Source organism: Andrena cerasifolii, chromosome 5 (assembly GCF_050908995.1).
Source record: "Andrena cerasifolii isolate SP2316 chromosome 5, iyAndCera1_principal, whole genome shotgun sequence".
In the NCBI taxonomy this organism is placed as follows: domain Eukaryota; kingdom Metazoa; phylum Arthropoda; class Insecta; order Hymenoptera; family Andrenidae; genus Andrena; species Andrena cerasifolii.
Window position 1 is genome coordinate 15,299,520 of NC_135122.1, and position 456,262 is coordinate 15,755,781.

At 46.3% G+C, this 456,262-nt stretch overlaps 33 protein-coding genes across 130 annotated transcripts; 16 read left to right on the forward strand and 17 right to left on the reverse strand.

Annotated features, from left to right (window-relative positions):
* The first annotated feature begins 13,542 nt into the window (after positions 1 to 13,542).
* LOC143368773 (testisin) lies at positions 13,543 to 27,719 on the forward strand. The gene is made up of 5 exons (XM_076811832.1): positions 13,543 to 13,653; positions 18,782 to 18,965; positions 24,572 to 24,876; positions 26,333 to 26,484; positions 27,435 to 27,719. Exons 1-5 carry the CDS (start codon positions 13,569 to 13,571, stop codon positions 27,603 to 27,605), a joined length of 897 nt encoding a protein of 298 aa, XP_076667947.1. The 5' UTR covers positions 13,543 to 13,568; the 3' UTR covers positions 27,606 to 27,719.
* A 281-nt stretch (positions 27,720 to 28,000) lies between these two features.
* Mrps11 (mitochondrial ribosomal protein S11) lies at positions 28,001 to 29,389 on the reverse strand. Its single transcript, XM_076813501.1, has 5 exons — positions 29,067 to 29,389; positions 28,555 to 28,682; positions 28,377 to 28,477; positions 28,231 to 28,296; positions 28,001 to 28,156 (listed from the first exon to the last, which is right to left on the reverse strand). The coding sequence occupies exons 1-5, from the start codon at positions 29,303 to 29,305 to the stop codon at positions 28,049 to 28,051; spliced, it is 642 nt and encodes a 213-aa protein (XP_076669616.1). The 5' UTR covers positions 29,306 to 29,389; the 3' UTR covers positions 28,001 to 28,048.
* A 13,294-nt stretch (positions 29,390 to 42,683) lies between these two features.
* Positions 42,684 to 112,671, forward strand: Dpr12 (defective proboscis extension response 12). Of its 2 annotated transcripts, none has more exons than XM_076812356.1 (7): positions 42,684 to 44,162; positions 103,480 to 103,577; positions 105,103 to 105,293; positions 105,455 to 105,616; positions 106,321 to 106,455; positions 108,719 to 108,929; positions 109,070 to 112,671. In XM_076812356.1, the coding sequence occupies exons 2-7, from the start codon at positions 103,502 to 103,504 to the stop codon at positions 109,180 to 109,182; spliced, it is 888 nt and encodes a 295-aa protein (XP_076668471.1). In that variant the 5' UTR covers positions 42,684 to 44,162; positions 103,480 to 103,501; the 3' UTR covers positions 109,183 to 112,671. The 2 variants fall into 2 exon arrangements, with proteins under 2 accessions (XP_076668471.1, XP_076668472.1); XM_076812357.1 differs by lacking the exon at positions 42,684 to 44,162 and adding an exon at positions 62,159 to 62,460.
* A 3,346-nt stretch (positions 112,672 to 116,017) lies between these two features.
* Positions 116,018 to 120,272, reverse strand: Snx6 (sorting nexin 6). 4 transcript variants are annotated; one of them, XM_076812340.1, is made up of 10 exons: positions 120,014 to 120,272; positions 119,837 to 119,887; positions 119,485 to 119,700; positions 119,279 to 119,400; positions 119,061 to 119,197; positions 118,682 to 118,989; positions 118,424 to 118,606; positions 117,474 to 117,537; positions 117,304 to 117,389; positions 116,018 to 117,222 (listed from the first exon to the last, which is right to left on the reverse strand). In XM_076812340.1, the coding sequence occupies exons 1-10, from the start codon at positions 120,017 to 120,019 to the stop codon at positions 117,172 to 117,174; spliced, it is 1,224 nt and encodes a 407-aa protein (XP_076668455.1). In that variant the 5' UTR covers positions 120,020 to 120,272; the 3' UTR covers positions 116,018 to 117,171. The 4 variants fall into 4 exon arrangements, with proteins under 4 accessions (XP_076668455.1, XP_076668456.1, XP_076668454.1 ...); XM_076812341.1 differs by lacking the exon at positions 119,837 to 119,887 and having other exon boundaries at positions 120,014 to 120,153; XM_076812339.1 differs by lacking the exon at positions 120,014 to 120,272 and having other exon boundaries at positions 119,837 to 120,007.
* On the forward strand, positions 120,267 to 123,181 carry LOC143369011 (ER membrane protein complex subunit 2). Of its 3 annotated transcripts, none has more exons than XM_076812360.1 (8): positions 120,267 to 120,402; positions 121,337 to 121,378; positions 121,467 to 121,580; positions 121,658 to 121,808; positions 121,906 to 122,049; positions 122,126 to 122,282; positions 122,348 to 122,443; positions 122,531 to 123,181. In XM_076812360.1, exons 2-8 carry the CDS (start codon positions 121,345 to 121,347, stop codon positions 122,702 to 122,704), a joined length of 870 nt encoding a protein of 289 aa, XP_076668475.1. In that variant the 5' UTR covers positions 120,267 to 120,402; positions 121,337 to 121,344; the 3' UTR covers positions 122,705 to 123,181. The 3 variants fall into 3 exon arrangements, with proteins under 3 accessions (XP_076668475.1, XP_076668474.1, XP_076668473.1); XM_076812359.1 differs by lacking the exon at positions 120,267 to 120,402 and adding an exon at positions 120,715 to 120,964; XM_076812358.1 differs by lacking the exon at positions 120,267 to 120,402 and adding an exon at positions 120,717 to 120,894.
* Positions 123,144 to 125,772, reverse strand: LOC143369003 (tRNA (guanine(10)-N(2))-methyltransferase TRMT11). Of its 2 annotated transcripts, XM_076812336.1 has the most exons (9): positions 125,343 to 125,771; positions 125,205 to 125,270; positions 124,881 to 125,126; positions 124,667 to 124,801; positions 124,117 to 124,380; positions 123,920 to 124,058; positions 123,633 to 123,831; positions 123,431 to 123,557; positions 123,144 to 123,351 (listed from the first exon to the last, which is right to left on the reverse strand). In XM_076812336.1, the coding sequence occupies exons 1-9, from the start codon at positions 125,412 to 125,414 to the stop codon at positions 123,190 to 123,192; spliced, it is 1,410 nt and encodes a 469-aa protein (XP_076668451.1). In that variant the 5' UTR covers positions 125,415 to 125,771; the 3' UTR covers positions 123,144 to 123,189. The 2 variants fall into 2 exon arrangements, with proteins under 2 accessions (XP_076668451.1, XP_076668453.1); XM_076812338.1 differs by lacking the exon at positions 123,431 to 123,557 and having other exon boundaries at positions 125,343 to 125,772.
* A 639-nt stretch (positions 125,773 to 126,411) lies between these two features.
* On the reverse strand, positions 126,412 to 130,031 carry Alas (5-aminolevulinate synthase). The gene is made up of 4 exons (XM_076812334.1): positions 129,871 to 130,031; positions 128,478 to 128,535; positions 126,929 to 128,214; positions 126,412 to 126,853 (listed from the first exon to the last, which is right to left on the reverse strand). The coding sequence occupies exons 1-4, from the start codon at positions 129,871 to 129,873 to the stop codon at positions 126,602 to 126,604; spliced, it is 1,599 nt and encodes a 532-aa protein (XP_076668449.1). The 5' UTR covers positions 129,874 to 130,031; the 3' UTR covers positions 126,412 to 126,601.
* Positions 130,032 to 131,470: 1,439 nt separating this feature from the next.
* Erp60 (disulfide-isomerase A3) lies at positions 131,471 to 136,844 on the forward strand. The gene is made up of 5 exons (XM_076812335.1): positions 131,471 to 131,750; positions 132,091 to 132,322; positions 132,396 to 132,604; positions 132,690 to 132,806; positions 132,895 to 136,844. The coding sequence occupies exons 1-5, from the start codon at positions 131,605 to 131,607 to the stop codon at positions 133,667 to 133,669; spliced, it is 1,479 nt and encodes a 492-aa protein (XP_076668450.1). The 5' UTR covers positions 131,471 to 131,604; the 3' UTR covers positions 133,670 to 136,844.
* Rho1 (ras-like GTP-binding protein Rho1) lies at positions 136,335 to 142,643 on the reverse strand. Of its 8 annotated transcripts, none has more exons than XM_076812363.1 (5): positions 142,485 to 142,596; positions 139,895 to 140,110; positions 138,499 to 138,659; positions 137,482 to 137,865; positions 136,335 to 137,400 (listed from the first exon to the last, which is right to left on the reverse strand). In XM_076812363.1, exons 2-5 carry the CDS (start codon positions 139,950 to 139,952, stop codon positions 137,362 to 137,364), a joined length of 642 nt encoding a protein of 213 aa, XP_076668478.1. In that variant the 5' UTR covers positions 139,953 to 140,110; positions 142,485 to 142,596; the 3' UTR covers positions 136,335 to 137,361. The 8 variants fall into 8 exon arrangements, with proteins under 8 accessions (XP_076668478.1, XP_076668476.1, XP_076668480.1 ...); XM_076812361.1 differs by having other exon boundaries at positions 139,895 to 139,981; positions 142,485 to 142,550; XM_076812365.1 differs by lacking the exon at positions 142,485 to 142,596 and adding an exon at positions 142,131 to 142,290.
* Positions 142,644 to 144,179: 1,536 nt separating this feature from the next.
* Positions 144,180 to 147,044, reverse strand: LOC143369007 (small glutamine-rich tetratricopeptide repeat-containing protein alpha). Of its 3 annotated transcripts, none has more exons than XM_076812353.1 (4): positions 146,803 to 147,044; positions 145,731 to 146,078; positions 145,177 to 145,644; positions 144,180 to 145,096 (listed from the first exon to the last, which is right to left on the reverse strand). In XM_076812353.1, exons 2-4 carry the CDS (start codon positions 146,048 to 146,050, stop codon positions 144,988 to 144,990), a joined length of 897 nt encoding a protein of 298 aa, XP_076668468.1. In that variant the 5' UTR covers positions 146,051 to 146,078; positions 146,803 to 147,044; the 3' UTR covers positions 144,180 to 144,987. The 3 variants fall into 3 exon arrangements, with proteins under 3 accessions (XP_076668468.1, XP_076668466.1, XP_076668467.1); XM_076812351.1 differs by having other exon boundaries at positions 146,653 to 147,044; XM_076812352.1 differs by lacking the exon at positions 146,803 to 147,044 and adding an exon at positions 146,468 to 146,625.
* A 688-nt stretch (positions 147,045 to 147,732) lies between these two features.
* LOC143369142 (uncharacterized) lies at positions 147,733 to 158,693 on the reverse strand. Its single transcript, XM_076812647.1, has 18 exons — positions 158,550 to 158,693; positions 158,364 to 158,478; positions 158,084 to 158,292; positions 157,795 to 158,003; positions 156,699 to 156,994; positions 156,520 to 156,623; positions 156,071 to 156,272; positions 155,460 to 155,999; positions 154,546 to 154,743; positions 154,249 to 154,464; positions 152,346 to 153,577; positions 150,990 to 151,677; positions 150,696 to 150,913; positions 149,444 to 150,089; positions 148,687 to 148,931; positions 148,307 to 148,511; positions 148,148 to 148,227; positions 147,733 to 148,062 (listed from the first exon to the last, which is right to left on the reverse strand). Exons 1-18 carry the CDS (start codon positions 158,568 to 158,570, stop codon positions 147,922 to 147,924), a joined length of 5,565 nt encoding a protein of 1,854 aa, XP_076668762.1. The 5' UTR covers positions 158,571 to 158,693; the 3' UTR covers positions 147,733 to 147,921.
* Positions 158,694 to 160,443: 1,750 nt separating this feature from the next.
* Positions 160,444 to 164,037, forward strand: Galphai (G protein alpha i subunit). The gene is made up of 4 exons (XM_076812765.1): positions 160,444 to 161,028; positions 161,584 to 161,768; positions 161,851 to 162,137; positions 162,214 to 164,037. Exons 1-4 carry the CDS (start codon positions 160,908 to 160,910, stop codon positions 162,689 to 162,691), a joined length of 1,071 nt encoding a protein of 356 aa, XP_076668880.1. The 5' UTR covers positions 160,444 to 160,907; the 3' UTR covers positions 162,692 to 164,037.
* On the reverse strand, positions 163,987 to 233,143 carry Synj (synaptojanin). 3 transcript variants are annotated; one of them, XM_076812674.1, is made up of 8 exons: positions 233,131 to 233,143; positions 168,868 to 169,087; positions 168,364 to 168,721; positions 168,122 to 168,286; positions 166,984 to 168,038; positions 166,336 to 166,907; positions 166,077 to 166,251; positions 163,987 to 165,989 (listed from the first exon to the last, which is right to left on the reverse strand). In XM_076812674.1, the coding sequence occupies exons 2-8, from the start codon at positions 168,992 to 168,994 to the stop codon at positions 164,983 to 164,985; spliced, it is 3,459 nt and encodes a 1,152-aa protein (XP_076668789.1). In that variant the 5' UTR covers positions 168,995 to 169,087; positions 233,131 to 233,143; the 3' UTR covers positions 163,987 to 164,982. The 3 variants fall into 3 exon arrangements, with proteins under 3 accessions (XP_076668789.1, XP_076668790.1, XP_076668788.1); XM_076812675.1 differs by lacking the exon at positions 233,131 to 233,143 and having other exon boundaries at positions 163,987 to 165,977; positions 168,868 to 169,235; XM_076812673.1 differs by lacking the exon at positions 233,131 to 233,143 and having other exon boundaries at positions 168,868 to 169,231.
* On the reverse strand, positions 169,896 to 173,719 carry Ari-2 (E3 ubiquitin-protein ligase ari-2). 4 transcript variants are annotated; one of them, XM_076812755.1, is made up of 8 exons: positions 173,702 to 173,719; positions 172,385 to 172,907; positions 172,082 to 172,313; positions 171,895 to 172,012; positions 171,598 to 171,822; positions 171,327 to 171,539; positions 171,098 to 171,247; positions 169,896 to 170,958 (listed from the first exon to the last, which is right to left on the reverse strand). In XM_076812755.1, exons 2-8 carry the CDS (start codon positions 172,905 to 172,907, stop codon positions 170,929 to 170,931), a joined length of 1,491 nt encoding a protein of 496 aa, XP_076668870.1. In that variant the 5' UTR covers positions 173,702 to 173,719; the 3' UTR covers positions 169,896 to 170,928. The 4 variants fall into 4 exon arrangements, with proteins under 4 accessions (XP_076668870.1, XP_076668867.1, XP_076668868.1 ...); XM_076812752.1 differs by lacking the exon at positions 173,702 to 173,719 and adding an exon at positions 173,414 to 173,575; XM_076812753.1 differs by lacking the exon at positions 173,702 to 173,719 and adding an exon at positions 172,966 to 173,390 and having other exon boundaries at positions 171,096 to 171,247.
* On the forward strand, positions 174,158 to 174,954 carry Dph3 (Diphthamide biosynthesis 3). Its single transcript, XM_076812793.1, has one exon. The coding sequence runs from the start codon at positions 174,554 to 174,556 to the stop codon at positions 174,806 to 174,808; it is 255 nt and encodes an 84-aa protein (XP_076668908.1). The 5' UTR covers positions 174,158 to 174,553; the 3' UTR covers positions 174,809 to 174,954.
* Positions 174,994 to 175,957, forward strand: Polr3g (RNA polymerase III subunit G). The gene has a single exon (XM_076812778.1). The coding sequence runs from the start codon at positions 175,001 to 175,003 to the stop codon at positions 175,652 to 175,654; it is 654 nt and encodes a 217-aa protein (XP_076668893.1). The 5' UTR covers positions 174,994 to 175,000; the 3' UTR covers positions 175,655 to 175,957.
* Dop (microtubule-associated serine/threonine (MAST) protein kinase dop) lies at positions 180,412 to 285,103 on the reverse strand. Of its 14 annotated transcripts, none has more exons than XM_076812658.1 (20): positions 284,668 to 285,099; positions 284,095 to 284,300; positions 283,779 to 284,005; positions 283,624 to 283,703; positions 283,453 to 283,555; positions 282,932 to 283,013; positions 282,540 to 282,639; positions 282,241 to 282,464; positions 282,074 to 282,149; positions 281,756 to 281,986; positions 281,452 to 281,683; positions 281,042 to 281,376; positions 279,705 to 280,963; positions 279,220 to 279,404; positions 278,923 to 279,143; positions 278,523 to 278,855; positions 278,239 to 278,304; positions 277,451 to 277,940; positions 275,668 to 277,363; positions 180,412 to 182,651 (listed from the first exon to the last, which is right to left on the reverse strand). In XM_076812658.1, the coding sequence occupies exons 3-19, from the start codon at positions 283,954 to 283,956 to the stop codon at positions 276,183 to 276,185; spliced, it is 5,376 nt and encodes a 1,791-aa protein (XP_076668773.1). In that variant the 5' UTR covers positions 283,957 to 284,005; positions 284,095 to 284,300; positions 284,668 to 285,099; the 3' UTR covers positions 180,412 to 182,651; positions 275,668 to 276,182. The 14 variants fall into 14 exon arrangements, with proteins under 14 accessions (XP_076668773.1, XP_076668774.1, XP_076668775.1 ...); XM_076812659.1 differs by lacking the exon at positions 180,412 to 182,651 and adding an exon at positions 272,839 to 275,608 and having other exon boundaries at positions 279,232 to 279,404; positions 284,668 to 285,101; XM_076812660.1 differs by lacking the exon at positions 180,412 to 182,651 and adding an exon at positions 272,839 to 275,608 and having other exon boundaries at positions 279,735 to 280,963; positions 284,668 to 285,100.
* Positions 182,658 to 249,053, reverse strand: LOC143369153 (uncharacterized). Of its 12 annotated transcripts, none has more exons than XM_076812718.1 (19): positions 235,675 to 235,871; positions 234,888 to 234,958; positions 233,535 to 233,928; positions 213,239 to 213,344; positions 209,774 to 209,833; positions 198,667 to 198,803; positions 198,009 to 198,285; positions 197,001 to 197,121; positions 196,667 to 196,787; positions 195,520 to 195,617; positions 193,936 to 194,080; positions 193,805 to 193,874; positions 192,718 to 192,950; positions 192,348 to 192,426; positions 189,899 to 190,051; positions 187,848 to 188,177; positions 184,835 to 185,098; positions 184,361 to 184,623; positions 182,658 to 183,881 (listed from the first exon to the last, which is right to left on the reverse strand). In XM_076812718.1, the coding sequence occupies exons 3-19, from the start codon at positions 233,589 to 233,591 to the stop codon at positions 183,471 to 183,473; spliced, it is 2,925 nt and encodes a 974-aa protein (XP_076668833.1). In that variant the 5' UTR covers positions 233,592 to 233,928; positions 234,888 to 234,958; positions 235,675 to 235,871; the 3' UTR covers positions 182,658 to 183,470. The 12 variants fall into 12 exon arrangements, with proteins under 12 accessions (XP_076668833.1, XP_076668832.1, XP_076668830.1 ...); XM_076812717.1 differs by having other exon boundaries at positions 235,632 to 235,871; XM_076812715.1 differs by lacking the exons at positions 233,535 to 233,928; positions 234,888 to 234,958; positions 235,675 to 235,871 and adding an exon at positions 248,014 to 249,053 and having other exon boundaries at positions 198,009 to 198,062; positions 198,129 to 198,285.
* Positions 249,149 to 261,178, forward strand: LOC143369152 (F-BAR domain only protein 2). 11 transcript variants are annotated; one of them, XM_076812703.1, is made up of 14 exons: positions 249,149 to 249,387; positions 251,036 to 251,347; positions 251,617 to 251,874; positions 251,958 to 252,153; positions 252,230 to 252,550; positions 253,391 to 253,504; positions 257,103 to 257,202; positions 257,562 to 257,823; positions 257,905 to 257,954; positions 258,027 to 258,169; positions 258,716 to 259,196; positions 259,524 to 259,740; positions 259,815 to 260,163; positions 260,244 to 261,178. In XM_076812703.1, the coding sequence occupies exons 1-14, from the start codon at positions 249,358 to 249,360 to the stop codon at positions 260,312 to 260,314; spliced, it is 2,904 nt and encodes a 967-aa protein (XP_076668818.1). In that variant the 5' UTR covers positions 249,149 to 249,357; the 3' UTR covers positions 260,315 to 261,178. The 11 variants fall into 11 exon arrangements, with proteins under 11 accessions (XP_076668818.1, XP_076668819.1, XP_076668816.1 ...); XM_076812704.1 differs by having other exon boundaries at positions 257,905 to 257,948; XM_076812701.1 differs by adding an exon at positions 254,195 to 254,245 and having other exon boundaries at positions 249,151 to 249,387; positions 257,905 to 258,169.
* Positions 263,237 to 271,214, reverse strand: LOC143369157 (prolyl 3-hydroxylase 1). 3 transcript variants are annotated; one of them, XM_076812734.1, is made up of 11 exons: positions 270,855 to 271,214; positions 270,133 to 270,397; positions 268,679 to 269,003; positions 267,553 to 267,678; positions 266,913 to 267,049; positions 266,688 to 266,831; positions 265,838 to 266,065; positions 265,665 to 265,760; positions 265,418 to 265,568; positions 264,754 to 265,168; positions 263,237 to 264,667 (listed from the first exon to the last, which is right to left on the reverse strand). In XM_076812734.1, the coding sequence occupies exons 1-11, from the start codon at positions 271,097 to 271,099 to the stop codon at positions 264,595 to 264,597; spliced, it is 2,205 nt and encodes a 734-aa protein (XP_076668849.1). In that variant the 5' UTR covers positions 271,100 to 271,214; the 3' UTR covers positions 263,237 to 264,594. The 3 variants fall into 3 exon arrangements, with proteins under 3 accessions (XP_076668849.1, XP_076668852.1, XP_076668851.1); XM_076812737.1 differs by lacking the exon at positions 263,237 to 264,667 and having other exon boundaries at positions 265,028 to 265,168; positions 265,335 to 265,568; positions 270,855 to 271,198; XM_076812736.1 differs by lacking the exon at positions 263,237 to 264,667 and having other exon boundaries at positions 265,028 to 265,168; positions 265,344 to 265,568; positions 270,855 to 271,197.
* Positions 285,104 to 285,428: 325 nt separating the features above from the next.
* LOC143369165 (metalloendopeptidase OMA1, mitochondrial-like) lies at positions 285,429 to 288,925 on the forward strand. 3 transcript variants are annotated; one of them, XM_076812758.1, is made up of 9 exons: positions 285,429 to 286,486; positions 286,553 to 286,829; positions 286,908 to 287,352; positions 287,418 to 287,557; positions 287,628 to 287,798; positions 287,876 to 287,983; positions 288,242 to 288,442; positions 288,513 to 288,692; positions 288,768 to 288,925. In XM_076812758.1, the coding sequence occupies exons 3-9, from the start codon at positions 287,001 to 287,003 to the stop codon at positions 288,873 to 288,875; spliced, it is 1,260 nt and encodes a 419-aa protein (XP_076668873.1). In that variant the 5' UTR covers positions 285,429 to 286,486; positions 286,553 to 286,829; positions 286,908 to 287,000; the 3' UTR covers positions 288,876 to 288,925. The 3 variants fall into 3 exon arrangements, with proteins under 3 accessions (XP_076668873.1, XP_076668874.1, XP_076668876.1); XM_076812759.1 differs by having other exon boundaries at positions 286,553 to 286,673; XM_076812761.1 differs by having other exon boundaries at positions 286,583 to 286,673.
* LOC143369149 (integrin alpha-8-like) lies at positions 288,920 to 293,779 on the forward strand. 2 transcript variants are annotated; one of them, XM_076812676.1, is made up of 19 exons: positions 288,920 to 289,296; positions 289,368 to 289,620; positions 289,688 to 289,826; positions 289,883 to 289,947; positions 290,011 to 290,152; positions 290,233 to 290,318; positions 290,401 to 290,592; positions 290,653 to 290,752; positions 290,812 to 291,004; positions 291,082 to 291,263; positions 291,331 to 291,458; positions 291,539 to 291,756; positions 291,927 to 292,137; positions 292,207 to 292,373; positions 292,445 to 292,628; positions 292,689 to 293,234; positions 293,312 to 293,441; positions 293,512 to 293,559; positions 293,626 to 293,779. In XM_076812676.1, exons 1-19 carry the CDS (start codon positions 289,130 to 289,132, stop codon positions 293,697 to 293,699), a joined length of 3,225 nt encoding a protein of 1,074 aa, XP_076668791.1. In that variant the 5' UTR covers positions 288,920 to 289,129; the 3' UTR covers positions 293,700 to 293,779. The 2 variants fall into 2 exon arrangements, with proteins under 2 accessions (XP_076668791.1, XP_076668792.1); XM_076812677.1 differs by having other exon boundaries at positions 292,689 to 293,058; positions 293,138 to 293,234; positions 293,312 to 293,559.
* A 28-nt stretch (positions 293,780 to 293,807) lies between these two features.
* LOC143369158 (nuclear RNA export factor 1) lies at positions 293,808 to 323,675 on the reverse strand. Of its 2 annotated transcripts, none has more exons than XM_076812739.1 (11): positions 323,532 to 323,675; positions 299,579 to 299,665; positions 299,117 to 299,427; positions 298,939 to 299,025; positions 298,287 to 298,533; positions 298,021 to 298,214; positions 297,826 to 297,938; positions 297,442 to 297,478; positions 297,133 to 297,365; positions 296,894 to 297,062; positions 293,808 to 296,828 (listed from the first exon to the last, which is right to left on the reverse strand). In XM_076812739.1, the coding sequence occupies exons 2-11, from the start codon at positions 299,658 to 299,660 to the stop codon at positions 296,391 to 296,393; spliced, it is 1,911 nt and encodes a 636-aa protein (XP_076668854.1). In that variant the 5' UTR covers positions 299,661 to 299,665; positions 323,532 to 323,675; the 3' UTR covers positions 293,808 to 296,390. The 2 variants fall into 2 exon arrangements, with proteins under 2 accessions (XP_076668854.1, XP_076668853.1); XM_076812738.1 differs by lacking the exon at positions 323,532 to 323,675 and adding an exon at positions 299,753 to 299,951.
* Positions 300,764 to 302,367, forward strand: Bka (FCF1 rRNA-processing protein Bka). 2 transcript variants are annotated; one of them, XM_076812779.1, is made up of 6 exons: positions 300,764 to 300,816; positions 300,851 to 300,880; positions 301,007 to 301,089; positions 301,166 to 301,237; positions 301,543 to 301,852; positions 302,157 to 302,367. In XM_076812779.1, the coding sequence occupies exons 2-6, from the start codon at positions 300,878 to 300,880 to the stop codon at positions 302,298 to 302,300; spliced, it is 612 nt and encodes a 203-aa protein (XP_076668894.1). In that variant the 5' UTR covers positions 300,764 to 300,816; positions 300,851 to 300,877; the 3' UTR covers positions 302,301 to 302,367. The 2 variants fall into 2 exon arrangements, with proteins under 2 accessions (XP_076668894.1, XP_076668895.1); XM_076812780.1 differs by lacking the exon at positions 300,764 to 300,816 and having other exon boundaries at positions 300,852 to 300,880; positions 300,946 to 301,089.
* On the forward strand, positions 311,075 to 404,580 carry Ft (cadherin-related tumor suppressor fat). Its single transcript, XM_076812795.1, has 22 exons — positions 311,075 to 316,962; positions 372,655 to 373,002; positions 376,953 to 377,189; positions 380,972 to 381,417; positions 382,662 to 383,124; positions 383,943 to 384,275; positions 384,518 to 384,695; positions 388,942 to 389,122; positions 389,220 to 389,473; positions 391,204 to 391,634; positions 392,119 to 392,463; positions 393,215 to 393,544; positions 394,022 to 395,137; positions 395,659 to 396,774; positions 397,131 to 397,407; positions 397,926 to 398,207; positions 398,305 to 398,609; positions 399,052 to 399,317; positions 399,834 to 400,277; positions 400,554 to 400,923; positions 401,217 to 401,432; positions 401,585 to 404,580. The coding sequence occupies exons 1-22, from the start codon at positions 311,605 to 311,607 to the stop codon at positions 403,613 to 403,615; spliced, it is 15,327 nt and encodes a 5,108-aa protein (XP_076668910.1). The 5' UTR covers positions 311,075 to 311,604; the 3' UTR covers positions 403,616 to 404,580.
* A 2,772-nt stretch (positions 404,581 to 407,352) lies between these two features.
* On the forward strand, positions 407,353 to 412,557 carry LOC143369166 (uncharacterized). 3 transcript variants are annotated; one of them, XM_076812762.1, is made up of 8 exons: positions 407,353 to 407,461; positions 408,201 to 408,374; positions 408,986 to 409,500; positions 410,116 to 410,188; positions 410,480 to 410,678; positions 411,535 to 411,732; positions 412,088 to 412,309; positions 412,415 to 412,557. In XM_076812762.1, exons 3-8 carry the CDS (start codon positions 408,986 to 408,988, stop codon positions 412,441 to 412,443), a joined length of 1,236 nt encoding a protein of 411 aa, XP_076668877.1. In that variant the 5' UTR covers positions 407,353 to 407,461; positions 408,201 to 408,374; the 3' UTR covers positions 412,444 to 412,557. The 3 variants fall into 3 exon arrangements, with proteins under 3 accessions (XP_076668877.1, XP_076668878.1, XP_076668879.1); XM_076812763.1 differs by having other exon boundaries at positions 412,100 to 412,309; XM_076812764.1 differs by having other exon boundaries at positions 412,106 to 412,309.
* On the reverse strand, positions 412,519 to 418,064 carry LOC143369169 (uncharacterized). 6 transcript variants are annotated; one of them, XM_076812772.1, is made up of 3 exons: positions 417,945 to 418,064; positions 414,524 to 414,844; positions 412,519 to 414,403 (listed from the first exon to the last, which is right to left on the reverse strand). In XM_076812772.1, the coding sequence occupies exons 2-3, from the start codon at positions 414,809 to 414,811 to the stop codon at positions 413,813 to 413,815; spliced, it is 879 nt and encodes a 292-aa protein (XP_076668887.1). In that variant the 5' UTR covers positions 414,812 to 414,844; positions 417,945 to 418,064; the 3' UTR covers positions 412,519 to 413,812. The 6 variants fall into 6 exon arrangements, with proteins under 6 accessions (XP_076668887.1, XP_076668885.1, XP_076668883.1 ...); XM_076812770.1 differs by lacking the exon at positions 417,945 to 418,064 and adding an exon at positions 415,044 to 415,170; XM_076812768.1 differs by lacking the exon at positions 417,945 to 418,064 and adding an exon at positions 414,961 to 415,139.
* LOC143369150 (uncharacterized) lies at positions 416,447 to 425,394 on the reverse strand. 2 transcript variants are annotated; one of them, XM_076812679.1, is made up of 9 exons: positions 423,845 to 425,394; positions 423,661 to 423,764; positions 421,545 to 421,993; positions 421,194 to 421,477; positions 419,937 to 421,121; positions 419,201 to 419,490; positions 418,532 to 418,940; positions 418,357 to 418,458; positions 416,447 to 418,280 (listed from the first exon to the last, which is right to left on the reverse strand). In XM_076812679.1, the coding sequence occupies exons 2-9, from the start codon at positions 423,755 to 423,757 to the stop codon at positions 417,941 to 417,943; spliced, it is 3,156 nt and encodes a 1,051-aa protein (XP_076668794.1). In that variant the 5' UTR covers positions 423,758 to 423,764; positions 423,845 to 425,394; the 3' UTR covers positions 416,447 to 417,940. The 2 variants fall into 2 exon arrangements, with proteins under 2 accessions (XP_076668794.1, XP_076668793.1); XM_076812678.1 differs by lacking the exons at positions 423,661 to 423,764; positions 423,845 to 425,394 and adding an exon at positions 422,120 to 422,389.
* A 976-nt stretch (positions 425,395 to 426,370) lies between these two features.
* Positions 426,371 to 429,695, forward strand: Dysb (dystrobrevin binding protein dysbindin). Of its 2 annotated transcripts, none has more exons than XM_076812775.1 (5): positions 426,371 to 426,750; positions 428,749 to 429,038; positions 429,114 to 429,269; positions 429,341 to 429,481; positions 429,558 to 429,695. In XM_076812775.1, exons 1-5 carry the CDS (start codon positions 426,722 to 426,724, stop codon positions 429,644 to 429,646), a joined length of 705 nt encoding a protein of 234 aa, XP_076668890.1. In that variant the 5' UTR covers positions 426,371 to 426,721; the 3' UTR covers positions 429,647 to 429,695. The 2 variants fall into 2 exon arrangements, with proteins under 2 accessions (XP_076668890.1, XP_076668889.1); XM_076812774.1 differs by lacking the exon at positions 426,371 to 426,750 and adding an exon at positions 428,063 to 428,605.
* Positions 429,696 to 432,779: 3,084 nt separating this feature from the next.
* Positions 432,780 to 442,587, reverse strand: LOC143369151 (uncharacterized). 19 transcript variants are annotated; one of them, XM_076812699.1, is made up of 16 exons: positions 441,975 to 442,586; positions 439,135 to 439,536; positions 437,997 to 438,263; positions 437,367 to 437,618; positions 437,009 to 437,305; positions 436,717 to 436,909; positions 436,406 to 436,665; positions 436,052 to 436,271; positions 435,791 to 435,966; positions 435,642 to 435,710; positions 435,416 to 435,560; positions 434,902 to 435,156; positions 434,701 to 434,817; positions 434,475 to 434,622; positions 434,220 to 434,403; positions 432,780 to 434,133 (listed from the first exon to the last, which is right to left on the reverse strand). In XM_076812699.1, exons 2-16 carry the CDS (start codon positions 439,369 to 439,371, stop codon positions 433,906 to 433,908), a joined length of 3,048 nt encoding a protein of 1,015 aa, XP_076668814.1. In that variant the 5' UTR covers positions 439,372 to 439,536; positions 441,975 to 442,586; the 3' UTR covers positions 432,780 to 433,905. The 19 variants fall into 19 exon arrangements, with proteins under 19 accessions (XP_076668814.1, XP_076668812.1, XP_076668795.1 ...); XM_076812697.1 differs by having other exon boundaries at positions 434,701 to 434,772; positions 435,416 to 435,710; positions 441,975 to 442,587; XM_076812680.1 differs by having other exon boundaries at positions 435,416 to 435,710; positions 441,975 to 442,585.
* Positions 440,120 to 449,493, forward strand: D2hgdh (D-2-hydroxyglutaric acid dehydrogenase). 8 transcript variants are annotated; one of them, XM_076812750.1, is made up of 8 exons: positions 440,120 to 440,307; positions 445,999 to 446,230; positions 446,658 to 446,855; positions 446,994 to 447,187; positions 447,957 to 448,125; positions 448,187 to 448,482; positions 448,806 to 448,974; positions 449,043 to 449,492. In XM_076812750.1, exons 2-8 carry the CDS (start codon positions 446,002 to 446,004, stop codon positions 449,297 to 449,299), a joined length of 1,512 nt encoding a protein of 503 aa, XP_076668865.1. In that variant the 5' UTR covers positions 440,120 to 440,307; positions 445,999 to 446,001; the 3' UTR covers positions 449,300 to 449,492. The 8 variants fall into 8 exon arrangements, with proteins under 8 accessions (XP_076668865.1, XP_076668860.1, XP_076668862.1 ...); XM_076812745.1 differs by having other exon boundaries at positions 440,285 to 440,427; XM_076812747.1 differs by lacking the exon at positions 440,120 to 440,307 and adding an exon at positions 440,449 to 440,564.
* An 867-nt stretch (positions 449,494 to 450,360) lies between these two features.
* Positions 450,361 to 452,252, forward strand: LOC143369177 (protein lethal(2)essential for life). 2 transcript variants are annotated; one of them, XM_076812785.1, is made up of 2 exons: positions 450,361 to 450,491; positions 451,211 to 452,252. In XM_076812785.1, the coding sequence occupies exon 2, from the start codon at positions 451,226 to 451,228 to the stop codon at positions 451,748 to 451,750; it is 525 nt and encodes a 174-aa protein (XP_076668900.1). In that variant the 5' UTR covers positions 450,361 to 450,491; positions 451,211 to 451,225; the 3' UTR covers positions 451,751 to 452,252. The 2 variants fall into 2 exon arrangements, with proteins under 2 accessions (XP_076668900.1, XP_076668899.1); XM_076812784.1 differs by having other exon boundaries at positions 450,380 to 450,598.
* Positions 452,253 to 452,261: 9 nt separating this feature from the next.
* On the reverse strand, positions 452,262 to 455,569 carry LOC143369164 (uncharacterized). The gene is made up of 6 exons (XM_076812757.1): positions 455,221 to 455,569; positions 454,615 to 454,865; positions 453,952 to 454,274; positions 453,628 to 453,871; positions 452,741 to 453,021; positions 452,262 to 452,661 (listed from the first exon to the last, which is right to left on the reverse strand). Exons 1-6 carry the CDS (start codon positions 455,294 to 455,296, stop codon positions 452,427 to 452,429), a joined length of 1,410 nt encoding a protein of 469 aa, XP_076668872.1. The 5' UTR covers positions 455,297 to 455,569; the 3' UTR covers positions 452,262 to 452,426.
* Positions 455,570 to 456,262: the final 693 nt, after the last annotated feature.

Genomic DNA, 456,262 nt, shown 5'->3' on the forward strand with positions numbered 1-456,262 from the left:
TTTTTTTCTCAAATCCCTATGCTACATCGTAGGTATTTTATTAAGGAACACGAAAATCATCGGGTTTTTGATTTCAGACGAACATGTTCGTTATAATATGTTAGGTTAGTCACGCGTGTAACGGCGGACGAGCTTCGCGGGAGAACAAATAACTCGGTCATTTTTTAATATTTTTGTACAGTATTTATACAATATATGCACTAATACATGCTCTACCCATAAGAAGAAAATAAATAATTTTCAACCTCATAGTATCGGTAAAAAAAATTCGTCTAGTTTAGTGCTGTTTCGAGCGCCTCAGGGTGGCGTAACCCCTTAAATGAGCAGAGACTGGGACATTCACCTTATCTACCTACAATAAAGCGTTTACGTAGGACCATCCGCTGGATCTCTTACAAACCTACGAATTCCTTCAACGTCTGCACGTTAAGCGTTCGTGTCGCTCCAACTGCTCGTTTCCTGCCACTTACGATTACTTTCCTTCTAGGCACCGTTAGCGATCAGCCCCTCTAATCAGGGAAATCTCTATTCTTCGCGTACCGTCAGCCATCGAGGGCAGTTTCCGGTCTATGCATTACCGCCCAGTTACCCGACGCCATTCCCCGGGACTCGTGTCGTCATAAGGGCAAGGACTTAGTCCCGGGGAGAAGCGAGCTGGCGAGGAGGACAGAGGAGACTCGGGGCGTGGTAAAATCGCGCTTTAAATGTTAATTCGCTCATTCTCCCGTGTCGTCTTCGTGAAATCCGCGAAGGACGCTTTAAGATCGTCCTCTCGAAAATAGCCCGTGGAGGCGCGGGGCGGGGCTGAAGCGTGCCTCGGCGGAGGATATCAAATTATACCTGAGCGACGTCGGTGCACGGCAAGTTGCGAGCGTTAAAACGCGGAAACTTTAGCAATTTACTCGGACGGTACAAGGGAAATGATTCCTCCGTGGGACAGCGCGGTCCATGTGCTCCGGCGAGCGCGAGCATATAAACCAGCCGCTTCGAAAAATCGCCGAACAGTCCCGTTTCCCGCGCAGATTTTTTCGCCGAATGGAACGGAAGGGTGGATTAATCGCGCGTCCCTTGCTGCGACGAGCACGAATCGTTTCGTCCGACGAATTAAGGTCTGCGCACACATATCCGTTCCGTATCAGTTCCGTGGACGGACAAGGTGTCGGTTGCTCGTTTTGGAACGGAGCAGCGCACACTTGTCAGTTCCGTGAAATTCGATGGTCTCTCCGTTATCCGTCAGGTCCGGGCCGTCAGGATCCGTGTTAAAAAATATCGTTTGCGTGCTTTACAATGGAGCAGCGCACACTTGTCCGTGTCAGGGCTGTCAGCAGATGTCAGTGTAGAACCCCTATCCGTTCGGTGAAACTAAAATTCGGTTGCCAACGATATTTAGCCATTTGGACTGACGGAGTCCGGAAATCACGGAAAGGTCGACCTTTCTTTATGACCGTGAAAGGTTCTCGGGTCGAAGCTCTCGCACCACGCGCTTCAGGGGTCCTAGACCCTAGAGTCATAAAGATAAGGACAGCAATAGGCCACTCAGTAATGAAAATGGTAATTTCTATAATTAATATTAGATCTCCGTAGAAATACCACCAATGGACTGCTGGAGTTTTTGCAATGAAAATTATACCAAACGTGATAGAATTCTGATCATTATTAATGATTGTAATGAAAAGATTGATTTTTTCCAAAAGGACGAAACACGCCACCTACTTAGTAAACTAACCCTTCTAGCTTCTAAAAGAAAATCACGTCGTTTGGACCAATTTTAACGTTGTTATTCTGTTTTAAAGGTTGTCCGAATACTTTTGTCCCCACTGTATGCGCATATGTAAGTACATAATACACATTATCTTTCACTAATTCGCATTTGTGAAATAGGCTGGTAAGTGTCTGGGTTAGGAACACGCGCCGAACACCGTACGAGCAAAAAATCGGCGCGCGCCGAATGCACATATTCGCGTTGATTTGGGGGAGCCTTTAGCCCGACGCGAACGTTTAGGATTATTAGCGCGGTATTGTTTATTATTCAGCGGGGCGGGTATGTATCGTAGCGGTTTCAATTAGAGCGAAGCGCGCCAGCGCGGTCCTGTAAGGTGGGGACGCGGTAAATTGACCGTAAAACGAGAGAATTTGAGTCCGGAATAATTAAAGAGAGATTCGCGTATAATGAATACACAGGGACGAAGTGTCCGCGTCGTAAGTGGTGGTAATGGAGGCGAGTGTCGTCAGGATACAATGCGCGGCTGCGTGGTCTCGGGTTCTCTGTGATATTCGGAACTTTTCAACGAACAGGTACCAAGGATGTTTCGATCGTAATCCAGCAGGTGCTCCGTCGTTCCCACTGGAATTATAACCGCGAAAGATGGAGGTCGATCCGTAGGCCACATGTAGCAATTCGATTCTATCGCGGAACAGTCTCGTGATTCGGTCTGCGTGCAACGTGTCAGCCCCAGGTCGCCGTGTATATTGACTATCAGGGTTTGCAGCCGCTATTACTCGTAAATACACGAGTGGCTGGACAAAATTGGTGGAAACGATCGTAATGGAAGGTGCGCGCGAGCGCACGGTCCACCGAAAGAGGCGGGCGCGGGCGGAAGGAGCGAGCGAGGGAGGAGGGTTGAATGAAAATGGAACGAGAGAGGGAAGCTGGCGAATGAGTGTAAAAAAGAGGGTGGGTAACAGCGAAAGAGGAGAAAAAGAGGGAAGAAAGAGAAAAAGCAAGAGGAACATGGGAATAAAAAGGTACGAGGAGCGGTGATACGGAGAGGGGAAGAAAGAGAGAAGAAGTTTCGCTGTTCTATCCTCGCTGCACTTAGCTATAGCAGTGTTCGTTTAATTTCGATCCGATTTGCCAGTGTGGCGAAGGTAAACGCAACGCAGAAGCGAAAAAATCTCGGCGCGGTCGCCTCGTCGTCGGTGAATAACGCCCGTTCGCGTGCTGGTGCTTTATTCATTCGCAATAAATGTTATACACCCACCTCGCCATAACGGCACCTAAACCACGCATCTATTACCGCCCCTGAGCGCGCGCGTGTGTGCTAGGGGAGTGCGTATCGCGCGATCGACCGTGGCAGTTTGAAAAGGGTCGTCACGCGATGGCAATTTAGCGTCCCGGAAACGTAACAATTTTCGACCGTTCCGCCGAACGGAAGAAATTCGAAATTTCGCGTTGCGAGAGTAATTTCGCGCCCGCGAGCGAACGCCTGCCGTGCCGCTGCCGCTTGCCGGCCGAGTTTAACAATAGCGGGGCGAGGCTTTCCGAAAGACGTCGCTGAACCAACGACTCCGGCGTAACAGGAGACTTCTGCTTGGCTCCTTCCCTCCGACTGGATCCCGGCATCGATAACGGGGTTCCATCGGTTTCCGAGAGGAATCAATCACGGCCAAGGAAATCTCATCGTCCGAGGGGGGTCGCTCTCGATCGACTTCAACCCTGCCTATAATTCCGTCCGATAAGCCTTCATACGCGTCGATAAGATAAGGGGCGAAGCGTTTCCGTTCTATCGGCTCGGCGCTCGCAAATTTATGAGAGGAGAACTATGAATTCGCCTGCGTGTGCACGCGTGTCGGTGTCCCTCGTGCGCGATGAGCACAGATGGCGATCCCCGGAGGAGTTCGATAAAGGAAGCGGGCGTAAATCTTGGACAGCAGGGTGCAGACGAATGCTGGTCAGAATGCTTGCCGACGTACCGCTGATTTATTTATTTGTTTCTCGTTAAAGTTATCCGCGGCGTTCGAAAAGTTCCGCGGCTCCTTCGTGCAATAACTCGTGTCACGCGGCGGGGACCGAGACGTCCGCCTCTTCGACACTTCGACGCTTCGACGGCGAACAATGAACACTCGTACAAAGAGACTTCCCGTTTGAATTGAGGGAATAGCACGATTCGATGGAGACCAGCGAGCGTGAATGAATTCCTTTCGAGTTCCGTGCCAGCGAGACCGTTCGCCGCGCTTCGATATCCGTTTCTTCATCCCGCGCATTCTATTGCGCAACTGCCGACCGTTACGCGATTGCTGGTCCTCGGATTGTGGAATTTAATGGAAACGTCCGGTTGGTAACTCTACTTTCACTTCATGATTCAGTGAATAAGTTTATAGATACATGTTACTTATTATGGGTCAGGTATTAGTATTCGACACCTTTAATTTTGAGGTACCTAAGCCTCGAGCATCTGAACACCCGAGCACCCAAATATGCAATGCTTGCATGTAGTAATGCCACGGAGTCTGGGTTAGGTCTGGGTTAGGGAAGACCGGGGCTAAAAGTTCCGGGGGTAAGTTGTTCCGACGGTTCTATCTTCAAAATGAAAAGAGCGTTGTATTTTAAATTATTTTGCCCGCATCAGTTGATCACGCCGCTCTGTCTCCCATTTTAATAGCGTCCGCGACAGCGATTCGTGTGATTGTAAGCAAGAATCTATTAGTCACGCACCAGATAAGTAAATATTTTTCTATCATTATTTTTTAGTCTATTATTTAACGTCGATTTTATAGATTGATTTGTTCTTATGGATCGAATGACATTTAAGAACATGGTGTAATAGTGTTTATCGTTTCAGTATATGAATAAGCAGAATAGTCTCTCAAATTGTAAAATGTGTCGATAGGGGCTAGTTGTTACCATGACCTGGGGCACGTTGTTACCGTAACAACTTGCCCCACCGCAAATGTATAAATTGTTCCTGCTGTGCTTTAAAATGCGAACATACGAATGAAAAGCGGAAAGGGGCCGCGATTTCCATCGAAATAAATGCATAAAGATAAAAACTGTCGCTAGAGAATTCAGTATCTGCCACTTGACTCTATCGAGAGTTAGGTTACTAAGTGTCCGAGTACTTGAACATTTGAGTTCCATTCGGATACTATTACGCGCGTAAAAATTGCAGGTAACGAAAGTACCTGACGATGTAATCAAAAACGCAATGACCCTTGATGAATTAAGTACATGCATATTTTCACGGTCGGCATGCATTATTTGCTTGCACGCTGATAAACGCCGCGTTGACAGTGCTGATACGATCGCCTTTCCAGGCCAGGAGGACTAGGTCGGCAATTTATCTCGATGACACTGAACTCTCCGGTGCATGCACCAATGTCACGTCACATTATCAATTCGTATGCAATGATTCAGTCACGAGTCGCCGTGTCGCGTGAAACATTTCACGCACGTGCAAGCTGCAGCACGCTTGGCAAGCAAACGTCGCCAACAACACCGACAACATCTCTGCGTCGCATTCTCGAGACAGATTTCTTTTTTAGAATATCCGCGCCACTGTAAGTGCGCGTGGCACGAGCGATGTAACGCGTAAGTCCAGTAAACTCTAGGCACGTAGCACCGTCTCCAGGAGAACTCTCAGGACCAAGCGCGTTCATCGGAGAAACACAGAGGCAGGGAGCTGTCACGGCGCAACAGGAGAAACACGCACAAAGCGCGCGATACTTTTCCTGGGAATTACACATCGATGTAGAAAAGTTCCGTTCCCCCCTGGGGAAATAAACCGCGTTCTTGTAAACGCTTTACACGAGGCTAGCGAAGCCCGCGCGCATCCTCCCGGTACAACGTTCACGCTGGCAAGAGGGGCAGGAACGCCGGGCAAGTTAATTCGAAACTTTTGCTCTTTAACGGGGAACAGGCTCCCTTTACCGTTTCCAATTGCTTAATCGTATGACGCGCGACGAATGCACGACGGTTTAAAAGGCTTTCAATGGGCGGAATCCGGCGAACAATTACTCGGGCAGAGCCGCCACTCGTCAGAAGGGCAAATTAAATTAGCCGTTGCGCGGGGCTTTTGCAGCCTGGAGGAAATTTCTTTTTTCTCCGCCGGCCGCAGACTTGAAACGAGAGGGAAAAAAGCGTTTACCCCGAACACAGGGAACGATAGAGGTACAATCCTGGGGGTGAAAATGGACCCGAGCGGCGGCCTCTGCCCGCGGCGCAGACAAAACGGGACAGGGAAGAGGGGCGACGAGAGAGAGAGAGAGAGAGAGAAGACGGCATCAATTTTAATTTACGACCTGACAAGTGCTCTACCACGGAAACCCCCTTTTTATTGACCGTCACATTGTTCGAAAGATAAACTGGCTTCCGCGGCGAAACACCCATGCAGATCTGGGTAATCGCAAGTACGTGGCCCCGGCCGTACGTGTCGCACCCGACAAAAGCTCCGGTCCGCGGGCGGACTATCAAAAAAGCTTTCGCTCTGCACCCTTTCGGGCGGCGCGCTCGTTAAAAAATTCTTGCCGCGTGTTTCGCGAGCCACCGGGCCGATATCAATGAATAAATTGCGGCCAACAACGCGTGAAACTCGATTTTAGCAACGGTCCGCGTGGCGGCCGCGCATTGTGCCGTGACTGTTGAATCGTTGCCCATTTCTCTTCAAGAACTTTGTCCAACATTAATTTATAGTACTGTCCTGTTTCGATCACTCCATCCAGGATATATAATGCACGCTTCGTTTCATACGAATGCGTCGTGTCCTTAATAATGTTTCGGGGAGTGAAAAAGTTCTTCTGTTTCGTGGAAAGCGATGGTTTGCCACACTCTTACGACGGGTTAAAATCACAAGAGCTCGCTGAATTTTTATTCTAATTGACGCGTAATAGATTTATTGCCAATAGTTACAAATGTACTGCGAATACTATTGAAGCGTACAGTTCTTAAGGTTTTGCAGAGTTCTTGAATCGCGTGATTCTGCTTAATCGTGATTGAGTTCTCGAATTGTGTGACTATGATGAAGCGATATTGAATTCTGACATTCTGGTGTCGTGGTAGATCGCAGGAAAACTAAAATTTCCCTCCCCAAGGAATTCGGCGAAATAGTGGTGGTTCCAGGAGGAGGGTTGAAAACGACTGACTGGCGTACGCGTATCGCGAAGAACAGTGGTGAGGGTGAAAATAGCGAGAGAAAATCTAAGTCCCTCCTACGTGTCGGGGACCGGTGAAAAACAACAGGTATACGCGAAGCGGGCTTTTGGGCCTTGGCGTGGTGATCGCGGGGCTGCAATAAAATGCGCATCTGCTTGCTGTCCTAATCCCTCTGAACTTTCCAAATTGGCTGCGCTAATAGCCACACTCAGTAGGCTTTACAATTGAGTTTTAATAAAAGTCCCGAGTTTATGGACGAGGAGGGAAAGCCAAGTGCCCGCCCGATGACGAACGCTGCTTCAGGGAAAAACCCTGACCATCGGCTAGATTATAACATAGCTTCTCTCAACAATTATTATTATTATTATTAATTGTCTTTATTACTCACTACTAATTCATACTAATTATTATTACTAACTTCATTATTAATTATTGTTCTAGGAGGCCAAATAGTACGAGGGCGTTGAAGCCTCTTGCAAGCACACCGTGATTTGATATCAAATCATTTCCTGCGAACTCCCTCTATCGCCAAGTTGAACACGCGTCGGCAATCCTCTCGGGTATCCAAAGTATTATTTGGATACAAAGGATCGATTTAGCCCCTCTGTCGCGAGCACAGCCAGCTGAGCGAGTATAGACTAGTCGGGGGAAAAAGAGCAGCGAAGAAAATGCAGCCAGGTTTAATGAAATCCGTTTCGCGCACCGGTGTGAAATTCTAGAACGCGACCAACGAGCAGGCCTGCCATTGTCGGCCGATCGAATTAAATAATATCGTAGGGATTCTACTGATAATGGTATCGCGAACGAACCGTAGCCGCGCCTTGTTATTCCATCAGGGTCGCGGTACGCCCGCCCGCGAACTCCGTTACCACGGCCCCTCGCGCGCTTCCTCCAAGTTAATGGAAACTTATAATTAGACGATAATACGTTTTACGTTTACACGGCGTGGCGGTGATGGAATGAAATGGATACGTGTGTAACGCGATTACACAGAGCCGTGCTTCTCCCCCCCGAAGTACGATTAATTTACCGTCGATATTAATTCCAACGATCGCCGGGAAGAGTATCGAGCCTTCGCGCTTCGCTATCCCTCTTCTCGCAGTGCCCGCTCGAACTCAGCTCGACAGTGAGAGATCCCGTTACCCCGCGTATTCGATTTAATAAAAAAAAAAAAACAGAGGGGAAAGAATGGAGAAGAATATAACGAGCAATGACGGTTACCTCTAGTAATCACTTTTTACCGTCGAACTTCAGAATCTAGTGCGCCAGGGTCGATATAGTGTCCGGCATACCGCGCATTCGAAGCGGTGGCAAGTGGTAGCTCGCTAGACGGCTTTGGGAAAAGGTGTTCGTACTGTCCGAGGCAGAAAAAAAAAATATCATAGATAAATAGATCAGGGGCCGACATTATGATGTCATTCTCCAGTCAGCCTCAATGAAATTCAATTTTCTTCCCCATGAATCGGCCTGTGATTGGCCGGCCTTCCTGACGCGAGCCAGACAAGTTTTACCCGCCACTTCGCTCGCCGACGTAACCTGATTCGCGACACTCTATGCACACCATTGATACTTTTCTATCGAGCTGCCGGACCCCCCCCTCGACTTTTACAATTCGATTCCCGCCGCAAGCACGGACAGCCGACGTTTCCCTCCCCCCAGTTTTTTTTTTCGGCCCGGGCAGCTCTGGGCCAAGATTTCGCTCCGTAACGGAATCAAACGGCCTTATAGGAAAAGCGAAATTTCCGGCGACCGATTCGCCCCGGGAAGCAAGCTCGCGGGGCGGCGAGAATTTCGTGCAACTGGAGGCCCGTGCTCGTTTCGGAACTTTGTTCCGACAAATCCAACGGAAATCGTACAAATTGCAGCGCAAAAAAAGCGAGCGATTTCAATTTTCTTTTTTTTTTTTCACGAAATTCTCGACGAGATCTCCTTGATATTTAACTGGGGCAGGGTAGGGGGCGCGGAGCGTTGTATTGGGCGTGGAAAGGGGATCGCGATCTATTTCGTCGGGCGTAGAAGTGGAAAGCTGAATCGATCGTTTCCGAAAATGCGAGAAGTAGTTTTAAGTAGAGATTGTTGGAGGAAGGTCGACGATTATGTAGGTGGGCGATCCCGTGGGCCGTCAAGGCTGGTTATCTCAAGTGCAGCAAACTAAATTTCGTTCGGTCGACCTCGAGGTGTCAGTGACTTCTAGTCTGGAGACAAGGCTTTCGACCTCACCGCGTGGCGTAGGTGAGGCGGCCAATGTCGCGCTAAAATTACAGCCGTTCAAATATTTAGACGTCCTTCTATTATTTGACAGCGATCGCCGAACACCTCGGGCAAACGATGAACTTCCGCCTCAGACAAAGAGATGCTCGTGCTCAAGGTGGCAGACTGTACACGACACGAACTCATATTTTTAAATTTACACAGCTGAAAAGAGTCGGGCAATTTCCTGGTCGAGTCATTTTTACTGCTTGCTCACGTGCTCAAGAGCACAATTCATTTATAACAACCTTGATATTCTATAAAAAAACAGAACTAACAAGGGAACATCCCGAACTCGGAAATTCAAAAAATTCTGAAACTTCGTCAATATGTAAGGAATTTCCCCCTGATTACAACGCTGTTTTTGTTTGCTGCCCAAATTCACTCTAAGGGGGTGTAAATGACCCCTGAAAAGCCGGTTATTTCCCGATTTTCTGTTATAACTCGTGAACTGTAAAATAATATCTTTACCAAATGATAGATCCAATTAAAAGAAGTAACTCTTGTCTCGAAACTTTTTTTCCATCTCTTACATTTCGCGAGTTATAACACAAATTCGGAAATAAGCCGAATTTTCAGGAGTTAATTTAATCCCCTTCGAGTGAATTTGGGCAGCAAACAAAAATTGCTTTGTAATCAGGAGGAAATCCCCTATATGTTCAGAAAGTTTCAGAATTTTTGAATTTTCGGGTGCGGGATCTTCCCTGGTAAGTAGTCTCTTGCGTTACACCATTACACTGTTTCGCTATAGGTACCTACAACTTGATCACTTGTGTCAAAGAAAAAGCTATTTTAATGCATGTAACTTTCCAAAATTTAATTAGCCCCTCTTCCACCTACTCCTTCGCAGTCCATCCCCGTCTCCGATACAAATAAAAACCTGCTTCGAAACAATTCTAAACCGCTATAACCAACGGGACGAACGCGCGCCAAGCTCGTCGAGGGACGGAGAGAAAAAGAGTGAACTCGTTACGAATTATTGAAAAAAAAGAGAGATACGGGCGTGGTGAACAGAGGCGGCGCGATAAAGCCACGGCGAAAGAAGACTCCGTTATCAGTTCCGCGTCCGTGGGGGACGGCGTCGTCTGATCTTCGGCGAACGAACTTGACCCGGTTAAGGCAGCTGCAGGGATATTTCGTGATGTACCTGTCGGGCGCAGGTAACTCGAACGGCTGTGCTCGCGGCGAAGGTGAGCCCCGGCTCAAGTGGAAAGGACGGGGCCGTTTCGTAGGTGTGAGGGAGCCGTAGCTGTGCCGCGAGACAAAGAGTAGGTCAAGTTCAGCGGAACGTGGATGGAGTAACAGTCGAGTGACTCTCACTTTCATATTCCCTGTGGCGTACACCACTGGCATATGCACGTGCACGCGTGACCGCACACGCAACGGAGTCCGCGCGGTTCCTCGCCGCTGACGACTCCCTTGTACCCTCGTCCCTTTCCTAACAAGGGCTGGAGAAAAGACACGCCACCGGGTGCCTCTGATGAACATTTAGGGGGATGAAATTCGAGAGGCCTTCGAGAAAGCTTTACGATCCAGGGGCCTTCGATATAGCCACGCAAAGAGAGGGGTGTGTGGTTGGTTATTGAGAAGAAGATCGATGGGGACATTGAGCCTGATGAACAAAGTGTAAGCAACTGCTTTTTCTTAATATTTTACCAGGAATTGCTTAAATTCATGCGAATAAAAACACAGGCATTTGCTTTATCTTGCAGGGATACCTAAACTGCCTAGGAATTGCTTAAGGGAATCGCTTTTCCTGAATTTTTTAAGGAATTGCTTAGAATCGAATGAATAAAAGAAGCAATTGCTTTTGCTAAATAAGCAATTCCTTAAGAATTTTTAAGACTGCTGTACCCCATGCTAACATTTGCTTAAGCGACCAATTTACTTCATCAGCATGTATTAGAGAGAAAGCGTATGAATAAGTGGTACATGCAGCTCTTTAATCGATAATTAATTGCAGCCGTTTTAAATTCATATATGTATTATACAGGGTGTAACAAATATGTTTCCGTTCCTTAAAAGGGGTGATTTGTGGAGTGATTGCAAAGGATTGCGAGGAAAGAAAAATTTATAATGTGCGAAAGAAATGAAAAAATTGAAGATTTTCGAAAATTATATCTGCAAAGGCGGGCGCGAGTCAGGAGCACTGAACGCGAGCGAGCAGGGGTAGCCCGAGAGAGAGTGAGAACGTTACCGGCAGTCACAGCTACCTTTTACCTATACGGTCTAGCAAAGCCAGCAATTCCTTACGATTTTTATTCATGTGAAAATAAGAAATTCCTTTTTTAAGTAATTGCTTTTTAAGCAATTGATTTGGCTAATAAGGAATTATTATTATTATTATTATTATTATTATTATTATTATTATTATTATTATTATTATTATTATTATTATTATTATTATTCGTCTTTATTACTTGACACATCCAGAGAAGAAAATAATACGTAAAGACAAGCGAAGTAAATGGCGAGGCTGCAGTACAATACTGTTAGAAGCCTAACCATAACTAAATAACTAACTAAATGATTAAAAAAAAAACTAACTAACATTAAGAAACTAGAAAGTTATTGTGACGCATAATGTAACCTTATATATCGCCGAGCTTTACCTTTAAAATCAGGAAACGAATTTAAACCTCGAATATCAGGTGGGAGGGAATTATAGTAACGAGCCTGCTTGTAGGAATTGCTTAGTTTTTATTCATCAGGCCCATTATCTTCTATGACTTTCCCGTGGGTCTTTTCAAATAGAATTCTTCAGTTTAAAACGACGCGAGGTATCGTCGACTGGGTATGTTCGATTGTTGCATCCTGGGTGGCTGAGCGAGGACATTCTCTGCAGTGGAAGGTAGTCACCCTACTCCGTTGATTTATGTTGACATCGGTCACGAGCGAGTAGCTGTAAAGAATGACTCCTAGCTCCTGCCGTGGCAATCGTTACACGCGTCAAATTCTTAATCCTCAGAACTACTTTGCGGAGTACCTAATGTGGAAGAGGCAGATCTGTAAAAGCGCGGAGGGAGTGTACAATCTACGTACAGCAATTTAGCTCCCCGCACCGGAGGGAATGTTTTTCCGGGGAACGTTTTAATTGGTAAATTGTAACCGCACTTTCGTCCGGGGCGCGCGTTGTTGCTCGCACGAGGACGGGCAAGAAACGCTTCCCAATTTTCCCGGGGTCTAATGACGAGATCGTATCTGCTAATGTCGCATATCGTTCTACACCGAAACGCGCGCGGTCAACAGCTTCCATGTAGCCCGATTATCCTGACCACCTGTCACAGCGATTATTCGTAGGCACATAATCCGATTGCCGTTTGTCCGATGATAACGACGTCGCGGAGAACGTATCCGTGTACGAGACACGGCAACGCGCGAGAGGGAACCCTCCAATCGTCACTACCCTTGCACACGGCCAACGTAAAAGCAGGACTTTCGTCACGCGCGCGGCATGCAACGGCACGAATCAAGAACTCGTGTCTGAATATTCGTCTAAAATCGTGAAACGTAATTGGATCACCTTATCTCGGAACACCCCAATCTCGCGCGAACGCTGCTGCGTAACGAGGTTGTGCGATAATAACCTTCGGGCTATTCAGCGACGGAAACATTTCGCTAGGGGTGGTGTCTTCAGGATCGATGTTTTCAGGGCAGCTGCAGCTGATATCGCAACTTCTCTCACGGTACTTTTAGCTCTGACTCTAGCAGCGAACCTTTTCCTAACCACCAACGCAGGCTCGAATATAGTACGTACCTAGACCGCGCGTCCACCCTTCCCCCTCGCTAAACTTCCACTCTACATTCTCTGCGAGAAAAACTGTTACACGGTACCATGCAGATGCATCGCTTCACCCTTTGCTGTACAAATCCTCTGTCATCGGAGCGTTCCGCTATCCCAACGTACTCCGACACTCTGTTACCCGAACGTTATCCCATACTTGGCTACGCTACCCGAAAACCTACGCTACCACTTGCCCGGACAGTCGTGCTCGCCTAGTAGGCGACGCTACGGCGGTTCTACTGCGCCGCGCTGCACCGTACGATGTGTCACCGGCACACCGTGGACTGGCCTCGAGGAATGACAAAATCACGAAGCCTCCGGTGGTAATCGATTTTGTATCGGTCCTTTGGCCCTTGACCGAGCAGTCATCGAGTGGCGCGCGTCGCTCCGCGTATTAAGCGCGGCGGAATCACCTTGGGAATCACATCGGGGCCGACCGGTGGCTTTGTACTCGCATTATCATTGGGTTTCCGGCGCGGCTTCAAGCCCCCGCGTGCGGCGGGTAGAACGAGAGGGGAAACGGTGGAAGGTGTGACAAGGAACGGGCGACAACCGCGAGAAAGATGCAGCCGTAACAGACAGCCGTATAAAGAAGCCTCGGTGCCGACCGATCTGCGACACTTTTTCATTGCCCTCCGACAAAGCCTCACCGAGACCGGAAGAACGATGGTCCCGCGAGCCGTTGCCGAAATTCTGCTGCTCGCGCTCTTCCTCGGGACCGTCAGCCATGTTTCCGGGGCATACGTCAATCGTGAGTATAATATTCGGTAGCGTAAAGGGAAAATTGGCAGGCGGAAGAATCTTACGAGGAAAGTTAGGCAACCCGGAAATTCAGAAAATTATACAACTTTGCGCGCAAGTAGAGCAGTTCATCCGTGAGACAAACCTATTTTTGTTGGTGTCACAGCGCGGTTTTAGGGGACGAAATCTCCCCTTGGAAGAAATGCAGGATTTCCCTTTTCGTGGAATATCTCGAGAGCGGTGAGAGATGTCGAGAAGCAGTTTAAACAAAAGCTGCAACTTTCTTTTAAATCTACAAAAACAGCGTAAAAGTAATTATCGAATTAAGGATCGGTGGTAAGGGTAACTTGGGAAGTGTGAATTCTTCAATAATTTCCTTTACGCAGTTCTGTGGATATAAAAAAAAGATATGCAATTTTTGTTTAAACTTCTTTTTGATATCTCGCACCTTGCTGGAGATATTTTACGCAAAAGGAAATTCTGAATTTGTTTCCCTTGTTAGATTCTGTACGGCGTCAGGGGTTGTGGATTCACAGAGATTTCGCGATTTGTTTTGTGGTTGAATCTGGGGGGGATGGATATGTTAACGCATTCTGCGAATAAAATTGATATGAAAATATCAGGAATATATGATGCTCAGCTGCTAATTATTGTTATACAGCGAATACAATGGCACAGGGGGTTGCGGGACGATGACCGAGAAAGTAGAATAAATATGGAATTACTGGTCCACCGTGGAAAAATATTTCTGGATGTAGTAAATACTGCGGCCTGATTGTATTCGTTTCGATATTCGACAGCGGACGTTACATTGATTTTATAAACCAATCTTGCGTGGCCGGGTGCGGCGTGCGAGTGCATCGCTGCGCTCATCGGTAATGAATGACTCCGAATATTCAACGTTAAGCTTGTCATTTCGCGTGGCTCGAATTTACGCTGTCCCTCGCGTATTATCAACGATGACTAATGTCCTGGAAAATTGTTATGTTTGATAAATATCGCGAGCTCATATTCGGACTCGTGTCCGAGCTCGTCGAAAATTATCCGACCGCGTAAACGGCGTCGAACGTATTTTCGCGTTTCCAAAGAACTACTTACGAACACTTCAAACGCATTACGTGGACAATCATTTTCGAAACATCAATTCCCTTTGTGATCCTCGTGGATTTTCGATCATGCTCCCCTTCCGCCTAGACGCCCGCTGATATTCCATTCGAGACACTGCAAAAGGTCGCCACGGTAATGGCGAACGCTAGATTTGGTTTATTAACTTCCCGTGTCGCTATCGTAATCCGCAAGCTTCTAACCCGGGGCCCTCCGTTTACTTCCATTCCTCGTTTAAGGGGTTAGGCCACCTTGGACGCAGCAAAATTGCAGTCATCTTCGGCAATTTTTTTTAGGAAGATAATGAAATCAGCAGAAAATTTAATACGAAGCCTGTTATTGTACAACTCTCGCCGGAAAAAATCGTATTTTTTTCCCTACAAAACGGCGGCGGTAGAGCCCTGATACGCAAGATCCAAAAAGTTTTATTTTCTGCATGCCTAAAACTAGAGAAGTACGTAGGGAAATCCAGAACCATTAATCCGTCTCGAAATGGTGACCATGGGGAGAAAAAGTGCGTATTTTATTTTTATAAAAGTGTCAATTGCAAAGAATATATTCAAGATATCGCAAAACCGCTAGGTACTTCTCTAGATTTAGTCATGTAGAAAATAAAACTTTTTGGTTTTTTGTTCGAGGTCAAACGGTATAGCTGTGAGATTGAACACCGTGGAAAACGTCGCTCCTCAAGATCTTGCGTATCACGGCTCTACCGCCGCCATTTTTGAGAAAAAAAAAATGATTTTTCCAGGCGAGAGTTGTACAATAACAGGCTTCGTCTTAAATTTTCTGTTTATTTCATTATCTTCCTAAAAAAAAATCCGAAAATGACTGCAATTTTGCTCCGTCTAAGGTGGCCCAACCCCTTAATACAGTGCATCGTTCAAACGCACGATCGACAGCAGGATCATCGGATCTTTTCTAACGTTCTCGTAGTCAACGTTTAACTAATGCAAAGATTCCAAAAGAATTTCATTTTCCCTTTGAACTGTCTGTTAATAAAATATGAAAGATCGGAAGAAGGCAGGATGCGGAAACTTGGCTAGGTCGTCGCCTAGCGTTAGATAAGCGGAGCGTCGAGAGCGAGCGTAGGCGGAAGGCAGGCACGGGCTGAATAAAAGAAGTGTGCGCATAACCTGGTCGAAGGCCGTGACTTAGGAAGCGTACGGCCTCGAGGAGCTCGATGACTCGAAATTTTGACGGCGACCGGGCCGACGCTATCCTGGCCGCGCGAGGTTCTTAACCCGGCGAAGGCTACGCTAACGCCACCAGAAATCTAATTAACGCGGACGGGGAGGGGTCACAATTTCGGAATTTCTCGCGACACTGTGTCAGGTTTATGCATTCGATGCGTGCAGCCGCACGGCGGCGCAAATTAATGGGCTGCACGCACAGAAAGGTAATCACGTTAATGGGAATACGTAATTGGCGATAAATTAGCGAAACGAAAGTACGTTGATTTTCGTTCGATTAAATCGACCGAGCGCGGTTAGCGATTCGAGCGTTAAACGTCCAACGTCCCTACCATCTGGACCCGTTTGCAGTCGATCTTGGAAAGTAACGCGACGGTAATTAAGAGGCGCGTATGAGCGATGGCTTCCACGCCTCGTATCTTGATCGCCCCCATGAGAGAGATATCGAGCTGAAAATTACTCTCGGTTATCCTTAGGAGTCGTTGCCTTATCGGTACGAGGAATTGCCTTCCATTAGCACACGGTCCCTCGCGGTGAAGTAACGCGCTGCAAAAGAACTGCAATGGGCTAAAGTAAGAGGATAATGTGTACGTGGAAGTCGTTTCTGTATTGCAATTCATCTTCGCAGACCTCAGAGATCGACTGACGTGATCCCGACTTTCGTGATCAGGATGCTCGAAATTCCCTCGCCAGCCCGCCCGGGATACTATTAATTGAAATATTTCTATTACAATTACGTAAATCATTTTCATAACGAACGGGTTATAATGTCATCTCGTATCGAGCGGCAAGATAAATTGATTATCAAGATAAATTGCCATCGATCTAGACAGGCTCAATTAATCCTTTACAGTCCCATATCTCATGCGCCGCGACATCCGTGTTTTGTACTACTGAATTTTACGCTCGGTCAGCCGCGCGAGCCACGATCCCATGGACATTGCGTATCCGCGCGATAAAGACATTCTACGCGATTAAATAGCGGTGTTGCAGTCGCAGATTCTGATCGATTCTTCTCTGCATAAATTCCTCGAACAGCTTTAATAGCCGCTGTTAATATTAATCGTCGGCAATTTGAATATTTCAATTCCGCCACCCCCGCGGAACGCGTGGCGCTTAAAATAATAATAAAGCCCGCCTGACTGCGTTCTACCTTCTAACCGCGAGCCGTTTCTTGACAAAACTGTATCAACCCCGACGGATCCAAAGATTCTCCGTCGCGTACGGTATCGACAAGCCCGCCACAATACGTATTTAACCCTCCGACCGACGACAGAATACCCAATCCAATCCGTTCGCCGCGCACAATGACGCAACCGCAAAGGGTTAAATCAGCGAAAGGAATAAGAAAAGCAAACGGAAAGGGTCGGACTTCCCTTTCTTCGCGCGAATCCCTCCAACGGAACACCATCGTCGGTCGTTAAAATAACTCCAACCGCTGCCACCTGCAGTGCCCGAATCCCTACAAAAGACTCGAAAAAGAATCTCTCGTTCTGTCTGCCAAAAAAGAAAAGGGAGAGAGAAAAAAAGGAACAGAGGGAGCGAAGGAAAGAAACCGGGCGAAACCCTAAGCGAAATCAGGGGAGGGTAAACGAGCGAGGGGTGGTTCCGTGGTACACCGCACCGAAGGCATCAGCATATTATCATGACCATGTTCGGTCTGCTTTTGACATATCTATTACGCGTTTCCGAATAGAGGCGACTTCGAATTCTATGTCTGTTCTGCCCCCCGCCTCCCGACCCCCCTCGATCCTCCCTATCCTCCTTTCTAACCACCCCTACCCCCAGTGACAGCAGGTCCGAAGAGAAGAGAAACCAGAGGGCGGAAGTAGAGAAAGGGGCTGCAAGCTACTCTGGAGGGAAGCAAGAGGGGCCCCACATAGTGGGAGGGCACGGTGCTGCAGACGTAGAGGTCCAATTAATCAGCCGGGGCGTGAAACGAGAGGGGATTCGGCTGGAGGGGCCAAAGGGAGGCCAGGGGATGTCGCAGGGATTGCGGTGACAGATCCACCGTATCTATCCCTATCTGCTCGGGGCATTAAATTCGCGCGATGCCAGTACCGCCACCGTCAGCGGCCTGGATCCTCTTCAATCGGTTAACATTCCGCTGTACACGCTGCCTCAGGTTTCAATTAAACACGTTTCGTCGATAGTTTTGCTTGCCACCCGCCACGAAAAGGTGTCCGAGGGTGCTGGACACTCGTTTCGTCCAGGAGGGTGGTCAGCACCTGGGAGAAAGCTTTCTCGATAGAATTACCGTGTCACGCATACATTAATACGGCGACAAAATGTAGCTAATACTTGTAGCTGCGCTTTGTAATGGCAACCGATGTCCTGCAGGCTTTCTGATATTCATCAAGTCATCCGGATAGTCTGGATAGTAGCCACCCTAATCCCTGGTAACGCAAAGAGCCAACTCGGTTTAATAGGTTTCTGCAATTTTCAAACACTTAGTTACCGCGCGCGTTCGCAATGCCGGCGCAAAGGGGAAAGTACCATTCGCGGGAGGGAATGAGCGAACGCGAGATCCCGCTCGGCGTTAATGAACACAGTGTTTGCTAAGTGATTATTTCCGATAAAAGTTAAAACGAACTTTCCTGGCACCGATGTAGGACCGCCGCACGTGGCGTACGGCGAGCTTCGTTTAATGGATAAAAGAGAGAAGCCAGGGCGAGGTCTCTTTCTGGTGGTTGCAACTACCCGAAACCATTTTCCTCGTTCGTCGTAATTCCCTTTAACCGTGAAGGATAAAGACTCTCCCTATCCCCGCCCCCCCTCCGTCTGCTCGTAATTAATCATGCTCGGCTGGATGTTAACGAGTAACTGCATGTGTGATAACAGTCGCGGACGTCCCCTGCGGCCAAGGGAGAACTGGAACACGCACGGCGAGGCTGGTCGGCGGAGAGGACGCGATACCGCACGAGTTTCCTTGGATGGTGAGCATCAGCAGGAAAGGAGGACACTTCTGCGGCGGGACCATCCTTAATTCAAGATTCGTTCTGACTGCGGCGCATTGCTTGTGCTCGTAAGTAAACTGCACCCTCCACAATCGCGCCAAAACGATGCCGTTCCATTTGCAAAGGTATCCTCCCACTGCTTCAACGTTCGCGTACTATAGGTACATCGGGCTGGGTAATATGCCGACAAAAACACGGTACTTATTGTTAGCCTTGTCGTCTTACGGGGGTAGATTTCATCCGGGATGATTTTCGTGCATTCGTATGGACACAGAGTTCGCGAACATAGATCTCTATTTAGGCGTAGTTCACGAGAAGTCTATGGTGAGTGCTCGAAATTAGGGCTGGGACTATTTGTCGAATATTTCGGTATTCGAATATTCGAATACTTCAGTTGCTCAATTATTTGGCGAATATAATTCGAATATCCAAGTATTCGAATACTATTCGAATATTTAAGTATTCGAATACTATTCGAATATTTAAGTATTCGAATACTATTCGAATATTTAAGTATTCGAATACTGATGTATTGTGAGACTTATAAATCAAGTTCTTTAGGTTCATTTGTCAGGGTAAAATCTTGTAAGCTAAATTTTACCCACTTCACACCATACTATTCGAATACTGATGTAATAGGAATAATGATGATAAGAGGAATAATCCACGAAATTCATTCAGCGCTAATTTCGAGTAGGGCTGGGACTATTCGAATAATTTAATATTCGAATATTTACAAGTATTCGAATGCTACGAATAAACTTCGAGTATTTGAGTATTCGAATGTTATTATTCGAATACTATTCGAATACTGATGTATTCGAATATTTGAGTATATACTATTCGAATACTGATGTATTCGAATACTCAAATATTCGAAGTCTATTCGTAGCATTGGAATACTCAAATATTCAAAGTTTATTCGTAACATTCGAATACTTGTAAAATATTCGAATATTAAATTCCTCGAATAGTCCCAGCCCTACTCGAAATTAGGGCTGAATGAATTTCGTGCATTATTCCTCTTTCGACGTCAATTACCTTCTAAATCTAAGGGAGATTTCCCTCCGAAATGGTCTGGTACCGTATCCCTCTGATAGCTCCAGGGTCTGGCATCAAATATTTTATGAATTCAGAATAAACCATCTCGACCATTAAATTCGAAGGTTCGTTTCCCGGGAATCTCGCTAAAAATATCGTGGGGAAAACTCCGCTAAATTTCGAAGGTTTACGCTGCAACGTTAATATCGATCGACCACGGTCGTTTATATCTGCGATCTTTGTAAAAATAATGGTCAGTTATGCGGGCATGTCCGTGTAATCAATATGCAGGCTACCTTCGGAAATATTCATGGCAGAAAACTGACTGTTTCTTCATGGAAAGCTGCCCATTGTTCCCCGTAATCGAATCTACAACCGCGTACAGAGAGAGGGAGAGAGATCTTATCGGGATGAATATTCACGGGTGTACCGTGTGCCAAAATTTTGTACAGTTTTCAGCGAATGTCCGCGTGGCAACGCACCCACCAGCTTGTCCAACAAACCGTGCCGTAATTATTCCGATACCATCTCGAAGATTGAAAAATGGCATTGGATGCGACGCGGTTAATCCGCGCTCGACCAGCAAACCGGGTCACTTTTTACCACTGCTATGGCTCGTAATTACTTCGCCAACTTTCTTCCTTTATTTCACATGCTGGACGAATCCATTACGTCGCGCTGCGTGCGATTACAGTGTCCGCGGATGGGCGTCCGACGTCCCAACGATTTTGCGTCGCAAATGTCCAGCGCGGGTTGAAGATTTCCAATTAAATTCAGATTATTTCCGACTTGCGCGCTAAAACTGATCGTGCCGAGGTCCGAACGAAAGCTACATTCTAGAGATACCGATGCACGAATGGAAATTAGCAAATGAGCACCACGAGTACCGTGCCGGGGAGAATTGTAAATCGCGAGCGAACCGATTTTACATGCATGATGAACGTCCCTGCCCCTCGGATGGGTAAGCGTGGAACTGCGGCAGTTGAAGAAACGCGAGAGAATGCGATTTAAAGTATCAGAGCCGCTCATCCGGGGGTGGTTTAATTTTTTAAGATCCCCGCCGCCTCAAAAGCCTCTGCAAGTGACTGCGTCGTAATCCACTTAATCCCTCCGGCGCGATCCGCGGCGGCTTTAAAAAACTAGAAATCCGGTGTTGCACGGTCGAGGCGTTTGCAAAAATCATCACGCTCGGCGGGCGGATAAAAAGTTTTACGCCGGTGTCAAAAAAAAGAAAAAAAAAAAAAGAAAGGAGAAATTACGAAAGAGAGCGTAAAGGGGGGGAGGGGGCTGTAAAATTCCAGCGACACGTCCACGGAACTATCTTTCTCGCGAGCGGCGCGCAGAAATCGTTGCACCAAGGCACGTTCGCATGGAAAATTTTTATTCCGCTGTATAGCAAGAGTCGCACGCCAGCGCGACTAACAAAACTATTTAATTCCACGTTGTTTCGAATACGAACAGTGTAGGGTCTCGCATATTTTTGTCCGTTTCCCTGCTACTTTTCTCGCCTGTTCTCGTCGCATCGACGAGCCGCTCATAATCTCGCTGCTAAGTGGGAGTTTAGAGATTAAATTGAACGTGCCGCGGAAACGGCAAATGGGAGTAACGAAATGAAAAAGGAACGTCGCCAGCGTTTTGACGAAATTCGTGCATGCAAATACCGCCGGCGAATCGAATCTTGTTAGCGCGACAAAACGCTCCTCTGACTTCGTGGTCGCTTTGTGATTATCGAATAAACGGATAAACGGGCAATCGCTTCGTTAAAATTATATAAAACGACGCGGCGCCCCCTCCCCTTCCGCCCCCTCGCTGACGTTGTTCCGGCGCGGTCGTATGTGCACGTGCGCGCGATACCGATGTTAATTGGAGCAACGATTACATTTTAAATGAAACCCCGAGCGTATTTTTCCGCGCGGCGCCGTCCACCGGAGATGCAAAAAGCATTGTGACAGGGCTGAAACCTCCATGGTGGTATTTGCATGAGTAAACACACGCGCCGAACACAGTCAAGAATTGGCCCAGTATTATTAAATGGTAATAAACCAGTCACCGGGGGGACGAAAAATATTCGAGACTGCAGCATGGAAACGGACGTGGCAAATTAATTAATAATGTCGCGCAATAATTTTATCGCTCGTAAAGTCCGGCTGAGTGCGCGAGGAATCAGATACGCCCGAAACGAGGGAAATTAGAAGGAAGAATTGTCGAAACAGAATTACTTGCTCAAAAAACTAAACGATACTCTGGCATCGGCAACGAGTCTTCTCCAATATTTATGTATCTATATCTGGTACTCGTCTATTTGAATAATTTCGTGAATGGTTTTAATAGGAATCGTAATATTTCATATCTCTCTCTCTCTCTCTCTCTCTCCCCCTCTCTCTCTCTTTCTCTCTCTCTGTCTCTCTCTCTCTCTCTCTCTCTCTCTCTCTCTCTCTCTCTCTCTCTCTCTCTCTCGAACCTTGACAGCATAATGTGCCAATAAAATTCAACGACAATGGGCCATTTTTGCCTTCCGAGGAAGACTGATAATATCGACGTTTCACTGGCACGGAGGGAGAACAGTAGCAGAAGTGCAGATACTTATTGAAAACGAATCAAGATGTCTCGGGTCACACAAAATAAAATCTTGGAGACGCTTCGAAAATACTGGCAACGGTATTTTCTCGTGGAAGCAGGGGTGAGTTGCGTGCAGCGGTGTCCATGCAGGTGTAATTAAACGTCGAGACAGTAACGCTGCGCGATGAAACGTGTAGACATTGCGTATCTCTCTCGGTCAGCGCGTACAGAGAGGGACGGAGCGAGGGTGGAAGAGAGGCTGGCCGAGAGATCGACAAAGGGTGAGGGAGAGGGTTCAGGCTGGACAGGGTGGAGAGCCATAGAGAGAATCCAACGGAGCTTCGGCGTTGTAAACCATGATTGCGTGTAGATTACAGACCACTCGGTAATTGCTAGCGGCCATGCAAAACGGATGACAAAACGTTGCCACCAGGCGCGAGGTCGTGAAAATATCACCGACTCGCGGCCATTGTCTGCGATTTCTTTATCGTCCACGGAAACGGCAGAAATAAATTTCGTTAATGCAGGTGCGCGCGCGCGGAACGGAACTATTTGTAGAGCTGTCACGGGGGTAAAGAAATAAAGGAAGAGCGGCTCAAGCGCCCCCTCGAAATCCACTACACACGTTCAGTGCCTAAGTAAGAGCCTGGTGAATACGCAGCTGGCCATCAATTTCCAACCACTTAGCAACGCCTACGTCGCAAATACACGAGACGCGTTGAGAAATATAGAGGCGAGAGTGACACCGTGGAATCCAGTCGATAGAGAGAACTTAAAAGAAGTGATCGCGAATCCACGATTACCATAGCGAACCACCCCCGGAACAGGGGCCGTGGAAAAGCAATCCGATTAGAAAATAGTCGGCAACCTTCGTACTACTTGCAGCGAAATTCACGGCCAGATTAACGCGCGATTAATGGCACGGATATCGTAAAAGAGCCCCGCGCGCTTTCCCCTGGTGGTCCAGCATTTAGTCAGCGGTGCATTTTAATTGGAAGGGTGCGGCGATAAGGGCTGGCCGTGGCGATGATGCGTCCGTGTTAAATCGTATAATCCGTGGCCACGGTTGGACAATGGAGGGGCCTCGCTCGACGAGGGCGAAAGGGTCCATTAAGGAACCCTTCAGAGGAGGTGCGACCGGGAAGGACCGGGGGCCTCGAGTGTCGTTGCATCTTTCTCGGTGGCTGGGCAGGAGCCGAGGTAGCGAAGGAACTGGGACGAAGCCACCCGCAGTGTAACGTGGCAAGAGATCTGTGACCGCCATAATTTTGTCAGTTATTCGGAGGCGGCGTGGACCGATTAATTAACCGAAGCCACTGTACTCGAGGCCATTCAAACCACCGCAACAGCGGAGCGGGCGCGTTGCAGCAACGGTGGGACAAAAATCCTGGTTAAATAATTGCCAGGCAGAGACAGAGCTGGCGAGAGAGAAGAAGGGCTGGCTTCTCCCCCGTTTTGCCGGTAGAGAGGCTGAAGACGATGGGAACGAAAGGGTACAGCCTGTAGAGGAGCAAGGATAGAGAATGGAGCTCTTTATCCCGTGCACACTTCGTTCTCAGTGCACTTAACTTTCACGATGATTACTTGCTGGCGACACGCGGCATCGCTGCTGGACTTTGACTCCTTGAGGCTGAAAGGGCCTGAGGAAGGAAGGAGGCTCATTTGTCCTACTTGGCCTACATGTATCCGTAATGCGTATAAAGTGGATGTTATGCCTCGGCATTTTTCACCGTAACGCCAGCACGTCGAGCTCCGCGGGGCGAGAGCTTAAACAGTTACTTGCTCGTTGGAGGGTATCTTCCCTGGGCGGAGGACTCGATTTATGTCTAGTCTCTCCTTCTGGATTTGCGTCGTATCGTTTTCTCACAGATTCTATCTAGTTTGCGGTGTGCTTAGAGTAAATTCGTGGATTCGTTCGAAGTAATGCATCTTCGCAGGCTGCATCGATGATGAACATCCGAGAATATAAGAAATGTAATTTTCTCTGGGATACGTGTACTTCCAGCTAGGTGCTCTATCCATCTTCCGAACTACTTATTATTCTAAAACGAAGTATTTTCTCCGTATAACGCAGAGCGACATCCACGATTCCCACCGGACAATTGCGGGTTAGCATCGGGGAATACAATCTGAGGGGTCCAGAGGAGCCGCCGTCGCAACAGGAGAGGGTGGCGAGCGCTATTTTACACCCCAGCCACAAATGCGGAAAATACGTGGATGATATTGCCCTTCTGGAGCTCGCAAGGCCGATCGTTTGGTCAGAAAGCGTGAAACCCGCCTGTTTACCTGTGGCCACAGGGAAACCAGGGTACAGTGCCTACGGCGGCGAGGTCGCTAAAGCTACCGGATGGGGTTGGCTCGGCGAAGACAGGTCGAAATGTAAGTAAATAATGTCCGGTACCAATTTGCAGTAATTCAGTCGGGGGAACGGCGTTAACGTTTATTATTCGACGTTTCATCAAATTAATCGGGCGATCCATAGTCGAACACCTGCATCGATTTTCTCGCTCGGCTCGTGGCGCGGGGCTTTAGCGCGAATTACACGAGCGAGCAGTCGCAACGCTCTACCGTAGAACTAAGTTTTGACGGAAGACAGCTAAAAGCAAGTTAGAACGTTTCGGCGCAGTTTGTTTTATTAACGATGCGATCGTTGCCGGCGCAGTGAATAAGTAAAGGCACACAGAAGTTATCAACGAGTACTGTAAAGTTCTAGGCAATGAGTCGGAGTATCTAACCGAATTCCTCGTTGGAATTGCATTCTACAAAAGTTACTGCTTACTTGGGGAAGTCAAAGGAGCCGGGGCCAGCGTTCGAATTTAACTTTGGCCAAAAGACGGTTTCGGGCCAAATCGAATTCTGAGTGGCGTACATCGAACGCTCGTGGATTCACGATAATATTATAATGCGTGAGAAGTAGTATAGTAAAGTAAGTTCTAACCCAAATTTGAGTTTTGTGTTCAATAAACGTTCAGAGTGGTACGATAGGCGTTCAATACACGTTCGGAGTGGCACGATAGACGTTCAATACACCTATGGCGCCAGTACCACTCCGAACGTGTATTAAACGTCTATCATACCACTTCGAACGTGTATTGAACGTCTATCGTACCACTCTGAACGTGTATTAAACGTCTATCGTACCACTCTGAACGTGTATTGAACGCAAAACTCAAATTTGGGGTAGAACTCTCTTTACTGTACTACTCTGAGAGCTTCCCCAGTTGCTAGTAAAATATTACAGATAAGCTTCGGTGTATCTTGCGCAAAAGGTATAAGAAATCCGCGACCGACACTGTCGCGTGCAGTAGAACCCTCGGTATGCCACCTAATTCAAAGAAGAGAATCCACTCGCTTCCTCGACATTCAGAATTCAACATTTCAAGGAAAAGGAAGAAGCGGGGGCACGCTCTCTTGAAATAGTAAAGCACAGTGAAGTTTCGGATTACGGTGGTTCTACTGTTCTGAAAAGTAACAGCAATATCCAACTATGTAGAGTGGGTCAGTGGGTGGTATAAATGTACTAAGATCGTAAAAGCAGAAGAGGATGAAAGCAGCTCTGTTCTAGAACCTTAAGAATCAAGAGGTCAGAGATGCATTCTACATAGTTCTTAGACTTCATTACATTAAAATCCCCAGCGTGTCAAGGTGGACAAGCATTCCACCCTGTGATGGCACAAAAGTATACCCCCCCCAAGCACCTCACCCTCTGCACCCTCGCAGATGTCCCGCCCCAAATGCAGGTGACTCCTCGACGATTAAAGCTGGTCCGCAGCGTTGAGGCGGCACGTGGGGCCAGGAGATATATCAAATAACGTATCCACTCGCTATCTTCCAGATAAACGAGCGGACGTCTTGCAGAAAGTGGACGTTCGCGTGATCGAGAATAGCGTTTGTCGCGAATGGTACGCCAGTCAGGGCATGTCGACTCGCGTGGAGGCGAAGCAAATGTGCGCCGGCCACGAAGAAGGTGGCCGGGACTCTTGCTGGGTAAGTGAAATCCGCCGCGTATCATTTATCTGCCAGCTCGTTGCCTTGTTCCGTTGTTGTTGCAGCTATCGATCCCCTCATTCACCCTCCTTCGCTCACCCCTCCCCCCCCCCCCAACTCTTTCTCACCCTCTCTCTCTCTCTTTCTCGCTCTCTCTTTCCGTTCATACGTCGCTAGTTAGACCGCGTTGCATGTCAATCGCTCGTACGCGAAATTCACGCCCCGTCGAACCACCGCGACATGAATTTCAATAAATATCCGTGGTCGCGCGGACACGCGCGCACGCCAAATTAACAGCGAAACGCTGGAGAGCTCGGCCACCGAAACCAAATTCGTTGACCGCAAAAAAAAAAGAAGGAAGCCGCACACGCGAGGAAAACCGCGAAAAATCTGTTGACGCAATATCGAGATCCGGTATAACGTAATTATCGTCGGAGGTAGAAGAGTCCCGCGAATACGTGCGTGGATTCCTACTCGATGCGTTTCATCGTGCTACTTCCAAATAAGTTCGCGGTCCATTTGACAGGTATCTTCTACTTCGTTGAACGATTTCCTTGGATCTATACGTCGCGTGTTCAGTCGCTCGTAACCAGAGAACGGCTAATATAATTGCCTCTGCGACGGTGTCTGAGAATCGTCATAACTCTGCGCAGGATTCCGATTAAGACGGTCGTGGGAATCCCCCTTTTATCCTGGCTCTTAAATTTACTTCTCTCTCTCTCTCTCTCTCTCTCTCTCTCTCTCTCTCTCTCTCTCTCTCTCTCTCTCTCTCTCTCTCGCTCTCTCTCTCTCTCTGCCAGTGGGAGTAGTAACGATTCGAGTTTGCTGTAACTTATGAAACAGTGGTATCTTGTTTGGAAAAAGGACGTCGCGTGCGTGATACTATGCGCACGGTGTAGAAGCGCATATGGCCACGCTGAAACAACTGTACGTCTAGTGCTTTCTTTCAGACTGATAGCGGCGGCCCGTTGATGGTCGGAAGTCGTCCTGGAGACAGCATGATGGTCGTGGGGGTAGTCTCATCGGGAGTAGGATGCGCCAGACCACGACTTCCTGGTGTGTATACCCGAGTCTCGGAGTATATACCTTGGATCACGCAACATGTACTCTCAGCACGATGAGGCGAAGTTCAAAGCTTTGTTGTTCCACTGATTTCACCCTCGATGGAGCACGAGACATTAAGGATTTAGAAGTAGATTCGCTGCGTCTACGTTCGACGCTTCTTACGATGCGCAACACGAAAATAATACGTTACATACAGCGACATGTGATAAAACGAGTAAAATTAACGACCTTTAGCCATTGTAAGTAAGTAAGTTCTAATAATTTATGGAGTTTGTTTCTCCATCTAGTCATGTACATTTCTAATCAAATATCTTTTTATATTGTTGTATAATTACTATGTAATTAAGAAACATTGTACATACCGGAGAATACCGTGAAACGTGTTATAGTATATATGTAAGAATGTTCACAGTAAATTGTACATTTTGCATGTAATTAGATACAAAATATATTTCAGTGTAAATAAATTTATTGCGTTTGTTATAATACATTGTCTAACTTACACCCTCCTCTGTTTCCTTGGCCTTGGAGGACGGTCCGATACTCTAGTGTCATCAGTGATAGATACAATGTTCAAGCCGGCTAGTTCAAGCCCTTTTATCGCAGCCTGGCAAGTTTAAGAACAGTTATTTATAATGAAAATGTCGTGTACATGGCAATTCAGTAGATCTTGATATTTACCATCCTACCAGGCCCGATGCCTTGAACTCTTACTCTGACTGTTTTAATGTCGTTCTCAAGAGTACGCTTAACAAAACAAGGAACACGATATGAAAATGTGGGAAAGCATAGTGTTGATAAAGCTATAGAATATAAATCTTCCTTACTGTGCCAATTGTAATGGCAGCTTGTTGCGCAGCAATGTTGGTACCCTTTTTGGCATTCTTAAACCCTTCGATACCAGCCGTATGCAGCAATATTACATTCCCTGCAAGAACGATATCATAGTTAGAGTAATACTAGAAGCAATAGTTATAAAATAATACTGGATACGTTAAAACTTACCCATTGCATCAGTTGTAGTCATTATGGTATTATTGGGGGTTGACTTTATATTAATAATGTGTAACTGCTTGAACGGTACATTATCAAAAAGCATATCCGGCGTGAAAGCATCCGGATGCAACAACTGCCTAGAATTGACAAACATTTTGTAGACAAGAATGTAGATGATTTAAGTACAAACTTATACGAATTAACCCTTAACTGGTATACTGTTTTTGGCAAACGCGACTGGTATACTGGGGTCGTGGCAGACCCCAAATAAAAAGGGACACAGAAATTTGTGAAGTCGACACTAGAGCAACCATTATGAATATTTTCATCTTAGGTAATGTATAAAATAATAGAAGCGTAGAAAGTTAAACTATTATTATAAAATTAATTAGAAATTCAGTTTACCAACTTAGACAACCGAAAATTGTACATCGAACTTTGGGTGCTTGGCGTCACGAGCGACCCCAGGATACCAGTTAAGGGTTAAAATCCTGTAAAAAGGTATCAAAATGGTGACCTACTCTTCAGACGTAGACTGGACTTCGACAGTGCCTTCTCCATCCATAACTACGTGCTTCCCGACGTCTGTAGATCTCAGTTTTTGGCTGCCCACTCGAAATTCTTTCAAATCAGTTGAGGTTATGTGAATGCCTCTGGAACTCGGAGAGGTTACGCGTGACACCCTTATAAGCTTTTCGATAGGGGACACTTTCGATCTCGATAAAGAACATAATGATGATCGTAAAATGGATCGGATCATTTCTGTCTACCAGCAGAAAATCAGAAACAAGCGGAGCTTTTTAAACAAACATGCACAAGAAGAAGCGGCGCACCCTACACTACAACTTGCTAAACTTATATACCCGGAGGATATTACTTCCGAAAACCCCCATACCCTGGATTGGCTGAACTTTTAGAAATAGATTCCTTTCTGACAAAAATGATGATTGCAAGAAACATTTTTAGCATGAAAAAAAATATACCATTTGAGTGTCACTCTCTATGCTACCGACACAGCCGCAATCATGAGAAAATACTCTAGGCAGATTTGAAGGTGGCTAAAAAGAATTATAAATTTTGAAGGCTTTTACCTCCATCACAGACGAGGTATAGGATAGACCTATCAACCAATGCATTTTTCTGTCACCAGTTTGGGGGGTCCGGGAACCCCCTTACCAGTTTGGTGTCGCATGCAACGTTACCGATGAAGCCTCGAAACAGATTGTAACGCTACGTGTGGTAGAAATTAGAATTCAAGAAGTGTAAAATTAGGTCATTCGAAACCCGCGATTTACAAATGATTCTGTTAGCGTAACAATTTAAAAATTATTTTATAAACGTATTCCGTGCAACGACCGAGAAAGAAGGATCGCAACAAAACAAGATACATATATACATACAAGAACACATACGCCTTTTAACCTTGCTGTCCTATTCAGGTTTATTTAACGCGAAACAAATTTATTTAACATAAAAATTTATATAAAAAACAACATTATTTGTGGAAGACATGCTTTCATGATGTAACGTGGAATACCTCGCAAAGGAATTGTAACTTGGTATATTTCAATAAGATGCTGAAGCAGAGAGGACTTTAAAAATTGTTTCTTTTTGACTTCCACTGTGTTCTGGGGTCCGGCAGGAACAATCGAATAACATTTCAAGTTACATATTTTATTCTTACATTCTACCATAGTATTGCAAGTTAAAGAAATTCTTATATACGACTAGAATATTTGACAATCGCAGCCATCGGCTCGGTTCTCACCGATTACCAGGTCTCACCGCGAGGAGGTTGCTGCGCTTGGAGACCCGTAGAGAGATAGATGGAATCAAAGTTCCATCGATCTCCCTGTACATGAAGCCTACTAAACCAAAGAGATGGATGGAAACAAAGTTCCATCGATCCCTTCGGTTTAGATATAGAATCTAGGGAACTGCCAAGCAATCACTCGATTAAAAGAAATTCAGGAAAGAAGGAAAGGCGAAGGGTAAGCATGAAACAAGTATTGGACGGCGCAGTTCCTACCACCCTGCTGTCCAAGTCGAAAGGGAAAAGCGCTCGGCGCCTCCCAGACGATTCCTGTTGCTCCGATGCGACTCGTCAGGAGCAAACACTTGACCTGACTCAAGCCGTCCAACACGGAGATTGGGTAATCGAACCGGGTGACTTACGCAGGCAGTGTACCAAAAGGTGCACCCCCTACGCCCGAAACTTTTCCCTTTGGACAAGAACACCAAGGGATGAAACTGATCCACCCATACCGATTCCATGCTCAGTCACTTGCTTCCGCAAACGGAAGCAGCGGTAACCTCCTCATCACAGATGAGGAGCCAATAAACGAACAACAAAGTTAATGATTTAGTGACTGCTTGGCAATTTTACATGGGACCTTAAATACTTCATGCTATAATAAATTAGCCTAGCCTACCTTAGATGTCTTCTTTCACTGTCACTTTGCACGATCACTTTTCACTATCACTTTTCACTAGTTTCTTTTTAAATATATCGCGTTATTAACTCCATTCCCCGAGTAACGGTGAACCTGAAAAGCTGAAACAATCAACTACTATATGTTAGTAACGGTGTGGTCGGCCTGGAAAGAAATTAAGGAAAAGCTTATTGAGTTGGAGACGATCGAGATAATTTCGACCAACAGCAGAGCACGCACGAGCATGCAAAACCACCGCAGAGATAAGTACTTGAAGGAAAGAGTGACAGAAGTCACAAAAAACCATCGAAGACATAGACGAGATGAAATGAATCAGGGAAAACCATCGAAGACATCGACGAGATGATATGAATCAGGGAAAACCATCGAAGACATCGACGAGATGAAATGAATCAGAGAAAACCATCGAAGACATCGACGAGATGAAATAAATCAGGAAAAACCATCGAAGACATGAAATGAATCAGGGAAAACCATCGAAGACATCGACGAGATGAAATAAATCAGGAAAAACCATCGAAGACATGAAATGAATTAGGGAAAACCATCGAAGACATCGACGAGATGAAATGAATCAGAGAAAACCATCGAAGAAATTCACGAAAATGAAATAAATCATTTAAACCCATCGAAGAAATGCATCAAATAAAATAAATCATGCAAACCCATCGAAGAAATACACAAAATAGAACGACTCGCGCAAAATTCTCGAAAGTATGCATGGAAATAGGACAGATGATGGAAAACGACCGAAGAAATCAGATTCGACGTTCGCGAAACAATAAAATTTTAAATGACTTACCGAACCCCAAAATTTCATCAGCACCAAGCGAATAAACGAACCCAGACCAGAGGGGCGAGAGGCTGGCGGAAGAACCAGGGTTGAAATCCTGACCAGGTCCCCAGCAAGTTCAGCAGCTCCGGGGGGAGGGGGAGGAAGAACCAGGTCCCCAGGAAGTCCAGTGGGTCCAGGTGGCTCGGCAGCTCCAGGGGGGAGGGGGAGGAAGAACCAGGTCCCCAGGAAGTCCAGTGGATCCAGGTGGCTCGGCAGCTCCAGGGTTCCCGGAGGTCCTTCAAGTCCGGAGGACCGACGACGACTGAGTACATGAAGATCTGTGAGCTCCTTATGTAGACTTCGAGGAATGATGTCCCCCGATCAAAACAAGGTCGACGGTTAGTTACAATTGCGAAATCCAGCGAATTCTTCGGCAAAAATGGATTTTCGGCTAAAATATCCATTCCAGTGGCTATTGCTGTGGCAAATAATGTTAACAACATTTACACTAACCGCCCAGTATAAATTATTATTAACTATAATCGATAGAACTCGAGATATCAAGCAATTTGTAACATTTGGCCTTGGATTTGCAAATAATTTTCTGCGCCGACTGAATTCTCTTTTATTCACATTAATGTTAATGCTTATACATATCACGTAGTATTATTTATAATGTATAAATACGTTTTAGTTGAACTTAGCGTAAGTGAATAGTTGCAGGAATATTTGGAGAAATATGAGTGAGATACTTGTGAATTGAGAAATCACGAGATAATATGCACTATACCAAGCACACACTTCACTGAACCGATGAATTTCTCAGGGCTAGACAAACTTTTAAGACACTCATGCATCATGCAACTTTCTGCGAGACTTTTAAAATTAGATTTTACTGTAAATTTCAGTGTTGGCGGTAAACTAATATTAGGGGCAAACGGAATCCAATTATTATTACTTCACTGGAATGATTAAACAGTGCATTAGAAACTTGTGGGGATATCAGTAACAGCGTGAATTTTTAATACTTTTTTCGGCGCACGATACGTGAAAGGGTTCGCAAGGGTACGCAAAATGGATTTTCGGAGAGAAATCCGCGTGAGTCGTTGACCAACCGAGCCAAAGCATACCGTAACAAAAGCCCACCCTCTTATGTCAAACTCTCTCTCTAAACAAGTCACACGTATACAAGTACGCACACACCTTTCAGCATTTTAACACATTTCAGAGTAGTTGCTGAGTTGGACGCTGTTCATGAACACAGGTCGCTAAATTCAGTCCTGAAATTATGGGTCGGTAACACAGATTGGGTGGCGACACGAAGTCCCATAAGGTGATGGGTCTATTCTACACCTCGTCTGTGCCCGCGATAAAACTAAGCATCGTCTGATAACGTTTTTTTACCTACAGGAATAAGTTAGTTGATACTTCAGTTTCCATCTTACAACTCATCTGTGCCGCAGCAGAAAACGTGTATCCCTTGAGAGTAATGGAAGCATTTATCAACTAACGGTACCGCGGCACGTGATTATTGATTACTTGAAAACTATTTGCTACGAATGTATTAGAGCTATGTACTCAGGCTATATTAGGACTATTTGCTAGAATTCTGTTAGGACTATTTGCCAGGGCTATATTAAGGCCATTAGTTCGGACTATATCGGGACTATTGGCCAGGAATATATTAAGACCATTTACTAAGGCCATATTAGGATTATTTGCTTAATTTGGCCTTACTCGTTACGATCTAGGATCACGACAGCGATTTGCAACCGAGCAAATACCAAACAATCATAAAATTTCAAACTCGTCATTGTTTCTGATTATAACTACATAATCACACAGCTGATGGATTTTCACTTACAGGGTAGGTGTACCGTTTGTGGCCATTGCACTGTTTTTGGCCGTGTGTATAACTATCTTATTTTTAAACTGCTTGCAGATCCTTATTACGTGGAGAATTTCACGTGATAAATATTTCCTTTAGTACACCGCCAGAAATACAAGGTTACATGTATCGCTTAGACGGAAAAATATTATATATTTTAATAAGTGGGCAAAACTGGTGCAATACCTTAAAGTGGCCACAAATGGTGCATCCACCCTACAGTCCCCAAACAAACTATCATTCCTCTCTCGCAACTGTTATCCTCGAGCTAACAAAATACGTCCATCACCCAGCATCCCAAGTGTCATTGAAACTGTATATCGCACGATCGTGCTATGCCTGTCTGCTGCGAAATCTATTAACGTATCTTCGCAACGCTGTTCCATTTTATTAACATCAAAGTGCGCGAATTCGAGATATCTTATCGAATTTCAGTGGCCCAGAATTACATATTAACCACAATTAAGCCCCTCCCGCCCTCGATACGTTCGCAGCTTGATCGCGTTTCCCTCGAAACATTTCCAGCTGACGTTCATCCTTCGCCAGGCGTAATAATACGCCTGTAGCCAGCGTTAAGTTTCATCTTCGCGCGATAAACTTGCGACTCGTTCAAGACCCCTCGATAGTTTCTACAAGCTACACCGGAAGCTCCCCGTACCTACACCGCGTATTTAAAAGTCAGGTAGAACCGAGAGCCATGCGTAACGCCGTTACTTGGAATAACGCGAAAGTTGCCGGGCCCCGCTTCCCTTTTTTCCCTTGTCCCCTCAGAAACTCCCCGTAAACTCGCGGTCTCGCGGAAAGTATGAAATACACACTGTCCCGCCCCTTTCTTTTTTATCGCCGGGAACATTATAAGGGGATAAAGTCGTCGCCGAAAGTGGATCAGACGAAACTTTATTTATTTAATAGAAGGTCACGCTCTAAGAACTATATATCTCATAAGCACCGCAGGTTTCACTCGGAATCGGGGCGAGAAATGAAAAACTCAGAGGCAGAAGGGAACGCGCATTTCCTATTCACCCAATCTAACAACATTCGATTACAAGTAGAAACGCAATGCAATAAATACCTTCAACTGTATTTAAATCAATAGTTAATGTTACAAACATTCCGATGGTTACTAATTAAATGTTCAAAATATCGTTACCGTGGAATCGAAACGCCCGCGATGAAACCATCGCACCGAGTATTTCATTATGCCAGATTCGCAATTAATATCTGCAAAATTATTCCTTGAAACGAACTCGCGTAATTACATCTGAAAAACGAAATAACCGTGAAATAAAATAAATATTATCGCGAGTAAGGTTATTTCGAAAATGGCCACGGCACGGTGAAATTATTCTCCCTTTGTTAACAGTAGGTATACGCAGGTAGGTGCGCTGTTTCGAAGATGTTATTCCAACGATGTGGGCGAACTTTCGGAGGGGAGCAAGTTAATTCTTCTCCGGGATCGACGAATGTTTCAGACCACCGTTCCCAAACACGCTCGAATGTTCCTCGGGGTTTGTCATCGAATTATTTGACAGCTGATTAAATTTCTCGGCCCCGCGGCCGGCAGATCCAGGAACGCGCAGCGCCGTCTGGCAAATGGGTGGGCCGAGCACCACTCGAAGGGTGGCCCTGCAAAGGCCTCGAAGATTAACTGCTTCCGCGTCACGCTTTATAGTCTACCTATATCAAACTCCGGATTACGGATGGGGGTCGATGCGCCACGGGGATATCGCACCCGCGTACTGCTCTGTACACAATTTTTTTCCCTTACCCTGCATGTTTTGCCCCGCCGGAAATAATCAGCTCTCGACGGCGTGGGCGTTAAACGGTCCAGCCCTAACAACGAAAACGGCCGTCGCCGAATCGATAATACGACGATTAACGCGACACCATAAACGAGCACGCCGCTGCGGCGTATTTACTTGCGCTCTGCCTGCAGCTCGGGATCATTTCAATAATCAGCTTTCCCTGTTCGAGCAGAATATCTTAAATCCGCTCTCATCGCCATTAACCGGCAATGGTTCCCCTCGCCGAGAAAGTTATTAAATACCACTAGTGAATACGCGATCACTCCCGCCGAACTGCTGCAAAAGCGCGGAGCGTTTCAACGAAAGCGCCACAACCGAATAAAGGGCGATCCCGTGTTCGAAAATAAATCACGAGCGAGTATGGAGGGGGGTGGGAGAAAAAATTTTGCCAACCCAAACATTTTTCCTGGAGTAGGTACCGAGCCGGCGCGGGGAAAAGTTTGCCGCTGCTCTTTTCACGTATTTCTGCACGAGAAATTACCTCTCCCTCTCTCCGCTGTGGTACAGCCTGCCCCCGGGTGCCCTACAAATACGTTTGTCTGAGTCGTTTAAATGAAAAAGGAGACCGGCGCCGGGCGGCGGTCGGTTTCTATTGCGAAAATTGGAGAGGTTTAAAAGGTGTGTCGGGGAACGAGTGGCGAAGAAAAAGGCACGTGGATAGGTCAGGGATGCGGCGATCAAAGCGAAACGGTTTTTCGCGGAGCCGATACCTAGCCGCGCCCGCCGGTCGACGAGAGCTGTCAAATAATTTACAGACGGTCCTTGCGGTAAACCCGAATTCCGCTGGTACCTACGGTCACGTCCGACGATACATAGGCACCGCGGGCCGATTTGATTCACTTTGCACTTAACAAATTAACAGCGTTGATTCGCTGCTTTGTGGCAAGGGCTTTCCAGCGCGGGTATTTCCAGATACTGGGTTACGCGCGAGCCCGGCGTAGGTAGCCGTGTCTTTACACCCTCCCGCGAGCGTCCCACCCGCCACCCTGGTCGCCCTCTATCTCTCGCCCTCTTATACTATTCATAAGTATGCGCAAATTAATTACGAGGCCCTCTCATTTGCGTCAGTTATTATGAACTTCGCCGTAAGGCCATTACTGAATTACTAGGGGAGAAGTCTGAAGAGGGCCCCGGCATGCATGCGAGAGGCCTCGATGCTCGTATCTCGCGCGACGAAAACGAGAATGCATCTGTAAACAGTGGGGTCACGGCTCTCTCCCCAGCCTAGATCTCTCCTGTTCTCTTCCCTCTCTCTTCTTCTTCTTCCTCGTCTGCGTTCTTTTCTCTCCCTTTCTTCTTCTTCTTTTTTTTTTTCGTTAATCCACTCGATGTTAATGCATGCGAGGTCTGAGTGAACCTGATCGATCGATCGTTCAACCCGACGCGTTGCCCGCCGCGGGAGAGCATCCTCTTCTTAAAGTGTTGTTTACGAGCAACCCTGCCCCGCGCTCAGACGGTCGTTAGATTTTACGCGAATTCGATTTGCCGATTAAACAGAGCGCACCAAGGGCCCCGGTCGGTTCCCCTCGCATTCAAGTGTTCCCTTCTTGCGACGTCGCGCAATTTGCGAGGCAGACTTGTCCAAATACTTACGCGGCCCCACGCAAGCCCGACGTAATATCGCGCGAGTGGTGGAGGCTAATTAGATAGAAGGTGATCGCAGCTCCTGTATTTTAAAACGATGAATGAACGACGGGGACGACATACGCGACGTGTGGTCGACTTCGAGTGGATAATGTGATTAATGTATACTGATCAGTGTTGCGTGTGCATGCCGTGGATATGACAAAGACGTTTCATCGGGTAGTCTGCACTGGGCACTTTCGAGTTGATTAAGTAGTTGTCTCACTTGCATCGAGCAGAGAAAGTTTACTTTGTTATTCACTGGTACTGCATAGGTCTGGTATACATATTCTTATAGGACCATAGACCTATGGTTATTCGCCAGCGTGTAGGCTCAATAACTGTCTAGAGATACCTCTTGCGTGATCGACGGTAATAAAGTAATATACAGGGTGTCCGCGCGTAGACTGAACAGCTGGATTTCTCCTAAAGTATTGGAGATAAAATTTTTTAAAAAATATGTAATTGAATGGTTCGAGAGGGCCAATTTATTAGCCCAGACGATTTTTTTTTATTATTTTTTGAACACCTAAGTTGATAGTGCGTTCCAAGACAAATTCAATAAGCTTTAATGAATACACTTTATTTCCACTGGTTTTTAAGATATAGCGCTTGCAAATTACTGATTTTCACTGGAAGAAAATCCTCTGAAGTAGCAACGACCGGGGACGGTGTTACTGGCGCCACGGGTGGCACTGCCTGTTGAAATGGATACCTACCTGCCAAAGGTGCCGCCAGGGATGGCAGGCCCAAAGGCTGGAGAATTCTTTTCCGTCAGAAATGCTACTTAGGTAGGTACATCTGGCGGTATCGAGAAGCGCACCGTTACTTTTATTTCGCACTTGCTTCTACGCTCGGATGGCCGGTTCTTTTGGGAGGGATGCAAGTTCGATTGGTTAGGTTAGGAGGTACGAAAGTTGCTAGACTAAATTTCAACCATAGGGAGCAGATTGTATCAGAAGCAATCGGCTTTGCATCCCTCACAAAAGAACCGGCCATCCGAGCGTAGAAGCAAGTGCGAAATAAAAGTAACGGTGCGCTTCTCGATACCGCAGATGTACGTACCTAAGTAGCATTTCTGACGGAAAAGAATTGTCCAGCCTTCGGGCTTGCCATCCCTAACGGAGACCTTTGGCAGGTAGGTATCCATTTCAACAGGAAGTGCCACCCGTGGCGCCAGTAAAGACCGTCCCCGGTCCTTGCTATTTCAGAGGGTTTTCTTCTAGTGAAAAAAATCAGTAATTTTGCAAGCGCTATATCTCAAAAACCAGTGGAAATAAAGTGTATACATTAAAGCTGATTGAATTTGTCTTGGAACGCACTATCAACTCAGGTCTTCAAAAGAAGTAGTTCCATTTGAAAAACCGAACTTGACCATCGTATCTTTTAAAATAATAATCGAAAAAAAAATTCGTCTCGGCTAATAAAGTAGCCCCATCGAACCATTTAATTACATATTTTTTAAAAAATTTTATCTCCAATACTTTAGGAGAAATCCAGCTGTTCAGTCTGCGCGCGGACACCCTGTAGAGGAGACCCGTGGGTCATCGAAACGCTGAATTTGCGTCTCAACACTTTCCCCCGAATTACGCATCATTCTTCGCGCTGCCTTTTCCGCGAAACGTTTCGACTCTGGTTCGTCCGGGATTAAAGTCTGCCTATTCATCCCGAAATCATTCGCAATTAAAAACGGGCGCGCGCGCAGCCGTCGCGACCGTCGACGCGTTTCGGCCGATTTACGATGGCGTCGCGAGTGCACCGCGACCTGATTCTACTTTCGAACACGTTCCGAAATCTTGCGTGCCTCGTCCAGGGATGCGAGTCAGCAAGACCGCAGCTACACGCGCCCCACAATCTCATTCCCACCAGCGGCGTCAACGTGTCGAATTTAAGGGCCGTCTAAAGTTTACCTCCGAAATCGCTGCTCATTAAGCTTCACGCCCAGGCGCCGACGAATCCGTCACGGTTAACTGTCGCTCGTCACGAACGTCGAATTCTCCTTATCGACGAATCCCCCGGCTCTCGCGTCGCACGTGAATTTTTTGAAGGGCCGTGTACGTGTACGGGAGCCGCGCGTACCCGCGTCGATCAATGTATCCCATTATAATGCGAACAAAAGGATGGCGGTGCCCGGAGTAAATTGGAGCACCAGCGGAGTGCTTCATGTTCGAATTCCCAATTTGGCCCCCGCCCGTTTTTAATTCTCCCCGTTGAATTCGTCGAGATCGCGGCGACCTTAGATCGATCGATCGATAGGGACACGCGCCTCTCCTCCTCCGCCCGCATCCAGGCTCGTAAATGAGAATTAAATAGCTGCTGGAAACATTACCCCGCCGCGTAGCGAAGCTACCGAAGAAAATTGTTTCGAGCGTGTTTGCATTAGTCACGGAGAACGAATTATTAATACGGTTGGTGGTTCTGAAAGACAGACGCATAATTCTCCGGTGGATGCAGCGTCCTGAACATTTACGTGGTTTCTATCCCGCTCACCCTCCGTCCCTCTCTCTCTCTCTCTCTCTCTCTCTCTCTCTCTCTATCCTTTTCATTTCGAAATTTTCATCCTGTATAAGGTAGCGCGTGGGAGGAAAAGTGGAGGAGAGGAGAACTTACGCTTTTCGAGTACGAAACTCTCGTTAGAGAGACCGACGAATGGATCAGGGCTCCGAAACGGAACGGAGTTATGAACTGATCGGAGGGGGTGGGGGGGGGAGGGAGGTATCTACCCCGTCCCTATTATTTATTCAGTATTGGTGCATATCTGTACGCTGCCTGGGCTTGAATATTTTATAGAAACCATTGCCCGTGTCGACGCTCCGCCGTGCCGTGATGCCGGGATGCGCGTTGACGATCGGGCGAATCGTAAAATCGATGAGGGCACCGTGGAAGGCGTTGAAGGAGACCCCTTTTACCGGATTGGGAAAAACCACCGATCGCTCCGCTGAAAGAAGACTACCCCCTGCACCTTCACCTCCCTATCATGGTTGTTACATAGACTCCTTTGGCCTGCCGTGATTTGACCCGTCGGAATCACCCTCCCTAATTAACGAACGATTTTTGCCGATGGAAGAGGAATGAAAAGGATTCCCCGGCCCTCTCTTCAGCCGATCCCCGCCCCGCGCCCCTCAAGGCGGACATTATAAAATCGATGAAATCCTCGCCAAAGGAGGGACTTCCTGACTTCTGTTTAATTTTATGGGCTCAGCCATTCATCGGCCTTTTTAAATAAGGCAGCGACGAATTCGCTTTACTCGCGATCGATTCGATGGAAACACGGCCACGGTTTGTTGCATTCAAAAGCAATGATTAAAAACGTTGCGCTTGTCGAGCTTTCGAAACTAGTGCCACCGCGGCTCGCGTTCAATATCGAATCTTATATTTGTTTGGTATGCTGCTCTTTTTCTCCGTTATTTTTTCCCCCCCCCTTCCATTCCTTTCCGCGAGGGGGCGGGGGGGACTACTATAAATCACGGATGTATCACGTTTGAACGTTTTCATCGAGGACATCTATTTCCGTGGCAGGGTAAATACAGAATCCGTGCACAATTTTAAACTCTCCCACGCGATTTTTAAAGGCGATGGCAGGCGTCTGGCTCGCAGCCTCTCGATCTGCGACACGCGAAGACTGCGGGCGCTTTAAACAATCGTAATCGATCGGCGTCCCGTTCGAGCTCTGTCCCTTTCGAATTAATTAATGAGACCTTGCTCGAGATACGACGATGTGGATGCTGATAGATTCACGATACAATGTCGCTGCTGCTTGGCGCGTGGAATAATTTAAATGCAATGATTCGCAGATCCGTGCATGTAAATTCAAATGAATAGCTAATTATCGACGTGCGTTACGGAAAGTAGCACGTTTCATTTTTGTTATGAAAAACGGCACGTTTCATTTTTCTTCTGAAAAACAGCACGTTTCAGTTTGCCACGTAAAGAAGCACATATTCCATCGTTTCTGACGAATATCAGCACGTTTGGTTCTCCCACCGCGAATGCTAAGATGTTTGACTGCTTAGCCACGAAGAATAGCACGTTTCGAGTTCTATTGCAGAAACTATCGCGTTTCGGCGCGTGGTTAGTTTAAATTGTTGAAGTGCATTTTGCATCGAAGAGTTCAACTTTTGAAAAAATTATTTAATAAATAATAACTCCATCTAATCTCGAAAAGGAAGCACGATGTTTCGTAGCAAACCATCCAAATGTGCTGCTATTCGTCGCTGCAAACGGAACATGGTGCTTTTCGTGGCAAACCGCTCGAACATGCTAGTGAAAACCGAGACGTGACAGTTTTCGTAACAACGAAGACAAACGGGCTGTTTTTCGTAAGAAAATTGAAAGGTGCTGCTTTTCGTGACGCATGTCGATTATGAAATCTACCGCGTTGCTCTCCTTGTTTTAGCCGTATAATTTCTTGAATTTTGACCGAGCGAGTGCGATGTTTCTTTATCAGTGAAATTTGTGGGACAATGGATATTCGGCATATTAAAGGTAGCATTGCATATTGGCTTGTTCCCAGTTGAATGTTCCACTGCAAAGACTTGTTTGCTTCGGCATGTGGATGGTTCTTGTACGCGGTCGGAGATTTACTGTTTAAAATTCTCGTTCTCATTGTTACGCTTTTACGAAACATTTGGTTGCGGATTGCAGAAATACGCCCGTGGAATTCGAGCTGTTTCGTCATCGAACTTATCAGGGGTGGTCCGCAGGACCGTTTGAAAAGTCAGCGTCCCTGATACATACGCAGCTCTCGGGGAAGGAATCCCGAGAGTCGCTGGCACGGTATTCCGTTGCGCTTCGGCGCGTTCCATCCATCATCATTATCCATCACCTTGGAAATCCTGCTCGTAACGTCAAACACCGTGGAAAAGCCATCGTTTTGAAACATTTCACCTTCCCCCGTGCCTTCCCTCTCCCCCCGCTCTGATCATCCCTCTCGTCGTTCCACGGCTCGGCCGGAAGATTTTCAATCGAACCGACATTCCATCATCCTCAAACGCATCACTCACGAGCGAACGGTCTGCAGGTGTGGACATCGGCTACGAGTAAAACGGTTGCTCCTCTCCTTCAACCTCATTGTTCCATTCTTTCCCCGCCGACACTCCCGCGCCGCCCCTAGCCCGAGTCTTCCTCTCGTTCCGTTCGACGAGTAGCCCCCTCAGCTCCTCTCTTTCTCGCCATCGAAAGTGGACACATGCTTGGTCCTAGTCACCGTCCCTACGAATTCCAGGGATCAATGCGTCGGTGCACCAAAACGCCTGCGCCACCCCCTTCAACCCCACCACACCCACACCGGCTAGCCGAGCAGCAGCAGCAGCAGCAGCAGCAGCAGCACCAGCACCACCAACATCATCAGCAGCAGCAGCAGCAGCAGCGTTGGCGGTGGCAGCAGCGACAACGGTGACGACGGTGATGGTGGTGGTGGCGGTAGTGGCGGCTGCGAGCACAACCCTCACCGATACAACCCCAACATCGCCGTCCCCCACGAATCCCGAAGTACGTAGACCCTCGCACGCTGGTGTCGGAGTGCTGGTGCGCGTACCGGCTGGTGGTGCCGCCGGTGTTCCTCCTGCTCGTGTGCCGAGAAACCGCTCTCCTCCAGCACGGGGCCCACCACCTTTTTCAACCCCTACCAATCCGCTCCCACTCTCCCGCGGACTATACGCGTCCCTTTTCCACCCACCTCCGACCGTCGGCGCCCGCTCGCTACGTCGGCACGGCCGGCGAGGGTGGGGGAACGACAGAGAGGCAGAGCGGCGCGGAGCGAGGGCGCAGAAAGAGAAAGACAGAGGGCGGCCTCCCCTCCCGTGGACGTGCGCGGCGCCCGAGCCTCGGAAATTCTGAAAGCGGTTCGCGCCTGTGCAACTCGCGGGGGTGGCAAGGGACCGAAAATCGAGGTGAAAGGAAACTCCGCGGATCCGGCCTAAGGGTCTCTCCTAGGGCTGGTGCGTATATCGGTTCCGAGCGATTTTCTGCCCGTACCCCGTGGAAACCCGTGTCGACGGAACGCACCACGATACGCAGCGTCCGTCCGCTGCCAGCGTCCGGCCGCTCGCCCGTAATCACGGCTACGCGTAAACACGCATACGCGTACACGCGCGCGCGTCCCCGTAAAGCGTAGCATTCGCCCGAGATCGGTGTACAGTGACACATCCGCGATACGCTGGATTTACATATCGTGGGTGCCGTTTCGACCGTCGTCCATCCTAGCCGCCCCTAGTGCGTGTCTCGTTCGTCGACCGGAAGGCAAGACGGCGGTTTCTCGGTTGTACGAGATCGAAGGGGATTAGAGAGAGGACACTTAAATAGCGAGACACGGCGGACTCGTTCGATCGCGGTGGTGGTGGTTTCTTCTTCGCGTGACACACTTTTGTCGTGGGAGCAGAGAAACTATCTCTCTCTTTTTTCTCGCTCCATCTCGCTCGCTCTCTCTCTCTCTCTCTCTCTCTCTCTCTATCTCTCTCTGTCTCTCTTTCTCTCCCTGCCTCTCTCTCTCCCTCTCTCTCTCTCTCCCTCCTGCTCGACAGCCTCGAAAGAGGAGGGAAGCCTTGGTGGACTAGCTATATTCGGTATATTTAGTCCTGAGTGCGTAACCGCAAGTGAGAGTTTGCTCTGTGTACCGTGCATATACAGTGCAGTCGTGAGGATCAGTGATCGCAAGAAAGAGTTGTTGGTGTGCCTGACTGAAGGGAAACCACCGCGGTGGGTTCTCCTGTGCACCGTCCGAGGGAAGAAGGCCAGCTTTCCCATCGGGAGTATCTTCTCCAGTGACTAACGCCGTTTCTGGCCGTGATTGGTCGATAGATCCCACTCGGAACTCGGCCGCTGGTCTCGATTAAAGGGACAGTGTGGATCTGTGAATACCCGAATACGGGGGTATCATGTGTCCCCGATTGCAGCCCTCCTTTGAGGGTTAAATCACCGATCTCGCGTCGGTTTCCAAGTGTTCCGTTCGCGACGGTGTGTAATTGTGCGCTCGGAACTAGACCCAGAAGCCGTCACTCCGCCAGGACCACCGATTTCGTCGCAACACCTGGTCCCGCCGAGGACTAACCGTGTACCACATCCCCGCGCTGAAAGTGAGTCTTACGAACTAATCGTGCTACTTCCCTGCACCTCGCTCAGTCCGTACCTCGATCTCCAACGTAGCTCTCAGACACCGACGAATTCGAGGAGTCACGTTCGACGCACAGACTCCGTCGTCCATATCCCGCATGCTAAGTCGAGCGGGATCCTTGCCGGATCACTGGCGGAGACGACGAATCCGCGAGAATGTAACGAACGCGGATCGATGCGAGGTGTAGGTATCTATCCGCCTTTTTTTTTCTTCCCCTCCGTGACGCGAGCTCAGAGATAAGGTAACGAAACGAAGTTAAGTAATGTCGGTTAATGGCATTTTAGAGTAATACGGGGTAATCCAATTTATCCATTTCACGTCGCTTTGCCGCGACTAAAATCCCGAAGGAAGTTTAAGCTTGTGTTGACTGGCCTACAGCGAATTCAATCAACAAAGCAGAAACCTTATTTCATGCGAGCCCCGCGTGCCTGGTGTATGATAATGCGTTTATCTACACGCCTCGCTGTACTACTAGGGCTTTCGCAATCGCGCCGCCTTTTTCCACCGAAATTATCCGGAAAGATTTCGATTGCGAGCTGCCGGAGTCGCCGGTCTTTCTGTTACACCCCGCCGAGTCAGCGGGCTGCCAATTAGAAAGCACGCTGAAACGTCGTATCAGATGTACAGGGGGGAGGTAATCGTTGTTAGCGAAGTTCCTCGCTGTAGGAGAATGCTTTAAGCGAGGAGCAAGTCGCCACGAGAAATATGAAGTTCGGTTAAGCGACGACAGTCTGGGTTCTCAGCGCGGATTTAAAAGAAAACTTTCACGGAACTTCCTCCACCGTCAATTACCATTTTCTTTTCTTCCTTTCTTTTTTTTTTTCGCACGATAAGATCCGCTGCGCTTTAATCCCCGCACTCGTTGGGCGCTGCACAGAAGGGCGGCAATTGCAATCGCGTCGAATTGCTAAAATAGAAAGGGACGTTTCGACGATGTCCAACAACCACGCAACGCTATCGACCATCAAGTGTTCCATGGCAAAACTCGTTGACATGATTACCCAAGGTAAAGTCGCCGCGGACGCTTAACGACATTAACAATCCCTTTGAAATGTTCACGAGCGAGACTGCCGAAATTAGAGCCTCGTCCATCCGCACGTTCAAATCCGGCGAGCGAGAAGAGGCGTCCACGTTAATCACGTGTAATCTTCTAAATGCAAATTCGGAGAGTTCTGCGTGCATGAATTCGTGATTCACCTCGTTAGAGGGGCCACGTTCATCGAATTCCGCGGCATCGTTCACTTTCGTCGGCCGAAGCCATTCAACAATTCGTTATTCGTGCAAACTCCGTTGGGCGTTCGCGCGGGCTGAAAAAAAAATGCGGGTAGGAGAAAAAAGGATTTCTCCTGAAGCACAAAAGGTACGCATCGACAAGATTTATGTATCGTTTCAGGGGATTCGTGACCCGGCAAGCGCAACCGTCTATTCGGCCGTTTAATTTAATACCCGGGCCGTTTGTTACAGAGAAATTGAATTTCTGATATTCCCTCCCCTGTATCGGCGTGCTCGCGCCACTCGCGGACATCTACTTCTCGCTTTGAAGCGCGGAACACCGAGTGATATCAATCCTCCGATACGATTAGGCAAGGATTGCGTTCGGTGACGAACGAGCCGGCGGATTCGTTAAAAATAACCGTGGCCGTTCAACGGTGAATACAATGCATTGCTCTGAATCAGTCTCGCGATAGAAGCCGCGTTCAAGGGGCGCTATTTTCGCGCGAGTGCAGCCTTGGAGCGGCCACGAGGAAGCACAAAGAGATCGAAAAAGAAAAGGAAAGAAAGGAGAGGAATCGTGTTCGATCGATAAGGGGCACTCAACCTTTTTAACGCGATTAATCGCATTGCCGGGAATGAATCTGTAACGAGCGTTAGTCGAGCGGATCGACGGGAAACGCGCAATCATCGGTCGCGCTGGATAATTCCCGGGGACCGGGGCCAAGGGGAAAATTTCTGTTTAATTTCGCTTAAACGCGTCGGAAGTGCCGAGCTCGCGTGAATTACGACAAGTCAATATTTTCAAGTTTAATCGGACATTGTGTTCCGGTCAAACGCGGGGCACGGCGCAGGCTGCACGCGTGCACGCTCCAGGTGCCCCAAGGCCGGCTTCGCGTCCCCATAAATTCACATAAATTCACACCCCGCGATGGGGGTGAAGCCTTCTCCTCCTCATCGCGCGACGTGCCATTGATCACGGTGGATAGGTGACTTCGCGTGGCTGCGAGGGTTCGACGTTGCCTCGGCGTAGTTACGTTAATTCGAAGGAGGCGTCGTCCCAGTTTTCCCCAAGTTGGCTTTCGCGTACAGCCCTTCCAGCCAGGCAATGCCGTCAGGAAATTACGAACGGCGGCGGCGGCGTGTTGACAAGCGATCCTTCTCCTTTGTTATTCCACCCCTTTTTTCACGCCACCGACACCCACCCCGCCGCTCCCAGCCTGTATCCCTTTCTCTTGCGCCCGTCTTCTACCCTTCTCATTCCCATCCACCCTCCTCCTGTGTCATTAGTCTTCACGCCCGAGCATCCCGAGCTCTCCCCTCTCACTATCGCTGGCAGGCCATCGGATTGAAAGCAAATCAGATATTTATTAATACGCGATAGACGGCCCCCGAAGTCTTAATTGTCCGCGGCACCCTAACGGCCGGGTGGAAGTTTACGCGTCGAAACGAATGCCACGGCTGCCACCCCAACGGTACACGGATAACATCGCGGCTGGTGCACGTCGCGGCGGTCGAAGGGGGATGTTCAGCGCTCCGAGCTACGAAAGGGATTAAGAACTTATGGCACTCCGCTGTGACGCTCCGTCCGAATGACAGAGTAAACATACCCTCCCCTCCCGCGGATTATCGGAATGAAAGTAAATTAAATTCGATAAACAAGCCGGAGCCCCGCTCGATCCCTTTCAGGGGCCTTTTCAAACTGTGGGTGTAAGCTTGTTAACGGAAGAGTGGTTCGTGAACGAAAGGGGTTCGCGTGAGCATGGGTCTGTGTGTAAATTGTTTGTTGAAATGATCGGTGTTTTATGAGAGTTGGACGCGTTGGCAGGTGAAGATGCTGGATGTATTTAAGGGGGTATTCTACCCAAAAATTCTATTTTTTTTGTTTCATTTTCAAATATTTTAGGGTTTCAAAAATATGTCTCTGAAATATTAAGGTGAAATTCGAAAAACTCCCAGTTATAGGGGCTTAAGGCCGCAGCGTGGCCGGCAGTCGTTCCCTCGATCCTTGTACCTAAAGAGGCTATGACTGCCAGCGGAGAAGAGAGAGCTGCCCAACATGATTTTTTTGAAGCTCAGGAAGGTTTCCTCTACGGTCCTGGTATACCAGATTAGGAATAAGTTGCAGAAATTAGTTGGTATCTACCGCAACTTCAGTCGTATAGGTCGTACTGCATGAAAAACTTTAAACGCGTTTTTCTCAAAAACTACTGGACCGATTGAGCTAAAATTTCACACACATTCAAAGTGAATGTGTACCTATAGCCGGAACTAGAATTATATCAATAGTTTTAATACAACCTCCCCCACACCTTGTTTCAGCTCAAGAAAAGTTGAAAAAATCAAATATAAATTTTTAAACAGCTGCGATTCCGGTAACAATGTCCGGACTTGGTTACATATAGTTCGTGCGATAACTACACTCGTATAGATTAAAAAAATCTTTGGTACTTTCGTTTCAGATGACTAGGACGGCCGCAATTCGTGCGCCCGATAGGGCTGGTTTTTTGATGACACGACCTGCGCTTCGGCGTGTAACTTGTACAAATTTCAGTATAATGCATTCCAAAAATTTGTGTTGATACTTCAAACACTACCAAATATGCGTGCAAAACCCCTGTCCTGTAGGTGCGATAGGTTTTCCAGAATTAATTTCCAAATATCACCTTCAAAAACGAGTGTCTAGACTAGAATGCCCCCTTAACGAATAATAATCCATGCTAGGCGCTGATCCAAGGTGGGGTTTATCAAAGTGTTTTCGATACCAGTGGCAAGGCAAGGCGATTATCAGACAGCGATGCAGAGCAACGATAGCACGGCACTCCTCGTTACATTTCTCCGCATCCTCAAGGAAAACACGGAGATTGTTTGGTGCGTCCCAATCGTGAAATCCCAGAAGGAAGAAGAGAAACCATTTATTATCGTGACACCAGGCGAGAGGGAACCTGGCCACGGTCCAGACAACTGTTTTAAAAATTACCGCGCTATGATGAATTTTGAGGTGCGAAAGCTGAGCAACTTTGGGGCACATATAGGCATGTTATGAAAAAAAAAATCCTGGGTCCCCTGTGAAGTTTTCAACCGATAGAGCTCGGATGTTTTATTCGCGGATTCTTGTACATTTGCGGTTGGGAGTATTGAAATTTAATTACGAAGTTCAAACAGCCTGTGTGACTTTAAATAAACTACCACTTCTATTGATTGCCAGTTATTAATCGATAATGAAAACTGACGGCGAGTAAAGTATCGGGACAGAATAAACTCTGAAATGGAAATAAGAAGGATAATGAATGATCGATCGCACACGTATAAAACGAAATGTAATTAAAATTTGCAAGACGGAAGAAATATTGCCCGAATGTAAAAGTGGACTTCTGTGGACCTTTGGTTTAAATTGTCCTAGACCCTAAAATTACAGAAGTGCACGAAGAAGCAACAAACGATCCTAAAAAGCTACTGTTTCGATGAACCAACTACACCGAGCTTACGAATTCCTTCGCCAGAAATTACGAGTTTCGAAACGCCGAAACACCTTCGATGGAATCGCGATAACAATGGGGGGAAGAAGCCCCGCCTGCAGTTCGATGGGTCGGTGAGAAAAAGCATCCGAGCAACAACAATAACAAGATAAATCGGCTTGTTAAAAAGCACGGTAGGAAATTTTTGCGGCAAGTGAAGCTTATTATTAGCCGGCCGTCGAATAACGCGCTGGAAAGTTATGCAAATAACAACGAAGAGGATCGCGACGTGCGCGGTTCACGCGCGCACGCGCGCAACCCTCTATAATTAATGATTTTTTTTTTAATACCGTACATGGGATTCCAATCCCTTTTTCTCTCGTTTTTCTCCGCAATACCACGAATTTCGCAGGAAGCTCCTCGCGTTATTCGAACGCGCCGGGCATCCAGTTCACACGTAGAGAATTAAGCGCGTCGTTCCGATGATTGTAAAAGAAAGAGAAAAAAAACGGAGCTTGGATAGCATTTGCAGGTGTAAAGTGTTTCGCGATATTTTTACAGCAAAGGGGCTAACGCGAAACGGTAAACAGTTTGCCCGGGCGCAAACAGCCTCTGATTGCGAGCTACTGTGCCAATGAACTTTGAATCGTTTAATGATATTCCCAGGCCATTACCGGTAATCATTGCAAGAATCGAGCGTGAAATTTACAAGGGTTTCATCAGAGCCGGGGAGAACCCGCCTCGGTACATAGAACCCCGGACCGCTAATAATCAAATTAACCGACCCGTTTTAAATGCCCCGATACACGGCGCTTCCGAAAATTCCACTTTGTTACGCGTGTACGGCGTTTAACCCATCCGGCCGAGATAACGAGCTGGACCCGTAGTGCCGCGATGCAAAGTGTGCGCCTGCAACGAGTCGCGCTCGAAGCTGAAGTCGTGATTCAGTGGAATTAATCCCATTCGATTTAGCGCCCGAGAGCGTTACTTTCTTGGCAGGCATTGATGTAGGAACGATAGCTTCGGAAGAGACTAGCTTTCATACAATTTCGACGGGTAGAAGTTAACTTCCTTTTCAGGCAAGTATCTCTAATCATTCTTAAAATATTCAGCTTCCCGAGAGTTTCGAAAGTCTATCGAGTGGAGTTTAGTTGAAGATTCTCTATGTAGACTTAAATGCCCATCCACCTCGAAGAAAATGAGAAGTTGTACGTGGGCGGGGTAGTTAAAAGATTCACGAAGGAGGGCATTGAGTATCTCATCTAAAATAGAAGACATCTTGGATCTTCTGTTATTTTATTCAGCCCTTCAATTTACGTTTCTATATTTCTTATTTCAATCTACTCGCTAAGGCTCCCACCAGCCGCCCCCGCGGCCGCGCGGGATTCGTAGCCCACGGTGTCTGCCGCGAAATGCTGGCCGAATAGGATTAATCAACGTTCAAGCATTTTACTTCATACTTCTGGCTGCGCCGGAGAAACAGAGGGGATTATGCACACGTGTGGCGCGGTTTAACGTACGCGTTCGAGATAAAGAAGTTACCGCGAATTAAGCCACGGAGTGCGCTCTAAATAACTCTGCCCGTCGGAGTGCCTTGTTACCACGGAGTTAAGTACACACCGACGGGCTCGCCCGACGCGACGCGTTCGCCTCTCGAACGGCTCGAAGGTATTGTTACGCCGTTAATAAGAAAATACGCCGGGACACCCGTCGCCCGAGATCACCCCCCCGACGCGACGTCATCGGCATCGGTGGGAATCACGCTTTGATTGCTCGCGCGACCCTGCTAACTTCGCGCACTTCCATGCCGACCTATATAACGGAGGACAATGCCGTCGATTCAAAGTGTACGGTAGACTCGCACCGATTATCATCCACGCTGCGTATAAAATGCACCGCGGCTGACCTGGGCTCGCCTGCGATCTGGAGTTCGCTAGTTTATCGCAGGGGTAGGTTTCAGCGGAACAACAGGCACAGATATGGAGAGGGGAACGTCCACTGAAACTGGTGGTTCGAGGAGTTCGAAGTGGTGTATCAGAAATTACTCGGCATGCCTTTAATGTGGATAATGATTATCAAGATCGGAAATAATAGACCGCGAAATCTGTTCACCAACGGAGGGTGTGACTCCCAATGATTTGTGCTTGACGTACGTATCAGAGATCCGGGTAACCTCGTTCCGTGGTCGAGCAGGAAGCTCCTGATTTCATAGTCTCCCTATGTTACTGATTAGAATCACTTCTTAGGGATTCAGACGTGAATTATTTGAATGGAAGTACCTACGTACAGCTTAAGAGCATTCGCAAACACACGAACGCTTGAATAAGAATTTAGTTCAATTGATCGAAACAGTTCCCCTAAGATAATCACTGTATCAGCATATCCAACCAGCTTGCCAACGCACGACCTAGAGACTAGCTGCTGGGAGGATTCTAAAGGATTGCAAGCCCTGTTAGACCAATCGACTGCGCGTACCGTATCATGGGGTTTACGTGCCGTAAATCGCAATAAATGACGAAGGAGCAAGACACTAAAAGCGCAGCTGGACTCGGGGAACGTTCGAGTTTCTGCCAGTAAACCAGCTTTTAGAGCCTCGACTCCTCGTTTAGCTGCAAATCCCAGTCGATTGATTCATAAATCTTTACCCCGTCCAGATGCTCCTCAAAACTAGCTGTAAGGAGGCGCGCGTCCCCGTCACCATAAAATCAGCCCTCGCCGGGGCCCATCCAGCAGGCGATATCCGTCGTTTCGATCGCGCCCGCCGCGCCGCGATCAGGCTCGCGAATTTAATGAAAGTTATCGGAGCTATCGCCGGCGGGAGGGTTGCATGTCGACGGCGTAGGCACGATAGAATAACGAAGGGCGCGGCGTAGTCTGCGTGAGACCATTAACCGGGGATTTCATGATACGCTTCATTGCACTAATCCAATTTAATTAGAACGGCTGGATAATAAGTCTGTAACGACACACTTTGCTCATTAATAACGATCAGGCTCTGTCCACGGCGCCCGCCGAGAGTCATCCGACGTTTTACCGTTCATCGCCTGTCTTCCTTATCGCATATATCTTTTCTCCGCGTGACGTGCGCCATCCACCCTCTCCCCTTCCTCGCGCCACCCTCCCCCCCCGTTACGGATTACGTAATCCGCGCCAGGATCTTTGCTCTTTTCCACCTAGATTTTTATGCCCGTTCGAGCTCATATCCCGGCGCCCGCGCTAAAATTGTGGCCGAGACGGCTGATAGGTAATAAGGGGAAAAGATAAAATCATGAAATGGAAACGTAATGTAGCCGAAAAGGGGCTGCGCCCGGCGATCGCTGTGACGTGTGGCCTCTGAAGGAGGCCTCTTCGTGGCTTTTGGGGTGCCTCAGACACGGTGACTCACGCATTTCTTCGTACAGATGCGGTAGAATAATAATTAACAATTGAAGGGTCCGATGCAATAAGGGGACTAGCGCTCGAAAATGAGAAAAATTATTGTCCAAATGCTAAGGAAGATTGGAAAATTAAATGTTATTAAGCTGAATTTGAAAAAATATAGTGTTGTAAAGCTCGTCACGACGCACGTTTTTTCTACTTACAGTTTGTTTATCCAATCGTTACTATTCGAGCTAAAAATTATAAACAAAAAATGTTTCATCGTCCAAAATCATTATTTCTTTAAACGTAAATTGCGATAACTTGAGTAAATATTAACGGATCGTTATGAAACTTAAAACATACCTGCAGAACACTCTAGCGAAGCTGTAAAATATATGCGCAAAACCCTTATTTTAACAAATGTAATAATATTTAATTAAAAAGCAATACTGTACATAACCCATGTTTTTCAACGTTTGCCGTTCTTCTATAATATCGAGCACCGTCGATAAAAGTATAAAATAAAGCGGACCAACATTTTTATGCATCGATAAAACTTATTACTAAACCATCCTCATATTCTCAACGAGACCTTTCCCCTGCACGTTCCCCAATCATAATTAACGCTTCGATGCATCATCCCATCGAAGATTACCCAACGGTCCTACCAGCACCTCGTCCCAAGGGAGCTCGTCGCCGTAGGCGCTATAAATCGCGAGCGATGCCCGAATTTTTGCTGATAAACGAGCGCACCAGCAGGAAGCTGCGCCCTAATAAGTCATGTTTCGATCGGGACACGGAACGCTGGGAGTAGGGGGAGGACCCAGCCGATTTCTCTTCGGGCGCATAATGCCAGCTATTTTAATTTAATGAGTAGTAATTACCGTCCGCGGCGTGTGCGTGGGCGCACGCACGGTTAGGCGGCCTTTGTGCAATAAGCGCCGGGGTATCGGTCCCGAATTTCTGCTCTACGATGACCAACGCGAATAATGGGCGGACCGCGATTCCGCGCGGCGAGGATTGATGTAGGGTGTTATAATTTTAATGCGAATGGAGCCGAAGGTAGCTGTGTCTGCTCGGGATCCCGTAATTCACGGCGTGATCCACGTCCCTGAATCGAAATCGCTCGTCTCCCGGCGACCTCCCTTGAATCCAGAATCAACACGAACGCGGACGATGGAATCGTATTTCACTTCGGCTGCCCGGCTACTTTTCGCTTCGGCCTCCCGCCGTGGGGCACCGGGAAACTCGAACACAGCGCGCGGCAACTCCGGGGAACCGAGGCTTGAGAAGGGTGTACGAGTTCCCGAGTATTTTCTGTAGAGACGGCGAAAACGGCGGGAGTTTTTAACAATTCCCATTATATTTAACGATATACTACATCTCGGCTATAGTTTCCCGATATAACAGGGGTTACAACTAGAGTTCCTAGGCGAAACTTTCAACTCGATTTCCTTGCGAAAATTTTAATTACTCCACCCCACCCCTATGAGTTCAACACATTATTACGCGAATCGGCGACCCAATCCTGCCTCGCACTCCCTTCGTAAGAACGACTCTGCGGAATAACTTGCCGCGGAGCGAGGATTAGCTCGTATCAAAGGGAATCCGTTCTAAAGAGCCTGCCACTGCTGTCGGCCACATTTTCTGACAGAAGTCGCAGTGTCTCGCAGGGAGAGCAGCGGAGGTTGGCGAGACAGATCACGGGCGACGGAATAAAGACCCCCAAGGTCGCGAGCAAAGGAAAAAAGAGCGGAGAGGTAATTTCTTTGTCCCGAATAAGCGGAGAGACGAGTGGGCCACTCGTAGCCGGGCGGCGGGGTGAAAATACGCAACAAAGGGGTTGATGTTTCTCGCGCGATTCGTCAGAGGTCAAGCGAGAGAAGACGGCCGCGACGGCGAAGGTGGAGCTTAGCCGCTTCTTCGCAGCCATTCCGGAACTTTATTTCCCCGAGGATCGCTCCGGCAGAGTTTATCGCTCGAGGTAACGCTGTTCCCTGGTTTTATACTGCACACCAGCCTCGCCGCCCTCCCACCCTCCTAACCCGCCCCCTCCTTCGTTCCCTTCTTTCCACAGTCTGCATTCATTTCTCCACCCGGCGCCCCGTCCGTCCCTTCCGCCTGTCTCGAGCCGTCCTCTCGCGCCTACCCTCTAACTTTCGTTCGAGGAGCAATCAGGATTTCGGAATAACAAACGCAGTTTGCTTTGGATAAAAAGGCGCGCTCGATGCTTCGTCGACTACCCTATTCCACGCGACGCCGCTAGAGATCCGGCGTAACGAGGAATGCCGGGGCGGGGGGACGAAAAGCGTGGCTTTGCGGGTGTTTATCAATGGGGATGATCTAGGGAGAGGCTTAAGGCGCAGCTCGATCGGGGGTTGAATGGATTCTGGGAACGTGGCTGCGCGGCATAAGTGTGGATGACAGCGAGAAATGTGAATCGCGAGCGTCAGTGTGGATTATATAATGGAATCGAGTAAATAGAGACATCGTTCTGACGTAGGGTGGCAGGCGTAGAGCTGCTTGCGTAATACAGTTCACCCCGCGACGTACGTACATGCCGGAGCTGAGGAGTAATTTTCCCGTTAATTTCAGCCTCGGGTGTGTTTATTTGTTAAATTAAGAGCGCTCGCTCGTACGAAAAACTGCCTATCGCAGCGGCGCTGCAACAAGGATCCCTTTATTGCCCTGTGCGGCTCGTAATTTGCGGGCCGCCTTGCGAGAGGCATTAACGTGACTCGAAAACGCGTAACAGTTTCAAATAACCTACTTCGCGAACGGCGTGGACACGCCGTAGTCTCGAACCGGTCACAACCCCGCCCCCGCCTACCCCCGTTGCATCGATTTAGCGCGATATAGCTGGTATAATTGCGCGAAATTAAGGGCCCTCCTTTATCTAGCGGCGCGGCGCTAATTTATTGGCGTTGCATGAAATTCGCAGCGCGGTTGCGAATTGTTTGCATAACAAGGCTTGGGGGGGGGGAGGAGGAGGAATAACGCCCGGTGACCTGCGGCAGCGACCGAGAATCGAGGAAATTAAAAGGCACCGCTAGGATTCGGGGTACGTTCGGCGGGGAGGCGAGACCGAAGCATATTTCCTGCTTCGCGGGGCGAAATGGTGAGAAAGTCGAGGCGAATATCGTCTATTGGAAAGGAATCGTGGACCTCGTCGATAAAAATACAGGGTGCGCCGGTAATGGTGGTGCAATCTGGGACGGGGTGATTCCTCGCGCGAAGATAAATCGAAATTGTACAGTAACTTTTATTCCACCGTTTTCGAAGGAATCCTCGCCAATGGGGGGGGGGGATCCCCTCCTCCGTGTATTCCTCTGTAACTTAGCGTCTCGAGGCCCAGCATCCTACACAACCGGCGCACTTCGTGCAAAAGTGCAGCGATATAATTAAGGACGAGCTTCAGTAACATTAAAAATAAGCGAAAATCTTTGAAAATTTGAGGCACCAATCTTTATGCAACAGTGAAAACCGAAGCTATGAAGAGCTGCTATTCACTCTGTTCACCATCGATCTACCGTCACAGCGACACCCCCGTATATACCGTCCAAAGAGAATCATAAAACGAACCGTGAAGCATTAACGAACGCTGCCTGCCCGCCCTGGCAACTCTGGCGAACCAGAAAGTACGCGGTGCTGGGGGGATATCTCGGGCTAGATGTAATTCAAGTTTCGCGAGTGTACCGAAAGAACGGCGTTATACTTTGTGTATCTACAGAAGGAGGGGGGCGCGGGGGGTGTTCGGGGCGTAATATTATGAAAAGTTCCTTATTTTAAAACCGTTCCTCTCGTTAAGAGTTTTCCTTTTTACGCGGGGGCAAGTTGGGGGCCGCCGAAACGCCCGTTCCGCTTATGAATTCACGGTGAAAGATAACTTAAAGAGCGAGCCATCCGCGTAGTGGGACAAAGAGAGGAGAAGGGGATAAAATATTTAGGGTCGTGGGGCATCTTAGGCGTGAGATACGAGATTTAAAGTTTTAGGTGGCACTTTCGGAAGAGGTTGCCCGCCGGCACCCTCTATCTCCCGGTGCCCTGCTCCACGATAGGACTACTTCTGGAGTTGCCCGATGCCAGTCCGCGTCCCCGCTTTCTCTATCTGTCCCCGTGTACAAGCTGTTCCCCATAACCTGTACTATGATAAGATGTCGAGTAAAAGTTCTCTTGGAGGGGAGGTGGAGAGGGGGGAGCTTGGAGGGAGATCAGGGGGCCGGCCACGTTTACGATCATTCATTATTCGAACTGTAAGTACCGTAGAAGACACTTTTACGGGACCTCTGATACGAAGAGACTTAGATCGAGACAGTTAAAAAGCCTACGAAGGCGGAGCAATAACGACACAACAGTTACGAATGAAACGCTGGCACCTTACTGTTTTACTGCCGAAAGGCTTTCTACGGAGGTGCACTAAACTCCATCGACTCGCTAATTCTCTTGCTAAAGTTCCTTCTGTAAACTCCGGTCTCGCCAGGTATTGACTGGCGCTAAGACTACTTACTCCCACGCTCGCGGCTCCTACTTAATCAGCCCCACTCATGAATTCCTTAAACTCTTGTTTGCCAGACATTTCGCCCGTTACGGTGGAAGTTACCAACATACATATTTAGTCCAGAGATTCTATTAACGTGCCGGTTCAAGGGCACTCGCCGTGCAGCGGCTAGCTTTCGGCATGAATGTGTAAAGTGCGACTCGATTGGCTGCCCCGACGGTAGGAAATTCGTTTCTTCCCGGACTTATACGCGGTAGTAAATACAACTAGAACGTCCGCGTCTTGGACGCGGTGTTGCGCGATGCTAGAATGAAGGATACGTCCCGTGGACCGCTGGCAACTTGGAAACTTTCAAATGTAGAGGCTCTCTCGCTCAAGGACGTCGTTGAGTCAGCACTAACGTGTCTTTTACTGCGAGACACTCGTTCCCAGACGCATCATCGTTAAATGCAACGACGATGCAGCCGGAACGGAATAGCGTAATACCGAATCGTTACAACTGTGGTAGACAGTGCGACCGGAGGACCGAGGGAGGAAGAAAGCCGAGGAGAGATAGCCGTCAAGTGGAAGGAAGCGCTGCGCGCGAGAGGTGACTCACCAGGGAACATCCCGAACGTGGAAAATTTAAAAAATTCTGAAACTTTGCGAATATGTAGAGAATTTTCTCCCGATTATCACGCAATTTTTGTTTGCTGCCCAAATTCACTCTAAAGGGGTGTAATTGACCCCTGAAAATCCGGTTATTTTCCGAATTTGTGCTATAACTCGCGAAGTGTAAAATAATTTTCTTACCAAACGATAGATCTAATTAAAAGAAGTAACTTTTGTCTTGGAACTTTTTTTGCATTTCTTACAGTTCGCGAGTTATAACACAAAATCGGAAAATAGCCGAATTTTCAGGGGTTAATTTCACCGCCTTCTAGTGAATTTGGGCAGCAAACAAAAATTGCGTTGTAATCAGGAGGAAATCCCCTACATATCCACAAAGTTTCAGAATTTTTTGAATTTTCGGGTTCGGGATCTTCCTTTGTCGGACACTTTCGAGAGGGAACGTTGAGAAAATTCCATGAGCTGCCGTGTGAACGCGACACTTGCGATCTGCCACGGGGAAAACCGGTGGCGCGAAACGCGTTCACGACGACATACTCCCATGGCATAAGCGCAGCCGGGCAGTGAGATTCGTGATTTATAGGATGAAACGCGGGGGAAATCGCGCGCAGCGTTCTTTGAAAATGGATGCAACGTGATATTGAATTACCGTGAACGGAAATGCTGTGTGGGGGATTGCTAACACTGTCGCAAGAGGATTTAATGAGTTTAGTTGTATCAGGATACCAGCATTATTCTCCCGCTTTTGTAATTTTGTCGTGTAAAAGAGAGCCTTCGTTCACATGGACAAGAAACTGCGAGAGTTGCCCGGTAGGGTGGGTAGGAACACGGTTCAGGAAACTTAATTAAATTGATTAGAAGTCGAAGGTACATAAAGCAAGAAGAAAGTCTCAAAAGAGAGACGGTCTGTCTATTGTCAGACTCACCTCGCGATCAATGTAACAAGGGGAAGTGGACCGTCTATTAGCAGACGCGCCGTGCTGCCGATATAACAAGGGGAATTGGACTATCTACTGTCAGGCGTGTTTTCTAGCTACTGCAACAGAAACTGTATTTCCCAATAATTCCTCATATTTGCACTGTTAAAGTTATTCCGATTGACGAGGGCTGTCGAATTGTATAGAAACTTGGTAGCAATTGCATGCGTGCTTTAAAGAATCCGTGAATAACCTTGCACAGCAACAAGGGACAGATGTGCGTTAACTAGCACAGCTGAGGGATGTTAAGAGATATTGCATATTAAGTTACTAATGCGAAATTCGACCCCAATAATGCTCCGAGAGGATAATTATTCCGTTTCAGGATATTCAAGACTATCCTCGCGTATCACGTTGACAATTGCACGTGGGCTTGCACAGGCATCGCGCGTGTCTTTCCCCTTGCAGTACAGTCGCCGAGGAATCGTTCCTAATAATGCCCGATGTCAAAGGAGAAGCGAGGTTCAGTACTCTCGAGGAGGTCCTTTTTCTGGTAGAAACAATGGTAAAACCTGATCTGACGAACCGTCGCCGCTGGTTGGGGGCCAGCAGAATGCCAACGAATGGTAAATCCCCTTTTGACGTGTCTAGTGTGTAACCGTGTGTAAAGGCGAAGCTCTGCCCTGCATCGAAACTGAGAGGAAACGTAATGCCACGCTCCCGGGGCATCAAACTGCAATTGAAAAGTTCAATTCGAACTCCCTGGGTAGCATCTAGCAACCATATTTACGTTCGTCTACCTATAAGACCCTCTCGCCCCTTTTCAATTATGCTTCGAACGTAGCAGCGGGGAACGAGATTATTATGCGACTGCTTAGCGATGAAATAATCGTCGGATACGTTCAGCCGGTCGAAAGTTTCGGCACTGTTTGGATGGCTGCAGGATGGATCGCGGTCCTCTAGCCTCATAATTTCGAGGGAAGGAAGAAGGAGAAATTCTGAAGCTCGCTAGATTGATTGAGTGACAAATTATGCAGGAGGTCTGGGAAAGTCCCGCAACACTACGGTTATCTATTAATGGGATATGAATACTTGATCGTGGCTTTTCAAGGCTTCGCCGACTTTTAATGGACAGCTATACAGGGGAGAAAGTTTCTTGACACCGTGCGTGTAGGGTGGCCAGGGAATGACGTCGAGAATCGAAACGATACTCGTGAGACCTACTACGGAACGTACGCGCGTACATTGGTGGGGAGAAATATATCGCCACGCGAATGGAGCGCGTCTTACCCTGGTAACGTATACGCAGTGGAGGATGATGAATGACAATCGAAGAAGAACGATAGACACGGATGAGACGCAACGCTTACGGATGGTTCTACCCACTTGCACGTCTGTCTAAAGTCTACAGTCCGAAGCAGCGGGTGCTCCGAGTAATCGTTCAACTGATTAGATTCACGAACGCTGCTCATCCCTGCCCGGAGCGCGAGCGTAACGAATCGGGAAAGGAAACACGCGATAGGTAACCAGCACGAGGTCCCCGCCATCCTTCGACTTATCGTGCGGCTTTCTGGGTTCGTACAAAATGCACTCGACCCAATTCGATGGGGGGGACGAAGAAAGAGAAAATAGAGGCGAAGAGAGAAACGGGGGAGACGGGTGGCTTCCAATGGTCGGGGAAGCAGTTTGCCAGGGAGCATCGGAGCTGGCCAAAAAGGCGTTAGGGAAGCCCGTCACGTTCTGGCCGGCGTGAAAAGCATCCCTGTAAAGGAAAGGAAAACGAGGGAAAAGCGGCCCCTCGTTAGCCGTTCTGTTATTATTTCGATCTAGGTCGATCGTTCGATCGGCAGGAAAGGAGCCAACCGCCGAGAGCGGATCGCTCCGCGACTAATCGTTAACCATTCGTTTGTTCGTCGAACCGTCGAGGCCTATTACTTCTTCCCGGCAGACCGTGAACTCTTCCACCACCGCCGCGCGTTAAATAACGTCTTCTCGCGAATTAGAAGCTTCGCCACTTGCCTCCCGTCCGCGTGACGGTAGCACAGGTCCCGGGCAACGCGTCGTCGGCCGATCCCCTCGTTTCCAACGTACCGGCGGGGTGCTTTAAAATTTAATAGGCAGCCCGGACTTGGTAATCCGCTAATGAACGAAACACGATCCACTTGGCGAGAGTTCGCGAAAGGGGATTGTTTATTAGCATTAATTATTCCGGTGGATCGATCTCGTTTACTTAATGGCAAAATTTGATCTTGAGGTGGGAGCTCGGGTCGCTTATCCTTCGCTTTACTTTCCGATGGAACTCTTGTCCCGTTCGCTGCGAAGAGATGCCTTGCCCCGGACTGTTTCAATAGCGATCGATTCGATTATTCGGCGAAATTTCTGGCGACGGTTTAATTGATCCTGGGTAATTATATATTTCACGCGTCACTGGTAACTTCGCTCCTGGCGCAATATTCCGCGAGATACGTTCTGCTAAACAGATACCGAGCAGGAAGCAGCTGATAACGCGATCATAAGCTTTATACACTTTGCCCGGCCGGCGTTCAATACGCTTTAGCAGGGTATAAATCAGTTCACGTTGTCGACGCGTGTAACGTGTACGAGGAACGGGCGAATATCACACCACGTGCCAATGGGACGGGTGTATCCGGTGAACTCTCTGCTGCCACGAAGTAATCAGGTTTATCTTGTGGTTGCACACAGAGACAGGCACTAGTCGGTGGCCGACAGCGCGCTGTGTCGTTTCGAAGCGACACTCCGTTGCCAAGCTCTGCGTGGCACTGCCATAAGTACGAGGGCTGTCCGCCGTTGACGTTTGAATCCCGATTGAAATTAACACGATGCCCAATTTCCACGGATCTTCGACGCGCGGGACCAGCATTTCCTAATCGCGAATGCTTTGGATATCATCAAACCTGACAAAGAAGCGGAAGCGTTTCGGAACGATCCCGAAGCTAGAAACTGCTCCTTGAAAATTTCAGCCCCCCCCCCCCCCCCCCCGATTATTAACGAGCACCCAACGCGGCTGGTTTGTTATTTAAGAGCCAGCTGATTAAATGGGATTCTGCTTAATAATTATAAATCGTATGAATAATGAACTACCGCGGGATATCTCGTATCCTGTTTCAGAGTTACTCGATATTCCCCGAATAACTGATGGTACAGTTTGGTTCAGGAAGCTAGGAGGCAGCCTCGATTATTAGCGGGAATCTCTTCAGATCGATCGGGCTTACTTGTGCAGGCATAAAATGTATCCTCGCTTTCTGTGCTCGCCCCCCTCGAGTGGCCCTAGAAAACTAACATGCATACATTTGCATTCATTCCCGATCAATTAATATTCCTTTCCTGGCACAAGGACGAGTGATGCTCCATCATCTCGATATCGAAACGATTGATTCGATGAGACGTCTTGCGAGTATCAAGAGGATGCAGTGCAAAGCAAGGGTTGCACAAGGAATCTCGTATGTTCGTAAATAACAGAGGATTCCAACAGTCCCACTTCTGTGCTGCCATATAAATATTGTAACTTGTACGCGTTGTTGCCTGTATTCCCAGAGATATTAGCCTGCATTCTATGCACATGCCTCGATGAGTTTTGTTTCAGGCTCCTGACAGGTTTCGGAGGGTCCAATCTTGTGAGTGAGCTCTCTATATTAACCTTAGCCTTCTCCTCTCCCTGACATGTCATAAAGTAGCAAACTTTCTTTCCAAAAATCATCCCCATTTCTAAAAGTCACTCTACAACGATTAACGCATTAAGACTTCCCGCCCAGGGGTGCAATTCATTAGATTATCCAGGAGTAAAGGAACCCCTAAGTAGCTGACGTTTTCGCGAGCGTTAATAACATGCCTTGCCCTAACAGGTTCATCCCGGTCAGCAGCACACTTACTCCAATACACGATGGCGGGCGGCTTCGGATAGCATCGGGAGTAAAACAAATCATTGGAGGGACGGGCGACGATTAAAAGGGCAAACACGTCTCTCCCTTATCGCGAATCATGAACGAAAGTACAATAGGAACGGTCCGAGGCAGCGTGGCCAAGGAGGTGGAGGGCTCGAACAGACGCGGCGAGATTACTTAAGTAGTAAGGGACGATTACAGCGCCGACATTGTCCCCGGCTGCCGACGGGGGGAGGGGGGAGGGGCGTTTAAACCCCCGACGTCGATAAATCTCCATTACTCTGTACACTAACGCCGAGAAACAGTAAGTCAATATTCCTTTCATATCGTTAATGCGAAAATGACGGGCTTATATACGAGCGCGGTTATTCACCGCAGGATTTCGCACTTTCCACCCTCCTGGCGACGGCCACGGGCACCCTTTCTCTACCGCCGCCGTTGGTTATTCCTTATTTCCTCCTTCGTGGCACGGAGAAAAGCCGCGGTCGTTCATTAGTTTCTTCTCTCCTCTCCCGGTTTTAATAATATTCCACGTTTCCTCCGTTCATCTATCAATTTCCGCGCTTATCTTTGTTTTCCCCTCCGCTTCTTGCTACCCGCCTCGTCATCGTCCGCGATCCGTGGGCGTCCGCGTTCTTTTTTTATAACCGCGCGATAACAGCAACGCATTTCCACCTCGCCCCCCCCCCCCCCCCCGTCCACGAACGAGAAATATTATATGAGAGAAGTTTTCCTTCCCTCGTAACGTCCCAGCCCACCCGCGCTGCCTGTCGATCTCAATTTCTGTTTCGAGCGACAGTCTGCCTACCCCCTGTTCGCGCTCGGATCAAAAGGTCCCAGTTTCCGAAGCCCTCAGGGGCGACTTCTTCCACCTCGTCTCCTTCTTGTTTCTCCGTCTCCACTCGTTCCAGTCAAAGTAAACTTTAATCAAGTATACGCTCGCCCCCACGCTCGCGAAACGATTTGCAAAGGGGTGTGGAGGGAGGGGGGGGGGAGGGGGTCAGATAAACGTCCCGCGGAACAATGCCCGTCCGTAAATCATGTCCTTCCGAATATATTGATGCACTCGATGCCGCTGGACGAGAAAGTGGATGAAAGTGGATCGAGCTACGAGGCTTTTCAGAAACCTCCTCCCTCCCTCCCCGCCCCGGTTCGTCGCCACTCTTGATTCACTGGTTCGCTTTTCAGTCCCTCTGCTTATCCGCGTCTCTCCTGTCCCAGTCTCTGGTCGGACTCGATTAATACTCTCCTCGCCCCACCCCCACCCCCCCTTCCAGTGCCCGCCCCTCTATCAACGATCGTTTTTGAAAGCACGTCACTCTTTAGTCCAGAATGCCGAGAGTTTCGTCGATGCGTTAATTACTCCTCTATTATCGGCGGAACAGCGGCTCGAACGGACGAAAGTGGACGCGTGGGGGCTAGATGCTAGCGGACCGTACGAAATCTGATCCTAGCTAGAGGGACGAGGGTGTGACAACGGACTGGGAGGTGGCGAGGGTGCGAGCAGAGACGCATAAAGTATTACACGAGTCACCACGGTAACCACGAGGGCATTAATCTGACGTGGAAAGAAATAGACGTTGCTTAAAACTGCACAGGGTAGTTCCGAAAAGTGTAATAACACTGTCCAACAAAATTATACTTTTATTTCTGTTCTGTAACATTCAATAGCCGGTTCTCATAGATTTTTGTGCGCTGAAAACGAAACCGCAAATCGTTTCTCGCCATCACCCACAGTTTTCGAGAAATTCGATTTGGAAAAAAATCCAAATTTTCAACTTTGAACAACTTCTGTGTTCAAACAATAATAGTTATTCGGTTGCTTGTCGCGTCAAATTATTCTGTAAATCCTCCCGAATACAGCGATATATAAGTTATTGGTGCATTATGAACATTTAAATATGTTTAAACAACGATCAAAGGGGAAAGCAAAAATGTTCAAAGTTGAAAATTTACAGTTTCTTTCAAAATCGAATTTCTCAAAAACTGAGGTTGATGGCGCACAAGAATCAATAAGAAACGGCTGCTGAATCTTACAAACCAAAATGGCTGTTGGACAGTGTAACCTGCGGCTGTTTCTCGAGCGAAGATAAAGGAATTTAACACGCCAAAGTGGCTGGGTTTACAGAATTCTATCGTCCCATATCGATATTCGTTTCACCAGACAGAAACTATGATACATTGCTTATGTAAACTTCCCCGCCCTTTACTTTTTCCCGCCGATACCAACCCCAAAGCGCACCCCGCAAACAACACCCACAATATACGAATTATCGACATTCCACCGCCTGCGCTAGATCCTTCGTAAATATCACGCGTACCCTCTCCCGTGGCCGACTGCGTCCATGGAAGACAATTAATATCCGTCAATTGGACGGCGCCAGGCCGTGCACGGTGCATCGGTAAAGCCGCGCGCAAACACGCTCGCGAACACTTAAGCCCCGCATAAATAAGCGCGATTCGTGACCGGCTGTAAATTCGTATCTTAACAAGCCCGGATACCCGTTCCCCGGGGGTAATTGCGAATTTCATGGAACCCCGGGGCTGAACTGGGCCAGCGATTTTTCTCCCCCGTTTCACGCGCTGGATTCCCAATTCGAAGGAATTATCGCCGCTGTAAATCGGCGGGGGAGTTTCTTCTCCGTCCTTTCGCATTTCCTTTCGTCTAATTCGGGGACAGATTTCGAACGCGCGAGCCCGGGCGAGCGCGATACGCGCCTCCAACGCGGACGTCCCCCTTTCATTTATTAAAAGAGATACACCGTGCCGGATGCTCTATAGACAGCCGTGGGTCTGTCTGTTCCGCGGACGTTCATTCTTCAGACAGTCTGCTTCACGAACGAGCGCGTGCCTCCCCCTTTATTCGCGCGCGGACCGTCTGCATTCGAGATAATACGCGTGTTCGGAACAATGTTCCCGGCGCGAAGTGGTCGCGCGTACCTTGGCTACGGTTGGTCCGCCGTTGTTTCTCTCCCCGGCCAACTTTTTCCAAGCGTAACGAGTCGTCCCTGGTCGAATAATACGCATCGATCTTCGAACTCGGGGCGGGCGGGGTGGCGCGGCGCCGACTTAAATGGAAAACCTTGAATCGCCGGTGGATCCAGGGCGCGCATTGTTCCCCGTCGATGATTTTAAATAACTCTGTAACGCGACTCGATAAGCGCGGGCGGAAAAAAAAAATAAACGTTTCAGCTACCATATCACGGGACTAAAGGTTTAATTCGATTCTCGTCCCCGCTGAACGCCGCGGACGCAAATACCGGTAATTAATATTAAACCCGTTTCGCGACCAATCGGCGTATACCCGATTACTGCCCCCGCCCATCAATTAAACACTGTCGGCGCTTTTAAACGGCGCCGTCCGGCGATGCTCCTCTCGCCAGCGGACTCTGCACGCGTGTCCTGCTCGAACCGTCGCGAGATGCTTCTATGCATCCTCGCTGCAATACGCGTGCAACGGGCTTCGAAAGTTGTCACGTGCAGTGCGCTCGAAAGCTTGACGAATACAGTCTACTCTGGGTAATGATTTTTTTTTTAATAGGGAACAACGTCGCTGCGAATGTTTACCCTCTTTTGGTTCGTGCCACTAATGTGGAGGATACGTACAGTGGCGTGCAAAAGTATTCGGTGACTTCGGTTTGTGTTACTAAAATTTTGGTGAGTAGAAATGCGGACATAACGGTGATTCAGTTGACCCTAAACCTAATCGCCTGTTTTCCACTTAAAAAAAATTAAAAATAGTACAAAATCTACATCCAGAGCACAATACGGTATCTGTTTCTATTATTAAATAAGAACTTTTACTGCAAAAACTATTTTCTGCCCAATTATCAAATACCAATAGTGACCCTGTTCCTTACCACAACCAGCTAAAACATGGTCGAAAAATCACGAGTCTCTCGTTTTAAAAGTTTTTCGTTGCTTATGCTGCACTTTGATTAGCCCCAAGCTCGTGCAACACTCGCTTAAATGTTCAAATAACTTAGAATTATTTTGTTGTAACGATAGTACAAACGTGACGTTTATAAGAAAAATACGAAATGAGCAGAAATGGGGACATGAGCAGAAATTGGTACAATCGCCTTAAAGGTCGTTTTTTCAACTGTTCAAGTTACTATTTCTTTCGCTATTCCGATCAATTGCAATTTTCTTCAAAACGACGAAACGCGTCACTTAGCAAACTAATCCTTCTAGCATCTAAAAAAAAAACTCAAGTCGTTTGGACGAATTGTGAACAAGTTATTCTGTTTTAAAGGGTGGCCGCATACTTTTGCACGCCACTGTATGTTTGATAATCTGAGACTTGGTAATAAGAATGCCTATTTTCATATCCGCTAAAGCCCTCTGCGAAAGTAGTTGCCGGAGTACTTACCTACACACGCAGTACCTTTAGACTCCGCCTACTGATTACCATGTAAAGAAGAATTACAGAAAAGCTGGCGGTAGACAAATATTTGTCAGAACACCTGCTGGTGTTTCATCTGAGTCTACACGTATTACACGCGTTCGTAACATGGCATAACCACCTACTTCCATTTAACGAATCGCAGACTCACTCGACTACTTTTTGCTGAAAAAATTCCGTAACTTTCCTAATTGGAAAATTCTGTCACCGTTGCGCAAATAATGTAGAATTCCATTCGCCATACTTATCGATGAGTTCAGTGGTGGAAGGGCAAGCTAATAGGAGCTACGATGCGGAATTTGTTTTGCGGAACCGTTCTGCAGCGAAGGTATTTCGCAATGAAAAATCTGTCTGGTTCTCAGCCTAAAATATTATTACACGGCCACGTGCACGCGAAACTGGGGCCTGTCACGTATAATTGAGTTTCTAATCTCCCGCTATTAATCCTGGCCGACCGGAAGGCATGTACCTGAAATCGGTCGGTTGACGGAAATAAATCGCCAACGGTACGTCACGATCACTCGCCCCCTATAATTTCGCTCCACGCTTGTCCAGGGCCCTCAACGTAAAACGTCATTGTCGGTCTATCACATATACAATCCGGGAGAGTGGTTCATTCGAGACCATTGATCTCTTGGACATGCCGCGAGGAGGTAATCAAGAGTGGCTCTGGCCGACAAACTTTAATAATTCGGCACTAGATTGTAGGAGAATACGAGACTGAAAATGTTCCAAAGCTTCTCAAAAGTACAGAGCTGGAGCTCTTGAAACGTTCGAAATTCTAAGGGTATAAAGCGATACCTACTGCTCTGACCATGGCTATCTTTAGGGGTTGCAATAAACTGGTGTTACTCTGGGCATGGTAATCTTGGGTGGTTGCGATTTTAGGTAGGGGAGTGTAGTTTAATAAACTTACAGCACCAGTGAAAACTCACCAAATTCTTCGGGAGGGAGTGCCACTGAATTTTCTGAAGGCAGGGTTCTTTAAGATCATCCACTCGTCGTAGCGAAAGGATGTCTGCTTTCCACTCCAAGGCAATCTTCAAGCACTGTTCAACGTGTATCAGCGAGTCTCGTCGAGGGTGCTTTAACAAGGAACATATGCATAGGGAATGTTGAAAAATATTATATTTAGCACGTATTAAGTAGGCACATTAACTGATTGCGAGTTTACTTTCGCACTGACGTTCATTGACGAAAGCAAATCCTTCGGAAAAATTATGTTTGCGAAGGGGGGGAAACGAGGAATGTCTATTTTTCGTAATTTTGCGATTTATAGCATATTTCGTTGGGAGCAACTGGGACTACAGAGTACAGAACTGTCGAATCACTAAGGGTTGTAAAGTACAAATGACCCCGTAAGATAACGTTATTGTTTTGGGTATACTGGTTAAAACCAGGTATATAATGTCCATTGGAACAAAACACTTAATTTCCTCGATAAAGCTGTTTTGTGACATTCCCTGTTCTTCCCCTTACCCTTCCTGTATACTAATCGCTATAACCGCAAAATCGTATCGGAGAAAACCCACGAGAATTTTAGGGGTATGTACTTGGCAACGCCGGAAGCCCGGCCACTCAACCATTTAACGTGGGCCGTGTGTCGTGCAAAGCTAGCTACGCACCAAGTGATATTTTACAGAGAAGGAACACGTACAAGGGCTGTTCCATGCTGGTTTCACGGTTTTGCGAACCACTGCCCGTATGTGCACGTTACCCGGCTGACTATTAATCACCCCCCCGCGAATCGGGGTGCGATACGCACAAACGTCATTCAAGCTTTCAGCCGATTTTCACTTCGATGAATATCGCTCGAGCGATATTGGGGCTTCAGCTATTTGGTGTTTCCTGACATTCCCCGATCCGAAGCCGTGCGGCGGGAATATTGATACGCAACAGCGTGTCTGTATTTTATTTAGCCCCTCGTTAAAACCGAACAGAATCCCAATAACTCATTTCTTCGCGATCAAACGCGCGATTCTCTCTCAAGGTACTTATCTAAAAAATTCCACAAAGAGACATTCAACGAAGATACACAGGGGCGTCCGGAGACTTTTTCCAGGGGTGGGGGGCAACTTTGGGATGATGGTAAAGAAAAATATACCCCCCTTGCTTTTTTTTAACCCATTTTATAGTGCCAATTTAATTAAAAATTTAAAACCGAAATTTAAAAATATTCCCTTATTTAGTATAAACTTAAAAAGCAGTTTTAAAAAATAAGCGACTTTTTTCAAAAGCCAGGGGGGAAACTGCCCCTTATACGTCTTCTTGGACCGTTTTCTCGATTGCTTCACTACAATACGTATAGAGATCGTTACGAGCCAACGCGATGACAGAGGTATCTTTCTCCGGTTCAATGTCCCGTTTCGGTCCCTCGATTACCTCAATTAAACGGTTTCGATTTACCTGGCACGCGGAACACCGCAACCACTTCGGCTCTGCTTTGGCGGAGGAAGATCAAGATGAATTTTAGATAACGTGCAAGCACACATCCTCGTGTTTAATCCTTTACGCGAGGTTATATATGCAGGGAAGGTCGGGGGAGATCTATTTTATTTAGGAGCTTGGATAGTACCTAGCCGAAATTGCTACCATTCTGGCAATCTGTTCTCAGAAACGGACCTCTGTTCTCCACGTTCTGTGTGCCCTTTTTACACTTTACCCGTGCTCCCATACATCGTATTATATCTGTAGAGCGATGGGAATTAACCCCTCGCGGTCGCACGGGGTGTATTGTACCCTAAGAATAATTTTCGAGTTAAAATGTCGCGTCTTTACGACTTCCAAAGGGGATATATCGCAAGAAAAAAAAATTAAAAAATTGTTTCTTTCTCATAACCGTGGGAAATCTATCATTTTCAACTACAAATTTTATCAAATCCAAATTTACATTTCTAGGAAAAGACCATGATTTTATAAGTATTAGACCATGATTGTATAAGTATTGCGCACGTACAATTATCACTTATCACTGAAAAGTTAAAAGATTAAAAAAATACGAAAATGGTAACTCGAAAAAATGACGCTGGGGTACAGCGAACCTCGTGTGACCAACTTGTGATTATAAGAAAGTGTGACCACGAAGGGTTAAAGGAGAGTCAGGTTCACTTTCGATCGCTAAAGAAAGGAAGTCGGGCATTTTCTGGGAACGTGACGCACGCGTGGCGCGTTACCTTTCAACAAAATTCCTGTTATTGCACGGCTGGCGAGCCCGTTGTGCCGCGAACGTGTTGCCAACAATAAGCACCTCGTTGGCGCGCGGAACATGTAATGGTGCAGCCGCATCGTGGGCCGAACAATGCTTGTTTACCCGTGTCCGTAGCAAATCTAATAACTGTTGGTCTTATCGCGGCGTTTAAGCTTCCATTAGCCCCTCACGCGTTTTTCCCACTCTCACCTCGGCCCGGGCTTGATACAGACGGAACGATTTCCTTTCTTCCTTCCCTTTTAATCTTCTCGTAGGGTCGCCGGACGGTTAGGGCGAGGATCACTCGTTTCCGCGAACAGTAAACGCTGATTCCTTTTGTGCCGCGCGGCTCATTGTATCTCCGAATAACCGATAATCACGGCCGCATTACAAATTTCCGCTGATTAATAATTAACGATGATTTCGAGTGGGCGAAATCGGTTTCTCCGAAATAATGCACGTTCGTTTATAATTCGCCCAGACCGCGGCAGCGATTAAAGGTCCCGGATCGGTGTTAATTAACCGTCCTTTTTATCAATCTTCGCCGCACTTCGTTTAACAGTCGCCGACGTGCCAAGGGGAATGCTTTGATGGATAGTCACAGTCTTGTGGTAGCCTGTGTCACTAATGAATCTGTGTGCTAGTTACTTCCAGAGCATGTTGCTTATCAATGTGCTCAGTCTTCATACCAGTGCTTAATTAAGGGGTTAGGCCACCTTGGACGGAGCAAAATTGATAGAGAAACGAACAACTACCAATTATTACTACCTATACCTCTGTGCCTCTACGCAGCATTAATATTTCAGACTATCCGCAATGAAGATCCTCGAACTTGTTTCTGCCTATTGCAAGGTCTACCGAGAAGCTGTCACCACAGTGTACATTTCATTAGAGAAATACGATAGGCTTGCGAGTGCCTCGCCCGAAGAGGAGTCCAGCGACATGCTGGCTCGCATATTTGAGCGATCCTGGCCCAGCGTATCTATCCATCTGATACGGTGCAAGACAATAAACGGCTGTTTATCTGTAATTAGTCTAATGGCTGTAGTTGCACTGTTCCGAAAGGATAATGGCGATAGTCCTCCAGCTAAACCGACGCCACTCGCCGTGGCTGGCAATCCATGCGATCCCCATTGCATAGATGAGAGAGCGCCGATAGAGCATACGGCGAGCAAACTGCCAGCCATCATCGAAATTCCTGTCAACCGATTATTCATTCCGTCTGGTATCAGGGGCTCGATTCTTGCGACGCCTCCTCGACGATCCGCTGCGAGGAGCCGCTCGATTCGCACGCGTATTAACGAACATCGCGTCGTCAGAGGGTAGACCTTCTGTGTCCAATGGAGGCACTTCGATGCTATTAAATCAAAGTGTTGGAGGGTTGAATTCCAGTCGGGTGCCATACAGTTGAAGGAGCGTAATGAGGGACCTGTAGCTTATTTCTGGGTATTCTCCGAGGAGTACTTGTTAAACAATGATTACATCGATCACGATGGAGAGTTTTAATGGCAATAAACACCATGTGACAGAGATATAATTCTTAGATCCATCGTCAGATAATTCATAAATGGGATGAGCATCCTAAATCCCTACTGATTTAATTTTCACCACACCCCGGCGTTATCGTCAACGCAGAACCCTTCAATTCGCAAGTGAAATCGTAACTATTGCAAATGTACCGAGTTTTTCAATTACCGGTAGAATTTTCAGTCAAAACTGAAAATGCACTGGTAATTAACCGGTATTTTTTTAAGGTATTGAAAATATAAGACTAAGCATTGCATAAAAAAACTTTTCGTGAACTCTAATCGAGCATTATACAAACTAGATATATTTGTATAACTATCGACAACACTTATTATTATGGATCTTCGCACGAAAAACAATGAAAAGAATCTTAACTTAAATACGTAGTTAGATATTTTTAACAACTCTTTTTAATAAATAAGCAAAGTTTTTTAAATAAGTGAAGTTTTTTTTCACTGATAACATAGTAGATGTCGACGGAATTAATAAACCTATATATGCGGTATATTGATATACGTAATTTATCGAATTACCGGTAAAAATTTGGCCAATTTACCCGGTCAAAATTTGGCAAATTACCGATCAAAATTTGGCAAATTACCGATCAAAATTTGGCAAATTACCGGTAAAAATTTGGCAAATTACCGGTAAAAATTTGACAAATTACCGGTAAAAATTTGGCAAATTACCGGTCAAAATTTCAGGGCATTTCTCGCGATTTACAGGGAAACCGGGCATTGCAATCCCTAATCCTAACGTTATAAAGGAAACGCATATCATTATTCAATAAGAGAAACGTGCTCCTGGAAGTTCGTTTATGAAACGCTGGAGAGAACTGATTCGCCGACCGAATGCTAAATGCTTCCTCGTAATAATATTGATACAATATTCCTTGAAACTTTCCTTCCCAGGGCAGTCTACTTAAAAAGAGCACTTGTATCGTTGACCTGAAACGGCGGAAAGTCGAGCTCGCGTGGCTCGTTGCGTGAAATCAATACCGCGGGGCACACGCAAGTGTTCGCCTCTTCCCTTTTTTCCTGTTTCCCTCTTCCCCCGATCCTGCGACTTTCAACCGGCCGCGCTTACAATTGCTCGCCTGCACGATCTCACAAGTATCGTTAAATTAATACACCCTGCCAATGGCGACCGTTGGGTCATTACTATTGCCTCTACCCACCGCCGAGGATCACGATAAATGGCAAAAGGATAGAGAGGTTATTGTGGCTCCACCCTTTCGACCACCCCAGCCCCAACGAATTCGCTTAATTGAATTTATCCCGGCGTCTGATATCGATAATTTAAACACTCGCTGGAGCAGCCACTTCATAGATTCACGCGTCTTAATCGCGCGAGGCGCCAGGAGTCCGGAACGTTTCCACGTGATTCGTATTACCTAGGAGTAACTACTTAGAATGGGAACGCTAGTACGCCCCGTAATGAAGGAGCTCTGACAGATATTGTTGGCTAGGACATAATGCAGAGGGAGAGAGAGAGCTCTGCAGAATATCTCCGCCATTCGTTAACCCCGAGCGCGGTGGAACTTAAATCCTCAGTCGGCTTTGGAGTAGCTTGCTCTCGGATTTCCAGGAGACGCTTCGGTCATAGTGTCTGTAAACAGGTAGAACGCTCGGAAAGCGAGGCGCACTCGCCGTTCCAGCCCCGCCGCGGAAGTACTCGAATTTATCCAGCGGATAGCGTATCAAACTGTAAAGCAAAGTCCTTTGTGCTCCCGGAATAATCGCGAGTTCCGTTTCAATGGGCCAGTTGAAGAACACGCGCCTTCTCCATCCCCAGCCCTCCCGCCCCCTATTTTCCATTCTACCATGTTCCACGATATCCCTTTTTCCACGTATGCCCGCAGCCTTGCATACACGCGTATCTGCAATCGTACACGTTTTCAGCATCGATCCACACTCCATCTTCCCTCTCCAGATCCCAGACTGTCCCTCCGTTTTGTAAACGCGACCGAGGGAGGGTCGCGGAATGAACACTGGCTCTCCCAGGTCCTCGGCGCCATAATTCACCTGTACTTTCGCCGAATCGACGATACGAAGCCGGTCGGAAAAAGTCCCGGGCGCACCTGCGCTTGCCATCGTCGGCAATACATTGAAAGCTCGCGGTGCAGCCCGGACAAGTGAGCGGAGAATTATTGTCTCCTGTGGCGAACGCAGGTGTGCCCGAACCCAGGCCGCGGCACAATGTACCAATACACGCGCGATTCAGCCTGGCGATGACGAAGTTTGATCGATCCTAGCATTGAAAACCGAAGAGTCGCGTGACGCAAAGTGTCCGACTAGGTGTTCCACCCAATCAGCCAGCCCGGCAAGTTTAATGCAACCGTTCAGGCTTCCACCGAACCAACCTTGGACGCTTAATCGAGAAGGCAGCCTCGACAGTTGCGTAATTGGGCTTGAGCGCTGCAGCTTTTAAAGTTCCGAGTCCAAGTGACGAAGATTCAAAGCTTTGAGGTCGAACCGTTTCAGACACGAAGTTCGGGAGGCGAAAGGCTTGAATGTCAGAAGGCTGAGCAGCGGAGCTTTATCGAAGTCGCGTAGCCAGAGCTTTGAAGTGTAAATAGTGGAGGTCCAGAGAATTCTGGTTAGAGAGCTGAAGAGTGGAGGAGCTCGAGTATTCAGGCTACGAAGAATGGAAGTTCAAGAGGTAAGGATTCGAAGGATTGAAGCCCAAGTGCTGACGGTTCAGAAGTTCGAAGTCCAAGCGCTGGGTGCTTAAAGCTTCCGAGGATAACCGTTTAGGGGATCAACGTCTAAATTCACAATTTCGCCGAAGTGTTCGATTTCTATTAGAAGACACCGCGGTGAAACATAGCGGGATGCTTTACGTTACAGGCTCCGTGATACTACCTCGAGCAGCGGCTGGATATACTCGAGAGAATATAGACCGGCATTATCCCAGTGAACGCGAGCGTTGCACGATATTACAGAAATTCGACGTCGCAACAGCATATGGCAGAAAAATGTGAAAATTCCCACGCAACGCCGATGCAACGAGGAAATGGGGAAACGATATAACTTCCTGTTGCGAGCACACAAAACTGTGGGGGAAAAACGATGCGGTACGTTGCGGTGGGAACGCTACATTCCACCGTGTTATATTTTTCAAGTTGTCAAATAATTCTGCTTTAGATTTTTTAATGTGCGCCGCCCCGAAACCGTTGCGCCGCGTTTCACCCAGGCTAAACACGAGCGTGTTGCATCTGTCTACCATCCGAATACAGTCCAGCTCCAGACTTTCAATAGACCCGTGCATTCAGTAGCTATTTTATAGAACCTAATGGATTAATGGGAGATACCATCCATAGCACTGGGGACAACAAAAAGATCGAGCGCTAGAATTATCATCTACTTTAATCAACTTTACGCCCTCGACTCCCCTCGTAATATGATTGACAACAGATCGTGCAGCGAAGGAACAGCTAAAGCCAACGCCGCCGCCAGTGGAGCGATGAAATTAATACACCCACGTGTAATTGCGCCCAGCCAGGCTGTATCTTTCTCGGTGATCGGGGAGGGGGAGATTACGGGATGCTCGATATGCTAATGAGACGATAACCTCAAAGTACGGAATCGTCGGTGACTATGCTCCCCTTCTATCGGGCGTCGATACGTCGCGGGAGCAAACAGCAATCTACTAATGTCCGAACAATGTGTACAATGTGCATAGATAATTCGTGCCACGAGGACACGGGGACGCGGCGCAGGGGAATCGGTAATGACATCAATCACTTGTTATAACCAATCAGCCGTACGTTTCGTTATCCTAAACCGATCCTGTCCCTGTTTCCCAGGCAAATCGCGTTTAATACGGGGACATTCGTGGCGGGGCACTGTACTGCACACCCCCATCTGTGTCTGTGCACCGTCGGAACTGCCGTTTCCCAGGAAATTACATCGAAACGCAGACCCCATGAAGAAAGCCACCGGTGCTTTTGCTTCCGTTCTTTCCGCGACTCTCGTCGCCCAGGACCGTCATTTCCGTGACCCGGCGCAATTTTGGCCCGCGTGCCACGTTCCCTCGCCGCCGCCCTCGAAACCCCTCGTTTGTTTTGCCCGGCGTTTGCGCGTCTTCTCGAACCCCGTGCCCCAAGGACCGTCTATTATTTGCGAGCCCGGACGCGTTCACCTACTTTCGTGTCAACTTCGCCGGGGTTCGAATTCATCCTCTGGCCCGCGGTCCGCGCCGACCCGCTGCCTCCGTCTCTTCCGTATCGCGCGAGATCATCGTCTCGCGGCCGAGATATTAAATTTCTTGCCCGCCCTGGAAACGGGTCGGCGGGCCGGGAGCCCCGCGAGCGCTAAGGATCGGGACAGAATCGGGGAGGGAAATGAATGTTTCGGGGCAGCTGCGACGCTTCCTGGCGGAGTTAATTGCGATGCTGATGCCTCGGTGATACCGTAACTGCGAGGGAAGTGTGTTGAAGTGTTTGCTCGCTGGGTCGAGAGGGTACGACTGAATGGGCCACGTGGACACGCGAGGCTGCCGGAGTGACCGCCGGGGTCGCAGATTTCAGGGATTTTCCAAGTGTGTGCACTCTGGTTCGATTACAGGCTGGACGAAGGAAGGGTTGCGCGAAGACTGATTCGATGCACAGGATTCTTGGAAACCTCGGTACCGCCGATATAAAGTTATGGAAACAGCTCTGTATAATATAAATTGTAAATGCTTCGCGCAGTAGCTAGCTTCCGATATTAATCCCACGACGGAGGGAGATAACCGCGCTCCAAATAATTCAATCAGATGAGCAGACGTTCAGAAATTAAAGATTCAGGCTCCAAGGAAGAAAAAGGAACGATCGATAGGATTACTGGCCAGTTCGAACCAATTAAGCTATCCAGGTCGCCGACGAATTCTCCTCTGCTTACGTCTCATAATCTAATCGCGATGGCTGCCTACCGCGGTTCAATCGGTTGGCTCCCTTTCCCTTGCACTTATCCTGACACCCTCCAGTGATCCTCGTGTTACTTTAACCTTTTGACTGCGGCGCACTCTCGGAGAGGACCATCGACACAGACGGCGCGATATTCGCATATCAGTCGCTGCGACTGGTTGCCCACTAACTACCTAGTACCTACTGATCAAAACGGTGCCCGGAGATTTGATACCATGCTTAGGGGTTGAAAAATTATGTTCCGTCTCCGAGAACGGGACTCATAAATTAGCAAGGCTTTACTCTGGCAGGCGCCAGATAGTCTAGGACGTCGGACATTGTAACGTGGAAAGCATCAACAGAAGTGGTAAATCACATTTTGTTTTCAATACAGAAGCAAAATAGTTTGACGAAACGCGCGGCGCCGACATCGCTTAACGCGCGTGTATTGAAAACAAAACGCGATCTACCACTTCCGTTGATGCTTTCCGAAGGAAAAATGTCTGTTGCATCTTGTGGAGTAGTCAGATTTTCTCCTAGACCCTTAGTTTTGGAAATAAATTGAAAGATAAATGAGTGCATTTCGGGTTGTCCTTTTCCCTTTGATCAATATTTAAACATATGTAAATGTTCATAATGCAATAATAACTTATATTGCTGTATTCGGGAGGGTTCGTAGAATAATTTGACGCAACGAGCAACCGAATGAGTATTACCGTTTCGACACAAGAAATATTCAAAGTTGAAAATTTGCAGTTTTTTTTTAAAAATCGATTTTCTCAAAAACTAAGGTTGATGGCGACAAACGGTTTGCGGATTCGTTTTCAGGGCACGAAAACCTATAAGAAGCGGCTATTGAATGTTACACGTCCGAAAAAAAGTCCAATTTTGTCGAACTGTGTTATTTATGCCACCAATCTCGTGGACTAACATTCCATCTACCACCGAGACAGCTCATTTGTAACCAAGTATTCGGGTATAAATTCTCATCCAGCAACCGCGGTCTGCAAACAATCGCCCTTTCCACGCGGAAAAGGGAGGGGGCAACCGAAATTTAGATCGACGTCCACGTAGGAACGGCGAACGTTGCCGTTATCTTGCGGCGGATCGGCCGGCGTGGCTCACAATTTGCATGGTCCGTATCGCGGCAAAAGGCATCCGCCCTCGAATCGCATTCCAAACGATCCGACGTGATTAAAAAGTCGCCAAGAGGCCGACGGGGGGTAGCGAGAAGTTGCTCTCCAGCAGGATTCCTGGCGTGGACGTCGGCTACTGAATAATTCAATGAACGTGCGTTAATTCCCATACACAGGGTGAACGGAGACCGCGGAACGCCATGAGACACGCGAGCGCCTCGACAGCGGCCCCCCCCGAAACTTAGAATTGTTAATCGGTCCGCGTTGCCCAGTTTTGAATCATCCTTGGGGCTCGCGGCGCCGCTCCCCATTAATTCCCCACGGTCTACGCCCAGCCACCATACCGGGGAAGCAATTAACGGTAAACCGATCGTCGTGCTGTCTGCTCCCTTTTTCCAACGACCACCGACATCCTCCCCCGTTAGCCTACTTATCGCATTGCAGAACTTCTAAAAGGAATGGACCAGAGAAGCGGGAGTGAAGCTAGGTTCGCGACGGGGCTCGCAGTGTCTGCTTAGTTAATTATTCCCGTTACAGGCGTAACGCTGTGGAATGTAGGGACTGAACAACCCTCGGCCGCTCGAGTCTGCAACCAGGCGAATGGAGATTGGTAAAATGGATTTTATTAACGACCGTATATGAATAGAGGAGCCTCGAGGATATATCATCTCGGCGATGATGGTCGAATCGTTTATCAAACCGTCCAATGGACGCGCCGCGTTGGGTCAAGTCGTATTACAGGGTGATATGCCGCGTTCAGCGATAATACAATTTACAGTCGCGATGATCGATCAGTCCAGGGGGGGTGGAGCGTTTAATTGGTTAAGCATTTAAAGGGTAACGTCGACGCGCCGAGTGCAAGGGTTACGCGAGCTCGAGGGGGTTGCATCTTCCATGAACACGGTAATAATCCGCGAGGTTCGTTTAATCGCGACGAGAGGCGACCGGGGGGGTGGAACGATGAAAACGTGCTACGCCGGTCCGGCGGCTCCTGAAACGAATGAATTAATCGCGAGCTGCTCCGGCAACAAAAACCATTGACACGCCTCGATCGAGGAGAACAGTGGGGATCCTCGTCCGGAAAGTCGATACGAGAAGCAATCTCTGAGACGAAATTCCGCCGTTTCCGCGGCTGATAACGTTGACGCTAGTCAATGGGCGTAAAAGAGAGAGAGAGAGAGAGAGGGAGAGATAGCAAGAGGGAAAGAGAGAAAGAAAGAAATGGAGAAAGAAAGAGGGAAAGAGCGCCATATCCGCAACGCCACGGTGCGTTGCCCGCGAAAGAGTCGTCGCTGGTGATCGGAACGTCGATTGCATTTTAATCTAGAGGGAAAATCGTGGTGTTACGGCTGAGAGCGTCGGGGGGTTGTGTAACTAGTTTGCAGTGCGCATTTGTTAAATCCAATCAGCTCCCGCGGTGCCAAGTGAACCGCGATTCGTTCCATTGGCGTCGCGACGTACCTCGCGCTCGCTCCTGCCCTCCCGCAGAAGCAACCGTCCGCGCTCTTATCCCCCGTCTTCATCCCCCAGCTCGTCCACCCGCTACCCGCGCCGCCCCGTCAGGCTGGTTCTTTTTGTTTCGTGTTCCACGAAATCGTACAGGAAGCGGCCGGAGGTAACGAACGAAATATTGGATTAAGCTGATAAAGGTAGCACGAACCGCAATAAGTCCTCCGGAGCGTGTACACGCGAGGGACGGGGAGAGAGGGGGGAACAATGAAACGCGATACGAGGCCGAGATAAGAATGAAATTGCGTTATGGCCGGTCGAGCCGTGGTTTTCGATTCGATGCGTTTTATCACTTCCCGCCGGACACCCTGCCACAATTTGTCCTGACTCGTATCCGCCGACGGCCGCACAAAAGGGCGCATCCTGGCCGCGGACAAAGGGGGTTTCTTTCCGATTCCTTTCACCCTTTTCTCTCCTCCCGCTCGAAACTCGATCCGGGCCCGCGGTCGCGTAATTTCGGCGGTCCATTCAGCCGCGATACCAGGTAACGCTCGATAGTTAGCAGGATTTGTTTGCTCCGAGTGCTTCCACTGTCAGCCAGGTCGCCGGACAACTCGCGCTCTCCGGGGGGAGGCGAAGAGAGAGGCACGTTTCTTTTCGGGCAGGGGAATGCGGACTTTATTCCCGAAGCCGCGGAGAACGTGGACAAAGATTCGAGAAATCCCAAGAACGACGAACTTGGCTCGAGTGGTAGACAAGCCGCTGTTGCCAAAAACGTAAACTTCTCTTTGTGACTGGAGACGCTGAGTGTCCAGAAGTACAGATGTTTACGTCGACTTTGAAGGAGGAACGTTTCATGCATCAAAATTCAATATTCGACGTCGGAGCTTCGGAAAAATCGCACGACAATCGCAGCCCCCGTTGCGAGTGCTGAAGGTAAAACGTCCGTTACCAGACGGGCAGTAACCACTCGAGGCACGAGCCGTTCCGAAGTAAAGAGCCTTTGGAGTCGCAGAAAAATGTTGTTTACTGTTAAGTGAACGGTGTATTACGCTGCATTGCGACGCATTACGTCGCTTCGCTTCGGAAACGTATCCTACTCCTCGGCGCGAGTGAAATCCCGCCGATGCCAGTAGTACAGATCAACAGATAACGATCCATATAAATTGGGCACCCGTGTATCGGCGACGCTGCTTAAATGTATGCTATACGGAGGGGGATATTCGTATTACCGGTGTCGTGTGTTATCGAGTAAACCGATAACGTACGCGTAACGTGCCGCGAAAATGGAAAAAATGAATTCCCGATCGCGGAACGAGAGAAAAAAAAGAAGGGGAAAAAAAAAATAGAAACGAGGGATTTGTAATTCCGTTCCCTCTTATAGAGATTGATCGACCCACTAAACGCCATATTTCATCGGAACCGTTGTTATATTCCTTCTGGCCCGCGCGTATCTTTGGTGCTTCGTGTCATTTACGTGTTATCCGCGCTCCATTCATTCTATCGAAATATATTGTTCTCTCCAAATACGATCAAAGGGGCGAAAATTGTGGCGAAAGGTATCCGTTCCCGCGCCGGATACATTTATCCCTGGCTCGTAAAATAATATTATACATATACGCTCGATCCGCGGTGAAACAAAAAAAAAAAACGGGGACAGGAGCCTTTTAATCGAAATCACGAGATTCCATCGATGTATTTATGTATAGTTACCTCCGGGATTTTCAGCTTCCAGCCTCCCATTGAAATAAATCGACACGGCCGCCACATTGTTTAAATGTTGAATCTAACGCACTGTGCTCTTCAATTCTCCGCATATATTATATTTGAAAAGTATTCCGCGGGTACTTGTTCTACAGAAACATGCCAGATCTTTCTCCTTTTTCGACACGCAAGTCTGCCATAATTTCGTCTACGAGACCTATTCAAAGCAACGAACGCTATTTTGCTCCTACATACATACTTCCATCGTCTCTCATTTTCCACCGGGAAATGCCTTATCGTCCGCGCCCGTGTACGCCCGGCACACACGCACACGCGCGCGCGCGCACACGCTAGATACGAGCCCTCTGTTAAATTCCGTCCGTCCGTAATCAATCGATGACCCGCCAATTACCAGTTTCCGTCTTAATTGGCAAACACGGTCGAAACGAGCGAGAAGGTGAACGGGTCGCGAGTCTTCGATCGCGGATCTGACCGATTCGATCGGGCGCTAGGCCCGCGCCCGCCCCCTGTTCCGCGGGATTTCGTTGAAATCTCGCGCGACTGACGCTAACGATTGTCGCATCGTCCGCGCGGGATCGCCGGGCGCGTCCGAGGGCGCCGTTTTTTTCAATTAGCAGAATTATTTTCCCCAATTACTCGACGGATATCCGCGTCCAATCCCGCGGGCCGAGCGCATAAATATTTATATAGCCGCCGTCCACGGCGAGGCTCCAGCTTTTTCCATGTAAATACGAGGTGCCGAGGATTTTCCGCGGAGCCGGTCGTGTCAAAAACTTTCACGGCGCAGGAACTTTAACCCGGCGCAGCGCGAGATGAACAGACACGAGCCGGCGAGGGGGAGGCCAGAGAGGCGAGATTCTAATTCTAACTTCGGCGCCGTTTGTAATTCAGTTTTACAGGCGTCACGCGAATGTTCATTACGGCCGGGTAACGTCTACACGCCCCGACGTCTTGTCTATGTAAATACGCGTATCCCGTGTCATCGCCTCGTTCCTTGCATAATAAAATACCCGTAGCGCGTTAGCCTCGCCGCTCGCGGGCCGGCTTTATGCTCGACGCGAAAACACCCTTTCAGAATCCGCGCGTACGCGACGAGTCCGACTGTAATTTTCGCGATGCGCTTCTCGCGGCAGATGCACCGGCACACGTACGGGCGCGAGTGCTGTGCAAGATTCGACGGAGGAAAGGAGGATTGTCTGGACCCGTTTGCGACACGCGTCCTCAGAAAAGCGATCGCCTGCCTTTCTGTGCGCGCGAGTCTTTGAGGCCCGCGAAAGGAGGGCGAATACATAAAATAACGACGCGGAGAAAGAATTGCGATAGCTGGAGAGGCACGTGGAGATTCGGGAGGATTCTATGTTTAAGCTGCGTTTAATCGCTTTGAGTGATTCGTCGAGAGGAACACGAGGGAGGGATATACGTGGTGTACAGGATTCTTTAGGGGGTCACGCCACACAGTGGTGCCTTTTCCCGAAAAGCTGGCCAAAAGTCAATTTCTGAAGTGAATAGCAGCTTGTTAGTAGTATAGCACATTTAATATATATATATATATATATATATAGCTTTGCCTGATACATTAAGGAGGTTCGATACCTCACTTGCGGAGCGGGCGGCGAGAGGGGTAAGCCTGTGCTTATACATGGGAGCTCTGCAGTGATACCAATCTTAGATAAAAAAAAATTATGTAGACAAAAATGTTATTTACATGTCTATTCGTAATAAAATTATTACTACTTACAGACCCTCCGTTTTCCACTGGTCGCCAGCCTCTGTATTTCGTACGGACCTTAAAGCCGTGTTTCTTATTCCGCCCGGGAAAACAGTGGAGGTTTTCGTTGGTCGTTGAGGGGTAAATTCGTGCACTAAGGGGTGAGAGGGTGAACGAGAATTCTGCGTATTTTATTGCGGGATGAAATACCTATGTCTGTTTTTTGATGGATGAATAACGCGGTTAACGATCGGATCATTCCGCGGGCGTGTCTCTGAAGAGCGGGCCAAAGAAGAGGTGAAATCGGGAAATGAAATTTTCATTCTCATCGAGGTTCCGTGTTCGAGTCGTTCAGAAACGGACGCCGATGGCAAAACAAATTTGACGAATAAACTCCACATCGGCCACGATCGGTGCGCCTGTATAAAGCCAGCAATGTGCCAACGATATCTTCGTTGCGAAAGTTTACGCAGAGATCGACCCGAAAATATCAAATTTCTCAAATATTGAACAACATCGAGGGTCGCTGAGTCCCTGACCTATAGAGGATCCTGCGGCAACATTTCCCACCTCCTCGTTTATATGCTGTCCGAAAGCTGCACCTAAAATACACGCTTGCGTTCGAAAGCAAAGGTATATGGAACAACAGTGGGTGCAGACGCTATATGTATAGAGCAACTAGCTTCGCTAATCGGCTTCGCCCGAAATTTAGATTCTGATTTTATAAAAAATGTTATATATTCGACAAACCGTAATTGAGAGGTAAGGCGAGGGTGGCTTGAACTCAGAAATACTTTATTTAATTAACAACAGTGCCAGAGTGCCTGTGCTCCGTACCGGTGTCTGTACGTCACTGACTGTACGTATCAGCTCTTCAGGTATGGGTAGGACAAGCTACTACCCATACTGCTTAGCATATCAGGTAGTATTCCTTCTCGAGAGTGCTTTCTCGAGAATTTCCCGAGAAATTTTATAATTGCTTATTTCTTATTTCTCGAGAAATACTATAATTGCTTATTTCTTATTTCTCGAGAAATACTATAATTGCTTATTTCTTATTTCTCGAGAAATACTATAATTGCTTATTTCTTATTTCTCGAGAAATACTATAATTTAAAAAATAGATATTAAATGTAATTGGTAAATTTTTTTTATTTAATACAAATTCGTACAAAGCAAAACATTACTTTTTGGTTTAAAAATTTATTTATATATATAACGTCAAAATATAACAGTAACAGATTTTGCCACAATAAAGAAATAGATTCGCTGACGCTACATTAGACGCATTGTGCTATTTAAAAATAAATTTTGAAACCAAAAAGTAATGTTTCGCTTTGTACAAATTTTGTATAAAATAAATAAATTTACCAATTATCTTTAATATCTATTTTTCATTTTTTCAAATCCTAAATAAATCATTACGTTTCTCTCACTAATTATACACGCAGAAAACAAGGGGAAACAGTCCCCCGATTGGAGTCTAGTCAAACTCCAATACACCTGGAGAAAAGCCTGAATTCATTATCCGCAGGAAACACCCAAACATAATTGAAAAACGTTCTTGCAGGACTCCGCCATGCTACCTGTTCGCGCGGACACAGCAAAATCCATCGCTGACCCTTCTTCTCAACCCCACCCCTCAACCCACTCGCGCCCCCAAAGTCCACCAGCGACCGAATTTAATTAAGCGCGAAACTTTACAGTGGCATGATTAATTTTTCGTTCGCGCTATCCGCTGGTCGGAAACGGTAAATCGTTGGGACAACAAATTCCCCTAGACTCGAGCGGGACAGCACGGAAACGGGATTGTTAACGCGGGCAGTCGCGGCGCGTAGTAACGTCGCTTAACCAACCGGCAAACGAGCCGATTGTAATTGAATATCCGTGTCGCTTAGCATTAATTAGGATGCTGAAAAAGTTCCTTTTGTAACGGGGCGGCGAAGTTTTCAAGTCAATTAGAAAATTTTCGAGCCGCGTAACGACCCCTGACGCAACGTGACTTCTACGTGGCGTGAGAGAGAGAGAGAGAGAGAGAGGAAAGTAGTGGAAAGGTGGTCGAGGACGGGGGAGAGAGAGGAGAGAGAGAGAGAGAGAGGTTCTGTCAGCCCGAGTGAAATGTAAATCTATTAAAAAAGTTATTTCCCGTGAATAAACGTTTATCCATCGTCGGATGGAGGTGGGCCGGCGAGACGCGAAGGCCCACGGGAACGTCCCATTGAAACTCAAAGTCCGTCGTTTAATCGAAATAATGATGCAGTTAAATCTTTTGTCAGGGGGGGAGGAGGAGGACTCTTTTGTCTCTCTGTCGGCTCGGACCTTTTCCAACGGTCGTGCTGTCGCGTTTATCAGTCGCGCCGCTAATGAAGTCATCGGGCGAAAGTAATCAATCGATCGAATACAGTACGAACGAAAATTGTAGCTACGCTCTTTCGGATGATTTCTCCCTTCCTCCGAACTTGACCCGACCAACGCGACTAATATAATATCACTCGTGCTTCGACTAAGATCGGCTCGGCTTCACCCCCTCAGCGCCTCCGTAGCAAACTACGTACCTCACGGTTGAGGGGTTCGCGTCGTCGTCTCCGAGAAGCTGTGAAAATTCCCGGCGAACGGTCTGCCTCTTCGCGGAAGAAGCGTAACGAGGACGCGTCGAACCGGGCGATCGTCGACGATCCTCACCGTCGCGGCGCAGCGGGGAGGGTGGAGGCTGAACGAGCACGGTACGCTGCCCGCAAATTAACCTGAATTGAAAAATAAACGCAATAACCGTCGGGAGAAGAAAGCGCGCGCGGAGACGTTTCAAATTAAGAAGGAAACACTTGGACTGCACGACGGACTATTTTCTGCCCCGTATAATGCGCCCTTCAATGGGCAAGCTGCTTTTCTGCTCGGCGGGAAGGGGGCCAAGTGTGGGCGGGGGCTTAAAAATATCCCCTTTATACGACAGCGCGTCCATACATACGGCTCCGTTCGAACAAAAGGATCTCCTCCTCGGCGCACAAAAGTTGACGTCTTAGAAAGAGGGGCTCGTCACGGAACTCTCTAATGGCCGAGATTTTTGCGGTTCCCCGGGATATTGCATTAAGTAGAAAGTTGGTGGAACATCCGCCCCCTGACACCCCCTAACCGTGCCGGCGGAAAAAAAAAAGGGAAAGCAGGAAATGGCGAGTTAACGAATATCGAATCGCCGCGATCCTGTAAATAGGGACGGAATGGTCGCCGTCCGAGCGGAAGTGCTTCAGCTCGATTCGACATTCGGTTTTGGGATCGCAGCTGGGCAAATTGTAAATATATCTCCATGCCGATGTATCTTTCATGAACCCAGTAAAAATAATATTTACACATCTTTCATGCCAGCCGCGCGTCTCGCGGGTATCGACCGTACGGTATATACGGTCGTTTCAGATGTCTTTGGAACATCGTTCCCAGGGATTTCTGAGATATCAGTCAGATATCCTAAATTTATACCTCTATTCTATTGCCCGTTAATAACCCCGATCCAACTACATATTAAGATCTCCGCCGTCGATATTACCCGAGCCAGCCAGATGTTCGTCTGCTGCTAGCTATAAGTAGAAGAGATCAACGACTAACGATTCCCGAAGGGAAACAAACTTGAAATAGTCGACACGTCTCCCCGCGTACCGTAAAGTGGGGGAACATTGGCAGCAGGGGGTAACATTGGCACATGCCGGGGTTACATTGGCACCTATACGCATCAACGTATACAGTGGCTCGCATTAATATTCGGACACTTATTAAAATCGCATAACTTTTTTAGAATCGGTCCAAACAACCTGAGTTTTTTTTTGAGAAGCTAGAAGGATTAGTTTGCTAACTGACGCGTTTCGTCGTTTTGAAAGAAAATGTATTTGGTTGGAATAGCGAAAAGAATAGTAAAAGTCGATTTTTAAACTTTTTTTTGTGAGCTTGTAATGAAAATTAAAAAAAAAACGTTTGTAGATTGCAGTAAGTTGTATACGTGCCTAAAATTTCATCAAAATCGGTTTACAAACGTTTAAAGATCGCAGAATAAGGTCGAGAATCGCTGATTTCGGGAATTTTAAATGTTTGAAATTAGTTAAAGGACAAACTCTGTAGCAAATTCACTGGACGGCCAGGCAACACGCATAACCTGCGTAACATTACCTCAACTTTAACTTTATATATATATTTACATTATTTTCTGTACCAATTGCCCCGGGTGTTTCTCTTAAAACGTGGCCAATTATACGATGATTCTTATTTTCATCAATTTCCTCTCGAACTTCACTTACATGAAAACTTTGTAATAGTTTCAGGCCTTTTGCCCAACTTTTTTGTCGAAATACACTGGTATTTACTGCTTGAAATCCAGCTTTTATTATTCAGACCATTATTTTACTGTATTTTAATATTATTGTAACCAACCCGTTAAACAATAAATCACAAAACGCATATTTCACGTTTGAGTCTTAAACAGTTGCCGCTCGTATACTCCCAAAATTGAAAAAAAAAGAATCCGAGAGACGGCGCGAGCGCTCCGCTACTTACTTAGCCTATAGTATTCCAGTTACGCGGTACCGTTCCCAACAAGAAGCGTGCATCATCGCTTAATCAATGCAGACAGAATGAGACGCTTATCTTCTAACAACCCCCGATGCGCCGACAGCACGTGAAACGCAACCGTTCCCCATCTATTACGCGCGAACCGATGGGAGCGAGCACAAACAACCGCTGGAAGCAGCGCGTTTCTTCCGTTCCACCTTCGTTCTCTCTGCCGCGCCGATGACAGCCGGGGGACATTGTTTTGCTTTCGCAGCCGCGGGACTCGCGACAGGCTCCGCCGGGCCAGGCGAAATTTTGCTCGCTTACAATCTATAGAAACAACAGGGTGTATATTTGCGAGGAGAGCTCGGGCTTCCGAAATCTCGCGCCAACATTGATATAACGTTAATTTAATAACGTCCATCAATGGCGGCGCGTAACGCCAGCATTATTGTAAAATCGCTCTGTTTTACTTCCAGCAAAGTATATACATAGAGGGTAGGCGGCACTGTTTGAGATAACTTGATCGATGCACGTTCCATTAACGGGAAGTGTATTTGAACGAAAAGAGCGGCCGGCGTGTATTCCCACGCGCGTGTATAAATTGGAATAACCTTTAAACAGTGTGACATGGTCGAGAAGCTTCTAGCACCGGGATGTCCTGTTTTAACGCGTTTCGCGCTTACTTCCCCAACAGTGCGGAATAATAATCTGTCAGGCGGTAAATCAGTAAATATCAAGGGAAAGGATATCACCGACAGATACAAAAATACGTGCTCTCCGCCCCACGGAAATAGGGACAACATGGCGGAGCGCAAAAACAGGAGAACGAGACCGTTTCTTTCAACCCCCGCGGTGCGTCCCTCCCAGCATTGCAATTATCAACAAAACCGATCCTCTCGAAGCCACTATTTTATCGAAGATAAATGGCCCAGCAACCCACACCGACAGCGGCAAGCCGACAGGGCAGAGAGCGGTGTAGCAATGTTCCCAGGGACCCCGTTTTTCATACGGAATTACACCGTTTTACTAATCCATACGGCGCCCAGGGAACGGGCCGCCGTTTCCTGGTCACGTAGCCCGAAAGGAGCGTGGCGGCCAGGCCGACGAATGGCAAGGAGCAGGAAGACAGACTGTCTACGGTCGCCGAGACACCCTCGAGAATAATGGAACGCCGATAGATCGCTACCAGCCCACCTCCTCCATTCACTTTTTCCGTAATCTTTCTCGGGCGGATCGCAGCTAGCCGGATCCAGTAATCATTCGTCCTGGGCGCAGCTGATCCGAAAATTGGTTTCTTATGGGCGGTGTCGTTCGTCATCCAAAGGAGCGAGCCCCACGGTCAGGAGCGGGAAGGATCCAGCCGGAAATGATGGTGCGCCGCGATTGAAAAACGTCATATTTCCGTGTCGATGGACGACTTTCTTCTTCTCCTTGCGCCGCTGAATGGATGAAACCGAGCTGGGATCGTTCCCAGCCAGGGAGCGAGGAGATGGGTGGTATTAAAACGATAGAAACTCGCCGAAGGAAAAAGGAAACGAGAGGGACAACACGTTCACCATGGTCTGAACTTGAAAGTTGATACAATAGGGTGCCAGAGGCGTTGCAGCCCCGGTCCACCCTTTCCTCCTTTCCCTCCTTCCCCTCTCCTTGTCGTCGTCCCCGAAAGAACCTGGCGCTCGAAGCTTTGCTTAACCCCGTCGGAAGTAATCAACACGCCGTGCAAAGAACTGAAATGGAAAGTGTTAGCGGCCTGGGAAACTGTATCCGCGATGAGCTAACTTCGCCACCCTCCTTCTTTCTGAGCAGACGAGGCTGTTCATGCAGATTCCAAGCGTAATGCCCCGTGCACGCGGTCGTCGCGGGGTGAACGTGGTGGGTTACACACAGATCGTGTGTAATACGACTGTTTCGCGAAGCGGTCGACTGAGGATCACGTCGCTTGAAGGGTTCCTTTGAAGGGAAACTGCGAATTTAGTGGGAGTATTCGTTCAGTATTGGATGCTATATGTTTAGTAGATACTTTTGTTGAGAGAGAGAGAGAGAGATCCTTTTCATTAAAGTTGCTGTTGCTTCTCTTTGGAAATTCTGGCTTTACTTGGACTCGATAGCTTCTCTATCGAATTGTATGAAGGGAACTACTTAGTTAGTTAAGAAATATCTGATTTGAAGAGTTGTTATGGTAGAGCATTGAAAGCTGCGGCCTCCGCGATGCTAGATGTTATTCTAACGATAAAGTAATACCCTAAGAGCTGGTTAAAATTGGAATGCAATGCAGATTGGCTGGGCGCTGAAGTGATGTTGATGGTGCGCGCGAGATATTGAAACGGCACTAACTAGATCTGAAGTATAACAGCAAATTCAAAGGGAGAGTATACGCGATTGCAAGCGTTGTTAGAGTGTAATGTGTGTTCTTAATGTCTTCTATCTGATACCCAGCTCCATTCGCCTCTGTGACGTATACTTGCCTGTATCATCCGAGCTCTGTTACAAGCTTTCTAGAGGTTAGCATAAATTTTCCCCGACTATAGTGATTTTCCCGCGGCAGAGGTGCATCTATTTGCAAATGTTTAGCGGAGTCTGTCTTCGTACTAAGTGTGTCTGCATTTCTCAGGAAGGGAAGCTTCAGAAAACCGAGAATTCTTAAATTACCATCCTGTTACATTCCCCAGAGTTCCTTAAAACCCAGTTTACGATACCTAATTACGCAGTTTTTCAATTTCTCAAAAACTGAGGGTGACGGCGATAAACGGTTTGCGGATTCGTTTTCAGGGGGTGAAAAGCTATAAGAAACAGCTATTGAATGTTACAAGTCCGAAAGAAGTCAAATTTTGTCGAACTGTGTTAATAAAACGAATCCGAAACAAATGGTGGCACACGAATCACCGTAACGTACACAGATATCGAAGAACCCCACCCTCCAGTACTTAATAAATCACAAACTGTCCATCGAAATAGGAAACTCCCCTGGTCCTCGTCTACCCAATTTGAACATACTTTACAACGCCATTAAACGAGCCACCCCCTGCGTCGAGGACGTGCAGCTCCCGTGGAACATTTCCAAAGATATACACCCCATTCGTCCCTCTTCGCAGCCGTCATCGATTTGGCGTCAGAGGCGCAGCCACGGTGCGAGCCTTTAATCCGACCTTAAAACTCTCGCCATATTCTCCCCTCATATCTCACGCCCCGTGGCGCGAGCTACGCGGTCCGTTCGAGGGATGAGTGTCACGGAGGTGACACTAATAAAACCCAATTACCAGGGAACTACGGGAACCCCTTTCGAGGTTTACGTCGTCGCCTAGCCTGGGCGGCACGTACGGCGATGCTTGTTTTCCTCGCGGTTGCTGGATCCTTGGTGATCGTTTGCGATACACAACGCCGAGAGGCTGGGAGGATCGGAGGGGTTCGCTTACGCGGCAATTCTCAGCGGGACTTTCTCCATGGATCTGGGAGGAGCGGTACGTGATCTTTATCGTCGGCAGCGTCGGGGCAACAACGCCCGCCGTATACAGCTATCTCAATGATAAATCGTGGCAAAACGATACGTGCCTTCGATACGGTATCGTATGGCACGGGTCAGTCGACCGTCGAGCCGAGTTATCGAAAGCGACGGGCCGAGGGGTAGCTCGGACAAGCAAAGCGACAAGGGGCACGGCCGTGAAGAAGCTAAGAGAAGCGACCAGGGGGAAGGATGGCAGCAGTTATTGCGAAGGACCTCTCTATCGAGCAATTCCATCCCGAGTAGCAATCCACCTAGCGCAGAGAGAGAGAGAGAGGGAGGCTGACGGTAGTCGGTGTCTCTTGTACGTCTCCCTTCGCTGCTTTTATTCCCCAACCCCTCTGCGCCGGCGGTAAACTGAGACGAGACGAGGGCATGTCGATACGTGCGCATCTACCTCCATTCAAGGAACACAAGTCACGACTAATTCCTCATCCCCTTCCCTCCTGATACCACTCTCGACCCCCCGCTAAACTACCCCTCGCCGCTCCACGGTAACGCTGATAAGAAACGGGTTAATTGCAGCTCGCGACTACCGGCCTCGGGAGAGTCTACATTTCCGCGATGGAATTTTTCCGGCCGACCGTCGCGTCGTTACGTAATACGCCCGCTGAATAATACGGCCGAGCAACCCCCGTAATTAGCGGAAAGGAGACGCTATTTCGTCGGGCCGGCTGATGAAAATGCTGAAACAATAAATGCCGCTTTCGCCGTCGCAACAATTATCGCGGAGCCCCAAAGAGACGGCGACGAGCAGGAGGGGGTTAAAAAAAATATTCCCCTTTCCCAGTTACGTGTAATCCGTTTCTATCAAAGGGGAGGGAAGGATGGTACAAAGGGGAAGAGGCGAACGATCGTCCGCGGGGTCGACCGCAGGCATGCTCGGCCCCTGTTAAAGTATTATCATTCCGCAAGTTTCCATGCAGGCTTCATAATGAAGTATTCACCTCCTCGTAATCCCACCCCCGTTCCACTTCCTGCTACGCTATTCTCTTCGACCTGCCTTGGCCAGATACCCGTCGCGACAATGCACGAGGAGGGTGGGATCGGGGAGGAATTTCCACGAAGGAAAAAAAAAAGCCCCGTCCCCTTATGTACGACCAGTTAATCCCGTTAGGCTCACAAAACAGGGGACCCGTTTCATTTGCATAATGCATATTACCGGGATGTATATGCACGGTTGAGGAGCGTCCGCGAAATCCACGGTTCGCCGTGGCGCGACTCAACAGCCCGGCACGCCGTCGAAATTATTTATCCGCGAGCGCGGACGTGCCAGCTGTGAACTAAATAATTCCGAAGACTGTTTGGGGGAGGGTTGCTCGTGGCGGTTTCTGTTAATCAGTTTTCCCGGCTACGATAACTGGACCGTGCATCTGCGTGACCCCGTTTTGCGCGACGTTTGACGAGACGAGAAGCATTCGGGACAAATTAGACGTGGGAGGACCCTGAAGGTCTCGGTACTTACTACTTGGATCACTTTGACGTTGAACGATATCGTCAGCTGTGTACGAGCCATTCCACGTCAAAACGGATAGGTGAAAAATTTAGTTTCACCGATTCTCTGCAAAATTACAGCATTTGTCGATAACCTGGCAAAAACAAAGTACACTAAATTTCAACGGTATATGTCAAATAGTTTTCGAAATATTTAATGTTAAAGTTTCGAAAGTTCAAACAAAATCGGCTGACGCGTCATCACTTAAACTGTAATATCTCGGTCATTTTTAAAGATAATGCCACCGTCTTGGGCTCATTTTAAAACTGAAGGAATGCTTTCTCAACACGTGTGTAAAATATTTCGTTTATCGTTAATAATCTTAACAGCAATCGATGTCAAAGTTTCAAATCGCGATTTGACGTCGTTCCCACCCACGGGCCGGCTTGAAAAAAATACCATTCGATTCGTTAAGTCTTCAACTAATAAATGCCTTTTTCAAAAAAGTGCAGAGATTTTGGGAACAGTTAATAAAAAAATAAAACTTACGATGGTGCACACCGCTTGGAACTGCACGGAACCCATGGTCAGTCAACTTTAACATTAAATATTTCGAAAACTATTTGACACAGGCCGTTGAAATTTAGTATACTTTGTTTTTGCAAGGTTATCGAAAAATGCTGTAATTTTGCAGAGAATCAGTGAAACTAAATTTTTCACCTATTCGTTTTGACGTGGAATAGCTCGTATCTCGAACAGATTTAGGAGGTTTCTTCAACCCTCGAATGGTGGTAGACCGAGTTTCAAGCCCCAGGGAAATTTCTAGTGGGTACAGTAGAAGTCTCGAGCAAGAAGAAACGCAGACTTGAGGATGTAGTGGAACGTGGAAGAACAGAAGGGGACTGGAGGGTAAAATTGTAAACGGTTAATGGCCTTTAGTGACTTTAATGATAGTGGAATACAATCACGATCCGAAACAGAGTTATAACGCACTCGTGTTACAACACCAGTGATCGCTGCTGTTGGTAAATGCGCCAAGTTTGTTGCCACGCTCCTGATACAATGGAACGTCGTTGCACAGTATCGTACTCATTGAAACGCATTATTCCACTCCAACTACCCCACAGTGTATTAATTCGTCCCGAGAGCAGCGATAGGTGCATCGCGGAGAAAGGATCGATCAGGCGCCGCTTCGCGATTTTGCGCTACCAGCAGCGACGGAATTGAGTTCTACGCGTACACCGGTACCGCAACTTCAAAGATTCAGCGGTAACCTTCCCGCGCGCGTTCCGAGCTTGGCCATTGTTCGCCGATTACTCGGATTATCGAAGGGTCCTAAGTTGATCCCCGGGCATTTTCACCGCGGCGAGCAAAATTTAACCCACATTTCGGGAGAATAAATCCCCGTGCTTCCGTGCTGATCCTAATTAAGCACTCGGCCGCTTCGATAATTACATTCGTACGTATAATCGCGCGGAGGGAAAGCCGCGGAACAGTATCGTTGGTTATACGAGCGTTGCCCGGTCCTCCAATCCGGGGGTGCGCGAAATCTACCTGGGAGAACGGCTGGATCTAGCGGGAAGCCGCATCAACTATGTCCTTTACGTAACTGCCCGGACTGTACGGCTGCTCGTTAAACGAAGACAAACCTTTGCTTAACGTTCGAGCTTAAGATCGTTCGCGAACGAGCGCGCCGCGAGACTTTCCAGCCGGCTATAGAGACACACTCGAGGAGCGGCGAAATTGAGAAGCGAAAGCCACTTCTGCTATCATTTCACCGAAAGATCCACCTTTAAACCGTCTTCAACAGTGCCAACACTCCCGTCCACCCTATTATCGTTGGCCAACTCTTTTGCTACCTTCTTGGGCTTCTCGTGGTTCGAGTGTCGCGGATACCCGACGAGCCAGTCCTCGCGGAACGATCGTACCCGACGTTCTCCCAGAGTCCCGTCGTCCCATCGAAACGTTCGACGTCCGCTCCGAGGCCTGGCGAGTGCCAGCATTTCAACGCCTCGGGATTTACGTCTATTACCGGGACGATATAAGGTACATGACACGCGCGGATGATGAAATCTGCGTTCCTTGGAAACGAATGAGCGACGTGGAACGAGGGAATTCCATCAGACATTAGACTCTCGTTCCATGCATTTTTCACGACAGAATACTAGTGGCTATAGAACTGCCCCACATAATGTTCAACGAACAATTTAATATATGCCTTGGATTTGAAGAAGGTAGTACACGATTTCCAGGAATCGTTCCGGTGAATTGCCCCCTGAATGCCGCCGTGGCGGTGTACACGGACTGTCTTCGCGCGTTTCGCCGCTCTCGCTTGGAGCGAGAAAGCGGATTTTTCAACAATGCCAGCAGCTATGACAGACTCGATTTCCCCCGATGCGAATGACACCTGATTAGGTGCATCAGCGAAAAGAGCTTATCGCGCGTGTGACGCTGGCGGGCCGGCGAAAAATTTTGACACGCGGGAAGAAGGGGCTGTTTCGAGTCGGGGGTCGGTAGTCGAATTCGATCAATGGAGGCTATTTTCGAAGCGCGCGCCGTTCGCCGTCCGCGTCGAAAAAGTGCGCAGCACGTAGAATCGTCGGCGGTGTCCGCCGTAAAATTTCAATTTTCTCGGTATCGCCCTGTCCAGGAAATAGACTGGGCGTTGGGCGCGACCGCTTAGCCATGCCGGCACCGACATGCACATTCGACATACGGTGCAAGGGTTTTACAGGCAAGGTAAAAGGGGATCGATACCGAGGAGTCGTTCAATCTTTCGACCTCCACCTGATAGAGCTGGAGGGAGAGAGAGAGAGAGGAGAGGGGGAGGAGGCAGAGAGGGATGCAGGGAGAGTTGAAATTTATGTGGAAGCTCGGAGAAAAACTGTGCACGCGCGAATCGATAACTCGCTCGAGAATAATCCCCTAACATCGGGCTGATCGTCTCGAAATCTCGATCCGCGCACGGTTGCCAAGGAACGATCGACGGAACGCCTCTTGAATGCTCCAAACTCGCGAGAATTGGAACGGTAATCGGAGCAACGATACAAGAATCGCGGGGGATATTTTACAGGCGACAGGCTCGATTTTCAACCCTCCGCGCTGCAAATATGCTTCCCTGGGCGCGAGCAATGCCTGACGTTCCAATAGATGTTCGTACGTGTTGGTGCGTCGGAATTCGTATTCGTGTCGGATGCCGATCTCATAGTTCACGATGGGAAGGGAAGGATTCGTAACCTTGGAGAACTGACGCGAATTAGAAACGGGGGGATTAGAAATTACAGTAGACTGTGGATCGTGCATTTGGGCGACCTCGACTTCATCACCGATTTTGCAATAAAGACGTTTAATAATAATAATAATAATAATAATCCGGCGTTATTCGCCCCTTCTCGAAAATAAAGCAGCCCTAAATAGAACATCTAAATATTACCTCAATTGCGGCTGTGCTAAATCTCCAGCACAACGGAACTCTAATTACAACGCCACAATAGTCGTTTAAAACACCTGCTATTTTTATAGCCCTTATTACATCCCCAGTGTCCATGCTATATCATCGCTTACAGCATAGATTCTAAAGAAAGCTACGATTATTTCGCGATATATCCACCGCTGTACCGCCGCGTGCAATTATTCTGTATCAGGGTGGAATACGAATAATCTTATTCCAGGATCAATAGTCTCTAATCCCTCCGAATACTCTATCCTCCGAGTCGCTAAAACTGAGTCACTGACTCTCTATAAACCCTCTAAAGACAATCTTAAAAAATTCACCGCCGTACGCGTGCAATTGTGCACCTTCGCTTTTCCACTCAAACATCCCAAACAATGCGTTAACAACCCCATCGTTAAAACTCCCTCGCGCAGCATCTTACAGCGGGAAGCCACGAATCCGAAGCCAGCAAAAATGCAAAGCTATATTTTGCCGGTTAGACCCTTTCAGCATTTCTACCCCGTGATTATCGATGATCGCGTGGCTGTAACGAGCGAGACGTGGCAGCAGGGCCGAGACCAGAAAAGAGGACCGCTACCTACCAACAGCATTGATCACCGATTTGCGGCGGAATCTGTACACCGCCAGGCGTGATTCGTCGATGGGCTTGAGTACCGTGATCGATCCAGCCAGGTCGGGTACGCCCGGCTCAGGCATCGATTGGGGAATGAATCGTTGCCCGCGTAAAGGCGGCCGCAGAATCGGCGCTCCTTGGTTCGTTCGGACGCCAACGGGGCGAGGGATGTCGGTCGAGATATCGCGTAACCGCCCTCGTGTAACGGAGCGCTCGCAAAGCGGAAGTATCGCGCAAGATCGCGCGATAGGGAGGTTCGTGCGGCGCGCGCTCGGTCATCCCCTCGATCCCATCGAGGCCATGGTGAAAGGAACAAATTATCCTGTTACTGGCCGGCGTGTGTTCGTTAATAATTACTATCCCTCGCGCCAGATAACAGCTGTTTCGGAAGGGGCTGCCAGTGAGGTATCGAGACCACACTTGAATCTGCAGGCTGTATTGGGGGAGATCGAGTGAGGAGTATATCGGAAGTGATGATGGACGTTGTATTAGATCCCATGCAGATATTCGCTGGATATGGTTATTCGAACCTTAATTACAGTCTCGACGAGCCATTTAACAGATTCCAAGGGCATCCACTAGTGAACAGAGCGAGTGGTAGAAAACTTAGCTAATAATTCTTCCGCGAGGAGACAGCTGCTTTGGCGAGAATAAAAGGAATGCAACTAAGACCGATCCCACCGATCGCGCGGCTCCTTCGCTTCCACCCGCCTTGAGAATCAGTTTTCTGAAAATACAGAGGCTCGTATGGAAAGATTCTGCGCCGAACTTTCCCGCTCGTTTCTTCGGGAGGAATCCAATGATCACCCTCTACTCAGCGCGGAAGAATTATTAGCGCGACTACGGCCCGCTGCTCCCTCCTCGAACCAGCACAAAACGCTCCGCGTCGCGACGCCGCGCAAGATAATTAACGTGTGCCGACGACATTCCGTGGCGAGTTATTGTTTCGGGATAATGTGATTCGCGCGTAACCACCGCCGAAACTGTTAGTTTCGCCTCAATTAAAAATAATGAGACGCCCGGCTCACGGACCATCCCCGTTCAGCGAAACGAGAAGCGCTTCGTGCCGGTGACGAAGGTAAACCCGGGGCGGTTTTCCTCTCGGAACACAACGATAAGATTGAAACACCCTCGTAAAATTTATACCCCCTCCCCCCCCCCGAGGGTGGCCGTTGCCGAACGAAATCGGACGGACCATATCGAGGCGGTCTCTGTAACTGCCCCTAACTCCCCGGGATCACGTATGACGAGTCACGTACACGATGAAACAGATATACATATTATCGCGCGATAGATAATTGCGGCGTGGACCCGACCGTGCCGCACGAGTCCTCGTTAAAGGCCACCGTCCACCTAGCTCGATCATCTCGATCTTAATTCGCGCGGTGACCGTTCAACGACAATGGCCAGGGACATGCGAGCCGGCGCGCAACTGCAGTGGGACGTTTCTGGGGACGTGCTGGCGAACGATGCATTCGAAAGTACTTTCAGAGATCTTGGACCGAAAGCGTGGACAATCGTTCTGCTGCTTTCTTTGGGAAAAGAGGGGATTTTATTCGTTGAACTTGTCCGTGAGTTTTAATTGGTAGTGATCAAACTGAAACGAATGCCAGCTTATCTACTTGCAACAGTGCGAACGCTATACATACTGAATACGTTAACTTTTGATAGAAAATATTGTTGGGTTACCCGGTAGAGTGAGCAGTAACTCTATAGAGCGAATACAATAAAATCACTTTATTGATACAACGGAGTCAATATAGTGTTAAATGATAATCATAAGGAATAATAGAAAACTGTTCGTGTAAACTGGAAAGGATCGCGTGTAGCGTCTACTGCGTCTGGAGAAGAACTGACTGGGACAACCACGGTCCTCGGTGCTTGGCAAGCCCCAAAGAGGCCCAGCGGTGCACAGGCCTCTGTTTACAGCTCGTATCGCTGTTCCACCGTATACGCCAACAAATATGTGCCCAGCGTCTGATCCGCGAAATGTCTCAACAGGATCACGAGGAGTAAGTCGCATTAATTTTCTAGGGAATTTTGAGAATTCTTACGTTCGGTGGACAATTGCGGCACCTTTCGAAACGTACAGGGTACACTGCGCTATCATCCCGACGCTGGGCTACTTTATAGCAGAAAGAACGTGCTCCGGGTTGAGGCAAGTGTTAATTGCTCTTAAGTTAATTGAGAGCGGTAAGAATGAAAATTTTCTACACACGCCCGGGTCGAGAGCGGCAAACAAAGTGGGCAACCGCCTTTGGGCAGCTATGTATTTCTACCTGCTCCACGTGCGATCCAACGTGCTCCCGAATCTTTTAAAGGGACCTGAAAACGAAATCACCTTCGATTCGTCAGCGGCCTATCGACCATACGTTCTTCATCCCCTCACGTTCACGACCTGTTTCCATTTCGTAAGCGTGCACTATAGCACAATGGCACCCGGAATAAGTGTATATACATTGGTAATGCCACTTAACATGCGAAGTCACGCACGATACAACCGCTGTTCCGCCGATATCGTCGCCCCCCCCCCTGACTGCGCTCAACCCCCAACCGCATCCACCTTCAACCCTATTCGCGTACGCGAACCATGGCTGAGAGTTTAAAGCGTGAAAACTTAGACGGATGCGTTTGCACCGCGAAGCGCGCGCAGCGGAAGCAGCTAGCCACCGTTTCACGGTAGAGCTGTAATTATTCGACTATTCGAATATTCGAATAATTTCCTCCAATATTCGGAGCGATCGAATTTCGGAATGTTCCGAATAGGAATCTGAATATGCAATATTCCTTCACACTTCATCGTGAAATTCTTTTCATATTGCTCTTTATAGACACATTCGTCCATAGTCCATACACATCCCTATATCCATGTACACATCTACATACAAAGCGAATAATCTATATTTATATAAAAGAAGTGACTGGCTGACACATCAACGCCCAGCTGAAACCGTTTAACCTAGGAACGTGAAATATGGAGGGTGTATTGTTTTCGCGACGTAGTCACCCACTAAGGAAGGATGTTTGGAAATTCCATCCCTAAGGGGTTGAAAAGGGGTAAAATGTATTTTCACGGTTCCTCAAAATCTCTTAGGCCCGATTAGATGTCAACTTGGTTTTTACTTCGAAAGGTTACCTACATAAATGCCTAAAAAGCAATTTCAAGGGGTTGGTGAAAAGGGATGAAATGTGTTTTCATGGAGTGCTTAATATCTGTTAGGCCCGAAGCGAAGCGCGGGTGTATTTTGCTAGTACTCTATAAATATAGAGAAATGCCGTTATAGTAACGAGGGAAAATAAAAATATTATAGTTCCTGAAAATCGTTTATGGGGTTCTTGGCCGACTCCGTCGGGGTTGTCTACTCATTATTATAAAAATAATAATACTAATAACTGATGGTTGCTTTCGTTTCGAAATGTATAAATTTACCAAACATGAATAAACTTCCAAATTTATTGTTTGAAAGACAAACAAATATTGTAAAAGCTAATATGAAAAGAATTTCACGATAGCGTGCGAAGAAATATTGCATGTTCAGATTACTATTCGGTACAATCAGAATATTCGAATATTCAAATACTCCTGATTATTCGAGTATTCAAATACTCCTAATTATTCGAATACTCGAAGAAATTATTCGAATTCTCTGGTATTCCAGTATTCGAATATTCAAATATTCCTAATTATTCGAATATTTGAAGAAATTATTCGAATTCTCTGGTATTCCAGTATTCGAATATTCAAATACTCCTAGTTATTCGAATATTCGAAGAAATTATTCGAATTCTCTGGTCTTCCAGTATTCGAATATTCGAATGCTTAGATTATTCGAATATTAGTTAAAGCCATATTTCACGGTTACGCTACGTTTACAAGTTCGACGTTGGCACGTAACGATTCTAAAGCAACGCGATTTGTCTAAGTACCGTGGGAACGCGTGCCGCGGCGGTAAGAGAGCCGGTTAAAGGTATCGCGAGAAGAATCCGTCGAACTGAGACCCGCGGTTCAACTGGTTGTACAATTGCACAAATCTCATTATCCCCCCGTGTTTGTTAAAGCGAGAGCGGCGGAATTGTCCCCGCTGGCTTTCTATCGTCCAGCGCGACCGCGGCGGGATTCATCGATTCCCCGGGCTGCTTTGCAAATCAGAAAACTGACGCGCAACAAATAAATACGGCCCGTAGATCGGGCAAACGCGGGAATTGAAAGCAAACAGATCTTACGCTCGATAAATAAGCTTTCCCCGCGTCCATTAAATCCGCCGCGCGGATCCGACGCGCGCTTTTAACGTTGGAAAATCACGAAATTCATTTTACCACCTTCTCTTCCATCGACCTGCAAGCGAAAGACAGGGACGAAAGGTTTGCAAGCACGTTGCCGATAGAAATCGAAAGTTTCCCAAAGTACCTACCCTCTCTAAAAAAAAGACCCTGGTAGAAGACCTCCAACGACAGGGAACACCGAAACGGCGGGCCGAATCTATCCCACTTGCGCGTTCGTCTTGCATAACTGGGCCGAAGGGTGAAGCATCTCGCGGTAAACACGGGTCGTGCTTTAATTCTGCAAGGGCAACGTCGCAGCCACCCCTCGGCACCCCTAATCTTAGCCAATTCCATGCATACGTAAGGAGCATCGGCAGACGTACAAGCGGCAGCCCCTTCGACTCTTTGCAACTGCTCCCTGCAGACCCATTTATCGATCCCGGCGTGTACCAAACGAAAGGTTTCCATTAACCGCGTGTACCGTGCCGGCGTATCGCGTATATACCTACGCTGCCGTGCAACTGTTTCATCAGGGTGCATTTACCGCATTTACCGCCCGCGCTGGTCCCCGTTCCGTCGCAGCCAGCCAATCGGCGTCCGGAGCTAGTCCCCCGTGAAGGTGGACCAGCTACTTACGGCGATCGTGTACTCCGGCCCGCATCGTCGCGCATTATATTGGCAACGAATCAATAACAACTACGCATACGCGTTACGTGCCACCGTACGCCACTTCTATCGCGACGCCGATCCGATCGTCGCGTCTGAAAATTTATGCAAACCAGCCCGGGAACGGGAGCCCCCGCGCCGGAGCGTGGCGAAGTCGAGGGATGAGACCCGATTTTCGTGATCCTCGGGTCACCAGGAAGCGATAAATCACGGATAACGATTGGCAACAGGGGGATCCTCGGAGAAGCTGGCTTTAGTTTTATGGGGAGTCTCGAGGAACGCCTGGCAAGTGCATTGCGAGGATTTCTCGTGATGGTAGGCCGGGTAGAGAGCGTGGATGGTTAATAATTTTCGTCTGGTGTCCGAGGATTTGTTTATTGGAACAGTTGTCGCGCTAGTTGTTTGGATCGCGGGGCTTCCACAGTATTTCCGCGGGATTGGTAAATAATCTGGGTAACAAGGGTGGTAGACGTTGCTTGCAGTTTAAAAGGAAAGTAGCGAAACCTTTCGCGGCTCGCTGAATTTCACGGAATACTACTGGAACGTCGATGTGTTGCTCGATTTTATGACGCCCGTCCCCAATTAATTCCACTTGCCCGCAATTTTTACTTCCCTCTTCGATTCTCGCTGCTATATGCAAATGAAACGCGTAAATAACTTTCGCAGGGAAATTATTACCGGCTCCCTCTTCTTCTTTTTTTTTTTTTTTTACGTAATTATGAAATACGAATGCCAGAGTTTAGCTGCATTAAATCGCGGGGTTTCGCGCTCGCGTAGAAATTACTAGATAACGGCGTTAAATAAACCGAGGCGATGCTGGATAAATGCAAATTCCGTTTATCTGTAATGGCTAATTGCGTTCTTTATTTCGTCGGTGCAACGGCGTTTTCTCTAATAACAATTTCGCCGTCGTTAACGGTAAATCGTGCGTATTACCGGGACGGCTGAAAAAAACTGTGCGCTGCTCTTTGCACGCGTTTCGGAAACGTGCCAATTAAATCGAGTTTACGTTTCGACTTCCCCCGCGCTAAACACTTGTCAATTATTACGGCCAATTCCAGCCTCCGCTCTCGAATAAATCATGGTATCAGCCGTACGCGAGGCGATAGCTACGACAATACCATCGGCAACAAGGTATTTCAATATTTCACACCGACGGACAAAAACGCGGGAACAATAATCGCGAAGGTATGTTAACGCTTCGCAGCTCGCGTTATATTCCCCCCCTACTCTAGCGCCTGTTTTTTTTCCGAAATAAACTTCACGGTATCGTGTAAAAATTACAACAGCGTCCCCGTAGAAACTCGAACAATAGAATTTTATAGAGTAATTCTGCGGATAGATGCGGCGCGCTGCGTGGAGGGGCGGAACGCGGGACAAAAAAAGGGGGAAAGAAAAACGAGCGGTTAAACGTTAATACGAGCAATTCTCTCGCGGCCGAGGCGGCGCGCGAGCTCGTTCGATTTGTCGCAACTATTTGCATTCCGTCGGATTTTATTAACCGGTGAAACGAGGCCCGCCACCCCCCGTAAGCGCGCGAGAACTTTAACGGGGCAATTAACGCGACCGGTAGCGGGTCGACCGCAAGGAATAAGTGCCCCCCTCGATTTCCACCGCGCCGGCGGATTTAATCAGCCTGCGCGTTGACAAATAATAACACGTTTACCCGATATTCACGGCTTGTGTACGAACGTGACCATTACAGAATTAATCTCTTCGTTACCTTCGAACCGAACGTGGAAATAACACGCGCGCACCGTCGCGACCTTTCAACAAACGATCGCGCAACCTTTTTTATTTTTCTTTGGCCTCGTTTAGGTTGAACGGGCAAAAAGAAGGGGGAAAAACGGAGCTACGAATTAAATTGGTATGGGAACGGGCTCCATGGGGCACGGGGAAATTATAGGGATGATATTTATGCGGAGACACTAATGGTAAAGGTGGGAGGGAAATTGCGGCTGGGAAATGCAGGTTACTGGAATTGTATTATATCTTATGACTGATCGAGTTAATCTTAATCCAGCGCTTTCCTATTTCATTTTAGTCTCCTCCCCCAAGCCCGATTCCGCGATTATCAATTCTCAGCTTTATCTGCCGGCTGTTCACTAATACCGCAAGACTGGGAGTCGAGTTAATCCTACTCTATTATACAGATTTGTTGAGACGGGGTTCTGCCGTTATAGGGATCGCGGAGTAAAAAATAATGGCGCGTAGATTAAACACTTGGGATATTCGGAGATTCGATCACTTGTCCATTTTAAATCTATAATATGACTTCGAAGGTGCGACCTCCCTGCGGTCCGTATCGCCAGAATAGATCGGGGCGTACGAATCCAATGAGACTAAATCACGTACACTGTAACATTCGACAAGTATTCTCCATTTCTTTACTTATTTCGCTGGAACCACATTGCGCAAAACCAATAGAGAAGCGTCCTCGCCGGGATACCATTATGCGAGAAGGGAAGCTAAAAGAAAGTGAAATATCGCGTCCCGAGTAGATTTTCGCCCTCAGCTTTTCAAATAAGCAAAACATTCGGGAATATCAAGATGCACCGTTTCGGGTCACTTCTTCGGGGGCAGTCTGTCATAAATCGCGGATAAGTTGCCTCGCATTCCGAGCGCATACGAAACACGTGGGAAAACGTTGCGGGTGAATAAAAAAAAAGAAAGAAGAAGACAGAACGGGATGGTAGGTTCCCTTTAAAAAGTGGTTTAAAATAAGGCCGGTGCTCCTGTCTCTGGAAAAATCAGAAACAAGGGACAAGGGGGGAGACGAGCGGATGCATACAAATTCGTGGTTTATAACCGAGATCCAACCGTACCTTTTTCCAGGAGGACTTGAAACCTCGCAAGGATGCGGGACCGGCTATCGTGGTACATGGTCTTCCTGATCCTGCCGACAATTCTCCTGGCCAGGTCGCTCGATAAAGGTAAATAATTTTCTCGGGGCATTTAACCTGTCCCCCTATCTCTATCTCCCGAGCGAAGGACATAACTTCCTCCGAACCTCCTTCGCGTCCCTCTATCCCTGACACAATTCTTCCGACCTCTTATTTTAACGTTTAAAGAAAAAGAACAGAAAAGAAGAAGAAAAAAAGAGACTGGCGACTAAAGCCTGAAACGTTACGCCCTACCAGTCGCAGCAACAAATTTAATCGACCAACTGCACGACCAATGCCCACCGGCAAATACGTGCTTCCCGCGACTTGGAAGAATCCAGAGATTAAACCAGATTACACCGACTAACGGCCGTACTCGAAATTCGCTCGCGTAAGAAGCCAATCGCGCCACGGTCGTTTCAACGCCGGTCGCTGTGCATTAGATAAAGCCTGTATTCACCGGGCAGTAAATAAACGCCGCTCCAAGACAAAAGGCGACGCGAGATTCTGCAACAAAAAAAAAAATGAGTGAATAGACGGAGCGGAGGGGGAAGTGTAAGAAATATAGCAAAGGCTCGGTAACCTCGCGGAAATAATCCCCCTAGCGTGCACTTGCTCCCTCTCTCAAAGGTGACTGTGAATTGGGAATACTTAAAGAGAAAAGAAAAGAACACGATCCTGCCCAACTAACTAGTCGAAGCAAAGTAGGAGTACCTTCCACCCTCCCCCCACCCGCACCCCCTACTCTACCGTTTCTTGTCTCGTTGTATAAGGTTTCGCATTGTCTCGAGGAAACAAAAGGCAGGTAGCTTATGCCCCGCATTCAAAAGCTCACAAAGTTCAGTCTCAAGTGCTTGTCTTTCGCTCAGACCTCTGCTGCCCCCCCCCACTCTCCCCGAGCCACCACACCGCCCTCCCCCACCCTCGTTTCTCCGGCTTCTATATTTCTCAATTTTCTGTCCTTCCATTTACGGATTTCTATATTCAGCCGCTTCTACTTCAAGACCACTTTCCCGTGCTTTACCGGCTTTCCTTATTCCCCGCCATTCCCTTTACCTCCCCCCCCCCTCCTCCCTCTTCACCGCCCCTTTCTGTTACTTTTCGAATTACCCCCGGCTGTCCTTACCACCCGCGCGTCGCCTACGCGCGTCTAACTTCTCCTCCTTCGGGTTTCTTTCGCTCAACCTCCTTCCCTTTGATGCCAGCGAACCTAATTAATTAATATTAAGCTGGCGAGGTAACCGTCTTCGACCCCAAAGGAGCATTTCGAATCGCCGCGCGACAATTTCGACTTTGATCGTTTCTCCCGCGCGAAAGAAGCGTCCCCTTTGAATCGCGACTGGGGGAAATTAGACTGCAGGGGACCGGCAACGTAATCCGCCGTTCCTGCGAGCGAATGGACAGTGGGCGGGAGAATGCGGGGCCTCCTTTCGAGGAAGATTCGCGTTCCTGGATCCCGTTTTAGACACCGGCTAGGATCGCGAATTACAACGACCAGCTTAGAAGCTATTTTACCTGTAAGAGATCGATCCGACGAGGTGTCTGCGTTGACCGTGCGATTTCTGAACCGTTTCAGACCGACGGGTACCTTACAGCATACCGTCAGATTGGAAGACACTGTGGTTCAGCAACATGGACGAGCTGCAGAGAGTGAACGACGCGAACGACAACAACACCGTCTCCAACGTCACGGTGCAGCTGGGCGGGACCGCCTTTCTGCATTGCAAAGTTCGCAATTTGGCAGAAAGAACGGTGTCCGACGCCGAGGTAAAGAACACTTGTTTATCGCCCCCGGCGCCCCCGGGCGTGAAACGCGGAAACCGGCGCGACGGGGGAGACGGCGATTTATCACGCCGACTGCGAGCGGCGGCCGGCCCCCCCCCCGGGCAAGAAGGCTGATCGACGATCGCCTTTACCTCCTGTTTCAGATATCCTGGATACGACGGCGCGACTTCCACGTCCTGACCAGCTCTATGTTCACGTACACGAACGACGAGCGGTTTCAGGTGCTGCACCCGGAGGGCTCGGACGATTGGACCCTTCAAATCAAGTACGTTCAAGAAAGGGACAACGGGACCTACGAGTGCCAGGTACTGCGAATAATAGCTCGCCGGGAAATCGTTAGCCCTCTGCTAGACATATTTGCCGTTGCTCAATAAGCTTTAAGCGCCCAGCGTTGATTGCCTCGAGTCAGTAATGAAATTAATAATTACGCCAATAGATAGCCGGCTTCGATTCGAGTACACCGAGCCGTATTATTAGGATAATTAAAACAGAATGTGCGATAACTAGAATTGTCAGTGAATTACTCTAGGAACGATGGAGCACTGTGTGCTCCGAGCTAGCGCGGTTATCTGGTGTATTACTGAAGACAATTTCACTTAACTTTTACTGGAATCGTGTGAACTATATTCCGCTAGAGTTTCACTGGATGGTACTTGTTTCAAAGACTTCGCTCCCGAAGAAAGTTTCACCACCTAAGGACCTGAATATTTCAAACGCGATTCGTGGACCTACGCTTTTCGCTCTTAACGGTTATTGGCTAATTAAGCCTGGACCTGTACGTTTCGTAGAAAAGAAAAAACTGATATAATAAGTTGTCCTCGTTTTGTTGCCGTTATCGTGATATTACAGCGTCTCGTAAGATTATGCGAAGGAAGGGTGGCTAAGTGGGGCATTTCAGACGTAGAAAAGTCTCATTAAGAAGTGCCTCCCTGTTTAAAGGGATATTCTAACATCTCCTTCTTTGTTCAAGCTACTTCCATTCTTGTATTGTTCGCATTTATACTTTCAGGTCTCGAGGAGTACAGGGATAATATCACACTTTGTCAATCTAAACATAGTAATACCAGAAGCATTTATATTAGGGAGCGGCGAGCATCACGTCGACGTAGGATCCATTATAAATCTCGTATGCATAATAGAAAAGGTAAGACTCGACAAAGCCGATTTATATTCTTTACTAAATATGGAGCAACTTTGAAGAAGTTAAATATCCCTGACATCTCAGCTCGACTCATTACAGAACTGTAATTTTCATTAACTGTCCCCTGGTGGCACTGTCCTTACCGAAAATTCTCAGAGACAAATCGAGGATGTAGAATACGAAATCTCCGCAGTGAAGAATATGCGACAACAAGTTCGACTTTCTCGAGGAACAGAAACTTGTATAAAAAGGTTCCTTCTACATTCTCGATTCGTATACATATTTCATTCGGAATCATCTTCTCGGCTGTAGGGATTGCAAAATTACCGACTTTTTCGATTACCGGTAATTCGGTAAAATTTTTAATCAAAACCGGTTTACCGATAATTTACCGGTAGTTTTTAAGGTATTGAAAATATAAGAGTAAACTATATGTAATTTATCGAATTACCGGTAAAAATTTTAGGATATTTCTCGCGATTTACCGGTAAACCGGTAAACCGGTTTACCGGTATTGCAATCCCTGCTCGGCTGCACCGTTCACCGCGGTCCACCCTGTAGACTCGGATTTCGTTTGCAAAGAAAACAAAACCTTTCCCCACCAGTTCTCACTCTTAACTTTCACCTGAAATCCACACGTTTATCGGGAATAATAAAATACCCCGCGTGTCTCCGCGAGTTCCCATTGATACGTAATAATCGCGCGGCGCGAATAAAGGCCGCGTAGCGTTCAGGTCTATCCGCTTAACGAAGGCGCATAGAAACGCGCAGCTCGCAGCTCGTGCGAACATTCAATGCGCCTTCGGCAGCCATGCGTACAGCGAAAAGACCTCTATGCGAAATAGGCGCAGCTTAGTCGCGAATACGAGAGTGGAAGTGCATTAAAGCGGCATCGCCGCCGCTGCGCTGCGGGCTCGGCACTATCGAGCAACGAAAATAAACTGTGGCGTTTCTTTTCTCCATCCACACGGGGTTGCCTCCTGTGCGGAGCGAAAAAAAAGAGAACGTTTCCTTCGAAGCACCTAACGCGAAAGGAAGACGAGCACGATCCTCTAATATATTCAATCTATTCAACGTTTTCGTCACTTTTCGATACCGATAGAATGCGTCTATGAATTCCCGCGCGCGCGCGCCGAATTGATAGTATTAAAAAGCAATATGGCTTCCGACAGGCGCGGCACAAGGCGATAGGGTATTCATAAATGCATTATGTATCGTGTCGCGCCGACCTGCGCGTCTATACCGCGCGAGATATAATGCTCGGGACGTCGACACGATAAACGCTCGGTACAGGCTCCAACTATTTCCCGAAATCCGCGAAGTCGGATGCAAAGAACAATTTTCTGCATCGCCTCGGCTGAGTGAAAGAGATGTACGTATACTCATGTTCGATGGAGCTCGGTGCAAGTGGCTGACTTCGTCGTTCGATTCCACTTCGTTCACTTCGCCCTGCTGCTTCATCCGCAACTCGTACCCGTGTTTGTCGAAAAAAAAACGCATCCGTATATCCGATCCTTTGCCCGTTCGGAAGGGCAACCGCGAAGCTAAACCACCAAAAACCAACTACCGGACGCGTCGAAAAGAAAAGTGACCGCTGATGTCGTTCGCTGTAACAATTATCCTAACTGAATTTCATTGCACCAGATGGCGTCGCGATTATCGGCCAACGTATCGATTCCTGTTAACGATCCTACCCCCTCGCAAGAAAAACAAAGTAGACAATGGTGTCTAAAATATACGATTCCTTTTCCTCTCGATAAATCCGGTTTACCTACGCGTCATCGCGGTCCACAGGAAAATAAACCGAATTGTGTAAGCTCTTTGTAACTGTTCACAATGATTAACGCGTCGAAGTTTGAGAACTCGTACTGCCGGTAATACAGTAACGTGCAACAGCTTTCGGACGGTTGCATTTTTGGCTCCATCTTGGAAGGAAATGAAAAGATGAATTTTAAACTGTGCTAAATTTGACACATTGCGCGTGCTTGCCAGCAAGTGCCCATAGAGGTTAATGAGTATGGTTAAGAATCTACGATCAACGATCACCGCATGCTGAATACGTTTATCGTTAAACTCTTTATACCAGAAGGATCGAGACGTTAGTGTTATACTGTCCAACTTCGTTTTGCCTATCCGAAAACTTTAACACCTCGCCATATTAGACAGAAGTATGTGACGCTCCTATACCTCGCCTACGGCGAAACCACGGGATGTTGTTCCGATGATAATTGTCCAAGGAATGAATGTCTGCTTTCACCCGTTTCAGAGTCCAACACCGCCGCAATACGTTTTCTGGTATCACAATAACAGAATGATAAATTTCGACACCACGCGATGCTACGTGTCCGTACAGACCGATTCCAGTTCGACTCAGAGTCGACTGACGATCCACCAAGCAGTGGAGTCGGACACTGGCAATTACACGTGCAACGCGTCGAATACCAAGCCGGCGTCCATCTTTGTTTTTGTCACGGAAGGTAAGGTCGCAGGGGGGGGGGGGAGAGATTGAAACGATAATCGTTGGCTCTGAGCAAATTCTTTGTCCCAACTGTTATTTTAAAAGCGTACAAATATTCTACCCGACGTGACTGTTAATCTCGGACGTTGAATGTTTCAGGTGACAAAATGGCGGCCATACAACGCCGTAAGACATCGGCCGCGAAGAATAATATCTGTGAATTGCTAGTACTAATTGTCACCATCGCGATAGACGCCGTTTTAACGCGATAAAGCGTTTCTCTTCGATATGTCCAATAATTATTATTATACCGTTACTTCCGTTTGTGATAGATAGGCTACTATTCTGCGATTTTATCCCTCTATTCACTATCCTTCTTTCCCTTTAAGCTGAACACCCATGTCTTGCGATCTCTCGTTTCCTTACGTTCGCCCATCGTTATCCTTTACATTGGCGTATCAATTCACTTCCACGTTATCGTCGCGATCGTTACATTTATTCAATTCTATTAGCAATATTCGCATTATTATCATATCCTCTCGTACTTCTGCCATTGTCTGTTATATTCCCTTCCTTTCTTTTTCTTCTTCTGGTTTCATAGCCGAGGTTGCCGCCGGCTGAATTATGTATTTCAATATACGAGATTTTCATGGTAGATTATGCGTCTTACGTGTGATTCAAATTCTAGCAATACTCGCGGATAATTGCTATTTCTCTCGCTCTCTATCTGTCTCTCTTTCTCTCTCTCTCACTTTCTCTCTCTCTCTCTCTCTCTCTCTCTCTCTCTTTCTCCCCTATCTCAATCCCTACCCTCTCATTCCCCCCTTCTCATTTCCGGTTACATCCAATTCGTTCAGCAGAGTACCTACATATTAAAATGAGTTTAAACAATAAAGATCTCGCCACGGAGATCCTGTTGCTATCGTAGAAGTTACGTGCAACGTGTATCAGATTCGTATAAAATAGACACCCTATTATCTCAGTTAGCAATTTTCCAAGCAATAAATAAAGAACACCGGGCTTGAAGATCTCGTTGCAGACACCGGGTAATGCGAGTCCTTCTCATTCGTTGTCTGTTTTTTTCAACGCGTTGCTTGAGAATTCATATGGTAGAGTAAACCAGAATACGTATCCCTTTCCACTGCGAAGCCTGCTGTTTTAAAAACGACCAACTGGATCGTCCGCGGGAATAGAAACCGGCGGCAAATCGTTTCTCGGTAAGAGTTTAGCAGGAGCAATGTTCAGCTGAGGCATCTGTGCAATATCGATTTCGTTTCTATCAGTTTAAACTTACAAGCTCCCGGCGATTTTAATAGTCATCAGGACCCGCGAGTCGCGGCAGTTTTCCATAAGTTTCGCGACGATTTCGTTCGGCCGGCGGACAGAGGCGTGCTGCTGCGAATCAAACTTTGAAATTGATAGTGTTACCAAGTATCGCTTCGAATTTGCCAGACCTCGCGTACCCTTTGATAACCCTCGGCCCTTCTACCTCGGTTCTCGCACTGTGCCTGTAATTAATCACCACTTGGGACGTTTCAATTCCATTTTATCGGCTATCACGTTTACCCGCCGTACTCCCGTCCACGGAGACCCCGGACTGCGGGATCGATAGGGCACCCATACGTATCGGTCCTAACAATTAGCCAAAAGTGTCGCCACGCTCGCGTAACTTGTCGTTAAAAGTTCAGTCGCGAATCTACGAGGCTTGCGGATTTCTTTAACCATCGAAATTTAAACAGTCTCCGCTCAGACTAAAGCCGAGGGTAAAAAGGAATGTGCGCGGACCGCCTCGGGTTGTTTTACACTTAATACTCGGATTCCTGTAGGGATTGTTGCGTGCTCGTTCAGCATTTCGTCTGCACCAGGATGGAAATTATTTTCAAAGAGGCACGCGTAGAAAAAAAAAAAAAAACAAAAAAGGGAACGACGCAGAAATGGCATTACATATCGCGATCGTGCCTGTCGCTCTAGATATCTGTAGAATGGAATTCGTAACGTTCCAGATGCATACGTCGCGAGGAGGAAACGACGACGCGAGGACGAAGAGCTTAAACGCAGGCGAGAAGTTGTTAAAAAAAAAAAAAGGGATCAAATAACGAACACTGTATGTATTTATTATTCAAGTTCCACAGAACGAAGGGAAAGCGTAAAACTGCCGTATCGGTTCACGTAGCCAAGACCTTCGGGACAAACGTCTCGCGAATTTCGTCGACGCGACAATGAGATTTTACAACTCTTCGGAATAAGTCTGCGCATCAATTAGAAGCTCTGGATTCATCTGCGATGAGTTAGTTCCCCTTGCGTCTCGCCAATCGTTCCCGATCGAACGGGATCAAACAGCAGTTGTACGACGAGCGCGGGAATAAGAAGCGTAATAAAACACAGCCAAGGCACTCGAGGACTTATTTCGATCGATTCGCTCGCTCCCTTGTTTCACGCCCCTGAGCCCGTTAAACCGTAAATCATTCGCGAGAATCGCTCTCGCGGCAACTACCCTCTCACTTTCGTCCGCGGGACACGCAACCGCCCCTGAATTTTTGTCGCGCAATATACGAAGTACTCCCTAACAGTAGACCTAAAGCAAAAATAAAGGAGATGGTAGTCAATCGTAGCTGTTTAATAATTCCGATCTCGATTTACGAAACTAGGGTAACCCTGTTGACGAGAGAAACGATATTGTGCGCGCTGTGAGGGATGATCGACGGACGGGGATGAACCGGATGGATGGACACTCGAAACGATATGATTTCATCTTTCTCGAAGATATGACAATTAAATAAAATGGAGAAGAGAGAGAGAGAGAGAGAGAGAGAGAGAGAGAAACGCGCCAACGACCGGATCCCCTTGAGGGATAACCGAGAAGCTGATAGAGACGTAAGATCAGTAGGATAATAGGCGATAAATCGTTATTACTCGACGGAGAAGAATTCGATCTACGCGGGCGCGCTCGCGCGCTCCTCAAAATCCCGGGCATCGATAGTATCTACCATAGAAAATCTCTGTGTATCCGCGCCGTCGCGCGTGCATCTACGATGTAACATTAAGTTCACGTTAACTGTGTAAGATATACCGTCGTTGGTCTCGCGTCGACAGTCCCGTTCTTTTCAATTAATAGACGGTTCACCTGACTCGTTGCGTACCGCAGGTACATACGTACACGGGAGAGGAAAGGAAAAGAAAAAAATGAGAGGAACTTTCGTACGTTGCTTAACGTTCCAGTGGCGTATTTGGTGTAAACTGTGCCTAGGGCAAGCGTAGAATTTGCGCCTCCACACCCCCCCCCCAACCCCCCCGCCCTCCCCCATGCATATCATTCCAATTCCACCTTTTCTGTTCTACTTGTTTGTTTGAAGTGTTCATCACACGAGACATTTTATTTAGAATTTAGATAATCTTTTCGAAGAAAGTGGAGCTGAAGGGCGGAAGAGACGAGAGTTGGAGGCAAACGAAGCCGAAAAGTGCAGCCAGTTTTTTTTCCAAGCTTCTCGAAGGAGGCACGCGAAGCGCGCGAATAACGAGCGTAAACTATACTAACATTAACCATCCAAATAAATTTGTTCGAGAAACACTATTCCTTTCGGCTCTTTTTGCGCACCCCCGCCCCGGCATTGGCGCCCGGGGCGCGAGCCCCACTTGCCCCACCCTAGATACGCCTCTGTAACGTTCGCCCGCCTTTTTACGAACTTTGTGTCTTGACTTCGAACATTATTCGCATCCGTTGACAACCGAATTTTAATAAAATCCACAATTGAAATATCGCCTCTGTTTCTGTCTGTGATTACACGCGCTCTGTCGCAACTCCCGCGCGCTGTAGAGGAGAAGAAGAGGAGAGAGCAAGCGCAGGGGGTGAATCACGAGCTCGTCGAGCGCTCGGCAGCTTACTTTTACATTCTCCCGTTCGGTTCTGGTAATCCGAATCCGCACGCTCGCGCGTAATATAAGTCTGATTATTATAAAGACCAACTACGTCGTCCTAATTATAATGGCGAGCTGCTCGTTCGTAGATGGTTCGCGATCGAAACGTTCGCTGGCAAAGGGCGGACTATAATTAACATTTCGCCGGTAAACACGTTTGTTATCATCCCTCGGGGGTTCGTCGTCCGAATTCGTCTCTACTTGGCGATGGCACCTGAAGCCCCACCGTCTCGATCTGCGTCAACATTATTGCATCTGGATGAAATGATTCGAACAAGGGTTGCACGATTCCAAGGTAGACATAAGCCGAATGAGGGAAAGCCTACCATCATCCTCGAACAAGTTTCGTGCGATTCAATTTAAGTCACCCCCATCTGAAACTACGCAACTGTTTGATCCATGTTTCTCTGGAGACAACAATGTCGCCGCACAACGAGGGGGTGGTTTCAAGCGCCTTGCCACCCTGCGTGTGTTAAAGATGCAAGTTCCAGCAAGACGCGTACCGGGTACAGATTTCAATTCTAATATAATTGGCCGTCGCAAAGAGCACCAGCCGCGTGCTTCGAATCGTCCGAGGTCCAAAGGAAGAAAGATTCCCGCGACGAGATGGAAACGCAGCGTCGCACACGGTTTCGCCCGTGTGAAGCGAAGTAAAGCCGATCGATAGACTTACAGCTTGTCCGCCCTGGCACGAAAGGGACTGTTTCATTCATAAATCAATACGAAAGGCGTCTGGAGTTTTCCGACGGCTTTACTTCCCTTTGATGACCGCCGCCGAGACGATCCTCCGCCTCTATTCATCGCCGCCCTTGTGATCGCGCGAAACACCAAAAGGTGAGTTCCGTCGATAATTCCCAACCCTCGACCGAGTTTCAATAAAGTCGCGGACGCCTTTATAGCCGACGCATTCCGAGGCTCATTGTTGCAGGGAGTTCCTTAATTTCTTCGAGATCCTGGCTCCCTTTAACAGGATGATCGCCTCACCCCCCTACCCCTCCAGGAACAAAGACACTCGAGGCTTATCAGTTTCGATTACGATTTTATGTCGCCGGCTAAGGATCGGTAAATATAACGAGTAGAGACTCTATGTTTAAATTATACATTACCTAAGCCACCTACACCACCCTCGGACACCCTTCGTCGAAAGCTCGAAGGGAACACGGGCATCCCCCAGTTAAGAACACTTGTATTATCTCCCAGAACGAAAAAAAAATGAGCCCCCCCCACCCCTTCCTCCGTTATTTCTTATTTACGCTAAGCAGATTTTCCTGTTGTTAGCGAGGAAATGGAGTATTCAACTTCAGCGTCCGAGGTAATTTCATTAGCATCGCGAAGAGACGAAGGGATCGCTCAAAGGGGATTTTAATAGTACGAAGCGTCGACTTTCGTTCAAAGTCAAGCTACTCTCCTATTCGTTATTAGCTCGCGTATTTTTCTTCTTTTTTTTAAAACAATGGAGCAGGTTTTTTGTATATAAAATTCTACGAAACGAAGGGTCGGCAGTTTGGAAATGACGGCGATAGTTCAGGGACTCGCTCGTCGCGATATTGTTCGAGTTTACAGAGAAAATGGAATGTTGTGCCACAACGAACGATAAACGAGTTATTTCAGATAACAACGTTGAACCTCTCGTACCTGTGCGAGCTAAATTCGTTTCTTGGAACAAAGTGAAATGATTCTCCTTGTTACTTGTAGCTGTACCTCGAGGATCCTTGCGAATTACGAGTCACTTATCTTTAAGGAGATAAAGGGAGGATGCAACATTTAAGTAACGATATCAGCTCGTGCGAATGTTAAGGTTCGAAGACCAAACTGTTGCTTATTTAGACGAGAGAAGAGAGATCCAGTATTTATGATATTCTAAAAGGGACACGGAACTACCGCGTAGGATTTAAGTGCAACATGAATCTTCTATAAGTTTTACACTTTAAGCATTTTCGTTGACGAGCAATGAGATTGTTTATTCGAGGGATACGTATGTAAGGGATTCTGAGATGGAATCACGGGGCATATGGACCATGGAAGTGTGGCTGTAGCAAAATAAAGAGTCACTAATTAATAGTCTTCGTTGTGCTTATCAATCGGGACGATTAAAAAATAAATGTGTCGAGAGAAGACTTAGAGCGAGGCATCGAAAAATATATCACGCTAAAGGGCAAACGAGAACTGCCTGCACGTGTATGCGTATGCGTTTTTCAAGAAGGGCCAGAAGATTTAGAAAATTGATGGGGGACGATCAACGTCTGCACAGGTACATATCCCTTTTATTTTCATATGTTGTACAGTATAGAATGTAAATCTGTCTTGATCTTTTGGAATTCTATTGAAAATTTAAAAAAAAAAAAACTTGATCGGACAAGAGAGGGAGATCGATCAGATTAAACTTTTTCTTCCACTTATTCGATAATCACCATTAGTGTTTTCCTATTTTTACCCTGCCTACAATGGAACTTCTTTGTGAAAGTTTAACATTATGAGAACTAACAAGGATCTAAAAATGGGTAAACAAAAAGACCAGAATAAAACTCGATCTCTTCGTGGAGAGAAATGAAGCACGGTTATTCGGAGCAAACATCATTCGATGTGTATGTAATAACAAAATACGATAGTGGAACAATGCCATCCCCTTCCATTCATAGTACGATTAACTCGGTCACTCTTTGCTACACAGAGCCGTGACGTGTCCGCAAAGTTTCCATGAAAAGAGGGACACGGGGAGATAACGTAGAAAAGTAAAATAATTTATGAAACACATGAGTTTTACGTACATATGACAACGTGATATGAAAGTTATGCAAATCAATGCATGATAAACGGATTTGAGAGCAACTAACAATGTAATCCGTTCATCTGCAACAATTTTTCTAGAGCATAATATCTATTGATATTAAAGTAAGATAATGTATAGTACATTACGGTGGAATTTTAAATTCACTCTCGAGAACTTAAAATAACGAATTCAAAAATTTTATGATGTTCGCAATAAATGTGTGCAATCATGTATCTATAGAGAAGAGAATAATTGAAACCAATAAAACCACGAACCTTTGTCTACACGAAGATTTACTTTACTCGCTTCCAGTGCTGCGGTTTCCTTTTAATTTCTATCTTCGGCAGAGTTTCAATGAATCATCTGGTAAAAGTGTACCACTAGGTTGTGTGCGATTTGCTTTAAGATCCCTTTACTCGTCATTATGTTCGTATAGCTATAATTTATTGAACAAAGAAAATATTGTAAATTGATTTAACGGTATACAATATGCTAATTTATCTATAAAAATCTTACAAGCTCGTATATACTAATTCCCGTTCGTTTTTTTTAATTAACCTGAGAAATTTTGAAGAAAAAAAAAAGGAAATCATTTGTGAACAATATTCTTTTTCTATTATCATACATTACACCCTCCGAATCAATCTTACACCACCTGCAATGTTTCCTTTTAACCTTTATAAGCAACAAAGTTGTTCGAATGTTCCCTTTTAGGTGACTTACTCGTACGTACACGTACAAGTATACGCGGAGTCGCTATATACAGGTAGTTTCGTAAAATGTGATAAATTTTGGAAATAAAAGATTCCTCAAACAAGAATATAATTCTTCTCGTATTTTACCACGATGATCAATACATCTGATCATTAATGATTAAACTTAAAACTACAACACATCAACGTTATTCCAGTACGTCGCATTTCAATGCCTTCTTTGACCGACACATACCAGACACATGAGCATTCCAACATTCATTAGATATCCCTTCCTTTACCTTTACCGTTACTTTTATTACTAACAATTAATTTTATAAAAATTTCACGTTTCTGAAATTGGTTTCCTATTTTTTTGCTTTCAAAAATATATGCTTACTTTTAAGTTATCTTACTTCTAAGTAGAGAATCTCTTATTTCCTAAATGTAGCACAGATTAAAAAACTTCTTGTACGTAGACACGATATACATATATATATATATAATATAAAGAATCTTATAGCTTATAACAGATTATTAATTTAAATCTACAAAAGAACTCGATAAAATGCATCTTTACTACGCCGTATTCAATCAAATGTTCCGTTAAAAAAACGTATAAAAAAGACAGCTGCTTTTCAAGCATAAACAATTATAACATTTAAATAGATTTTTACAATTTGAATATAATAGGCATCATTCAATGAATTTTACGTGGAGTCCTTTTGCAGTTAATAATACGATTTCCATTCTCGTAGTAATGTAAATCTAGATAACAAAAAATATATATTTTACAGTACCGTTACATCACTATACTTTTAAATAAATTGTTATCTTCATACAGATTACATGGTAATCTTTCCCAAGAGAATTCTCAAATTGGATCACTGTTCGCGTAACACTGACAAACATTTCTTGAGCAATTCCGCGTGCGCCTGCAAATAAAATTCAGAAATGTTTTTGTGAACCATCTGTATACGTAAAATACACTAAAAAAACAATCGGTGCATTCTTACTTTTGCGTGTTTTATTTCCAACTCTGTTAATTCAATTAAGTTCTTTCTAAAAGCAGTTACTCTCCTCGTCTTGAAGTCCGTTAATTCTGCAATTAAAACCGGAATACAATTCAATTATCCGTGATAATTTATACATATTTGTGGGAAGGAAGGTGAAGAGCAGTGCGTACCTTCTTTTCCTTTCTCCGACATTTGCTCAAATTTCTCGCACGCCTCTGTCTGAGCTTGTTCCGCCTGGATTAACAAAAAAAAATATTTACATATCATTTAAACGTATAATAGCGTGAATGTTTAACAATTTAACATTCTGCACAATATCGAAGGCCCCTCTTTCAGTAAGCATATCGTACAGAAATATTAAATAAGTAGAACATGCAACGTTGTTTGAAACACAATATTTCTGCTACTTTTCGGAAACATGTTATTTAGATATGCATCTCCAAAGTTACATTCGTGTACTTTACGCAGGAACTTTGCTGCTTTATTCTGTCGTTGTCACAAAGAATTTTCCTCGTTTGTCTTTGCATGTAAATAATTATTTTATTGCTATTTAATCTAATAGCACTAATGGGAAGAAATAAAAGTACATGCAAGTTCCACTCATGCATAATATTTAATAAAACAATGATTCAATGCATAACCATTAGCTCTTAATGTTATCTATTTCCCGTCTACTCAACATACGGTAACTGACATGTGTTATGTAAATACCCAAAGTCTTTTCCAACATTGCTGTATCGTTTATAAAAATAAATTCTCAATCATTATGCCATTCATAATTTGTATCTTAACACTGCTGTTCGAACGTTTATTTAAAATTAAAACTGCCATTATCAAAAGTATTATTCACTACAGCAAGGCGGCAAATATACAAATAGAGAAAAACACACCTCAGCAACCTCCACTGCCTTGATGAGCAAGAAAAATTAAATTTCTGGTTAGGTTCTACAAATATTTCAATTGAAAACTGCATAGTGTATGTAAGGTACCGATACATAACGAAAAGTTCGGAAGAAATTTAATACGCCATGTGTTTTACAAATATACAGTTACCAATTTATGAAATATAATACTCTTATACTAGGTGAGCAGGTGATTCTATGTAGGGCAATATACTTACAGCATGAACATCTTTGTTTTTGGCACGAGCTTTCTCGAGAGCACGATTCGCGGACTCGTACGCGTGTAAAGCCTTCAATCTTCTGAAAAGGAGTCTTTTAGCTGCGGCTGTATCCCTCATGTAGTAACGAAGAGTGTCTGACAATTTTAAATCTTCATCAGATGCTACTCGTCCCTCAACTTTCTATTACATTATAACATTACAGATATGAATAATACGAATAAACGAAGCGAAGTGAATTCAATTCAAAGATCTTACCCTTAGCTTTTCAAACGTCTCTGCAATCTTTGCTAAAAATCTCTCTAATTTACCATTATCAGTTGTGGCTAGTTGTAAAAGATTCGTAGAAATCTTTATGTACGAATCGGCTACATCTTTATGTTTAGTGGTCTGGCGATCGGAGCGAGCCGTGGCTTCTTTTAAATTATGATGATACGTTTGCAAAAATGACATTTCCTGATCAAAAAAGTCGTTCACGTCTTTCACAGTCGCTGATAAATAGTATTCGTCTGTGGTGGTAGAAAAAGATTTTACCAAACCGCCAAACATTTCCATTTTATTTTTCCCTAAAATCAGATAAAGAATATAACTTTTGAAAAGCACATAGATACTTTTATCTAAATAACAAAGTCTGTACCTCTTACACAAAGATCTTGATCATACTCTAAAAATACTCTTAAATTATGATCATTTCGAAAGACTGGATGATTTGCTAATCTAGTTAAAAACATTTCATGCATAGCAACAGTTTTCTTAAATGTAGCCAAATATTCTCTGTAATGAAAATACAGTAGCATTATACAAATCTGTAGTTTCGAACCGAACGATAATGCTCGATTATAGTATCTAACTTACGCTTCCAATTCCTGTTTCATTTTGTTGAATTCCTCGCGGGTCATATTACCCTCACCCTCCCCGAGTTTCTGTAACTTCTCGCGGGACGCATCAAAGTCTGGTCGTGGCGGGCAAGGTGGAATCTAAAAGAACACGATATTTCCGCACGTCATTCAAAGTTACACACAGGATACGCGAAATCAATGCGAAGGAGCAACCAAACGTACGATATAGCCGGCATATTCTTCGTTCTCTTCGAATCGATCGTGCAACCATACAAATTCTTCGTGCTGCCTTACAACTAAATTATCCGACTTTTGAAATTCAGGCAATGTAGTTTTTGTATGTACAGTGAACTTTACTTTATCCTTTTCGCTAAGGGCATCTGAGATATCTACTTGCAACGACTTGTCGGCGAGGTCCACATTGTCAGCATGAATTGTCTGGAACAGAAATTTTCGGGATGAAGAAGATCGCGAAGTGTGAGCAAAGCTGAGAAACGTGAAAACTGTATTTTCATTAATTACTATTCATAAGCAGTGATAGTAAGGATAACGAAAAGAAAACTAATGCAAGTACCTTTTTAGGCGGAGTGTTACTTAAAATATCGGCAGTATCGCATATGCCGTCCTGAAACATTTTCCTCAATTAAAAGCGTGAAAAGAGTATTTACAAATAGCGTAGAGCTTGAGCTGCGAGCAATTAAATTCGTTGCGAAGGCCGATCGGCGAACAAGTGATAACAGGTTCCACCTACCATCATGGCGTCCAAGCGTCTATTTGACACGTTCTGCGTTTCACGATACACGTCTGTCAGAGTTAATCTGATAATGATCGTAGCTGGTGCACTGGCGAAAAGAACCTTCTACTTGCAATATAAATTATTCTTCTCGTGCCTATGTTTCTTTAAGGGACAATAACCAGTGGAAAACTTTCCGCTGATGAAACGTTCCCAACCGAATCATAACGTGTCAGAATGCGGCATGCTCGAAAGACGTATGTTGATAAATCAGCTGTAAGAGACAATTCCACGGACTCATAGATGCTGCAACACTGTGGAACAATTAATGTATTCTTATCACCCGGAATCCGTGGGAAATAAATAAGATACAATTTTGATAGCTTTGAGAATGCCGTTTTGACATAGTAGGTATCTCTCAAACGCATAAATAAATACTCGGATTCATTATTTTGTTATCCCCGCGGGGAGACGTGAACAATAATAACGTTTAATGATTATGCGAATGATGTCAATCTTTCTAATGAATAGCAAAATCAGTGCGTTTTCATGAAATATTATCCATGAAATGCAAACCCAAAGATTTAAATATTTTAAAAGAAATATTTTAAATCTTTCAAACACGACGAAGACCGTGCGAATGTTTTCTTTAAATATTGCAAAATAACTGATATCGAGAATAACGATGCATATAGCTGTTTTCATAAAAAGCGATAAAATGTATTAAACGTTTTTGTCATTTTCCATTTATTTGACAATATTAAACGACCATATACATGTACTCCGGAATCTTTAATGAATAACTATCCGCGTAAAGTCACATTAGTGTTCGATCCCTGACATAGTTTTCTTCTACTCTATGTAACCTACATGATCGACCACCTCACTCGCGATTACAAGTACATATTTATATTAATTTCAGGCAATACTTTATTATAGAATTGTCTACCTTTTTGTTACTATTTCTTCGTGAGTCTAATATATGTGTTAAGTATTTCATATCTGGAGTTCTTATCGCGTGTACAAATATACAACAATAAATATAAAACGATACTGATTACCTAAAAGCAATCGCTGTTGAATTACCATTTTGATATACGACACATTTATTTCGACGGTTTTTAATTAATCTATATGTATATTTGCCCTATTTACATATTTGTGGACAGTTGTCTCTGATTCACTTAGGTTATAACCATTCAAGAACAAGTTGTAACACATTTGCCAAGTTTCTTATTGTATTGAATTTAATGCTACTTAAGTTTACGCCACTTAATGCAATTTATACAAAAACTTGTCGCATATGTGTATCGTATGATTAATTACCTTTCTTTTTTAAAGCTTTAACAATGGCGAGCCAATATGATAAATTGTCATGGAAAGGTAAGTTTAAAGAAAAATATTGAAAAATCACAGAATTTCTCACTTCAAATTCTGTGCCTCTGTATTCTTCTGAAATTTTCATATACAGAAGTACGAGACATGTTGAGAATATGGAGGGACGATGGTGAACGAAGAAGTAAAGACGTAGTAGATCTATGGGAATTAAAATTAATGCCGAAAATTGATCAACTTGGCAATGAAAGTACGATGAATTATTCTCATCAACGTAATGCTGCTAATTGTCTGCGTAATCATTACTTTATGTAACTTTTCGCGTAGAATATCTGGTTTTGGAACAAGTTTGCGTAGCGGCATTGGATTGTTATCGTCTTTCATTAGCGGAATATTGCATTAAGATCTTGAAGAGAGAATTTCCCAGCAGCCTCAGAGTCCACAAATATCATGCCATGCATCTGGAAGCTTTGGAAATGTAATATTTGTTTATGGGAAACATTATTTAGCAAATTATGACCTACTATATTTTATACAGAACTTTGTTTCATAATGCAAATAAAATATATTTACAGGTATGACGAAGCACTAGAAGTGTTGGATTCCATTATAAGAAGAGATGAAACTAACGCAGCGCCAAGAAAACGACGTATAGCTATTTTAAAAGCAAGGGGCCGTGTACCGGAAGCTATTAAAGAGCTTGCAGAATATTTGAGAAAGTCAGCGCTTGAACTCTAATCACCAATTTAGAATTGTAATATATCGCGTTAACTATGGACATTGTGTTTCTTACAGATTTATGAGCGATCAAGAAGCATGGCACGAGCTGTGCGATCTGTATTTGCAAGAGCAAGAATATTCTAAAGCTGCATTCTGTATGGAAGAACTCATATTGCACAATCCACATAGTCATCTAATTTATCAAAGATATGCAGAAATAAAATATTCGCAGGTAGCATATATTTTGGTGAATTTCCCTAACTTCTGTTGAACGTTTAAACATTTGCTTATTTTTAGGGTGGATTTGACAATATGGAATTAGCGAAGGCATATTTTTGTCAAGCTGCAAAGTTGAATCCAAATAATATCAGAGCTCTGTACGGTTTATTATTGGTAAGAATTATATGGTTTATGAAATAGTGTGTAACTCTATTAACAAAATATTGATACATTCTTTCCGAATGCATAATGCATTTCCAGGCAACGAACAATATCGCTACATCTCCTAAATGCCCTTCTTCTAAGAAAAAGGACGCAATAAAATTGGGCGAATGGGCGGCTAATCAAATTGAAAAGCAATATAAATCAAAAGTGTCAGATGAACATGTTAAAACAGTGGAAGGGCTATTAGGGCAACTGCAACTTGAAGTTTAGATATGCAAATTTATATGTATGTATATGTTTAAATATTGTAACATATGTAAATGTACTATTCATTCCTCACCAATTTACACAGAAATGCAAATGTTTAAATCCGAAGTGTATACGTAATAATCTTTTAGCGGATAAAGTAAATTATTCTGCTAAGCAGAATAAACCGAAGCATAATTCATTAGTCGTGTGACTTTTAAAGCTCAATCAGGAAACATTAGAATGAGATTGTTGAAAAATAAATATGTAAAAGTTTATAACTTTGTAGCGAACAATTAACGATTGCTTGAGAATATCGGTAATCCAATTAGTTTTTGTTTAAAAATCTTTGCATTATCAAATCCGTTACACATTCCTGCGCACTTTTGTGTAATTCTCTGAATTATATGTAGGATAATAAAACGTAACAATTTATCGAAAATTATACTCTTAAATATGAAAATCGGAAGAAACAATAAACATTTATTATACGTAAAATAATTACAGAGTCATCTGTTTGCATTTTCTTTATTATACTGTTCCCACAGCTCTCTGTTCTTTGCTTTCTCTACAGCTTTTTTCATTCGCTTTTCTTTCCGGCTCTCATTTCGAAGTGCGAAATATTGTTCTCGAAAATCAGTTAAATTTGTAGAAATCGTCTCATCCGATTCCTGAAAGAAGGAAATAGAAGAATTCAGTAAATCTGGTTTTATGCATGATTAAGATTTATACAACAGCGGTCATGAATACCTCCGGATTCTTTATTTTTTTATAAGTCAACAATCTTCGACTAGTGTAATTACTAAGTACTTGCTCCGAATTCGCTATTAATTCTAAACACGGATGAGTCGGTAACTGATTTTCTGAATACTGATCTCTAAAATACAATGATTAGAAATATATTATTTAATGGCATTTTGGAGAATCGATAAGTGTTATTAATATCCCTCACCTAAATAAAGGAAACCAACACACTAATTTGCCGTTTATTTTAAGATGTTTGGCAGCAAAACTTAATAGATCTTTGTAAATCTCAGGTAAATCGTAACCAATTTTAGAAGGAATATGAGACGATGCTTGATGCTCTTCTATCACTGGGTTTCGCTTCGTTGTGCCTATCCTTTCTGTCGCCTCTCTTATACCATAGGGAGCTATAGAAAGCAATTAAATAAGTAACGACACGAGTTGCAATGAACTCTACAAGAAATGCAACAGTGGCAAAAAGCCAGTAAGACTTACGGTCAGTGATTATAGCATCTATACGCATGTCTGAACGCCATAAAGGATAAGAAAAGTCCGATACAACAACATCGATATAATACGAACGTTTTCCATATTGACTCATATTCGCAGCTACACCTTCATCCTTTTCCCTGATCTGACAATTGCTGTGATAAAAGTTGCGTAACAACATTTAAAAAGTATAAACTCTTTACCTTCTGTGTAATTCGACTAGGTCGTGTACGTCCATGAAGCATTAAGAAATCTATGTCCGTGCCCAGTGTGTACCCTCCGAAATAAGAAGCAGCAACTAATAAAGAGCCGCTACCGACAAAAGGATCAAGAACGATATCTCCTTTTTGAACTTGAGCCTGATTTGCCATTATTAACGACAGCTGAGGATCCATAGACGTATTACCTATAAATTTCCTAGTTTTCAACGATAACTTTTGAATTAGATCTCTTTGCCCGTTCGTAAGCTGAAAATACATGGATATATTAGATCAGGGTTGACTAACTGGTGCCACGCTGAACGGTCCCCCTCCATACTGACCAGATTCTGAGAATCGCAGTTGATTCCTCCTTCTTTCCTTCTCTTTTTGACTGCGATTGTCAGAGTCTGGGAGGTATGGAGGGGGCCGTTCAGCGTGGAAGCAAGGCGGAGGTACCCCCGGTGGCTCGCGAGCCACCAGTTAGTCAACCCTATATTAGATGTACCATGTATATGACAAAATAATAAAACAATGCAGTAAAAATGCTACTTACCCATCGGCCAAAGAATAGTTCATAAGGTTCTTCAGGAATGTTATTGGGATTCAATCCATAAAATTCTACGTAACATAAAGTTGTGTCTGGATTACTTAATTTCACTGGTCCTTCCAACGGTAAATAACTGAAAGCCTTTTATATAACGTAATAGTACTAATAACCGATCCATAGGATATGATAAGTAAGAGCTTCAATATGTTCGTGTACTCACTTCAATTTTGTTTACCTTTTCACGTTGAGAAAAGTGTTTACAAAATGTTTCGACTATCACTTTAAATGATTTCTGCGGTCCTGCATACTTCTTAATTTCTGCAATTGGATAGTTTCTCAGCTTGTCGTCTAAGTCTTCGTGTTCCGTGCTATTGGCCCACAGCTCCATGCAAAACTTCATACAGACAGCTCTGCTCGCAATTTTACGTGCAATGGTCTCCGAAGGTAAATTAACGATCCAATAAGGCTGTAATGAAAATTGGGTATAACACCAGCCACGACGCATTCGTCTTTAACTGAGATTACAATTATTTTACGTTCTTACATGTTCTTTCCAATCGGGATGAGCACAGGTATTTATATTAAACATATTAAGAATGGATTCCATTTCCTACAATGTAAAACAAACAATACAGGAACAAACGTTTCGAAAGATAAAAGTGGAATGAACAATATCACTCACGAATGCTCGAAAATCTACGTGCTCGTGGGCGAACCAGAAAAGATACTTTTTCCATTGCTGATTCATTGTCATTGCCTGGTGCTTATTCGTATAAACTCAACCATTAATCGTATTATACGATAACAATAGCGCCAAAATTATAATTCGATGCTCAAGTACTTAATTTAAAACGATATCGCGTTAACTGATGTAGTACCGAAATCGACATGTTTAAGTTTTAAAACCTTAGTATGTAAGTATTTACTATCATTGAATCTAAAGAATTGATTTATGTGGAACTTATGTTTTCGAGGTACAATGTAAATTATCGTATAGATTCGCTAAATTATAATGTAAATCATCTTATGCATCTATGCAAATGCTGAGGTTAAAAAACATCAAACATCGTAAGATCCAATAAGATCTATATCAGGGCTCTCCAAGCAGTGAACGGCGGAAAATACAGGAATGATCAAACTATTTCGGTGGCGCCGTTTCGTTTCCCATCATGGCGTCATCACCGCCAACCAAGTTAACTAAGGGAAATAAGGCCGTAACCAACCAGCGTCGACAACAGCTTCCCCGCTTGGCTAGCTTGGTTTGGCTCGACGGTGGCGCCGTTGGTTTCCCACATTGGCGTTGATTGGTTGACGCGTGGCGTCATCGCGCGCATGCGTGGCGTTCCCCCACCGCTACCAGCGTACGGGATTTCCGCCCTTCCCTGCTGCCACGGGAGCTTGGGATTCTCCCACTCTCCTCCGCGTTGTTAGGGATACCGCGCGACGCTAACCGCGAAGACGCTAGCCCGGCTAGCCCGTCATGGTAGAATGACGAGTGACGATGACGACAGAGACAGACCAAAGTGGACTGCGTGGAACGGTGGAATTGAAGTCTGGAGGGTCTGGAGCCCATGCGTCGCGCATGCGCACGGCTCACGCGGGTACGTTCAACTTGAATGTCATGATTACGACTGACACAAAACTGCAAGTCATTCGATGAAATATATACTGGCGTAATACTGTTTGAATTCTTGATTTTATTTCGAATATGGAATCTCGATGTATTAATGAACTCGGTAGGGAAATACATGTTGATAGATCATTTGATAACGCTTCATTTAAAGCTCTGTATAAAGATCGAATTATCTTAATCAACATAGCACCGGTTAGACGTTCGTTCAACAGCGTAAGTATCCACATAATTTTTTGTAAACGGGTAAGTTATATTTGCATAATATACAGAATCTTTACGCCTTCTATCTATTAAATTAAACACATTCGTCAGTGAACCAAAATCTCGCGCGGCACCTCGCGCGACTTTCTATCAGCCTGCGGTATATGCAGACGGTGGAATACGTCCAAAGTGTCTTTTACGAATTGATCCATCATTGACTCTGTATGCCTTGGCGTCGGGGCCAGTCTCAATTTTTCCTCCCCCTTCGGAACGGTCGGATAGTTTATCGCTTGAACGTAGTGGCCCTTTTCCTTTATCAAGCAGTCAGCCAGCTGACTGCAGAGCAATGGATCTCCGATCTGAAAAGTCATCAGAATGAAATACGATGAAATATCGAAAAAAAAGTACGTAAGATGTAATTTTAAATGGTGTACTTTTATTGGGATAATGTGCGAAGGCGAAGGCTCTAGCGGAAGACCCGCGGCAGTCAGAATAGACTTCATATAAGTTACGTTTTTCTGATGGTTGGCCCTTAAGGACCTCCCTTCGTCCGAAGCTAATATTTCCACGGCTGTCAAAGCCCCGTATAACACCGTCGGTGGTAGCGAGGTTGTAAAAATGAAGCCCGCGGCGTAGCTTCGTATCATGTCTATTAATTTCGCGGTACCGACGATGTAGCCACCGACATTTCCAAAGGCCTTGCCTAGGGTGCCAGAAATGATATCCATTTTATCGAGCACCCAGTCCCTCTCTCCGATACCAGCACCCGATTGTCCATACAAGCCAACAGCGTGGACTTCGTCGACGAAGGTTAACGCGCCGTATTTATGGGCGACGTCGCATAATTCTTTCAAAGGGCATATATCACCCGTCATGGAATGTACAGTTTCAAATGCTACAATCTTTGGTACACTCTTATCTACTTTCGAGAGCAGCTCCTCCAGATGTCCCACGTCATTGTGCCTGAAGATATGCTTAGGCACTCCGCTGTTCCTTATCCCCTGTATCATAGAAGCATGATTGCCAGCGTCGGAGAATATATGGCAACCCGGCAAGAGTTTTGCCAAAGTGTACAGAGTGGAATCGTTGGCGATAAAGCAAGAGGTGAACAATAAGCCAGCCTCTTTTTGATGCAAAGACGCGAGTCTTCTCTCTAACATTTCGTGGCCCATCGAATTGCCAGATATGTTTCTGGTCCCCCCAGCCCCCGCACCAAATTTATCCAGCGCTTCTCGAACGGAACGTGTCACTGCTGGATGACGCGACATCCCTAAATAATCATTGGAGCACCAAACGGTGATGGGCTTCGGCCCCCAAGAATATTCCATAGCAGTCGGGAAGTTCTCGGCCAGCCGATTCACTTTCTTGAAGACCCTGTAGGAGTGGTCTTTCTTCTTCTTCATGATCTGCTCGCGAAAGAAATTATCATACTCGAAGCTCTGCTCTTGCTTCAACTCGGCTGGAGCGACGGCCATAACGTCTTCTTCCACCGCCGGGCTGGCCATTTTCACAGCGGCGTGCTCTTTAGCCAGAAACGGACACTGACTCTCTATGCCTTCTTGAATCTGCTGAGTCTCGGCGGACTCCGCCTGAGTACTGAAGAACTGAGACATGAAGGGGCACAGCTGGCGATAATTCATCACCACGGAAGCTCCATAATTGCGAATGTAATTCGCAGAGAGGCGACTTAGGAACGGGCAGGGCATGCTTCTCGGATTGCCTGGAACACAGAGAATTCATGTGGTACCATAGACAGATAGCGACTTTACTTGGAGTCAGTTTCCCATTTACCCAGAATATCGAAAGATTAAGCAAAAGAAGATTATGCAAAAGCAGAGAGTGAAAAGATCTGCTTTGGTTTGAATGTACTAGAATTGCGAAATCGAGGTCAACCGCGGAGAAACTTAGGCGCTCGGTGAGTGAAAGAGAAAGTAAATCAGCGATTCATGATGACACAACATTTAAGGGCCGGAAATATCTTACCTTTCACCGCGGTGGATAACTGATAAGCGTGGGCGTAGTGGATGCACCGATGGGCGAACTGAAATATGGAAAATAGATTTGTTTGAGTGGCAAGGTGACGTGGGCAGCGAGTTTCGCGGTGGCTGCCAGCCAAATGTGCTGAATTCAATCGGAGAGCGGAGAGCGACGAATCCACGCAGACTCGACCTATCGCATTGGCACCTGAGCCACGACTGAGCACGTTCGCCGAATTCACTTATTAACAGACGTAAAAACGTCGCGCCGTTTCGAGGGGCCGAACAGGATGTCCCCATGCGGCGCTATGTTCCCGTTCACCGCTCGTTCACGGCCTATTAACTTTTCTCTGCCATTTAACCTTCGTAAGACTGTCAGGTGCGAATTCAAGTTTGCCGCGCGGGGTATACGATGCATAATATACACGTGATTACTCGTATCCTTCGAGAATTAATACCACGATCGAACATTTTGGGCTTTGAATATTTAAAAATTGGACAGATGTCCATCATTAATCCAGGGAAATTCGATTCTGTACAGCTGCGGACGGGTCGCTGGAAATAGAATTTGTTTACATAACTAGCTGCCTCGTAATTTACTTTCAATTAATCAGAAGCTCGCTAGTCACCCGCGCCTTTGCCAATTAAGCAAGGTCTTAATAGAACTGTTTGGCTGAATGACGTTAAAACGCACGGAACACGTGTATCAATATACATAATTGCCACTTATATAATGCTTTCCCACATACTACACATATAGATTATATGCATACTAAAATTATTTATTTAACAGGGGTCACTTTCGACACGAAACATATCATCCTAGAATTTTCTATGAAGGTATACAACGTCGGAACGCTCGCCAAGGCTGTATAGCTTAATGTATAGCGAGTCTTCAATATTTTCCTGCGTTCAATTATAATTACGCAAAGATAATTCACTTCGCGCAGGCTGCGCCTCGATGAATAATCGATTCGCGCTACACTTGCTAATTCATTTCCTGCCTCGCGATCGTTAGCGACATACATCGATGCCGCGCGACCACTTAATCTTAATTAAACACGGGACACTCGAGGGAGCATTTAAAAGGCCATAAAAATAAAACACGGGCGCCGTGCACGCGAAGCTGCTCTAGCAATTCTATTTAATACGAGGCTTCCAGTAATTTAATCGAGTAGCGAGTAATTTAATAATTTACCATTGTTTTATTAAACTACTCAACGAAATTTTAGTGTCCACACACGGCAAATTGCTAAATTACTTGCTACCTCGACTAAATTAAGGAGAGCGATGAGACACCGTCAGCTGTGCAATTCCAACTTTCGATTTTAAATACTCCCGTGCTCGAGGTCGTTTCAGCTGGTTTCGAACTTCATTGCAATATCACAGCTTCCACTCACCATAGTACTAGAGAAAATCGTTTTTACGACGGAGTTATTTAAATAGCAAGGATAATAGAGAGGTCCGTCCTTCCAGTCGCTCGTTGCGAACGACAGCGCAGCGTTACCAAGACTAATCGGATCCTGGCCGCTCTGTAATATTTAATGAAGATCGGCGCTGGCTACGCTACACTTTTCCTGTTCTTTTCTACAAAGTTATGACTAGGCAAACGGAGCAGCCCGGCGGCCAATCAGTGTCGTCGGAAGAATCATTGTTCATTGAAATTCGCATTGAATACGGCGACAGACGTAGCGCGTGCAGCGTACGTCACGGTTTCTCCCCCGACAAGGAAACACATCCTGCTCGTAATAAAACTTTTACAATGCCTCGATTCTTACGGTTGATTTACTCGCCGATGGTCTAGGCGGAAATGTCAACGGTTAATAAGCTAGTTTAACTATCAGTTCTCAGTATTTCGATCTACATATGCTTATCTAAATGGGCATAAACACTAATAACATTTCAAGAAAATCTACTTCAAGCTATTCTCTGTTACATGTACTTATGTTTATACTGTGTTTAGATACGTAATAAGTAAACATTGCGAAGTCACAGAATATCGCAGTAATCTGGAAAGTCCTCTACGCCACTGTACTTTGATTTCCCCCCCCCCCCCCCCCCCCAAGGAATATTAAGGTGAATTCAGACGGCTCGTGGATCAGCGATCCACGCGCCGTCTGATCGGTCATGGCTCGGCTCGCCCAGGCTCGCCAAGTCGACTTGACGAGCTAGATGAGCCGAGTCAGTTCGCGGAGCCACGAGCCGCCTGATTCCACCTTCATACGCACGGAAAAACAATTGAAACATAAGTAACGAAATCCACGAACAGAGTGGAAACTTTACGAAACATTGAAAGCGTGTTTCCTTCGCAACAACGATTATATCTATTTTCTACGAATCCATGATTCTTCACATTTTCAACAGTTCGTTGATAAGATGGCGAAGAGCGGGAAACGCTGTTCCTGCTCCTGATTGGCTGGTGAAAAAGGCCTCGAGACCGGCCAGAAAGGAAGATAACATCGCGGAAGCAATTTCTTTTCAATAATACCGTTAAAAATCCTCTTGCTGCTTCTCCCACCGAATCGGAACAGCAACGAAATATGTTCCTTCTTGTTACTTCTCTGACTGGAATCTCGTCTTCTGTGTCTATATACAGGGTGTCCCCGAAACCTTCAGGTTTAAACTCCTTCAGAAACTCCTCAGAAATATCTACAGGATCTCCCTATAATCTCTTTATAACAAATTACTGCGCGATTCTGAATATCCCAAAAACTGTCAACACCTTCAGTAATATCAATGACATGCCTTTATACAAAGTTGGCCTCCTTGCTCTGGTAGCTCTCTTCGAATCCTGGCTGCGTGGCATGCAACTTTAACTGAGCTCGTAACTTGGAAAGGAAGCTTTGCGAGGCCCAAAGTTGCCTGAATCTCATTCCGTGGTATTACCGGCGGGGCCACACCACTAAAGTTTTATCAGCAATATAGAAACACCGTATATATATATACGTGGCGTCCACAGGAATACGACGCACACGTACGAAAGTAGGAGCAGCCAATCAGGAGGCGACAGCACTGCGCGGTACCGTGCACCGCTGGCAGCTAACTTCTTGTAAAGGCCACGTCTCCGGCAGACAGTGTCTTTTGGGCAAAGAGTGTAGCTCGAATTTGATTTTGAAGGAGCACCGTGATCCACGATGCTGCCCAAGTATCTTAGCTTTCTTTTCCTATTCCTCGCCACCGTCCTAGCGGAGGAAAAGGACGTGCTGGACCTCACCGACGACACTTTCAGCCATGAATTAGAGCGGCTCGAGAACACGCTTGTTATGTTTTACGCACCATGGTAAGAACTGCTTTTACGGTACCTACATATCTCTCTTCGCGTTAAATTAGCTCTCTTCTTCGTTGCGGAATCCTTCACGCGAATCTAACTACCGCGAAGAGCGAGGTAACAGAGGGCCTTTCCGAGCTGCAATGTGGTCGACGTCAGGGTGCCGGCTCGTGGCACGTTAGCGAGCAAGAAAGTGTCTCCCCCCAAATATTCTTTGTACTCTCCATCATATGTAAACGATATTCCAGCTTTGATCGATATTCGTTCATGATTCTTATGGATACTCATTGGAGGGGTAATGCAACCTCACGCTCAGGTTACTAGGTATCACGATCCTTTATCGCCATTTCAGGTGTGGCCACTGCAAGCGATTGAAGCCAGAATATGCGAAGGCTGCCGAGCTGCTCCTAGGGAATGATCCTCCGATCACTCTCGCTAAGGTGGATTGTACGGAGAGCGGAAAGGAAACCTGTAACAAGCATTCTGTCAGTGGTTATCCGACGCTGAAAATCTTCTCCAGGGGTGACGTCGTCAGCGACTACAATGGCCCTAGGGAAGCTGCGGGTATCGCTAAATACATGAAGGTGCGAGAGATTCTTGCGACGGAAGAATTCAATGATTATTGTGTATACTCATTGCGTGGAACTTGTATTTTAGGCACAAGTTGGTCCAGCGTCCAAGGAACTGGTCGATGAAAACTGTCTGAAGTCGTTCTTGGCGTCTGACGAAATAGGTGTGGTAGGTTTCTTTGAAGAGGCTGATTCACCATTGGCGATAGCCTTCCATGCTGTTTCTAAGAAGCTGAAGGAGAAGGTCAAGTTTGCCCATACGACCGCAAAATCGCTTTTGGAAAAAGAGGGGCACAAGTAAATAGTTGTTTAATTTACCATGGAATTATCTTGATAACTGTGCGAAGGACAAAGTTAAATGTACTGTATCAAATTATCGCAGGAATACAATTGTTCTGTACCGACCGAAAGTATTGCAGAACAAGTTTGAACCAAACATTGCGAAACTTGAGGATGGAGTCACCGTAATCGATGTTCAAGAATTCATTACCAAAAACTAGTAAGTCTTATACAACCCTTTTCTTAGACTATTACATACGATTTAAAAGTTACAACCAACATTTATTATAACGAAATCGTGGTTTTAGCTTCGGTATCGCTGGTGTCCGAACGCGGGACAATGCTGCGGAATTCAAGAACCCACTGGTGGTCGCCTACTATGCCGTAGATTACGTGAAGAACCCTAAGGGCACGAACTACTGGCGCAACAGAATCATCAAGGTCGCCAAGGACTTCCCCAGCCTGAACTTCGCTATTTCTTCCAAAGATGACTTCCAGCATGAATTGAACGACTTCGGAATCGACTTCGTGAAGGGCGACAAGCCTGTCGTTCTGGCGAAGAACGCAAAGAACCAGAAGTTCGCGATGAAGGAGGAGTTTACGGTCGATGCGTTCGAAGCGTTCCTCAAGGATCTCGAATCGGGCGCTTTGGAACCGTACCTGAAGTCGGAACCAATCCCGGACGACAACACTGGCAACGTTAAGGTCGCGGTGGCTCGAAACTTCGACGAGGTGGTGACAAATAACGACAAGGATACGTTGATAGAATTCTACGCCCCGTGGTGCGGCCACTGCAAGCAACTGGCGCCCGTCTTCGACGAACTGGGCGAGAAACTCGTCGACGAGGACGTCGAGATCGTGAAGTTCGACGCCACCGCGAACGATGTTCCCGCGCCCTATGAAGTAGCCGGGTTCCCAACACTTTTCTGGGCGCCTAAGGATTCCAAGAACAGCCCAGTGAAATACGAGGGTGGCAGGGCGCTCGATGACTTCATTAAGTACATTGCCAAGCATGCGACGGACGAGCTGAAAGGGTTCGATCGTAAAGGCAAACCTGTGAAGCCGAAGGCCGACGAGTTGTAAATTTCTTTCATAAGATACGTGATTGTTTACTACATTTTTTATATATGCCCCAACAGCAAGATGTGAGGAGATTTTTTTCTCCGTCGAACTTTTTCTAGCTCCAGAGACAGGTCTAAACGAGTCGGCGTGACCCACGGTAACGCGCGCTATACTTATTTTACAGAGTATTCGAAAGCGAAGCGAAAATATAATTACTATAGTATCGTCTACACGTATTACGTAACTTTATGGTATGCTGTATATCACGTAAAGCTATGCAGAACTGATTTAGAATTATCGCGGCAATGTTTTCCAGATTTAATCAGCTACGTACAATAACATAAAACTTTCCATTCCATTCGTCACATTTTTGACTGTGCCAGGTTCAAGTTGTCACATTAATTTCTGTTTATACGAGAGAGAGAGAAAAAAAGAATAAAAACGTTTTATATAAAATCTGCATTGTAACTGAATGATATTCCTTGTTAAGTAATAATTGTATATTTCAGACTTCCTAATATGCGATTTTCGAGGTATTTTGAAACGAAGGTGGCAATTTTGTTCAATAAAACTTGTAACTGAATATATAGCAGTATATTCGATACTTCTCGCACGTCCTCTGACGATTCCTTTTGAATTCATATGTGTTAAGGAGAACAGGAAAACTATGTACGCTTAATAATACTAGTCAATCTCGCACGCATTGAACTACCCCGGTAGTAGCAATTTAAAAATGTTGATGAGTAATCTTTATTGTTAATTACAATTTATTATAGCAATCGTGGAGTAAATATCTTCATAATCATGAAAGCTAAGTATAGAGTGATTTGCTAGAACTCGGGAAACTCACGCTCGAATTCGTTTTTCTGATCATAAAAAATAAGTTTCACATATCCGTATCATCGAAGAAACGCTAGGCACGAATCATTAAGTTCTTGTCCTCGGAAGTAGCTTCTTAAATTATTCAGTTAGCTGCACGATGAATTACAATGTCGTAAGGGCTAATCATAATCGGACTGCATTGAATCAGAAGACAATATTTCCTTCGCCCCCCCCCCCCCTTCTGCCTTGTGTGCACAGCAGCATCTCATTTTAACGCTCGAAATCAAAAGGACGCGATACGCTATATATATTACTCACGACATTATCGTAAGAAAATGAGATAAAGCAGTTCGTACTTTTATTGCTCTTTCATACGATGAGAGAGAGAGAGAGAGAGAGAGAGAGAGACAAAGAAATGCTAAAAAACCATGAGACATTCATCAAGGCATTACCTCATCTATTCCGAGAACGTTGAAAGTTTATATACAGTGATTAATCCCGTATGGACCAGTCCTAGACGTTCGAGAAATAATAAAAAATATTTGCTTCATCGGTTACCACCTTTCTTTGTATTTCAAACATCCGATGCGTTTGAGTCACGCGATTAAATCGTCACTTTGATCTTCGCCAAACACAGAGCAATTAATACGTTTATGTTTTATCTGATAACTTTGTGCATTTAACGATACTTAAACTCTGTTATAAAAAAATGTGATTAGTTTGTTCGTCCCTTGTTTTTCATTAATTGCAAAGTCAGTCTCAAAGACTCGCGTTTGGACGAGGATCAAGATCAAGACGATGGGTTCCCAAGGGTCAAGTTTTATATAGCATCGGTACCATTCGCGATTCACAAGCGTTCCCTTAGAAAAAAAAACTGCAATTATCACTGTACAAATGTTCGGGCGATTTTATTCGATCGGTAATCACGATTCGCGCTTTTATTGTGTGATTGGAGAAATGGTCCATAAGGGATTAGGTCGATACAGTCGTAATTAACGATACATCCTTCGAAAAATTATTATAAAAGAACGCTTGCAAACTCTGCAACGTGCCCTGAATCCGCGAAGATGCAGAGGCTTCGGGGATCTTTGGATTCCCGCCTGTGACCAGTTCGTTCATTAACTCTTTGACAATTAGTTGTTTAAAAAATGCAAAACAGTATTATTTATTCAAACACTATAAAAAACTCCTACCCCCATCGACTTATCGGTAAATTTTTGTACGTCGAAGAGTTGATCGATGGAAATGGCCAAAGCCCCGTTGTGTAAATAAAACGTCCCGCAGTCGTTGCAAAGCTTGGCCGCAACCCCTTACGATGTTCTGGCTTTTAAAAGCGTAATTCAACAGTAGTTGATTCGATAGTTGTTGCAAAAAACAAACTACATTATGAACCTTATAGATATTAGTTTTTTTTCGTTTTTTCTTTAATAGAAGACGCGTAAAATTAAAAAGTTTCAGAATAGTATGTATACAAGTGAAAAGAAACAGAAATAAAGGGGAGGGAAATACAAGGATGACTTTAACAGGCTCGATAATCGTTTTACAAGGTAACTCGAACGCTTGTAAATAAAAAGAAAAAACAAAAAAATCTGGTGCGTTTGAGGAACACGTAGACGTTACGTTTTCGTAGAACAACGCTTCTTGGAAAGAGCATCGCGTATGTAAGTCGCCACACAATTGTCGCTACGAGAATGAAAAGCCATGCTCCGTGAAAATTCATCGCCCCCAAAATTAATAAATCACAAACATTCCCCGCGGTTACATTGATTGCATATCGGACATTTTGGCAAATAGATATCGCGCAACGAGAAACGGAAATCGGGTTGATATCGTTTGTGTGCTTGGTTTTTGGGTACAAGGGATGTGTTGTCGAAATACATAAATATATAATATAGCCGCTATTACAATCCGTAATGTTAGTGTCATCGAATTATAATAATAATAATAATATAATAAAAATAATTAATAATAATTATAATAATAATAATAATACATTTAGCCTAGTTGGTATCTTAAAGATCAAAGTGATCCGCTCGTCTACTTGCGCAACTTTATAATAATTATAATAGGTTGTGTTACTTGCTTTTGCTTTGTTTGCTTTGTTTAAGAAATATTGATAATTCGATGGTTGAATAAAATAGCGACGCAACGTTTGGGTATCCTTAACAATTTTCCCCTTTAAACTCTTACATTGGTTTCTATGACTTTGCATTGCGTATTATGTTTCTACTCTCCACCCTACTTCCACTTTCTCTTTATACTTTGCTTACGAATTCCCCCAACTCTTTCCTTTCCTCCGCACACATATATTCTTTTCTTTTTTTCTTTATTACCAAAAATAAACAGCCACTACGATTAAGAAAAAAAAAGAAGAGACGTAGAATGCGTATAATAGTAATGAGATACTAATTAATAATAGTAATAACTGCTACAATGATATTAGATAATTATGTACCGTAAATGTAAATACTTGGTATGACAATTGTTTAATTGTTTAAACTCGAAGCACAATTCATTACCATTAAAAATACAATCAAGTAGTCATTACAATATACATTATGGTTTCTCATATATAGCACATATACTTGCATTTTGAATTTTAGTCAATGTTTTTTTTGTTCTCTCTTAAGTCTCCAGTTTCGTCAATGACAGTTTTCTTATCTTCCTCTTTGCTTTTTAAATATCTCGGGCGCAGTTTGTGGTTGTTGTTTTTTTTTAATATAGATTTGTTTTATTGTGTAAAATAATTAAAGATAAGTTGTTATTATATTATGGTTTCCGCTGGGGGCCTCCGGCGTAACAACTAGCTTCGCTGCAGCTAGCTCCGCAATTCCATTATTCAGCCACAAGATGGCTTAAGATAATAGTATCGGGACCACTTGGCATTTTACTTAAAGAAGCCAACATCCTCCCTTCTTCTTCTTTTTCACCTGCGAATTCGCACAGCTTTGTTAGAGGCAGCTCTGTGTCCGTCATATATGACAGACGCTACTTACGCTAACACTACTTACTTGTAACGCAGCTCGGGTAGCTGTTTCAAATACTTCCCTAATACCCTCCTTACTCTTAGCAGAACATTCAAGATAAGCAAAAGCGTTGATTTTCTCGGCCATGGCTCTACCTTCCTCGGGCTTAACTGGTTCTTGTTTCATCTTGCTAAGCTCCTTGATAGTATTCGGATCGTTGCGCAAGTCTTTTTTGTTTCCGACAAGGATAATGGGCACATTCGGGCAAAAGTGCTTGACCTCCGGTGTCCACTTCTCGGGAATGTTCTCCAGGGAATCGGGACTGTCGATGGAGAAGCACATTAGGATCACGTCCGTGTCGGGATACGACAGTGGACGCAACCTATCGTAATCTTCTTGTCCGGCTGTGTCCCAAAGGGCCAGTTCCACCTGTCGCACGGAATGCTCTCGTTTAATCGCACACAAACATATTCACGAAGGAAAGATTTACATAGACGAAGGCTGACAAGGGAAGATCCCGAACCCGAAAATTCAAAAAATTCTGAAACTTTGTAGATATGTAGGGCATTTTCTCGTGATTACAATGATTTTTCACAAAATGGGGGCTAACTTCTCACACATGAACTCTTGTTGAAAAGTTGAAATTGTATGGGAAAAAATATGGATTATGCTGTTTCATAATTATATAAACATCCAGTTCAGATTTCACGTGAAACTACAAATTTTAGAAAACATTATTAATATTTTTGTTTATAACTTTTTTCTAATTGTCTAAACAATTGATAAAACGTTTACCATTTAATAGATCTAATTAAAAGAAGTAACTTTTGTCTTAAAATTTCTTTTCTATCTCTTACAGATTGCGAGTTAGAAAATAAAATCGAAAAATATCCGAATCGTCAGGGGTTAATTTCACCCCTTTAACGTGATTTTGGGCAGCAAAAAAAAATGCGTTGTAATTACGAGAAAATGCCCTACATATCCACAAAGTTTCAGAATTTTTTGAATTTTCGGGTTCGGGATCTTCCCTTGCGAGTCGAATAATATTCTCGGACGACTCACCTGCTTCCCATCGACCTCAATGTCTGCAACATAGTTCTCAAATACTGTGGGTACGTACACTTCAGGAAATTGGTCTTTGCTGAAGACTATGAGTAAGCATGTTTTACCACAAGCACCATCACCCACGATAACCAATTTCTTCCTAATGGCTGCCATGAATTCTAAAATAAAAATTATCACACATTTATTTACCACCGCTTCATCGCAATTCTAAACTGTTAAAAATACACGACTCTATGCGCTTGATTTCTTGCTTTTAAAAACTGTCCGTTAACGAAAAGCAAGAAACACGCAATTGTTACTCACTAGTAGTAGTGGTGAATTATTCATATCGATAATATAAATATCTAGAAACTGTTACGCTGATTTCGTGTGGTTAAACATCAGTTTTAAGGACAGTCTCCTAACGACTTACCTATGCACGACTAATAGCATAATAACATTTTAGAACGCATTTCTTTCGCAGAATGCTGTATTTACTACTATTCTATAGCTTCTGCCGACTATGGGCTAATATGTACACACTACTGGCATCCAACTTTCGTATAAGAGCAGTAAAAGTGTGCGTGTCTAAACGTCTAATGCTTTTATCCTATATATGCATACACATATACACGTGTATATAGAATAGTGCGGAGATGGTACTCGATTTCTAAACTGCGCTTTCATGCGGCGCCTCGACTATTGAGCTTCTAATGATCATGAATCTAAGTCGACCGAAAAGTAAGATTATCTGGGGGAACACCGCCAGAGATTATTTCAACTAAGGGCGTACAGCGAGTGAGCGTATAGTACACATAAAATAATCACAACTGACAAGGGAAACAAAAGGAGTGCTGAAATAATGGGATTAAGGCCGCTGTTAAAAGTATCGCTCCCCTGCACCCTAATAAGGCGAAAACAAGTAGAAAGCAATTTTAAAATAGATTGATCTGACAGCATATGTAGACATACAAAAGAAATAATAATGAAAGAGATTGTGAAGAAGCATTCTTCGGGACAGAGATAGGAAGAAGTCGGGGTAATCTTTCCAAACTGTTCACATTAGGTCTGTATTCTTTTCGACAATGCTATAAACAATGACTCAGATTCAAACCTCGTAGGGTATAAAGTTTATTCCCTATAAGTATCTGAACGATGTAGTTCTCGAGTAAAGTACTAGATTGGCATTAGCGTTACGTGTGTATATAATTGGCATACACTCCCTAAAGCCCTCCGTTTACTTAAATTTACATTACTAAACTTGTTACTAATTTCATTACTGCCAGCTACTTGTATAGTGGACACTGTAGTAGGTGAGATTTCCTTATTTCTATACGACCGACGTCTACTTTAGTACTATTTAGAAAGCAACCTACGAGGGCTGAAGATTTAAAGGATATTGACTGGGTCGTACCTGATCCAGGGTACCCCGTATCGTCTGGACCGAGGCATCGGCCCGCATTGCATCCCATGTTTTTAGTCTTTCTTTCAGCGTCTCTGTCTTAAGTGGACATTTTATATGTTAGAATGGATAGGAGGTTGCGAGATAATTGCATGTACCACAGAGATATCGTAAATGTAAATATATATGCATATATCTCGTTTCTGTCATAGCAATGTACTTAAACATCTGTAAAAGTATTAAATACAATTTGTGATAATTCGATGCACGATGCCTTTGAAATTTTGCTTCTTAACTCTTTCCTTCCGACATTTCCACTGCGCATACTACAAGGCTTTGCGAGACTACCAAAGACCAAACTTAACGTCGAGGATTTACATTATCATAATCAATGACCTTGCGCACACGTCAAATCAAACTTTACGAAATTCTTCAATGCATAAGGTAGGGCCTTTGTCCAATGATCATGCGCGAAAGAATATCTGTACGAACCGCTGCTTCGACACCTCCAAAGTGAATTTGGTTTCCCTAACACGGTAGATCAAAGGGTAATCTTTCTTTTTCTAACCACAAGTATAGAGGCGCGCGATACCTAAATGCTACGTAAATTCCTTTCAACTGTAGCCCGACAGTTAACCCATGTAAGACTATACCTTATGCCTTAGAACAGGGTCGACTAACTAGTGGCTCGCGAACCACCGGGGGCACCTCCGCCTTGCTACCACGCTCCTTCTTTCCTTCTCTATTCGACTGCGATTGTCAGAGTCTGTGAGGTATGGAGGGGGCCGTCCAGCGTGGCAGCAAGGCGGAGGTGCCCCCGGTGGCTCGCGAGCCAACCGGTTAGTCAACCCTGCCTCAGAACAAAAACAACAATATTTCCAAAGGACATGCATGGAGACACGTAAGATTGATATTTCGTTGTATTAAACATGCACTATTAAGAAATATGTGAACCCATTAAAAATTATTATTGGGAAGCGTAAATTAAATGTGATAGGCGGTGCATTCACATCGTACAAAGATAAGATACTTCGCAATGTTTTTATAATTATGTAATGAACTTATTAATGAACCATCGCGTACATATAGCAGTATGTATATATTCATGTAAATATAAAATTCTGCGCACGCCGGCATAGAGCATCCTCGGCGAGGATTCTAGTTCTTTCTATGCTTCGATTACGGCGCAAATACAATTGGAAGTATATTCGTTATACTTTCGGGTACTCGTTATTCGCATCATACACAGATTATACTTGTTAATGTACAAAGGAGACAGAGTAAATACTTTCTAGCTCAAGAATTTCTGTACGGACCAAAAAGCACGAATGATTTGTCTCTCGTGAGTTGCCTCGAGAGTCCGTTGTTCCGCAGAACACAAGTTAAAAGCACTTGGCGAGATGTTGGGCGAAAGCGAGGGACAGCGTCAAGTAATGTCTATTACGCAGAAGCGATGCAAATGAATAGAACGCCTTAAGTATCGATGAAGCGAGAAGGTCTGGGTTACGTGTTAAGATCGTGGCGATGCAACACGCATGATGCTCGGAGCCGTGTTCTCGACAATCATGAGAACATGTTCGCAGTACGAAATGATGAATAGCGGGCGACAAGAACCATACCGAATCCAATCACAAATCCTAATTGTTTCTTTAACTCCGGTCCACTACGCGCCTAAATCATTTGAAACTCTACAGCTCGTAACTATGTATCCTATATACGTATATATGAAGGTCGATCGTTGACGAAAAATCGACGCACGTTCGTCGAGGATTTGGATCGGAGCGAGCGAGAATTCGGACGAAATGATCCCGGAGGCGAAGAAACCATTCTACGAGCCAGAGATAATATACGAGGGGGATATGTACTCGTCGGCTGGATAAGAAATCGCGAGCTTCTCGCTGTGTCAGAGAACCGTACCGACCTTTTGTTTATCGCAGACCACAAGACCGTCGATCCGCCGCGTGATAAACGAGGAAGACACGTAGGAACGTCAAGACGGGGCCGCAACCACACAGATTTTTATTAGACTAGTATCCAGAGGAGAGATCCGGAGAGCTTTTTGCCGAATTTTGCACAGCCGGAAGTGCACTGCCGCGTAACGGGGCAAGAGGGCGGGGAGGGCCACAGCTAAAGGGGGGGCGGAGTGGGGGGTATGTAGGTAGCGCGAGAGAGGGGGGAGGACGGGAGCGCTGGGGGTGCGACAGAACAGCGACGCAGGGGTCTAGAGCCCGGGGGACGATTTACTTACTGAACGCTAAAACCCAGGTCGTATCGGAAGGCTCATACAAACATTTCCCAAGCTCAGCGATCGGGATTCAGCCGCGAGGCAGACGGCGCGTGGCTTCTCCTATGCTAAACTAAACGGCCGTCGTGCGAAGAAGCCGTGGATTCGTAACGCATGGCACTCCCTCGGCCCTCTCTCTCTCTGTACCCACGGGAGGAGGAGAGGTTTTTTTTTCCCTCCTTGACACACACACAGTGCTCCCCGGTCGCGGTGTTAACGAACCGATCACGCGACACGCTTAGAACACCCGGGTACACGGCACAGCACACCCTCGCACCACTCCGACCAGTATTACTTAAGAAATAATTGTGTATTTACCTGAAATGTTAAGCGACAGAAAGTCAAGAAAATGGCTGCCCTCGATTGCCGCACACTCAACAGATTGAGGTGTGGCCATCGATTGAGTGTGCGGCAATCGAGTGGTGGGGGGGCACCATACCCAGGACCGTGTTCACAATTCCCGGGGCCACCGGCGATCTATCGGAACGCCCTCGGATTCACGAGCTTTGCCCCGTGAATTTCACACCTCGATGTCAGCCCTACTAGCCCAACGATGCGTGCGCAATGGATCGCGAGAGTGTTTGAACTTGAAACGAATAACTTTAACTTATAGGGTATGCTTCGCGAGTTGAACCCGACGATTTCGAAATTTCTTATCCCCGCGAATGTATCTATTATCGGGACCGCGATAGGAAGGTTTCGTCACGATCTGATAACGTAGATTGCAAGCGCGAGACGATCATTTGCAATTTTAGCTGCACGAAGGTTACAGAGGCGAGTGATATGATATCTGCGCAGAATACGAATTACGAATCGATGACTCAGAGACTTCGGTTTGGCATTATAGTATGTATTACATTTCGAATGATCGGTGGAATATTGTTTACTTCAGTAATGCTATCAACAAGTACGATCATGTTTTTAATCGCAGATGGAAATACTTTCGTTGTTTTTGAATACGATGAAGATTTCCTATATGGATCACCGAACGATACGCTCCTGGCCGGTACTCCGAAACCGGCGAATCATGCGCCACCCGCGCACACGTCACAGAACCTGTGGAGGGACTTTGCGCACGCATCATGTTTCTCGGATGTATTTGTGGGTGGATGACGGAAAGGGTTGGAAAATATGTAAATAATGCTGCATCGCGGCTTCGTTGCTCAGCGCCCTTGGTATGTAACACGTGAAAGTCACGATACGACCGTGAGACCAGCAAAAACCATCCACATAAACTATTCCTCTTCTGCGATTCAAAGAGAAAGAAAAAATTCAAATTTTTCTCTTTGGCCCACGGCATAGTCATCGCACTTTCGATAAACAAATGTTATCTTTCGCAGCAACAGGACAGTGACACAACGAATAACGCCCGTATCCTTGCGCGCGCGGAGATCGGACGGACAATGCAAATGCGCCTAAAAAATTGCTATCACCCGATAGAGGAGAAAAGAGGGGATGTGACTTTTATATCGTAGATCAGAGTTAACTGAAATGCTGAACCGAGAGGCGTTCATTGTGTGCCACAGTAAGGGAACTTACCGGTTAAGGAAGACCCAGACCAACGATGAGATTGTTCATCTGCTAAAGTGAACCATGCACACTTTCACAGCCGCCAGCCGCAAATGCGCCACTCACACACACGCAAGCGCGCGTTGGAAACAAATTAGAGCACGAAATATAAAAATGTCCCGTGTGTTTACACACGCGCCTCGTACGTGCCAAATAAGAATGATGTCACTCTGTATGACGCACGCAGAATTGGCGTGCTCGTGCCACCAGTTTAAGTAAAAGGATATGTCTCGAACGCGAGATTCGAATTCCTGCTTCCTCCCTGCTTCCGGTTCCCTCGGCCGGACGTGAACTTGAATATTCTCGCACAGCTCCCGGAAAGAAATTTATGAAGGATTTTGAGCGAAGAAAACGGTTACGTAAAAATAAATGGAAGGTCTCGCCTGAAACTTTGGCTCTACGCTGAAAACGGAGTTTCGTGAACTCTGAAATAATTACCAGATGTTGTAGTAACAGAATGTAATTGTATTTATTGTTAGCAGTTATAAACGAACGTAACGCGAACTGCGAACATTTGGAGGAAACAATGATTCATTTTGTTATGCGTTCGGTACGTTTCTTGTTGTGTATGAAGACATGTTACTAATCAGCTATTAGGATTCTCCGGTTCTTAAATCTGTTTTGATTCTCATGTATTTTCGTAACCAATTTCAGAGGGAGAGAGAGAGAGAACATGAGCATATTGCGGGCAGAACATACTGGATAACTGATTTCTGTCAGTGACGTTTTATCATACAGGGAATTGCTACTAAAGCAACTAAGTATACGTATTATCACGCTGTACAAATCGGTAAAAATTAAAATCGGCTCGAAGCCATGCTGTAGGGCAAATAGCGACTGCGATCAACATGCACCCGGATATTCATCCTGTGTAGAAAGTATACCATATTTCGACATTTCTTATCTAATATCTGCATATCAAACACTGTCAGCTCACATCCAAGAGACAAGTTGTTATATCTTATTTAATAACTAAGTCATAGGAAAGTTTCTGCAGTGTTTAAATATACGTATGTATATATACCATATATACCAAATATATACATATATACATACATACATGGATGTTATTTTAAAATCATGGTAATGATCGTGGAAAATTGATTCGAATCAAAATGTTTTTCGTTCTTTTTGTTTTTCAGCATGTTAAAAAATGACAGACATCGTCCTGTAACTGTTTTATGTTTCAATAAGATTTAGTCTTCCCCATTCTGTGTAGAATCTCTTATAACATTTCGTGATCACGGGTCTCTTAATTCTGTGGCGGTTCGGGGTCATTTGGATTTCCTCTCCTCTGCCGTCTCAAGGAATCAATCAAATCAGGATCTGCGTTTTGCATTTCTTGCGCTAATTGTTCACCTCTACAAAATTTTTAAACATGACGCACTTCCATCCGCCTTGGCATATACGAAACTAGATAACTCTTACAAACAATGCTTACGCTTCTAGAAGTACCTCCATACGCCTCCTTTGGTGTACGTTTCCCCTCACGAAATTAGTCACCATATTCTGCACGACTGGATCGCCCATCATCTGACGCGCCATACTCATGAGAGCGGTGTTGTTCAAAAGCGAGCTAAAATCCAGGCCTGGATTCCCTTCTCCGCCCAGTCCTATATTGTTCATACCCTGCTGTATTAACTTCTCCTCCGCCACTTGCAAGTTATATTTATAACTTTCGTTGTCGGGCTCCATCTCCAAAGCTTTCTGATAGCTTTCCTTAGCTTCCTTGTACCATTCCAGACTAGAATATGCTAGACCTAATCGGCCGTACGCTTTACTGTAAGAAGGATCAATGGACAGCGCTGTGCGGCAATCCTTGATCGCTTGATCGTGGTTCCCAATTTTGCTATACGCCGCTGCACGATTGCAGTAGTACACCGCGTTGCGGCCGTCCAACTCGATTGCCCTGGATGACGAATATAGCGCACATTACATATTACATTGCTAAGGCTATAATCACGTGTCTAATATATTTAAATACGAATAATATACTTTGTGTAATTGGCAATCGCTTCGTGATGTTTTTCAGCCTTCATAAAAGCATTCCCTTCGTTCTTTAGTTTCTGGGCATGTGCCTTGGCGTCGGCAGTAGCTTCCTCGGCTAAACTAGGTGTTGCAGTGTCAACAAGAGATTTATATACCTTGTGTAAATTAAAATTCGCTGGAGTGTCGGATGCTTGTACATTGTAAGCGCTCTCCAAACACTGTATTGCTACTTCCAGACTCTCCCGCGAGTCTGCCGTGATGTCGCCATCCTCTAACTGTTGGGTCAAGAACTGAACAATCGCTGCTACTAGCCCCTTAACAGCCATCACTGCCTTACTGGAGCAACCGTTATGTCTGAAACAAAGGAGAATTAAGTCTACCATCGCACCAGCCACGCCGGACACTGACACGAGCACCACACAGGCCCCCCAACGATATCGTGACACAATACTTGTGTGATACGTGTCATAACCTCAAAACACATCTCCGTCTACCAATAATCTATTCCCAAAAACCAAGCATTTGGATACTACGGAGAATGAATTATTGTCTCGATCAAAGTCTCCGTAATAACACACTGTCACTGTGTCGTCCATAATCTGTTCGGCGATTTATTACGCCGCATCATTGCGCGTTAACATAACCAATAAAACATTCCGAGCGAGGCACGAAGCGACTCGAATTCGTCAATTATACCTCAGCGGCTCTGGGTTGGTAAAAGTCCGCGGGTCCAGCTAGATTACCTTAAACTCTCTATTATCGGCCACGAATTATTCGCGATGGAGAATAAAAAAAAAATATTTGTCCAATTCGACGGAAGGACACTGACAGTCACAGTTTAAGCCGTCGACCTCGTGCTGTTTTTTTTTTTTCACGCTTCCGCGGCCCAAAACTGGGAGATTATTGCGTTCGCGTAAATCGCATGTACCTTAAAGCTTCAGTTTATACTGTTATACAGCAACAACGAAGGAACTCCAATGGCTTCCACTTCGTTGGAAAGCGAAACCTTAACGCTTCGCGTGCCGTCGCTCGATGAACTAAGGTAACAATACTATGCCCACACTCGAAATATCTTTACCTACACCAGGCTTAATTGCGTGTATTTCCGCGCAACGATTCTATACCATCTGTTCGACCGTTGTACTTGTTTTTCGCGCAGAATATACGAATCAAACGTTCCGATGGTCCCCGTCAGAATCGCGTTCGCGCAAGTCGGGTGGTGCGAAATCCCTTCGAAATAGATTCGTCCAAATTTCGCGTTTGAAATATATCATTCATGAAAAGAATGTACAATTGCTTCTAATATGAACGCCGCAGATTTGGCAATCGTCGATCATCATACGTTACAGATACCTATGTTTCTGTTTAGTTTACATTATGTTGCATATAATGGGCATTGATTTGCAAATACAGTATGATCACGGACGAGGTATGGAACATAGACCTTACTTCCACTATAAATTTTTGTCACACAGATCGGAGGCTATTGAGCCCCCTTATCATTTTTGTATCGCGTGCAATGTTACCGATTCAGAGCTATTTCATTATTCATTGCCTAGACGATGTATAAATAGACATTACAGTGAATAGATTTGATATTCAGTGTGAAAACTTTTGCTGCACAGGTTCGGGGGCTCTAGAGCCCCTTACCATTTTCGTTGTCGCATGCAACGTTATCGATTCAGAGTGGAATTGGATTGCAATTCTACTAGAGGTTAGAATTGAAATTAAATATGATGAAAAGTAATTTTTACCTATACGTGTAAATGCAATTATCAAACATTCTAGTTATATAGATATAAGAATTTCTTTAACTCGCAATACTTTGATAGAAACAAATTAAACAAATATATGTGAAATTATGAAGTGTTGCTCGATTATTCCTACCCCAGAATACTAGTACTATAGTGTTACAATTGAAGGATAAGTGGAACTCGGAATATTTCAGCGAAGAGTCGAAACTAATGGGACTTGGAAATTTGTCCATCGGAATAATGATGCTTCTACATATATGGAAACTATTTTAATCATAGCACGTCTATGAAATTCGTGAGATTTTATTTCTACTTGTTTCTGGTAGGAGATTTCGACCCACCACACACACAAACACACATAAAAATGACCATTTTCTCGTTTATACTGGACTACATAGACTACGTAGATAAATATACGCGAGCTAATGTCCATCGTACGAATATTAATACGGCCCGTGCTGTACGATTCGCAGTACCGTGCTGTTCGTACTAGTTCCCGCGAAAATATAACGATTCCCTGAATAATAGAACGGTGCCATCACCCGTAGATCCTCCATTCGATGATGCACCCTCAGCTGGAACTTCTAAAAAAAAAAAAATAGCGGGAAAAGTAGCGTCTATTTTAAATCCAACAAACTTCTGCATAGTAGGTAGCTTGATCTGCGATACCTGTGCGAACATGTACTCGTAAATATAAAACTGGTCGTCCTCCGTTGTGACGACGACGAAGGAGTCGCTTCGACCAAATTCTAAAATCCACAACAAAGCGAGCAAAGCCAGCTCAAAATTAGAAACACGATATTCCTCCACTTGCACGTGTATGCTTACCGTTCGCGTAGAAGCACTCGATCCCTTCGACCCTCGAATCGTGAAACAGACTCTGGTAATCGTAGAAGTTATCAAACTCCGGTTCATAATGAAACACGTTTACCGCGTTCGTGCTTAAATCATCCAAGAGAATAAAGTGATCCTTCTCTTGGGACAGACTCTTCACGTGGCGCGTTTTGCCGCCGAAACTTCTCAACACTGTAAACTACGCAAGAACGTTTACATATGTTATTAAGATTTTCTCTTCTGCAAGGAATAATTGCGGCATCGAGAACAAAAATGGATTAACTCGTACGCTTTGCGAAATTGAGTTAGTAGCAGAGCGAGTTAGTCCGATTTTGTTCTCAATGACTGAATTATTAACAGTAGAATCCGCCTACCATAGAAGTAGCTACGTTCAGCTTGTATAAGAAAGACTTTTTCGAATCTCCGGAGCAACCTAAGAGTAGATAAATGTTGTTACGACTTGTTTGAAAGATCTCAATGTCCCAGGCACCGTCAGTTTCAAGTGTCTGGTGCAGGGATAGAAGATTCTTCTCGATATCGATCTTGTAGATCGCAGAATCCGTGAGGTGTGTTTCGCGCAGTGGATCGTAGTATATTGCCAACGCCACGAAAGCTGCGTCTGAGAATTTTCAAAATTGACGCGTGGAATTTACTCAGAATTATATTCAAAAAGATGTTTGATATTTCTATCACTATTACGTTTTAGCTGGCAAGCAGAGGTTTCCAGGTGGTCGCCTCCGAATGTTTCGGTTTTCGGATGTTTTTTTTTATTTTGACCCGGTTGTAAATTTAGGGGTTGAAATCACCCCCCAACCTTCATAAGAAGAGGTACAAAAGTTCCTATTATTAATTTAAAGAATATTATAACTTCGTGTCGAATAAAACTTCATAGAAATAGAATAAAATAAAAAAACACGTATTTGTTATTTCTCGGTCCTCTAAAACATATCCGAAAATCAAAGCAATCGGAATCGAATACCTGAAGACCTCTCCTTGTCTGTAAATCTGTGTTAAGCCTTGTTAGTTAGTAGATCCAAAGATAAACTGTACCACACAGTCGTACATTCCAAAAGATCTTACTCTTCAACGTCTCAGACTAATTACTTCCAACAAAGAATTTCTTTTACGCACTATCCCGCGCCATGAAGAACAGCGCGTCCTTAACGAATCCTTGAATCTTGATCGCCGCCTCTGTCACATCAGCCAGCACATCTCCCGTCTCGATCGTGCCAGGTTTCATCCACGAGATCGTCGTGAATTCGCGTTCACTGCTGTTCGAGGTGCATTCGCGGCTGCTCGACACCGCGTTCTTCGTTATTACATTCACGCCGAACGTACTATGCAGCTCGTGATAGTTCCTCACTATCGTCGAGCCATTGGTTCTCCACACGCGGCACCCATCTTTCGCGAGTTCAGCTACGTACTCGGTTGGGCAGGAACAGTTGCGCGGGAGTCCGCAGAAAGTTCCTTCCTCCTCTCCGAGCATGTTCAACTTCAGTACTTGCTCGTAATGCACGACGTCCACGTGCTTGATGTTGGGCGCGTAGATGTTCAGCTTCGGCTCCTCCTCTAGGTACGCGAAGATGTTCCTCAACGAGCCGGAGATCAGCGAGGACTGCGCGATACGCTCCTCCAGTTTGCTCTCGTTTCGAGTAAACGCTCGAAGGGTTTCATTCGCCTCGGAGTTTAAATCCTCGAGGATGCTGTGCAAGCTCAGTCCATTCACTAGGCCTGAAACGGTCACGTTCTCCGGGACCTTGACGTCCGACTCGAAAATCTGCAAGAGGTTGAAGCTTCTTAGGAACCTGGACGCGAGAGGGTAAACTCTTGCACGGAATTTGTAAAGTTACACGGATAAGTAAATTTATTTAAATATATTTCAATTCATTCGATTATTGCGCTTTAATATTTTAACTTATTAAATTTCAAGAATAAAAAAGTTAAAAATAATAAATAATAAAAATATAAAATTAAAAGGTTATTATTATTATTAATATCATTATTATCATTATTATCATTATTATCACTATTATAATTATTATCATTATTTTCATTATTACCATTATTACCATTATTACCATTATTACCATTATTACCATTATTACCATTATTACCATTATTACCATTATTACCATTATTACCATTATTACCATTATTGTCATTATTGTCATTATTATTATTATTATTATTATTATTATTATTATTATTATTATTATTATTATTATTATTATTATTTATTATTGACGATCATTAGTTATTTAAAAATACGAAAGAGTTCCAATCGAAATAAGTGAAGGAGGAACGAAGATTTGTACACTCGATTTTGGGTAAAAATCAGCCAATTTCCGTACAAGGGTGGAAAGCGATCGGGTCGATGGGTTACCAAGTCGCCAATAATCTCCACGTCTTCGTCGTTCTGCACGCCACTCAAGTACTCTGCGGATATATTTTCCCGATTGACTAATAAAGCGTGCACATCACCGTGCACCACGGCGTTCTCTTCGAACACCTTCGATCCGGATATGACCTGCGCTTCTTTCGCCCCATTCAGCACCAGATCAGAAGGATCTATTCCATTGATTCTCGTCACATCCGCGTTTCCTAAAATTCGCCCGTCAATGCCGATAATAAAATACAGTTAAAGGAATGAAAAAGATAATCGAAGACAGTACAGAACCTGAAACATCAAGAACCCCATTGAATTGCACGTCGAAGGCAATGCTGTGGTTGCCGTCAGTAGTCACGCGATCCTCCAGGAACTTATTGAAATCTATTCCGTCTAAATTCTTCAGGGACACGTCCTTCTGCACGACAAGGTTTTTAAACGATACTCTGGGGGGTAACATATCGGTTGCTAGGGCCAGTCCCTTCAGGGGTAGATCGTGAGCAGCGTCGTTGGCGAGCAGTTCGGTAATCGTGACTTCTTGGAGGAAGCTGACGTGCCCGGTTATCCTCTCATCCTGATCTTTCCTCGCCACAGTATCATTGAACTGCAGGATCTTTATATCGTTGATCACAGGTATCTCTGCGTTGTTTCTCACCGACAAAGCATCGGTAGCTAGGTTTTCCTCGAAAACCTTCTCCCCAGCCACTTCCACGACCCATCCGTCGTCGATCACAGCGTCACTTACTATATCCCGGATTTCGTCGATTCCCTCCCATTCTCCCGTGGCTGTCGACGTGGACACGTCATTCTCGAAGACGACGTCACCGCGAATCACTTGATCTGTGTCCCTGGTAACCGCGTTCTCGAGCAGAGACGACAAGGAGCGCGGCTGAGACGAAGAAACGATCCAGGAAACGTTTCCGTCCACCTTCAAATCGTGGATCCTCGGTAGCGATACATTCGTTAGGTTCTCGTACAGCTGGAACGAGGGATTTGTCGATAATTAATTAGTAGTTCGGTAATCTACAGGGTTTTTATTAAAATCTGGGGCATCTTTTCTAAATCGGTTCTACTCATCATAATAATAATAAAAGAAAAGGGAAAAAGGAGATTAATGTAGTATAACCACGACTGAAGCAATTTAAGAGCTTTGTAAAAATAAAACTGGATTTTATTCTTGAAATATATTTTTATAATTACCTAAAAATATTATTATCCCTTCAACTCGCCCCCCTTCTAAGATTAAATCTGAAGTGCGCTACTGTATATATTCTATAAATATTATATTAGACCAACTAACGTGTTTTTCGGAATATAATAAATGAATAATAATAATAATAACGATAGTAATGATAGTAATGATAATAATGATAATATTTACTCTAGTTATTTACTTTTACTACTACCCATCTTATACGTATTATATTATTTATTTCCTATGAGTAATAAAGCCATAATAATAATAATAATAATAATAATATAAAAATTCTTATAGCTGCAAAATTAATATTGTAAATATCATCGTGTTTATCCTCCCTATTCATATACGTACCAACTTCCTTCATTATTTTGGCCAGTAGAACCGATCCAGAACAATTGCCCCACATTTCTATGAACACCCTGTGTATAACTCATTCTAAACTGTACCTCGTTAACATCGTAGCCATTTAAGGTCCTCGTCACAACGTCCTTCACGAGCAGACTCTGAAAAGTGATGTTCCCAGAGAAGACGATGGGCGCGTCGATCCACCTCAGTTCAGAAGTATCCTGATCGTTGATATGTTTAGCTACGATGTTACCAGCAGTGATTCTGTAAAAAGAGAACCGCCCAGGCACACTCTGCTCCCTCGATTTCGAGAAGACACCCTCGAAGAGATCATTCACGTTACGATCGTTCAAGGATCTCAAAGTAGCGTTCCGCACGATCAATTCGTCCATGTCTTCCTTCGTATCCAGCAGGATATCCTCTTCAACCATGCTCCTCAGGTAAACTTCAGGTGGTTGCTCGTCGATCGTCCGTACCTTCAAGTCGCCTTCCACCGACAGATCCCCATCGATCACAAGATCCTTCGCGTGAATCGCTCGAATGTCTCTCAGCGTGGCAAGCTTCTCCATATCCAACCCATTGATCCTTCCCACCACAAGATTCTCGACGCGGAACTCTGGTGTCTTCGTCAAGTCCGTCCTCAGCTCCTGGCCAGCGCCACCCGCGTTCTCCAAGAACGTGGCGCTGTCCTCGCCGTCGAAGAAGAGGAAACCGAGGTCCCTAACGTTCACTCGTCTCCCTCGAATCGCAGGGAAGTGCATGCTCCTTAGGAGCCTCGACTGCTCCTTTCCGCTCAACAGGTCGGGCACGAAGAGGCCATTGAAAGTGTCGACGAACAGGTTCTTCCCTCGAAGACGCTTCAGGTGCAACCTTCCTCGAATTGTCACCGATTCCGGGGCGACATCGAAGTACCCATCGTGCTCACCATCGACGAAGAACGTGTCGTCGATCTCCGCGTTCTTGAAGTGCAGGTTTCTAAAGCTCTCTGGAATGGTTGACACGGTCGTGTACAAGAACTCCTCTTCGGAAAACCCGTTCAAGTACTTGGCTTCCAGGTGGTCGATGGTTAGATGATTCTCGAACGCTACATCGTTCCCGATCGCTTGATCGGTAGACTTGGTCCAGAAGCTTTCGAGAGTGTCATCCAAGTGTATTTGCTCGCCGTTTAAGAGTATCTTCGTGGGCGGGTTCAAGTCGAGGGCATTCACCTTCAAGTTGCCGTGGATGGTGACGTTGTAGTAAATTTGAAGGGGCTTGCTGGACTCCGGTAGCTTCAAGCTCGAATCCACTGAGAGCTTGTCAGTCACTTGCAGCTTTGCAATCCTCACTTGTCCTGTGGAACGAAAGTTTAATAATATCTAGAGGCGGAGGGATACACATAGGTATCGATTCATTATCCTAACACTGTTGTAGGAATAGCTTTCGTAATTCCTATTAGTGGGAGCTGCGGAAGAATAGGCACCTCGGGTGACGGGACATATGCATACCTGCAACATCAATAACTTCGGAGGGGATCATCTTTACAGCGGATAATATTGTAACCACCAAAAGATCATGTTTGACACCGGAAAATGTAAATAAACTTGTTTTTTCATACCAAAATAGGAAGTTATTATCTTAGTGTGATGATATTTTATTTAACTGTAAATAAAATATTCATATAATTCCCTTCGCATTTCTTGTTTTAATCACTTCAGGTAAACTTGCTCTCTTTAATTCGAATCGATATAAAGCTTTATTCAGCCATGATGATAAAATATCCGAAACCGGGTACTCGGATACTCGGATCCAAGCACGGATATCCGGACACTCAGATCCGGATTTCGAGTTATAACGAGCAATCCGGATACTCGGATATCCGGATAGTAAGAGCCCTAGTTCCTACTTTCATTTAACCGAATAAAACCAACGAATACCCTTTTTACATTGCGTCAGTCTCTTTTTCCACTGAACATTTTGATCGCAGTGACCCGTCCTGCAGGTGTTAACGTAGGTACTACGTACCTTTGATCACGTTTTCGCGGGATATCCGCGCAGCCTCTGAAACTGGGACTCCATTTATGGATTCAGCATGTAGATTATCTACATGCAGCGATTTTATGAAAAAATTCTTAAAGCTCTGCTCAGTGTTCGTGGTCATGTAGCCCTCCCATGGTTCCCCATTTACAGTTCGCACTGTAAGATTGTAGACCTGCAGTGAGTTACCGTAGGTAATGTTCCCTGGTCAAGATGGTACATAAAATTCAGTCCTGCCCTTCGTTTAATTCGAAATAATTATGAAAACGATTGTACCAGCTTTACCTCTGATCCTCTGATTCTGATCGAGGATAAACAGTTCCTTGAAGAGTTCGTCGATATTCAAGCCGTTCACAGTTTTCACATGCAATTTTCTGAACGTCACATTTGAATGTAGAAGTATAGTGTCGTTTAAAAATTCGATTTCCTTTGATCCAAGGTCTAGCTCCACCTTAGACGTACTGCGTGCCCTCAGTGCCCAATCTAAAACGCCAAGTTATCGGTACCTTCGACGGCCCTCTGAACTATCATCACGACGAGATCTCGAAAATCATTTGTCGAATTTATACTTTGGCGAATAATGATTATAATGACAGGCTAGATATTTTTGCACGGAACATCAATGCGTTTAGGTTTGAACAGTTTAGAGCAGCGATTCCCAACCTGTGAGTCCCAAAGTGTTTTCTGGGGGCTCGCCACATTTTTTTAAAGTTTTTTTTTTAATATTATTAAGTTAGAATTATATTCTGAAATACCTATTTTTAATGCCTTTTCTTTACCCCCCAAAAAGCTTGGGAAACACTGGCTTAGAGTTTTTTTTATAGAAGGATGTGATAATTTCTTTTGAAGATTACTTGTTCAGTTCCCCATTCAATTCTTGATTTTGCTATATCGTTGTTAAGTACTAGTTAAATTGTATTTTGTTTTTAGTGCATCGTGGTTTATTATCCCACGTGCCGTAATGTATTTGCCGTTTTTCTACCTGTCTACCCAATTTCATTCAGGGAGGGGCAGTAAGTAGTGAAATAAATTTTCTTCTTACATTTTACCCAATAATTCGATGGACTCAATATGGAATTACTTGACAATTTAATTTACTTTTATTTTGTAATAAATTCACTTAATTTTATTTTGTGCCAGAGGGGTGGATCTACCCGCAAAAGGAAATAAATAAATTAATATAATCGAAGTGAACTCACATTGAGCTGGAATCCCGCAAAGGGACTCGACTTGGTGGTCGTGCGCAACAATGTCCTTCCCCCGCAACGGGGTGGAAGGTTCCCCTGTCGGCTCCAACTCGACATCCCTCGACTGAATATCAACGTCATTCAAAAACTCCACGTCCACCTTGTCTATCTTCAGTTCTCCAATAGACGCATCTCCTTGGACGATGATGTCCCCGTTGAACGAGCGGCTGACGTTACTGGATGGTGTCAAAAGATTCTTGGAGGCCTTTAGAAGGCCCTCAACTTCGCGCACCAGGGGATCCAGACTCTGCTGAAGCTCTCGGGGGGCAAGAACGTCCTCCGACGCGAACACGTCGATGTTCCCCAAGGTTCCTGACTCTAGTACCACAGTTGGCAAGATTAAGGGCTTTGATATCGTTAAGTCTTCATCTGCTGGGAATAAAGATGGCCAGGATGATTGAGCTTCATCCACAGACGGCTTCCTCCGCTGTAACGCCTCGACTAGTTCCGACAACTGCTTCGTCAGAACTCCTGTCTCCTCCATCGAGCGCTCTGCGAGTAATACTCTTGTAAAACCAGCTTACTAAATTTTCAAAAGCACTAGCTTATGCTAAATATCAAACCAGAAGGAATTTCCGTGATGTCCAACTCCCACGATTCCACGCTGTAAATATTGTCCGAATTCATGGTGACCAGCACCACGAGCACTCTGGATTCATCCACCCGGGCTTGCAACTCGACCACGGTCTCTTCGTTTGGTAGCCCCTTTGAGCTCAGCAACGCGCAGTCTGATGCATTCTCGAACTTGTACAGTTGTAAAGTATTCTGCGACGTATAACATATTCTATTCAAATCAGTTTCCCAATCGTCAGGCGCGATTTCCCCGAAACCGAACCCCGCGGTTTAAAAGACCCCGCGAGCCACGAGAAGCGTTGTAAATTTTGCTGGGGCACTATGCACAGATATTTGTTATTATAAAATTTAGAAGTGCAACGTAAGTGGAACCCGGCCCCGCAAAAGTTCACGCCGGCCTGCCAATCATAGACATAGATCTTCTTAAAAAGTTTCTCACGTTGTGGCCCACGAGGAAGAAGGTGTCTTCGTTGAAGTTGACCACGTGGATCAGGCTGGCTGCCTCGATCTCAGCAATCTGCTGCCAGTTCAGTAGCTCCTTCCCTGGAAAGAACATTCCCGACGTGACGACTGAAAACGGGTGATAAGAGAGAATAAGTGATTAAGGGCGGAGCGCACCATCCCACCAGAATAAATTACTCGGGCCACCCTCGTTCGTCAGGAAGATGAAACTGTAGCCCGCGTGAGTGTAATGATGGACGGAGACTGGGTCGATGGTCGGCAGGAATTGTATTCTCTCTGGGCTGGATTCCTTGAACTCGTACACCACCGAGCCAACCCCCGGCACGTTTTTATCGTTCTGCGCGAACACTATGATAGTCGACTGCTTGTGCTTGAACGTGGTGACCGACACCGCAGCTGTGGTCGTTACTTCCGTCACCACGTCCATGTAGGTGCCCCTCCAGTGGTATATCCTGGAACACCATTGCTAGACTCCGCTTCGAACTTGACCCCCTGACCCCAGATTAGGGAATTCAATCCCGGGATCGTAATCCCCGGATCCCGGCTGTTCTTTGGGTTCTAAAACTCCCGGGATTTGAGATAGGTATCAAGTTATAACTTATCCCGAGAATTTCGAGAATTTTTAAGAAAGTAAATTACTTCACGAACAACTGAAAAATATATAAATGGAACCCAAAAAACAGCCGGGATCCCGGGATTACGATCCCGGGGTTTGAATCCCCTACCCCAGATGTAATCTACTACTTGTCGAAGCCGATTTTTCGACTCGTGTCTTCTTTTTTTTTATTAACGGTAGAAGATGAAGACTTTGCGTTGAAAATCACATGTTGGACTTTGAGTAGCTGCTATTTATCAAGGAATATATTTTCCCAAAATCGGTGCCAGCAAGTACCTACCAGGTTATAGTCTCAAGAATATTCGTGCAAAATGTAAATGAAATCGGTGCAGTAATCTCTGAGATACTTTTTGGTACAGCAAACGCTGTAATTATGAAGAGGCCTTGGGAGAAGAGGCTGCTATGGTGCCGTTTCTTAAGATATCAAATTTCTTTTTCAAGGAAATACAGCTTAATTTATACACAAGAAGTTAAAAAGTTAATTTACACTCAATTTTTAAATATAACGTTTCTTATAAATATGAGAACAAAAATCACAAAAATGACGCTATTTTTCACTCTGTCAAAGGTACCTACATAATACCTATGTAACTCCTTAAGCAAAGCTGCAAAGAAAAAACGACTATGATATCTTACAAGGAAGACACAGCGAATCGGCCGGAGTTATCAGCGACCACAAGGTAGAGGCGATTAGCGCGGACGAAGAAGGTGGCGTCCACAGGGTGACCCCTGCGTTGGATCGTCTGTCGATGCCTCAATTGCAAACTGTCCTCTCCCGTGTACAAGCTGCAGGACCCCGTCTCGTGGCAGACCAGCAGGTAGAGCACATTTTTCCAGACGATGCTCTGCAACATTGAAATTGGTCACTACCTAGAATTTCATCAATGGGGAATAATAAATACTGGGATCAGTTGAATCTGCGCACCCTGGCGAGCTTAATGAACCCGCCGACGCGGCTCAAAGGGACCTGCTGCAAGGATCGCTTCGAAGGAGGCACGTCGTTGGAGAACACTGCCACGTGGTTCCCTTCGACCACGAGTATTTTGTTAAACGCGTTCACTGCGAAGGGTCGTTCGTTGCCGAGGCTCCTCCGCCACAATTGGTCCCATTGCACCTTGTACAGCTTCCTCTGAACTGCGAAAGTATTAATATTTCAAGCCTATGAGGTTCCTTATTCGAATTCCGAGCGTTGTGCTCGAGTCTACCTGGAGGCTCCTCCCGAAAGTGGAGCTGAGCTATTTCGATCTTCGTTTGCTGCAACTTTTCGTCCAGGTGATCGTTCGTCGAGGCGCGCGTTAAAATAATGCAGCCGGTAAGAAGCTGGGGGTAAGAAGAATTTATGAGACGTTTGCAAATTGTGTTTCTGGGAATATTAAGAGTTTCGGACTCACGAGAATTCCTAAGGATCCCATAATCCTCAGACGCTCTGCTACCAGTTTAACCGCCCGCAGTCAACTTACTGATTTAATTGGCTGTGAATAGCAATTAACGGGTCGACTAGGTGTACAAACAGTCGTATGTCTGTCGAACGTAAACAGGCAACGACTTTTAGTGTATTTGAATCGATCGATGTTGGAAGTGGATAGCCACTTTGAGGACGCTACTGCATAGATACTTTGAGGAGTTAGTTTCGGTGATACATAATAATACTAATGATACGTCTTTATCACACCATCAGTTGGTGTTACATCTTTGTGGATTAATCGGCGATAGTCAGCGGAAAACTGTTTTAAAATCTTACCCTAACTTAAGTATCAGGGGTGAAAGAAATTCCACGTAACAAGTGTAGGAATAATTTTATTCGGCATGCAAATTATAATTTACAGTTCATTGGAGAATCCTGAAATAACAATTTCCTTCTAATTAGCATCATGAAAGAAGCTGGGGCGCCTGTGCACCAGCAAATCTTTGGATACACTCTTTCCCCGATGTCCTTTATCCACCATACACGTAGAATATAGAAACGAAGCGTTATTCTGGTTTGGTGGGTTTCGCGTTGTGGACCTGTTTTTGCACCCTGAGCAGTCCATTTTGCCCGCCCTTTCTTTGTTTCAACTCTTCCCAAGGCTGTTTCGCTCCGAAAACAGGGACGATGTGTGTACAATCAATCATTCGACAGTCCTGTTGACCGGCGAAACCCCAGAGCGATCACGATTAGTCGCTGCGTAGTTGCGCGTAGTAATGGAATTTATAAATAGACCGACCCGACGGTTGCTCTCCGGCAATTGGGTGAAATTAGATCAGGGCCCGCGTGTAACAATCCTACGCACTATCATACTTTTTCCGCGTGACACAAATCGAGAACGCTCCCCTTTCGATTTCTGATACCCTCAGAGGGATCCTCCCACTCAAGTGTAGCCGCTGGAAGATGAGCAGCGGAATCATGAATTATTAAAAAATATCGAGCGCCGTCACCGACCGATATAGCAGCCAACTCTATCTTATAGCTTCTAGGAATATTTATCTTTTATCTTCTCATATTTTTACCAATATTTTTTATTCCAACGCTTCAAAACCAAACCAAAGTTTATATAATAATATACTTAAACGATTGATTTTCTCTTTCTCTCAATCTCGAAACCGCTGGGCGCCGCCGGCACCGGTATAACCCCCCACTACCCCACCACACACACCTATCCACCAAATTGTCTGTGAATTTCGAAATGCACAGAGAGAAAAACTTGGGCCCCGAGAAGTCCCAATATAACACAAACAGATCTTCTTGTGTACAAATATCATCGATAGAAACGATGTACGAGAGAGAGTAGGGGAGTAGTAGTAAGTAATAAGTAAAGTAAAGTAGTGTAGTAGAGTATTATTTTAATTATATAAGGAGAAGGAGAGAGGATGGATGATGCGCGCGCGCGCCGCCCCCTCCCTGCCGTATATCTCGTTCCAGCCGATCTTCGATTTCCCTTCTCTCCCATTAGATGGCAGGCACGATGAGAGGAAAAAGCGAGTTGTACCGATCTGACAACCCGTCTACAGTGGCAACGGAAGAGAAAAGGGGGTCACCATAGGAAAAGGAAGAGCGTTTCCGTCCTGGGTCCGCTAGAGGACTCATCGGAACTCGTATATATACGGACGAGAGGGCGAGCGAGGACTTGCGAGAAAGCCTCGGGGCTTCGTGGCCCTCTGGTGGAGCTTCGGCTATGCCGCTACGGATCCCTGCAGAGTGGAGGGGACAAGGAACGGGCCCAATGGTGGCGTTTCCATTGGCAGAGGAATGCACGCGCCCGTCTCGCCAATTGGGCCATGGATCGCGATCGAAAGATCTCGGCCAATCCTGCCCCGCTATCCTGCTCGCCGTGGAGCAATCACGCGCGAAGGGCTCCCGACACAGAGAAGCGATCGTGCCGGTAAGCGCACATCGGCGCTCGTGCAGCAGCGGCAGGAGCAGTTGCGGGCCATTGTCATCGTGTTTGACGGGTGACGAGAAGGGAACTGAAGAGAACGAGTCTCGGAACGAAGGCGAATCTGGCTGTTGCATCGCGGGTCGCGATAATAGGGACGTCGGCTGGTCGAGCACGGGTGGCAAGTGTGCGCGGTTGCGCGGCCGATCGGTGCGTTTATATGCGAGGGCAAGCCGCGTGCGGGCGGTTCCCACACGTCCGTGCAACAAGTGTCATTAGACGGGCGCGAGGCCCAAAGGGCAGCCGATTGTGCTTCGAGGGGACGTGATCGAGAGACGCCGTGCATGGTGCCCGTCCCTCCCCCGTACCGACACAGAGAGAGGACCATCGGCGAGGATGGGCTGCGCGGTGAGCACCACCGGCGAGAAGGAAGCCTGTGAGAGGTCGAAGAAGATCGACAAGGACCTGAGGGCCGATGGGGAGCGGGCCGCCAGCGAGGTCAAGCTCCTACTGCTTGGTATAATATTTTCTTCATCCTCTTCTCTTTCCACCCCTCCCCTTCTTCCGTGGTTCCATCGTCGATGCACAATTTCGTTTTACGATCGTCCTCCTGTTGTCATTCGTCGTTCCCGATGTTGGTCTCGCGGCGGCCGTTTCCTCGGTCGTCACTGCCCGCCCGTCGTAAAAGTAGATCGCATCGCACTGGGCGGATCGGGCCGCTCCGGGAAACGGATATTCCTTCGACTCGATAGTTTCCAGATTTCTCGGAGAGAGACGGGATATTTCGATGGATTTTTCGTTTTAAATACCATCCCACCGCCCCTCGCTCCGTGTGCCAGCCGCGGGGTCTAATGAATTATCAGATTTGCGCAATCGCGGAAGTGGAGCGCGGGCGATTTTCCGAAAACTTGAATCATCGGCCTCGCGTGAATCACTTGGATAACGACGGATATTTTCATGAGCTGTGGATGATGGTGGTGGAGAGTGGTGTGCGAACTGGAGGGTATAGGAAAGGTTTAGGGATTGGGTTTAGATAAGGTGTTCTTTTTTTTTTCTTGTTTTCTGTTTCAAGGAGCGGGAGAATCCGGCAAGTCTACCATAGTCAAACAAATGAAAATTATACACGAGACTGGGTACAGCAAGGAGGAGTGCGAGCAGTATAAGCCTGTGGTGTATAGCAATACGATACAGAGTCTGTTGACGATAATTAGAGCCATGGGACAAATTAGAATCGATTTCGCGGACCCTAATAAAGCGGTAAGTGTCTTGTGGGATCTTGTTTATTTTGGTGTATCGCGCGGGGATTTATCTGTATTAAGCAAATCTAATTATGTTGTAGGACATAGCCCGTCAATTCTTTACCCTAGCTTCTGCGGCAGAGGAGGGTGAACTAACTGGGGAGCTGGTGCTATTAATGAAACGATTATGGCAGGACGCGGGGGTTCAGCTTTGTTTCACACGCAGTAGAGAGTACCAGCTCAATGACTCGGCAGCGTACTATCTTAACGCCTTAGACCGTATAGTGCAACCCAATTACATTCCTACCCAGCAAGATGTTCTAAGGACACGTGTAAAAACCACAGGAATAGTGGAAACGGACTTCTCTTTTAAGGGTTTACAGTTTAAGTGAGTCGCCTTCAAGGTACACCTGTTCACCTTACGCTATGTAGACTATCCGTGAAAATGCACCGTTCTGTCTTAGGATGTTCGATGTGGGTGGCCAGCGATCGGAGAGAAAAAAGTGGATACACTGTTTCGAAGGTGTGACCGCTATTATCTTCTGTGTCGCGCTAAGTGGATTTGACCTGGTGCTCGCCGAGGACGAGGAAATGAACAGGATGATAGAATCGATGAAGCTGTTCGACTCTATTTGCAACAGCAAATGGTTCGTCGACACGTCGATCATCTTATTCTTAAACAAGAAGGACCTCTTCGAGGAAAAGATCACGAGGAGCCCGCTGACTATCTGCTTCCCGGAGTACAAAGGTGCCAATACATACGAAGAGTGCGCTACCTATATCCAAATGAAATTCGAGAACCTGAACAAAAGGAAAGATCAGAAGCAAATATACACGCACTTCACGTGTGCCACTGACACGTCCAATATACAATTCGTCTTCGATGCAGTAACCGACGTCATAATCAAAAACAACTTGAGCAATTGTGGTTTACTGAGTTAGACACTCCATTGAACTCGATTGAATCGGAAAGCATTAGATCAACGCCTAAGGTTCGTGAGCCTACGCGAACGCGCTAAAAAACATACATGTGAGACTGAACAGGGATTGTTAGAAGCAAGGTATGTTTGTGTATACTAATGCGTATGCCAATCACGCAATCTTTTTCACTCCGGCATTTTTATCGATGTTTACAATATTTTTCGTTTAGTATTATGTAATGGTTTGCTAGGTCCTACACTTCTCGATCAACTAAATATCTCTTTCCGAGCAAAAGTTCATGACACTTTATTGGAACGGGGGCCGGTGTTTAATTTACTGGCCCGATCTATATACAGCAATCGATATCGAATCGAACCCATCAAACATTTGAGAAACTTCCAAAATCTATATATAACGCTCTTAACGATCAAAGCAGATACTATCGGCAAATTAAAAAGACACTTGGTCTCTGCTAACTGTATTTAGTATATTAACCAGAAACTAGTTAGCTATTAATTTAGTGATATCTTTTTGTATATAATTTATTCGCTAAAAAGACTATGTCTATACCGGATGGAAAAGTATATTTCCATGATCGTGCTCGAAGCCACATTCATTCCTCTCATTCAGTGTTCGTACTTTTGGCGACAAACACAGCTCTCTGTATTGACGGTATATATTTATACAAACGAAAATTTTTCACAAGGGAAACTTTTTACAAAATCTTTTTTATACGTATTAACGTTGATAAACGTTGAAAGGGCTGTCGTTATTGCTCTACCTGCCAAACGAATGACAATGCTAGAATTAGTCACAGATTTAGAAATCAATCTCATTATATTGCAGAGACGAATAAACAATTTTTTTTAGAAGAGCCAATATTTTTTTACATTCCTATGCTTCGTGTTATTGTGAGACATAGACGGAGGCTTTCGCTGGATATTGAAAGAGCAATAAGATAATATCTACTTGGAAAAGCCATGCATCAATTAGAAAAACATTATTACTTCTCTTTTACTAAAGTCATCTCTATTTACATTATTCTTCAAATTTAATACACAATTCGATTACAAAACCTCGCAAGCTCCAAGTATCTTCACTTCTTATTTGAAATCGAAAATCCTGCGTGCCCGACTTGATTCGTTCGCGAAACACTAATCGTTCCCTTTCGACAGAGAAACATTCCACATACGATAACACACGCGTATTAAGTACTTATTAGTCCCCGAATGTTGCAAAGTAATTAAGGATGCTTTCTTCGTTGCGTAAACAGAATCTCGTTTTACCTCTACCTTGTATCGACCTTTTTATATATATATATATGTGTTTGTACAATAATACAATACATGAAGCTACAAAATAAACAATTGTAATGCTTTGTTTCATTCCGACGGTGTTTTGGATTGGAAGATTATTGATCGATGCCTTTATGCTCTCGTTAACAATTACTTATTTAAATCTGCTATTACGTATCCATCGTATTTTATCAGTAACTTAAAAGAACATTGATTGGTCAACGATTGTATATATTTTATGCATACAATACACACTTATATGGAAAGTATTTTTAAGAATACTGTTACGTGAGTATTATTCTTTCTTATTACTATATAACCAGCAGCGAATTTAAGTTGCGCTTCCCTCTAACACGATTCTATGCCAACCATTCACAACTCTTTTTCTCTTCTCTTTAGAAAAATATGTTAGGATGCAACAATAGACAGAGATTTTTTTCTAACGTCAATCGTAAATAAATTAATCTACCATGGGTGATACAACGGTTTCATGGCTCGTACGGCTCGAAATGTAGGGCACAACGACAATAAGTATTCCCACACGTTTCGCCACTATAAATTTTTTCTCACAACTTTATATTCGGTATGATACTCTTTTCAACAGTAAGTATAGAATTCATCAACATAATTATCATCTCGTTACTCTCAACGATTCTTAAGAAGCCTTTAATACTACATGCGCTGAATCTACGTATATCGCTAGCTATGGTACTCGTATAATGAAGATGCTTGAGGTATTTAACGAACTGAATTGCAGCGTAACGTAATGACGTAGGGAAAGGTGCCTTTCGCGACAGGAAGCATAAGTTCTCTCACAGGTGCGCGGACAACTGGGCCTGGCCGATCGCGGGGCGCAGGCTTGAACTTTACAGAAAGCTACACAGCTGTACAACGTTACTCGGAAGCGATTCTAGTTCCCTTGTAATTTCTATCGATATTCATCATAAATAATTTGCTACACAATGACGCCTAATGGTATACAATTCACGTTGGAATGATTACGCGTATCGTCGCCGTTTAATGTGGATTTCTGGCTGGAATAGGTGGCCCACCCGATGTTCTTGCCGGTATAGGCGGTGGAACGTTCGACGTGGGTAAACTGGGTGGAGGATGTTGAGGCGGGGGAGGGGCTTGTCTCTGTGGCAACGGAGGAGGTTTGGAGCTGGGAGGCCTGCTAGATAATTCTTGCGAGGTATCTGCACGCGGCAGTGGCGGCGGCGGACGGTTTGGTATGGGGTAACTGGGAGATCCGTCCATTATCTCCTCGTAAATCGCAGATTCCGGCGATAGCCTCTCGCTCTGTTCGGACTCTATGGTTTCCCTAGACAGCGGGGCTGGGAATTGATTGGGTAACACGCTGAATACACCAGCTCGCGGGCCTTGCTTTCGATCCTGCAGCGGGCTCTTAGGCGGTTGAGACGGCCGACCTGGTGGAGCTGGTCTAGGTGGCGGGACCACTCCGTTTGGGCTACCTCTACTGGGGGAACCTCGTTCCGTTAACTCTAGCTGTTCTAATCTTTGCATAGGGCTCCTCACCGGAGAGCCCAGAGTGAATTGCGCGACAGTGGTGTTGCTGCACAGCGCTATCTCCTTCTCGATCATCAGTTGTACCCAATTCGGGGATTTGAGAGATAACTTCAAGGTCAGACCGTACACTTGAGTCATGCCCTGCCTTACTGCCGATAAAGCGCACTGGCCGTCTCTGAACGTCACCCAGATCGTCTCACCGATATATCTGACGAGAATCACCTCGCCGATGTGGGAGAGGTCTTGCAGCAGGGCCGTTATGAAATTATCATCGGACACGCCAACGTCGTCGGATTCCTCCACTGCCTTCACTACTATGGTACCATCTGGCGGGCCTAAATCTTGAATCACCTCCTTGAACACTTGCTCTCGCTTCTCGGGCTCGACACAATGGATGTCCACGTCGATCACCGCGATAACTGGCCGATGATCGCTCTGCTTCAGTTCCGCTCTACCGTAATGAATCAGGTTCCCTGGGTTCCAATCTGTAGGCGAATCTGAAGCACAGGTGTGTACGTACGTTCAATCATTATCGAGAACGAAAATGGGGCGAGTGAAATTAGTCAAGCTTGCACGGAACTAACCGATATCGGGTACTTGTTTTCTACGCTTCCACAGCACCCTGTCCGTCCACGCAGGCTGACGGCACTTTTCGCTGGTGTCGTAGTCGTCCGAGAAAAGATCGTATTTGTATGTCGGAGCGAAGTTGACAGGGCCTTCCAAGAAATTTTTAAAAACATTCCCCTGATCCTGTTGCACCTAAGTTCGAAACGCAGGATTAAAACTCCTTCCCTTGCCATCTCTCTGAGGTATCTATTTCATGCTGGACTTTAATGTACTTACCCTCAATTGATCATACTGCAATATCTGATCGAACTCGTTCCTCTTGATCATTTCCTTCATCTCGTCTTTATCCATATCAACTCTGTAATTAAAATCTCCGCACCAGAACACGTAATCGTGCGTATTCAACGTTCTTCCCATGGGGAAGGTAATCTTACGCGTGATCTCCGCGTAGTCCGCATTACGCTCGTTAACTTGCGACTGCCCAGCAGCGAAGTGAGCGCAAACGAAACAGAAAGATGTCGAGTATAACACGCATCTAATAGCTGCAGCTCCCTTGTTACCTGTTGCGCCGCCTAACCCGGTCTTCACGCAATCTACGGCCACGTCTCTCAGATAAGGCGCGTGCATAGGCCGTATGAACAGATAAAGGCAGACGCCGACTAATTGCTGGTACGTCACCAGAACGTATTCGGTGTCTCTGGAAAGTACTTTCTGCAGCTCCTCTGCCCAAGCTTTCGCGTTATCGGTACTAGCGGCCATTATATTACTAGCATTTAAATCGACAATTTCTTCGAACCCTATCGCAAATATATCTACAGGAACATTGTCATATTCGACGGATACCAGAGCTGCAACGAGAAACACGATATGGTAGGCAGGAATTTATCGCACAGCTGTGGTTAGATATATTTAAATGATACTTACACGATGATTTACGAGGAGCATCCAGCAACCAATCAGAAAGGGACACGTCTTTGCATACTATGCTTCGAAAATGCTTTCCCCCGTTAACATTGTAAGTGCCGACGCTTACTCTGAGATTCATCGTGGTCACGTACTCGTTGTACCTCTTGCACATTTCCCTGAGGACGCTCGGCGGAGCGTGTAGCAGATTGGATGGCAAAAGTAAACGAGCCCTGTCCGCTAGCTCCGTGTTTAAAGTCGACCCCAGTAGCAAGATATCGATAGCTTCCTGTTTACTGGAGTCCAATAAGTTATTTTGTATCGTTCTAGCCGCGGATCTCGCGCCGTCCATCAGTTTCGAGCTGCCCTGAATCGCCCCTGTGCCAGCGTATATCTTGCTCACTTCGTTCCCGTTGTTGATCCACATTTGCCGAAATACTTCCTCGAACCTCGAGACCATCTGCTGCTTCTCGAGCAGCTTTAACAGTCCAAGCTGTTTGCCAAGTATCTCCAGCGCGAAGAACGTTTGCACGCAGTTCGTTCTGTCCAAACAGTCGAGGCAATTCGTTCTAACGGTCCCCGTTTGCTCGAGGATAACAGTGTTGTTAGCGGCATAGAATAACGAAAAGGATTCTAAATATTTCTCCACCTTCGCTTTCAATTTCGAGAGGTTCTTCGTGTTCCCGCCCCTACATTCTTGGTGGTAGTCGAACAGAATGTGAGGCACATCGCTGTGCTCCGACTTATTGTGACGGGTCTGGAACAACTGGCTCAGCATCGCCTCCCCTTCTTTGCTACCGATCACGCTGCAACCAAGAAGATTCACGATCACCTGCTGCCCGTACCTTTGCTTGATCATATCCAGGTGTCTGTCGAAAGCTGGCGCAGAAGCCTCGAAGCCGCGAGAGATCTTCACTTTGTGGGAACCAACTTGAATACCAGGTTGCTCCCAGAACAGAGGGACTGATCCTCTAGTTTGGACGTAAGAGGTTACTTCGTTGTCTAAATATATCACTTGCTCTGTTTCTACGAAATTCGCTACGTGGCCATCGTCGTTGGTGCCCCTGACGTTAAACCTAAGCAAAGAAGCACATGTGAAATTAGATACAGGCGATAGGAGTCTTATCCTTCTTTTCTTTTTTTGTCGAATAAATAATACCTGGTGCCAGCACGTTCGCAACTTAATCTAGAAACGAGGACAGCCCGAGCTTGCCTGTGGCCCACGTACACAGTTCGAATCTCAACGCTGCCGCACATTGCTTTAAGTAACCAGTGATTCGTGTCCACGCCGAATCTCAGTAAATGTATATGCAACATTCGATTCCTGTTCGTCGGATGAAAGAAACATTACAACACCCGCCTTCGCGTTATCCTAAGGATTAGATTATCCTCCGCACTAACCAGAAAAATCTATTGTCAGTTATCGTGGATTTGCATCGCCTCTGCGCGCTGAGAGTGATATCGAGGGGCTCCTGGTGTCCAGCGGACCACGAGAAATAGAATGTACCCGAGTTCAGAACCTTCCTGACTTCCGATACACGATCCTCGTTGCCCTGCGTGTAATGGAGCGGTACGAAATGCGTCTGCGTGATCCTGAACACTTCCGACTCTCCGACTTTACCCACTGAAAAGCAGCCAGTAACAAGTACAAGGTACAACAGCGTGTTCTCCCCAGCATTCAATTGCAAGACACCCAAGCATCCGTGGGCGTCTAAGAGCTTCGTATACTTTCCCTTTAAAGTATCGGTCTCCTCAGCGGCTGCAAAGTAACATTATTAACGATGTTACACGTACAAATGGTGGAGCTACTCGAACACCGGCGATCGAATCTTTTCAAACGAGGAAAGAACGAGGGTCAAGGATACTCGGAGCAAACATTTCCATCAACGATCCCGAATTACTTACACAGAACGGCGACCGCCTGCGACTCGAAGAGAACCGTTTCCTTTCGGTTTCGCTGCTCCAGTATCAGGGAGTGAGGGCTAGGCGGCTTTAGCTTTTCGTAGACGCGAAACCCTTTGCCCATCGCCATTGTTGCGCTGTTGCCTTCGGAGGTTTCGGAGATAGAGGTGTGCGGCAAGATATGACAGTCCCGTCTGTCATACGGAGCAGCGTGATTATCCTATACTCTATTTCGGTGTATTTCCCTCTGCCGACAGAACGCACTTCGCGCTCGGGCATCAACACTGTGACGGTGTTACCACTTGCCTCTAGTTGCTCGCGGAGGGGATCACAACAGCGCTCTCCTCGCTGATCTGTCGATACTTCGATATTTCCGCGATATATACATCGCGCGCGCGATTCCACTGTGAGCCTGCGGTCTGCGGTCCACTTGTCCTAACCGTAACAATCAATCGAACGCGCCATTTTGAAATTTTGAAACTCCGTAACCGTGCAACGATCTCGCGCCACGAGTCTATCCGGAATTAAAAATGTAAAACCATGGAATCGAGGCGAGTAATTAAGCCTTTCTTGCCCGGGCACTTTCGACGGTAGTAACGCGGCGCGTAGTGAAAGCGTGCAGAGATTAGAAAACACGATGCGCATGATGAAAGCGTAGGAAGAATTGTCGAATGCTATTCGTGTTTTAAATGAATATGTACGGTTAAAAGAATGTATGATGGTTTAATGGTTATTTCAGGATTTTATTTAGGATTCAACGCGATTAAAAAGGGAAATGGGTTTGCTGTTTCTTGGGTATATTTTAGATCGTTCAAATTATGGCGCATAAATAATCGAACTCATAAATCGATTCACGCCATCTTATTGAGATTCTCGATAACATTCGAATACTTCGATATTCGAATAACTTTCGAATACTTGGATATTCGAATAATATTAAGAATAATTATAAGAAATGACGAAACAAGTGATTTTGGCCCCCTTGGCAGACCTAGTATCAATGAACAACATTACCTCCTCGGAGAATCGAATTGTTGCGATAAAGTTTATTTCTCTCAGCGAGACAGTTAGTTTGTTACATTGATTTTGCACAATGGCTGTTACGTCTTAACAGGACTGTTCGACAAACGATCGTCGCTCTTCTCGCAAGAATATCAGCTATTCTAACGTATCGTGGTTTAAATAGTTTAAAAAGAAAAAACGTCAAGTTCGATTACGGCTACGCCCTCGCGGATGTCTTTGATCGTTGCATACACCTTACACGTCTAGTTAATAGAAAACGTCGCGTCCTTTCGCGTTACCACAATATTTACACGGCGTGAGGTACCATCAGTGTTGGCACCTAATTATTCGTTAGGCTACCTGCGCTTCCTTCTCTCTCGTTTTTCTTTAAGTCTGTCGTTGGTACTAAAACGTATCCTTAGTAGCAGCAATACTTGTTGAACGAAAATGTCGGAGGCCCCGTCGAACCGGGCGTAAGCGATGGGCGCGCTTAAGCCCGCTCGACGAGGTTTATGCCTCGTTAAAGGGATTAACATTACTGTTATTGCGCCTCTGCGTCTGTCTGGCGAGCTGTGCGGTAAGCGCCGATAAAAATACCTCCTAAAGACGAATTTCGAAGAAAACGCTGCTGCGTCTTAAAGTATGTTTGAAGACACTCTTAGACTAGGAAATTAATATACATTTCTATATGAAATTTTAACAATCAGTCGATACGATTAATACTTTCCTATGCTTCCCTCCCATTCGGTGCCTCCTTCGCGCCACGCACCTAAACAATTCATTATGTACGATTACATAAACAACCCAGCGCGCTGATTACAAGTGGATCGAAACTTATCGTAAGACATTGGAGATACGGAATCTGTCCCTCCATCACTTTGCAAACGTGATTCGCAAAAGAATTACTCTAATTCGTAGAAAGGAATGAACTCAGGGAGGCGTGTTATCCTCTCAGCTGGAATCGCTCGGGTATAGGAGATCATCCTTCCTTCGATGATCGCTTGTGCTAAACCTGCTCGGTCTCCTTCCCATCCTTTAAAAGTCCACTCGTCCGATTTCCTCTTAACGGCGATTAATTAGACCTAACATGTACTATATAGAAAATATTACTTCTTGGAATATATGAATTCTGTTCTGTTTAAAAACTATAGTCGTTTCGCAAGTTTGGCCCGGCTGTAAGATCGTAGTGATCGTAGTAGAACAGAATGTACGTTTAGTTTAGTGCTTACACCTCAAGGAAGTCCTTCAGTAAAGTGACGCGACGCTTCTCAGCGATGTCCATTTGATTCTCTAGATCCCCGCGATCCGTTGTCTCAGCCCGCTCTATCTTCCACGAAAGATTCTCTATCTCCGCTTCCAGCTGGGCCTGCTGGTACTCAAACTTGAAAGCAAAAACCGACTCCGTTAATCGCCTCCAACCGTGTGGGCGCTTATTGTACAATGGTTAAGCGAAGCTTTACCAATTCTTTGCGCGGTCCAGGCTCCATATAATAAGCGTAGGGATAAGTGTACTGTAAAGTGTAACGGCAGCGTGCCAGAAGCGACGCGGCCTCGAACAAATGCTGCCAGTCGATCCACGTTCCACTGGCGTTCATCACTTTCTTGTTTATCCGCATCTTTATGCCCTCCAGAGTCTGCTCCTCCAATTTCAACGACTTACTGTGGTTCTCCCACTGGAAGGTGTTTAAGTTGAATGCTGCGTGCGCTTGAGTTACGAATAAAACAACTTACCCTTTCGTAGTAATGCAGATACTTCTTCAGAGCTTCTCGTGCCTGTGCGTGGACACTTTCGTGAGCGACGTTTGGATTATCTTTGTAACGCGAGCACTCGTAGTATTCACTGCCATGAGCCTTCCAGTCTCCGAGGCATATCCAACAGAAATCGTGTTTGCAGTTGAAGCATTGCATGTGATTGCAGCCACCGTTCTTCTCTATGCATATATGACATTTCGGACACTGCGAATGAAGATCGTTTGTTATTGCGATACGCATTATCAAAAGACTGATTTGCACGACTCGAGTACTGACATCTTTGGTGTGGGCGCTGATGTAGTTAGCCGTCTCCGAGTCATCCGCACATTTCGTCAGCCACTCCTTAATCGTATTGCAGTCGGTAGGTGCGTGGTAGTCCATACCACATCGGAAGCTGAAGTTGTAATATTCGGTTAAGACACTGTAGGACTCTCCGAGCGTGTCTGAAATCTCGGACACCTACCAAAATATAGTTTTGCAGGACGAACACATAACTCTCTTTGCTCGTTGTTCCTTTGAACACATAACTATTTGGCAATTGGGGCCCGGGCAGAATCTTAATTGCGGATGGGACTTGACGTAATCACAGAAGGCGAGTTGTTGATAGCTTTCTCTCATGTTAGGCTTAGTGAGCAGGGACAGAACGAAATCCTCCGGAACTAAGACGTTACACTCCTGTGCCATGCAGCTTATCCCTGGTCAAAGTAACGTATTATCGTAAGTCTGATTCGGCGTGTTTGGGTACCGCGTACACCGACGGACTTACCTGTAGAAATACCTTGAGTTATTTGTACTTCGAAATGCATGCACCAACAGTCTTTACAAAAAGAGTGTCCGCACGTTAATGTAGAAAACTTATCAGTTGGGTAAATTGTAACGCAAACTGAACACACTCCTCCCCTGTGACCTTTCAATCCTGGCACCGAGTCCAATAGAGACAATGGTTTTATTTTTGAATTAATTAACAAACTGGAAGCATTGGTACGGTACTTTGTGATGATATCTTGTAATGCCCAATTGTGCGCGTGTAGTAGGACTTTGGCTAACGACGGTGTTACGTGAAGACTATTACTTAACACTTCAACATTCTCGTTTAAAAGTCTCTCCACCTCCTCGACTCTTAAACAGTCGTACACGGCGTACTCCGGGTTCCTTTTGTTCTGATCCGGATCTACGTCATTGTCAACTTCCCCGCCCCATGGCTGAACGTTATAATAGTCCTCGTACCCAGGATCCCCGCAGTCCGAGTCCGAGTAATCCATGTCGCTGTCGTACTCTTCGCCCGACATCTGCGTCACAAACACACGTTACAATATCTGTAACTACAAATTCAATCGCACCTCATACAGTGTGCATATACCCATACATTTGCTAATCTCTCATAACCTCCTAATCTCAGCTATTTATTAGCAAGCGTCGGAATACAAATATATTTACTACGAGCGAACAGCAACGATCCCATAAGCAAAAAGTTCACTTAATCTCGAGGACGAGGATTGGGAAATAAAAAGTTTCAGTGGCCATGCGAGGATAGCATATTCTTAGAATCTCTCCGATCGGTATGGTTTGCGTGGCCCTTGAATAAACATCTCAGACACGAGAAACGAGAAGCCGCTGGGATATATCCGAAGGATCACAACTCCGCGCGCTGCGCTAGATTATTTCCCACTGGGAATGTAATAAACCGTAGCGTTTTGGGGTGACGTTTCGTAAACAATTTCATGAGATTATTAACGCTGCGTCTCGTGCAAAGTACTCGCTTATCGTAATTCGCCCCGTAACGACGACGACCCACCTTTACGCTTTTATTCATCAAGAAAAGTGCATTGATGTTTCTGTTTCATGGGTTGAACGGAAAAGTGATATTAAAAGGGCTTTATCGCAACCAAAGTCTATACCAACAGTCGCACCAGCGCATGAGTTATATGTGCATACGCTCTCTCTCTCTCCCTCTCTCCCTCCCTCTCCCCCTGCTCCCACAACACTCACTCTCTCTCCCTCTCGCGTCAGATGTATGATGCGAGCGTGTTGTAACAGATGATTTCATTATAATCTTGCAAGTAGATAAGAATGTCAAAATCACCTGATAGAAAACAGCTGAGGTCTGCAAAGTAAACACCAACAGTATCAAATATCATTGATCAGCCGAGATTCGATTTCGAATGCTACCTACATGGCTACGTTTTCGAATTTTCTTTTATATTTGCCGCTCGATTTCGAGGTTATTCTTATTGAAATTAGGCAATCGTTATAGTAGTTGGTCACTTCCTCGATGCGTTATATTTAGGTAGTCGAATCTTAAATAAATTTGCGGTATTTATTATTTTTTAAGATGTTTTGAGGTAACGCGATCTGTATTTTAAAGAAATTTATGGTCCCAGTTTTCTTTACCTACCTATTTGATAGAAAGCGTGGTTCTGTAATTGGGATCGGAGCATTCGTTGATTTTATATGTACCGTGCGTTTTCCATTCACGTGGGATGTCTTGTAGATGATTATCTTTTAAGATATCGGAGGTCACGGTGAAATAAGCTCGCGATATTTTGAGATTCTTTTGTAGATAATTCTATGCATCAGTCATTGTAATTCAGTACAGATTTAGAATTGCGGTTTTAATTAATAATACCTGTAACAGAATATATTAATCTATTTCCCATGTGCGATGATTTTCATCTTCAGCAGCCGAATAGTTTTTTAGATTCTTTGGCTTTTATTTACGCACGTAAAAGCACAAGTTGTGCGTACAGTTTCGCAGGAACGATGGTTTCGACGATAGTTCGAGTTTTTTAAATAGTCTGCAGTTTTTTTATTTCATTCAGTTCGCCATCTATGACATGCTCGACGTTGTTTGGTGGTGGTCACCGCGTACCATGTGCTCTTAACCTCTTCCTAACCTCGGAGCGGAAGAGTCGGGTATTTGTTTACGTTTGGAATTATGTCCGTGTACCACGATGAAGTAGAAATCGAGGATTTCGAGTACGACGAGGACGAGGAGATATATTACTACCCATGTCCCTGCGGCGATCAGTTTCAAATATCTAAAGCAGAGCTGGCCGACGGGGAAGAAGAGGCCACATGCCCTTCTTGCTCCTTGGTTATCAAAGTGATTTACGATAAGGAAGCGTTCGCAGCTAAGCAAGAGGAACTTGTCAAGGGCGAGGAGAAAGAGCTCATAGCGCAGAAGGCTTAAAGTAAGTCCGCTTACCTCCTGGAGCACTTGTATTCTACGTTCTACATGTTCGGTGTTATGATCTTTGGAGTTGATTCGCAGATTTGACAGGAAAGATACTTGACTTCGCACGGGCTGTATAAGTATACCCCGGAACTATAGATTCATTGCCTTTAGTTAATCATCACTGTGGGAAGATAAAAGACAATCGCCATGGCGGGACGTGGTAGAGGAAGAGGTAAACCATCCATGTCGATTAGCACAGAGCAGTTGGGCTTCTCCAAGGGCGAGGCTCTACCGCCACCAGTCTTACAGCCTCCGCCAAAATATCCTCCCTTGGAATACAAAGCATTGCCACTGACTATCACGAACGAGATGAGTTACCTGCTGGAACTGAAGCGGGAATTTGCAGAGTACACGCGAGAGTCGCCCGACAACGTATTGCCTGTAGTGATTAAGAAGGACATAGAGAGATACTCCGACCGCTACCAAGACTTAATAACGGACAAGACTAGTTACGAAACCAGATACGACTGGAGTAGAATGCCGGCAGAGCTGAAGCCCGTAGCTCGCAAGCGTAAGGGGCAGAAAGTGACGAAGCCAGTGAAGAAGCCGAAGAACGTGGACGTCGAGACGAAGTTGCAAGAGCTGGAGAAGAAGGAGAGCACGCAGCAGAGCGACGTCGAGGAGGAAGAGAAAGAGGAGGAGGAGACGGAGGAGAAGGGGGACGAGCATGTCGAAGAGGAGGAGGAGGAGATGATCGACGAGGAGATGGACGAGGGCACGGACTATGCGAACAATTACTTCGACAACGGGGAGGGTTACGACGAGGAAGACGATAACTTGGACGATGGACCTATTTATTAACATATAATTTTTTATAAGAATTGGAAATTCTTCTCGGTTCTCGATTATCCGGCTAGGACACTTACAAGCTGCTGGTTGATCGCTACATGGCGCTGTATATATTCTGTTCCTCTTTTCACCGAGCCCTCGATCGTGTGTACAGACAATAAATTATAACTCTTAAACAACGACAGGCTGTTGTACGGTTGCAAATGGTGTCCAATTCTTCCTTCACCACCCCGCGACGGGGCTGGCCTCGTAGATGGGAGAAAACATGTATGTATCGGAACAATGAAAAAAAGAGTCCAGGCTCACAGGAAGCGTCGGCGTGTTCTTTATTACGAGTATTTCAATTTCTAATATATAATATATATATATATTTATATATATAATATATATATATATAATAGCCATAATAATCTGCAATTATCTTGTAATAAATGATCCTCCTCTACGATGCAATCGGAGAGTAAAAACGCAACTGTTTTGGACGAGAAGGGGATGCGCAAAAGTACCGTAGTGCCGCGTAATGCTTTACGTTTACGCTCGCCGTGGTGATGGTCGATAATGGGCTCTATAGATCCTCCCATTGCTCGATTCCCATCCGTATTTTGCTCCTTGTAAATTTATGCCCGTTCATCGTCGCTCCCGAAGTGTGCGCGTACAGCGCCGTGGAGGGGGAGTGAAAATTAAAAGAGGAAAGTCACGGAAGTCGCGAAAGAAGAAGTCGGTCTCCTGAATTTTCCTGAAATTTCCAGCCACCCTGTGTCGTTACCACATAACGCCTCTCACCCTCGGATCGAATCGTTCGCTATAAAATGGCCGCAGACGAGGATCGCACGCGCCTTACAGGCATCCACGCGATCTGGCAGTAAATCGAGCGAGTTATCTTTTTACGCTGGCTGAAACTCCCCCTTGTTCTCTCTCTAATTTAAAATGTTGGACTACAGCGTGGTCCACGGTGCTGCCCAGCCCACGTCACGGCGAACGGCTCGAGCCTAGGGGCCGTCCTTAAATTCCGTAAGGGTACTTTTGGCGAATACTTACCCCCTTCCTCTCCCAGTATAAGAATTTGTAAGATTTGATATTCCAACCCCCTCCTTACGTAATATTTTTTACACTTAATTCTTTCAGTTATTAAAATTCTTTTAAAGGTTCATATAATTCATTTAACTCGATTTCGGGAAATTCAAACTAAAACTACTGTTCTGGAACAATAACGATAGAATTTGTATTTATTGAAAATTAGGTAAAAATATATTATGTAAGGCGCTACCTGACTCCCCTCCCCCCTGTAAGAAATCATAAAAAATTCGCGACCGCCCCCCAAAAGCCTTACGTAATTTAAGGATGACCCCCTAGTAGAAGGACGCCCGAAGCTTTAGGAACGTGTACCAATCATCAGGAGAAACGGAACATGGCTATGAGAATGGTAGTAAGTGTCACCATCGATTCGAAAGGTGAGATGAATTGTTAGAACCTCTATTCGCGTAACGACCAGCACATGTTCCTAAATATTAACTCCCAACTGTTTTCAGCATCCTGTGTAGAAGCCTTAGAGCATATATATATGTATATATACATCTCAATGAGACCACCATGTATATAATATGCTCTAAGGTAGAAGCTGAAGAATACGTCGCCCCCATCTTCGATCACGATCGTTCAACTTTGCGCTACTTGCTCGATCAATCTGCTCTGCGAAACATGAGGAGGCGTGGATTCACGGTATCCTGTGCTTTATATCTGCCTCGACGGTTTGAAAGAACTGAATTCGTACCGAATTGGGTGGTAGAAAGCCTACGAGACGATCGTTCGCCGCCATTCGTTGTATCAAAGCATCTGTCCGTCGCCCCCGCGACGGTATCCTCATTCGTGAAATCCATCCGCGACAGCCTAACTTCCCTTCCCATCTCTCTTCGTCCCTAAATACCATCGTTGTTCGAACGTCATTGCCTTTCCGCCCGCGTCATTCGCAATAATATATTTATGTATAGTGTATATAGATATATTTGTATATATATATACTTTGTATATAATCGTCGCAATTTAATATAGCACGACCTATCTATGTATAAGTAGGCATAAAGACCGAGGCGAGAATACAGGCAAAATCCCCCGAACAGTGTAAAGTCCTTCGCGTGTTTCCCTTCACTTTCTTCTCTCCTTTCCCCCTCTTCGTCTCTTTCTCTCTCACTCTCTTTCTCTCCTCTTTTTGCCAGAAAGAAAACGATTCTCCGTCGATTATCTTTCGGTACGAAAGCGCGAAATTAAGAAGCAAGGTTCTCCTTCCTTCGATTTGCATCCGAAAGTTCCTGGAGCGATTTCACCCCCCCCCCCACCTTCCCCCCCCACCGGAAACTAGCTCCGCGAATTTCATCGAAAACGGAGCAGAGAAACGAAACGTGAACGGGTAATTGAAATCTCGAGCCTCTCGCGTGGCGGGGAACGATCGATCCCGAGGTATCGGTCGTTTCCCCCCGCCCGGTCGATCCTCCCTGAATCGGTAGAAAAGCTCTTCCGAGGTATACTCCTGAATAAATCGTCTCGAATCGTCGAGTAGAAAACGCACGCGCATGGAACGCGGCCAGCACGTTCCTGGATCAGCCGCCGCTCGAGGCCCGTTCGTCGATGGCTCTGCGACCTCCTCTCGGTGGATTTCGAGTCCAAGGCGTGCCGCACGTGGACGGGGAGAAGGCTTAGAACGCCAGAAAGGGAATGGTTATTGAAGAGCTAGGAGACGCTAGTCGGGTTCCATTCAATTCTGTACCATTAAACCCATTTGCAATAGTGATCTACATGCTCCGCGAGGCACTGGCGACTTCACTTTCTGTAGATCATGTATATAGATCACCTTTCTATTTAATGATGTATATGACTCAAGCTTGCTCCATGCAAATGGGTCAACGCAGAAGCAGAACAGATACAGTATTTCTTCGTTAAGAGCTCGGCGCTATCCCCACCATTTCTGTCCGCTCACTCCTGTCCTGCGAAGGCGAGAGCGAGTCAGAGAGACTGAAAGCGAGCGAGGAATAGCCTATGAGACAGGCGACGCGTTGATACTTTGCTTCGCTCCGTCTTGCGGACGCCTGATACTCCGCTGTCCTTTGCCTGCGCGACGGGCATGCGCGTTTAGACTCGCTCTTGCCTTCGGTAAGAAAGAAGCGAGGAGCGACCGAGAATCGTGTCCCCTCTACGTTAGATGCTCACCGCCGGTCCCGAGCCTCAAGCTCCTAGCGAACAAATACGGTATAGAGGTTTCGAGCAGCCATGGATCTTCCAAGCTTTTCTCTTCGTCCCTACGTTTACGCGTGAAAATTTAAAAACGCGATAGAGCGGCCATGTTAAGGTCGCTCGAGGTTCGTCGAAAGTATTCGAACGAAATGATGGACAGTTGAGTCGCTGAAGCTCATCGATACGGTCAGGTAACTTCGCTGGCGTCCCTTCGCTCCTAACTCCCCCCCCCCCCCCCGTCGCGAAACAGGAACAGCCTGCCGAAGCTTCGCGTTCTCTGCGCCTCGGTACCGTAGTTCGCAGCCCTAAACCGTGCTTGTAACATTCTGGAAGTCACAGGAGAGGTCAGCTTCTAAATTCGGGGTGGGCAGTGTAAGCTTCTCGCGAGGTGCACCCTTCTGGACGCGTCAAGCGTTCCCGCCTCCACTTCGTCGCTTACACCATGCTGTCCTCGAGTCCTCCCACGTCGCCTATCCTCTGTCGCGTTCCCACGTCGTCGTTGGCTCAACAAGAAACAGAAGGAAGGGTAAATCGTTCGAACGACGGGATTCGTCGAATCAGTGGCGCGCGAGTGGTTCACGTAATCGTGCGGCAACAATTAAATATACACGTATCGTTACAACTATCGCGGCCGCGGGCGTGCCGAGCAACAGCGAGGCGTATAATAATCGAAACGAGGGGTTGGGGAGCAGAGGAGTTCGTCATAGCGAAGTGCTTCGATACTAGATCATCCATCGGACCTCGAAACTAGCTCACCGCTCTCTCCGCCCGCCCGCCCCTTCTTCCTTCACGTCGGTCGCCTCGCCGTTGCTTGGCGCACCTACCGGCGGTTCATAATAATAATAATAATAATCGTAGTAACAGCTCGACAATAAATAGTCCCAGCGTCGGACGTCTATTCATAAAAATCGCCCGACGATCGACCGCCGGGCGATCAAGCGTACTCCGCCACTGTTCCGAGCGACTCGTTCGCGATAATCTATCAACCTCGCGCAACAACTCCGCCTCTCGCTCGTTGCTCCCCTTCGATTCAATCGACTCGTAATCTCGCGGCACACACCGTGTGCCGTGTGAATGGAATGATCCGATAACACTTATCACAATAGAAACCGCGTTCACCCGGCGGTGGTGCTAAGCGCGTTAAGAACAGCCATCGATATCTGTACTCGCTATACTCCGCGCAGTAAACACCGTCTGTCTCTCACCGCTTCCCCCCCTCCGTCGCGAGTCGTCTTGGGCATTTCCACCATCGCGGGCGGGGCGAGGAGCCCGGAGTGGGGAGGCGCAGACGAGCGGTCCGGCGGACAATATCTTCTGCCAAGAGTATAGTTCGACCGTCGTGCAAACAAGAGCCGCAAAATTGAACGTCGAAACGATGGTGGGGCCTGGAATCGTGCGAACTATTGCTGCAACATTCGTCGGATGCTCGAGAAAAGGGGCCCTTCGGGGATAACGTTGCGGTCCGCCGATTCGAAGACCCGCCACCGCATCGAGGAATGTAACGACAAAACTATACACCGAATCGAAACTACAGACACCTTGAATCGCTTTTCAACAGCCTTCCCTCCAGCGATTATTTATTCCTCTCGTCGGTTGAAACAGACCGGTGTAATCGGGCCTAATGTCGCGTCTCTATGACGCAATCGATTTGAAGAGGGGTGGGGGGGGGGGGGAGGACTGAAGGAAATGAGTAGGAGGGTCGGGATCGTAGCCCCGTGGAAAGGAAAGGTAGAAGGGGAAAGAAAGCTCGGGTGTGCGGCTTGGTTCTGTCCAATTACGATCTTCCAATTGTTTATACCCTATAGCAGAATCGACGACGATGACTGACTTCGATCCCCGTTGTCCTTCGTATCCGAGAATCCATCGCGATCGTCTCTTAATGGAAAATGAACGAATAGGCCGTGCGGTTAAAGGAAGAAGTTTGAAAAAGAAGGATTTAAGAGTGAAAAGGTATCCAAGTGGCTCGCGTCGATTCCCCGCGTAATCACTAATAAGGGCCATTTTGATCCCCCACTCTGGACATCGTAGCATCTAGCTCCAAGGGCCAAGAGCAATCGTGATCGGTCGCCTTGAACAGCCCAGCAGCAGCTTCATAATAGGAAATCAGCCATAACGCGTCTCGTCGACATCCCGAATCTCCCGACAGTTCTAATCGAGCCTCTGGTCAGTCGTCCCCAACTCTCAGATCTCTCTCATACCGGTGCTTCTCATTCCATTCTTTTGTTTTTTTTTTTTGCTGTTTTTCCGTTTTCATTTTTTATTGGTTTTGTTGATTTTCCGCCTCCCTTGAACGGGTCCGTTTCTTCATTATCATTAGAGTAATCGTAATCGTTAATCGTTTTATAACTGCTTCACTACGGTTGGTTTTGACTCTTTGGACGTGGATCTGGATGGAGTGTGGTGTACCAAGTATGCGCGTGAAAGAGAGAAAAAGCTCCGTCGCTTGGTTTCTCCTGCTCTCTTCTTTCCTGTTCCATCGTCCTCGAAGCGAGAACAAGGGCCCCCGACATCCGAAGCCCCCCCCCCCCCCACCAGCGTTACTCGCCCGTCCTGCTCGAAATAAAAATGCGTCTCGCGTTTAATCTCTTCCCCGACAATCCTCTCTGGTTGCTCCCTCCATTGGCGTCGTCGATTCCTTCCTCGGTCGATTGGAAATTCTAGCCGACGAGCGACACCGTTCTCATTCTAGGACGACCCTCGTTGTCGAGCCTCGGCCGAATCATCTATCTTCTCCCTTGATCTCCTTCGCCTCTTCTTCCGCTGAAGAGGGACGCGCGAACGATATAATCTCGTATAACAAATCAAGACGGAATGCAGCGTGCAACGGGAAGGTAGCGTGTTCCTCCGTCTCTCCTCCTTTCTCCCGCGTTCGTCCATCGAACGAACGACTCGAGGGGAGGAGTGGCCGACCCATGGTCGTTTCCTCTTCGGAGGATGATTCCTCCTGGAATCATCGAGCCTCGAGGGAAGCCGTGTGTGTCCTGTGTGTGTGTGTGTGTGTGTGTGTGTGTTGTACGCGAAGAAAAGAAACACTACGCCTCACTACAGTAATTCGTTCCGCTTGTTTGTTGGTTGGTTGGTTGGCTTCTGGTTCTCGCCAGTGGCTTCAGGAAGTTCTTCGCGAATCCTCGACCGTTTCGGAGACTCCTGGAGGTGGTTCGAAGGGTGATGGAAAAGTTGGGCATTCGAGGCGAGGTATGCGTGGATCCATCTGGCCAGGAATGGTAGGAACTGGAGTTCACAGAGACTTCTGAGCTTCTGATTGTTTCTTTAGCGTTGTGCAGCAGGTGATCCTTCCTCACGCTCCTCCCGGAGCATCCCGCCGAACGGTCGAGGCTCAGCTGGAGCTGGCGGAGAGAGATGCTCCGCGTTTAAAAGAAACTAATCTCCCCACGGTACCTTCAACGATCTTCCGGATCTAGCCCCCGCTAGCCTTGAACCTTCCACGCGTCCTATGGATCCCCATTCGGGGGGCATCGATTCCTTATCGCCAGCAACGATCGAGGTGCGCGCGTAGACCGAAGAGAATTGCGCGGGGCACCGCGAGTTCACGCGATCCGCGAGTGCGATACCCATAATGTATACATTCATACGTGTATACGTGTATAATTGTTTTCCGTATAATAGACTTATATAAAACGCACGAAGCGGCTGAAGGCTACTTATCCTTCCCCCTTTATGTATAGCGACAAGCTTGCGCCTTCGTTTCCATCGCGATTCCACTCCACGGTTGCCTGCCTTCCCTTCTCCACTTCTCCCTCTCTCTTTCTCTCTCTCTCTCTCTCTCTCTCTCTCTCTCTCTCCCTTTTTTTGTATCATTTTTCATCTTTTTATCAATGGAAAAAAGAATTCGGACTTAACAACGGCGGATCCCATTCGAGATCACTTTGAATATCCTAGAAACATTACCGACTCGCGTGTGTTCGTCTAGGTGCGTGTCTTCCTCTGCCTGTATGTGCCCACGTGTCTGTGTACGTGTACGTATTACGTGTGTGTGTGTGTGTGTGTACCGTCCCGGCGTATCATCTGATCTCAGAGGATCACTTTCTGCTCGAAGGAGTACGCTCTCTGGCGTGTATACCGTGTCTGTGTGGGTGTTCCGCATCCTCCGAACCATTCCTCGAGTTTCAACGAGACCGACGCGTTGCCTGCACGCACCGTCTTCGTCGTCCTCGATCGTCTTGCCGGCCGAGCGTCCCGCGGTTCTTCGTCCCCCATCCGTGGCTCCTGTATGTCTCTCCATCCATCAGCTTGGGTGACGGGAGCTGTATTACGTTCCCTCGAGAGCCTTCTCTTCGTCCAGCGCCCAGACGCGGAGCGTCGCCGAAGGCGTTGGAGAATCGAAGAACGTTGGACGCGCGACGCCGAAGACGCGAAGGAACCCGGCGAGATCCCCGTGCCTGATGAGGCTAACGTGTCATCGGGCACAGGCAGACGAACCACGAGAGGAGCCCCTCCAACAGGAACCTCATCGAAAAAACTGTTTATCTCCCAACGTCTCCCTTCGTCCTCCCTCTCTATCCGTCCTCCCCTTCGTCTCTATGCTTGCTTCTCCGTCTGCCGAGGACGTGGCTGCCCGCTCTCACCGCGGCTGAGAGCCCCCCTAATTCTCCGCGCCACTGCCCTTCCCCCAGAACTTGTCGAAGCGATTCCGCGCCTTCTCCAGCACCTCGCTGGCCGCCGAGCGTTGCGCCGTGCCTGGAACAACCGCGGGCGCCTCCAGCACGTGATAACCACCCCCGCTGCTACTTACTACCCCACCCATGCCGGCGGCGCCCCCCGCGGAACCGCCTTGGGGGGACTCGGCCTCTAGGATACGATAGCCCGGCTGGGCGGCCGCGGACGAGGACGGTGTTGTCATTGTCGCCGTCGTCGTTGCCTGCGACGGCTCCTTCTTTCTATCGTAATCGAAGCCCGGGTCCTCCAGGCATCTCAGGTTCGTCCCTGCCACGGGCTTTATCGACGGATCCGGCTTCGCTTCATCTTTCGCTTCTTCGTCGGCGATGCTTGCTTCCTGCGATTGGGGGAAGGTTTTCGGTATTAGTAAGCGGGTTGTTGCGGGATTTAGGAGGGTACTCACGAGTAAACATTCCACTTATAGTGAATCGAATTCCCCGATTTGGAATATAGTTTTTTATAGTACTCATAGTAACTAAGAAATCCTGAAAATTATATCTGCAATGGAGCTACTTTACTCGCGTTATTGAGACGTACGCGAAAAATAACAAAATCTTTGTATTTAAGGGGGAACACCACTGTGACGGCTGGAAAAGTAAGCCACTTTTAAGATTTTTTTCAGGAATAATTTACAGGCCCATTGCTTACCCATGCATTTGCCGCTACTCAAATGCCTATAACTTCGAGAATATTACGAATTTCGACCAATCCTTTTAAACAAGTATTCCTAAAAGGTTGAACATTCGAAAAATGAAGTAAAAAAAAATCGACTTTTAGACCGGAACCTCCCCTTAAGAAGCTTCTATTTGCTCTGACCTTTTCACCCTGCGTGGGTGTGCTGGTGCCCTGGGCCCTCGTGGGCAACGGGCTGTCCCTCTCCGAGTCCATATCCTTGTGCCCGTTCAGGCCAGTGAAGCTACCGATGGAAACGCTTTCGCTCTCGGGTGATTTGTAGCCGGAGTGCTGGGAGTGCTGGGACTTGTGCTGAGCCGCGAGCTCAGGCGGGGCCGACTGTGGTGCTGAGGGGAACGACGAGGGCGTCCATGTCTTCGCCTCACTATGAGGACGCGTCAGGGGTTCTTGAAATCAAACAAGCACACGTACGCTCACAACTTAAGTACTTCGCTTTCCACTCGAAAATACACCATGCACAAAAAATGAATGCAATTTATTCTACTTCTACGATAAATTTCACCACCACTTTTCCAAATTATTTTCGTCCCCTCAAATTGGCTGGAATACCTCACTTTGGAAGCGAAATGTGAAACGGAGTATTTTCAAGGTGGCTACCTTCTCTGACGTTTTGGGTGACAGTGAAGGTTTTCCCGGTGTCGAGGGGCACCGTCCAGTTTACGGGCTCCGGGGACCGCATGATCATCTGCTCGGGCGACTTTACCCTGGTCGGCTCTGGCGGGCTTTTCACCACCGGCTCGTCGTCGATCCACGGGCTTACAGCGGTGGCTGACACTGGCGGATGGGTCTGCGACGGTGGCGTCGAGGCGACGCTCGAGTCGCCTCCAGTTACGTCCCCGTTCACCTGAGGCTCCGCCGTCACTGCAACGTTTCATCCAGGCTTTATCGACGAGGTGCACACCGTTCTGCTCGCTCGCCCACCCCCCTCCCCAGGGAAAGCTTGCACTCGATGCATCGAGTTTTCTAATGCGGACTCTTAGAAGCTCCCCGAGTGCCTCCCTGATTTTCACCTGCTGCTGCGGACTGCTATATTGGAGGTTTCTAAAGGAACGGGATTTCTGAAGGGTTATTCTTTTAATTCAGGATGACTCGATACCCTTAAGCAGCGATACTCTGTGTACACCACCTCGTCGAAGCAGGTGAAAGTCAGAAGAGGGCACTCGGAACCGTTCTCTTCCGAGTCCGCAGCTAGGGCCACGCGCCCCTTCAGTACCGATCGCTATAGTTCTCTTCGTTCCAAAGGAAAGAAAGGTTGTTCGTGCCCCGGATTAAAAACACGACTCCCTTTCCTCCTGGCCGAAGAGTCTCGTTTTTTTTCTTTTTTGAAATTCGCCCCTTAAATAGGGCTCTCGGTCGAGCCATCGAGCGCAGACACCGGAAACCCATCGAGTGTTTTGCCAGGAGGTCTACACAGTGGACACAGAGCCATCCCAGAGAGAAAGTACACTAGCGTACTCAGAATGCAGGAAACACACACGTACAGATATACATAGAGTATATAATATACACAGAGAGGCAGACAAGTGAAGGCAGAGAAATAGTATACTGTAGATCGTTTGTGACAGCGGTGTGTGTAGACCTGCCACGCAACAGGCCGGAGAGGAACGTCTGGCTAAACTGCACCCCTGGCGATAATTCGCGGTGATAAATGCCCCCCGGTCCCAGCCTTCAGCACCCTTCCACGACCGAGGAGTTGAAGTGGTGAAGGATTTAAGTGCCAGAAGTGAACGATTTCAATATTTTCTTTTTCACACTGAGCAGTGGCGCACCCAGAGGGGGCCAAATGGCTTTGTAAGAAAAAAGGAAAGCTGGATTTTATTCTTCTATCATTCTATTTTTATAACCACCCAATGAATTTTAGCGAATTTGCATTACAAATATTTTCATCCCAACTAAATTTCAATTTGCCCTGGAAACTGAATTAAATTATTATTCCAGCACCCGCAGCACTGACCACGGTATTCACCACGGAATCCTACATACTTTTCCACTAAGAGAATAATTTCTAATTTCTTTGGCATTTATACCGTCAAAAATTTCAACCCCGCAATTGCTCCCGTCCCGTTCGTTCCTCCCTGCAACCCTTCGCGAAGCCCCCTGTCGTGGACGTCGCTGCCTAGAAGACTGCTAGGTGTCTTAGGAGAGGGCAAGTGGCTTCTACGTATCTACCCAGCGCGAGAAACTCCTTCCGCGGTCGAAAGCACTTACGTTCACTGGCTCCAGATCCCTCGATTCGATTAGCCTCGTGTCGCGCCGAGTTCCCTCGAGACTTAACAGCGCCCCTGTCTAATGCGTGTTCGCGGCCCGAGTGTCTGTGGGATATGTGTTCGCGAGGGCTCGAGTGTGCCGCGGAAAGCTGGTCTAGCAGCCCTGCTAATGCGCGGTCCTCGGCGGGACGCGGAAACGAAGCTTCGCTCGAGCGTCCGTTCCGCCGGCTCGCCAGCGTGTACAGAATTGGAAACGATCGTTTCGGTATGCTAGGGTCAGCGGCCACGTGAGCCACAACCGTATGCTTCATACTGTACGACGAAAGCGTGACGAGACTTTCGGGAGCGCGTACAGGTCGCGCTCTGTTTCGCGCGCGGAGAAACGTGCGCGGGGGCGCGAGCGATCACACTCTGAGCGGCGTCGGCGTTTTTTCGTGTCGAAATTTCTTGCGGAGAGGTAGGGAGTTCACTGGTGACCCCCCTCTTGTAATCACTTGAATTTGCAGACTTCTGAATAATATTACGTTACGGGTGTTGTTATTTCAAACAGAATAGAAATCGCGCGACAACTAAGGGGCGCTCCTTAAATTACGTAAGGCTAAGTTTGGCCCTTTTTTTTCTTTAAATTTTACGTTACAACCCACTCTCCCTTCCTTACGTGATAAGTATTTTTTACATTGCATTTTCCAGTTATTAAAATTCTTTCAAAGGTTTGTATAATTTATTTAGCTCATATTGAAAATTAGATTTAAAAAAATATTACATAAGACGCTACATCGCGACCTCACCCGCAAAGAGCCTTAGGTGATTCGAGGATGAGCCCTGATTAATTAAAAAAGCGTTCGCTCGAGAGTCTTGAAAATCGTACGCCACTGAAAGTGTCCCCAAAGCATGAACACACCCCTAGCTCGCAGCCCCCGTGCAAGTTAGCCAGAGATGCCGCCACAAGTCGTCCCCGAAGTCGCTCTGGAAGCCACGGTTGGAAAGGCACAGAGAGAGAAAGACAAGAGTACAAGATAGACACACAGAGAGAGAGAGAGAGAGAGAGACACACACGCACACATACACACAGAGACAGAGTGAGATACAGAGACCATTCAAAAAGGATTCGAAAGGCGGCGATGTATACAGGGTCGACGTTGGAAAGGTGGGGACAGGGGAGAGATGGTACCCAATGAAAGCGATGTCACCAGGGGAGGAGGGTGTGTGTTATATATATACGTTTGAAGGGACGAGCCTAGAGAGGGGGCACAGCACAACGAACACGTTCAAAGCGTTAGAAATTAGAGACATACGTGTGAGCGCGGGTCGAGCTACGAGAAGAAGGTAATACAGACGGAGAAAGAACAGAAATATAGAAGGCAAGCCAAGAAGGCCTAACGGGCATAGAGCATGCTACTTACTAGGTTGTACGGCGGTAGCGGCTCGGTTTGACGCGTATCGACTATCGGAGGATGATTTGGATGGATCGGCGGCGGCGGCTGCGGCCGCAGCCGCAGCTGGCTCGTCGCGGGCCGTTTTTGCTTCGTGCGGACCATGGCCACGGCTAATATCTTTAACACGGTCCTGCCTGGCCGCGGCGGCAGCGCTCGACGTAGGTGGTGGGTGATGGACACTCGTATGAACTGAATGCTTTACCGGGGGTTTTACGGTGGTAGTTGTGGTGGTTGTGGTGGTTGAGGGTTTCGAGTGATGAAGAGGGCGATGGGGGGGAGCGGTGGTTGCGAGGAAGGCTAGAACATACCGTACACAAAGTACAATGATGAATAAAGGCCGGCGTTCCTTTTTTTGAGGAGGTTCCGCTGCGGGACGTGTGTCGTCGCTTGGCAAGCCTGCTTAAAACGGCATTCCATTCGATAGAAGGGGGTTCTAGGGTCGATGTATCGATACTATACAGGGTATTTCGCGATGGGTGGCTGTAATTTTGGGGAGGTAATTCAAGTACCAGTGGCGGATTTAACGGGCGTCCGATGAGCAGTTGCCGCCTGGGCCCCAGGAGGCTCCAAGGCCCCATATTTTAAAAAAAATTATGATTTTTATCTGGACAATATAGTTTTTTTGTTTCCCATAATAATTCTCATACCACACGCGGGTAAATTTATATACCACCTGGGCCTTTTTCCTTAAATCCGCCACTGTGAAGTACATGCACTGCCGTAACTGGTAAGTATTAGGACACCTACTTGGTGCACCATTTCTGTGTGGGATTATTGTGAAACAGCTTGCAAATTTATCGAAGAACTCTGAGAAATTCTACTTTGTATTATACCTGAGATTGAAAGCAGTGGAAAGTATCTATCTGCACCAAATATCAGAATTTGTGGAAATACAACAGGTGTCCTAATATTTATGGAAGGCAGCGCGCAAAGTACCATTCGACGAGACACCCTGTGGAGATAATTGTTAGGGAAAGAGTTAACAGCGTTTAAACACGCCACTTGAACCTTCTGTCGCTCGATCCCGGTCCCGAGTCACAATAGAGCGTATATACAGGGCGGCGCAATTATCAAGGCGTTTTAAGCAGGGCTGCGTCGCTTCGTTCAGGCTCGTTCTTACTTGGAGAGGTCATTGAGGGCTGAAGGGTCTCCCGGGGCAAATGAACCCGCTCGGAATTCCGCCCGCACTCGAATATCGAGGTTTTTCCAGCTGTTGCGGGGGTAGTTATATCGCGGCACGATCCACGGGGGCGCTATTCGTTTGCTCGCGGCACAATCGCGTCATCATCCACCCCTTGCATACTAAATCACGCCTCTATTAAGGAACTACTGTTCACTTCTTCCCTTAAATCGCCACGTCTCGCCAGTCACCCTTTCCAGCCTCTTAATTAGCATGCAAGGGGTGGGTCGCACATTTCACGGAATATTCTCGCACAGATAGGATCGTCGCTTCCAACACAATTCGAATCCTAAAGTTCTCGCACCAGAACTCGAAGCCAACAACCAAATGAACCGAAACAGCAAATTTTCCGTTAATATCCATCCCCTCTGTAATCCTCGCAGGAAACAACACAATTCAACCGAATTTAACCCTCCCGCGATTAACCCTCGGACGTCAGAAATTTGTGATCGCAAAAAGAATCGGTGGTTGGATCAACTTTTTTTTCAAAATAATTCTTCAATTTCCGAAGCCTTCTCCACTCTTATTATCCTCCGTAACATTTCCCTCGGGTCCAAGCGGACCCGGCGCCGCCGTCAGAGGGTCAAACGATCGAAAGGGGGGGGGGGGGTGGAGGCAAGAAGTTGGGCCTCGGGGTACGAGAGGGGCCTGAAAGGAACGCAACGAAACGCGGGAAATTAAACCGAACTCGTGGATCACTTATGCTGTTAAAGGGTCGGCAAAACGGGTGGACGGGGTAGGTAAGGGGTGTAGGACGATGGGTGGGGTTGAGTTTGAGCCGAGACAAGTGAGATAGTCGGGCTAGCGGGCAGCTGGGTACGTGGCACAGAGAACGTACTTTTACGGTGGACCTGCGGGGACCTCCTGTGGAACGGGGCAGGCCCTGGGCCCGGGGGTGGTGGCGGTAACGGCGGCACGCTGCTCGACGAGCCCGTCGGGGATATCGTCGAGGGCTCCCGTATGCTCCAACGCACGCGGCCAGGGCCCGTGACTGAAACACCCGCTGCCACTGCTGATCAATTCGATCGCGATCGCGTAAGATCGCCGCCGACGAGAGGCACGATCCTCGTCCGCGAGCTGATCTCGCGCGGGCAACTAAGCGAGGCCTGAGCTTTCAATGGTGACAGACACAGAGAAATAGATAGAGAGGGGGTGGGGGGTGGGGTGGAGGGGTGATGCACGAGGCGCCGATACTCGGAGGTGTCTGGCCGCTCGTCCCAGTCACTCCTTCCGGCATGATTTCGATGAAGATGGGGGTTCGAGGTCGATGGTGATGATGAGAAATCGAAACGATTGTGAGATTTATGTCGAGCACGATGGTGGTGAAGATGGCAGATCGAAGATGGGAGAAGATCGAGGGGTGAGACGTACGGGGTGGTTCGGGTCTGTATGTTTGGAGGGAAAGTGGAGCTGAGAGTTGCACCGGTAGGGGTGGAGGAATTTTTCTCGCGAGTGGAGTTATGGAGCAGCCCTGTGGCTTCAAGTTTTTATTTAAGGGTCCATTTTATGGATCTAAGGGTCATTTAATTTTTTTTTTTGCAGAAACTATTGTACGGATATTGATGTTTCTTTTGTTAAATATTTATTATTCCCTGCTGTATAGAACTGTATTTTTTCATATTTTCAAGATATAATTAAAGATATTGCTTTGAAATTTTAACACAATGTACAGGAGACTCGTCTCCACAAAGTGGCCTATGATCACCCAGATATTAAAAATAGTTTTTGTTCAAATCACAAAGCAGGACCGAAAAATATGTCGGAAAAAGGAACTTTTTTCAAGACAAGGCTGCCATTTTATAACCACTGCCAATAAATTGACAATTATAGTCCACTTAATGTGCACATCCCTCTAGAACATAATTATACAATTTCTCTTTTTTTAGGATCACTTTAAGGATCAGGAGGACTTCCGCAGAGTGCCTGTGTTCTCACAGAGGCACAAACATTGTGACTTGAATTCACACATTTATAATTATATGTTGGAAATATGAAAACTACAATTCTATACAGCATGGAATAATAAACATTTTACAAAAAAAGAACAATAAAAACGTACATTAATTCTTGAGAAAAAAAATCATGAAAAATATGCCTCTTCTTCGGGCGGCAAGCAAGAATGGATTGCCTTAAATTAAAGTTCGATTAACGAATGAAAGTTAAGAAGACTATTCGTCAAAATCATTCAACGTTCGTATAAAGTTAAAGTAACTTTTATCCGTTATTTAAATAATGTCTAATTTAATGCCCAACTCTGCTTGAAGTGATTGTTCAATTAATTTGGGAGTTGCTTTTATATGTAATAATGAAGCTTCCTCCACCGTGCAACTTTACAAAATCTCCCTCTGACTCCTATACACTTGGAATTTATCCCGATGCTAGCAATAATAGTAACTGAACCACCCTGTATGGTATATACGAACTATGAGGAACGACAAGATTTGCTGGTTTATCGAGAATGGCATTTCGAGGGGGTGTTTAATTGGAATGGTCGGCGTTCGTAAAGACACCTAGCCAGGGTGAGAGCAGAGCACCCCTGGCTACCACGTGCCACGCAATCGGTGCGTAAGAGATCGTTAACATCGATAGGTTTGCGCTAACGAGACGCGTTATCACTGTTATCAGGCTACTCGCGGTAGTTTTCACGGCTTATTCGTTCGTTTGGGATAGAAGATGGTCGCATGTCGCAAAACTCTCCGCACGGGCAAATGAAACAGAAGGCTACTGGTTTACTAGATTGGCAGAGACAGAAAGATAGAGACGACCAAGAACACGATTGTCATGCATCTGCCTAAAAACATTAACGACGGGCTTTGCAAGTTAACGCGTCCGCCGACACACACCGCTCAAAGAATCGATCCGAGTTCATTGACTATCGGCACTGCGTTTAACGGATTCGAGCGACGGGCTAGGACAGCGTTCTGCGCACTCTTAGAAGCGGTGAATGTCTCTCGCAAACACGTCCCGAAAACAAGGTAAATGATAGGTCAGGTGTAAACGAACATTTGGCTTTCGAGGCCCACAAGAGCAGACAGCAATCCAAAATATAAATATGTAATATAGAGAGAGATACGGGGACTTGCAAAAGTCCAGTTTATGCACGAAGATGCAAGGGGGGTGGGGTGGGGGGGGGGTGGGGCGGGGTAGGAACTCGTGGCAGATTACGAGCGCCAATCGATTTGGGATACGATCTCTTGGGGTAACTAAATCGATCGACTGTGTATCGAATACAGAGGGATTATTATGTCGAGGGGATGTGGTGTCGATGCTCGTCCGATGCTACTTACTCGGTCGCGGATGCCTTTCCGGCTCTCCGCTCTTCTCCCGCGGCTCTTTCTCCTTGTCCTTCTGCTCCTTCTCCTTCTCCTGGGGAAAAGGAAGTGGTCAGCGATGCAGTCGGAGAGGAAACTGCCTCGTGTCTATTCATTCACTTTTTCTGATCTTGGGAATTTAGAGCTTTAAATTCTCGGAATTTGAATCTTCAGATCTTTATAGGTTCGGAAGATTTAGATCTTCCAAGTTTCAGAGTTTAGATCTTCTGAATTAGGATCTGAGAATTTTCAAGTTCCGAAGATTCAGATGTCGGACTTGAAAGTCCTCAGAATTATGGATTCCTGATTTCCGCTACTCGAACTCGAATTCATCGGCGAGAAGCACCTTGGCATCTTTGGTGACGGACGGTGCACGGGGCGGTTGGCGTTTCGGTGACCGACGCTCGGTGACAGTGGGCCCTAGGCTCTGCGAACGACCAGTCCTGGGGCTGTTCTTCGGGCTGGACTTGGTCTTAGTCGGAACCTCCTCTCGGTGCTGCTCCTTCGTTTCCTCTCGACGCCGCGGGATCACGGGCTCCAGCTTCTCTCTCGTCGGAGAGGGAAGCAGTGCACCGTCCCCTGTTACAAACACCGCATGTAAAACCAACTTCAGCCCTCCACCATCCACCTCACCTACAAACTCTTTCACTAGATCAAACTTCAGCAAACATATTTGATACTTAGGGTTCCCATACTTCCCGGTTTTCTTATATCTTGATTTTTTAATTCTACGAAGAAATCAGGAATAATAAAACATTTCTGAAGAAAGCGTACAGATAGTGTCCGTTTGTTTATACAACGTCCAACTGACGCGCTGCGCCTCAGAGTTTCGTCTATAGCAGCATTGAAACCAAGCAAGATGGAGTGAGCATTTAATCTCTTTCTAGACCACCGTGCAAGTCCACAGGGTGGACGGAAAGCAGAGTGATGAGGTCTGAAAGACCACGCTTAACTCGATGGGATATCACCGTATTGATGATTTTTGCTATTGGGCAGGCCATAACGGTCACGAATTATAAACGTTCGCAACCGGGGAAACCTACCCGTAAGATTGCCAGCAGCAAGCAACGCACCAGGAGAAAAACGGTCACCCATCTTTCCCCGATACGCGCCCCACGATGCTTAACTTCGGTAATCGAACGAGAACCGGTGTCTAATCGCGGCCACTGCCGCTGGCAGCGTTCATGTACAGAGAAATATGACTTGGCTCCCAAACAGATTATTACCGTAACTACTACAATAAAATTCTTTTTTTTCAAACAATTTTCGTTCCGCCCTTTCTTTTTTTTTACCTGACACGCTGGTGAAGAAATATAGTAACCCTATTGATACTTCGCGTCTCAACCCAAACTCAAGCGTTAGAAGCCACCCTCGATATCCCATACCTACCCACCGATTTCATCACCCCGCCGGTACAAACTTAACGCACTTACCCACGCCAGTGGTGCGATCCAGGTGATGGCGGATCAAGAAATCCTTTCTTGCGCGAGATCTTTCACTGTCCTGCAACAGATCGTACAATTAACAGCTGCACACTCGATTGCCTGGTTCATAAAGAACATACCACTTTGAAATCGTCGTGCAATATCCCACAGAGGGGTCTAATCTGGGCCGACGACGGCTGACCAGCAGGAAGCACGGCGATGGTCGTTGGAACAGGCGCGACCTTCCTCGTGTTCTCCTTCTCCTTCTCTTCCTTCGTCACCGACCTAAATACGCAATCACATCGTCACTTGGCTTCCCCGCGGTTTCGTGCGGGTCACGATCGCGTGGAAGAAATAAAAGGCAGCTACGACAAAACGCCCGCGCGAACGCTCCAGACCACTCGGTCCTCTACAACTACGCTTGACTCTTTCCACCTGATATCGCGGGCTCGCCACGATCCACTACCGACACATGTATCGAGAGCCTGGACCGCACAAGTTTCGCAGAAACGCGAAGAATGAGTGGCAGAATTTTGATAACTCGCTCGTGAACTCGCCGCTAGTAGAATGCCCCCTGACTAGTCAGACGCCAGTGGCTGTCTAGCAATAAGTGATCCTATGTTTCCTAACTTTGCAGCGTGGTAGTGGTGGACTGTTCAACTCGGACGTTGATACAAGCTTGGAGATGCGTTCCATTTATGTATCTACAAGGAAACGTTGCAAATCCGAAAATTCTGATTCTTCTTTTAGGGAGACCTGTTCGCTGAATGAACACTTAACTTGCCTGGCTAATGATTGAACACCTAAGAACATTAACAACAGCAAGACTTACCTTGAACTTAATGATGGACTTAAAAAGAACTTAGTTGAGAAATGCTGGGCAAATTTTAACGTGAAAAGAGCGTGGTAGGTGTTAATTTTTCACTGTGGGGTGTTCATTCACTGGACAGATCACCCTACTATTATTATTATTATAAACGGGAATCCACATAGTATACAAAATTATATAAACAGTATAAAAACTTACAGAGTCTGAGACTTAATGAATTAATTGCCGGCATGTAGATGCATTATACTTGTCTGTATAACATCGTCCGAAATGAGTTCAGTGAGCCTATGAAAGGCTGAATGTCGTTGAAATATGTATCGATTGATTCATGAAACTGATCGATGAAAAATTCATTTTAATGAAACTTCGTGTGAATTTAGAGCATATTGGAGTACGCAAGGAGGAATTTCCTTTTCTACGAAACTTCACTCTGAGAGGGTGAGATTAACCCTTAACCCTTAAAGTTATCTGGTTCTTTCGTTTTTTAAATATAAATTTGCAACGCTGCGAGATATAAGAAAACTTTAAAACTCACCCCTGCAGACTGAATCCCCATGGAAAAGAAATCATTGAAATCATAATTTCCGCGTTGGCACCGTTCCCTTGTCAGCCGGCAAATTAACCCAAGGAACCGGCGGACGAGCGAAGTCAGCCGAAGTCTGACCTCGCGCGGCCGCAACCCCTTGTTCCTTCGTCACAGTGGACGGCCTCGTCGCTCAGTTCCCCAAATGGCTATCTTAACCCGCGGAGTGATTCGCGGCTATTAAAATGGTACCCCCTGAAGTGGTCGCCCAAGTTTCGCCGATTTCACGGCAAGCGGGCGCAGCAGAGGTGGCTATCGGTCATCGATGAATGAAGTATTGATCTGAGAGTGGAGTATGTATAGTGTACTAGCCTGGCAAGGGACAGCGCGTTGAGAGCGTGGTTACTGGAGACACGTTTCCACAGCGAAGCCTCGTCCTCGGCGGCCAGACCGCAACCCCAGTCGCGGTGCTAAATCAGAACGAATCATATTCGGTTGCTCTTAATCGCCGTTCCTCTAAGCCTCTAAGCTAACCGTGGCGACACTAACGCACGCACTAGGGACACAGAGAGCATGCTTCGGGAGCCACACAACACCACACCCACAACTGCTTTGGAACCAGAGCACGAGCAACACTGTACAGAAACGTGTGTAACACTGGACTGGAACGTCTGGTGGGATTGCATGCACGTGTGCGACGAAACGTTCAAACGGAGGCTCGATCCCAGAGGTCCTTGTATCTTTTGCTCGCATCGGGAACAATCTCGGGCTGTTCAGAAGTGTCTCTCGATGTGTACAGTTTTTAATGTCTTCCTGTTGGGCGTTCGGAGATGGATCGTAGGGAACGACGAAACGGGTGGTTCTGAGTGGCGAAATAGGACTCGGTTTCTTGGCTATTAATGGTGAAATACCCGGGTCAGGAATGCCCGAGGCTAGGCGACTCGGTGATCAACGGCTCATGGTGGTAAACTGCTGCCCACGCACCTTCGTTTTTCAAACGCAGTGCTCCAGGCGTCTCTGACCTGAATATTTCACTATTAAGCTTTAATTAGGCGGGGTGTTCTCTGCGCCCACGCTGTGTTATTTGTGGGACATGTTGACCCATGAGCTTGATTATAAAAAGAAATGCTTATTAGCCAAGAAACAAGGAAGATCTCCCTCTTATTTTTCTTCACAGAGAACCGTCCATCCCAGTCTCCGCTGTCTAGTTCCAAACACCCTGTGTGTACCGCGATGCAGACGACGGGAGCCGTTTAAAGTTTAAACGGGAAACGGGTGAAATATGGACGCATGCAAACATCGATCGAGTACGGAGGGAGCTCGCTGCCATTGTGGCGATGGGCGCCGCGGTTGTCGTGGCTTCTAGAGTATTTACAAAAACGCAACACGTGTGTATGTACACTGTGGGGCAGCGGATGCGATTGGAATTCTCGCGGGAAGACAATCGAGAACGAGGCGGGCCGATAGGGAGCTGGCCGGTTCCCATTAAGCTCGAGGGGCCTGAGGAACGTCCAATTACCTTGTACTCGTCAGCGAGTCGCCTAAGCTCGATGACTTCGGAGGTAGGGAACGGTGCCTCCTGGTGCTTGCCCAGCCCCTTATCATCCGATATCCTTACGGTTCTACCTGACTTTTTACCCCTGCAAAGAATCAATCGTGGTTGTAGGCCGACGGATTACACGTCGATCAACGGAGGTACTTTCGGTGTGTACGCGCGAGGCTTCACAGCGATCTAGGATCGTCGTAGGTGCATTTCGTTCTTCCCTTTTAAAACGCCGCGGCATTCAGCGTGGCTACTACTATAAGAGACTACGACCATGTGTATTATGTATATGTCGCCTTGGATATCTGACCTGAAAGCTACTTTCAAGTCGGGCATGTCCTCCTCGCGCTCGTCGCCCTCGGGCACCACTCCGTCGATAGTGTCCGTTCCAGTTCCTCCGACCAGGGGCTCCAGCTCCGATGCCTGCACTCCTGCGAACAATTAGAGAAACGTACGTTAATCCGTTTGCAAGTTGTTCTTATCAATCTTCGGGGGGGTTGTTGCTTCGATGAGGGTATATAGATATGTACTTGGGAGGAAACATTGAAAGCTATGGTAACGGGGACTCTCTGGTCCCTGAACAAGTTGGAACCTACACGATCTTTAATTTCTCAGGAGTTTTATTAGAATAGGGATCTGTGGTTTCAAAATCTTTATCGTCGCAATCTACGTTTCGGCGGTTCAAATTTTATCTCATAGAAAATATTTTGTAAGAAAAATTGAAAGCTACGGAAATGGGTAATCTCTGGTCCCTAATGCAGATGGAACTACTACACGATCTTCAGCTCCAGGAGAATTTCATTAGAATAGGGATCTGTGCTCTGAAAATCCTTACCACCGTCTTCTACATTTAGCTGATCTTTTATTTTATAAAAAATATTTTGTAAGAAAGATTGACAGCTATGGAAATGGGTAACCTCTGGTCCCTGAACAGGTTGGAACCTACGCGATCTTTAATTTCTCAGGAATTTTATTAGAATAGGGATTTGTGGTTTCAAAATCTTTATCGTCGCAATCTACGTTTCGGCGGTACAATTTTAAGATTGACAGCTATGGAAATGGGTAATCTCTGGTCCCTAATACGGTTGGAACTACTACATGATCTTCAGCTCCTGAGGAATTTCATTAATATAGGGATCTGTGCTCTGAAAATCTTTATCATCGTCTTCTACATTTCCGAGGTCCTTTGGGTGGAGATATAGAGAGCTATAGTAATCGGCAATCTTCTAAAATAGTTCGAGATGATGAATGGAACCGTAGCCAGGAATGATTAACACTACGTCTCGGAATGGTCTAGGCACACAAAAGCGAAATTTACCATCACGTTTGTGATCGACGTCGCCCGGCCGCTTCTTGTGAACTGGGGCTGGTCCTGTGGGCGCGATACCCTGCTTAAGAGCTCCCATGCTGAGTGACTTTCTAGGTGGTCCAGTCGTACCTGCAGGTGCTCCCGCAGCTGAGACCGGTGCCACTGCCTCGCCATTGGTCAGCTGGGGTCGTCTAGGCCAGGCGAACTGCAAACGGTACTCGGTGCTGATCCGTGATATCGCCTTGCTCAGCTGACTCGGTGGTAGGGCCGACTGCGCTGTAACTTCCTGTAATTTTGGAGCCTTCTTAGTTCGCAATTCCTCCAACTACGAGTCTCCATCACTTTCGCCTAACGCAACATGAAATCCGAAACCCCTTGCAACTTAACGCATCAACATCAACTCTGAACTGCTCAGATCACTACTTCCTCTAACTCCTAGAGTTCACGAAATTCCAGCATTAAGAAACTTTTCAAAATCTTTGTAAGGTAATATGCGAAGGAACTCTGGACGCGCCGAGATCACTACCTCCTGTAACTTTAGAGTTCGCAAAGAGAGCTTAACGCGAGCATCCGTTACCGAATACTTCCCCTCTACCCAAGTAACTATCGTTCAGCCGTGCTCTATAAGTGCATTTCACCTCGATTCGTTTCGTCCCTCCACACGTACCCGAACTTTGTCAGCTACAACGTTCGAATCGACGACGTCGATGCCACCGCCATCGGCCGCCGTGATGAACTCGTGCGTCTTGTACGCGAGCTCCGGGCATTTCTTTCGTCTGGGCAGCGGCGGCTCCAAGGTGGGCCCTGAAACGAACATGGTCCTCCGGTTGAAAGCCTCCGCAGCCGTCCCTCGCCACCCACTATCTCGACCGCTCTCCGACGACCAGACGTTATTCGATTACACGACCCATTTTCACCCAGACTGCTGGCATTTTTCATCCCCTCTCGTTTAGCTGCCACTCGAAAGTCGCCCGGAGTGGCAGAGACGCCCGAGAGGGGCTGGCGACAATCGATTCCCGTCTAATGGACCCGATTAACAGCGGTCGAGAGAGCGTGCGTCTCGGTGTGCGCCCGCCGAAAACCAATCCGCAAAATGAGCGAGCTTCTCGAGTAGCGGAGAAAGCGCAGAGCAAGCAGAAGCACCTCGCCGATCCCGCGGCAGAGAACAAAAGGGAGGAAAGGAGGCGAAGCGTTACACTACGGAGAACAAGCAAACGAAAGAGAAAATAGGAGCTTCGGTGATGTCCACGATGAAGGCGCCTGCTGGCCGTCTACGAACCGTGACTGGGCCCCCTCTGTGCCCGCTGCAACCGGAAGCGTGGTCTCGATCGAGCAGCAGGGATCGCTGAAACGACGGTTCGGCGAGAGCAAGGGGGAGTTGAAGGTGTCTAGAGGGGCTCGTGGCTTATGATAATGACCGTTTCGATGGAGAACACAGGTACCAGCGGCCTTGCCGCGACACGTTTACAGTCGTTCTCCCGTTACCTGAATCGGGACGACCACAGTCGCTCCACGCCGCACAGTGGTGCATAATGACATTTTTTGCTCAAATCACCCTACAGGTCGAAATTTTTCAGAAAACTTGACGATTTTTTTTTAAATTCTTCGCAATTATAGTCTCTATCGATCTGTCCGGCTGGAATTTTGAATTTCGTTGCTGATTTTTTTATATTTAGCGAATTTTACAGCACTTTTCGAAGATCAGAGTCTGCGGGCTTTTTTGACCGCCTGTTCCGAGTTTAAAGTCAGATTTTCGAAAATGAAGGTGGGGAATCCAATATGTTGCAGAAAAATTTCGGAAAATGGGCTTATTCGGAAGAAACATAGTGCGTCTAGATTTTCGGGGACGCTGATTACGAATATGAGGTAATTATTATAAACATCAAATTTTTTATTTGTACCACGGATCTAATACTGTAGATCAAATTGTGAAATTCAAAATGGCGGATGGACATTCGTATTTTGACAAATTTTTACGCATCTCATAAATGTGTACGTGATTTTGCATAGTTTAGCCTATTCGTCAGTGTTCATACGCGTTCTTATAGTTGACTCTTCGGATTCAATATTGATGAGCAAGATTTTTAACGTCTGATATTTTAGAAGGCCTTATTCACTTAACATTTTATCCCAGTTGCCTTTAGAAATCCGATTTTGTTATGTGCAATCTTGTTTGAGCAGCAGGATTTTTGCTTCTGGAAGCAAATCTCTGATTTCTTGTTTGTGCACGTGTTTAAAAATATGAAACATTAAAAATCCTAATCATCAATATTGAGTCAGAAAAGTCAACTATATTCGGCATATTGGATTCACCACCTTGAAATTCGAAAATCTGACTTTAAATTCGGAACAGGCAGCCAAAAAAGCCCACAGATACTGATCTTCGAAAAGTGCTGTAAAATTCGCTAAATATAAAAAAATCAGCAACGAAATTCAAAATTCCAGCCGGACAGATCGATAGAGAATATAATTGCGAAGAATTTAAAAAAAAATCGTCAAGTTTTCTGAAAAATTACGACCTGTAGGGTGATTTGAACAAAAAGTGTCATTATGTACCACTGTGCGCCGCTCGTTCTAGACGCTCGCGAACGATCAATTAAGGTCAACGGAAATCGGATTCGAAAGGCACAGGGTGTCCCGCGAGACGCGCCGCTAGATGGCGCGGTGGAAATTGATAAGATATTCTTGCCTTTTCATCCCTTCGCTGTTCAGAGGCTCGTTTTAATGCGCTCTGGGGTGCAGGGGGATTACGCCTGAATGGCAGGTTTGTTTTCCTCGGGTATTCTTCTGTTTAACAGACTTCTGGGGATTCACGAGACACGTTGTTGGTGATATAGGGCTGGACACTATTTTTTACCAATCGGTCGCGCGAAATGTTAAACGAATTGATACACAAATGGTATTGTTTTAAATTATCAATTATAAGCTAGAGGAAGATCGTGTCGCGTATTGTTTCAAATTCATGAATCCGTAAACAAGTGGCTATTCAAAGCGACGAAGTTTATCGTCACAAAATGTTTCGCAATAAATTAGCACTCTTTATAAGTTTTCTAAATTTGCATGCAAATTTCGTGTATTCAAATTGTTTTACTTGATTTTTAAGAACATTGTATATCCCTTTTCTTGGCCATTTGTGTTTCAATTAATGTATACATAATCAAATATTCGGAAAAAAAATAGTGTCAAGCGCTATAGTAGTTTATATATTGGAATATAAATAAAAGCAGAATGCTACAAAACTTTAATTCAACGACGGTTCTTGAAATATTTAAATTCTGGAATAATTCAGGAATTGATGTTCAAAGTTTGGAAGTCTCGCGATGAATTTTTAAACGAACTGTTTGTGAGTAAATTTTACGCCACGGTGGATGTTGAGAACTACGTAGTAGTAGTGTTCAGTAGAACTATGAAAAGTGACGAGAAAACAGTCGCGATATTGAATTACAGAAAAATAGTAGTCGAGTAATATTCTCCAGTATTTCAGCTTTCATTATTCTATTTCACTTTCTTCTTAACGTCTTTATCGCACGGGAGATGGGTATACAAGAAGGAAATAAAGAAAAAAAAAGTTGCTCAAAGGTAAGGTTCATTCGGTGAACTGTTTGGCACCCCGACCTCTCATTTCCGCGGCGAATCGAGAAACCCCTTTTTCCTTTGGATAAAAGTTCACGTGACAAGGTCCGTCTTAAATTCAAACTTCCCCGTATGAAACAATGCAGTATGCAGTGTCCTAAAACAGTCGGTGAATCTTTATAATTTTGGGATCTTCTTAATAATCGTAGAAAACACTGTAAGTGCGAAAAATCAAATTCTATGTTATATGTCAGTGATTACCAGCCGGTGGCTTGTGATTTGCGAAGTGTCTTCTGGGAGGTCGCCACGCTTTTTCTAATATTATTACGATAGAATTACATTCTGAATTACCTATCTTTAATGCGTACTCTTTACCTTCTTAACCTTACCTTATATGGGTAGGGCGGGGTTGCAGGTTATGCGAACATTAGCAAAAGGGATCGCGACTCAAAAAGGGTTGAGAAAAACTGCTAAACCTTTTTTTTTTTAATTTTGACACTTACAGTGTTTTCTACAAGAACTCTTGAATGAATGATTTTTTAAAAATTCTTTTGTATGCAACTGTACAATGTAATTATACTTTGTTTTATTCTTCCTAAATACTTGTAACGTGACGACAAGAGATTTTACTCTCCGATTTCAGCGATAAAAGTTTCCTTTTTGTAAATTCTGTACCTAGCACTCGACCTTAAATTGCCAAACACTGTACACGCTACCCCGTGCGTCGCGCGAAGATAGAATGAAATACTTGAGTGCAAACTGGCATGAATCCTCGTTCATCCATCTCCACACTTTCGGCCTGAGCGCTGGGGCTTCCGCCCAATTTCCATCCTCGCCGCTATATCCGGTCCAACGTGCGACCGACTCGCCGCGACGGTTCTACTTTTAGACGGTGAATTCTGAACGCGAGCATGTCGGGGCAACAATGTGCACGCGAGGGATCGATGCGACTGCCGGTGTGCGACGTGTGGGTGCGCGCTGTGCAGCGATGCATGCCTGTGTACAAAGGTACATGGAATATTGACTCGGTTACGTAAGTGTCGTTGAAATTTTAACTTGCAACCTACCCGGGCTTCTCTGCCCGCCACTCTTGAAATTCTTGCAAGAATGTTGAGTAAACAGGCTTGACCCTCTTTCGACCAGTTTATGGTGAAAAATTGACAACCCTTGCAACGGTTCCGTGTATAAATCGTGTCGATTTAAAACTTTTATGCTACACAACAGAGTGTCGTCGGCATTGAAGCCTCCTCGGGATTCAGGCGAGACACTGATACTAACGTGTATCAATTGAAATGCGACGAACTGTACGTCAGCTCAGTCGAAATATTAGACACAATCGTGAGTGGCGTATAAATTCAAAGAATAATAAAAAATAAAGAATTAATAAAAAAAAGAATTATAATAAATAAACTAGTTAAAAAAAAAAAGGTATTTGCATTCAAATTCTCCTACGCGAAATAATAATAATAATATTTCTTGATTGCAGCATTAACCCTTTGAATGCTGACAATTTGACCGCTCCGTATACCTACGCCACGTGCGGAACTCTTCTAATCGTATCTTTTAAGCACAGGCGCTGAACGCCGATGGGCGTTCCCCGCACACTGCGAGCACTGCACGAGCAGCCAAAGGGTTAAGAATAATAAGTTCACAAAAAAAACATAAATACATATAAGAAAAGAAAATATCCGCGAGCCTACTACACTTCCTTCCTCCAAATCTGCCGCCGAAACTTATCCCCCGAACCTACCTTCCCTTTCCCAATAGGTAGGACCTATTTAGCCCCGGGTTACCCCCTCGCACTAATATTCCAGATCGGTGTTAAAAGCAGCTCTCAAATCTGCCAACGAGCCTCGCCTTATTACGTTCACACTTACCCTGATTTTTCTGTTTCTTCTCCTTTTACTTTTACTTCCCGCTTCCATTCTCCACGACGTAATAATAAATAATTCCTCTTAGATGCGTTCTAGTAGCGTGTCGGAATAAGCTGCATTCTCTCTCAAAGTGGTTCGTTTTTGCGAGGCACCAGTTTCTTTTCCCGGGAGACTTTATCGCTTTCAATTTGAACGGAAAGTTGATCACCCCGCCCGGGATGCTCGGCTTTAAGGAACGGCCAGAGATAACGACGAGTCTCGCGGCTCGTCTCGCTCAAAGGGTAATCGCATCGGACGGATCTCGGCTTTGTGCTCCAGTTGCCAAGCTGAATGGAAATCGACGCTCTCCGATTCAACCATCCGCGAGGGAACGCTTCGTTTCACGGGGCCCGAGTCATTAGATCGCGCCAAACGCGGCAGGGGGGAGCATCGTTGATGAGTTCTTTCATTTCGTGCAACTAAAAACGTGGGACCAGTGAGTCGAAAATCCACGGGCATGCGGGTATATACTTTGCCATGCGGTTTTTCTCGCTCTTCGAAGAACGTTAAGTACTCCATCCCTTTAACGCGATTTCGACCTTCTTCACCCTTCCTAAGGGCTTCCTGTTGCATGCAGCGGTTTGGATCGTGGACGATATAGTCTGGATGAAATCTTTGGCTGCTGAAGGCAACTCGGGGGCTATTTTATAGTGTAACTCTAGGTACCCCTCAAAAGCAGGGCCGGCCTTCTCTAGAAAGGGGCCCGACGAAAGAAATATTTTGAGGATCTTGCAGCGGGAAGGGTGCAGCTCCATTTTTCACCTATTTTTGAGTTATGACGTGTGAAATACGTAAAAAAATTCTACATCCTTTAACGCACATTCGGTGCGCACCCGATTCCAAATTAACGATTTACTGCAAATAAATAAAAATACAAATATTAATATTTTTATTGCAGAACTTTTTTTTCGCCACACATAAAAATAAAGAACATATCAACTCAATAACTACTACTTATTCTGTGAAAATATATATCTTTCAATCAGTGTTCTCTTTTTCATGTCGAGGCAATACTTTAATAGCAGTTTCTTCTAATTTACTCGAACTTGGTAGAGCTGTAGCTGCACTCTTTTTCTGGCAAGGTCCTGAATTAGTATCAGAATTCAATGCCAACTACCCACAAACAGCCAGCAAATTTCCCGCACTATATCCCAACGCACCTTACAACTCCAAACACCCGACAAAAAAAGGGAAACAAATCCGCTTCCCAACAACCAAGTTCGCTCGGAAGACTCGTGCAACGTGCAATTTAACCCTCGACAAAAGGACGAACGAAGGTGCATGGAGGATAAATAGTGACGAAGGAGGCTCTGCTCGCATGCGAGTCCGCCGGATTCGGGCAACCGTAACCGTGAAAAGTGGGAGCGCAGGAAAGAAGGCCAGCGTCTAATTTTTCTCGAGGCTCGACAGGAGTGGCCGAGCTCCATTAACGTTCCCTTTTAATTGGAATTCCATTAGAGGGGCGGCAGAGGCGCTTCAACCGCCGGGGACAGGTTTCTCGGTCACCCGCGTCGCGCGGCTTCCCGTTCGTCGCGGAAAACCGTCGAGAGGATTTCCGCGGGCGTCAATAGGCCGTCGCGAAACTGATAAGCCCGGCTTTCCTCTTTCCCTCGATTCTCCGGGCGTCACTCGACTCGCTGGCTGTGAATCAATTATCTCGAGGCGGCTAACCAGGCCTCCGCTCCTCCCGATGGAGCAACTCTCCCGTCCCTCTGCTCTGAATGCCTCGCGATCGTCGAAAGTAAAAGTTGCTGCCGATCGGGGACACGGGGGGGGAAAGAAGGAATCGTGTCACATGGCTGTTGATTACGAGGTCGAGCTGCCAGTGGAGCGGGAGAAGCGTTTCTTTATTCACGCTCTCTATTGGGTAGTCTTGACAGAGACGGGCGGTTTTTCTTTCCGCGCGCAACCTGCCAGCGAGCCGCGCTTGAAATTGATTAGAAACTGAGTCGAGACAACACAGCGGCTGGGGCTAATTGAAATTTAAACGATCGAAAGCGTGGATCAACCTCGATGTTAATCGTAGCTGCGATTTACACCGTACAGCTGCAATCTCTATCACGTGAGCGCGGTGATTGGATCGGGGGAACGAATCGAAATATGGAGAAACGCGCGGTTACGCGTCGCCTTGTGTGCTCAAACAGAGATACCGTGTCGCTGATGGCGATTTCGGGGGTGGTTAATGCACGGTAATTCTAGAGAAAACGAGACACGAGTGTCGCGCAATGCGGAAGAAAATAGTGTTGTTACTGACACAAAAAATGTCTTATAGAAGCTGATTTCTAATCTGTAAAAAATCCAATAATAATCTTGATTATATGTATAGATCGTGGATGGGCTCGTGAGGTTTGCAGAAATATTGAGGAGACCGACGTGACCATTATTTGTGATTTTTGTGCACTAGATAAATTGAAATAAATTTATGTACAAATTAATATTTGTTCAAATATCTATCTTTATGGTTTCTAAAATAATAGTAATAATAGTTATATAATTACATCATATTTTATGCGTTCTTTAATTAGGTACCCGATATCACCCACACCTATAGGGTAAAACCAGGCACTTGCACACTTCCGAGAAAACTTGTTTTCCTGTCAGCCAAATAGTTCCTTCAAATAAGAACTCTCATTTTCTGATTCTGTAAGGTCCAATTAAGTTTTCTGACGGTGTCCAAAGTTTATTTTGCCGTCTGACTTTATGCTAGCAGGAAAAATACATTAGGCACCCGGTTATGCCCCACTTTCCCCTACCGTAAATAAATCTTGAAAAAAAAGAGTCGTAAACCGGTAGAACGTGCCTTTTCTCCACTGAGCCCCTCAATTGTCCTGCGCCAGACATATTCCAAGTAGAATTCTTCCAGAGAATCCAGAGTCTAGACGAAAACCATCTCCGAATGTACTCTTTAAGGAACATTCAATCCCCGGGTCGGGTGTGTTTGCCCACATCGCGCACATAAAATTCGAAGTTCACGAGCTCCGTTCCCGAAGGTCTCTGGATCGATCGTGCTTCGAAGCAGCTTCGAACTTCGCGCGGAGAAGCGACTCTGATCCCCTTGGCGCGCAGAGACACGCGTGCGAGGAGTCAGTAGTCTCGACAACGTGGAAAGCAGGTCAGATGGGACTAATTCTCCCGAACAAAAGAAGAAAAAAGGTGTTCGGCGCCAAAAGCACCACCTTACTGCGCGAAATTACGAAATATCCGCGCGCTAAGGGTTGCGTATAGTTCGGGGGGAGAACGGGCATGCGGATACTTAATCTCTTCGCGCAAATATAGCTCGCTCGACAAATATAGGCACCGCGAGGGGGGAGCAGAAAGAAAACGGGGGAAAATTGTATCTCGCGCTTCAATTAATTCGTTAGCCCAGTTCCTGTTTTTATGCGAGCGCGATTGCTCGCGAATTTAGCTATCCGACTGGCCCGAACGAAATATTCTTTTTCTATTAAACTTTCGAGCCGCGTGGCTATTATTTTATATTTTAAGCTCTGAACGGAAAGCTCTTTACTCGTTGTTCTCTCTAATTTAATAAAATTTAATAAATTACATAATTAACGTAAATAAAATAATTTAATAAATTCAGAGGTACTGCTGCTTTAGACCACTATGTTTAAAGAAATACAACTTCGTTTTATCCTGTTTAACTACCTCAAGCAAACGCAGCAACCATAGATTGGGAAACTTTAAAAAGAAATAAATAAGAATTTGTGGCGTTGGGGGTTAATTAAATCGCTCATTAACCAGGGCGACGCGCATCAAGTCTGGCAGCTCGCGACACGGGTGACGGGGTCAACTGTCTCGACCGATTGTCTGCGAATTAATCGCCGCAATTCGATGATCGTCAGTTTTCAAACGGTAGTCGTCGCGGCACGGGGTGCGCGCCAGGATTGATTGCTGCGGGTCTAATTGCACGATTAATCGCTACAATCGGCCTGAAGTCCACAAGGGGAGCCGTGGCTTTTCCCATAGATGGGCGGCAGGCAGACAGCCAAGCGCCGATGGATATCGATTGTCGTGCAGGCGAATAAGGCGGCGGAGTCTAGATCGCGTTCTCGATACGAGAAAAGGCTTTCCACGAGATAGCGCAGCTGAAATGCGACTCTACTGGACTATACGTACGGGGTGCGAAGGGAAGTAACGATCGCGACAATCACGGGTGTCTGCGTCGAGGTTCGCCAATCTCTTGAGATCGGATTTTCTTTAGACTCCGTTTTTATTGGATTCTACTTTGGCCTTAGATTTTGATTACTTTCCATTTTGGTCTTTTCAAGATTTTTGAGGCACAGTGGGAGTAAAAAGAAAATTTAGATTTTTGAAACTGGGCAGGTTTGTAGAGGACCTCGATAGAAGTATCAGGCAATTTTTCGTTTGTCCCCAGTTTCGGTTGCTCAGGGTGAAAACATCCCTTAAAGGTTAATGAGCGTCTTCCTAGTTTCCTGTACCTATAGGTGTCTTGAAAACTGTAGTAGATATAAAGAAATTATTACAATGAAAACTTAACGGTTTTTATGCTTTATGGAACTGTGTAATGAAATTGTTTAAAATTTGTAAATTAAACAGCGAAATGTTCCCCGCCACAATTTTTAAACAATTCGAGTACATAAATAAAATGATATAGAATTTCGACCGTAAAGAATTTTTAAAACTTAAAAGTAAACGTTATCAGCGCACCGGTTCGTTCTAGACCCTTAAAAATTCGAGTACATAGTTTTACACAGCGTAAGGAACCATTAAGTTTTCTTTATAACCATTTTTTTATATCCACTATGGTTTCTTAGATATACTGGAAAATAGGGTAGCCGGACTTTCCTTGTAAGTACGTACTATGCGTAAGAGAAATAAGATTCCACTCGAAAGAATAAATGTGCTTCTGAATTTACATCTGAATAACCCGAGGTTCGCTAAGTGGACCACGTATTTACCACTTTCAAAAATTTCAGAAACTTCAAAGCTCCATACTTCCAGCACACCCCGTACATGTACAACGCAGCGCTGAGAACGCATCGCAGGAAGCCCTCCCCTTTCCACCTGATGGAAAAGTAATTACCAGGGGCTAGATTCTTTTTCCTCTGCCATCCTGTCGGGGCAAATTGTAATTGGTTCGTTCGAGAGTTCCGCGGGAGCAGCTCTAACCGGCGATACCTTCCCGTCCCATTAAAAACAACGAGAAACAAAGCCCCGTGACGGAAGGGAGTGAGCCGTTCACCCGTTAGGTACTGTCCAAACAAAAGAATCCAGCGAGCCGGGAGCCTTAAACTATTAAATTGCAGGGTATCACAGGCACGGTTGTTGATTCGAGCCGCGCGCAGAGATTCTCGTGTAAAGTGTAAGCAGAGGCGGGGAGGCGAGTCGTGCTGTATCTAGGCTGGATCTACTCGGGCTGACGATGAAGGTGTAAATTGCCAAGTGGGCCGCGATAACGGTAGCCGAACTGGGAAACGTCCGGACCGAGAACCAAGACATCTCCCTAGCCCGGCCACTCCCGGAGATCGTTGTGTTAAGAGGCGCGTGTCCTATCTGCTGTGAAAGGAACCCGAATTGCTCCGCGGGCGCCCGGCGCGAGCTGACGGTAGCCTGCGCAACGGGGTGCATTGGCAACATTGACGGCCCGATGAAAGTTTCGCGCATGGCGCTCGGACCTGGTTTCCACTGGTGCATCAATCACGGAACAGTCACGTTAGCGTCGGATATTAATCTCCTAAGCTGAACGCGAGCTGCGCGAACTTTTATCGCCGCATACAACGCTGGCGGGTTATTACTGGCAATCTTCCATCGGTTTAGCTTAGCTCGAATGGGACTGTCACTGTAGCGATGGAAATAAAAGGCAAGCTTCCATCGCGCTGCCCGAAATTCCTCAACCACCCGCTCGAAGAGCACAAGCATCAGCTTTGGTTACAGGTAACGACACGGCAGTGCTCGAGGAAGTCGGGAGGCTCCCAGGGGAAAGCAAGTCGAACGCGTGACCGATTAACCGCAAGGCATGCTCCGTTAACCCCTTCGACCGCGAAATTCGCGAGCTCGCATGGAAGGCAGGGCATCTAGCGATCTCTGTAAAAGCGAAAGTGACGAGACGGGTTAATTGGTTCGTAGGGTGTCTCGAGCCGAGCTGGAATGGGTGGGATTGAAGGGAAGGGAGGGGGAATTAATAAAAAAAAAAAAAAACGGAGCAAGGTCGACGGAATTTCCCCCGAGGGGCGTGCGACACAGCGGGGTGGGCTGAGAAACGGGAGCGAAATAAAGGGTAATAAATTCTAAGGGATGTTTGCGTAGCTCCGGTCGTGTTCGTCTTACCTTCGGTGTTCTCATCCTCGGTCGACTTGGCCGATTGTAGCTTCGCGCTCGCTTGCGTCGCTGCAATCAAAATTCGCAGCTGGCATAGTGGCGGGGCCTCAACAACCCTTCGAATCACCTCGAGCACACGTCCCTAATCGAGCCGCCTCGAATGCACCTCGAATCTCGAGAATTTAGCGAATCCTCGCGGGACTGGAAGTCTAGATTGGTCCTCCGGGTAGAACTTTGGGGTGGGTTTTTATTCTTTATCGTACCGTCGGTTAGGCGTTTCGTTTCAGATACGATAATGGGGGAGTTTTGGACGTAAGCTAACCCGGGGAGCATTCAGGATAACAACTCGACCTGTTTAGTAGGATTCCTGGTGTGGCTAATTAGAAATGCAGAGTGCAGCGAGTGAGGCTCCTTGAAATGTAGAACAGGCAGGTAGGCGTACCGAGCAATGGTGACTGTCGCGGGTGTTTAATCTGCCCGTAGAATACAAGCTTTCCGTTTGGACGTGTGCATTTAGAACAGTGTCCTCCAACCGGCCCATTCTACTTTGCCGGTCGAACAAAAGGCCAATGAGTTTATGGATTTCGCGAACTTGGCTTAGGCCCTAAACTTCGTGGCGTTGCCGCGCCACAGGTTCCCATCTAAGGGCATTTCTTAAATTACGTAAGGGTAATTTTGTCCATCTTTTAACCCCTCCCTAAGTATAAGAATTCGTAAGCTTTTATATTCCAACCCCTTCCTTCTCTTTCCTTACGCAATGTTCTTTACATTGCATTTATTCAGTTACTAAAATGCTTCGAAAGGTTTATAATATTCATTTAACTCTGTTTCACGCGTGCGATGAAACATTGCTTTTTAGTTTGTTGTTAAAAAAATATTACGCGAGACGACAGCTGACTCCCTCCCTTCCCTCGCAAGAAATTCGCGACCCCCTACCCCTAAAAAGCCTTACGTAATTTAAGGACGAACCCCTAGAATACTTTTATTTTTATTAAATCTAACGTTAGCCAATGGGGGATTACTCGAAAGCATCCAGACTTCCCTATGGAGATTCAACAAATTGTCAGGTTCGAGAGACATTCCGTGGTGATTCGAAGCAGGGCAGTGGCAGAATCGATTGAAAATTTGATCTATCTTTTCTATATAGATAGCTGATTGAACGCTCATCGCTAAGCTGGCACTGTGTGTGTCTTCCCTTTCTCCCTCTCTCGCTCTCCTTCTCTCTCCCACTACTTGCCACTACTCCTCTCAGCTACTCTAGTCTAGCGACCCGTTCCGATTTCGATGCCGCTCTCGGAGCATCCCTCGTCCCGTCGTCCAGGGGCAAACTCGCTGCCAAATCGAACGTGAATCGTTTGCCCCTTGATGGACGGGCATCGATACTCGATACCCCGATACCCGACGGGCTAATTACTTTCACGGTGGCTCGGTGATCGCGACCGCCTGGCCCGATGGCGGACACTCGCGCGTCTGAGGCGCTTTGCGTGTCCCCGATCGCGTCGTGTCGCGCGAGGATGGCTGTGTCTTACTCGCCATCCGAGCGAATAAAGGATACGGACGTTTCGGGCACGAGATAAATCGTGTCGAGCATCTAGGCAGTCTAGGCGAAACGTCTGCCAGTTCGATTGAAGCGTCAGACGTTCGCGCAGACACCGCGTACTTTGACGAAAATTTCAGAAAAAGTAAGGAACAGTTAGAGTTCACAACATCGACACGCATGAATGTGCGCGGGGCGATTCGTCGACGCGTGCAGGCTTGGGGGTTATTTAATATCAATTTTATTCCAATGATCTCGAATAAGAATTGCGAATCGAACGAAGTTATTCGGGAATAACGAATAATTTTTCATTCGAATTATTCATTCTCGAATAACTTGATTGCATTTGAAATATTCGTTCGAGGATCGTTCGAATGAAAATTTGCCCAACTCTGGTTCCGAGGTTCGAAGCTGAGGGAACGCTGCGAGTCCCTGTTCATAGATATTTATTATTAAAAAAAAAATTCGGAAGTACATACAAACGCTTCTCTTTTGGCCCGGCAAAAGTTCACGCCCACCCTGTGGAACAGTATGCTAAAACTGTTCCCTCGACTTCGAAACCTAGAACCTGTGTAGACACTTGAAACCCATCGACTCCGCTTCCGAATCGCCCAGAGCACGCAGAGTTGCGAGTACTCGTGACAGGAAATAGTAGTGAGATAACAGAAGATGATACACACTCGCACGAGCCACGAGGGTGAAAAGACATGGCGTGATGTGAACGGAGGGGGTCGTGAGACGTGACGACAGAGCAAGTGCGATATAACGAGACGTGTTACTTGTACGAGTGGCGACACGATCAACGAAAAAGTCGCTAAACACCTTTACAGTGCCAACAAACGTAGATAGATACGAATGAAAGAAAGGTGGAGGAGGGGGAGAAAAGATTGAAGTCGATGGTAAAAAAAAAAAGAAGAAAATATCGAGGGTGGGAGGGGCGAGACGAGCGTGAATTTCTACCTCGTTGCCTGGCGAAACGTTGCGGAATGATTTAACTAGAACGTCTACTCGTCGGTACCTGCACCCCTGTTCGACTTGCGGCTAAGCGTTTCGCCACGCAACTCGTCGATCAAAACTCGCCCCGTCGACTGTCCGAATTAAGCGCGGTCCGCTCGCGAGAAACGTAGGAAATATGCAAATTTGCGCGGAGAAGCGCGAGCTCCGTGGCTCTGATTCATTTTTCACGCTCGCGGCCTGGTAATATGATTCTAACGAATTTATGGAGACAATTAACCTTTAACCAGCATGGCGCGAGTGCCTGAGCAAAGCCAGCAGCCTCGCCGGTGCCGCAGGGACACCGATCCGGCTCGTTGATAATTAGCGTTCGCCTTCGTCAGCCGCTCTTTGCTCAGACACCCTGCCGAGCCAACTACGCGACCATTTAGCTATGAGACTATCGTACTGATCGAGAGACTGATTTCGCTAGATCGTGAGAAAGGGGAATGCGCAGGGTGTTCCACGATGGCTTGGATCGGTCGCGATGGATGAAATGGGGAAGGGAATGTTGCGAAGCGAGTTGAGTGGATCCCACTGGTTCGGCAAGCGCTTGCGAGCAATTGCACCTTCCTTCTCTCGAATCAGATCTTTAGTTTGGGTTATTCAGCTGTTCGGAAAGCTCGTAGCTGTTTTCACAGACGAGGTATTGCAATTGGTTGTAATTTATTATTTATTACGAGCTTTCCGCAACGACCCAGTGTAACGCAAAAGTACCATTTACTATTAAGGTGTTTTAAAAGGCAGCTGCAATGGCACTTTGCAAGACAAAGGCGCGGCAGTGGCCTCGGGAGCCGAGGCGCCTCGAACCACTCGATCCTCCCTTCGATTCGCAACACTTCCCTTGAATCCGTTTCATTTTAACCAGAGCCGGCCCAAGCCGGGTGGAGCGCTCTGCGCGGAACAGACGAAGAAATGTTAAGAGCAAAATGGGGTTAACTTACTCGACGTCGGCGGCGGCTGGGGCGCTCGACGGACGACCGTGTGCTCTTGGTGCGGCCCAGTGTACTCGTGCCATGTGTACGTGCTCCTATACTCTGAATGGAGCTGCTACAATACACAATTAACGTGGCTGGTTAGTACAAAACTGTGGCTGGGGGGAATAGTTTTCGTTACTGAGGCACTCGACCCTTTCACGGGCCAAGTTCCCTCACTTAAAACCATTCAGAGGCTTTCAGGGGGTGTAAATTGTATTTCTTTCCTGAAATTTCGATGCTTCTCCGGCGCTGTTTGTATCTATACCTGCGCCGAGCAATTGTGAGTTTCTTGGGTGGAATTAAAATGGAGAAACAGAGGGAAATGAGATGCTTCGATACTATGTAGATGCTAAACTCCGAAACTAAGTAGTTCGTTCTTATCGAATGTTTTATCTATGTAAAGCTCACTATTGCTTGGTACAGTTATAGATACCTTCGTTGAGGCCCCGAGGAAGGTCGATCAATGAGGAATTGTTGGTAGACGGTGACCCTTGGGACGTGCATGGGAAACGTAAATAGTCGACGACCGCAAGACGCGCCTCAGTCTCGTTGCGTCCTCAGACCTTAACGAAGGTACTGCACAGTGCCTTTTAAATATTGAAAGGCGGTTCCAAAAGGGCACAGCTGGCTCGTAGAAGCCTTGATTAGCATCAGTGGTAAGAACTTGATTCGTGAAAGCCTCGGGAACCTGACAGTGACTCGCATTAATATTCGGACACTTTTTAAAATCGCATAACTTTTTTAGAATTGGTCCAAACGACTTGAGTTTTTTTGAGAAGCTAGAAGGATTAGTTTGCTAACTGACGCGTTTTGTCGTTTTGAAAAAAATTGCAATTGATCGGAATAGCGAAAAGAATAGTAAAGGTCGATTTTTAAAGCCACCCCCAAAGTAACCCCTACATCGATTTACGATTTCCCCAGGAAATCTGCTATAAAATCTAAACGCCGTCGCCTGATACGTCAGCGCCACTCTCGTCGACTAAAAGCGAGGAGAAAAAAAAGACAAAGGGATTAATCGTGTCTGCGGGTGACAAGACCGCCTCAAGCGAACGCATCGCATAAAACACGCGGCTCGGCCGGCATTGTTAAGGCCCACTGTCACGTACAATCGAATACAATGACGTTGCATCAATCCAGACAGAACGGCCAGAGACGATTCTTTTTCTTTCTCCCCTGTCTCTCCCCCTCCCTCCGAAAGAGTTTCAATGGGCATCGATCGATGTCCCCGCGGTGAATGCGCGCCGCGGCCACAATAGAGGAACGTTACGTGGCTCAATAAAGGCGCCAATAACCGGGGCGACAGGTCTTACCTTGCCCACACGTTTCCTACCAGCCTTAGGGGATGAAACAGGGGTACGGGGCGAGAGAGAGAGAGGCTTCTCTGGCCAGACGGGGGCGGAACAAGACGTTTTATTGTATTAACCGGCCGGTCGAAAAGTCGATGTCCCCCCTTCCCGGCGGGATTTTATAAACCTGACAGATCGGCGCGACGCCGCCGCTAATTGCGTTGTCCTGTTTTCTCAGAGTTGATTGATTTAGTTACTTAACCCAGATACACCCGTCGACGGCCCGTCGGAAACGCAGGCAACGCGATTTCGCCTCGAGCACAGCCCCGGCGCATTGTATTTCTTCGGGCTGCCTCCCTTTGCCACGGATCTTTTTCACGTTCCAAGTGTGTTTTTCCACTGAAGACGGAGCTCGGGCGGGTTTGTGTAAAGGATAAGTAGGCTGTAGCCGAGGGCGGTAATTTTTGGGCGGGAGGAATTGGCAAATGTTTGAACGCAAAGGCTGGAGGCAGCTTTAAAAACAATTCGCTCTTTTTCAATCAGAAAATTAGCAATGACTCGCGTGTGAGTTGTACGTATTGAATTAATTTTAAATTGTATCAACTCTTTTCAATTAAAATGTTTGGTGATGTTTAATGGACAGTAGAGCCTTGTTAGCCCAGGGGCACCGCATCTCCGAATCCACCCCTGTGGTCTGGGTTGGCAAACATGTTTTCAGCGCACACAACATAAAGTTTTGTTCTTCAATTTCTCATAAAGTGCTGCGGTACCGGCACTACCCCCGTGTATCCGTTCTAGAGTTAAAATTTGAGAAATTGTCGTCGCACGCAGAAACAATCTGTAACAATTCGCGGACAATAAATTAACGCGCAGCTCATAGAATAAATGGCTGCAGCGTAATCACTGTTAACAGGCCTAATCATAAGACAGAAACTGCAATGTGGCTTTCAATCGAAAAGAAGCAGGGAGAAACACTTGCAACGCCCTATCCCCCCGTTCATTGTACCAATTAAAACATGCTGCAAGGTTTCGATAGATAGACGGACAGGTCGATGCTTGGGGCTTCCATAATCCATTTGCAAAAGCTTTAGGCTCATATGTCTTTCAAGCTGCGAATAATTATTGTAATTTGGGCCGCGATACTGCCGACGCTGCAGCCAGTTAAATTGCTTAATCTCCTCGAGTCGATGTTAATAAAAAATCCCGGGATAAGAGGCGCTTATTACATCGAGAAGCTTAAGCACTTAGGCCCAGCGTTTCGCCCCTCTCGAGGCAGAAATAGTAATTTCGTTTTCCCACGGAGATGCATAGCTCCATAGTATGGCTCTCCGAAGCAAAGGGAACTTGGAGGCGATGAAACATGGATCGGGCTGGTTTAAAAATACAGCGGCTGGTGCGGAACGAGAAAGCAGACGCCACGACTTCTGCCGCGGAGCACCCCGTATCTACGGCCTGGTCTATCGATTTTTATCCGCTCATTTATTAATGGCGATGTGGAGCACCGTTAACCTTTTCATGTGTCGCCGCGCCCACGCGAAACCTTCGACGCTCCTGAAACCGCGGCGCCTCAAACGATCGATTAGGTCATCATTTAATAATCTTCCTTCGCCTATTTCACCATCCCCCGGGCAACGATTCTCTACCCACCCAATATCGCGAAAGAGAGATACAGTTCTCCCTGAACCCGAGACGATACTGTGCGCTTGAAAGAGTGCAGCAAAATGTGTTCCGTATCAGATAGCCACGCAAAAGGAAATATTACCACTGCAGCATATTACCTCTGCTTTTTCGATCGCCACAAAACAGTTAGAAAACTTAGAAAATTACGGGGCCACGGAGAGCGCAAGAGGGTTCCTCTTTTAATGAAAAAATCTGAGGGTTTCTATAACTTCGCAGATGGGGGATTGCTATAAAAAATAGTGAAAGATAGGTACCTATATACGTAGTTGGAAGCAGTGGCGCGCTCGGGATTTAATCCTAGGGGCAGCCGAGTTGAAGAGATTAAAATATTTTTATTGCAAATTCGATAAAATTCATTAGGCGATTGTGCGAATTTATTTAAAGAGTAAAATCCAGTTTCCTTGTCTTTTTACAAAGCTCTTGCTAGCTTCGCTTCAGTCGTCGTTACATTAACCTCCTCCTCCCTTTTTCTTTGGGGAGTGACCATCTCACTGGTTTCGTAGTAAGTAAAACTGTTTTCGGAAGTCGAATTCGTAGCAGACCTACTCTACCCGAACAGAACTTCTGCGGCGGCCCAATATTTGATGCAGAGACTCGAAGGGAGCGAATCAAGCGAGCCACCCCCAAGCACTGGTAAACAGGTATATATCTACACTCTACAACGTATCGACAGCATCCCCCTAAGTAATCGCAAAACTTTGCACCGCATCTGGGAAGCAGCTGTCCGGCGGTTCCCTCGAAAAGCACCGATGCCATTCGCGGAAGCGAACTAGGGAGCTTTCGTTAATGGCTGCGAATCGTACAAAGGGGAGGAAAGAAAGGAAATACCCTGCCGCCTAAATGGAGGGACGCAGAATGCACACCAGCCGAGTAATGTCGTTAAGGGCTCCCACTTAACGAGGCGCAGAGTTAATTGATAATTACCCCGGCGAAAACTGCAACGAGGGATATCGCGTGTGCAATTAATCGAGGGACTGGAGGCACAACCGCGACGCGTAATTGAAGGAGAAAGAGGTGGCCCGCTCGGTGCACCTGAATTCCTGCTCCACCGGCCAACGAGGAGGAGTAATGTCTTTGTCGCGGATAATTTCAATAATTCACCGATTACACGCTCGTTGAACCATCGTCTGCGGGAAATTTCGTCCCTGGGAGCGGGGCCATTAACTGTCTTTGGTGGGAGGTAACTGATACGAGTATCGATTTGGCGGAGGAAGGTAGTAGGGTAGGACTCAGAACTGAGAGAAACTGAAATAATGAATAATAATAGACACGGTCCAATTCAGAATTATCGACCCTAGTTTGAAAATATTTTTCGTAACCGCAGCCGCAGGCGATACAGTCTGTCTTGATGGATTTATTTATCAATTTACAATGCTGAAATTTTTTTGAAATTTTTCTGTCCGAAACTGCGAACACTTTGCCGACACTGTGCCTTTATTCAGACGCAGTGGGTACTTGTCCACTCGACTTTAGAATATTCATTCATAATTGGTACAATGGAGTTGCTTCCAAGTTCCCCGCGTCTTTCCCTCGTCGCGAGTTACCTGCCCCCGACTTCCAGGCTCGCAATTTAAACTTTTAATTGCTCGTCCGCTTTAAATATTAATTCGCCGCCGCGTCGCGCGACAGAAGGTAGCCGGGGCGCCGCCCGGCGTGGATCCGCGACGGAGATTGAAACGGATCGCGAATGGACCGGAAGATCGGAAATGTCGATTGGCGCACGGATCGCAGGACATTCGCCACGAGCGGGGACACGTCCCCAATCTCGCGAGGCCTCAATATCGCGCTTCTTCGGTGCTTCTTCTTCCGCCGTCTATGGAGACGGATATGGATCTGCCTCGTCGAGCTGTAATTTTCCAGCGATCGAGGCTTTTTCGCCGCGGCTGGAGGCCTGAGAGGAATCCGTTTTTCCGGTCGACTGCGTGCCGATGAGACGTCGAGATGAGATCCTCGAGAGCGATCCCATCTCCTCTCTTCGCCTCTCCCCCGACGTTCCACCCCTTCGTTACACATCCAGGACAATTACCGGGGAGGCAGGGTAAACCCTGGCCGCCTGCGTCCGCGCACCGAAATCACCGAAAATTTTCGCGAATCTGATCGGCATTCGATTTTACAATCCACTGCTTCGGTAACTGAATTTCACTTGGGGATTCCCGATAAAATTCCAGAGCAATCAATCATTTCCTAACTACCTTCCTTCTGGTGGATTCGCAAAGGAATACAGGCAGGGCTTGAATAGGTTTCGAAAATAACTGTTTCAAACTGTTGTATAAAGGTTCTGACTGAAAGAGTTATGAAGAACCTTTATTCGGAATAACCGTTATAAGGAACCTAAATATCAGACTGTATAAGTTACGGTTCCTATATAGCTGTATAACTTTTATTTTTTGGGTTCTATAAGTTTTATTTTTTAGGTTCTATAACTTTTATTTTTTAGGTACTATAACTTGCTTACTAATATACTTGCTTACTAATTTATAATAATTTTTACACAATTTGGTTACACAGAGTAATCTATAGTTGTAATATGTTGTGATTTCATTTACTGTAAAATTTTGTACAATCTTTACAAGAATCGGTTCTATAACCGTTTTGTAACTTATACAGAAGCTAAAAAATAAAAGTTATAGAAACTAAAAAATAAAAGTTATAGAAGCTAAAAAATAAAAGTTATAGAACCTAAAAAATAAAAGTTATAGAAGCTAAAAAATAAAAGTTATAGAACCTAAAAAATAAAAGTTATAGAAGCTAAAAAATAAAAGTTATAGAAGCTAAAAAATAAAAGTTATAGAACCTAAAAAATAAAAGTTATACAGCTAAATAGGAACCGTAACTTATACTTATATAGTCTGATATTTAGGTTATTTTGAATAAAGGCTCTTCACAACTCTTTCAAGAACCGAAATCTTTATAATAACGGTTTGAAGCCCCGAATACAGGGGAGGGGAGGCGATTTTGCCTGAATTATTATTACCTATTATTATAATTATTATTACCGACACGGTGATCGCCGTGATCATCGTTGTCACCGAAGTGGACTCGAGGATTTACGAGGCACTCGGTGTACACTACTCCGAAACGTGACGCGCGACGTAACGAGGCCGCAAAACGCTTCCAACGCGGAATCAACGAATGTCCCTTTCACTGTTCCGCCAGCCGCGCTCTGTTTTTGTTGAATTTCCTCTGGCACAACCGCCGCAGGTTTACCCGGCGTATAACTGCCTCGAAATAATCCAGGGATTCTACACAGAGCCGCGCAAGAACCGGCGAGCAGCGTCGGTCGACTTTCGAATTCCTCGCTGGCGATTTTGCCGCTGTTTGATTTTCATTCCGCCTCGGTGTTTTCTCTTCCTGAATCCCATTACCCCGTGCATTACTCCTTCCTTTAACACAATAATTACCTCCCGCGTTGACGCGCAATTCTGTTTGCTGTGAAAGCAACGCGGGCCGCGCGGAGATCCAGCCGAACGAACCGGGTTAGAAACCAATCGGCGATCTGCCTCGACCTCTTTCCTACCTCCGGGCAATCGCACGGTCCCGTCGATCGTAGGAAATCCGTATAAGTGGCGGGGACGCGTCAGCCGCGCGGAGGGTGGCTTGAAATTTAAATAAATCCCTCGGCGACGGGGCGAACCGGCTGGTGCTAGTCGCGGGGTATGTCGCGCGCGCGCGCGCGATAGCGGAGGAGGAGGCGTCTTCATCTGCGCCGGAAATAATGCCGCGAAACCGTGTCAGAAAGAATAATTAAAACCGCTGCGAGAACACGACCCCGATTTGCGAACAAAAAGGGCGTGGAAGACGCGTCGCGTCGCGACGGCCGCGCGCTATCCACGGGGTGCTCGAATAACACGGTGGCGGGGGGGTGAAATGGAGGTTCCTTGGCCCCGATATTGTCTTCGGGCTTGATGAGTTGCTACGTGAATGGAGGAATTAGGGAGCCGAATTTGAATAATGCGTGGCGCGGTGCAGTATTGTCGCAGACTTTGTGGATTGTTAGGTGGATGAAGGGATTATGTTGGACGCGGAGGTGTTGGTTTTGCTGATGGAAATTGATTTAAGATGCGTGGCAGGGTGGAATATTGTGCAGGTAATTATGGGAGAGTCGCTGCTGCTTATGCGAAATTGTCGCCGTATGTAAATTTTGCAATGGAAACCTTTTCCAAGGATGCTTCTTGTTAGTTGAACATTTTAAAGAACCAAAAACATCCTTCTGTTGAGAGAGGCGCTGCAAAATTCGAAACACTTTTAATTTTGCATTTAAACTTGCTAAGTTTAACTCCTCGTTTAAAAAAGAAATAGTACGAGCAAAGTAAAATGAAATATGTTTTCATTTTATACAGCCATAAAATGCAATAAAATTGGAAAATGAACAGGTACAGATATTACTTCTGTTTTTCGAAATTTAATTGTCGTTTCTTCTTTCCTCCACATTCATTACATAGGAAATAAAGATACAATGTGAAAGAAGAGTGAAAACTCCAGAGATATGTTTAGATTGTCAGATTTGTCATTAAAAAATAAATAATTTGCCTTGAGATATCGCTGCAGTTTCGTATTATTCTGGCAGGGAAATAATCCACAGGACTCCAATCCTTTAACGTATTACAAAAGTTGTATCATGAAAAACTATGAATTTTTAACTACTATGATTGCAAAAATAAACACCACGCACATCTACACTCCGCGTCAAAATTAAAGGAACACTATAATTTCCTGAAAATTTTGGTCATTTTCAAATGGCTGTATTTCTGGGAAAAATGGTCGTAAGAAATATTTAAAAAACGCATTTTAAAGCTCGAAGTTTCCAGTTTCCAGTTTTTGAATCAGGGACTCAATTTTTTTTCTATTCACTACAATACTGTTTTATCAAGATGAAAGGCAGGAAACGAAGTTTCAGAATTTGTTGCCTAGTTTGAACGTACGCACGGGACAAACAATTTTTCTCTGGCAAATCCAATGAAGAGCTCCTATAGAGCAAACATTTCCCTTTAATTTCGTTTGTTTCGTTTTGTTTTATGATTTTTATTGACCCAGTCATTCGCGATCAAAGCAAAAAAGGCACTTTTCACTTTGAACACCTGTAACTTGCGAATTCGTGATCGTAGACAAATTTTCATGAGCGTTCTGGAAAGCTAAGAAAGTTTCCTTTCAGAGACTTAAGTTACCAATTCAATGAGATTTTTTTTTAATCGTATTAAATCCATTTTAAAATGACCCGAAAAATTGCATATTTACCATTTCTTAGAAAACACGATGCCACTTCAAGGAAAATCATGGAATCATTCAAGTGCCCACGTCTTTTGTGAGCTAAAACTACCCCTTAAACACTGTGCAAAAGGCTCGATGGTCAAACATGCAATTTGGTCTGAAAAATTGAGCGATCACCCGTTTTATTTACTTTATGATTCTCTTCAACTCTTTCTTTGTTCCCGCAGTTTTTGAACGATTGTTGCACGTTTTTGAAACGTTTGCTCTACAGGAGCTCTTCATTGGATTTACCAGAAAAAAATTTCTTTGTCCCGGACATGCGTTCAAACTCGGCAAAAAATTCTGAAACTTCGTTTCCTGCGCTTTATCTTGATAAAACAGTATCGTAATGAATGAAAAAAAAATTGAGTCCTTGATTGAAGAACTAGAAACTTCGCATTCTTTTGCTGTTTTTCCACTTTGCCATAATACACTTCCGCATATTTCTGCGGAGTGTATTATGGCAAAGTGGAAAAACAGCAAAATCTCTAATTAAAAGAAATACGTTCTCGCTTACTAATCTAACTGAATCGAACCGCCTAAAACAAATAAACTCGACAGAGCCGTATTTTATTCCCGACAACTCTGGAATAGCGAAAGTCCGGCGTCTCTCCCACAATTACCCTATTGCGTGTAGACTTTACAGATTGATAGGTGAATGAAGGAATTAGAGTATGAGGGCGTAATCCACAAAAGTGGAACTCGATTAAAAGAGTGATTTCGAGCAGAATGTAACACTATCTTCGGAGTTGAATTACACGCAGCGAGACAATTATGACATGCAGCCGGAAATTTGGATGAAAGAGCCCGGAGTTTCTTGGCGAGAGCCAAGAAGAGAAGCGTGTCACAAAAGTCACGGAACTGCAGTAAGTTCGCCAGTTCCGGGTGGTCGAAAAATTCTGCGGCACTTTATGACTGGAAGAAGGAGCTGGGACCTTTCTGCTGGGACCTCTGGATGGAAAGAGAGAACACGAGGGACGAGAAGTTCCCAGTAGTTTCAAACTTCTCGAATCTGCTTTACGCGAGGGAAAGAGAGCTGCATTTTAAGAGCGGACGTTCTCCACTACTTGGCTGGTGTAAGGCCTGCGAAGCGAGCTGGTCTCTCGCAGCTGAGGATATTCTAAGTGTCCCACGCAATATAAACGAAAACACTGCGACGTACAATGCTAGCACGCCTTCTTTCATGAAAAAGCAAAGGGGGGCAGAGGAAACTGCACGTGCTTGCAAGCTTTCGCAGTGACAAAACAATACACACTACGAGAGAGAGAATATAAAATTTAAAAAGAATGAACAACGTGTAAGCTTGCTCTGCAGAACATAACAATCATCCCCCAACCCTGCCACCTCGCGTACAAAACGGTCCCACCCGTCCGTACAAAAGCAAACCACCTCTGAGCATCTAATGCTCTAAGCTCCGACCCCCGCTGCTCCCCTGCACCCTACATTAGCGCACAAAACTGGAAGCGGGATAAGAAGAGGGGTCGAAGGGGCGACGGAGCGCGGATAGCGACGTAACGCGGTGACATCCGAACTCCAGTGGAGCAACGATCCCCCAACCTGCCCCCTTTCCGATGCACGTGCACGCCTCTGTGTCTCCGACGCGGCGCAAAGGAAAAAAACAAGGCCTGGAGAGGGGTAGTGACGTAACTAGAGGGGCACGTCCCGGTGACTCGGTCGCCGGACTGGCTGCACCCCTACATGTGGCTTATCAACACGATTGCGCGCTGTAAACGACGCCGAGGGGCATATGGCCTGGCCAGTGGTAGGAGTCAACGTACCGGCTCTCCGCCGACCCAGGGGGTAGCACCGCAAAATATCGACGAAGCAGGGGATCGGTGGCGCAGTGCCGGTTTCTCCTACTACCCTCGTCCTCGTGCCAGCCGCATGCAGACGTCGAAATAGTGCTGCGTGTCAAAGCCGAATCACCGGGACAGCTCTCTTCCGGCCCGACGCGCGCTCCTCGGCCCGCCGCCGGACCCCTCTAGACACTCCAATCAACCGGCTGATTTAAATATGCCCACGTTCTGTTGGGGGGCGTGTAAATCCATCGCGGGCGGGTGGCAACCCGGTACTTGGTATTTTACAGATGGCTCGCCGAATTCTCGTTCCGCGTTCTCATTTGTAGCGGCTTGGCGTTGAGGTTCCTTTGTTCATGGCGGAGATAGAATAGCGATCGGTAACGCTGGTTTATCGCTCGGGAAGTGTCACGGAAATTCAGAAAAATCGAATGAATTTTCATTGGAACTTTGTGGCGGGCGGAGAAAGGTCTGTGCGCGCGGGTCGGTTCCGTGGCAGATGGAAAAATGAAGGGAAAAACAGGGGATGCCCATTTCTCGTAATTTTGCGATTTGCAGCATCTTTTAGTCGGGCAAACTGGGACCACAGGACTGTCGAATCAGAAAGAGTTATAAAGTTCAAGATGTCACTCTTTGCGCTTCGCTGAAAAAAATTTCCACTCTGCACTGGAGGCAGATGCGGAATTTTCCCACTCTTTGGCTAAGCACAAGCTTCTGTCGCGAGGGTAAAAGAAGAAGTTGTTTAAGAGGACAAGTGAATTCATCGAACCTTGTTGCAGGATAAAACGCTGACCCTGTATGTTCTTAACTTTCCTTGAAGATGATCTAAACCAAGATCGAAACGTCGGAAACTAATATATATTATATATAATTAATTAATTGCAAAATAGATTTGATGTATTACTTTAATTTATTAAAATAATAATTCTTTTAATCTGACCGATCCAGTGCGCCGATACCATTGTAGTTAAGCTATCAAATGTTTCTCGATAAAGCTGTTTTGTGACATTCCCTGTTTCCCCCGTTACCCTTCAAATATGCTTTCCCTGCTTTGGAACGGAGCAGTTCACACTTCTCCGTGTCACACTTGACACTGACGGCACCGAATCGTCACGGAATTCCTCTCTGCCCCGTAGATTTGTATTTAAATCAGCCTGCGCAGTGTTTAACTATTACGTAGGCTATTTCTAAGTTTCTCGCGTGCTCCGGAGGTATCTGCCGGAGACGTTGCCTCTCCGATAAGGCGCTCCGACGCGAATAGCCGTTTGGGTAGCGCAGCGGGTAAATATCGGCCGGCGGTTTTGGGGAATTGATGTTGCCCATCATAAATAGTAAGCCGTGCTCGTGTTCACGCGAGACCTAGTTCTGCGGTTACATGCAATTTTCGTGGCAGCGAAATTAAAGCGCCCGAGGCTGGGTAACTCGATTTGCATCAGCCGCTGCATATTGGGGTAGATTACCCTCTAGCCAAGGATGATGAATCAAAGCAGCGTACATTCGAGACAGAAGTGGTCGAAAGGAATCAGCTGATTCCCATCGTCCCTTCAACGATCAAATTCGACGCGCGCCCCGGAGCATTCCGCTCGAAAAGCTCTCCTCGACGCAACGAGCTCTCCCTCGCGCGCAACCAAGATTCCACGTTGCCCCTAACATTCCCCCGTCCGAGGGCGCAGAAGTAGAAAGTCGATTAGCCCAGAGCCGAAGGTGCAGGCTGCTCCCCTGCGCCCCTCGTCCCTCGGCTCCCTTAAACCTAACCCTTCTAACTTAACCAGCGTTGCGCATTGCAGCGGCGAAGCAAGTAGTAAAAGTCAACGTACGTGCAACGCTCCCTTCGCGTGGCACGTGACGGCCGCGCGGTGGTGCGCATCGACGAGGGGGGCGCAAGAATGGCGCAGTGCCGTTTTCCTCCTACCGCCTTCCGTGACGTTCCGCCGCGACTCGCGCCAGGCGATCGCACGAGGGTGACGTGGCGAAACGCCCGGCCGAAGTCGATACCGAAAACTTATCTCCCGATCGACCTTAAAACGTCCCTCCGCCGCGGCGATCAGACTCGATACCAGTTCGACAAATGGGCGACGAGCCACGCTGCCCGGACGCCCAGCCAGAACGGCACGGCGCGATGCTCTGCGGCAAGTGGAGGCTCCAAAACAAAGGGTCGGTGCCAGACTGCTTAGTTAGGGACGCGAGGTGGACGTCCCCGTTGCCGGACAGGCGAGCACGAGCGTGGATTAAGAGTCAGGCCACCTTGGAGGCCCGGAAATCATATGTCGGTTTCAGAATTTTTTCGGGCGAAATTAGAAAATGAATGGATAAACTTTTTTCACGGCTTTATTCTACAAGCCTTAGGGTATATTGAAAAATATATATATATATATATATATATATATATTTTTTAAATTTTATTTTCCGTCGTTCCCAAAGATTTTTCTTAACAATGACCTTGATTTTCTTATAGTCTAAGGTCCACTGAAGACTCCTCTTGAAGTCTCGTGTCTTTCTCTCCTCCCGATTTTAAGTTATCACCCTCCAAAGTTAAGCGTTCCGTTTCACCCCACCTTCCCCTACATAGCGTATCGTAAAATCCGTAAGTACATCTATAGAGAATCTATTACAGAAGATACTATTAAAATTTCAAGTGAGTCGAATAAAAATTGTTCAAGTTACGCTGCTAGCCAATTCGGAAAGAAAGTGATTCCGAGAAGCTTCGCGAGGCAACGCGTAACTCGGCCATTTTTTAACATTTCTGCGGAATATTTGCGCAAGAAGCATAGAAATAATTTTCAACCTCGCAGTATCGTAAACAAAAAAAATCGTCTAATGGTGACGTTTCGAGCGTCTGAGGGTGGAGCAGGGGCAATTGAGGGTGGATGGGGTTTATGGGGCTGGAATTGGAGTTTGCATCGAGAGCGATGTTTTCGAGTGGAACGTCGTCGGAGTTATAGTTAAATTGATGGGAGAGTGATTGTTGCTGCGAACTGTTTGCTCACCTCCCATCTAGGGGGCGAGGAACTAATCAGTGGAATAAATGGAGCTTTCGCAACAAAAAAATTAGGGAAAATGCGCAATCAACGCGGACCTCTGCGTTGGTAGGTTCCTGCTGGGGAAATTGGAATTTCGTAATTCAGACTAATAGGGCCGGAATGCTTGAGCGCATTAAATTTACATTTCATGAATTGCGTGCCACTTGGTGGTACAGGGAATCGCGCACCATATTTCTGCGGCATGTTCCGATGCAAGTAGGTACGTGGATTGTTTCGCGTTGGCTCAGCATTTATTATTCGTTCCACTGTACGTTGCCGTCTCCGAATCTACCCTCTCCTTTAAATCACCCTGTACGCCGCCGTATCATCTCCAAGATCTCGGCCCCCTCCCCCATAGACGGAATAACAAGACGAATCGATACGCCGCAATTGCATACCGCATTTACGACTCTGCACTCGAGAAAGAACGGTACCTACCGCGCACAGGAAGACGATTCTCGTTAAGCCAATCAGCCCGGCGCAGCAATTTTCCTACCCACGCTCAGCAAGCAGCCCGACGCCCGTCCCAGTTTCTTGGAATCGCCCTGTATTCCAACGAAAAGGACGCGGACTTTTTGCCCGTCCAAGGGGTGGCCGAGCCATTCGCGGGGAAATCAATGGACGGAGACGTTCTTTTTGCCATCGAGGAACTGGCTCGCTGAAAATTAATGGAGTTTCCCCCTTGGAAAAGCAACGAAGGCGACTCGGAGGAAAAATGTGCTTCGAATATTCTGATCGGGCTTGGAAATTAAAGCAATTTGCCCCGCGATCGAAAAACCACAGCGCGGAGTCGCTGCTTACGTTCCGCTTTCGAGGCAGCCTTTCATCGGAAAGGATCGCAGGTCGAAGACACTGGACGTGGGAGTTGCGAGGAACAACTCCTTATAATCAGAAATTGGTAACATAGGGTTCACTGCGGTTCACTGCGCGTCGTTCTTGTTACCATTTTAGTGTTTCTGGATCTCTTAACTTTTCAGTGACAATTAAGGAACTTGGCGCAAGGGGCCGCAGCTCCGTCTTTACCAACTTCGAGTAACTCAGATGAAACTGTTTATAAAAATTATTACTTTGACTTCAAAATTAAAGAGCGCAAATATTTCTAATTGAAAAATATATATTTTCACAGAATAAGTAGTAGTTATTGAGTCGACAGGTTCTTATTTCTGTTTTTGGGGAATTTTTCAATTCCGGAGCTGCCCAAAAGAAAAATATATCGCACAAAACAGGTTCGAAGCAATAAATCGCTCATTTGTTATCGGATTTTGCATCAAACGTGCACCAAACGATGTAGAATTTTTTTTTACGTAAGTATGTGACACTTTTTTTTCTAGAAATCTAAACTTTGATACGACGAAATTACTGGTTGAAAAAATGGTTCTGCACAAATGCGATTTTGTTATTAAAATTCGCCGAAATTTTTAAACTTCAATATCGAGGTCTAAAAATTCATGAAGGCTACGATATTTGAACTGAGAAATTCCCTGAGGTGCGATACACCCTATGCAACCACGAAGGGTTAAGCCGTTCCCGCAGCTGAATCGCAATCTTCGCGATTCTTTCCCCAAGAGGTAACGCGAGGAACAGCGGATGATCTAAAGCGCCGCGCAGGCGATTACGATCTAATGAGACGCGTAATTACGCGGTGTACCGTGCATCCACGAGCCATTAATCTGTCCCTTGTTCCTCCTCGAAGCTTCCGAAAGGAATTCGCGACGGACGTGGGTTATTAAAAAACCGACTCGAGAGAATCGGCGTGCATTCTCGAGGACGCAATTCGCGTTTCCCCCTTGAAGAGGGCCGCATTCGCTGCTGGATAGATGCTCGCGATTCCCGCAGCATCCATGGAATATATTCAGGAAACGGGGATAATCAGCGGATCATTGGGATTGTTATATAACAGATTTTGTTTCCACCCCGTATGGACGAAGTTTCCATTTCGACGCGAGTTTCTTCGTCCCGAATGGACTGTAATTGCACGCGAATTGCGTGGAAACTTAAGGGGAGGTTCCGGTCTAAAAGTCGATTTTTTTTTATTTCATTTTTCGAATGTTCAACCTTTTAGGAATACTTGTTTAAAAGGATTTGTTGACATTCGTAACATTCCCGATGTTATAGGCATTTGAGTGGCGGCAAACGCATGGGTAACAACCCGCTACTTGGCGCTGACGTAAAACTTTAAACGCGTTTTTCTCGAAACAGTGTTCTCGAAACGGTGGGACCTGTATCTCCAAAAGTTATTATCCGATTCGACTGAAACTTTTTTTACATTGAAGAATATACTTCTGGCTAGGAGGGAAACTAGGAAAAAATACAAAAAATTGAAAATTTATAATTTTTAAAGGCGTTGAAAGACGAAAAATATAGGGGAAAAGTGATTTCCAACTTCAAGTGCCGTTATTTTCTTAAAAATGGTCATTTTGCATTTTTTTCAGGTTTCCCCCCTAGCCAGAAGTATACTCTTCAAAATAAAAGAAGTTTCAGTCGAATCGGACAATAACTTTTGGGGATACAGGTCCCACCGATTTTGATGAATTTTTTGACGCCTTGACTTTAACGACTCCCCAGTGCCGTCTGTAATGATTAATTATAAAACAAAAAATATATTTCTATAATACAAGACATCCTTAATACAATGCAAAAAGTCCCATTAAATTATATATAGTAGTTTTCCTTTAATTAATTCCTAAATATCACCTATTTTGGGGGGCTCTAGACCGGAACCTCTCCCAGATGGTCAGCTCGGTGGAGACCGAGAGTATCAATTTGCATTTTCGAATGGATACTAGTGAGATATGAAAACGGCGCGTCGAAGGAGCTAACATTTCCGTGATATTAGAACTTGGGCATCCACCTTAACAAGCTCCCAGAAACTTTCTAGGTAAGCTACCTTATCCCCAGCAGTCTGTAATTACGGAGCAATTGGAACTTGGAACCCGAGTCTTTGAAAGGCTAACGTATTTATACCGTGAGCCCGAAGCATCCACCCCCGACGCTTAAGATCCGTTCCAGAAGCAATCATTGTTTCCCGCGCCCAATTCCGTCATCCCTTCGAGCACAATAGGACTAACGATACTGTTGTTCGGGCCGCTGTTGCCGCGGCTGGAGCAATAACGAAGAACGAATTCCACTTGGGAATCGGGCGCGATTGAACGTCACACATTCCCACGCCGTCGTGCGTGCTCGAACAAGGGTTTGCCGCCTGGAAACGCGCGGGGGCTAGCTCGTCGCCGAGAACACGCCAATTCTACAGCTGAGAGATTTACGAGCCGCGGCTTAAGGTGAACCACGATCCCCTTTCGACACCCCCTTCCCCCGCGAGTTAATCCAGGAACCGTGAAGGTCGAGAGTACATATCGCGTTCCACGAGTGTCATTCCCATTTTCCAGGCAATGATAGCGGCGCGGCGCGGGGAAAGAGGCTAGAAGAATCGCGAGAATTAAACGAACCGTGGTAGCCTGGAAATACGGATTTCTTGGGGCCAGGTCGGATACCGATGGTTAAGGGGTCATGCTCAGTCAGGAGGCCGAAAAAAAGGGTGGTCTTTGGAAATTTTTTACTCAAAAGCTATAACACATTTCTCAAACAATCTTTTTTCCCTTTTAAGCATTGCATCTAGTACCGTGCATAGTATTTTTTTTATTTAAAAATTTGTATCAATACAGGGAATGTCACAAATGAGCTTTATCGAGAAAATTGTTTCGCTGCAGTGCAGAGTGAGCATTACCTGTTCTTAACCAGTATAGCAAAATTTTAACGTTATCTTACGGTGGCATTTGAATTTTATAACCCTTTGTGATTCAACAGTTCCGTCCCAGTTGTCGCCAACAAAATCTTAATACATAAAGCAGAAAGTTTATATACGTTTGCGTGTTTGTCCGTCGCTCAAAAAGCTTCGAACGGTAGACTCTTGGATCGCGAAATGTGCCTGGCTAATCCAGATGAATGTGACTATTCTTTCCGCCCCAAAAAACTAGAAAAGTAGCGCAGCTACTGTGCTATAAATCGCAGAATCACGAGAAATGGACATTCCTCGTTTTTCCCCTCAGCATTCACATAATAAACCCCTAAAATCTTGGACCCTTTCTCCATTCCGACGTATATCCGAATCGCTTAAATTACCCTGCGTAGAAAGGTCGATCATTATCTATTTAATTAGCATAGCGACGAAGTGACTGCAGCCAGCCTCACTAGCGAAAGTGTGAAACCAGATGTCGCACAAATTGAACAACTCTCCCAGCCGCGCCAGCGGCGTCATTGTTATTAATATCCCCGCGTTAGGGGTGCTCGGAGTCGCCCTGATTGCCACTGGGACGAACTAAAGTAAATTCACGAAATAATTCCCCCGACGGACGCATCCCCCGCCGATCAATGTCCAACTTCGCCATTGTTCGACTCCGACAGTGTGCACGCGGATGATTGGTTCCTCCCGTGACGGGGGAGAACGAGAGAGTAACCGATAATCCGTAATACGTATTACTTATCGAGGGTCCGTTCGCGAGCGGGACCAAGGCGCTGCTCAGACAAGCGCCGATACCAGGCATTCAGCCGGAGCGGAGACTCCACTAAACTTCGCTCCCGACGAGAATACCGCCGACGGCCCGGTGAAAGGGAACGCCGCCGCGTCGGTGGGGGGCAAGAAGCCCCAGCCTCCTTCGAACCTTTTCCTGCAGGCTGGAAAATCGAACCAGCCACCGGCTGCACACCGAATTCCCAGGTTCCCGAGCCCGTCGCCTGTCTGCCTGTGTGCGTGAACTTTGTAACTCGCACGTACGGATGTCGCCAAGTTCCACCTGCCGGTGGATGCACACCGGGCGGCGGAGACACCGCGAGCCTGTTCAGACGCAAGCGGCACGCCAGCCGATGCCATTGCGAGACACCTGTTATAGCTGCGCCGCAACTGTTAACGCGCTACAGTCACGGCGAAAGGCGATGGGCCCTCAAGGACGCCCCCCACCAACGCGTCTTGGCTCTGCTTGCTCCGCCCACTGCTGCGCTTAGGAGGGGAGAGTGTGTAGCGCGCTCTTTATCTTTTGAATAAGGAAGTAGGTAAAAGGTGTAAAAGTGCAATTTTCCAGTTCAATTGCCGCGCCTTTACGATTCCAAAGGGGATTTATCGGAAAAGAATATATCGCTTTTTCCACAAGCGTGGTATATCAGAAGTTACGTTTCTAGGAGCAGACTATTAAAGCGTGATTGTATAACTGTTACCCAAGTAAAATTATCACTGGACAGTTAAGAGATCGAAAATTGCGAAAATGGTAAGTCAAAAATGACGGTGGGTTGCAGTTGAACTCCATATGACCGATTTCTGATTAGGCCAGCTCGCGATGGCTTCTCGCGCCTCTTCTGTGCTTTGTTAAATTTCACAATGCACAATAAACTAATTCTCTATTATATCATAAATTTATATTTCTTTCAACATTTTTTCATAGTTTTTCATTAAAAATAAAGTATTTACTTTATAAAAAAAAACACTACATTTTTTGTACTTGCTACATGATCACGCCCTAAGGCGGTGACCCAGAAGGCTGCCCTGGGGAGCCCAGACGTCCTCCAAATTGAAAACAGACATCGGATTCGGTATTTTCATCCCCGAACTAGACTAGTCTAATTTTTACAACTGAATTAAAAATCTATGCACTGGAGGGTTAAGAGATGTTTCAGCTTGAAATGCTTCGGTTTAAGCTTTGAATTGCAATTGGTCTACGCCGATCAGCAACGGTAACGCCGCCGCTTCGCGGAAACACGTGTTGTCGCGACTGGGGGAGCGGATGAAAGGTGTGGGTTAGGGTTATCGGCAAGCAGGAAACGATCGATGGGCCTGTAACGCGCTCTCCGCAAAAGTGACGCGTAGAGAGCCGAAATTATCGCCTCGGCGGGGTCGTGGGACCGATTGTTCAGTGGAATCTCGAATTCGTCATACAAATGGATGAACACGTGAGCTCCACTGGCTCAATTAAGATCTTCCCTTGCCAACGTCCCTTGAAGCGCGTTACGTTGCCGACGCAGGATGGCGAGCCGTCTAGCTCGGCGCTGTCTCGATTAGTAAGACAATGGATCGTCAAGCACGAGTGCTGGTCAAACTTTTCCCTCTCATCCAATAAAGCCGCAAATCCCCCTCGGCTAAATCTCCGGCGTACACAGAGGCCCGCGACACGCGCGGATATTATCAGACACACGGGTATGAAGTATATATCGTGGCGGCGCTATCTGAATAGCAAACTCGTGAAATCGACGAGGAAAAAGCACAGGAAGCTTCGGCTTCCGTCCCGCGGCAAAGGAGCGACCAGCGATTTCCGAAGCTCTGTCCTGCATTCGACCACAGCTCGAGGGATCGTAAAATCGAGGAAGAAGCTCCCCCGCTTTCGCAAACACCGGCTCCGAAGTATTTCGCCGCGGCTGGGGAGTATCGAGGGTACTCCAACACCGCTACCAGAAGCGCCGCAGAGTGGCATCAGCGGCGCTATTGGAGACGCTCTCGGGGGATGATCCGACGAGCAGCGAAACACTGTTGTCGCGGATACCTGAGCCTCGCAGAGGTATCGCTGGGATTACGGGTCTCTTTATCTTGGTGCTTTATCCAGCTTTCACCTAGAGACGAATGTAGGTAACAGTAGCGTTTGAAGCGGTTGCGGAGAACCTTTCACGTGTCTCGCGTTGTTATCTTCCAGAGGGTTATCTTCATATCCGCGCAAATCCCTCCCCGAGTGGTACAAGTAGATAGAAAAGCCCAAATCTACCCAAATACACGGTGCGCTCCCTAAACGACACCTGGTGCAATTACCCATCGCGACATCAAAGCTCCAGCTACGCCGTTTCCCAAAGATCACCTCTATTCCGGTGACAGAGGCTTAACCAGCGAGACGAAAGTCGTGCTTGCAGCGTCTGCGAGCCGCGGAACCACGGAAATGATCGCCTTTCAAAGGCAGCGCCGGCGCGTTGAAGTGGTGTTTTTCCGCTGTTCCACGTTACACTCGTTACAGAACGTAGATACCGAGTGTTCCGAACGGTCCCAAAGTCAGACTAACGCGCGCAACCGTTCCTCCGCTCAGTCAGCCGCTACCACAGGCTCCCGTCCGCGAGCCGTGTCCTTTGGGAGGATCACGGAAACGTTCGGCTGGCTCACGCCCGGGAGTCTCTGGCAGCCTGCGTAGTGCCTAAGACACCTCCCTCTCTGAGGGATCCTGAGGATCCTCTAACTACCGCGATCGGGCCGGGACAGTTTCTCTCTCACCTTGTCAATCGGCATTGAAGGGCACGCACGACAGAGGTTCCAGAATGAACCAATCATGAGGCCGCGGTGTGTGGGGCAGTGGATCAGTAGTGACACAGCCGCTGTGTTAGCGACGGGGCCGTTGAGACGACGCGGTGCACGGTCGTCAGGCCAGGTTGATCTCTCCTCCCGAGGACGTGACTCCTCGGCGTCTACGAGGACGCGGCTAACACTTGCTCCTCACTTGTACTCTTGCTGCTCCGCCACCTTCGGCCGCTACCACCACCTCCTCCGCTTCGTGCGCCTCCACCACCTCCTCCGCTTCGTGCGCCTCCGTTTTCCCCCTCGCTCCCTCGGGGTCCCCGTTGAAGGCGGTATTCGCGAGCGGCGGTCGGTTCGTCCGGCTTTGCTCCGTCTGCGTGGCACGCGCGTATGCACGCGTGTATATACGCGCGGGTGTGCGCGCGCGGTCGGACGGACGGGAGTGACACACGAGGACGATGGGGCACGCGCGGCCGCACGGTAGACAGCGCCGGTGTGAACGGAGCGTGGTGGTTGTGCCCGCGACGAGAGAAATGGAAAAGAGAAAGAGAGAGAGAGAAATATAACGTGAGCGCGGAGGCAGAGCTCGGGGGGTGCAGCCTTAGCGGGACTTTAACCCTCTGCACTCGTGGTGCGTCTCCTGGTAGCAGAGAGCAGGGGGGGGGGCGCTCCACCGTATATGCCCGTCCCCGGGGCTGAAATTTTCAAGGGAGCCGGGCACTCGGCTTCGCCGCGTAACGCGGTATACTTTTCGGCGTTCGGAGCACTGTGCGCGAAGCGAGCGTGCCCTCGCAATGAGTTGCACGCGGAAGCGTGGAACAATCGCGACTGGAAAGCTTTGAGAGTCTCGAGTATCTTGACTGAAGGGTAGAGTTAGCTTTGACACGGTCCGAGGGGATTAATTTCGGGGGCAATCGCGAGTACAAAGGGTTAAGTTCCCGAGGAAGGCTCAAGCTTCAGCTGGAGGAATCGAGATCCGTTTCAGGAGGGTACGTGCGCGTCGCGCACTGGTCGGAGATGAGAAGGCACGGGGGGTAGCTCGACGTCCTCGAGCGGCGATACGCGGATTGGAAGACGTCCAAGTCCGTCGCGTCAGAATCTACTCGAAACAAAGGGGAACCGTCGATCGACGATCGAGAGAAGGACGCGACATGTTCGTCGAGGATTTCGTCAAGGTCCGCAGGGTCGCGACCGTGCCACAAGGATAGGGACAAACGGACGAACGAGGGATGACGAAACCAGCGGCGGGGCACGGGGAAAAAAGAAGGGAGAAAAAGAAGACGAGACACCAGGGAAGCAAGGAAAAAGGGGTGGGCCGTCTTGGAGGCCTACCACTCCATCCTCTCCGTCGTCAGGATTTTCCGCTTGCTTCCTTTCGAGCCACGGGCCCTTTCCTCTTGCTCCTACCGATAAACCGAATTCGAATACGAACTTTCACCACTCGTCGTATCGAGATCCCTCTCTCTCGCTCTCTCCCTCTCTCTCTCTCTCTCCCTCTCTCCCTCTGCTCGGTGCTCTCCTCCCGTGGATCGGCTCGATTGTTGGATCGTGGATCGCGGGCCCCGGCGCGGCGCGGTGTCACCGGTTAGAAACGGTGGTAGTCATCCGGGTGTCAGCCGATCCTGTCTCTCTCGCCGTCTCAACTGACCCGCGAGTTCCTATCGATACACGGCCCCCGCGTGTGTGGCCACCGAACACCTCCTCGGACGCACGCGACCAACCGAAGTCGTTTCGCAGCCGCGGTAAGCCGGCGTTTCGCACTTTTGCGAGCTCTCTCTCCCTCTGCGCGTTTGCCTCTCGCCAAGGCACGGGAGAAAAGCCGGCTGACGAACTACTGGGTGCTTGGACGTGAATAAAAAGCAAGAGAAACGAGAGGGAGGGAGCTAGAGTAATGACAGAGAGTGGAGATTGATAGACAGATAGAGAGTGAGAGATAGATAGAGAGAGAGAGAGAGAGAGAGAGAGAGAAGAGAGAGAAGAGAGAGGGAGGAAAAGAACGACGTTTGTGGTGTAATATTATATATATCTGTATGTATATATATATATATATATGTGTGTGTGTATGTATATATATACACGTCGGCGACGGGATTGTAACACTCGGACGCGTATTACGAACGGAATGACGAGACGGAGGGCAGAGCGAGAACGGAATCGTGAGAGGCACTGGTCCCACCGTCGCACCGACGACGTTGCGTAGAGCGCCGCGTCGCCGGCAAGACGCCTCGTCCGGTAGAAGGGGTTGCCAGAGCGCAGGCGCCCGACCTGATCGGGTCGATAGTCCGCAACGTTACTCCCTGTTCTCTTCCCTCCCAACCCCACCACCCACTTCCCTATTACCCTCCCTCCTTTCCCTGCCTCTCCGTCCATCTACTTTACACGGTCTTTCCCGCTGGATTCTCTCCGTCCGTCTCACTCTCTCTATTAATCTTTCTCTTGTTCTCCTTCTCTTTCCTGTCCGTTTTCCACGATCTTTCCCCATTCACTTGTTCTCTCCCTCTATCCTTCTCCGCCACCCTCGCATCGAGCGTGGACACTCCGCCTGTTTTTCACGATCCTCGCGGTCCTTCTTCTCCACCCAGACGTGTCTCTCCTTCGCCGTCCCGATCATTCCCGTCGAATTTATCGATAAAGGTGTACACCCTTCTAGGCTCTGCCTTTAGTTCGCACACGTAGCTCTACCTTTCTCGAGCTCGCTCCCTTCGCGCGATCCATTCCCTTCCTCTTTCTCTGTCTTCGGCGGTCCGACACCCCCCTGCCACTCTCCCTCTCCGTCTCCCTCTGTTTTCTTTGCAGTGGCTAACGCGTGCTCCTACCCTCTGTCAGTTCAGCCTCGCCGTCTCTGCCCTGACGTAGTTACGTCTTTCTCCCTTCGAGCTTCATCCCTCCCTTTGGATCAAACCCCCGGGTGCCTTCCTTCCATTCTCTCTTGACTCGCTCGCTTCGGGACTGTCGTCGGTTTTCTGTAACGTTTCCCCCAGGTACGTACATTCTCGGATCCCGTTTGCGCCCTCGCCATTGGCATGGTTTAAACAAAAGTTCGTTATTCAGCCTCGATAATGCGTAGCTAAGACACCGCGGAGCCCGGTCCTCTGTAGTCGCCATGGCGACGGAGTGACAAGGAACTTGTCCCGTTCTGTTGTGGTCATCACCGAGAATATTCCGTCAGCATTACAAACGTCGCCTCTGCTCCACGCCCATACCACCCGCAATCATCATCAATATCTCCAATATCTTTATTCCCCATCCCTCGACCCTCGTTTATCGCGAGGCTACCTTCCCCCGAAATATCCCATGGCACAGTCCCCCTTTGTCCTTTGTCGCGTGGAGCCGCTCCACGGTCTCCTCGCAACTTCTACCCTCCGCGGGGGACAAGTCCCGCCTAACCCATCCCCTGCATTCCCATCCGCTTTATCGCGAAATTCCTCGATACGAACGCGAATAAGAGCAAGAGGACTGCTATTCGCCGACGTGTTTTCTCGCTCGGGAACAGGAGACGCGATTTCCTTGGCGAAATTCACCCCCCGTCTCGCGACTTCCTTCTTTTTCCACGCTTCCTTTGCTCCCACCCTCCTGGCTGTATTTCCCTCTCTGTTCGCTACCCCCTAGCCCCTGCTCGCGTTACGTGGCACCCGATCGCTCGTCCTTCTCCGTCTCTCGGTCGTTAGTCGTCCTGTTCGCGTAGCAGGCGCCACGATGTCGAGCCAGCGTCGCGACGCTGCTAACCTTCCTGCGGTGGTCGCGGACACAGCCGCGCTATAGGCGCTCCTGCGGCAGTGCCCAGTGCCGAAATCTGGAATGGAGCTCGCGGGATCCCGCACCCCTTCCGAACCGCCGATGCGATACGTCTGCTGGAGAAGCTCGGTACACTTGTTCAATTGCAAATAACGAGGCAGCTTCTCCTTCGCTGGCCACGACTAACGAGTCTGCTTCTCCGGCCGAAACAGGGGGCCAGGTTCTGGGTCTAGATTGCGTCTAGATGGGACGCGTACCTTCGGCTCGGGTTCGTTTGAGGGAAAAGGGTACGTCTAATCATTCGGTGGAGTGGTCGTAGCTTGGGTAATCCCAAATGCCGTTGCCGGCTGACTAGTTCGCGTAGTTTGCAGTTATTACCTATCGAGAAGCTGACGAGGTAGTTCTAAGATTGATGTCCCTGCTGCCTTCTGAGTCATCAAAGGCCATCGTTTTATTAAGTCATTGCTGCGACTGTACTTCTAGGAATCTAGGTGCTATTAGATTCTAGGGGACTGAAAATGGGAAAGGAAGAAAGTGTGCGTTTCGTCGTGAGCCTTTTAGTGGAACCTGTCGTAGCCGCGGCACAGTGGTTCCAAAGTACCTTTTTGTGGACAAAATTCCGTATCTCAGTGAATTCTTAACCGATTTTTATCTTTTTCTGCTCGTTTTGTCGGGGATTAAATTTGCTAAAATGTCAAACAGTAGTTTTCCTAAATTTTCTTTAGGGATTAAAAAAAAAATTCTGAACTCTTGGTCCCGAAACAACGAGTTTATTAACCAGTTTTTTTCATTTAGTTTTCTTTTTCAAGTGCAACAGACGGAGTTGGCCATTGGGACCTCAAAATCGAAACTAAAGGATCCGATGATATTAATAAATTATGCATTATATCCTCATTTGTCGAAAACCTCGAACAGTTTCTGGTATTAAATTGCCGGAATCTTTTAAAATCTTTGTGCCTAGATTCCCATTTTGAAAAATCACTCTTCAATTGGTAAATATTTGAGGGAGAACTTGCTAAAAATGCCGCCTTGCACGGAGGTGTCGCGACAATTGTGCTCCGCGTCCAATGCCAATAGATGTGGCGCAGAGATTAAAAAGCGAGTGGACTGCGCACCCTGAAACACCGAAAGAAACCATCCCCCTGGAACACCGCAGACATTTTACAGAGCAGTCCCCCGACCTCTGCCCCGCGACCTCCGGTATGTTTCTGCTTGCGCCGCCAAGCAGGGACAATGGGCAAACGAAGCGAATTGCCAGCCAGGCGAGCAAGTTTCGGAAACGCAGCCCCCGCGACGGCTCGGGGGACGCAGATTTTTCGAATATATTCGGCCGTTGCGCGAATTGAAAGAGGAGCGGGGCACGCTCGAGGTACTCTGGCGAGCATCGTCTCGATGTTACGAGAAAAATGGGAATATTCGGTTCGCTTTTGGCCGAGCAGCATCCCGAGTTCCGCTCGCTCACAGTAGCTGCCCACGGGTGGCTGACCTTCGCGTTTAACACTTCGTACCTGGCCCAGTTTCCAAAAATCTGCTCCCTCTGGAATTTCATTCAGATCCAAGGTATCACTTTGGTCTAATTAGTCGAATGCTCGAGGCCCTGGAGGAGTCGTCCTTTTACGAAAAGCTCCAGCTGAATCGCTGACCCAGGGACGACCCCTGCCGCGGCAGGATAATGAGGGGTCGTAAAAGACAATCCTTTCGGTGTAATCTTAATAGCTGGAGAAGCAACGCAGTCGTGAATTAAGATAGACGATTTTAATTATTGAGCGAAGCGGTCGAAAGGGACACCCCTATTTCGAATCGCTCAGGTGTCCAGCATGGCATCGGAGGGTCCGTTTGGATGGAGGTGGAGGTTATTGAGAGCACCGCGCCCAAAATCACATATCGACAGCCGTGAATGGTCCCCTCGAAATCGTGGAAGGAGGAAAACAATGCTCCCTTTCCACGATCACCTTGAAGGAGTCAGTTTTACTGAGGTGGTCGGGGATGAAACAACCGCGCGAACGAACGCTGCATTACCCCGCTCGCGAAGTGTTCTCTGCGGCGTGCGAACGTTTTTCGTTTGATGTATTAATTACTCGCCGGTTAATTGGGTGAAATAGAGCGATACGAAGGGGCAGTGATGAATTTTGTGGTAGTGAGCATTCCACGATAGTTACACGCCTTTGGAAAAGAGGGCAGGGGAATGGTAATACCTTCTCTCCTAGTTTATATCGATCTCGTATGTGTACTGACAGTTTTGTTTGGAAAACGCCATTAACGGTGCTCTTCGATAGCAAAATTCCATATTTAACTCCCAAGTAGTTCAAACTTAGCAGGAATAACGTTGTCAGCTATTAACAACCTCTAATTGTAAGCTGAAAATATTTGCAAAGTATTATTGTTATTATTTTGTGGAGTTTCACGAGCTCAACTCGGTGTATTCTTCTTTTCCTTCTTCTTCTTCCTCTTCTTTTTCTTATTATTATTATTATTATTATTATTATTATTATTATTATTATTATTATTAATTCCACGAGTAAATCAACTATCAGAGAGTTATTTATGAGTGTTTTCTTGTAGCGTATTACCATTTGACTCTTCTTGATGAAATTTTTGCTGGTACACTGGGTGGAGGAAATATAGCTGTAGAGAATCCCGTAGCATACCAAAGTGCCTTCTAGAATCTAGAATCTAAAATCTAGAAACTAGGGAGACATTCTATATTTTTCCACTTCCGAAAATAAATTTGAATAACGACATTCGCATGCTTGTTCTTCCAAAGCCACCCCTTTACCTTCACCAAATACATCAGCAAGCTTCCTCCACCCGCGACACATATCAATTGTAGCACAGTCGTTTCCCCACAAAGCCGCGGAACTTGGCGTCGTGCTTCGCACCCCTCGCGGCTAAAAGCGTGGACGGCGTTCGTGCGAAGGCGACCCGACGAAAGGGGCGCGATTCGGGCTATTTTTGAGGGGTGATCGCCGAGGATTACGTAACCCCGCGTAATACATCCTATTTAGCCGTGGAAACACTTATTTTCGTTGGCGGCAGGGACACGCCTGCCAGCCATTGCCGACTAGCCCGTTTCCATCGACCCGCACCAGCTTTTCCAGCGACAGTCGCCCGTGGGTCGGACGTAGATGTTCCTCGCCGTGCGTTAAATAACACACGTGACCCAAATAATAGAGGAGGCTCCCGTATCCCATCGACCAGTCGATCTGTCGCGCGATATCCCGGCGCCCCCGGCGCTGAGCGACAGCAGGGCAGTGGATCCGTGGATACCAGCTCGCTAAGGAATCGGTGCACTTGTGCGCTCGGATCCAAGTGGGGGCTTGTCCGAAGCTTTTAGAAGGGAAGGATTGAGCTGTGCGATGGGAGCAGCAGGGAGGAAAGAAACTTCTTAATGAACGTGTCTCGTGAGCTAATGCTTCTCGAGGTACTCTCAGTGTTTTCGTACAGAAATCCTTCCGAAGCTTCGCGGCAGGATTAACCAGATCTCAGACCACTGTTTGCAAGTTCAGATATAGAAGAGATGTATGTAAGCCCTTATCAACAACACGTGTAATCGACCACGGAGACTAAGCACCTGACAAATAATTACTTCTCGCGCTTAGCCTGATTAAATTTCATCAGGTACAGGTAATATACCTGCAGGTAGTGTTGCTTCTCGAGAATTTCTAGAGAAATTTTGTAATTGCGAATTTCTTATTTCTCGAGAAATACTATAGTTTCTCGAGAAACTTAAGTCTAGAGAAAATATTATAAATCTCATTTATTTTCGTAAATGAATGTGTTACTAGTTAATCGCGAACGTGTAAACACATCTAAAATTTATAATACATCTTATTAATGACATTAGAACCTATATGAATTCCAATAGAAAATCACAGTACGGAAGATTCGATTAGGTGCTCTTAAATTCTTATTTAAAAATTTAGAAAAATTGTATACTGAATTAAGTACCTAATGTGTTTCTTGTGGCTATTAAAGAAGAAATATAGAGAAGAGGAGGTAAGACTATTGTGTCCCGTATAAAATTTTTGCACGATCCAGAATTTCTTCCAAAAGGGTCAAAAGACGCATTTTTTCATTTAACAGCCAAGATAGATATATATATAAAACGTCAAAATATAACAGTAACAGATTTTGCCACAAAAAAGAAATAGATTCGCTGACGCATTGTGATATTGAAAAATAAAGTTTAAAACCAAAAAGTAATGTTTCACTCTGTGTATTCGCTTTTTGGACAAGTGGAAAGGATGAAACCGTTTCTTTTATTCTTAGCGATTCGATGTTTCGCGAATACTTGCAAAATCGAGCTGAAACTTCGCACGTTTTCTTTTTATTATTTGGAACTATTCTGGAGGGTGCCCCGAAGAAAATCTTGAAGAAAATTTTTACCAAGAGTGAATAACAGCTGCCAGTGTTTATATTACAATTTTAATTCAATAAGAAAAACTTACTTTAGGGTATCGAAAAGTTATTAAGGCCACATTTTTATCGTTGAATAATATTCTTGAGCTTGGAATATCCATTCTACGAGGCACAGCCACCCCGGCCCGAAAATTCGTATTCAGATCGCAAGCGATGCGATTCGAAATCCGCGAGCGCACGCGCGACAACATAAAGCAATTAAGGTGCGAATTATCGCGGAATACGCGGCGAACGTCACCGTCCGCTGCGAAAGAAATGCACGTTCGGCCGACATGCGAGATTAATACTTACCTGCGGGGATAAATATTCATGAGGCCACGTGTACGTGGCGCGCAAGCCAAAGGATAAAGCGTCGGATTTTATACACACCGTCGCATCGACTGCTCGCGGCTAGAACGATCTATGCAGGCCAGAATTTCTCGGGATCAGTGCATGCATCTAACGACGGGGTGCACGAGGCTCGGTTCATCGAATCGGTTAGCGTACACCCTGTATAATAGTATGTCTAACGCATAGGATGCAACTGATGAAAATTTCACGGGGAAATGGAGTTGAAAGCGTTACCTTTACGGAAGCCTTGGCGCGGCTATACGTAGGAACGAATCGAGTATGCTAATTAAATTAATTGCCAGTGGATTTTCCTTTCTACGCATATAGACTGCTGTTCGTAAGTGTTAGCGCACCTGTTGTATTTGTAAAAAATCAGGGGTGGATTTTGAGATTTGGCGCCCCTAGGTTAACAAGCGCCTGCCGCTCTTTCTGCGAAATATCGTGAAATATTTTAATTTAAAAGAGTCGAGACAATTTTCAAATTAATTCGATATGACAACTCACGTGTGAGTTATTGGTAATTTACTATGTGAAAAGAAAGGGAATTGTTTTTAAAGTTGTCGCTAACTGTTGTGCTTCAACTCTTTCCAATTTCGTTGGTTCAAAATATGTCGCTACCCAAAATTTTATGCTTCCGAAAATTTATCGCTCCCAAAAATTTGGTGCTCCCCAAAATTTGCCACTACCCAAAATTTATAGCTTTCGAAAATTTGCCGCTCCCCAAAATTGAACGCTCCCAAAAAATTTGGTGCCCCCCAAAATTGAACGTTCCCAAAAATCTGGTGCTCCCCAAAATTTGCCACTACCCAAAATTTATAGCTTTCGAAAATTTGCCGCTCCCCAAAATTGAACGCTCCCAAAAAATTTGGTGCTCCCCAAAATTGAACGTTCCCAAAAATCTGGTGCTCCCCAAAATTTGCCACTACCCAAAATTTATAGCTTTCGAAAAATTTCCGCTCCCTAAAATTGAACGCTCCCAAAAAATTTGGTGCTCCCCAAAATTTGGTGCTCCCAAAAATATGCCACTACCCAAAATTTATAGCTTCCGAAAATTTACCGCTCCCAAAAAATTTGGTGCTCCCCAAAATCGAACGCTCACATAAATTTGGTGCTCCCCAAAATTTTCCGTTCCCCCAAATTTTCCGCTCCCAAAACTTTGCCACTCCCAGAAATTTGCAGCCTACTTAACCTATCCCCAAATCCGCCCCCGTATAAAATGTAATATTTGCTACATATTGAGCACCTTTCACTGCCTTTACTTTAAAACACCAAATACAGTAAAGTTTGTTAGAATCCTTCCATAACAGACAACCCTTCGAACTCGATCTCCTCTTGAAGCTTTCAGTAGCGGAACCTACGTGTGTAAAATATGAACCGACGAATCAGTGATCCAATCTCCGTGCACTCGACTCATAAAGCCACGTCGAATAGTCTGTTCCATTGTTGTTTCTTTCCAAACGAAAGAACATTTCGAAAGGCTACCGTTTCTGTCGCCAGCGATAGGAATGCTGACAATAATCTCAGAGGCTGTAGCCTGCATTCGAGTCTTAAAGTAATTGCAAACTTGCGGGATAAACACGGTGCTTGAGATAATTAGAGGATCACCTAGTCGGTACAGCGTCTAATTCTAGTGTATTAACTACTATCTAGTATTACCACGCTGGAGCCAAAGTGTTCCTATTATTCCTAACGTCAACGCGATCCTCTGATCGCATTAAGCAGCGCGTTTCCATTCGAAATTCTTACTCAGAGTCCGTCAGGGTCACAGTAACGTGAAATTGCTGTTCCGTGCAAACACACGTGCCGCGCAATCTTTTCCACCGCGCAGCGCGCTCTTCTTCCCCCCAATCGGTGGATGAAAAGAATACTGGGTGTCCTGTATCTGTTCGATCTATTCGCGCGGAGGGGGGGAGTCGAGTGATTGCAGTCGGACGGCCGAGGACCAGCCGCGCTAGGATTAGCGGGGATGTTTTGAGTTTCTCTTGAAAAAACACATCGGAAACGTGCTATGAAGTTTCCCCGTACGAGCCCTCGTTCCCGAGAAAATCCTTCCCGAATGTGCGTCGCTGCTCTACTTGAAGCTCGGTCCACAAGTTTGTCAGTCCAGCGCGCTCCACTTTTCAAAGTCGATTATCTCGAAAAAGAAGCCTCGCAGAAAAACATCCCACTGCAGGTTTTCGAATCGTTTTGCTCTAGGAGGGCCATTTACTCTACTGCGCTCGAAAACGGAATCGATTTGGGAGTCCTAGTGCTGCAAACCCTTCTATCGGTTACCTTTATTATTTCCTAGTCTTCGTTTCACGCTGTTGTTACCAGGTCCGGCGCTTGTGTTTTTCTTGGGGGTTGCGATAAATGTTTGGCACCTTTCCAAAAAAATTTGTTCAGAATTAATTGCGAATAAAAGGAACAGGACACGGAAAGCAAGCGAGAACCTGTCTGCAGTGTGATTTTACTTATGCCCTAGTTCTGCTTGTACAAATTTCAGTTGCTCAAAAATTTATCGCACACTTTTTCAGGTCTTTTAGCCGCTTCTTCGCTCGCGGCGCCTCTGTGCATCGCGCACTTTGCACGCGCAACCAGCCGGGTCTACTTGTTACATTGACCAAAGGTGACAGTAAGAACTCGTTACATTCGCCTAAGGTGATTCTTAGAATAATTAAAAAAAAATCCTTCGGTCAAGGGCTCCAGGACACTGGGTGTAGGGGCAGAGCCGTGCCGACGTTTCCTGGAACCCGGCCCCGCGCTTTAAAAGGCCCCGCGCTTTAAAAGGCCCCGCGGTTCGCGAAAAACTCATCGCAAATTTTCTTCGGCCCTATGCATTGATATTTATTACAAACAATTTTGCAGGGCCCCGCGATCCACGGATAGCCATCTTAAATTTTGCGGGGCCCTATGCAAAGATATTTATTATTATAAAATTCAGAAGTACAATATAAATGCATTCTTTTGGCCTCGCAAAAGTTCACGCCGGCCCTGGGTAGGGGCTCCCGTCCCTGCGACAGAGTCGACTCCTCCGACGACAACAGTGTTGCCACGTGCCCCGCATTTTGGCGAGCCCTATAGTCCCTTGGCAGTGCCCAGGACAGAGGACCCTTCCGTGTAAAAAATTACTCGTCGGTGGGCATTCGCGCGTGGCCGCGGCCTCGCATTGTTTACATGCCGAGCAGCGAGAGTAACCGTCCTAATTTTCGTGGTTAATTGAAGGAGCGTCCTTCCGTTTCTCTTGGTGGAAATTTCAACGGAGAGCAAGCGAGCGAGAGAGCGGGAGGGTGGGAGGGAAAGTGAAAATGCCACCGCGGCAAGAGAGAAAATAATGAGATTATAGGACATTATGATATCCGACAAAGAGCAGACGTCGCCGGGCGGCTCGATTTAATTCCCTTCCGCGGCAACCCGCCCACGCCTCGTTAAAAATGAACCGAGCCTAGAGGCGAGACGACGTCTATGCGACCGCAAGTGGGTTAATTAAAATCTTTAGCCGAGTGTCTCTCTCGCCGTCCACGCCTAGCTTTTTCTCCCGTCCTCCCCTTCACGCAGCGGGATTTATCGTTGATCGTCGGAAATTAGCGGGATCGGACGGGACAATGGCGGCTTCCGAAGGCCCCGGAAACCTGTTTCGCGAGAGCGCCCGACGTTTCCAGAAAAATAAGGGGACGACACGAAGCGGCACTCGTTCAGCAGCGGCGGTGATTTAACACGTACCGTGAACCGCTGCAGAGACTTTTATTCCAAGAACAAAGGAGCTGAAATTATCTAGAAATATCGCACGACCATTGTTTTTCTATAATTGGATATCGCAATTTAATTATCTCATCACTAAAAATCGAGATTCCCATCGTGGCGCGGAACGTGTTAAACTTCCCGCGGCGAGCGTTTCAAAAATATTTCCAATTTGTTTTGTCAATTCTTCGAAGCACTTTTTCCGTAAATTTCCTCCACAAGAGTTGGATTTTTGTAAGACAAATTCGAATCGATCGCGCGTTGCCCGGTAACGCGTAGGACGCGCTTAATTTCGGCGCTAATAGGCGGGTCATTCCTAGGATTGGAAAGAAACGGTAGGTCGGCACGCGAAGTTCAATACAGCGTGACGTTAAACAGGTCCACACGCACATACGCCGCGCGGCCGTCGATGATAAGTTACACTCAACTTCCGCTTCCGTTCGCTGCAGCCGCGCTCGCTCGCTCGCTCGCGCGAACCAGCCCGCCTGCTCGATTTGCATGAATTACGTCGCATCCACTACACGCCAGTTCGAATCGCGAAAAAATTTGCCACCATATGGCGCGAATTTATTTTTAATATCCACCGACGCTTTGTTTCTAAAAAATACCCTCCCCCCCCACCCCCCGCGCCTCTTCTGCCGTCGTCAATCAATAATCAAAACGTAGAACGTTCAACTGTAATATTTCATTCGACTCGTAGCTTCGAATCGGTATATAGCTTTACTATTTATAAACCGACGCGAGCACAGTTTACGCGTGGCAGTGAAAGGAAAAAAATAGTAGGCGCCTCTGCGGATTCTTTTCTCGTAGGTAAGCCAATACGGCTCTGCCAACTTGCGCGCCTACGGGACATAATAGCAAGTGGTTCAAGTGGACTGCAGAAGTGGAATTGGTGTCGTCTTTTGTTCTCGCCGAATCAGCACCAACCTCTTTTTCTTGGCATTCTTAGAAATCAATACGTGCTTCCCTAAGTTGCTAATACACCGCAGAGGCATGCCCGACGTGTTGTTCTACCGTTCGCGGAACTGGCTTCTCCCCGTCTTTCTCCGCGCTAGGTAGAGAAATTGGGATTCGAGCGCGACCCTTCTCGATTTTTTCCTTGTCGCGACGCATGGAAACGATCAAGCACGCGTCTATCGCCGCGCATCGCGGCACGAATCTCTTATACACCTCCTCTTTATGCACAGTGTACGTACATACGTGCACCGTGACCCTCCGCGCTTGGCAATGGTGGGCACGCAAACTTGCAACGTGCCTAATCGTCTAGCGAGGAAAGGAACAGGCTGTACAGGCGCTAGGAGGTATACGCATACTCTAAAAGTGTCCAAAGGATAGGGTTGTACAGATGCAGGGCCCGATGAAAACAATAAAACATTCAAATCATGTATTTAAGAAACGTTGTTTATATATTGTCACATTGTACAGTAGGATTTTGATGGCTCAGAGCCGCCAATGTGCACGCGGAGCTATGATACGTCTCGGGTATCGAAGTCCCCCTCGTGATGGTCGATTCTATCTCGTACCGACTCGAATTTTACAGAAAAAGGCAAGGTCTGGGGGGATTGAAAGGGGATTTGCACGGAGGAGGATACAATCCTTTAAACTAACTAAAAGTTTAACATGCTGGCGGAAGATGGCGTCGATTTCCGGAAAGAAAAATAAGTGGAAAAGTAATCGGTATGAGATAAGCGTTTGCCAGACATTACCGACCGAATGGTTCATGTATCGCGACGAAACAGAGAGATCTGGCCGATTTGGCTATCCGCGTGCTTGAAAGCTCGAAAGGACCGACAGAGAAATATGGAAATTACTTGGTGGCTTCGACGCGGCGCATTAAATCACAGGGGGGGAACTTCGAATGAAAATTGCATCGTGACCGGCACCGAGGCATGCTTGCGCCGGATCGATCGTTGCAACTCGTAACGCGTCGACCATGCATCGGTAAAGGTGAACAAACCCTACGCCGCGTTTCGACACGAGACATCCGCGCCACATAACCTGCTACATTCTACGGCCGCGTCTCTTCGAATCTCCTTTACGCGATCCTGCTCCTAGATCGCAGGTACCCGAGGAAACGAGGTGAATCCGATAGGTCCCTCCGAAAAGGGGACCGTTTCCCGATGATCTATCCGCGCCTCGCCGAGCAAACATTCAACCAGGAATTATCTGATCACAGAAGACGCGCTCGACTCGATCGCAACATGGCCGTGTACGCTCGCGATGAATTAACGTTTTCGTTTCGGTACTCACTCACCAGATATTGCTTGCAATGTTTTTTATGCTTAACGGTGCAGCGTTTCTTCTTCTTGGAGGCAGCGTTGTTGAAACCGTTGCCCGGCTTTTCTTTGTGGGCTGTCGATAGGTTCCCCTTGTTCGCGGGCATCGCCGTGCTACTCTCCTGTCGCGGGAACTGGGTCGTCGTGGCCGTTCTACCTGTCGTACAGACGCCGAGACTGATGCACCTTTCGGTCCACCGACGAAAGTGATTGATAACGCTCGGAACTTCTCTCTTCCCCGTATGTACGATACACACGTGAGCGACAGTACATGTGTAAACGTATAGCCACTGGATATGCGCAAGGACACTGGACTACCCTGAGCTGATTATTCGAGGCCACGCCTCCCGTCTTCCGACCTTCTCTCCACTTAACTACACCGCCCCTTTCGAATTTTCAAACTCCCGTCCAATCTTCGTTTCTCTCTTCTCTACATTATCGATTGCTTACTTCGCTGCCTTCAGCCCCTTACCGCACAATAACGAGATCGTGCTACAAAAACGAAGTAAGTAACCGCGAAGTACAATGACTCCATGTTTTCGAATGAGGTTCCTTCGAAGGTGCCTACATTTGCTTCTTCACGCGTGGGTATATTGACTTCTGTCTACTTTTCCCCCACGGTGATGACAAGCTCCAAATTTCATCGCAAAATTTGAAAGAAAAAGTGGACCTGTTAAAATATGCTCGGGGGTGTTTGTTGGATACCAAGAAAATTCTCGGCCCTGAGGACTAACCAACGCCAGAATCCGAAGCGCGTGGTAAGTCACTAAACTACAAGCGTGCTTTAATCAGAAATTCAAACTTACATTAACTTCCATCGAACCTTGATTTACACTTCTGATACAAATAAACCATTGAATCCAAAAGCTTGAGAAAAAAACGGACCAATATATGCACATATAATCGCAAGTTATCGGGCCATGGTAAATGAAGATTCTTCTTTATCGACCAGCGCGTGCCTTGCTACTGCCGACCGCGCCCGTGAAGATGGCGCCAGGCGCCCGCGCGCGAGACAGAAAGGCGGAGGAAGAGTGGGGCGAGCGATGGAGACAGTGGGAATAAGTTGACCCGTGTCTCTGCGGTCGAGCGCGCTCGTTCTGCTCGAAACGTCCGTGCACGAAAACGTTACGTCGTGGTGGTTCCGTCGTTAAATCGAGTTACGTCTCCGTCGTACGGCTCGAACGGCTGCGTCGTGTATAGTTCCCCCCTCCCCCCTCCCGTGCGTGTGTTGGTATGTGTGTGTGAATGGCTCGTTATTAAACGGTGCAGTTCGGCCCGATACACCAGAAGATAAATTATGATGGTCTGATCGCGGTTTCAACATGACTGTGGATTTCGCCGACTACTTTTGGGTGAGTGTCCTGCAGCCTCTGTCGAACGGATGTCATCCTCGTAGGATTTAGGTTATGTACGCTGCGAAAGGCCTCTATTGTGTTGCACCGTTTTTTTCCGATCCTCCTCGACAGCACGGGGCTCCCGACGAATTCGCAGCGACCGTCCCTCCGCACCACGCCGCGGTAGCGTTTCTCTGGCGGATCGACGCGTTCCTCCTCAATGAAGTCCCTTTTCCTTCCTCTCTCTCTCTCTCTCTCTTACGCTTTATCATGGTCGCTCCTCTCTGTTCCTCCGTGCGCTACGCGAGCCACCGCTTGCCTTCTTCGCTCTTGACGCGAGCGCAAGGTTACGCGCGTTCACCTCTCCCTGTCACCTCGTCGCCGTGCCTCGTTCACCCGCAGAGATGCACCCAGGCATGAAGGAACGCGCACTCGCTCGCACGTTTCACATGTGCACACTGTGTGGGTGGGGAACCTTGGAATCTTTGTTCAGAGCTACGCTCCTCGGTTTAACCGAATCGGACCAGTAATTGATTCGGACAGTAATATATATTGGTCTTTTGGTGGCAGCAAAGACCGCGTGAAAGCTGACTGCGTTGATAGTAGACTCAGATAATGTATCGGTCTAATGTTTGACGGAGGAGCGAGCTTTAAGTAGCTTTCAATGGGACGCTAATTGGAACGCGTAGGACAATGTGATTCCAGCGGTTCCAATCTGACGAACTTTTTGGAAGACATGACATTGTTCTTCCTGGCAGAGGCACGGAGTAGATTAGATAGCTACTACTTCCTTTCACCTCCCTTAAAATTCTATCTAGCAGAGATTGCTGCGCACAGGATGCAAGCTGATACTTTAAGAGATATATGACCAAGCTTGTGTATCGTTTGAGCATCTGGGAGAGACAGAAACGTTATTAATACAACATTGTCTTTTTTTCTTTTTGTTAAAGTCTTATGTAACGCGTAACGTTGAATTAAATTTAATTAAGATCCATGCATGTTGCTTGTAGTTTTAAAAGCTGCTTGCTTATTGCTCTTTATTAATTTAACGTGCAATAAAAACTAAGCGGTGGGTCACGAGCAGTGGCAGATTTAAGAAAAAAGGCCCAGGTGGCAAACGTTTTGAGGGGCCCATTTTTCCGGAAAATAAAGTGGTAGTTTACTAAAAACGAGCTCAGTGTAATAATACAGAAAAAAAAATATACTTTATATAAAATCATAATTTTTTTAAGGATGGGGCCCTGGGTGGGCCTTCTGAGCAGGGGCCCAAGTGGCAACTGCTTATCGGCCCCCCTGTTAAATCCGCCACTGGTCACGAGTGGCAAGTAATATGTACAATAGGATGACAAGAGTAATAATATGTAATGACAGCTTATTGTGCCGATGTCGCTCAAGTGTCCTACTGTACGTGAGTTTACAGCATGATCAGGGTTCAAGTGTTAAGTGGCTAAGTGGTCTTAAGTAGAGTTTCAGTATATCTCTCGCAGTTGCAATATTCTAATTGCAAATGTTCTTCTTTCCTCTCCGTAGCATGAAAATATTTCTAACGTGTAGGCACCTTATTGGTTTTCGACTTGCGTTAAAAATAAAAGCAATAGGCATTGGCATTATTTAAAAACCGAGAGTTTCTTTCACTATTCTGCGAATGTATTCCTTGTAATTTAAGGGCGATAAGAATAATGGATTTGACGTGTTATATCATAACATGAAGCATGGTGTGGTCGCGAGCAAGGAGTTGGCTGAGTTTCTAAAGGAACGATCAGCCATAGAGGAAAACAATTACAAGCTCTTGAGTAAGGTGGCCAAGCAAGCTGGCAACAGCAGTAGCACGCAAGGGACGTTCGCACCTGTTTGGGCGGCTCTGAGAGGCGCGGCAGAGAAACTCGCGGGCTTGCACTTGCAGATGGCCCAGAGGGTCACCGAACTGATAAAAGATGTATCGAAATACGCAGACGAGCTGCACAAAAGACACAAAGCTGTACGTAACACAATTCCCTGGGATTTTAATAGCTCTCCGAGGCATAACTTTCTATTCGCCACAGCTGTTACAGCTATTTATCATTATCGTGTTGTGAATCACTTTGAATATTTCATACCTTATCAGTATCCGCCCACACCCACTAGGTTTCCTCATTGTCAGACAGTAGTCTCTGTAAAGATATAAAAATAATACTTATCAAGTTGATTAATTGGCTCCATGATTTAACTGTAGTTTATAACAAGTACACCAAGTATAATAATACGCAGGTAAAAGAGGAAGAATCATCCACCCTGGAAGTTGTGCAAAGCATACAAAGCATCACAGTAACTTTGCACAAAGCGAAAGACATGCGCATGCAAAGAGGTCTCGAATTGGAAAAATTGCGGAAGGATAACGCCAGTCAGAGAGAATTGGAGAAAGCGGAAATAAAGTTTAAAAAGTCGCAGGATGACTATAAAACTTTGGTCGAGAAGTATATGGTGATAAGGAATGATTTTCAAACCAAAATGACTCAGGCGTGCAGGGTACTTATATCTTAATCGTCTATTATAGAAATCTCTTAGGAGATAGGCACGGCATTAACAAATCCTTTCTTTTATTTGTGAAGCGGTTCCAAGATGTAGAGGAGACACACCTAAAGCATATGAAGGAGTTCTTAAACATCTATGCAGATGTTTTGCAAACGAATCACGAACAAGTTGGCCAGGTCCATATTGACTTCAAACGTCAGTGCCTAGACATGACAGTGGACAAGTTACTAGAGCAATTCGTTCAAAGCAAATATACAGGGTTCGAGAAGCCAGGTAATCAATCGATCCCGCAACGCACCAGTCCTAACCGAAGTCCTAACTGTTTCTGTATGATCTTTCTATGAACCAGGTACAATTGAATACGAAGAAGTGATGACGGGTCTGGCGGATATGACCAGTCATTCTCAAACAGACAGCAATGTTGAAACACCTAAGGAAACATCGAAGGGAGCCAACGGAGAAACAGGAGTCGCTGGTAACACTCACAGTTCAAAAAAAGATCAGGGATTAAAGGGGGAGAGTTGTCAGGTGGATGAGGAAAAGGGGAGGGTACAAGAAAAAGAAAACGAAAGACTGAATGAAAGGGACAGAGAACTGTCACATGTACAAGCCACCAAGGCTTCCCGCCGTACTACCTCGCTACTCAACCTGTTCATGTCCAACTCCCAGGGTAGGTTTCGTTTTTAAAATTGAACAGAATTTACAAGACTTTATTCTCTTTTAATTGCAATAGTTTTTATCTACTTTGGCACAGTGCGTTAATTGTCTGCGCAAATCAAATGCGCTCAAAACTTTCATCTATAAACGTTCAATGAATTTAGATGGTTAAAGAAAGGTAGCGTCGTGACTAAAGGAAACCATAAAAATCTTCAGATTGGAAGCATTGTGTCTTAGTAGATATATTTTGCGATTTTTGGTTATCACAGCAGTACCATTTCACATATTCGCATATGTACACTTATTCGACTTATTTTTAGCACTCGATCACAGATTGATTAATCTAGGCATATGCAAAACAATTTTATCGACTTAATGCTTATGTGGTTGTGTTACAATGCTTGTGCGTTATAATCTAACAATAGGTGGAGGATGACATTATAATTATTACGTATTCCAGGGGGTTTTCATTCGTACGTTCCTCTTATGTTTGCGCAAAATCATGAATGTTGAAATTAAACAGACGTTTTGTAATAAGGAAAGGAATATAGAAGGCTACGATGCGAGAGAACAAAAATTATCATCCTTTATATCTTATTGGCTAGAGTTCTCGGCACACTTTGAAATTGAAATAGTACTGCACATGTGTGTAATTCACGTATTACACCCCCGCATCTGTTAGCAATTTAAACAGAGTTCACGCCCCTCTGGAGTGCTGTTCGTGCCACTGAAAGTGCGAACTGTATTAAAACAGCCGTAGTTATAAGTGATACGTAAAATAGCAAGATGAAGAAAAAAGGGCCATTTGGAGGCACGGATTATTCAAAGATATGAGCAATGAGTGTTGTTTCAGACAAACAGAAGCAAGCAGGGTCTGGTTCGGCACCTGCAACTCCTCAGGGGAACAACCTGCCTCCTGCTGTTCCACCTCCCAGCATCTCCAGGAACCCTCTCAGAGGATCTAAATGTAACTGCTTACATTGTGATTACCTGTACCCTTACCATATCCATTACACACTTTAGAGTAACTGTTTAGATTACCAGTTACGTGGTATGACTACACACACACACACAAACACCACGCACATAGACAGACACGTACAACAGATTTTTTTTGAAGATGTTGCTTCTTTCTTGGTAGTTAGCTGAAAGTGATTAAGGTGAGGGTACATCACTAGTGAATTCCTACAGCTTTCTGTAACTTTTTTTTCCATATCTTTATACAAACTACCATATGTAGAAGAGAATGTCGGTGTCTGTTAAAGTTGAGAGACACTTTAAAGTTTGATAACATATTAAGGACTTTCTAGTTGGTGGTCATTTTATGAATACCGCGCGCGCAGTAAAGTCTCTCTTTTGTACTCGTCGAATGAAATCAATCACAACAGAACTATTCAGTAGCTTTATCGGTATAGGCCTCAATCACGGTAATTGAAAGGATTGTATTCAGCGGCTTTAAGAGGGGAATGATTCTTACAAAATTTCGAATGGCCACCTTTAATTCAACACTCCTTCTATGCACCTTTATCTTTGTCTTGCTCTATTGGTTGTTTTCCATGGTATCTGGCGACAATTACATTACCATACCGCTTCTGATATGGTATCTTTTACGGTCATACAGGATATGTGGTTCAATAAAATATCTGATGACTTACAGTGGTAACGCGTATTGTGGTTCCTCCACTCTGCACTCTTTTAGATCAGCAGTGTACGTATACTAACATTATTTAAGCACACTGAATTAATGTTACATGCACTGGATCGCATTCGCAAAACGATTTATCGACTTGAGGCTAATTCACGCGCGATTAGAGCGAATCTTTATGTAACATTGATTTATCCTTAGCTTCTGAAGCGCACACAAAATATTTCTTCGCTTCAACGTTGGCTAAGAAATATTTTCCATTCCTGTTTGATTAACACAGAGACAAGCTTGCTTAGACACTAGGCCGTAGCTTTAGGACTACATGGTGATCTAACAGGCAACTTAACACTTCTTACAAATTCTTACTTATAAATTGTTTTTCTAACAATCTTTTATGTAAACATATACCAAGGGGGGGGGGTTTCTTCTACCAACACGACTCATTGTAAAGTTTTACATATTTATTTATCTTACGCTCACGCAACGGAGAAGTACGTTACCGGTTCAATTAAGTGTTAGACCTAAGGAAAAACGAGATCTGGGAAAGTTTCGGAAATTTCGCTTACCGATGATAGATCAGTCGCTCCTTTTTACAAGGCGCTTGTGGCATTTAAAGTTCAAATGGTCCCGCGTCGGCCGCGAAATCATTTCTGAAACTTTCCGCTGCGCTCTTAACGAACACGTATTCGCATAGAATCAGTTAAATGAAGGGAGTTGGACTTGAATAATGTTGAAATACGAATGTGGGGTTGGCTACTGACGGGGCCTCAGGTGAGCCATTTTTTTTTTTTATGAGTCTTTAATGCATGGCTCACTTGTATTTATTTTCCAAGTGCAGACAATCCTCCGTGATAGCGTAATGTGATTCTGCAAGCAACCCTTTCATTTACTAGCTGTATTATTATTGGAAGTAGTTACTGTAAATGTGTCCCATTGTATCGCGACTGTTTTATTTCTCTCTCTCTCTCTCTCTCTCTCTCTCTCTCTCTCTCTCTCCTTCTTTCTTCGACTCGTCGAATGTTTAACGATACTGGAGGCAATCTGGTGGTCTGAACTTAAAGTTCAAGGACCATGGGGTCGTCGTGAATTCTACCTTGTTCGTACTGTGCATGCCGATGGTATCATCCTTGCTTGCAGAACATGTATCTCGTGTGCTCTACGATTCATAGAAGGTATATTACACCGAGATTGCGCGACCTCGTGTCGCGATGCTGTCTTGAAGATCGTGTATGACGTTAATCGTAGGACGTGTAATTGTTAGAAAAACAATTTAAGATGAGACTGGACTTTTTCAGATCTATATAGGATTGTTGATGGTGATGGTGTATAATGGGTTCCCTTATACTTCTGCTAATGTAACGTGCTACCTACGCTACTCTCTTCTTAGTTACTCCCCATCTATCGTTATTGTCTGATTTAATGTAGGCGTGGCAGCGATCTTAGTGTCTTTGTAGAATGCTGATGTGGATTTCGGTCCGGGAGCAGAGCCCACGTCCACTTTACTCGTTTAACGAGTCATTCTACTTTGATCGGCCGAAAAATTGAGCTGCGCTTAAAGATCTTATTCTCGGTAAGTACAACATGTAACGAAATAAATCCTTTTATCAAGATACTCTTATGTTATATAAGAGAAGTATAAAAAGAATTTTTTTAATTTGTTTTAAATGATTTTTTAGAGGGTCAAAGTATGGCACCGCAGAAAACAGTGGCGCAGATGATTTCCCCAGTCAGGCTTATCTGATATAAAAGATTCCAGAAGATTCTTAATCTGTATGAATGCCGCTAGCGCCCGTACCTCAATTATTAACGATTTTTGTGGAAAAATAACCGAGATTTTTGTCGGGAAACACCCGAGACAGCATCCGTTTGGGTGCTTTGTCATACTTTTTTTTCAAACCGACGTTATTTTATTATTTTTCGATAAAAACTGTTAATTGAAGTACGGATGAGAGTGACACTCATACAGATTAAGGATCTTTCGAATTTTTTGTTTCAGATAAGCCTGAGTATGGAAATCACCTGCGCCACGAACCTATCCCCTCTTTGAGGTGCCATATTGACGCTATAAAAAAACATTTAAAACAAAATAAAAAATTCTTTTTCTATAATATAAGACTAGCTTAATAAATTCCAAAAAGATTTATTTCATTACGTGTTGCAGTTGCCGAGAAAAAAATCTTTAAAAATAGCTCAATTTTTCGACCGATAAAAGTAAAATGACTTCTTAAGAGTATTAATTACTAGAGACAGCACAGTACAGACAATACATATAATTCAATTGGCACCGAAATTCATATCAGCATGATTAGAGACTGTCATGATTAGAAAGCTCTGATAAAGAATGCATCCGCTGATTTGTTGACCCAATGACGATTATTTTTCCTTTTTCTCATCGTGGACGTTATTTGATCACGTTGCGCTACGCCTTGAACACTTGGAAAGTAAATTGACTTTCATCTACCGCTAGATTACAAGTTTACCATTAATTTCTAATGTAAGCCATACTTATATTAACTTTCCATACAAGTCTGTTAAACACAGCGACCGTAGTTTTTGCTTGTTAGTCTTAGTTCGTAGTTGTTTTTGTTTAACTCTGAAACTTGTAAGAGTGAATCTTCCAAGGCATTTATACTTTGATAAAAAATAAACTTGTCTCCTATGTGACATAGTCAAACGAAGCGCACTTAAGAACCGTTCCGATGCAAGGAAGCATTTATTTCTCTGATGCTTCGAACGGTTTACAAATCTCAATTGGCTCCTTCATTCGTTTCTCTGCGTATCCATGAAAGATACTTAGCTTCTCTCGGTTTCAATAGGAGATTGGTCAGCAATTATTGTTCTCTATGATTTCTAAAGAATCTCTTGTATCAATTTAAAAGCAGCTTTTATTTTTTACATACCATGTGTCCGCAACCAACAGGGTTTCTTCGCAGCAGGAGAGAAAAGAGAAAGGAAAAGAAAGCGAAAAAGAAGAAGGATATAGTGGAAACTAGCAGCAACAAAGAAGAAAAGTCAGACCTGTCAGTATACACACATTCAGCAGATCTAGTGCACCCGAGATCAGCCCCACGACCAGGAATACAAGCAGTGCAATTAGCTGACGGGGATCTGGTTTAAAACAATGTCAGAAATCAAGAGATCGTTTAAGTAGAAGCTTGGTTGTGGAGCTGATCGTGTATACTTTTCAAGTTCTCGTTTTCTATCAGCACCTTAGAGCCCCTAAAGCACAAGAGCACCTTAATAGTAAAAGAAAGAAAAGCATCCCCTAAGAGTTTATGTATCATAAGAAAGACAAAGTAGCGTAGCGTATACAATATGCACTGGGCCTGCTGGAACACATGCAAGTGCATCCCTCTGAATTCTACTCGTTCCATAACAGGGAGGACAAGGAGGACAGCAGGAAGTCAGAGACACCGACACCGGAAGTGGACGAGGATGGTTTCTGTATCAGACCAAAAGCAGATCCGTGGGAGAACGAGAAGGGATTCTACTCTAGCTCGGACACCGATTCCGAGGACGAGAGGGAGAGGAAGATCAGGGTGGAAATAAAGCCTCTGAGCAATGGTGGGGCACCTATGAGCGCCAGCGTGGACGAGCTAAGGGCGACGGTGGAGAATCTGTCCTTATCGCCTGCCCCGACGGTACGTTGCATCTAAATACACTCGCCTCCGACTCGCGATTATGTCGGTCCTCTAAATATGTAATCGTTCCGCCGTTAATAGGGACGCAGAGGATCGAATACCGATTCCGATCATCACATGAAAAGGTCTCAGTCAGTGTCACAGCAATTAGGAGGTAAGCCAAGCTCAGATTTACTTGGCCTAAACTTGTTCAATCCCAGCAGTACGCCATCGAGCGCCTCGACGCCGACTGGCAGTCACCCGTACGCGCCACTGCAAAGCCCTCCGCCACTGTCTTCGTCACCGACGCCACAGCCACAGCCGCCGCAATCCGCACCACCAACACAAACTCACTCGCGATTCCCCGGTGAGTCTGAAGAGGCACCTCAGATGCACCGATCGTCAGGGCCAGAGATCGGTAGAATTCTTATTTAAATGAAATTTCGAATGAGGAATAAAAATTAAGAAAATTATTCGGCATGTGTCGAATAAATTTGACCCGTTGATTCGACGAATAAAGTTATTTTTTTTATTCGTCGAACGTTTCAACCTCAGCGCCGTATAAATTTTTCAACTTTAACTGTAACTGTAACTTTAACTGTACTCGACGACAAATAATTTTCAAATATGTTACAATGTAGTATCGAGGGGCTTCAGAAAATTATTAGACGTCGAATAAAGTTAAAATTAAAGTTACAGTTAAAGTTGAATAATGTATGCGACGCTGATGTTGAAATGCTCGACGAATAACAAAGTCATCTTTAATCGTCAAATAATCTAAAGTTAAAGTAACTTTAATGTGATCCGTTATTTACATAATGTTTTATTTAGTCAATATCCAACTCTGATCAGGGCATTCCGAGCCATCGAGGTAGCTAGAGCGTCCACCTACATGTATCGTTGTCCTCCACAGATGGAGATCTGTTCTCGGAAGTGGGAGACATCACGCCGGCTTTACCTCCCAAGCAATCCGCATCTTCCACTCCGACAGGGTCTATCGTCATTCCCAGACCGCCCACACGGAGAGGAGAAGGTCCGTCCCCAAGAGGCAGAATGTCACCAGCGACGATATCGAGGGCCGACAGCGTGGCCAGCTTAGAATTCCGCACAGCTGGCGTGGGGGTCGGCTCCTCCAGGGGTCCGTCTCCGCTTACGATCGGACTGGCGGACACCATACCCCTTGCGGTCGCCTTCCACGAGATAGTGCATTCTTATTTCAGAGGCACCGACGAAACGCGGTGCCAGGTGAAGCTCAGCGGCGACATGATGTTGTCGTTCCCAGCTGGCATCGTCGCCGTGCTGGCGAATAACCCGAGCCCCGCGAAACTGGCGTTTCGCGTGAGGAACAGCAACAGACTGGAGAAATTGTTTCCTAATAACCAGCTGGTCAGCATGTAAGTATAGCGCACATACAGGGTGTCCCAGAACCGAGATGATGCAAGAAGACATGGAAAAGTTCCTTACCGTTTTGGGATCCGAGGCTTCGTTCTCCGGATATTAACAGTTAATAGCGGTGCAGCTTCCGGCCCGCGAGGTTTAAAGACGAAACAGCTTAGTTAGATACAAACCCACACACAGTAGAACGGCTAGAAATGAAGTTAGCGACGCTATCTTCTAGCATCAGGATATCACATGCTCCGGATTGTCCCTCAATTCTGAGACACCCTGTATACCGAGCAGAGCAGAGGAGGGAATTTTAAACGAGTTCTCATCACGCACAGGGACGCGACGCAGACGACCGTCGACAGTACAATCTTCGAATTCAACATGAGTGCCTTAACTACGCTGTTACGCAAGCAGGCTGAACAGAATCCGTCAGCCTCCTACTTCAACGTTGACATACTCAAGTATCAAATCAAGTGCAAGGATGGCGCGGGCTCCTGCCCCTTCCAGTTGGTAGCTTATTGGAAGTGCGAGTCGACTCACACTGATCTTAAGGTACCTTGTCCTAAGCGCGCACTTAGCTTAACTTTCACTGTGACTATTAAGTAAGAGATCTGCTCGTTCGCCAGATCGATTACAAATACAACAGCCGTGCCATGGCTTCTCCCAGCCCCCTATTGAACCTCCACGTGGCGGCACCCATTGACGGAGGCTTCAAGTCGCTGAACAGCAAGCCCCAGGCTCAGTGGTTGCCCGACACGAATCGCGTGCTGTGGAAGTTCACGGAATTGTCCCAGCACAGCGAAGGCAACGGGGTGGGCTCTCTGAAGGCGCGCGTGGAACTCGCACACGGGCCGGGGAACCAGGGGACGATATTCACTCAGTTCAATTGCGAGGGGACCACGTTGTCCGGCGTTGAATTCGAGCTCGTGGGGTCGGGCTATAGATTAAGTCTAGTAAAACGCAGATTCGTATCTGGTAAGTGATACAGCTTTAGGCTTCACTTAATCGAATCTGCTTAGTAACCTTTGAAACGATTACACATTTATTGCTCTTAGGGAAGTACATATGCGACGGGGACTCCGATTCGAGAAGCAGATACGCTGCGCCTCCATCAAACGTGGATTGACGACTTCCCGAATGGGCACCTCAGTGGGAGAGCCTGCCCATTTAATATTGGTACTCTGCTTGTTCATTCACTGCCCATACCACGACTAATGTCCGTTCAGAACACGAAATCGGCGTGGGGAAAGCCTGTTGGATACCAAAGAACACGTGCGATGCAATGACGATTGTCCGGTAGACGACTACACTTGTACAGAAGCGAGCCGCTGCCACGCGATCTCAGAAGCAGCAGGATACTATTATGAGATTCCGTTCGCTCGTTTCCCGACGAGCCAGCGACAGCAGACATATACACACACGCGCGCGCGATCTAGGCGAGGGGAACTTGGACCCGCGGAGAGTATCGAGAACGTTAGTTGGACTTCGCGAGTCGGCCGCTACCTGATGCGAGAACGGCGTTCTATGATGTGTTTTATAACTTGTATATTTTTCAATTTTTCTATATATGTCCTCGATTAGATTGTACTATTTTTAGTAAAGTTTGTACACAGCGTGTCGGTAGTAGAGAGCGAGGAAAGCAATATAGAGCGGTCCTTTCGCATAGAGCCTTTGGTGTCCAGCATATTTTTCGCCACGATTATTCGCTCGCCATATTATTGCGTCTATATAATCAAAATACGTTACGAATTTTTTTACGTAAAGAAGGAAAAAGAGAAAAACGATGGGAAAGCACTCTCCAGCAAAAAAAAAAAAGAACAAGAAACCATCAAACAGTACAACGTCTTAATCTATTGTTATATCTTGTGTTATTTTAATATAGTTATTACATTAGTACCCGTATGGTTAAGGATTTTGCAGAGAGGAAGGAGGAAAGTGTAAGGGATCTGTAACGCCAATTAATGTACATTAGCATTTATATTTTGCACGAGGGGGTTGAGTGCTTGTGAACCTTTCAATGAGTCCTGTACCGATCGGTTTCTTCGTATGCGCAAACATTAACGATTGATCACGGCAGAAAAATGGAAACTGCAACGCCAGATAGTTTGTATCGTTTTCTGACAAAATTCGTTGAAATTTTTTTACGCGGCTAGCTCTGCGCACGCGCTTTGCAAAGCAAATGCAGCGCGTAGTTCTGCTTTCTAACGAGAATCGTTGGTATAACGAGATCACTCGGCTGCAAAATTCTTTTCGTCGTAACAACTGAAGGAGACTTTCGAGAGTCGCGCGACTCGCAAAGTTTCTCGAAGATTGCGAGCTAACACGCCCAGGCCGATCCCCGAACGATGATCGCCTCGTCGTTTATAGGATCGTTAAAGTAATCCAGTATTTCTTCTACATTTAACTTAGCGAGTAAACGAGTAAACTCGATCCGCTTTTAAAGAAGTCTACTAGCTTCTGGACGATTAACACACGAGTCTTCTGAACGTCTCAAAGGGAGAATATATTCTATAACGTTAATTCTCTCTTACTGTCTGTCTCTCTCTCTCTCTCTCTCTCTCTCTCTCTCTCTCTCTCTCTCTCCATCTCTCTCTCTCTCTCTCTCTCTCTCTCTCTCTCTCTCTCCATCTCCCTCCCTTAGTGGTTCTTTGCTACGGAACACGTTTAACGAGAATCGAACGTTAGAAGAGAGGCAGGCCATTTCGTTCTCGACTTACATGTACATACCACGCGTGTACATGTATATGTGTATATAAGACGAAGTAATAATTCTAAGAATAAGTCTGAAAACGAAACGCGATCATTATATATATATAATCGTATGTGTGTGTGTGTATATATATATATATATATGATAGTCTAGCACACACGATGCTTCCCTCCGCGCAGTTTAGTAGATATCGGCAACAATTCGATCAGCGCACCGTACATATTCGTGCATGATTCGACCTGTGATTTCTTATTTCGTTTCTTCAAAAGCATACAGTTTGTTTCAAGGATATTATCGCGAGTATTGATTTCGTATCGAAGATGTTCGCCTTCGAATTCTTTGCTGGTCTTCTGAGAAAAAAATGTACGACATTTCTTTTCCTAGATTTTACGAGAGATTTATTGTTTTCTTCTTTCACAACGATCGTTAACGAACTAACTCTTTTTAATTGCAATATCGATCTGTACACGAGTACTTGCGGTACTTGTTGCGAGGTATTCGGTTGTTACCTGGCTCTAAAAGTGCATTTATGCTTATCATTAATTGAATGTACGAACAATTCGCAGGAGGACCGTGAACTGCCATCACGCTCAAATTCTAGTGGCCGTTCAAGACCACTCCTCCTCCCCCCCCCCTCCCCCCGCGCTTTCAGTCGCAAAGAACGGCCCTCGCTCTTGCACAGTGTATCGTGACGTTTGTTTTCGTATGTACTTTCTACCTGTTTTCCTTCTCGACTTCTCTGTTTCTGACGGACAAAGGGCCGAGGTGTAGTGGGGGGGGAGCACTCTGCGACCTTGCACAGCCAACTGAATTTGCGCGTGCAGTAGGAACTCGGCAGGCGGGATGACGAGCGGGACGAGATTTATTTCTGTAGCGATCACATTCGACCGAAGCGTACGATGCATATTTACATTTTAAGAAACTGTTGTCATTCAGCGTTCCTGCGATGTTCCGCCACTGTTTTACGAATTTTACGATATTCCCTTTCCCTTGGCGAGACGAGGCGAAGGTCTACGCGGAGCAATACGAGCCATCTGAACGACACTAAGACGCTCCATGTCGATTTAATTAAGGGACTTGGCTCGCTGGAGCCATCAACGCCAGCAGCGTATCCTATCGAGCCGTCGACGTCCGTGCGCGTTACTTTAACGCGATTACACCACCACGTCGTTGCGCGCGTCCGAGCGTTCGCTTCTTTTCCTCGCCCACGGCTCGTCGATCCGCAGTTTACAGATCGTTTGGTGAACGGTGTCGCGGGGTAGACAATTAAACGAGAAAAGAGGGAGGATATGCGGTACGAGTACTATGGAGTGGTTTCCTGGGGTGGGGGGGAGGGGGGATAAATCGACTGAGCTCTCCTGTGATACGCAGATGTCACTATAATTTCGTAATAAACATTTGTAACGAAACATAACGATAATGCTAATGATGCGCGTTCAATCTTTCTTCCTGACTGATCCTACGAAGATCAAGGGCGCGAATTTTTATCGACGAATTACAGAATGATGATTGATCGTGCATTTTCGATTCCTACACGTACGGTAAACAGTGAGTGTAGCGATGGACTTATGCGATTCGCTTTTTACGTGTGTACGATTGCAATAATAACGACGAAAATTCTACACGTGTAACGGAGACACACACGCAAGCACACGAACACAGAGAATTGTTAGGAAACACGCGCATATTTTGTGTCCGTGATTACACGCGTACATAATTAACGAAACGAAGGCAGTCGTGTGTACGGGGCTTGAAATTCACGCGAGAGAGACGATGCATCGAAGGTGCAGGAGATCGCAATGCAATTGCATATTATACGTATTAAACTCTTATACATAGTATAAATACGACGACGAGGGAAAATAAATTAAAATTACGATAATACATGTTACACAATACATAGGATGGTTATGTAAACCTGTTGACATGTAATGTCTATGTTCTAATAAAGATTAGGATATTTTATATAAATAAAATGTTCAGTTGCTCTGTTCAGTTGCCGCGACCGTAGACGTCCCGCGTGCACTAACCGCTGGTGAATATTGTATATGCTATTATGCGAGTCGAGGAAACCGACAAGAAACTATAAAAAAGAAAATACGAGAAAATGTTGTACTAAGTACAGGAATCTTGGATCTCTCAGGTCCCTGGTTTGCCGCGGCGCGATTATTCGCTACGATAAAAAAATGTATTACTCTGTATTTAGATTACTAGCGGAGATGGACGAAGATAATATCTAGATAAAATCGAGTAAAATATACCTTATGTTTATCCGTTATTCGAAGCATCGAATAACGGATAAACGGTTATTTAAATAATGTTTTATCTAGATCAGCGCTGTCCAGCATAGGGGCCCCTCACGCGCCTACTTCCCCTTCCAACCTTCCTTTCCAACAGCGTGATTTGTCGTCAAGGAAACCTCGCGACGCTAAAAAGGAGACCGTGACAGTTCCGCAGACAAGGAAGCTCAGACGCCATGCGCGACGCCAAAGTTCATTGTTACTCTGACTCGGCCGCGTCTTTGCGCCATGGCAACGGCTGACGATGGTGGGGACGGCTTCAGCCTCTCAAGAGCCAAGTTGGACGGCGCTGATCTAGATAATGCCTAACTCTGTTTGCTATCCTATTATAGAAGCTTCTGTAACTTGTAGTAAAGTACCAAGTAACTTCTGTGGCCTGAAGAACTTGTTTAAGGTTTATGAAGAGCTTCTCAGGAACTGTCTCAGTAGCTCGTCGCTGTTGGCATATTGGAGAAGCATGTCCTCGTACCTGAGCATCCAGAGAATACTTAAAAATGAATTTAACAACGTCCCCGATTACTTCTAGAATTAAGAGTAAATATTCCAGTAATTTACCTGACAGGTACAGGGACGTCCTGCCCTTCGATAGATCCAACCGACCGTATCCTTTTCAAGATCGCCTCGGCCAAGATCCACTCGTACTCCGCGTACCTTTCATCCTGCGTGAACCACAGAGCCAAGGCGCATCTTCTGCCACGAATTACACCGCGTACACCATGAAGATTCTCTCCACCAGCGGAGAAGGCCACCATGCGACCGCAACGCGGCGAAACCTTGCTGTCCAGCTCTCTATTCGCGCGATCCTTCGCGAAGAAGAATTGCCCGCCTTGGAAATCGTCGTTCAGATAGAGGATTGCCGAGTAATCCCTCCAAAAGTAAGCTGGACTTTGGCGTAGACAAACATCGCCCTTCGATACACAATTGTCAGCGTGGATCTGGTGACTGAGGTCATCTCGCTTCACCGGCGAATCTAAAAGTTAATAAAAATAAGATCCTTCAGTAATGGAGCAGGCGCTGTAATTGCTTTTGCTTGTAGATTGAAGAGAGCGAGCGAGAGGAAGCAAGTTGAAGGGATGTTCCGAAGAAAGGTGCTACTAGATCTACGTCTTATGACTGATTCAGATTTGTTTACCCACGTGCCGTACCAAGTGAGCCGACGCAACGTGGTTTCAGCTGCGAAACGAACCAGAAGCACGCTGATGCATCAGGTGAAAATTACCAGGTAGAGCCGTACGGCAGACCAAATGGGTGTAGGTGAAATACAGTGGTCGACCTAGCCCGAAATACCTTTCCACGTGGCTGCGCGACTCGTTTGCCTTCTCCAGCAGCTGTTCCAATCGTCCTAGCGATATCTGCCCGAAGTAAGCCATCTGTAACACGAACAGTGCCGTCGAGTAGAATATACAGCAGCGTTGCTCCGCGATAGTGCTATCCACTATCGTTCAGATAAGTCAAGGAATAACTACCAAGGCGACTCTTCCGACAGTAAGTCCTTCGAATCGCTCGTATTTCGAGTGTGGACTTTTGTACTCGCTGTATCCGTCCCCCTCCACCGCGGTCATCTATATCGGTTCACACAAAAAGAATGTCAAGCAGACTGTAGCCTCGCGTGGGAAATTATAACTTAACGGCGAAGTACCGAGGCGAGCTCCATCAAACGTTCACACTCTGTGGAATTTAGGAATCCATCCGCTACGTAGCGACTCTTTCCGCCGAGTTGCTTCTCTTCTGCCACTATGTAGGCATTATCCTTGACCCAGGGTCGCTCTGTGTCCCTTATCTCTAATCTCTCGCCTCGTATCGCGGAAATATTGCTCAACAATTGTGCGCTAGCAAATGGAGAGTCACCTGATGGTGGATGCAGTGTCTGTAAAGAAAGAAACGGTTTTAGCAAGTCTCTCGAATTTATTGGTGATCAATATTATCCCTAAGAAGACGTAGGAAAGATCTAAGAAATTCTTCAGGCGGAGTTAGAATCGGATAGAATTATGATCGACGCCTACACCGCCGCGCCAGAACGGCACGCGTGCATTTTCGGTTGCATTCAACAGGCGTCGCAGCGAGAAATCTAGCAGCAGTCTGTTTAATCGAACCGTAGAATCGAAGCGGAAGCACGAAACAACTATGCAATAACGGGATGGTGTGTATATATTTTTTATTGGCTTCATACAAAAGGTACAGAGAGAAGAAGAGCAATTCAGAAAGGAAGACAAGAGGGTAATTATTCCTAAATCATCAGGTTCGCCCGCGCCTTAACACGTTCCGCACGGCCATTTCTGAAGGTATAGGGCAGGTAGTGTCGTTTTGTATCTTATGACATTAGCCGTGCGGAATGTGTTAACACTTTAGAAAGTATGTTAAAGTCGGCACCTGGTCGACAGATTTATACGCGCGCATCCTCCAAACAGAAATCAAATGGAATAACTGTAGGGACCATCGTGGATGCAAGTCTCAACGATTCTTTCTAAGCTTCACTGCCCGCTCGTTACCTTTCCCAGCTCCTCTTTCTTCACCTTCCTCCTCTTCTTCTTGTTCATCCTCCCCAGCCTGCGGTCGATCGCCGAGAACTCGTCGGAGATGTACTTCAAGAGGCTCAGCTCGTACTCCTGCCTCTTCACGTAGGCCAGCGCTTCCTGGAAAAGAATACAACGTCGATCCCGCATCATTCCCGCGGATCACTCTCGCGACTGTAGCTAAAGAGCTCGAGCGGTCACCTGTCTCGGGGTGAAGTACTCCTCCTCCACCTTCGGCTGGGCGCCGTAGTATCTCTTATTCTCCAGCATCGTCTCGTCGACGGGGTCGAATAGCAAGTAGCTGGCCACGGCGGCGCAGGCTGCCTTCAAATTCCCCACTGCGTAAAAAGAGGGTCTGACGTGATCCACCGTTCTGACGTAACAGACAATTCGCGTTGTCCCGCTAATTCGGAGGAATACTTCATAGGCCTGGGACGCGAACTGCCTCGGCGAGATTAGGTCAGCGTCGAAAACATTTATCGGGCGAGGAGATGATTTCGCGAGCAACTGCGCGACTCGATGTAACCGGACTACTTAGGCAAGATTGATCCAATTAAACCTCCCTCGAGGGATGAGTAAGAGCTTCCTCGAGGAGCCTCGGTATGTTGGAGGTACGGACTAATTCGCCGTGACAGTCGCCAAGGCCGCGCAATTTCTATGATAACTCGTTATCGCTCGGTGTCTACGCGACGACCCTCGTGTACGTGATTTATCAACATGAGCCTCGTCCCTTTCCCCTCTGTTCCTCGCTGCTGGTCTAATGGACCAATGTCGATAACAATTTTCAGGCATAGCCGTGCAGAACTGATCGTTTAAAGCTCCGTCGTGGGAACGCACTTACGCTTGTAATAAGAGAATTGCAAGTAGTTGTAGTGGCTTTTGAACATGTCCTTTTGGTAGTTGCCGTTCACGTTGTGCAGATTCACGAAGCAGATCCGTTTGCACTTCAAGCTGTACGCGAAGTGGTCTGAAAGGAACAGGGTTTTATTTAGTCATTGAATATTGTTTTCTAGTAGGATTTAAGGTTATCTTCGGGTTTGGTAGAGGCGGGGACTATTCTTCCGAGTGTGGTGCCCCCCCGAGATATAGCGACGCGTAAAAGCAGCAGGGATCGGATTTTTAACGCCTCCGAGAATTTGCGGTGGCAAGGCAAACGCTCGGGGACGTTTCGGTGTACTTTTTGAGAATTAGTCGTTTGAGATCAGTAGTACAAGAAAGTATATGTAATCAAATAAGTACAGCCCTGTAACAAGTAGCCAAGGACACATTTGGCGGCTTGTAGCCTCAATAGCATCCATCGCACATCTGCAGTCAATTTAGGTATAAGCAGGTATAGATAGGTGTGTGTAAGAGTGAAACAGCATCATCCGCAATGCGACAACTATCTCTTTTCAACAGGGCGGCCCGGCTCATATCTACAGTTCGCGTTCCAGATATTCTATAGGGGCCGTCCTTAAATTACGTAAGGGTTATTTTGGCAAATTCTTTCCCCCTCCCTCCCCAGTATAAGAATTTGTAAGATTTGATATCCCAACCCCCTCCTTACGTAATATTCTTTACACTTAATTTGTTCAGTTATTAAAATTCTTTTAAAGGCTTATATAATTCATTTAACTCGGTTTCGGGAAATTTAAACTAAAACCACTGTTTTGGAACAATAATGATAGAATTTGTATTTATTGAAAATTAGGTTAAAAAATATGTAAGGCGCTACCTGACCCCCCCCCCCCCTTCCTGTAAGAAAACGTAAGAAATTCGCGATCCAAAATCCTTCAAAAAGCCTTACGTAATTTAAGGATGACCCCATAGTTCAATGATTGCACACCACTTTAGTGGGTTTACCTTTAGTCGCTACATCTTGGGGGGGGGGGGCGCACTATACATTAAGCTTAGAGCCAATTCCCGTGATACTTTACAGGGGGCGCGTAGAATTATCTTCGAGCCAAATCGTTGCATGTTTCACTTACTGGCGACAGAGGACGTGAATTCCGGGTGCCAGCCCTGGTCAAAGGGGCCCTCGCAGTAGAATCTGCACTCCTCCTCCGATGCTAAGTACGATCTCAAGGAGGACTCGAACAGACCCGCTGCTTCCTTGTAGTCTTCGTTCTCGTAAGCTGACACTCCTTTGAAGTAGATGCTGACGTAAGGCGATGATTCTAGGTTTACGATCTTCTCTGCTTCCACGTCGGGCATCGTCAGATAGTGTTTCAACGTCTCTATGCTAGCTGCGTGATCTGGATGACGAACTAGGAACGTGAACAGCGTGTTCGCTGCGTCTTGGTAACGATTTCTCTGTGTTAAAATATTCGGAACAGAACAAATGCAACGACTATTAATACTATCGGGCATATCTGATAAGAAGTAATTCTTCGGCTCGTCTCTGACTTCATAATTAAAGACTCCTCGTAGAAAACACTGTAAGTGCGAAAAATCAAAATCTATACCAGTGTTTCCCAACCTTGTCTGAGTCGCGATCCCGTTTTATAATATTCAAATAGCCTGAGACCGCCCTTATAAGGCAAGGTACAGAAAACACATTAAAAATAGATATTTCAGAATATAATTCTAACTTAATAATATTTTTAAAAAACCGTGGCGCACCCAGAAACCACTTCGCGATCCAAAGGTTGGGAATCACTGTTCCACACCATAGTACGTTACCATTGGACCGTACAATATTTTCCGACAAAAACATTTTGTTTTAATTGTGACACTTACAGTGTTTTCTACAAGGACTCTTCAATTCTCCATTGAGATCCAGTGGCGGATTCAGAGGGGTCCGCCCCCCCCTCCCTTTCAAGGGAAAAAATACTTATTTTAATTTGCAAAATACTAATTTTAACTTAGCAATATAAGGGAAAATATGATAAATTGATACTAAAAAACCCTTTTAATTTAGCAGGAAAATATCGAAAAGGTCCCTAGTTTATTTCGCAGACCTACACCCCCTTCCCCCTCAAGAAAATCTTGAATTCGCCCCTGCGCCCCCCCTCCCGAAAATCCTAAATCCGCCTCTGTTGAGATTAAATAACAACGGTCACTATAATATAACGAAGTCACGACCAATTATACAATCTCAACTTCTCCCAAAGACAATCTATTCCTAAACGCAGAATCTCTCAGTATCATAGTTCCACAGGAAGACTATGTTTAAACAGTGTCGCGTATAATATGTTCCAGCATCGATTCGTCAGCGAGGTAGGTCGTGTTTTACGATCGGGCAAGCCAGTCCGACCGTTAACATCATTATTTACTAAAAAGCTACTGGCGTGGGACTGGCAAAGCTACGGTTGCGTAAGCAGCCGCATTAGAATTCGTCGGGAGCGCTTGCGACGGCTGGCCCCCCATCGAATTACGAGTTTCTGCTCTCGTTTCAGTGGACGCTGAGGTCGTAGAGAAGAAAACATTCTCGGTTATGTACCTGGTAGTAACAAATGTGCAGGTACTCGTAAGGGCGATAATCGATCAGCTTGTACTCTGTATCGCGCGGCAGCATTTTCAGGGCCTTCGATCCGGCGATCTCCCGGTACTCCTGATTGCACATGAGCAGGCACAACGTTTCCCTCACTTTCTTCTCGTAGAAGTGGAGGTCCTCAATATTCTCGGGCATAATCGGCGCCGATCCGGCGGCCTTCGTTCGGCACTTCTCCCTGCAGTTTACCACCATGCGCTTGTATACGTTGTACCTGGAACGAGGCACTGTTATACTGGAAGAATAAATAGTGCGGTAGGTGGGAAAGATATAGCGAGCTCGTAAATTAAACCATTGAGTGGAAGCGTTGAATAATGTAGCGGTTTTGATTGCGATTTCGGGTTCCTATCTTCTCGTATTTTTGTCCATTTCTTTACGTCGACGCTGAAAACATGTTTACTTTAACGCTCCACCGATTTTACGATCTCGCTATGCCTCTTGCAGCTACTATATCATAAGGGACTTCTACATCGAACGTGAATTAGAAGACTAAAAGCAATAGGCTATTTCCTAATGATTCCGTTTCGTTATAATAAAAATTGGAGGGATTCAATCAGTTGAGACGGTTCTCAGAGGAATTCCAGTCCCCGTAGACAGTGAATTGGTTAGTTTTTCTTCCACGACTCCCACAACCTTCCTCTTGCCGAGCGTAATTTCAATTCCAGCCGTACCCATGCGTTACCGTGTTGAAGCCCTCAATGCAGCGGTCCCAGTCCTCCTCGAGATAAGCCTCAACAGCATCCTCGAAGATCTCGTGCAGGGTCCTATTCGTGACGGGTATGTGCTTCCCTAGACCCAGCAGCTCGTCGCTCGGGATTACGTTGTTGAGCGTGTCGTTGCTGCCGGCAATCGTGCCGCACAGAAACAAGAACACCACGAGCCGCATCGTCGCGGATGCTTGACCGTTCCAATTCATACTGTGCTCTCCTCAAGGAGAGCTGAAGCACTCTGCGCGATGTTGATCCACAGTCCACACACACACGCGAGGACACGTGATCGGGCGTCCCCACCATGGCAGCACAGCAGTCCATATGTGGCTTCACTGATTTGTGCGCGGTAGCGATGGGTGCTGGGCCGTTGCTGTCGCTAGGTGTTACTTGAACAAGGAGACGATATGGGAGGCTGAATAAATTAGCGTGGATCTATTTTCTTTATAATTTGTTGTACACGTAGACAGAGGTATTATAGAGTAAGTGATTGTATAGTTTGAGGGGCGATATGTAATATACCTAAGTAATAATGAATATGATATTAAAATCTCATGGATTGACCCTTACACGTTGCACAGCACACAAGATACCACGCATAACAGAGAAACCGAGGTTTAGGCCGAAATTCGGCCGAAACAGAAAGTTACTGTTACTTAAGGGGGTAGACACGGGTAATGCAGCGCTCTGTATACCGACATAATCTGGCCCGAAACATGGGTTTGCGCGCTGACGTTGTTTGTCCATATATGAGGAAATTTTGGGCTGGGCGAGGTCTCATTCGAAAGATGAAGGTTGAATGCAGCCCGCTCTGCTCATGGTTCAAAGAGATTGTGTTGATATGTAATAATATGAGTGTCCAAAGTAGAGAAAAAGTGGGCGAAATTCACTCGCAGATTCCAAGCATTTGTACGTCACTAAAAGAGTTTTGTGACTCAAACGATGAGCAGAGCGGGCTGTACTGAACCTTCCTCTTTCGAATGAGACCTCACCCATGGGGACATTCCCTCATCTATTTTCCCTTTTCACTTAGAATTCCTTACTGCTAACGTAGAATATTGTAGCATAAGCACATTTCAAGTAATTAAAATGTACAATGAATTTTCTACGTTTACAGTACCAGCCGACTTTCCGTTTAAATTTTTATAAGTAACAGCTGAGAATTTCTTTCCTTATTCAGAATAGAATACAGAAATAGCAAACAGCTCCCTCTCGCGTTCACCGGGTAATCGTCGATCTATCGGTATTACCATTTCTGTGCAGAAAAAAATGCTGTAACACCGACCTGCCGAATCGGCCAGGTCACGTGACGTGTCTACCCCCTTAAGCTACCGCTGATGGAGGGGGAAACACCTACAGGAGCGGTGGTTATACGTGCATGAACTGCGCCTGGTCAGTCACGCACACATTACTACCGCTCCTGTAGGTGTTTCCCCCTCCATCAATATAGCTTAAGCCCGCCGATCCCTGCTTCTTCGACTCCACCAAGTCAAGTGAAGCTTGCAGTCCTTACCTCGCGGCTGACGTTGCCTGAAAAACGTGAATCAAGTTCATTCACCCGTCTACTTTTCTGCTTTTCATTTTTCGCCCCGTCCGACCGAAAACAGGTTCCGATCGAACCCAGTCCTGATTACCGCGATACATATCCAAATCAGATTTTTTGCGCGTGCAAGCGGCAGCTCCAGAGACGCGACGAAACATAATAAAATAACTAACATGGCGTGCAATAAGAAAAGAAACTGTATTTCCCGCGACGATACAGTTCAGAAACGTTCCTCTAGAGTCTAGTTCAATGATAATAAACATTTTTTCCCGGAGAACACAGTTCGAATATGATTTTAAAATAAAATAAAATAGGAGAGCTGAAAGAAGAATGTTATCACAATCTTACCGCTTAATTAGGAATGATCGATGATGGGTTTGCCTCGGTAAATTAAACGAGCAGAGATTCAGGCGAATCAAGATGGTGGCGTTTATACAAATCTTACGTTTACATCGTATGCGGTTTACAACTGTTCTCTGGCTCTCATCGAAACACAATTAGGGGCGTACAACGTGCAACGAAGAAGCAACATTGCCGAGAAGCCACTGCAGCACCCCAGCGAGAGAAGAAATCGTGATCCGCGTTCAATGATGCCGCTACGAGAACCCTGCGTCAACGGAGAATTCATAACTTTAACGCTAGAATAGAAAAGAAAAAGAGAAAAAAAAAAGGAATAACGCGCGGACGCGCCTCAACGATAATAAGTCGGATTCAGTCCCCTATATAGAATTACAACCCCACGTAAACGTAACGGAAACAACATTTAACAAAGTATCGATCGTCGGCTGGCGTACATCGTACATATATCACGCACGCGTGCACATCTAAAGAAAGCTTCTCTCCTAACCTCTCTCCTGCCCGTGTGCGCGAGTGTCAGCGCAAAGTCTCACGCACTCCGTCGTGAAAACTCGCTCGCACATAATTCAGGACTTCCCTCTAATGCTCAAAATTGCTGCCCACCGAGGGAAATTCGCGTGCAGAAAATCCCCTCCTTTCTCAAGATCGGTTAAATTTTAAATAGTAGCTTCACTCGCAAGCTATGCGCCGAATAAGAGCATGCAGATGGGCGATTTACGTCTACCAGATCAACGTGAAATCATCGAAATCACGCGAATTATTTTTCCTCTCAATTCGACTTTAACCCTTCGCCGTTTATCGTAGCGCCGAGTCCCTCTCTGTAAAAATCGTGTGTTGTTCCTTTTTAAAATTAAGGTTACATTGCGCAGACTGCTAAAATACCCGCTTGGTCTCAATCGTTACGCATCGATTCCGACGGATAACGATCGCGCACAAGCTGCCTACGAATCCACGAGAAACACAGTGCCATTATTGCTCTTGGACGAAGTGCAACGGGCACTGTCGACGCGCTGCAAGCGAAGTTACGCGAATAAAGAGACACCGTCCAAGCTTTGATAACCAGCGATCTCACCTTCAGCGATCCTTACTATTATTACAATCGATACATTATTTAAGCTAACGGTTCCTCGCGAGACGACGGAACGTGCCTAGCATCGAGAGCTCGCTTAAAATGCGATACGAAACGTGTGAATTAAAGACGTCAGCGTTAGAAAAGGATCATTGAATCGTGCCTTAAACCTCTAAAGCCAGTTCCTTTAAGTATCCTTAACGTCTATCCTTGCTTTAAAAACATACTAGCAAGTGTACAGTGGCTCGCGAAACTGTTGCGAAGACCCATTACGACGCGATACGGGAAAATCCCTCTGTTCACTCTGGTTCCGTGGGTCAACTCCGTTTCCTTCCTTACCATCGAACGGTAAACGCAGTGGAAAAGCGTTGCATACAGGGTGTCTTGTTCAAAAGATTCAAGGGAATACGTTCTATAGGTGCTATCAAATGTTTCGAAAAAAAGTTGAACCTTTTTGTTTCAAACATTTATCAGTATCACTAATAGTTCTCAGGCTACTCACTTGGATCGATGCACACAGGCCACCCTGTATATGCACCATTGATCTTGAGCGACCACTTAACAAATGATCAAGCACGTTTTGCTTATCGCGCTGTTTCGACAGGACCGATAACGTATGGCAGAGACATGCATCGCGTCGCTCTTCATGGCAAACTGTTCCCCCAGCGAAAGAACCCCTCACGAGAAGAACGCGAGTGCCCGTCCGTTAGCGCCACCGTTTCTCACGATTAAAGCATACTTTGCCCTTAATATACAGTCTCTATATATATATACACAGAATAAATTAACGAGTACCTAACACTAAAAAGATTACAATGGGTGTCAGTTGGCCAACGGGCCTCCTAAACGCTCGCCACTCTTACGATTCTGTAAACCTCAAGATGCTTCCAATGCGATATGTACGTGCGATTTTGCTTGCGCCCACTGTAACGCTCGCGATTTCTTTGCTTCCCATTTACTTCCCGTGTCTTTCCGGTTGCGTCTGTTCCCTATGATGCTTTCCACCGAGAGTTGGGAGCACCAGTTCTCGCATACCTCGCCGATACACGTTAGCACCAATTTGTAACTTGATTAAATGCATCACAGCGTGGCCATTGGACAGAGGGGGAAGAATATAATATCGTTGTGCATACGGGAGCATCTTGTATGCTAATCTTGCGGCGAATTTATTTATCGTATACACTCGGGTGTAGGAGGGCAGCAGAGCTTGTGTTCTTTCGTTATAGTGATTAGTCTTAGACAGTTTTGGGTGTAATTAGTGGGAATATTTAAGATTGAAATTTCTTATTTTTTTGTATTGCCTAATGGGCCTTTGCCTGTATATATACCAAATAAGTAAAAAGATCGGGTTTGAATAATTGTGGCTAAACGAGGTCAAGTTTAATCTATGGATATCTAGAAGCCTCATTCAATGTTAACAGCAAATACCTGAGCCACGAGAGCCTCGAATTTTCTAAATCATTTCTGTTATCATCTAATTTTCTGGCCCCATCTTTGCGTGCTTGCTTTGCGATTCAGAAGCCTCTTGAACCCAGATCGCGAATGTATACGATACATGTTTCTTTCCCCGAATGTTACACACATTGTACGCGATTCGCTGACTGATTCGTTCGCTATGCTGATCATCCATATAGTGATGTGCTAATATTAAACGTAAACGTAAATGAGATCGTGTAAATACTGTAGCCCGAAGTATAAATTACTCCAATTACTTTCTCTCTCTCTCTCTCTCTCTCTCTCTCTCTCTCTCTCTCTCTCTCTCTCTCTCTCTCTCCCTCTCTCTCTCTCCCCCTCTTTCCCCCCACAACGAATTAGAAGAGCGATTACAATAAACTGCACAGTTAAAATCATTCGAATACAATGCCCCGCAATTTCTCTACTTTCATCTTGATTTCCTTGTATTCGATTAACCGTATGACAAAGATTAAAGTTACACAGATGGCTTAAATACGCCCGCAAGTATCCAGAGATACTCGCGAGGGCTGTCTGTCCCCATGCATTTGTTATTCGATGGAAGCCTATAAATACTTGATCCGAGTACAAACCGCTCCCCTTTAAAGCTGTGAATACAGAACCGTTTCACTTTTGATTTACCTTCTGCCTCGCTCGCCTTATTCAAGCGTAAGATTATATGTTCACGTGTCCATGCAGCCACTCGACTCTCCGTTTGCTCGAGACTTCGAATAGACAAGTTTGAAATGTAAAGAAAAATCCAGTTGCCAGGTGGTGTCTGATCAACACGCGGACGTAGCTTCTTATTCTTAAACCTGATGAAAGTCTATTCCCTCAAATAAGAATTAAGACGCAAGAACCATTCAGTCGCTCAATTGTTTTTCTTATCCTTCCCTGACCCACTGGCTTCGAACATGCCCAAGTTGCCTACACCCTCGGCGCTGTCCACTTTGTATTTCTTCAGTATCTTCCTACCCTCTGCGTTAGCCTCGGAACTCTTACCGGCTGCCTTTTGCTCGCTCGATTTATGAAACAGGGATCCCTTCTCGACGCCCTGAAGCTGTTTCTGCGCGGTCTGCAGACTCTTCTCGCTGGCCTGAGAAGACTTCAGCGATGTGGACTGCAGCGTTCTCTCGCTCTGCGATGGGGACTTCTGAGCTGAGGGTTGCGGGACCTTTTCGCTGCTCTGCGATGGAGGCTTCTGAGCCGAGGATTGCCAGACTTTTTCACTGCTCTGCGATGGCGGCTTCTGAGCCGCGGATTGCAAAACCTTCTCGACACTCTGCGATGGCGGCTTCTGAGCAGAAGCCTGAGCGCCTTTTTCACCACCCAACGACGATGTTTTTTGAAGCAAAGCTAGCGAGCCCTTCTCATTGCTCTGAGATAGTTTGTGCAGCGCGACTTGCAAACTACGTGCTTGTATATTAGAGGAGCTATCCGACCGAGCGTTCTCTTCGACTTTATTACCAGACGGTTCCATACAGATCTTCGTACACGAGTTCTGCCCTTCCAACTTCGACTCGTGGCCACGACGATTGCCACATTCGCTGGTTCTCTCAGGCTCCACAGACTTGCTGGCAAATGGATTACCCTTATCGTTGATGTCCACAGGCGGAGCTTCCTTCGCCGAGTAATCATCCGCCTTGGAACCGGTCGGTGAATCCTTCTCCTCCGCTATTCTCGGCAGCTGCGTGCCGCCGCACGAATTAGACATGCCGACGGCCCCTAAGTTGATCGATATCCCGTGGGTGATCTTCGAGTAATCGGTCTTCTGTTCGCCCGTCACTTTCTTCTCGCCTTTAGCGTCGATCTCCTTGAAGCTGTCGCCGCTGTCATCGGAAGAAATGGAGTGAGACGACTGCGCTATGGTTACGCGGGGTGTCACTTTCACTACGGTGTTAGCTAAGGGCGATATGGACGTCTTGTTCTCCGCTGAGCGTGGATGGAGTCTGTCCGGGCTGAGCGCTCTCCTCAGAAGCGGAGAGCCAGGCTCGGCTGACTTTGGCCGCCCGTAGCTCTTCTTCTGGTTATTGGGCGTTGATAGGCAAACACCTGCGCGTAACACAAATGTTTCTGGGTTAACTGTCGCGTCGGAATGAAGCTTAACTACATTGTACAGATCGATCTACTTTACTCTACCTGGACTGTAAGACTGAGTGGTGTTAGAACTGCCAGGCTGGTGTCCCGTCGGAAACGCCAGCGGACTTGGGCTCCTCGTGGGGCTAGCAGGTAGCGGCGACGGACTAGGGGTTCTAGCCAACGGGGACAACGGTATGTGGCCCACGGATTTTCTGCGATTAGGGGAATGAATGTTCTTCGCCGCCGTGTGCAGCTTGTGCTTCAAACCGTGGAGGGTGCTCGGTCTCTGGTAGTGGGACTGGTTCGAGATCGTCGTTAAATTCGCGGCCGACGTGTTGGAGCCCGGGGACGATGAGTTGGGGCTTGAGCAGGGGCTCGAGTTGCCTGTCGAGTGATAGGAGTCCGAGCTGACGCGGTTTGTGGGCGGCGAGGGGCTGCAAACGGACTTCGCGCAGGCTGCAAAGTACGGCGACGGGTCCTGGGAGCGTGTGAACGACTGGAAGGACCTACTGGGGGTCACCATGGACGGCGAACAGATTCCTGCGGCCATCTGAAAGAACGTGAAGCGACTCGTTACGGTGCTCTGATGATCATTAATTTTATATGGAGGCTATTATTCCAGCTCTAGCGTTATGTTCCTCTTGATTTACTATTCTACAGATACGCAACATGGAAGATAAACTTGTAATCGGTGTAGTGTAAGACTCTGATCGCCGTCGCGGTCAATCGGCCAGTGGAACGAAAGAAAATCAACATTTAAAAGCTGTTACCAATCTCTCTGCATTAAAGAAATAGCAACGGAAACGATGTTAGCGAGAAGATGACGGAAACGTTACAAAAAATCATACCATAAGTGGAGGTTTGCTGTCGCTGGATAGAATGGGTGCTGACAATGGACAACTGATAGTTAATGGCTGCAATAAAAAAAAAACAAACGTAACACTTAACGTAATCGGTGTGTCGCTTGTAAAACGGCCGGTGCTTTTAGTATATTACCGCGTAGCATTGTGTAAAATGAGAACTAAAGAGCGCACGATTATGAGCATTAATCGTTATTTTAGGACGCGAACGTTCACATCAAATGCATCATCGATTGTACGAAAGAAAAGCTCATAGGGGCGTCCCTCTGTACCTGTTGCATCTCTACGCTAGCTCGTTTCGAGCTGATTCGCTTAAAAAGGGACGTTTTTCGTTTCTTATCGGAATGATCACGCCTCTGCTTTCGCTGCTTGTGCAGAGTCCTGCGGGCCATCTTGCTCTGAGCCAGATCTCTCTTCCGTCCGCCGGTCTTAATGCTGGTGTTCTCCAAAGGTGTGCTTCGCAGAGTCACGTGATCGCCGCCGCTCAGCATCAACTGAAGAACTTGGATATGATACAGACCCTGCACTGGCTCGCCGTTTATATGCGTGATGAGATCGCCTGGTCTTAAGCCAGCCTCGAACGCTGGACTGGACTGGTCAACAGCCTGCGGAAGAAATTCCATTAAAATACGCGCCCAACTCTTGATCAGGCTCGCAATCGTTCTTGCCTACCATGACCAGATGATGCATAGTATAAAAATCACTGTCCCCGTAGTAGACTCTAATAGTGTGCACAGTGAAGCCAAATCCGCACGGCCCCCGTCGAATGATGATGGGTGGTTTCAAGCTAGTCACGAGGGGACTCAATTCGCGACAAGGGGACGTGTCTCTCGAGGAAGCGGTGGACGATCCTCCGGGGGACTCGATTTGCTGAGCGTTGAAGGACGCGTCGTCTGGAACGTAATAATATGAGTGAAGTCTACCTATTGAGGAGCGAGTTTAAACAAACTGATTCGTAGTAATAAATACAGGAGAAATCACTTGTCGGTATCACCAAGGACAACCCACTAGTAGACGCGGACTTGATCACAGACCGCGGCTTCTGTTTCGCCGACGGCAGAATCGGCAACGCATTGAACGAGTCGAAGGAATCGGTGCTAGAGTTGTGCTTGCTATCCTCGGCTGCGTCTCTGTTCGCAGCGACCAGGTCCAACCTGCAAGCACATCCATTCGTCAGGTACACTCATCCGTGTCCCTCAACAGTGTGCTAAGCGTGAATGAGTTATGTGCATGTCGAGGTCAGTGATGGGAGTAAGCGCATCGAAACGTTTGTTCCCGACAATGCTATTCGATTCTGACGATTCGATTAGTCTTGGCTATTGAAACGTTCAAGATTCACACGAGGTCTGCGTTAAACTTGGTCCCACCACTGGACAACGTACTAAATAGTACGTAGATTGACAAGAAAGCTTCAAAGGAGTAAGTTTGCGAAGAGGTATGTCTGAATGACTCACATGTGTTCATCATCAACGGATATACTGAACCTGGGCAGCTTGTCGCGTGAGTGGACGTGCCTCTTTCTCTGGATCTGCGGACTGATATCCTCGGACTCTGTCTGCGACGAGTCAGGGGTGCTCAAGCTGATCGACGTCCCCTCCACCTGAGCATTCTTGATCACCGTCAACTGTGACTCACCGCTGGTGACCGTGGCTGGGCTGGTGAACGACGCGCCTGACTTGTTCGCCTTGGGCGGTGTCTCTATAGAGGAGCTGCTGCTTCTAATGGACGATGGAGGTCGACTTTTCTCCAAGGGAGTCGATTCTGCCAGCTTAGACAGAGGCGTGATCAGATTCACGGACCCGAGGGACAATTGCGCGACTGTGCGCTCAAGCTCGTTACGGAACAACTGTTTCTTGGAGCTGTCCGACTCAGGCTCAGGGTTTATCTGCGGCGGACGGGTCTGCGAAATCTTCCTCGACAGAGGGGAGTACGACGAGAACGATCCGAACAGAGGGGAATCGTCGGTGTCATCCGTGTCGTCGCCTATGTCGTGATTGTATCTATTCATACGAGTGTCAAAGTAACTCGTGTCCTCGTCATTGATCAACTGCGGCACGAACTCGGCCTTCTGCCTCAGCAAAGTGTTCCAGTTTACCCCGTAGAAATACGGGTGCTCCTTCACCTCGTGCGAGCCGCCCGTTCCCAATCGATCCCTAGGGCTCTGTTGCAACAGCGCCGTTATGATGTCCCTGGCTTCCGGTTGGACGGGCCACTCATCTTCGTCGGGCCACTCGATGTCGTCGTTCACCGTGTGAGCGAATAACTCCTCCGGCGTCTCGCCGAAGAACGGCACGCAGCCGATTAGAAACTCGTACAGTATAATGCCCATGGACCACCAATCGACAGGTTTGCCGTATCCCTGGCGCAGTATCACCTCGGGGGCGATATATTCCGGTGTGCCGAACACCTGCTTGTCCGAGAACTGTCTCGTGTCCCTGTCTATGTAGCCCTCGTAAAGGTTCGTCGCCAACGACATCAGGCCCATCTTGCTCAGACCGAAGTCCGTCAGTTTAATGTGACCTAGAGCAGTGATGAGTAGATTGTCAGGCTTCAAGTCTCGATGTACGATCCCGTAGCTGTGCAAGTATTCAACAGCTAGAACAGTTTCCGCGAAATAGAACCTCGCCATATCCGGTGGCAGTGGGCCGATGTTTTTTAACAAATTTGCACAGTCGCCGCCCTCCACGTACTCCATCACCAAGCACAAGTGTTTCTGTAATAAAACGGCATGGTGAGTTTGTTAAGTTATCGTTTCAACTGCGCGGTACCGTTGGAAGGAACCTGTACGCACTTTCGTCTCGAAGCTGCAATACATGGAAACTACGAATGGATTGTCCGTGAAGCTCATTATGTCCCTCTCGGCGAACACCTGCTCTACTTGATTGCGCAGCATTAAGTTGTTCTTGTTGATCTTCTTCATGGCAAATCTGTGCCTGCTGGTCTTCTCTTTGACCAGATACACCGCGCCATAGGCGCCGTTGCTGATCAGCTTCAACACCTCGTAATCGCCCTCGCAGGGCACGCGCTGGGCCTTCTCCTCGTCCTTATTCGGGCTTGAAGTGATCTGCAAGTTGCTGTCGCTCGAACTGGCCGAGTCCTCCAGTTTATTTAAATCTTCTTGGAGCTCTAAGACGGAAATGGGGTTGAAAGTTGACGTTCCAATGGGACGTGGATTACGAAAGAAGTAGAGGAGAATTTTACCCGAGATTGGATCTCTGTTGAGAGAAAGCTTGTTAATAATATACCGCGGTATATCTGTCTTTATCCCTCCGTTAATCTTCGCCTGACCCTCAGCCTGCTCGAGCAGATGATAGAACTCTTCTGGATCGAATTCTAGACACTCTAATAAACGAGCTGGACGCGATATCACCAACAGTAGCTTCTTGATTAGTCCTGTTAGTCTCGTTGCTGCTTCAAGCGACTTCTCCTTGGTCTGTAAGCAGTTGTTTCTTAGCGAGAACGATTACTCATTGATTATTCATCGCGCGACTCGTCACAGGCTCACCTCCATCAACAGATGCTCCAGATTCTCGCTCATCTCGTAAAAGTATCTAGTCGTGATGAGTTTCTCCTGAGACTTCTGCAGGCAGTCCCTCGCCATCTCGAACACTTGATGATGCACGAACCGCAGAATGGGCAAGGAGTCCTGCGTCATATTCGCCATCACCTCGTACTCGTCCAGCTCCCTGTTCTCGTTGATAAAGTTAGTCAGCCGCTCTTCCATCTGCTGCGTTGCCTGGGCGGAATTCAGTTTTCGTTTGTATTACTTAAATACAGCACGCAACAGTGTGGTAATACGAACATTCTCCATTCAAATATGTACCTTTGGAAATCGTTCTTTATAAAGGGTATTCATCATAACAATTTCACTGTCCAATACAGGAGACCGGCTAGGACTACTACAATTGAGTAAACAGATGAGTTTTTCAAACAATGCTCTCCCCATGCGTGGCGGCAAAACAATAGCGCCGGCCAATCGATAGAAATTACCTCAAACTTCGGGAGCGTGGTCTATGTAACGGGGACCTACGACCTTCCTCCTCGAGGCTGAGCGACACGCTGCCGGGGATGCTGGAGATGCTGGAGCCCGGGAAGCCAGGGTGCGAGGAGCACGGCGTGCCAGGCTTGGAGAAATGGCAAGAAAGCATACGCAGCTCGTCCTTGGTCGGGACATTCGGAAGTTGATGCAAACGTTCTTGGCTCGAGCACTGTGACTAATTAGGAACATAATGATTTCTACATCATCCTAAGCGCCCTTGAGCGTCGGCTTTCTTTAACGAGCGACTAACCGAGACGTTACTGGAGCCAGGTGTGGTTCCATACCCACTGGACGGCAAGCTGGCGACCGACCATCGTCTGCCGTCTCCAGTTCCCGTGGCACCGCCGATCCTTAAACATTACACACACTTGAACATGAATTTTATATGATATCCGGAACGCTTTCGGCTCAACACCACTACTTTGCGAAAACGGTAACTTCGCCGCAACGTTACGAGAGATCTTACAGCCACGTTTGCCTCTTTTTTCTAAATATCAGACAGCTCGGTCTCTGCATCCGTATTTCTTGTTTGGTTTACTAATAATAATCTATTAAAAATACGGCGCTCGCAACGGCGACACCTACTTACATAGGCAGCCAGAGCGGATTTAAACGTACTGAAAGTAGGCACGAAGTAGATACCTTTTAATCGGAGCAAAAGCAAAATGTGGACTGGATGACATCCTAGGGCTCTCTAGGGGACTGCCTACAATCGGGACGAATGCTATATTGGGAAACAAGCAGTAAAAGAAATTAATCCTTTCTAGTATTTGAAAGATGTAAACAATATAAAAGACGCGCTTCTAAGTGGACAAGAAAGTAACTCTCTTTTTTTCGGGATGTCGCCTTAGGGCGAAAGTTATTTAAGTGCTCTAGATCTAACACGCTCGGAAATAAATTCATTGCACATTAGCTGCAATCTGTAACAGTTGCGTTACTATAGTACAAACATAGATAGGTATATATACACACGTATATACATGTAGACTCATATCTTGGATAAAGATGTGCCAGAACGCTTATATAATGTCTCATAAGATACATATTACTCATAAATGAGTAGTATTTCACTAATGAAACTCATAGTACCGAACAGTGCATGAAACTTTAGTCGAAGACTGTTCGAAGAGCGATAAATAATTAGGGCACAAGCATTTCCATACCTGATAACGGTGAATGGCATCGCGGTAAGGTAGGAGACGTGGTCGCTATAAAAGATTTACGATGCGCTGTTTTGGCAGCACGTCGAGGAATGTTAAAATCACGCTGTAAACAAAGCAATACGATGCATGTAAGACATGATACGAGCAACGAACGGGTATAACTTTACCAACCACGTGAACAGACAAAGAAGGCGCAGACTTCCCAATCGCAGAGTTCCTCATTCGAACCAGATTCGACAGCTCGCCGCTTACTACAAAAGCGGAGTGGTTAAAACCCAATAAAAGGGAAGTCACCTATATATAGAACAACATAAGAGCTTATTAACCAGGTCGAGCGGGAGCCTCCTTGCTTTCAACTTCGGGTGGCACTGTCCGCTTCTGCGCGTCTGCCTCAGCGCCGTAAGCGGACTCTTCGCTTTCGGCATAGTCGAAAACAAGGACCCTGGCGGAATTGCCGTGCGAACGAAGACGCGGCCTACTTGGCCTGTTCCTGTTCTGATCCATGGTTCCCCTATCGCTCTTCCCCTTGACGATTGAAGTTACCTAAAACAAGCTGCATCTATTATCCGTCGGTCACTGCTTAGCAAACCATCGAGGCAATTAAAATCATTGAGAAGCTTTCGATATACCTGACTCGACGACCCGTTTTACTCGCGACGAAGGAGGCGGAATAGAGGGCGAGCCCGATCTACGAGATCGTCGACGAAAGATTCACATTCCATTCTTCCCCGTGAAGATTCGATCGTCGCCGAGACAAAGAGAAGCACGGAACCGACGTAAAGCATTCGTGCTGCGCCACGCGAGGGTTCCAAGTGCCGCCCCGACGGATCCTTTCCACTGCTGCTGCTCTATGAAAATTCATAACGTGCATGAGAGGGCAGGAAACGCGACCGCCGCTGGTCGATCGAAAAAGGAAGACGAGGCGAAGCGGTGGGCGAGTTGGTACGACGAGGCAGGACCGTACGTTCCTTCTATCAGAAGTATATAGTACCTGCTCGAAGGGAGGAAAGACGAGCTGTGTCCGCGGAAGGGAATAGAAGGGCCGGGCTACGAGGGACGATAAGTGTCTCTGTCCTCGGTATGAAACACGTACGCACAGAGGGGGCAAAGGGAGAAAGAAGCAGAAAGAAGAACACTTTTAAACGCAGCACACGATGGATACGGGCTGTACAGGGCAGAGCAGAGCGGGAGGAAGATGAGAGGTGCGCGATTTACCGGGCACAACGGGCATGTCCTCTGTGGACAAGCGCGGCCCGGGAGCGTGCAGGTGTTCTGGTCCCGGGGCTAGACTCGCATTCTTCTCCTCAACCGAGAGAATTAATTACGAAACACGGACAGCGACCATGGGTATCTGACTCATGATGGACGGTACACAGGCGCACGTACGCGTACACATCATAGAAACGGCGCACACAAACGGCCAGAGAGCGGCGCGCACACGCGCCAACGCACGCGCAAATGGTACGCTCCCGTGCATGAAAACGCGCACAAATACACGCGCATATCCTTGGCCCCGCGAGCTGCAACCCGGAGCGAGAATCAACACGACACTGAACCAACCGAACCCCTTTACAGGACGCTTCTAAACGGCCGGTCGGAGCTCTGGGCGTCAGCCCTGTGTTAAGCGATTAAAAAATAAATAATAGGGAATCGAAGTAACGTTTCGTGAATCTCATTTACTATAAACGTAGTCGGTGACTGGTCATGTTTACCTTCCCATTTAGTCATGCCTAATGAACTATGCTATGAATATTCAAAATGTCCCCCACGAGCTTTACTTGCATCCTGTTGTGGATTCCATTGAACGAATCTTTTGTATGGGAAGATTTTATAAGAAAAACCTTGATTATGGTATCGTGAAAGCGGAAGAAGTACTTTTTAACCGATCGCGGCTTTCTTGCTTCGATACGCAAAGCTGGGTCCGAAATTTGGACCAGATTTTCAGGAACATCCTGTATAGAAGAATACAAGGTGTGCGTAGTCTATTCTGCAGAGCAGACTTGGATACTTTCGAAATATTGTTTCGAGTACCATATTGTGTTATGCGACCTTCGTTTCGTTTCTGGATTTACAATTGCGTTACGATCGATTTTCGTGTAACATTGGCGCGCGTTGATAAGTCCTTCGATCTTAACCACCTGTATTGATCAGAGGCCAATGTATTATAGAAAGAATATTTTTTTAGGGATGATTAATTAAGGAATAGAGGCATCGAATACTATTCTGGGTAATGGTTTGATTCGAGCCACGACTCTAGTTCCGATAGGATTCCACTTTCCAAAATTATAATATACAAATCGCACGGTGACTTTTGAACTGTCTTCAAACTTAAAGAATACAAAATTATTTAATGTTTGAGGTTAATTGCAGCGTAATTAAACATACATTTTTCCCTCGGTCGCGTAGCGATCGAATCGAGACCAATAATCGATCGTAACCTTGTCATGTAACTTGGACAATCCATTTAAACGCGGATTGTCAACAATGTTACGTAGACCCTTTTTTTGCATTGGATTAGCGAATCTAAATGCGACTGAATAGCCGAATGTGTTTTATAAGAGTAACAACTACCGAGTTTCCGAATTTTTCGAATGCGATGTCACAAGTTGCGGGCACGTCGTTGAATATCGAAGAAGCGCCTAAAAATACTAATTGCCGTGTAAGCTGTACGGGGGAGAAGCATGGCGGCCTTTTTTGACACATGTCAGCTGATATATCAACACCGCCCTAATACCATTGCGAAAAACATTCGACCCATTCGCGTGCGCGATTTATTCCTCACATTTCCTAAAAATATCGTGCCTCTCTCCATGCACGAGTCACGACACGACACGACACGTGCACGTAACGTAATTATGTTCGCGGGAAGGTGCAATGGGAAATGATTCAGAATTATAGAGGAATTCTCGTTGATAACGGCGAACAGAGATGCCTGATTACCTGTTCACCCGTTTCGATAGATAAACTTGAGCCCGTTACCGAGTAACGAGAGATTCACGTAGGATTTCATGAAATTATTGCCCGAAAGATATTGGTAAATACGATTATTCTGATTACCTGTGTGTATATGATCGTTCATGCAACCGTTACATGCTTGCAGTAAATTATTCTATGATTTTGGAATGCCCAGCTGTTACATGGACATAAAGCCAAACTTGAGTAACGAAAGGCTAAAGTGCAGGCACGCGTCGCTGGCATCTGCTGGAATCCTGAGGACACGAGTACGACCAATCTGGCTGCATCTTATAACCATCTTTTTCACAAAGAGAATGTTCTATTCTGCGCTTAAGTATGGTATAGCGGGAAGCATAATGTTTCAGTATACCAGATTGGGATTTTGTTTGTTGATATTGTCGGCCTTTGTAGATCATGTCTGAGCAAGTTAAACATATTGTAACGACACTACTGCTTCCGTAACGCGTACAAAATATTCTAACGATCACGTTTAATTGTAGAATTAATGTTACTACCGATCCATGTGGGAGTTGCACTAGCACAGGGACTACTGATACACTGTAAAGACGATTGGTTCGCGTAAAGGGAAATATATGAACATGTATATTGTAAAGACAATATACATTAAACACCTTCCATTTGTGACTAGTAGAATTGTAATCTGTACCGCGAGAAGTCTCTCGTGCTGTACCCTTCCCAGAGCGTATCGCCTACGACGCGAAGACTCAGAGAGGAGAGGGCGATGCTACGAGCTTCAAACATCAAACTTCCATACCTCGCAAAAGTTACAGTTGTCACCTATAGTTACCCTAGCCGCGTGTACATTCTTGCAATTCGGTTCTGTCGCATCTGGGTATTATTTGAGGCAATGGTGGTTGAGAAGGACTCCAGACGAGCAGGCGAAGTACAGGAGACGGTACTACAAGAGGAGACGCATACTTCTCGGTAGACAATTTTCAACTCGCCCGTGTTTCAAGTAGCAAAGGGATATTCGATTTGTGTATTCATAGGTTCCATGGGCTTGTTTACCTCGATATTACTGATTTACTATACGATGCATTTGGAAATGGACCCAGTAGTACAACGTCCACGTTTCGTGATCTTTAACGAAGAAGACCAAGCTACGCTCGGAAATATGATTCTTACAATGGTATGTGTTAGGATGAGAGCTTGTAAATAGGTACTGAAAAGCTTTGTTCTACGGTCATCGATTTCTGTAGCTATTGGTGAAGTACAAGGAAGACATAATACCAATCAGCGATCCCGTGTATTCGAAGCTTACTAAGATACTTAGAAAATTGGCAAACGCCAATAAAGATGTATTTAAGAATACACACTGGACTATCAGCGTAGTCAATGCACCCTCGATGACCAATGCTATGGTGCTACCAGTAAGCAAGATACTCTTCTAACTGCACCAACTGACTCCACGGCAGATAGACGTAACAGTCTGCCTTAAATGTTTCAGAGCGGGAATGTGTTTGTCTTTTCTGGTATCTTCAACGTGGTTGAAAACGATGACCAGTTAACATTCGTTTTGGCCCACGAAATGTCACACGTGTTGCTTCTGCATACAGTAAGCTACAGTTGTACAGAACTGCTATTTAAATCAGTGTTCCGCAACTGGTGCGTTTTGAACCTAGTTTTTCATAAATAAATGTAATTTCTATGTATACACTTTGTAACTTCTATATGTTTTGTATATTTTCGCTTGTGGTGTACCGCCAAATTCTGGGAAGGGCTTACGTGTGCCGAGGATGAGAAAAGGTTGCGGAGCACTGATTTAAATGATTCGCTAAGAATCGAACATGTACCATCCTAGGATTCTTCCCAGATGGAGATATTGTCCTATACCGTGCTAAAGGAGCTTGCTTATGTCCTACCTACGTTCCTCATTTGGGCATGCTTCTCAAGGACGAAAGCACTCGGTGTTTACTTAGGGGCTGGTTTCCTTCACAAGGTCCTCGTACAATTCCCATACCAGAGGCAATTAGAACTGGAGGCCGACGAAGTAGGACTTGAATTAGCCGCAAAAGTAAGTCTCCATTCACGAGCTATTAAAGTCTCTAGGATTCGAATGACGGGAACGATTTGCACGTTTTCAGAGTTGCATAGATGTAAGGGAAGTGTTGCTTTTCTGGGAGATAATGAAGAAGTATAGCGACCTCACGGGCGAGAGTCAATTCGAGATGCCGATTCTAATGACGCATCCTACTCACATGTACAGGAATACGAGGCTCGCCCATCAGATGCCTAGAGCCTTTGATCTGCGAGAGAAAGCTGGGGTATTCCTTCAAATTATCTAATTACTAAGAATGTTCTGCGATAGTTAGAATTCATTCGACTGTGATGCCTTGCAGTGCCCGAAATTGCCGAAGCTGGACCTGCAAAAAGAGCTCGAGCGTTACACGAAGGATCTGGAAGAGCGCTTCCAGAAGCAAGAAATGTTTGTAACTGTATCGCCGTAAATAGGCCTCGCTTATACAGCAAGGGAGGAAATAAAACTTCAATCTTGTTACGTGTTGTCTGTCTATAATACGATGATGTGCCCGATGAGATGAATGATTCACTCGCTCAGTCACGGTAGCATAACGCTGCAGTGATACATTTCGCATCGATTACGTTATCGTTCATTCTTCCTGTCGTCAAAGAAAAATTCGTGATACCGCAGCTCTCCTTGGCAGGGAACACCGAGTTCAAAACTGCAATAGGCGCTGGCAGGATGGTTGCTAAAGCGATCCTCCTTTTGTTCGTCACGATAGCGTACGGATACAACGTAGACACACGCTTTCCCATTATCTATTCTCCTGGAAGTGCGCTAGAGGACAGGGGCAGTTACTTCGGTTACGCCGTGCATCTGTACTACGAGCCAGCCAACGACGTGTCTTGGTAATATTTATTGTTCCCTGGCTTTCGCAATTCCGGTAATATTCAATTTTGTATGACTGCGATCGCGGAAGGTTGATAATCGGTGCCCCAAGAAGAAACTACTCCTGGTCTAGGGACCAGGATCCCCGTCAAGCGACGGAACACGGTGTCGTCTTTCGCTGCACGATCGATGCGAATAATAAAACATGCCAGGAGGTCAGGCCACTGGACATCGGCATCCAAGGAAGAAGCATAGCTCAGCTCCGAATAAATATAGCCATAAAGAAACAGTATGGCTGGTTTGGCAGCGCTATGTCTATAGATGAGTCGAATGGAATGTTAACGGTAAGAACAATGGCTCTTTCTGCACCGCGTCGCATTAGCGTTGAATAATGTGACCGAGTGATTCCAGGTGTGCGCGCCGCGGACGATCATCAGCATTTTCTACCACTACTCGACGAGCTTCTTGGAGTCCTTGCAGGGGATGTGTTACAGCGGGAATATTTCTTCGAACACGCTGTTGCTCGAGGAGAAGAATCTTAAGACTCACGGTGGGTATTTACATTGCCTGGCGAGAGGAGCGTTTAAACGAAAAACGATATTTTAGATTTCCAAGCGAAGTTTTGGTACGATCCCATGTACGGCTTCTCCATTCGTTACGCTAAGGTGAAGGTACGTAAGCTTTGTGGTGGCGTTAAGCTTCGTTTCGTGTAGGTAATCTGTATTGAAACGTAGCGAAATGGAAGCAGCGCGGGGAAGGAGACTAGTCGCATCATAGGAAAGCCGAAACACGAGACATATGGCACCGTGGACATAGATTATTCTAGCAAAACGATATCCGTAGAGTTACCAATAAGCGACGAGTTATCTCAGTTCGGTATGGTCACACATGGATTTGTTTTTACAGAACAGGGCCCTTTAGAATTACAGTCCTAAATATAGTGATGTGATTCGCAGGTTTCAGTACGGAGTCTGGATACTTCTTTGACAGAAATCAGTTGCTGTACGTGAGTGGTGCACCAGGCTGGGAATATGTGGGCCAGGTAATGAGAGAGAAATTGACCTTCAAACGTCCTTGACACCAACACTCGCTATGTAAAACGCTGTGTAAAAATATGTTTCCAGGTAGCGATAATCAATCCAGCGATAGATGCACCGATCGTCGGCAAGCTACACGGCACCAGCGTCGGTGAATTCTTTGGAGGAAGTTTGGCTGTGGGGGACTTGGACAATGACGGTTTGGATGATCTTCTGGTGGGGGCACCCTACTGGGGGCAAGACAATGGCAAAGTATACATTTACCTTGGAACAGAAAAGGTAAGGAATTCGTATTAAGCTGCGAAGTATCGTTATAGAAAATATCACGCTTTCGAAAAGGGCCAATTCGGAGCGGTCGCACCGCTGCAAGGAACCGTAGAAGGGGGACATTTCGGATACGCGATAGCCAGCGGTGATCTGGATGCTGACGGATTCTATGGTAATTCTAGGATCGAAAAGTTACACTTTCTGTGAATGGTAATTTCAATTATACCGTAGACATTATTGTGGGAGCGCCTTGGGAAGAATCTGGAGTGATTTATATATACAATGGTGGCCCAGATATGAAGGATAAGAAGTTGCAGGCATCTCAACGGATTGACGCTAAAAGCATGCTCGTATTGAATACTTCCCCTAAAATAGAGAGATTCGGGTTTTCGATATCGAAACCCGTCGACATCGATGGGAACGGGTTAGGACGACTTATCTGGCGCTGATACAGTGGTCGATGAGATCCGAGGAATTAAATTATTGTTCTTGGCTGCTTAGGTATCCGGACCTCGCAGTGGGAGCGTATAAATCTGGACACGCTATAGTACTTCGCAGTAAACCAGTGGCAAAAACTAAACTTTCAATTACAATCGTACCTGAAATCATAGAAAGGGATGCCAAAGAGTTCGTAATCGATATATGTCTAGAATACGATGGGCCTAATATACATAGTGGGCAAGGCAAGTGTTGCAGTCATTTGTGATTAAAATATGTCGTAATTTAAATGTTATTATAATTTACTTGTAGTTGTAGATCAGATGGTCTCAATCTACGTAGATGAACAGTACCGACGAACCAAGGAAACGTTCCGAGACCTGAGATTCCGGGATCCGATATCATTCAAGTGTTTAGAAACTTCAATTATTAAAATTTCGGTAGTGACTTTTGCCTTATCAATTATACGAATTCGACGTCGGTTTTATCTAGTGTATATATATATATGTATTTTTTACAGAGTACTATAAGAGACTTCATCGAGCCAATTAGTATCCTCGCTAAGCATGAATTTTTGTGCAACACCTCGTCGAATAGTTTCTGTAAATGGTGTCCCATGGAAAGGAAATTTAACAAGTTGAATGTTGCTAAAGTCTTGCTTCCCTTTAATATCGGTTGTGGGGTAGATAAAGTCTGTAACTCCAACATATCTGCTACTGCAAAATTCCATGGTGTACGGTAAGCATTAGGAACATGAGGGGGAGTGCCCCTAGTGCCGGACGCTTAAGGTGTTTAAGAACGCAATAATATTAAATGTAGCTAATATTCGGTATTAGATGCCGCCCGGCGTTAAGGGAACTCCCCTATCCCAATCCTTCTAACTTTTCTACTCTATGAAACCTTTGTAGAGACGACGACACATGGGTCATCGGTTCCACTGATATAAACTTAGAAATCAATTTGAGCAATCATGGAGAACCTGCGTACCTTACTACCCTAGAGTTCGTTTTACCCAAAGGGATTCTATTGCGCAGCATTTTACCTTCTTGCCAGGAAGACACGTCTAAGAAGAATCTAATAGTAACCTGTGACGCCGGTAACCCTCTTGGGAAGGAAGAGGTACTTCGCAAAGATCTCTACAAATCGCTAACGCGTACTGTAGTAAACATTAACTCTTCTTTATTGCAGAGGAACGTTAAATTAGACTTAGATATGAGTTACTTCATTCATGGCTCTTTACACAATCGGGAATTAAATTTCTACGCAACAATAAAGAGTCGCAGTACAAATCAGGGGATGATGAATGTAACAAAGACTCTCACTCTAGCGAGCGAAGTTTCTCTATCTCTGAATGGGTTTGTACTTCTGATACAGATTTTTTACCAAGCAGCGAGGAGTGTTTGTTATCAAGATCGTTGTCTTTTAGAAAAGCAACCGAGGAAATCTACCACCTGTCCACTATGAACTATAATAATTCGATCGTCAGCTTTCAACACACTTATCAAGTGTACAAACTCGGTGCGACTCCTATAGAAGACGCACAACTTATCGTTAAAGTGCCAATGGCTATCAAAGATTCAGAACCGTTGGTGAACTTACACAAACCCCAGGTATGAAGCAAGCGACTTATTTGTGTGTGTGTACAAACTGTTTTACGAACAAATTTTCAGCTGTACGTATCTGGGGACGTATTTGAGTGCTTCTCATACAATGCTCTACCAGATGTTGAAGTTAGCGATGAAGACCCGCGCTCAGATTCCGAACTGAGCGTGCAGATGTCATCGGACGAAATACAACAAAATGAAGATTTTAAGATACATAAGAGAGACGTATATGAATCAAGTATTGAATTTGATAATACTCAGGCCATCGAAGCATCCCAAATCACAAATATGAGTCTCACGAATGTTCGTTACATGAATTGTTCAAACTCTGATGAGAATTGTACAACCATCGCGTGCGATTTAAGTCCACTGAAGACGTTGCAAGATATTGGAAAGCTACCGATTAAATTTCTTCTAAACGTCCAGAAGCTCAAAGGTGTCTGTCTGTCCTGCAAATTCGATTCTACCTTACAGCTATACTTGACTAAATTAGCTCTTCCTTTTCAAACGTTAAGATATCTTCGCGAGCGATGGGGAGGTGTTAAAATTCACCACAGAGGCCAGCGTGGAAATAATAAAGCCTGCTTTGAGGCTACCAATCAACGGAACTCGGTAGTTTGTCGTGTGTCGCATGTCTGTAATAAGAACCAAACATATTTCGATATTTCTAAACGGTAAGTTCATTTCAGGTCCACAATGGAAACTGTAACAATATTTTACAAAGCTCCGAGAATAGAAGAACTGCAACTGTGGATCATTCTAGTCTCGATTTCAGTAGGATTGCTGTTGTTATTTATCTTCGCAGCAATTTTAAACTGGGTAATACCGTTTCCTTTACAATTGCCACAGAAGGTTACACAAATTCTCACTAATATTTTTTCTCGAACAGCTGGGCTTCTTCAAGAGGAAAGGCGAGCAAGACTTCACGAAAGACGAGGTAAGCGTTCCGCAGCACCTCTCGTAATCTGAAGCAAGTCTAAAGCTAAGTCCGTGTTATTTACAGAAGACAGAAGGCACCACAGCTGCAATTCAACCCGAATACGAATGAGATCGAAAGAACACTCACAGAACCGTTAATGGTCGCGTTCGCCGTTACACATACATTGTATAGAAAATAAGCCGTATTTAATAAACCTCTAATTTGTATTTACATTATATCCAATGCCTTCTACGAAAAATCCAAACTTAAGTATACAAATATTTATTCTCGTCACTCACGAGTCCTGTATTTACAGTTTGCATTATACTAAAACATTTCAACTGACGCGAAAACCGCGAAAACGTACCCCCTCAACATCAACGCCAACGAACGCAGACTTTCGCACATCAAAGAAAATTTCACTCCCGACGAAAATGAAAATGAAAATGAAAACTGCACCCAACGTTCGCGTTACATTGAGAAACATGAACACCTAACAGAGCTTTATGAGTTGAGAATATTGCAGCGCGAATAGACGATAGAAAACATGCTTTCTCTCTTAATGATCGTGTATCGCTTGTACAGTGTATCGAGGAATCAACGAGCAGTGGTTCCACAGAATTCAACGGTACTGCTGAAGATACTTTTTGAACGTTGAGGTTTGAGAGCTGTACAGGGTGCGAGCATAAGCTATTCTCTCGGTTGCGGATCCATCTTATTCCCGGCTTCACCCGATCAAGAGAATCAGAAAATCGCGGAAGATCGTTGAAGACGCTGCGCGTCAGGTCGCGTGGATCTCGTTCCACTTTCTATAATCCTATCGTCCATGTGCTTTCCGGTTGGTTATTGTCTGTTGACGTTTATCAATTGAGCGCGCCCTCGCAGGAGAGGCACGACTGGTGGTGGAGCCGATTTCTTTTGTCTGGGCGACATTAACACCGCACGCATTGTTTCGTGGGCGCAGGTGCAATCGATACGTCAAGCTCAAATCAGATTTCCCTCTGTTCGATCCTTATCTTCGTATCGACACCTGGCGGATGTCTTTCTCTGCCCGTCGCAGCGTATTCGTCAGGTATTCAGACAGGCTACGACGGCAAAGGGAATCCCAGACATTGCTAACAGTTTACCCCCAGTATGTATCTGTTTCGCTGGGAGGGGGCTCCCAGCCGATTCATTTAGGACTGCTCCATCCTCTCGTTGCTCGTCGCTGTTCTTCTTGCGGCGCAGTTGCGACAAGCTGACAGTTTCCAGGAGCAAAGAGGCTCGACAGTTCGCACGTCGTTCGGTGTCGAAAGCACTCCCCTCATTGGCACTTGCATGGCTTAAGGGGATGATTCGTTTCGTTACAGGTACGTCGTATGTGTACGCCGATGAATAATTTCTGCTCGCACGCTGTAGGTAATCTTTGGACCTGCGGAACGTAGCGCAATTCGACCGAACGATGTAAATGCGATGGACACAACGGTACATTCATACATACAGCTCACGATTGCTCGACGTGATTGCGCCAATGTAATGTTCAAACGCTTATTTTTTTTTTTCTGTTAAGCACAGTCGAAACTGGTTGATTCGTTACCTCGTATTATTGCGATTTATGTTTCCCTTCGATGCTAATTTCTTTTCAATGGTAGAACTATCTTACGGCAATAATCTTGGCAATGATTTAAATTTACATGGTTAAAAACGATGTTCGCGATAGATTCTTTCTACGTGTTCTTTCAAACGTTAAAAAGAGCATTCAGTGTTCTCATAGCGATCACGATCAACCAGCATGATAAGTTAAGTAAAAATATCGCTTTACGATCATACATTTTTTCTTCATCAGATTACAATCTTATAAAAGTTTAATGTAAACTAGGCTTTGCACTGGGTACACACTGATGCTTATTTTACTGGGTACGTCATGATCAGAATTTACGTTTACCGTATGCAGACGCCGCCCCGGTCGCCAATCGTTCGAAGGATTGGTCGGCGATGCTTAATCGTTGGTTAGAAGCCATCAGGGTGCAACTTTTATACACGTTCTAAAATCAAAGTAGCATGTATCGTGCGGGAAATGAATTTGACCGCAGTAAGAGAATAAACATCACTATGTATGTATGAAACATAATTGGCCTGGCAGTACGTGGGCTCTAATCAGCGTTCGTATCTCAACTATCGAAATTCTTCAGTTTGATTCCTTTACCCAAAAGATTCAGATATCTAGCGCCGAATGGCAATCCACCGAGACCAGCACGAAACTTCTGATGTAGAAAAACTCAAAGTATAAAAGGAACGAAAAGGAATAACTGTATCGTGCCAGTATCGTTCTTCTCTGAAATGTCTTTAAACCTAAGAATAATCCTTAAACCCCAACCCCCGTTCATACATCGCGATCCGAATGAAACAGTTGCCCGCGGAATGCGAAACATTCCGCGCGCACACTCTTTTGTATCATTTATACGAAAGCTACTCTTTTAATCGCGAATGTCCAGTTCCACCGAAGTTGAACCGAAGCAAACAGAAGCTTGTTGAACGAATCGCCCCATGGAAAAAAAATGGAAAGAAATGAAGAGAAATTCGTTGTCGCAAGCTTCTCTTTGCTCGCATAGGCGTACAGCGCAAGTCACAAGGTTTTGGGTGATCAAAATGAAATGAAAAACACGTGGCGCACGATTAACGAATATTCGTTGAAACTAGTTCTACTTAACGAAAGGGGAAATCACGAGGATTCAAGGGCACCCAATACCTCTGTGTCTTTCTCCAAACTGCCACGTAAAAGTACCGTGCACGGTCGAACAGCGCGCAGCAATAAAGAAGAATAGAGCTAGACTCTGTTCGGGTCTTACTTCCGTCCGCGCATTGTACTTTTACTTATTAAATGCTTCCGGCGGTATCTGTCCCAGTTTGAAGAACTCTTGGAACGCCGAGAGCGCGTTGCCGTAATTCCATTGCACCTCCTCCAAGCATTTCAGGCTCCATTCGAGATTCATGTTCGTTTGCTGGCTGAGCGTCAGGGTCATCTGTTGCTTCACGTCCTCGGACAACTGCGACGGCAATGGTTTCACAACAGCGTTGCTGCTCGAGGGTGTCTGCGGCGTCGGCACTGACAGCGGCGCTGACAACTGTTCGGTCAGCTGCTTCAGCTGAGCGTCGGTGGGATAACTGATATGTAGCTGCTCGTTTCGAATGCAGTAGCCGCTTCCCTCGGGCACTATTATGAACGTTCTGTTGAAGTAACGAATGGGCCTGTCTTTCTTGTCGAGTTCTTTAAACATTCCTGTCACTGCGATCAGCATCATGCCTGCCTGCAAAGCACACAGTCGTTGGATAATCTAGCGGGTCGCTGGATGCGGATTTACGAGGAACTCACCGTGATCAGGTTGATGTCCATTGTGAATGTGTTGAGATAATGGGAGGTCTGCGGCATTTCCGAGATAAAGGAAACCACAGGTAGCCGACCCTGCTTCAGTAGCTTTTGCCTCTTGTTCTGGTCGTTTATTCTGTACAGGTTCCGGTTCTCCAAGAGGTATCCGTTTAATCTGCAATGGTTCGCTCGTTCGTAAATATTGCATAATAACGTAAATGGGGGAATAATCGATCGGCACGTACTTGTTAGCGCTATGTGAATACGACACGGTCATGCTAAAACAGGCGTGCTCGTCATACGCGTCTAGCAACGGTTGACGACTCTCGCTATCGAATATCATGAAATATTGTTGCAGAAATTGGCTAGCGATCTCTTGCGCTTTCGCGTTCGCAACGAACATTCTGTGAGATGCTGGCATCTTGTGTCCATCGACCGCTACGTCGAACCCGATCGGTTTCGGAAGATCCACTCCATCCTTTTCAAGTATCTCAAATGGTTACGTGCGACTTTGCCAGATTACAGTAATTATTGACGATGCGATAGTTACTTACCAGCCGTTGAAGCTTGGGGAACCGTTTCCGCAGGTCGCTATGGTCGGGAAAGAAAAGCCAGAAGCCCGGAAGCTCCAAGTTAATCGTAATAACAGAAACATTTGCCTTATTATTGAGAAGTATAGTAGAGAAGAAAATACACAGACCATTTCAGAACTTCCAGGGTTCAATTATTCTCTAATTTCATAACGAGCAATTCCGCCTACTACATTTTAACAGCACTAGATGCGAAATGTAAAGTAAATTATGTCAAATATAAGGACGATTCCGTTAACCGGACCATACCCCCGTGAAAAATTCGAGCCGCCTTAGCAGCTGCAGGACACTTTAGCTACCTGGAGAATTCTTTTATCAAGAAACGATCATGTCGAAACAGTACGTTACCTAATGTAATCACTTTGCCGAGACTTATATTTGTTGCAAAACGGATTTCCTGCTAGCCTAAGCTCTTCCAGCTTTAAATCTTTGAAGACGTCTAGTTGACTATAGTCTTTGATCTAGAAGAAATTAATTACGCATTGAAACATATACTTACCACGTACGAATCGAATGAAAGTCACTCTATCTTTGTCTAGTTACCCTGTTATCCCCAATGTATAGGATTTTTAATTTGGGAAACTTTTTACTCAAGCCGCACAGCTTTTCGACTAAATTCAATTTATTCCCCTCTAAATTCAGTGCCTCCAGATTCGGTATATACTCCGACACAATGCTCAGTACCGCTTCCAACATCAGAGGTCGGAAAAGCGCGCAGAAATAGTCCGTCACAAGATCTGCGGTGGAAGATTTTTAGTAAATCTACTGCGGCAAAAAAAAAGACATTCCGAACCCATGAAACTACTGACCAGGATCCTGATGAAATTTTGATAAATCTAGTGCGTTCGTCTCTTGCACATATCGTTTGGCCATGGCTTGTTTCAGTCTATCTTTGAATTTATCGTCTATCTCGCATTGTGGAAACGCTCCCTTCATAATCTTCACTTGCAGCTTAAATCCATCCGAGGTTGTAATTTTATAATCGCAATTAGCTAGCGCCGTTGCTATTCTCCTATCGTCTACATAAAAACTGGCTTCTGTTGCGTTCACCTTGTACTGCTCAAAAACGTTTGCAAACGATTAAGACCTATACCATTCTCCCAATTACGCGATTAAGGTGAATGCCCCAATTTCTGCTCATTTCGTATTTTTTATTATTATTATATGCGTTACGTTTGTACTATAGTTGCAACAAAATAATTCTAAATTATTTAAACATTTACGCGAGTGTTGCACGAGCTTGGGGCAATACATACGTCGCTATTTTTCATGAGTAGAAGTACAGACATTTAGAGCATTATATATTTAATTACAAATTACTAATAGTTAAACATCTTGAAATATCTTTCTTAAATAGTTTTTTAATTGGTTGATTCATTATTAAAGCATTAATCAATTACTCTGCAAATTTTGAGCAGAAATTGGGACATTCACCTTACAATCAAAGTTTCTCGAGTTTACCATTATGGGAACAAACGTGTCCGGTTCCATGTAGCTGAGTAAGCTAGTCAGTATGTAATCTTTCTCGTATTTGTGTCCATATGGAATCTGTGATTAAAGTGAACGTTCGTAATACACGAGAAATCAAAGTGCATGCTAAAACCTGTGGTCGCTAAAACCTACGCCCCAATACACTTACGGTAACTTTATACCAATTAAGATCCCCAGGGACATGCATCCTGATTCTAGGAAGCTGCCCGCCCCTGTACCCTCTGACTGGCAAGGGGCTGACTCTTCCCCGTCGCATGCCTCTGTCTCTGGTTCTGAAAACTATCCGTCGATTATTATTGTTATTACAGCTAGATGCCATTTGAACATCGTCATCCAAGCACGCCAATGCCAAGCTTCTTGGTATATCCCTGGACGGTCTCGCCTGCGTCTTGAACGACACCCTTGGCCTGCTTCTCAGGTACGCGCTGCCGTCGTGTCGTGGTACACGATCGTCGTGGCCTGTTCGAAACGTGAAAGTCAGTGAGAACGTAGTAGTGATTTCAACAGCGAGGCGCAATCTACTGGCGCAACATAAAGAATATTGCACCTATGCCTGTGGTTAAAGAAAATGTAGGTCACGACAAACTATCAAACAATATAGGAAACGTACCGAAGTAGTGCTTCTCGTCCGAGTTGCCAGGCCGTCCGCCGCGACCGTCCCATAAGGGCTTGTTACTCGTCTTCCTTGGCATCTTCTCTAAATTACACAATACCCGATCATAAACGAAGCGCGACAAACATGTCACGCTCTTACAGGTTAGGGGGTAATCAAGTTTTTACGCACTTGGTCGAAGTCCGTTCGTTAACACGTAAACTAGCAGCGATAGCGACAAGCTGAGAATTCTAATGAGCTGAGTTGTTCTTTCGTCGTTCCGAGCAGCCCAAGCAGCTTTTTCCGACGAAACATAAAAATTAACGCCCCAAAAAGTACAACACGCTCCTCCACTCGATGCAATAGGAAAGAAGATGGCGGATCGAACTGAGGGGACCCGAGGCTTGGAACACATAAACATGGAGGAAGCATGCAATGGGCGAAAATGTAGACGGCGGTAGAAAGAGAAAGATATACATGGGGGTCATCCTCTCTCTTTCTAACATAAAGAAAAAACGCTGTCGCCTCTGGCGCTAGAAAGAGAGAGGGTGCGCTGCATTCATAATGTAAGGATATAAGGTTTGCTCACAGAGCGGCTCATTTTCGTCTTCTACTGCGCATTCCCAATTTCCGCCATATTGAAATATGTATGTATATGTATGTTTACGGACGCGTTATTGAAATGTGACAAATTCATTCTATCCTAGTGATTGACAATCCAATATGAAAGATCTTGGGAAGGGCACGTTATTGACTAATCTGAAAGGCTGCGCCAGAGCACACCTTATATCCTTACAAGCCTGTATATCTTTCTCTTTCTACCGCCGTCTACATTTTCGCCCATTGCATGCTTCCTCTAGGTTTATATGCTCTAAGACCTGAGGTGACGCGCTGGTCTGCCGTCGATCAATCGCAGCGCAACGCGCGAGTTTTTGAACAGGGGAAGATCACGCGCGTCTTCTCAAATTGCAATTTCACTTGAAATAACCAGTATAAATGGTACGGAAGTTGTGCCAGGTAATTTTAAATTATTTCGGTAATGCGCGTAAACGGAAAATGTTAACTAACTTATTTTAAGTCCGTAATTATTTCATTCTTTTGCTAAATCTGAACTGTAAAGCTGTCAGGTTGCCACTGACACAAAATGGAATATTAAAAAACAAAACTGTTGGCGGCCCTGCGGCCTGCACAGTGCCAGTGCGTCAATGTACCATGCGGTGCGCAATGTTTTTAGGTTTTGAGTTGACAGATTAGGTGTTCGGATCGGGTGCAATTTGTTTTCTTTTTAAGTAACAAGTTAGTGAATATTAATTGAAAATGGCAAGTACTTCTGTGGCTTTTTTACTGCACGATGAGACACGACACTTTTGTCAGATGTCTTTTAGGTTATGCTGTTAAACAGGAATACACTTCTCTTTAATTCTGTACTACTTTGCGGTTACACAGGGGAAGAATAAGAAGACACGGAAGGTCGTGATGCAGAGGTTCGCGCAAATGAAGAAAATGATAAGCGTGAGCGACTCCAGAATGTAAGCGAACCTCTAAACCAAAGAAACTAGTTTCCATTGTATAAACATTTTCAAACAGTTAGTTCGTTGTTTCTAGAAAACCAGACAAACGCGCGCCACCGAAAAAGGCGAAAAAGGAGGATCCCAGACAGCTGAAGATATCAGAAGTGTAAGCATCGATCGATATCCTTTTATTGGACCCGCAGAGGTATAGCGAGTTTCGTAAATGAAATACTCGAGCAGTGGCAGTCTTTGAGGCCCTGGCACCCAGGGCCTTGCGTGGTATATTGTTCCAGGAACGTCAGTAGGAATTTAGTCTCAGACCACATGCTCCGAATCTAGCCTTAAGCAAGGCCAGACTCCATTCTCTGCCCATAGATCTGCCAAATTTGCTTTACAAGCTCGCTATATTTCTGCGGCTACTATACCTTATCGTTATAAAATTCTAAATCGCAGCGTAATATATTATTACAGGCCGCAGCAGTCCTCCGCATTGTTCTTCCAATACAACACACAGCTGGGTCCCCCCTACCACATCTTGGTAGACACGAACTTCATAAACTTCTCGATCAAAAACAAGTTGGATGTGATAGAAAACATGATGGAGTGCCTTTATGCCAAGTGCATACCCTATGTAACAGACTGTGTTATAGGCGAATTAGAGAAGCTCGGCCAGAAGTATAAAATAGCGTTGAAGATCATAAAAGACCCCAGATTCGAGAGACTGAACTGCATGCACAAAGGCACTTATGCGGACGATTGCATCGTTAACAGGGTGACTCAAGTAAGCACAACTATCCGTGAAAAATAAAAATCGTTTAGATATCTTAGCCCAGTGTTTCCCAAGCTTTTTTGTGTCGCGATTCCCTTTTATAATACTCAAATAACCTGCGACCCTCCCATATAAGGTAAAGAAAGCACATGAAAAATGGTACGTCAGAATATAATTCTAATTTAATAATTAAAGTAAATAAGTGCTAAGAATGGCCAACTAAAAATGACCGTAGCAACCCCCCAGGAAACACTTTGTGACCTACAGTTTGGGAATCACTATGTTAGCCACCACAAACGACTTCCTAATATTTCAGCACAAGTGTTACATCGTGGCGACAAATGACAAAGACTTGAAGAGGCGGATACGGAAGATCCCTGGCGTGCCTATAATGTACGTTTCTCAGCATAGATACACTATAGAGAGAATGCCAGACGCGTACGGGGCTCCCAAGAAGTAATGCCACTGCCAGCTTTGCAACTATGTATTATATAGATCTACCTAATAAACTGTATATTTTAATAAAAGCTCTAGCGTTTCTAATACTCCGGTTTCTGCCATTAAGCTTCACCGAGCAGTATCTGCTGCTGTCTCAAAATAATCTCGCTGCAGAGACTGTAACTTGGAGAGCAAGCCCTCTTGGACCCAGGGCCCGAGCGATCTTTTCTCATCTCTGGACGTCGTTTTATCAAGCTACCAGCCGTTCACGCAGTCCTCGAGACGTTACGAGCGCGATTCGGGAGCGGCTGGCAATCGATACGTCGTACATACGCGGAGCAGCTCGAGATAAACGGGGGGGAACGCGTTACAGTTATTGTTCGGTGAAACAATGAAGCTGTTGCGTGTAGACGCCCACGTGGCGCCCTGCAACCCGATAGAAGCCGGCTGTTCCGCAGCCGATGCTGGCCCGTATACGGCAGCGGCGCGGAATAATGTTAGACAAGTGGGCGCGAAAGGCCGTTTCGGCTGAGGGACGATCGCGCGCGAATTTATCGCAGCCGCGCCCGGCGAAAATAAGTCGTTAAGGGGCTGGCCACAAGATCCTTCGCTTCCACGGGGGAAAGATACCGTGGCCTGGTTAAACGGCGCGTTGGCGATCGTTACGCTTACCTACGCGGAAAACGATCAGATTTCCGACTAAATCCTGCCTCCTCTGGCCCCCCCGACACGCAGCAACGATACGGAGGTCGAGCAGATTGAGAAGGAGATAGGATTTAAGGAGTAAGCTTTCTGAGGCACGCGTTACACGTCGATCCTCCGACTCAGAGTCTACGATTACCTGGACGTGGAAGGGCGCAATGGCTTTGCAGTGAAATAATTCTTTGGGAACCTGATTATCGGCGGGGCCCGATCTAGGACGGCGCAAGCAGGACAACTGCCCAGAGCGGCAAAATTGGTTAATTGGTAATTTATGAATATTAAATTTTCTATGAAACAAAAGGCTTTTATTATGCCACAAATACTTATAGAAAGTTCACTTACTGTTGAAAATTATATTTAACAATAATTATTTATAATTAAATATAAAGGCAAAAATCATTTTTCTCCAGACCGGTAGAAGAGCTAGATCCGGCCCCGATTATCGGTGGTTCTCTAAGGAACGTGGCATGGGACAGAGAGATTTGATGAGTAGATTTGAGGTTGTTACTGTTTCCTGTGAAATTTGTAGGTACCTGAGGAACTGTATCCTAGCGATTCTGGTTATAGACAGTGGCGGACTGGCCAGAGTGTCGGCTTGTCCGATGGCAAGTGGGCCCCATTAAGCACTATAATTACTAAAAATATACATTTATTTTACAAATATTTTAATTCCACTTTTTTACCACTCATGTATTTTTTGAGAATTTTATTTATTTCTTATAAAAATTAAATGGTAGCCTTAGAGTTGTGGGTGAGCCCCCTGTTGTCTCCGAGCAATAATTTTAGACCCAGTCCGCCAGTGGTTATAGACAGGGAAGATTATTTGCAGTTAGTCGTTCCCTGGTGCACGGTGCCTGGGCTGACTTTCCATGGGCAATACTACTTGTTTTCCGCAGCCTACGCTACCCTTCTTGCCTGGGAGTAATTAATCGCACTTGTATATTTATATGTATGTATATTTATAGGGAAGCTCTTAGGATATCCCGGCTGGTGCTTGCAACCCTTGCTGTGATTAGTGAAAGGGTGCGCGGTACGATGATCTGCTTTGGGGCAGTGACGTATATAGGTGATGTATAATACTCTTAAACATCAGCCAATATTTTAAAAATGACCCTTTAGTAACTTGAAATTATAATAAATTCTCCAATATTATTACTGCATGCAACTAAAATTTACGTTAACTTATAATTATAGCTGGGCCCCCTTCGTCTCATGGCAATCAATATTTTTAGACCCAGTCCGCCACTGCTTTGGAGCACGCATGTCACTTGCAATGTCACGTGAATCACGGCTGATAACTGCCACTTGTGATCGGATTAAATCGGTGGCCCTTAAATGATGCAAGTGCCAGAAGTGAGAATTTTCAGTATTTTCTATTCGACCACAGCAACGTTGATAAATACAACTCTAACTGAACAACCCTAGAAACTAAAATAAATACTATAGCTTCGGATGGCCACTCTTCCCAAACCTCGCGTCGATCGGCCACTGCGGGGCCATTTGGAACAATATCGAAAATAAATTATCCCAGCACTTACAGCCTTCGCCAGCGTATTCAGCATAGAATCTACATCCCCTTACGCTAGAAACATAATTTTTCATTTCTTTGCTCCTCAGATCGTTTACCATTCCAACTCCTCAATTGCAAACGGTGCCTTACATCGACTTAAAGGGGCATTTTAGAAAACCCTGCGCCACTCAGAGTGCCAATTACCTATGCTACTCGTCAAGCCGACGCAAACACCAAGGATTGTAATGTCGAATGTATTCCGCACGCGGTGGTTTATACAAATCCCAAGCACCCCGGTCGTCTTTCGGATCGCAGCCTTTCTAATACCCCGGACCAACAAATGGCGCGTGCACGCGCGTCCCTGTACCGCTGAACGTCGTCTATTAATCAGCCGCGCATCCTGCCGCACCCTCCCTCGCGACAAATACCTCGAATTAACCCTCGCCGACCAGGAAGCGATGCTATCCAGCTGGACCGCGTGCAACAGGCGATAAAGGACGTTGTCGAGGCAACGGGGACCGACGAACCGCATAAGTCCCCGGGTGTAGCCGAAATAGGGGCCCAGCAGGTAAAATAGCGTGTAACGTAGCTCCGTTACGATGTATGATCGAACCTCCTAATTTCCCTCGGCATTCCGTCCTCCGGTGCACAGTGGGGCACGTAACATAGGATTCGTGGAAAAAATCTCATAACTTCGGTGTTTCTCAATATTTTTTTAGTACTTTTCTTATATTATTTGTTAATAGGGATAGGAACATTAATAACATTGAAGCATTTTTAATAAATGAAATAGTAATAAACCCCGTAAACATTGTGTTTCATAATTATTTAAACATCTACTTCAGATTTCACATGAAACAACGAATTTTAGAAAACATTATTAATATTTTTGTTTATAACTTTTTTCTAATTGTTTAAACAATCGATACAACTTTTATCATTTGATAGATCTAATTAACAAAAGTAACTTTTGCCTTGAAATTTCTTTTCTATCTCTTACAGATTGCGAGTTAGAAAATAAAATCGAAAAATAGCCGAATCTTCAGGGGTTAATTTTACCCGCTTAGTGCGATTTTGGGCAGCAAAATAAAAATTGCGTTGTAATCAGGAAGAAATTCCCTACATATCCACAAAGTTTCAGAATTTGTTGACTTTTCGAGTTTGGGATTTTCCTTTGTGAGTACCGAACCGGGTACGGGTTAGGGTTCCTATCCCTGGTTATATGCCTTAAAATCTTAAAATGTTAATTTATAATAAAAAAAGGAATGTTATATAAGTATTAGTAAATAATTATGAAATATGTTTTTTCTGTATCGATTATGGTAACAATACTTTATTTATAATTTTTATTGTTATTTTATTGTTTTTTAATGTTGTTAATATTACTGCCCATACAAGCTAAATCTATCAAAAAGTAATATAAAATAGAAACTATGCAAAAATAGCGAAAAATGCCGATGAGATGAGTTTCTGCGAAATCGCATGCACCGCGCACTCCTGTGATTATGTATCAATAACAGCCAAAGTCGCAAATAAACGCAGACAATTTTTGGAGGGCTGTTAGTAGATGGTATCTGCTTTTATTTAGTACTATCTACAGCCCGGAGGAAGGCAGAGCTTTTTTTATAAGCCTAGAAGTGTTAATGAAAACTTGAAACACTAGGCAGCTTCATTTGAAGTTGTATAATGGGATTACGGTGAAGAGTTTTCGAAAAGTATTTATGTCACAAATAAGCTGAGACTATACACATTCGAAACACATGAGGTAGAGAAATTAAAACATCTAGAGGAATTCAGAAAAAAATCAACAATCTGGTACGAATATTGACACGTTTCCCGTTAGAATACGAACGGTCAACTTCAGATGAATTTTTCTTTGCAATTAACACGAATATGACATATCTGTCGTATACGTTAGATACGTTGGTCCACTGGCTATCAGGATACAGTGATGGATACCCGAAAATACAACTTTCATTTTAAGTCTTTTTTCCTCTCCAGCCCCATGCATTGCCCGCTAGATAACGACTTCTTAAACGCTCGAACCTCGCTTAGGACCGTAGCCGTGTACGCGCTTATCTGACCCACGCGAGCGGCTCGGTCCCGTGGTTTCCGTGGGACAGGAAGAGCGAGGGAAAAGGGGGCAAGGACGGTTGCGCGATCAGCACGCGAAAATTGCCGGGGATGGATGAAAATCCTCGCGAGGATCCAAGGGCGGAGTCGGGCGGAAAAACGCGTCGGACGTTGCCGCCCGGTTGAACCAGATTAAAGGAAAACACCGAAATCTATCTGCGCGCGTACCACCGTCGTCCAGGCAGAGAAACCCTCCAGGGTTAGGCGCAGGAGTGGCGAGAGGTGCGCGGAGGGGAGAGTCGGAGCGAAGCGTTCGATCGTGGTAACGGATTAGTTATAAAAGTGGCTATAGGGCCCGGTACGCGGATATATATCTACGGTATATCGTGGTCCTGGACCTCTTCGTTCCTCCGCCTCTGGCTTCTCTCTTCCTACCCTCCCCCCACACACACACCTCCCCCGCTGTCGTCCCCCCATCCCTGGTCCTATCCAGATACCTCCCCTCCTCCCCCACGCGCATTATTCATCTCAGTGGTCCTCTCCTCGTCCCTCTGGCGATTTAAACGCTGCGCATCTCCGTCGCTCCTTCATCTCCTTCTCCATTTCTCCGTCACCGGTCTCTCTTTCTCATCCGCTCCCTCTCGCGAGAGTGAGATCTTTCTCTCTCTCTCTCTCTCTCTCTCTCACGCACACTCTGGTTCGCCCGTGAGCAGTCTCCTCGTCGCGAGCGCGCTCCTCGACGGCGGCCATCTTGCATACCTGAGCCTCCGCATTGCTCGTTCCTCGAGGGCAAAAGGGAGAATATCTCAGCGCGAGACGACGCCGGGATGCGCGAGGATAGAGTCCCGAGGTGGGAGGATAACGGCCAAGGGGACGGGGACGGGGAACCAGGGCGCTACGGCGGGCCCCGGTGAGGCGCAGAGGGGGCAGGCGAGGCGGTTTGGTGGGAGAGGGACGGCAGGGAGGGAGGGCAGGAGCCAGCATGGCCCGAGGTGGAGAAGGAGAGCCGAGCACTGACAGACAGAGCCAGCTGAAGGGCCCACCGGTCGGAGGAACGGCGGCGGCTGGGCCAGCAAGAGAGCCGGCGAATGCTTCGCTGGACGAGGACAGCGTCATTGAAGAAAGCGAGAGGACCACGTGGTGGAGAGAGAAGGACTTCTGACGCGGGAGGAAAGGAGACGGAAGAGGGACTTTTTTTTTAAAAAAAAAATGTTTATTAACAAGAATATTGTACATTCTACATACATAATAGGCGTTAAGAAACATTAGGAAAATTACCTAACAATCTCTTCATTTTATACTATTAGACTAATTGTTCCACATGGTGGAAACTCTTAGCTGAGCCATATCGGATGAAAATTTGTTGGTATTACAATTTGGTAGCATTAAATTCTGGGACAGAATTGCACATCTAGCTCCACAGTAAACTGTGGAAACTTAAGCGAAGGGGAAAAGACCAACCAGAAGGAGGGTAAAAAAAACCTTACCCAATCTAACGCCCACCCTAACTATAAATAAAAACTATGCTAAACTATAGATAAACTTAAAAAACTAATACGTGCAAAAAGGGCGCAAGCACCGGAACCCCAGTCGATTACACCCAATATTTATGTTACTAAGAACTACTCAGACTAACAAGTCAGTCTCTCCTGTTCTGGAGGTAGGCACGGCGAACGGCCAACGCAATCATATGTGCACTCATATCTGAAAGCCACCAGTATTTCTGATGATTCAGACGGCGGAAGTCTGTGCGATCGACCTTGGGAATAGCCATAGAGTACGCGAATCTATCACGGTTGATAATAAGATCTTCGTGTGCAAACGCTATTCTCTTATCGGCTTTATTCCGACGCCAATGGAAGATTATTGGAGTATTGTCTGCATCCTGAATTAAACCCAGGCAGTCGCACATAGGAAAGGCTTGCGGGGTCAGGTAACCCGTAGAGAGTTGTTTTGTAGTTGTCGGAATATCTTGGAACGCCAGCGATTGAATGACCGTGTTGTCGATATTAGGCAAACTACTAAAATGATCCCTAGTAAGGGAAATCAAGAAAGAATCTATTCTGGCAATATTCGCAGTATCGTATAGAACTTGGTTTTTCACGAAATGCTGCCCGTCCGATTCCGGGGTGCGGTACAGTCGGAGACAAGCTCTAAAGCATTTTCTTTCTAGAGCTCTGGCTCTCTCCATGGAGGTGTGATTAAAATTCCATAAAACTTGAGCCGCATACGTAATTACTGTCCGAGCCAACAATATATAAAAAATTAATTTGGCTTTTTTAGATAGATGTTTGTTATAAAAGAGTCTGCTATTAGCGAGGAAGGCACGGTTAGCGCTCTCAAGTTGAGAATCTAAATGTTTGTTACCCCTTAGGAGATAGTCCAGATGCCCCCCAAGGTATTTAACCACCTTATTATGAGGGATTAATTGAATGTTGGCCGTCCCCGGAATCGTGGCCAAAATCCGAAACCGCGTACTACCCGATTTAGTTTTAGATGTAAGGCAATTTACCGGATTTTTTAATAGAATTGTCTCGCATTTCTTCGGATTCAGACGGAGGTTCCAAGTCATGCAGTACCAATTGATCTTGTCGACTGCCGAATCTAATTCATTCTGCACAACATCTACTCTGTTTCCAGAGACGTAGATCGCAACGTCGTCGGCATACGCTAGAAAACCCACACCACCACTCTTGTTAAAATCAAATAGACCCGGCAAGTCACTCCGAGAAATATTGAACAAGATCGGGGAGTTCACCGTTCAGAGGGAAAAGGGACTTAGCTAGCGAAGAGGGCCCACGAGTGTTTCGTTGGACGAGGAGAGCGAGCGATGCCGATCGGTGGTGGAAGAAGGAGCGCGACTGTAGAAAGGGAGAGGGCCTTAAGGCAGAGGTGGTAGCTGAAGCGAGAGGGGCAAGAACGTGGATAGAGGGTAGGCGAAGAGGTGGAGAGGACAGCGGACACTCAAGAGGGACAAGGAGCGCGAAGGTTTCTTTCGAGGACGCACAGTGGGGAAATTTTGCGATTCTATGGCCAAAACTACAGAAATGAAATTTTTTAATTTTACAAATTTGATACAAATGTCAATTGAAGAACTATATCCATTTTCGTGGTCAAAACCTGAAAACTTATTTTTAATATATAAAATTCGGCACTTTTACGTTCGAATATACGAGAAACCAAATTATCCGAAAAACAGCACTTACAAAAATAACGAACGATAAAGATTTTTTTATTATTTACATTTATACACTTTTTTCTTTGTTAGAGCATGCCTCTGCTACACTGCAGCAGGGCATAGCAGAAGGGTAATCGCTTCTGACGACAAACAAACATACATAATACAAACAATCGAACAGAGTTTGCTTGAAATTATTTTCAGATCTTTGGATAACACAATGTAAGTGTCTGAAGCAATTTGAAAATCTGGATTAATTCTTTGCGATCGGTCTAACCTCACGTGAACATAAACATTTGCGAGTCTATACGAGCTTTGTATTAAAACATTTAACAGTAAAATTGGTGGCATTTAATACTGATATTAGTTCTTCAACCGACATTTGCATTCATTTTGTCGAATTGAAAAATTTATTTTTGTGGTTTTGGTCATAAAATCGCGAAATTTCCCCACTGTGGGACGGAGGGAAGCCGATATCGATGGAACGCTGGAGAGAGAGGAGCGAGGAGTTCGGCGCAGGGGAAGGAGTAAACGGCGAGAAGGGAGGGAGGAATGAGGGAAGAGCGAGAGAAACGGAAGCATAGCCGGGGCCCGATGGATCGGAGAGAGACGGCGTCGACCAGTCCGAAGAATGCTTCTCCTGGCAGCGGCAAGGCTCTGGGACCGTCTCGGTTCAGTCGAGTCAGGTCAGTCCTCGGGAAGGTGATATTCTTCGTCGTCGTGCGTTCTCGGGGCCTTACGTCGTCGCGCACACGGCCCACGTTACACGCCTTCTTTTCAGCCCTTTTTTTCTTTCGCCGTATCGCCTCCCTCTGTTCGGGCTCTCTTCTTCTCCCGCTCTGGTTCGCGGTACGCTTGGGATCCTCGCGGCTCGCACGTTCGCGCCTAGCATCCCTCCGTGGTGATACGAACGTTTCCGTGCGCGGACACCAGCGGCGTCGTGCGCGAGTGAGATTTCATCGCGGTGAACTACGCGGCGATCTACGCGCGGATCCAGCCGGTCCGATGGATCCGGCGATCACGGTGCTTCCACGGGAACAGTAGGCAGGATTCTCCAGCGCTCCACACGCGTGCCCTCGTGTTTTGGTGTCGATTGTGGTGTGTACTCTTGACACGGTGATAAGAGCCAAGTGCGTCTGAACTTTTCCTCTCGGGTAGTTCGCGTCTCCTCCAGACCTAACAGAGACCTAACCCAGTGACGGTTAAGGCACGGGGGCGCACAAGTAAAATCCTTGGAATTCCTCCGCAGCGGATCGCTGGCGATTTCCCCCTTTGGCGCGCGGCTGGAAAAGTTCGCTGGATCCGGAGCCGAAGCAGCATCTGCGGACGCGTTTCGCGAGGCGCGGCTCCGCGCGGGTTCACTGCCCCCTCTGTCGGCTCGGGTCTCTCCTCTGGCGCTCGCCTGACTTTCCAGCAGCCGAAGGGGTCGAAAACGAAGCGAGTAAAAAAGGAAGGGCGCCCACACCTCGCGGACGGCATCCTTAATCCGATTTCGTGGCCGAGTCGAAGGCTCGTCGATCGGGAGGCCGCGGGAAACGAAAACGAAGGAAAAGGAATAAAGTAGGGGAAAAAAGAAAGAAGGAACAGCGGACGCCGAGAAGAATGGAATCCCTGGAGCGTTCGCTGTGCTCGTCTACCCGTTGATCCAGCAGCCGAGAGAGGCTGCTCCCCGTGCACCATGTTCCGCGCTCGATCACCGGTCACGTGAGCACGAGGGGGGTGGGGGGAGGGCATGAGATTGCCAGGGACGATGAGGAAGAAGAGCGATAGGTAGTGGGTCGAGCGGGGACCGCGAACTTTTATGTCGTCCAAGCACGGGGGGAATTTGGCTAAGGAAGGGGGCCCGTTCGAGGGACAGAAGAGATGATCATAAGGGGATCAATGGTCCTAGCCCTGGTCCTGGGACTGTTGTCGGTGGACCAAAATGGCGGCCAGCCGAGCAACGGCGTGCTGGAACACGCGCCCGAGTACTTGACGCGCAAGCTACCTCAAAGAGTGATGCGGCTGGTGCCGCGAAGGTCACCGATGCTGCTGCAGGACAGCGCCACGATGGGCCTGGCGATGCAGAGCAGGGCGGTGGACACCAGGGTCCAGCTGGAGGTCAGGGAAGGAGAGCCCAAGGGGACCCTGGTCGGCGTGATACCAGTGAAGCCCGGCTTCGTCTACAGGTTCAACGAGCCGCCGCAGGAGTTCGTGCTGGATCCTGAGACCGGCAAGATCAGAACGGCCAAGGTGCTGGACAGGGAGGCGTTGACCAGCGACAGGTTCGATCTGGTCGTGCTCTCCAGCCAGCCGACCTACCCCATCGAGGTGAGGATCCTCGTGCTGGACATCAACGACAACGATCCCGAGTTCCCGGAGTCCAGCATCGCCGTCAGCTTCTCCGAATCAGCGGTGGTCGGTACGAAACTGCTGCTGGACGCAGCTACGGACAGAGACACCCCGGAGAACGGTGTGGTGGACGACTACTTCATCGTCGACGGCAACACCGACGGCAAGTTTCGCTTAGAGGTGACCGGCAACCCCACAGGGGAAACGTCCTACCTGCACCTAGAGACTACTGGTAAACTGGACCGAGAGCAGGTGGAGTTCTACTCGCTGAACGTCTGCGCGAGGGACAGGGGTCGGCCGCCGAGGCTGGGCTACCTTCTGGTGAACGTGACCGTGCTGGACGTCAACGACAACCCGCCTATCTTCCAGCAAAGCGACTACGTGGTGGCGCTGAACGAGAGCGCCCCGGTAGGCACCAAAGTGCTCACGGTCCATGCCACAGATAAGGATTCCGAGGACAACTCGAAGCTCACGTACTATCTACCAGACACAGAGAGACAGTTCACCATAGACCCCGAGACCGGCACGATCACCACGGTGGAGCCTCTGGACTGCCCTCAGCAGAGCTGCACGATCGCGGCCCGTCCCGGCGGCGGCTGTCCAAAGAGCTGCGTGATAACGGTGTTCGCTCGGGATCACGGCTCGCCGAGACAGGACGGTCGTACCTACGTAACGGTGAATCTATTGGACGCCAACGATCACGATCCTGAAATAAAGTTCAGCTACTTCCCGCCGACGCCGGGCTTCGCCACCGTGGACGAGAACGCGGCGAAGGACTCGATGGTGGCCGCGGTGGCCGTGATAGACAACGACGAGGGTCTGAACGGCGAGACCACGGTGGAGATCCGGGCCGGCAACGAGCTCGCCCACTTCCGGCTGGACATCACCCAAAGCTTCGACATCGTGCGCGTTAACGGCCGCCTGGACCGCGAGGAGATACCGAAGTACAATCTGACCGTGGTGGCCACCGATAAAGGCACGCCGCCGAGGTCCGCCACCGCCTATCTCGTGATCCACGTGAACGACGTCAACGACCACGAACCGGTCTTCCAGCAGAGCGAATACTCCGCGGTGCTGTCAGAGCTGTCGCCGACAGGCAGCTTCGTCGCCAGCATATCCGCCACGGACGCCGATTCGGGCCTGAACGCCAGGATCTATTATGACTTCGACTCGGGTAACGAGCAGGGTTGGTTCTCTATCGACCAGGACACGGGATTAGTCACCACAGTGGCCATTCTTGACAGAGAGGTGCAGGGTAGCATAGAGCTCCATGTGTCTGCTAGAGACGGCGGGCCCAATCCCAAGTACGCGTCTACGCACCTCAAGGTCACTATCCTAGACGAGAACGACGAGGCGCCGAGGTTCTCCCAGAGCGTGGTAGAGGTGACGTTATCGGAGAACACGCCACCGCATAGTTTGGTAGCTACGCTCACAGCGGTGGATAATGATCAGGGGACGAACGGCAGCGTCGCTTACAGTTTCCATTCCAGCGTGTCCAGGGACTACCCGAAGACCTTCGCGCTGGATGGGCTGACTGGTCAGTTGACCACGAAGATCGGCTTGGATCGAGAGACCACAGCGGAGTACAGGATCCTGGTGATCGCTAGGGACCAGGGCACCCCGCCGCAATCCTCCACCGCGACGGTGGTGCTGACTCTGGAGGACGTTAATGATAACTCGCCGGTATTTTACCCGTGGAGGTACTTGATGCCCATTCCGGAGGACGCACCGCCGGGAAGCTCCGTGGGCAAGGTGACGGCGACAGACGATGACGCTAGGGAGAACGCCCAGGTGAGGTACACCCTAGAGTCCAGTGGTGAGGGGCTCTTCGTCGTGGAGGAGAGGACTGGCGAAATCAGTCTTCAAGGCTCCCTCAGGGCTGCGCATAAGACCCTCTACGAACTGAAGATCTCAGCGAAGGACACTGGGGACAAGACGGCCAGCAGGAACGCCCTGGTGGAGATCATCCGCGAAGAGGACCTGGAGAATATGGAATTCGACACGTACAATGGCTACGAGTTCCGCATAGCCGAAGACAGAGGAGAGTGTAGCTCCATGGCCACTGTGTTCAACAGGGAAGTCGGCACTGTCCAGGTGACGCAGTACGCCAGCTCCAAGGTCTCGTACGCTATCGTGTTCGGCGACCCTAAGGGTAACTTCAAGATAGACGAGAGTACAGGGACCATCAGCACCTCTGGTTGCCTGGATCGGGAGCAGCTGAGCTACTACAGCCTGCAACTATCCGCCAGAGCTGGTCTCGCTTACGGACAGACTTCAGTGAACATCACCGTCCTGGACGTTAACGATAACCCGCCCAGGTTCCCTAAAGGGGAGATAGGGGACGAGGTACCGCTGAAAGAAAACGCAGCTGTGGGCCAGGAAGTGTGTCTAGCTCGCGCCAGAGATCGAGACGCTGGCGCCAATGCTAGGATAATCTACTCCCTCACGCATAACCCTGGTGGACAGTTCAGGGTCGCCGAGAACTCCGGTATAATATACCTGGACAAGCCTGTGAGGGCTGCTCCAGGCACGGTGCTGCACCTGGAGGTGACCGCTACGGACTCCGGCAACCAGCCACTGTCCGCTCAGCATCAGGTCAGGGTGACGATCGAGGACGTCAACGACCACACGCCGGTGTTCAAGCTGACCAGTTACGAGACCTCACTGCCGGAGTCCACGCCAGTGAACGACCGCTTCTTCTCTCTAACCGCCACTGACGCTGACCTCGGAGCCAACGGACGCGTCCTCTACAGCGTGACCGATGGCAACGCTGAAGATCGCTTCGGTATATTCCCCGATGGCCAGCTGTACGTGAAGAACGTCCTAGACCGCGAGGAACAGAACTACTACGCCCTGGAGGTGACGGCAACCGACCAGGGCAGCCCCTCCAGAAGCTCCGTGGTCCCAGTGGTGGTCCACATCATAGACGAGAACGACAATGCACCAGAGTTCACCAATTCCAGCTTCATCTTCCATCTGCGTGAGAACGAACCCCCGGACACTTTCGTGGGGAAACTGCTAGCCACTGATAGAGACGTGGGTCGCAACGCTGACCTCATGTTCTCCCTGCCGCCTAGTCAGCAGGACTTCATCGTCGACCCCAGGAACGGCTTCATCAAGTCCCTGCGTGTGTTCGACAGGGAGCTGTTGGTGACTGACACCGGCAGCAGTTACATCACGTTAGAAGCCACCGTCACTGACAACGGGGTGAACCGTCTTCGGGATAGGGTGAAGGTAGTCATCTACATCACCGACGTCAACGACAACATCCCGCAGTTCCAGAGGCTGCCGTACAGGGTGCAGGTGAACGAGGGTGCAGCTACAGGAACCCAGCTGCTCAGGGTTTACACGACTGATGCTGACGAAGGGTTGAATGGAGACGTGTTCTACTCACTGGAGGACGGAAACCAGCATGGGCACTTTGCTATCGACGAGGCGACCGGGCAGATTTCTCTGCTCAGGGAACTGGACCGGGAAACTTCTGACACTTATGTTCTGACCGTGGTGGCGCATGATGCTGGTTTAGAGACGCGTCTCTCCTCGAGCACCACGGTTCACATAGAGGTGCTGGACGAGAACGATAACGTGCCCTTGTTCGTGGACAATAAATCAAGTATCTCCGTTCTGGAGACGACGCCGACGAACACGGAGCTTCTTAGGTTCAAAGCAACGGATAACGATCTGGGGCCCAACAGCGAGCTAACCTTCGCTATATCCGCCGGGAACAGGCGGGACACATTTTATATCGATCCTCTAACCGGTACGTTGTACTTGAGGAAACCCCTGGACTACGAGGAACTAGAGAGGTACACGCTGAACGTGAGCTGCAGCGACGGTGGCCATCCGCGGCTCAGCTCCGTGACGACCCTGATCGTCGAGGTGATCGACGCGAACGACAACCCGCCGGTCTTCCCCAACACCGCCATAGCTAGACAGATCAGAGAGGGCATCCTGGTGCACACGCCCATAGTGACCATCACTGCGGAGGACCCCGACTCCAACGAGAACGGAGTAGTGACGTACTCGATCGCCAGCCAGGACCCGGAGGACCAGGTGCGGAGGTTCGGTATAAACCCAGCGACGGGAGTGATACACACCTTGCTACCTATTGACCGCGAGGAGGTGGACACGTATAAGCTAGTGGTGGTCGCCACGGACAGCGCGCAGCCTCCTAGCGCCAGGCTGTCCGCGGAGAAGCTGGTGATAGTGATCGTGGAGGACATCAACGACAACGCGCCGATCTTCGTCAGCATGTCTGCCGTGGTGCTGCCTCTGAAGGGGAGCCATCAGTTCCAGAAGGAGATCACGGTGACTCAGCTGGTCGCCAGGGACCTAGACTCGAGCACGAACGGCCTGGTCACCTATGAGCTTCTTCGATCCAGCGTCAACTATTCCGATATGTTTAGGATCCATAGGAGCACTGGCCACTTGACCATGAAGCTGCCAAGGTCCTCCAAGAGCAATTTTGAGAGGGTGTCCAAGTACCAACTGGGCGTGAGGGCCACGGATGAAGCCGTGCAAGCGGAGCGTAGGTCCACAGAGACCTATCTGACGCTGATAGTAGCTGGAGAGGATAACGAGGACCAGCCGGTTTGGGAGCACCGCGGCCAGATCGAGGGCAGTGTCTACGAGAACGAGCCGATAGGCACGAGCATTCTGAGGGTGCGCGCTAGGAGCCGTCGATCGACCGTCGATCTCGAGTATTACGTGACCAACGTGACCGCTGGTAGCGGCGGGTCCCAGGTCGACAGATTGTTCGACGTGGACACGAAGACAGGTATATTGTCGACGGCCGCCGCACTCGACAGGGAAACAGGAATCCAGTGGTACGAGGTGGAGCTGTACGCCATCGGTGTCGGCGGTACCAGGCCCAGTACGACGTCCACCAAAGTAAGTCCCTTTGATTGATCATCCACCGAGATATTAATGATCGCGTGCGCCGTTCTGAAAGTCATTCGCCCTCTTCCCTCTGCTTTTTGCATCCACCGGGGACTCGTCTTTCACTTGCCACTGTGTTGCCCCCTCTTTCGCGGATAAGGCAGCATCCATTTTGGAATCTAGGGGCCAGTATTGATTGTGTATCGGTGTTTCTCGCTCGGAGAAATTTCAGAGATGGGGTGGTTAGGAGAGACTTAACCCTTTAGATCCCAGCGTTTACGTTGGAGCTACGATAAACGGTCAGAGCGAAGCGTAGCAATATATATTTTTTCTATGGTTTTATAATGGAAGTGTTTAGATTGAAGCAGCGAGCAGAGCTGTGATTATTAATTGTAAGAGATGACCAACGATACAAGGGTCCGATCGACACTTTTATGGTTTCGATTAATAGGGTGAAGGACCCAATTACTGATACCTAATCAATTAATGTCACCTTAAGCTATTTTACTTAAAATAACGAATAAATAAACGTTGTAAAGTCATACACAAAAAGAATTATGCAATTCAACCTATAAAATAGCTTAAGGTGACAGTAATTGGTTAGGTGCCAGTAATTGGGTCCTTTACCCTAGTTAACGAACCCCCTAAAAAAGATATTCAGAAAAAACACACTCACTTATCAGTTCCCTGCCAGATCAGTGCCAGCGTGGCAGTGGCAGAGTTGAGCATTATTCGAATAAATTTTTATTAATAATAAAAAACTGTAATAAGTTTAATATTAATAATAATATATAGAGATATTATATATTAAGTATCCAAATAAAGATTTATTCGAATAATCCCCAACTCTGGCCAGTGGTAAGGAGAAGAGGCACGTATATATCTTCTTTTTCGCCCCGACACCTCAGCACCGATCTGTCATGGAACCGATAAGTGTGTTTAGACCTTGGTCTCGATCGAATGTTAGTCCGTGGAATTCCTGCTCCTCGGCGATGGGACTTATTTCCACGGGGTGCAACGAGTCCCGATGGATTTATCAATGCGCCGCGCTGGGCCGCGTCAGGGGCATAGGCTTCTCGTGTTACGGGGCAAGGCAGACGCGATAATTCGTCCGCCTGGGAACCGCGGTTGCGTAACAATGGTCTTAACGTAATTAGAGTCGGCGATGGAGAGTAACGGCGGGGAATCTGGCAGATGAGAGCGCGTGAAAGGAACAATGTGTCGAAGAAGAATGGATGGCTTATAATGGAGGCTCCCAGAGAAAATATCGGGCGGGATCGCGGGAGAAATCGGCGGTGGAGGATGATCAAAAGTCCCTAACACTCTTGCAGGTAGAAACTGCGATTAGGATGGGTGCTTCTTGGGTGGGAGGCGGATCAGAATGTTGCTAACGAGCGTAAACAGATTCCGGAGGATCTGTCGCTGATACCCAATCAAGTTTACACAAAACATCAAACACTGCCAATCATCCGCAGTAATTCATCTGCGTCGAATAATCCTGAAAATCGTTGCAAATGCGTAAAAGTACTCTAAGAGATTTCACTTCATTTGGTATATTATGTGAATTAAAATTAAAAGCAGTGGAAAGTATCCACTCTGTACTAAATATCACATTTTCTGCAAATACTTATAAACAACAGAGTACACCTGTTCCCACGGTTCAAACGGCTCTGAAAATAAATGTTTCAAAATCGATTCTGACTGAAACAGTTACCCATGAAGAACCGATATTCCGAGTAACTGTTATAAGGAACCGAAATTTCTAACTAACAATAAGTAGGTAGGGTGGAAGCACTAGTAGTCGACCACTTAAAGCTAAACTCGAATGAAAGGTTCTAGAAAAAAATAAACAATCAATGTTATAAAATATATAAAATGTATCGAAGTAAATCAAATGTATTTAATGTATCACTAAAAATGTTGTGTTAGTGTAAAAGTTCGGAAAAAATAAATAATTAGCGTTAAAAATAAAGTGTCCGAATGCTTTAATAATCGACTGCTTGCCTCTGAAAGTGGACCGGTCCGATAGCTAGTAGTCGACCACCTTTTTTGAATATGAAATTCAAAATAGGTTATGTGCGCATTACAAACTAAAATTTATTTTTAAATATAGTGTGCAACAACGGTAAATAATGCGCAAGTAAAATAAGTTCTTTTAAAAACTTTACTAACTCATGAAGAAGGTACTTAAGGAATCCGTAGATTACAGTTTACAATCCGTAGATCCGTAGATAAAGTAAAGGATCCGTAGATCTACGGAAAAATCGGTAGGGTTGGTAACAGTGACCACCCCAAAACAAAGTAGCTTGAAACTGTAGCCGATCGTTCCTGCGCACGACCTCCCCCGAACGGAAGTCGTTGAAAGCGCGGCAATCGAGCCGATAATCGATCGAGGGAAAGGTGGTCACGGCACCACTTTCCCCGGTTCCTTGGTCCATTAAGGTATCTCCCAGTCACCGAGTGTATCGACCCCTCCCGATAGCGCGTTTCCCACTGTAAATTAGCCCGTGCTTCCTCGAGGAGCACCGTGTATAATCCGAGAAAGCGTAGACAGGCCCCAGAGGGGGGGCTTCGGTTTTTCGTTCGACGAAGGGCACGTGTTCCTCGCGACCACCCCTCTCCCTCCATCGATAAGTGAGGGATGATCGGGCAAAAGCGAGAGGGTGGGACGTGGGGAGGGTGAAGGGATCGGGATCGGGGCAAGATCAAAGGGAAAGAGGGGGGGGGGTGAGGGTAGGCGCGGAGTGACGAGCGGTAGAGAATAAACGACAAGATGAACCGCGTGCCAGGAAATCAAGTTGGATTCTGGTCGCTGCTCGGTTGCTGGCTTCTGCCGCAGGCCGAAGCTTCGGGGCTCGAGAAAAACTTGATCTCGGATGAACGCATACAAACAGCCGGACGTAGGTAAAAGTCGGTCCATCTCTCCTACCCCCCTCGGTCGCGACTGCCGCCCGCTTCATTTCTGAACATTCTCTCTTTCTCCGCCCCCCCCCCCTCGCTCCTCCCGCGCCCCTCCTCTGGCCGGGATTTCGGGGCCTTTCTTCCTCCTATCTTTCGTTTCTTCCGTCTGTCCCCTGGTCCTCGTCGTCTCGTCTGGGGCCCCCAGCCTTTATCGTTCGCTGTGGGATCTGTGACTCTGCTCGGGAACCGACCGCGGTTCGAACGTTTTTGTCCCGATCTCGTCTCTCTCTCTCTCTCTCTCTCTCTCTCTCTCTCTGTCTCTCTCTTACTCTTCTGTCCTCTCTTTCGATGTTAGCCCCCCCCCCCTGCTCTGGACCCCCTTTCTTTTTCTCCGTTCGGCCATCGACTTCGTATCATCGGGTTTTTGCCGGGACACAGGGATGAAAGCCAAAGGGGGGGATATATTCGTACCGATGTCGTCTCGGATCGCCAGGCATTTTTGTTAAGCCCCCTCCTCTCCGACCCCTAGCTTTCCCTCCCTATGTAAGGTCAATTAGAACGTTCCTGGAAAGGCGTAATTGTATTTGCATCGCGACCGCGAGTTTTCGTGAAGAAATTTGTGTTAATTAACAGGTCGGTCCATTCGTTCGATCTTCGGGAAGAGAGACGTGTTGTCGTCGGAGGCCTTCCTCTGTAACCCCCTCGTTGACGGATTTCATTAGCGCCGCTACCTACGGGCGCGGACCACTGGGCCCCGCTTTCGGGGAAACGGAATTAAAGGGGGGGCCGTTTCTAGATGCGCGCCCGGAGTGTTGTTATTCAATCGGTTGCGTTAGGCTGGCGCGTTTACGTCGACGCGTTTAATTACCGATATTAAAGTCGCTCGTTGGCGACTCGTGTTCGCGGCACGGTGTTATTAACGCGATCCCTCGCGGTAATTACGGCTGGGTGTTGCCCGTCGCGGTGCGGCTAATGATACGAGAACAATTAATGTTAAACAGCGCGAGGTGGAGCGGCTTTGGGAGCCGGCTGAGGGTCTCACGATGCTTTTCGTGCGGATCAGATCGAATTATTCGGCGGTCGCTGGGAACCATTTGCGATCCAGTCAACGTTAACTCTGTTCCCATTTATTTAAGCATGATTTATTTCAGTGATAATCTTAGCCAAAAGTTAATGAATTTCCAAGATATTAATGGAGCTTTTTCTTATGATGAAAATCAGACAGAAATTGCATTGCATAAAGATTTGTTTCTTCCAATTTTCAAATATTTCCGCTTATTTTTAACGTTAATGAAGATCATCCTTAAACTCCTATCAAGCTCTCCAATTATATTTCTCGACGTTACCCGAGATATCTGGTATCTGGCTACCCGTGAACCACCCAGGAATTAGATATTTTTATTTACATATTAAAGAATGAAAATAAATACGAAAAAAATTGTATATCGTATGACGTTTAGTATGTGTATAATTATGGGGCGGTACTCTACGATATCTTGAATATCTCGAGTATCGGGGGTAGTTTACCCCGTTTGCCCGGTAATTTTCCTCAGACTTAAGATAACACTAGCATTTACTTGCAGTTTTCAGTAAGTACAATGTGTTATGCATACGTATTTTACGTATTTACTGAAAAATTAGTAAAAACTATTTCTAATAAATACTTCATCCTTTGTTGCATACGGAACTGAGTATTTGCTTGAAAAATCACTAGTAAAAGCTTACACTTGCTTTTATGCATACGGCCCAAAGTATCTTTTACTTTCACCCCATCCCAATTTTAATCAAGGACAAAAAAATCGGAGTTGGACACCTCGATAGTGTCCCTCGTTAATTCCTCTTCGACCAAATAAACCACGAACGAGCTAAGAGCCCTCGAATCCCTCCACCAAGATCCCTCCATCAAGATACCCCAGTTATACAGTTCACCGAGGAATCTCCGAGCTTCCCTACAATGTAGCCTCCATCTTTAATCTCTCGTTAATCTCCGAGCACCCTGGATTAAGCCGTCAGGGCCGGGGAAAGGCGTCTAAGCAGCTGCCCGAGAAAAGTGGCTGTCGAAAAGTTTCTATTTCAACGGGAATACGATAATCCCGGTCGCGGTGCGAGGGGCGAGGGGTGGAGCGGAGGAGGAACACGGATAAATAAAGTAAGTGGCACGCGGTTTGATTTAAGAAAGTGGCTTTAACGTGATCTTGATGTATGGGCGCGCGTGAGCCACGGAACCAGCGGGGCCCACACGCTCGGGCCCCGGCGATGGGTGGGTCCGTAGCTCGCGCGAAATGTAGGCGTAATGTTTCCTTCGCGGCTGTTCGCCTCTTTTTTTCTCTCCCCCGCCCCTCTTCCATTCACATCTCTTTCCACGTTTGTCAGATAAATATATCCCCGTGGCGGCGGAACGCACGCGGTCCGCGAGAATTTAATAATAGTCGATGATAATTATGTCGGCTCTCGATTAACAGGCCCCGTTCCGCCGTGATAAACCGTCGATTAACCGCGCCCCTATCTTTCCCCTTCGTCCACCCCCCCCCTCTTTTTTCAGACACGCGTGCCCGCGCTCGCTGCTCAGTCATATTCGCCGCTGAAGTTTGGAAAGGCTAGTCAAGCACGTGGCGATTTCTCTGTGATATCAGATTTCATCGATCGCTCACGTTGGTAGTGCTTTATGGTCGACGCACAGTGGGCCGGATTTAAAATTTCCCACCTTTCGGGTCTTCCTTTTAAGATATCGGAATGGAATTTACGCCTAAAAATAGGAAACAATTATTCCTTTCTAATGATGTATAATTTAATATATTTTACGTTTATTTATTTATTTTCTAACATTTTTAACTTATTTGTGTTAAAAAAAAAATTTAATTCTGTTTATTTGGTACCTTATTTAAAGCCCTTTACAGTGGTTTAAGCAAAATGTTTGGGAAACTTTTCGTTTCCAAGTTATTTTCACATCTGATTCTTTTAAAATCTTTATGACGGGTTTCCTGAGCTTACAGAATTAATTTTTTTTTAACACAAATAAGTTAAAAATATTAAAAAATAAATAAATGTAAAAGATATTAAATTATACATCATTAGGAAGGAATAATTTTTTCCTATTTTTAGGCGTAAACTTCATTCCGATATCTTAAAAGGAAGACCCGAAAGGTGAGAAATTTTAAATCCGGCCCACTGTGCGACGTTCCGTTTTAATAGTGGAGGATTTTGTGAGGAGTTTGAAGGAATATTTAAGGTTTAAGGGAGATTAGGAGAGCTGCGGAATCTTCATTTTTCCGCGTTATATGTAACGTATGTTTGGATAATATGGAGAGAGCTTCAGACTTTATTTAGTTTTATTTAGAGCTCCAGATTTTATTTGGGTTTATTTAGAGCTTCAGACTTTATTTAAATTTATTTCGAGCTCCGGAGTTTATTTAGAATTATTTCGAGCTTCAGACTTTATTTAGATTCATTTAGAGCTTCGAGTTTTATTTAGATTTATTTAGAGCTCTGGATTTTATTTTAATTTATTTAGAGCTTTAGATATTATTTAGATTTAGAGATCGAGTGTGATGTTTAGGCACTTGGAACCGCAAGATCATCTTATTGCTAATTGGAAAGCGCGGTGATTGGCGCGAGGAGTGGTTGATTTCCCGATCGACACGTTTCCCAGGGGAACGACACGTATTGAAACGGCTACTCACCGACGGAAGTAGGATCGGCGGCCTCGGGGTCCCAGCACAATATTCCGCTCCACCGCCAGTTAATTATTCCGATACGATCTCGTGTAATTTCCCCGTTTACAAGCCTCCGTTTCCAGCGACGATTCCCTTCAGCATCAGCTTGGCCCTGCAACAGCCGTTCGAACTAGCACTAGAACACGCCGTTATCACAGATATAAACCCGCCAGGAAAAAGAGAAACGAGACTGATCGAAGTTAATACACTCCCCTTTTATCGTCTCGCCTCCGTGGTTCCCGCTTGCGCGCCGAGTATCACTCTCGCCCGATAAAATTGCTCGCGGAGCAGCGCTCGCGCCCCATCTTCCACGTATTCGATCAGCCCTGGTAATATGTCGCGGAGCAATTTCCCCTGCCATTTTTACCGCGCCGGACGATTTACGGAAAAGCCGGCCCCAGAGGTGGAAAGGTCCGCGTTAATACCCCAGGCTCGCTCATCATCATTATTCCCCAGCCTTTTTTTTTTGTTCAGCCCGCAACGGCGGTACCGTTGCAACAAAGTCTAGCTGACGGGCAAAAAGTCAGCTACATGAAAACCGCCGATCGAACCATGCCTCGCCACGCTCTGCGGTTAGGAACGGTACCGCGAGAGAGATCGACGCGCGTTTCCCATACGGTTTCCGTAAAGCGATCGAGTTCCATGGATCGTTTCGAACTTGGAATGGAACGCGAGAAATTTGCGTCCGCGGTAATGAGGAATGGCGAGAGTTCCACCGCTTTTGGTGGTGTGTCTTTTTCTAATTTCTTTGGAGGAACATCCCCAGTTTAGGGAAACTGTTAGGTGCAGTGGCGGATTTAAGGAAAGTAGCCCAGGTGGCAAACATTCCGAGGGACCTATTTTTTCGCGGAAATAAACAGGTAGTTTACTAAACACGGGTTAAATGTAGTAATGCAGAGAGAGAAGTGTAGTGGTTCGATAAAGTCATACTATTTTTTTAAGACGAGTGGCATCTTTAGGTGAAGGGTTTACTGGATTCGATCACTCGACAATCTTCAAATCGATCTTCGCGAAAATAGTAGGTATTATGAATGTCACTGCCCTTTCACCACCTTGCGGGCTTTTAACGCGAATCATATACTATCGTTGGAGGGACTTTGGAGGATGTAAAACTGACCCTGTAACATCACGAGGAGTTAGCTAGATTCGAGCCCGCGACAATCTCCAACTCGACCTCGTAAATTACCTCGCCTCGTTCTATCACGGAATCCTCCGGGATTCCGATTGTTTGCAAACCCCCTGTCGTCGCGTTTTCTCAAGGAGGGGGGGCAGCGAGGTGCACCCAAGGGGAGGAAATGATTTACAAGGGCGCATTTATAAAGTTCGTCGCGTTGATTCGCAGTCGGTCGATCCTTCACGGGGCACGAAATAAAGGAAGCGGGATGGCACCTTTAATGCTACGCTAATCTTCTACTTGCTCATCATCATCATCATCATCATCGTCTTCCCTCTCGTCCCGTTCGCGCCGCGTTCCCTCGCGCCCCCCCCCCTCACGATCCCCCACCGTTGAACCCCTCCCGTCGTAATCACAATCGTCATCCTGTTCATTTTTCAACGTCTTCTTTAGAAGAGCGCAGCGCGAAGAATCGGAACGAAACGACGTGGAAGGAGAGAAATCGAATCTGTGGGCGCGTGGAATTGCCAGCGAGCGAACCCCCGGAGACCCGCTCCCCCTTCCCGCGACTCTGCCCTTCCTCCCGCGGGCCCTAAGTCCCGGGCGCAGTCGACTCGTGCTCTCGATTCGACCGGTTCTATCGGAGCACCGCGGATATCCGATTAGTGGGGTCGGTAACTGATTGTTCGCTTGGCACTCGGGCACGCGGATAATACGGTCGCCGTCCGTGGGGGCGGGGAGCGTATCGCTATCGACACGTTCGACATTTGCGCGGAACCTTGAACAACGATTGCAAGCTTCCACTGTGGATACTACTCGCTGGCACGAAATTAAAAGCTCTGCTCGTAGGCATCCGCCGTTTGCGAACGGCCTATGGCGCGATCGGCGCATAGGTGGCGTCCCGTTGCTTTCGGTATTCGTAGAGTTCGGAGAAGATTAAAATCGGAGTCGGCGAAGGGTGAATTGGTAACGCGGCTAGCCAGGCAACGCAGAGAATCCCCGAACGTCATGGGTTCCAGTCCCACCGCCCGCGAGGTTTTTTTTTCTGTTCTTTAGCCTACATTTTTAAATGTAAAACAGTCTAGCAAAGGAATTTTATTATCTCCACAAAATTACCTTGTTTAAAAAAGGTACAAAAAGGTGCGCCAAGTATACGCGCGCGCGCAGACGAACGAAGAAAATCTCTTTACATAAAATTCGCCAAATTGCAACTTTGCATCGAAATATCTCAGCTCATAAGGCACGTAGGAACAAAACGAAGACACTTTTCTCATGTAAATCAAACCCAAGCTATCCATTAAGACCATCCAAAACTTAATCGGATCAACCATGACTGAGATTCGATAATCGAACTTGGCGCGAGACACTACCGTGTCTGTTGAAAGTCTTCTTCAAAATGCAATCCTCTTCTCCCCTCTCTTATTATTAATACCGACTATTCTTAATAACCGATTATCCAATTTTCAAGTCACGCGCCCCACCCACTTCCCTTCGCAGCCATCATTTATCAAACTTTCCTGCCTAGCCTCTCCTAGCATCGATATTACTATTGAAAATCCCGAGGAACGAGCGAACGGTGCACCCCGCTCCGCTATCTTACGAGGAAGCGAGCGCGAGTGCAGAAGGCCCGGAGACAGCCTCGCTGCTGCAGGCCTCGCTGATCAAATTATAAGTCCGAAGGGTTACAATCGCGAGATAAGGGAATTCGTCCGTGAGAAGACGGGGGGAAAAGAGTCGAGTAAGAGACGAGAGAGGACGAAGGGGGGGAAGAGTAAGAGAAAAATTAATCGTAGCAGAAACGAGACAATTTAAAAGGCGGACGGTCGTCGGTACACGGGACGAGAAGAAAGAAAGAAAGAACGAGAGAGGCGGTAGAGGTCGGGAGGGGGAGAGAAAAGGAATAATCACGAGAGCGTTACTTAACGAGGGAGGTTTAAGCTCCGTTCCGCCCGCGCGCTCCCCTACCACACCGAACGATATTTCAAGAGATATGATCCTGGATGAGCTTGCACATTCGATGCAAAGTCAACGTATCGATCTGGCTCTTCGTACGCACACCACCGCGCGGCCACAGACGCGCCGGGCTATCTAAAGTTTCCCGAGGACGGTCCGTGGATCGATTAAAAAAAAGAAAAAGAAATACAGAATGTACAAGAAAGATGAAGGAAGAGGAAGAGAGCGGTAAGAGAGAGAGAGAGAGAGAGGCAGATGGGAAGGAGTGGTGGGGGTCATAAAGGATTTTATCCTTCCTCGCTATCTATATAGACGTTACACGGCCCCCGAACGCGGCCTTTAGTGTCGATATATTTCCCTCTAGGTAAGATGTGTCCGTGAGATTCCGCGGTCGGGATGCAATAATATCGGTCCGCGCGCGGCTCGCCTCGGCGCGGTGGCCCGAACGTATGGGGGCCCCCTCCCCACTCTCTCCATTGAAATATTACTCTTGTTAGTCCCCTGGAAATGTCACCGTAGAATACGCGCAGCGGGGACCGCTGCCGACCTCGAGATTCGTCTATTGAAATCACCGGTCGCACAAAAAGGACGAAATTCCACAGCCGCATACCGTTTCTCCTGCGGATGATCGCGTCGCGTCGCCCCGTGCCCCGTGGGGGATATCTTCTCTCCATCTCCTCCCGTTCCCTCGCCCCCTCTCCGCCCCTTTGCCCTCTCCTGGCCCCGCTCGCTCTCTGTCCATTCCACCGCGGGAGGATCCTTTAAAGGACTCGCAGCTTCTGCTACCGCCGCTCGTCCCGCTTTCGAAATGCCTGGCTAGCGACCGCTGCCGCATTGTGTCCCCTCGTAATCTCTACCTGCTTTCCCGATGTCCCCGCCGACATTTGACACGAGCACTCGAGGACCAGCCGATTCTTGCCGTATAATTTTCCACGGCGCCCCGCCCGTGCGGCTGCTTTACGGAACGAACCGATCCCCGATCTACGCGCGATCCTAATCAACCACCTTTTGTCCCTGTGGCCCCGGCGCTCATTGTGCGCTCGATTCCCGATATTTGTCCCTAATTCCTGCTTCACGTCCGAGGCATTTTAATATTTGAATATGCATAGCTCCTTTAACTTGCTTAGAGTTGCTTGGAATGGTTGGAGGGTTTGAGGGTAGGAGCCCCTGTGGGATTCTATTCAGAGGAACGGAAGAATTCTGCGAGAGGGACTGTCGAAGTTGATTAATTAGAATGGTCCCTAGTTCCGCCCGACACCCTTGTCTAATTAGAATATTTTGTGGCCTTTGTCAATGGTTCGCTAGAAATTCAGTGAAGCTACAGGAACGAGGATTCTTTGGGAGTTTCTGGCAAAGCTGACCACCCAAGAGAGTCCCAAACAATTAGACGACTGATCTATTGTTAATGCCAAGCATAATTTTATAAAGATTGAAGGGAAACAGCGGTAAAGGCACTGGATTGGACGATCAATTTGCGCTGTACGTGGGGGACAAATTAATCTCCGTTTATGCCATCGACGATTTTACGAACGATCCCCTTATCCGTCCGTATCCGCGTGTAACTGCCTCGAATTAAAGCGATCGGGCCCGGCAGCGACGTAAGAAACAGCAAAAAGCACAGATATACCCGCAAGATTATGGGCATTATTCAATTATGACATCATTAAAGAGTTTGTTGCGCTTTCGGGACGTCCCGCTCTGCCCTCTGTCCTTCCCTGGCCTCGTAAAACGCGCAAGCATCCCCGTGGGCCCCCGGGAACCGTCGAAAATCGCCCAGCGAGCCACTTAAGGCGAAAATCTGCGCGAGCGCGAAACGCGAGCGGGCAAATGAAGTTATCTCGATAGCCGTGGTATAACCGCGCTTTTATGCTTGCCGAAACATCCGTCTCGTCGTTACGGAAGAACGGAATTAACCCTTTCGAAAGGGCCTTTCTTTATTGGCGGCACTCTCCACGATAAGCAAATACTTGCAACTTTTACTACCGTCCAGCATTGCTCGATTCCAGGCTTCTCCGACGGTCCCCGCGTGTCGTTTGGCGCAGGGTGGGCTTAGGAAAGGGTGCCATTGTGGACCTCATAAAGGACCCTGGTTAGTCCTACGCTCCAATTGACCCAAACGTAAGATCCTCGAATACAATAGCGAAGAGTAATAGACAGTGGCGGATTTAACGAGCGGCCAATGAGCAGTTGCCGCTTAGGCCCCTTTTCCCAGAAGGCCCAACCAGGGCCCCATTTTCAAAAACATTATTATCTTCTATTTTTGTGATTTATTTGATTTCATGTACTTGGCGTAATTTTTTTTACTTTTTTGAAGTTTTTTATGGGGATAATTTAAACTATTGCGTTATTCCTTTATATTTGTTCGTGAAAATGAACCAAAAGGAACCCCCACTCCCTTCCTATTTTTTTCAAAACACTTAAACCTCATTAGACGTGACAGTAGGAAGCATCGCCAACGAGGATCCGCCTTCGCTCGCAATGAGCAGGGAAAACAGGAGCGGGTGGAAATGAGCGAGTTCTCAGAAATGGGCCTCTCCGTATCTTTTCATAATCGACCGGCCTTCGCATAGTGATCATTCCTGGGAACTATGTCCTCGGTAAAATACAACTTGGTTGGTCCTCCAGTTTTTATCTCGCGGCTCAGAAGCGCGCGCTCGCTAATGACCGTCAGATACGAGGGGCCCGAGCGTTTTCGGGCCCCGACTCCACGCTCTTGCCCACGAAGGAACTCGGGCGAAGGGGACCTGCGCTACACGCGTATCGCGCGTTCCTTCGATTCTCACCCCCCCTTCCTCCACCATCGGCGACCTCGTGTCCACCTCCGCCCCAAGTCCCCGTACCTTTTTGCTATTCGCGAGTTTTCATTTCGCGCTGAAATATAGCCACACGAACACCTTTCGGTTATCGTTGGATTGAATGTCCATTAATCCCCCTCCCTTCCTCTCTAACCCCTGTTCCATCTTTTCTTCCACGTTTTCATCTCCTTCCCCCCCTCCTACTCCCTCGTCGTCCTCCCCTATACTCTTGCCCAATAATGCCTGGCGATCGTTCGATGCTCGCCCCCTTTTTTCTCCACCGTTTTTCTTTTATTCCGCCGCAAACAACGTATTCTTTTAAGAGGACGACTCGAAATTGCCGTCGTCATCGTGACTCATAAATTGGGCCGGCTAAAACGTAAACACGTTATATTACACGACAGAGTTGGCCATTATTCCGGGCGAATTTTTCAATCGCACAAAGGGAACAGCCGAGCATTCAGCCGACCGTTCGCCCGTATTCGATCCGATTCGATTATTCGCCGGAAGAGACGGCTGGGGGGGGGGGAGGGTAGAGGGCCCGTTGTTCCGCGCGATTCTGTCGCGCGACCGCGTCCCCTCTTTGTCTTCCTTTTGCGCATAATTACGCCACAGGAAGAGGAGGAGGAGGAGGAGAAGAAGAGGAAGAAGCAGGCGAGGCACCGTGAATCAAACGGATTCCTGGTCGAGATCGGGCGTTCTCGTACAGGCTGCTGCAAAATTGGCACGCGTGCAAACTTCTGTGTCCGTTGTGTCGATAGGAGAAAGGGAAAAACGGTAAGCAAGAAGAAAAAGAAAACTTGGAATGTCCCGGACCCTTTCACTGATTTTCTCGAAAGTAGTGACGGGTTCGAGTGCCTCGCGAGTATTTTTGTTTGAGTGGATTCTACGAAAGGCAAGCTAGGCACGTTAAACCTACACTCTTCGCCCCTTTTGTGCCACCCTTTATTTTCCGATGGAAGGAAATTCGATATCCAAGAATCACGTAGTTACGCAACAGTGGGAAGGCAGCTCAGGAAACCTGTAATAATCTGGTGATTCAGTATATCGTGGAAGGATGGATATCGATGTATCGTTCTTTCCCTCGCACTGGAGAGGGACGCCAGACAGGCAGGCATAACTCTCTCTCCTCGGACAGAAGGAAAATATCGCGGGTGCGCGTGTATTATTCTTATCGAAGGTTGCTCGTCGATGACTGGAATGAATTCGTCGGGTAGGCACGGCGCATAATCCCCGTGGCACTCGAAAAGGAGCAGCAGGTAGTGGAAAAGGTCGACTGGCCCAGGGAAGGGGCCCGACGCGTGGTAAGGGTATAACGTGGAATCGAATGATGCATTGGATCGGAAATTCGGCCCGCTGCTGCCTGCCGTCAACCACCTACGAGATTACTGCGCTTGATTTACATTTATTTAGGCCCTAGACAAACACTCGAACAAGGAACACGAATCTCTACACGTCTACCGGGCACCCGAGCAATTCCATCCGTCAAACATGCCCCTTCCATCCACTCCATGTCCCCTTTTAACCTCTCTCTTCCTCGAATTCTACAAATCATTGATCGATCCTCGGGGCCCTACGCCTGTTCGAGGGTTAATATACCAGGGGGCGTAAGAAAGTGTCGAATAGGTACTTCTTTTCTTTCAATGGGCCCAAATTCAGGGCCCATTTCTTAGTATCTACCCTGCACACAGGCATTCAAATACTAAAAAATACTGAAGAAATCCGCGACCTCAAACGACACCGAGATTTTCCCGGAAACGCGGTTCTCAAGAAGCGGAATTCGCGTTCGTTTCTTCTAGTGAGAGTCATCCGTCGGTTCACCCGTCGCGCAGGGACGTCACCGTGAATTAGCGTTGAAACCGGGGGGAGGAGAAAGAAACGCGTGCGCCTTGTGCTTCGCGCCTCCGCACAGTGGGGAAATTTCGCGAATTTATGGCCAAAACCACAAAAATAAACTTTTGAATTCGACAAAATAAATGCAAATGTCAATTGAAGAACTAATATGAGTATCAAATGAGAGATCTGAAAATAATTTCAAGCAAACTCTGTTTGATTGTTTGTATTATGTATGTTTGTTTGTCGTCAGAAGCGATTACCCTTCTGCTATGCCCTGCTGCAGTGTAGCAGAGGCATGCTCTAACAAAGAAAAAAGTGTATAAATGTAAATAATAAAAAAATCTTTATCGTTCGTTATTTTTGTAAGTGCTGCTTTTCGGATAATTTAGTTTCTCATACATTCGAACGTAAAAGTGCCGAATTTTATATATTAAAAATAGGTTTTCAGGTTTTGGCCACGAAAATGGATATAGTTCCTCAATTGACATTTCTATTAAATTTGTAAAATTCAAAAATTTCATTTCTGTAGTATTGGCCATAAAATCTCAAATTTTCCCCACCGTGCTCCGCGAGGAGCGCGCTTCGACAGGTGGAAGAGAAAGAACGAAGCGAAGGTTGAGGAGCGCCAGCCCTCCGTAAGAAGGAGACCCATAATCGTATCAACCAGGCCCAATTTCCCCGCAATCCCAATAACAGAGCCAAAGAGAGTCACTCTCAGGCCAGAATGATCTCGAGGAACGAAGAAGACGAAGGTTCACCAGGAAACTCGACGAGAGGGTAGGGCGGACGATCCGGTCCCCTAACAAGGAAACCAAAGTCCCGGAATGGAAGTGGAAACCCGAATTTTTCTCCCGATCGAATGTTAGGATCGAAGAAGGCTCCGCGGAGAGGATGACAACGGTGTACAGAGGTGCGCGAAGGACGAGGAATGCTTCGCGGAGAAAGATGACGAGGGGGGAGGCGGGGAGGGGAAGGGGAGGGGAAGGGGCAGTAAGCTTGAGCAAAAAGCGCAAAGAGGAACGGAGGAATAACACAGAGGCGCGGTGGCGCGGAGAGAGAACGAGAGAGGAGAGCGGCGAAGAAAAATAGAAAGACAGGCGAAGAGACGCGTTAACCCCGAGAGTTTAGATTCTCTGGAGGACTCTCCTGGCGGAGTCTCGTTTGTCTCCCTCGTTGGGCCCTCTTCGTTCTTCCCTTTCTGCCCTCTTCTCTTCTTCCTAAGTCACCGGGCCCGCGCTCCCCTCCACTCCTCCCTCTGTCTCTCTCCCTCAGTCCCCCGATCGCTATCCTCTACCTCGCGCACGCAGGATACACTACTCCTTCAGGTCGTCGGGTTTGTCCACCGCCTCTCGCTCCTTCCTACACGCTTACTCACTGTTATTCTCCATCTTACACGCTCCGTGCCCTCTTCCTGGCTCGTCCTTTTCATCTCACGCGCTCGCTCGCGGCCCTCTCTCCCTTCGTTTTACACGCCGAGCCACGTCGCGTCGTCCTCCGCTCCTCGCCGTTCCTCGTCACCGCCTGCTTCAGCCTCGATACACGCTCGCTCTCCGCCGCTTCTTACATTCTTCCTCGCGCATTCTTAGCGTCTCCTTTCTGCCTTCCCTCACACTTTTCCTCCCCTCCCCCCCCCCCGCCCTTGCTTCGCGCTTCCCTTCGCGCAGTCGGAGGCTTCTTTCTCCGTTTCCTCGGTGGTCCCCGTGTTTACTCTCTCCTTCGGCCTCCTCTGCGCCGCATACTCTCGCTCCTCTTCGAGGACCGTTTCTACGAGCGCGCCTCTTCTTCGGGGCTCTTTCACTCCATAGACTTTCGCGTATACATCCGTGCCCCTCTCTTGTACCCTTCCGCCATGTGCCCCTTCCAGCAGCGTGGCCGCGCTGCCTCGTTCCCCTCGCAGCGAGCAAGGCTGCTCTTTCTCTCGCGCGGTGGCCGACGGGGTCCTTATCTTATGCAGAAAGGTGGTGAGGAACCCACCGGGGCCCCTTTGCCAGGCCCCGCATGACATTAATTTTGAAATATTATTTGGGCCCCCCTCGCCCCTCTCCTCCGCGCTCCGCTCCACCTCTCGCGCCCCATGGGCCCCCTTTTCTCTCCGCAGATCCCTCCGCGCCTATCTCCCTTTCTCTTCTGCGAGACCGTCTTCTCTTGCACTCTCACTCTCTCTTCCTTCCTTTCATACCTTCCTTCCTTCCCTATCGCCCTTGCAAGCTACGATGGCTGTTCTTGAGCCTCGAGTCGCTTCCTCGTCCGCGCGCAGCGAGGCTTCGAGAATCTGGGGGATTTCAAAAGAACTGTGGACGGGACTTTGTTCGTGGCGCTCATTTTTCAATGAATGTTCATCAATTGACGAATGTTGGAAACGGAGATTGTAAAGGAGTTCCTTGACCTCTGCACTGGGTTGTAAATGAAAGTATTTAGTTATAGTACTATATAGTTACGTTACCACTTTACCACTCTTATTATAAGTATTAGGAAAATATTATCCCCATAAAAAAAGCACAAAAAAAAAATTTGAAATCCTGATTTCTTTCGCGTGATTTTTGCACGATGTTGCATCCGACCCTTCAATTATTCCACTAATTTGGTAGCAGTGTGTCCAAGTCGACAAATAGTAGAGGTGGTCCCTAAAATAAAAAAAATATTTCATATCCCAAGAAGGCCGAAGAAAAAAATGGCCACCTTAATCTTGGCCCAAATAAGCTAACTATGAATCATTTTACCAATCGTAGGTATTGCTATGCAAACTATGAAAATTCTACTACGTGAATTGCACGGAATAGAAATAGAAAACAGTATGAAAATTTACAGTAAATTTTTAAATTGTACAGTGTATTTTCGATTGGAAGTAATTGGAAACGAGGATGTACAATTCCTTCGCCTACTTGGCTAAGCTTGCAGTGCTCTAGGGGCACGTGTGCCTGAAATTAGGAGCACTGGGTGGCTTGAATGGCGCCAGTTTCACCCTGAGAATCGGGGAGAACACCCCCGTGAACCGTGAATGGGAGGAGTCGGGGTTCGAGAGACTTGATCGCGAGCGGTGGGAGCTTCCGCCGAAATATCCACGGCATCGATGTCCCCCGACGCCGCCAGGACTTCCTGCTTAGAAGACACGGAATTTCGCGGCTGAGAGAACGCGCGAAGATGGATATTCGAGCCGCATTGTATTCAAATGAGCCACCGCTGGCCACCGTACGTCACAATCGTACGATTTCGGCCAGAGCCTATGAAAATTTATCGATCGCCACCCAGGACGCCCTTCGGCGGGCGTACGACCGCAATTCGAGGCTGAATGAGAGATCACGGGGGAGGGGGCGAGAAGCTTAAACCTCCAACTCCTAAACTTTCAAACCAGAATCTACTTCCAAAATTAGCAAACCAGAATGAAGGGGTTACATACGTTCAGCCGCGGCGAAAATGAAAGATTTTAGGAAGTTAGTTATTACTTTAGGGGGCTTTATTAAAAAAAAAAATTTATTATACTTGATTTGTTAGTATTTAGTTTATTGCATAAAGTGCAAGAAAAAAATTATTTACAATAATAATTCTTGTATTTAATTATTTCTGATTTTTGAGGGTCTTTAGACCGCGGCAGAAAAAATGGCCATCGTGATATCTCCTTTAAACACCGATGGATCTGAAGAATAAAGTGATATGCCTGTAAAGTAATATTGCCATTACGAGCTGACGAGCCACATTTTTTAATTTCAAGAAAATAAACAATTTATGGCATTTTAGAATTAAATGAATTTTGCTCAGTAATTATGCATAAAAAATTAATTAAACAAAATATAAAGCAAATCGCCCGTCAGCCAACTATGGCAACATTATGCTACAAGAATATCATTTTATTTTTCCGATCCATCGATGTTTAGAGGAGATACCACGTGGGCCATTTTTTCCGCAGTGGTCTAAACAACCTCAAAAATCATAAATAATGTAACACAAAAAATGACAGTAAATTTTGTTCGTGCTCTTTCTAGATTAACAAAATCATGTGTAATAAGTATTTTGTTTAATTGTTTTTTAATAAAACCCCTAAAAAAATCCGTAATGTGAAAGAAAAAACGTATTTAACCCCTCAAAGAATTCTCTGTACATCTCGCTGCTCCCTTCACGCCAGCGAAGCTTTACAGACTCTAAAAAACTCGTACCACTAAACCACCGATTAAACCGTGCAACATTATTGCAATTATTAGCTGCACCTCGCCTTTCGCATAAACCTTAACAATTTTCTATCCGACGGTATATAATCTGGATACAGTGCAGAGTAATAAAAAACAATTAATAATAATAATACTACGTAATAACGTGCTGCAGAAGAACTTTATACCTGAGCAACTCAGCTGTTAGCCGGGTACAGTTGAAAACTGGTATCCATGTGCATGGAGGTCGTCGCCGAGGGTTAAGAGACGGAGAAACGGAGTTTGAGTCGTTCCAAGGAGGAGGTTTTAAGTCGCTGTCGTGGAAAAATTACCCGCGGGTTGAATTTACGAACGCATCACCCCGCCGAGGAATTATGAAAAATATCCGCGGAATGCGTGTCGCCCCCCTCCCCCCCCCTCTCCGGCGGGTAAGCAACAGGACTGGCGTGCATACATGGAACAATTGTCGCGAGAAGGATGTGCCCCTTGCAAAGGGGCGATCCATACGCTCCTATCCGCGCGTAAAGATAACGACGGGCGGAATCGAGCGCGCGTACACACGGGGCCGCAACATTTTAAAGGCCCAAAGGGGACACCCGAATGCTCTTCCAGAAATCCGTTGAAACCAGATAACGGGCCCCCGAGTGGCGTAATCTAAAAGCGCGTTCGTATAGTTTACGACGGCGCGGTTGCGCTGTAATAACGTGCAACGCCGCCCGGAGACCAGCCGCCCGCCCTTAATTCGCGATAAACGATTAACCCCCGCGCGCCGCCGGGGTGGACCGCGGCGGACCGGCCGGGGTGGGATTCCGGAGGATGTACGGGGTGTCTTGGAATTCAGAGAGATTGCGAAAGTAAAATTCGGAATTTTACACTAAAAAGCATACGAACCGTAAGCTTACAATTTTTATTATTATTACTATTAATCGTATTTATTACTTAAAATATAATTAATTACGTGAGCAATAGAAATTCTTTTTTTCTGAATATTCCTATTAATTTTTGAAAGCCAACTCTGCTTTTTGTACTAAAGAATTTGCATTAAGATCACTCTTGACGTATTTCTCTGCGTCTAATAAGTTCGATAGTTTCGATAAAACCTGAAAACTATGTTTAAAGGAACCTTTGAAGAATTCAGGCCCAGCAGACCCCCTTCAAATTCCCGTAAAGGCCCGAGTCCTCTCGGACCCAAAACTATGACAAATCGGCGACGATATTGAAACGTTCGCCGAGGATTCAAGGAATCGTCCTCTCCCCCCTCGCTCGGCGCATAAATCCTGAACCGCGGTTGCGAAGCTTGTAACTCTTCCCCCAGGAAGCAACCGACCTCCCAACGATATCTAACGAGCTATCTTCGGCGAATTAAGCGACACCCAGGCGAACGAGACGAGTTTCCTCCAAGCGTCGCGAGGCAACGCCGACGGTGACTGTGCGTAATCACCCGTTATTTACAAATCCCGCCGCGTAGACGTAGACGAGAGGCTGCATCGCGAACCTGCGTGGTCATTCCCGCCGCCTTTCGTAAACAGAAAGGTAAAAAGGCGAGGTTGAAGAGCAGTGAAGAGGAGAAAGAAGGAGAGAGAGAGAGAGAGGGAGAGAAGGGGTTAGGGGGTTTGTTGAAGGGCCTCTCTAGTGGGGACGAAAAATCAGTCGCGTCCCCGAGTCTCCCCGAGAGACACCCAAATGCTCTTCCAGATTTTCGTTAAAAGAAGATAACGCCGGGGTACGAACAGGCAAGGTAACGTAATGTAAGGCACGCACAGCACGGCACGGCGCGGCACTCACACACACCGGCCCCGGTAATGTACACGTACGTGAGATCGAGGGCGTGGGGCCCCTGGGCTTCACCGCTGCCAGAAGGGGACTTATATACCGAGCCACAGCCGGCTTATCGGGCATACATCCTCGCTCGCAGATTAGCATAATGTCTGCTGCAATGCGTAGGTACTCTCCGCCACCCCGCGAACCCCCCTTGCTCATCCTTGTCCCCTCCTCTGCGCCCTCCCTCCAACACCCCCTCGACCTGCTATCTTGCTCTTCCTCTTTCCTTCCTCTGGCTATCCATCTCCTCTCTTCTCTTGTTTTCCCGTCTCTTCTCTTCTCTTCTCTTCTCTTCTTCTCTTCTTCTCTTCTTCTCTTCTTCTCTTCTTCTCTTCTTCTCTTCTTCTCTTCTTCTCTTCTTCTCTTCTTCTCTTCTTCTCTTCTTCTCTTCTTCTCTTCTTCTCTTCTTCTCTTCTTCTCCTCTTCTCCTCTTCTCTTCTTCTCTTCTTCCCTTCTTCTCTTCTTCTCTTCTTCTCTTCTTCTCTTCTTCTCTTCTTCTCTTCTTCTCTTCTTCTCTTCTTCTCTTCTTCCCTTCTCTCTTCTTCTATTCTCTACTCTACTCTTCTCCCGTGCGCCATTTCGACCTTCTTCGCCCGGCTCTCAAGTCGAGCACCATCCTCATCACCATCGCAACAGCCGCTGTCGTGCTCCGTTCCTACCCCTGACCCGTACGCGGACACCCGAGGGGGCGTGCAGCGATGATAAAATAATAACGATAGCACCGGTAATAATAACGGACGTAATCGTAATTGTTACGCGCGCGTAATTATCGTTGCAACGCGTGTAACGGCACGGTCCCTGGGATAAGGAACACCGGCGAAGGGAATGGTAATGATAATTTTTTGCAAGATAACGATCGCGGGTGGGATTGTGTTTTTTCTATTAATTATTCTCCGCGGTGTGTAGGAAGCTGGGGAGATCGCAGGGGAAATTAAAGGAACGTCGATTCTCATTGATCAGTGTACGACTGATCTATACTTCCCGACACATTTTTAGGGTGCTGTCCACAAGATCAGTCCCCTTGCAAAGCCATTTTCTACCTTTTCAGCTTCGAGAGGAAGAAACGAAAGCTTCTCTGCCTCTGGAAGTAGAATTTTATTCTCGAACAGAGGAGATTGAGAGTTGTAAGTACCTCCAATATCTAGAGAGAGAGAGGTGCAGGTACTCCAATATCTCAATAGAGAGTTGCAAGTACTTCCTATATCTAGATAGAGAATTCCAAGTACTCCCAATACCTAAGTAGAAAATTCCACCTACTCCCAATATCTGAATAGAAAATTCCACCTACTCCTAATGGCTAAATAAAGAGTTACAAGTACCCCCAATGTCTCGCGATCATCCCACATGCTCTACACATGGAGCACGGGGCCCAGAGGGGACCGGTCGACCAGACCAGCCAAGGATAATCGAGGCTGGTCCGGGGATTCTGGTCTGATTGCGGAATTCCACGGTTAACGTACAAAGGAGTACTCTGCCCTACTGAGCGTGCACAGCAACAATACGTACGCGGACCGTGTCTCGCGGTAGAACGCCAACGGGTTACGGGGGCCCGGGAACCCGAGTCGTGGGCCCCGAGACGCGCGCGAGAGAAAGAAAGGCAGAGAGAGAGAGGGAGCGAGAGAGAGAGAGAGAGCTGGCCCAGCCTCGCTGCCACTGCTATTATGGCCAATAATTCATTGAGTGACTGTCAGGCCCTCCGCCGACCAGCCCAGACACTGCCGCACCCCTCGTGTGCATTGCGCATACGGGGTGCCGCGAAAACACAGACTCAACTCCACCAGAAATTCGTGACACCTTCGGCACCATCCAACTTTCCAGAATCTCCACGCCAGGCGCACAGTGGTGGACAAAAGAAACTTTAAGACTCGTATTTTTTAGATACCACTAATAGGTGAGTCATTACATGCGAACCCAGACAGATTTCGGAGTTAGTTTTCGTAGATTACTGAATTTTGAATATTTTGTAGTCTTTAGTGATATTTAAACGTACCTCAAAGGATTTTTCAAAATTTTGAAAAAATGTCGATTTTGCAGCTGTTTGAAGTTAAGGGCTAACTTTTTTTCAATACATTATAGCTATGGAAGTAGTACGTTTACTATCCGTTGATGAAGATGAACTTTACGGTGCTTATAGAGAAGCCATTGAAGTTTTAAGAAAAAATTATTTCAGTTTAAAAAAAAAATTTGAACCATTTTTGTGCAATTATTTTAAACAAATGCAGGTTTTTAACATCGAACGCGATTTTAAAAATCTGACAAAAGGAGAATTCCTAACCCTGTGTGGCCTTGAAGGTCATAGTGTACCATATGGTTGAATTTGTCTTGACAGTCGCTTTCATATTGGGTAATCAAATATGTCCCAGGTATATTCTGACGACTCTGCATTCTATGAGATATCAATTTTAAATTATAATTCTTTACGTTGGGACTATGTAGGTATATTATTTCTGTTAAAACTTTCTTCTCGCCACAACCGTAGCTAGGTGTGTATTATATTTAACGAGCATCTTGGTAGCACAAACTTGAGCAAGTAGAATAAGACTGCCACTGGTCAGACGGACGTCCGTTTCTACTAGATCGCGTTTGCTTTGTATGCCATTACTTCAGGAGTGATATGGTCCTGAGAAAAGGCAATTTAGATTTTCAGAAGCACGAAGTAGTCCCAGTCGCCGAGTACCTGAATCATGTATTAAAAGAACCGATTCGACGAACACCTTCAGAACCGCTTGTCAGCCACCGCGCAGCACAGCTCAGAAAAGCGAACCTCCGATCGATCTTTCCACCTTCTCCGTCGAATCCGCCGTCGTCTGGCCTCGAATTAAAGAAATACCAAGGAAGACGTCTTCCTCGTTCGCATCGACGTATCGCGCGAGGCTGGTCGCGGAAAAATCGAATTCTCCGATCGAGAGCCACGCGGAGGTGGGCGAGGGGTGTTCGCCGAGGGAGGTGGCGGGGAAACACGGCGCAAAAGCGTTCGGTGGGACAGAGGAGGAGGGAGAGGAAGAGGGACACGGCGATCGTGTGGTGAGGACGTAGGAGCGGAGAAGGGCCGGGGGGATAATTGCAGAAGGGCCCCCTCGCGTTGCTCTTGCAAAGAAGTCTTAAGACGAGATAAGGCTCCGGCGATAACGATTGAGCCCCGCGGGAACTCTTGCCTACGTGTTACCACGCACACGCACGCAACCGGCCGGGGCCCGCTCCGACACGCTCGATGCTCGCACACGACGCCGGATTTAGAGCCCGTCCTCACACGTGGCATACGTAAACGCCGCGCACGGCTATCTCTGCTCGCTCCTCGAGCGTACGCAAAAATGCAACGGGCGAGCGCGAGTGCGTGTGCGCGACCAACAGCGCCGTGCACCACGGAGCGCGAGAGACAGACAGACAGAGAGAGAGAGAGAGAGAGAGAGAGAGAGAGAGAAAGAGAGAGAGAGAGAGGGACAAAAAAAGGTGAAAAGGAGGATGGGAAGGAGAAAAATCGCGCGCGAGCACCAGCGTGTACGCGCGCCGATGGTGCTCGAGTGCCGGGGCTCGCTCGAGCGACTCGCGAAGAATTCGCCGAGGGAAAAATGGCCCGGTTGAATTAATTAATAGCGCTATCGGAGAGGAGCGTAGAGTGAAGCGATGCCAAGCAAACGATGCCCCTCCCCCCACCCCCCCCCTACGAGGGGGACCGGCAAGGGTAGGTAGCCAGAAAGAAATTCCTGGAACGAGTCGACCGCGATTAAATCGATTCCTACTTACTCCAATAATAACCGTGACCGGGGACGCAAGAATTTCTCGCGTTTATCGCCCATCGAAACGGCCAAGCTCCCCGACGCGGATTTCGTCGGGCCCCGCTTCCGTTTCGTGCGCGGCCACGGGGAGGGGGAAGGGCCCGGCGCGCGAGGAAGCGCGATTTCGGTGGGAAAAGGGAGGGGTGGGGGGGGGGGAGAGCGAGAGGCGCGACGATGGGGCAGGGTCGGGGAGAGAAGGAATGGCGGTCCCAAGGGGAAATTAACATAAATCGATCTCCCTCGGCGGAGATCACTCTGCGCAGGAAAATATTATGTATTGCGATCCACGGGGCCCCAAAGGACCCTCTCCTTCTGCCTTAAGGTGCAAATCCACTACGAGAGAAGCATATCGTGTGTCACGTGGGACTTTAATCTCGGGATGCAATTATTTCATTATTTGATTATCTCTTAATTATTTTGTCGTGTTTTCAATAATCTTATCTCCCGCCAATATTTACATTATTTACGTTTAGCTGTTGCTGAGATTTTTATCTCGCGCAAATCCCCTCCGTTCTCTCTTTTCGGCTCGTTTTCTTCGCTGCTAGCTTGATTCTCTGACGCGAGCGTGTTAGGTGCAGGGGTGCGGGGTGTTTAGAGATTCGGAGTGAAACGTTTCGAGAAATTCGGTGGAACCCGCGGACCTAGGGGAAGTCTCGAATTCTCGAGCTGTCTGAGCCAGGCGAGCCGTTTCTTCGAACGCTTCTTAGAGCTCGATTTATGGAACAGTGGTTCTACGGTTACGATCGAATGGGACGGAACTTTGTTGGGAATCCACGGTTATGCCGAATAAGCCGTGAATTATACCGACTGTAATCGAACGGACGCCTGGTGCGATGCGCTGCGTTGTACAGGGGGGCTCGCAAATGGTGGGCGTAATTTCAGGGGTGGATCTAGCGCGCGGAGATGGCGTTTCCGCGGAAGCCTGCAAGAAGCAATTACAGTGTTTCGTGGAATGCTGTGAGCGTAGTATTTCGTTGGCACTTTGAGTGCTATGTCAATTGTGATTAATACTAATTTGTACGATCGTAAGTGACATTAGTAATAGTTCGTAACGATGGCTGCGCGAAGGAATATGGCACTGGGAGGAACAGGTTTCTGTAAGATCGCTTCGTACTGCTTTCCTCGTTTCTGTTTAAAAGCCTCCATTCTACTTTGCTGGTGGAATAAGAGACCTATTTCCACGATTTTTTTCAGGAACTATTAAACAATAGAATGTTCGCGTCCCATAGAGATGCACACATAAAGTGGACTACAACCATTCAGGTATCAAAAACAGTTTTTCTTCTATCCACAAGAAACGTCGAAAAATAAGCAGAAAATCCAGAACTTTTTCTTTACGAGGCCGTTATTTTGTAACCGCTGTTGATAAATCAATAATTCTAGTCCACTCTATGCGTACACCCCTATAGGACATAATGATTCTATTTTTACCATTTTAGAACTACTCTAAGGCTGTGGGGGACTTCTCACTGAGGCACAAACATTGCGATTTAAATCCACGCATTTGTAACTATATTTCGGAAACATGAAAAATACGATTCTATACAGCAGGGAATAATAAACTTTTAACCAAAAAAAACCATTAAAGTCCGCAAAAATATTTATTTTCAAGAACTAATGTGCGGACTCTAATGTTGTTGTTTTTTTTGGTTAAAAGTTTATTCTTACAATGAATTTTCATCGAGATAGGTCTCTGTTTTGACTGGCAGAGTAGAATCGACCCTTGCCTAATTGTAAGAGTTGCGTGGAATGGGGAACCGTTTTGGAACATTAGCTTCCCGCTCGTGGTGCATCCTCTTTAATCGACGATCATGCCTCGGAATAAATTCTAATTCCTGCTATACTTAATCCTACCACCCGCGGTTACTACTCGCGCACGAAAATGTTGGTCGCGGATTCATTGAGCGCTTCCTGCGTCGTTTGAACTGCATTATAATTCCTCGCCGCGGAAGTCACTACTTTCGCGTGAATCATCCTCGATCATTCGACAGACGCGGGGACCTGGGGACGAGGAGAAGCGTCGGATAGGAGATACGTATAATTAGGTTTAAGGTTGTTGCGCAAGCTGCAAAACGCTCGCCCGTCTTTTTGCGCGCGCCATCTCCACTGCACGGCGGATTCCCGCGGAATTCAGCGCGCGATGGCCGTTGAACCGTTCGCGATCCGTTGATTACGCGCCTCCAGTCGGCCGTGTCAACATTGTGGCCGAGGAATTCCGCCGAGAAGCGATCGTAAACGCGCCGCTGGCCAGCGGGAGTGTCGCGCGCCTCCTTTGCTAACGATTTTCCTATCCGCCGATGGAAAATCGTTATCGTTCTGCTTGCACCTCGGCGCCGGGCAGCACCGAACGCTGGTATCGCTCGTTCGGGGGGAGGAGCACGGCTAGTTACTAATTAGAAGTAAGAACCGAGGAACGAGGAGCGAGGAACGAGGTCTGCGAAGTGGGAACTAAGAATTGAGAAGTGGGAACTGAGAACTAACAAGCGGAAAACTGAGAACTATGAAAGAACGACGACCCAAGTCCCATTATGGGGGTAGTGGACTATTTCAGCTTAAAAAATCGATATTTCTTATTTTACTGCTTCTGAAAGTCTTATACGAACATTCCCTTACGAACATTTTAAACAAATGCCCATGAAAAATTCAAATAATTGTCGAAGTTGTAGCAAAGATAAAGGTAACACCCCGAACTTTGAAGCCGATTTTCACGAAACACCATTTTCAGAAACGGTGTGCATCATAACTCTGGAACGAATGAATATTTTCACTTGAAATTTTAAACGGAGCTGTAGAATTCCATTCTCTATCGTACAGAACTTCCGCATCGATATTGGATGTTTGTAAAACATTTTATAACCGATTAAAGACGATTTTTTCCCGTGAAAATGTGGGAAGACAATTGATTGGTGTGTAACTTCCACAATTTTTCTTCAAATTCATCGGCAAAGGTCCACACTGTAGATATTCGTGTGTAGAATAATCACCTCGAAGCACTTTGCTTTCAGATGATTGGTTCGCCTGAATCGACGTACACCACCTGCAGCGGCGCGCCGTGCACGACTATCTTCAACGATTAATAACTTCGACAATTTTATACATTCCGACGGTTTTTTTTCCTTGTAAATACTCGCAAACATGCCCGCGATAGATTGTCAAAAGCAGGACTGTAACGATTCTTTGGTATGAAAGTAATTTAACGATTTTACGCATCCAACAGTCCACTACCCCCTTTAAACTCGAGGAACCGAACACTATCGTTTCGCCTGTACGCGTGAAAGTTCCGCTTGCCGATCGCGGCGTTTTGCGTGACGCGAGTGCGTCATTGCCGCGATATTTATATCGCCGAACGAATCGCAATTCCACGCCGGGTGGGCGTAGCACTCTGAGTTTCTGCGAGCTGGCAATGCACCCGAAACAAGAAGCCTAAACAATTAATGCACATTCCAAGAATAGTAAAGGAATGTTAAGGATTCCTCGGACTTCACAGGATGACTGGTCGAATCCACCGCCAGGCTCGAGGTTGCTGAATGAAAACATCGGAGGAAGCGGAGGGTTCGCTCGCGGGTGCCACGAACCCCGAAAGGACCGAGAGGGCGTAACCAACTCGCTCCACTCCTCTCGCCCTTTTTTTTCTTCCCCATAGCCACTCGATCGTGCCAACTATCGTGCAAACACGCGCAAACTCTTCGCCCAGCTTTTCCCACAATGCTTTCCCCCGTTCTACAACGCTGCTGTCATGAAAATACCGCGCTCCTGTTCGTCGACCCACACCTCGAGGAATAGAGCCCGCAGCCTTCTTTTTCTACCGTTCTACAACGGCGATCGCTATTAAAACGATCTCCGTACACGGTGTCGCGTTACCGGTTGTCGGAAGAACCGCCTGGAACGAGTTTAAAATATTCCTGCGGCTTGAATCGTCGTGTCCCTCGTAAAATTGCAAAGTGGCTCGCGGTCCCATGCACGCTGGAACGCGCCTCGGTAACGATCCTTTGAGAAACTGGCCGGGAGTATCCGATTTGACAGTGGATTTCACATTACTCTCGTAGGTGGCTCCCCACCCTGCTCCAATTGGATCTACGCGAATTACCGCCACAATCGAAGCTTCCTCCGCGCCGTCAAACAGAATAACGTCGCACTCTGCATTCTTGCGAACTTTACACCTTCAGGCCCACTGGTCCCCCAAAAAATCTGCCAGCCGCTGGGCCCTCCTCGTTTCCTCGAGCACCGTCGCGAAAGGTCCCAAAACCCCCCTCCACCGGCAGGAGTGAAACGAGCACGACGGGCCCAGCGAAATGCTTATCAACCGCGTGTCCGTTATTCCGTGACGCGATCGCGCGAAGAGATTCGTCCCCGTCCTCGAAGCGACGTTTCGCGATACAGTTGCTCCAGGAACGCTGGCCCCGGAAAGAAACGAGCGGAATATTAATCGTCGGGCCGCGCGGCTCCGAGCCGACTCGAGGCTGACTCCGAAGCTGGGGGCAAGCGTGCACGCGAGGCAGGAATCGTCGTCGGCTGGTGGATTTCATCGACGTGACACGATCCCCCCGAAAACGATCTCACGAGGAGGAACGGTGTCCCGCGGGCCTCGAGGCCGAACGACGACCCTGGTCTTCCGGCGACGCTCGTTTTGCTTTCAGCCCGCGTCCGCCCGTGCGCGTCGTAATTGTTATATACGAACAGACCCTTACGTCCACCGGCGATCACGTTCATTACTATTCCTGTTTTTAGCCCGGCATTGTTCTGCCGCGTAATAGTCGACGGCGTAGGTGGAAGGGCCCGTCCCAGGGACCCCTCGCCAACACGGCGTCTCAGGCCCCTTTCGCACGGGACACTTCGGTGGCTCTGCTATTCCAGATGCACTCGTTGGCTGCAGTTGTGACGTCTCTCCGTGAGAAAGTCGGTAGACGTTTGGCTTAAAAAAGATTCACGGTTCGGGACCGAACGTCGTCGTTCCGAAGGGCCCATTTTTCGAGGAAACGATGAGGCAGTTTACTAAAAACGGGCTGAGGGAACAGAAAAAGGAATTATAGTGTTTGGATGAAAGCATCATTTTTCTTTTTGTAGATTGGGACCTGTGGGGGCTTTATAGAATTGCCAAAACCTATTCCTGCGTAAGTAGATATGCGAATTTTTCACTATTGAAGTGTGAAAGGTAATGCTTCACCTAGAAGCGGTCGGTCGCGTTTCAACTAGAAATGGTTGAAAGGTGTAATAGAGACGCAGAGCACGGCCGCAAGTTTCGCGACAGCGCCCCCGAGGTGTTCCGCGTGAACAGGGCTTAACGCGCGACGCGGGAGCCAGGGAACAACGTTCCTTCCGTAAAGGATCGAACCTTTGGCCGCTCGAACGGGCGACTTTACGGCCCGCCGCGCGCGCAGGGCTGTAAAACCAACTTTACGCCGGAGTTCAAACTGTAAATCAGCGTTTCTACGTTTCGCTGTTCCGCGGATCCCCGTTTCCCGAAACGGCCGATTATTTCCCCTATAAGCTAGCCGGTGACGCCACTAAAAAATGATTTATCACGAATGCTTCCGCGGAGATGCTCGCGCTTCCACCGCGTGCATGACTTTCATCCAACGAACTGTAAAATACAGTGTTAATACCTATCTCCCAGCAATCCTCCTACCTTTAAAACCTTCTCCTCAAATATTACATTCCCAACAATTCGATTGTCGCTTGCTGAAAAATCTCGCGCGATCATTACGACATTGCAGAAACCGAGATACCTACAGATCCAACTCCCTACAGCCAAGAATCCCAGCGATGGAGTTGCGAGAGGGTCAAGGGAGGGCGGTCAGAATTCTGCAATATCCAGGGCTATGTGATTATCATATCGTAATAGCGGCGCCGGTGCTATTACGCTTTTAATGTATCCCCACGGTTTCGGGGCCAGTCGAGGGGACCGAGGACCGGCGCGGCGGCGCGACGGATAGTAGAAAAATTAGGGTACACTTTACGGCCCGCTGCCGAGCATTAAGCTCCCGCTCGTCGGGCTACCGTGCTGGTCTGCCATATTTTATACACCTGAGACTCGTCGCGGACCCATAAACCCATTACCAGAGCCACTCCGCGTAACTCGCCTCGCAGCGCCGAGGAGTATTCTAATTAACGCGGGACAATCGCCATTTCCCGTGGACGGGCCCGGAGCTGGATTTCAGGAAGAGCTGGCGTCCGGCGGGCGCGGCTAGAGGGGCTCGGCAAAAAGCACTTTTACACCCGGTATAGGAGGACGGGAGGGAGCATATGGGGAATGAAAGAAACGCAGATATAGAGGCTGCGACGATACGGCGAGTTTCTTGCCCAAGAGGCTATATAGCAGGCGCGGACTGGCATTGTTGCGAGCCTCTTTTCAGGCCTGAAAGAGGCATGAGCCGAGGAAGGTGACCTCGCGGAACTGGGCAGACGGGGGCCTTGGAAAACGGTCCCGCGGCGCGCGGCTACGGGGCCCGCTCGTCGTCCTTTGACGTCCAGCCGTGTCTCCCTACCCGAGCACGCTCCCCAGCGCCGCGATTACCCTCTTATTCGTCAATGCGAGACGTTCCGCGGGCCCCAGGAACGCGCTCCGGCTTTGCAAACATGTGCTGACTAATTTGGGACTTATTGCTGCGCCGCGAACGGCCACGCACCGTGATCACCTGACTTGTGTTATTTGGAATTTAAGTCCTTTCTCCTGCCAATTAATTTCAATATTAGAAGGATGAAGCAGTTTTCCATTATTCGAAGCTAAATTATATATATATATCCGATCCGGTTACTAGGATATGAAACTTACAAGGAGAGTATTTTAGGTGTCCACTTCCGATCATTTTGATTTTTGGATATGTTATAGAGGACCGACAAATAAGAAATACGTGTTTTTTTATTTTTCCCTGCTTTCATATTTGGCGGGTGAAAACTGCGTTCAAAGTTAGGGTTGAAAAATCATTTTTGTGGATTTTTGAAAATCTGGCGAGTCAGTCATATTTCGCATTCAAAGACACAAAATTCGTCCATTGACGCTATTCCCCTATCTCTAATAGTTCTCGAGATATTCCACAAAAATGATTTTTCACCCCTAACTTTGAACGCAGTTTTCACCCCCCAAATATGAAAACGGGAAAAAATGAAAAAACACGTATTTCTTATTTTTCGGCCCTCTATAACATATCCAAAAATCAAAGTGATCGGAGGCGGACACCTAAAATACTCTCCTTGTTAGCCAATACCTGCGCTAGCATACTTAACCTTTTTTTCCGAGTTCCACTTACGATAACCACTAGCACGGCATCTGAATAATCTCTCACTTATTTTCCGAGAATAGTTTCTCAGCTTTTGCATATATATCTAAAAGTGGCGTTCCGTGTAATAAAGTTTTTAGGTTAGCCAATGTAGAGAATATTACTGTATGTATCCGCATCAAGTGTGTCTCGGCTTGCGTCGGTTACTCGGGGACCGATTAATAAGATTTGGGTACCACTGTACCGGAGGGTACAAACCAGTAAATCATTTATTTGGTCACGTTTCTATATACCCCGAGGCATTTGAGTAGTAACGTCGGAGAAGTATGTATGTTGCAGACGTCCCTGGGGTCTTGAGGGAAGACGCTCAAGGGCCCTACTTTGCCACCTGCTGCTTTTACGACACCACTATATCTCCGCAAGGCACTGCGACTCGCGTCGGATCGCGACAGAATTTCGAAACGCGAGAGGCGAATGGCCCTGCAGGTTTTCTGGCTCCGCGGAATCTCAGTGGAGCATCTCGAAAGCGCGTCGAACTTGGATAAATGGGGGAAATGCTCGTATGCCTCGAGTGGCTTGGCGGAGCGAGATTGGAAAGTGATCGGGAGGTCACGCGAGGATTCTTTGACGATCGGGAGGATCGTTTGAATAGGGAATTCGAGGAGACTTCGAGGGGACCTGGTCACTCGTGATCGCAAAGATTTCTGAGCGACAGAATCCTCTAAGTATTAAGGCTGTGCAAAATTTAGGCATCTGGCAACAGCCTGTGTTGCGACTGGCGCATAGGTGGCGGTATTCGTACAGTTCGGAAAGAGTCAAATCGGAGAGACGGCGGTGGGGGAATTGGTAACGTGCCTGGCCAGTAAGCAGAGGTCCCGCAATTTGCGGTACAAAAAGTTCGTTCGCTTCATTGAACCTAGATCCTTCGTTAAAAGTAAAAATATGCGTTACATGTTCATTTAATTAACCCTTTGGGTGCTATAGAGCAGGGATGCACAGGGAGCAGTTTTTAGCACCTAGCTGCGAGCAACCTGCCTGTCCCGTTGCTAAGGTTAGAATCGGTGATTGAATTAGAGTGAATTTGGGCAACAAAAAAAAATTGCATTGTAATCAAATGGAAATTCCCTACATATTTACAAAAGTTTCAGAAGTTTTTGAAATTCCGGGTACCATGCGATGAGCGATCAAAGTTGCTAGCACCCAAAGCGTTAAAGTATTTCCCTAGGCTGTCTGATCTTTCGCCGCTTTTCTGGTAAAAGTTACACGTAGGGGAATTAAAAAAAAAAGCCATTTCTGTACACCTAATACACAAAGTAACAACTGTATTTGACCGTTCCATATAGTAAATTAATTAACGGTATCCTTAAACGTGCTCGAAATATGGAGGTGTGAGCAGTAACTGAAAAGGCTGAGTCCCAATTTCCTTCGATGGCTAATATACAATAACACCGACACTTATGCTTGCTAGGACGCGGCTTTGTGGCCGAGGGAATGCACGAAACTGCAGATCGCTCGGGGGAAATAGGATCCGGTGGAAAAAGAGAACAGCCCCAGCGGAGAGAGCGCGCTGATTGTGAGGGGGTACCTACGCGGGGCTAAATTGAGTGTCAGCCAGCGAAAGACGATTGAACGAAGAAGGGGGAGGAGAAGGAAGAAAGGGAGGCACAGAGAATACCCTCATTAATAAAGGCCCCACTTTGAAGGTCATCCAGCGGCGGACACGGGGCGAACTTTTGTGCGGGGCATGAATTAGAGCGTCGCGAGACAAAAAGCTCCGGGTAAATGTGCAATCGGTACAATGCCGCTCGAGGCAACCATTGCGCCCGCGAGACGGAGACTTTCGAACGTGAAAAGAGGGCCGTTCTGGCCGGATCGCGCGTGAACAAAAATCCTCTCGGTACAGCTACTTACAAAACGGATCGGGCTCTTGGGACCGTGGGGCCCAAAGTGTATCGAGTGTCGTTCCTCTCGACTTTGAATTCTTTCGCCCGCCCCGCGCCGACCCCGTCGTCCCGACGCGCCAACTATCGTTCCGGCGTATTAGCGAGCGGAGGTTCGCCGATTCCCTAACCAGACGATGGTCTTTTCTTCTTGGAAACGGGCTGAAGTCACTTAGTTCCCATCCGAGGCATACGATAACGGAAACCACGAACTTCCAGCACTTCGACGGAATAGCTGGAATAATTTAAGAAAATTATTGCCCGGCGAAGTCGGGCCTTCCAGTGAATTCTTCGCTAATTCCCCGGAGAATCATCGTCGCCTTTGTCCAGCAAATCGCTACTGATTTAATGCCTGATAGGTGCTACTTAAAATCAGGTTAGAAATCAGTCGCCTCGGTGGGAGCCATTAATATCTCGCAGTCTAATCGATCTATGCACCTCAACGGGTACTCAGGATCCTCGGGACACTCTAAATGTCCCAAGGCCCGAGAAATCCAAGAATCTCTAACCACACTCTGCTGTTTAGACAATTTATACACAGCTCCCTCCAGTCGGCTTATACATGAACTCTGCGACACGAATGACACCAGAGTTCATTAATTCTGCGCATAATTACAGCGCGGATTTATGCGGTAGACACGGATACGCGTACAGGATCGACGAATGCCTGCGGTTTAAGCTTTACGCACACATAATTCGTCGTTGAACAGTAAAGTCGCGAAGCTGAGTGCACGACTTTGTTCGGCAAGCATACTTTGTTTTAGTATCGGTAACTGACACTGATAATTGGGCCAAGTTGTTCAGAACGCTATCGACCCTCAGTCATCTAAATTTTAGAAAATTTAGTTTGAAAATTTTAATTGTTAAAGGAAAACTAGCTTTATTTCTATTGGATATATATTTCACTTCTCGTTATTGGTTTACAAGGTTTGTTTAATGGGCTATTTAATAATTAATATTATTTTTAATTGTCTGTAGCTTTTGCTTTTTAAGCCTAATATGGAACTATGGCTTGGTAGCTTTAGTCATTGCACCTATAATGTAAGAGTGCCTCTACGGGTTGATTATTTTTTGCATAATAAAGATCACAAAATTATGGGACATATAACTACTGCGTTCTGTATTTTTCAATTGAATCCGGGGAAAATTTCATTGAAAGCACTTGTCTTGAAATTTCCCGGATTCAAAGGGTTAGCTAATTTTGTGCCATTTTGAGGGTTGCTAGGCTTCCGCTTGACTTCTCCCAGCAGTAAACTGCTCTATTCGAAAAGAGGTAAACGATATTCCTCCCCACCAATTCGTCACGGAACTGCTACGTGTGCGTAGACCTTTAACGTCCGTAGAAACTGTATCGAGGCGATTAACACCGCCTTTCCCCGCGCGGATTTCACCAGGCGACGCGGTTATAATAATCGTTCCCTTTATCGGCGGCCATTGATTACCGAGTTAATTAACGCGGCCGAACAACGCGTTTCGCTCTCGATTCCCGTCTTCCCCTCTCCCAGCCAGTATCACTCTCTCTCTCTCCCTCCCCGCGCCCTCTTGCTTGTCTCCACCTCGCGCGGACTACTGGCACTCCTACCCTTATCCAGCAGAATTAATCGACACGGTTCGTGTTCGTTCGTCCGTGTCGAAATGATTCGCGGTCGTTTTCACCGGTGAGCTTCGCTTTCCACCCGGGACCGACGTTGACCTTTACTTTCGACCCACCTCGGGGGCCCTGGTAATTAAATTTATCCACATTCTTTTTTCGTGCCAGTCGGGGAGAGATGTGCCGTTGAGATATTCAATTTTCCTTTCAGTTCATCGTTAGTACCATGATTTTTTTCTATTTCGCACAGAAAAAATCTGATGGGTGCATTTATGTCCACACTTCATCGTGAAAATAAGCAAACAATTCCTAAGTAACGTTTTTTTATGCACAAAGGTACCTACGTATTATAATGTTAAGCCAACGCTCGATTCTGCTGGAGTGTCGCATACATTATTGTGTTCAGCATTAAATTTATTCAAAAAGAAAAGCCGAAATAACTGAGAGTGAAAAAATCACCATTTACGTAGTGCTTTCAGCGGCCCCGCCGAAACTAAGGGTTGTAACGAACAATACGTGAGAGTGTATATAAGGACACTTGAGGACACTTGTTACATATGGTAATAGTAAAGTAACGCTTCGAAGTTCTTAAAAAGGCCACCAAATGGCAGCCGTGATTTTTTCAATTCTAAGGGTTAACTGTAAACGACACCGGGTAGGTTGGAGGTTCCGCTGGACCAGTATAAGCGCGCAGTACTTGACCTTCGATTATCATTCCCTGTCCTTTCTAATATCCCCCACTGACGTCCGCGCGCTCCAAATAAACCGTTGCACGATTATTCCCGCGGCTAAGAAAGTGGCGCCATGGGAAACCGCTGGTTTTCCAGCGCGTAGGCAAATTTTTCCCCGCCCAGTCGCGGCTTTGCCCGCGTTTCCGCCTCGAGAGGTCTCCGCGTGCCTCGCGACGCTTATTTATTACCGAAGTAGATCTTAATTGTTACCGCCGCTCTGTGTACCACCTCTGCGAGGAATGCCCGCGTATCCGCTACGAGCCGTGGCCCCGATCAGGCCCCGATCAGTCCCAATGCTCCGATGACCCGACAATTTGCCGGGCACACAGATGTCAGCCGTCGCCCGGGCACTTTCTCGCATTCCGATCGATTCCACGAACGAGCAGCGCCTGCTTGAGTCCGGCCGGGCCTCGGAACGAACAGAAACATCAAATTCTGGGCCCGCGGACGAAAGAAAGCAACGCGAGGGCCCGCGCCGCGCCGTCGGCCAGGGGGAATTAAACGCGTCCGTGGCGATCGGACACGAGGCAGATACGTCGTCGATATCGACAAAAAGAAGAGACGGAACGACGAGAAAGGAAAAAAGGGAGGAGAGGAAAAAAGGGGGAGAGAGAGAGAGAGAGAGAGTGGGAGAGCGAGAGGAGGAGGCGGAAGGGAAGAAACGATGGAAGAAAGAGAGAAAGAAATGGTTGGAATTCTTTGAGGGATCGCGGTGCGCGAGACATTCCATCGTAATCTATTCGTCCACTTTAAATCTCGATATTTTTGACGATACGGAGAGGACGGCGGGTCGTCGATCAATTTAAAACGAACCCAGACCCCGAACAGAGGATCCCTGTCCGGCCCAGGCACTGGCCGCGGTCTCTCCGCCTGTGAACTCGACTTTCAAGCATGCGAACCGTCGAACCAGACGAGGAGAGAGCGATAGGAGGGATGAGAGAGAAGGGAGGAGAGAGAAGAGGCCTCACTTCGTTGGTGCGCGCGAGCACGGCTGCACGAAGCCTACGGCTAGCATGACGGGAACCAGAATGTGCTTCGTTCCACCATCAACCGAACGAGACTCCTCTCTCGAGAAAGAGAGTCGAGAGGATCGAGCCTCGAAGAAGCCAGAGAGTCAAGCCTTGGACCCCGGGTCTCAAGCTGAGAGAGCCTGAATTCCACACACTCTATAGCTTTTATATTGCCTTTGACTATGCGAGCCGTTGGCTACGAGCGACACGCGAGTTCGTCCAACTTTTACGCTTCTCGGTATCTCCTTCCTTCTGCTCGAGGCACACCTATGCGAGCCCCTTCTCCGAGTATATCTCTTCTGCACAACACCTTGACGACTGTATCACGTATGCGTGATTTATCGATTTTCATTTGCTACTTTCCGCGTTGAGAAATTATTCCTTTATTTCTTTCTTTATTTATTTTCCTTATTTCCTTAATTCATTAATTCATTAATTCTTTATTTCCTTAATTCCATATTTCCTTAATTCCATATTTCCTTAATTCCATATTTCCTTAATTCCATATTTCCTTAATTCCATATTTTCTTAATTCCATATTTCCTTAATTCCATATTTCCTTAATTCCATATTTCCTTAATTCCATATTTCCTTAATTCCCTATTTCCCTATTTCCTTAATTCCCTATTTCCCTATTTCCTTAATTCCCTATTTCCCTATTTCCTTAATTCCCTATTTTCTTTACTCTTCTACTCCTCTACTCCTCTACTCCTTTACTTCTTCAGATTTTCATTTCTTCATTTCTTTATATACGAGAAAACTCTTTGGGCCACTGTGCTCTCTGTACCAAAAGGTTTTCCCGTATATAAATAAATAAAGAGAGAAAACCAGTAGAGGACTAATACAAAAAATCAAAATTGAAATCGGTCATACTTCATACTTGTCACCGACAAAACCATTCAAACATTTGTATCTTATTTATAGTTGAAAAATGTAAAAAAGATGAACAGCGAGTGTAAGTTTGCCCGAAAAGGCGCAGCCGCCAAAGTGTTAAGCGCGGAGAGAGAGAAAGAGAGAGAGAGAGGGGGAGAAAACATTTAATTATGCGTCTTCTGCAACCTGACAGCCCGAATTTCGTGCGTTGCGTTTCGTACGTGATGACCCCCACCGGTCATTATAACATCGCCGGGCTTTGCTCCGCGCTGCACATTGTTTTTTCGTGCCGCTGAATTTCACGCGAGCACGCGGACAACCGTCAGATACCTGAGGATAGTTCACTTACTCGATAGATTCTCGAATCTTAGTTCCCCTGATCCAGGTGTTTTCTATGCTTTCCGTGGCAGAGTGGTTTCTTACTTGGACCACTGGTCCGAGGCTGGTGCAATGACGAATGGGCGAGGTTTGGTAATTAATTGCTGTCATACAGCGTGATTTGTGTGGAATGACTCATAGGCGGAACTTAAGTAGCTCGATATTAATGAGAATACATCATTTTTCTCTCTATCTTGAGCTTCACTTCTTCAGTCGAGTTGATAAAAAATATTTTCAATCCAGTTTTACTAAAATTCATTAAGAGATTATAAAAATCTATGTAAAGAATGAAATCCAGTTTTCTTTTCTTCTCACAAAGTCACCCCTCTGGTTCCACCACTGTGTTCAGTTACCTATTCAATACTTGTATCTCCAATATTGTTGTTATCACTTAATTTTAATTTTATTTTTAGTGGTTTATAATCTCGCGTCCCGTAATGTTCTTCATTTTTCATATTGTAAACAATGCAGTCTACCCGTAAATAAATAAATAAACAAATGGCCTAGATTAAACGTAGAAAGGAGATTTAGTAGAATAGGCTGGCTCATACACAGACATTCTCCTATTTAAGTAGCTGAAGTTCGAAATAGCAGGACTTCTTACAACTCCGTGCCAAAGTAACGAGAACTCTACTCCACCGTTCGCGCCTGTTGCTCGTTTTTCGGCGCGCTCCTACAGCTTCTTGGTCGCGACGAATCGCTCGAATTCACTCGAACAAAGCCGAGTCGCGTCTGGTAATTGCGCGAGGCAAAGAAGAGGAATGCCACCGATTCTCGTACAATCGATACGCTTTAATTTCGACACGGTAAGGGGCCGCGGTTTTGAATGAGCCACTGAGCCATCCCTCTTTTTACCTCCGTCGGAATTGAATTCCATATTCCACGTTGTCCTTGGCTAGCCGGGGGCGTCGGCTACGAGCCGCTCGCGAGTCCGTACAAATACTGGAAGCCCCTGGACGCGGTGCGCCGGCACTCTCGTCCGGCCACTTACCTGAATAAATAAACCATCGATCGAAATTAAATAACGATCGAACCGCCGCGATCTCCATCGATCCAAGAATTCCCCGTAACGTCTCCGTTCCAGGCCCGAGCCGCCACTCATTAATTCCTCGCGAGACTAATTTATCGATCGCCGGATCAAAAAACCGGCAACCAGATTTCCTCTAAACACGTTCCTATTCGGCTGGCTTGCGAGTCCGCGGGAGCAGGCCCCCTTCTCCCCCGTCTTCGGGGTAATCGGTTTCAGCAAATTATTTATAATGCTCCGAGAGCCTGTTGCCTGCCCTTGACCAGGCAACCGAACGGGGAGGGAGGTCTGATCGGTAGATAACGCGTCTGTGATACCGCGAGCGTGATTTTTGATCGGACACGCTGGGACGTGTGACAGAAATTAGGACCCGAAAGCGAAGTCGTTGGGCTACCCTTTGAGACGAAATGGAGGAGGGAGCCTCGGACGGGGGAGAATCCAGAAGGAGATTATTTACGGCGATCCGTGGTTTCCCCGTGGCTTTTCGAGGTACACGGGAACGTTTCCTGCGACGGGTGAAGAAAATCAACGCGTCTCGGTGGGCAAGGACGAGGGGTGAGAGGAGGCGCCTGCATCGGCGGGAAGGAGAGCCGAAAGAGGCGCGAGTCTTGGAATGCCTTTTCGAGTTTCTCGCCAAGTGGCCATCAGTTCGGAGCGCCGGTCATCCGAGCCAGCCGGAGTCAAACGAAATCACACGGATTTACATATTATGATTTACATCCTTGTCCTCTGCCTCCTCTGCTCCTTCTCCACCCCTCCCCCGGCCGCCACGCCGCCCGTCCACCGGCGTGGATTCCTTTTCCCTTTTGTCTCCTCTGCTCCTCTCGTCTTCCCCTCTGACTTTTCGAAAATACTCCGTCGCGCGAGTAACGGGCTAGTGTCCATTAGAATTGCAGAATGGTGGCTGCGCCTTGCGGACTGGATCTGCTCCTAGGGATCTGAGAGGTCTTGGAGGAGAATTGTCGAAAGCTTCTCCAAGAAATTTCCAGCATCCTATACATATAATATATTTTTTTAATCTTTTCCAAGAACTTATCAAGATCTTGCACAAAACTTTTTGAAATCTCTTTTAACAATTTTCCGCGACACCATCAAGTAACTTTTCAAATTTTCTCCATGATCTTTCCAACCCCTCGGAAGAGAGCTTTCAGAATTTCTTGCAAGTATTTCACCTAGATCCTGCGATCAATTTGTCTACGACTTGGTTTCCGGTTCCGGAGGAATTTTCGACTTCAAAGCTCGCTCGCTAATTGAGTCGTAGCGATAGCCTTCTTTCGCCCGGTCTGAGCCTCTCTCTCTCTATCGCGCGCTCTCTCTCTCGATCCCGGCGAGATTAGGATCGGACAGTTACGTTGAAGCGGATCGATCGCGGGAAAGCCTCCAGCAGCCACCTTCCCTGGAACTCGTTTTCGAGATTCCGAGTGTCTTCGACGTTTCATAAGCGATGACTTTTACGTTCCCCCTCGGCTTTGTTCGACACCGTCGCCCGGTCTGTCCTCTCCGCGTTGCTCCGAGCCCGAGGTCCTGGCGCGGCTCAAACACCGCCCAACAATGAACATTTATTCACGCTCGGATCCCAGCGGAGCTTCGCTCTTTGACGCTCAACTCGATTCCAATCGAATCGAACGTCCGGGCACCCCCGACACCCTGCCACGGCTCGCATTGTTGCTCCGCGATGACTTTCATTGTTTAGCCCTGGAAATGTGCCCATTTGAATATATCGACCAGCGAGCCCTCGCACGCCCACGACACTTTAAACAATTCCACTTTCGCCCTTGCTAATAGACAACGACTTAGATTCTCTTCGTTTGCACATGGATCGCGTGTTGCCCGCGAGCAGAGTAACTTATTACAGGGGAAAGTGGGGTAAAACGGAACACCAATGTTTCTGTTAGAAAGAATCCCGCGAAAAAATCAGGATTTCAACTTTAAATAGTCGCCATTTTGTTGTAACTTAATATTTCGGAAAACTCTCTCCGTCAACCTGAGGATACATTAATATACTAACGAAATCTTTTTGGTTTTTTGATTTTGGATAATCTGGTTCCGAATGGCAGTGCTCACCGCAAAACCAAATTTTTAAAAATGCTTCTTGTATGTCGCTTGTTATTTTATTATTAACGTAAATATTTTTCCACGAAAAAATTACCAAATGTTCTTTAAATGTTGCTATTTTATACGCAAAAAGTTTTGTAAAATTATACGCTTCCGCTTCTTCAAAAAAAAATCACAAATATTCGCCTCATTTCGACCGCCTGACTAGGCACAACCCCTTGATAATAAATAACAAGGCTCGGGATAATAAAAGGCCTATAAAAGGACTACTTAGTAACCACACCAATTTCTATCCAAGTCCCAGCTTTCCACTGGCAGCAAAGTCGTAGGGTGCCGCGACCGGGGCAATCTTTTTAATTACGTAGCCAGCGAAGTCAGCCGTGGAAACGATACGTAAGGAGACCTAATGATAGAGAACCTACCCGGGCGATTCCGTGTCGCAGGAATCGGGGGGAAATTAGCGGATTTTCTCGGCTAATGATAGTAACTTGTCCCGAGGAAAAATGCCGGTACACGTAGGGGGAAGCGGGAAGGCGAGGCCGATATTCTTAAACCGCGGCTCGGCGCAGCGCGCGAGTTTCGAGAGTTACCTTGCGCACTCGTAGGCAGATACGCGCGCTTAATCGTGAAAGTGGCCTGATTTATCGCTCGGTATCCTTGAGCCGTCGAACGCCTAGAGACACCGGGGGATAATGGAGTAGAACGTGGAAACGCGTTCTATTCTCGCGGAGCGCCTTCTAAATATAGCGGCGAGTCCTGCGCAAAATTCCAGGATCATTGCGCGCAACGAGCGACCGTGCGCGTGCGGCGACCACGCGCCCGTGGACGCGGGAGTCAGCCGCGGCGGCGACGGGCGCCGAATTATCCCGCGGATTTCGCGGAATTTCAATTAACCTTTCGCGAGGATTTATGCCCGTTAATATGCACGTCGGAGTGGGTGCGACGCCCAGCTCTCGCACCTCTGCTCCTACGCTCGGGCTCGCTCGGTTGTAGGGGTGACCGCGGCAAAGTGGGACGAAAAATGTTTGAAGTCGAATAAAATTTTGTCCCTTTCAATAGAAATGTGTGAAAATAGATTTGTAATATAATTTGAACACTACTATTGATAAATGACGAGAATCAATACTTACAATAAACTTAAAGTATATTAAAATTCAACTTGAAAAGAAAATGCCAAATCGACCACTTTACCCCATATATGGGGACGTATATGATATGTATAAATGTATCTTCTTTTTCTACAAGGATTTTGTAAAGAATATGCACATATACAGTAATCTGCAGCTACAATAATTACTGATATCAATTAGGTAAAATTCGATACAAGAATTGATTCTAGAACCGTTTCGGAGCCGATACAGATCCGAAAAAATAACAGTTATGGAACCGATATGAGGAAGGAAATAGGAACCGTAACTGAAGCAGATAATAGTTGGAAATTTCGGTTCTTCGTAACAGTTGTACAAAATTTCGGTTCTTCGTAACCGTTTGGAGAACCGAAATCGGTATTATAACAGTTTTCAAGCCCTGATAATTTGTCTCATACATGGCTCCGTCCTTATTAATTATCGATTTCACAAGTGACACTCGAGGGTTCAAGTTGCACCGGGGGATAAGGCACCTTTCCCTGTTACGTATCCTGGACCCGGGGATAAGTGGAAACGGAGTGCAGGAAATCGGCGGGGGCAAACAGCGGCGAGGAGAGCGAAATCGGCTTGGCGAAACGCGCGAAGCAGGGTCGCTCGGGACACGTGCCGCGAATAGAAGGCTGGCTACCCACGTTATTGGAGACGCAGAAAATCGAGGAATGCGCGTGTCCCCGTGCATTATCGCGCAGCCCACAGCCTCCGGCCGAATGCGAGAACCGCGGCGGCGTACGCGGTGTTTCGAAAGTACGAATGGGGAGCGCGATCGGGAATTGTGGGCCCTTTGCTTCGTTAAGCGTACCGGCGAGGTGCCATTTAATCCTGGGATCGCGCTGAGGCGATCGATAGCTGGGGAACGCGTTATATCCTTCACCCTGCAGAATCGCCGAGTCTACCTCGCGCCTGCGGCATACCTAATTCTAAGAAAGCAACGCCACGGAAGTGCATGAAGAGGTGTAAAGGCGGAAAGGGACATTGGAGGTGTTATCAGTCGGCCGCCATATTGGAAGCGCGGTGGAGAGGGTCGAAAAAGTGGCAGGGGTGTCCGAACGAAAAAGCGACGGCCCGCATACCGGGCATTTTTCCGATAACTACTGCCCTTTCCCCCTGCCCCGGGCGCGGGGAGGAACGTGTTCTACGCGCCTGCACGCTCATATACGCATGCGAGTACCGAGGTACTCGTGACTGTCGTGCAAGAGTTGTTCGACCGGCGTTCTTTTTATTCTCCTTCGTCCTCTCCTCCCGCCTCCTCGACAAGCGGAGGGTGAAACCGGGAGAGGGAGGGAGGAGAGAGAGAGACAGAAGGGAATGATAAAGGGAAGGCGAGAGAGCGGACAGAGGAAGGAAGAAAAGGGGAGGGAAAGAGAAGGGGGAGGAAAATAAAGAGACTGCGGGCTCCCCTCTTCGCGCTGGCACGAACCGCGTGTCATATCCCCCCACGTGAAGTAAAGTGCATATACGCGGGGCCCCACGGCAAAGGGATACGTACGCCGCCATAAGCCACGTACCGGGCGTATAATTGACGCGACTTTCTCCTCGGGAAGCCCCCGGGATCGTCGCGGGGGCCCGGGCCGTGCCCGGATCGACCGGCGTCGCGATTTATCGCGCGGCCACGAAATCGGGGCGGGGGGATATTGAACAGATAAACCGCGAATCGACCGCCATTCGCCGCGGATTAAGAGGTAAACCGCGCGAACTCGCGCGATCATTAAAGCCAATCGAGCAGGGCCCCGTGGACACGGAGAGCGCGCAACTGTCGCCTGAAAGGGACACGGGAAATATCGGTCGGCCGTGGGTACACCGGCGAGGGCATTCCGATGGAATTCCTGCGGGGAGAGTGTGTCGACATCCTGACTACAGAAGCAGGCTGGATTTGACTTGTCGGAGAAGTTTTTCGCGAGTCAAGCTGCGATCTTGCGTGTAAGAGGTCCAGCGGGTGTCTGTTTGGTTATGGACTGAGACTACTTGATTTGGTCTAGTTTGTGGTTCGGTTACCGCGGTAACTAGGAGATTGGAATAATTGTACTGTTGAATGCAAGAACCGCCTCAGGACATTGAGGCCCTTTTTGGATAAAACGCTTAATTAAATTCATTATTCGTTTGTATGTAAAACATACGTCAACCTGAATATCGCACGATCTGTGACTATATTTTTATAAAAGACAATGTTAAAAAAAATTATTTTTCTATATTTCTCTATTTTATGCGAGAAGGACCTGAGGGCTAGAGTTGAAATTAGTTTCAGTGATTAATTTATTACATAATCCTGATTGTAATAATACAACTGTAAAGGAGATATACAGTAAAATCGCTGCTGTAGGCGAAGTCAGCGATTTTCGACCTCATTCTGCGATCTTTAAGCGTTTGTAGCTCAGAGGAACGTTAACCGATTTAGATGATATTTTCAGCATGTATCAAGAGACACGGTAGTGCCTATATTACGCCGAGTAGGATTTGGAAGAACCCTTCGACTATCGAATCTCAATAATGGTTGATCCGATTAAGTTTTGGATGGTCTTAATGGATAGCTTGGGTTTGATACAGGCTGAGAAAAAAAAGTTGAAAACCGACTTTCCGTATTTTCTTCGCTATTCCGACCAATTGCATTGTTTTCCAAAACGACGAAACACGACACCTCGTAAACTAATCCTTCTAGCTTCTGAAAAAAACTCAAGTCGTTCGGACCAATTTTAAACAAGTTATACTATTTTAAATGGTGTCCACATACTTTTGTTCCCCACTGTATCAAATTTTTAAATATTACCGACAGTTTTACAACAGCTTCGCTATGTATAAAAAGTATCTAACTTCGTAATGTGTACAGATACCTTGTCTCGAAACTGACTTTTGGCACCGAGGCCCTTCTTGCATCCAGCGGTACAATTTTGGGGGTGATGGTTTGTAAAACTGCCGACTTCGTGTTTCAATAATTCACGTGAGAAAGGGAATTGTGGTTTTTACCTTCGCCTTACTTTGTCCGCGATTAAATAATTACCCCAGACAGCGGTGAACTCGAAGGGGCCTCTTACGCCTCCCATTTACCTCGAAGCACGGAAGTGTTTACGGGGTCCACTGGGATTTTATGTATCGGCGGGAATGTTCGCGTGAAAAAATGGGCCTCGTGCCGGTGCCGCATGGCCATAAGACTGGCACGTAAAGTCGGTGGCGTAACCGGTAGCATCGGCGGTCCTCTTTCAATTAATAACGTGATCATAGGTTGTTAGAGGTTCCTTCGCCAGACAATATCCCCACCTCCACCCATCCCTCTGCCCTCCTCTCTTTTTCTCTCGTTATTCTACTTCCTCCACGCACGTCACACCGCTTACCTCGCACACCTCCTTTTTTTCCACCGTTCTCATCGCCATCCCTTCCTCCTTAGCCGGACGATTCCCTCGTCATTCCCCTCTTCCCATCCTCGTGCCCTTCCCCTCGGTCCCTCCGATTTGAAATCGACCGAAGGACGCGCGCATCGGTCTCCTCCGCGATTACAGATCGCCGCGCGTACACTTTGTCTTCGCCCCCAGCTTCGACATCGTCGAACGAACGAGCGAACTCGGTGGAATCGAGACGGAGGCCAAGGCCCCCTCCGACGGTCCCGCGGAAATAATCATATTAAAGGGGGACTGATTAAAGGGAGACCCTGACGCGATGATTCCTCTTTTTATTCACGCCTCCAGAGAGCGTTCGCGTTCGCCCCCCTTGTTTCCATCGTTTTTCTCGTGTTTCCATCAAACACGACCGTCGCCGCTGCTTCGACCGCGCGCGCGCGCGCGCGCGCATTCACCGGGCCCCGGGGCATTCGGTGTTCATTACTCTTCGTTTGACCGGTATTGTAATATAATTTTAACGAATTTCGCGAAGGCACGAAATAAAAAATACGAGTCGGCCGGGGATTTCGAAAAGGATGATCCATCACGGCGACCTGACGGATCTTGCACAAAGAACATCTGCCTAACCGACGCGTTTCTCTCACTCTCTCCCACCACTCGGAGGGCGATCGGTCCCACTCCCGCGAGGAGAGCGAGAGATAGTGGAAGGGAGAGAGAGAGAGAGAGAGAGTGGGAGGGAGGGGCCCGCTAAATTAGGATTTGGCGTGTATGTCGGACATTTTTCAACGAGGGGTGGGAAAAAAACTCCTCGCGTATTATCATGATAATGCGAAACGACGTACGCGCTCGATGCACACGTACTCGCCTCGATAAATGAAGAGTTACGCACGAGTAACGGCGCAACCGCGCCTCTTGTTTACCGTCCCCTGTTGTGCAATCAATTCCGCCGTTGGGACGTTGATGGCTCTATTTTTTAGGCCCCCCTTGGCTCATTGAAAATTGCCGGGAACAGCGCGCCCCGCTCCTCGTCTTTTACTTAATTCCGTAATGCCCTCGCAAAGTGGAGGCTATCGCGGGCTTTCCTTCATTCGCGTCATTGGGCGAATATGCGATCTCTCCGGCAAAAAATGGATGTGGCGTGCTCGCTGCGTGGGTGGCCTCTGTTCGACTTTCGTCGACGTTAAATCCGCGAAGCTTATACTTTCGCAGCGAAGCGAGTGGGGGAAACGCAAGCTCGCTGTTGACTGTAATCGATTGCAAAATTTAAACTACTTTTCTGGGAGGTTGAAAGATGGACTCCCGCAACTACGATAAATTCTACGATAACTTTTTGTAATGCTTGTTTTGCTGTCCCTATTTTAGTTTTGTTTGTAGTTCGCGGCTAGGCTTGCCAACAGTGTCACTATTGCAGCCGCGCTTTCACTCTTCTTGTATGTGTCTTTTGTAAATATTCTGGTTTCTTCTATTAGAGCAATAAAGACGATTAATAATAATAAAAAAAGTGTTAAAAAAAATAACTGAAAATCCCACTACCGTAAATATTCGTTATATGTTCGTTAGAAATATTCGTTATATGTTCGCCAGAAATATTCGTTATATGTTCGCCAGAAATATTCGTTATATGATCGTCGCATCGCCCCATCAACTGGAGGGATCTCTCTCGGAACCAGTCAAGCGTGAAGGCGACAGGAGTCAAAACAAGCCAACCCTCAGATAAGGCACGAACGAGCGTGCCAGCGCATCCTGGCATTTAAAGATCACCGCCTTAATGACAAATTAAATGTTTCAATTTTTGGTTTTATTCCTATGAAAATATTTTTAACACATTAAGGGGGGTCACTCAGGTGAAAATGAACTACCAGTTATTTTACAGATAAAAATTTGAAAATATGTATTCCCATACCATTTTTTTACGCTAAAATGAATTATGTAAGTGTTAATACAGTGACGATTTTTTTCAAAATTTAAAAAAAAGTTTTAAAAAATTATTCGATTGTAAAATCCATACCTTTGTATCTGTAGTATTGTATACAAAGACTGCAAAAAAAAATTCAGCTCGAAAACTTCTGCGACTGCGGCTTCCTAACAAGATATTTCGAATAACGAATCAAAGTTGAAAAATGATTCGTCATGTGTCGCACAAAGCTAACTCGGGTTAACGAACGAGACGAATAATTTTTTAAATCTTATTCCTCAGTAGAAATTTTATTTGAATAAAACTGTGCTCATCTCTGCCTCCTATACGTTATAAGTTCGTGCCCGGTCCCGAGTGGTGAACGTATAACGAATATTTACTGTCTTACGTTCAGGGGCCTGACACTTGGGTAAAAAATAATTCAGCCGCCGCCGTCCCATAGGTAGATAGTAATAATAATACACCTTGTAGCTCGTAACCTCAGACAAGTCTCACCCTAGTGAACCCCGGAGAGGACCATCCCCAACCTCCACCAAGCACCTCGGTCCCACGTCGCAGCACGCGTAACGGGTCAAATCAGCCACCCTCCCCCGAGCCGTTGTACGTGAAACTTGCTTGCCAAAGTCCCGTGGAAAAAAAGAAGCGAGAGGGAGATTGAAAAAAAAGGGGGCCAACCACCGATTCCTTCACGGCCATTTTCCGTGACATATTCGTCTGGTAACGGACACTTAACCCGCAAGCTGCGGTCGAGTGTGGCATCTCGCATGCGGCGGTGTCTCCCCGGGTATAAATTCAATATCCTGCGTTCGGGTGTGTTCGGGGCGGCGCGGCGCGACGGGCGAAAACGTCCATCGGTTACGACGGGACCTCTCGCTTCCACGCAGGGGAGGGAACGGGCGACCGAAGGGGCAGAAAAACAAAGCGGGCCCTGCACCGAGGCTTGCGCTGACCGCAGTGAAAACTTTGATGGCTTCTCCGCCTGTTGCTCGATACACGAACCCCCTCCCCGCTCTCTCTTTCTCTCTCTCTCTCTCTCTCTCTTTATCCCCCCGTCGACGGGGGCCTTCTTTTTCGTCTCGTTTTCGTTTAATTACACATCCTCGATTCGAGGGAAAAAACGTCCCGAGGCTGTCACAGGATCCCATATGCGCACGCCTCGCGGCAAGGTGCATCGTCCCCCCGAAGCGACAGACTTTCCGGGGGGGCGAGGGGCGCTGCCTGATATTCTTACGATCGGTCGAACTTTCGATGAACTATCGTGGAGTGTCTTCAATACGGTGAAGTGGAGTATGAAAGGCTTGCTGGCGAGGGAAGGAAGTGGAGTTCGACTACCCTGTAAGCTGAATAGAGCAGTGATGAGCAACCCGCGTTTGGCCCTCCAGCCACTGATTCTAAATTCATGTGAGAAATAAATTCACCCCGTAAATTAAATTTCGTCGATTAGTATATGTGTATACCCATAAAAAACTTTTAAAAAGAGTAAAAAAATTACGCCAAGTACATGAAATCAAATAATTCACAAACCAAGGAAATTATAATAATTAGAATATAAAGAAAAATGTGATATCGAACAGGGCAATATAGGTACATACACTAGGAGGTGGGTGATTTTGATTAAAGCCTAGCCTAAACTCCCTCCCTCGTCCATTTAAACTACTTCCCCCCTCAAAGCCCAGGAATTCCGTATCTTCAACATCTCCATTACCCCTGTAATAAATTTCGTGGACACAAGCTGCCTAATTATCGACCACCCCCCTTGGTAATGACGCGCGGGGAACGGTCCCGGGGAGAGAGAGAAAGAGGAAAAAAAGGGGGGCCCGGGCGATCAACTTGTTCGTCTTCCGGCGGTTCCATCGTGTAACGCACACCGGCCGGGCTACTTGAATTTCCTAATTTAACCGTGTTTACTATGTTGCCGCGGCCTGGCATAAATTAGCGTGTTTATCACGCGGAGCGGAGTGTCGCGCGAGAATTTAACGTCACCACTCACGAGTTAATCGCACGGGTAACTCGATATATCTTGAATCTCGCGTATGTGTGCGCACACCTACACGCGCGGGAACTGCTTCAAGTATGAAAAGGAAAGGACACACACACACACACACACAGAGAGAGAGAGAGAGAGAGAGAGAGAGAGAGAGAGAGAGAGAGAGAGGATGGGAGAATTCCTTGGCGCGAGTGGCAGGCAGTATGTGAAAACCGCGTGTGCTAACTAACATATCACTCGTAATAAAGATACGTAGTTACAAGGGAGGGGGGCGCGTGTAACTGGACGGTTACATAAGAGAAGCTGCGAGATCTGGAGCCGTCCCGTGCATAAAGAATGCTCATTAATACGCGTTACGTTGTTCTTCGACCGATGATCCCTGTATTTTATTGTATGCGCGCTGGGGGGACGGGGCCTCAACGCCCCCCTCTCTCTCTCTCTCTCTCTCTCTGTCTCTCGCGAGCCAGCGCGCACTCCATCGGTTTAACTTCACCGCGGGAAAATTATGGGAGGAAATGGGCTCGTGCCGCGTTAAGTATTACAGCGTTGCGGAGATCAAGGACGCTGGGTGATTAACCCTTAATTAAACGCGCCGCAGTGTTTTGTATACGATTTCCACGAGGCTTGTAATTGATTTTTTTCAGAGAATATCCTGTGCCTCATTTTTGTTGGATAGCGTTGGAGAATTCCGGGAGACCGCTGGACGAAATATTCGGATGCGGAATCATTAAACTGCTGGAATAATAAAATTCTTGGCACGAGCTTGGGAGGTGATTAAAGATGAGGGAGACAGGCGTACTCGGGGATTCCTCTCTGTTTTATGGGATAGCTCGGGGCTTCCGTTCTCGGGCCAGAATCGATACCGGCCGATAACGATACGCGTGTTCTACATGGGATGGAAATTTCTTAACGGATCTCTCGGTCGTGGGATTCCTTCTTGAAGACTCTGATTCGGTTGCTTATGAATCGAGCATCGTTAATATGTGAACGCGTTTAACTGGCCGGCAAGTGTCCCTACGTCTCTTTTCCTTATTTACCCCCTGTCGAAATGTAGGGTGACGGTACCGCGAACTGGGGGAACTTTGGTACGTTTTTGGGATATTTTGTTATGTACTTTAAGTATCCCATTATTATTATTATTATTATTATTATTATTATTATTAAACGTCTTTATTGCAAACAAACAAGACACAGCAAGTAGAAAACAGAGAGAAACACGACAAATGCAAAGGCGGGGTTCAGTCAGGACTGTTTTTCAACCCAACTGATTACACTGCAAGTGTCAAATACACGAAATTTTTATTCTTCTCCTTCTTTAATACGTGTTAATTAGCCGTAACGCGAGTAAAATTGGCACATCTTATAGGTAAATAGCGCTAGCAGCTAAGGATTTACCAATCTGAACTCACATTGACACTTAAATTTCTTTATTTTTATGTTCAGCGCAGTCTATTATGTAACCGTCTAGGAAAAGTTAAATCGGTGTTAATTGAATAATAATTAAAAATATTCAAAAGCCACGGTGAAATCCTAGGAAAGTGGTCGAATTCATCCGTAACGCAGCAAATCCCCGAACGGGAACAGTCACCAAACCTTGTTTCGTTCATCCATCAAGTTCCTCGGATTACGCGACAAGGCCCAGAAAGGCGGCCATACTCCTTCACCGGCGCTCGATATCCTAAAACCACCGCGCCGGAGGGTGCAATCGCGAATTTCTCGGGGAGGAATGCCGGCTGCCGGGACGGGTCGCGTCATCGTGACGATCGGCGAGGCCCGGGGAAGGGAAGCGGCAACAATAAGCAGACAAATCAGTGCGGTCGTATAGCTGTCTCAGATAGAAGGAATATTCCCTTCTTCTTTGCCCCTCGCGGCTCCCCGGCTACGGCCGCGCTACCTACGGCGAGGAGAGGAGAGCAGAGAGCAGAGAGGAGAGAGGGGCCGAGGTATATGGGCGGTAAGAAACGCCCGGAGAGAGCATTCGGAGTGCAAGGAAAGATGGTATCTGCGTCAGCGCGGTCGGGGATCAGCGGATCGGATCGAGTCGCTCAGCGGGGGTTTCTTTGGGTCATGCACGAAGTGAGTCCCATTCTTCTGTTTCCCCCCACGCCCCCTCGCCCCCTTCCTCTATCCCGCTCACCCTGCAGCGGGGGCCTCCTCTGTCTTTTCTCAGGCCCAGCGCTCCCTCCGCGCGGGCCCGCTCGGCCTCGATACACCGCGTCGCCACGAGTCCCCTCCACCTCCCCCCCCCCACCTCTGTCCGTCCACTTTTACCGAACCGGGGTCCTATGGGTTCTCTATGAGGGGTCGAACCACTGACATCGCCCGATTAATAACGTATCTTCGTGGGGGCCCCCATAGACCACGAAGACGACGACCACGAAGCCCGCGGGAGCACGGGGCGAGGTGGACTTTAAACCTACGGAATCCTGTGTACCCACCGGGGACAATAAGATATATATCTACTAATAATTCCCCGTGTGTCGTCCTCTTCGACCTTTCTCCCCCCCCCCCCGGCCCCTCCACTTTGACTCGCCACGCTGGGCCTGACAAGATAGAGACGTATTTAGCGAACGAACGGGCATTAGCTGGGTCTCCTGCATTTCTGGGGAACGAGAGCGGACGGTTTTTTGTTCGGAATTAAAATTTGAAGAATCGGTCGCGCCGTGGTTAGGCGAATGCCCCAATTTCTGCTCATTTAAGAGGTTACTCGTCGGAAAGAAGGTGTCAAAAATTTGTTTGCGATCAAATTTTGCAGAGTAATTGATTAATTCTTAGATAATAAATCAACCAGTCGAAAACTATTTAAGAAAGATATTTCAAGATGTTTAATTACTAGTAACTTGTAATTTAATATAATGCTTTAAATGTTCCTATCTCTGCTCACGAAAAATAGCGATAATATGTTGCCTTTTCAGGTTAAAATAAGTTACATCTTTTACGGAGATGTTTTATAACACAACAGTAAAGCATAAAATAACGATAAACAAAAAATAAAATCCCTTCGAATAGAAATAGGGGTTACAGCATATATTGAATTGTGAGGTTGTGTTGCTAAAATTTTGGTGAGTAGAAATGCGGACATGGCGGTGATTCACCTGACCCTAAACCTAATCACCAGTTTTCTACTTAAAATAATCAAAAATAGTAGAAAAAAATCTACATCCAGAGCACAATGCGGCATCTGTTTTTGTTATTAAATAGAAACCTTTACTGCGAAAACTATTTTCTGCCCAATTATCGAATACCTTACCACAGCCAGCTAAAACAGGGTCGAAAAATCACGAGTCTCTCGTTTTAAAAGTTTTTCGTTGCTTACGCTGCACTTTGAATTTAGAATTATTTTGTTGCAACTACAGTACAAACGTGACGCTTATAATAATAAGAAAAATACGAAATGATCAGAAATGGGGACACGAGCAGAAATTGGGACATTCACCTTAGGACAAGTTGTTTGGAGGTGGTTGGAGCCGCGAGGCTGAACGGTGTTTTCAGAGGCGAGGGGCCTCTCGGCGGGTTAATAACGCCACTCCGAGTGGATTCCCATAAGGTACCCACGGCGGAGCTAAAGGGTACGCTGTAATTCCGTCTAGCGGCTGGAGACAATGAGATATATATCTACGGCTCTTACGACTAATAGCTTTGTTTCCCCGTGCCGTGCCCCGTGGACGACGAAGCGGAGTCGTAGATATGTCCACGTCGAACCGGCACTGGCCAGGCCACTCTCCACTCGACTTTCGATCATTTGTAACATTCTGTCGCGCCCAGTGGAAATGGGACCCCCCCTCGCGGCCGTAGCTTCGTACGAAACGCCGTGGAAAAAACGACGCGGCGGATATTTATGTCTATAGTAATCCTCGCGGGGAAGGGGGGCGTAGAATGTCACCGAATTGCTGGTGAGACATAAATTCCCGAGGCTCGAGTCCACTTCTCACCCCCGACAGTAGGTTCAGAGAAATCTGGAGGGCCTGCACACTGGTCAGCAGGTGTTCAGGTGCCATTCCAATTCGGTAGATCGAAACTTCGTCTAGGCGAATTGCGATCAATGTCCCGAGTCGACAGAATCGTGGAAGAATCGGGACGCGAGCGAGCGAATTCGCCGCGCGAGGGATAAGTGTGTTAACGATAAATCGCGACGACGAGGCACCGTGTTTCGTTTTGTCCGTCGCCAGGATATAATTATGTGCAATCAATATAAATCTACGGGCCGTTGTTGCGCCGAAGACACGGTATGCATGCGAAGAATCGTGAGAAAGTTTGTTTTTCGATCCGACTCCGTGCATGTCTCATTTCATTAAATTCTCAGTCACGTCAGCGGCCAAGGTTTATGTGACTACCAGATGCCAGTGGATCGAAACGGGCGAGGGAACGGTGCGCAACTATTGAAAATCCGTCGCGCCGAACATTTCGATCGTGGAACACGAATTTTCACGCGGGCAAGAAATGGGAACTGTTTAATCGGTGGTGAAAATTTAAAATTTCAAATTCTCACGCGATCCTCAAATTACGTTAATTCGGTGCAAAAGTTGGTTGCTTCGTGGAACCAAAGTCCATTTAAAAGGGAAAATGTATACCAAGTTGGTTCATCGAAGTGTTTTCTTTGGCCATTTCTTTTGTGACGTTTCTGATAAAAGTACGAGTAAGCGTAGTGGGAAAAGATATTTTGTACAGTCAACCTTCTCGCGACGGACACCGGGCCCGTTTTCACCCATCCGAAAATAGTTACGTGTCAGTGTTTCTGCCACTTTTGGGATTTCATTTTAAATTAATTTTTTTTTTGCTTAAATTCAATCTTCGAAAGCATGAGATTACAATATTTTACTACGACCATGGATTTTCTTGGTTTATATTACAATAACTCCGCGGATCTTTTTGTATCACCAGGACAGCAGTATATTAGATAAAATATATGAAAAAAAATTATTATCTTGAATGATGTGGAAATACAGCTTAAAAAGTTTTTTAACACTATGACGATTACGTTTTTTTTTTAAATAAAATCCTAAACATGACCTATTTCTGGAGTGCTTTGATGGGAGAGTACCCTTGAGAAAATAAGAACTGTAGATCCATGACAAGACCCAAACCTATAACGAAAGTTTGTTTTCAGAATTGTGTGAAATTCGTGTCATCACCTGACATCGAGCAACCGAACTTTCCCACCCACCTAATATTTCAGCAGGCTTCTGGAGTAACAGGGAGAATCTTATCAAATATAAGATACTTCTAAAAGATTATCCAAAATTCTTATTCGCTTAAAAAATCAAATTCCCTTGTCACGTAGCTCAACAGGCTACGTACGGTAATCAGTAACCGATGGTATCCCACTCGCCCGTTACTTGTTCGTGACTGACACGTGTAACGTAAACGCGGACGTCGCATCACTCGAGCCACTAAATATGGAATCGTGTAGTCAATTTTCGAGCTTACATAATCCCCGGCGCATCGATCTTCCTAGTAATTAGTCGGACTGGGCCCGTCGTTGATAAAGTGCGTGCCATCGATTATTGCTCTCGAACCGCCTAGGCGTGCCACGGGGCCCAGCCTCGGAATGACGAAACAATAGCCAGTCGGCTGTCTCGCGAGAGGAGCGCGCGATTTCAGCGTGACGGTTCGGAATAAATTTGACTCTTTGATTGCCTCGTAACGTCGCCTTTCGCAATTCCCTCTAACTACCTCGGTGATCCTCGCTTCTCATTAGAATTCGGGGGTGCAGGGATAGCACGCTATCACAAGAGTTCGGCGAAGGGATCGATGACGTCTGCCTCGGGTACCAACACTTGCAGTAACTTTCAAATTTGTGCGCGATGATCGTGCACCAAATTTCAGATAAAGCGGGGATTGGGAGCTTCTATGGTAACAGAAGACTAGAACAGTATAGGGGTTTAGAATGTTTAGATAAAAAATAGTGTAGGTACTTCGAGTTGGAAAGTTCCCAGTGTGGAGCACTCGACGTAAATACCTCGCTCATCAATTAAAGATCATCAACTAAATTTGGGATCTAGTCCAGTAGCGCGCCCGGGGGAGGGGGTCAAGGGGTCCTGGCACACCCAAAGAAGGGGAATTGTAGAAAGATAAGGAAAGTAAATTTTTTATATAAGCTAATTAATTTAATAATTATTTAATTCACTTAATATTATTCAGTTCGCATTAGAAGTAATATTTTTATCCATTCGACTGTGTGCTCCGTTCCAAGATTAAGTCCCGAGCGAGCCACTGATCTGCTCATCTCACATGGAGTAATAACGCCCCAACGCTACGTCGCACCTTTTAATCGAAATCAATCAAGAGACACGTGAGCAGAGCCGAAAGGCATGATTCCCAAATTGGCGCAAAGCCGCGAATGACTTTTATCGAACGTAACACGAACCGTGTTCCCCATTCTCCCCCCCAGTCTCCAAGGCGCTGCGTAATTACGGCTGTGATTCTCAAGGTGGGGCATGAATTTTTAATTGCAGGTTCGCGTGACGGTTCTCGACAAGAATGACGTGGCACCGACCTGGGGGACCGGCCCCTGGAAATTCAGAGTCTCCGAGGAGGCGCCCCCCAACACCGTGGTCACGGTGCTGAAAGCGTTCGATCCGGACACGATCGGCACCCTCGCGTACACCCTGGTGCCGAATCGTCGCCTTGGCATGGACAGCCAGGAAGCGGAGGACGAGGCTGAGGGCCATTTCAAGCTTCACCCGACCACGGGGCAGCTGACTCTCGCGGAGGCTCTCGACAGGGAGACCAGAGAGAAGTATGTCCTCAAAGTTCGGGCTGATGATGGATTGCAACACACGGACATCGCCTTAACCATCCAGGTACGACTATCTTCCTTCTCTCAGTCTTCATCTCCACTTGGGCAATCTTCTCTTCGAATCCTCGTTATTGTGATTAGAAGATAATGCTGGGTAGACTCATTAGTTTATACGTATAACTTAGTTTCTTCTTAATTATAATGATAATAATAATAGTAATAATAATAATAAATAATAATAATAATAGTTTATTGACGGGAATGAATTCCACTTATACAACGAAAAAATGGTACTAAAGCCCTTAGGTATAAAGCGTTCACATCGCGGACACCCACAACCACTAACTAGGGTAAATCGTTGACTAGGTTTTCTATTTTCTCCTCTTCTATTTGATATCGAATACCGCGCAATTTAAACAGTTTATTAAATAAATAAACGGAGGTTGGAGGAGGTTGAAAGTCGCGCGAAGAATAGGGAAGGAACGGTCCCGGGTATTTTTCTATACCGAGCAGCTCCCTGGAGTCCCGTTGGGCACTGATTGTCCTGTAATTAGACGCGTTGCTACTGTTATCTCCGTCATTACGACCCGCCGTTCCGTTATTCCACCACTATTGATCATCACCGAATCGATTACCAATTATGATTGACTTAATCCCGAGAAACACGCGGCATTGTCCCTGACTAGACTACGGTCCTTCGAAACCTCATTAGGAATCCCCTGACCCCACGAAAGTTCGTTAGAGAGCCAACGATACGTCGTCCATTACCTCGCCTCGGAATCGTCCCGTTCCCGTTGCTCCCGTTTAATCGAGCGGGCTAGCTCCTCCGGCCGAGCTTCGACGGTCCCCGATGACTATCGAGTGATAGCGCGGTTCCTCGCGGGCGAGAGGCTCGATTCCTCGGGCATCGTGGCAGGCGAGCGAGTATCGCCGAATCACGCGGTTTCGCTGCGTTCCGCCTTATAATTCATTACGCTGGCGAACCGAAACGATTCGCGGAGGCGATAAAAAACGGCGAGGAAGGGCGGCCGGCCGTTTAACGAAGGTGCAGGCAGAGGCGAGCGGTGGACGGTAGCGCGGAGGAGGCCCCGCGGGCCCGGCCGGGGCGAGCGGTGAGGCGGGAAGGAGGAGGACCGCAAGCCAGGGCCCGAACGATCCTTCGGAGACAATCGCAAAAATTATCCTTATGACGTGTAATGGCTGGAATTCTTTTAAGGTTCTCGCTGCCCGCCGTCCGCTATTCTATCCGGGTCTCTTAAAGGCAAAAGGAATGCCAGTCCCGATCATAGCTCGGCTCTTTGGGGCCCCATGAAAGAGGCCCGCTGCCGACAGTTGCGGAATCTGCCCCTTCTGGCCCCTTATATCCCTCCCCCCGGTCGACCTTAGTAGAGTTTCTCTCCACCGACCTCCCCCCTCTACCTCGTCAAGAATCTTCGCCCCTTTATCCCTCTCCATCTTTTCCCGTCCTCCTTCCTTCTTCTTCTTCCCTCTGTCGTAGTCCATTTCTTCTTCCTCCCCCTCCTCCCACTCCTCCGGCAGCGCCTTCTTCGTCCTCCACCTCCTCCCTCCTCCTCCTCCTCCTCCTCCTTCTCCTCCTCCTACTTCTTCTTCTTCTTCTTCTTCTTCTTCTACTTGGTCATCGGGGTCTCTACTCTCCTTTCGGTTCTCTCCTCGTCATCCAGCGCGTCTCGGGGCAACCGTCACTTTTTGCAAACGTCTCCGAACCCTCCTTAATCAAACCGTGCCCACCTCCGCTTTATTCTTTTATACCGCCACCGCGTGTCGATCCCTCCTCGACTCGCCGGAGAAACCTATTCGCCGGACGTGTACGTACACCGACTTCCGAGCCGGGGCCCAGGGGCCCTGGGGCCCCAGCATCACGCACCCGACCGCGTAGATACGCCGCGGAGAGATGGCTGCCACTTATAGTCGAACGAGGTTAGCCGTGATACGATCCCGTGCGGGGCTAGCCACGCGAAAAATCCCACCAGCACGGGCCCATTCTTTCGGGCCCGTGAAATTCTTCGCGGACGGGAACGGCGAGGGGCTGCTGCGTGTGGGACGCGAGCGAAGGGAAATGGGAACGATACGACGGACACGCGAGGCATCCAGGGCTTTCTATCGCAGTGCGGAGGAATTGAACTCCAGGCTCTGAACTGTCAGGCATTTAGGTTCGTAGATGTGCATGTACTTGGAGTACTTGGGCACGGGGGATGATTCGAGGGAAAGAGGAAGATAGGGTAAACTGGGCGAAATTCACGCTCTGTACTTTGTGTATTGTAAATGAAAAAGTAATGGATGATGATATGGACAGGACTGATCGTAGCTACCAACAGACTCAAGCTCCTAAAGGTGCGAATCCACGATGAAATTTTGAAGGAGACTTTCCTATCGCGAGACAAAAATCTCAGCAACAACTAAATGTAAATAATGGAGATTTTTGAAAATATATGACGAATCTTGTCTCCCGAAAGTCTACTGTCATGAACAAATTCAAATTTATCCATTAGATGGGCAAAAATTTATTTAAACACAAATTTCGAATAACGAATAAAAGTTAAAAAGAATATTGTCACACGAAAAAGTTAACTTTAGTCGTCAAATAATCTGAAGTTAAAGTAACTTTTATTTGATCCGTTATTTAAATAATTTTTTATTTAGTTAATTCCCAACTCTGGATTAAAGTCCCACATGAGACACGATACTTTTATCTCATCATGGATTCGCACCTTAACGATGTAAATGACTGTCAGTATATTGATTTAATTTTTTTGCACAGTATCGTAAATGGTTTCTTACATGGTTAGGAACTTATTGGAATTATGTAATAGGTTTGAATTACTTTCCCCGGCCCTTAAGTAAAATTTCAAATCTTGCTGGCAATAATCCCATTAATAGAATCTATAAGAAAGGTAAGAAAAAACCAAATTCAAGCAATCTATTCTTAGTGCCCTAGAATCACTTACAATCTAGCTTTTCGTTAAATAAAAGCACTATACGTATTTTGTGCTACTCTGGCTCCCATGAATAAATAAATAACGTAGGTAACTCTGTGTGGATTTTGCAAAGTTTATCCCACGGACCCACCCTTTCATCTCCAACTACACCTACCCGCAGCATGTCCTGAGGTGCGCGTACTGCAACAACCTCGAAGAAATTTCTCGAAGGGGCTTGATTCTAAATAAATAACGATGATCAGCCGCGATGCCCGATCGTTTAATTCATCTTCCCCGAGGGTACCCCGCGAGCAACATTCCTCGCTCGATCACGAAGGAGCGAAGAAAAGTAACGAGCCAAGATAAACAATTCAAGAGCGAGGTGGAAGCTTCCTGTTCCCTTTCGATTGTACTCCACGTCGTTCCTGAATAAACATGTTTCAATCGGGGCTCGGGACAACGAGGCATGCTCCACTCGTCATCGAGCTACGTCACTCTAACCCTTTTCAGCCAACTATTCTGATGCTTCCACGATGGAGGGCGACATCGAAACCGTCTTGAACCTTAGAAGTATCGAAGGAGCCCTACTTACTTGCTTAGAACTTGAAAAATATTTCTAAAAAAATATCCAGAGCTTAGGCACAATAACAGCTATAACTGTTAAAAGTGGCGCAATAAAGGCGGAAAATAAAATAAATTAATAAATATTTCAACTTAACATAATAAATTCTGCACAGTAGCGCACTCAGGATTTAATCTTAGGGGGAGCCGAGTCGAAGGGATGATAATATTTTGAACGCAAATTCAATAAAATTCTTTAGCTTGCTATAAAAATTTATTTAAGGAATAAAATCGAGTTTTCTTTTTTTTTGTACAAAGGTCTTGAATTAGTTCAGTCGTGGTTATATTAATCTCTTTTTTCCTTTTTCTTTGGGGGGTGCGCCACAGATTCTACTCTCCCATTGCTAATGCTCGCGCATCAGTGACCTATCATTACCCGAAGAATACAAGAACTCTATCAACGATGCGTCAAAGGAGACCCTGCGATTGATAAAAGACGAATCCTCGACTGTTTCAGGTGACAGACACAAACGACAACGCGCCCACGTTCCAGAGCACGGCGTACTCGTTCGACGTGCCGGAGAACATGCCGAGGGGCAGTCGGATCGGTCAGGTGGTGGCGACGGACGCCGACGCCGACGGGCCCAACAGCCAGCTCAGCTACACCCTCATCTCCGACTGGGCCAACGACGTTTTCTCCCTGAATCCGAGTACCGGCGTGTTCACGCTCACGGCCAGCCTCGATTACGAGCAGGTTCGTGTGCACCATCGATACGATGTATCGGCACCGCTCCACCGTGTCGGTATTTAGAAAGTGTAAAGGGTATATCGCGTGCTCCCGTGATTTTTTCCTCCGGGGACTCTCCTGCGGCTTTCACGGTGTGCCGTGTCGCTTTCACGTTGACGTTCCAATTCATGCCGCGCTGGGAGAGTATCGGACGCGACCATTATTCGCGGATCGACCTGTTTCTCTGCGGACGATCGACGACACCCCTGGGATCCTGTTCAGCTGTCTCTACTCGCACTAGCTGGCCCCACGAGTAGAGGGAGGCTCGCTACGCCTCGCCTTCATCCCTCAAAATATTCCGGAGAAGAGCTCCGCTGAGCGTAGTCATGCCGAAGCGAGGCGTAGTGTGGGTCAAATTGTTTGAGTGAAGACCTGAAGGTACATGTAGATTTAAAGGGGAATAAGGCCCAGTAGGGTTGATTGAAATGGATTAATAAATTATTTCTTAAAAAGTAAAGCTAGATAGAGCCTAAAAGTAGAGCTACGAGGGACTAACAAAGGGGAGGACATCGTGTGGTAGACACCGATTTTGATGAACCTTGGCACGATGGACCTATGTCGAAATTAAGTAAATAGGTGTCCGAGCGTTTATGCCAATGGGCCTTAATAATAAAGATATTTACATGTAAATTATTAAAAATTTAATAGTGGCCGTGGGGTTTTAGTGGGTAAAAATCCCAAACTACCCTGGCGCTCGCGGGAGATACCCTTCTGGAGGTGTCGGGGTGCCTTTTGGAGATGTCTCCGCGTTAAAAAAAAAATTATAAATTTTTTTGATAAATTATTTTTTTATAAATTCTTTTTTTATAATTTATTTTTTAACTTGGGGAAATCTTCAAAAGGCACCCCGACTCCTCCAGAGCGGAATCCCTGGGGAGCGCCATGGTAGTTTGGGATTTTTACCCACTAAAACCCAACGGCCACTATGAACTTTTGAATAATTTACATGTAAATATCTCCATTATTGAGGCCCATCAGCTGAAGCGCTCGGACACCTATTTACTTATTTTCGACATAGATCCATCGTGCCAAGGCTCATCAAAATCGACGCCTATCACATGGCGTCCTTCCCTTGCAAGTAGTTGACTTCGAACAAATGTAAAGCTTGATAGGTAGGGCCCAAAATTAGAGCTACGAGAGACCAGCTGAGTTTGAACTCCCTGTACTGGAACAGTAGTCCCGGCGACTTCTCAATTTGCCTGCAGACATGCCCCATCGATCTCATAAAATAATTAGTCGCGACAACTTTCACCGGAAAGATTAAGCACGCGGCTGGGACGCCACTTCTTCATAGCGGGCCCCGGCGACAGGATTTTCGTGCACCGATCCATGGATCACGGGCAGGATAGATCCACGCGTATTCGCCCCGGGGCAACGATTATAACCACGAACACGCCTCTGCATTCAAGCCAGAGCGCGCCTATTATATTAGCCTCTCGACTAGAAGGCAACGCTAGAATTTAGGATTTAACGCTAACAGCCCGACAGATCGATCGACAGACGATTTTAATGGCTGCTCGCTGTCTGCGGAGACAAGCCATACTTATTCAAGTGGCGCGGGAATGCGCTTAAGAGTCAATAGCGTCACCAGCGACCACTTACCTATTATTAGTCAGCCATTGTTTAACTTGATCTATTTAATCAACTCTGAAACTAAAATCCTCCGTCGTAAGATAAAAAGAAGGCTCCTACAGGGATTCAGAATGCAATCATTTTAATTACTATTTAATACCTCGTGGAAAATCAACAAATTTTACCCCTAAAATGTGCCCTCGGTTATCCAAAAGTTAGTAGCGAGAAATATTGACCGGACGGTGTTGGCTACGCCACTGCGTTCGATTTTACGGTACACCGTGTAATAAGCTTCCCATAATATACGGATAGTGTGTCGGTCGCGTTTCGGCGGCCAGCACCGGTAAAAGTACAGTGGAGGAAGAGCTGCGTAGAGAGGAGGGCAGCTTATAGAACCCTTCATCATCGTAATGCCCTCTGAGATGCAGGGCGGGTTCGTAACAGGGCTGTGGAAGCATTTCACGGTCGAGGCTGATGTGGACGGATCGGAAACGGAGAAACTATACCTCCGCTTCCACGAAACTATCGTGTTAGTCCTCGCGTGAAACGGCAGGGCGCAACGGAGGCCAAGTGCAAACGGAAGTGTCGAAAGGGAGCAAAAAGGCTTCCGCAAACCGGCGGTCTAGCTTAAGACTGTTCCCCTGAACGGGTCGAGTTCCCAGATGCATTTCTTCCTCTTCTTAGGCGGGGAACTTTCACGCGTAGTGTGAGAAAGAAACGGAGAGCGAGCTGTGACGAAGGGTTAATGCACTTGACACGCGTTGGCTACGGCCAACCTCTATTTTGGGGAGGATATAGGTGTGCCGTGCAGTAGGATAGAATTTAAAAACATTCCATCGCTGGCCCACAGAATTCAGAGGATTTCACTGCTGGAGATTAGAAAAGACTCCGCTGATCCACCTTCGATTGCAATGGAAACGTCACTATTAGTATACCTAAGACATTAAGGGGTGAATCTAGTTTAGAGGGTCATTTCACAAATCCACTGGCGATACGCATCAATGATTAATCAATTTTTTTCTGTTAAATACATATATATCAAAATGCCCATAATTTTTGGAATGATCGACTTTATTTCTCTGCGTTGAAAGAAATCGCGAAAATGACCTTCAATCAGCATCCTAAAACAGGTTCCCCCCCCTTAATTACTATAAACGTACTTATTATTACCTAATCAAACATCTCCTCTCTGAAAACTCTGACCTACCACTGCACTATTTCCATTTGAAGGGAACCAGGTAGAGTAGGGTGGGGCTGAAAGTACCGTTTTTCATATAAACCTATGTAAAATTTAGTAATAACAATCTAGAGATACACGGTGTTATTTTCTATAAACCACAACTCTTATGCTTTGCATTTACAAAGTTGTTGGTTAATAGTGCTATTTTTTCTTGAGTTATATCACAAAGTATGTGTCTATTCAAAATGGACTTTTTGCCCCATGCCCGGAGCAAAATGTCCTTCGTATCTTCTAACCAGCTTTTCGCGTAACATAAAACAAAATAAGTAAAAAAAACTGTTTTGGAATCAACAAATATTTATTAAACTAATTATTTTTGTATACAATATTGAAAGGAAATAGTACGGCAACCTTTTTTTAAACAAAAGAGTGAAAATACAGGACACAGATTCAGCTTGAACAAAAAATTGCACAATAATCTTGGCTCAACGTAAAGATATAACTCCCTTTTCAGTACTTAGCCCTTACTTCTGAAACTCAAATTATTGTAATATAAAAAAAAACAGGGAAAGAGATAGAAAATTTATGATTTTACTAGCTTCAACAAAGACAACCACTCTTTTTAGTATTTTAACATGACTTGTTTAACAAAAAATAAAAATATAATTCAGGGACTTTTTGCCCGAATGGTACCCCTACATATAGTTTCGCCGGTATATAGGTTCGAAAATATTATCATTCGGAAATAAACAATGCCATGTACACATTACTAAAGAAACATAAAAAGACGTACTTTTTTCGCTTCCTGATGCACGTATAATGACAAACGTGTCATATGACACGCACGAAAGCCCAAAAACGACTGGCGACTGAAAACGTTATGCTGCGATATTCAATCGATTGTTTACGAATGGGGATTTTGCAATTCTGGACTTTTTACCTGCCGGACTTTTAGCCCCACTCTACCCTACATATGGCATTCCTCACCGATTCGCAGGTGCAGCACTATATCCTGGTGGTGCAGGCGACGGATGGCGGCATTCCCGCGCTCTCCTCCACGGTCACCGTCTACTGCAACGTGGTGGACCTGAACGACAACGCGCCCATCTTCGAGGCGGGGCCACACGCCGCCGACATCGTGGAGAACACGACGATTGGCACCCCCATACTGACGGTGGCCGCGCAGGACTTCGACTCCGGCGACAACGGCAGGGTGGTTTACGCAGTGGCGGGCGGCGACGAGAACGGTGACTTCGGGGTGGCGACGAACGGCACCCTCTTCACCAGGAAGCTACTCGACAGGGAACAGAAGCCTCTCTACAACTTGGTGCTCAGCGCCACCGACAGCCCTCTTCCACCTGCGCGGCCATTGTCGTCCACTGTGCAGGTTCGTTCACGGTCTCCACTTTCCGAAAGCGAAAACGAAAACGAAGACTGGACATCGTAAGCTTTTTTAAATGCAAATAGATGCGTCAATTGTGGGCTTATCTGAGGCTTTAGATGCAAAACTGTTTACACAGCTGAGCTCGTTTAAAAGCAGGTACACGATTTAGTAATTTAAACACTAGGACCCCCAGTTTTGAGGGCCGTGAAAATCTGTTTCGTGTACTGTAGGGATTCTCGATGATATTAGTAATAAAATTAAAAATAATAATATTAATAATAATAAGAAAGGAAAATCGGTAACGGAAACTTCCCTTAAGGGGAATGTCCCAATTTCTGCTCATTTAAGAGGTAACTCATAAAGAAGGTGTAAAAAAATTTGTTTGCGATGAAAATTTGCAGAGTAATTGATTAATTCTTTAATAATAAATCAACCAGTCGAAAACTATTTAAGAAAGATATTTCAAGATGTTTAACTACTAGTGATTTGTAATTAAATATAATGCTTTGAATGTCCGTATTTCTGCTCGCGAAAAATAGCGATGTACGTATTTCTACTCACCATTTGTACCAATTTCTGCTCAAATAATATGTTGCCTTTTCAGGTTAAAATAAGTTACATCTTTCACGGAGATGTTTTATAACACAAGAGTAAAGCATAAAATAACGATAAACAAAAAATAAAATGCCTTCGAATAGAAATAGAGATTACAGCATATATTGAATTGCGAGGCTAAAATTTTGGTGAGTAGAAATGCGGACATGGCGGTGATTCACTTGACCCTGAAGCTAATCACCTGTTTTCTACTTAAAACAATCAAAAATAGTAAAAAAATCTACATCCAGAGCACAATGCGGTATCTGTTTTTGTTATTAAATAAGAACTTTTACTGCGAAAACTATTCTCTGCCCAATTATCAAATACCAATAGTGACCCTGTTGCTTACCACAACCAGCTAAAACACGGTAAAAAAATCATGAGTCTCTCGTTTTAAAAATTTTTCGTTGCTTACGCTGCACTTTGAATTTAGAATTATTTTGTTGCAACTGTATTACAAACGTGACGCTTATAATAATAAGAAAAATACGAAATGAGCAGAAATGGGGACACGAGCAGAAATTGGGACATCCACCTTCTATCATTCGAATGGGCTTCGAGAAGTAATACTAACGATAAGTAGGTACCTAACGTGTAATTTTTTATTTGGTATGGTTCCAACTAGACTCTGTATCGAAAGAAATTAGAAGCTAGGTACTAATTGTAAGTAGAAATCTTGCCCTGGAAGTTTTCTATATTTCGTAAGAAATAATCCCCAGGAAGCAATCGAGCGAATCGACGTGTCTGATCGACAGGTGACCGTGGTGCTGCTGGACGTGAACGACATGTCGCCGGAGTTCATATCGCCCACTAGGATATCGATAATAGAGAACGCCCCGAGCAACACGGTGGTGATGGCCATTAAGGCGGTGGACAGGGACGAGGGACGGAACGGGTACGTGGAGTACTCCCTGGAGGACACCACGCTGCCCTTCACCGTGGGCACCGTGGACGGGCTGCTGCGCGTATCTGGCTCGCTGGATCGCGAGTCGAGGTCCAACTACACCTTGGAAGTGACCGCGAAAGACAGGGGCGAGCCGCCGAGATCGTCCTCGACGACAGTCACCGTCACGGTCCTCGACGAGAACGACAACTCCCCGGTCTTCGATCCGCGACAGTACTCTGCCCCCGTCGCCGAGAACGCCAGCATCGGGGCCAGCGTTCTTCAGGTCAGTACACAAAACACTAAGTAGATACTATAACTCTATATGTATATAAGCCTGAACTTAAATATCACTGCGGGACATTCCACGCGAAATCGGACACTCTTTGGAGTAACATTTCGAATGTGTCTGAAATTTGAATACGTTGCAGTCCTTGGGGATATATAAACATATCTCGAAGGATTTTTGACAATTTTGAAACATGTCGATTTTACAGCTGTTTGAAGGCAAGTGCTAACTTTTTTTCAATAAATTATAACTATGGAAGTAGTGAACAGATGGAGATGAGGTTTACGGCGATTTGTAGAAAAGACATTGAAGTTTTAAGAAAAAATTATTTTAATTAGACTACAACATATTCTAATTTCAGCCACACACGAAATGTTACTCCAAAAAGTGTCCGATTTCGCGTGGAATGTCTCCCGCGTACGTCGATTCCCTCATAAAAAATATCAAACATATCAGCGCTCCTACCCCCTATTCTCGAAATACTGCACCTCGTGGAAGAGTTCTACGTTAAACGAGGAGCCGAGCGCCACGCCGCAACACGAGCCTTCCACAAGAAGGCGGAGGAAGGTCGAGTCCCTTCGCTCTGTTTGAACAATCATCGAGCGCTGTTTGACGAGGCCTCATGATCGGGCCCTAGGTGTGAACCGGGCCTAACCTCCCGTCTAAGGTGTCTCCATTAGCTCCGAAATTCTCCAATGATTTATTGCCCGAGGAAGGTGCGAACCAGGGTCGCCTGGTCGCCGGAGAAGAGACGCTAATTGCCAGGAAGAATCGAGAGGGACAAGATTAATACGATCTCGTTCCCGTGGTTCCAGGTGTCGGCGATGGACCGGGACGAGGGTGCGAACGGCAGGGTGAGGTACAGCATCGCGCTGGGGGACGACAATCGGGACTTCACCATATCGGAGGACACCGGGGTCATCAGGGTGGCGAAGAACCTCAACTTCGAGCGCAAGTCCAGGTACCATCTGACTATCCGGGGGGAGGACTGCGCGTCGGAGGTCGGCGAGACGCCTAGGGGCGACACTGCCCAGGTCACCATCACCGTCTTGGACATCAACGACAACGCGCCTGTGTTCTTGGACTCTCCGTACCTAGCCCACGTCATGGAGAACATGGTGCCGCCTGGCGGTGGATTCGTCATACAGGTAATGAGCTGATAAGTGAGGAGTGATTTTTCAAAAGAGGTGCTATTGCAATTTTTACCTCGACGCATATTTGCATCGCGTCGCCTTACATAATGCCACGAAACACTACCAAGTAGGTTTGATTCTTTTTAGAAAAATTCCTCAAGCGTTTCCCCTGTTCCCAAAACGATGGCCAGATTTTGAGGATGGTGTTTAGTGATGCTAGATTTCAGAATGAAGAAGGGAACTGTTTGGTTGCGCAGGTTAAAGCCTACGACGCGGACACGCCGCCCTACAACGACCAAGTGAGATACTTCCTGAAGGAGGGTGACACCGACTTGTTTCGAATAAACGCGAGCACCGGTGACATATTCCTCCTTCGACCACTGGATAGGGAGTTGGTACCGGAGTACACCCTCACCCTAGTCGCCATGGATACCGGTAAGTTATCGAACTTATTAAACTTAGCCCTTAACCGGTGACGTGGAGTCTGGATGAATTATTTTTCCTATATATTCCTTCTTTTCATTCGACTATGTTGTGTCGTGAAGACAACTTTCTTTCAAACAAAGCATGCAGAAATATCTTTTGAAATATTTAATAAACTGCAGTATTAATAAATTATTAAGGAGGACTCTGCGAGACCCCGTGGCACCGTTTACGTCACGAAACGGGACGTCGCCAGTTAAGGGTTAAACAGCGCGAGGAATCAACGCGGAGATTCTATTCCTCCTTTAAGAGACTCGCATGGAGGGGGTAGATAAAAGAATGCGCGACGGAAACTCAATACGGAGGAGGGAAATAGGTGTGCAAGAAGCGGAGGACAAAGAGATCACGGGGCAGAATCGTATTCTCCTGGTGGGATCTTTGGGGAAGCGGTTAAATAGGTGTATACCTGGCGCGACCTGCACAAAGGCGGGCATTCAAAGGGGTAGCCGGTATTCATCGAGGAGAATATTTTCCCGGCGGTTCTTAGCCTCTGTGCAAACTGGTTGCGAATTAGCGCGGACAAAGGACTTAATTATGTCGGGGCTTGCCACTTGGCCTGAAAAAAAGCCGCGGGTAGGCGAGACCGAGGACGGGCCTGCGACGAAAAAACTGATTCTGCCACCTGAGGGGCAGCACAGTCTCCCCCGTTCAAAGCGAGGCTAGCCTCTCCTAGCCAGCCTCCGTTTCATCTCCCTGCCACGTCTATCAGAAAATGTCCCCTAACTCGCTGCCGCGCTTCTTAAAGCCTCGAGCAGCTGAACTCTGACAGCCGACCGCTCTAAAGGCTAAGTCACGCGGCGGCGAAATGTCAACCACCCCCACCCGCTAAAAAGGCTAGACGAGACAATAGACGATATATGGGATGGGTTTAAGTAATGAACGGTAATATACAAATTGGATATAAATTTGCGGGGCCGTTCGATGAGATTCTTTAAGCGGTGGGCAGTTCCTCGTCGAAATCTTTTTTATCGTTCGTTCCCCCGCCGGAGCCGGTAGTCCCCTCGGAGGGCGCCCCTCTCCCTGACTGGGCCCAATCGGTCCCCGGCGAGGTAGACAAGCCTGCAGAGTTATGACGCGCGATTATGATAATCGCTCTCAAATGCCTTCCTCTGGCCCGACTCCGCTGCACTCTCTTTCTCCCCACCCCCGACGATTTTCCCTCCTCCCTCCCCTCGAACCACCCACCCCTCCGCGCCCCTCCGGGCCGCTGGGAGCTCGCTTTCGCCTCTTGGACGTTTTCGGAGGCTCTCTTTCCAGCTAAACGCCCGTCGCATAGCGGGGCTGGAGCGGAAAAAAAATCTTGAAATGAAAGTTGTGTTTTTGAGTATCCATCGCTGTATCCTGATAGCCAATAGACCAACGCATCTAACGTATACGACAGATATGTCATATTCGTGTTAATTGCAAAGAAAAATTCATCTGAAGTTGACCGTTCGCATTCTAACGGGAAACGTGTCAATATTCGTACCAGAGTGTCGATTTTTTTCTGAATTCCTCTAGATATTTTAATTTCTCTACCTCATGTATTTCGAATGTGTATAGTCTCAGCTTATTCGTGACATAAATACTTTCCGAAAACTCTTCACCGTAATCCCACTATACAACTTCAAATGAAGCTACCTAGTGTTTCAAGTTTTTATTAACACTTCTGGGTTTATAAAAAAAGCTCCGCCTTCCTCCGGGCCTTAGATAGTACTAAATAAAAGCAGATACCATCAACTAACAGCCCCCCAAAAATTGTCTGCGTTTATTTGCGACTTTGGCTGTTATTGATACATAATCACAGGAGTGCGCGGTGCATGCGATTTCGAATAGAAAAGAAATTTCAAGACAAAAGTTACTTTTGTTAATTACATCTATCAAATGGTAAAAGTTTTATCAATTGTTTAAACAATTAGAAAAAAGTTATAAACAAAAATATTAATAATGTTTTCTAAAATTCGCTGTTTCGCGTGAAATCTGAACTGGATGTTTAAACAATTACGAAACACAGTGTTTACGGGGTTTATTACTATTTCATTCGCTAAAAACGCTTCAATTTTATTAATGTTCCTGTCCATATAACCGCTGGCTATTAACAAATAATATAAAAAAAGTACTAAAAAAATATCGAGAAACACCGAAGTTATGAGATTCTTTCCGCGAATCCTATGTTACGTGCCCCACTGTGCGTAGTCCCTCTTATAACGGGAGGGGGGTTGCAGAGGAAAGGGGAATACGCCGCGCTCGCGCATTATACTCCTATTTTATTCATACGTTATGGCTGCTCGGGTACGCACGCCGTGTCCACCCCGGGGACGTGTCTCCCTACCCGCCAGGCGCTAACTCGGGGGTACGCGTCGCGGCCGGGACGCTCGAAGGAGGGCGCGCAGGGTGGGGCGTGACCGGTCGGCTCGCGCGGAAGGGGATGACGCTCTAGATGGAAACGAATCGAACGTGGCGGGGTTCGAAGCTCCCCCAAAGCGGGGTATAAAGTTTCGCGGCGTCTACCTTGGGCGCGTTTTTTTTTAAAGGGCCTAATAACACCGGGTCACAATGCCAGAAATGGGGAATTGGGTGGGGAGGGTTCGTTCGAGCCTCTTGTTCCCGCCGCAGGATGAAAGGAGACGGGGGGGGGAGTGTGCCACTAGTTTGGGGCCCGGTATGTTTCTCCGGAATTGCCCACGAGGGAAGTCCGCCAATGCTGGGCCACACCATTGTGCCATGGCGATTGTTGTGCCCGTGCCCTCCCTCGCGAGAGGTGCGCGTGATTGAACGATATACGCTTATAGAGGCGCGTGGCCCAGGGCCACGCCAACGCCGTACAATGTACCTGCTCTGCAATCGGAGAAATCGACCACCGCCACCCCTCCTCTTCCCATCCCGCTTCAAGAATAATGGGCTGTTTTAGGCGGCGCAATTAACTCGACTCGGTACAGACCGCCCGTTACCTCGCGAAATCGTAATTTGTCTTCTTCGGACGCTAGACGATCGGATCGACAAAGAGACGCCAGCAGCGGGTCCTCCTGTCCGGCCCCTGGAGAAAGTTCGCGCGGCTCGCCCGGGACTTTAAGAACAGACTACAGCGCGGCACAGAACTCTCTGTCGAGGGTTTATGTTTACGGTGTTGGCTAATAAGGGAACGTTTCTAACTCGAGTATTCTGGTTTTAGTGAAACTTCGGGTGAATGTGGGACATATTTTTTTCTTTTTTTTTATCTTCCATTATGTGGATTAATTCAGAGATTCCTAACCTGTCGGTCGCAAAGTGTCAGGGGGGTTGGTACGTTTTTTTTTTATTACCATTATTAACTTAGAATTATATTCTGAAATTTCTATTTTTAATGTGTCCTGTTTACCTTATTAAATTTACCTTACCTTATAAAGGGAATCGCGACTCAAAAAAGGTTGAGAAACATGGGATTAATTATTATAGACCAGCTCGTACTTACATACAATTAGTTATATGCTTTGTAGTAACTAAATGGTACTCTCCGTCTAATAAATAAATAAATAAATAAATATTGGCGTATGCAGGGGGCAATAATCCACAGGAGCGAGGGGCAAGGGGAGTGGTTAACCCCTTGGTTCGAGCAAAAATCGCTTATTTTTAAAAACTAATCTTTAAGAGGGGACATTTTATGAATATTTTTGACATATAAGTAATTTTGCTAACCAAAACCCATAATATGCACTTGAAAACTTATAATTTAAAGAATAAGTAATCCTTATTAACTGAATTCTAAAAAAGTAAATACTTTCATTTCAATTTTAAATTCTTAACTAAATTAGCCCCACAAAATGGGTGCAGTGGGTTTTCTTTACAATCACCCTTCCTCAAAAATACCCCCTCCCCTGGAAAAAAAATCTACCGACACCCGTACAATATTCTTTTGGTCTCTAATTCCCTCTGAAGCCTGACCCTTTCTCTCAACCCCTACTGTATGTATAGACAGGTGTTTCGCGAAAACTCATACCGATTACAAACCTGCCAAAGAGTAGCTCGCGATTCCACGGATAGGCGAGCGATTATCTCTCCGAATAAAGACGCCCGGAGAAAGCAGGGCAGCGAATCGCCGCGGTAGCCCGGGAAAGGTCCGAGTGGATCCCCTGGTGGCGAATTTGAACCGGTGCTCGCATTGTTTATGTGCCTCGATTAGCGGTACGCGTTTACGCAATCATAGAGCGATCGATCTACGATTAGCGAACCTGTCGGACAGGTTCTCCGCCGCTGACTGGATCGGGCATCGTTAGGATCGTCGTTCTGGACGTCAACGATCACAGCCCAGAGTTCACCAGGCAGGAATACACGGCGACGGTCACCGAGAATTCGGCATCCGGCACCTGGGTCACCAAGCCCCACGCCACGGACAAGGACGAGGGTCTCAACGCCAAGATCAGGTAAGCCAGGCTCGTTCCCATTAACGAAATTAATCCAACCGCCGAGGGAGCTCTCGGGCACGTTCGTCATCAACGAGTTTGAAAAATCTTGTCACAGGTACAGCCTACTGGGGGAGAAATCGGAGCGTTTCACCGCGGACCCCGATACCGGCGAGGTGTTCACGCTGGTGCCATTAGACAGGGAGCAGACCTCCGTGTACCACCTCACGCTGGTCGCTCAGGATTCAAGTCCCACGGAGCCGCGCGCCTCTGCAGTCAATCTCACCATCCTCGTCAAGGATGTCAACGACAATGCGCCTAGATTCTCTAGTCCCAGATACACTGCTTATGTCCCGGGTGCCACGAAACCAGGTACAGTGACTACTACGTTGTTACTTCTTTCAGCAACGGCAGTTAAGATAAATGTACCCCGACCATGGCCCAGTATCTGAACAGTAACGCGAGTTTTATTGATTTTTCAGATTAAGCTTTAATGTAATTAAATTATTATTTTGTAACACATCGTGGCAGATCTTTGAGAAATTTCTTAAGCTTCTGCTAACACACGTCGCTCGTTTCTTAAGGGATCAGGATCAGTCAGGAGGCCGAAAAAAGGGTGGTCTTTGGAAATTTTTTACTCGAAAGCTATAACACATTTCTCAAAAAATCTTTCTTCCTTTTAAAAAATTTCCAAAGACCACCCTTTTTTCGGCCTCCTGACTGAGCATGACCCCTTAAGGGGTTATGCCTACCTGCAAGGTCTGAAAACACAAGTATTTTCGGTTTTTTTTTTAAACACTCCAAGACTTTTTTTTAAATAAACCTTTATGCATTCGAAAGTGTACATGTTAAACTACTTGTGGTAATTTTTGCGATGGAAAATATACATAAATAAAAAATAATATTAGCGATCTCTCGGCAGCGATTTTTTTTGTCAGTAGTTTGCGGTGAACGTTCTAATTCTGACCTGGTTCATCTGAAATAAAAAATTCGCGGGGATTTAGTTAGTATATTGGATTATCTTGTCCTTAATCGTTTATTATCCCAAGATATTAATTTGCTACAAAATGGCAACTTCTCATAGCAAAAGCATCGATTTTCACCACAGAATCGCGCTCATGCTTCATCATTTTCCATCTGTAAAATAACAACTACCCAACGGGAATGAAAAATCCACGATTAAGGACAAGCTAATCTAATATACTGACTAAATTTGGTCGAATTTTTTATTTCTGATGAACCAGGTCGTAGTTATAGTGATCACTGTAATAAAAAAAGCGCTGTCGGGAGATCGCTTATAATTCCATTATTTATTTAGTTATCGCATTGCAAAAAAAGCTACAAGAACTTTAAAATATATACTTTCGAATATACTACCGTTAATTTAAAAAAAAAGTCTTCAAATTGAGGAAAAAAAATCCCGAATATACTTGCGTTTTCAAACCTTGCAGGTAGGCATAACCCCTTAAGAAAATATTGTCTGCATTTCTTATTTAAATATATAAGAATAATACATTAGTACAATGGTAAATGGATTTAAATTTAGTTGGAGACGGTTTATCTTGCAAGAAATTTTTTTTTTAAAGAAGTATAAGTTTATTTACTTGTAGAAGAAGTTCCTTAACGTGGCAGTAGATTTTTAGGTTGTCCGTTTACTGTTGCATCTGCAAATTTTCGTATTTTCATTAATAAATACGTCTATTATAATAAATAAACTGTTCTTTCAGTTTCCGATAGCATAGTGCTATCTTCCACATTCCAACATATTTTTATTTCACGATGCTGTTACAAATTGAATCAGGTAGCAGAACGCTTTGCGTCTATTCCTTGAGCCCCTTAAACATCCGGGTATTGGTACATTTACCTCAGCTTCGTGTACCACGGGGAGACTTCGTGAAGCAACAGAGTTCCGCGAAGTAGCTATCTCGAGGAGAGCCGGTCGGAATAATTAGAGTCTTCTAATTGAAATAATGGCCCCCGTTCTGCGCTATTCATTTCGTACTCTCCGAAGGCCCTCGATTACTCGCGCTTTCACGTTTCCGAATAGCAAACTCGAAACGTGCCACTGACTTGCCACTGACTCCGCCGGTTGCCTTTTAAAGGGGACTTCGTGTTTGGCGCGAAAGCGGTGGACGACGACGACGCCGAGAACTCCCGGATCGTCTACCGTCTCCAGGGAATGGACGCGGAGAGATTCGCGATCGACGCGAACAGCGGCGTGATAAGGGCTACCAGGGAGCTGGCGAATGACGAAACCACGTACCAGCTGCAGATACAGGCGTCCGATTGCGGGGCGGAGCCCCAATCCGTCACCGCCGACCTGGTTATACACCTGTGGGAGAGGCAGCTGTTCCCCAGCTTCCGCTCCACTATTAGCACCAGGTTCACGCTGCCCGAGGACGTGCCAGAGGGCCGCGCGATCACCAAGCTGAGCGCGTCCACGCCGAAGGTCGGGCCTGCCAGCAATCTTGTTTATGGAATGGCAGGGGGCAACGTGGGGGACGCGCTCAAGATCGACCCCCACACTGGAGAGGTTTGTTTATCATTTCGGGTGCTTCAAAGGTGGTCAGCTGGCATTTGGGGGCTGGATTTTGCATTGCGGTGAATCGATGGTGGTGCATAGCTATGTGTGGAGCAATTGGGAGGTTTAGGAGGAATAGGGAAGATTATATTGCGATTTCTGGAGAATTTTAAATCAGTTGTGGAGCCGGCTGAGGTGTTGGGAAATTAATAGAGAAAATTTTATTTCGATTTCTGTGGAATTTTCGATGATTTGTGGATCGATTGTAAGATGTAAATCCTGAACATTTCATCCGAAATTTGATGGAATTTCAGCTGAGCTGCGAGTCGATTGTGAGATGTAAGTCGAGAAAATTTCATCCCAGTTTCAGCCGAGTTAACAAGAATCTAGTATTGAAAGATGAACCACCTTTTAGCTACCCTGTACCGTACTGCCTCCGTGCATTCAAAACTCCTATTCGAATGATATTAAAGTTCATACTTTGCTTTCGACGCAGGTGTTAGTTGCGTCAGGATTCGACTACGAGACCGCCCCAAACTACGAAGCCTGGATCGAGGTCCGCGACTCGGACACACCCGCCCTCAGGAGCGTGGTCCAGCTCCTGGTGAACGTGACGGACGCCAACGACAACGCGCCCATAATGGAGGCGTCCATCTACAACGCGACGGTCCCTGAAGACGAGTACCCGCCGCTGTTCGTCTGCAAAGTGTCCGCGAAGGATCGCGACTCTGGGGAGAACGGACAAGTGTCCTACTACCTGGTGAACGACTTCACCGAGACCTTCGTCATCGACTCTGACACTGGGGAGATCAGTACGAACGCGAAATTGGATCGTGAAGAGGTGAGGTTTCTAAGGGTAGCTGCGCGGTCACCACAGCCGTCACTCCCTAACGCTTCAGCGAAAAAGAAACTTTAAATTGCGGGTGAAATTTCTACAGTTCCACGCAATAGTTCTTTGTAATATCAGATAATAAGAATCCATTCGATTCTTATAAATTATCTGATATTACAAATAAATATTGCGTGGAGCTATGGAAATATCGAGTACTGTATTTTAAAATTTGTATTACGAAGATTTGGGGAGGGGGGTGTAAAAGAGACCAGTGGTGATATTAAACTTTCTTCCCATTTGTACCCTTCGTGGGCACACGGGGTGTATCGCACCACAGGATATGTATTTGCCAATATTTCTGATAAATTTGGAGACCTTAATAATCACATTTAAAAATTTGGTGAATTTTAACTAAAAAATCGCTTTTATCCACGACTATTTTTTCAAATACAAATTTGAACCTATCAAAATTTACAGTTCTAAAAAAATACTGTTAGAGCATAATTCTATGAATATTACGATTGTACAATTATCACTGAAAAGTTAAAATATTAAAAAATACAAAAATGGTAACTGGAAAATGACGCGGGGGTGCAGAGAACCCCATGTGACCAATTTGTGATTATAAGAACTCTGATGTAAGAATTCTGAGCACAACTGTAGCTTATCGCTTCTCTTTTTTAAATTTGGTCTTGCTAATCTGAGGAGTCCTGGTAGCGAATTACAGAGACAAAGATTCGAGGAATGTCTGGTTTTTCAGATCGCTTCCTATGAGCTAGTCGTGGAAGCCAGGGACCAAGGCGTACCGTCGCTGGCAGGAACAGCAACCGTGTTGCTGACGGTTTTAGACAAGAACGACAATCCACCGCAATTCACCCGACTGTTCAGCGTCAACGTCACGGAGAATGCCGAGATTGGTACTTTCGTTATAAGAATCACTAGCAGCGACCCTGACATTGGCCAGAACGCGAACGTCACTTATATTTTCACTGATAATCCCGAGATGAAGTTCTCTATCGACGCGCTGAGCGGTAACGTGACCGTGGATGGACATTTGGATAGAGAGGAGCAGGACGAGTACTTGTTGAAGGTGGGCATGAAGAATTTGAAAAATCCTAAGGGGTGCTACGCAAATTATGGAAATTGGAATACTCTGAGTAGACTCACCCTATTTTAACGTAAGCCTCGTTCACGTTAGCCAAGTTACTTGAATTCAAGCGACTTGAAACTACGTCAGCCACGCGAACCTGTCATTTACTCGACTGCAAATATCCTCTCACGTTTCTTTCAAGTTTCAAATGAAGTAAAGAATCTTTCAACTAAACTTGCCTTGAAATACAACTGCACTAATGCGAACAAGGTTATACTCCAGCAAGCACTACTCATTAACAGATTTAACCACTTCAAATTTACAATTTTTTCTTAGAATCCTTACAACAAATAAACATAAAAATGCTAAACTATTATCAAGTTCTCCCTTACAGCAGTGACCTTGTTACCAATACCCAAGCCCCAACTAATTAACGAACCCTACAATTAAAACCAATAACTCTGAATCCGAACGCAGTTGGTGGCAGCGGACGGAGGTTGGCAAACAGCAACCGCCCTGACAATAACCATCCAGGACCAAAACGACAACGCGCCGGAGTTCGACGAGGAAGCGTACCACTTCCACTTCCCGGAGCTGCAGCCGCCCGTGGCGCACGTGGGCCAGGTGATAGCGATCGATCGCGACAAACAGGGCCCCAACTCGGTCATATCCTACAGCCTGCTGCAGCCCTCGGACCTGTTCACCGTGGACCCGGCCACGGGGGACGTTTTCAGCAAGAAGACCCTCCGCTACAAGCACACCCACCGCCCATCATCGCCGGAGAATCTCTACTCTCTGACAGTGGTAGCCACCGACAACGGCAAGCCACCGATGTCCTCGAAGACAGTGGTCTACGTGAGCGTCGTGGACGCTAACAATAACGCCCCCAGGTTCGAGCAGCCCTCGTATCTCTACCCTGTGCCGGAGAACTACGGGGTCGGGAAGCGCGTGATACAGCTGGTCGCCAAGGACGACGCCGACTTCGGCGTGAACGCTGAGATAAGCTACTTCCTGGCCAACGTGAACGGTAGCGAGTACTTCTCCATCGACGAGAGGTCCGGCTGGGTGTACGTTCGAAAGAGCTTGGCCAGCGTCCCGGTTGGCACCACGTTTCTGCTCAAAGCCCAAGCCGTGGACAAAGGTGTGCCCCCGCAAAAGGACGAAGTTTCCCTGAGCCTGGTGATATCCGGGAAGAACAGGCACGCGCCAACGTTCGCTGCGGGGAGCTACCAGGTCCGAGTGCCTGAGAACGAGCCTGTTAATACCACTATCTTGACCGTCAGCGCCACTGACGGAGACGACGGGCCTAATGGTATGATCAGGTACAAGATCTCCGCTGGGAACGAGAGGAGTGAGTTCTTCGTACATTCCATCACTGGGGCCGTCACTATTCTGGAACCGTTGGATTACGATCTGGTGCAGGAGTATAGATTGAATATCACTGCCACGGATCTGGGATTCGAGGTGAAGCAGGCGGTGGCTACGTTGACTGTCAACGTGTCGGATATCAACGATAACCCGCCCACGTTCAATCAGAGCGTCTATGAAGCTTTCTTGCCGGAGAACTCGCCGCCGGATAGCTTTGTGTATAAGGTAACGTAATTTTCTTGTGGGTTCCTTGGCAGTTTTAGTAACACAGGTGTGTTCTTTTTATTTGGAAGCTAGTGAAGCCCAGAGTATATTTTGACCAAAGCTGTCTCAAATATTGTGCGCTCTTTTCATTTGGAAACTAGTGAAGCTCAGAGTTTCTTTTGGCCAAAGCTCTCCCAAATATTGCGTGCTCTTTTCATTTGAAAACTAGTGGAGCTCTGAGTTTCTTTTTACCAAAGATATCCCAAATATCATGCGTGTTCTTTTCATTTGAAAATCAGTGAAGCTCAGAGTGTATTTTGACAAATGACCAAAAAAAATTCCAAATAGGTATTACGCGTGTTCTTTTCATTTGAAAACTAGTGAGCCTCAGAGTTCGCTGTCTCCAAAGCCTTCCCAAATATTATTACCCATTAACGAGGATGATAATAAGAGAATCGGGGGAGCTTGATCCACTAGAACAGACATTTTTCAGAATCCTGCACCACAGACGCCTCCTAAAGAAAGACATTTAAACATTCCAGGTGATCGCCCGAGACATCGATTCCCCCAAGTATGCCGTGGTCCAGTACAAGATCCTAGGCGGAACAGGTAGGGAGCTCTTCCGCATCCGCGAGGACACAGGCGAGATCACCTCCCTCGTAAGCTTCGATTACGAAGAAGCTAACGAGTACACCCTGGACATCGTCGCTGCGAACCCAGACTCCAACCCCCACATGGTGGGCTTCACGACTGTCCTGGTTCACGTGACCGGCGTCAACGAGTACTACCCCAAGTTCATCCAGCCAGTGTTCCACATGGACGTATCAGAGAGCGCGGACGTAGGCACCTCCGTGGGCCTAGTCCAAGCCACTGACCAGGACACCGGCGAAGATGGTCGCGTGTACTACCTCTTCGTGGGCTCCTCCAACGACCGCGGCTTCTCCATCGGCTCCGAGACGGGGATCATTCGCGTGTCGCGTCGGTTGGACCGCGAGACCCAGAACAGGGTGGTGCTGACGGTGATGACGAAGAACGGGGGAGGGATTCGAGGGAACGACACCGACGAAGCTCAAGTGATCGTCTCCATTCAAGACGGGAACGATCCTCCAGAGTTCCTCCAAAGCAACTACGACGCGACCGTCTCAGAGGGCGCAGCGCACGGGACTCGCGTGCTGACCGTCAGAGCGGTGGATAAGGACATAAGGCCGCAGAACAACCAGTTCTCGTATTCTATTATCAGCGGGAACCTTGGGCAGGCGTTCAAGGTCGACCCGCAGACTGGGGACATAGAGACTGCTAAGCAGTTGGACCGTGAGACGATACCGGCGTACGATTTAACGATAGGTGCCATTGATACTGGCTCGCCACCTCAGACTGGCACTGCGCTGGTTCATATTGAACTGTCGGATATCAATGATAACGGGCCTGTGTTCGATCCACCGGAGGTGGTAGGATATGTGAACGAAAACGAACCAGCTGGGACCATTGTGATGACGCTTAGCGCCACTGATCCTGATCTACCGCCTAATGGGGCACCGTTTACTTATAAGTTGGTTGGCGGAAGACAGAGCGATATAGTCACGTTGGACAAGCACACTGGGGTGCTGAAGACTACTAGGAGCTTGGATAGGGAAGTGATGCCGCAGCTGGATCTTGTGGTTAGTATCGTGCTGTACTAGTTTGAGGAAGATGGGTGTTGTTGGGGAGTTAGAAAAGGGTGGAGGGTTGGTGAGTCTTGTAAGTACCCAATAGCTGTGGATTTAGTAAATTTCGTAATGCGGAGATTGTGTGGGGTAAAAATTATGCTAAGTTTAATAGAAGTAGAAAGGTAGGGCTGGTGATTAATTAATTTCTAGTAAACGGGAATGTAGAACTAATTTTATTAACCAAAAACCTACGGCGTATTGTTTCATTACCACGGCGATGATTACTCGTCTTTGGTGTTTGGGATAGTTTTCCTTGTTTGGGATTGAGAGTTTCTGGAGAGATGATTTATTTGAATTGGGGTTTGCAGATCGAGGTGGAAGATTCTGGGGTTCCACGAATGAGGAACGAACACACGATAACTGTGATTGTGACGGACCAGAATGATAGCCCATCGTCGCCTAGATCGGTGCACGTGATAGTTCATTCATTCAACGAGCAAATTCCGCTGGGGAAAATTGCTGATGTTCATCCCAATGATCCGGATATTACTGGCACCTATTCTTGCAAGATACGTCAAGGATCGAACCCTAGGATTCTTAGTATCCCCAACGCTTGCGATCTTCATACGAAGAAGATAACGCCAGGTTAGTTGTTAGAGTGGTCTAAGCTTCAGAAACAAGAGCTTTTCGTGTTGCTTTTATTTCGATGGTTGGAACTTCGAATACCTTATAGAGCTTGGAACCCTCAGGGTTTAAAATTTAAGGAGTTTCGAAGGCTAAAAGTTCGGAATTTTGAAAGTTCGCAACCCTCAGAGTTTAAAATTCTCAAAGATTCGAACCTTCAGAGTCTCGAACGCTCAAAGTTTGAAATTCTGAGAGTTTAGAACCCTCAGAGTTTGGAACCCCTCGGGTTTCGAACGCTCAAAGTTTGGAACCCTCAGAGTTCCGAATGCTCAGAATTTGGAATTCTCAAAGATTCGAACCTTCGGAGTTTCGAACCCTCGGAGTTGGGAACCTTCAGAATTTGGAATTCTTAGAATTTTCAACGCCCAGAGTTGGAAATCCTTCAAATTTTCAAGCCCTCAGAAAATAAAACTCCTTTATTTCCTGAAAGTTCCAAGCGTCCAGAACCTGAAATCCCAAAATGTCACTTTCTTCCGCAGGGGTGGGTTACTCTCTAAGCGTATCAGGAAACGACGGCCGCCACCCGAACGTGGTATCCAAAGTGACCGTGAAGTTCCTCGTATTCACGAACACTACAATCGAGAGCAGCGTGACCCTCCAAGTCTCCAAGCTCACCGCCACCGACTTTTTAAGCCAAAAGTACCGTGCCCTATTAGACGTCCTACAAGAGGAAATCGACGTGGACGACACTCTCAAGATCTTCAGCCTCGGAGAGAATTCATCGGACCTCAACATTCACCTAGCAGTGGAGTCACCTCAAGGTACATTCACCTTACCATTAAAACTACCCCAAAACACCCAGCCCCCCCCCCCCCTATAATCCGCTCTAAATTCAAACGTAAACCATCCGCCCCGCAGGCTATCGCACCAAATACGAAGTGACCGAACTACTGAACCGCAATCGAGACAAGATTGCATCCCTCCTCGACGGAGCAACCTTCACAGTAGGCTACTCCCCCTGCAAGCGCATCCCCTGCGAAAACGGTGGCACCTGCAGCGACAAGCTGGTCATCTACGACGACGCCAGGATCACCGACAGCCAGGCGCTGATCCTCACCTCGCCGAGGATGATGCACGAAATGACGTGCAAGTGTCGCGACGGCTTTACAGGGGAGAGATGCGAGAGAAGGCAGGACCCCTGCTCCCCGAACCCCTGTCTGCTGGTGAGTGTCTCGATCCAGAACCCTATCTACGAGGATAGTCGAGAACCCTCTCCCCTTTTTCATCCCCGGGGCTGCATTTACCATAATGCGCACTAGGCTCGAGCTGGATCATCACTCTCTATGGAGCTACATTTTAAAAATTACTCCCCACAAATAACAATATAAAAACAGCCAAGTTATAGTTGCAAAATAAAATTAACTTCGTTTTAAATACTAAATTCAGAGAAACTGGAGGCAGCTGAAAAATTTGTGAGGCCTCATAATGATGTTGCGCCTGGAGCCTCCGAAAGTATAAATGCGGCTCTGTTCATCCCCTGAAATACACCATGCTGACTAATTTATTTCTCTCTCGATATCGTGGAGATGTTTCAACGACGATGAATTGTGTATTTAGAGCACGCTACGTATCGCTAATGCTGACGAATCTTTAACTGTTTTACAGGGAGGACAGTGTCGTAGATTAGGGTACGACTTCCAATGCACCTGCCCCATCGACCGCGAGGGGAAGCTGTGCGAGCTGGAGAGAGGCGATGCCTGCGCAAGCAACCCCTGCAGGAACGGCGGCTCCTGCAGGAAGAGTCCCGACAGCTTCAGCTTCTTCTGCTTATGTCGCGCGGGCTACAGGGGGAACCATTGCGAGGCGGTCACCGACTCGTGCAGGCCCAACCCTTGCCTCTATGGAGGCTTGTGCGTGGGAGAGAAGCCTGGGTAAGTTCCCTCAGATTTCAGGCATTCCTTACTCCTCAAGGTAGGTTTTTCTATACGCGATTAGACGCAACAAGTCAGGAATTTCAAAGTCAATTTTCAACAGAATGAAGCGCAACATCAAAAAAATTTATTCCTTTTTCTAGAAAGAGTAAGTAACTTTTTGTTGATACCCCGCTTCATTTTCGAGAAAATCAACTTTGAAGCTCTTGACGCTGCGTCCAGTCGCGTAGAGGAAAACCTACCTTTACGCAGGATGTGGAGCCATCGGCGTCCGCAGCGAGGGACAACGAGGGGGTTGGTTGAGAAAAAAATTGCTTAGTTTTAAAAAATTAATCTTTATTAAGTTTATACTAAGAGAATATTTTTATGTTTTTAATTAAATTGGCGCCACAAAATGGGCTCAAACCAGCAAACCAAGAAAAAAATCTACAGACACCCTTGGATGGACAAATCAAGCTGCAGTTCAAAATTTCAAAAGAAACACCTCCAGCATTAATCCTGAATTGTCACTCTCAGGTACAGGTGCAGCTGCCCTGAAGGTCGCTACGGCAGGCACTGCGACAGATCCACGTTCGGGTTCGAGGAGTTGTCCTACATGGCCTTCCCAGCCCTGGACTCCAACACGAACGATATAACGATAGTATTCGCCACTACGAAGCCAGACGCTCTGCTGCTGTACAACTACGCCCCCCAAACTGGAGGACGATCTGACTTCGTGGTGCTGGAGCTGGTGAACGGGAGGGTCGTGTTTTCGTACGGGGGAGCAAGGAGCGCGATCACCTCGATTACGATCAAAACCGAGCAATCTGTCGCGGATGGGGAGTGGAGGAAGGTGACGGCCACTAGGAATGGGAGAGTGGTATCTCTGAGCGTGTCCATGTGCAGGGAACACGGGGACATTTGCGACGACTGCAGGCCTGGCGATGGGACGTGCTACGCGGACGACGTGGGACCGACTGGGTTAGTAGAAGCGAAGATAATTGGGGGAATTAGGAGCGCAAAATTATGGGGAGACGAAGGTTGAAAAATTGAGGAGAAACGAGGGTTGCAAAATTCAGGGGAAATGAGGGGTGCAAAATTATGGGGAAACCAGGGTTGCAAAATTATTGCAGATTTTTGTACTTTCTATTCTTAAGAATGCGAAATAATCACCACGGAAATAGATTCACCTGTGGAAACCCTGCTCCTTCACAGTTCCAAAAGTAACGCTAACGAGTTCCCTATTCTTCTCCACAGGACCCTAAACTTCAACAACAACCCCCTGCTAGTGGGTGGCCTGGAGAACGCAGACCCAGTGCTCGAGAGGCCAGGGCAAGTGCACTCCGACGACTTCGTTGGGTGCGTACACTCGGTGTCCATTAATGGCAGAGCCCTGAATTTGTCCAATCCACTGGCCTCCCGAGGGGTCAAGTCCACGTGCATCAGGTCCAAGAAGAACCCCTGTTTAAGGGACACGAAGGAAGCGGTCTCTGTCTGTGGTGCGAATGCCAAGTGCTACGACAAGTGGCATCAAGTCACCTGCCAGTGCGGATCGCTGAGTGCGCCCAACTGCGAAGGGGCGCTGGAGCCTGTTACCCTTAGCGAGGGTGGATACGTCGAATTCAAGGTGGGTGAAATTTCTTTTTAGATTACATTTGGTGCAAGATTTATTTCGATGACGGTGGTGAAGGGATCGAATTGTAGGGACATTGTGGATAATCCCTTAGATTAGCGGAGGAGTAGGAGTGTAATTAAAATATTCCAAGTGTAAAGTCATTTGTGCTATTATACGTAAATGCACCGCGTAGGGTTCAACCGCATCATTTCTCTACAAAAATGTGAGGATGATAGGGATACCGACTCTGAAAGCCTGAAAATCGCTGTTTGACAACAGAATAAAATAACGCTGTTTGACAACAGATTTCAGAAAAGCACCGGAGGATGCAGCTGCTGGAGTATCTCTACGGAGGGTCCACAGTGTGGCACCAGAACCGATCGAAGCGAGCCATTGGCGAGGACACGAGCCTCATCGCCACCTCGTCCCCGTTTAAAACCATCGGTCTGATGTTCAGAACAGTGAAGCCTGATGGGATACTCATATACGCCGCGACCAACAAACACTTTACGTCCGTCGAGGTAAAGAACTTATAAAAAAAAACGGTTTTTAAACCCGGTTCTTAAAATCCGAAAAACTCTACTGCATAATATCTTCCCCCAAAACTTTGTTTCCTGCAAAAAAAAAGTTATTACCAAGGAACCACCAATTGCAATAAAACTCTACATTCCAGCTCCGAAACGGCCAGCTGTTCTACGCATCTTTGCTCGGATCACCCGTGAACATGTCAGCGAGCACCGAAGGTAACCTAGCAGACGGCCACTGGCACAACCTGACCTTGCACTCGTACTTCCGAGGCCTGAGACTATTAATCGACGGCGTGCAATCCGGCGAGGAGCTGGACTCGGCCGGTGTCCACGACTTCCTGGACCCATACCTCTCGGTCCTATCGATCGGCGGGGTTAGCCAAGACCTCTACTACGCCCACAGCGCTGGCGCGAGGAGCTTCGAGGGCTGCTTGGCCAACTTCACCATCAACAACGAAATCCAGCCGTTCAACGGTTCAGGCTCAATCTTCAAGGAAGCCCTGTACCACGGCAAAGTGAGCACGGGTTGCAGAGGACCAATCGGTATCAGCGCAGCGGCCACCGCTGACCCGCTCAGCATAGGGATCACCTTAGTCATCGTGTTCTTCATCATCCTACTGATCGCCATCTTGGTCAGCTTCATCGTGTTCCGCCTGAGGCGTCAGAACAAGGAGAAATCCGCGCCCTCGGTGGTGAACAAGAACACGAACGCCATAATGACCGGCAACCCTCTAGTCGGGGCTGGCAACGATAACCTCATGTCGCGACACGAGAACACTTACATCTCCGACACGTCGGACCTCCGAGGAGTGGGTCACATGGGCCCGGAGCTGATCTCCAAGAAGTATAAAGAGAGAGAGATCAATGCCACAGCTGAGCACAGGCCCCAGAGGCCGGACATCATCGAAAGAGAGGTGACCAAGTCGCCACCCATTAGGGACGAACACCCACCGCTTCCACCGCCCGCTCAAACCTCTTTACACTCCCACGAACACAACCCCGAACCAGACATGCCCGAGCACTACGACCTGGAGAACGCGAGCTCCATCGCCCCCAGTGACATCGACATCGTCTACCACTACAAGGGCTACCGCGACGGGATGAGGAAGTACAAAGCCACCCCACCGCCCATCAGCAACTACGCCAACCACCATAAGCACACCGGCCAGCAGCACAGACACGCCGGCCCTTTCCCACCACGGGCCCTACCACCCCCCAACGTCAGCCAACCCACTGGGCCCACCCAGAAGCTTCTCCAAAGCACCCCTCTAGCAAGGCTATCCCCAAGCAGCGAGCTATCCGCTCAGCAACCGAGGATCCTCACCCTCCACGACATCAGCGGCAAGCCCCTACAAAGCGCTCTTCTAGCCACCACGTCTTCTTCAGGCGGAGTAGGCAAGGACGCTTTGAACTCGAATAGCGAGAGGAGCCTGAACTCACCCATCATGAGCCAGCTGTCAGGCTCCACGGCCAGTAGAAAGGCTCCTCAGTCCAACAACGAGAACTCCGTTAACAACGTCTCATCCGGGCCCATGGGTCTCACGGCTGAGGAGATAGAGAGACTCAACTCCAGACCGAGGACCTCCAGCCTAGTATCGACTCTGGACGCTGTCAGCTCCTCTAGTGAAGCCAGAGGACCACCCACCCATGGTCCCCTGCATCTTCACAGAAGACACACCCCTCCAGTGGAGAGACTCGAGCGAAGGAACTCCTCGACCACTGACGAGAGTGGCAACGATAGCTTCACCTGCTCGGAGTACGACAACGCGTCTCTGGTGGGAGATAAGCGATCGGACAACCCCTTCGCTAAGCAGGACGACGAGGAAGTGAACCAGCGGAGCAACGAGTCCTCGCAGACGACGAAACCACCCTTACCACCCAATGTGAATTACGACGGGTTCGATAGCTCTTTTCGAGGGTCTCTGAGCACATTGGTAGCCTCCGATGACGATCTATCCACGCATATGGGTGGACTCTACAGGCCTGCTAATAACGGGTCGCCATCGACCACCACGACAGCTCTCAGCTGGGATTATTTACTGAACTGGGGACTCAACTTTGACAGCCTGGTTGGAGTGTTCATAGACATCGCGGAGCTACCGGACAGTGCCAATAGAGTTCCAAGTACGCTCAGACTGCCAGCCAGCATACCCAAACCGTCTGAAGAGTACGTTTGAAGGTTTCGTTAGGGGTGGAGACTTTGGGGACTCTTCGAGGGTAACTCAATGTGCTTAGGCTAGAAACGAGACTAGACTTTGACTTCAACCGTCAATAACTGTGAGGTGTAGAGCGATGGAGGGTAGATGAGGTTTTAGGTTCATAAGCGAATGGTTGCGTTCTGCTCCGTCGGCGAAGAGGGTCGACGTGGAAACGTAGCTTGTCTTGCCATAATGATAGAAGGATCTTCGATCGGGTTTCTGTTTAATCGGGAACCCTGCCGATTCGAGGACAACCTCGAGTGCCCCGGGGTAATTGTGAATTTGTAAATAGCCCGCGATAAGCCTAATCAAAACGAGGCTCCCGCGAAGAGCACGCGCTAGAGGTAAATGAATGGAGGGCGTGTTTCTTGGTCGAGCGCATCGTGCGTTTAAGTCGCTGAAACGCCTCGCGGGGATTCTGTTTCGCGACCTGACGAAGATCATTGCGCGACCGTATCTCGAGCTACTATAAATAAGCGTCGCAACTTCTGTACATAGAGTATCTTAACGCCCTGTGCCAGATAACCTCGATACAGTCGCACAGTGACGAACGACGTCGACTCGAATGGAGAAACGTCCTTCTCGCGCTCTCGCGTTCCTGGTGGTCGCCGTTGCGCGACGACTACGACCCACTCATTCAACTTTCTCGTGAAGTTTTATAAAATCCCGGGACAGGGCTTCGCGTGTTTCCAGAGATTGACGCGTTCTTGGGAAGGGGTCCGTTTTATAGGATTTCGCGGGGAATGTCGGACAGAGTGTAAACTACCAGACTGATTCTTCTACGTTCCCAAGTGCTACCGTAGACTATCTTCTTACCGTCAATCGTCGAAATTCTGTATATTACGCGTGAATCTGTCTGCCGTGTAAATACCGTACGCCTGAACTGTACAAAGTGTGTGAATGAAACGCGAGCGTACTACTGTATCTCATCGATCGTATTTGTAATAAACAAGACATTTGTAAAAAAATAATTTTTAGGTTTTATTGCTCCTATTCGACGGGAAAGAAATTCAAGTTGAACGATTTTACATAACTTGATCAATAATGCGCTAAAAACTAAAAAATAATTCTTTCCCTTTTTTATTTTTCAGTGTTTGCCTTTCGCAGTCGATCTTTTTTTCTTATGAATCAATTCTCCACTTAAATATCCACAAATTACGATTCATTTTTAGTAAATTACAATTATTTTTATCAACGCTCTACCCGGGACCGAAGGCCCTCGCTCGCACCGAGGAAGCAAAACTGCGGGGTGGGTAGGTTTTTCCCGATGATCCGGGGAAAAAAGCATGTCGATAATCCGGGGACCACTGTAAATGGTTGGGATATCTTTTACTTGGAATAACAGGAATAGAGGAACTCGAAGGAGAATGAAATTTCGTTAAAATAATTCTGACAGTGATTATAAAAGTGGTGTAACTAAAATAAAGTTTAAAAATTCAATTTTTTTTAGACCTTTCACTTACACCGCTTTCGTAATCACCGTTGTATTGGAATAACGCCCTGAACGCGCTTCGATTCCCTCTTATCGATTCGATACACGTCGAGCGACGAGCGGTCAATTAAATGACAATTAAATTTCGCGATCCTAACGTCGCGACGAGACGATTTCTACAGAATTCACTTCGATTCCTAATCCACACTTCCGATCGGTTAGAATGTTCAGATAATGATATCTTCATTCCCGTCATACGACGAAGAGCTTTTGAACAGCGCCTATGCGAACATTAGTCTAATCGCCGACAAAGCTTGGACCTTCGACAAGGAAGACCCCTTTCAAAAGTTGAATCAATCCCTGTGGATCCAGGTGAATTCCCTACTCGCGTTACAAACAGCGCCACGATCGTTTCACCCTAAGTACACCCTTCGCCGACTCACACATGGGTGAATCAACTTTGAACTCTGTGTCAGAAAATTCAATTCTAAGCCTCGCGTGTTGGTGCACCCAAAGTTTCACCACTCGCCTTACAACAATCTTCGACACAGTTCACTCATATCACCCCTAACACCATTCTATTCAAACTACAACCCTTGTCGACTCAAAAATGAGTGAGTAACTTTCAAATCTATTTGAAAAACATTCAATTCTAAATTTTTTCACGTGGATAGACCCAAAGTTGAATTATCCACCTTACAACAGTGTTCGGTACAGTTTACTCATATCGCGAATAACACCAGGATCTTTTAATTCAATCCACAACCTCCCCTTCCACCCAAAAGACCAACGACTCAGCTTTGAAATCCATGTGAATAAAATGTGAACCCTCGCGATTCTCCCCACGACAGAATTGTAAGCTGAGCGCAAAGTACAAGGAGAATGGCAGCTACCGGACAAAGCGCGTCCGCGACGTCATCCCCGAGTCTCGGTTGGCCAGCTACGGGAATTACGAGTACAGCGAAGATCGCGAGAGCGTCTACAGGCTCGACTCCTCCTCCTCCGTTTCCTTGTCCACTTTCTGCTGGACAGAAGTCACCGAGCCGTGGATGCTGCCAGAGGTGGAGGAACACTTTGCCCGGTAAACTTCCAGCTGCGCTCACAGCCAACCTAATCGTGAATTGTTAGCTTGCTACATCCTTCTCTGTGTCTACCCTTCGACGAGACTCTGTGCTAATTGATCTTGCCAAGCTCGGCGATAAGGATACCGACCGCCGACGATCCGTCCAAGGTGGGACGCGGCTTCAAGTCGAATTGGAACGAACTCGGGCATTGTCAACGCGCGACGCAGAAGTCGAACCCCGCGGAGAAGAGGGTCAGAGCCAGCCACGAGCTGCACTTCGCCAAGGAACCGAGCTTCGAGATCGGTAACGCAATTTGCTTCGAGAAATACTCAAGTATAGTGCCTCTACGAGCTATAGTGATTTAGGTGTCAGACCACTCCGCGGGGTCTTAACCGATATCCTGCTGGGTATGGGCCGCTAAACGTCACCTCTTGCAGGACTGTGTTTAGGGAAGACCAGGACAAAACCGGGGCCCTAAAGATTCAGGGTTACAATTTCGATTTTAATAAAATAAAAAAGAAATTGATTATCGTTATTAAAAGACAGAAAGAAAGTTTTCAGATAAAAGTTATTTCTTTTAATTAGGACTATGATTTGGTAACTCGCAGTTGTTACTAAAACAGCTTCTGGCTAAAATAGCCGGATTTTCAGAGGGTCAATTTCACCCTCTTAGAGTGAATCTTTCATAACTTTTTGAATTTCCGGCTTGGTGATCTTCCCTTGTACGTAATTAAATGACAGAAGGAGGTGCATTGATATTAACCCGCAATGCGTTGCCTCTCCACGAGATCACCCTAGATTTTCGTATTTCAAGCATCAGATCCCAGCCACAAGTCTGAGCAGCGGTACGAGCCACGACGTTACAGCATCGACAGCCCCGTAGAGATGCAGCTGCACATTCGCGTGACCAGCGACGCAGTACGGGGCTTGTGGAAGCTGGGCAGCGTCCAGCAACAGTTCACTCAGCAGAGGATGCGCTTGCAGTGCTGCCAGCCGCAGCAGCCCCCTCTAAACACCCTTCGGGAGCAGAGCGCTCAGGGAAAGGAGCGGCAGCAGCAGTTCTACTACGCGTTCCAGTATAGGCCGCTGATACTCAGAACAGAGTATCAGGCCACGAGAACCGAGAGCTACGGGATGGCCAGGAAACACCTGCCACCGGCCCTCAGCCCCGAAGTACCTGAATTCTTCCCCAAAGTACCGATGCCGCGGTTCAACAAGGACCATAGTAACAATCGAGTGCAATATTTCCCGTCTCTCAACGAGAGGAGCTACCAGAATGAATTATTCCCTTACAACAGGGCGCGCGAAAACACTGGGACTGTCTATCAGGTTCGGGGGATGTTTTGTGTAAGATCAAATGGGGGGCACGGTTTTTCTTGAGCTACCTGAGTGTGCTAATCTTCGGACAGGGTTTAGAGCAGTCGTTCCCAACCTTGAGGGTCGCGAATTGTTTTCTGGGGGGTCGTTATGGTTACTTCCTGTTGACGACTCTTAACACTTATTTATTTTTATTAATGTTGTAATACTGATTTCTTATAAAACGAGAGGAAGGAAATATTTACCTTACCTTATATGAGAGGGAGGGCGGGAGATCGCAGGTTATTTAAATATTATAAAAAGGGATCGCGACTCAAAAGAAGTCGGGAAAAACTGGTGTTCAGAGGCTTCGGAAAGGGTAGAAGTTTTTTGAGAAGGAAAACAGTTTTCCTCCCTTGCAGTGGCGGATTTAAGAAAATGGCCCAGGTGGCAAACGTTCTGGGACACCCTGTATAAGTAATAGAATTGCAAATAAAACGCGCGTATGAAGATTATGGAAAACACAAGAAATATAGTGTTTCAATAAAATCATAATTCTGTTTTGGAAGGTGGGGCCGGGGAGGGGTGGCTTGCTGGGTTGGGGCCCAGGCGGCAACTGCTCATCGGCCGCCAGTTAAATCCGCCACTGCTCCCTTGCGATAGGAAGAAGAATGTGGGGACTGTGTATCCAGTTTGGGGAAAAACATTATAGTTAAATTGGGGATGTTGAGAAAGGGTTTGGAAGGCTTAGGAGCACTACTGTGTATTCTAGAGTACTGGGATACCTCTGTTGCCAGCCGCAGATGCGACGACGTTCGTTCGACCTCCCCAGCACTGGTACCAAAGGATCCCAGCCTCCACGCAGATACAAATATCAACCCCCTCGGCGACGCCAACCTCTGTGCAACCTCTACGGGCGACGACTATCACTCATCACCCCCTTCAGGTGATGAATAAATGTGGGATTTGATAGGAGGATGCAGGACAGTAATTGAAAAGCACAATCGTCGGGAATAAAAAATATATATACATTGAAAAAGGTTCGACACTGTTACCGTTTGCCGCGATTCAAGTTTGTCGCGGCTTCCAGACGCGTCGCGAAGATTCGCGAAATTCGGGGAACGCTTCGAATCTTTCCAGAAACGTTGCCACATAAATAATTAAACCCTTTTCGACGAAATGAACGCTTTTCTATTACAGTCAAAAAACTACTGGCACACCCTCTTCCTTGGAATATCTTAATCTTAAACATTCAAGTGATATATTAACAACAAATATGTCCTTTAGTGTCTTTTACGATGCAGAAGTAGCGCGTGTTTTCTGAACACTTGATACTGTAATTTAAGGAAATAATGAAAGAGAAACCAAAGCATTTTTCTTGCCTATCTATGACCTTTCGCCACTCTTCTGGTAAAAGTACAAGTGCCCTAACAGTGAGCGAACGAGCTTTTGCACCGACCAATATCTTCCATCGTATTTTATACGCGTTTCGCATTAAACTCACCTAACCCGAAGCCCACTTCACTGTAAAAACACCAACAGATATTTTTCATGCAGATGCAGGAGAAGTTTCTACAGTCGAGCCCTATACCCATACCAGTTTACCAGCACCCAATAGAGCTGTACCACGAGACAGGGCAGAAACGAAAGAACCAAGGTGTCGACTTCAAGAATCTCATCCTATTAACCAAGAACGCCATGAAGGCGCATAGAGGCCAGTCGAAGGCCCCCCAGCAATACCCCAGATACGTTCTAGAATCGAGGAACCGTGGGTCGAGGTCAGAGTCAGAGGTGCTCCAATGGCTGGACAAAAGTTGCCCGCCGAAAACGAAAGAGTTCTCGGCTACCAGCAGCCTGGTCTCCGAGCTACGCAATTCTAGGAGGGACAAAGAGACTTGCAAGCACCACGAGCGCTCTAAACCGGACGTTGGCACGTGTGCTCAAGGGAGTCACGCGACATCGAGCAGTGAAAGGGAGAAGAGCGATACTCGCAGCAGAAGGAGGCTCTACAGGGACGTCCTGGCGAACAGCGCGGCGAACCAGGCTATTTTAGAGAACGTCTTTGAGAAAAGGTACGATAGCGCTTGGCGCACACGCTTTAGAATTAATTCAAGATGAGGGGAGGTAAAGTTATTCTATACAGATCTTATTAACCCTAGAATACCAATGTAGGCATATTTATGTGATAAAGAATAATGTACAGTAGCGGGCAGAAAAGTTACCATTTTTTCGATTTGCTTTATTTTTGTTATTTTCTGAGCATCAACTTGGAACTGTGGCATGTGTTGAATATACATATTCCGATGGAGAATTGAAAGATTTTTTAATTTTTTGACGAAAATCTCGAATTTTTACGAACCATATCGGAGGTTCGACGGGAGATGGCACATGTTTCACGCACCCTGTAATTTTTTCAAGTCGATCTGAACCTCCGTTCATTCGCAACTAGCCGGAAACCAAGAGGGAGATAAAGACTCGAGAAAAACGCGTTTAAAGTTTCTGGGCAAAGACGACGCTATAAGTTACCGTTCGACCTTTTTAGCTGCGAAATAAAAATTTTGCGAATTTTAATATAAACCAAGCAGGTATATATAATAAAAAGAAATCGGGTTTTCGACTGCCTAGTCCCCTTAAGTATGCTATATCTGCGAGGTGCCTTCGTTACTTATTATTGTCAACGATATCAGGTACGACGAGCTAGAACAACAAGCGATGGAGCAGTACAGGACCTCCGAAGAGTCTCTGGCGCTAAAGTACCAAGTACGATAAATGTGTATCGCTTACCTTCCATTCTCCCCCACTCTCTCTCTCCGCCAAGTCCCCCCTCGAGTATGTACTCACAAACACTCCCTGAACTGCCCGCACTCGCTAGCTAACTCCACATCCGCGTAAACGCGTCGCGAAAACCGTTACGCAGATAATCGTGTAGCACGTCCTTCGGTAATGTCACCTTCAACACCGAACGCGAAATCAAAACAGAACTCCAGACCCTCTCCCCGCTCTCGCGGTCTGAACTTCTACAGCAAGAAAAACTGAACTGTTTTGCCGCAGGAGCTCGAACGCCAGGCAATGGAACAATATCGTTGCTCCGGTAGCGCGACAGAGGTCGGCGCTTTGACCTTGTCGCTGGATGATAAACAAACTGGAGGGGGATCGTCGAAACTCTCCACGGAAGCGAAATGCCTCGATGGACGGAAATGCTCTGGTTTTGGAAGGTGCAGCCCCGCGAATCTGGACGAGAAACGGGAAGGTCACTTTTCCTTAACTTTTCTGTCGATTGCCGCCAACGCTTTGTTCATGATAACGATACGCAGGGCACGACGGTACGCGATGGTGAATATTGAGATTCACCGTGGAGGCATCAATTGGAATTGCGGAATAACTTTGCATTGCGGGACAGTGCTGCCCTCTAGTCCACGCGTCTTTTACCTTTTAAGTAAAGTTAGGAAACCCTACGTGCTTCGTAGAGCTCTAGAAACGGTCTAATGTATTTAACCTAACTGCTTTTCGGGTGGTTGAAATGTCCTATCTGAATCATTTAATTAATCGCTGCGCCAATAATACGTTATATAACGGTGCGACTATTACAAAAAATTATATTACGCTGTTACGAAATAATGAAATTTTTTTAATTGAATGACGGGGAACAAGGACGACACCAAGAAAATAGTAAAATTTCAGTTTTCTCTGTTCTTTCGAAATGCTAGATAGGACATTTTAACTAAGGACAGCAGAGGGTCTTTAAGGGCGTCTGCCGCCCTTTGAAATACCTATCATCAAATATTTTAACTTAAAAGAACTGAGAGAATTTTAAAATTAATTTAATATGACAACTCATATATGAGTTATTGCTAATTTACTATGTGAAAAGAAAGTGAATTGTTTTTAAAGTTGTCTCGAGCCTCTGTGCTTAACGTTTCCCAATTCTTCCGCCCAAAATTGACCCCCCCCCCCTAAAAAAAATTAACAAACCCACCCCTTCCTACTTTTGCATGTGGAATCACTCCGTTCTAAGGTTCCCCTGTGGTCACCGTCGTGCTCTGTGTAGTTATTTGTTTCTTGGTCTGTGAAATTATGACGGAGATAGTTTATGATGGATTTCCCAGATTCGTTTCCACAAAGACAAGCGAATCACGCGCAAGTTGATGATAAAAGGGGTAAAAGCGTCTCCGGTCAATTCTTATCGGACAAAAACGGTCGCTCGACCATCCTTTCGAAAAGCTTGACCACGCTCACGCAAAAGGTATCTTATGGATCGAAAAACACATCTAAGGGTGCATCAGGTGATAAAATGGACAAAAGTGGTAAATATTGCGGGCCCACGTACTTACACTAACGTTCACAAATATTAGGACACCTATTCTTTGCGAAATAATTGTGGAAGGCCTTATTCATGAACTCTAAGAAATTGACTTTATTTGGTATTTTAATAATAATAATAATAATAATAATAATAATAATAATAATAACAATAATATTTTTAAACTAAATGCATTGAAAAGTATTAAATCTCTACCAAATATCACATTTACTGCAAATACAACGGATTCTAATGATTTTAGAAGATTTATATAAAAAATAAATTACTCGAATTCGTGAATATTATCCACGAGAATTTATACGAGTGTCGAGTGTCTTTCTCATTGCAATATTATACAGGAATGGTTGCAGTTTCAGTGCGAGCATCGTCAAAAAGGCGTCTGATACTGGTGTCACCCTACGAGAAAGAATCAGAAGCCAAATTAACGAGGACGACTGATCTCGAGGAGTTTTACTGCATCGCGAACAAAAACATCTTCGGTTACTACAACAACACGAAAATCGGGAAAATCGGCGGCGGTGATGAAAATATAACCATCATCCAATCACCCAGAACGGAAGGTAAGGTTTTCTTTAAAAAAAATAAATAAATTCTCAAAGGGATAGAAATTTATCCTCGCTTCCGGGATTTCGTTCGTTTTCTTTTCCATTTTTATTTCCGATTAGTTTGGCTCTCGGGCTTTTGGACTACCTAGAACGCTGGACTTTGAGGGGACCACCGGAGGAAGGAGCGAAAACCTTGCGGGAGTGTATTCATTGAGAAATGCAACTCCAAAACATGGTTTCGTGTATTTGAATATTATAATAAATGCTTGAATACTGCGTCGTGTAATATACAGGCCTATTTTAATAAACATGGCTTCACAATTCGAGGCACTGAGAGCCTCAATTTCGAGTGCCATTTTTTCACATGGAAAAAAACAATTTCTCGTATTTTTCGCTCTCAGTGCCTCATTTTATGCCAGCGGACACACCGACACAACCCACCTCACACAGACAACGCACACGTTCCTGCGCGATATTACTCTACTCATTCGTTTCTAATTCATAGAGAGTGGATCTATGCTACGTATTACAACTAGGATGCACCAGCAGACGTTATCACTATTACCCTACGCAATATATATTTCATAGACCGTTCGTATAAAACTTGTTAATTATTAAGCATTCAAAAAGAAATACGTTAAGATTGAATTCGCATAAACGCGAGCGCGGCAAGGAGATGAAATGGAATAGCCTCTTCAGTCTTCGATCCAATACTATTCGTACGTCTGAGAATTTTCTCTAGTCTAACGGCGATAAATAATCGCTAATTACCTTAGGAAGCAATGTCGTGGATATCGCGAAAACCTCTTTCAAAAGTAAAGGCAAGTATATAAAACGATTATCAAAATACTAAACGTTCGTAAAAAAGATTCTACATCTACATCCGTGTAAACACCTCTGCGTCAAGGAATCTGCGTATTCAACGCCGATCTAATTTCACTCGATATGCATATATTTCAACCCTGACTAATAATTTTCTTTTATCATATACTTACTGAGCTTCTTACAGAGCACTAGCTTATTTCGTAACCAGCACACTTCGCAGCACGATCGTTTTGTAAAACCATTATAATTTGAGATCATAACTAATAGTACATGGGTACTGAATAGAGCTGTTCGAGTGCTCGAATATTCGGGCGGCTTGAAATTCGGACCGAGCCGGGACTCGGTTTTCGAGCCGAGCCGGGTACCCGTAAAATCCAGGCGGCCCAAAAAATCCGGGTAGCTCGAATTTTTTCGGGCGACTTGAAACATCCGGGTAGCCCGAATTTTTCGGTCGTCCGGATTTTACGGGTACCCGGCTCGCTTTATTCGAGTACCCGAACAGCTCTAGTACTGAACACTATATAGACCTTAACAAACGAATAAGTTATTCGAAGCGATATTAACCTGTACTGCCATGGTGTTACTTTAGGAACTAAAAATGTACAAAACTCATCCCAACGCAATGCTAGAATGATAAATTATAGTACCAGCTGCAATGAAACATAATTGTATAAAGCGTTTGCTTCGGTACCTCTACCAATTATCAAGAAACTCGAAACCACTCTTTGGTATAGTTCTTTCCTCTTCCTCCTGATTCAATTGGGAAGACTGAAAGCTACTGTAAGAGCTAGGCGTCTCCAGCAACGCAGTCGACTCGTTAATATCGCTCGACTTTGTGCGCGACATTACCACCAACGTGTTCGATTGACTCTTATCAGTATCCGAATCCCTTTCTCTAACTAAGCTCTCCATGTCATCGGCTAAGTTGTTCTGCAATTTCAATAAAGCTGTTTTGTTCATCAACTTGGCAAATATGCTTTCTGAGTGATCATTGTCGGCGTTGCCTTTCAACAAATTGCCGCACTGTTCGTCCTCGAAAATACTGTTCGAGAAGCAATCGGACTGAAAACGACTGACTTGGTGGGAGGATGTGTAACCGTCGTTAATAGAGTTTGAATTGTTTCTCTGAGATTTCCCTGGGCTAGTGAAGTGCGGCGATTCCCCAAACTGAGCCCTTATCAATTTCGACTTCGCATCCTCGGTAGAATCTATTATACTGAGATTCATTTGTGACTGAGTCATCAGGGAAAATGGAGCTGAATGCTCGTCGCGCCAACGTAAGGTCTACAATATTACAATGAATTAAATTCTTTCTCGCTGAAGGATCTTGAACTTGAACTCTATCGAACGAATAGTAATACTTCAGATTCGAAGCAACAGATAGACGTTGAACAGCCTACTTACAGACCCTGTCTCGTCGATGACATACTTCATACCAGTCTGAATGCGCAGCTTCGGATACCACTCCGGTAGTTCTTTAGTAAGCTCGACCTTCTTTAATGTATATTTCAAAGCCACTTCCGGTTGAATTATAGTCTCGTTGATCGCTTGATTCCGCTCCGCCGTGCTCAGCGTATTCCACAGGCCCTCGTAGGCCTCTTTTGTCGCCGTGATATCTTCCCCTATTCTCTGCGCCAAGGGGTTTATGCTGTAGAAATATTGCTCAGCCCTGGAGCTTAACGTAGCACTCATACCGGAAACTTTCAGCTAACGCGAGTAAGATACCTATAATATAAAGGGAGAAATGTTGGTTAAAGCAATCTGGGAATGACGAGGAGTGGTATTAGGTAAAGAGGTGAACCATAAAACTGATGAATTAAGCCAAATGCAGGTTATAATACCACCCAGAAATGCTCAATTATGAATGAACGCGTAGATTGATAACATTCGAGGAATAGAGAGCTCAATTATAACAAGTACAAACGGCATGAAGTAAGGCAGTAGGAACGTTGGCAATATTATTCTCTGGGCATTCTATACACGAGGTGAGTGACAGGACGCCCGCCCATAATAATTACGTTACGCGTGAGTGATATATACACTCACACTCCTGTGGAAACCTTTCTTATTACTAAGAGATGTAGTAAAGATTCTAAATTAGTTTAAATGATCGAGGCAAAAGCGATTTGAAATGCTTTTAGCATTATTTTCGAATTATGAAAAGAATAAGTTATACTTCGAAAATAAAGTTTACGGGACTACTGTAGAACTTGGTACACACATGCTACAAGTAGTCAATACTACACGGGAAGCAAAATTTCGTTCACACTTGTTACAATAGATCGAAATGTAATCAATGCTTATTATATGTATTGAAAAAATTAAGCGCAACCGAAGAAAATATAGTGCAAAATACGATTTAAAAAAGCAATGTTATGTGTTGGATGTTTAATATATCGCAGGCATGAGCTAATTGTGAGAAAATTATGGAGGGATGAGGGAAATTATTGCGAAATAAAGGAAATTATAGTTATATTGGAGGAATCCTCGCCTCCGTTTCGCCAAAAAGCGCGCCTAACTAAGCAGTGCCAGAAGTAATATTTGAAATTTAACGAGGGGAAAGTTTGAATCGAAACATAACTTAAAAATATATATCATTTGACTTTAGCATTAAGTAAGACTAATTTATATAATTTTTCCGTGAATATTAAGCTCAACAATAGTGTCATTTCTTTATTTTTTCGTAATTTATTAAATTCAATTATGCAGTAGAACTTGTTAAAGGAAACTGTCTTTTCAAGACAATAATATATTTAAAAGATAATATTTGCTACTTTAGGAACAATATGCTTTAATCTCATAGTAGTAAAGATATATTAATTAAATATATATGACAAAATACATTCCGATTACTGCGAAACTTGAATTTATTAAAAATAACAAATATAAACAGAGTAGTACATTTTATACCCGCCAATTAGTTTCGAACTTAGTGCGGATAAATTCGAAACGGAAAATAAGTGTCGGTTAATAAGTTTACATAAATTTCCTCATTGTACACTTAGAAGACGCAAGTAAACGTTCGTTTACGAGCGAAAATTAAGTTGGACGGGAACGTGTATTGAATCGTTCGTATTAAACGTTTCAAAAGATTTATTTAAATTCACTGGCTCAAATAATATTGCTATAGTTCCAAGATTTTTAAAACTAGCTCTTTAAAAATAACTTTTCGGTTAAACTAACGAACAGAGCGATTGTAGAAGTAACTGATACTGAAGTATTCGATAGTAATGTCGTTTCAACTTACGAAAATAGTTGTGAACGTAGAACAATGTAATGCCCTATCGTTAGCTGCGTAACCAACTGGATGTTTCACTAAAATTATCATATACTTCATGTTTCTTTTTTATTATCATACAAATATATACAACATCGTTATCTTAAGTCAGTTCTTGCGCAATTAGTAACCGTTTTCGTACCCTTGCCATTGAAACGGAACGGATTGCTTATTTGAAATATACACAGTACACAAAGAATGATAATTATTTACAGACAGCAATGTTTCACCAGGAATGACAATAAATAAAGATCGCGTGTGATATCATGAGAATCATTACTTAACCTGGCCCGTTAAGTATCACTTACACTGTATCTTTATAAAGATGTTTCAAGTACAAACGAGCGTACGCTTTTAATCATAATCTTCCTCTTTGTCCTCTTTACAAAATATATTTACAACCGATAGTGGATCTCGGCGAGTCTGTTGAATAGGAAACGAAACTGTTGGGCCGAAAAATAATTAACTCTTCGTTTATAGGATCTGTCTCTGCGTTAACTCTGCGCGCTTTAAAATCTTCAGAAATTATAAATTCCTTCGCTCGATAAAACAGACGTAATTTAGCAACAGTGCGTAATAATACGATTATTTACTGTATAGAGAACCTTTTAAAGTATCCAGAGTACGTTATATTCGCTTTCTTTTATTCTTTAGCAGAACGAATCTACCGATTAGGTACGTTAGTAACTCTCACTGCAGAAAGTGTAACAAATGTATACGTTAGTGTTCCCAATATCAGATTCGAAAGAAATTGTATCGCTGATCGCGATACCCTTTTGCTCGTTCAAAAGAACCGTGCCTCGGCGTTGTAGAAACCAATGAAATGTCTTAGAAATCTGAAGGTTTAGTTATGTTTCGTTTGTGCTAATCTGACACACGACGGAATTCTAAAAGTTTCGTATATTTCCATTACTTCGTAGATTGCGTGTCAGACATATGATTCCGCGTACGTTAATAAAAAGGGTAGCACTACTTCTTGGAACGATAGTTTACCTGCGTCCGGCATCTGTCTCCTCAAAGAGTTACTACCGATGGATACGGTAAGTGGTTTCTTTTATTATTCGATGTCTTTATTAAAAAAAAATATACTAACAGTGACGATGATTTATCGCGCGAATCGAACCGCGCATTAAAGACTCTCGTTAATGATACATGACATATACATATGTATATATATACTATCCTCTCATAATGATTGCGTATCTCAAATCTTGTTCTATATTACTCTAAAATAACACGAACACCTCCTCGATCTTCGTTACAAATACTGTATTGCTTTAACACTATCGTCAACTAATAATAGTTAGGTCAGCTGCACGGGGAAACTAAAGAATCCCAGACGGGGGATGAATAAAAAAAAAGAAAATTAAAAAAAAAAGACTGATTTTCAATACCTCAATTTACACTATCTAGTTTACCTAAAAGAATAATCCGTCTTCATGAATGGGTAATATTAGTGTAAAGGAACACCGACTACCGGAAAAACAAATACGAAGACAGCAATAATTGCATGAAACGTATGGCGAACGTAAAACTGTCCACAGTTACCTGTTCGACAGATGTTTGAGGGGACCGAGACTTAGGATAGATGTAGCACCGAGCGCGCCTAGATTACAAGTGTTAGGGTTCCTTGCACCGTCTATCGTGATAATCGGCAATCCGAAGTAACCGCCGGTTTGAGCGCTAAGCTGCGACAACGGTATGTAGCTTTGTATACCGAGATTGGATAAACGGTTCAGTACGTGCGGCGACTTCAAGTCTACGACCGGTAGCGCCAGCTCCGCGCCGCCGTTTTGCGCGACAGTGTCGACCTCCTTGTGGTACGCTTGTTTGTGTGTTATCAGGGCCAGAGCTGTCGGATATTGAGCGGGGCACAGATTACACCTGGCGGAACAGAGGATTCACGTGTAGATCGATGACTAAATTGTGATGCAGAAGCGAGCATGCTCGACGTACTTACTTGTGAAGCAGTTTGCTCGGTGCCCGATGCGCGGCCATGTGCTGCGTCAACATCTCCTGGTTCTGGAAATTTTTGTCGCACACTTGGCAAGTGAGCAACGCTCTGCAATGGCAAGCAAGATCGCGGTTAACGTAAGTGTGAGGCAAGGACTGAGTGTTTCTCTAGCATCTCTTACCGCGGCGGTCTCCCGCGCCTAACCACTGACATCTGCGGCGGACCGTCCTGTGTCAGGTCGACAGTGGGTGGTCTCGGCGGTCTTTCCACCTCGTTCACAGCCGTCTTGCTCTGCTTGTTCTGCGGAACAGCAAACTGACCTTGCTCCTGCTGCTTTTTTTGCGAACTAGCTGGTATGATAGAAATAGCAGAATTCAGAGTCAGCGCTGTAACATTCAAAGGCTGCTGTGAAGGCGTAGCCCTTGGTTGCTGGGGAGGTATCTGCTGTTTGTTTTGCTCGCTTGCTTTATTTTTATTTGCAGCTGGAGTAACAGTAATACCTCTGGCTGCCAGTACATTGGCCACAGCCTTTGCGTCAGACTTCTTCCCGCCAACGCCTGACGTGTTCTGCACTTGAGCTGGAGCGGAACCTTCAGATTAGTAAAATATGCCGTTTTAATCCTTATACGCACCTCTTCCACGATTAGTTACTTATGCCCCTTATTTCACGCTTCACCCCCCCCCGCGGCGCATTCAAACAAACATAGGTACGGAGACGTTCAAAGAAATAGATACAAAAAAGAAAAATAACTGAAACTAATACTTAGAAGAGGTTCAAATGGATTTGAAAACAAAACAATATCTATGACTAAAATAAAGGTATCCGATAAAATTATACTTATATATTTACCTGGCTGTCGAACGCTAAGGGTTATAGAATCCGTAAGATGTATAGTCGAATCATTTCGATTCGACTGCTGCGTAGCGCCTTGAACGTTCTGTATAACGGGCAAACCGTCGTTTCGCTTTTGTTGCGCGATAACATGGCAGTCTGCGTCCTCGTTTCTATCTGGCAACAACACATCCATGCGTCGTTGTTTCATGGCAGAGTTGTTCTGTTGTTGTGCTTGCATCGCCTGCTGTACAGGCCGTTTCATGCGCTGACGCGGCGCCGGTCCGGTCTGTGGAGCGCGCGGTGCCCTGTAAATATGTAGATGAAAATTATACTGTTTAACCCTCGCCCAAACGATGCCGGGTCACTTTCAGACGGCTCAATGCTATCGCTGTAACGTAAACAATGAAGGAGAATTCCAATATCCTTAGCAGGCAGAATTCGGTAGTGGTATGCTACTAGAGAGATGAAAATATCGAAGAAGTTAGTGAGTAAGCTTTATAAAAAATTTCAAAAAGTGAACGAAGCCCCTAAAAAATATTTTTATACATCACCGCATCCCCTCCCTCTCTATATAGTAAGCATTATTAGACGATATTTAGTATAAAAAAAAATTGTTCCTAATGTGTATAATGAAAATTCTGGTATGGATCAAAAGTGACCTGGCATTAATAGTTTGTCAAAGAAGAGTTAGCGATTCTTTGCTCAAGCCTGTAGTACGTCGAACATTTTTATAAATTAGAATAATACTTGCCGATTACTTTGTGCGACAGGATATCTTCCACGCGAGAGTTGTTGAGACAATTGGGGGTGCATTTGAGGTGGTGCAGTCATTTGCGGGTACGGACCGGGAGGTCCATACTGCGGATAAAGATGCGCTATATGTGGAGGATAGTGCATGCCCTGTGGACCGGGTACTCTGTACAGCGGCGGCCTTCCCGGCGGCTGTACAAAGTAATTGGGCCCGGGGATCATTGTATTAGCACCTGGCGGAAGACTCGGAGGCATTTGCCCTTGCGGAAGCGGCATACGTTGCACTTGCTGGGCTAGCTGTTGAACGGGCGCAGGCAACTGTTCGAAATTAACGGGCGGTATTATTTGCTGGCCCCCGCTAGCCACTACATTATACGTCGGGGAGTTTGTTTGATGGGGCGAGGTCAACGGGGAATTCCTGCTCAGTTGCTGCGAGGTCGGCGTGTTCGGAGACTCCATTGACACCGCGTGAGGCGAATGCGTGTTCATTTGAGGCGATGCTTGACTCAGGTGCGGCGAACCCTGATTCAAATGAGGTGAATTCGTGTTCAAATGAGGAGACAGCTGGCTCACGCTAGGAGAATGAGGCGTCCCATGTACTTGCGCCTTGTGCATAGATAATTCCAACGGCGAGTGGAAAATAAGATTAATACATTCGGAAGTATTACATTGATAATGGCCAGCTTTGCTCCGATGCTCGTCCAGATGAGCGATATCCTTGAATTTCTCGTTACACACGCGACAGGTACTAACGGTCTCAGCTAACTTCTCCAGCGAAACATATTCCGTTTCTGACGGCAAATTATTTGATATAGTCTCATTTTGATTATGTCGTTGATGCTCGATCAAGTTCTGCAAGAGGGATCCGGTGCTTTCGATGTTATTATCGCCTCCATTGTCGGACTGCTCTTCGCTCTCTTTGGAAGCCTCGTTGTTCTTATTTGCCAGGTTAGTCGACAGCTGGTTCCAGTTGAAGCCCGTTGTCCCTTCTGTTGATTCTTCGGGCTTATCTTCATCTTCGCACCCCGTTGTGCAATCGGTTGAATGGTTCGAAAACGTAGAAGACTTTGAAATAATACTAATAGCTGGGTTTCCTTCTAGATCGTGTATCATGTCGGCTTCGTTATCTCCATCGTCGTCCTCTTCAATTCCTGAATTGTCAATTAATTGAGTCATAGATCTGGATCTGGAAAACGAAGCAGCAGATTGTTACGAAAGGTATATCACCCGAGCTCTCCCTTATGCGCAATGTAATTACCCAGATTGTTCGCCAAGCTTCTTTAAGTTTTCAATCGTTTCTCTACACGTCGCTTCCAGTGCATCAGATTCCTCGTGATCCTCTGTTTCAGAAAGCCTTTTGTCCGTGTTATCGTACTGGTCTGCGCTTTGTAAGTCATCGACATTCTGATCTTCCTTTTCAGACGGATTTGCCATATCACTCCCTACGCCAGAATCACCTTCGTTCACATCTAAGGATGGCCTGTCATTCTCGTCCAGCGAATTCTGATCGTCGGTGCCGAATTTAATACTCTCATATTCGTCCTGTCGACAACACAGAGTTACAGAACAATACCGCGAAATATTTACCTTGAAAGTTACGCCTACGTACCTGTTGCTCTACCATCACGTCTTCAAATGGTTGATCAACAGAACCTTCTGTATCTTTGTCATGTCTTCGATCATTCTCCTTTGCCTCAGCCACGTCTCTTTGACAATGGTTCTTCGTGCCTAGATTAATGTTGCTATTCACAACGGTGAAGTCTTCGGACTTGGACGACTTCTTAAGCTTAAGCTTGAGAGAATCAACGGAGCTCTGCTTCTTCAGCGTTAGCTTCAAGGAACCCTTCTTGTTCGGATCCAGCCAATATGTGCTGCTGTGCTTCTTCTTTACAGGCTTTAGATTCGCAACCCTTCTTAAAACTACGCGCGCTCTTCCCAGATGAGTCAGAATATGAGAACGCAGTTGCTTCTTTGTCGCAAACTTCTCCCCGCAGATCTCGCAACTTAACAGCGAGGGCGATAAAGGGTATAACGAACTCTGATCGTCTATGTGTTCACCTGAAATGAGATACGTCGAAAAGTTACAGTAAATTACACGCTATCCGTACAACATTCTAAATAGCGTTAAAGGTCTCATTCCACTTAGAAACAAACAATTAACTCCAAGACAGAACATTTAACCACCTTGTCGACCAACAGGGAGGAAGAACGTCGACACGATAATAATTATTGTAATTATTCGTATTATTTGCCGCGCTTTCGTATATTCTGTCGAATCGATCGAACTGATATCATCGTCCATTAGACCCGTGCGAGTGCTATACATCCGCTACTTCCCCATAACACACTTCTTATCCGAACGGTTCCCACGGAGTATCAACGCGCGTTCCCCCGTGTTACAACCGATGTAAACAATCGATGCCGATGTATATACAGCGACAGCAAGTGTTCATGCAAAATGGTTGCAGCAGCAGACAACCGGGCGCAAGCGATGTAATTGCCTGCGGTTCTGCCGAGAATTGAAAACAGGACTCGCCAATCGATACCGCCTAAAGGACGAATATCATTGGCTCGCTTCGTATTATCGCGAAACTCCCGCCCGAAACGCGGCCGTATCGAAGCGCATTTTCGCGTGGATACCATTGCGAACGTGCACTATCTCTCCATCGGTCGCAAACCAACATGTTAATTAATACAATTTTTTTTTCATTAATCGAAGGGATCAATAAAACGTTAGTGACTTATTAGACGAGCTAAATGGGAGAGAAATTAGTAGAAAATCTTTCGCGGTAGGATAATATGCTTCGGCGTTTTAAGTCCGCTGAGAGGAGAATGTCAATTCATATGTTATTGAAATTAAATAGAAACGTAAGTTATATCGCGTTGCGCTGGATATTCATCCACTCGGAATAAAAATTTTGGTATTTCCGCGATTGTTAGTGAACAACGATATCCTAACCTTTCATCGGGTCTGTATCATTAGCGTAAGTTAAAGTGACCAGACGTCCCGCATTTGAGCCCTTTGTCCCGGATTGGACATGTAACCTTTTATATTTTCGCAGTGGCATAAAGTTACCATTACCTACTTTTTTTGTGGCATAAAGTTACCATTACCTACTTTTTGTTGTTGTGAAAAACGAAATATTTTTAATTTCGTTTCAATATATCACTTTATAATCACAAGTATGTATTTTTAAAGATATTGTAAATCCTTTAATAAACTACGGAAAAGATCGCCTTACGGATCGGTTAATCATTTTTTTTGTGCTTGCTTGCATGTCCCGCATTGGAACAGAAAATATCTGGGCACTTTAGTGTAAGTGTGTATCGAGATAAGAGAGTATTGACTCTGACGAAGAATGCATATTTATGTGGATCATGCTTTAAATTTATATGCTTGAATATTTGTTTGTATGTGTATAGATGTGAAATTTAAAAAACTGAAACTTGTATTTTCATTCTTCTGGCGGAATGAGTTGGATGGCGAGATGGAAAGATCCATCGCATAGGCTTACAGAAATAAATAAAAGAAATCATAAATTTCTGTAGCGATACTAATAACTATATCCTATCAAGTAAGGATAGACATTTCTCTTGAATTGCAAGGAAAGAATTGATAAAAATTGGACTAAGCTTTAATACTATCTATTATGAGTATTACATTGATCTTCTCATAAAACTTGCTCCGTCATATGCCACATTCAATATCTCAGAAAAGAACATACCAAATTTTTGCAAATCGTCCACCGCGTCATCCTCATAAATCTTCTTTTGTTCAGTAAATCTAAATTCCTCAAAGTCTCGATCCAATGAACTGTTCATTTCCACTCTGAAAGTAAAGTCATAGATTTCTTCTTATTAGCAAGAATATCAGTGCTGCTATACTTAGCCATTCTATGCTACACTTACAGGCATTGTTATTAACAATGCGAATTGCCATGAAGTGATCAACAACAGTTTATCTTGACTGGAGCAACTTGTTCGTTAATATTTAAATACGGCGATAAAGTTGATCGATGAACAGCATTCCCGTACTGTAATCCCTCGCAGTACTTAACAGTTCACATGTCCCGCACGATTGTAATACTTTTCAGTCACTGAGTTGGAATGGAACATAGTCCCGCAAAAAAAGAAGACGATTCGTCGTAAGACCGCAACTGCGTTCGAACTTGAAACGTTCGTTGATGTTTACGATCGGTGACGAGACGCTGAATAGGAATAAGGTCAGTCAAACAATCGCGAGGCAAACTTTCAACATGCGTCGAACTTCGTTGCGTTAACTGTTTACAAGTAAAAACGAGTTGAGCGTCTATCGGTGAATGAACCGTCGATGCCGCGTCAACACAACGTGTATCGGTCGTCGGATTGGAGAAAAAAAAATAAAGAAAACCAAAATTCCAAATCGCTGGGCTCGTGCGAAGTCAGAGAGAAATAAGGCATGTAGGTATGCGGCTCTGTCGTTGTTCAGGCGATGAAATTTCTCCCGGGCTTGTGTATATTTATTAAGTATGGCTGCCAAATGTTATGACATGATCACTGCGCTGTTTATGGCACGTCCGTTGTAGCGATATTCAACGAAGATAAAATCGGCGCGTCAACCGCGATGCCTGCCGTACCCAATCTCAACTTATTATTAGTACGTGTTATATCGAGCCGCCAATATGGCGGCGCCGCGATGAAACCCGCGCGTCGGACAGGATAATCAACTCAGTGTGAATTCGTGCCGAACTGTTGAGGCGCGTTCAGCGACGGTTCAGAGTGTTCAGATGCGTTGTTTTGTAAGGACGCGCGCGCGCGCGCGCGCGAACGCGGGGGTAGCGTGCGCCGATCCCTGCAAACGCTAGGGCTTCCCTCTCCTCCCCTCTCTTCTCTTCGCTTCTCTTCTCTTCTCCGTCTCTCGTTTCTTCGTGTATCTAACGTCTCCACCGCTGCACTACCATCGCCACCTTTATCCACTTCCTCTCCCTCCCCTCTCTTTCCCTCCCTCGCTTCTTTCCCGATCTTTTTACCGCCGTTGCCGCATCCTCCTTTATCGGAAATCGGAGGGTTCACTCCCGCCGCATGCCCCCTAGTTATACAGGGTATACATGGAAAAGCGGTTATTGCGACGTCGCGTACACGCTTCGAGCGGAACCCAACAAATATAAAAGGGATCGACGAAGATGTACATCGGCGCCGCAGAGGAGGGGGGAAGTAGAGAAGGAGCCCGAATTGAAATTAAGTCAACCTAACGTGCACTCAAGTATGAGTAGGGAGCCAATCCGCTCATAGCGAGTACTGTCGACGCAGGCGCAACTCGAACATCACCGTAAAACTTCTCTCCCTCTATTTCTCCGCTCGCCTCCCTCCCCCCTCACTCTCTGCCCCTCTTCCTGATTTTCCATCCATTTCTAACCGAGCTAGCTTCTCTTTCCTCCCGTCTCCCATTAGCTTATTCTATTATTTTCTTTCTTCGTTGCTACCCCTCTTTCTCTAACTTCAGCTCCGTCTCTTTCTTTTCCCTCTCTTTCCGCCCCTCGTTCCTTTTATCGCCCCACCAATGCTCCACGGTGTCCCTCAGACTGTACAATTCTCCAACGAAATCGTCAACGTTAACTATCCAATTGCCACCTGTCATCCATTGTACCTAAATACCGCGACAGTTTGTATCCATAATTTCTGCCCGTTTTTCCGGTTCGACGGGCAGTCATGGAGATATCGCCTGATCCCCCTCTTCTTCCCTCTTCCTCTCTCAGTTTCTGTTGATACCATGCGCACGCTTGCTTGAGTTGCTGAAAATATATATATACACATCTATTCGCGGATGTATATACTCCGATGATTTTTTCACCCAATTTTTAAAGTGCAGCGCAAATTTTAAAGCGCGTTGCGTATTTCATGCCCGACGTCTAGTCATTTCCGGGGTGTGCGGTCACGTTAAATCAACGTGAAGAATGTCGGGACTTAACGTCACCGTAATGACACCGGGCTTTTCTAAATGGCGCTTTCCCAGGGAAAAGCACACTCCGAACCCGCGCACCCGGGATATAACCAGCTTAACTGAGAAAATGCGTGTGCACGAGGCGTGGCAGGAATGGTTGGAGGTCGACGAGAACGAATATAGTAGGGGGAACTTAACGGAACATGTCGAAAACGGCCGAATCTGGCGTCTATTGATCGTAACAGGTTCTGTTGCGCTATATGCTGTATAGATACTCAAACAACCCATGCTTGGAATTCTATATTTAGTTCAAACGGAATTCCATATTCGTTCATGCATCACCGTCGAGATGAAAATCACAAAGTAGTACCTCCTTATTCTATATAATGTACAGCTTTAAAACGATATAGCCAGTCCACGTTGTTCCGTCATAAATATTTGATCCTCTGTAGTGTACCTATTTCCGAGCGATATTGCATAGAATTCTATATATTATCTGTGAACCTTCGTTTCTCACAATCAGAATGCATTAACCCCGGGCAATTATAGGCGATTATCAGAAAAAGTACTCAACTACCGCGACATCCGAAGTTCATTTGTGACTATTTCAGCTGCCTCGTTCTCGCCTGAATAAAGCTCAAGCGAGCAATTGAATGGTCAAATATATGTATGTATATACATATATATCCAGTTGACATTCTCATTCCGCGGAATACTTGACTATTGATTTCATCCCTACCATGGACTCCTCGTCCTTTGGTTGGCAACTCCTACTAGTATGCGCGGCAGCCATGCTAGTGTGCGCAGAAAGGTAATCGTCTTTATGGAGAAGCGAGTTAACCACGATATAGTAGCGGTCTAACTTGATGGAAGGAGAAAGGGGATACTTGGATACGTACGTTGACCCAACATCCCTGACTACTACTCCCCCTCCGCCGCCGCCACCCACGAATCTGGTTTCACAGCGAGTTGCGCACAACTTTCTAAGCTTGAGCCTCTTCTAACGAGGTTCGTCCAAGTTATGCTCATTACATGCGTAGTAGGGAGAGAAAAAGATAAAGGTTTCGATGGTGGTTCTGGTTAACGGGACTTCACAAGCTCGTCCAAGGTTATCGCGACTGCGCCGAGTACACTCCGATCAAGCTATCCATTAGCACATTCCTGTCGAATCAATTATTCGAATGCTTTAATATGCCACTACCTTCGTGCGATCATTTAACCAGAAAGTTTCTTGTACTACGGCTATTGATATTGTTGGCCTTACCCCGCCAAGTACTTGGGACTGAAAAACATGAAGGTAGTGGAACACTTGGCAACGCAGGGTCTACCTTCGACCGACCACTTTGGCTTTGCAAGTGTACCTCTACAAAACACTCGGCAGAATACCTCTCTCCTCTTTTATTTTCTTCTAACGCGACGTACTCCGCGTGAAGTAATTAACCACCAAGCATACGATAATCATCAATAAAACTGCCGATTTCTGAGGTACTTCTAAATATCTGCGAATTTGCAATCTCTGGTAGCAATGATATCGAGTAGTGTTTGTTGCTATGTAAACGTAAGTTACTGTACAATGTAATGAGTACTTGAACGGGTAACTATATTATACAGCAATACCTATCTACTGAATTTTCTTGCACAGCTAAATTGCAATTTGACCTCGTTTGTTGACCTCACTGGTTGCTAGGCACCAGTCATATTGTCAGAGGGAGGGAGTTAAGCTTTAGCGACGTTGCCAAATTGCCCGACGTCAAAGATACATGGTTGAAATTTAGTCAGCTGAAACTATTTTTATTAAATAAACGAAACGAATTATTAAGAAACAGAGTAATAGCTACCCGCCCTGAACTTATCTCCTTGCAATTTCACCCATCATCCCATGTATACTCGTTTGGCTGAAACTTTAGCCAAATTATACATCACTCAAACTTCATATGTCTCAGTTAACCTTTTTTTTATTCCTCTACAAAATCGAATGATCTTTCTACGATGCTATTAATAAGTAAATCGATACCGCTCTACTTAAATAACTACCATTATTCATTATACCATCCATAATTCATAAAATAGTCCCCCGCAGAGTTATTTCTTCGTTTCATTAGTCAGTACAGGAAATTTAATTATTACCTTTGTCCAAATGAGTGCTGTATATAGTACGGCTTACAATCAGTGCTACCAACCTGCAAAGAAAAGACTGCGCAAAGTGTTATTATGCTTTTCATATAACTCAAAACAAACGTATTTTAATTAAAAGACAAGCATTTCTCGTTCGTTTGCGATAATTAAAATACGCGAACGAAGTGTCAACGAACAAGCCTCTCATTCTATTCTGTTTTATTCGATTAAATTCACGCTTATGTTGCCGCTGGTTATTAATTCTTAATTTCAAAAAACTTGTGTTCTATAGTTAATTAGAATATTTTGTAATCACTAGTTGCGCATATAATGGCATGGTAATAAAAGCGCGTAAACAATTTATCGTAGATTTCAAAGAAGAGGTTATCTAAGCAGTTCATTTTTCTTACAATATTCGATTGGATGAAAACAAAATTCGCTTCTTATTTACCACTGCAAAAGTATGCCAATACGAAACGCACTTCATATATGGTCATGATAAGTGTAAGAATATACCTACCTCAAGTACTTGGATGAATATATCTTTGTTAAGAGAATATACATAAATAGTTTGTAATCATGTTTGGGACCTGGCGTAATAAATTTCAAACAGTGCAGGAAGGTATATCAGCTAGGTAAAGATGATGCACAGTTGTTTTAATTATAAGTAGCGGATAATACAAATATTCTAGCCCCAGGTGTTTTACATAAATTACATAAATCGAAATGACGAATGATTCCTTGTACGTCTCAGGGGTAGTTGACTTTATTATTTCAGTATACGAGGATTATCTATTTCTGAGACTCCGAAGCACAAGAAGTCTGTCAATGTCAGAAATGTTAATTACGATGCGGGAGCAGATATCTTGCACAGATATCAGCTACAATGGAACGAGTTACACGAGCTTGCAGAGGAGAATGCGGGGAAAGCCCAAGTGGCTGATAAGCTCGTAGGGACTATTTATGAGAAGCTCGAGCAGGAGTGGAGGAATATTACATGCCTAAATAGCAGCCTAGCTTATATCCCAAAAATCAACAACGCGATACAAGATCTCATGGACCAAATAGGTACTTTCATTTTAAGGGTAACTTGTAACGCAAAACTTAACAGAAGTTAATCAGACATTCTTGTTGACGGCAAAGGAACGTTACAAGAAATGTTCGAGGAAGTAGAAGGAGCTATTTATCGGTTGGAAGATTTAAATGAAATGTTGGATTTGCAAAGCAGGCAACTGGATCACAGATTTCAGTTGGCTTTGTACAAAGAGAAGAAGCTTGCGGAGCTGAATATGGTTAAAGGTACATCGCGTAACGTTCGTGCACTAATTACGTTAACGCGAGAAGAGCCTTCTGAATTGTGTGAATTTTAGCGACATTGGCCAACGAGCACATCGAAAGAGTCTCGAACTATGAACTCAAGCAACAGAAGATGATGAAAGAAAGACGAGATACGTTCGAGGAAGTCTTTAAAGAGGAACTTGAGGAGTATAAAGCAACAGGATCTATATCTAGTACGTTTTTATACGACCGAAAGTTGAGAGATCAGCCTCTTGCGATTTAATCCTGCAAATTTTATTTCCTTTTTAGAATTACCGGTGACGCAAAAAGGGCCTTCTTTAGATGAGATTGTTTTAGATGTAGATTCAACGATATTTAATGAATTTTTGGAAGATTAGCGATGCAACGTTCATATTGTTCCGAAAATAAAATCAGAATATTCAAATGTTTAATGTACCATGTAAATAGTTGAAAGCTTAGAGCATATAAACATGGAGGAAGCATGCAAGGGGCGAAAATGTTGACGACGGTAGAAAGAGAAAGATATACATTGGGATACCCTCTCTCTTTTTGGCGCCAGGGGCGGCAGTGTTTTTCTTTTGATGTTAGAAAGAGAGAGGGTGTCCCTAATGTATATATTTCTCTTTCTACCGCTGTCTACATTTTCGCCCCTTGCATGCTTCCTCCATGTTTATGCGCTATAAGATAGAAGGGATAGAGATATATAACTTATTTTTTAAAGTACAGAAGTGGAGTATACACATTGTATACAAAATAAATAAGATTTCGGAATTTAAATTTCCGTGGTTATTCCTAATCACGATACAAAATATAAACGGAACCAATTCATCGTAATAATATTTATAATGGATTTCAAGATTTTTTGTGAATTTGTCGAATAACTACCTGGTCCCCGATTTCGATGAGGTTTAAATATATTGTAGAAGTTAACATTCTGAACAACTTTTTCAGATTTCGAGATATTCATAAAAATATTTTTGTATTTATTCGGAATCAGACAATCTGCGTTGGTCGTTTTAATGCAATTGAAGGAATTGTAAAAAATTAATTCTTGAAAATTTGATATTTGCAGTTCATACCACACTGCGTACGCATATTAGCGGGCCCACCCAGCGGGGGGCCCCTCCGCCCCGCCCCGTGCTAGAGCCATGATAATACAATCCCGTGCACTATGCCATTTGTAAACAGCCACAGACGAGATATATCACGAGTCTGTTCTGTATTTGCAGTTATATCTAACAAATCTAACCCAAAACTAACTCAAATTCTAAAACCAACGCAAGAAATTTAAAAAATATTTTTGCGTATATCTCGGAAAGTAGGGCCTCTCGCCATTTTCGTCAAAGGAAAAAGTTGTTCAGAATGTTGCTTTCTACAACATAATAGTCAAACCTCATCGAAATCGGTGAACAGGTAGCTCCTCGACATGATTACCATTTTCTTGTCCGAAATTAATTTATTCAATAAAATAAACGTATAGAAAATCGACAAATTTTAAATTGAATTAGAATTAAACTCGCCAAAAACTAAACTACATTACATAATACGCATTTCCCTGGGTTTAGTTAGGTTACTCAAAGTCATGAAGTAAGAGTAAGGAGACTCATCTGCCTAGATTGAAAGTGGTCAAAGAAAAACTGTTCCGTACAGCGGCATATTCGCCAAATGGAATAGCTTGGACTTTGTCGTCGCCATCTTGAAATTGTAAATGACAGATGATGAGATAAGAAGGTTAGAAATACAAGTGCATAGTTACATTACAGGAGATGTACATATACACATATCCGAAAAACATAAAGTAATGTATACTGGACGAGAATATTTTTGAATACTTATCTATAGAGGTATATAATCAATATTCAACAAAATTAAAATTGAAATGAACAGAACAGAACGCACTGCACGTACGTAACATGTATTATGAGATGAATATTCAAGATGACGACGACAAAGTCCAAGTTATTCCATTTGGCGAACATCCCGCTATACGGAACATTTTTCGTGACCAACTTTTTTCTGTCTGGGATATTGGAATTGGCAAAGCTGCGATACGCTACCTGGTGGCGATCTACTCTTTCAGGTTCTGATTTTCGCCACCAGGTAGCGTATCGCAGCTTTGCCAATCCCAATAGAGATAAGTCTCCATACTCTTACTTCATGGTCAAAGTTGAGCATGCTTACACAGCATCCATTTATCGTATTTTGAAGCGGGTGAAGCTGTATCTTAACCTCAAAGTTAAGACAGTAAATACAGTATATTTCGACAGTTGTCGATATTCCTCTGCTCGTCTGTACTGTCAAGTATGTATCAGAGTGTATAATTATTAACGGCATTTCAACTGCCTTCTGATGTTATTGTCTAATTTTTAGTGGAACTATTTACAGGCATATCAATGAAAATAGACTGTTTTCATTCTATAATAATTTCTCAGTGATTTTTGAGGGTCTCTAAGCGAAACTTATTACTCGTATTAGTAAAAAATGTTACCAAAGTACAGAAACAAGGAATACATCTTTGATAAGTTGCACAGAGGATTCATAAATGTTTGTGTCGCTACCACGGTAGTTACAGGCACGATAGTTGCTTATCAGGTATACCAATATATTCGTTATGTACGACCTATTCATAAAGCGATGCAAAGGAAAGCTCAAGAGGAATTACTGGCGGAAGGGAAAGATATACAAGAACTAATGTGAGACTAATGTGCAAGCACGAATGTAATTTGTTACAATAAAGTAGCCCTTAAAATGCAACTTTCTCAGATATCGTCATTTAATAAAGGAATTTGTTTTGAAATAATTTTTGTATTCCTGAGAGGTACATCACAGAATATAGATTATAATCTTGCAATATATATCGAGCACCAAAGATACGTACGGGCATTAAATTTCGTATGTTGATATTTCTTTAAACTTGTTTTATTCGAGAAGTCACAGTTGTATACATCCCTTATCATAGTGTCTTTCGAACGAGTATAAAAAGGTTTATTGTGTGATTAAACCCTGAGTAATTTCCAAATTTGACAAAGAACAAATGTGCTTTATATCGTATTCTCGTAATCAGTGCATCTTTACCTAGATTTAACTTATGTACAGTTCCTCGATATTCTCGCAGTCGTAAATAAAAATTAAGTACAGATCGTTGGGTGCAAACACATCCTTGGCTAAGTCATTCTGTTAAATTTTGAAGCTCGCAATTGCTCGTGGTAATCGCAGGCTTGTACATTATCAAATGTAGAATTAAATGCTTAGGAATAAATATTATATGTACATCGCTCCTAAGTGTAAAGTCTGTATAACGGTATAAATAACGCATTGATACCCTCTTCGTTTTGTTGAACACATTTCACTGTAGACATTCACGAGATACTACATAATATTAAAAGTGATACTTTGCCTCCCAGTACAAACGATAGAAATATATTTTCTCATGCACTTACGGCGAGCAGTCGCCGGATCGAAAGCGAATCGCCATAAATGGAAGGATAATTTCTGTTAATAACTAAAATCTCATGTTATAAAATTTGTATATTAAATAAACATTTTATGTTTAATATTTACACGTATGCAAGTTCAGTGCACATGATACATTTACAAAGTACATGGTCGATAAGTGTTAATCGCATTGCTTCAAATGTCGTATCTCAATTTGAAATTGTCATGCACGTACATCACTATTCATCACAAAGCTTAACATTTTAAAAACGCCGGATTCTCTTTCGAGATTACTGTAAGTCTCGAAGAGGGCAATAATTTTTGTACACCTTCCAAAAGTAATTTTCGAGTACAAAATACATCGTATATATGCCGGATAGTTTATATACAACGTTTTCTTCTTTTTTTTTTTCTTTTTGTGTAATGGACATAATTTGTACTCAGTTCCTTGATAGTTCTAGTCAACCATAACATTTTATAGCGTAGTATTTTAGAAAAAACATCCTAGATGCAATATACATTCTCAAATTAAAAAGAGACGCAAGAAAAGTTAATGTCTATTTACATTTGTAAAAATCAATCGGTGTAAGACTTATCAAAGGGCGTATAACTATTATATATATATACCTAGTATGATACATTATTATAATTAAAATTTAAATAAAAGCTACGCTTTTATTCGAAATATCGATATAGCCGTTTGATATACCAGGCGATAGTACGAAACTTCGTCTTACATAGATCGATCTTCAAATGATGAGTACACTTTGAAATACTAAAACATAGTAATCGATATATTGTTCTATTTGAAGAGGAAGAAAGGTTGTCGAACGAAACGGAAAGTAAGGAAACAGCGACAATACTCTCTCGATATAGTATCGCTACTCGGGATTGGCGGCGCGATTCACGCGATGCTGAGGCCGATCGCTCTCTAGAGACTCTAGAGACCTTTTCGGAGAGAGAAAATAAAGAACGAGTCGCGTGGAGTCTCAAGTAGGGATAGCGGCGAGTCTTTATCGCGAGGTGGAAATCGATGTTATCTGGAGAGAGTACTGTGTATTATTCATTCTCCTATGTGAAGAAAAAAGAAACATCTTATGTCTTTCTTAAACCTACAATCTGATGAAATACTTGCACAAACCCTGTAGCCCATAGGCTGCAACTTGAAATTTTGAAGATGAAAATCTCAAGCAATGAACGTTTACGAATTGTTAGATGTGGGATTAGAATTCGACAGTGACTCCACGCGCATAGAATCGATTCTAGCTACGATCTTCAACGCCGGGCCCAATTTAATGCTCATGGCTGACATAAGATGATCTTCTTTGAGTAACATAAGTGCCTGACCATCTATTTCTTGGATAGCAAAATCTTCCGCGTAGTCGGCACAGCCTGGTAAACCTCGTATGAAATCGCACACTTCCCCAACCTATGGAAAATATACGGTACTGTATTATTATCGTCACGTGGAACACCGTTTCCCAATTAGCAAGCTTGCGTAAAATATATTCTCACCGTCCATTTCACAGGATTTACTTTCGGCAGTGATTCGTCGACAGACGAAGTAGTAGTCGTGGTAGACAATGACTTCTCTTCTCCATTCTTCTTCATCAAGTCTCCATCGATATTCTTCGAGTCAGTCTCTATTTCAGTCCACTGTTTCTCAGTTCCGTCGCGATCTCTCACCTCACGTTTTTTGCTGTTTGATTTACAACGTGTTATAGTAATTCATGTTGAATTGGTTCCTTCGCATTCTTTCGTTCCACTTACCTCTTCGCACAGCCAGAGGAACAGAACCGTTTTTCTTTCTTGAACTTCATACTCTGCTCATCCATCGAGTTACCGCAAGTTTCACACTTCCCATTTTGGCTGTTGTTCCCGTCCTCGTCGCTGGGATAATTCGGCGCGTGCTTCTTCCCTGCGAACGATAATGCATTTTATGTACTTCGCTTCTATCAAGTGAATTAGTAAACGTGTAGATCTTCTGCAATCTTACTTGGAGGCTCGTCGTGATTATCCTTCTCGGATCCATTATTACGATTCAGAATATTACTAGAGTCTTGATTAACTGCGTTATTTAATGACGTTCGATTCACAGCAAATGGTTCAGATGCTGTAATGAATGTATTCGTCAGCGTAAATATGATAATTCCTAAAGAAAATAGACGTAGAGATTCGATCGAGCGTTTGTAGTTACCTTCTTGTATGACAAAGCCTTCGATTACATGCGTGAGCACTTGTGGTTTCACCATTGCCTTCGGCGGCACATGCTTACTGTTCGCTGTGAGTGGTACAGTGATAGGAATGGTTGTGGGTTCTTCGCTGCTAATACCATTCGTAATAGAATTAATCGTGTTCGCCAATCCCGCCAAGGGATTGTTGCACGATTTCTCTTCTGGTTTTGCGGCTGCATTCTCTTCATCTTTCATGGATACTTTACATTGGTCCCCGTCTATGTATAAATAATATCCACATAAAGACCAACAAACGTATACAAATAATCAGTGGTGCACCCCGAGGAGGAGCAAAGGGGCACCCCCCAAAAATGGAGCTTTGTAAAAAGAGGAGAAAATTAGATTTTATTCTTTAAATCAATTTTTATAATTACCAAAGAATCTTATCCAATTTGCATTAAAAATATTTGTATACGCTCAACTCGGCTCCCCCCCGCCCCAAAATTAAATCTATCGGAACTGAATAATGTCTCTTACACTGACCCATCGCTTCCGGTTGAGGTACTATTATTTCTTCTATCGTAAGTGGCATTGTCTCTTCCTTTTTTAGTATTAATTTAGATGTTTCTTCGATCAGGAGTGGCGCATTCGTAGTGGATGGTAACACTAAGGAACATTCCGCCTGATGATTACGATCGGGCGATGTGATCATTATAGTCGAATTATTATTATCGTGCGTTGACTGATCCGTTAATTGATTTACCATAGACATAGTCTGAACCTGAGACGTCCCGCTGACTATTTGGCTACCAAGTATCGCGGAATTGATCGCCTGAAAAGTAATTTCATTCTGTGATACTGGCGCTACAACACTCGCGTAGATAATCTTCACTGAAAACAACGTAATATTACCTGTAACGGTAATTGCTGTACAGCGGACATTTGAGATTGTTGTACCTGGCTCATTTGAGACGTGGTGGCAACCCCGACACCGACCCCGACGCCGCCTACTGACACCACAGGCATAATCGGCCGTTCCCCGCTGAGAACTACGCCTTGTTGCTGTTGCTGTTGTAGAGTCATGTTTGCTGTAAAGAAGGGAAACGTAAAAGTCAGATATCTGGAACTATATGAAAAAAAACTCTAAAGACAAAACTTGGAACGCTATCTCACTCATCATGGGTTTAGGCTGTATTTGCTGTTGCGACGGTTGCACCTGCGACTGCTGATACTGCTGTTGCATCTGGTGTTGCTGCTGCGTGTGCTGTTTCTGTTGAATGAAAACTTGTTGATGTTGCTGCTGCATCGTTTGTTGCGGCTGCTGCTGCTGTTGCTGCGGTGATTGCAGCGGTTTACCGCGACCTTTACCGCTATTGCCGCTTCCTTTTCCACTCTAAATTATAGAACATAAAAAAAAAGAGACTTTATTATATGAAAACCGAAATGTCGATATAAATCTGGTTCGCGCGACTCGTTAATCGCACCGGTTGAATCTCTCTTTCAACCGGTGCTTCTAATTATAGTAACCTGTACATGTACCGTGGCTTGTACTCCGTGAACGGTTTGCGTAGAAACAGAACTAGCCGCTCTTATATTGGCAGCCTGCACCGCTTGCAGGGAGGACGGTAGAATACTCAGTGGTCGTTGTCCACCTGTGCTCTGCTTACCCTGCTGCTGTTGCTGTTGCTGTATATCCATTACCTTTGGTTTCCCGCCAGCTGCAGCGATCTGCTGCACGCCCTGGATCTGTTGTTGCGTAGCTAACGCTATGCAGGAACAAGAGTAAGCTAATCTTGGGTAAGCAGTGCATGATCGTTTGACGTGGATATTAAACTTACCGTTATGAGCTTGGAGTGGTTGTGGGCTTTGTATGTACATGTCTTGCTGTGCAGGGCCTCTAATAAATATCTGATTCGTGAGGAGTGCTGGTGGTTGTATCCCCGTCCAAGCAACTTGCGGCGTAAACTGCCATGGAGCAAATTGCATGCCGCCCCTGCCGCCAGACGGTGTAGCCGCTGTACATGTTGTATACTACGGATATTAGAAACAACACACAAAATGTTACATAGGCGGAAGATATAAGAGGATTACTAACTGCTAGAAAATCAAATTACAGCAAAGAGTCGACACCTTTTGTACTTGGTCTTGTTTGTTCGCAGACTGCTGTTGCTGCTGCTGTTGTAAGGACGGAGGAGGTTGCGGGGAACCGAGCACTCCTAGTTGTCCGAATACCAAAGTCTGCCCAGCCCCAGGCGTAGCAGAGGTAGGCACTGGCAGGTAACCCGTAGGGAACCCTTGCACTTTAGTTCCCCCAGCTGACGGATGACCACCACCTTGGCCCTGCGTCGACGCGGTGGTTAACATATGGGGCGTCAATTGAGCGGCAGACTGAAATGGCTTTCCAGCCGTTATGACCTGTAAAGCATCCTACTTAGGGAAGGATTTGAATGTTTTAAGAGTACGATACGTCATGGGTGTGTTTAGATACCTGTATAGAAGATGGATTGATGCCCGCAGGATGGAGTGCTAAGTTTCCTGGCATGAGCAACGGCGTCCCTTGAGTATTATAAAGTTGCTGTAAGTGATATGCTTGACTTTGCATGGGTTGCTGAATAACCTGCACCGCTTGCGGATGCGCAGCCATGGTGGTTATAGTCGTTGCTCCTTGCTGACCGGACAGTGTCATGGATACACCTCCGACACCTTGCTGCGGATGTTGCATTGATACTGCAACAGCACCCTACAAATTTACAAAGTTGCTCATTTAAAATATCTAGATTACACTAGTTTACAAAATAAAAAAAGAATTGCACAGCAGATGCCACTATTTTTTTCTTATGTAAAATGGCCCATTAATTCCGAAAATAAGATCTAAAAAAAATTCTATGGATACGATTTCGAGATATCGACAGGTGAACTTTTTACCTGTCGATATTTCGAAACCGTATCCATAGAAAATTTTTTGGACCTTATTTTCGAAATCAGCGGGCCATTTTACACAAGAAAAAAATAGTGGCATCTAGTGCGCAAAATGGCAGTAAACTAGTGTTATCGTTGGTCGATAGAACGCTGCGTTATTCTTAAAACAGAAAAGTCTACTAGCAAGCGAATGGTTTACCTGTTGCTGGGGCATAATTGCTGCTACCTGTGGTTGCACCTGCACCTGAGTGGGAACAACATTGTGGGGTCCATTGTTAGACTGTTGCTGTTGAGACTGTTGCTGCTGCTGCTGTTGCTGCTGCTGCTGCTGCTGAACTTGCTGTTGTACTTGTTGCTGAACCTGCTGCTGAACCTGCATTTGTTGCTGCGATTGCACTTGCTGCTGAATCTGCTGCTGCTGCTGCGGTTGAACTTGTTGAGATTGTACTTGTTGCTGTGCTTGCTGCTAGGGGTGATACAAAAACCGACTTTTGAAAAAAAAAACAGTTTTCGAATTCCACTATTCTCCAAAAACCGGTTGAACCGGTTTTCTAATTTTCACAAAAAAAATATAATTAAAATAGTAAATAAATATTTCAACCAGAAAAGGAAAAGCGAAAGGTGGTATTTTAACAGGGGTGAAGATAGAATGGGATGCGGGAGAAAAGGAATGGGAGGGCAAAAGGGGAATAGAGAGAAAAGTAAAAATTAAAAAGGAGAAATCGTCGATGTGGGCAATATATAATTGAACTAAAATGTTAGTGTTTGGAAAGGGAAGAGGAAAGAAAAGGAAAACAATCAGGAAATGGAAAGATCAGGTGATCGAAACGGTCAAGGATTCTGTATATTTGGGTTTCCATTTACAAAAAATGGAAATGTAAAGGAGCACTTACAGGAGAGTGTGAAAAAAGCAAATGTGGCAGTACGGCAAGTATGGGGCATAGGGGAAAGAATTTTTAAAGATAATTTCAGGAGAAGATGCCTCATGTTCGATTACCTGATAAAAGGAATACTGTAATATGGAGTGGAACTGTTCGGATGGAAAGAAAGAATGGAAATAGAGGCGATACAGATAAAGTACATTAAATGATGCTTAGGTTTAGGTAGATGTACACCATCATATATCATGTACACCGTTTTACAGTAAACTGTTACCCACTACAATATGTTTGTGTCCAAGGCGATTTCAAGTCAAAATGTTAACGTTATTAATTAAATAATTAATTAATTTCTGCATATTCTAGTATATAAAACCAGTTTTTTAAATTGAAAAACCGGTTTTCGAATTTTACAAATTTATAATAAAAACTGGTTTTTAAAAAAACGACAAACCCTACTTGCTGCTGTACCTGGGGTTGCTGAGACGATTGCTGCTGAACGTGCTGTTGCTGCTGCTGCTGTACATTTTGCTGTTGTTGGATATCATGAGTTGCAATCATCATTTGCTGCTGCTGATTTTGTTGTTGCTGCTGCTGCTGCTGCTGCTGCTGCTGCTGCGATTGTTGTGACTGTTGCTGTTGCTGAGCTTGTTGCGGCTGATTTTGAGAGATTCCAATTGGTTTAACATCTGTCATGTTTTCCCACACCTTTTTGTTATTCGAAGTTTAACTTCCTTTACAAAAAGAAGTATTCTTTGCCCCGCTATTAAATTCTCAGCAATTCATTGCCTTTTTTTCTTGCCATTGTATACAGGTGTTTGATGTTAACATAATGCTTTTAATCTTTTTAACTTGCTGCACCTGAAAGGGGAAATTTCTAGTTTGTCAAAAATGTTCATAGAATATATATATATATATATATATATATGTATATGTATATCATATCCTAAGCGATATATATGTGTGTGTGGGTGTGTGTGTATATATATATACACACACACACATATATATATATATCACTTGTTATAAATAGATCAGATTACATTATATCAACTTGTAGATACTAGTAACTCTACAGTACGAGGTTTATTTGCAATTATAATCCATGTAATTCTTATAAGTCGTTTATTTCAGTACGTAATTTATGATAATTATGATACATAAGAAGTAATTATGTATGAAAGTTGTGCTATTACATTAGTTCAGTGAAATAGCGATTCATAGAACGTTTACTATTTATATTCGTGTTTGTGGTGTTGCGAGAATAGTTAAACAAGTTATGCAATGTTTACTGCCCATAACCTAAATATTCTCGATACACGTGGAGTCTCGAGATTTTTTTATTCGAATTTCTGCCAAATCATTATTGTCTGGGCCATTGGTAAGAGACTGCGAAAGTGAGGTGTCAAAAGTGGCGAATATTTATCAACACGTTGACTGCAATACTGATCATACGCGACTGGCTGAAAAATTTCCAATAACGTAGATAAACCAAGTTTCGTCCGATTTTTCACGGTTTTCATACCGAGAATTTTTCTATCCTTATTCGCCGGAATATGAAGCAAACGCATTGCGATACCCCGATGGTCGTCAGGGATTACCATGAGATAAACACGCTATCGATACAGATATGTATAGTATTATTCAATCGTATTACGGAATATTTTATCAATATATGCTCGCAATAATGAAAATGCTACTCGTGCTCAGCAACGCACGCAGAATTCCCTGGGCAGTCAATGTGTTAAGAATGTAAGTAGATACATATTTCGTGTGGTGGTTGTTGGTTGTTTGATATACAGAGTGCGATATTTCTCGTGACTCCACATCCGAAACTATGATGTACCGCAAATGGAATATGAAAGTGTTAGAGACTCTTCTGGTGTACAGTAAATATTACTACCAATATATTTCGTAATTTATGCATTTTTACGATATTTCAAGGCATTAAGCATGGAAGGTAACCTCAAAATGTAAATCGTAAACGATCTTTGAGTATATTAGATTCACTAACAACTGGTAATGGTTATTAACAGAATCATTGAACTATTTGTTGCATGAACGTTTCATAGCAATTAAATCATACGTTGGGAAACAGTTGCTACAATTATCTATTTATATATACTCAGTAACGCCGTGAGATGTTTTATTTTGTGTATTCACGTGTAATTATATTGTTTTCGCGTACTCAATTATTTGATATTTCGTAGATTTCTACATTAAGGAACATAGAAAACGGTATTTTTCTATTTGAAAGAAAATTCGACTATGGCCCTTCACCTAACCTATCTTTTTTAATATTGCATTTCTCGATAAGGTCTCCTTTGAATTCGTAAAAACACTTCCGGCTAAGGATTCATTTGCGCATTCCACTAATTTGAATAATTATAGTATACGCAGCGAATCACTTATATTCTAATATTTGATATTTAAATATTGGGTAACTAACAGCATTTATCTGCTGCATCGACTATAATAGAAGCATATCTCCGTTGTAAATCGTGATTTATGAAAAGCTAACGGAGAAAGACAGTGGAACTTCAAAAGCTTCGGAATGAATTTAAAATAAAAAGAAAAGAGGTTCGAACGCGTCTCGAGCGGTAAAGAAGGACCCTGCATTGCGCGTAAAAGCGTGCAAGTATCGACAAGCCGAAAAACACATGATCCATCTTGGTATTCGTGTGGAAGGAACAAAATGTCGTCTCGCTGGCACCATCATAATTAGCGGCAGGACGAGGGGTTCGAAGAGAAAAAGGGAGAGCATCTCTCTGAGCGGGAAATACGATTGAAAGGCGGGTTGAAGGGGGCGGCGAGGGGGATAGAAAGAGAAAGAGAGAGCGCGCGAGTGAGAAAAAATAGGAGAAGGGGAGAAGCGAACGTCTAGGGGGCGGTTGACAACATGGATTTCGCCATAATGGTAATAACGACGACGATGATAATAACAACACACGCGGCTCCCTAGATAGTGTTCTTACGACGTGCCCGTCCGCCGAGAAACCCGTAACACGCGAACCAGAGGCGATCGTGCCTCGGCGAATATACGAAGCAGCGTCCCTAACGCCGACATATTGGATTGGGCAAAATAAGGCACGTTCGAAGATACGGCGGGACATAATTCACGGCGCGAGCGTGTGGGTCGGCGGCCCTTCTCAGTAATCGTCGAGCATGATTAACGGTCGGATGGGTCGCGATCGGCGCTGATAATGCTGGGCGGTGCGGGTCTACCGAGGAAACTAAAAATACCGAAAGGCACGCACGACCATCGCACGGAGTTTCGGAATACTTGTTCAGGTACTCACATGGCGACTGCGCAGTCACACCTATCACGTTTTCGAACACGCCGTAGACACTGTCACCGCACCGATTTCACCGCGAGACGGGACCGAACTTTCTGTCGTGCACCGTTGTCTCTCGCACGTCTTCAAAACACCACTGTATAGTTATTTTTTCGAAGAGACTTATAATATACGTTGACGTAGCGAGGTTTCGTAAGCATTCGTAGTCGCATTCGTTGTCTGCTTCCCTGCTCCCACACGGTCTACGGAACCCCTCGCTTCCCTCCCCTCCTCCGTCCCCCTCGCCACCCTTCCTCCTGCCTGCTCCCCTCCATTTCGTTTCCTATAACCTCACCTCTCCCGTCGCGTATGGCAACCCAGCGCGCTCATTGGTCCAGCGAGGACAAATCCCAAAGGCATCGTTTGCACCGTGAAAGGCGGGGCCATTGGATATGGTGGCTGCGGGCGCATGCCCCTTAACGGTACTCATACACTCACTCCCGCCAAACACACGCACCTTTTACTAACACGCTCGTCCACCGTGGCATGCATGTACACGCGCTTATAGTCCGCAGAATATTTCGCAGTATAACTCCACGATACCATCAGGAGCGGACAAAGTCGCGATCGCGCCCTGTTGCTACGCTACTGCGATTCATACCGCACGACCTAAATGTTCTTTGCTATTTAGCTGTATGCAAATACTACTTGAAATACATTTCATTCTATGAACACTTTTTTGGTTCGGAATATGTCCCTTTTATGCTAATTTTTGCGCCTGATGTAATAGTGGGTTGCTGATGAAAAATGTACAAGATTTTTAAATTTATTACAGGAATGGTTTAAATTATGGTTGTAAATTTATTACAGGAATGGTTTAAATTATGGTTGTAAATTTATTACAGGAATAGTTTAAATTATCTTTCTGAGTGCATGCTCGCTTTTATTTGGGTTATATATATCATTTATCTAATCTTGCATTTACAGGAAACGTAGATACGGGGTTGCAAACCAAAAATAATTGAAGCTCATGGAGTATATATAAAAGAAAATGGGGATAAAGATATCCGAAAGTAATACGACGCAATTTTTTCGAATTTTTCAATTCGGCCCCCCCCCCTTGGGTCCCACGCGCCCGATCGCTTGCTACGTCCCTGCCACAGCTGTTTCTAAGTCGAGCTTATACTGCCCCGCTCAAAACCCCGTAATGTGATTCCGTTCGCGATTGGTTCTTCGTGTCCATACAGAAGATTCCTACCCAATCCGTGGAGAGGGTATCCTCAACATTTTTAGCCAGAAAATTAAACGCCACCCGTTCGCACGACTATGCAAACGAGTACCTGGAATCTGCCGCGTATTAATTCAGGCATAAATCCCTAAAACTGTTACACGAGCGAGACACCATCATGCTCCACATCGGGATACAAATCCTTGCCGAGTATCGATTACAAGTTCAAGATCTTCGCCATAATCCGTTCTCGATCTATTTCAATCCGACGGAAGCATTCCGCGGCCCACCGTTTCCCACCTAAGTACTAATTTGCCTTACCCACTAATTTTTCAATAACCTCTCATCATCGATCTTGAAGATCAATAACACTTCCGTCATTCCAGCACTTCGAAAGAAACAATTCCACCTGAAAATACAGGACCCAGCCGAGACATTACTGTTCAGCGCGAGAAGTCATGGAAAGAGAAGCGTGCCGCACGAAACGCAGCCGATTTATCGGTCATCTACCAATACCGGTCATGGATTTCGCCAAAGAAGCAAGAGTCAACGGTAGGACGTTTCGTGCGGAGGGTAGGAAGAGTTGGGGCCGCGCCATCCCAGCAACCACGTCCCTACGGTGGCTACGTTCATCTCTCTCTCCCTTCCTCTCCCCCTCTCCCTCTCTCTCGCTCTCGCTCTGTCGCGCGCGCTGCTCGGCGACAGGCACGTCGGTGCACGAGAATATCCTACAAGTGTGCGCATTAAAGCGAGACAGCGACAGCGTATAGTCCCGTTGGCGCGATGCTGGGAGAATCACGGTATACCTATCGAGGGAGCGTGGCGGCGTGCGTAGTTTGTTGTTCCACCGATAGAGCGTGCGAGTGCGAAGTGGGGGAAGGCGGCAGCCAATGGTTTAGGTCGACCGGGGTTGCCAAGGTAACAAGTTAATGATTCGAGCCGCCACTGAGAAATTAGCTTGGCTCCGCGGCGGTGTCGCGCATGCGCGCTCGCGCGGGGCTCTCACGGCTACGCTCTTGTTCTCTAGCGACTCCCCACATCTATATCGAGCGTCTCACGCGCGTATACGTGCACACGCTCGTCCTCCACACCGTGCTGTTACCTAACTGTGTTAGTCCAGATCTCCTACACGGAGCGTCGCTCGAACGCGTACGTACGCACCGGCGAAGGGAAGTGTACGTACGTGTCGGCGGACACAACCGCGACCGGTATAAATCGTCCCTCGCACGGTTCCGTGCACACAGAGGACACTCGCGTGCATATAGCGACGCGGGACGTGGCAGTGTTCGGTCGTCGCGACGATTGGTCCCCTTCCTACTCCAGTCTCTTCTCAGCGTCTCTGTTTTCCATTCGCGTTGTCCTCCACCCCCTTCTCGCTCCCTACCCCCTCCCTCCCCAACCCCCTCCCACCGGAATGGATTTGCATCTCCGGCTGTCCATCCATCTGCCCTCTTTCTCTCCCGTCGCTCCTCTCTTCGCGCTCTTTCGACTCCTCTACCCCTGACCTTATTTTCCCCACCGCGTGGTGGGGCAGAGGGGTGTGGGGGGAGGGGGGATCTCGTGTAATACTCTACCACGCGTTGCCTCCTCGCGAATCCTCTTCAGCGACACGCGAGTCCCGCCGGCGGGGTGGGGGGAACCGCCGGCGCGCCCGAGAGAAAGAGGAGGAGGTGGTGGCTGCGTTGGAGGGGAACGGGGAGTCGCCCCATCAAGATTCACCGTGGGATTATAATATTTCGATGTCCGTCGATCGGGGCATCGAGGAGGCGAATTAGCGCGTAGAAAATGGAAGCAGCTGGGGGCGCGTAATTACGCCACGCCTGGTCCTCCGCGCGCGATGACGATCATTTTGGCAGTCACGGGATCTCCCCCCCACCCTCCTGGCTCGCCAGTCGTCGACCATCATCCATCAGCTTCCTTCCTCCGAGCGAGCCTCTCCTACGCGAGTCAAGTCACTTGCGATTTCGTTCGCAGCGCGACGATCTCTCCGCTGTCTTCGGTTTATGCCATCCGCATTCAGGTGTTGCCAGTACAGTGAACAGTGGAGACTTAACACTGCTTCACGAGTCAATCGGGCAATAATGAAAATAGTGGCGGATTTAACAGCGCGGCCCATGAGCAGTTGCTGCCTGGGCCTCGCTGTTAAATCCGCCCCTATTTCTGCCCAAATGGCCCTCAGGGTCCCATAATTAAATGGAAATTAAATTTCATCCAATTCCAAACTACACTTTTTGTCCTGCACCGTCGTACTGACCTCGTTTTTAGCAAGCTGCCTCTCATTTTCCCGAAAAATGGGTCCCTCGGAACGTTCGCCACGTTTGCCTTAAATCCGCCACTGAATAAAAAGCTATGTTGCATTGAAGTGGGTCTTAAGGAAGAACGCTGGAAGTCTGAGTAACTTGTGAGAAGCATGAAGCATGACGAGTTTTCTAGCGGTATCCCTAGCCATAAGTCCTGAAACATCTTGCGGACCCAAGTAGCACCAGCAGTCCTTCGCGGACCAAGAATCGAGCCTCGATCCTTTTCTCCGCGATCTTCGGCCGCGTTACGTAAATACGCGCAGTCGTTCCAATTAGGAATTCTCCCGGCCGCGTACGAAAATACCCCCGACACCTAAACTTATCCAGCTGCAGAAACGCGGCTAATGGAAGGCCAGCGTTATCGGAAAACTTAAATCCGGCCGGGCGGTTAATCCTGGAAACCGCGAGCATAAAGAAGCCGGGAGGATCCCTCTTTCGAATGGGCGATCGGTAAGGAACGCGGCTCGATCGATGGTCGCGGAGTCGATGGTCAGGAAGCAACGCTGCGCATCTTTTGCAGAAGATGTGCTCGCAGGTCCCGCTCCGTGCGTTTCGCAACGCGTTGAGTTTCCGCTCGTTCTCGGCGAAGCCAGCGTTCACCGCGGACAGGTACAAGGTGCAGCGGGGCCCCTACGCCAGGATCTCCGACGAGCACGCTGCCTTCTTCGGTGGCCTACTTGGCTCGAGCAGGGTGGTCTCCGACCCGGAGGAATGCGAGGCTTACAACATAGATCACGCCAAAATCGTCAGAGGTAAGCAGAAGAGGTGGATCCTTTAGCATCTTGGTGAAACCGTGATCCAGGATGGAAGTTCGCACGCGCAAGTCTCCATTCCAAGCTACAATCTCCATCAGTGGCCACCCCAGAACTTAATCTCGGAGGAGTCGAGTTGAAGGGATAAAAATACTTTTAACGCGAATTCAATAAAATCCTTTAGGGGATTATACCAATTTATCTAAGCAAAAGGAACTTTCTTTCCACAAAGCTCTTGAATTAGGTACTTCACTCGTGGTTACATTAACTCCCCTTTTTCTTCGGAGAAAAAAATCCAAATCCTCATCCCGCTTTGTTAACTCGTATCCCCAAGAAGACCCTTCAATTCGATCCTTCGCCACTCCCGGAGTCGAGGAATCCTGGGACTCAGCCGACATTCAGCGCGGAATAAGTACCTAAATTGCAGGTAAAAGCAATCTGGTGCTAAAGCCGAAAACCACGGAGGAAGTGTCTGCCATATTGAAGTACTGCGATGAGAAGCGCCTGGCGGTGTGCCCCCAGAGCGGCAACACGGGCCTGGTAGGCGGCAGCGTGCCCGTGTTCGACGAGATCGTTGTTTCCATGAAGCTCATGAACAAGCTGATCGAGACGGACGCTCTGGCAGGTTGGTAGAGGTCCCGCGGCAGCGAGAGTTCCTTCCTCGAAGCTCGAATCACCGCGGCGAGCCGTTGAGGAGACTCGACGCCAGGATCCGAGCGCGCGGTCCCCTCGGCTACTTTCATTTCCACGTCGTCCATGTTAGGGGTGGTGACCTGTGAAGCGGGCTGCGTGCTGGAGGACCTGGACAATCACTTGTCGACGGTGGGCTTGATGATGCCGCTCGATCTCGGCGCGAAGGGTAGTTGCCTGATCGGGGGTTGCGTGTCGACGAACGCGGGCGGCCTGAGGCTCCTCCGCTACGGAAACCTGCACGGGAACGTTTTGGGCCTGGAGGCTGTGAGTTTCATAGCCGGAGCAGCGCGTGCACGGCGGCTATCCATTTAACTGAGAACCCGCGCGCGAGAGAACAGAGGAATGGTCCCTGTGCTGAAGAAGAAATTGGGTTTTGGACCGCAGCAACGCCTTGCTCAGAGTTTTTCTGCGGTTTTCACCCGAGTCTGAGGACAAGTGCTGAGGCGAGGGCTGGGAAAGGCCACGCGAGGCACCTGTTCTCGCGCGCGCGGGTTCTAGCAAGGGAAGATCTGAAATTTGGAAATTCAAAAAATTATGAAGCTCTGTGAATATGTAGGGGGTTTCCTCCTAATTGCAACGCACTCTTTGCTTGCTGCTCAAATTCACTCTAAGGAGGTGACATTAACCCCTGAAAATTTTGCCATTTTTTCATTTTATTTTGTAACTCGCAATCCGGAAGAGATGGAGGCGAAGTTTCAAGACAGTATTTACTTCTTTTAACTGGATCTAGCAAAGGGTAAAAGTTTTACCATTGTTGGCTTAACACTTGATAAAACTTCCACCGTATGACGGATCTAATTAAACGAAGTAACTTTTGTCTGGAAACTGTTTTCCTATCTCTTACAGATTGCGAGTTACAAAATGAAGTGGAAAAGTGGCCAAATTTTCGAGGATTAATTTCACCCCGTTGGAGTGAATTTGGGCCGCGAAAGAAAAGTGCGTTGTAGTCAGGAAGAAATCCCCTGCGTGTCCCCAAAGTTTTATAATTTTTGGAATCTCCGAGTTCGCGGTGTTGTCAATCAGGTTCTTCTAGGTGAAAGCGAACGGGGACGTGGTGGATTGCCTGAACACGCTGAAGAAGAACAACACCGGCTATCACTTGAAGCACCTGTTCATAGGGTCCGAGGGGACGTTAGGGATAGTGACCAAAGTCGCGATCCAATGCCCTCCGCTTCCCAAGGCCATAAACGTGGCGTTGTTAGGTACGATAGAGTCTTGCACGCGTTGCCTCGCGGCCTGCTTACAACGAACCGCGGGTTCCAGGGCTGAACAGCTTCGACAAGGTGCTGAAGACGTTCGAGCTGGCCAAGAGGGAGCTGGGAGAGATCCTGTCCTCGTACGAGATGATGGACAAGCTGTCGTTGGACGTTACGATCGGGTCGGGCTTGAAAAGTCCACTGACGTCCAAGATCGACGGCCATGAGTTCTACGTCCTCCTGGAGACCTCCGGCAGCAACGCCGCTCATGACGAGGAGAAGCTTGCCTCCTTCGTGGAGACGGCGCTCGTCGAGGAAATCGTCGAGGACGGTACTCTCACCTCCGACCCTGCAAAAATAAAAGTAACGGCCCCCCTTTTCACAACCAGCCGCTACTTTGCGACTCGAAACCGTAGGGCTGTGGAACTTTAGGTTCTCAGTAGTGACCAGATGTTTGATGTTGGACTGCGGGACGTGTAAGACAAAAAGTTTAACGCATTCCCGAGGACACCATTTTCTTAGTTTATTTAATTATAAAGACGTACTTGCGAGAAATTAAAGCGTGATTAAAAACGCTGAAAATGGTTAGTTAGAGTCTTCGATCCGGGACGTCTGGTCACTTTAAATTAAGCCCACGCGGCGACAACAAGGAGGTTCCTTTCATCTTCTTCTTCTTCTTTGTTTAGAATATATGGGCGCTCCGAGAAAGAATTAGCGAGGTGGTCTTGCGAGAGGGCTACGTCTTCAAGTACGATATCTCCATTCCTCTGCCGTCGTTCTACAAGGTGATCGAGGTGCTCAAGGAGCGACTGCGCGATCAACGGATCATAAGGATCAGCGGTTTCGGGCACTTGGGTAAGCCTCGATAACGATTTATCGAGGAATTCCTCGACATTCCACTTCGTTGTTTGTTCACATATCAGGCGATGGGAATATCCACGTGCAAGTCTCCATACCGTCGTACGACGAAGATATCGCGGCACAGCTGCACCCATTCATCTACGAATACGTGTCGAGCCTCCGCGGCAGCGTCAGCGCCGAACACGGGATAGGATTCACGAAGACCAAGTACCTGCACATGAGCAGAACCCCCTCGGAGATCGCGCTTATGCAGGAGTTCAAGAAAATGATGGACCCGAACGGTATACTTAACCCGTACAAGGTGCTGCCACCCATCTAAAACTTCGTCTTAATAATACAATTTAGAAGAATAAGAGTACAATCCATTCCTGTACATAGTTAGTGTGTAAGTAAAGCGAATGTTACAAGAAATATATATAATATTAGAAAGGTTTCCCGCTAGGTACAGGATAGTACGGTTTCCTAACCAATAAAGACACAAAATTAATCTGAGAATATAAATAATAAATATAAAAATAAATTAATCTTTGTTGCAGAAAACTGTGGAATAGTTCTTTCTAATTTTTATATTACAGACGTCGAAATGTGTAAGAGAAATTCAAAGTTCCCGCGCAGCTTGAGGCTACGCATGCGCGTGAGTTCGTCCATACTGGCCTGTGGTAACGAGGAGCGTGTTGATCTCTGCCGTACCGACTCTGCAATTTTTTCGTCCCGCGAAGTGTGCTCGCGGCCGTAGAGAGGTCACTACCGTCCGGTCAGTCGCGCTTTTGAATGTTTATCTTTAGATCGAGAGTTCAAATTGTAAATAGATCGGCGTTTGATACACGCCACCGTTCTGCCCCCTGATGCATCAATCGCGTAGACAGAGTAGCTTTATTCTTCGATTTCTCTCTGGCGTTAAATCGATCCCGAAATAAATAGTATTCGTCATCGATTAAAAGTATCCCTCCCCGGAACTGTATATTTAGAATAACAAATCGTTTTCTGCATGCATCATCGATCTCTAGTTAGCCTGAACGAATCTCCTCGTCCAACCCCAACGCTTCAAATATGCTTTACAATCACTTAAATGACTACATTTGCTCGCGAAATATAAACGTGAAATTCAAAGTGCGATTTGTTAAGGAAAAGAGGATGTAAGATTCGCGTCAACTTTTACGTAACATCTTGCATAAACTTCGACAAGATCTACTGCCGCGAGGAGTACGCGTCACTGAGATATTAACGAGACAGAGAAGTATAGAAAAGCGTGGAATGAGAAGGTGTTTTGAATCGCGCCAAAAGCTTCGAGGGAAACACCTCGAACGAACGGGAAGCGAGGGACGCGATGATTCGTCGCCTCGGACGAGCATGCCTGGGTGTGGTGGGGGGTCGGGACGTCGCTCACGTTCAGTCTGCTCGCGAGAATATTCGGAGGTGTTTACGTGCGCGCGTCGTGCTTCCCGAAGAATCTCGAAAAGGGCGCCAAAGCAAATATAAACAGGCTGCTCGTCGTACTGCGCAGTCAGTCGGTAAGTGTACCTCGAGGTGACAAGTCGCACGACTTTCTGAACAAACAACGAACGAACGACTCTACTTTTTTACGAGTGATTGCGAGCAAACGTATCCCACCGAAAATGTATGTTTTCTTTTCTCCTTGTCGGTAATTGTTGTGTGTGAACGTATCGCGTGTATCCCGAGTAATTCGTAGCGAATAACGCCGGTTCCAACGTGCACGTAACGTTAAGGAAACGTTCTAAAAATAGGTGCTGCAGAAATGCGTGAAAAAACAGTCCGGTGTGACTGCTTCACTGAATTGCGTGCAACGTTTTACCTGCGACGTAAATATAGTAGAGCGTTCAGTGTATGGCGTTACCATCGAACCCGTACGCGACTGTCGTTTCTCTATCGTTTTGCAAGGGATTCTCGCGTAGACATGTGATACAGAGCGTTCACACGATATATTCGTCAAAGTTTGTAATATATTTAGACGTTAGGTATTGACACGAAGTGGTCGATATTTGAACCGATAGCGTTTAAACTCCGTGGCCTTGTCCTTGCCAGCCCCGTGCCTGATACGAAGTATTAATTAACTCGCACTTAAACGAATCTCAGAAAATACCTTGAAAATAAGTTCTATTCGCTTAAAATTCAGGGGTGCTCAACTTCATAGTTTCGAAAATTCCGTGCAAGGCCACGATGTTGACTGTTCCCGCGCATTATAAACGGCGTATTTAACATTTATGCGCAGATCGATCGAAGTGACATGGCGCTGGTACCGAGGGAGCTGTTCCGCAATTGGTGGGGCGACATGGATCGCTACCATCGTGAGCTAGAGGACCATTTCAGAAAATTGTCCACCACGGATGACCACTGGCAACCACCAGCGATGCCCTCTTTCAACGCGTTCTTCCGTCCATGGAAAAACGTGATGAAGCAGTTGGAGCACGATGTTGGCGGTTCCACGACGGTTGACAGAAGCCAGAGCAAGTTCCAGGTGGTCGTGGACGTCCAACAGTTCGCGCCCGAAGAGATAACTGTCCGAACAGATGATAAGTGCATCACCATCGAGGGAAAACACGAGGAGAAGAAGGACCAGCACGGCTACGTCTCGAGACACTTCGTGCGTCGATACGTGTTACCGCAGGGCTACGACATCGGTCACGTGAAACCTAGCTTATCTTCGGATGGCATACTTACCATCACAGCCCCTACGCTTGCCCTCCCAGCACCGGGGGAAAGGATCGTACCGATTCAGCGCACCAACGCGCCTGCGATCAAAGCCGCATAATCAGCGATCGATTACTAATTCCTGTCTCTATTGTATTTGTAGAGAGCCTCGTTATTATTCTTCATTTCTAAAGTTCTGTTTCTATTCACAGATTAATCTTAGTCGTATGCTCTGATTATTTAGTTGTGTACGTTGTTAAGTAATTTATATGGACTTGGTTTAGGTGTTTTCAAGGTTTAAACTGCATCGCGAAACATCCAAAGAACTTAAATTATTCGGTAGAAGGGAAGCGATGTAAAGGTATATAACTTATGTGATTCATATCTGTCGCCTGTAACAAAAAGTCTGAGAGGAATGTATCAAGTACCGTTTTGTTTGAAAGTGAGATGCTATTTAAGGATATAATGGAATATTCTTCGTTCTGTATCATTTAGTATTACGGATATTTTCATGTACCATTCGCTGGCTATTGTAACCGCTACGCTTCAGCGTAACTGCGGTTCGCTATTTGTACGCTATTGTGCTTTTTATTAGCCGTTTTTCATTAAATAGCAAACGCTAAGAGTCGGTGTTTCTTTCGGGGAGGCATACGCTTAAAAAATTTATTCCGATAAGCTGTAGAAATATTTACAAAGTGCACGAAGTGCGGCGAACAGCCGTCGAATACGAAGCACTCGGACCCCTGCCGATCATAAGTGACCTAATCATCGAATAACGCATTCAATTCTCATCTAGATCACGATGGTCCCCGATCTTCCTCGCTCTCCGAGAACGGTTGCTCGTCCTGATCCTGAGGAGGCAGCGGCTGTTCCAGAATAGTCTCCTCTTCGGGGACTATACCTTGAAGGTACTTAGCCTGTTCCTCTATATCCGGTATCTTCTCGTAGATCAGCTTCTCGACGTCCACTTTCTGCAGCTCTACCTGCATGCGTCTCTTAAGTGGTCCCTCTATGGCGTCCATTATCTGATTCCTGTTAGAAAAGCCATCATCGTGTGAAATCCACCGCAATCCCAAATGAGAAATGAAAGGACACATGGACGGCGACGAACCTCAGAATATTTGGCAGTATATTGATGCTGGCTTCCATCAGATAATCGATGGTACCAGCACCGTGAACTCGGGTTTGAATGTTACCCAATTCAAGATCAAGCTCCTCGAGGAAGGGCCTTTTCCGCGTGTCGAGGGGCTGGCTCAGCGTCACCCTAACCCTAAAATATTGTATGGTGAAGGTAACCGAGCCGGCTCTGGACAGGAAGCCGCCGATGACGCTCACTTCCCAATGCGTCTTTCCTTCGATCTCTTGAGTGCCAACGTCCACGGTTGCGTATACCTTTACAAGGAAACGGGACCTGATATTTTTCGACGCCTACGGGCGGGTTGCATAACGCTCGTGACAATTATGGGTCGCGATTACGACTGATTATCTGTTAATTGATTTACAATGTACGCTACGTAATAGAGATGATGTAACGCCGCTAATAAGCTGTTTGGCTTGCAATTAGATTGCAGAGGTGGGCATGCGGTGTATCAATGCATTCCAATCGAATAACTCGTTCGAGAGGAAGGTATATCGTGAAGCCGACTTATTAGGCTGGTGCATATTAAGAGGTTTCGTGTGCGCTGATTTAATATCGTTGCTTGGCATTGGTAGTGGCATAATCGAAAAAGGGCAATTTAAAGAAATGTATGTGATCAGAATTCAACTTCAGCCGCGGATCCACCTGGAAGCTAAGCTAAGCTCTGCTGTTTTTTCCCGAAGCTAAGTTAGCTCGAGTTAGTTAGATAGCAGAGCTTAGCTTAGCTTTCAAGTGGATTCCCGGCTTTATGCGAGTTTTAAACTGCTTCTCCTGTAGAATTTACATTTGTTGAGCTATACCTCCATCAATGCCAGGCATTGATATTTAATTTAAAAGAACAATCAAAGGTAACTATTTACTGTTCCATTTTCCATGCTCAGCGTGATGTTCCCCATTCGGTAGAAGCTGGCCAGGCCGGTAACCCAGGTGTGCGTGGACGTGACAGTGAATATACCGACGGTTTGGCTGTAGTCCTTTACCCTGAACGGGTCATAACCCATCTGGGACACTTGCTTGCGCCCTTCCGCGACTGCCATGTCGAACGGCGATATAGAATTGGGGAAGTACTGCGGCAGCTGAGATATCTGTTTGTTGACTTCGCCCCTGAAAGCATGAACTCGTCAGGGCCGTTTCTTTGGACCCATTCCAAGCAGCGCGGTCGATGCTGCAGGAATCGTTCGTACCGTATGTTATCGTTGACTTCTTTCAATATAAAGGGTTTGATGCTGTCAAAGATGAAGGTGCCTATGGAATTGATGACACCTTGGAAGACAGAGCCCAGGAAGCCAAGGTTCTGGAAGTCCATGTCAATCTTCTGGAACGTCAGGTCCATGTCGATGTCCTGGGCGTGCAACTTACCGTCGGCGCCGACCTCGAGCCTCGCCACTCCCTTCACGACCACCCCCGTCAACTTCACGGTGAAGTTACCGGCCGAGCGTGACAGCCACGATGATAAAGTGTACAGTCCACGGATGTCCAAGGACTGGATACTCAACGCCACGGAGACCTTGGGGAAGGAAGGTTATAATGACTATGCGTCGCAAGTGAAATTCCATTCGGGATTATTTTTCTCTTAGCAGATCTCTTTCGCGAACCAATTTGGCAGAGATTCTCGCGTCTCGATTCAATTAGACGGCGATCCTGTCACGGTTAGTCACCGACGCATTGCAAACGTATAATTAACGATCGGTATTTCAGAAGCGACTTGCAGAGATAAAGAGCCTATATCTGCGGGCTTTTGTATCTGACGAACACAATGGCCTGTCCTAGCGTAGTTGGCAATCGCGGTAAGCTCGGGGTGAAAGTGACCAGAGTTATTTCTGTTGCAGGATCTTTAGAGGGCTCACTTGCATCGCAGCCAGCTCGGAGTCCATGCGCACAATTCGAAATTTGGAGAGGCCGTACACGTTGGCTTTGTAGAGGTTCATGGTGTACATGGAGAATGAGTGCTTCATGTCCGGCACTGGCATGGGGTCCGGTATTGGCGCCCCGGGTAGCCCCACTGGATCATCCTGCTGATAGTGCTTCAAGATCGCGCGAATATGATCCCCGAGTCGCTTTTCGCCGAGCGCTATCTGAGCTGCCTGGTCGTTTTTGCCTGGAAAGCGTTATTGTTCGAGCATCGTGTTAAAAAATATTCCTTTCACAATTTTCGTATTCGTTATTAGGTCTCAGGCGTAAAAACCTTTCCACACAAAGATATATTTTGTCCGCGAATAGATTCTAATCGAGTTATTTGTTTTGCAGATCAGCTGTTCTACAGTTAATTCGAGGAAACGATAGGCACTTCGCGCTAGCGACAAATCGGCCTTTGAACTTGACTTTGGATTGCACAACGCTGGAAAATCGTTCGGATAACATTGGATTAATGTCATAACGTATCGATGCACATCGCGAGCCCTGTGACGCGAGAGAAAAAGCGTGTTCCATTTCTCGTGAAAGATTCAACTCACCAGCGGGCTTCTGGTCGTCGCATCGGCAGGCGAGGATGCAGCAGGAGAAGAAGAGCAGCAAGCTTAGGAATCGCATTTCCGGTTCTGTTGCGCGACGAGATCGAAGTCGACGTTTCTGCAGGGAAATAGCGTTCGGTGGTGTGGCCTGCTGTAGATGAAGCCTCGCATTCGACTGGGGAGGCGCGTCAGAGAATTTAGTGGAACGATATCGCACGGGTCATTGAAGGGGCGAGGGTCAACCGCTTTATCTGGCCCCCCTTGCCCCCTCCACTTATTCTTGTGTTGTTTCCTCCTTAGCCCTCCCTGTGACTCTACGCCACTTCACTGGGATTAACGTGCACGCCGCGCGTCGATCTCGTTAACGGCGATGTAAATACGCGTAAACAAATGGCGGCCGGGAAACTGAATTCTTATGATTCTTTATAAATGATACTGTTAGATTTGCTGGACGAATAGAATGTCAGGGAGGAACTAGTAGCGTATACACGCTCTACGTTCTCCTTCATTAATTTATCATCTGCTTGAAATGCAATTCCTTTTGCAGAAGATGTCCGATACTATAGAAATGCATTTGTTGGCGACCACGTGTTTTAAAGCTGGTGCTTCGTTTGTAAAGTGTTTATGATTGGATGGGGTCTTATGCCTTTACCGCCGGCACTTGGATCCCATTGAAGGAAAAATATCGTTGTTTCTTTTTATCGTTAAAAATGGTCTGAATTCTTATATATTTATTTTAAAAAATTTCAGGGGTTAAAATGCATAAAACAAATAAATACGGGGTTCAGGTGTGTATGTGCATAAGTCCATCCTCCTTCAATGAATAAAACTACCCTCCATTCCATATAAGAGTAGACCTATGCCCCTACCGATTTGCGATCGATCTGCGCAGCTCCCACATAGATTTTGCTGAGGTGGGGCTTGTTTTCCTTCGTAAAGGTACGCACTCTACGTAAAAAATAAACTGGACGTCACATGATAATTTCTATGTCTTCCAGGCTATGTAGTAAATTTTAGATTTTAATTTCGGCCATAAAACATTACA

What these genes read in the sequence shown, in the direction of transcription:
- LOC143369152 (XM_076812701.1), top strand. Translation starts at nt 249,358, where the DNA reads ATGACTGTGGATTTCGCCGACTACTTTTGG. An exon ending in ATTTCGCCGACTACTTTTGG is followed by an intron (nt 249,388 to 251,035) that starts GTGAGTGTCCTG and finishes TTGTAATTTAAG; the next exon opens with GGCGATAAGAATAATGGATT. An exon ending in GTTCATGTCCAACTCCCAGG is followed by an intron (nt 252,551 to 253,390) that starts GTAGGTTTCGTT and finishes GTGTTGTTTCAG; the next exon opens with ACAAACAGAAGCAAGCAGGG.
- LOC143368773 (XM_076811832.1), top strand. Translation starts at nt 13,569, where the DNA reads ATGGTCCCGCGAGCCGTTGCCGAAATTCTGCTGCTCGCGCTCTTCCTC. An exon ending in GCGGCGCATTGCTTGTGCTC is followed by an intron (nt 18,966 to 24,571) that starts GTAAGTAAACTG and finishes CGTATAACGCAG; the next exon opens with AGCGACATCCACGATTCCCA. An exon ending in CGGCGAAGACAGGTCGAAAT is followed by an intron (nt 24,877 to 26,332) that starts GTAAGTAAATAA and finishes GCTATCTTCCAG; the next exon opens with ATAAACGAGCGGACGTCTTG.
- LOC143369007 (XM_076812353.1), bottom strand. Translation starts at nt 146,050, where the DNA reads ATGGCTGTTAAGGGGCTAGTAGCAGCGATTGTTCAGTTCTTGACCCAA. An exon ending in GCGATTGCCAATTACACAAA is followed by an intron (nt 145,645 to 145,730) that starts GTATATTATTCG and finishes TTCGTCATCCAG; the next exon opens with GGCAATCGAGTTGGACGGCC. An exon ending in ATGGAGGTACTTCTAGAAGC is followed by an intron (nt 145,097 to 145,176) that starts GTAAGCATTGTT and finishes AAAATTTTGTAG; the next exon opens with AGGTGAACAATTAGCGCAAG.
- LOC143369157 (XM_076812734.1), bottom strand. Translation starts at nt 271,099, where the DNA reads ATGAATTGGAACGGTCAAGCATCCGCGACGATGCGGCTCGTGGTGTTC. An exon ending in AGTACTTCACCCCGAGACAG is followed by an intron (nt 266,832 to 266,912) that starts GTGACCGCTCGA and finishes ATTCTTTTCCAG; the next exon opens with GAAGCGCTGGCCTACGTGAA. An exon ending in CTGTCGGAAGAGTCGCCTTG is followed by an intron (nt 265,569 to 265,664) that starts GTAGTTATTCCT and finishes TTCGTGTTACAG; the next exon opens with ATGGCTTACTTCGGGCAGAT.
- Alas (XM_076812334.1), bottom strand. An exon ending in GTTATCCACCGCGGTGAAAG is followed by an intron (nt 128,215 to 128,477) that starts GTAAGATATTTC and finishes TCTGTGTTCCAG; the next exon opens with GCAATCCGAGAAGCATGCCC. An exon ending in CGCACATTATCCCAATAAAA is followed by an intron (nt 126,854 to 126,928) that starts GTACACCATTTA and finishes ATGACTTTTCAG; the next exon opens with ATCGGAGATCCATTGCTCTG.
- Bka (XM_076812779.1), top strand. An exon ending in CAGCTGAAGATATCAGAAGT is followed by an intron (nt 301,238 to 301,542) that starts GTAAGCATCGAT and finishes ATATTATTACAG; the next exon opens with GCCGCAGCAGTCCTCCGCAT. An exon ending in TCGTTAACAGGGTGACTCAA is followed by an intron (nt 301,853 to 302,156) that starts GTAAGCACAACT and finishes CTAATATTTCAG; the next exon opens with CACAAGTGTTACATCGTGGC.
- D2hgdh (XM_076812743.1), top strand. Translation starts at nt 443,962, where the DNA reads ATGCTGGGAGAATCACGGTATACCTATCGAGGGAGCGTGGCGGCGTGC. An exon ending in GGTCGACCGGGGTTGCCAAG is followed by an intron (nt 444,097 to 445,998) that starts GTAACAAGTTAA and finishes CATCTTTTGCAG; the next exon opens with AAGATGTGCTCGCAGGTCCC. An exon ending in ACGTTTTGGGCCTGGAGGCT is followed by an intron (nt 447,188 to 447,956) that starts GTGAGTTTCATA and finishes AGGTTCTTCTAG; the next exon opens with GTGAAAGCGAACGGGGACGT.
- LOC143369151 (XM_076812680.1), bottom strand. Translation starts at nt 439,371, where the DNA reads ATGACAGATGTTAAACCAATTGGAATCTCTCAAAATCAGCCGCAACAA. An exon ending in AACCCCAGGTACAGCAGCAA is followed by an intron (nt 438,264 to 439,134) that starts GTAGGGTTTGTC and finishes TATCACCCCTAG; the next exon opens with CAGCAAGCACAGCAACAAGT. An exon ending in AGGCTTTGTCATACAAGAAG is followed by an intron (nt 434,818 to 434,901) that starts GTAACTACAAAC and finishes CATTCATTACAG; the next exon opens with CATCTGAACCATTTGCTGTG.
- Dop (XM_076812658.1), bottom strand. Translation starts at nt 283,956, where the DNA reads ATGGATCAGAACAGGAACAGGCCAAGTAGGCCGCGTCTTCGTTCGCAC. An exon ending in GGAGGCTCCCGCTCGACCTG is followed by an intron (nt 283,704 to 283,778) that starts GTTAATAAGCTC and finishes CCGCTTTTGTAG; the next exon opens with TAAGCGGCGAGCTGTCGAAT. An exon ending in TCCGTTGATGATGAACACAT is followed by an intron (nt 279,405 to 279,704) that starts GTGAGTCATTCA and finishes ATGTGCTTGCAG; the next exon opens with GTTGGACCTGGTCGCTGCGA.
- LOC143369177 (XM_076812785.1), top strand. Translation starts at nt 451,226, where the DNA reads ATGGCGCTGGTACCGAGGGAGCTGTTCCGCAATTGGTGGGGCGACATG.
- LOC143369011 (XM_076812360.1), top strand. Translation starts at nt 121,345, where the DNA reads ATGGCGAGCCAATATGATAAATTGTCATGGAAAG. An exon ending in TGATAAATTGTCATGGAAAG is followed by an intron (nt 121,379 to 121,466) that starts GTAAGTTTAAAG and finishes TTTCATATACAG; the next exon opens with AAGTACGAGACATGTTGAGA. An exon ending in CAGAAATAAAATATTCGCAG is followed by an intron (nt 122,283 to 122,347) that starts GTAGCATATATT and finishes GCTTATTTTTAG; the next exon opens with GGTGGATTTGACAATATGGA.
- Ft (XM_076812795.1), top strand. Translation starts at nt 311,605, where the DNA reads ATGATCATAAGGGGATCAATGGTCCTAGCCCTGGTCCTGGGACTGTTG. An exon ending in TCGGGGCCAGCGTTCTTCAG is followed by an intron (nt 383,125 to 383,942) that starts GTCAGTACACAA and finishes CCGTGGTTCCAG; the next exon opens with GTGTCGGCGATGGACCGGGA. An exon ending in CCCCGAACCCCTGTCTGCTG is followed by an intron (nt 398,610 to 399,051) that starts GTGAGTGTCTCG and finishes ACTGTTTTACAG; the next exon opens with GGAGGACAGTGTCGTAGATT.
- Ari-2 (XM_076812752.1), bottom strand. An exon ending in ATCTGCATTACTACGAAAGG is followed by an intron (nt 171,540 to 171,597) that starts GTAAGTTGTTTT and finishes AACACCTTCCAG; the next exon opens with TGGGAGAACCACAGTAAGTC. An exon ending in CTGGACCGCGCAAAGAATTG is followed by an intron (nt 171,248 to 171,326) that starts GTAAAGCTTCGC and finishes TTTGCTTTCAAG; the next exon opens with TTTGAGTACCAGCAGGCCCA.
- Mrps11 (XM_076813501.1), bottom strand. Translation starts at nt 29,305, where the DNA reads ATGATCCGATCCATTTTACGATCATCATTATGTTCTTTATCGAGATCG. An exon ending in GACTACAACTGATGCAATGG is followed by an intron (nt 28,478 to 28,554) that starts GTAAGTTTTAAC and finishes TCGTTCTTGCAG; the next exon opens with GGAATGTAATATTGCTGCAT. An exon ending in GCATCGGGCCTGGTAGGATG is followed by an intron (nt 28,157 to 28,230) that starts GTAAATATCAAG and finishes TAAACTTGCCAG; the next exon opens with GCTGCGATAAAAGGGCTTGA.
- Dysb (XM_076812774.1), top strand. Translation starts at nt 428,550, where the DNA reads ATGTTTGGGACCTGGCGTAATAAATTTCAAACAGTGCAGGAAGGTATA. An exon ending in CAGGAAGGTATATCAGCTAG is followed by an intron (nt 428,606 to 428,748) that starts GTAAAGATGATG and finishes TTATTATTTCAG; the next exon opens with TATACGAGGATTATCTATTT. An exon ending in GGAGCTGAATATGGTTAAAG is followed by an intron (nt 429,270 to 429,340) that starts GTACATCGCGTA and finishes TGTGAATTTTAG; the next exon opens with CGACATTGGCCAACGAGCAC.
- LOC143369149 (XM_076812676.1), top strand. Translation starts at nt 289,130, where the DNA reads ATGGTTGCTAAAGCGATCCTCCTTTTGTTCGTCACGATAGCGTACGGA. An exon ending in GGATGCTGACGGATTCTATG is followed by an intron (nt 290,753 to 290,811) that starts GTAATTCTAGGA and finishes ATTATACCGTAG; the next exon opens with ACATTATTGTGGGAGCGCCT. An exon ending in TAATATACATAGTGGGCAAG is followed by an intron (nt 291,264 to 291,330) that starts GCAAGTGTTGCA and finishes ATTTACTTGTAG; the next exon opens with TTGTAGATCAGATGGTCTCA.
- Snx6 (XM_076812339.1), bottom strand. Translation starts at nt 119,896, where the DNA reads ATGTTTCAGGACGGCATATGCGATACTGCCGATATTTTAAGTAACACT. An exon ending in ATGAAACAGGAATTGGAAGC is followed by an intron (nt 119,198 to 119,278) that starts GTAAGTTAGATA and finishes TTTTCATTACAG; the next exon opens with AGAATATTTGGCTACATTTA. An exon ending in AGACGTTTGAAAAGCTAAGG is followed by an intron (nt 118,607 to 118,681) that starts GTAAGATCTTTG and finishes ATAATGTAATAG; the next exon opens with AAAGTTGAGGGACGAGTAGC.
- Erp60 (XM_076812335.1), top strand. Translation starts at nt 131,605, where the DNA reads ATGCTGCCCAAGTATCTTAGCTTTCTTTTCCTATTCCTCGCCACCGTC. An exon ending in GTTATGTTTTACGCACCATG is followed by an intron (nt 131,751 to 132,090) that starts GTAAGAACTGCT and finishes TCGCCATTTCAG; the next exon opens with GTGTGGCCACTGCAAGCGAT. An exon ending in GAATTCATTACCAAAAACTA is followed by an intron (nt 132,807 to 132,894) that starts GTAAGTCTTATA and finishes TCGTGGTTTTAG; the next exon opens with CTTCGGTATCGCTGGTGTCC.
- LOC143369003 (XM_076812336.1), bottom strand. Translation starts at nt 125,414, where the DNA reads ATGACAATGAATCAGCAATGGAAAAAGTATCTTTTCTGGTTCGCCCAC. An exon ending in ACGTAGATTTTCGAGCATTC is followed by an intron (nt 125,271 to 125,342) that starts GTGAGTGATATT and finishes TTTACATTGTAG; the next exon opens with GAAATGGAATCCATTCTTAA. An exon ending in AACTATTCTTTGGCCGATGG is followed by an intron (nt 124,381 to 124,666) that starts GTAAGTAGCATT and finishes ATGTATTTTCAG; the next exon opens with CTTACGAACGGGCAAAGAGA.
- LOC143369164 (XM_076812757.1), bottom strand. Translation starts at nt 455,296, where the DNA reads ATGCGATTCCTAAGCTTGCTGCTCTTCTTCTCCTGCTGCATCCTCGCC. An exon ending in GAAGTCAACGATAACATACG is followed by an intron (nt 453,872 to 453,951) that starts GTACGAACGATT and finishes TCATGCTTTCAG; the next exon opens with GGGCGAAGTCAACAAACAGA. An exon ending in TGAGCATGGAAAATGGAACA is followed by an intron (nt 453,022 to 453,627) that starts GTAAATAGTTAC and finishes TTCCTTGTAAAG; the next exon opens with GTATACGCAACCGTGGACGT.
- LOC143369158 (XM_076812739.1), bottom strand. Translation starts at nt 299,660, where the DNA reads ATGCCAAGGAAGACGAGTAACAAGCCCTTATGGGACGGTCGCGGCGGA. An exon ending in GGACGAGAAGCACTACTTCG is followed by an intron (nt 299,428 to 299,578) that starts GTACGTTTCCTA and finishes CGTTTCGAACAG; the next exon opens with GCCACGACGATCGTGTACCA. An exon ending in TATACATTGGGGATAACAGG is followed by an intron (nt 297,939 to 298,020) that starts GTAACTAGACAA and finishes AATTTCTTCTAG; the next exon opens with ATCAAAGACTATAGTCAACT.
- Rho1 (XM_076812362.1), bottom strand. Translation starts at nt 142,563, where the DNA reads ATGGCCACACCTCAATCTGTTGAGTGTGCGGCAATCGAGGGCAGCCAT. An exon ending in TCTGTCGCTTAACATTTCAG is followed by an intron (nt 138,660 to 142,484) that starts GTAAATACACAA and finishes TTTTTATTTTAG; the next exon opens with AATTCATGGCAGCCATTAGG. An exon ending in CTACCCGAGCTGCGTTACAA is followed by an intron (nt 137,401 to 137,481) that starts GTAAGTAGTGTT and finishes GCGAATTCGCAG; the next exon opens with GTGAAAAAGAAGAAGAAGGG.
- LOC143369153 (XM_076812713.1), bottom strand. Translation starts at nt 248,142, where the DNA reads ATGCCCGCGAACAAGGGGAACCTATCGACAGCCCACAAAGAAAAGCCG. An exon ending in GGATCGCACCACTGGCGTGG is followed by an intron (nt 192,951 to 193,804) that starts GTAAGTGCGTTA and finishes TGTTTGTAACAG; the next exon opens with GGGACGGTGCACTGCTTCCC. An exon ending in CCCGCAGGTCCACCGTAAAA is followed by an intron (nt 188,178 to 189,898) that starts GTACGTTCTCTG and finishes GGTATGTTCTAG; the next exon opens with CCTTCCTCGCAACCACCGCT.
- Synj (XM_076812674.1), bottom strand. Translation starts at nt 168,994, where the DNA reads ATGGCGATGGGCAAAGGGTTTCGCGTCTACGAAAAGCTAAAGCCGCCT. An exon ending in GCAGGCGGTCGCCGTTCTGT is followed by an intron (nt 168,722 to 168,867) that starts GTAAGTAATTCG and finishes GTTACTTTGCAG; the next exon opens with CCGCTGAGGAGACCGATACT. An exon ending in TGCGAACGTGCTGGCACCAG is followed by an intron (nt 168,039 to 168,121) that starts GTATTATTTATT and finishes TTCTTTGCTTAG; the next exon opens with GTTTAACGTCAGGGGCACCA.
- LOC143369165 (XM_076812758.1), top strand. Translation starts at nt 287,001, where the DNA reads ATGAACATGTATATTGTAAAGACAATATACATTAAACACCTTCCATTT. An exon ending in GACTTGAATTAGCCGCAAAA is followed by an intron (nt 288,443 to 288,512) that starts GTAAGTCTCCAT and finishes GCACGTTTTCAG; the next exon opens with AGTTGCATAGATGTAAGGGA. An exon ending in ATCTGCGAGAGAAAGCTGGG is followed by an intron (nt 288,693 to 288,767) that starts GTATTCCTTCAA and finishes GATGCCTTGCAG; the next exon opens with TGCCCGAAATTGCCGAAGCT.
- LOC143369150 (XM_076812678.1), bottom strand. Translation starts at nt 422,261, where the DNA reads ATGTATAGCACTCGCACGGGTCTAATGGACGATGATATCAGTTCGATC. An exon ending in CCTGTCGCACAAAGTAATCG is followed by an intron (nt 419,491 to 419,936) that starts GCAAGTATTATT and finishes ACATATTTACAG; the next exon opens with GGCACCGCGCGCTCCACAGA. An exon ending in AGGCGCGGGAGACCGCCGCG is followed by an intron (nt 418,459 to 418,531) that starts GTAAGAGATGCT and finishes TTGCCATTGCAG; the next exon opens with AGCGTTGCTCACTTGCCAAG.
- LOC143369169 (XM_076812772.1), bottom strand. Translation starts at nt 414,811, where the DNA reads ATGAGTGCTACGTTAAGCTCCAGGGCTGAGCAATATTTCTACAGCATA. An exon ending in TCATCGACGAGACAGGGTCT is followed by an intron (nt 414,404 to 414,523) that starts GTAAGTAGGCTG and finishes GTAATATTGTAG; the next exon opens with ACCTTACGTTGGCGCGACGA.
- Polr3g (XM_076812778.1), top strand. Translation starts at nt 175,001, where the DNA reads ATGGCGGGACGTGGTAGAGGAAGAGGTAAACCATCCATGTCGATTAGC.
- LOC143369166 (XM_076812762.1), top strand. Translation starts at nt 408,986, where the DNA reads ATGCAGGAGAAGTTTCTACAGTCGAGCCCTATACCCATACCAGTTTAC. An exon ending in TCTGGACGAGAAACGGGAAG is followed by an intron (nt 410,679 to 411,534) that starts GTCACTTTTCCT and finishes TGGATTTCCCAG; the next exon opens with ATTCGTTTCCACAAAGACAA. An exon ending in CCAATCACCCAGAACGGAAG is followed by an intron (nt 412,310 to 412,414) that starts GTAAGGTTTTCT and finishes ATTTCCGATTAG; the next exon opens with TTTGGCTCTCGGGCTTTTGG.
- Dpr12 (XM_076812356.1), top strand. Translation starts at nt 103,502, where the DNA reads ATGCGGGACCGGCTATCGTGGTACATGGTCTTCCTGATCCTGCCGACA. An exon ending in ACGGGACCTACGAGTGCCAG is followed by an intron (nt 105,617 to 106,320) that starts GTACTGCGAATA and finishes TTATACTTTCAG; the next exon opens with GTCTCGAGGAGTACAGGGAT. An exon ending in CTTTGTTTTTGTCACGGAAG is followed by an intron (nt 108,930 to 109,069) that starts GTAAGGTCGCAG and finishes TGAATGTTTCAG; the next exon opens with GTGACAAAATGGCGGCCATA.
- Galphai (XM_076812765.1), top strand. Translation starts at nt 160,908, where the DNA reads ATGGGCTGCGCGGTGAGCACCACCGGCGAGAAGGAAGCCTGTGAGAGG. An exon ending in GGTCAAGCTCCTACTGCTTG is followed by an intron (nt 161,029 to 161,583) that starts GTATAATATTTT and finishes TTCTGTTTCAAG; the next exon opens with GAGCGGGAGAATCCGGCAAG. An exon ending in TTTAAGGGTTTACAGTTTAA is followed by an intron (nt 162,138 to 162,213) that starts GTGAGTCGCCTT and finishes GTTCTGTCTTAG; the next exon opens with GATGTTCGATGTGGGTGGCC.
- LOC143369142 (XM_076812647.1), bottom strand. Translation starts at nt 158,570, where the DNA reads ATGGGATCCTTAGGAATTCTC. An exon ending in CTTTCGGGAGGAGCCTCCAG is followed by an intron (nt 158,293 to 158,363) that starts GTAGACTCGAGC and finishes ATACTTTCGCAG; the next exon opens with TTCAGAGGAAGCTGTACAAG. An exon ending in TGAACGTAGCTACTTCTATG is followed by an intron (nt 148,512 to 148,686) that starts GTAGGCGGATTC and finishes GTTCTTGCGTAG; the next exon opens with TTTACAGTGTTGAGAAGTTT.
- Dph3 (XM_076812793.1), top strand. Translation starts at nt 174,554, where the DNA reads ATGTCCGTGTACCACGATGAAGTAGAAATCGAGGATTTCGAGTACGAC.